Below are 576,716 nucleotides of genomic sequence, written 5' to 3'. Positions count from 1 at the left end.
GTTTTATTCTTGTTCTAGGTAAAGAGAATGTTAAGTGTGCGTAGAGTTGTACCGGTGGTCAACAGAACTTGGAGGGGATATTAATTATACCTTTAGCTCCTCGTCGAGTTCTGCACTCTTACTTATAGAGAAATGCTACAATTGATCCCCTATATGATGAGGACATCCCTACTAATATTGCACCCACATCCCCATGAGTTACACATATTGGACCAGTTACTAGAGCTCATTGAGACGAACTAAATTGTGAGGTACTTTCGCTCTTTGGAAATACTTCTAATGTTCACGAACATATGATGTTGCCTAAATTAGATGCTTTTGTTTTACTTATGAATGAAAGACCTAGCATGGACAAAAAAGATCTCCATTAGAGTGAGATCAAGCATAGAGAAGAAGGTGCACGCGTGGGGAAGAACAATGACGCTTCCAGTAGTTATTTTAGCACTTTCAAGCCACCATAATGACAACACGAAGGATTGGAAGAAATATACAAGATGTCACTTCATAAATTTCGTCCATAGGATACTATAGGTGCTGCATCACCTTATTATTTGTCCAGACCCATGTAATTTCAAAATACCGCATTATAGGTTGTTTTTAGGGTCTGTATGTCTGGCGAAACTGAGTTAAGGTTTATTTCGGACCCCTTCTCTAAGGGGTCACGAAATCCCACTCTATTCCTGCATATATACAAACCTTAGGGTATTGTTTGGACTTGGGTTCTGTTTAGATTAAAAGTTTGCCGTAACTGCAACTTCACGTCCTTCGCTTGTGTTCCACGACTAGACCAAGACGTCAGAGAAGCCCATTTCATCAATAAACATTTCCTCTTATATTCGCAATATCCATATTGCAATTTTAGTTTCTTGCTTGTTTTGCTTGTATGAAATAGACCCTCATGGTCAGGTTGGTCATGCTATGGCATGGTTAATAACCTCTCGGAGTTGGTTTAGTGATTGCTAAGGCGCGACGTCCTCGCACGTTCGTAGTCGGATCGACAAAGTCTACTCCACCAAAAACGATAGCCACCATCTCATCAAAAGATGGGACACCAACGCCTTTATCAAATGGTATCAAATTTCTAAGTTGCTGATACATCTGCAACGTATCTATAATTTTTTATTGTTAGATGCTAATATATTATCATTCTAAGATACTTTTTGGGTCATTATTTACCATATTATAATATTTTCGAGCACTAACATATTGACCCAGTGCCTAGTGTTAGTTGTTGTTTTCTACGTGTTTTTCACTTTACAGGTTCACCATACCAAATGAAATCCAATTGCCATGAAGCTTCAGAAAATGGTCGAGAGCCACACTAGGGCCCCACAAGACAACAGGGCGCGTCCTGGGGCGCCTTGTTCGCTTGCAGCCCGTGGTAGCTGTTGAGGCATAATTTATGCCTAAGTAATTTTGGTGATTGATGACAGTACCATACAGGACTAATCGTGTGTGTCAAGGTTTCAGGCAACATTCGTCAACGGCACAAGACGACACGACTCCTCTCTTCGGGAACGGAAGCACGGCGCTATCCTAGATTCTCTTTATTTGAGTCATAGGAAAGCCGTACTATTAAGAGGGGATCCGTAGTGGAAAGGCTTGGGTGGAATCTATCTTTGCACACGCACACCTCTATTTTCTCCCTTTCCTTTATCCTTGGAGCGGCCCTCGCCTGTTTGTTCTTTGCGTCTCGGCAAAATGGTCCCCAGCGGTAGTACCGCTGGTCCCAGCGGTAGTACCGCTGGACTACCAGCGGTAGTACCGCTGGCTGGCGGTAGTACCGCCCCTGGTCAGCGGTAGTACCGCTCCAGGTGCCCTGTTCCACCTACCTAGCGGTAGTTCGTGGACGGACCCTTTTTGCGAAGACTTTCTCGGCGGTAGTAGTGTTTATACACTACCAAGGGCCAGCGGTAGTACCGCTGGTTCCAGCGGTAGTACCGCTGGAAGTCCCAGCGGTAGTACCGCTGGTTCCAGCGGTAGTACCGCTGCATGCAGCGGTAGTACCGCCTGGCAGCGGTAGTACCGCTCCTTCCCAGCGGTAGTACCGCTGGATCTCGGGCAGAGAGTGGGAAAACGGTCTGAATTTTCCCCCCACTATATAAAGGGTTCTTCTAGCTGAGGAACCTCACCTCTTACCTCTCTAAGCTCCATTGTTGCTCCACAAGCTTAAAAGTGCCCGATCTCTCTCCCTAGCCAATCAAACTTGTTGATTCTTTAGGGATTGGTTGAGAAGGCCTAGATCCACACTTCCACCGAGAGAAAAGTTGATTCCCCCACCTATCCCTTGCGGATCTTGTTACTCTTGGGTGTTTGAGCATCCTAGACGGTTGAGGTCACCTCGAAGCCATATTCCATTGTGGTGAAGCTTCGTGGTCTTGTTGGGAGCCTCCAAGCTTTGTGTGGAGTTGCCCTAACCTTGTTTGTAAAGGTTCGGTCGCCGCCTTCAAGGGCACCTATAGTGGAATCACGGTACCTTGCATCGTGCGAGGGCGTGAGGAGAATACGGTGGCCTTAGTGGCTTTTTGGGGAGCATTGTGCCTCCACACCGCTCCAACGGAGACGTAGTTCCTGTCAAAGGGAAGGAACTTCGGTAACACATCCTCGTCTCCATCGGTTCCACTTGTGGTTATCTCTAACCTTTACTTTGTAGTTGCTTTTCCTTGTTACAATATCTTACTTGTCTTAATAGGTCTTGTTGATAGCTTCTATAGGGGTCACCTCTTTGTCATATTATTTGTGAACCCGTATAATGTTTACCTTAACTTGTTAAGATTAATTAAAAAGTGGTCGTTGTCTATTCACCCCCCCCTCTAGCCAACCATATCGATCCTTTCAATTGGTATCAGAGCCACGTCTCTTTATTAAGGGTTTAACCACCCGAAGAGTATGGAAGGCGAAGAGGAAGTGAACCATGGGCAACCCGAGGGCATGGACTTGACTTCGGTCACAAGGGACGACTTGAATACGGCTATGGCAGCCCTCAAGACGTCCTTGACGAGCGAAGTCAAAACCATGCTTAAGGAATTAATTGATGGTCTTAGAAGTTCACCCGAACCGGCTTTAGTGGTTAAACCCACCATTTCCGATTCGGAGGCCAACTCCTCTAAGGAAGCGGCTAAAGGTATGCAACCTGCTTCACCTCACGAAAAGGATGGGACTGGAAAACATGCCTCTGTTCCACCTCCCATGACTTATGGAGGACCCGTTCTCGCACCTCGTCTTAATCCTGTTGGTCCTCCTCCTAAACTTGTGAAAGGTGACTTTGCTAACTGGGTATTTTCTATTAAGTCTCATTTGAATCACAGCTCAACAAACTTGTGGAGAATTATCGAGCAAGGATATTACCCCCATGACCCAAGCAACCTCACTCCAAGAGAAGATGCAGACAATCAATATAATCACTCTGCGCTGTTTATCTTTCAGTCTGCTGTGCCACCTGAAGATCTTCCCCACTTACGTCCCTTCACATTGGCCAAGGATTGTTGGGAGCATATTATGGTGTTGTATAAGGGAAGCTCAAGTATTCAACGATCCAACTATGAAGTGATACTTGATCAGGCCGATGAGTTTGTGATGAAGGAAGAAGAGGACCCTCGTGATCTCTATCGGAGGGTGACTGCTATTGCCGTGGCACTAAAGGATCATGGAAGTAAGGATGTGGATGACACTTGGGTCAAACGCAAGTTTCTCAAAGCCATCATGCCTTTCAACAAAGCCATGTCATCTGTCATTCGTCAGCGGCCAGACTTTCACTCTTTGTCTTCCAGTGAAGTGTTGGATGAGTTCATTGCAATGTCAATCATGAACGAAACTGCCGACAATGCACTTGCTCGTGTCCGATCAAAAATCACTTCACCCAAACTTGCGTTGAAAGCAAGAGTAATGCTTGAAGAAGAAGAAGAAGATGAGGAAGAGGAGAGCTGCCCGGAAGACACAAAGTATGCCTATCATGAGCACATGGCTCTTGCATCAAGGCAATTCTGGGGAAATAAAAGGAACTCAAGACCAACCTTCAACAAGAATAACTCAAGTGGTTTCAAACCCAAACAACGAGTAAGGACATGCTATAACTGTGGCAACGTGAGTCACTTCGTGGCAGAATGTCCATATGAGAAGAGAGAAGACAATGGAGGCAAGCTCATTCGCAAAGACAAAACCAAATCATTTCCAATCAAGAACAACTTTGTGAAGAAACCTCACCCAAAAGGAATGGTGGCCCTGGAGGAGTATCCTTCTGATGATGATGATGATGATGATACAGTGGCAACGGCAACTGTTGCTATAGCCACTACCCCTTCCCAGAAGGTGTCTCTTTTCAACGCCCCCAACGAGAACCACATCACCAAGTGCCTCATGGCAAAAGGTACCAATCAGGTAACTTCTATCATTAAGACCAACATTACTTCTACTCCTTCATTGTTAAATTGTGTAGAAGATAGTGATGTTGGAGAACTTAATGAACATGATCTTGATAAGTTTCTATGCACTATTAAGGGAGAAACCAAGAAGCATTTTGTTGCTCTCTTGGAACAATTGGGTGAGGCCACTGACCTTATTGAGTCTCATGAGGAGACCATCTCCGAGCTTCATGGACATAGTCGTGACTATGCCGATGAAATTGCCGAATTATCTAGTACTCTTGAAGAAGAGCGCACTCTTCGTCTGGCTCTTGAGGAGTCATATAACGATGACTGCACTAAAATGCAAAAGAAACTGGATCATGATGTTGTTCTTACTCGCATGCTTAAATCTGAAAAGTATGCTCTTGAGGTTGGCCGTGACAGACTCAAAGAAGAGTTTGACATACTTGACAAGGCCCACAAAGCCTTGAAAGGTGTTCATTTCGCTCTGAAAGAGTCTCATGATCAACTCCAAGCAAAGCTTACCAAGGAGATCTCTACTTGTCCTCCCTTTGTGCTAATTGATAATACTTGTGCAACTAACCCTTGTTGTGAGCATGTTCATCTTGTGGAAGAAAATGCCAAGTTAAAGGAGAAACTTGAGAAGGGCCTTGTGTCATGCAGACAAGGTGAGAAGAGTCTGAACGATCTCTTGAGCACTCAAAAGGGTGTCGTAGGAAAGGAAGGAATTGGACTTACCTCCAAGTCAAAAGGTAAAAGGAAGAACAAGAGCAAACGATCTCTCACCCTCATGGACATCTTTGTCAAGGAGGGTGAGGGTACTCAGAAGGTGAACAGGAACAAGGTGGACTATGGGAACCTCAAGAAGGGCAAAGCCGCTCCTACTAACACAGCTGGCAAACTCAATTCCTCTTATGTGTTATGTTGTGCTAGTGATGGGCATGTTTATGCCAGATTTATTGGTTCCTACGATGAAGATATTGAATGGGCTATCTGGGTTCCTAAGACCCTTGTCTCTAACATGAAAGGACCCATTAAAAAATGGGTACCTAAAACCAAGCCTTGATCTATTGCAGGAGTTTGCTTCCGGTGGGGTGTCATGGTTGCTCGATAGTGGAGCAACAAATCATATGACCGGAAGCAAGGACTTAGTGGTGGATGTGCACCCTTCTCCATCTATGCCTACCCATGTCCAATTCGCTGATGCATCCTCGTCAAAGGTATTGGGATTTGGTAAGGTGGTCATCTCTCAAGATTTGTCTATTGAGAAGGTCATGCTTGTTGAGTCTCTTGCCTACAATTTACTTTCCGTTCGTCAACTTGCAATCATGGGTTTTTCCACATTCTTTAATATTGACACTGTGGTCCTCCTAAGGAGCAAGACTCTTAAAGTAGCCTATGTTGGACATGTCGAAAATGGTCTCTATGTGGTAAACTTTTCAAAGCGACCCACTAAGACTGCGACATGTCTAATGGCTAAAGTTGACGTGGGCTGGCTTTGGCATCGCCGTTTAGCTCATGTCAATATGAGGTCTTTGCAAAGTCTTTTGACAGGGGACCATGTTCGTGGACTAACAAATGTGAGCTTTGCTAAAGATCGTGTTTGCAGTGCTTGCATTGAAGGAAAGATTCATGAAACTGCTCATCGTCCATCAACTCTTATCTACACTAAGAGGCCGTTGGAACTTCTTCACATGGATCTGTTTGGTCCTCCAACATTCGATAGTCTTGGAGGCAGAAAGTATTGCTTAGTAATTGTTGACGACTACTCAAGATATACCTGGGTATATTTCTTCAAAAGGAAGAGTGAAACTCAACAAACGGTCATCAACTTTGCCAATGAAGCGCAACGTCAACATGAAGCAAAGATCTTGATGATTAGGAGTGACAACGGCACCGAGTTCAAGAACTATACCCTAGATGAGTTTCTAGGTGATGAGGGAATAAAGCACCAATATTCTGCACCATATACCCCTCAGCAAAACGGCGTGGCAGAAAGGAAGAACCGGACCTTGATAGACGCTGCAAGAACAATGATGGCAGAATTCAAATCTCCATACAACTTCTGGGCAGAGGCCATCAACACAGCATGTCTTGCGTCCAATCGGCTCTACATCCGCAAAGGCTTGAACAAGACTCCGTATGAGATTCTAACTGGAAACAAACCCAATCTCAAGTACTTCCGGGTATTCGGTTGTAAGTGTTTCATTCTTAAAAAGGGAGCTCGGTTAGCTAAATTTGACTCTAGAGCACATGAGGGTATCTTTGTTGGTTATGCTACAAACTCTCATGCTTACCGTGTCCTCAACAAGTCCACCGGACTAATTGAGGAGACGTGTAACGTGGAGTTTGACGAAAATAATGGCTCCCAAGTGGAGCAAAGTGGTCTTTGTGATATAGGTGATGAAATTCCTCCCGAAGCCATAAGAAGAATGGGGATTGGTCAAATACTCCCCATTGAGGAACCCCTTATGGCCGAAGGAGAAGGACAATGCTCTACTCAAGTGGAGCCATCACCCCCACAAGCCCCACACGCTTCCGATGAACGAAGAGAAGACTCTCAACAAGTTGATCAAGCTCTCGGTCAAGATCAATTGCCTAACAATGGTGATATGCCCACTCAAGCACTGCCCCAAGACCTTGAACCAACACGAGATCAAGATCAAGAGCAACCACTAATACAAGATCAAACTAGTGAACCTGCTCAAGTCGAAGGACAAAGTGATCAGGAGACTGTCTCACAATTCCCTTCTGGAGCTCAAACAACCGGCTCAAGACGCAAGGGCAAACAAAAGATACAAGTCGATGCTCCCCTGTTATCTAATGAAGAACTCTTGGAGCGTCGAGCAGCCAAGAATGCGAACAAGCTGAAAGCCAAGTCACATCTTATGAAGAATGTTCTTGGTAGTTTAAAAAGGGGAGTATCTACCCGTCAACAACTTTGGAATTATTGTGAGCATCACGCGTTTGTCTCGTATTGTGAACCTCAACAGGTACAGGAAGCGCTCGATGATGAGGATTGGCTTATGGCCATGCACGAAGAACTTAACAACTTCGAGCGCAACCAAGTATGGGATCTAGTGCCACGACCAACGAAGGAACATAATGTCATCGGGACCAAATGGATATTCAAGAACAAGCAAGATGCAAATGGAATTGTGATTCGAAACAAGGCAAGATTGATGGCTCAAGGCTACTCCCAAGTCGAGGGTATCGACTACGGTGAAACCTTTGCCCCTGTCGCTCGTCTAGAATCTATTCGCATGCTACTTGCTTTTGCCTCTCATCATAACTTCAAATTACAGCAAATGGATGTGAAAAGTGCATTTCTTAATGGTCCTTTAAATGAGTTGGTATATGTCAAACAACCCCCGGGATTCGAACATCCCAAGCTCCCAAATCATGTGTACAAACTCAATAAGGCACTCTATGGTCTTAAACAAGCCCCACGTGCGTGGTATGAGTACCTTACTGAGTTGTTACAAGATCGTGGGTTTGAAATTGGGAAGATTGATCCCACTCTTTTTACTAAGAGGGTTAAAGGGGATTTGTTCATATGCCAACTATATGTTGATGATATTATCTTTGGCTCTCCTAACATTTCATTCAATGAAGAATTTGCCGCGCTAATGACTGAGAAGTTTGAGATGTCCATGATGGGAGAGTTGAAGTTTTTTCTCGGATTCGAGATTAAGAAAGGTCTAGAAGGGACATTCATCAAACAAGCCAAGTACACTCAAGACATGCTCAAACGGTTCGAGCTCGAAGATGTCAAACCGGTCAAGTTTCCCATGCCAACCAGATGCAAGCTTGACAGTGATCCCAATGGTAAAGCAGTGGATCAAAAGGTATACCGCTCCATGATTGGATCCCTCCTTTACCTTTGTGCATCTAGACCGGATATTATGTTGAGTGTAGGGATATGTGCACGGTTTCAATCCGCACCAAAAGAAAGTCATTACATGGATGTCAAACGAATCTTTCGATATTTGGCTCATACCCCAAACTTTGGCCTCTGGTATCCCAAAGGAGCAAACTTCAATCTAGTTGGCTATTCTGACTCAGACTGGTCTGGAGATTGTGTGGAGAGGAAGTCAACATCTGGAGGGTGCCAATTCCTTGGTCGCTCTTTGGTAAGTTGGTCGTCAAAGAAGCAGAACTGTGTCTCCTTATCATCCACCGAAGCTGAGTATGTGGCAGCTGCAAGTTGTTGTGCACAATTGCTATGGATGAGGCAAACTTTAAAGGATTATGGTGTCACTTGTGACAAAGTGCCTCTTCTATGTGACAATCAAAGCGCCATCAAGATCTCCCTCAACCCAGTGCAACATAGCAAAACCAAACATATTGATATTCGTCATCACTTCATCCGTGAACATATCAAGCTAGGTGATATTGAGGTTCACTTCATTCACACTGAAGAGCAACTTGCAGATATTTTCACCAAGCCACTTGATGAAGCAAGGTTCCGGGAGTTAAGGCATGAGCTAAATATCATTGATTCGAGTAATGTGGATTGAAACTAGGCATATTGCACCTCACTTCACATTCCATCTTGGTCTAGATGTAGGCATGGACATAGGGGGAGTGTTGTTCTCTCAATGAACTCTCCCTCCCCCCATTATGCGTAAATCAATCTAGTCTTTCACTTTAGCCATTGTCAAATGGCACTTGTGCCTCAAAGACGAGCATTGGTCATGAACCCAAGGATAATTCTTCGCGGTGTCATACCATTGTCTCAAACATAGGTGGCCTCGGCCACCGCCCCTCCATCCTCTCTTGCGTATAAAGGAGAGGATATACAATGACAAGTCGATACCTTTTCTTAGAAGTCATCCCTTTTTACTCACTTGTCATGTGCCCAAGTTTTTCCCGCTTTCCTTGGCCGTGCTGAAACATGTACAGCGGTACTACCGCCAGGGTAGCGGTACTACCGCCAGGACCCCAGCGGTACTACCGCCAGGGGTAGCGGTACTACCGCCAGGACCCCAGCGGTACTACCGCCAGGGATAGCGGTACTACCGCCAGGACCCCAGCGGTACTACCGCCACGGGGAGCGGTACTACCGCCAGAGTTCAAAATCTAACTCGGCCGACCGGAATATTTCTAGGGTTTCGAGGGGAGTGGTACTACCGCGAGGGGGAGCGGTACTACCGCCAGGACCCCCAGCGGTACTACCGCTGCTCTCCAGCGGTACTACCGCCAGGTCAGCGGTACTACCGCTCTAGTCCAGCGGTACTACCGCCAGGTCAGCGGTACTACCGCTGGACCCAGCGGTACTACCGCTGCCCATACCCCTTGGGCTATATAAAGGGAGGGGGAGCCCGATTTTCAATCTGTTTCTTCTTCCTCGCGGCTCCTCCCTCCCCTACCCCGAAAACCCGCTGTTTGGATCTTTCTTGGAGGAGCTCTCTCTTCCCGTTGGTGTGGAAGGGCTGATTTACTTCTTCTTCCTCCTCCAAAGCCATGAATCCCGGTAACAAAAGCTCCTCCCCTCTTCTATTTGGTTGTTTTTCGTGTTCTAGGGTTAGGAGCATTGGGGATTGCATTCATCTTGTTGATCCAATGGCTTGTTGCTAAGATTGCTGCGTGGTTTAGGTTTCATCGTCTTAGATCGGATATTTGAACCTTTTTGATTAGATCTAAAACGTGCTCTCTCTTGCCTATGCATGTTTGTACCTCGTGTTACTATGTGTTCCGTTTGACAATAAGGCTGATGTATACGTATTAATGATTATATATTCAGTCCATGCCCTAGAATACGAGTTTTATATGTCTAGATCTGACAGTCAAACCCCCAGCGGTACTACCGCTAGGGCTAGCGGTACTACCGCTAGGCCCCAGCGGTACTACCGCCAGGACCCAGCGGTACTACCGCCAGGGGTAGCGGTACTACCGCTATGACCCCAGCGGTACTACCGCCAGGACTCCCAGCGGTACTACCGCCAGATCTGGCGGTACTACCGCCAGGGCTGACGGTACTACCCCCAGGTGTGGCGGTACTACCGCCAGGAGCATTCACGGTGTTTTCTTCTTGGGCTTAGCAATGCATGTTTTCTTTTGTTTCTTTTCTCTGCACATTCAAGATCCATTGCCTTGACTTTTCGTGGTGCCTCTTTTTTCGCTTTGTGGTCTGTGTCACAGGTGGCTCTGCTCGCCGTTCGAACCCCCCACGGGACACGGCATCCAAACAGTTTCGCAACACAGAGGCGCCCGAGGGGTCTGCCACGTCTGGTCTCCCCCCTAAGAAGAAGTCCTTCAAGAAGGTTGCCCACAAGGACAAGAGGGTGAACATCCGAGCAATGTCTCCTAAAGAGTTTCTGCAGTTTCGCACCAAGAACCACTATCTCCAGGAGAGGGAGACGATCGAGGGAGTTGAAAATGTCTGGGTTAAGGACCATTGCAGGATATATCGAGATGTCATTGGAAACTTCAAGAAGAATTACATCTCTGTCCAGTGGATTGATTTGGCACATCTTCAGCGGCATACAGATTACTTTGGTGATGCTCTTGCTTTGATTGACAAGATGGGGCTCAAAAACATCATCACCTTCAAGACAGATTTTGATCCCACGGCAGTTGCTCAGTTCTACGTCACTGTTCATTTCTCCCATGATGAACAGCGCTCCATGATTTGGATGACTGGGTCACAGAAGATGACTGGTTCCTGGTCAGAGTTCATGCAGTTCTTGCACATTGATTTTCAGGGTGCTGACACCCCTCTTGGGCTGCGTCCTCACGCTCCAGTCCCCGCTGATAAGGGCCTTGCAAAGGACAGACTGCAGCCACTATATCTGAGGAAGGGGGTGCTTCCCAAGCACCTGGACATTATGCACCGCATCTTTCGGAACACCCTCTTCCCTCGGAGTGGTAACTTCGATGAGGTCCATGGCGTCTTGGCTGAGATGTTGTTACTATGTGAGGAGGCTATGTCTGTGGAGTCTGCTCAATTGGATATTGCAGATGTGATGTTCACAGAACTATGGAACTGCATTATCAACCGTAAGGTCCCTATCTACGGGCCTTACCTGTTTGCTTACATCTGCCACAAGTGGCAACAGGCGTATCCGGAAGAGGTGCTCTACGCACAGTCTGACTATATTGTGCATGACCCAATCAAGCTGCGCATCAAGGATAAGTGGACCAACCCATCTTCCTCCTCTCAGCAAATGGACACAGATACAGAGACCGCTGCTGGTAGAGGACCTGCCTCTCAGCCCCGCTCGTCTGCCATGCCATCTTGGGCTATCAAGTTGCAGGACAAGATGAAGACTCTCTTCTGTATGCAGGCCAAGGGTCAGTATCAGTCACACGTGGCTGAGAAGCAGAGCCGCCAGAGGCATAAGCGTGTTCTCCGGACCTTGGATGTGGACATCTCCAGTGGCTCAGAGGACGACATCACGCCGGAGGCCACCTGGATGCAGGCTCAGGGGTACCAGTGGTCGGGTGATGAGGCGGAAGATGAGGAGGAGACTGACCAGGAGGGGACCGACGAGTCTGGTGATCCTGAGTTTAGATTTATTTCCATCATATGCTGTGAGTCATATGTCATATATCTCCATCCTTTTTATTCTCATATTATTATCCATGCAAATCCGGTATTGTCATCAATCCACCAAAAAGGGGGAGATTGTTGAGGCATAATTTATTCCTAAGTAATTTTGGTGATTGATGACAGTACCATACAGGACTAATCGTGTGTGTCAAGGTTTCAGGCAACATTCGTCAACGGCACAAGACGACACGACTCCTCTCTTCGGGAACGGAAGCACGGCGCTATCCTAGATTCTCTTTATTTGAGTCATAGGAAAGCCGTACTATTAAGAGGGGATCCGTAGTGGAAAGGCTTGGGTGGAATCTATCTTTGCACACGCACACCTCTATTTTCTCCCTTTCCTTTATCCTTGGAGCGGCCCTCGCCTGTTTGTTCTTTGCGTCTCGGCAAAATGGTCCCCAGCGGTAGTACCGCTGGACTACCAGCGGTAGTACCGCTGTATCCAGCGGTAGTACCGCTGGCTGGCGGTAGTACCGCCCCTGTTCAGCGGTAGTACCGCTGGCCAGCGGTAGTACCGCCCCTGGTCAGCGGTAGTACCGCTCCAGGTGCCCTGTTCCACCTACCTAGCGGTAGTTCGTGGACGGACCCTTTTTGCGAAGACTTTCTCGGCGGTAGTAGTGTTTATACACTACCAAGGGCCAGCGGTAGTACCGCTGGTTCCAGCGGTAGTACCGCTGGAAGTCCCAGCGGTAGTACCGCTGGTTCCAGCGGTAGTACCGCTGCATGCAGCGGTAGTACCGCCTGGCAGCGGTAGTACCGCTCCTTCCCAGCGGTAGTACCGCTGGATCTCGGGCAGAGAGTGGGAAAACGGTCTGAATTTTCCCCCCACTATATAAAGGGTTCTTCTAGCTGAGGAACCTCACCTCTTACCTCTCTAAGCTCCATTGTTGCTCCACAAGCTTAAAAGTGCCCGATCTCTCTCCCTAGCCAATCAAACTTGTTGATTCTTTAGGGATTGGTTGAGAAGGCCTAGATCCACACTTCCACCGAGAGAAAAGTTGATTCCCCCACCTATCCCTTGCGGATCTTGTTACTCTTGGGTGTTTGAGCATCCTAGACGGTTGAGGTCACCTCGAAGCCATATTCCATTGTGGTGAAGCTTCGTGGTCTTGTTGGGAGCCTCCAAGCTTTGTGTGGAGTTGCCCTAACCTTGTTTGTAAAGGTTCGGTCGCCGCCTTCAAGGGCACCTATAGTGGAATCACAGTACCTTGCATCGTGCGAGGGCGTGAGGAGAATACGGTGGCCTTAGTGGCTTTTTGGGGAGCATTGTGCCTCCACACCGCTCCAACGGAGACGTAGTTCCTGTCAAAGGGAAGGAACTTCGGTAACACATCCTCGTCTCCATCGGTTCCACTTGTGGTTATCTCTAACCTTTACTTTGTAGTTGCTTTTCCTTGTTACAATATCTTACTTGTCTTAATAGGTCTTGTTGATAGCTTCTATAGGGGTCACCTCTTTGTCATATTATTTGTGAACCCGTATAATGTTTACCTTAACTTGTTAAGATTAATTAAAAAGTGGTCGTTGTCTATTCACCCCCCCCCCCCTCTAGCCAACCATATCGATCCTTTCAGTAGCTCTCCCGACATTGTTCTGTGGCCTACAAATTATCATTAAACCTAAAAACACTAGAGGAGGTCCCAAAACACCTTTTGCACCGTTGAAAGCCTCTGTTCCGAAGGGGGCCCATCTGGAGCTCCATTCCGGCACCCTGCCTGAGGGGGATCGATCATGGAGGGCCTTTTCATCAACCCTGTTGCCCTCATGATGATGTGTGATTAGTTCGCCACACACCTACGGGTCCGTAGGCAGTACCTAGATGGCAATCTCTCTCTCTTGATCTACAATACAATGTTCATCGCATCTTTGCTTTGATCTATCTGATGTAATTCATTTGTATGGTGTGTTTGTTGGGATTCAATGAGTTGTGGGTTAATGTTCAGATTATTCATGACAAATATTTTAGTCTTCTCTGAATTATATGCATGATCACCATAGCTTCGTAATGCTCTCCGATCTATTGATATAGTTTGGCCAACTAGATGGATATTTGTTCGGTGGGATTGGTGCGTTGTAGTAGGTTCAACCTGATGGATTTCTATATCCCAGTGATAGAAGGGGACAAGATACATCTTTGCGTTTCTTCTACTAAGGATAAAACAATAGGGTTCATTCATATTTTTGAGTTTACTTTGTCTACATCATGTCATCATTCACCAAGCATTACTCTGTTTTACTTAATACTCTAGATGCATGCTGGATAACGGTCGATGGGTGGAGTAATAGTAACTGGTGCAGACAGGAGTCGGCCTATTTTCTTATGGACGTGATGCCTATATACACATGATCATTCCCATGAAAATCTCATAACTATTCGCTTTTCTATCAATTACCCAAGAATAATGTGTGTACCCATCATATGCTATTTCTATGAGAGATGCCACTAGCAAACTATACGGCCCCCGAGTCTATTCATTTATGTCATTACCTCATTGTTATTATTCACCTTTTATTTTATTTTGCAATTTACAATTATCTACAACTATATACACATCTCACTTGCTTGCAAATAACAAGATCAAGGGGATTGGCAACCCTCTAGCCGGCGTTGGGTGCAAGTTGTTTCTTCTTTTGTGTGCAGACACTGAAGATGGTTGCAGATTGGTCTTCTATTGGTTCGACAAACCTTGGTTTCATAACCGAGGAGAATACTTACCCACATTGTGCTACGATAACCCATTTCTCTTCACGGAAAACCCAACGCAGATCACAAGTATCAGTTGCTCAGTGAGAATTTTGAGTTTTTCGTAGTTTAGCTCGCATTTGTTCGTCATACATATAGTCCACGGAAAAGCCACAACTTTTTTAGGGTTAGATCATCATATCAAAGCCAATCTGAGCCAATGCAATTTTTAGTTCGGTGTTTGCTTTGTTGAATTTGCGGTTGCATCGTCTTGTGAAGTTCCTGGTCTTAGCATCTAGTCCTTTAGAGTTTCGAGTTTTGTTCACAAGTTGTCACGCCCCTTCCACACCATATTCATCGCTACCATACAACACCACGAGGTGTACCACATATATCACCCCTACCATATAACACTGATAATACACAAATGCAAGGAATCATTGTAGCACTTTTCAAAGATGGAAGTGGTAAGTATGGAGTGTCGAAACCACAAGGAGCTAAATCTGAGACCGGTACAACTCTACATACACTGAACGTTTGCTTCTATCTAGTAATGAGAAATAAAACCATGTTATGGGTATAAGGAGGATAGCTTCGCGTGATATTGAAGAACTAAAATATGGAAAATATTTGCTCCACTAAATAGAGTTAGAATATATGACAATATATTACAAATACCGAGTGTGGAATAATGATGCTATGGTGTGCGGAACCATCCTAGGCAATTGATAACAAAATTGGTAATCATTCTTACAACTTTATATGAGGGGGAGTGTCGGTGCACTGAAGATTGGGGTCTCCAATACCCCAGACTTGTGCGCGGACACCAGCAGCCCCCACAGCGGCAAGGCGCGATGCCTAGGCTCAGAGGGGAGCGAGCCCAAGATTCACCAAGTGCAAGCCACAAGCCCCTGGCGAGTACCCTCTTGCTGGGAAGGAAACAAGGCCCCCGGCAGGAGTCCCCAGCCGGGGAGGCAAGCGAATCCTTGACAGAGCATCCCTGTTGAGGGAGAATGACGAAACCCCGACAGGACATCCCTGCCGGGAAGGCAGACAAGACCTCGGCAGGGGACCACCCCCGCCGGGAAGAACGACGACAAGGCCCCGACAGGGCAACCATGCCGGGAAGGCAGACGAGGATCGGGGTGGAGCACAGGCCCGACGCGTTCTTACGCCCAGCGAGCGCCTCCATCCACGACAAGCACGCCACCGACGATCGCATGCGTCGCATGTCCCCCACGCGCAAGTGCAACACCCAGGTGTCGCAACACCTGGGTACGTGTCCAACTCCCCCTAACGAGGTCAGGGATGTTTTTCGAAGCATTTAATGCCCTCCCGACAAGGCAGTAACAATGTAGTTGTCGGTCGGCGCTCTTTCACCCATGAACCCACCGTTCACCCACTACTCAGCCACTATTGATGACCCCTTTGCCTATAAAAGGAGGCCCAAGGCTCAGTTTTAGAGGACTTTTGGACAATTTGGAGGGTTGTAAAAGGGATAAGCCTACAATAAACTAAAAACGAATAACAAAAACACATGCAGGAGTAGGGTTTTACGCTCATGCGGCCCTAACCTGGGTAAAAAACGCCTTGCCGGTGCTGATTGTTGGTTCCGCTCTTGCCGTGACCTCTCCCCCCCAAACTAGCAAAGGGGACCTTCGAGGCTCCCATAGGTGTCGTTTTCCGGATAGGGAGGCACGAGCTAACATACTTTCCGTACTTGGATCATACGAACTTATGTTTGGATCTCTAGCAAGGATCCACAAGTACTAGAAATCATTAAGGGAAACCCAACCATAGCATTAAACATCAAGTCCCGTTTACTCCCATACAAAAACAACTCCCTTACTCGGGTGTAACCTTCTATCACTCTAGCCACCCACTATAAGCGAATCATGAACATACTACAAACCCTACAGCGAGAATTCCCTCACATGTGCGCAACTCGAAGGGCACCATAGGACAACACCAAAATAAAACGTACACTCAAATCAATCAACCCAAAAGACAACATAGATCTACTCAAACATCATAGGATGGCAACACATCATTGATTAAAAATATGTGGCATGAGACACCATGTTCAAGTAGAGGATTACATCGGGGTTGTGAGAGAGTGGACTGCTGAAAATAGATGAGGAAGGTGATGAAGACAGTGATGTTGATGACGACGATCACCATGGCGATGTCTCCCCCGACGGCACTCCGGCGCCATCGGGAGAGAGGGGGAGAGAGTCTCCCCCTTAGATTTCCTCCTCAATGTCGTCTCCCCATCTAGTGGGAGGTTCTCCCCTCTGGTCCTTGGCCTCCATGGCGCCCGGAGGGGCAAGAACCCCTCCAAGATTGAATTTCTCTCACCGTTTCTCTCCAATTTTCCGTGATGTTTTCTGGACATCCACTGTTTCTTAAATATCTAGAGATCCGTAAGTCCGATTGGGCTAAAATTTTGAGAGGATTTTTATCAGAAAATTATCTTTCCTGCAACGAAAGAAGGACCACAATTGACTTAATGGGGAGCCACAAGCCCCAAGGGTGCGATCACCCCCTAGGCGTGCCTTGTTGGCTTGTGCCTCCCTCAGGCACCATGTTACGCTGATTCTTCTTCCTAAAATTCACATATATTCCAAAAATAACTCTATAAATTTTTATTGCATGTGGGCTTCGTTTGATATGGAATTTTCGTAAAACAAAAAACACACACAAAACAGGAAATGTTACTCGACAGTAGATAAGTAAGTTAATCCCCAAAATAATATAAAATGTTGCCAAAAGTATATGAAAGCTATAGAATATTGGCATAAATACTTCATAAATTATTGATACATTGGATATGTATCAATATTGCCAAGCATAATTCCTTCTCGTGCTTGAGTAGGTAAATGATAAAAGAAATAATTTATGAAGTGTGAATGCTAGCATCTTATATAAGTTTACCAATGTTAGTTCCAATCACTTTTTCTAGCATCATAAAAGAGAAACTCTTTTCTCATAGAACTTATGATGATCAAGTAACAAGCTATTCACATGTTAAAGTATATACCATAAACTTTCTTGAAAACAAACTATGTTTTCAGTTATCAAACGATTACAGTTCATCTTATTTTTAGGAACGGTCTATGTAAGAGCTTTGATTTAGCAAATTCCACATCCTCAACTATCATTTAGTCTTCCATGATTGCTGCCACTCAAGACAAATTTACAAAACAAGTAGTCTCAATCAAACACATTGGAAGATAGGGGCTTAATGTTTCACCTCCCAACTTATTTATCTCAGGGATAATGTCAACAATAATGAGTCATGATCACCTATATCCTACTGGATAAATGTGCGTGGATCTTTCCCTACCACATGATGCTTGCCAACTAAAGAACTGATATATTGGAATAGGGATGAACATTATTGACTCTTGCAGAAAATGAAAATAGAGAAGTAAAAGATAGGGTCTTTGCAGAAGGAAGCAGAGGTTGTCATGCACTTTTTATTTTTGGAGGTGCAATCTCTTAATGAAAAGGAACATCACTTTATATTGCCCCCTATGAGAGCAAACTTTATTATGCAATGCGTCGCTTTTATTTCTTTGCCATCACAAGATCATATAGAGCTATTTTTCCCATACAACGAAACATCATACATGTTTAGGAGCAATTTTTATTGTTTTGTGCACTAACGACAACTTACTTGAAGGATCTTATTCAATACATAGGTAGGTATGATGGACTCTCATGGCAAGAAACTGAGTTTAAGGGTCATGGATGCACAAGTAGTATGTGTACTTAGTACAAATTTCTGGGCTAGCAAAAGATCCTAAGCAAGCACCACATGTTAGAGGATCCATGACAATATAACTACTATGTGAATATAAGCCAACATAACCATTACGTTGTCTTCCTTGTCCAACATCAACTACTTGATCAAGTTTTAAAATAATTAATGGTGGCTCAAAATCATAGAAGATGTCCAAGATATTATATTTATATGTGAAATCTCTCTTCCTTAAATATTCTTTCATGATTTTTCCAAGTGAACAATGCTATGTTTGCTAACCTGCAATAAGTTTTATTGCTTATACTATTAGTATCTGAAGTCACTACTCCCCATGGGACAAGCATATGAAGCTTATATAATTTCACGTTTTATGATATTCAATTCATTATACATTATCTCTTAGGATATAAGGGAAGCGCACGAGTGATCATCAACTACTCTCAACGATATATAAGTGAAGTTCATAGAGCATTCTTCAAGGAATATAGAGAGACCAATATCCTAGCTTAGAATATATAAGTGAAGCACACGAATCATTCTATAAAGCCATACTCAAAAGATTTAAGTGAAGCACTTAAAGAATTCTATAAATAAACCAAGTAATATCTCATACCAACATGGTGCATAAAATAAAAGGGAATAATAAACAAAAAATATGTTCCAAGAATAGCACATGTGAACGAATGAAAACATAGGATCAACATTAGCTAACCGATAATTGTTGACGAAGAGATGTGGGATGCGTAGCATCCCGAAGCTTAGGTGCTTGATACTTCTTGTAATATTTACTTGGGGAGCCTTGGGAATCCCCATGCTTGATCTTTTATATGCTGTTCAACCCTCTAATATCCCGATTTCACCTAAGTCTAAAAAACTTCATCCACACAAAACCTGAAAATGACTTGTGAGATAGGTTAGTACACATAGGAATAAAGCAACACTTCATGTACCACCAAGACAAGTTGCATAATAATTTTAAAATATTAGGGACTATATACTATCATTTCCACAATTTATATCTACCAATATAAGCCATGAAAACTATAGGATAAGTCGATAACAGAACTATAACAACAATCTGTCCAAACAGAACAATGTGTAGAAATTCATTTAAAAGGTGTACTTATGTAACTCACAAAATTTAAAAAATTGGACATGATAAATAGTGTGTATGAAAACACTATGTAAAAAGTTCCGAATTTTCCACATTCCAGTAAAATATGATAATTCAAACACTAAAACAATAGTTTCTATTTTTACACAACACTCCTCACACATGCAATTGAAGCATTCTAAAGGAAATTCTTGGAAATTTTTATTGAGAAACGTGATTATGAATAACATCTAACACAGAATAACAAAATAAAATGGCGGTCCAAGCAAAACACATATTGTGTCACGAATAAAATTATAGCTCCAAGTAAGATATACCAATAGTGTCGAAGACGAAAGAGGGGATGCCTTCCGAGGCATCCCCAAGCTTAGATGCCTGAATCTTCCTTGGATATTACCTTGGGGGTGCCTTGGGAATCCCCAAACTTAGGTTCTTGATGCTCCTTATTCTCCTCATATCGGCATCTTACTCAAAACTTGAAAACTTCAATCACACAAAACTTAAGAGAAACCTTGTGAGATCCGTTAGTATAATAGGAAAATCATAAACTTTAGGTACTGTTATAAATTTGTTCACATTTTGCTATTGGATAAGGTATTGTATTCTAAATTCTCCATGGCTTATAATCCTCGATATAATCCATGGCATCATCAAAACAAGCAAACTATGCAAGCAAAGACAAAATATGTCTAAATAGAGAACAATTTGTAATGATCAGCACAAACGCCATACTTATATAACTAAAAAATTCTGAAAAATTAGGAAGACCTCGGGAATATGTATATTAATTATGTGTAAAAAATCACATCGAAAAAAAGTCCCATTTAATTCACAGAAATTCTGCACTAGACGTCAAAGTTTTTGTTGTTGCACCGTATCAATTCTACTTATCATCCAAATCATCCCAAAGGCTTTAATCGGCACATTATTGAAATAAGAGACACAAAACATGATTAATACGGCAGCTTAAGCATGTGAACACACAAAAACAGAAAGGATAAGTGTTGGGTTGTCTCCCAACAAGCACTTTTTTGTAAATCCCTTTAGCTAGGCATGATAATTTAAATGATGCCCACATACGAATAGTAGATGAAACATGCAGAAGAGCATCATGAATATTATGAAAAAACAGTATTATTATTTTACAGTGGTATATATAAGGGGATAGTTATTTTTATGAGAAACTTCCTTTAAAATTTCTACATTGTTTCCATGAGCTTGAACACAAGTGTTCAAGTCGACCCTCAGCTCTCCAATGCATAACTTTCCGATGGATTCTCTTATAAAAGGCAAGTAATTTTTTTGTGTTTTCAATTTTTCAATTTTTATGTCAATTTCAACCACAACTAAAGAAAGAAAACAAAAAAAATAAAAAAATCTACTTAGTGATCGAAGCAAACAAGCATACAAGAAAATATTAACCCCATGCTATTGCTCCCCGGCAACGACACCGGAAAAGAGCTTGATAATCCCCAAGTGCAAGGAATCATCATTTCACTTTCCAAAGATGGAAGTGGTAAGTGAGTAGTTTCAAACCCACAAGGAGCTAAAGGTAAGATCAATATTCTCCCAAGTCCTATCTGGCATCGATACGACTCTACATATACTCAACGCTTGCTTCTATCTAGTAACTAGAAATAAAACTACGTTGTGGGTATAAAGAGGATAGCTTTGCATGATATTGAAGAACTAAAATATGAAAAATATTTGCTGCACTAAATAGAGTTTGAATATATAACAATATATTACAAATAGTGAGTGTGGAATAATGATGGTATGGTTTGCGGAATCATCCTACCCAATTGATAACAAGATCGACAATCATTCTTGCAATTTTATATGAGGAAGAGGCATGAGCTAACATACTTTTCGTAATTGGATCGTATGAACTTACGATTGGATCTCTAGCAAGCATATGGAACTACTAGAAATCATAAAGGTAAACCCAACCATAGCATTAAAAATCAAGTCCCCTTTACTCCCATATGCAAAAAACTCCCTTACTCGGGTGTAAGCTTCTGTCACTCTAGCAACCCACTACAACCGAATCATGAACATATTACAAAACCTACATCAATAATTACCTCACATGCGTGTGGAACAAAGGGCACTATAGGACAACACCAAAATAAAACATACAATCAAATCAATCAATATCATCAATCAACCCAAAGGATAACATAGATCTACTCAAACATCATACAATGGAAACACATCATTGATTAATAATATGTGGCATGAAACACAATGTTTAAGTAAAGATTATAGCCGGGTGAGGGAGAGTGGAGAGGAAGGTGATGAAGATGGTGATGTTGAGGAAGACGATCACCACGATGATGGCTCCCGCGACGACACTCCAGCATCACCTGGAGAGAGGGGGAGAGAGAGTATCCCCCTTAGGGTTCCTCCAAGATGGCCTCTACCCATCTAGGGAGAGGTTCTTCCCTCTGGTCCTTTCCCTTCATGGCGCTCGAAGGGGCGAGAGCCCCTTCGAGATTGGACCCGTCTCTGTGTTTCTCTCCTATTTTCATGGCTATTTTTGTCCCTCCACCATTTCTTAAATATCCAGATATTCGTAACTCCGACCGGGCTTAAATTTTGAGGGGATTTTTATCAGAAAATTATCTTTATTGCAGCGAAAGAAGGGCCCCAGCCTACTTAACGGGGAGCCACAAGCCATCAAGGTGCGCTCACCCCCCTAGGTACGCCCTGTTGGCTTGTGCCTCTCTCGGGCACCATGTTGCGTTGATTCTTCTGCCCAAAATTCACATACATTCTAAAAACTCCACAAAGTTTTATTGTGTTTGGACTTTGTTCGATATGGAATTTCCGTGAAACAAAAAACACACAAAAATAGGAACTAGCACTGGGCACTGGATAAGTAACTTAGTCCCAAAAATAATATAAAATGATTCCAAAAGCATATGAAAGTTGTAGAATATTGGCATGAATACTTCATAAATTATCGATACATTAGAGAAGTATTAACCACCACCATTGGATACATCACCGCTACAGTATACCACCACCATAAAAGATACATCACCGTTGCTATATACCACCACCACACGAGATACATCACCGCTCCTATATACCACCACCACACTAGATACATCACCGTTACCGTATACCACCACCGCATATCTGCCACCAATCTGAGTCCATCACATATTTTATTTTTATTTTTTCGAGATCCATTTGTACTCAGATTCATGTTACCTTATCTGAATAGGTTTCAGATTACATCAATTATTATCTGTTCGTAGACGAGGGTGATTTCCAAAAAAATCTAGAAACAACACTCCGTTCAGGCCTAATGTTTTTTGAAAAAGGCACGTGTCAAAAATATTTTAGGCTATCCTATTTTTAGGTATTGTAGAGCATCTTGAGATATTCAATTTTATAGAGAAAAAATTGAGCAGTTTCATATTTTTTCTCTAGGCGTTCTAGTAAAAAAGTCAAGAAAATTTCGTGCCTATCTTATTTTTAGACCTTCAGAATTTTTTTGACGCACTCTCCATTATGGTGATTTTCTAGGAAAAAAGAGTGAACAAAGCGCCACAAAAAAAGAAAAACGAGAGTGTGTTTTTCCCTTGATTCTGTGTCGTGGCATGATTTGGTTGGTGTTCTAGGCTTGCGTCTCTAGTCCTGTCTAGCCAGTCATTGAGTGTTTCTTCAAATTTGCATCTTTGAATTGATTGTTACTGACACTACTAGGAAAAAGCTTATAGGTAGAATATTACCAGTAGTGGTGGAAGTACAACCGGCGCTATAGTTATTAGTAGTGGCATCAGGAAACAACACACGCTACGGGTAAGTTGTAGTAGTAGCGCATTCCCTCTTAACCAATTCTACTAATATGTGAGGCACATCATACACACAGGGGTTAGCCACAGTAGCAACGCTGGCCCGTGATTGACGCTAGTCCTAATCGTATCATCAATAGCGTTGGGCATGGTCTAGCGCTGCTATTGTGGCTAGCCGAGGCCCACCTCTCCCTTGCCCAATGTAGTAGTAGCATGTGTCCCCAACACGTGCTACTTCTAAGTCATACCTTATCCACTTACCTTGTTCTTCCTCGCTGAAAGCACAAATTCTCCAAAGGTGCTTTTGGTAATTATTAAAAACATATATTTCACTAGATTAATAATTCTACCTAGTATATTTCATGAAAAGTTGAATGAATGGATTGGCTAAGGATTGTGAGGAGATCCCCTAGATGCAGGGAGCATCTATTGGCAAAAGCCCCAATACTGTACATTTTACATTTTGTGATAAATCACACTTGGGTCCATAGGAAAGCCAATACTATTAAAAGGGGATGAGGTGTCTATGATGATCCAGTTGCTCAAGTGCTTAGATATTAGCCACCAAAAATAATCATGAAATAGTACCACAAATATTCTGTTCAAACCCTAAAGTACAAATTCGGTGCCACCAACATTTTCCATTCGGACCCATCCAGTTTTACCCTAGATAGATCCAGAGCCAAACCCTAACCATCTCGGTACTACCAAGTCCATTTTTGCTGCAACCAAAAACAATGGCAAACTCATTGATGTCCATTTAAGTAAAACCGGAATTTCTGAGTTCAGCGAATCGGTGCCACCGAGTTTGCTTAACTTCCTAGGTCAGCCAAAATAGGAACGACCGAGATTTATATATCGGTCTCACCAAAACGCCAAAAGTTGACACATTTTTAACTAGTCGGTGCAACCGGGTCTTTGCTTTGGTTACATCGAGTTCGACAATAATGTTGTAATGGTTTTATTTTTGGAGATGCCTATATATACCCCTCCACATGCTTCTCATTCATAGAGGAAGCACACACAACGCGCCAACAATTGCCCCATTCATTTTCTGAGAGAGAACCACTACTCATGTGTTGAGATCAAGATATTCCATTCCTACCATATGAATCTTGATTTCTATCCTCCCCAAGTTTCTTTCCACCCAATCAATCTCTTCTACCAAAGCCAAATATGCGAGAGAGTAATTGAGTGTTGAGATGGCTGTCTTTTGAAGCACAAGATCAAGGAGTTCATCATACTACCACATCTATTACCTTTTGGAGAGTGGTGTATCCTAGATAGGTTAGGTGTTTCTTGGGAGCCTCCGACTTCGTGTGGAGTTGAACCAATAACTTTGTAAGAGCAAGGAGATAGCCTACTTCGCAAAGATCTACCCCGAGTGAGGCTAGTCCTTCATGGACGTAAGACAAGATTGTTTCTTCATGGAACATTTATGGGTGGAGCCCTCCATGGACTCTTATGTCCATTACCATCCATGGGTTGAAGTCTCCATCAACGTGGATGTACGATAGCACCACCTATCAGAACCATGCCAAAAATCTTCGTGTCATTTTTGTGTTTGTTCTTCCTATCCCTATCCTCTACTTTCATGTGCTTGTCTTTAGTTTCCGCTCCTATACTCTTAAACTTGCATGTTTAGGGTGTGTTTGACTTGGTATAATTTCTAAAACTACCAACTATTAAAATTCGAAAAATGCTAAGTTTTTAATTAGTCAAGTAGTCTAATCACCCCCCTTTAGACATACTTTGGATCCTCCAAGTGGTATTAGAGCTTTGGTCTACATTGCATTGGTTTCACAACCTAGGAGAGTATGGCATCTAGTGAGGGAAGTGATCACCGTAGAGTTCCATACTTTGATGGTACAAACTTTGCTAGTTGGAAGCATAAAATGAAAATGCATATTCTTGGTCAGAACCCGGTCATTTGGGCCATTGTTCGTGTTGGATTGCAAGGTGAATTCATTGGAGATGGAATGGAACCAGATTGTGAAGCGACCGCAGAAGAATTGAAGATGTTGCAATACAATGCACAAGCGTGTGACGTTCTATTCAACCGCCTATGTCATGAACACAAGATTAGCCGCCTTGAGAACGCAAAAGAAATTTGGGATACTTTGGTTAATGTGCACGACGGTCCCGAATTCGGCAAACAATGTAAGTTCGATGTGCTACAAAGTCAACTTGACAAGTTCAAGATGAAGGATGGTGAAGGAATCGTGGATGAGATTGTCGGCGTAGGAACTACTCTAGGCTTGCTCTCATCGCAAATGAGATTGTCGACTTAGGAAGTGCAGAGATGACCGACAAACTCATTAGCAAGAAGATCCTTAGATCCTTCGATCGAAACTAGGACACCGTGTTCACATTGATCCAAATGATGTGAAACTACAAAGATATCAAGCCTAGGGAAGTCATTGGAAGGATTGTTGCTCATGAGATATCACTCAAAGACGAAGAAGAGCTTCATAACAAGTCAAGTGGTGCATACAAAGATTCAAGTTACACTCACGCTAACTCAAGCGACAACCTTGTTACCAATGAAGAGCTAATCCTAATGTTCAAGAAATTCAACAAGTTCTACAAGGGTAGAGGCAAAGAGAGAAGTTCCAACTCAAGATATGAAGATATGCGTTCATCTAGTCATGACTGAAATTGTTACAATTGTGGAAGGACCGGACACTACTCAAATTATTGCATGACCGCCCACAAGATAAGAGAAGAGTCACCTAGAAGAAGAAGCTCAAGAGACGAGTCACCTCGTAGAGAGAGAAGGAGTAGAGAAGGTCGCTATGAACGAAGACCCTCTCGGAGAAGCAAGAACTCGGAGAAGGACAAGTACACCAAGATCTATACAAGAAGAAGATATCGAGCTACGTTGGTGAATTAGTTTCCGGCTCGGAACCCAAAAACAAATTTGGGAGACGGTACCACTCAAACTCTAACTATAGTCAAGATGAAGGTGTTGTGAGACTAGCACTCGTATCCTCCAATTTGTATGCCATATTTTATCCACAAGATGAAGGAATTGGAAGTTGCTTCATGGCTGAAGGACCCAAAGTATCACATCCTGAATACTTTGACTTCAGTAGTAATGAGGATACACTTACTTGGAGATGATGACTTTCTCATTGATAAAACTAGTGATGTTAGTCGAAATGAACTTGATAATAATCATGCTAGTCAAGATAAGTCGTGTGATGATGATAAGAAGGATATTGAGCGTCTAACTAAAGAATTAAACACTCTCAAGTTAGCTCATGAATCTACTCTAGAAGATCATAGAGAGCTTGTAAGAAATCATGAGAAGCTACGTTTCGAGAAGCTAAATTTAGAGAAAGAGCATGAGTTTCTTATAGCCATCAGTGACGATCTTTGAAAGAATAGTTATTCTTATCTAGCCAAACAACTACTCTTGTCTACTTTTGTTCCACAAGTTAAACCTAAGCAAATTAGTAACAAGGGCAATAAAGGTACTTCATCTAGTAGCAACAACACTAACGATAAATCCAATGACGTTGTTTCTAGTAGCTCTATTAATTCCAATAATTATTCTCTTACCAAGTTACACTTGAGCAAGAAAACAATTTATTGGAAGGAATTATAGATAAATGTGTCTATAAGAGTCTTGTCGAAAGTAAGCAATTTGAGACGATTGTACGCAAGCAAGGAGGAAATCGGAAAAACCATGGCATTCGCTACTTCAATGCCAATTAAGTTGAATGGGAAGAAGGTCAATACCCCAAGACAAATTTTGTTCGTGTAAAGGAGAAGCATGACCCTATTATCTCAAACCGAACAAATGCTCATTAAGACCTTCCAGCACAAGACCACAAGCTCAAGGGAAAGGACAAGCTTCAAGAAGAGATTGACTCATTTGTAGAAGAATACCAAGCTATGGTCAAGGGGTTCCCAAAGCCACCACTAGATCAACTTCATCAAGTGCTACCTCAACTCCAAGGATCCCAATCAAGTTGATGTGGGTCTCCAAGAAGAAGAACTAGAGAAGTTCTTGAGGGAACACCAACAAAATTTACTCACATTCTTTTTGGTAAGGACTATTTGCAATGAACTCCAACATATTATGCAATAGTTCAAGGAGTCACATATTCCCTCAAAGGTAAGCAAGAGACAAGGTAATTAATGTAGTAATGGACACCATACTACATGTGTATTATTCCATGTTTATTGATATCCTTGTATTTGTTCCTTGTGTGGGACTAACCCATGTAGGTGAGGAGAGTACAAAACAACAAGGATAGCTCCCAACTCAAGATGATCTTCATCAACTATGAGCATCCACTACTACATCACCCTCATGAAGTCTTCTATGTCCAAACCCGAGGTTAGTTTGCCCCTCTTAGGGGAGATGTCACATGAAGGGGGAGATTTACTCTAAGACTTGAGTAAGAGGATCTCTTAAGATGTGAACGCATTGAAAGATTTATGTAAAAGTGGCAACCCCACTTGTGCTTAAACGACGAGTATGACCTATGATCAAGTACTCTTAATTGGCTCCTAAGTCAATGTACTCATATATAGATGACATAGTCATTCCCAAGTGCTTGGTAGATACTAGAGTGGTTGTGCACGTTTGCCATGTTTTATTTGACATCTTATTGTGTGAGCATGTTGGTATGCATATTTTACTCATTCAAGGACATCCAATTTTTGTTATTCGGCTTTCATTTTCTTTGGCCAATTGGATGTACAAGAATGCCTAGGTACCCCCTCCAGCTATCTATGCTTTATCATCCCAAATTCAATTCATGCTTCACCACAAAATTTGAGGAAGCACTTTTCGGACCCTCTGTGTGAGGAGCAATCGGAGTTCCATTTCGACAAGAGATAACTTCCAAAACCTCCATGTGCCGCTCGGTGTAACTAACTTCATAAACTCAGTTTCACTGAAGCACTAGGGTTGATCCTGTTTTTGCACCTCAGTACTACCGGTTTTTAAATCTCGGCCTCACCGAGGTTCTTTGTCCTCTGGCGGTTAAGAAACTCGGTGGCACCGAAATGTTGAAATCGGTGCTACCAATAGGAGAAAGGTATATATACCCGTGAACCCGAAGTTGAAAACTACTTAAATATCTCAGCCTCCCGCAACTCTCTACTGCCGCACTAAAAGTCCACGGACATCTCCCTCACCCCCCATTCGCTCTCGCTATCGGAGTCTGCCGCTGTCAATGGCAATCCCCCCCATCGTCGCCGCCGTAGAGAGTTCCTCACAGAACCAGGGTAAGAATTCGATCCCTTTTGCGCTCCCAACTCTGAATCTTGCACATTAGATCATGTTCATCTTCTTTCCATCGTTTTAAACACATCTATCCATTCCCTTAGAATAGCCGAACGAGACATTTTAGGTTTAGGGTTCCGCAATATGCATCTCAGTGTCATCGAGTGCAAACGAATTAGTACCACCGATTTGGGATTAGGATTTATGAGAAATTTATTGGTGAGACCGAGTTGCCTTTGTCGGTGAAGCCAAAAATGTGACCAAGTTTTCATTAAGGAGAAAGTCAGTCTTGGAGGCTGATACGTCCATTTTGCATCATGCTTTTATGTTGATATTTATCGCTTTATGGGCTGTTATTACACTTCACGGTACAATACTTATGCCTTTTCTCTCTTATCTTGTAAGGTTTACATGAAGAGGGAGAATGCCGGCAGCTGGAATTCTGGTCTGAAAAAGGAGCAAGTTCGAGATACCTATTCTGCGCAACTCCAAAAGCCGCAAAAATCAACGAGAAATTATTTTGGATATTATATAAAATACTGGGCGGAATAAGTACCACAGGGGAGCCACTAGGAGGCCACAAGCCTGCCAGGCGCGGCCCACCCCCTGGCCGTGCCTAGGTGGCTTATGGGCCCCCCGTTGCCCCTCTGGCTCCCATCTTTTGCTATAAGGAGGGTTTCATGCCAGAAAAATTAGGAGGAGGCTTTCGGGAGGAGTCGCCGCCGCCATGAGGCGGAACTTGAGCAGAACCAATCTAGAGCTCCGGCAGGGTCGTCCTGCCGGGGAAACTTCCCTCCCGGAGGGGGAAATCGTTGCCATCGTCATCACCAACACTCCTCTCATCGGAGAGGACTCATCACCATCAACATCTTCCTCAGCACCATCTCATCTCCAAACCCTTGTTCATCTCTTGTATCCAATCTCCGTCTCGCGACTCCGATTGGTACTTGTAAGGTTGCTAGTAGTGTTAATTACTCTTTGTAGTTGATGCTAGTTGGATTACTCGATGGAAGATTATATGTTCAGATCCTCAGTGTTATTCAATACCTCTCTGGTCATGAACATAATTATGCTTTGTGAGTAGTCACTTTTGTTACTGAGGACATGGGATAAGTCTTGCTATAAGTAGTCATGTGAATTCGGTATTCGTTCGATATTTTGATGCATTGTATGTTGTCTCTCCTCTAGTGGTGTTATGTGAACGTCGACTACATAACACTTCACCATTATTTGGGCCTAGAGGAAGGCATTGGGAAGTAATAAGTGGATGATGGGTTGCTAGAGTGACAGAAGCTTAAACCCTAGTTTATGCGTTGCTTTGTAAGGGGCTGATTTGGATCCACTAGTTTAATGCTATGGTTAGACTTAGTCTTAATTCTTCTTTCGTAGTTGCGAATGCTTGCGAGAGGGGTTAATCATATTGATTGAGTTTACTTTGTCTACATCATGTCATTGTTCACCAAGCATTACTCTGTTTTACTTAATACTCTAGATGCATGCTGGATAGCAATTGATGTGTGGAGTAATAGTAATAGGTGCATACATGAGTCTACCTATTTGTTTATGGACGTGATGCCTATATACACATGATCATTGTCGTGAAAATCACCTAACTATCAGCTTTTCTATCAATTGCCCACAGTAATTTGTTTACCCAACATATGCTCATTCTGTGAGAGATGCCACTAGCGAACACTACAACCCCTGGGTCTATTCACTCATCTATTTACAAATGCTATCATTACCTTACTGTTATTACTTACCTTTTTATTTTATTTTGCATTTTACAATTATCTATAATTATCTACACAACTCACTTACTTGCAAATAACGAGATCAAGGGGGTTGACAACCCTCTTGCCTACATTGGATGCAAGTTGTTTGTTCCTTTGTGTGCAGCCACCGAAGACAATTGAGGATTGGTATTCCTATTGGTTTGATAACCTTCATTTTATAACTGAGGTAAATACATACCCACAATCGGCTGTGATAACCCGTTCCTCTTCATGGAAAACCCAACTCAGACCACAAGTATCATTGGTGCAACCAAGTTTTTTTACTTTGGTTCCACAAAGTTGGGCAATAGTGTTGTAATGGTTGTATTTGTGGATATGCCTACATATACCCTCCACCTGCCTCTCATTCACAGAGGAAGCCCTCTGAACGAACCAACATGTAGGATCGAAAGTATGTCTAGAGGGGGGGGGGTCACTAGACTACTTCACAAAATAAAAAATTTGCCTTTTCCCAATTTTAGTTGTGGGCCAGTTTTAGCAAGTATGACTAGTCAAGGTAACCCTACACATGCACATCTAAGAGTATAGAAGCTAAAAGTAAAGACATGCAAATGTAATGTAGAGGGAACGTAAGGAAGATCAAACGCAAATGTTGACATGGTGATTTTTGGTATGGTTCCCATAAGTGGTTCTATCGTACGTCCACGTTAGTGTAGACTTCAACCCACAAAGGGTAACAGTTGTGAGAGTCCACGGAGGGCTCCATACACAAGGGTTCCACGAAGAAGCAACCTTGTCTATTGCACCATGGCTTACATACACATAGGACTAGCCTCACTCATGGTACATCTTCACGAAGTATGCGATCTCCTTGCCCTTACAAACTTCTTGGTTCAACTCAACAATACAAAGTAGGAGCCTCCCAAGTGACACCTAACCAATCTAGGAGGCACCACCCTCGAAAATGTAACAGATGTGGTAGAATGATGAACTCCTTGCTCTTGTGCTTGAAAAGATAGTCTCCTCAACACTCAATCACTCTCTCATAGATTTGGAATGGGTAGGAGAGGTTAATTTTGTGGAAAGAAACTTTGGGAGGTTAGAGATCAAGTTTGAAATGGTTGGATTGGAATCTCTTGAACTCAACACATGAGTAGGTGTCTCTCTCTCAGAAAAATGGATCTGGAAAGTGTAAGTATGTTCTGAGTGTTTCCTCTATGAACTAGAGGAGGTGAGGGGTATATATAGGCATCCTCCAAAGTCCAACCATTACAACATTATTGCCCAACTCGATGACACCGAAATGAATCTCGGTGGTACCGAGTTGCACTAAATGTGGCAACTTTGAATTCTCGATATACCAATATATGAATGTCAATGAGACCGATATATGAATCTCGATGATATCGATACGATTATCTAGAGTAGTTTCCAAATCTCTGTGAGACAGATTCCCATCTCAGAATTTTTGATTCTTGGAATTGAGACACTAGAGAGTTGGTCACTGGTCTCCCTGGAAACAATAGGAAACTTAGTGGTACCAAGAGATTAGGGTTTGTCATAGGATCCGTCACTAGGAAAATCGGTAGGGCCGAGTAGGAAAAGTTGGTGGCACCGACTTTGCTGTTTTGGCTTTGGACAAAGATATTTGTTAGAGAATGAGTGAATATTTTTGGTGGCTATCTCTAAGCACTTGAGCAACCAATTCATCATAATACCTTACCCCCTTTTAATAGTACTGGCTTTCCTATGACCTGAAAAGTGATTTCTCACAAATGTAAAATGTAGAGTCTTCTTGCTTGAAGCTCGAGCGAATCCTATTCCTTTCCTTGCATCTAGGGGTTTCTCCTCATAATTATTTAGCCAATACATATTTGAAATTTTCTGAAATATACTTGGATAAGTTCATTAGTTCGATGATACGTATGTTGTTATTAATTACCAAAACCACCTTAGGGAGCAACTGTGCTTTCAATGTCCCCCTTTTTGGTAATTGATGACAACACATAGATCGAAGCTTCGACAAAAGATATAATCAATGATTAGCATCAACACTTTTAGAAGTATGTGAAAAACAAGATCTCCGCCTATATTTGTGCATTATTTTAAATTTGCGATTGAATGCAAATGCACAATCGATTAGGATCATGGGTCACTCTTCCATGTCACATACATCTTGGTGGTGCGCATAAAAGATATGAATGAATAGTAATGAACATAACACCAGACAAATGAGTGAACGATCATCATGTAGATAGCTTAAAGGTAATAATGTAGCGGCATCAATAATCAAAGCGCATGATCAAACACTTCTCTCCAAAGATACAATCACCCAAAGGACCAAATGTTTTGTAAAACCAAAATGAGAGCAAATAAAAAAGCAAAGCTCTCTCTCTCAGCCCTAATTGATCTATACACTTCTCCCCTTTGGCAACAAGTTACCAAAAAGTTCAAAGGTCTAGAACTAATAGTCCCTCTGGGATCAATCTCCTCTGATAGCAGTCGATGTAGCAGATAAGAGGGCGTCGATGAAGGCTTCTGTAGATGTCCCTCGAGATGGAGATGTTGATATTGGAGGTGCAGAAGCTGGAGCTGGAGCTGAAGATACTGAAGCTTGAGCTGATGAAGTTGGTCTTGATTCCATCATTGGCAGCTGCAGACCTAGGGTTGGTACTGAACTGAGTGGTCGTGGGAGGAGGCGACTCTTCATCATCACTGCTGGAATGAGGAATCTGCAAATAATCAACTTCATGCTGGAGCTGCTCAATAGTTGTAGTCAAGTTTGTTACTTTGACATCCACATCGTGGAATTTTGTTTCCACAATCCTCTCAAGGCTCTTTTGGTTCAGTTGAAGCTCGGTAATATTGTTCTCCATCCTTTGGATGGCGCTGACAAGAAATGACATCTCCTCCTCTCTAGTTCTGAGCTCTAGAGTTGGTGCTGGAGCATTCCTAGCTACCTCTTCCTCTGCTGCCTCTCGCGGAGTAGCTAAGCTGGGATGGCTGGGTACATCACAACTACATTATGTTCAAACTCTGGTCATAGTGGCAGGTGTGGATGATCAAGTTGATATGCATACTTGCCAATCTTGGCATTGATGAACATCTGAATGTATGGTGCATACCCATAATATCTTTTCTGATTAGCAGCAGTCATCTTGACATTCTCTACTATCAAGTACATCACATGGAACCGGGTGTGGGTGTCTAGATAGTCCAGCATGTTAATGGAATGACCTCTGATCATCTTAATAACTCCTAACATGGGCATCATGGTGTATCTCATAACGGTGTTCGTAGTACGTATTCCTACTTGTAGAAAATAGAGAGAGCTAAATTTACATGTCTTCACATACTGATGGGACACTGGATTTTACATGTTTGCCATGGAGTTGTGATTCATCTTGGATTCTGAGTACACATCCAGTTCTCCCCCTTGTGTCTTTGGGGCACCAATGATAGTGGCCCACTCATCTATTGTGGCCTCATACATGTGACCTTCCGTCATCCATACTATCTTTCCATCTAGATAGAAGTGAGCAGTAGAATAGAATTGCATGATCGTCTCATCGTTCCACGCTGTCATCTCTTTGCCAAAAAATCCTCAATATAACTAGTGTGAAATTATCTCTCACATGAGGAAAGTAATCCTCATTGGCCTTGATGTAATCACAATCAACACATCTCATGTCACTGACTGCAGGACTCTTGTCAAGAAACACTGTCTCATAGAAACCTTGTTGCTCCTTTGTGTGGAAACGAGGATCTACAACAGTTCTCCTTCTGGTAGCATCTGGATCAACAGATCTCCACTATCTCATTACTTGATCCCTTCTCTTCTTCATGTCTTCAGCAATAGGATGGGCATCATTGTACAATGGCAAATGAGCTCTCAGCTTCATCAGCACAGGTGCATCTTCCTCCTCTTTTGCACCATATTCTCTGGATGCCGACCCTTTGTTCTTCTCTACTGCAGGAATGTCCTTAGTAGTCCTCTTGGGCACTACTGGCTTCTTAGGCTTAGGTGCTGAAGACTCGGGTGCAGTTTTCTTTGGCATAACATCAGCCATAAGTTTCTTCTTCTTAGCAGGAGGGGCATCACCTAGAATCTCTTCTTCCTCCTTTTCACTCTATTCAGGAGTTCTTACCATGGAAATTGCCTTCGAGTCACATAGACAGTTGTCTTCCTCTCTCTTTTCTTAGCTAGCTTCTTGATAAGCCCGGAAGAGGGTCTCTCAAGGGTGAGTGTCATCCCTTGCTTAGCAGACTCTCGGGCTCTCACATCAGCAAATCTAGCATACTCCTTCCTCACAGTTTTCTTGACTGTGGTCTTCTCTTTCTCCTTCTGGGGAATTAATTTCCTCTGGGATAAAATGAGCATCTTCTTTATCTGAATTTAGCTTCTTCCTAGATCTGGTAGCTGCCTTGGGAAAACCATGAGAACTAGGTGTACCTGGGTCAGAAGCTGCCCTCTATGGACTAGTGCCTCAATCTATGTCAGCACTGGGCTCACTGAAGTTGTTCTGAGTATCCTATGATCCTGACAATCTGACAAGCAGCCAAGCACACAAGCAAACCCTGTGAAGAGATTTAGAAGAGCTAGAATGGATGAGCATCACAAAATTCGTTAGTTTTGCAAAGATTTGAACTCTAAAAATTTAGGTTTAACATTCAGCAAAAAGGGATATCGGTTCCACCGAGTCAAAAATTTCGGACCCACCGCGACTGATGTTCTCTTTAACAGGCACTTGGCAACCCTTTTCGGTTTCACGAAAAAGAGAAACTCGGTTTCACTGAGATCGTTCTCAATAGCCCTAAAACCAAAATCAGTAAGACCGACTTTTCTGACTCAGTGACACCGAGATTTGGTTTTGCGGACGGCTAAACCTAAGTTCTTCTTCGTTCTATAATCTCCAATAATATTCTTCTGGATGGAGTCATTGCAAACATGGACAGAATTCATCAAAGCCTATTTGCACATGAATCGGAGATGGGAGCGCAAAGAGGGGCCGTATCCATACCCTAGCTTGGTGGAGGTTCCACTACGGCGACGACGGTGGTGTTGATTTCCATCGACGACGACGACGGCGGTGGTGATTTCCGTCGACGACAAGGACTCCAATGGCAAGGGCGCACGAGAGAGACAAGGCGATGTCCTGAGGACTAGGGCACGACAACGAGGAGGTGCGGGAGGCAAAGTTTTAAGATGTATTTCAAACGTCGGGTCCGTGGAGTATATATACCCCCTGCCTTTCGGTGACACCGAGATGGAATTTTTGGGGCCCCGAGTTGCTTAACTGTCAACACACAGTTAAACTCAATGAGTCCGAAAGAAAAACTCGATGGTACCGAGATGAGAAAACCTGATCAATCCTAGGCTTTAGTGGGACCAAGTTTTTTTAGGTTGGTCACACTGAGATGCACTTTGGAAAGTTTTGGAAGTCACCCTTGTTGAGACGGTTCTCCGGGTGCTCCTCACACAGAGTGTCCCTAAAGTGCTTGCTAGAATTTTGTGATGTAGCATGAATATAATTTGAGACGAGAAAGCATAGACAACTAGAGAGAGGTACTTAGGCATTCTTGTATATCCAATTGGCCAAATAAAATAGAAATAAAAATAACAACAATTGGATATCCTCGAATGTTACTAGTGTTCAAATAAAATGTCAAATAAAACATGGTGAACATGCACAAACACTCTAGCATCTACCAAACACTTTGGCAATGATGAAGTCATCTATATATGAGTATATTGACATAGGAGCCAGTTAAGAATACTTGATCATAGGTCATACTCACCATTTAAGCAAAGTGGCGTTACCACTTTTACACAAAGCATTCAATGTGTTCACATCTTGAGGAGATGTTACACTCAAGTCTTAGAGTAAAGCTCCCCCTTGATGTGACATCCCCCCTAACAGGGAAAACTAACCTTGGGTTTTGTCGTAGAAGACCTCAAGTAGGTGTAGTGGTGGTGGATGCTCATTGTTGGTGAAGATCATCTTGAGTTGGGAGAAATCCTTGTTGTTTGTTTCTCTTATCACCTGAATGGGTTAGTCCCGAAGCACAAGGAACATATGAAAGAATATCTAAGGACATGGAATGAAATACATGTGAGATAATGTCCAAAGATGCATTAATTACCTTGTACCTTCCTTACTTTTGTGGGAATGTGTGACTCCTTGAACTAATGCACATGGTAGGAGATGATAGCATATAGTTCTTGCCAAAATGAATAACAGTGAATTTCATTGGCAGAATCACCCCTCAAGAACTTGATGGTGATCCTTGGAGTTGTGGTAGCACTAGATGAAGTGGTTCTAGTAATGTCCTTGGGAATCCACGTGACCTTAGCTTGGGTTTCTTCCTCAAATGAGGCAATCTCCTCTTGAAGCTTTCCCTTGCCCTTGTTGTCTTGTGGTAGAAGGTCATCTTGAGAGCTTGTTCCCTTAGGGAGAGTAGGATCATACTTCTCCTTTTGCGGAACAAACTTCAGGATGGGATATTGACTTAATCCCCATTCAAGTCTATTGGCATTGAAGTAGCCAAGGCCTTGCTTCGTCCGATATCCTCCTTGGTTGTGCACAATTTCCTCAAATTGCTTACTTCCGACAAGATTCTTGAAGACACCTCTCTCTATAATTCCTTTCAATAAATTGTTTTCTTGCTCAAGTGTAACTTGGTTAAGAGAATCATTAGTGGAATCAATAGAGCTACTAGCTACAACATCATTTGATTTAACTTTAGCATTGTTGTTACTAGATGAAGAAGCTTCCGTGCCTTTGTTACTAGTGTTCTTAGGTTTAACTTGTGGCACAAAAGTAGTAAAGAGTAATCATTTGTCTAGATAAGAAGAACTCTTCTTTCAAAGATGATCATTGATTGCTTTTAGAAACTCATGCTCTTGCTCTAAATTTAGCTTCTCGGAGCGTAGCTTTTCATGAGTTCTTGCAAGATCTCTATGATATTCTAGAGTAATTTCATGAGCTAACTTGAGAGTGTTTAATTATTTGGTTAGTCATTCAATGGCTTTATTGTCATCATCATTCGACTTCTCTTGACTATCAGGATTATTATCAAGTTTATTTTCAATGTTACCACTAGTATTATCAAAGAGAAAGTCATCCTCTCCTAATTGGTCATCCTCATCATTATCAAAATCAAGATACTAGGGGTGTGATACCTTGGGGACTTTTGCCATGAAACAGTTTCCAATCCCTTCATTTGGTGAATCAAATATATCATAGGAGTTTGAGGAAACGAGTGCAAGATCGACAACACCTTCATCTTGACTATAATCGGAGTTGGAGTGGTAGGTTCTCTCGGATTGGTTGTTAGACTAGGAGCCGGAAACCCATTCACCAACATGAGCTTGATGTCTTCTTCTTGAGCTGCTCTTGGTGTACTTGTCCTTCTTCTCCGATTCCTTGCCTCTCCACGAGTGTATTTGTTCATAACGATCTTCTCTACTCATTCTCTCTCTGCGAGGTGACTCGTCTCTTGAGCTTTGTCTTCTAGGTGACTCTTCTCTTTGTTTGTGGGGAGCCGAGAATTCATTGGAATAGTCCAGGATTTCTACACTTGTAGCAGTTTCGGTCACAACTAGATGAACGCTTCTCTTCATATCTTGAGCTTGAGCTTCTCTCTTTTCCTCTACTCTTGTAGAAATTGTTTAAATTTCTGACCATGAGGCTAATATCTTCGTTGGTAACAAGGTTGTCATTTGAGGTAGCAAGAGTATCACTTGAAGCTTTGTAAGCACCGCTTGAATTGTTGTGCAGCTCATCTTTGTCCTTGAGTGACATTTCCTGAGAAACAATCCTTCCAATGACTTCCATTGGCTTGAAATCCTTGCAGTTTTGCATTATTTGGATTAATGTGCACAAGGTGGCATATCTTCCATCCAAGGCTCTAAGTATGTTCTTGATGATGAATTTGTCGGTCATCTCTTCGCTTCCTAAGCCGTCAATCTCATTTGTGATGAGAGCTAGCCTAGAGTACATCTTAGTGACTCCTTCACCATCCTTCATCTTGAACTTATCAAGCTCACTTTGAAGCACATCAAACTTAGATTCCTTGACAGATTCTATACCTTCGTGCATATCGACCAAAGTATCCCAAATTTCTGTTGCATTCTCAAGGTAGCATATTTTGTTGAATTCTTTGGGGCACATGCAGTTGAACTGGATGTCGCAGGCTTGAGCATTGTATTGCAACATCTTCAATTCGTCCACTGTTGCATTGCGATCTGGTTCTGTTCCTTCCTTGAAGAAGTCACCTTGCACACCCACACCAACAACAGTCCAAACATCAGGGTTATGACCAAGAATATGCAGTTTCATCTTATGGTTCCAACTAGTAAAGTTTATACCATCAAAATATGGATCCTGGTGATAATTTCCCTCACTAGACGCCATACTCTCCTACGTTGTGGAACCAATGCAATGGAGACCAAAGCTCTGATACCACTTGTAGGATCTGAAGTATGTCTAGAGGGGCGGTGATTGCTTGACAACATAAAACTTAGCCTTTTCCCAATTTTAGTGTTGGGTCAGTTTTAGCAATTATGACTAGTCAAGTTTACCATACACGTGCACATCTAAGAGTATAGCTGTGGAAATTAAAGACATGCAAATATAATGTAGATGGAAGGGAAGGAAGATCAAACACAAAGGTTGACATGGCAATTTTTGGCGTGGTTCTGATAGGTGGTGCTATCGTACGTCCATGTTAGTGGATACTTCAACCCATGGAGGGTCACGACTGCGAGAGTCCACGGAGGGCTCCACCTGCAAGGGGTCCACGAAGAAGCGGCCTTGTCTATAAAACCATGGCTTACGTCCACACAGGACTAGCCTCACTCACGGTAGATCTTCACGAAGTAGGCGATTTCCTTGCCCTTACAAACTTCTTGGTTCAACTCCACAACACGAAGTAGGAGGCTCCCAAGCGATACCTAACCAATCTATGATGGACCACCCTCCAAAAGGTAATAGATGTGGTAGAACGATGAACTCCTTGCTCTTGTGCTTCAAAATATAGTCTCCTCAACACTCAATCCTCTCACAGATTTGGCTGGGGTACGAGAGATTGATTTTGTGGAGATCATCTCGGGGAGGCTAGAGATCAAGTTTCAAATGGTTTGATTGGAATCTCTTGATCTCAACACATGAGTAGGTGGCTCTCTCTAAGAAAATGGATCTCGCAAGTGTAAGTATGTTCTGAGTGCTTCCTCTACAAATGAGAGGAGGTGGTGGGATATATATAGGTATCCCCCAAAATCCAAATGTTACAAAATTATTACCTAACTCGGCGACATCGAAATGAATCTTTATGGTATCGAGTTGCACTAAATGTGGTAACTTTTGAATTCTCGGTGAGACTGATATATGAATATCGATGGTACCGATATGATGACCTAGAGGAGTTTCCAAATATCGGTGAGATTGATTCCAATTTTGGAAATTCTGATTCATGGAATTGAGACTCCAAATAGTTGGTCACTGATGTTAGTGGCACCAGTATGAAACTTGGTGGTACCGAGAGATTAGGGTTTGGCATAGGTTCTCTCACTAGTAAAATCGATAAGGCCGAGTAGGAAAAGTTGTGGCGCCGATTTTGCTGTTTTGGCTTTGGACAAATATAAAGAATGAATGAATATTTTTGGTGGCTATCTCTAAGCACTTGAGAAACCAATTAATCATAATTTCTCACCCTCTTTTAGTAGTATTGGCTTTCCTATAGACTCCAAAGTGATGTCTCACAAATGCAAAATGTTGAGTCTTCTTGCTTTAAGCTGGAGCCAATCCTATTCCTTTCCTTGCATCAAAGGGTTTCTCCTCATAATCATTTAGCCAATGCATCTTTGAGATTTTCTGAAATATACTTGGATAAGATCATTAATTTAATGATACGTATGTTGTTATTAATTACCAAAACCACCTTAGGGAGCAATTGTGCTTTCACAACACTTGGCCCATCCATTTTCTTGGACAGAACCACCTTCTCATGTGTTGAGATCAAGATATTTCATTCCTACCATATGAATCTTGATTTCTAGCCTCCCCAAGTTTCTTTCCACCCAGTCAATCTCTTCTACTAAAGTCAAATCTCTGATAGAGTGATTGAGTGTTGAGGAGACTATATTTTGAAGCTCAAGAGCAAGGAGTTCATCATACTACCACATCTATTACCTTTTGGAGAGTGGTGTCTCCTAGATTAGTTAGGTGTCGCTTGGGATCCTCCCACTTCGTGTGGAGTTGAACGAAGAAGTTTGTAAGGGCAAGGAGATCACCTACTTCAAGAAGAACTACGCCAAGTGAGGCTAGTCCTTCGTGGATGTAAGACAGGGTTGCTTTTCCGTGGACTCTTTGTGGGTAGAGCCCTCCATGGACTCTCGTGGCCGTTACCCTCCGTGGGTTGAAGCCTGCATCAATGTATGATAGCACCACCTATCGGAACAACGCCAAACATCTCAGTGTCATCTTTGCGTTTGATCTTCCTATCCCTACCCTCTACTTTCATGTGCATGTCTTTACTTTATGCTACTATACTCTTAGACTTACATGTGTAGGGTGTGCTTGACTTGGTATAATTGCTAAAACTTGACAACTATTAAAATTAGGAAAATGCTAAGTTTTTAATTGGTAAAGTAGTCTAATCACCCCCCTCTAGACATATTTTGGATCCTACACCCGCGCCTCTCTCACTCTCTCCCTCTCCACTCTCTCACACACGCCCTACCCCACACTCGTCAGCCCTCCCCTGCATGCGCGGACTCCCTCCCCCAACCGGCCGCCCTACCCCATTTTGGCCCTCCCCACATGGCGACCTTTCTCCATCTCGGTCGTACACTAGCTCCACAGGTCTCCTCCCATCCTCTACCTCTCCTCTTCTTTGTTTTAGTTGGTAGAACTCGCTTGTAGAATGTAGTATTTTCGTATAGAATAGCCAATTTTAGGTATCAAATTTCGTAGTAATTCACTAAGAAATGTATTGGAATGGTATATGAGTAATATTTAGGTATCAAATTTACTAGGAATACACTAATACAATTTTTTAGTAAAACTATTAGGTCTAGAAATTTTTTAGTAAAAAATTTAGCTCTATTTGGACATGTGTGTATGTTATTGCCGGGAACACCTCCGAGTGGCCTATGTTTTGCCGGAACGTTGATTCATTTCCATTCCGACAAATTTCACGCGCCTGATATGTCCTGTTTTTAGAAAAGATGATGCCGAAGTTTAGGCATGACGTGTGCTAGAAAGAAGGAAATATCGAGTGCGTGTGATTTTGTAGAATAGGAATTAGATGACATCCTGGCTAAACATAGGCCCTTTTATGCCATTAATCCATAAATGGAATGTTAATTGACTTATGCTTATTAGGGTACTTTCTGTCTGTCCGAGCTCCTTGTGTGACTTTCATGTCTATTCTTGATGGAGGAATCCCGACTATTGTCGTGGGGGTTGCTTCCCCTTCCTATTCTCGCAATATATACCTTGGTATAATGCACGAGAGAGGGAAAGTAAGCAACCAACACCAACGGTCGAAATATCAGAGGAACAATCGTGACTATTGTCGTGGGGGTCATTTCCCTCTTCTTCTTCTCATGATATATACCTTGGTATAATGCATGAGAGAAGAAGAGGAAGCGACCAACACCGATGATCAAAATATCAGAGGAAGAATCCCGACTATTATCATGGGGGTCGCTTCCTCCTTCGTTCCCGTGTGCTAGAGATTTTGGTAATGCACACATGAATGAAGGGAGCAGCGACCATCACCGACGGTCGAAATATTAGTGTGAGGGAGTGACCACCAACATACACCACCATATAAGTGTGAGAGAGTGTGAACCATATACACCATGAGATATGAAAGTTTTTCAAGGAAAGCCCCGACAGAACGAAACTCAACCCATGCTGAATAGTTTATGGTATAATTACCGTCCATTTTTAATCTTCGAAACATGAACATAGAATTTTTTGATGATGATAGGATCCCTTAGTGGGATTACTGCATCGAAAATCGGGGAATGTGCGAGAGGCCACATATGCAAAACGGTAGGTTCTTCACCATCAACCTGTACGACACCTTCGATGTTTTTATGGTATGCAACAATGACAAGTATTGTTTTCATAATTAATCATGACTTGTGTTTATTTGCTTCAAAATGTAATTTCTATTTTTTGACAATTTTACTAGTGCATCCCGTGCCATGCAAGATGGTATGTCTTGGAGAAGCTCAGTTTCCAAGATATGGAGATATGGAGACGAAGAGAGCTCACGGACTAACCATGGTTTTATATTTTGGCGTAAACTATAAAATGCAGTTACGTAGTCACATTTTGGTTGCTCAAATTGGAAAGCTCTAAGCAAGGCATATGGATTTAAGTAGGATATGCAAATAACCTTCTATATTTGTCCTGAATATTATGTTGAAGATAATATCGACATTTGGGTGGATGTGGATATGCTTCTTGTTTTACTTCCATGTGAGTTGTCAACCATATTAGTTAAGAAATTTATAATGTTTATTTAAAAATAGTTGGTGTTCATCCCTACTTTACTTGTTTATTTTTTAACTGTTTGCTTATTTCTCTTCTTCAAGAAAAACTCAAAAGAAAGTAGACCGGACCTACTACAGTCATGGCTCCGATCTAACTTGGTAGGAGAAAAATCATGTGATCTCATTTACTGATGATGTTGATAATTTTAAGATAATTTATGAAGATATTGGCGAAATTTATTTTGAATATGTGCCGCTAGTGCACGAGTTGAACCATAGTAATTCCATGTAGGTAAGACTATTTTTTACTACTGTGTCATTAATTAGTCCATCTCTTGCTTACATAAATTTTTCTTAGGCAAAACTAGATGGATAACAATGTTCTTCAGTAGAAATTCTCGTCAAAGGTTGTGCCTGAACTGATGTTCCTCGAAGGTCATTTGAATGTTATCAGCTTATGGCCGCGATTTCCTACATGTTTTGGCAATGCATACTCGGTTTCTAGAAGGCATGACTGCCTAAAACTCAAAGGATTTAGCAAAGTAATGAAGGACCGCAGAAAACCACTTGGCAAAGACGTGGAGATTTGCGCATGCCACATGTCGGAGATAGGTGGATCTCTATTCTTCACAATGGAGTGGGAGGAGCTTACCTATTTTATGCTATTTTACCTAGGAGAGATCAGTAGGTTATAGGATGACGAGTTATGATAATAATGAGTTGTCATATCATTGGGTGTTGAGTTATGATAATAAAAGAGCAGTAGAATGGTGATGAGTTATTTAACTAGTATGTTAACAACTAGATACCGTCGATAACTTGTGATATGCTAGACGATGAATTGTGATAAGCAAGATGATGATTTATGATAATAGGATGATGACTTATGATAATGATGAGTTGTTATATCATTGGTGCAAAAAACATGGATTAGATTATAGTTTATGGATCCAATTAATCAAGTTGAATTAGTAGGCCGATATGATGTTGGGACGTCACACAAGTATGACTATTATTCTGCATTTGTCTGTCATCCCAACATCATATCGTCCTACTAATCCAACTTGGCTAATTGGATCCATCCAATTTAATCTAATCGGTGTTTCATTCACTACCTACTCGTTGCTACCATATAAAAACTTGTATAACAATGTACAAATATACAAGTACATAGTAGTGGTGTTGGATAGAAATACACGCTCCTCCTACTTAGAAGTAGCACATGTTAAACAAGCGCTACTGTTACTAGATTTAGTAGTAGCGCTTTCTAAAAAACACACTACTGCTAAATATTAGTTGTAGCGCCCTACTAGTAGCACTGGTACCTGATACGTCTCCGTCGTATCTATAATTTTTGATTGTTGCATGCCAATATTCTACAACTTTCATATACTTTTGGCAACTTTTTATACTATTTTTGGGACTAACATATTGATCCAGTGCCCAGTGCCAGTTCCTGTTTGTTGCATGTTTTTTTGTTTCGCAGAATATCCATACCAAACGAAGTCCGAACGTAATAAAAACTTACGGGGATTTTTTTGGAATATTTACGATTTTTGGGAAGAAGAATCAACACGAGGCGATGCACGGAGTGCCCACAAGCCCTGTCGCCGCGGCCAGGGGGTGGGCCCGCGGTAGGCAGGATTGTAGCCACTCCTTAAGGAGGTTGGAGCCTTCTTTGGCCCCAACAAAGATAATATCCGGAAGAAAATCGTGTAAAAATGTCAGCCCAAACAGAGTTACGGATCTCCGGGAATTTAAGAAACGGTGAAATGCAGAATTTGGGAGCGCAGAAACAGAAGGACACACAGAGAGAGATCCAATCTCGAAGGGGCTCTCGCCCCTCCGCCGCCATGGAGACCATGGACCAGAGGGGAAACCCTTCTCCCAGCTAGGGAGGAGGTCAAGGAAGAAGAAGAAGGAGGGGGGCTCTCTCCCCCTCTCTCCCGGCTACGCTGGAACACCGCCCGGGACATTATCGTGTGATGGCGATCTACACCAACACCTCCATCATCTTCACCAACATCTCCATCATCTTCCCCCATCTATATTCAGCGGTTCACTCTCCCACAACCCGCTGTACCCTCTACTTGAACATGGTGCTTTATGCTACATATTATTATCCAATGATGTGTTGCTATCCTATGATTTCTGAGTAGATTATCGTTGTCCTATCGGTGATTGATGAATTTCTATGATTGGTTTAATTTGCTTGTGGTTATGTTGCTGTCCTTTGGTGCCCATCATATGATCGCGCGCGTGGATCACACCATATGGTTAGTTGTATGTTGATAGGACTATGTATTGGTAGGCTAGAATGACAGAAGCTCCAAACCTAGCATAGAAATTGATGCATATGGGATTGAAGGGGGACCAATATATCTTATTGCTATGGTTGGGTTTTTCCTTAGTGAACGTTAGTAGTTGCGGACGCTTGCTAATAGTTCAAATCATAAGTGCATAGAATTCCAAGTAAGGGATGACATGCTAGGAGAGGCCTCTCCCACATGATACTTGCTATCGATCTAGTAACATAATCAATTGCTTAGGGACAATTCCGCAACTCCTACCACCACTTTTCCACACTCGTTAGACACTCATAGTTGTTTCTTTGTCTAACCAGCCCCTAGTTTTATTTACGTTTTCTTTACGTTCTTGCAAGCCTATCCTATCACTCCTACAAAGTACTTCTAGTTTCATACTTGTTCTAGGTAAAGCGAACGTAAAGTGTGCGTAGAGTTGTATCGATGGTCGATAGAACTTGAGGGAATATTTGTCCTACCTGTAGCTCCTCGTTGGGTTCGACACTCTTACTTATCGAGAAAGGCTACAATTGATCCCCTATACTTGTGGGTTATCGAGACCTTTTTCTGGCGCCGTTCCCGGGGAGCAATAGCGTGGGGTGAATATCCTCGTGTGTGCTTGTTTGCTTTATCACTAAGTAGATTTATTTGGTGTTCTAAGTTGTTCTCTATCTTTAGTTATGGATATGGAACACGAAATACAAAAAAAATTAGGTGTAATAGCTACTAATGGAGATGCGGAACCTCCTAAAACCCTCGAGGCCCGTTATGTGGAAAATATTATGCACTTCTTTAATAATCCTGAGAAAGCCCCATTCAATTATATAATGGGATACACGTTGGATCAACGTGAATACTTTAGGGATTATTGCTTGACTCAAAAAGGGAAACTTTTATGGGATCAAATCCATTTGTTGAAATGGTATGCTTGGGAACTATGCAAGAGATATGGTGTTACTTGTTGCTCTAGGATGAAGGCTCCACACCTTCCCTTTTCTTGTGAATTTAATGATCATAGAACCTTGGCTTCTTATGCTAATGGTATATATGATTACTATGATGTGGATCAAATAGAAGAGTTTGTTGCTTTTATGGGTGCTTATGAAATCGAGGCTCTGTTTAAAAAGTGTGATGATAATGATGATGCTCCTTACCGATCTGAAAATTTGGCTATGCTTCGTTATTGTTATACTAATTATGAACATAATGCCCATATTGAACGATTTATGGAGAAATCCTATGTTGCCCAAGAAGAGACTATTATTTTGCAGGAAACTATGGAAGAAGAAAATGCTAAAATTGTGAGCTCATTAGATGAAAAAGATGAAGTGGAGAGCGAAGAACAAAAGGAGGAAGAGCGGACTAGCAACGCGTGTCCACCTTCTAATGAGAGTAGCTCTTCTACTCATACATTATTTAATTTCCCTTCGTTCTTACCGAAGGATGAATGCTATGATCCCTTGGATTTATTTGAAATATCCCTTTTTGATGAACTTGATGCATGTTATGCTTGTGGCCATGTTGCCAATATGAATGATGCTTATGAAGATGAGATAGCTATAGTCCCTTATGTTAAACATGATGATTTTTATGAATATAATATGCATGTGCTTGCTGCTCCTACTTGCAGTTATTATGAGAGAGGAACTACATCTCCACCTCTCTATGTTTCCAACACGATAAAATTGCAAGAAACTGCCTATGTTATGTATTGGCCTTTACTTGGTGTGCATGAATTGTTCTTTTATGTCATGCCAATGCATAGGAAGAGAGTTAGACTTCGTCATTGCTTAATATATGTTACCTTGTGCTCACTACTAAATTTCAAATCATTGCTAATTAAAATTGGCTTTGATATACCTTGGGATCCGGGTGGATCCATTACTTGAGCACTTTATGCCTAGCTTAATGGCTTTAAAGAAAGCGCTGCCTGGGAGACAACCCGGAAGTTTTAGAGAGTCATTTATTTCTGTTGAGTGCTTTTATTTAGTTTTAAAACAAAACAAAATATAGATGGGAACTTAAAACTTTTTCAAAAAGAGAAGCGATTGAAAGGTGATGCATTGCGGAAGTGAGGGTCGACCTTGAACACTTGTGTTCATGCTCATGGAAACAATGTAGAATTTTTCTTGGAAGTTTCTCACAAAGATAATTATCCCCTTGTACAATTCCTTTGTGTTTAAAAAAATAATGTGCCAAGTAAAGCCTTTATGATTAGTTTGGTTGATAGTTGTTTGATCACGCTGAGAAAAGACAGAAACTTTCTGCTTACGAAATTAATTTTCATTTTTATTCTGGAAGAGATTTTGAGTTGATTCTTTTTTCTTCCGATTGATATGAAAATTTTCCAGGCGTTCCTAATTTTTCAGATTTTTCGAGATAAAAGAAGTATACGGAATATACAGATTGCTACAGACTGTTCTGTTTTGAAAGATTCTGTTTTCTATGCATTGTTCTCTTATTTTGATGAACTTATGGGTAGTATCGGGGGGTATGAACCATGGTGAAGTTGGATTACAGTAGATATAATGCTAATATGAGTTTAGAATGAGTTCACAACAGTACTTGAAGTGGTGATTTATTTTATTATACTAACGGATCTCACGAAGTTTTGTTGAGTTTTGTGTGATTGAAGTTTTCAAGTTTTGGGTGAGAGCACGATGGATGAAGGAATAAGGAGAGTCAAGAGCCTAAGCTTGGGGATGCCCAAGACACCCCAAGGTAATATTCAAGGAAGACTCAAGCGTCTAAGCTTGGGGATGCCTCGGAAGGCATCCCCTCTTTCGTCTACAATCTATCGGTAATTTTACTCGGAGCTATATTTTAATTCGTCACATGATATGTGCAAATGCTTGGAGCATCTTTTGTGTTTATTTTTCCTTTTTCTTTTATGCACCATGCTGGTATGAGATAGTCCTTGGTTGGCTTTAGAGAATGCTTCTTGTGCTTCACTTATATCTTTTGAAGTTTGGATTGCCTGTTTCCCTACACATAGAAAACCGCCATTTGTAGAATGCTCTTTTGCTTCACTTATATTTGTTAGATCGGGCATATCTTTTGTACAAAGAATTTAACTCTCATGCTTCAATTATACCTATTTACAGAGTTAACAGGAGTTGGACATTCACATTGTTAGTCATAAAATCCTACATAAAACTTGCAGATCACTGAATATGATATGTTTGATTCCTTGCAACAGTTTTGCGTCATGAATATGTGATATTAGAGTCATGCTAGTGAGTAATTTTGTAGTTTTAGAAATACTTGTGTTAAGGTTTGTGATTCCTGTAGCATGCACGTATGGTGAACCGTTATGTGATGAAGTCGGAGCATGATTTATTTATTGATTGTCATCCTTTGTGTGGAGGTCCGGATCGCGTGATGGTTAACTCCTACCAACCTTTCCCCTAGGAGCATGCGTGTAGTACCTTGTTTCGATGACTAATAAACTTTTGCAATAAGTATGTGAGTTCTTTATGACTAATGTTGAGTCCATGGATTATACACACTCTCACCCTTCCACCATTGCTAGCCTCTCTAGTACTGCGCAACTTTGGCCGCTGCATTACACTCACCATATAGCCTCCCTCAAAACAGCCACCATACCTACCTATTATGGCATTTTCATAGCCATTCCGAGATATATTGCCATGCAACTACCACCGTTCCGTCTCATGACATGTGCCACCATTTCCATATTGCCATTGCATGATCGTAAGATAGCTAGCATGATGTTTCCATGGCTTGTCCATTTTTTGATGTCATTGCTATGCCAGATCATTGTCACGGTACACTACCGAAGGCATTTCATATAGATTCATCATTTCTCTAAGTATTGAGTTGTAAGTGTGATGATCATTATTAATAGAGCATTGTCCCATGTGAGGAAATAAAAGAGGCCAGCGAAGCCCATTTACAAAAAAGAGGCCAAAGATGCCCACCAAAAAAATAAAAAAAAGAAGCCAAAGAGCCCACAAAAAAATGAAAGAAAAGAGAGAAGGGACAATTGCTACTATCCTCTTTCCACACTTGTGCTTCAAATAGCACTTTGATCTTCATGACAGAGAGTCTCCTATGTTGTCACTTCCATATACTAATGGGAAATTTTCATTATATAACTTGGCTTGTATATTCCAATGATGGGCTTCCTCAAAATTTCCCTAGGTGTTCGTGAGCAAGCAAGTTGGGTGCACACCCACTAGTTTTTCTTGTGAGCTTTCATACACTTATAAGCTCTAGTGCATCTGTTGCGTGGCAAACCCTACTCACTCACATTGATATCTATTGATGGGCATCTCCATAGCCCGTTGATACGCCTAGTTGATGTGAGACTATCTCCTCCTTTTTTTTTCTTCTCCACGACCACCATATTCTATTCCACCAATAGTGCTATGTCCATGGCTCACACTCATGTATTGCGTGAAAGTTGAAAAGGTTTGAGAACACTAAAGTATGAAACAATTGCTTGGCTAAAACCGGGGTTGTGCATGATTTAAATACGTTGTGTGGGGGAAGATGGAGCATAGTCAGACTATATGATTTTGTAGGGATAACTTTCTTTGGCCATGATATTTTGAGAAGAGATGATTGCTTTGTTAGTATGCTTGAAATATTATTGTATTTATGTCAAATGATAGACTATTTCTTCGAATCGCTCGTGTTTTAGTATTCATGCCATGATTAGATTATATGATCAAGATTATGCTAGGTAGCATTCCACAGCAAAAATTATCTTTTTTATCATTTACCTACTCGAGGACGAGCAGGAATTAAGCTTGGGGATGCTGATACGTCTCTGTCGTATCTATAATTTTTGATTGTTTCATGCCAATATTCTACAAATTTCATATACTTTTGGCAACTTTTTATACTATTTTTGGGACTAACATATTGATCCAGTGCCCAGTGCCAGTTCCTGTTTGTTGCATGTTTTTTTGTTTCGCAGAATATCCATACCAAAAAAAGTCCAAACGTAATAAGAACTTACGGGGATTTTTTTGGAATATTTATGATTATTGGGAAGAAGAATCAACGCGAGGCGATGCACGGAGTGCCCACAAGCCCTGTCGCCGCGGCTAGGGGGTGGGCCCGCGGCAGGCAGGATTGTGGCCACTACTTAAGGCGGTTGGAGCCCTTCTTTAGCTGCAAGAAAGATAATATCGGGGAGAAAATCGTGTTAAAATTTCAGCCCAATCGGAGTTACGGATCTTCGGGAATTTAAGAAACGGTGAAACGCAGAATGTGGGAGCGCAGAAACAGAAGGACACACAGAGAGAGAGATCCAATCTCGAAGGGGCTCTCGCCCCTCCGCCGCCATGGAGACCATGGACCAGAGGGGAAACCCTTCTCCCATATAGGGAGGAGGTCAAGGAAGAAGAAGGAGGGGGGCTCTCTCCCCCTCTCTCCCGGCGGCGCCGGAACGCCGCCCGGGACATCACGTGTGACGGCGATCTAGACCAACACCTCCATCATCTTCACCAACATCTCCATCATATTCCCCCATCTATATTCAGCTGTTCACTCTCCCGCAACCCGCTGTACCCTCTACTTGAACATGGTGCTTTATGCTACATATTAGTATCCAATGATGTGTTGCTATCCTATGATGTCTGAGTAGATTATCGTTGTCCTATCGGTGATTGATGAATTGCTATGATTGGTTTAATTTGCTTGTGGTTATGTGGCTGTCCTTTGGTGCCCATCATATGATCGAACGCGTAGATCACACCATATGGTTAGTTTTATGTTGATAGGACTATGTATTGGCAGGCTAGAGTGACAGAAGCTTCAAACCTAGCATAGAAATTGATGCATATGGGATTGAAGGGGGACCAATATATCTTATTGCTATGGTTGGGTTTTACCTTAATGAACGTTAGTAGTTGCGGACGCTTGCTAGTAGTTCCAATCATAAGTGCATAGAATTCCAAGTAAGAGATGACATGCTAGCAGAGGCCTCTCCCACATGATACTTGCTATCGATCTAGTAACGTAGTCAATTGCTTAGGGACAATTCCGCAACTCCTACCACCACTTTTCCACACTCGTTAGACAGTCGTAGTTGTTTCTTTATCTAACCAGCCCCTAGTTTTATTTACGTGTTCTTTACTTTCTTGCAAGCCTATCCTATCACTCGTACAAAGTACTTCTAGTTTCGTACTTGTTCTAGGTAAAGCAAACGTAAAGTGTGCGTAGAGTTGTATCGGTGGTCGATAGAACTTGAGGGAATATTTGTCCTACCTTTAGCTCCTCGTTGGGTTTGACACTCTTACTTATCGAGAAAGGCTACAATTGATCCCCTATACTTGTGGGTTATCAGTAACCACGCTACTGTTAGGCAAAAATCCAGCAATGCCGGTGAGGTTTTCCCTAGTAGTGTGGCCCTTTTCGCTACCATATTATAAGCGATCCCAACTCCACATACATATATGTCATGTGTTTAACACCACCTGGCGATCACGCTATCTAAGCTTTGAGGGTTTTTTACTACAACGGTTGTCGATCACCGTGTGCTGTTGGGTAAGAGCTGGTAAGAATTTGTGTTTCGCTTCGCGGATTTGTGACTGTACACCACACCACCATCACCACTTCCTAATAGTCTGTAGGTTCGTATTCTTGTGTTTCCCTGTTGTTGCTAAACCGATGAGATTGACTAGGAGGGCATGACCAACAAGGAGCTCCATGCTAATTTTCAGCATATGATGGGTGAACATGTGCACGATGCGATGAATAGAATCAAAGAGGCCACAGAGAAACTAGATACCTTGGAGAAGACGTTCAACACCAAGATGGATGCCAAGTTCTGTGAGGTACTTGCACGTCTACCACCACGAGTTGCACATGTTGTCTCTCTACAACTACAACAACAACATCGCCCAAATTTCGCGGGACGAGCACAATGTGTGCCTATCGAGCAAAACCAAAATTATGGTTTGTTGCTTCTGTGGCTGCTACTACTACTATCGTTGATCAGAACATTGACTATGATGGTGATTGCGATGAGGAAGAAGGAGTTGCTCAAAATCAGAACCAAGGGCAACCACCAGCTCAACCACTAGGTAGTCCACATGACTACAATCGCAATGGTAGCCCTACTCGACCCCCTCAGGTACAGGACCATGAGCATCCCCCTAAACAAAATTGAATATTCCGCCATTTGAGGGTAGATACATTCTTGTTGTATATCTTACTTGGGAGTTAGAAACATAACAATGTTTTACATATTTACAATTTCCCGAGGATAGACACGTTGTTGCTTGTGTTTGTGCATTCGCTAGTTTTGCTTGTGTTTGGTTGTGTGAACATTGTAGAATAGATCTTGACAATATTCCTAGTACTCGGATTGCTTTGAAAACTGATATGCGTAATGGGTTCCACCATATTATCAACGTGAATTACTTCAAAATTTGCAAAGTTTAAGACAAGGGAAAAAATCTATAGGGGAATATTGTGAGGAATTACCAACTGGCATGATTTGATGTGGTATTGTTGAGGAGAATGAAGCTATGCTTGGGTGGTTTATGGGTGGATTAAATAGAGAGATTGAGACTATTTTAGAGTATAAGGAGTTGATATGTCTCCAACGTATCTATAATTTCTGATTGTTGCATGCTGTTATTTTATCATTCTTGGATGTTTTATGATCATTGTATATCAACTTTATATCATTTTTTGGGACTAACCTATTGACATAGTGCCGACTACTAGTTGCTGGTTTTTTGTTGTCTTTTCCTTCATAGAAAATGAATATCAGATGGAGTCCAAATGCCATGAAACTTTACGGAGAACTGTTTTTGACCAAAAGGAACCTTGGGAGCCAAGGAAGTGCACCAGAGGAGGTCGAGGCAGCGCACGAGGCAGCGCACTAGACACCAGGGCGCGTCAGGAGCCCCTGGCGTGGCCTGGTGCCTAGTGGGGGCCTCGGGTACCTCCTCCACCACCTCTAAGCTTTATAAATACAACAATATTCAGAAAACCATAGGGGAATCGACGAAAAATCGTTTAGGCCGCCGCAAGTTCCAGAAACCATGAGATCCAATCTAGAGCTCACTCTAGAGAAGAACACGATCACGGAGGGGTTCATCATCCTCATTGGTGCCCCTCAGATGATGCATGAGTATTTCATACCATACCTACGGGTCCGTAGGTAGTAGCTAGATGGATTTCCCTCTCGTTTTGTTTCTCAATACAATGGTCTCTTAGAGATCCATATGATGTGACTCTTTCTTTTGCGCCGTGCTTGTTGGGATCCGATGAATTGTGAGTTTATGACCATCTCTATGAAATCATATTCATACTTGATTATTATAGCCTCGTATTTTTCTCTGATATTTGGTTTTGGTCTAGCAAACTTGATATTTTTATCGTTCAATGGGAATAGGTGCTTTTTGATGGGTTCGGTCTTGCGGTGCTCAATTTGAGTGACAAAAAGAGACATGACATGCATGTATCGTTGCCATTAAGGATAAAAAGGTGGGGTCTATTCCTACATGAATAGATCTGGTCTACATCATGTCATCATTCTTAAGGCATTATTCCGTTTCTCCATGAACTCAATACAATAGATGCATGCTGGATAGCGGTCGATGTGTGGCGTAATAAAAGTAGATGCACACAGAAGTCGGTCTATTTGTCTTGGACGTGATGCCTATATACCTAATCATTATCTTAAATTTCTTCATAATTATTCACTGTTCTATCAATAGCCAATAATAATTTGTCTACCCACCGTTTGCTATTTTCTCGAGAGAAGCCACTAGTGAAACCTACGACCCCAGTCTATTTCACATCATCTATTTGCAATTTGTACTTCTATTCATGTTTCTATTTTATTTGATCTTTTATTTTCAGATATATATTATCGAAAACCCAAAAAATACCCTGCTGCATTTTATTTGCCATCACTTTATTTGCATCTATCAATATATATTTTACTTTGCCGGCGAGGGATTGACAACCCTTACACGTGTTGGGTTGTGGGAATTTGTTATTTGTGTGCATGTGCTATTTACATAGTCTTGCGGTTCTTCCTACTCGATTGATACCTTGGTTTCATAACTCAGGTAAATACTTGTTGCTACTATGCTACATCACCTTTAAGCTTGGAGGGAAAGCAACACAAATTATCGGGGAGTCAAAATTTTCTGGCACCGTTGCCACGGAAGATCAAGTCAAGATCTATCAAGTTCCTACAAACAACTCTCATATCCTTGGAATTATAATATTTCCATTCGCCTCTCATTTTCCTCTCACCCACTTCACAAAACTTTCCTTTTTATTTGCCTGCTTTCCATTTGTCGTTTTCTTGACGGATATCTTGTTTCCTTATCGCTATGGCAAACTCCTCCCTCCCTATGAGCACTCATGAGATTAAAGTTCTCAATTTTAAGAAAAAAGGAGGAGAAATTTTAAAAGATGCTTGGTATAGGATTTGCAATTCTCAAGATAGATCTATTCACAACAAGTCAACTACCATTTTTCTTCGAAACTTTTATGTGGGAATTACCACTTGGTATAAGTTTGTTCTAATACTATCACGAGGGGAAATTTCTTAAGTTTTCCACCCTCCGATACTCCCAATGCCATGGGAAGTTTATTGGGGTCTCCACCTATCATTGTAAATGATACATCCTTAACCCTCGAGGATGTTATGCAAAGGTTAGATGCTATTGAAAAGAAAATTCTTACAAAATATCATGTTGAAAATTTATATAAAAGAGTGCAAGATCTTGTTAATCACATTTGCTCAAAATTGGGTGAAGCTATTAAAATGCGGAAGGAGAAACAACCCATAACTGATGAAAGGGTTGTGGAGAGTCCAGGTTGTATTGATAAATTATAGGAATTTTTTAGTAATTTGAGCATGGATTTTTTTCCATTTCAACTAGTTAGAAAACTCCTCTTAGCAAGAAAACTACCCAAACTGCCAAGAACAAAGGCGCCTCTTCTAGCAATAGCAATGTAGATCTTAAGATTATTAGGACCCGCTTCAACATGGATGTACATCCTCACATGAATGAATTCTTTAACTTTATTATTAGGAGTATATATTTTATAACATACATGCTAAATATCTAAGTAATTATGGATGTGTGATTGAGGAGTTGGAAACTAAGGATACCATAACTCAATCTATGCTTTATGCCTATCTAGGGGCGTAAAAGGATAACACTTGTTGGGAGGCAACCCAATAAATAATTTTTTTTTCACTTCTGCTTTATGTTCTTGAGTGTTTGCACAATTATGCCTCTAAAATTGTGTTTCATGTTTTATTTAGTGTTTGTTCCAAGTAAAGCCTTTGGGATCATGTGTGGAGTTAGTTGCTTTAATCCTGTTAAAAAATAGAAACTTTTGCATCCACTAGAAGAAATCCTAAAGATCACATAAACATCCAAAGTGTCTAAATTGTTTACACAAGTTTGATATACAAATTCCCTACGTTTTCCTTATTTTTCATAATTTTTGGAGTTACACAAGTATAGGTAAAATACGAGTCTTCAGAGGCTATTCTGTTTTTGACAGATTCTGTTCTCTTTGCATTATGTGCTTGTTTTGATGATTCTATGGTTTGTATCGGGGGGTATAAGCCATGGTAAAGTTAGAATACGGTAGGTATAATGCAAAAACAAAATTGGAAGAGGTTTTCAACGGTACCTAAAGTAAAGTTTGGTTTTCTTGTACTAACGGATCTCACGAAAATTTTGTTGAGCTTTGTGTGATTGAAGTTTTCAAGTTTTGGGTGAGATCACGATGGATGAAGGAATAAGAAGTGATAAAATCTTAAGCTTGGGGATGCCCCGTGGAACCCCAAGGTAATATACAAGGAGTACCAAGCAACTAAGCTTGGGGATGCCTCGGAAGGCATCCCCTCTTTCTTCTAACAACCATCGGTAATTTTACTTGAAGTATATTTTTATTCATCACATATCATGAGTTTTGCTTGGCCTGTCTTGTATCATTGGTGTCTTTGCTTTCTATGCTGGTTAGTTTATCATAATAAACCATCCTGAACACACCCATTTGAGAGAACCAAATTATTCTATGATTTGTTAGAATTGCTCTAGATGCTTCACTTAATTTTTTTGGAGCCATGGAATTGCTCAAGCGCTTCACTTATATCTTTTTGAGCATGGTGGTGCTGTTATTTTGAAGATAATTGCTCTCATGATTCACTTCGATTATTTTGTGAATAGTAGAAATTTTGAATAAATTCTCTCTTTCTTCACTTATATTATTTTGAGATTTGAAAATTTTAAGGATACTTGTGCTCTCATTCTTCACTTATACTTGTTTGAGAGTTTGTTATTTGGAATTTCAATTTTCTTTAAATGAAATGTCCATAAAAGATGTAATAATTTTTTTCATGAAGATCATTGGACATTAAACCTGATTCTTTGCAATAGATTTGCAATATGAAGATAGTGATATGTGAGTTATGTTGATGATTAATTATGCTTTAGTAAGAATATTGGTGTTAAGATTTGTGATTCCCTATGCATGCACATGAAGTCAATAATTATGCTATGAAATTACATCGAACTTGTGTTGCATTATTCAGTGTTAGTCATGTTTAATGTTCCCTTATGATGATTTTCGTTCCTTGGTCGGGTGCTTCTCAATATATTTGCTAGCCTTCACTTGTACTAAGCGGGAATACTGCTTGTGCATCAAAATCCAAAACCCAAAGTTGTGCCAAATGAGTCCACCATACCTACCTATATGCGGTATTTCAACGCTGTTCTAAGTAAATTTGCGAGTGCCAACTCTAATGTTAAAAATAATTTTTTGTTTTCTATGCCCATACCGCTCATGAAGCGGTGAGGGGTGGCCAGTATCTTCCATGTTAAATAGGTTATTCTCAATATGAGTGTTTATTCACTTGTCATTGCATGAGAGTATGTCAGTAATAGGGATGCCTAGTCCCAAAATGCAAAAAAAAAATCTTATGTTGTCAAATACTAAATTCCGTGGAAATTGTCGGTATGGACGACACCCATGGATACGGCTAGCCGTGGAGTGTGAAAGAATGCTGGAAAAAGGAATAAAATTTATTTTCAGTTTGGTAACCGCCTATAATTCGTTTAGAATGGAGGATATTGGAAACTCTTAGTCATTTTCGTTGACAGGAAAAGCATACCACCCAAAATATTTTATTTCTAATTTTTTCACTTTGAGCTATGGCACCTCTACAAATCCCTGGTTCCCTCTGCGAAGGGCCTATCTATTTGCCCTATGCAATTCTTATTTTTAAATTTGAGTCTCCATCTTCTCTTATAAAGCACCAACTAAGGAACACCTTTATCATACTTGAGCATTGGATGTAGCTAACATTTGGGTGCATTGCATGAATGGATCAATGATAGAGCATGATAGGCTAGGGATAGTATTCTTTAGGATTGATATTCGGAAATACTTGGTTGCTTATAGATATGCTTGAGTATTGAAATTTTCATGTCAAACTATAGACTATTGTTTTGAATCATCTACAAGTCCATATGTCCAAGCTAAAAATAAAAAAAGAACGATGAACATGTGAGGCAACATTCCACATCAAATTTTTTGTTTTTATCATTTACCTACTCAAGGATGAGCATGAATTAAGCTTGGGTATGCTGATATGTCTCCAACATATCTATAGTTTTTGATTGTTCCATGTTGTTATATTATCAGTCTTGGATGTTTTATGATCATTTTATATCAACTTTATATCATTTTTTGGGACTAACCTATTGACACAGTGCCCAGTGGTAGTAGATGTTTTTTGCTGTTTTTTACTTTGCAGAAAATCAATATCAGATGAAGTGAAAATGCCACAAAACTTTACAGAGATTGTTTTGGACCAGAATGAAACTTGGGAGCCAAGGAATTGCACCAAAGGAGGCCCAGGCAGCCCACTAGACACGAGGGCACGCTAGGCCACCCCCTGGCACGACCTGGTGCCTAGTGGGGGGCCTCATGCACCACCTCCACCGCCTGTGAGCTCTATAAATACCACAATATTTAGAAAACCCTAGAGGAGTCGATGAAAAATTGTTTCAGACTCCGCAAGTTTCTGAAACCACGAGAACCAATCTAGAACCCATTCCAGAGAAGAACACGATCACAAAGGGGTTCATAACCCACATTGGTGCTCCTCCGATGATGCATGAGTAGTTCATATCACACCTACGGATCCGTAGGTAGTAGCCAGATAGATTTGTCTCTTGTTTTGTTTCTCGATACAATGGCCATATGATGTAACTCTTTATTTTGCGGTGCGTTTGTTGGGATCCGATGAATTGTGATTTTATGATCAGATCTATGAAATCATTTTCATACTTCATTATTATAGCCTCATATTTTTTCTCTGATATTTTGTTTTTGTCTGGCCAACTTGATCTTTTATCTACCATTGGGAAGAGGTGCTTTGTGACGGGTTCGATCTTGCGGTGCTCAATCTCAGTGACAGAAAGAGACATGACACGCATGTATCATTGCCATTAAGGATAAAATGATGGGGTGTGTTCCTACATGAATAGACCTTGTCTACATCATGTCATCATTCTTAAGGCATTAATCCGTTTCTCCATGAACTCAATACACTAGATGCAGGCTGGATAGCGGTCGATGTGTGGAGTAGTAGAATTAGATGCGGGCAGAAGTCGGTTTACTTTTCTTGGACGTGATGCCTATATACATGATCACTGTAATATCCCGAGACCGACGCTCCAGAAGATTCCCCTTTTATTCCGTTGTTGCCGTGTGATTATATTGTTTGTCGCATTCATCATCTCATCATTCGCATCATCCGCATTGCATCGGCGTTTCGCTGCCGTCAGTTTTCAAAACTACACCCGTTGTTAGTTGTCGGTTCTCTCCTTTTTGTCATTGACCGTTTTGAGACCAACCACACACACACACGCCCGATACATCATTAAAATATTTTTTTAAAGGTGTGTATAAAAATTCTCGGATTGGGTTGAAACTTGGAGTGTGGTCTTATTTTAGTATAGGTAGGCCGCCTGACAAATTTCATTGCAATCGGAGTTAGTTTGATACCCGAACCGTTAAACCTATAGCTGCACTATAGCCGGTCCTACGTTCGACATGTTCGTTGTTTTAAAGTCTGTCGCTGGGTTTATCGTATTCCCTCTCTTCTATACATAGCTTCTCCGCATAGTGCAGAGACCCTATGCTCCGCCTACCCCAAACTCCCCCGGGACCCGAACCCGGCGGTCATGACCGTTGGATTCGGATCAACCCCGTAATACCGCAAACCATCTTCGGTTTGTCAATTGGAATCCCTAACCTAGTTATTTTCGATTGTCCGATTCAAACCGGAGGGTCCAAATAACCCCTAACCTAACCTACCTACTATATATATAGACCACCTACTCTAGCCCTAGACCAATCCCTAAAAATTCTCCCCCCCATCCAATCGTCGTCGCCACCCGCACCCAGTCTCCTCCTTCCTCGGGAGGCCCCAGATCCAATCCACAGCCACCCCCGCAAGCCGTCGAGCTAGCCTCCTCCCCTGCCTCCTAGACGCGTCTGGATTCCTGCAACCCCCTTCGTCCGCATGCAGTAGCAGCAGCCAGGAGCCCGAGCTCCTCCTCGGCCTCGAGGAAGCCCAACCGTCGTCCAAGCCATGCCGGTCAGCAACACCAGCAGCACCACAAGGCCATGACCACGCCCCTGTCCCCCCCTTCGTTTCCTCTTATCACGACTCTCCCTCCCTCGTTTTTTCTGTAGACCTCCATGGATGCTCCTTGCTTCGCGCCTAGGACTAAAGCCTCTCGCCGGAGCACTGATGCAGCAAGAGCAACTCCCGCATCTTCAATTGTCGTCGTATCCAAGCAGCAACATCGCCAGGCTTGCCCCTGTCTCGCCCTTCTCATCCTTTGGTTTTCCTTCTCCATCTCTCTCCCGTACTCATTTCTCTTCCCATCTTGTTCTGCAGGCCGATGTGGTATCCCCGAGCCGCACCGCCGCGCTCTGCTCCTAGCATGTGCAGAACCAGCACCTCGACCCCCACTATGGGGTTTCCCCGAGCGAGGCCAACTCGAGCTCACGTGCACCAAAGAGCCCTAGTCGACCCGATCTGGCAAGGTGAGCCCCGCCACCACCGCCATCTCTTCTGTAGCCAAAGTCGTATTGTAGCACATTCTCCCTCTTAGTTCGACTGGCAGCCGAGCGAGTGGCTCATCCTGGCGGTCTGAGTTCAAATCCCAGTCACGTTGTATTTTGTTTTGCCAATTTCGTTAACCTGCATCTCTATACCTGTTTGGTTTGGTTGGATTCTCTAGCATGATTCCTCCATAGCCCAACTGGTTAGCCTATTGGATGCAGTGAAAGGGGTCTCGGTTCAAATCCCACCACACACACGCGCGCCCGAGACATCATTAAAATATTGTTCTTAAAGGTGTGTATAAAAATTCTCGGATTGGGTTGTAACTTGGAGTGCGGTCTTATTTTAGTATAGGTAGGCCGCCTGCCAAATTTCATCGCAATTGGAGTTTGTTTTATACCCGAACCGTTAAACCTATAGATGTACTATAGTCGGTCCAACGTGCGACATTTTCGTTGTTTTAAACTCTGTCGCTAGGTTTATCGTGTTCCCTCTCTTCTATGCATAGCTCCTCTTCATAGTGCACACACCCTATGCGTAGCCTAGCCCGAAACTCCCCCGGGACCCGAACACGACGGTCATGACCGTTGGATCCAGATCAACCCCGTAATACCGCAAACCAGCTTCGGTTTGTCAATTTGACTCCCTAACCTAGTTATTTTCGATCATTCGATTCAAATCGGAGGGTCCAAATAACCCCTAATATAACCTACCTACTATATATATAGACCACCTAATCTAACTCTAGAACAATACCTAAAAATTCTCCGCCCTGTCCAATTGCCGCCGCCACCCGGACCCGGTCTCCTCCTTCCTCGGGATCCCCCAGATCCAATCCACAGCCACCCGCGTGCTACGTCTCCGTCGTATCTAATTTTCCAAACGCTTTTGCCCTTGTTTTGGACTCTAATTTGCATGATTTGAATGGAACTAACCCGGACTAATGCTGTTTTCAGCAGAATTGCCATGGTGTTGTTTTTGCGTAGAAATAAAATTCTCGAAATGACCTGAAAATTTACGGAGAATTTTTCTGGAATTTATGAAAAATACTGACGCAAGAATCAGTGGAGGAAATGGAGCCGTGAGCCCACAAGCCCACTAGGCGCGCCCCCTGGCCGCGCCTGGCAGGCTTGTGGGGCCCGCAAAGCTCCGCCGCCTCCAAATCCAGCTCTATTTAGTCCGTCTTGCCCGGAAAAAAAGCAAGGAGAAGAGTTCATCGCATTTTATGATATGGAGGCGCCGTCACCTCCTATTCTTCATCTCGAGGGCGGATCTGGAGTCCGTTCTGGCCTCCGGAGAAGGGAAATCATCGCCATCATCATCATCAACCTTCCTTCATCACCAATTCCGTGATGCTTTTCACCGTTCGTGAGTATCTCATCGTAGGCTTGCTGGACGGTGATGGGTTGGATGAGATCTATCATATAATCGAGTTAGTTTTGACGGGGATTGATCCCTAGTATCCACTATGTTCTGAGATTGATGTTGCGACTACTTTGCCATGCTTAATGCTTGTCACTAGGGCCCGAGTGCCATGATTTCAGATCTGAACCTATTATGTTGTCGCCAATATATGTGTGTTCTTGATCTTATCTTGCAAGTTGTAGTCACCTACTATGTGTTATGACCCGGCAACCCCGGAGTGACAATAGCCGGAACCACTCCCGGAGATGACCATAGTATGAGGAGTTCATGTATTCACCAAGTGTTAATGCGTTGGTCCAGTTCTTTATTAAAAGGAGAACCTTAATAGGACCCCGATGCTACGGGAGGGATGGACAATAGATGTCATGCAAGTTCTTTTCCCTAAGCATGTATGACTACATACAGAATACATGCCTACATTAGATTGACGAACTGGAGCTAGTTACTTATCTCTCCGTGTTATAACTGTTGCATGATGAATAGCATCCGGCATAATCATCCATCATCGATCCAATGCCTACGAGTCTTTTACTACTGGTCCTTGCTATGTTACTTTGCTGCTACTGCTGTCACTGCTACTACTGTTACTCTGTTGCTACTGTTGTTACATTGCTGCTACTGGTTACTGTTGCTACTGCTGCTATCATACTACCTTGCTACTGATACTTTGCTGCAGATACTAAATCTTTCAGGTGTGGTTGAATTGACAACTCAACTCCTAATACTTGAGAATATTCTTTGGCTGCCCCTTGAGTCAAATCAATAAATTTGGGTTGAATACTCTACCCTCGAAAACTATTGCGATCCCCTATACTTGTGGGTTATCAAGACTATTTTCTGGCGCCGTTGCCGGGGAGGCACGGCTATATTCTCTGAGTCACTTGGGATTTACGTCTGCTGGTCACTATGAAGAATCTGAGAGATCCAAGAACTAAAGTCTTGCCCTCAACTACGAGGACAGGTAAGGAACTGCCATCTAGCTCTCCACTTGATTCACCTTCAGTTATGAGTAAGTTTGCGACACCACCTCCTGCTAGAAATCTTGATATGTCGCCTGTGCTTGATGATTCTACTTCTGCTGCCCATGATGCTTATGATGATGCTATGCTTGATACTGCTTTGCCTGATGATGCTATGCTTGATACTGCTTTGCCACTTGGTGCATTCCTTGATGCACAAATTGCTAGAGTTGCTGCTAGATGTGATGATACTTCTGAAACTGTTGATACTATTGAAGTAGAACCTGCTATTATGCCTGAATTACCTGTTATGCCTAAGCGTTATGCTATGGAGGTAGAGATAGCTGAGGATTTTCTTGCATGTAAGGATAGCTATGATGTTGATAATTTACTGCTCAAGTGGAAAGAAAAATCTCTGAACGCTGGGATGAAATACGACCCGAAGTTTGCTACTTCGTCTATCTTTGTGACCAATAAGGATTATGAATTCTCTGTCGACCCTGAGTTAATCACTCTGGTCGAATCTGATCCTTTTCACGGTTATGAGTCTGAATGGTTGTAGCCCATCTTACCAAACTGCATGATATAGCCACCCTATTCACTAGTGAGGAAAAGAGCCGCCACTACTATATCCACAAGCTGTTTCCTTTATCGCTAAAGGATGATGCTAAGACCTGGTTCACTTCTCTTGCTCCTGGTTGTGTGCGTATCCCCTAGGATATGGTCTACTACTTCTCTGGAAAAAAATTCCCTGCCCATAAGAAGCAAGTTGCCTTGCAGGAAATATACAACTTTGCTCAAGCTGAAGAAGAGAGTCTCCCACAAGCTTGGGGGAGGCTTATCCAGCTGTTGAATGCTTTGCCTGATCACCCTCTTGAGAAGAATGAAATACTTGATATCTTCTATAATGGACTTACCGTTGCTTCTAGAGACCACCTAGATAGTTGTGCTAGTTGTGTTTTTAGGGAACAAACCATAGAACAAGCTGAGATCCTATTGAATAATATCTTGTGCAATAAGAATGCTTGGACTATTCCTGAACCACCTCCTAAGCCAACTCCGAAGAAAATAGGTATTCTATTCCTCAGTCCTGAAGATATGCAAGAAGCTAAGAAATCTATGAAAGAGAAAGGCATTAAATCTGAAGATGTCAAAAATCTACCACCTATCGAAGAGATACATGGTCTTGATAACCCGATACAGGTAGTAGAAGTAAATTCTCTGCGTAGGTTTGATGAGAGTGATATTTCTTTTGATAAACCTGCTAGCTTATGCCTGGATGAATTTGATAACTTTGTTGCCAAACAACAGAGTTTGAATGATTATGTTAGCAGACAATTGGAATAGAATGCTCGTATGCTTAGTCATTTAAGTGCTTGTGTGGAAAAGAAATGTCAATGATCTTAAGCTCTTGAGTAAACATGCCTCTATGGTTACTACTCAACTAGAACAACTACTTAAAGCTCAGAATGACTTGCTCAATGAGTTGAATGACAATTCTGTCAGAGTCGTTACTAGAGGCGGTAGAATGACCCAGGAACCTTTGTATCCTGAGGGTCATCCTAAGAGAATTGAACAAGATTCTCAAGGAGTTAGCACTGATGCCCTAGTCATCCTAGAAAGAAGAAGAGAGATGATAGGAACCTGCACGCTAGTAACCCTGATGCTGTTACACCTAAGAGTCCAAATGATGCCTTTGTCTCTGATGCTGAAACGCAGTCTGGTGATGAACATGAGCCTAATGATAATATCAATAGTGATGTTCACGACGGTGCTCAACCTAGCAATGATAAGGATGTGGAGATTGAACCTATTGATCTTGATAACCCACAGCCTAAGAATAGAAGATACGATAAGAATGACTTCGCTGCTAGGAAGCATGGTAAAGAAAGGGAACCATGGGTTCAGAAACCCATGCCCTTTCCTCCCAAACCATCAAAGAAAAAGGATGATGAGTATTTTGAGCTATTTGTTGAAATGATTAGACCTGTCTTTCTGCAATTGCGTTTGACAGATATGCTCAAAATGTCTCTGTATGCTAAGTACATGAAAGATATTGTGACTAATAAAAGGAGGATACCTAAGGTTGAGATTTCCACCATGCTCCCTAATTATACCTTCAAGGGTGGAACTCCTAAGAAACTAGGTGATCCGGGTGTGCCCACTATACCTTGCTCCATTAAAGGAAACTACGTTAGAACCGCTTTATGCGACCTTGGAACCGGTGTTAGTGTTATGCCTCTCTCTCTTTATCGTAGACTTGAACTGGATAAGTTGACACCCACTAAAATCTCTCTGCAAATGGCCGACAAATAAACTGCTTTCCCTATCGGCATTTGCGAGGATGTGCCTGTTGTGGTTGCTAACGTCACTATCTTAACAGACTTTGTTAATCTGGATATTCCGAAGGACGATGCCATGGCGGTCATCCTCGGAAGACCCTTTTTAAACACTGCAGGGGCTGTTATAGATTGCAACAAAGGCAATGTCACTTTCCATGTCAACGGTAATGAACATATGGTGCACTTTCCAAAGAAACAATATCGAGTACATTGCATCAATGTTATCGAAAAAACTTCATCGATTCTTGTTGGGAGCTTTGAATGTCCTATTCCTCCTGTTAAGATGAAGTATGATTTGCTTGTTGGGGAGATACACATCCCCATTGAGGTGACCTAGTGACTATTCGAAAATTCTCCGTTCTCTTTTGCGATTCGAAAAGGTTTGTCGAGGACACTTGATGAACCTCATTGACGGATTTCTTTCGATGACCATGAAATGGATGAATCGAGGAGTCACAAACCTCTGTTCCAAGCTTTCACCTTCGATTGCTTAGAAGAAAAATGATAGGTTTAGTTTAGTTTTTCCTGTTTTCTGCTTTTAGCGTCCCGTGGAAAAGTACCCCGAAAATAAAAGTTCTCCGAACGTCGTGAAAATCAAGTATGTTTTTTTCTGGAATTTTTGAAAAATACTGAGACGAAGAGCTAGTCTGGGGGCTGCACGAGTGGGCCACAAGCCCTGGAGGCGCGGGCGCCCCCCCTAGCCACACCCACCTGGCTTGTGGGGCCCACGTGCACCCCCTCCACTTATTCTAGCTTCCATCTGCTTCTCCTACCTCTAGAAAAAATTGTTTCGCAGCTCAAACCCGTGTTCTTCCTCTTCTTGCTGGGATTTTTGATCTCCTTGCTCAAAGCACCATTCTCCGAACTATTTTGGGCAAATTACTCCTTGGTAAGTGACTCCTCCATTGGTCCAATTAGTTTTTGCTCTAGTGCCTTATACTTCGCGTATTTTTGCTGCCTTGGTGACCATGTTCTTGAGCTTTGCACGCTAATTTCAGCTGGTCCCAAGTAGTTTTGATGCGTAATATGGCCTCTAGGCACTTGTGGGAGTAGTTGCTATGAGTTTAGTTGAGCCTTGTTCACTTTTCCTTTGGGTCACTGAAAATTTCAGAAAAGGAAGATGTTCAGGAGAAATTATCATGGTGGTTCCTCAAGCAAGAGAGGTCCCTGTCTTGCGATTCGGGACCCCGATCCTTACCAACCGAGGAAAGCACAAGTACAACCATGTGAATGGCCTTCTGATGAATTTACGGTTGAGGCAGGTATCAAAGAGGAGTTTGATACACTTGTTCACAACGTCGGACTCGAAGAATTCATCTCCGATAAATGTGAACAGCAAAACGGAGATATTACATAACCAGAGGAGATGCAAAGGAGTGTGGGAGGGAGGCTAAGGCTGCTCGTCTCCGTGAGGCAGCTATTCAGGCAGTGGCTGCAGTACTCCCGTATAACCCCCATTATGATTTTGGGTATCGCCCGGACCATCCTTGGGAGTAGACCTACTTAGGCCAAAAGCCTAAGCTTGGGGGAGTACGTGTTTCTCACCGACTTTACATTATTGGTTATGCTTTCACTTTGTTCGTCGGTGTTCACACTTTGCCACTGTATCATCCATGCTAGTTTATCTCTTTTTCTCGTTTTCTTTTCGTGTGTCTTTCTAGTTTGAGAAAACCCAAAAGATTTTCTTTTTCTTGTTTTGCTTGTTGGGTGCTTTCCCGTGTAAATACTTTTCTTTGTCTTTGGGTCAAGGTAGAAGATAATGGCTACAATGTTTAGTGGCTCTCGCATGCATACCTATTTAGTTGTCAAAGAGCCATATTACTTTGTCTTCTCCTTTGTGTTTGCCTGTAGATTCCAGCGTAGTCCAATGCACGAGCACGCTTATTATTGTTCACATCGTTCGGTCGTGCAAGTGAAAGGCAATAATGACGATATATGATGAAGTGACTGAGCCTGGAAAAGCTGGTATGAACTCGATCTATTTTGTTTTTGTAAATATGACTAGCTCATCGTTCCTGATTCAGCTTTGTTGTGAGAGAAATATGTTTGCAATGACAACTTAGAGATCATAGTTGTTGATGCCATGCTTAATTAGCTAGGATCTTATAATGGTTTGTCTTGGATGCCAACATGAATGTTGAGATGACTATGATGTAGTATGATAGGATGGTATCCTCCTTTGAATGATTCAAGTGGCTTGACTTGGCGCATGTTCACGCCTGTAGTTGAAACAAAATCAACATAGCCTCTATGATATTCATGTTCATGGTGATTTATGTCCTACTCATGCTTGCACTCAATGATTAGTTAATCTAAATGCATTTTGATGACTGTTGTCGCTCTCTAGTTGGTCGCTTCCCAGTCTTTTGCTAGCTTTCACTTGTACTAAGCAGGAATACTGCTTGTGCATCCACCTCCATAAACCCAAAGTTGTTCCATATGAGTCCACAATACCTACCTATATGCGGTATCTACCTGCCGTTCCAAGTAAATTTGCATGTGCCACTCTCTAAACCTTCAAGAAATAACCTGTTTTGCATGCCTGAACCACTCATGTGGTGACAGGGGGCTATCAGTATCTTCCATGCTAGGCGTGTTATCCTCGATATGTGTTTATTCACTATCATTCACGAGAAAGGGGCCGGTAATTGGAATGCCCAGTTCGATGCTCAAATCGAAAAGATAATTGCAAACAAAACTCCCCCTGGATTGATGTTGGTATGGACGGCACCCGAGGATTCGGCTAGTCGTGGAGTGTGATTGATTGGTGGTGGGGGAGTCAAAACTTTACTTTTCTGTTTGGAAACTGCCTATAGCATGTGTAGCGTGGAAGATGGTGAGAACTCTTAGTCATGGCGTTGACAATGAAAGCATGCCACCCAAAATTATTATCTTTGTTTTCAAAGCTTGAGCTTTGGCACCTCTGCAAATCAATGCTTCCCTCTGCGAAGGGCCTGTCTATTTATGTTCCTCTTGAGTCATCCTCCTCTTATAAAAGCACCAATTAGAGAGCACCTCTGTCATTTTTATGCTTTGCTTTTAACTGTGTTGAGTATGACTGTGACTGGATTTTCCTTGCCATGAATTACAATGTTTAGTCAGCCCTTGGTCTTTGAAGGTGCTCTGCATTTAAGTTTTGCGGTCTCAGAAAGAGCTAGCGAGATACCATCTGTTCGTACTGCTTCATGATTGTTTTGATTGAAGTGTTGACGTTCGAGACTTATTATTATTTGCTCGCTAGTTGATTATGCCATTGATATGAGTTTACCGTGAGACCTAGATGTCATTTGCTTATGTGGTTAGCTTGTGATCTTGCTGAAATTCTGGTTATGAGTTAGACATAGTTGCAACAACAAGATCAAATAGAGTTCGTCAAAGTTTTTATTTTGTCTCTTTCAGTTTGTCAACTGAATTTCTTGAGGACAAGCAAGGCTTTAAGCTTGGGGGAGTTGATACGTCTCCGTCGTATCTACTTTTCTGAACTCTTTTGCCCTTGTTTTGGACTCTAATTTGCATGATTTGAATGGAACTAACCCGGACTAACGCTGTTTTCAGTAGAATTGCCATGGTGTTGTTTTTGCACAGAAATAAAAGTTCTCAGAATGACCTGAAAATTTACGGAGAATTTTTCTGGAATTTATGAAAAATACTGGCGCAGAAATCAGTGGAGGAAGTGGAGCCGTGAGCCCACAAGCCCACCAGGTGCGCCCCCCTGGCCACGCCTGGCAGGCTTGTGGGGCCAACAAAGCTCCACCGTCTCCAAATCCAGCTCTATTTAGTCCGTCTCGCCCGGTAAAAAATCAAGGAGAAGGGTTCATCGCGTTTTACGATACGGAGGCGCCGCCACCTCCTGTTCTTCATCTGGAGGGCAGATCTGGAGTCCGTTCTGGTCTCCGGAGAAGAGAAATCATTGCCATCGTCATCATCAACCTTCCTTCATCGCCAATTCCTTGATGCTCTTCACCGTTCATGCGTAATCTCATCGTAGGCTTGCTGGACGGTGATGGGTTGGATGAGATCTATCATATAATCAAGTTAGTTTTGACGGGGAAATATCCCTAGTATCCACTATGTTCTGAGATTGATGTTGCGACTACTTTGCCATGCTTAATGCTTGTCACTAGGGCCCGAGTGCCATGATTTCAGATCTGAACCTATTATGTTGTCGCCAATATATGTGTGTTCTTGATCTTATCTTGCAAGTTGTAGTCACCTACTATGTGTTATGACCCGGCAACCCCGGAGTGACAATAGCCGGAACCACTCCCGGAGATGACCATAGTATGAGGAGTTCATGTATTCACCAAGTGTTAATGCGTTGGTCCAGTTCTTTATTAAAAGGAGAACTTTAATATCCCGTAGTTTCTATTAGGACCCCGATGCTACGGGAGGGATGGACAATAGATGTCATGCAAGTTCTTTTCCCTAAGCATGTATGACTACATACGGAATACATGCCTACATTAGATTGACGAACTGGAGCTAGTTACTTATCTCTCCGTGTTATATCTATTGCATGATGAATAGCATCCGGCATAATCATTCATCACCGATCCAATGCCTACGAGTATTTTACTACTGGTCCTTTCTACGTTACTTTGCTGCTACTGTTGTCACTACTGCTACTGTTACTCTGTTGCTACTGATGTTACTTTGCTGCTACTGGTTACTGTTGCTACTGCTGCTATCATACTACCTTGCTACTGATACTTTGCTGCAGATATTAAATCTTTCAGGTGTGGTTGAATTGACAACTCAACTGCTAATACTTGACAATATTCTTTGGCTTCCCCTTGAGTCGAATCAAAAAAATTTGGGTTGAATACTCTACCCTCGAAAACTATTGCGATCCCCTATAGTTGTGGGTTATCACCCCGCAAGCCGTCGAGCTAGCCTCATCCCCTGCCTCCTGGACGCAACTGGATTCCTGCAACCCCATTCGTCTGCATGCAGTAGCAGCAGCCAGAAGCCCGAGCTCCTTGCTACTTCTCAAACAACAGCGCCAGAAATTGACAAGTCGACCGAGACTTGCTTGCGTTGGTTTTTCCCATGAAGAGGAATGGGTGATGCAGCACAGGAGCAGTAAGTATTTCGCTCAATTTGAGAACCAAGGTATCACTCAAGTAGGAGAATCTCGTCAAGTCCAGAGTACCTGCGCAAACACAAAAGAGCTTGCACCCAACGCTATAAAGGGGTTGTCAATCCCTTCAAGATTGATTGCAAAGTGAGATCTGAAGGCGGAAAGTGCAATGAAGTGCTACGGCAACAAACAACAGCGCAGGAAATTGGCACGTTGACGGAGACTTGTCTTGCGCTCTTTTTCCCCTTGAAGAGGGAAGAGTGATGCAGCACAGGATCAGTAAGTATTTCCCTCAGTTTGGGAACCAAGGTATCAATCCAGTAGGAGAATCGCGTCAAGTCCAGAGTACCTGCGCAAACACAAAAGAGCTTGCACCCAATGCTATAAAGGGGTTGTCAATCCCTTCAAGATTGATTGCAAAGTGAGATCTGAAGTAGACCCGGGGGCCATAGTGTTCACTAGAGGCTTCTCTCAAAATAGAAAATATTACGGTGGGTGAACAAATTACTGTCGAGCAATTGATAGAACCGCGCAAAGTCATGACGATATCTAAGGCAATGATCATACATATAGGCATCACGTCCGAGACAAGTAGACCGATACTTTTTGCATCTACTACTAGTACTCCACACATCGACCGCTATCCAGCATGCATCTAGTGTATTGAGTTCATGACGAATAGAGTAACGCCTTAAGCAAGATGACATGATGTAGAGGGATAAACTCAAACCAATGATGAAAACCCCATCTTTTTACCCTTGATGGCAACAACATGATGCCTGGCTCGCTACCCCTTCTGTCATTGAGTGAGGTCACCGCACGGTATGAACCCAAAACCAAGCACTTCTCCCATTGCAAGAATCATAGATCAAGCTGTCCAAACAAAACCCACAACTCGAAGAGAATTACAAGGATATGAAATCATGCATAAGAGAGATCAGATGAAACTCAAATAAGATTCATAGATAATCCGATCATAAATCCACAATTCATCGGATCTCGACAAACACACCGCAAAAGAAGATTACATCGGATAGATCTCCATGAAGATCATGGAGAACTTTGTATTGAAGATCCAAGAGAGAGAAGAAGCCATCTAGCTACTCGCTATGGACCCGTAGGTCTATGGTGAACTACTCACCCATCATTGGGGAGGTCATGGTGTTGATGAAGAAGCCCTCCGTATCCGAATCCCCCCTCCGGCAGGGCACCAGAACGTGCCCCAGATGGGATCTTGCGGAGACAGAAGCTTGCGGCGGCGGAAAAGTAATTTCGATGATCTCTTGATTTTCTCTGGGATTTTAGGGAATATATAGGCGAAAGACCTAGGGCAGAGGTGGCCCAGGGAGCCCACAAGCCTGGGAGGCGCGAGCCCCCTGGCCGCGGCCAGGGGGCTTGTGGGGTCCCTGTTGCCCCCGTGCCTTGGTTCTCAAGCTTCCCGATCTTCTTCTGTTTCAGAAAAATATTTTTGGATGTTTCGTTCCGTTTGGACTCCATTTAAAATCAAAAATTATAGATACGTTGGAGACGTATCAAGCATCCCCAAGCTTAACTCCTGCTCGTCCTCGAGTAGGGAAGTGACAAAGACTGAATTTTTGATGTGGAATGCTACCTAGCATAGTTGTCCTTTGCAACTTCTTTCATGTGACATGAATGTTCAGATCCGTAAGATCCAAAACAATAGTTTTCTATTGACATGAAAACAATAATACTTGAAGCAAACTAGCAAGGTAATTATGAACTTTCGAAATAACAAGGCCAAAGAAAGTTATCCCTACAAAATCATATAGTCTGGCTATGCTCCATCATCCCCACACAACTAATTTAAATCATGCACAACCCCGATATTGGCCAAGTAATTGTTTTCGCACTCTTACTTTCTCAAACCTTTTATAATTGTCACGCAATACATGAGCGTGAGCCATGGATATAGCACTATAAGTGGAATAGAGTGTGCAGGTGGTTGTGAGACAAAACGGGAGGAGATGGTCACATTGACTCGACGTATCAAAGGGCTATGGAGATGCCCATTAATAGATATCGATGTGAATGAGTAGGGATTGCCATACAAAGGATGCACTAGAGCTATAAGTATGTGAAAGCTCAAAAGGAGAACTAGTGGGTGTGCATCCAACTTGCTTGCTCACGAAGACCTAGGGCAATTTTGAGGAAGCCCATCATTGGAATATACAAGCCAAGTTATATAATGAAGATTCCCACTAGCATATGGTGGTGAAAGAACGAGAGGCTTTCAATCATGAAGAACATGGTGCTATAATGAAGCACAAGTGTGGAAAAAGATAGTAGCATTGTCCCTTCTCTCTTTTTTTATTTGGGCTCTTGGGCCTCTCTTTTTTCTCTTTTTTTTGATTTGGGCTCTTTGGCCTATTTTTTTGGGCTCTTTGCCCTCTTTTTTATTATTTCCTCACATGGGACAATGCTCTAATAATGATGATCATCACACTTTTATTTACTCACAGCTCAAAGCTCAGAACGATGATGACTCTATAGGAAATGCCTCCGGCAGTGTACCGGGATGTGCAACGATCTAGCTTGGCTTATGACGTGGAACCATCTCGCTAGCTATCTTACGATCATGCAATGGCAATATGAGAGTGACTGCACAAGTCATGAGATGGAACGGTGGGAATTGATTGGCCATATATCTTGGAATGGCTATGAAAATGCCATAGTAGATAGGTATGGTGGCTGTTTTGAGGAAGGCATATGGTGGGTTTGTGCACCGGCGAGAATTGCGCGGCACTAGAGAGGCTAGCAATGGTGGAAGGTGAAAGTGCATATATACCATGGACTCACATTAGTCATGAAGAACTCACATACTTGTTGCGAAAGTTTTTATTAGTAATCGAAACAAAGTGCTAAACGCATATTCCTAGGGGAAGGGTTGGTAGGTGTTAACCATCGCGCGATCCCGACCGCAACACAAAGGATGACAATCAATAGATCAATTATGCTCCGACTTCCTAACATAGCGGTTCACCATACGTGCATGCTATGGGAACCACTAACTTCAACACAAGTATTTGTAGATTCACAACACCCTACTAACATAACTCTTAATATTACCAAATCCACGTCTCAAAACTAATTGAGAGGAATCAAACTTCTCTTTCTACTCAATGCACATGAAGATGGAGGTTTTTGTATCCTCTTTGGGTACCTATCACCTTTGGGACTACTTTCATAGCACAAGCCAACTACCAAGTCACGCACCTCCATGCTCTGAAAGATCTAAGTGAAGCACATAGAGCAAAATTATCTAGCTCAAAAGATATAAGTGAAGCACGATGAGCATTCTAGCAAAATCACGATGAGTGCATGTATCTCTCAAAAGTTGTGTAGAAAGGATGATTGTGACACAACGAAAAGAAAAGACTCGTACGATACAAGACGCTCCAAGCAAAACACATATCATGTGGTGAATAAAAATATAGCTCCAAGTAATGTTACCGATGGATTGAAGACGAAAGAGGGGATGCCTTCCCGGGGCATCCCCAAGCTTAGGCTTTTTGGTGTCCTTGAATTTGTCTTGGGATGCCTTTGGCATCCCCAAGCTTGAGCTCTTTCCACTACTTATCTCTTTGTCCATGAGAACATCACCCAAAACTTGAAAACTGCACAACACAAAACTTAAACAGAAACTCGTGATAACATTAGCACAAGAAGAGAAACTACCACCTCTTTAGGTACTGTAGCAATCTTGATTTATATTTATATTTGTGTTAACTTTCTGTATTCTCACTTTTCCATGGCTAGTACCCCCCGATACTATCCATAGTTTCATCAAAACAAGCAACCAACTCAACAAAAAAACAGAATCTTTCAAAAACAGACCAGTTTGTAGCAATCTCTATACTTCGTATACTTCTGTTACCTGGAAAATTACTTACGACTGCCTGGGAAAAAGGCATATAAACATGAAGAAAAAAGAATCAACTCAAAATCTCTTTCTTAATAAAAATGAAAAATAATCTCGTGAGCGAAAAGTTTCTGTCTTTTTTCAGCAGGATCAAACAACCATCACCAAGACTAGTCATAAAGGTTTTGCTTGTCTCAAACACAAAAAGAAACACAAAAGACACGACCACAACATAATTGTGATGGTGTGTACACAAAAAAACAGAAATAAAAAGATAAATTCATTGGGTTGCCTCCCAACAAGCGCTATTGTTTAACGCCCTTATCTAGGCATAAGGTGATGGAAATCTTATTTTATTTCTAGGAAAGTTCTCCATGTCATTCCTTAAAGGGAATTGAAATCTAATATTCCCTTCCTTCATATCAATGATAGCACCAATAGTCCTTACGAAAGGTCTACCAAGAATAATAGGGCATGTAGGATTGCAATCAATGTCAAGCACAATGGAATCCACGGGTACAAAGTTCCTATTTGCAATAATAACAACATCATTTATCCTTCCCATGGGTTTCTTGACAGTAGAATCCGCAAGATGCAAATTAAGAGAACACTCCCCAATCTCATTAAAACCCAGAACATCACATAAAGACTTTGGAATCGCGGAATCACTAGCACCCAAATCACACAAAGCATTGCATTCATAGTTTTTGATTTTGATTTTGATAGTAGGTTCCCACTCACCATGAAGCTTTCTAGGGATAGAGACTTCCAATTCAAGTTTCTCTTCAAGAGATTTTATCATAGCTTCGACGATATGATCGGTAAAGGCCTTGTTTTGTCTATAAGCATGTGGAGAGTTTAGCATGTATTGCAGCAAGGAAATGCATTCAATCAAGGAGCAACTATCATAATTGAATTCCTTGAAATACAAATTAGTAATTTCATTACTATTCAAAGTTTTAATATCTTCTACTCCACTTTCAATGCTTTTAGAATCAAGATAGATGGACTCCGAATCATTGGGGCGTTTTTCAACCAAGATGGATTCATATCCGGCCCCATCATCATTAGGTTAGACATAAGAAAACAAAGATTCAATGAGAGTCACACCAAGCACTTTAAGATCTTCGTGATTCTTATCACGAGAACACGCCTTTTTATGCCATTCATGTCTAGCACGAATTTGGGCGGTTCTTTCTTTGCTCTCACTCATGGAAACACGCATAGCTTTCAATGTTTCATCCATATTGATCTTGGGAGGAGCACATCTAACTTTCAAAGCATCAATGTCACTAGACATTCTATCAACGCTCCTAGCCAAATCGTCAATTTTGAGTAGTTTTTCCTCTATGGACGCATTGAAAATCTTTTGTGAATTAATAAACTCTTTGATATTACTCTCTAGATCAGAGGGTAATCTATTGTAATTTCCATGAGTATTGTTGTAGGAGTTGCCAAAGTTATTAGAGGAGTTACTAGCAAAAGGCCTAGGAACATGGTTTCCTCTAAAAGCGTTGTTGTTGCCAAAAATATTCCTACCAACAAAATTAACGTCCAAGCTAGCGTTGCTACTCTCAATCAAGGAAGATAAGGGATATCATTAGGATCTAAAGGAGCACTTCTACTAGCAACCAAATTCATTAACTCATCCATCTTAGCACTTAACGAGTTAATTTCTTCTATAGCATGTACCTTCTTACTAGTAGGTGACCTTTCAGTGTGCCACTGAGAGTAGTTCGTCATGATATTATCTAGGATTTTTGTGGCTTCTCCTAACGTGATTTCCACGAACGTTCCACCGAAGGCGGAGTCCAAGATGTTTATAGAAGCGAAATTCAAGCCAGCGTAGAAGATTTGTATAATCATGTAAAGACTCAAGCCATGAGCGAGACAATTTCTAATCATCAATTTCATTCTCTCCCATGACTGTGCAACATGCTCATGATCAAGTTGCTTAAAATTCATGATACCAATACGGAGGGAGATTATCTTAGCCGACGGAAAATACTTGGATATGTAAGCATCTTTGCACTTATTCCAAGAATCAATACTATCTTTTGGCAAAGACGAAAACCAAGTTTTTGCTCGATCTCGCAACGAGAAAGGAAAAAAGCTTCAATTTAATTACATCATTATCCATATCTTTCTTCTTTTGCATATCGCAAAGCTCAATGGAGGTATTAAGATGGGATGCGACATCTTCACTAGGAAGGCCGGAGAATTGCTCTTTCATAACAAGATGCAGCAAAGCGTCATTGATTTCGTATGACTCCGCACTAGTGGCGGGAGCAATCGGAGTACTAATAAAATCATTATTATTAGTATTCGAGAAGTCACAAAGCTTGGTGTTTTCAGTCATGGTGACTTCAGCAAGCAAGCAAGCACACAAGCGAACAAAGAGAAAGCGAGAGAAAAGGGCAAACGAAAAAGGCAAACGAAAAAGGCAAATGAAAAAGGCAAATATTTTTTGTAAATTTTTGTTTTTCAGAAGTGGGGGAGAGGAAAATGAGAGGCAAAAAAGGTAAATGCAAGAGATGAGTTTGCGAAACTTACATGGATGAGCTCTTCAGTTGATCCTCCCCGGCAACGGCGCCAGAAATTCTTCTGCTACGGCAACAGACAACAGCTCCAGAAATTGGCACGTTGACAGAGACTTGTCTTGCGCTGGTTTTTCCCTTGAAGAGGAAAGGGTGATGCAGCACAGGAGCAATAAGTATTTCTCTCAATTTGAGAACCAAGGTATCAATCCAGTAGGAGAATCGCGTCAAGTCCAGAGTACCTGCGCAAACACAAAAGAGCTTGCACCCAATGCTATAAAGGGGTTGTCAATCCCTTCAGGATTGATTGCAAAGTGAGATCTGAAGGCGAAAAGTGCAACTAAGTAAAAGTGTAGGTTTGAAAATAGGATGTGAAGTAGACCCGGGGGCCATAGTGTTCACTAGAAGCTTCTCTCAAAATAGCAAATATTACGGTGGGTGAACAAATTACTCTCGAGCAATTGATAGAACCGCGCAAAGTCATGATGATATCTAAGGCAATGATCATACACATATGCATCACGTCCCAGACAAGTAGACCGATACTTTCTGCATCTACTACTATTACTCCACACATCGACCGCTATCTAGCATGCCTCTAGTGTATTGAGTTCATGACGAACAGAGTAATGCCTTAAGCAAGATGACATGATTTAGAGGGATAAACTCAAACCAATGATGAAAACCCCATCTTTTTACCCTTGATGGCAACAACATGATGCGTGCCTCGCTACCCCTGCTGTCACTCGGTGAGGTCACCGCACGGTATGAACCCAAAACCAAGCACTTCTCCCATTGAAAGAATCATAGATCAAGCTGGCCAAACAAAACCCACAACTCGAAGAGAATTACAAGGATATGAAATCATGCATAAGAGAGATCATAAGAAACTCAAATAAGATTCATAGATAATCTGATCATAAATCCACAATTCATCGGATCTCGAAAAACACACCGCAAAAGAAGATTACATCGGATAGATCTCCATGAAGATCATGGAGAACTTTGTATTGAAGATCGAAGAGAGAGAAGAAGCCATCTAGCTACTAGCTATGGACCCGTAGGTCTATGGTGAACTACTCACGCATCATCGGAGAGGTCATGGTGTTGATGAAGAAGCCCTCCGTATCTGAATCCCCCTCCGGCAGGGCAGCAGAACGTGCCCAGATGGGATCTTGCGCAGATAGAAGCTTGCGGCGGCGGAAAAGTACTTGCGATGATCTCCTAATTTTTTCTAGGATTTTAGGGAATATATAGACGAAAGACCTAGGGCAGAGGTGGCCCAGGGAGCCCACAAACCTGGGAGGCGCGGGCCCCCCTGGCCGCGGCTAGGGGGCTTGTGGGGTCCCTGGTGGCCCCTGCCTTGGTTCTCAAGCTTCCCGATCTTCTTCTGTTTCGGATTTTTTTTTGGAAGCTTCGTTTCGTTTGGACTCCGTTCAAAATCCTCCTCTGAAAGGGTGCAAAAAACACAGAAAAAATAGGAACTGGCACTTGGCACTGAGTTAATAAGTTAGTCCCAAAAAGATATAAAAGGCATACAAAACATCTAAAGTTTGACAGAATAATAGCATGAAACCATCAAAAATTATAGATACGTTGGAGACGTATCACGAAGTAAAAGAGTAAGACTGAAAATATGGTGTGAAGTAGACCGGGGGGGGGCATAGTGTTCACTAGAGGCTTCTCTCAAAATAGCAAATATTACGGGGGTGAGCAAATTACTGTCGAGCAATAGATAGAACCGCGCAAAGTGATGACGATGTCTAAGGCAATGATCATACATATAGGCATCACGTCCGAGGCAAGTACACCGATACTTTCTGCATGTCCTATATTACTCCACACATCGACCGCTATCTAGCATGCATGTAGTGTATTGAGTTCACGACGAACACAATAACGCCTTAAGCAAGATGGCATGATGTAGAGGGATAAAATCAAACCAATGATGAAAACCCCATCTTTTTACCCTTGATGGCAACAACATGATGCGTGCCTCGCTACTTCTTCTGTCACTGGGTGAGGTCACCACACGGTATGAACCCAAAACCAAGCACTTCTCCCATTGCAAGAATCATAGATCAAGTTGGCCAAACAAAACCCACAACTCGAAGAGAATTACAAGGATATGAAATCATGCATATAAGAGATCAGAAGAAACTCAAATAAGATTCATAGATAATCTGATCTAGAATCCACAATTCATCAGATTTCGAAAAACACACCGCAAAGAAGATTACATCCGATAGATCTCCATGAAGATCATGGAGAACTTTGTATTGAAGATCCAAGAGAGAAAAGAAGCCATCTAGCTACTAGCTATGGACCCGAAGGTCTATGGTGAACTACTCACGCATCATGGGAAAGGTCATGGTGTTGATGAAGAAGCCCTCTGTATCCGAATCCCCCCTCCGGCAGGGCACCAGAACGTGCCCCAGATGGGATCTTGCGGAGACAGAAGCTTGCGGAGGCAGAAAAGTATTTTCGATGATCTCCTGATTTTTTTCTGGAATCTTTGGGAATATATAGGCGAAATACCTAGGGCAGTGGAGGCCCAGGTGGCCCACAAGCCTAGGAGGCTCGTCCCCCTGGCTGCGGCTAGGGGGCTTGTGGGGTCCCTGGTGGTCCCCTGCCTTAGTTCTCAAGTTCCCCGATTGTCTTTTGTTTCGGGAAAAAAATTTGGAAGTTTCGTTCCGTTTGGACTCCGTTTAAAATCCTTCTCTAAAAAGGGTAAAAAACACGGAAAAATCAGGAACTGGCACTTGGCACTGAGTTAATAAGTTAGTCCCAAAAAATATATAAAAGGCATACAAAACATCCAAAGTTTGAGAGAATAATAGCATGAAACCATCAAAAATTATAGATACGTTGGAGACGTATCACTCCTCCTCGCCTCGAGGAAGCCCAACCATTGTCCAAGTCATGCCGGTCAGCAACACCAGCAGCACCACAAGGCCATGACCGCGCCCCTATTCCCCCCCTTCGTTTCCTCTTCTCATGCCTCTTCCTCCCTCGTTTTTGCTGCAGACCTCCATGGATGCTCCTTGCTTCGCGCCGAGGACTAGTAGCCTCTCGCCAGAGCACTGATGCAACAGCAGCAGCTCCCGCATCTTCAATCGTCGCCGTATCCAAGCAGCAAAATCGCCATGCTGGCCCCTGTCTCGCCCTTCTCATCCTTTGGTTTTCCTTCTCCATCTCTCTCCCGTACTCATCTCTCTTCCCATCTTGTTCTACAGGCCGCTGTGGTATCCCCGAGCTCCGCCTGCCGCTGGGAATCAGCTCCCTCGGCCATATCCGCATCGAGCCACGCCGCCGCGCTCTGGTCCTGGCATGTGCAGAACCAGCGCATCGACCCCCCACTACGGGTTTTCCCTGAGTGACGCCAGCTTGAGCTCGCGTGCACCAGAGAGCCCCAGCCGGCCCGATCTGGCAAGGTGAGCCCCCGCCACCACCGCCATCTCTTCTCTGGCCAAAGCCGTATTGTAGCACATTCTCCCTCTTAGTTTGACTGGTAGCCGAGCCAGTGGCTCATCCTGGCGGTCTGAGTTCAAATCCGAGTTGCGCCCTATTTTTTTTTGCCAATTTTGTTAACCTGCATCTCTGATACCTGTTTGGTTTGGTCGGATTCTCTAGCATGATTCCTCCGTAGCCCAACTGGTTAGCCTATTGGATGCAAGGAAAGGGGTCTCGGTTTGAATCCCACCACACACACACGCACCCGAGACATCATTAAAATATTGTTTTTAAAGATGTGTATAAAAATTCTCGGATTGGGTTGGGACTTGGAGTGCGGTCTCGTTTTAGTATAGGTAGGCCGCCTGCCAAATTTCATCGCAATCGGAGTTCGTTTGATACCTGAACCGTTAAACCTATAGATGCACTATAGTCGGTCCAACGTCCGACATTTTCGTTGTTTTAAACTCTGTCGCTGGGTTTATCGTGTTCCCTCTCTTCTGTGCATAGCTCCTCTGCACAGTGCACAGACCCTATGAGTAGCCTAGCCTGAAACTCCCCCGGGACCCGAACCCGGCGGTGAAGACCGGTTTGCTTCTTCTCGATAGAGTTCCGCAAGCGTGTTAGAATGTGAGGATTCGTTCGACTATGTTGGTTCGTGTGCTTCACGGATTCATTCTTCTTCCAAGCGGGATCACATGCAAGATGAACATTTCCTTAGATACCATTACTATCAATGGCATGCTAGTTGTCTCATTTCTTTCATTATGTCTCGCTGCCTACCACTTAAATGCCAGCCTCCCAATATTGCCATGAAAAACCTCTAACCTTTCCCCCACCCAGCAAACCCCTATTAGGTTATGTTACCGCTTGATTAACCTTCTTATAGAGTTGATAGTTGCAGGTGCAGTTGCTTCCATGTGAAAACACAGGTTCCTTTTTATATCACCATATTATGCTATTTAACTTAATGCACCTATATACTTGGTAAAAAGTGGGAGGCTTGGCCTTCTAGCCTGGTGTTTTGTTCCACCTTTGTCGCCTTAGTTTCGTCTACCGGTGTTATATTCCATAAATGACTGCTCCTAACATGCTTGGGGTTGTTATGGGGACCCCCTTGACTTTCGTTTTGGGATAAAGCTGGTCTGGCAAGGCCCAACATTGGTACTGATATTAATTTGACGCATAGAGAGTTAGCGCTACCCGAGGAGTAATTCAACATAATACAGGGAGGGCCAGTGCTGATGGTGATGGTCCTAAATAGAGCACTATGCGGGGCCAACCCGGGGCAACTTGGGAGATTTCTATCAGGCCACTATAAGCATAGCTCATCTGTCGTGTCCTGAGAATGAGATACGCGGCTCCTATCGGGATCGTCGACACGTCGGGCGGCCTCACTGGACTTATTGTAACTTTCTTGATTGTCTTGTGCATCGAGATTCCGGTGATGCTTTGGGCTATCTCAGAGTTGAGGTTTTCCACTAAGGAATCCGAGGAGATCGCGAGATTCATGGTCGAGGGTTTTTATGCAACTTGTGGTAGTTTGTGATGGAGTAGTTGGAGCACCCCTGGAGGGTTAAATCTTTCGGAAAGCCATGCCCGTGGTTATGTTGAAAACTTGGAAACTTTGTTTAACATTCGGTTCTAGATAACTTGAAGTAAACTTAATTAAAACTTACCAATTGAGTGGATAACCATGACTATCTCTTTGGTGAGCTCCTTCTCCGACTGAGGACACGGTGGAGTTATGTCTGACGTAAGTAGGTGTTCAGGATGATTCATTAGATCATTATTAGTTCACGTCCAATTATGCGTAGATCATACCCCCTCTTTTATTCTTGTACTCGTAAGTTAGCTACCTCAAATAAATGATTAGTCGCTTGCTGCAGTCTCACCACTTAACCATACCTCACCCATTAAGCTTTGCTAGTCTTAATACCTTTATAAAAGAGATTGTTGAGTCTCTATGGTTCACAGGTTACTACAACAACGGTTGCAGGTACAGGTAAAGCGATATTTTGATGTGAGCGCGATGATTGTTTCATTTGGAGTTTTTTCTTCTCCATCGATCTAGGATGGGTTCAAGGCTGGCAGCCTGGGTTATCAAGGATGGACGTCGTTCTTTTATTGTTTGTTTTCGTCCGTAGTCGGACCCTACTCTTCTTCATGATGATTGCTTATGTTGTTGTATTGATGTGACCTTGATGTAGCCTGTGGCGAGTGTAAGCCGATTCCATATACTCATCCCTTTAATACATGTACTTGTAACAATATCCATTCTTGCAAAACGACGAGATGAGCTTCTATCCATGTCGAGGCCCTCGTGCCAAAAATAAGGATAGGATTGCATCTTGGGCATTGAAATCATTGTCTTGAATATTGTCATAATTATTCTCTGGTCTATCAATTGCCCAACACTAATTTGTCTACCCACCATTTTCTATTTTCTCGAGAGAAGCCACTAGTGAAACCTATGCCTCCGGGTCTATTTCACATCATCCATTTGTAAGCTCTACTTTCCTATTCACGCTTCTGTTTTATTTGCTCTTTTATTTCCAGATCTATATTATCACAAACCCAAAAATACCTTCTTGTGTTTTCTTTGCGATCACTTTATTTGCATCTATCAATCTATCTTTTACTTTCCCACGAGGGATTGATGACCCCTACACGCGTTGGGTTGCGAGCATTTGTTATTTGTGTGCAAGTGGTGCTTACATAGTCTTGTGGATCTTCCTACCGGATTGATACCTTGGTTTCGTAACTGAGGAAAATACTTGCCACTGCTGTACTACATCACCCTTTAAGCTTGGAGGGAAACCAACATAAATCATTGGGGAGTCAGGAGTATAACAGTATCACTCGTTCATTCCATCTTGCTTGCAAAGCTGAATGTGAAGTGCACGATTGACAAGCATTGGTGCGAACTAACTTTTTTGCAGGTTTATCTCCCTCATGGACACCACGTACATCATCTACTTCGACATGTCCTACTACTTCACAACCTACTTTAGCCACCAACTCCAATAGAGATACAAGAAAATAGGTAGCTCCCCTATCAGCCTCCATCAAGGGCACACCTTTTCGGCCCACAGAGAACCCTTCTTCATCCATGGCATCAACAGGGCAAACCCATGAGGTTATTTGTCATTGTTGCAAGGGTGGAGGTTACTATGCGAGAGAATGCCCATCCAATCGTGTGATAATTGTTAGAGAGGATGGTGGATATGAGTCTGCTAGCGATTATGACGAGGATACTTTGGCTCTTATTGCAAGTGAAGAACAGTGTGCCGCGGATACCAAATAAGAGATACAATACATGTCTACTGAATACGCTGACATGTATGAAAGTTAAGTTGCTCAATGTATTTTGAGTGTGCACGTAAGACATGTTGAGCAAAATCAGAGGCAAAACTTGTTCCATGCAAATGGAGTTGTGAAGGAACGTTCTGTCTTTGTTATCATCGATGGAGGGAGTTTCAACAACTTGGCTAGCATGGAGATGGTGGAGAAGTTGCCTCTCACCACCAGACCACATCCTCATCATTATGGTTCAACAACAGTGTCAAGATTAAGGTAAAACTTACTGTTTGTGTGCATTTTAGCACTTCTACATTTTCTGATTATGTCGATTGTGATGTGGTACCCATGCAAGCATCCTCTGTTTAACTTGGTAGACTATGGTATGACAAATCAGTATACTCTTGTTCATAAGGTTAAAAAATATAACTTTGCTTCGTATGTCTTGTAACATATTATGAAAAGATAGCTTTGCTAGAGCTAGTAAAGCAAAGTAGGAGCAAAGTAAGAGTGAAAATCAGATTGTGGCAAAGGAATTTGAGCAACACAATAAGCCTAATAAAGCATTATCTAGTGTTGCATCTGAAATAAAATTGAAGAGTGGATGTTTACTTGCCAATAAATATGATAAGACCTGGAAGTCCAAATGTAACGGATATTTTGATGATTTTTTCTAGACAAAAATAAGACTTGGAAGCTTCGGAGGGAGACAATATGCCACACGGGGTGGTGCCAAGCCAACATGGCGCGCGAGGAGGGTGGATGTGCCCTGATGGCTTGGGAACACCTCCCGCAACCTCCTCACCTAAGTCGGCCTCTATAAATCCTATAATATTGGGAAAATACTAGAGAGGCACCCAAAATACTTTTTCTATCAACGCAAGTCTATGTTCCATCGTGATCCCATCTGGAGCCCTGTTCTTGTGCCCTCCCGGAGTTGGATCAATCACATAGGGCCTCTACATAGACCTTGCTGCTCCCATGGTGATGTGTTAGTAGTCTACCATGGACCTATGGGAACATAGATAGTACCTAGATGGCTATCTCTCTCTATGTTCTTCAATACAAAGTTCACCATGATTCCAGCGGTGATCTATTCGATGTAATCTTCTTTGTTGTGTGTTTGTTGGGACCTGATTGATTGTGGGTTTATGATCAGATTATTTTTGAAAATATATTTAGTCTTCACTGGTATGCTATATGCATGATTATTATAGCTTCGTATTTCTCTCCGATCTATCGGTTTGCTTTGGCCAACTAGATTGATTTATCTTCAGCGGGAGTGGCGCATTGTGATGGGTTCAATCTAGCGGTGCTCAACCCCAGTGACAGAAGGGGACATGACACATATTTGTAATGCTGTCATTAAGGATAAAAAGATGGGTTTATTGATATTAGTTGAGTGTACCTTGTCCACATCATGCAATCCTTCTTCAAGCATTACATTGTTTTTACTTAACACTCTAGAAGCATGCCGGATAGCGGTCGATGGGTGGAGTAGTAGTAGATGAAGAAAGGAGTCGGTCTACTTGCTTATGTACGTGATGCCTATATATATGATCGTTGTCGTGAATAAAATTGCATAACTATGCGCTTTTCTATCAATTGCCCAACAATAATTTATTTACCCACTATATGCTTTCTTCGAGAGAGAAGCCACTAGCAAAAATTATGCCCCCTAGTCTTCACAAACAGTATTACAAAAAATATATTTCTGCCATTTACTTTATGTTATTTATTTATATTTATATTATCTATCTATCTCTACGTAATAATTGCAAGTAACGAGTTCAAGGGGTTTGACAACCCTCTTGCCCGCGTTGGGTGCAAGTGTGAGCTCTTTTGTGTGTAGGTGCTGAAGACAGGAATTTGTGTGGTTCTCCCATTGGTTTGATAACCTTGGTTCTCGCTGAGGGAAGTACTTATCTCTATTGTGCTGCATCTCCTCTCCTCTCCGGGAAGAATTTCTGGCGCCGTTGCCGAGGAGACATCATCAAATTCTTATCAAGTACCTTCACACAAATTATCATTCACTTCTTCCACATTTTACTTGTATTTATATTTGCTTGCCTAAAAATATCAAAACACAAAAATATTTATCTTTGCTAGTTTATTTGCCTTGCTTGTTACAATATCTAGACCACCCGTTAATGTTTCCCCGAATTTTGAAGTACTCTACTTCAAATAAAAAGTGTGAGAATCTTAAAGATACATGGTATTGATACGTATCCAACGAAATTATAATTTTTATTGTTCCATGCTATTATATTATCTTCTAGGATACTTTTTATGCATTTACTCCCTAATTTATATTATTTTTGAGCACTAACCTAATAACCCAGTGCCAAGGGCCGGTTGTTGTTTTCTCCATGTTTTTTGGCTTTTGAGTAATACCGTACCAAACGAAGTCCAAATACCCTAAAACTTTTTGATGATTTTTTTGGACAAAATAGAGACCTAGAAGCTTCGGAGGAAGACCATAGGGCACACAGGGTACCCCAAGCCAACAGGGGGTGCCTAGGGGGCGACAACGCCCTGATGGCTTGGGGCCACCTCCAGCTCTCCAGGCCTCGTTCTCTCTGCTATAAATTCACATATATCCCAAAAACCCTAGAGAGCCTCCCGAAACACTTTTTACGCTAGCGCAAGCTTCTGTTCTGACATGTGCCCATCCAAAGCCATGTTCGAGTGTCCTGTCGGAGGGGGGTCGATCACGGAAGGCCTGTACATGAACCTTGCTGCTCCCATGGTGATGTGTGAGTAGTTCACCATAGACCTACGTTTCCGTAGTTAGTACCTAGATGAATATATCTCGCTCTCTCTATGTTCTTCATTGCCAAGATCACCACGATTCCCATGGTGATCTATCTTATGTAATCACTCTTATGCGGTGCGTTTGTTGGGATCCAATGAATTGTGGGTTTATATTCAGATTATTCATGAGAATATATTGAGTTACTTTTTGGTCTTTCATATATATGCATGATTATGATAGCTTTATAATTCTCTCCGATCTTTCGGTTTGGTTTGGCCAACTAGATTTATTTATCTTTAGTGGGAGAGGTGCTTTGTAGTGGGTTCAATCTTGCGGTGCTCAATCCGAGTGAAAGAAAGGGACATGAAACGTATTGTATTGTTGCCACTAAGGGTAAAACAATGGGGTTCAATCATATGAATTTGATTTACTTTGTCTACATAATGCCATTATTCTCCAAACATTACTCTGTTTTTACTTAATACTCTAGATGCATGTTGGATAGTGGTCGATGGGTGGAGTAATAGTAGTAGATGCAGGCAAGAGCTGGTCTACTTGCTTATAGATGTGATGCCTATATGTGTGATCATTGCATGAACAAATATTGCATAACTATGCGCTTTTATATCAATTGCCCAACAGTAATTTGTTTACCCACTGTATGGTTTCTACGAGAGAGAAGCCTCTAGCAAAAAATATGCCCCCCGGGTTTCTACAAATTAAATTCCAAAAGCTCAAAATACCTTGTTGTTATTATTTTATTTTATATTTAATTCATTAAACTATCTATCTATCACTACTTATTGCTTGTAATTAACGAGTTCAAGGGGATTGACAACCCTCTTGCGTGCGTTGGGTGCAAGTGTGCGCTCTTTTGTCTGCGGGTGCTGAAGAAGAAAAATTGTGTGGTCCTCCTATTGGCTAGATAACCTTGGTTATCAATGAGGGAAATACTTACCTCTACTATGCTGCATCATCCCTTCCTCTTCGGGGAAAATCTAAGCGCAATTTGTAAGTATCAGGACGCTTCAGTCGAGTGAGAACAAGAGCGAGTGCATCATTAATATGGCGGAAAACACAGTTCATGAAACATGCACATCGGAGCATGGATGCGATGCGGAACATGGACCTTGGTAGTAAGGGCATATGTCCATCATTAAACTTCAGCTTCTCAAGTTGATCTAGGCGGGGATAGGAACCACTCGTCAAGCCTGGCTTGGATATTGCCATTGGAACGAAACTTTCAAATTTTAACGCCTTTGATTGGGCCATGGTGCGTGCCGATGATATTGGGCTATATATCAATGCATTTGCGATAGTTATAGATGAGCTTTTATTCGTTGATGAAGTTGAGGGGGAGGTGCACCATATGGGGCACCACTTCCAGGATAGGAGAGTTGTCTGTGCGCCATTTTTCAATGGGAGGAGGGAGGTGATGACAATCAACATATCACCGAGGAGGCTGTTGATCACATCTAGGACCATCGGTGCCTCTTTCGGCTCTTGATTGACCTGCCTTCGCTTTTTGGAAGCCTCATCTCCACCTTTGTGGGTGGCGACAAAGGCAACTCCATAGTATCCTCGACGACGATGCTTTCTTGTAGGAGTGGAGGAGTGGGAGGAAATGGATTATTTACTTAGAACAAGGCATAAGAATAGTGTACTATTAATTAGAAGTTACTTTGTAGGAAGAGATTTAACGGAGTTAGGAAATGAAATCCCAATTGGTTGCTTAAATACTACACAATTACTTTGATGTTGCTACTTAAATCAAGAGGCAGATACACTCAAGAACACTTACTCCGAACAAATATGGACGAATGATGTCGTTGGGGAAGAAAGCATGCATGGTATGCCGAGGCTCCTTTAGGTGTAGTATAATTTCTATGCTTACTTTTAGTACATAACACTTAGAAATGTCTCCCGAAAAGCCCGCGTAAAAATAGGAGTGACCATCTCGTTCACTAACAACGATTGTAAATGCATGGTTAGCGGCCAATATGATATCCCTTGAGTCTTTAGTTATGTGAAGGCCAAGATTTTGTGTTACACATTTTGTTGCAAAGATAGGGACGTATTATAGGAAATTATAAGGTTGTTAAAGAACTGGGTTGCGTGATTTTGTGAGAGTAATTAAAAGAACAACACATCATTTGAAATCAGAACACGAAAACATATAACTAAACAGATAATTTAACCTTGATGTCATGCAAATATGAGAGTAGTCTAAAGAACAATACAACATTAATTTGCCTAATATAAAAGAGGAAAAAATCACCCTTGACGTCGATGTTGCATGTGGCACCTTTTATCCAAGTGTAGCAGTATATAGTTTATGCTCACAATATGAGGCCATGCCAACCGTAGTACGGTGAGTGAAGTCATCTCATATGCTAAGATGGAACTTCTCGACTATTTTGTTTGGGTCACATAGGCCTGATGTGCCCTTGCACTCCGCACTCTATGAATGAAAACCTCAAATCAGCTAGCAGAAAAAATGAATTGATAGCAATTTTCGTGCTGGTGATTAACATTGACAGATGGACTGGGATAAGAGACAAGCAAATATTGCAGTAAATCATTTACCAGGTTCTCCTCGAGACAAATCCCCAATACTCCAGAATCCCCAATCATGTGAAGCTGGGTCGACGACGAGTAGCATTGAGAAAATTTGTGCAACTAGCCGGCGGCAATTGACATTAGCGAAATGTGGTGGAGTTTTGGTGGGAGTTGGCGATGGCGACATGCTTGATCTAACTGGTCACCGCGGCGATAGCCGGTGACATGCAGAGTTAGAGAGGAGTGTGGGTGCGATTTGGGAAGGGGGTTATGGTTTTGTGACATGGATGGTGAGGGTTTTCTGGGCAAGAATAATAATGGTCTTGGGAGGTGACCGTTGAGTAGACACAACTGTGTGTGATAAGTGCCACTCCGGTGTGAGAGCTATAGACTACCGTGATCCACGAACTTTGTAAATCCTATGGTTGCAGACATGCGATCCGTGAGAATGTACTCTAGACAATCGGGACATGCGTATAGCGGCACAATGTTAGTCATAGCACACGGTTTCAATCCGAAAAATAATCAAGTTTGTAAATGGGTTCCAAATTTTTTTTTGTGCCACTCAAAGCACGACTTCTCCCTAGGTGGGTTTGGTAATTAATAACAACATATATCTCATTGAACTAATGTTTCCACTAAGTATATTTCACAAAAAGTTCAATGATGGGATGGGTATACGATTGGCCAAGCTTCAGGCAAGAAGACTATACATTTTACATTATGTGAGAAATCACTTTGAGTCCATAGGAAAGCTAGTCCTATTAAAAGGGGATGAGGTAATGTTGGTGAAAAAATTGCTCAAAATGCTCAAGTGCTAGCCACCAAAAACACCGACCACTTGTCCCACAAGTTTCCTGTCCAAAGCCTATTCTTCAAATTTGGTGCCACCAACAATTCTTTTCGGCCACACAGAGTTTCAAACCCTAGAAAGAACCCTAGCCAAACCCATATCTCGGTACTAACAGTTTCCCCATTTGGTGCCACGAAGATCAGTGACCAACTCTATGGTTTCCTATTTTCAAGAATCGGAATTTCAGAGAATTGAAAATCGGTGCCACCGAGTTGTGTAACTGCCAAGGTACCCATATAGGTACCACCAAGACTTATATACGGTCTTACCGAAAAGCCTAAAGTTGCCATATTTTGCAGTAACCGGTGAAACCAAGTTTTTACTTCGGTTTCACTGAGTTGGGCAATAATGTTGTAACGGTTGATTTTGGAGATGCCTATATGTACCCTCCACCACCACCCACTCGAAAGAGAAGCACTCAGAACAGATCGACGCTTGCCATATCCAATTTTCTGAGAGAGAGCCACCTACTCATGTGTTGAGATCATACCTACCATATGAAACATGATCTCTAGCCTCCCCAAGGTTCTTTACACCCAATCAATCTGTTCTACCCAAGCCAAATCTGTGAGAGAGTGATTGAGTGTTGAGGAGACTATCATTTGAAGCACGAGAGCAAGGAGTTCATCATACTTACCACATCTATTACCTTTTGGAGGATGGTGCCTCCTAGATTGGTTAGGTGTCGCTTGGGATCCTCCTACTTATTGTCGTGGAGTTGAATAAATAAGTTTGTAAGGGCAAGGTGATCGCCTACATCATGGAGATCTACCCAAAGTAAGGCTAGTCCTCCATAGACGTAGGTCGTGATGGAATAGAGAAGGTTGCTTCTCCGTGGACCCTTTATGGATGGAGCCCTCCGTGGAATCCCGCGGTCGTTACCCTCCGTGGGTTGAAAGCTACATCATCGTGGACGTACGGTAGCACAACCTATTAGAACCATGTCAAAATCTCTGTGTCAAGTTTGTGTTTGATCTTTCTATCCCTACCCTCCACTACATGTGCTTGTTTTAGACTTGCATGTGTAGGGTGTGCTTGGCATGATACAATTGCGAAAATCTAATAACAACTATAATTGGGAAACGGTAGATTCTTTTGGTCAAGTAGTTTAATCAGCCCCCTCTAGACATACTTTTGATCCAACAAGTGGTATCACAGCTTTAGTCGCCATTGCATTGGTTTCACAACCTAGGATATTATGGCATATAGTAGGGAAATTATCACCGTGGAGGTCCATATTTTGATGGTACAAACTTTGCTAGTTGGAATCATAAAATGAAAATGCATATTCTTGGTCATTACCACACCGTTTGGGCCATTGTTCGTGTTTTCTTGCAAGGTGAATTATTTGGTGATGGAAAGGAACCGGATCATGAAGCAACCGCGAAAGAATTGAAGATGTTGAAATACAACGCTCAAGCATGTGAAATTCTATTCAATTTCCTATTCCCCGAAGATTCAACAAAATTAGCCGTCTTGATAATGCAAAAGAAATTTGGGATACTTTGGTTGATATCCATGAAGGTACCAGGTCCATCATGGAATCTAAGTTGGATGTGCTACAAAGTCAACTCGACAAGTTCAAGATGAAGGATGGTGAAGGAGTCGCGGAAATGTACTCTAGGCTAGCTCTCATCACCAATGAGATTGACAGCTTAGGAAGCAAAGAGATGACCAACTAATTCATTATCAAGAAGATACTTAGGACCTTCGATGGGAAGTAAGATATTGTGTGCACACTAATCCAAATGATGCCAAACTACAAAGATCTCAAGCCAACAGAATTCATTGGAAGGATTGTTGCTCATGAGATGTCACTGAAGGACAAAGAAGATCTTCATAACAAGTCAAGCTTTGCATACAATGCTTCAAGCAATACTCCCGCAACCTCAAGAGACAACCTTGTTACCAACAAAGAGATAAGACTCATGGTCAAGAAATTCAACAAGTTCTACTAGATTAGAGGCAAAGAGAGAAGCTCCAGTATAAGATATGAAGAGAATCGTTCCTCTAGTGGTGACCGAAACTGCTAAAATTGTGGAAATCCCGGACATTACTCCAATGAGTGCACAACACCCCACAGATGAAGAGAAGAGTCACCTAGAAGACGAAGCTCAAGAGATGAATCGCCTCAAAGAGAAAGAAGGAGTAGAGATGATCGTTATGAACGAAGACCCTCAAGGAAAAGTAGGGACTCGGAGAAGAAGGATAAGTACACCAAGAACTACACAAGAAGAAGACATCAAGCTTATGTTGGTGAATGGGTCTACGAATCCAAATTCGACAACCAATTCGAGAGAAGCTACCACTCCAACTCCGACTATTGTCAAGATGAAGGTGTTGCCAGCCTAGCACTTGTTTCCTCCAACTCCTATGATATTATTGACTCACCAAATGAAGGAAGTGGAAGTTGCTTCATGCCTAAAGGCCCCAAGGTATCACACCCGAAATATCTTGATTTCAATAGTGATGAGGATGATTTTCTTGGAGATGATGACTTGCTCTTTGACCAAACTAGTAATGTTAGTCAAAAGGAACTTGATAGTAATCATTCTAGTCAAGATAAGCCGTGATGATAAGAAGGAGATTGAGCGTCTAATTAAAGAATTAAACAATCTTAAGTTAGCCCATGAATCTACTCTAGAAGATCATAGAGAGCTTTTAAGAATTCATGAGAAGTTGAGCTTTGAGAAGCTAAATTTAGAGCAATAGCACGAGTTTCTCAAAGATATCAATGATGGTCTTCGAAAGAAGAGTGCTTCTTATATAGCACAACGATTACTCTTGTCTACTTTTGTTCCACAAGTTAAATGCAAACTAGTAACAAAGGCAAGAAAGGTTCTTCATCTAGTAGAAACAATAAAAATGTTAAATCTAATGATGCTGCTTCTAGTAGATCTATTGATTCCACTAATGATTATCTTAGCCAAGTTACACTTGAGCAAGAAAACAATTTATTGAAAGGAATTATAGAAAAGGTGTCTGAAAGAGTCTTTCCAGATGTAAGCAATTCGAGGAGATTGTACGCAAGCATGGAGGTGCCGGAAGAACCAAGGCATTGGCTATTTAAACACCAATGGACTTGAATGTGAAAAAGGTCAATACCCCAAGACAAAATTTTTTCACCAAAAGGAAAAGTATCCCAGTCTTCTCAAGGGAAGAAATACTCAAGAGGACTTTCCACCACAAGACCTCAAGGGAAATGACAAGCTTCAATAGGACATTGACTCATTTAAAGAATAATCCCAAGCCATTGTCAAGTGGGTTCCCAAGGCTACTACAAGATCAACTTCTACAAGTGCTACTTCAACTCCAAGGATCCCCATCAACTTGATGTGGGTTACCAAGAAGAAGAACTAGATAAGTTCTTGAGGGGTGACTCCGCCAACAAAATGCACTCACATTCTTTTTGGCAAGGACTATTTTCAATCAACTCCAACTCTATGCAATAGTTCAAGGATTCACATATTCCCTCAAAGGTAAGGTAAGGGACAAGGAAATGAATGAATCAATGGACGTCATCACGTATTCATTGCACTCCATGTCCAAAGACATCCTTGTATATGTTCCTTGTGTGGGACTAACCCAAGTAGGTGAGAAGTGTAAGAAACAACAAGGATTGCTCCCAACGTAAGATGGTCTTCATCACCTACATGAAGTCTTCATCAACAAAACCCAAGGTTAGTTCATCCCTCTTAGGGGGGATGTCACATCAAGGGGGGGCTTTACTCTAATACTTGAGTCAAAGCACATCTTGAGATATGAACATATTAAAAGCTTTATGTAAAAGAGGTAACCCCACTTGTGCTTAAACAATGAGTATGACCTATGGTCAAGTATTCTTAATTGGTTCCTAAGTTTTTATACTCATATATAATGACTACGTCATCGCCAAAGTGCTTGATAGATACTAGAGTGATAGTGCATGTTTGCCATGATTTCATTTGATATTTTATTTTGTGAGAATGTTGGTGTTCATGTCTTTACTCATTCAAGGACATCCAATTGTTGTTATTTGGATTTTATCCTTTTATTTGGTCAATTGGATGTACTAGAATGCCTAGGACCCTCCTCTAGGTATCTATGCTTTCTCGTCTCAAATTCTATTCATGCTTCATCACAAGATTTGAGCAAGCACTTTTCAAACCCTTTGTGTGAGGAGCACTCGGAGTGCCGTTTCGATAAGAGCTGACTTCTAAAATCTCCCAAGTGCAAATTGGTGTAATCAACTTGAAAATCTCGGTTCTAATGAAGCCTGGGGTTGATATGCTTTAAGAATCTTGGTAGCACCGATTCCACAATCTTGGATTCACCGAGTTTACCTGTTATCTAACAGTACGGAAACTTGGTGGCACCAATATTTTAGAACCAGTGTGACCGACAGCTATAGGGTACATATACCCAGTGAAACCGATTTTGAAATCACTTCTTCAAAGTTGTGGTCCCTGCAAAATCATAGTTGCTGCTTGTGTGTATTCAGACTTCTCTATCGCCCCCATGCGTTTGCACCACAGGAGGTCCTCGCCGTCGAAAGCAATGGCACTCGCCATAGCCATCATAGGAGGCCGTCACCAAGTTAGGGTAACACCTCAAAAATATTTGCACTCCCCATCTGATTCTTGTGCAATAGATATCTTTTCCCCATCTTTTTGCTAATTGAACAAGTTCCTTCCTCTAGCAACTCCATTAGATTAGAGTACAAAGGATTTTAGGTTTAACCGTCCGCAAAACGGATCTCGGTGTCGCCGAGTTAGAAAAATTGGTTCTACCAATTTTGGTCTTAGGGCTATAGAAAACAATCTCGGTGAAATCGAGTGGTTCTTTTCGGTGAAACCGAGTGGTTCTTTTTGGTGAAACCGAAGAGGCTGCCAAGTTTCTGTTAAGGAGATTGTATGTCTCGGTGGCTTTGAATTTTTTGAGTCGGTGGAACCGAAATCCTTTTTGCAAAAAATTAAACTTAAGATTATGAGTTCAAATTTGCAGAAACTATCTGAATTCTTGTGATGCTCAACCCTCTGCTCTTCTGTAATCTATTCATAGGGTTAACATGTCAGGATCTAATGACGATGAGAATGATTTTAGAGAGTCAAGTGTTGACTTGGATGCACGCACTAGTCCTGATGCGAGTTCATCTTCTTGAGAGGAACTAGGCACCCCAATCTCTCATGGTTTACCCAAGGCTGCCACCAGATTCAGAAGAAAGCTAAACTCATATGAAGAGGACTCTGATTTTGTGCCTGAGGAGGTTCTTGCCAAGTTGAGAAAGCACGAGATAGAGAAGGCTGCTAAGAAATCTACCACTAAGGCCACTTCAACTAAGAGTCCAGTGAGGAAAGAGCATGCAAGCACTGAGACTGTGAGAGCACCTGAGAATGCTAAGGCAACAATGAATGTTGAGCCCCCAAAGAAGTCTGTGCCCAAGAAGATAGGAGAGAAAACGAGAGCAAGGAAAAGGATAGTCCATGTGGTTCGCAGACCAACTTCCATTTATGAAGATCCAGGTAAGGCTTAGGAAGAGGAAGATGAGATAGAGCCAGTTTCCGAAGTTCCTCCTTCCAAGAAGAAGTTGTTGGTTGATGCTATGACCAAGCGGGCCCCATCGAGAAGCAAGCCAACAACTCCCAAGATGCCAAGTGCTCCCAAGAGAACCACTAGAGGTATCCTAGCTGCACCCAAGAACAAGGGTTCTACATCGAGAGCTACAATTGAGGAGGATGAGATGACAATGCTGAGGAAGCTGAGACCTCACATGCCATAGCACAACGATACTTATCCAGCAGCACATGATATGAAGAAGACAAGAGACCAAGGGCCGAGGAAATGGAAAGTAGATGATCCATATGCTTAGAGGAGAAAGACTGTTGTAGATGCGACATTCTTCACCAAGGAATAACAAGATTTTTATGAGACTGTCCTATTGGACAAGACCCCAACTATCGCTGATATGTGGTATCTTGACTAGGATTACATCAAGAAGAATGAGGATTACTTTCCTCATGTGCAACAGAACTTCAATACCATAGACATTGATGCATTTGTTGGGAGAGAATCCACTGCTTGGAATAGTGAGATAATCATGCAGTTCTACTCCATATATCATTTCTCTGCAGATGGTTGTATCGTATGGATGACTGAGGGAGTTAGATTTGACTCTACAGTGGATCAGTGGGCTACCAACTTAGGAGCCCCAAAGGTGGAAGAAGGTGATCTAGATGTTTACGCTAAGGTCAAGATGAACCAAAACTCAATGGTCAACATGTATAATCCAATCCATGCCGATTATGTGCATTCACATAAGCTTGGTTCAGTCTACTTCTTACAAGTAGGACTTCCTACCACCAACACCATCCTGAGGTACACCTTTATGCCCAATTCAGCAGATGACAAGATGATAAGGGGATACTCCATCAACATGTTCACCACGTTGATAGACACACCAGGATTAGGGTGATGGACCTGATTGAGAGACAATCAAGAGGACTGCTGCTGATCATAAATGATATTTTGGATATGATCCATACATTCAGATGCTCATCAACTCCAAGGTAAAGAAGAATGTATATGCACTTGATCATCCTCACATGCCCTTCAGCCATAGTTTGAAGACAATGTTATGGTGATTGACCCCAGTCATCCCACTTCATCTACGGCACAGGCAGAGGTCGAAGCAGCAAGAGCCACTAGTGCTCAGGGTCCCATGACAAAGAGTGAGAAAATGGTATACCTTGTCAGCACCATACAAGGGATGGAGAAGAAAATCAAAGAGATCTTGCTGAACAAAGAGATTCTTGAGAGGGTAGTGGAAGATAAGTTCACTATATTGAACAACAAAGTGGATGAGCTGAAATGACAGTCACTGAGCTCAAGAAGGAAGTGGGTGCAGTGCCAGCCCTCATTCCACTTATGATGATTATGATAGTCCACACCTCTTAGGACCAGCACTCAGTTCAAAACTCAAGCCAGAACTCCCACAGTGCAAGCTCCAGAGTTGAGGCCTACTTCATCAACACCTACTACAACTCCATCAGCTCCTCCAGCACCTCCAGTGTCTACTCCACCACCTTAGAAGACTTTAGCCAAAGCATTTGCAGATGCTTTTCTCTCGGCTTGTTCGACAGCTACATGAGGTCTTCATCATCTCAAGGAGGAGACCATGCCCAGAGCGACGATTAGCTCTATAGCTTTGAACTTTTTGGTAACCTTTTTTCCAAGGGGGGAGGTTATAGATCATAGGGATTTGAGGGAGAGCGTGTTGCATTTTTGCTCTCAAAAATTTAAAACTTCTGGTTTATTGCTTGTGTTAACTTGTTGGTGGTTGATCATATACTCTGTGTGTGATGCTACTATCTCTCATCCTTGAGATGTGTCAGGAAAACGACACCTATGGGAGCCTCAGAGGTCCCTTTTGCTAGTTTGGCGGGGAGACGGGTCGAGGCAAGAGCAGAAGTAACTACCAGCCCCGGCAAGACGTTTTTACCCAGGTTCGGGACGCCTGAGCATAAAACCATACTCCTGCATGTGTATTAGGTATTCGTTCCTTGTTTACTGTAGGCATGTACCTTTTTAGCCTGTCCTCCCTCAAATGAGCCTTGGTCCTCCTTCTATAGGCAAAAGGGGTCACCAACACTGGATGAATAGTAAGCTCACGAGTGGTACAATGAATAGTGTTCACTGTGTGTCAGGTTACAGTGTTACTGCACCGTCAGGGCGTAGTAAATGCTTTGTCAGACCTCCCTCGCTTCATGAGGAAAGGTTCGACATGTACTAAGGTGTTGCGACACATGGGCGTTGCGCTGGCTCGTGGTGGACACGCTGGCACAGGCAGCTGTCGGTGGCGTGCTTGCCGGGGGAGGCGCCTGCTGGACGAAACGGACGTGCCAGGCTTGCGTCTCGCTCGGGCCTCCTCTGTTGTCCCGGCAAGGAAGGCTTGCCGAGGGGCTTCGCTGTTCTTCCTCACGACAGGGGTGTGCTACAGGGGCCTTGTTCGTCTTCCCGGCATGGATGTCTTGCCCGGGCCTTGGCTTCCTCCCTGGCAAGGAGACGCTTGCCTCAGGCTCGTGGCTTGTGCTCGGTGAGCCTTGGGCTGGTACCTTTCTGAGTTCAGCGCCGTGCCCTGCCATTTTGGGGGCTGCCGGTGTCCGCGCACTATTCTTGGGTACTAGAGACCTCAGTCTTCAGTGCACCGATAGGAGCCCCGGGGCCTGGGCCACACACGCATGCCAGGCGTTGTTGGGCTAGGCCCAAAGCAGTGCATGGTCCCGTTAGCACGAGACTATTCAAGATTAGGCCGTTGCAGATTATCTTCCCCCACGCGGCGCATTGAACGCGTGAAGTGGGGGTGTCCGGCGTGCATGTAGTGGCCTTCTCACCTCCCGAAATGCCTCCGCCATGTGTAAGTCATGCACAGTGGCGGTCAGGCAAGTGGCGACCGTGGCCATAAAAGTCATGAACGTGGCTGGGTCCGCCCTTGCATGCATTGGTGCAACAGGGCGATTCTCTGTCCGCCCATGACCACGGGCGACTGGGCGAGAGGGGCGGCGGTTTCTGGAGCGAGGAGGGCTAGCCCCCGCGCTCTGCCCTATATATTAGGGGGTTTGCACGGACGTTTTTATCATCCATCCCATTCTCGAAACGCACAAGACCTCCAACCTTGTCCTTCAGTGTCTTCATTAGGTTTGGGTGGCGCTCGCCCCTAACCATGGTTAGGGAACGAGGTCGGCCACCATCAGCCGCTAGAGCGGCGAGGGGATCCCATTCGGATCATGCCACAACTTTAGGAGCCGCAGCCAACGAGAGCTCCATCGACCGCGGCGGGAAAGGCTCGAGGAGCCGGGGACGTCGCGGTATCCATGGTTTGGTAAAGAGGGGTGCAGCCTCGACTTCCTACCTCGTGCCGTCTTCCTCGGGGGCCACTCGGAGGTGATGTTGTTCAAGTTCGTCATGGAGCTACGCGGCCCGCCCCGAGGCCACCTACATCTCCCTCACGGCTTCGCCAGGGTGATGGAGGTTGACAAGCCTACTGTGTTTTGGCTGTGGGCGTGCGGGTGCTCCCACGGTGCCATGCAGGTAAACGCAGAGTACCTGAAGCCCCACTACATGCTACTCGGGTGTGATTAGAAGGACATCGCCCGTGCGCATGGTCTCGAGGACGGTTACGTCCTCCGCTTAAAGCTAGCGGATGCCCACTTACTCATCCTCAAGTTCTAGGGGCGCTCAGGTGTGCGTCTTGGCTACTGCAAAGAAAGCTCGAGTGGCTTCAAATCCTCCGCTTCAAGCAACAGTGACGAGGAGGACAACAATGGTGACGGCGCTGGCGCCAGCTCAGTGTCCGGGGAATCAAGTCGGAGGATGATTCCCCTGGCTCGGACTGAGTGCTTCCTACACTGTTGCATCCTGGTCACGCCCCTCCCTCGTCCTGCGGGGGTACCTTGCCGGAACCGCCGATGCTGCCTCATCTTCTAGGAGGAGGCGCGCTCGTGGACTTCGGCTTCTTCATCCCTTCCGGTTGCCATGCCCTCCGTCGATGAGACGGAAAGACTGGGCTGCTCTGGTTGGGATCTATCCCATTTTTTGTCTTCTTGAACTTCACTCCTTTCGTATACATCGTCCCTCGTCAAAGCTAGAATCTTTAAGTTAGAACAAGGTGCTTTTTATGTAACATATTCGAATGTACCTAGACGAATGAATGAACTATTGTATCCTTTATTCGACTCTCTTTTTGTATGATCTATTCTTTGCATGTTCCGGAAGCTTGCCGGCTTGACGTGTCCTGCCGCGAGTCCTTATAGGAGAGGATCCTCAGAAACTCAATAGAGGAGGTCGTTACTGGCAAGACGCCTTGCCGCACTCAGTGCAACCATCTAAATTGTCGAGCGCGGCTCGAGGCAAAATAAGCTACTCCGTAGCCGCCCGAACTGTTGAACGGGTTCGAAACGAAATAAGGACGCTCTGTGGCCTCTCAAATCATTAAACGGGTTCGAAACAGAGTCAGAGTGCACTGATCCTAGAAAGATCCCTCTGTCCGCATATTTCTCATACAAAAATTGGTATTTCAAAAGGATACAATTTATCTACTCAGAGTCTGGTCAAAGTTTTCTTTTGCACTTATCTGTCGCGTCGCGGCATTGCTTGCCGCGGTATCTGAAGGTTTTGCCAGGGGTCTGCGTCCCCGGCGAGCTGGTGTCGCCTCCGTTGTCCTTCTTGCTGGTGAGGTCTTCGCCGGTAGCCCTTGGCCACTCTGCAGGAAAGAGGCTCGCCGGGGCGTAAACCTTTCTTATCTTTTCTTGTAAGGCCTTGTTGGCGGAGCCCCTAAGCACATCTCCGCCGGCGACACAGTACTCCGAGGAGAAATGCATGCTCGAGGGCGCCTGAAGGGGTGATTCGGAGCCTTTGACGCATCCTCGACGACCATGCAGCGCTCCGGAGAGCTGCGTCGGCCCGAGTATGAGTTGGAGGCCTGGCCGAAGCCCCTATCATGCCCTCGACAGCAACGCGCTGTTCCAGGAGGGTGTGTCAGCCAAGTGATGTAGGTCTTGTGGTGTCCTCTCCTTCCACCCGCACTCGCACAAAACCTGCGAAGGTGCCATGAGCTCACGCGCGAGTGGAGCACCCAGTGCTTCCTCCCATTTCGGGACACTGCAGTGGCGTACTAGTATCCAAGGAGCTGACGCGCGGCTCGTCGGATCGATGCGGCGCTGATGATGCCAAGCATCAAGCTTCCACCCCTACCTGGCGCGACAAAGATGTCGGGAAAACGACACCTATGAGAGCCTCGGAGGTTCATTTTGCTGGTTTGGCACGGAGAGGGGTCGCGGCAAGAGCAGAACTAACTACCAGGCCCGAAAGGACATTTTTTACCCAGGTTCGGGCCGCTTGAGCGTTAAACCTTACTCCTGCATGTGTATTAGGTATTCGTTCGTTGTTTACTATAGGCATGTACCTTTTTCAGCCTGTCCTCCCTCAAATGAGCCTTGGGCCTCCTTTTATAGGCAAAAGGGTTCACTAACAATGGCTGGATAGTGAGCTCACGAGTGGTACAGTGAATTGTGTTCACTGTCTGTCAGGTTACAGTGTTACTGCACCGTTAGGGCGCAGTAAATGCCTCATCAGACCTCCCTGGCTTCATCTGGAAAGGTTCGACATGTACCCAGGTATTGTGACACCTGGGCATTGCGCTGGCTCGCGGTGGACACGCGGGCGCATGCAGCTGTCAGTGGCGTGCTTGCCGGGGGAGGCGCTTGCCTGACGAAAGGAACATGCGAGGCTTGCGTCTCGCTCGGGCCTCGTCTGTTGTCGCGACAAGGAAGGCTTGCCGGGGGGCTTCGTTGTTCTTCCTCCCGGCAGGGGTGTCCTGCTGAGGCCTTGTTCGTCTTCCCAACATGGATATCTTGCGAGGGCCTTGGCTTCCTCCCTAGCAAGGAGATGCTTGCCATGGGCTCATGGCTTGTGCTCAGTGAGCCTTGGGCTGGTACCTTTCTGAGTCCAGCGTCGTGTCGTGCCGTTGTGGGGGCTCTCGGTGTCCGCGCACTAGTCTGAGGTACTGGAGACCCGAGTCTTCAGTGCACCGACAGGATGTTATATTTGATGATCATTCACTTATGCTTGATGTGATGTGCTTTGTAATTAGTTTATATTATTCTTGCACACCACCAAGTTATATATGACATGGAAGAGTACCCCATGAAACTAATCGATTGTGCATTTGCATTCAAATGCAAATCTAAAAATAGTGCACACATGGGGAGCTCTTGTTTATCACATACTTCTCCAAGCTATGATTCTATTCATTGATATCATATGTCGAAGATTTTATCTATATGTTGTCATCAATTACCAAAAAGGGGGAGATTGAAAGCACAACTTCTCCCTAGGTGGTTTTGGTAATTAATAACAACATATATCTCATTGAACTAATGTTTCCACTAAGTACATTTCAGGAAAATGTCAATGATGGGATGGCTAAAGTATTGTGAGGAGATCCAAAATGCAAGAAATAAGATTGTCCAAGCTTCAAGCAAGAAGACTCACCGAGAGTTCAAAAGTTACCACATTTAGTGCAACTTGATACCACCGAGTTTCATTTCGCCGTCACCGAGTTGGGCAATAATGTTGTAACAGTTGGATTTTGGAGGATGCGTATATATACCCCTCCACCTCATCTCATTTGTAGAGTAAGCACTTAGAACATACTTACACTCGCGAGATCCATTTTTCTAAGAGAGAGACACCTACTCGCGTATTGAGATCAAGAGATTCCAATCCAACCATTAGAAACTTGATCTCTAGCCTTCCTAAGATGCTTTTGTAACACCCTAGTTTTTGGCCTTCCTGATTAATTAACTTATTTTAAAATTTAGGACCAATTAATTGTTTTTGTGAATGCTTGTGATGATTGGAGTGGCTAATGTTTGTTGTTTGCTTGAATACATGTGATTGCTCCCCATTAATTCTTGCCATCCTCCTAATAACCTTCTCATTCCATGATCTCCTGCCTAATGACCATGCCATGTGTTTAGGATAAATATCTATTTTCACCAAATATTATTTTTTCACCAAAAAGCATTTCCTTGAATTAAAACTTCAAAACCCTGACATGAGGTTTGTACTACAAGTCCTCAAATTGGGGAATTTCTTTTGCACCAATTATTTTATTTAAAACCTATTATCAAAAGGTCTTCCAAAAACCACCATATTATTATTTTAAAAGTTATTTTATTATTTTATTTAAAAGCCTTTCTGTGAGGCCAGAAATGGTCTTTTATGAAGGAAAGTTATTTTTATTGCTTTCAAAATATCTAAGAAAATTTAGGGAAACTCAGTGGATATATTTATTCCATATTTATGAGGTTAAATACATGGTCATGTTCAAAATATTGGGCAAACCCCTCCAAAACCATTCCTGCCTATTCCAAGCTTTTGAAATATTTCTATTGGAAATATTCTCAATAAATTCCAGTAAAATTCTAGCATGTCATCTATGATATTCTTGATGATCTTGCCAAGTTTCATTTCAATCCAAGTTGATTTGGCTCCCCTAATCACTCTAAAACCTTGTGTGTCCAGAATTAAATTTGAGCAACTCTACATTGTGAAGTGTCTCCAATTGTGCTCAAATTTGGTGGACATGTTCTAATACTCCAATACGGCATTCACACCAAGTGGTACACCAAGGAGAATAGAGGAACTTGTCCTAAGACCCTCAAAACCCTCTTTGTTGATTTCTGACTTTGGTAACCTTTACATTATAAAGTTTCTCCAATTATACTCAAACTTTTTGTGCATGCCTCAATGCTCAAATATTGCCCCTACACCAAATATTGGATTTGTGGGAATTTATTTGAATAGGGTTCTAAGCAGAAACCCATTTCTGCCCATTTCTAGGGTTTTTCAAGTCTACATTGGAAAAATTATCCAGCAAATCCCAAATTTGGTGTGCAAGCCTATTTTAATCTATTATTTGACCGTGTTAAATTTCATAGCCACTGGAATTCATCTGGTAGCCCAACCACAGATCAAACACCTTGTGTGCACTCACTAATTCGGCTTCTTTTGCCCCATCCACTTTTACCCTTGAGCTCAACTTTCTACCACAGTCTCACATAGTCATATTTTACCACCAATAACGTCCCCATGGCCACTGGTCAATTATTGGAGAAGGTTCCTTTGTAAGTTTCTCTCATTTTCACCCTTGTAAGCACTATTTTACCGCTCTTCTTATACTTCTGCTTAAGCTATCACTCCCAATTCTTTCCAGAGCATCTCTAGTATGCCAAAGCTTCATTTCAAACCAAGAGATGGCATGCTCATGTGGAGAAAATGAGCAACACCTCTACAAGTTCATTTCTGGCTGAGATATAGCTTTGTACAGCAAGTACAAGCTACCCTTCATTTCTTGACCTCAAACTTGGCAGTGTTGTAGTTCTTGCGTAGGTAACACTGCCACACATAATTTCTCCCCAAGGCTCCCCTCCGCTACAGGCCGCATCCGCCATGGCAGAGGCCGGCCGCGACCAGATCCTCCCTAGGCGCGTGGGGCCTTCCCCCCTAGGCCGCCGCCTCCCCCTCGGGCTCCGAGTGGCCGGGCCTCGCCGGGCGCGGCACTGGGTGCTTGCTCGAGCGGCGCCGGCGCCCGTGCTCGTCTCCTGCCAGAGCTGGCGGGAGGTTGAAGAAGAGGCCAGCGGGCCCACGCGTCAGCCGGGGAAGTAGGCCGCCAGGTGGGCCGCGCCACTTAAGTGGCCGTGCTTTGGTGGAAGGCCGCCTCCTTGCGCAGAAGGCGTATTTCGCACAAGGCACCTCCTGCTTGGCTCGGCTAACCAAGCCAAGCCAGTGGGTCGGCCCGAAGGCCTATCTAGCGCCTAGTGCGCAGGATAGCCAAGTCTGGAGGCCCATTTTCCCTTTTTCATTTATCTGCAAACTTCAAAAATCTCCCATAAATTCATTCTAACTCGAAAAATGTTGATTCAAATTTCTGCAGGTCCTAAAAATCAAGGCCTATCAAGATCTGTGCTTTGCACATTTTTCCAAGGATACTTCCTGTTGTGTTGTTCTTCAAGTTCCAATCTGGTTATTGAAAACTCCATCTTGCAAAAATCCTAGAGGATTCAAATCAACTCCAGTTGGAGTGAGTCAAATTTCCAAAGCCTTCTTATATCATGTCCTAGTTTTAGAGCCTTGGTCAACATTTTTATCAAGATTCATTCTATTCCTTATAATAAATAGCTTCCTATTGCTATTTATTCCACATTAGAAATTCCTAGTAAATTCATACCATCTCCAAATCCAGTGGAACCACTTTCTAAATATTTCTACAATCATTCTCTGTTAAATGGGTGCCTCCACTCATTTTAACAAAACCATTTCTGTTGACTTCTTCAATGGTCACCTATCTCTCCTTTCCTTCCATCTAGACACCCCTGATGATCCAACCCCCTTGGCAAAGCTTCAAGTATTTTTCTTATGACCAGAGAGTTCCAAGAAAAATAAAACTTCTATTTATAGAACACTTTTATTCTGCTTGCTATGTGGCTTACTATGGTTGTTTCCCACGATAGTTAACGGTAGACGAAGTACTCGGAGTTGGAGCGGATGACCTCGAAGACCTCGAGGACTTACGTGAGAAAGGCAAGCAGCCCTTTGACCATGACTTGAGCATATGAATTGATGCATGCTAGAATAGCAAGTACTTTTCCGTTGCATGTGATCATAGTGCCGGTTCATCATTGGTGTGATGGTACCGAAGGCTTCTTCGAAGCACTTGCATGATGGTGATGTTATACATATGGCTCCTCGGAGCACAAGCATGATGAGCTTGATCCTACCATCTAAGAGGATCATGCTACTATCATGTTGACTAGTAGAATTAGAGAGCAATTGCATGAGCATGATGATGAGTTAAATCAAAGGTTTATGAAAACCCCGTCGGGTGCCACTAATGCCCGAGGGTGATGATGAGATGGGTGGCCACTTTTGGTGAAGTGGTGCACCGGTGTTTTGTGTGAGTACGGTTTCGGAAATGGGATTGGATTTATGATGTGTCGACCGTCCCAACCTCACACGTGCGACCACGTTACCCCTCTATGGGATGGGACTTTGTTGATTACTCTGGTCGGTACTAGCAAAGAACCACATTACTAGTGGCGGGAGTGATTGTCGTCACTCTCATGATGGGGTCGTGCGAGGAAGGGGACTATGCCATTTTTATGAGTTCCAGGCACTCCGTTGGTCCCCACATGGTTGATACTGTCCAGAGTCGGTGCTCGTAAGACGTACGACACGTGGGCTGGGTACCAATCGAGTGGACCTCTTTGTCTAGTATCGTCAGGGGAAAGATAATGATCGGGTACTTATCTCGGGTATATGTGATATAGCGCGAGTCGTGGATGACACGGAAGTTTCCTGGTTCTCGTGGGTACAGCGAGCAACCTGTGTAGAGTGTCAAACTATTCGAATAACCGTGTCCATGCTCAAGGACAGTTGGGTATTCCTGCTTAAACTACGTCCTGATATTTCCGCATAAACCAAGTGTGTGTGAGTGAGTGTGTGTGGTGCTGGAATAAGGTGTTGTTGTGAAAGTAATAATATGACCAAGTTCAGAGACTTGGCATAAAGGGTGAACCCAGATGGTTTAGCCCTCAACTGATATATTGAGGATATGACCAAGTTCGGTGACTTGGCATATAGGGTGAACCCGGATGGTTCAGCCCTCAATAGATATAGTGGTATCTGTAACCTGTTCTTCAAGAGTAATTCTTTAACTTGATGCATATTCATGATCATTCCACCCAGATGAGTTACACTAATGATGCATGATATTGTTACCCTTCACTTTCAATGTTCATATCATGGGCTTGCGACTGGTTATTTCATTGACTCATTGGCTTGCGACTGGTTATTTCATTGACCAGGTATGAAAGAACAGGATATGGTGAAGATTAACTCGGTGACGTTTTTGCGAGCTAGGACGCTTCCCAGTCGGAATGCGTGTAGGTTAAGGCTGATGGCATGGGTTCACGCTTTCAACCAATAATTCCGCTATTGGTTCAGTTTCAAGTGTAGGCCTTTAAGGCCCTATATATGTAAGACTCAACCGAAGTGGTCATTTGTTGTATCAAACGGTATGTATGGATGTAAGACACTTTTATTCGGTATCTGTGTTCGGTGAGCGTTGATCCCTGGGATCACTGAGCACGGCGATTCTCGACTAGTAAGTCGGGGTCCCCACAGAGCTGGTATCAGAGCCATCCTGACTGTAGGAAGCCCTTAGTTAGCACGGACGTTAGTTAGGATAAAACTGCTTTCCAGATCCTTCAAAAATGCTTACAAAACCTATATATTTTCTCGACTCTCCTGAAATATTCAAAGAAAAATGAAGGCCATGCTCTAGCCTTCCACTCTTATTTTCCTCACCCTCCTCGTCTACTTTTTCAAAACTTGCAAATGGTCGCTAGTACCTTATGCCTTCTGACAACGGGATAAAGTGAAATCCTCGTGAGCAGCCCGGAATGAAGTTACCTTTCCAGGCAAACACCTGTGCTGAAAGACAGAGAAGACAACTCTGCGACCATACGACACCAACAGAAGTACTTCCATGAGGAACAAGGACATCGAGTCTTAGAAGATGGTGAAACCTGGGCACTGTTCCACAGTGATGCCACTTTCGCCTATGATAATCTGGACATAACATATGCAAATCTTGATCAGCATCACTAATAGAGCGACCCTGTCAGTTATAAGGAATTGTGTCGACCACCACCAGTGGGTGAGAACCTCGCCATTTGGTACGCTCACATTAGTGAGCAGGAAAACGGTTCTCTTCATCCCCCGCTATAGGTGTCGATATCACAATTAGTATGATTGACAGATCGGAGCTCTATCAGGTCATGCAAATATCGGTGCATGAAGGTGTCCATGTGAGACTCTCGAAGCCTCGGAAGATAAGAAGACACTGACAATATCATGAAGACAACAGAAGACCCTGTTAGTGACAGCTATGAAGAACCACCTTCGTCAGCAACTTCCCAGACGAGAAGACAACCAGAGTTCCTTACAACTCAAGCGAATTGCTTCAGCAAGCGACAACAAGAGGCGTGACAACACCCTGAGAAGGTCTAGAAGAATTGGCGGACTCCTCTCCGGAACGCGAAGCAAGCACGACTGTCGAGTCCGTGAACCTAGGATAAGATGAGTCATGAATTCCCTATGCGAAGTCGAGTCCGTGGAATGGTTCAGATGGACCATGTTATGTGATGTTTGTTTTTGTTGTTTGTGCTTGATATAAGTCGCACTTTTGCTTAGGCAACAAGCATGCGGTTATATCACTCGTCTTATTTTTTATGTTCAAAATAATTTTAGCACTTGTCTGAGTTGACTTCTCAACGCTTTTTTGATTGCACTAAGACCTTTAGACACTCCCCTCTATGCTCTCTTTCTCTCTCACCCCTCCCGACAACTGAAGACGGCAAGGCAAGATGCGCCAAGGATCCACTTCGAAGGACGACTGACACTGAAGACACTAACTGCGTTGTGCTTAATCACACGCAACCCGTAGGAGTGTGATTCTCCCTCAAGATTGGAAAACCACACTAGACCAGACTAACTTCCACAGGCCTTCCGGCTCAAAATTTCTGGTCACGTGTCTAGTACACGGACTTGCCAGGACACGTGCAGGTCCCCGATAAACCCCGCTTAGCACCGAGTTCCTTATGGAACGAGTGATCACCTTGAACAAGTATCCTTCAATCTTAAGCTTGCATTGTAACCCTGATGCCATAAGAGGACCGTTCTCTGATATATAAGAGTATAGACTAAAGACTCTCATGGTGATGATGATATGTGTCTTGAGGGTATAGCCAGACTATTTTGGTGGATCGTAGACCCTTATAAAGGTAGGTGGACTTGGTGGAACGAGTTAGTATAGTAGCATAACCTACATAATCTGGAGTAAGATTGGATTTAGTAAGACAATCATAATCGCGATCAACAATATTTTGGTGGTATACACGACTTTAGCAAGTAGTTGGCATGATTTGATGCCTTTACCATAACAACTTGGAGTATCAAGTAGACTTCTTATTGGATCTGAGTCTTGGTTTTAAATAGGTAATCTTAATAGAGTATTGAGGATGACAAGACCACATGGTTCGGAGTAAATTGGATTTATCTCGATAATCTCGATCATGATACAATGTTTCTCGGTGGATATGGAGTGCGTGTACATGGAGTTGCCAAATTGATTTACAACCTATGTGGTTTGGCCTTGGAGATTAGATGTCCATGATTATTGAAGTTGGTGGGTATGCTATGACGTAATCCTTGCAGTAATACGGGGATTATGAGGACTCCAAGAGATCATGTAAAACCCCATCAGTGTTGGATTCGTAGGAGTGGTGAGTCTAGTCATGATTGATCGGATTGATGGATTTCTTGATCGGATTCATAGGAAGGAAACAAGATATTGGATTGGTATACTATGTGATTCCTTAAAATAGTAGTGTAGTACCCTGTCCATTGGATGACTTAGGTGGACAATTGGATTTGTTGTGCCTCAGATTCAATCGTGGTAGCTGTATGTCTCCCCAAGGTTCTTGCATAGGAGTGCGTGTGCATCATAGCTACACCATGCTTGTAGCGATGGGTTTAGTCCCTCAACCCGGAGTTGACTAGCATGAGCGGGGTGGATTTGACCCCGTAGGATGGTATATTTGATGAGATGAGGTGATGTCGTCCCAAGTTAGCGGTCGAACTATTGGCATCTAAGGAATGTGCTTAGAGATAAGATGATAACTGTTCACCCACATCCTAAGTTCCTTAAGACCCTAAAGCTTCGCTGAGCCACGAGATGGACGGACTGGGACCATAGAAGACGACTCTAAGTCGTTAAAATATGGCCACTACCGCCCATAGAAAGTCCCCGTTTTCCACACCTGACTCTCGAGCACTGTGCTTATGTCATGTTTGGGGAAGGTATGTTGTCATCCTCACTGCTGACATACTTATTCACTCCGTAAGAGGAAGAACACACCTTAGTCCTGTTTGGACGAGCCCCAGGAACGCCGATTGTTATGCCTCTCGAGGGTACACTGATATCTCGAGAAGGTGGACTTCTTGAAGCAATCCCAAGACGATGGAAGTCTATCCTACTCAAGTGAAGACGAAGAACCGCCGTGACTAGGAAGCCACGACAACGACGATGAAGCAACAGAAGTCAACCACCGACCGCGCACCGACTACATCAACGACGTCAAGAAGCCTCGACGATTCAAGGTGATGAAGTCTTTGGGCAAGCGAAAGAATCAGACGACCTCTCCTTGGTACAAATCGAGGACGCGAGTACTAGTAAGTCGTGGTGAAGACCTGCCTAAGGTGATCCACCCACTCGCCGAGTCGTAGACCTTGGGAATGGATGCCTGTCTATACTGTGGGGTAGCCAGCTTATCCAGAACCCCTCGCAAACCCCCCAAGATGGCAGGACCATTCTCGACCTGAGCCTCCGAGCTTAGACTCGTAGATGAGACCCAACCCCGACCCTTTCACGAGAAGCCTTCGAAGACCATTTGCGACCATAGCTTGACTACCGAAAGGAAGTCAAGGACTTCCTTGTAAGCAGGAAGCCATGCGACGACCTTGGCAGGGCGTTCTAACACAAGACATCTTGATGTCACTAACCGGCATCCGAAACCCCAGGACCAGATCCCAGACACACCATCTTGCCACGTATTCTAACTTTGGAATACACTTGCAAGCCAGAACCTTGCACAGACTTAGCTCACCAAGCCCTTGACCTTGGTGAGGCATAACTTATTGCCAGACCCACCCATGATCAGGCAAGAATGTGCGAAACATTCGAAGATGTATCATCAAGCACCTCAAGACCACAACAACATGGGGACATGAAGACTACCTCCGACTCAAGATTCTCTATCTCACCAACCCCTAGCCTAGAAATCTCGGGGACGAGATTTTCTTAAGGGGGTAAGGTCTGTAACACCCCATTTTTGGCCTTCCTTATTAATTAACTTATTTCAAAATTTAGGACCAATATTTTTTTGTTGTGAATGCTTGTGATGATTGGAGTGACTAATGTTTGCTGTTTTCTTGAATACATGTGTTTGCTCCCCATTAATTTTTGCCATCCTCCTAATCACCTTCTCATTCCATGATCTCCTGCCTAACGATCATGCCATGTGTTTAGGATAAATATCTATTTTCACCAAATATTATTTTTTCACCAAAAAGCATTTCCTTGAATTAAAACTTCAAAACCCTGAGATGAGGTTTGTACTACAAGTCCTCAAATTGGGGAATTCTTTTGCACCAATTATTTTATTTAAAACCTATTATCAAAAGGTCTTCCAAAAACCACCATATTATTATTTTAAAAGTTATTTTATTATTTTATTTAAAAGCCTTTCTGTGAGGCCAGAAATGGTCTCTTATGAAGGAAAGTTATTTTTATTGCTTTCAAAATATCTAAGAAAATTTAGGGAAACTCAGTGGATATATTTATTCCATATTTATGTGTTTTAACACATGCTCATGTTCAAAATATTGGGCAAACCCCTCCAAAACCATTCCTGCCTATTCCAAGCTTTTGAAATATTTCTATTAGAAATATTCTCAATAAATTTGAGTAAAATTCTAGCATGTCATCTATGATATTCTTGATGATCTTGCCAAGTTTCATTTCAATCCAAGTTAATTTGGCTCCCCTAATCACTCTAAAACCATGTCTATCGAGAATCAAATTTGAGCAACTCTACATTGTGAAGTGTCTCCAATTGTGCTCACATTTGGTGGGCATGTTCTAATACTCAAATAAGGCATCCACACCAAGTGGTACACCAAGGAGAATAGAGGAACTTGTCCTAAGACCCTCAAAACCCTCTCTGTTGATTTCTGACTTTGGTAACCTTTACATTATAAAGTTTCTCCAATTATCCTCGAACTTTTTGTGCATGCCTCAATGCTCAAATAATGCCCCTACACCAAAATTGGATTTGTGGGAATTTATTTGAATAGGGTTCTAAGCAGAAACCCATTTCTGCCCATTTCTAGGATTTTTCAAGTCTACATTGGAAAACTTCTCCAGCAAATCCCAAATTTGGTGTGCAAGCCTATTTTCATCTATTATTTTACCATGTTAAGTTTCATGGCCATTGGAATTCATCTGGTAGCCAACCACAGATCAAACACCTTGTGTGCACTCACTAATTTGGCTTCTTTTGCCCCTTCCACTTTTACCCTTGAGCTCAACTTTCTACCACAGTCTCACACAGTCATATTTTACCTCAAGTAACTTCCCCATGGCCACTGGTCAATTATTGGAGAAGGTTCCTTTGTAAGTTTCTCTCATTTTCACCGTTGTAAGCACTGTTTTACCTTTCTTCTCATACTTCTTCTTAAGCTATCACTCCCAATCCTTTCCAGAGCATCTCTAGTATCCCAAAGCTTAATTTCAAACCAAGAGATGGCATGGTCATGTGGAGAAAATGAGCAACACCTCTACAAGTTCATTTCTAGCTGAGATATAGCTTTGTACAGCAAGTACAAGATACCCTTCATTTCATGACCTCAAACTTGGCAGTGTTGTAGTTCTTGCGTAGGTAACACTGCAGACATAATTTCTCCCCAAGGCTCCCCTCCCAAGACCTATTTTTGTCAGCTCTAAGTTTGCTGTTAGAAACTTGGCAGCACTCAAAACTAGTTCAAACCAACTCCACTAGTCACCAAACTCCATAGTCCCTTTCCAGATAGCATGCCCCACCTCCCAGACAGCTTTGACTGGTCAATTGAGTCCTCTGGGCACAGGTGGCCGTGGTGACCACCACCCTGACCTGTAAACCGGGTGCTCTGCACCTAGTTTCTCTCCTCCCGAGCTTTTCTTGGCGAATCCGGTTGTCCCAGCGTGTCTCAGAGCATCGTGTTGACCATTCCAAGCACTCCCCTTCATTAGCTATCTTCCAAACATCTCCTGGCACGCGTGGCACCCATGCCCACAAGTGCTCCAGGAGCTCCCGAAGCTCTCTTCAACTCTCCCATCGTTTCCTCCTCTCCATATGTCCCCTCCGAGCTCCGTGAGTCTCTTAAGTCCTTCTCCCTCTCTCCCTGAAACCCCCTCGAGCCCCCTCTCCTCTCGGGCTCTCTCCTCTCCCCCATGGCCGCGGGTAGAGCTTCGGCCTCCGCATGGGCTGGCATGCCGAGAGCCTTCCCGACCCCCTTTCTCCTCCTAGAGCCTCGCCAGGGCGCCCTGCCTCCGCCCAAGCTCCTTTCCCGCCGCTCCCCTTCTTCCCTGATGACCACGGCACCGTGCCCCCGTCGCTGCAGGCCGCATCCGCCATGGCAGAGGCCGGCCGCGACCAGATCCTCCCTAGGCGCGTGGGGCCTTCCCCCCTAGGCCGCCGCCTCCCCCTCGGGCTCCTGGTGGCCGGGCCTCGCCGGGCGCGGCACCGGGTGCTTGCTCAACCGGCGCCGGCGCCCCTGCTCGTCTCCTGCCATTAGTGGCGGGACGTTGAAGAAGAGGCCAGCGGGCCCACGCGTCAGCCGGGGAAGGAGGCCGCCAGGTGGGCCGCGCCACTTAAGTGGCCGCGCCTTGGTGGAAGGCCGCCTCCTTGCGCAGAAGGCGTATTTCGCGCAAGGCGCCTCCTGCGTGGCTCGGCTAGCCAAGCCAAGCCAGTGGGCTGGCCCGAAGGCCTATCTAACGGCTAGTGTGCAGGATAGCCAAGTCTGGAGGCCCATTTTCCTTTTTTCATTTATCTTCAAACTTCAAAAATCTCCCATAAATTCATTCTAACTCTAAAAATGTTGATTCAAATTTCTGCAGGTCCCAAAAATCAAGGCCTATCAAGATCTGTGCTTTGCACATTTTTCCAAGGATATTTTCTGTTGTGTTGTTCTTCAAATTCCAATCTGGTTATGGAAAACTCCATCTTGCAAAAATCCTAGAGGATTCAAATCAACTCCAGTTGGAGTGATTCAAATTTCCAAAGCCTTCTTATATCATGTCCTAATTTTAGAGCCTTGGTCAACATTTTTTCAAGCTTCATTCTGTTGCTTATAATAAATAGCTTCCTATTGCTATTTATTCCACATTAGAAATTCCTAGTATATCCATACCATGTCCAAATCCAGTGAAACCACTTTCTAAATATTTCTAAAATTATTCTCTGTTAAATGGGTGCCTCCACTCATTTTTAACAAAATGATTTCTGTTGACTTCTTCAATGGTCACCTATCTCTCCTTTCCTTCCATCTAGACACCCCTGATGATCCAAACCCCTTGGCAAAGCTTCAGGTATTTTTCTTATGACCAGAGAGGTCCAAGAAAAATAAAACATCTATTTATAGAACACTTTTATTCTGCTTGCTATGTGGCTTACTATGGTTGTTTCCGACGATACTTGACTGTAAACGAAGAACTCAGAGTTGGAGCGGAAGGCCTCGAAGACCCCGAGGACTTACGTGAGCAAGGAAAGCAGCCCTTTGACCATGACTTGAGCATATGAATTGATGCATGCTAGAATAGCAAGTACTTTTCCGTTGCATGTGATCATAGTGCCGGTTCATCATTGGTGTGATGGTACCGAAGGCTTCTTCGAAGCACTTACATGATGGTGATGTTACACATATGGCTCCTCGGAGCACAAGCATGATTAGCTTGATCCTACCATCTAAGAGGATCATGCTACTATCATGTTGCCTAGTAGAGTTAGAGAGCTATTGCATGCACATGATGATGAGTTAAATCAAAGGTTTATGAAAACCCCGTCGGGTGCCACTAATGCCCGAGGGTGATGATGAGATGGGTGGCCACTTTTGGTGAAGTGGTGCACCGGTGTTTTGTGTGAGTATGGTTTCAGAAATGGGATTAGATTTATGATGTGTCGACCGTCCCAACCTCACCTGTGCGACCACGTTACCCCTTTATGGGACGGGGTTTTGTTGATTACTCTGGTCGTTACTAGCAAAGAACCACATTACTAGTGGCGGGAGTGATTGTCGTCACTCTCGTGATGGGGTCGTGCCAGGAAGGGCGACTATGCCATTTTTATGAGTTCCAGGCACACCGTTGGTCCCCGCATGGTTGATACTGTCCAGAGTCAGTGCTCGTAAGACGTACAACATGTGGGCTGGGTACCAATCGAGTGAACCTCTTTGTCTAGTATCGTCAGGGGAAAGATGAGTATGACACGGAAGTTTCCCGGTTCTCGGGGGTACAGGGCGCAACCTCTGCAGAGTGTCAAACTATTCGAATAGCCGTGTCCATGGTCAAGGACAGTTGGGTAATCCTGCTTAAACTACGTCCTCATATTTCCGCATAAAGCAAGTGTGTGTGAGTGAGTGTGTGTGGTGTTGGAATAAGGTGTTGTTGTGAAAGTAATAATATGACCAAGTTCGGAGACTTGGCATAAAGGTTGAACCCAGATGGTTTAGCCCTCAACTGATATATTGAGGATATGACCAAGTTGGGTGACTTGGTATATAGGGTGAACCTGGATGGTTCAGCCCTCAACAAATATATTGGTATCTCTAACCTGTTCTTCAAGAGTAATTCTTTAACTTGATGCATATTCATGATCATTCCACCCAGATGAGTTACACTAATGATGCATGATATTGTTACCCTTCACTTTCAATGTTCATATCATGGGCTGTTTGCGAGTACATTCGAAGTACTCATTGGCTTGCCGCTGGTTATTTCATTGACCAGGTATGAAAGAACATGATATGGTGAAGATTAACTCGGTGACGTTTTTGCGAGCTAGGACGCTTCCCAGTCAGAATGCGTTTAGGATAAGTCTGATGGCATGGGTTCACGCTTTCAACCAATAATTCTGCTATTGATTCAGTTTCAAGTGTAGGCCTTTAAGGCCCTATATATGTAAGAATCGACCGAAGTGGTCATTTGTTGTATCAAATGGTATGTATGGATGTAAGACTCTTTTATTCGGTATCGGTGTTCGGTGAGCATTGATCTCTGGGATCACTGAGCACGGCGATTCTCGACTAGTAAGTCGGGGTCCCCACAGCTTCCACAAAATCAATCTCTCCTACCCAAGACAAATATGTAAGAGAGTGACAGAGTGTTGAGGAGACTATCTTTTGAAGCACAAGAGAAAGGAGTTCATCATACTACCGCATCTATAACCTTTTGGATGGTGGTGCCTCCTAGATTGGTTTGGTGTCATTCGGGATCATCCTACTTTGTGTTGTGGAGTTGAACTAAGAAGTTTGTAAGGGCAAGGAGATCGCCTACTTCATGAAGATCTACCCCGAGTAACACTTGTCCTCTGTGGACGTAGGATGTGATGGAATAGACAAGGTTGCTTCTCTGTGGACCCTTTGTTGGTGGAGCCCTCCGTGGACTCTCGCAGTCGTTACCCTCCATGGGTTGAAGTCTCCATCAACGTGGACGTATGATAGCACCACCTATCGGAACCACGCAAAAATCTCCATGTCAACTTTGCGTTTGATCTTTCTATCCCTACCCTCTACTACATGTGCTTGTCTTTACTTTCCGCTGCTATACTCTTAGATGTGCATGTGTAGGGTGTGCTTGGCATGATATAATTGCTAAAATCTGCCAACAACTAAAACTGAGAAAAGGTAGAATTTTTATTTGGCCAAGCAGTCTAATCACCCCCCTCTAGACATACTTTGGATCCTATAGCTGCCTGCATTTTTTTACCGTGTTCAACGAGTTTCAAGTTAGGTCTATCATTTTTTACCATAACATGCATAGTCTAATTTTTTTGGCCAGCACTCACACGTGGTTGTTCGTGTTGTGGGCAAACAGTTGCTAGTAGTATGTTGTGTGGGAAGTCTAAAATAAGCATAAATATTCCATCAACCAAACTAATTACAACTCAAGACTGCAATTACATTGCTCTACATACTAGTTCATAAAACAAAGTCTCACCGACATGTAGATCACCACATAATAAACATACACAAGCATAGATATAAAATGCACAAAGTAGATAGCTAGGGTAGTGATGGGCATATATATATTTATATATATACATATATATATATATATACATATATATACATATATATATATATTTATATATATAACTCAAACCTGATCGTACCCACCAACAACGTAAACTTTCTCGAGGTACTCCGTGTACGTGGCGTGTGCCATGCTGCGAGAATACTTCTGCCTCAAGGAGCCAACACCTTGTCCTTTAGCATGCACCAGAACAATTGCAAACGTGGAGTTAAGTTTTTGGGCGCAGAACGGGCATCCCAGGCCTCCATTCCCGGTCCTGATACCAGGATTATGCTTTCCTACATAGAGCTCCTTGAGCTTTTGTTCCTTGTACCTCCTCTGGTCATATTTATAATTCTCAACATCTATACATATAATAAAAAAAATCATGACATTGATGAATGAAATGCATAAAATGATATCACAAACAACTTAGTGCAATAAAATTATTAACTAATGACTATAAATGCATGAGAAAATTTTTGTCAGACAAACTAGGAACTTTCAAGTAAGTACTACTCCCCACATCACTAAAGTAGTGATCTAAATGTTCTTATACAATATTTATTCACAAAGGCGGTACATGTATAATCATGTTTGTAGGCCATTAAAATCAATTCTAAAATATGGCTAGAAATTATTAGTGCAATCAGTAAGCCTAGTAAGATTATTAGCAAAATGATCATTTGTATAAATCAACCATTAAATCACTATAAGTTAGGATAATTATTAGCGTAATCGTTTGTACATATCTCACTTATCCACGTCACTTCGAATTTACCTAACAAACTATTAGTACTTAAACTACATGAACCGATCGAATCTTACTCTAATTCCATGGATTGGAATAATGTAAACCCCGAACATTCGAGTCCAAAAGGTTAAAATAGAACTAACCAGAGATACCCTATGATACAGTTACCAAAATATGGGTTTTAACCGGTTCTTCATCATCATTGAAGTTGTCACCATCGGAGTAATCAGAGTCGTTGTCATTGGTGTCATCGTTGCTAGAGTTGTCATCACAGAGGTCATGGTAGTCTCTGTGCAGCACTGCCTCCTGGTGGGGAGGCATGTTGGGGATTATGACATCATGGCCTCGCTTTTGTACGCACGAGACCTGATCGGCGGGAAGGGCAAGCTTGTCTCCGAGCATCAATAGAGGCTAAGATGGTTTGTCGGCCTCGGCTTTGAATCCCTTCGATGGTGCGCTTGTTCGCCATCTTATACACTTCCGAGAGCATTTACCACTAGGAATGGGAGCAAGGATGCGCACGGTGTGTGAATAGAGTGGGTAGTGCGGCCGCCTGTTAAACCAGCGACACAAGCGCGATTAATATGGAGTGGTTGGAGGCTAGGCACGAGGCAGTTAAACATCTCGCCTCCCGATGAGCCTGTCACACCCTGTTTTTCACCACAATGTTTTGAGTTGCAAAAATCAGGGCTTGTTAAAACTTTTTCTAATGATGTTGTGAATGCTATGAATGCCTTGTATGAATGTATGCTTGTTTGCTTGTTGAACCAAACCCATGGCAAATCATTTATTTAAAATGAATTTCCAAAACTCTTTTCTTTGACACCAGATCACCTCTACCTTGCTTGGGTTACACTACTAGCTCATGATGCCTCGTAGCACTCCCAACCAAAGTTGGTGATCTGAACTCAAATACTATTATTATTTGCCAAAAACATTATTTAATGATTTAAAACATTATTTCTCTATTTTAAATGCATGTCTCTTACTAAGGCCAGGAATGATATTCCCACAAGGAAAAATGCTTCTCTGCCTTAGAAAATTCTGAGTAAAATCATGGAAACTCAGAAGGACATATATTTTCCATACATAAGATTTTCAACCCTATTTTATATTATAATTAGTTGAGTAAAACCCTGAAACCCATTCCTGTCTGTTTTAACCTTTTGAGATATTTCCAAAGGAAATATTCTCAATAAAATCCCATTAAATTACAGGAGCCTCCCCAAGCCATATTTGGTGCCCACATAAAATCTCACCTTGATCCAAGATGGGGAAGGTCACCAAATAAGCCTAAAACCCTCTCTGTCCATAATAGAGTTGGAACAACTCTACATAGCAAAGTTTGTCCAATAGGGCTGAAACTTTGCAGGGGTGTTAGGCACCTCAAATAAGGACTCCACACCAAAAATGAGATTTGCTAGACTCTGTTTAGTCACACTCCCTTTGGAGAGGACAGATCTGGCCACTTTCATGCATTTTCAAGTTTACAAAGTTAAACTTGTGCAATGGAGCTCAAAATTGGTGAAAACCCCTACTTTAACCCAATGACCAAACCTATTAAGTTACAGTTCCAGTGGTGGAGTGGAAGCACCCCAAACCACTGTCGAACACCTTCTGACAGCAAGGTAAAAACCCACCTAGCCACTGTTTTACCCAATGTCACAGCCTCGAACTTGGTGTCTTAGTGGCTCAGACCAACCTAAACACCCAGTCAACTGGCCCCTCCCCAGTTCAAAGGACAAGTGACAAAAACTCCAATTTGTGCCACAGATCAGGACTGGCAGCACTAGTAAAACATGTCCCCCTTGACCAGGCAGTGCTCACACTAGCACACAACGGCTAGGTACACTCCCAGCAAAACCCAGGACATGAGGGACACGTCTGAAGTGCAACAGAGCGCGCCAGCATGCCGTGGCATGCCAAAACTGCGCTCTGGACGTGCTACAGGGAGCAACCGAGAAGGGGACGACACTCCCGGCCGGTTCCAACCTCCCCCGAAGTGTCCAAGACCTCCCCCGAGAACCCCTCAGTGTAAAGCAGCCGTCAATGACCCTCCTCCCCCGCGCTAGAGCTCGGGCGACGCGTGCCCGCGCGCACCCGACTCAGCCGAGCATGCACGAACGCTGTAGCTCGACCCCACGCCTTCTCCCTCCGCGGCCGAGGCTTTAGAGCGTCCTAAACCACGACCGGAGACCGTGATTTCGCAGCCAGCTCCTCACTGTGCACGCACGTGCGCCGCGGTGAGTCACCGGCGCACCGAGTTCGGCTCACCGCCGCGAGCCTATAAATAGGCCCCCCCGACACCTCAGCGCCCCTCCAACAGCCTCGGCACGACCACTAGCTCCCCCTAGCCACCCAATCGAGCTCGTAGAGCCCCGGTGCTCGAGATCGACCGAAGCCCCTTCGCCTCAGAGCTTCGGTCGATTTCCGGTTACACGCTGGCTCATGCAACACTCGACCCACCAGAGAACTCCCCTCGACACCAGGAAGCTTTCCCCCAACAGCCCCGAGCTTTTCCGTGCCCCTAGCTATCAGTTAAACCACATCCCCAAACTCCTCCACCACGGCCACCTCGTCGCTGGTGACTCCAAGCCTCTCCGGCGCTGTCCCGACCACCTGCAGGTAGGCGGAGGCAAGCTGAACCCATTCCTGCCCTTAGCTAGGCCCATGGACGACGGTAGCCTCGCCGGCTTTTGTCTCCTCCTCCCTGGCTGGAGGTAGGGGAAGAACCCGACAGGTGGGCTCCACCTATCGGCGTCCTGGAGCTGCCCCGTGCGCAGCCACTGTCGCTGACTCGAGGGGCCCGCGCGTCAGGTTCAAACCTGGCGCGCGCACGCCAGGCAGCCTGCTGGCTGGCTAGGCGGCCTGCTTCCCAGCCCAGGCTTTGGCCTTTTCTTTTATTTTTAAACCTGAGACTAAAATGATTTTTGTGAAAATAACTATCCAGTGGAAAAATATGATTCTTCCACTGATATTTTTCTAAAAATGAGTATTATTTGTTCTGCCATTGTTGACATTTTTCAAAAACAGAATCTGTTTTATAATAATAATGGCATTAAAAGCAATAGTTTGCTCCTATTTTGTAATTATTAAAAATGCTTTGCTAGTAAAAACAAAGAGAAGATATTTTTCAAAGTAACAACCTGATTTTTACCAAGTATTGCAACATTTTTAAAACTGGTTTGTGATCTGATTTTGTGTGGGCTATTTCTTATTTATTCTATTCTCGATGATAGAATTACCGAGTGACGAAGGATTCGGAGTGGAACACCTCGAAGACCCAGGATACCTAGCTCACCAAGGCAAGCAGCCATTTGACCATGACTTAAGCATATGAATTGATGCATGCTAGAATAGCAAGTACTTTCCCGTTGCATGTGATTACAGTGTCGGTTCATCATTGGTGTGATGGTACCGAAGGCTTCTTCGAAGCACTTGCATGATGGTGATGTTATACACATGGCTCCTCGGAGCACGGGCATGATGAGATTGCCCTACCATCTATGAAGATCATGCTACTATCATGCTGACTAGTAGAGTTATAGGACCATTTCATTGAGCTTAACCCTATCCCTTGAGGGTCATGTTAATACCATGTTGGCAAGTAAAAGTATATTATCATGAGCATGATGATGAGTTAAAATAAAGGTTTATGAAAACCCCGTCGGGTGCCATTAATGCCCGAGGGTGATGATGAGTTGGTGGTCACTTTTGGTGAAGTGATGCACCCGGTGTTTTGTGTGAGTAAGGTTTCGGAAATGGGATTAGATTTATGAGGTGTCGACCATCCCAACCTTACCAGTACGACCACGATACCCCTTTATGGGACGGGGCTTTGTTGATTACTCTGGTCGGTGCTAGCAAAGAGCCACATTACTAGTGGCGGGAGTGATTGTCTTCACTCTCGTGATGGGGTTGTGCCAGGTAGGACGACTATGCCATTATTATGAGTTCCAGGCACACCGTTGGTCCCCGCATGGTTGATATGGTCAAGAGTCGGTGCTCGTAAGATGTACAACATGTGGGCTGGGTACCAATTGAGTGGACCTCTTTGTCTAGTATCGTCAGGGGAAAGATGATGATCAGGTACTTACCTCGGGTATATGTGATATACCGCGAGTCGTGGATGACACGGAAGTTTCCCGGATCTCGTGGGTCCAGCGTACTACCTCTGCAGAGTTTAAACTCTTCGAATAGCCGTGTCCACGGTCAAGGACAGTTGGGTAATCCTGCTTAAACTACGTCTTGATATTTCCGCATAAACCAAGTGTATGTGAGTGTGTGTGTGTTTGGTGTTAAAAAGGTGTTGTTATGATAATAATAATATGACCAAGTTCGGTGACTTGGCATATAGGGTAAACCCGGATGGTTTAGCCCTCAGCTGATACATTGAGGTTATGACAAGTCCGATGACTTGGCATATAGGGTGAACCCGGATGGTTCAGCCCTTAGCAGATATGTTGATATCTGTAACCTGTTCTTCAAGAGTAATTATTTAACTTGATGCATATTCATGATCATTCCACCCGGATGAGTTATACTAGAAAATGCATGATATTTTCATCCTTCACTTTCATGTAAGACTCTATTATTCAGTATCTGTGTTCAGTGAGCATTGATCCTTGGGAACACTAGGCACGGCGATCTCGACTCACCAGTCGGGGTCCTCACAGAACTGGTATCAGAAGCATCCTGACTATAGGAAGCCTTAGGTAGCATGGACGTTAGCCGAAAGCGATTAGTACACCAGCCTTACACAACTTCGCACCTAAAACCTTCTGATTTTCTCTCTCTCCTATATCTTGTAGATGGCTGCCGTACCTGAGACGCTTCTGGAGACCGGCTTTCCCCTACTTCTGGTGGATAGTCTCGAGAAGTGCCACGTACGCCGCACACCCATCATCCTCTACCACGAGCACTGGGTCAACGCCGACACCAAGGAATATCACGTGGACGTCATAGTGAAGGCTAATGACTCCCCGACTAGTTGGTTCTTTGAAGGACCACAAATGGGAGAACTGATGCTGGCAGTGGAGACAGCCGCACGAGAGGCGCTCGTGCGTCTCCGCGATATCCTCCCTGAGATGGCTGATGAACCCGCTACTCGCCACCTACCTTTTCTTAAGGAAGGAGTGGACGGGAGCTGGATGCTCACCCCATCGTCTGAGGATGAGATGCCATTAAGGTTTCAGACCTACTTCAGTCTCTCATCCGACACCCTGATGCACCTTCTGGTTACAGAATCAACAAAGCTTCGCCAAGAACTACACCAAGTCAAGGGCCTACTTCACACCGAGAAGATGAAGAATCGCAAGATGAAGAAAGAAGGCGCACCTGAAGGAAGGGCCGGTATTGCTACCAGGGGTGGTGTGCTACCAATCCGGGCCGTCCCTCTTCAGAGTCGCCGCCTGACAGCGGAAGAATATACTGAGCTCTTCGCCGCCTCACCTAAGATATGTCGTGATGTGCGGATTCATTCTTCCACTCCATTGAAGGAAGAAGACACCGACGAAGACGAAGATCCTGCCGAACCCACTTTTGAGACCAAGCAGTCCGCCACGTAGGATTTCAGCATAGGCAACTAGGAGTACCCGTGAGCATAGGGTTTCCATGTATCCGATCCTTTAAGTTATGAGTGTGTATGATGTAAGCCGCATTCTGCCTTAGGCAGCCTGTACGCGACTACGTCACTTGTTTTCAATGAATGCAATTCCGTTTTCAAGACTCTAATTTTAAAAACTCGCACTAGCACATTTGGACCCCCCCCTCTTACTAGAGCAAACCCTTGTGGTTTCAAGCAAGGCGGATTTTTGACCTGTCTGTTTCCATGACAGGATGGTGAATGCAACCCGCAACAACACCTTCGTCAACCCCGGCACTGCCTCCTCAGGTCAGCCGCAGGGAACCGAAGGAGAAGCTCACGCTGGAGATCACCATGAGCAGCATGGCAATGTTCCTCCGCCACCACCTCCCGAGAACTTCACTATGGCTCAGTTCCTTCATGCTCTTCGCGAGGAGCGTCAAGCCAACAATGCCGCTATTCAGCAACTGGCTCAAGTCTTAGTGAACAACCTGCCGCAGAACGGGAATGGCAATGGCCGCTCTACTCTCTCATAGTTTATGCGGACTACGCCTCCCATATTCACGGAGACGACTGAACCGTTGGATGCCGATGACTGGATTCGCAGTATTTAAGACCTCCTTGCGCTGCTCAAGTGCACCGATGAACGTGAGAAGGTCCTTTATGCCTCTCACTGTCTCGGAGGCACCGACAGGGCTTGGTGGGATGGTTTCTAGATCATGCGAGATGGGCAAGTCATCACTTGGGCAATGTTCAAGGAAGGATTCCGCACGGCTCATATTCCGCCAGGAATGCTGACCATCAAGAAGCGGGAATTCCGAGCCTTGAGGCAAGGCAGTGGAACTGTTAAGGAGTATCTGCAGAAGTTTAACCACTTGTCGAGGTATGCCCCTGAGGATGTTAACACTGAGGCCGCTTAGGTGGAACGTTTCATCGAAGGATTGCAGCAGTCCCTGCAATATCAGTTGGTAGTTTGTGAGTGCAAGACCTTCAGCGACCTGGTTAACAAGGCACTTATGCTGGAAGAAAAGCTTCGTGCAATGGACGACACCCACAAGCGCAAGATGATAGGCAGTGGAGGACCCACTAATGCAAGACCAAGACCATGGCAGTCAGCACCTGCGAGGCCCAACTATCAGCAGCAGCAGTACAAGACCCCGGTATTCCGTTAGAATTATCAACCTCAAGTCAACACCAAGCCAGTTTCCAACCCGCCGAACAATAGTGGAGTCAAGACCAACCCTCCGGGTCAGGTCACCTGTTTTGGGTGTGGCCAAACCAGGCACAATTCGAGGCAGTGTCCCAACAAAATGCCCGATGCACCGCGTCCCAATGCACCCAACCCAGGTCAAGGAGCACCAGGAAGAAACCAAGTTCCCCGCAATCAGCAGTTCAACAGCAGGGGGCGGATCAATCACATCACCACCGAAGAGGCGCAGGAAGACCCGGACTGCATTCTGGGTACGTTCCTCGTCAACTCCACCCCGGCTACTGTGTTGTTTGATTGTGGTGCTTCGCACTCTTTCGTTACTCAAAATTTTGCGGAGAAGTGTGGTTTAAAACCAACTCTGCTTCGCGGGCAGATGGCAATTCAAACCCTGGGAATAGTGTTGAGGTCCAATCTAGGGTGTAGAAAGGTCGAGATAGTTATCAATGGGACGAGCTTCTTGGCAGACCTCATTGTGCTTAAGTCGCAAGGCTTAGAAGTAATTCTCGGCATGGATTGGCTGGCCAAGCACCAGAGTCTCTTGGACTGTGCCAACAGGGCCATTACCATGACAAGCGACCAAGGGGTCAAAGTCAAGTATGTCTCTGAGCCGGTATCAGCTCAAGTACCTCGAATCAACAGCCTATCTGAGGTAGAGCTCGACCAAGTGCCAGTAGTCTGTGAGTACCCAGACGTCTTTCCTGACGAGCTACCCGAAATGCCTCCTGACCGAGACATTGAGTTCATCATTGAGCTCATGACCGGGTCAAGGCCTATTTATAAGAAGCCTCACAGGATGGGATCCGAGGAGCTAGCAGAGCTAAAGAAGCAGCTGGAGGAGCAACTCAGGAAAGGATTCATCCGTCCGAGTGTGTCACCTTGGGGATCACCTGTTCTGTTTGTATCAAAGAAGGATGGTACCATTCGACTCTGCGTCGATTACCATTCTCTCAACAAAGTCGAAATCAAGAACAAGTACCCGCTCCCCAAGATAGAAGACCTGTTTGACCACTTAAATGGAGCTAATGTATTTTCCAAGATCGATCTTCGATTCGGATATTACCAGTTGAAGATTCGACCCGAGGACATACCCAAGACTGCATTCGTGACCCGATACGGTCTCTAAGAGTGCACTGTCATGCCCTTCGGATTGAGAAATGCCCCAGTTTACTTCATGTACCTCATGAACAAGGTCTTCATGGAGTATTTAGATAAGTTTGTCGTCGTATTCATCGATGACATTCTAATCTTCTCAAAATCCAAAGAAGAACATGAGCAACACTTGAGGATAGTTCTCGGAAAGCTTCGAGAGAACCAACTGTATGCCAAGTTCAGCAAGTGTCAATTCTGGCTGAACGAAGTTGGATTTTTGGGTCATATCATGACGGCAAGCGGATTGGCAGTAGATCCATCCAAGATTACCACAGTGTCCAATTGGGAATCGCCGAGGGACGTGAAGGATGTCAGGAGTTTCCTCGGACTCGCGGGATACTACCGCAAGTTCGTAGAGGGATTCTCCAGCATCGCTCACGTATGACTCAGCTTTTGAAGAAGGGTCAGAAGTTCGAGTGGACACCGGCATGTGAAGCAAGCTTCCAAGAGTTGAAGAAAAGACTGACTACCGCCCCGGTACTAGCTACCCCGGACATCACCAAGGAGTTTCTGATTTACTGTGATGCCTCCGGAACCGGGCTCGGTGGAGTCTTAATGCAAGATGACAGAGTCGTGGCGTACTTGTCAAGACAACTGCGTCCGCATGAGGAAAACTACGCCACCCATGATCTCGAGTTAGCAGTCGTAGTGCATGCCTTGAAGACATGGCAACATTACCTTCTCGGGAAGCAATGTGAAATATACACGGACCACAAGAGTCTGAAATATATCTTCACCCAAAGGGAGATGAAGATGAGGCAACGAAGATAGCTTGAGTTAATCAAGGATTATGACCTCAGCATTCAGTACCACCCTCGTAAGGCAAACGTGGTAGCCGATGCTTTAAGCCGGAAGGCCGGCACCTTGCACGTCATACTCAAGGAACGGTTGCCCGCCTTGTATGAAGAGATGGAAAGCTTCGGACTGGAGTTGGTCGGACCAGGATACCTGGCCAACCTCGAAGTCAAACCAACTCTGGCTGATGATATCAAGGAAGCCCAGAAGGGACACAAGAGTATTGAAGGCCTCAAGAGGAAGATTCGGCAAGGCAAGGCCCCAGGGTTCTCGGTCGATGATCAAGGAGTAGTGTGGTACGGGAAACGCTTATATGTGACCAACAAGGCCGAACTCAAGGACTTGATCTTGCAAGAGTCTCATGACACACCATACTCCATCCATCTAGGTGGTACCAAGATGTATCAAGACCTCCGAGAACGATTTTGGTGGCATGGCATGAGAAGAGAAATAGGCTCCTACGTCGCTAAGTGTGATGTATGCCAGCGGGTCAAGGCTGAGCATCAACGACCTGCTGGGCTGCTACAACCTCTTCAAGTGCCAGAATGGAAAAGGGACAAGGTCGGCATGGACTTCATCACCGGACTACCCCGGTCAAGCAGAGGTCATGACTCCATATGGGTCATCGTCGACCACTTAACTAAGGTGTCTCATTTCACTGCGGTCAACACCACCTATGGGGGCAACAAGTTGGCTAGTCTCTACATTGAGCACATCATTAGCCTTCATGGAGTTCCTCAGGAGACCGTGTCCGATCGCGGCACGCAATTCACCTCAAGATTCTGGAGGAAGTTTCAAGAAGCTCTCGGAACCAAGCTCTCTTTCAGCACAGCTTTCCACCCACAGACGGGCGGACATACCGAGAGGGTGAACCAGATACTCGAGGACATGCTCCGCGCATGTGTCCTGGCCCATGGTGCCAAGTGGGAAGACTGTCTGCCGTTTGCTGAATTCTCATACAACAACAGCTACCAGTCGAGTCTTCAAATGGCTCCATTCGAGGTGCTATATGGGCGGAAGTGTTGCACCCCACTCAATTGGTCCGAAACCGGAGAAGGACTAGTTTTTGGTCCAGAAGCGCTGCAGGAAGCGGAAAGAAAGGTGCAACTCGTCCAAGAAAACCTGAAGGCAGCCAAGTCACGAAAGAAGAGCTATGCGGACTCCCACCGCAAGAATGTGGAGTTCATTCCCGGAGACTAGGTGTACCTGCGCGTTACGCCTCTCAAGGGAACCAAGCGTTTCCACGTCAAGGGGAAGCTAGCCCCACGGTTTATTGGACCCTTCAAGATCACGGCAAGGCGCGGGGAAGTGGCTTATCAGTTACAGCTACCCCCAGAACTTTCGGATGTGCACAACGTGTTCCACGTGTCACAACTCCGGAAGTGCTTACAAGTGCCGAACCGCGATATTGCAAGGACATTGACCACCAAGCTGTTGACCTTCAACCAGACCTTACCTATCGCAAGAAGCCGATTTGCATTCCGGATGAAGCAGAGCGTTGCACCAGAAGCCGAACCATCAAATATTTCAAGGTTCAGTGGAGCAACCATACCGAAGCACAAGCAACATGGGAACATGAAGACTATCTCCGATCAGAATTTCCAGAGCTATTTAACGCCTAGCTTAGGAATCTCGAGGACGAGATTCTTGTAAGAGGGATAGGTCTGTCACACCCTGTTTTTCACCACCAATGTTTTGAGTTGCAAAAATCAGGGCTTGTTAAAACTTTCTCTAATGATGTTGTGAATGCTATGAATGAATTGTATGAATGTATGCCTGTTTGCTTGTTGAACCAAACCCATGGCAAATCATTTATTTAAAATGAATTTCCAAAACTCTTTTCTTTGACATCAGATCACCTCTACCTTGCTTGGGTTACACTACTAGCTCATGATGCCTAGTAGCACTCCCAACCAAAGTTGGTGATCTGAACTCAAATACTATTATTATTTGCAAAAAACATTATTTAATGATTTAAAACATTATTTCTCTATTTTAAATGCATGTCTGTTTCTAAGGCCCGGAATGATATTCCCTGAAGGAAAAATGCTTCTCTGCCTTAGAAAATTCTGAGTAAAATCAGGGGAACTCAGAAGGACATATATTTTCCATACATAAGATTTTCAACCCGATTTTATATTAGAATTATTTGAGTAAAACCCTGAAAACCCTTCCTGTCTGTTTTAAACTTTTGAGATATTTCCAAAGGAAATATTCTCAATAAAATCCCATTAAATTACAGGAGCCTCCCCAAGCCATATTTGGTGCCCACATAAAATATCACCTTGATCCAAGGTGGGGAAGGTCACCAAATAAGCCTAAAACCCTCTCTGTCCAGAATAGAGTTGGAACAACTCTACATAGCAAAGTTTGTCCAATAGGGCTGAAACTTTGCAGGGGTGTTAGGCACCTCAAATAAGGACTCCACACCAAAAAATGAATTTGCTAGACTCTGTTTAGTCACACTCCCTTTGGAGAGGACAAATCTGGCCACTTTCATGCATTTTCAAGTTTACAAAGCTAAACTTGTGCAATGGAGCTCAAAATTGGTGGAAACCCCCTACTTTAACCCCAAGACCAAACCTGTTAACTTACAGTTCCAGTGGTGGAGTGGAAGCACCCCAAACCACTGTCGAACACCTTCTGACAGCAAGGTAAAACCCACCTAGCCACTGTTTTACCAAATGTCAGAGCCTCAAACTTGGTGCATTAGTGCCTTAGACCAACCTAAACACCCAGTCAACTGGCCCCTCCCCAGTTCAAAGCACAGGTCACAAAAAATCCAATTTGTGCCACAGATCAGGACTGGCAGCACTAGTAAAACATGTCCCCCTTGACCAGCCAGTGCTCACACTAGCACACAACGGCTAGTTACACTCCCAGCAACACCCAGGACATGAGGGACACGTCTGAAGTGCAACAGAGCGCGCCAGCATGCCGTGGCATGCCAAAACTGCGCTCTGGACGTGCTACAGGGAGCAACCGAGAAGGGGACGACGCTCCCGGCCGGTTCCAACCTCCCCCGAAGTGTCCAAGACCTCCCCCGACAACCCCTAAGTGTAAAGCAGCCACCAGGGACCCTCCTCCCCCGCGCTAGCGCTCGGGCGACGCGTGCCCGCCCGCACCCAACTCGGTCGAGCAAGCACGGATGCTGCAGCTCGACCCCACGCATCTCCCTCTCTGGCCGATGCTTCAGAGTGTCCTAAACCACGTCCGGAGACCGTGGTTTCGCAGCCAGCTCCTCACTCTGCACGCACGCGCGTCGCGGTGAGTCACCGGCGCACCAAGTTCGGCTCACCGTCGCGAGCCTATAAATAGGCTCCCCGGAACCTGAGCACCCCTCCAACAGCCTCGGCACGACCACTAGCTCCCCCTAGCCAGCCAATCGAGCTCGCAGAGCCCTGGTGCTTGAGATCGACCGAGGCCCCTCCGCCTCGGAGCTTCGGTCGATCTCCGGTTACACGCCGGCTCCTGCGACACTCGACCCACCAGAGCACTCCCCTCGACACCAGGAACCTTTCCCCCAACAGCCCCGAGCTTTTCCGTGCCCCTAGCTATCAGTTCAACTACATCCCGAAACTCCTCCGCCACGGCCACCTCGTCGTCGGTGACTCCAAGCCTCTTCGGCGCTGTCCCGACCACCTGCAGGTAGGCGGAGGCATGCTGAACCCATTCCTGCACTTAGCTAGGCCCATGGACGATGGTAGCCTTGCTGGCGTTCGTCTCCTCCTCCCTGGCTGGAGGTAGGGGGAAAACCCGACAGGTGGGCTCCACCTGTCGGTGTCCTGGAGCTGCCCGGCGGACAGCCACTGCCGCTGACTCCAAGGGCCCGCACGTGAGGTTCAAACCTGGCGCGCGCGCCTGGCAGCCTGTTGGCTGGCTGGGCCGGCCTGCTTCCCAGGCCAGGCTTTGGGCTTTTCTTTTATTTTGAAACCTGAGACTAAAATGATTTTTGTAAAAATAACTATCAAGTGGAAAAATATGATTCTTCCACTGATATTTTTCTAAAAATGAGTATTATTTGTTCTGCCATTGTTGACATTTTTCAAAAATAGAACCTGTTTTATAATAATGTAAAGGCATTAAAAGCAATAGTTTGCTCCTGTTTTGTAATTATTAAAAATGCTTTGCTAGTAAAAACAAAGAGAAGATATTTTTCAAAGTAACAACCTGATTTTTACCAAGTATTGCAACATTTTTAAAAGTGGTTTGTGATCTGATTTTGTGTGGGCTATTTCTTATTTATTCTATTCTCGACGATAGAATTACCGAGTGACGAAGGATTCGGAGCGGAAGACCTCGAAGACCCAGGATACCTAGCTCACCAAGGCAAGCAGCCCTTTGACCATGACTTAAGCATATGAATTGATGCATGCTAGAATAGCAAGTATTTTCCTGTTGCATGTGATCACAGTGTCGGTTCATCATTGGTGTGATGGTACCGAAGGCTTCTTTGAAGCACTTGCATGATGGTGATGTTATACACATGGCTCCTCGGAGCACAAGCATGATGAGCTTGACCCTACCATATATGAGGATCATGCTACTGTCATGCTGACTAGTAGAGTTATAGGACCATTTCATTGAGCTTGACACTACCCCTTGAGGGTTATGTTAATACCATGTTGACAAGTAAAAGTATATTATCATGAGCATGATGATGAGTTAAAATAAAGGTTTATGAAAACCCCGCCAGGTGCCACTAATGCCCGAGGGTGATGATGAGTTGGTGGTCACTTTTGGTGAAGTGATGCACCCGGTGTTTTGTGTGAGTAAGGTTTCGGAAATGGGATTAGATTTATGATGTGTCGACCATCCCGACCTTACCAGTACGACCACGATACCCCTTTATGGGACGGGGCTTTGTTGATTACTCTGGTCGGTGCTAGCAAAGAGCCACATTACTAGTGGCGGGAGTGATTGTCGTCACTCTCGTGATGGGGTCGTGCCAGGTAGGATGACTATGCCATTATTATGAGTTCCAGGCACACCGTTTGTCCCCGCATGGTTGATACTGTCCAGAGTCGGTGCTCGTAAGACGTACAACATGTGGGCTGGGTACCAATCGAGTGACCTCTTTGTCTAGTAGCGTCAGGGGAAAGATGATGATCGGGTACTTACCTCGGGTATATGTGATATACCGCGAGTCGTGGATGACACGGAAGTTTCCGGGATCTTGTGGGTCCAGCGTACTACCTTTGTAGAGTGTAAACTATTCGAATAGTCGTGTCCGCGGTCAAGGACATTTGGGTAATCTTGCTTAAACTACGTCCTGATATTTCCGCATAAACCAACTGTGTGTGAGTGTGTGTGTTTGGTGTTAAAAAGGTGTTGTTATGATAATAATAATATGACCAAGTTCGGTGACTTGGCATATAGGGTAAACTCAGATGGTTTAGCCCTCAGCTGATACATTGAGGTTATGACAAGTCCAATGACTTGGCATATAGGGTGAACCCGGATGGTTCAGCCCTAAGCAGATATGTTGTTATCTGTAACCTGTTCTTCAAGAGTAATTCTTTAACTTGATGCATATTCATGATCATTCAACCCGGATGAGTTATACTAGAAAATGCATGATATTGTCATCCTTCGCTTTCATTGTTCATATCATGGGCTGTTTGCGAGTACATTCAAAGTACTCATTGGCTTGCCACTTGTTATATTATTGACCAGACAAGGAAGGATCGGAATGGCGACGAGTACGTCTTCGGAGACGGACCTGCGATCTAGGACGCTTCCAAGTCAAAATGCCTGTCGGTGTAGGCTTGATGGCATGGGCACCCGCTTAGCCCTTATGAGTTTCTGCTACCCGTTGTACCCGTTTTATTTGGCCTTAGGCCCTGTTTGTGAACCTGAGCCTTCGGTCATTTGATGTAATATTCGGTATTTGGGTGTAAGACTCTATTATTCAGTATCTGTGTTCAGTGAGCATTGATCCTTGGGATCACTGGGCACGGCGATCTCGACTCACCAGTCTGGGTCCCCACAGAGCCTGCACAATGGTCTTCTTGCATGCCTCGTGTTATTTTAGACCCCTTCTCGCACATCTCCAGGTGAGCCTGAAGAGAGGACTGATCGCACCCGTCCTTTCTATTCAGACACCTGCTCGCACGTCTCTCGGTGAGCCAGCATAGTGGCTTGCTGATACTTGTCATGTGCGTTGGGTTTTTCGTGAAGAGTAACATGTAATTACATCGAAATAGGGGTAAGTATTTCCCTGAGTTATGAAACCAAGGTTTAATGAACGAATAGGAATATCAATCCACAACCGTGTTCAGCGGTTGCACACAAAAGAGCAAACAACTTGCACCCAACACAGGCAAGAGGGTTGTCAACCCCCTTGATCTTGTTATTTCCAAGCAGGTGAAGTGTGTAGATAATAGTAAAATAATTATAAATTGCAAAATAAAACATATGGTGGGTAAACAAATTACTATTGGGCAATTGATTGAAAAGCGCATAGTTATGTTGTATTCACGAGAATGATCGTGTGTATATAATCATCACGTCCAACACGAATTGATCGACTCCTGCCTACACCTATTACTATTACTCCACTTCAAGAGCGCTGCTATGCTTGCCTCTCTATGTATTAAGTTCATGAAAAATAGAGTAATGCAGGGAGAAAGATGACATGATGTAGACAAAGTAAGCTCAATCAATATGAATAAACCCCATAGTTTTATCCTTAGTGGCAACAACACAAAGACGTATCTTGTCCCCTTCTGGTACTAGGATATAGAAACCCGTTAGGTTGAATCCACTACAACGCATCCCTCTCACCAAAGAAAGATCAACATACTTGGCCAAAGAAAATCGATAGATTGGAGAGAATTATGAAGCTATAACGACCATGCAAATAAGAATCATAATAATTTCACAAGAGACTCAAATACTTTTCATGAATAATCTCAGCATAAACCCACAATTCATCGGATCCCGAAAATGCACCGCACAAATGAATTACATCAGATAGATCAAAGAAAAGATGCGATGATCATTATATGAAAGATCAAAAGAGAGAGATATAGATAGCCATATAGTTACTAACTACGGACCTGTAGGTCTATGGTGAACTACTCACACATCATCATGAGGACAACAAGGTTGATGAAGAGGCCCTCCATGATCAACCCCCCACTGACAGGGTGCCGGAATGGAGCTCCAAATGAGATCTCAGCGAAATAGAGACTTGCGGTGGCGCAAAAAGTGTTTCGGGATGATCTGTAGGGTTTTTGGAATATATGTGAATTTATAGGCCAGAGAACAGGGTTAGGAAGACCACCAGGGAGGGACAAGCCATCAAGGCGAGCCGACTCCCATGGCTGCGACCTATTGGCCTGTGCCTCCCTCGTGCGGCATCCGATCTTCTCCCGAACCTTCCAGGTCTTCTTTTGGTCCAGAAAATATCATAAAAAAGTTTCGGGGCAATTGGACTTCGTTTGGTACTCTAAACCCGAAAAGTTAAGAACACGCAGAAAACAGGAACTGACACTCGACACTGGTTCATTAGCTTAATGCTAAAAAATAATATAATTTGGTAAATTATTACTCCAAAAGTATCTTAGAATGATAATATAATAGCATGGAACAATAAAAAATTATAGATACATTGGAGACTTATCACCTGCTCGCACGCGTCCCATCAATTTACACACGTGCTCGCCCCTCCTATTCAGCCTGAGCACAAGACTGCTCGCATGCATCCCATCTACTCACGTCACTTAGCATGGCATGCGGGGCTCGTGGTGGTATGTAATATATTGTTTGGTTACTGGACATAGTTTGAATAATCTAATTGGTTGTGATGATAACATGAAAATTATGTGTACCAACCTTTAATAAGCTCTCAAGTTTGCCAAACAATATCACATCATATTGGTGTCATATATATATATATATATATATATATATATATTCTTTGTTTGAGGTAATCTTACAATTTTTTCATAAATAAATTTTGTTTTGCATACAAATAGTTACATGCATATTGATTGAGTATATAAAATTTGGCATAAGAAAACAAAAATATAGGTCATAACACGAGAAAAATTACATTTTATGTATATTTTACACTATGTTTTTACGTTTGTAACTTTATGTGGCATAAAATATTTTTTACTACGATTTAATATTTACATATGCTCCTTTTTTAGGTATGAAATAAGAAAAAAATGACGAACCATAATAATACGCTGCATCGATGGGAAAAAGAGGGGGGGTGAAAAATAACTATTCCTCACCGAGGGTGATGAATAGAACGACCCTATATATATTGCAAGATGATGAATAATCAGATAGTCATAGATTCATAGTAGTCATAAATAGTTTAACACTGGACTCTCTCAACACTTAAGTTAGACATTAGCGTAAAATAGATTGAAGTACAACAAGATCATTAAATAGACCAACATACAATCTAGCGTTTAAGAGTCTCAAATACATACGACTCAAACAGATCCATGGCAAGATCACTAAGGAAACATGGGCCCATTTCCCTTATTGTAACGTGCCATATCCTTCTCGTAAGCTTTGTGAGCCCTTGAAAGCTTTCTTGCCCTTTCTTCATCATGAGCCCCTTCTCTTTGTGCGCCCTCTCTGCCTCGCCATTCTTTCTCTCCTTCTTCTCCTTCTCACGATGATCCTCGTACTCACCACATTGCAAAGATTCTTCAAATAGATGCTGCCTCTAAAGTCAATCTTCATATTGGTCCTTTTGAACATATTTTGGCACTTCAGGATGCATCCATGTGAAATACGTACAAGGAGGAGGGGGTGAGTGTGTACAAAGCATTCTTCCTCATTAGTAAAGCAAAGAAAAGTTGATGATAAAAATTAACGCATTTAACATACCCCCCCCCCGGGGGGGGGGGGAGGTCGTAGGCGTTAGACGGAAATCTATGATCGTGTGAGCAATTCGGACACACAAAATATCTCCTTCCTTCTGTCCATGACTTCTTTTGGTCAGTTGACACCTTGACCTTGCAAACATCTCCACACCAACATGGTGGAGTTTTAAAAAATTTGTCCTTCATCTTCTCCAAAGTCGCCCCTTCCACTTGGTGGGCATGTCCCCTCGGTTAGTGCATGGCAGCCTCGGTATGGCACTGGATGAATCCATGCCTACAAACACTACAAGTTGTTAGTGACATATATCAAAACATTATGATGTAACAACAATTGATATAACAACGAATGCAAGTTTTCAGAAAATAAAGCATGCAACTTAATGTTCATATTGTGTCAACCATGTGGGTTGAGCGAAACGTCAATAGGTCGTCCTCTGTTAATCCTTCGTCTCTTACTACCACCAGAACCAAGACCACCACCGCCGGCAACTGTAACACTCGGTGGATCTCCGCGACCACCCCTAGCGTCTCCTCTTGCACTTCCACTAACACTAGTACGTCCTGCACATACACTAATCCTACCTCCAAGCTGACCGCCAGAACCGCATCTAGAGCCACCTGACTAACTACTGCTAGTGTCGCCATCATTCGTTCTTGTCCTGGTATTGCATGTCCTATTATTGTGTTCTGGGATGTCACATTGAGCACAATTGTTGATGTCAGGAGGCTCCATCAAATTACTGCTCCCAAATTGTTTCATTCGGGTATATCCAGCTAGATCATCCATCTCACCCCTAAACCTCTTCTTTCTTCTTCTTCCCTTTGTAGGTACCATGATTTGAGGATCTCGCATGATATGTGGGCCATCTGAGGGATCAATAGAAGATGTGTCTAGAGGGGGGGTGAATAGACTAATTGTCAAGATAAAATTTCTAGCCTAACCCAATTTCCAGAAGGGTAGAAATTCAGAGGTTCTAACAAGTCTAGTACATACTACACATGCAGTTCTAAGAGTACAGTAGCAGAAAGTAAAACATGCAAGTGTAATGTAGAGGAGTAAGGTAGGGAGATCAAAGACGGAAGGTTGACACGGTAATTTTTGGCATGGTTCCGATAGGTGATGCTATCGTACGTCTATGTTAGTGGAGACTTCAACCCACAGAGGGTAACGACTGCTAGAGTCCACGGAGGGCTCCACCCACAAGGGTCCACAAAGAAGCAACCTTGTCTATTCCACCACAGCTTCCGTCCACGGAGGACTAGCCTTACTCACGGTAGATCTTCACGAAGTAGGCGATCTCCTTGCCCTTACAAACATCTTGGTTCAACTCCACAACACGAATTAGGAGGTTCCCAAGCGACACCTAACCAATTAAGGAGGCACCACTCTCCAAAAGGTAATAGATGTGGTAGATCAATGAACTCCTTGTTCTTGTGCTTCTAAAGATAGTCTCCTCAACACTAAATTACTCTCTCATAGAATATGCATGGGTAGGAGAGCTTGTTCGGGTGGAAAGCAGTATGGGGAGGCTAGAGATGAAGTTTCAAATGATTGGATTGGAATATCTTGGTCTCAACACATGAGTAGGTGCTTCTCTCTCACAAAATGGATCTGGCAATGTGTTGTGGGTGTTTCTCCCACGAATGAGATCTGGGTGAAGGGGTATATGTAGGCATCTGCTACTTCTTGAGCTTGCGTTGGTTTTCCCTTGAAGGGGAAAGGGTGATGCAGAAAAGTAGATAAGTATTCCCCCCAGTTTGTTGAGAAAAAGGTATCAATCTAGTAGGAGGAATAAGTAAGGCCCCCATCTTAGCACCTACACAAATAATCAAACACTTGCACCCAACGCAACAAAGGGGTTGTCACTCCCTTCACGGTTATTTGCAAGGATGAGATCCCATAGAGATAGAGATAAAAGATTGAAAGAACTAAAAGTAAATAAAAGCAAATAATTGCAGCAAAATATTTTTGGTTTTTTTTGTTCATAGATCTGAAAAAATGTCGGGACCCAGATCCTAAGCCATAGGAATCCAGCCTGTAACACATCGCATCCCTTTGTGGTCTCACGCACGGTTAACTCCACGGCTGCAGCCTTACCTTAGCCGGGACCGTTTGCGTCTTTTGACTCACGTATGCGATAGTGTCGCTAGCAATCCAATGTCAAAGAACCCGGATCGACATGTCTAGTCATAAACCAAAGTGGCAGTACCGCACAAGGACAGGCATACATGACCCAACAAAGCAGGTGTCGGTCATCAGCGAACGTAGATGAGTCGTAGCAAGCTACAAGGGCTCCATTATGTCGCGTGACATTTCCCCAAAGGGGACAGACACAGCAGCTAAGAAGGACACATGCCGGTCAACCAATGTGTCTGGAGCAGTAGCGAACTACCAAGGCTCGTTGGATCACAAAGGGGCATTTCCTTGTAAGGAGTGCTACTAAAGTTCACGACTAGGTATTCGAACCCCATACATATTAAGTAAGACACACGTACGCATGGCATACCGATATGTATAGATACATCGATGGCATCACAACATAACCATAAACATACAAGCTTTATTTAAGAGGCTCGGAAGAGCCACACACATAATATTACACATTAAGGGTCTCACGACCCATAATAGCAGTCATACAATTACAAGCCAGCGGAAGAGTTATAAACTGTCTGGGTACAGACAGGGCAACTAGAAGGCACATGGCCTGACTATACTACAGAGCCGACGTAGGGCCAGATCGTAGCTGGGACACCAGCTACTCGTCGTCGTCGATGTCTACGAAGAACCCTCCATTAGGGTCATTAGCAACCTCTGCAACATTTATTAAGCAAACATGAGTACGAAGGTACTCAGCAAGACTTTAGGAGAACTAACTACTCATGCAAGGTATCAAAAGGTATTGTGGGGTTTCATGCGGGAAGCCAGCATATGACTCGTGGCTAGGCAACTTGCATTTTTAAATAATTTTGACAACTTGATTTCTCGCACACGAGTCCACTAACACCACAACAATACACTATCGTGGAATCATTCCGTATCCGTACGGAAATGCCGTCCACGACACTCACGCTTATCTTGGCAATTTTATGAGTAGCCATTGAAGTTATCTATGAACAACATATGTCTCCAAGTAGTCCATATACGCGGACGGGGTTATTCGAATAGATCATAACCCTGCAGGGGTGTACTTCGTCACACACGCTCTCGCCACTTATCGCCATGTGCACGTCATGCACCTCGGCAACCTTCAAGCGGAAGCCCAGCGAGGGAGTCGGCCACGACCGTTAACCACACTAGTACCTAGTCCAGGTTTATCGCCTATCTGAGAGTAACCCGTACGGATGTCCGGCCGAGGTTTCCGCCACGGCCTCAAACGATGTGCGCAGGGTTCCCAAGCCCACCATCCGGGTGCCACTTGGTACACCGTGCCACTACCTACCGCATCACGGTCCACCTCTCAGGTCAGCACCATGCACGGCTTCCAGCATTACTATAAACACCAGAAACTACTTGCAACTCCTGGACCGAGTACTACGCGATTAATAGGCCGAGCGGGGTCATATTTCAGGGCCCAGCATGTGGTATTAACTAGTCTTGTAATACATACACAGAACTCAGTTCCTAAGGACGGTTCCAATGAAACAACCCACCATGTACTCCTACACAGCCTTTCACTGGTACCTTTACCAAATCAAGTTCAACACACAACCTTTGTTCACCAAACACATTCCACAATTCTGTTCATCTCCCAGATGACAGACCATACACAACTCTAAGCATAGCATGCATAGTAGGATAAGGCACATCATAGATCAAGCAACTACCAGGTATGCTAGGTTGCAAGGTTCGGCTATTTACTGTGACAAGGTTAGGTCATGCAAAGGAAGTGGGTTCAACTATCGTGGCAAAAGCAGTTGAAGCATCTGATCCTAATGCAATAAATAAGTGCAGGAGCAAGAGCATGGGAATTATCGGGATGATCAAAAGGGTTGCTTGCCTTGTTGCTCAGAGGAGGAACGATATCCGTCAGAGGGATATTCGGTGGAATCCGGGGGTGCGGAGCCTACCGAATGAATGGCAACATTCAATAACAATCATATGCACTCAAAATGATGCATGAGCATGGCATGAGAATGCAAGGTGATAAGTTATTATTTTCAACATGTATTAGGTTAGAGTTGATTAGAATCACATTCGAATAGAAATTCAAACGGGTATTCTCGGATACGAGTTTAATTGATTCGACCTGATGCTCAGATCAACCTGATGTTAACATGCATAAAATGTCATGTTATGGTACTGATTTGTATCTAGGACAGTGTGTCATCATTGCATTCATAATGAAATTTGAATATTTTTCCAAATTCCATTTTAAAAAGTAATTATAAGAATTGCATTATTCCTTATTCCACAATTTAGGGTTCTGTAACTTTTTCAAACATAGTTGAAAATAGCATATTCAGGATCCTTGAATTTTTCTGATACTTTTTCATATATAAATTATTTTCATTGGAGTTACAGATTAATTTCTATGATTTTTACAAGTTTTAGCAATTTCCTGAATTAGTTTTATACTGGAAATACTTTTATTGCATCAGCATGACATCAGCAGGTCCATCTGGCCGTTGAAAGTCAAACCTGACCAGTGGGACCCACTCGTCAGTCTCTCTGGTCAATTTTTTTGATTAAGATTAACTTAATTAACTGATTAACCTTGCTGGACCCACATGTCAGTGACTGATTAACTTATTTGATTTATTTTTGTTAGTTTTAAACTTGCGAGAGGCTGGCCCCACCAGTCAGTGGCTCAGGCCAGCCGAGATCCACCGGCGGCGAGGTCGTCCTCACCGGCGGGGAGCCTCCGGCGACCACCAGTACGGCGGAGGGGCTCGGAAACGGCGCACACGGGGCCAAATGCTGCGCGGAGAGCACCAGAGGAATGGCACATCTCCCGCAGCTTCATTTCTGCACTTAGCCGGGGCTGATCTGGCCGGAGATGACGCCGGCGACGAGCTTGGCGGCGGCCAAGGCTCGGGCGTCATCGGGGTCCTTGATTCAGAGGAAACTACGCTCAGTTCTTAGCTGCTACAGCATCTACGCGTCGACCTGAAGCTGCTGGTGCCCTCGGAAGGATGAGCTGATCATCGGAGGGCTACCGGCGACGAGCGGCAGCGGCGGTCCTCGTCGGGCTCCGGTGAAACTAGAGCTAGAGGAGGGGATCGACGGGAAAAACTTAGGGGAAACGACCGCATGCTCACGGGGAGTGCAGAGCAGGGCTTAGACGGCTCGGGGAAGGCCTGGGGGCGACGAATCGACGGGAGAGGTCCGGCGGCCGGAGGTGGAAGACGATGGCGTCGCGGGCGTTGCAGGGCTCAGGGTGGCTTCGGCTTCTGCAGGGATGACCAGGGCGACGAGGCGGAGCTAACAGCATGCTCTGGGAGGGGATCCTGTGGCTAGGGGCACGGGCAGCTGGAGCTTTGCTCGGCTCCAATGGCGGCAGCAAGGAGGAGGAAGAGATCCGGGAATAGGGAGAGAGCCGATGCGGGGAATGGATAGGGGAGGCCTCGGGGAGCTTATCCCCGGCCTTGCCAGCACGAGGTGGCGGCCAGGCAAGCGCACAGGTGCGTGGCCCCGCCGGAGGAGGCGGCGGCCACCTCCTGCTCCTACTGGCGTGAGGGAGGGGACGAGCAAGGGATGGGCCGGGCCAGGCTTAGGAGACAGGTAAGGGTTTCCATTTTTTTTTCTGTTTTTGTTTTTCTGTTTTGCTAACTATTGTTTTGCTATTTATTTCAGCTCCAAAACAAAAAGTAAAAATTATTTTAGACCTCCTGAAATATTGTTATAGCATTCCCAACCATTTCCAAAGTTTCCAACATTTTTGGAAATTTATAGATTCTGATTTCAAATTTAAAGTTTGAAACCAGTGGCTTTTGTATTAATTTAAAAATGCTTACGGTGTCAAGAAAATAGTTTTCTCCAATGCTCATTTACTTTCATGATTTATCAGAAAGTTTGAACATTTCTTGAGGCTATTTTGGGTTCATTGATTTGAACTAGTTTGAGATTTCCTTTAATTGAGATAGTGGCTAGGGTTTTGGGTTTTTCCTTTGCCACTTTGTTATTTTTGCTGAAACTTCTTAGATGCAAATGCAAAGAAGACATGAGCACAAGACTAACTTTCTTAAGGGTTAGGGATGTGACAACTCACCCCCACTCAAAAGAATCTCGTCCCGAGATTTAGAAGTCGTCGGGAATAACGCAGGGTATTCAAGTCGGAGACGATCCTCTCTTTCCCAAGTTGCCTCCTTTTCGGAACGATTTGACCATTGAACTTTAAGAAACTTGAGGTTTCGACGTCGAGTGGTACGCTCAGCTTGATCAAGAATACGCACGGGGTATTCTCGGTATGAAAGGTTATCTTGGAGATCAAGCGTTTCGTGGTCCACTTCACAGATAGGATACGAAAAGCAACGCCTGAGTTGCGAGATGTGGAAAACATCATGAACCTTGGAAAGACGCGGAGGAAGTTCCAACTGGTAGGCAACTTCTCCTTGTTTGGCAAGAATGCGAAAAGGACCAATGTAACGAGGAGCCAATTTGCCCTTGATACCGAATCGATGGGTACCCTTCAAAGGTGTAACCCGAAGGTAAGCCTTCTCGTCAACTTCAAAGGTCACAACCTTATGATGACGATCATATTGGCTCTTTTGACGAGACTGGGCTGTTTTCAACTTTTCACGAATAATGCGAACCTGCTCTTCTGCATCCTGGATCATATCCGGGCCAAAGAGTTGCCTCTCTCCGGTTTCTGACCAATTAAGAGGTGTTCGACATCTTCGTCCATAGAGAACTTCAAAAGGGGCTTTGCCCAAGCTTGATTGGTAGCTATTGTTATAAGCGAATTCGGCGAATGGAAGACACTTCTCCAAATTCATACCGAATGATATAACACAAGCTCGGAGCATATCTTCTAGAATTTGATTCACTCTTTCTACTTGACCACTTGATTGGGGATGGAAAGCAGTGCTAAAAGATAAGTGAGTCCCCATGGCATTCTGAAAACTTTCCCAGACGCGAGAAGTAAAGATACTTCCACGGTCCGAGTTAATTTTCAGGGGAACACCATGAAGAGACACTATTCGAGAGAGATATAACTCTGCTAGCTGGCTAGCTGTTATACTCTCACGAACGGGAAGAAAATGAGCCACTTTGGAAAGACGGTCAATGACCACAAAGATAGCATTATTTCCTTTCTTGGTCTTGGGAAATCCGGTAATGAAATCCATGCTAACTTTATCCCATTTCCATTCACGAATAGCTAGAGGTTGAACGGTGCCAGCAGGCCTTTGATGTTCTGCCTTAACTCGACGACAAACGTCGCAGTTAGCAACGAACTCAGCAATTTCTCTCTTCATCCTAGTCCACCAGAACCTCTGGCGTAGGTCCTGATACATCTTAGTACTACCGGGATGAATGGTGAGAGGAGAATCATGAGCCTCCTTAAGTATTAACTGCCTTAGATGTGGGTTCTTAGGAACCACTAAACGATTCTGGAAGAACACAACACCTTGATCATTCATGGAAAATTCTTTAGCGTTTCCGCTAAAAATATTCTCCTTGATCCGTGATATACCCTTGTCACGCTTTTGGCCAGCTATAATTTGATCCTTAAGAGTAGGCTTCGCCACCAGGGTAGAAAGGAATCCTTGAGGAACAATATGAAGATTCAACTTCCGAAAGTCCTCATGGAGATGTGGTTGACCTTGTTGTAGCATCAAATTGTTACAATAAGATTTACGACTTAGCGCATCGGCCATAACATTGGCCTTCCCCGAGGTGTAAGTTATCCCTAAGTCGTAATCCGAGATCAACTCAACCCACCGTCTTTGCCTGAGATTCAAATCCGGCTGGGTGAAGATATATTTCAGACTTTGGTGATCAGTGAATATTTCGCAACGATTACCCAGAAGGTAATGTCGCCAGGTTTTTAGTGCATGGACCACAGCTGCAAGCTCAAGGTCATGTGTGGGATAATTATCCTCATGTGGACGCAACTGTCGAGATGCGTATGCGATCACATGACGATCTTGCATGAGAATGCAACCTAATCCTTGTCGCGAGGCGTCGCAATAGATAACAAAGTCCTTAGAAAAATGTGGTGGTAGCAACACAGGTGCGGAAGTCAGGCGTCTTTTCAGTTCCTGAAAACTATGCTCGCACTGTGGTGTCCACTCGACCTTTTTTATCTTTCTTGAGGAGTTCAGTTAGAGGCTTTGCAACCTTGGAGAAATTCTCGACGAAGCGGCGACAATAGCTCCCTAAACCAAGAAAACTCCTAACTTGCTTAACCGATTCAGGTTGAGTCCAATCAAGGACAGCTTGAACTCTCTCGGGATTGACAGCAATACCCTTACCAGAGATTACGTGGCCTAGATAGGTCACTTCTGGTAACCAGAATTCACATTTTGAAAATTTGGCATAAAGGCGATGCTCTCGAAGTTTCATCAATACGAGCCTTAGATGCTCGGCATGTTCTTGTTCATTCTCCAAGTAGATGAGAATATATTCTAGGTATACCACGACGAATTTATCCAAATACTCCATGAAGATTAAGTTCATCAGCCGAGAGAAAGTGGCTGGGGCATTGGTTAAACCGAAGGACATAATGGTGTACTCATATTGGCCATAACGAGTAACAAAAGCCGTTTTTGGAATGTCCCCGTTCTTAATCTTGATTTGATGGTATCCCAACCTCAAATCCATTTTGGAGAAGACTGAGGATCCAGTGAGCTGATCGTACAGGTCGTTGATCCTGGGAAGCGGATACTTGTTCTTTATGGTGACCAGATTAACTGGTCGGTAATCTACAACCATCCGATTCGTTCCGTCTTTCTTCTTAACAAAGAGGACGGGACAAGCCCAAGGAGAATAGCTAGGACGAATGAAACCCTTGTTCAAGGCCTCATCTAATTGCTTCTTAAGTTCGGCTAGCTCCAGGGGTGCCATCTTATATGGTCTTCTGGCTATTGGGACAGTTCCCGGAACAAGATCTATTACAAACTCTACATCTCTGTCAGGTGGAATTCCTGGCAGTTCCTCTGGAAAAACATCCGGGAAGTCACGGACTACCAGAATGTCTTCAAGTTCCGGAAGAGGGTTGGCATTTAGGGAATAGAGTTGGCATTTGGCAACTTGAGTAGAGACATTTACTATCTCACCCGAGGGATGGGTAAGCTGGACATTTCTAGAATGAGTATCAATCTTGGCATAGTGAGCTGACATCCAGTCCATGCCCAAGATGATATTAATATCCGAAGATTTCAATGCTATCAATGAGGCTAGAAAAACTAGCATGTCTACTAGAATTTCATTGTCATAGGTTATCCTAGAGGTTTGCCATTTACTACCAGGGGTTTGGACAACCAATGGGATGGGCATATCACAAAATGACATGTTATGCAACTGTGCATAACTTTCTAAAATGAAGGAATGAGAAGACCGAGTGTCAAAGAGAATGGACGCTGGGTGATGATTAACAAGAAGCGTACCCAGCATGACGTCGGGATCCTCTGCAGCTTCTTCTGCTGACACATAGTTCACACGGCCACGTGCAGGAGTTGGCTTCACATAGTAAGCTTTGCCCGACTTGGCCTGCCCGACGGACTTTCCGGGTTGCTTGGCACCCACATTCTGAGGACACTCACGGGAATAGTGCCCTGGTTCTCCACACTTGTAGCATATCACCTGGTTGGCACGTGGTGCAGCATTGCTAGCTGGACCACCATAAGCTTTTGCTGGAGGGTTGGCCTGATTCGTCTGAGGCGCCACGTAGGATGGCCTCGGAGTGTATCTTGGTGGCAGAGAACTGTTTGGAACCCACAGCCTGCATTTTGGGAACGCGGAACTAGAAGATAAGCCAAAGTCACGGGAGTGCTTCCTTGTGCCTTTGAAGTCAGTATGACCAGTCTCCGCACTGATCGCCTTGTTGACCAGGGCTTGAAAACTTGCACACTCATGGAGGCGCAGATCACGACGGAGCTCACGGCTCAGACCCTTACGGAATCTTGCTTGCTTCTTGGCGTCAGTAGACACCTCCTCTGTTGCATAGCGGGCGAGGTTACCGAACTCGCGGCTATAGGCATCCACAGACAACTTGCCCTGAGTGAAGGCACAGAACTCCTCTCTCTTTTTGTCCATCAGGCCCTCTGGAATATGGTGCAGACGAAAAGCTGCACTGAAGTCTGCCCATGTGGCCACTGGTTCAGCGGGATGCATAGCTTCAAAATTCTCCCACCACAGATTGGCGGGTCCCTCCAGGAAATACGCCGCGAAGGTCACCTTGTCGGCCTCAGACACATTCGCAGAGCGAATCTTGCGTGAGATGCTACACAGCCAGTCATCAGCGTTGAGGGGATCGACGGAATGATGAAACTTTGGAGGATTCAGCTTCACAAAGTCATTGAGGGACACTGCAGCATTCCTAGGCTGTCGAGCCGTATTCTTCTCAATACGCTCTAGCAGTCGGTTGGTCTCCCTTTTTTTTCTTTCTGCCTCAAGCATCACTTCTACCAGAGAAGGTGGGTGAGGCAGGTCTTCCTGCGACGCTTGACTACCCTCACATTGCTCATGAGCAGGAGCACGGTTCAACCTGGTGAACACCATCCTGACAAACAAACTCATAGCTTAGACCAATATCATATCAATACTAACTATGGATTAAGAATGTACTGAACACACGGAATGCGGAAATGAATATCCAAATAGCATGGTAACAAGCAACTGCTATATAGACACCATGGTTCATACACACCCTTACATAGTTCAGTACACCCTTAACCGAAGAGCAAACTACTGAAATTGTGAAACTACTCATCAGAGGCTTACAAGCTGCCTATACATTATTTATCTAGGCCTCCGGAATTCATTCCACATTACAACCACACTTCACAAGTCACGCAGGACTGTGAACGTACGGCTACTACCATACTATCCTTCCGCTCACAGCTCAGGCATCCGCATAGAACATCTCGTAGAGATTACCTCCATGACCTGGAAGCTCAACCTGCGGATCAGGAAACACTCTAGCCTGAGATCCCTGGGATCCATAAGGACACGGATGTGGCCTTAGTCCCCTGACTGGTGGTAAGAGGGGTCCCCGAAGAGGTGTGACTCCTCCTATAGCTGGCCAGTCAACGTGGGCCGGAAGATGGTTCCTAACAGGGTTCAGCATCTCCATCTCTCCATACCCTGTCTGGACTACCGGTGCCAGCTGCGTCAAAGCTGTCCATAGACGGGCACGGGTAGCATAAAGCTCCATGCGGAGAGCACGAGCATCCCTGTCTCTGTTCTCTAGCATCTCAACAGTGGACTGCAGTAGTGGATCCTCCATAGAAGAATCGAAATAGACTCCACTGAGGTATCCCTCTTCACCAGGCTGAGAGGCCGGAACATAGCAGAACTCTGAATTATGCAGCAGTGCATGTCTCGCTCTCATAATGGTCAGCATTGAGTAGGCAGCATCCTGTACTGCCATGTCAATAGTGACCCCCAACCCATAGGACCAATGGATTGGCTTCTCCGCTCCAGGGTAGTCTGGGAATACCTTAACAGTGCAGATGTACTAGCTCTGGTTGAAGTCGCGGTACTGTTCCTCCACTGTGTACTCGGGGTACTAGCGGTAACCGCACACCGACATCACCCTGACCAGCATGGCCGTATGACCCGGTACATCAATGCACCTGGTCAGACGTACCACCTGACGAGAAGGACGGCCAGGCATTTGTAATAGAGAGTAATGCAAAAGCATTAGAGCTCTGAATGCAAAATTAGGCAGCATAACGGCTGTAAATGCTCAAAAACAAATTTTGAGACAACCCAAAAATGGAATAGCGTAACCACTCAACTATCAAGTTCAACTCTCTGATCATCAAACTTACTTCCTGCTTCCTAGGAATAAAAGAAACCCAATATCTCTCGACCCGTAGTCCTATAATCTACCGATCAGAAACATGAGCCTAGGAGAAGATGAGTAACCTAGTTCTTAATTCCCGTAGAAAAGACGAGGATGTCCAGAATAGAATAACTTGAGAAGAGAACAAGAGTCTTACGTTCCCTTTCACAAACAATTCCCTTATATATAACTAAAGCAATTCTAGACTCAACTTCGACCAGTTCGGCTTAGTAATCCTACAGTCAGTCAGGCTCTGATACCAACGCTGTCGGGACCCCGATCCTAAGCCATAGGAATCCAGCCTGTAACACATTGCATCCCTTTGTGGTCTCATGCACGGTTAACTCCACGGCTGCAGCCTTACCTTAGCCGGGACCGTTTGCGTCTTTTGACTGACGTATGCGATAGTGTCGCTAGCAATCCAATATCAAAGAACCCGGATCGACATGTCTAGTCATAAACCAAAGTGGCAGTACCGCACAAGGACAGGCATACTTGACCCAACAAAGCAGGTGTCGGTCATCAGCGAACGTAGACGAGTCGTAGCAAGCTACAAGGGCTCCATTACGTCGCGTGACATTTCCCCAAAGGGGACAGACACAGTAGCTAAGAAGGACACATGCCGGTCAACCAATGTGTCCGGAGAAGTAGCGAACTACCAAGGCTCGTTGGATCACAAAGGGGCATTTCCTTGTAAGGAGTGCTACTAAAGTTCACGACTAGGTATTCGAACCCCATACATATCAAGTAAGACACACGTACGCATGGCATACCGATATGTGTAGATACATCGATGGCATCACAACATAACCATAAACATACAAGCTTTATTTAAGAGGCTCGGAAGAGCCACACACATAATATTACACATTAAGGGTCTCACGACCCATAATAGCAGTCATACAATTACAAGCCAGCGGAAGAGTTATAAACTGTTTGGGTACAGACAGGGCAACTAGAAGGCACATGGCCTGACTATACTACAGAGCCGACGTAGGGCTAGATCGTAGCTGGGACACCAGCTACTCGTCGTCGTCGATGTCTACGAAGAACCCTCCATTAGGGTCATTAGCAACCTCTGCAACATTTATTAAGCAAACATGAGTACGAAGGTACTCAACAAGACTTTAGGAGAACTAACTACTCATGCAAGGTATCAAAAGGTATTGTGGGGTTTCATGCGGGAAGCCAGCATATGACTCGTGGCTAGGCAACTTGCATTTTTAAATAATTTTGACAACTTGATTTCTCGCACACGAGTCCACTAACACCACAACAATACACTATCGTGGAATCATTCCGTATCCGTACGAAAATGCCGTCCACGACACTCACGCTTATCTTGGCAATTTTATGAGTAGCCATTGAAGTTATCTATGAACAACATATGTCTCCAAGTAGTCCATATCCGCGGACGCGGCTATTCGAATAGATCATAACCCTGCAGGGGTGTACTTCGTCACACATGCTCTCGCCACTTATCGCCATGTGCACGTCATGCACCTCGGCAACCTTCAAGCAGAAGCCCAGCGAGGGAGTCGGCCACGACCGTTAACCACACTAGTACCTAGTCCAGGTTTATCGCCTATCTGAGAGTAACCCGTACGGAAGTCCGGCCGAGGTTTCCGCCACGGCCTCAAACGATGTGCGCAGGGTTCCCAAGCCCACCATCCGGGTGCCACTTGGTACACCGTGCCACTACCTACTGCATCACGGTCCACCTCTTAGGTCAGCACCATGCACGGCCTCCAGCATTACTATAAACACCAGAAACTACTTGCAACTCCTGGACCGAGTACTACGCGATTAATAGGCCGAGCGGGGTCATATTGCAGGGCCCAGCATGTGGTAGTAACTAGTCTTGGAATACATACACAGAACTCAGTTCCTAAGGACGGTTCCAATGAAACAACCCGCCATGTACTCCTACACAGCCTTTCACCGGTACCTTTACCAAATTAAGTTCAACACACAACCTTTGCTCACCAAACACATTCCACAATTCTGTTCATCTCCCAGATGACACACCATACACAACTCTAAGCATAGCATGCATAGCAGGATAAGGCACATCATAGCTCATGCAACTACCAGGTATGCTAGGTTGCAAGGTTCGGCTATTTACTGTGACAAGGTTAGGTCATGCAAAGGAAATGGGTTCAACTATCGTGGCAAAAGCAGTTGAAGCATTTGATCCTAATTCAATAAATAAGTGCAGGAGCAGGAGCATGGGAATTATCGGGATGATCAAAAGGGTTGCTTGCCTTGTTTCTCAGAGGAGGAACGATATCCGTCAGAGGGATATTCGGTGGAATCCGGGGGTGCGGAGCCTACCGAATGAATGGCAACATTCAATAACAATCATATGCACTCAAAATGATGCATGAGCATGGCATGAGAATGCAAGGTGATAAGTTATTATTTTCAACATGTATTAGGTTAGAGTTGATTAGAATCACATTCGAATAGCAATTCAAACGGGTATTCTCGGATACCGGTTTAATTGATTCGACCTGATGCTCAGATCAACCTGATGTTAACATGCATGAAATGTCATGTTATGGTACTGATTTGTATCTAGGACAGTGTGTGATCGTTGCATGCATAATGAAATTTGAATATTTTTCCAAATTCCATTTTAAAAAGTAATTATAAGAATTGCATTATTCCTTATTCCACAATTTAGGGTTCTGTAACTTTTTCAAACGTAGTTGAAAATAGCATATTTAGAATCCTTGAATTTTTCTCATACTTTTTCATATATAAATTATTTTCATTGGAGTTACAGATTAATTTCTATGATTTTTACAAGTTTTAGCAATTTCCTGAATTAGTTTTATACTGGAAATACTTTTATTGCATCAGCATGACATCAGCAGGTCCATCTGGCCGTTGAAAGTCAAACCTGACCAGTGGGACCCACTGGTCAGTCTCTCTGGTCAATTTTTTTATTAAGATTAACTTAATTAACTGATTAACCTTGCTGGACCCACATTTCAGTGACTGATTAACTTATTTGATTTATTTTTATTAGTTTTAAACTTGCCAGAGGCTGGCCCCACCAGTCAGTGTCTCAGGCCAGCCGAGATCCACCGGCGGCGAGGTCGTCCTCGCCGGCGGGGAGCCTCCGGCGACCACTAGCACGGCGGAGGGGCTCGGAAACGGCGCACAGGGGGCCAATTGCTGCGCGGAGAGCACCAGAGGAACGGCACATCTCCCGCGGCTTCATTTCTGCACTTAGCCGGGGCTGATCTGGCCGGAGATGACGCCGGCGACGAGCTTGGTGGCGGCCAAGGCTCGGGCGTCATCGGGGTCCTTGATTCAGAGGAAACTACGCTCGGTTCTTAGCTGCTGCACCATCTACGCGTCGACCTGAAGCTGCTGGTGCCCTCGGAAGGACGAGCTGATCATCGGAGGGCTACCGGCGACGAGCGGCAGCGGCGGTCCTCGTCGGGCTCCGGTGAAACTAGAGCTAGAGGAGGGGATCGACGGGAAAAACTTAGGGGAAACGACCGCATGCTCACGGGGAGTGCAGAGCAGGGCTTAGACGGCTCGGGGAAGGCCTGGGGGCGACGAATCGACGGGGGAGGCCTAGCGGCCGGAGGTGGAAGACGATGGCGTCGCGGGCGTTGCAGGGCTCGGGGTGGCTTCGGCTTCTGCAGGGATGACCAGGGCGACGAGGCGGAGCTAACAGCGTGCTCTGGGAGGGGATCCTATGGCTAGGGGCACGGGCAGCTCGAGCTTTGCTCGGCTCCAATGGCGGCAGCAAGGAGGAGGAAGAGATCCGGGAGGAGGGAGACAGCCGATGCGGGAATGGATAGGGGAGGCCTCGGGGAGCTTATCCCCGGCCTTGCCAGCACGAGGCGGCGGCCAGGCAGGCGCACAGGTGCGTGGCCGCGCCGGAGGAGGTGGCGGCCACCTCCTGCTGCTACTGGCGCGAGGGAGGGGACGAGCCAGGGATGGGCCGGGCCAGGCTTAGGCGACAGGTAAGGGTTTCCCATTTTTTTTCTGTTTTTGTTTTTCTGTTTTGCTAACTATTGTTTTGCTATTTATTTCAGCTCCAAAACAAAAAGTAAAAACTATTTTAGACCTCTTGAAATATTGTTATAGCATTCCCAACCATTTCCAAAGTTTCCAACATTTTTGGAAATTTATAGATTCTGATTTCAAATTTAAAGTTTGAAACCACTGGCTTTTGTATTAATTTAAAAATGCTTAAGGTGTCAAGAAAATAGTTTTCTCCAATGCTCATTTACTTTCATGACTTATGAGAAAGTTTGAACATTTCTTGAGGCCATTTTGGGTTCATTGATTTGAACTAGTTTGAGATTTCCTTTAATTGAAATAGTGGCTAGGGTTTTGGGTTTTTCCTTTGCCACTTTGTTATTTTTGTTGAAACTTCTTAGATGCAAATGCAAAGAAGACATGAGCACAATACTAACTTCCTTAAGGGTTAGGGATGTGACAAAAAATAATATGGAAAATAGACCGGGGGGCCATAATTTTCACTAGAGGCTTCTCTTATGAAAGAAAATAATACAGTGGGTGAACAAATTACTGTCCAACAATTGATAGAAAATCGAATAATTATGAAGATATCTAAGGCAATGATTATGCATATAGGCATCACGTCCGTGTCAAGTAGACCCGGACCATTCTGCATCTACTATTATTACTCCACACAGCGACCGACTCCTACGTGCATCTACAGTATTAAGTTCATGAAGAACAAAGTAACGCATTAAGTAAGCTCACATGATGTAGAGGGATAAACTCAAGCAATATGATGAAAACCTCATATTTTAATCCTTGATGGCAATAATGCAATACGTGCCTCTCTAACCCTATTTTTCACTGGGTGAGGACACCGCAGGATTTAACCCAAAACTAAGGACTTCTCCCATTGCAAGAAGTACCAATCTAGTTGGCCAAACCAAACCAATAACTCGAAGAGACTTGCAAAGATATGAAACCATGCATATAAGAATTCATAGAAGATTCAAATAATATTCATAGATAATCTGAACATAAACTCACAATTCATCAGATCCCGGCAAACACACCGCAAAAGAGTATTACATCGGATACATCTTCATGAAGTTCATGAAGAACATGGTATTTAAGAACAAAGAGAGATAAGAAGCCATCTAGCTACTAGCTATAGACCCGTAGGTATGTGGTAAACTACTCATGCATCATTAGAGAGGCAATGGAGTTGATGTATATGCCCTCCGTGATTGAATCCCCTCCGGCAGATTACCAGAAAAGGCTCCAAGATTGGATCTCATGGAAACAGAGGCTTCGGGTGGCGGAAAAGTATTTTTTGGTGTCCGTCTGGTATTGGGGGAATATCGGAGAATTTATAGGACGAAGATTAGGGTTAGGAGGCTTGCAGGGGACCCACAAGCTAGGGGCGCGCCCGCCAGGTTGCGCCCTACAAACTTGTGGCCTCCCGGCAGGTGTCCTGCCCTCTTCTCCAAGTATGGCAGGTTTCTTCTGGTCCAGAAAAAATCATTCTGGAGATTTTATTCCTTTTGGATTCGTTTAATATTCCTTATCTGCAATACCTAAAAACAAGGAAAAAAATAGAAACTGGCACTAAGCTCCAGATTAATAGGTTACTCCCACAAATAATATAAAATAGCATATTAATGCACATAAAACATCCAAAACAGATAATATAATAGCATGGAACAATCAAAAATTATAGATACGTTGGAGACGTATCAAGCATCCCCAAGCTTAATTCCTGCTCGTCCTCTTGTAGGTAAATGATAAAATAGAATTTTTGATGTGGAATGCTACTTTACATATTTATCCATGTAATATTCTTTATTGTGGCATGAATATTCAGATCGATAAGATTCAAAACAAAAGACTAATATTGACATAAAATTGATAATGCTTCAAGAATACTAACAATGCAATTGTGTCCTTTCAAAATAACATGGCCTTAGAAAGTTATCCCTCAAAATCATATAGTCTGGTTATGCTCCATCTTCACCACACAAAGTATTTATATCATGCACAACCCCGATGAAACTCAAGCAATTGTTTCACACATTTTATGTTCTCAAAACTTTTCAACTCTCATGCAATACATGAGCATGAGCCATGGATATAACATTATAGGTGGAACAAAATACGGGGGAGGTTGCAAAGGAAAAAGAGGAGAAGATAGTCTCACATCAACTAGGCATATCAATAGGCTATGGAGATGCCCATCAATAGATATCAATGTGAGTGAGTAGGGATTTCCATGCAACGGATGAAGTAGAGCTATAAGTGTATGAAATCTCAAAAAGAAACTAAGTGGGTGTGCATCCAACTCGCTTGCTCTTGAAGACCTAGGGCAACTTGAGGAAGCCCATCAATGGAATATACAAGCGAAGTTCTATAATGAAAAACAAATTCCCACTAGTATATGAAAGTGAAAAAAATAGGGGACTCTCTATTATGAAGATTATGGTGCTACTTTGAAGCTCAAGTATGGAAACAGATAGTAGCATTGTCCCTTCTCTCTTTTCTCTTATGTTTTTGGTAGGCATCTTTGGCCTCATTTATTTTTATGGGCTTCACTGGCCTGTTGTTTTTTGTAAAGCCCGGACACTCATCCCAACTTGTGAGGGAATCATATCTTTCCATCATCCTTTTCTCTCACATGGGACAATGCTCTAGTACTGCAAATCATCACACTTTTATTTACTTACAACTCAATTCCTAGAACAAAATATGACTCTATATGCATGCCTCCGGTGGTGTACCGGGATGCGCAATGATCTAGCATAGTTAGGACATAAGCATCATGCTAGCTACCTTACGATCATGCAAGGCAATATGACAATGATAGTGTGTGTCATAAAAAACACAACGGTGGAAGTTGCATGGCAAGATATCTCGGAATGGCTATGGAAATGCCATAATAGGTAGGTATGGTGGTTGTTTTGAGGAAAATATATGGTGGCTGTTTTGAGGAAAGTGGATTTAATGCACCGGCGGAAGTTGTGTGGTACTAGAGAGACTACCAATGGTGGAAGGGTGAGAGTGTGTATAATCCATGGACTCAACATTAGTCATAAAGAACTCACATACTTATTACAAAAGTCTATTAGTTATCGAAGAAAATTATTAGACGCATGCTCCTAGGGGAAGGGTTGGTAGGAGTAAACCATCGCGCGATCCTGACTCTCACACAAAGGTTGACAATCACTACACAAATCATGCTCCAACTTCATCACATAACGGTTCACCATACGTGCATGCTACGGGAATGAAAAACTTTAATACAAGTATTTCTTCCAATTCACAATTACTTACTAGCACGTCTCTCATATTACCATCTTCATATCTCAAAACTATATGCAAGGAATCAAACTTCTCATCATATTTAATGAACTTAACATGAAAGTTTTTATTATATCCCTCTTGGATGCCCATATATTAGGACTAAATTCATAAGCTAAACAATTATCATGCTGTTTAAAGACTCTCAACATAATATAAGTGAGTATTCTAACAAATTCATGATTCAGCGTGTCTCTCTCATAGATGTGTGCATAAAGGGTGACTACAGAAAACTAAAAATTAAAGACTCATATCATACAATATGCTACAAGCAAAACACATATCATGTGGTGAATAAAAATATAGCCTCAAGTAAATTTACCGATGGATTGAAGATGAAATTGGGGATGCCTTCCGGGGCATCCTCAAGCATAGGCTCTTTGGTTTCCTTGAATATGAATTGGGGTGCCTTGGGCATCCCCAAGATTAGGATCTTGCCACTCCTTATTCCATAGACCATCAAATCTTTATCTAAAATTTGAAAACTTCACAACACAAAACTCATGAGATCTGTTAGTATAAGAAAAATAAATCACCACTTTAGGTACTGTTGTGAACTCATTACTTATTCATATTGGTGTAATATTTATTGTATTTCAACTTCTCCATGGTTGATACCCCCCGATACAACCCACAGATACATCAAAATAACGAAGCAACACAAAGAAGAACAGAATATGTCAAAAACAGAAGAGTTTGTAGCAATCTGTATACTTCGAATAGTTTTGTAACACCCAAAATTATGAAAAATTAGAAAGATCTGGGAAATTTGTATATCAATCTTGTGTAAAAAATTCATATCAAAATCACGTTCAAGTGAATTTGAAAAATTCATGAACTAAGGGTGAAAGTTTGTGTTTTTTCAGCAAAATCAATTTGCAAACACCGTAGACCATCCCAAAGGTCTTACTTGGCTAAAACACTAATTAAAACAAGAAAACACCATTATTGTAGAGGTAATAATGTGTGCAACACTCTGAAATAGAAGAACAACAAAAACATAAAAATTAAATTGGGTTGCCTTCCAGCAACCGCTATTGTTTAACGCCCCTAGCAAACCATAATGCAATAGATCTAGGTATTTTCATCTTTGGTATGCAATACATAAGTGGGTCCCATAATAGATTCATAAGGAAATTTTATTTTCTTTCTAGGAAAGTGATCCATGCCTTTCCTTAAAGGAATTTGGAATCTAATATTTCCTTCCTTCATATCAACAATTGCACCAACGGTTCTAACGAAAGGTATACCAAGAATAATAGGACATGTAGGATTGCAATCTATATCAAGAACAATGAAATCTATGGTCACATAATTCCTATTTTTAACAATAACCCCATCATTAATCCTTCCCGTGGGTTTCTTAATTGTGGAATCCGCTGGATGCAAATTCAAAGAGCAATCATCAAATTCACGGAAACCTAGAACATCACATAAAGTTTTTGGAATCGTGGAAACGCTAGCACCCAAATCACACAAAGCATGGCACTAATAATCTTTAATTTTAATATTAATAGTAGGTTTCCACTCATCATAAAGCTTTCTAGGTATAGAAACTTGGAACTCATGTTTTTCTTTAAAAGATTTCATCATAGCATCCACAATATGTTTAGTAAAAGCTTTATTTTGACTATAAGCATGTGGAGAACTCAACATGGATTGCAACAAGGAATCACAATCAATCAAAGAACAACTATAATAATTAAAATCCTTGAAATCCAGAAGATTGGGTTCATTGCTACTTAAAGTTTTTACATTTTCAATCCCACTTTTATCAATCTTGGCATTAAGATCTATAAACTCCGAATCATTAGGACCCCTTTTAACTAATGTTGACTCATCTCGAGTCCCATATTTTTCAAGATTTGTATTACAAAACAAAGATTCAATAGGAGTCGCATCAACCACTTTAATATCTTCATCACTATTTAAAGATTATGGCTTCGTGGCCATTTTATTAACTAAGGTGGCTTGTTTATTAGAAATTTGGCCTACTAAATTTGCAAGGTGAGCAAAATGAAATTTCAATCCACAAAATTCCTTAGTCATATCATCAAGTTCTTTATTCATCTATTCCAACATAAACCTTTGTTATTTAAGCTCGTTCCTAAAGAAACTATTATGGGCAAACTGGAGCGACATGAATCCCTTAACATTATTCTCAATATCTTTGAACTTCCTATGTTACGGATATAAACTTTTGGGTTGAGCCATGGAAGCGAACAGAAGAAAAAGACGAGCGGAACAAGGATGAATAAAAAGGCAAATCTTTTTGGTATTTTTTGAAAATCATTTTAGAAGTGGGGGAGAGGAAAACGAGAGGCAAATGGCAAACAAAGTAAATGCAAGAGATCAGTTTGCGGTGGGTACTTGGTAAGATTGATCTTGCTATGTATCCTCCCCTGCAACGGCGCCAGAAATCCTTCTTGCTACTTCTTTAGCTTGCATTTGTTTTCCCTTGAATAGGAAAGGGTGATGCAGCAAAGTAGATAAGTATTTCCCTTAGTTTGTTGAGAACCAAGGTATCAATCTAGTAGGAGGAACAAGCAAGGCTCCAATCTTAGCACCTACACAAATAATCAAACACTTGCACCCAACGCAACAAAGGGGTTGTTAATCCCTTCATGGTTATTCGCAAGGATGAGATCTCATAGAGATAGATATAAAAGATTGAAAGAACCAAAAGTAAATAAATAAGTGCAGCAATATATATTTGGAATTTTTGGTTTATAGATCTGATAATATAATATTTCAAATAGACCAGGGGGCCATAGTTTTCACTAGAGGCTTCTCTCATGAAGGAAAGTAATGCGATGGGTGAACAAATTACTGTCCAGCAAGTGATAGAAAAATGAATAATTATGAAGATATCTAAGGCAATGATTATGCATATAGGCATCATGTCCATGCAAGTAGACCAAAATGATTCTACATCTACTACTATTACTCCACATATCGACCAACTCTTGCTCTTGTCTGCATCTAGAGTATGAAGATCATGAAGAACAGAGTAACACATTAAGTAAGATGACATGATGTAAAGGGATAAACTCAAGCAATATGATGAAAACCCCATCTTTTTATGCTCGATGGCAACAATGCAGTATGTGCCTCGCTACCCATACTTTGTAACTGGGTGAGGACACCACAATATTGAACCCAAAACTAAGCACTTCTCCCATTGCAAGAATTACCAATCTAGTTGGCCAAACCAAACCAATAACTCTTCGAGAAGATTCAAATAATATTCAAAGATAATCCGAACATAAACCATCAATTAATCGGATCTCGACAAACACACCGAAAAAGAGTCTTACATCAGATAGATCTTCATGAAGATCATGAAGAACATGGTATTGAAGAACAAAGAGAGAGAAGAAGCCATCTATCTACTAGCTATGGACGCGTAGGTGTGTGGTAAACTACTCATGCATCATCGTAGAGGCAATGTAGTTGATGTAGATGCCCTCCGTGATTGAATCCCCCTTTAGCAGATTACAGGAAAAGGCTCCAAGATTGGATCTTACAAAAACAGAGGCTTCCGCTGGTAAAAAAGTATTTTTTGGTGTCCGTCTGGTATTGGGGGAATATTTGGAAATTTATAGGATGAAGATTAGGGTTAGTAGGCTTTGAAGGGACCCACAAGCCAGGGGCTCTCCCCCCAGGTTGCGCCCTGCACGCTTATGGCCTCCCGGCAGGTGTGCTGTGTTGGGGAACGTTGCATGGGAAACAAAAACTTTCCTACGCACACGAAGACCTATCATGGTGATGTTCTTCTACAAGAGGGAGATCGGATCCACATACCCTTGTAGATAGCTAAGCGGGAAGCATTAAGAAACGTGGTTGATGTAGTGGAACAGCTTCGTGATTCAAATCACTGTCGTCCCACGATCCGTCCCGATCTAGCACCGAACGGACGGCACCTCCACATTCAACACACGTACAACTCGATGACTATCTCTCCCTTCTTGATCCAGCAGGAGAGACAGGGAAGTAGATGAGTTCTCTGGCAGCGTGGCGACGTGATAGCATGCCGGTGATGGTGATGATCTATTCCTGCAGGGCTCCGCCCGAGCTCCGCAGAAAACCGATCTAGAGGAAGAACTACGAAGTAGAGGTTTAGGGTTGCACGTGGAAAAGTTGTGTCTCAAAAACCCTAAAACCTCTAGTATATATAGGAGGAGGGGAGGGGATAGCCTTGGGGCTCAAGGGATCCCCTAGGGCGCCAGCCGAAGTGGGAGAGGAGGGACTCCAACTCCAATACGGTTTGGGAAAGGAGGAGTCCCTTCCTTCATTCCCACCTCCCTCTTTTTTGTCTCCTTGATTTTTTCCTTTAGCCGAAATAGTCCACTTGGGCTGGCCTCACCAGCCCACCAAGGGCTGGTGCGCCACCCATGGGCTATTATGTTCACTCCCGGGTGGGTGGGCCCCTCCCGGTAAAAGCCCGGAACCCATTTGTCACTACCGGTACACTGCCGGTAATGCCCGAAATCTTTCCAGAGGCCAAATGAAACAATCCTATATATCAATCTTCATTTCCAGACCATTTCGCAAACCCTCGTGATGTCCGTTATCTCATCCGGGACTCCGAAGAAACCTTCGTACACCAACACCTATAACTCAACTATACCGAAACATCACCGAACCTTAAGTGTGCAGACCCTGCGGGTTCAAGAACTATGCAGACATGACCTGAGACACTCCCCGGTCAATATCCAACACCGGGACCTGGATGTCCATATTGGATCCTACATATTCTACGAACATCTTATCGGTTGAACTCTATGCCAAGGATTCATATAATCCCGTATACCATTCCCTTTGTCCTTCGGTATGTTACTTGCCCGAGATTTGATTGTCGGTATCCCTATACCTATTTCAATCTCGTTGCTGGCAAGTCTCTTTACTCGTTCCATAATAGAAGATCTCGTGACTAACACATTAGCCATGGTGCTTGCAAGGCTTATATGTGATGTTGTATTATCGAGTGGGCCCCGAGATACCTCTCCGTCACACGGAGTGAAAAATCCCAGCCTTGATCCATGCTAACTGAACGGACACCTTCGAAGATACCTGTAGAGAACCTTTATAGTCACCTAGTAACGTTGTGACGTTTGATACACACAAGGCATTCCTCTGTCGTTAGTGAGTTACATCAACACTTGCGTATGGTCAAAAAACCTTAACCATCCTTGATCAACTGGCTAGTCAACTAGAGGCTTACTAGGGACATTTTTTGTCTATATATCCACACATGCATTTATGTTTTCATTCAACACAATTATAGCATGGATAATAAAAGATTATCTTGAAACAGGAAAAATAATAATAACTATTTTATCATTGCCTCTAGGGCATATTTCCAACAGTCTCCCACTTGCACTAGAGTCATTAATCTAGTCTCACATCGCTATGTGTTTTACATTCAAATGAATTTAACACCCATACAGTTCTGGTGTTGATCATGCTTCGGTCGTGGAAGAGGTTTAGTCAGCGGTCCTTGTGCACTTTGCAAATATTTACGTCCTCTCCTTCGACATAATCGCGGATGAGGTTGAAGCGTCGTTTGATGTGTCTGGTCTTCTTGTGAAACCTTGGTTCCTTTGCTAGAACAATGGCACCAGTGTTGTCACAGAACAGAGTTATTGGATTCAGTGTGCTGCGCACAACTCCAAGATCCGTCATGAACTGCTTCATCCAGACACCCTCCTTAGCCGCCTTCGAGGCAGCCATGTACTCCGCTTCACATGTAGAATCTGCCACGATGCTTTGCTTGGAACTGCACCAGCTTACCGCACCCCCGTTGAGAATAAATATGTATCTGATTTGAGACTTAGAGTCATCTGGATCAGTGTTAAAGCTTGCATCGATGTAACCCTTTACGACGAGCTCTTCGTCACCTCCATAAACGAGAAACATTTCCTTAGTCCTTTTCAGGTACTTCAGAATATTCTTGACCGCCGCCCAGTATTCCACTCCTGGATCACTTTGAAACCTGCCTGCCATACTTATGGCCAGGCTGACGTCCGGTCTTGTGCACATCATTGCATACATGATAGACACTATGGCTGAAGCATAGGGGACGGTACTCATCTTTTCTCTATCTTCTGCAGTCACTGGACACTGAGTCTTACTCCACTTTATACCTTGTAATACTGGCAAGAACCCCTTCTTGGATTGCTCCATTTTGAACTTCTTCAAAACTTTATCAAGGTATGTGCTTTGTGAAAGTCCTATTAGGCGCCTCGATCTATCTTTATAGATCTTAATATCTAATATGTAAGCAACTTCTCCTAGGTCTTTCATTAAAAACATTTGTTCAAGTAATCCTTTACGCTCTCTAAAAACTCCACATTGTTTCCAATCAGCAAGATGTCATCCACATATAATATTAGAAACGCTATAGAGCTCCCACTCACTTTCTTGTATATACAAGATTCTCCAACAACTTGTATAAACCCAAACGCCTTGATCACCTCATCAAAGCTCTTATTCCAACTCCGTGATGCTTGCACTAGCCCATAAATGGATCGCTGGAGCTTGCATACTTTGTTAGCATTCTTTGAATCGAAAAAACCTTTGGGCTTCATCATATACAACTCTTCCTTAAGAAAACCATTAAGGAACGCCGTTTTGACATCCATCTGCCAGATTTCATAATCGAAAAATGCAGCTATTGCTAACATGATTCGGACGGATTTAAGCATCGATACTGGTGAGAATGTCTCATCGTAGTCAACTCCTTGAACTTGTGAAAAACCCTTTGCCACAACTCAAGCTTTATAAATGGTCACATTACCCTCCGCATCCGTCTTCTTCTTAAAGATCCATTTGTTCTGAACAGCCTTACGACCTTCAGGTAATACTTCCAAGGTCCACACTTTGTTTTCATACATAGATACTATCTCGGACTTCATGGCCTCTAACCATTTGTTGGAATCCGGGCCCACCATTGCTTCTTGATAATTCGTAGACTCATTGTTGTCTAACAACATTATAGATAAGACAGGATTCACATACCACTCAGGAGCAGTACGTGATCTTGTCGACCTGCGAGGTCCGATAGTAACTTGATCCGAAGCCTCATGATCATCATCATTAGATTCCTCCTCAACTGGTGTTGCCTCGAGAGAGATTTCCTTCTGCCCCGCGCCACCATCTATAGGGAGCACAGATTCCACAACCTCATCAAGTTCTATCTTCCTCCCACTCAGTTCTTTCGAGAGAAACTCCTTCTCAAGAAAAGCTTCGTTCTTAGCAACAAACACTTTGCCCTCGGATCTGATATAGAAGGTGTACCCAACTGTCTCTTTTGGGTAACCTATGTAGACACACTTTTCTGCTTTGGGTTCCAGCTTTTCAGGCTGAAGCTTTTTGACGTAAGCATCACATCCCCAAACTTTAAGAAATGACAACTTTGGCTTCTTGCCATACCACATCTCATATGGTGTCGTCTCAACGGATTTTGATGGTGCCCTATTTAAAGTGAATGCAATTGTCTCTAATGCATAACCCCAAAACGACAATGGCAAATCGGTAAGAGACATCATAGATCGCACCATATCTAACAAAGTACGATTATGACGTTCGGACACACCATTATGCTATGGTGTTCCAGGCGGTGTCAACTGTGAAAGGATTCAACGTTGTCTTAAGTGAGCACAAACTCAAAACTCAGATATTCGCCCCTCGATCAGATCATAGGACCTTGATCTTCTTGTTATGATGATTTTCAACTTCACTCTGAAATTTCTTGAACTTTTCAAACGTTTCAGACTTGTGCTTCATCAAGTAGATACATGCATACCTACTCAAATCATAAGTGAAGGTGAGAAAATAATGATATCCGCCATGCGCCTCCACACTCATTGGACCGCACACATCAATATGTAAGATCTCCAACAAGTCACTTGCACGCTACATTGTTCGAGAGAACGGAGTCTTGGTCATCTTGCCCATGAGGCATGGTTCGCACGTGTCAAGTGATTCGAACTCAAGTGACTCCAAAAGTCCATTAGCATGGAGTTTCTTCTTGCGCTTTACACCAATATGACCTAAGCGGCAGTGCCACAAAAAGGAGGTGCTATCATTGTCTACTCTACATCTTTTGGTCTCAGTGTTATGGATATGTGTGTCATCACAATCAAGATTCAATATGAACAAACCCGTCACATTGGGTGCATGACCATAAAAGATATTACTCATAAAAATAGAACAACCATTATTCTCTGACTTAAATGAGTAACCGTCTCGCAGTAAAAAAGATCCAAATATAATGTTCATGCTTAACGCAGGCACTAAATAGCAATTATTTAAGTTCATAACTAATCCTGATGGTAACTGAAGTGAGACCGTGCCAACGGCGATTGCATCAACCTTGGAATCATTTCCCATGCGGATCGTCGCTTCATCCTTCGCCAGCCTTCGTTTATTCCGCAGTTCCTGCTTCAAGTTGCAAATATGAGCAACAGAACTGGTATCAAATACCTAGGCACTACCACGAGTGTTGGTTAGGTACACATCAATAACATGTATATCACATATACCTGGTTTGGCGTTGGCCGCCTTCTTATCAGCAAAATACTTGGGGCAGTTGCGCTTCCAGTGACCCATCCCTTTGCAATATTAGCACTCTGTTTCCGGCTTAGGTCCAACCTTGGGTTTCTTCGTCGGAGTGGCAATAGTTTTGCCGCTCTTCTTGGAGTTACCCTTCTTGCCTTTGTTGTTTCTCTTGAAACTAGTGGTCTTATTGACCATCAACACTTGATGTTCTTTCTAGAGTACTGACTCTGCGACTTTCAGCATCACGAATAACTCGCCGGGTGACTTGTTCATCCCTTGCATGTTATAGTTCAACACAAAGCCCTTGTAGCTAGGTGGCAGTGATTGAAGAATTCTGTCAGTGATAGCCTCTTGCGGGAGTTCAACTCCCAGCTCAGCTAGACGGTTTGAGTACCCAGACATTTTGAGCACAAGTTCACTGACAAACGAATTCTCCTCCATTTTGCAAGCATAGAATTTATTGGAGGTCACATACCTCTCGATCCGGGCATTCTTCTGAAAGATAAACTTCAACTCCTAGAACATCTCATATGCTCCATGACGTTCAAAGCGTCGTTGATGTCCCGGTTCTAAAGCCATACAAGACTGCACATTGAACTACTGAGTAGTCCTCTTTACATGCTTGCCAAGCGTTCAAAACATCTTGATCAGACGTAGCGCGTGGTTCATCTCCTAGCGCTGCATCAAGGACATAATTCTTTTTCCCAACTTGTAGGATGAGCCTCAAATGACGAGCCCAGTCTACAAAGTTGCTACCATCATCTTTCAGCTTAGCTTTCTCTAGGAACGTATTGAAATTCCGGGTTCCTTACTGCATGAGCCATTGATCTACAACATAAAATATTGCAAAGTGAACTTAGACTATGTTCAAGACAATTAGAGTCCGGCTAATCATATTACTAATAAACTACCACTCAAATAGACATCTCTCTAGTCATTTGAGTGTGGCGTGATCCAAATTCACTAACTCAAGTCCGATCATCACGTGAGCTGAGTGTAGTTTCAGTGGTAAACATCTCTATGTTAATCATATCAACTATACGATTCATGCTCGACCTTTCGGTCTCTTTTGTTCGAACCCATGTCCGTACATGCTAGAGTCGTCAAGTTTAACCCGAGTGTTCCGCGTGTGCAACTGTTTTGCACCCGTTGTATGTGAATGTTGAGTCTATCACACCCGATCATCACATGGTGTCTTGAAACGATGAACTATCGCAACGGTGCACAGTCGGGGAGAACACAATTTTATCTCTAAATTTAGTGATGGACCACCTTACAATGTTGCCGTCGTTCTAAGCAAGATATGGTGCATAAAAAGATTAACATCACAAGCAATTCATAAGTGACATGATACGGACATGATCTTGTGCTTCCTGATCTCCATCACCAAAGCATCGGCATGATCTTCATCGTCACCGGTGCCACACCATGATCTCCATCATCGTGCCGCCATCGAGGTTGTCGTTCTATCTACGCTATTACTACTAAAGCTACAACCTAGCAATATAGTAAACACATCTGCAAACACAAACGTTAGTTTAAAGACAACCCTATGGATTCTGCTGGTTGCCGTAGCATTGACGTGCAAGTCGATAATTAACTATTACAACATGAGCATCTCATACATCCAATATATCATATCATGTCTTTGGCCATATCACATCACATGCATACCCTGCAAAAACAAGTTAGACGCCCTCTAATTTTTTGTTGCATGTTTTACATGGCTGCTATGGGTATCTAGTATGATGGCATCTTACTTACGCAAAACCACAACTGAGATGTACAAATTGCTATTTAACCTCTCTCCAAGGACCGCCTCGGTCAAATCCAATTCAACTTAGGTTGAAGAAACTGACACCCGCCAGTCATTTTTATGCAATGAGTTGCATGTTAGTCAATGAAACCGGTCTCTCGTAAGCGTACGAGTAAGGCTGGTCCGAGCTGCTTCAATCCAACAATACTGCCGAATCGAGAAAAGACTAAGGAGGTAAGCAAATCAAACAGCAACGCCGACAAAAACTTTTGTATTCTACTCGAGATTACATCTACGCATGAACCTAGCTCATGATGCCACTGTTGGGGAACGTTGCATGGGAAACAAAAATTTCCTACGCACACGAAGACCTGTCATGGTGATGTTCATCTACAAGAGGGAGATCGGATCCACATACCCTTGTAGATCGCTAAGCGGGTAGCGTTAAGAAACGCGGTTGATGTAGTGGAACAGCTTCGTGATTCGAATCACCGTCGTCCCATGATCCGTCCCAATCTAGCACCAAACGGACGACATCTCCGCGTTCAGGGCTCCCCCTGAGCTCCGTAGAAAACCAATCTAGAGGAAGAACTACGAAGTAGAGGTTTAGGGTTGCATGTGGCAAAGTTGTGTCTCAAAAACCCTAAAACCTCTAGTATATATAGGAGGAGGGGAGGGGCTAGCCTTGGGTCTCAAGGGATCCCCTAGGGCGCCGGCCGAAGTGGGAGAGGAGGGACTCCAACTACAATTCGGTTTGGGGAAGGAGGAGTCCCTTCCTTCCTTCCCACCTCCCTCTTTTTTTTCTCCTTGATTTTTTCCCTTAGCCGAAATAGTCCACTTGGGCTGGCCTGACCAGACCACCAAGGGCTGGTGCGCCACCAATGGGATATTAGGTTCACTCCCGAGTGGGTGGGCCCCTCCCGGTAGAAAACACGAAACCCATTCGTCAATCCCGGTACACTGCTGGAAATGCCCGAAATCTTTCCGGAGGCCAAATGAAACAATCCTATATATCAATCTTCGTTTCCAGACCATTCCGGAAACCCTCGTGACGTCCATGATCTCATCCAGGACTTGATACGTCTCCAACGTATCTACAATTTTTGATGGTTCCATGCTATTATCTTGTCAACTTTGAACGTTTTGTATGCATGAATATGCTATTTTGTATATTTTTAGGGACTAACCTATTAACTCAGTGCCACGTGCCATTTTCTGTTTTTTCCGTGTTTTTGACCTTTTTCAGAGAAGAATATTAAACAGCGTCCAAACGGAATAAAACCTGCGGAATGATTTTTTCCATAACACAAGATACGCGGGGGAGTTGAGAACCAAGGCAAAGGACATCGGGGGAGGTCACAAGCCCCCTAGCCACGGTCCGGGGGCGCCTAGCAGGCTTGTGGGACCCCCGTGGCTCCTTTTCCCTGCTTCTTCCGCCTATAAATTCTCTAAAAATCCAAAACTGCAAGAGAGAGACACGAAAATACTTTTTCGCCGCCGCAAGCTTCTGTCTCCGCAAGATCCCATCTGGGGACCGTTCTGGTGCCCTGACGGAGGGGGGATTCGGTCACGGAGGGCTTCTTCATCAACACCATTGCCTCTCCGATGATGCGTGAGTAGTTCACCACAGACCTTCGGGTCCATAGCTAGTAGCTAGATGACTTCTTCTCTCTCTTGGATCTTCAATACAAAGTTCTCCATGATCTTCATGGAGATTGATACATCTCCAATGTATCTATAATTTTTGATGGTTACATGCTATTATCTTGTCAACTTTGGATGTTTTGTATGTATTTTATATCTTATTTGGGACTAACCTATTAACTCAGTGCCGAGTGCCAGTTCCTGTTTTTTTCGTGTTTTTTGACCCTTTTCAGAGAAGAATATTAAACGGAGTCCAAACGGAATAAAATCTTCGGAATGACTTTTTCTGTAACATAAGATACGTAGCGAACTTGAGAACCAAGGCAAAGGATCCCGGGGGAGGCCACAAGCCCCCTAGCCGCGGCCTAGGGGCCGCGCCTACCAGGCTTGTGGGCCCCCCGTGGCTCCTTTGCCCTACTTCTTCCACCAATGAATTCCCTAAAAATCTGAAACCACGGGAGAGAGCCACGAAAATACTTTTCCGTCGCCACAAGCTTCTGTCTCCGCAAGATCCCATTTGGGGCACATTCTAGTGCCTTGCCGAAGGGGGATTCGGACACAGAGGGCTTCTTGATCAGCAACATTGCCTCTCCGATGATGCGTGAGTAGTTCACCACAGACCTTCGGGTCCATAGCTAGTAGCTAGATGGCTTCTTCTCTCTCTTGGATCTTCAATAGAAAGTTCTCCATGATCTTCAATCAATAGAAAGTTCTCCATGATCTTCAATAGAAAGTTCTCCATTCCCATTGATCTATAACTCTTGCAATGGGAGAAGTGCTTGGTTTTGGGTTAATACCGTGCGGTGTCCTCACCCAGTGACAGAAGGGGTAGCGAGGCCGCATCGTGTTGTTGCCATCAAGGGTAAAAAGATGGGGTTTATATCTATTGCTTGAATTTATCCCTCTACATCATGTCATCTTGCTTAAGGCGTTACTCTGTTTGTTATGAACTCAATACACTAGATGCATGCTGGATAGCGGTCGATATGTGGAGTAATAGTAGTAGATGCAGACAGTATCGGTCTACTTGTTTCAGACGTGATGCCTATATGTATGATCATTGCCTTAGATATCATCATGACTTTGCGCGATTCTATCAATTGCTTGATAGTAATTCGTTCACCCACCGTAATACTTGCTATCATGAGAGAAGCCTCTATTGAACACTACGGCCCCCGGGTCTAATTCACATCATATTTTCAGCTCTACACTTTTACTTTGTTGCAATTTCCACCTTCAGATCTCACCTTGCAAATAATCGTGAAGGGGTTGACAACCCCTTTATAGCGTTGGGTGCAAAATTGTTCGTTTTTGCGCAGGTACATTGGTGCCTCATCTCGATACTCCTACTGGATTGATACCTTGGTTCTCAAACTGACGGAAATACTTACTGCTACTGTGCAGCATCACCCTTTCCTCTTCAAGGGAAAAACCAACGCAAGCTCAAGAGGTAGCAGGACTCCGAACAAACCTTCGGTCACCAACACCTATAACTCAACTATACGGAAACATCACCGAACCTTAAGTGTGAAGACCCTGCGGGTTCGAGAACTATGCAGACATGACATGAGACACTCCCCGGTCAATATCCAACAACGGGACCTGGATGTCTGATACGTCCATTTTGCATCATGCTTTCATGTTGATATTTATCACTTTTTGGGTTGTTCATTCACTTCATGGTACAATACTTATGCCTTTTCTCTCTTATTTTGCAAGGTTTACTTGAAGAGGGAGAATGCTGGCATGTGGAATTCTGTCCTAAAAAAGGAGCAAAGTTGAGATACCTATTCTGCGCAACTCCAAACGCCATAACAATCAACGAGGATTTTTTTCTGGATTTATAAAATATACTAGGCCGAAGAAGTGCCAGAGGGGCGCCAGCAGGTGGCCACAAGCCTGCTAGCGCGGCCACCCCCTGGCCGCGCCTAGGGGGCTTCTGGGCACCCAGCTCGCCCTCTGGCCCCCCTCTTCTGCTATATGAAGGGTTTCGTCCGGAAAAAAATCAGGAGGAGGCTTTTTCGTGGATTCGCCGCCGCCACGAGGCGGAACTTGAGCAGAACCAATCTAGAGCTCCGGCAGGACGATCCTGCCGGGGAAACTTCCCTCCCGGAGGGGGAAATCATCGCCATCGTCATCACCAACACTCCTCTCATCGGAGGGGACTCTTCACCATCAACATCTTCATCAGCACCATCTCATCTCCAAACCCTATTTCACCTCTTGTAACCAATCTCCGTCTCATGACTCCGATTGGTACTTGTAAGGTTGCTAGTAGTGTTAATTACTCCTTGTAGTTGATGCTAGTTGGATTACTTGGTGGAAGAGTTTATGTTCAGATCCTTGATGCTACTCATTACTTCTCTAGTCATGAATATTATTATGCTTTATGAGTAGTTACTTTTGTTCCTGAGGACATGGGATAATTCATGGTAATAGTAGTCATGTGAATTTGGTATTCGTTCGATATTTTGATGTGTTGTATGTTGTTTTTCCTCTAGTGGTGTTATGTGAATGTCGACTACATAACACTGCACCATTATTTGGGCCTAGAGGAAGGCATTGGGAAATAGTAAGTAGATGATGGGTTGCTAGAGTGACAGAAGCTCAAACCCTAGTTTATGCGATGCTTCGTAAGGGGCTGATTTGAATCCACTAGTTTAATGCTATGGTTAGATTTTGTGTTAATTCTTCTTTCATAGTTGCGGATGCTTGCGAGAGGGGTTAATCATAAGTGGGATGCTTGTCCAAGTAAGGCAGTACCCAAGCGCCGGTCCACCCATATATAAAACTATCAAAGTAATGAATGTGAATCATATGAACATGATGAAAACTAGCATGACCGAAATTCCCGTGTGTCCTCGGGAGCGTTTTTCCTCCTATAAGACATTGTCCAGGCTTGTACCTTGCTACAAAAGGGATTGGGCCACTTTTCTGCACCGTTTCTACTTTTGTTACTTGTTGCTTGCTACGAATCATCTCCCCACACAATCACTTGTTACCGATAATTTCAGTGCTTGCAGATATTTCCTTGCTGAAAACCTCTTGTAAGATCCTTCTGCTCATCGTTGGGTTTGACGCTCTTACTTATAGAAAGGACTATGATAGATCCCCTATACTTGTGGGTCATCAAGACTCTTTTCTGGCGCCATTGCCGGGGAGTGAAGCGCCTTTGGTAAGTGGAACTTGGTAAGGAAACGTTCATATAGTGTGCTGAAATTTATTGTCACTTGTCACTATGGATACCAATCCTTTGAGGGGATTGTTTTGGGTATCTTCACCTCGAACGGAAGCACAAAGAGTTGATCCTCAACCTGCTGCACGTACTGAAAATATTTTCTTTGAATTTCCTTCGGGTATGCTTGAGAAACTGCTGGCTAATCCTTTTACACGAGATGGAACATCACATCCAGACTTGCATCTAATCTATGTAGATGAAGTTTGTGGTTTATTTAAGCTTGCAGGTTTGCCCCAGGATGAGTTCAAGAAGAAGGTATTTCCTTTATCTTTGAAGTATAAGGCATTGACATGGTATAGGCTATGTGATGATACTGGATCATGGGACTACAATCGATTGAAATTGGAATTTCATCAAAAGTTTTATCCTATGCATTTAGTACATCGTGATCGGAATTATATTTATAATTTTAGGCCTTGTCACAAAGAAAGCATGGCTCAACGTTGGGGGAGTCTTAAATCAATGTTGTATTCATGCCCCAATCATGAGCTCTCGAGAGAAATTATCATTCAGAACTTCTATGCTCGGCTTTCTTATGATGACCGCACCATGCTTGACATTTCTTGTACCGGTTCTTTTATGAAGAGAAATATTGACTTCAGACTGACTTTATTGGAGAGAATTAAATGCAACTCTGAAGATTGGGAGCTTGAAGAAGGTAAGGAGTCAGGTATGAATTTCACGTTTGATTGTGTTAAATCCTTTGTTGAAACAAATACTTTTTGTGACTTTAGCGCTAAGTATGGACTTGACTCTGAGATAGTAGCTTCACTGTGTGAATCATTTGCTGCTCATATCTATCTCCCCAAAGAGAAGTGGTTTAAATATCATCCTCCCTTAGAAGTCAATGTAGTTAAACCCAATCCAGTTGAAGAGAAAGTCATTGCCTATAATGATCCTGTTGTTCCCAGTGCTTACATTGAGAAACCACCTTTCCCTGTTAGGATAAAGGATAATTCTTAAGCTTCAACTGTGATACGTAGAGGCTACATTAGAACACCTACACCCCCTGAGAAAATTAGAGTTGAACCTAGCATTGCTATTATCAAAGATCTTCTGTCTGACGATGTTGAGGGACATAATATTCACTTCTGTGAAGATGCTGCTAGAATTGCTAAACCTCACGCTAGGGACAAACATAGGCCTATTATTGGCACGCCTATGGTTTCTGTTAAGATAGGAGATCATTGTTATCATGGTTTATGTGATGTGGGTGCTAGTGTTAGTGCAATACCTCAATCCTTATACGATGAAATCAAAGACGAGATTGCACTTGTTGAGATATAACCCATTGATGTCACTATTCAGCTTGCCAATAGAGATACTATCTGTCGTGTGGGAATTGTTAGGGATGTTGAAGTCTTGTGTGGTAAAACGAAGTATCCTGCTGATTTATTCGTTATTGCTACCGCACAAGATAGCTTTTGTCCCATCATATTTTGCAGACCTTTTCTCAATACCGTCAATGCTCATATTGACTGTGAGAAGCAAACTGTCACTGTTGGCTTTGAAGGTGTGTCACACGAGTTCAATTTCTCCAAGTTTGGTAGACAACCTCATGAAAAAGAGTTGCCTAGTAGGGATGAAACTATTGCCTTAGCTTCTGTTGTCGTGCCACCTACTGATCCCTTAGAGCAATACTTGCTTGAGCATGAAAATGATATGCATATGGATGAAAGGGATGACATAGATAGAGTTGTCTTAGAACAATAACCTATCCTTAAGAATAACTTGCCTGTTGAACTGCTTGGGGATACACCCCCACCAAAAGGTGATCCTGTGTTCGAGCTTAAATAGTTGCCTGATACTCTTAAGAATGCTTATCTTGATGAAAAAGAGATATATCCTGTCATAATTAGTGCTAGCCTCTCAGAGCATGAAGAAAAGAAGTTATTAAAAACTCTGAGGAAGCATCGTGCTGCTATTGGATATACTCTTGATGATCTTAAGGGCATTAGTCCCACTCTATGCCAGCACAAGGTTAAGACTGATCATGATTCCAAACCAGTTGCTGATCATCAACGGAGATTAAATCCTAAGATGAAACAGGTAGTAAGAAAAGAAATACTAAAGCTCCTGGAAGCGGGTATTATCTATGATGTTGCTCATAGCGATTGAGTGAGTCTGATGCATTGCGTCCCTAAGAAGGGAGGCATTACCATTGTCCCTAATGATAAGGATGAATTGATTCCAGAGAGGATTATTACTGGCTATAGGATGATGATCGATTTTAGGAAATTGAATAAAGCCACTAGGAAAGATCATTACCCTTTGCCTTTTATCGACCAAATGCTTGAAAGACTGTCTAAACACACACACTTCTGCTTTCTAGACGGTTATTCTGGTTTCTCCCAAATACCAGTTGCACAATATGATCAGGAGAAAACCACTTTCACCTGCCCTTTCGGTACCTTTGCTTATAGACGTATTCCTTTTGGCTTATGTAATGCACCTGCCACCTTTGAAAGATGTATGATGGCTATATTCTCTAACTTTTGTGAAAAGATTGTCGAGGTTTTCATGGATGACTTCTCCGTTTACGGGTCTTCCTTTGATGATTGCCTCAGCAACCTTGATCGACTCTTACAGAGATGTAAAGACACCAATCTTGTCTTGAATTGGGAGAAGTGCCACTTTATGGTTAATGAAGGCATCGTCTTAGGACATAAAATTTCTGAAAGAGGTAGTGAAGTCGATAAGGCCAAGGTTGATGCAATCGAGAAAATGCCATACCCCACAGATATCAAAGGTATAAGAAGTTTCCTTGGTCATGCTGGTTTCTATACATGGTTCATTAAAGACTTCTCTAAGATTTTTAGGCCTATTACCAATATCTTGCAAAAAGATATTCCTTTTGTTTTTGACGATGATTGTGAGGAAGCCTTCGAAATACTTAAGAGGGCTTTGATAACTGCACCTATTGTTCAACCACCTGATTGGAACCTACCTTTTGAAAGCATGTGTGATGCTAGCGATTATGCTATTGGTGCTGTCCTAGGACAAAGAGCTGACAAGAAGTTGAATGTTATTCACTATGCTAGTAAAACCCTAGACAGTGCCCAAATAAACTATGCTACTACGTAAAAGGAATTTTTAGCAGTCGTGTTTGCATGTGAAAAGTTCATGTCTTACATAGTTGACTCCAAAGTCACTATCCACACTGATCATGTTGCTATTAAGTACCTCATGGAGAAGAAGGACGCTAAACCTAGACTTATCAGATGGGTTCTCTTGCTACAAGAGTTTGATTTGCACGTTGTCGATAGAAAGGGTGCTGATAACCCCGTAGCAGATAACTTGTCTAGGTTGGAGAATGTTCTTGATGACCCACAACCTATTGATGATAGCTTTCCCGATGAGAAATTGAATGTCATCAATACTTCACTAGTGCACCATGGTATGCTGATTATGCAAACTATATCATTGCCAAATATATACCACCTAGTTTCACATACCAGCAAAAGAAGAAATTGTTCTTTGACTTGAGACATTACTTTTGGGTTGATCCTCACCTTTATAAGGAAGGAGTAGATGGTGTTATTAGACGTTGTGTACTCGAACATGAACAGGGACAGATCCTACAGAAGTGTCACTCCGAGGCCTACGGAGGACACCATGCGGGAGATAGAACTGCACACAAGGTATTGCAATCAGGTTTCTATTGGCCCACTCTCTTCAAGGATGCTCGTAAGTTTGTCTTGTCTTGTGACAAATGTCAAAGAGTAGGTAATGTCGGTAAACATCAGGAAATGCCTATGAACTATTCATTTGTCATTGAACCATTTGATGTATGGGGATTTGATTATATGGGACCTTTTCCAAAATCCAACGGGTATACTCATATGCTAGTTGTTGTTGATTACGTCACTAAGTGGGTAGAAGCTATCCCCACTAGTAGTGCTGATCACAACACCTCTATCAGGATGCTTAAAGAAGTTATTTTCCCTAGATTTGGAGTCCCTAGATATCTAATGACCGATGGTGATTCACATTTCATTCATGGTGTTTTCCGTAAAACGCTTGCTAAGTACGATGTCAACCATAGAATTGCGTCTCCCTATCACCCTCAGTCCAGTGGTCAAGTAGAGCTAAGCAATAGAGAGATTAAACTAATTATGCAAAAGACTGTCAACAGGTGTAGAAAAAAATGGTCTAAGAAGCTCGATGATGCACTTTGGGCTTATAGAACTGCCTATAAGAATCCCATGGGCATGTCTCCATACAAAATGGTGTACGGTAAAGCATGTCATTTACCTCTTGAGCTAGAGCATAAAGCTTATTGGGCAATCAAAGAGCTCAACTTTGATTTCGAACTTGCTGGTGAGAAGAGGTTATTTGACATTAGCTTGCTTGATGAATGGAGAACTCAGGCATATGAGAATGCCAAATTGTTCAAAGAAAAGGTTAAGAGGTGCCATGATAAGAGGATACAAAAGCGTGAGTTCAATGTAGGTGATTATGTCTTGCTATATAATTCTCGTTTAAGATTTTTTGCAGGCAAGCTTCTCTCTAAATGGGAAGGTCCCTATATTGTTGAGGAAGTATATCATTCCGGTGCTATCAAGATCAACGACACGGAAGGTAATTGTCCGAGAGTTGTAAATGGGCAGAGAATCAAGCATTATATCTCAGGTACTCCCATAAATGTTGAAAGAAATATTATCAGTACCATAACTCCGGAAGAATACATAAGGGATGTTTATCAGCCTGTTTTAGACTCCGAAAACGAAGAGGTATGTGATTCGGTAAGAAAACAAACTCCAAAACTTTTCCAGTAGGATTTTTTCTCCGTTTTGGAATATTTGAAAAAATAAAAAATTGGAAGTAGTCCGGAAAGCGCGCGAGGAGGCGACAAGCCTGCCAGGCGCGGGCCCACCCCCTAGCCGCGCCTAGGGGCTTGTGACCATCTCGTGCGCCTCCCGGACTCCGTTTTCTTGCGGAATACTCCTTCTGGTCTGGAAAAAATCATTATATATTCTTCCATGAGGTCTGACCCCTGTATCACGCAGATTTCATCTGTTTTTCGTTTCGAGCCTGATTTCTGCCGCAGATCCAGAGCAAGATGTCGTCCCAGGAATCTGTGGGGGAGAACAATCTCCCTCAAGCCTATGGAGAAGTAAATGCTGATCTGAAAAGAATGATGGCCAAGGAGAGGCTACCTAAAGAAACCGAGGGCAAAACTAAGGAGAGGAATCAGGCGTGGGATGAAGCACAATCTGCATTCAATAAGGAAGAAGTTGGAGAAGTGGATTTCCCTCAACCCTACCTCCACCTATTGTCTCCATCCTTGATTGAACTCTTGAGGTTTTGTGAAACAACTCGTGCTCGCAATACGTATCTCACTCATGAAGTTGTTTTGCTGGAGAAACATATCACATATCTCCAAGTTATAAATCAAAGATTAATGGCCCTCTTGGAATCAAAGATTGCAACAACTCCACCACCATCACCTCCAAAGGAAGACAACTGAACATGGGTATGGGCAATCCCCTTGGCTTTTGCCAAGCTTGGGGGAGTTGCCCTGGTATCGTATCACCATCACATCTTTTGCCTTTACCTTTGCTTTAGTTTTCCTTTTCAGTTTTCTTTTTCTCTAGTAGATTAAAAGTCTTAGTGTTTTAGTCTTGAGTTTTGCTTTGTGTCACCCCCAATGTATTCGAGCTCGTGAGCCATATAATAAAGAGTGTCTTAGTTGAGGGCTTTGCCTCTTGCCATGATCAAAAGAGTGAGAAAAGAACAAAAGCATGAAAGATCATGTAATGATCTTATGGGAAGTGATGGCTTCACATATAAAAAGAATGTTGATTGAAACTTGTTGAGGGTAGAGAAATGTAGACCTTAGTCATTGTCGCAATTAATAGGAAGTGATAAAGAAGGAGAGGTTCACATATAAATATATCATCTTTGACACCATCTATGATTGTGAACACTCACTAAACTATTACATGCCTAGGAGTAGATGTTGGACAAGGAAGACAACATAATGAATAGTGTTTGCTTGGTTCCGAACAATGTTATATGATTAGAGATCCCTTAGAATGTGACGATTGCTTCCACCTCATATTAGCCAAAACTCCCGCCCCAAGTAGAGATACTACTTGTGCATCCATAAGCCTTCAACCCAGTTTTGCCATGAGAGTCCACCATACCTACCTACGGATTGAATAAGATCCCTCAAGTAAGTTGTCATCGGTGCAAGCAATAAAAATTGCTCCCTAATATGTATGATCTATTAGTGTGTGGAAAATAAGCTTTGTACAAACCTGTGATGAGGAAGACATAAAAGTGACAGACTGCATAATAAAGTTCTTTATCACAGGAGGCAATATAAAGTGATGTTCCTCCGCACTAAGAGGGCACGCATCCAAACCTCAAAAGCGCATGACAACCTCTGCTTCCCTCTGCGAAGGTCCTATCTTGTACCTTTACTTTTTGCCCTTGAAAGAGTCATGGTGATCTTCACCAATTCCTTGTTTCGCCTTTATCTTGGCTAACGTCATATGATAGGGAAAGATCTATATTCATATGTCAACTTGGAAGTAAGCATTCATGAATCATTATTGTTGACATTACCCTTGAGGTAAGCAGTTGGGAGGCAAAACTATAAACCCCTATCTTTCTCTGTGTCCAGCTGAAACTTTGATCTCATGAATACCACGTGAGTTGTAGCAATTGTAGAGAACGAAAGGATGATTGAATATGTGGATTTGCTTTAGAAGCTCTTATTTGACTCTTTCTCATGTTGTGATAATTTGCAATTGCTTCAATGACTACAGGCTATCGGTTGTTACTTCTCGGTAAGGTTCTTGATCCATGCCTTAATTTGTGAAGGAATTGTCACTTTAACATGAGAGATTATATGTTGGTATTGCTGTTCTGATCATGATCATGATGCATGCATGTTCGTATCTTGTTTTGTCGGCACCTCTCTCCCTAAACATGTGGACATATTTATTGAGCTAGGCTTTCGCTTGAGGACAAGCGAAGTCTAAGCTTGGGGGAGTTGATACGTCCATTTTGCATCATGCTTTCATGTTGATATTTATCGCTTTTTGGGCTGTTATTTCACTTCACGGTACAATACTTATGCCTTTTCTCTCTTATTTTGCAAGGTTTACTTGAAGAGGGAGAATGCCGGCAGGTGGAATTCTGGCGTGAAAAAGGAGCAAAGTTGAGATACCTATTCTGCGCAACTCCAAACGCCGTAAAAATCAACGAGGATTTTTTTTCCGGATTTATACGAAATATTGGGCCACAGAAGTGCCAGAGGGGCGCTAGCAGGTGCCCACAAGCCTGCTAGGCGCGGCCACCCCCCTGGCTGCGCCTAGGGGGCTTCTGGGTACCCATCTGGCCCTCTGGCCCCCCTCTTCTGCTATATGAAGGGTTTCGTCCGGGAAAAAAGTAGGAGGAGGCTTTTTCGTGTATTCGCCGCCGCCACGAGGCGGAACTTGAGCAGAACCAATCTAGAGCTCCGGCAGGATGATCCTGTCAGGGAAACTTCCCTCCCGAAGGGAGAAATCGTCGCCATCGTCATCACCAACACTCCTCTCATCGGAGGGGACTCATCACCGTCAACATCTTCATCAGCACCATCTCATCTCCAAACCCTAGTTCATTGGGTTGCCTCCCAACAAGTGCTATTGTTTAACGCCCTTAGCTAGGCATAAGGCGATAGAATCATGTATCGTCGTCTTTGGTGCTGAAACAATAAGTGGCCCTCATCATGGATTCATAAGGCAATCTTATTTTCTTTCTAGGAAAGTGCTCCATGCCCTTCCTTAAAGGAAATTGAAATCTAATATTCCCTTCCTTCATATCGATGATAGCACCGATAGTCCTTAGGAAAGGACTACCAAGAATAATAGGGCATGTAGGATCTCATTAAAACCCAGAACATCACATAAAGAGTTTGGAATCGCGGAAACACTAGCACCCAAATCACATAAAGCATTGCATTCATAGTTTTTGATTTTGATTCTGATAGTAGGCCCCCACTCATCATGAAGCTTTCTAGGGATAGAGACTTCCAATTCAAGCTTCTCTTCAAGAAATTTTATCATAGCTTAGATGATATGATCGGTAAAGGACTTGTTTTGGCTATAATCGTGTGGAGAGTTTAGCATGGATTAAATCAAGGAAATGCATTCAATCAAGGAGCAACTATCATAATTGAATTCCTTGAAATCCAAAGTAGTAATTTCATTGCTACTCAAGGTTTTAATATCTTCTACTCCACTTTCAACGCCTTTAGCATCAAGATAGATGGACTCCGAATCATTAGGGTGTTTTTCAACCAAAGTGGATTCATATCCAGCCCCATCATCATTAGGTTTGACACAAGAAAACAAATATTCAATGGGAGTCACACCAAGCACTTTAAGATCTTCGTGATTCTCATCACGAGTTTCAGGTTTGGCAGCCATTTTATTGACTAAGGTAGCCTGCTTGTCAGAAATCTGGCCTACCAACTTTTCAAGACGAGCAAACTGAGAATTTAGTGCAAGGAATTCTTTGGCCATATCATCAACTTCTCTACTCGTAAAAGCCAGAAAAGAGTTTTTCTCCTTCAGTTCTCTAGGAAAGTAACTGTTATATTCAAACTGTGTAGTCATGAAGCCTCTAACACTAGTTTCAATCTCTTCCAGCCTTGCATAGTGAGCAACAAAATCCCTTGGTTGGGCCATGCGGGTTTTAACAAGCAGTCAAGCGGGCAAAGAGCAAGCGAGAGAAAGGGCGAACGAAAAGGCGAACGAAAAAGGTAAATTGGTGAAGTGGGGGAGAGGAAAACGAGAGGCAACTAGCAAACAAAGTAAATGCAAGAGATGAGTTTGCGACACTTACTTGGATGAGTTCTTGACTTGATCCTCCCCGGCAACGGCGCCAGAAATCCTTGTACTACTTCTCGAACAATAGCGCCAGAAATTGACACGTTGACGGAGACTTGCTTGCGTTGGTTTTTCCCTTGAAGAGGAAAGGGTGATGCAGCAGAGGAGCAGTAAGTATTTCCCTCAGTTTGAGAACCAAGGTATCAATCCAGTAGGAGAATCTCGTCAAGTCCAGAGTACCTGCGCAAACACAAAAGAGCTTGCACCCAACGCTATAAAGGGGTTGTCAATCCCTTCAAGATTGATTGCAAAGTGATATCTGAAGGCGGAAAGTGCAACGAAGTAAAAGTGTAAGGCTGAAAATATGGTGTGGAGTAGACCCGGGGGCCATAGTGTTCACTAGAGGCTTCTCTCAAAATAGCAAATATTACGGTGGGTGAAAAAATTACTGTCGAGCAATTGATAGAACCGCGCAAAGTCATGACGATATCTAAGGCAATGATCATACATATAGGCATCACGTCCGAGGCAACTAGACTGATACTTTCTGCATCTACTACTATTACTCCACACATCAACCGCTGTCCAGCATGCATCTAGTATATTGAGTTCATGAGGAACAGAGTAACGCCTTAAGCAAGATGACATGATGTAGAGGGATGATCTCAAACCAATGATGAAAACCCCATCTTTTTACCCTTGATGGCAACAACACGATGCGTCCCTCGCTACCCCTTCTGTCACTCGGTGAGGTCACCGCACGGTATGAACCCAAAACCAAGCACTTCTCCCATTGCAAGAATCATAGATCTAGTTGGCCAAACAAAACCCACAATTCGAAGAGAATTACAAGGATATGAAATCATGCATAAGAGAGATCAGAAGAAACACAAATAAGATTCATAGATAATCTGATCATAAATCCACAATACATCGGATCTCGACAAACACACCGCAAAAGAAGATTACATCGGATAGATCTCCATGAAGATCATGGAGAACTTTGTATTGAAGATCCAAGAGAGAGAAGTAGCCATCTAGCTACTAGCTATGGACCCGTAGGTCAATGGTGAACTACTCACGCATCATCGGAGAGGTCAAGGTGTTGATGAAGAAGCCCTCCGTATTCGAATCCCCCTCCGGCAGGGCACCAGAACGTGCCCCAGATGGGATCTTGCGGAGACAGAAGCTTCCGGCGGCGGAAAAGTACTTTCGATGATCTCCTGATTTTTTCTGGGATTATAGGGAATTTATAGGCGAAAGACCTAGGGCAGAGGTGGACCAGGGAGCCCACAATCCTGGGAGGCTCGGGCCCCCCCTGTCCGCCGCTAGGGGGCTTGTGGGATCCCTTCAGGCCCCCTGCCCTGATTCTCAGATTCCCGATCTTTTTCTGTTTCGGAAAAAATCTTTTTGGCAGTTTCGTTCCGTTTGGACTCCGTTTAAAATCCTCCTATGAAAGGGGTCAAAAACATGGGGAAAACAAGAACTGGCACTTGGCACTGACTTAATAAGTTAGTCCCAAAAAATATATAAAAGGCATACAAAACATCCAAAGTTTGACAAGATAATAGCATGGAAGCATCAAAAATTATAGATACGTTGGACACGTATCAATGTCCATATTGGATCCTACATATTCTACAAATATCTTATCGGTTGAACCTCTGTGCCAAGGTTTCATATAATCCTGTATACCATTCCCTTTGTCCTTCGGTATGTTACTTTCCCGAGATTTGATCGTCGGTATCCCTTTACCTATTTCAATCTCGTTACCGGCAAGTCTCTTTACTCGTTCCGTAATACAAGATCCCATGACTAACACATTAACCACATTCCTTGCAAGGCTTATATGTGATGTTGTATTACCGAGTGGGCCCCGAGATACCTCTCCGTCACACGGAGTGATAAATCCCAGTCTTGATCCATGCTAACTCAACGGACACCTTCAGAGATACCTGTATAGCACCTTTATAGTCACCCAGGACCATTGTGACATTTGATACACACAAGGTATTCCTCTGGTGTCAGTGAGTTACATGATCTCATGGTCATAGGAATGAATACTTGACACGCAGAAAAAAATAGCAACCACGATCACATGCTACATTTATAGTTTGGGTCTTGTCCATCACATCATTCTCCCAATGATATGATCCAGTCATCAAGTGACAACACTTGCATATGGTCAGAAAACCTTAACCATCCTTGATCAACTGGCTAGTCAACTAGAGGCTTACTAGGGACCTTGTTTTGTCTATATATTCACACATGCATTTATGTTTTCATTCAATACAATTATAGCATGGATAATAAACGATTATCTTGAAAGAGGAAATATAATAATAACTATTTTATCATTACCTCTAGGGCATATTTCCAACATCCTCCTCCCTTCTCCAAGTATGGCAGGTTTCTTCCGGTCCAGGAAAAATCATTCCGGAGACTTTATTCCATTTGGACTCCGTTTAATATTCCTTATCCGCAATACCCAAAAACAAGGAAAAAACAGAAACTAGCACTACGCTCTAGATAAATAGGTTAGTCCCAAAAAACAATATAAATAGCATATTAATGCATATAAAACATCCAAAACTGATAATATAATTGCATGGAACAATCAAAAAATTTAGATACGTTGGAGACGTATCAGCATCACACAAAATCCAATCGTTACACACAAAGTGACAAACTCGGTGACACCAAAGTGAAAAATCGATGGTACCGATTAGCACAAAGGTAGCAACTTTTGAATCTCGGTGAAACCAATGTATGAAACTCGGTGGCACCGAAAAAGTGACTAACGGTCAAATGGCCAAACTCGGTGGCACCGATACTCAAACTCTAAAATTCCGATTTGTGTATCGAGGCAACCGAAAGTAGGTCACCCAAACTTGATAGCATCGACTTGGTTTTGGTTGCACCAATTTGGTGTGTATGGCTAGGATTGCTGTCTCAGGTCAAACACAGTGGGTCCCATATGGAAATTTTGGTGACACCAAATTTGTGTATGTGGAAATTCACAGAGTGGATAAGTGGGAAAATGATTGAGTATTTTGGTGGCTAACTTTGAGCATTTTGAGCAATCAGTTCATTTTACTACCTCACCCCCTTTTAGTAGTATTGGCTTTCCTATGGACTCAAAAGTGATTTCTAACAAATATAAAATGAAGAGTCTTCTAGCTTGAGGCTCGAGCCAATATTATTCCTTTCTTGCGTCAAGGGGAATTTCCACATAAACCTTAACCATAGCTCTCCGTGGACTAAGCCTGAAATATCTAGGTAAAAGTGTTAGTCCAAGAGACAATGTATGTTGTCATGAATTATCAAAATCACCAAGGGGGCATATGTGCTTTCAATCTCCCCCTTTTTGGTAATTGATGACAACATATAATCAAAGCTTCAAATAAAGATCCACATAAACCTTAACCATAGCTCTCTAAGGACTAAACCTGAAATATCTAGGTAAAAGTGTTAGTTCAAGAGACAATGTATGTTGTCATGAATTATAAAAATCACCAAGGGAGCATATGTTCTTTCAATCTCTCCCTTTTTAGTAATTGATGAGAACATACAATCAAAGCTTCAAATAAAGATAAGCATTAGAATATGACAGGTTTGAAAGAAATATGACTAGTACAAGATCCCCCTAAATGTGTGCAATTGTTTTTAAAGGATAGTTTCTTTGGACTGCATGGGCACACACAAGGTAGAAGGACAAGACAAGTCATAAACATCCTGGCTATATGCATCAAACATATGTGAATGAAGAATTTCCATGTTCAAGACTCCCTCTTGCAAATAATATGTGCATGAAACAAGAGCTCGTCATGAACAAGGATATGATGCATATACTTACCTTGAGGATCTTGAGCGTCTTGACATAGGAGTACACTTGGGAAAACAAATGTGAGATAACACAAGAGTACCCTGTTGTAAAGATGCAAAGAACTTCAAAAGTACGAGGAAATTGAAGACATATTGAAGATAAGATTTGATAAAAGGATATGTCTCCAAGAGAACAAGATTTTTTCTCCCCTAAGGATGAATATGTAAGGTTTCCTCTCCCCCTGAATCATAGCATTGGATATTTGGAGTAGGTAGGGAAAATAAGTCCAAACCAATAAAACCATACCATATTTATCTCTTTCCCTCTTAATGTCTAAGGTTTGATACGTCTCCCCTTGGGAACAAATATGTCCCCTAGTGTTGTTTCTCCCTCTTTTGTATAGGCTCCCCTATAAATAGATTCATTGAATGGAAGCTTTGATAATATTCCCCCCCTTTGGAATAAATTACCAAAAATAAGAGGCTACAGGATAAGGGCTCATTGACAGAAAGGGATCCTTGATACTTCGCTCCATGATAAGGGCTCCTTGAATTAGGCTTTTCTCCCCCTTATATAGTCTGTAGGGTTCATCGAATGTTCTCCCCCTTTGTTATGGATAAGGGTTCCTTGAACTATCTCCCCCTATGATAGGGATCCTAGATCATAATCCATTTTATATTGAATGGGATCAGTGAGATTTTTCTCCCCCAAAAGAAATTTTCTCCCCCTTTGAAAAATCAAGCTGGAAATGGATTTTGTCTTAGAAATTTTTCAATTGAATGTTAGGAGGCAGTGAAATATGGGATCATTGATATTGTTTCTCCCCCTAAGATGATAGTCCAGCATAGAATACAAGAGCAACTAATGTTGTTATAATATCGGAGTCACCAAGGCAAAGTGGTTCGGTAGAACTGAGAATGAGATTCATGCCCGTGGGAGAAATAGGTTGGACCGAGTTTCCTATATCGGTGAAACCGAGTTGCACTGAAATTTAACTCCTTAACAAAAAGTAGGCTGATTGAAAGAATGTTTCAAGATTCCAATTAAAAAATACCAATAGAGAAAGTCAAACAAAAGTAAGACAAAAACAAAAGGTAGCAACATTTTTTTTTAAAATTTGAGATATATACATACATGTAGATGAGAGTTGAATGGTTCTAAGAATGTGAAAGGTCAAATGTGAACCATACAATGATCTCCTTCTAGATGTGGGGAGGTGACTATGTCAGCTATATTAGAGTATTTGACTTGAGGAGTCAATCAAGTATGCTTGATCACAAGTCATACTCATCGTTAAGCTCTAAATGGGTTTACCATTTTTCGATTAAGCATTTCAATGTATTCATGTCACTTGAGTTGCTTTACTCCATGAATTGGTGTAGAGCCATATCAAAGACATGAGTACATACCTTCGAATGATGGTGATGACATAGCTTGTAGGTGAACTTGTTGTGGATGCTCAATGTTGATGAAGTTCATCTTGAGTTGGGAGCAATCCATGTCATTTTGGTTCACTTTTCACCTACAATGGTTAGTCATGCAAGGAAGAACATAATATATCCAAATTACATGAGTGAAATTTTATATCATAGAATTGTCTAGGATAGGATTTCGTTGTCTTCTTCCTCCATCTCAGAAGAAAAGGTTGTTGATACTTGGTCATGTCAAGATGGTGAGTTTTATTTCTTGGATGTCCAAGAGACAAGATATCTCCCAAGAAATTGACATGTACCCTAGGTGGAGCCATAGTCCGAGTTGGAATACCCAACAAGATGAAAATAAGATCTCTTGGGATACCATATGCCAAAGTTGGGTGTATGTATTAGGTATCTCAGTATAACTTTCACATCCAATAGATGACACTCATTAGGTATTTCTTGATAAGGGGAAACACATGCAAGCACTCAACATAATATTAGGACGGGAGGTACATAAATACAACAATGAAGCAATCATTGATCGATAAACCTTTTGATAAACTGGTTTGTCCTCCTTAGTGAGGTCAAGATGTCCAATAGTAGGCATGAGGGTTCTCATACCTTTGAATTCTTGCATATCGAGCTTGTTGATTAAGTCCTTGGTGTACTTGGTTTGAGAGATAAATGTACCTACTCTCAATTGTTTGATTTGCAATCCAAGGAAGAACTTCAGTTCACTCATCATGGACATCTCATACTTTTCTGACATCAAGTTTCCAAACTTTTCACTTAAATGTGGATTAGTAGAACCAAAGATAATATCATCCACATATATTTGGCAAACAAATAGTTCTCCATTAACTCTTTTAGTGAATAAGGTTACATCAATTTTACCAATCTCAAAACCCTTTTCCATGAGAAACTTCGTTAGGCATACGTACCATGCTCTAGGGGCTTGTTTAAGACCATATAAAGCTTTACAAACTTTGTAAACATGATAAGGTTTCTTAGGTTTCACAAAACTAGGAGGTTGTTTAACATAAACTTCCTCCTCAATTTCTCCATTGAGAACGGCACTATTGATATCCATTTGGTAAAGAGTTATATCATGGTGATTGGCATAAGCTAGGAGAATATGAATGGCTTCAAGTCTAGCAACAGGAGCATAAGTCTCACCATAGTCCATACCTTTGAATTGTGTGTATCCTTCGGCTACGAGACGTGCCTTGTTGTGTACTACTTGTCCATCTTCATCTTGCTTGTTCCAAAACACCCATCTTGTACCGATGATATTCTGCTCGCCTTCAGGTTTTTCAACAAGTGTCCATACTTGGTTCGTCTCGAAGTTGTGTAGCTCTTCATGCATGGCATTCACCCAATCCGGATCTTGAAGAGCTTCTTATACATTCAACGCTTCAATACTAGAGATCAAAGAATAATGCTCACATCAGTTAGCTAAACGAGATTTAGAGCGAGTGATTCTACCGGTTTTTATGTTGTCGTAGATTTTATTCAACGGATGATCTGTGTCCACTCTTGCTATAACTCTTGACACCTTCTTCTTGTTGGATGGAGGAGCTTCTTCTTCATCATCATCATCATCTTGAGCGTTGTTGTTTCCATCATCGTATCCTTGAGGTGGTGGTGAGGAAGGTTGAGGTGAATCATCATGATGTTTTTCTTCCTATTGTTCATCATGTCGTGTACCGCTTGTGGATGCTTCCATGTCGTTCCGCGGTTCACCTTGATGCGAAGTGGGAGCTTCCACTTGAGTTGATGAAGTTCTTTCCTTCACCTCCATGGGACGAATCTTGCCAATGGACAAGTCTTTGACAGCTTCCGAAGGTTCCTTATTGCCTACATCATTTGGCAATTGTACCCAACTAGGGGTTTGTTACTGATGAGTAGCTCGTATGTCGTCTTACTGAGAAGCTTGTGTAGGTAGAGTCCGTTTATGGAATGGCAAGATGTTTCCACGGCTTCTGCCCAAAAGTGTCTTGGACTCTCGTATTCATCGAGCATCGTTCTCGCCATCTATATGAGAGTCCAATTTTTCCTCTCAACAACTCCATTTTGTTGAGGTGTGTACGTCGCCAAGAACTCATGTGAGATACCTTCTTCGTCAACAAAAGTATCCACATTACTGTTCTTCAACTCCGTTCCGTTGTTTCTCCGAACCTTCTTTATCTTCACTTCAAACTGATTTTGAGCTTTCCGAGTAAAATTCTTGAAGATCATTTTTACCCGCGACTTATCATTAAGAACGAACACCAGCGTAAATCTGGAAAAATCATCAACAATTACTAAACCATAAGAATTTCCACTCAGACTCTTGTAAGCATTGGGACCAAAGAGATCCATGTGAAGAAAATCGATGGGTCTTCTGGTAGTCATAATGTTCTTCACGGGATGACTTCGACCAATTGGCTTTCGTGCTTGACAAGCACTACAAAGTCTATCTTTGTCAAAGATAACATCTTGACAACCAAGAATATGATCACCTTTGATAAATTTGTCAAGATTACGCATGCCAACATGTCCTAGCCTTCTATGACATAACCAACCTTTAGAAGATTTTGCAATAAGACATGTACGTGGTTTGGATATCTTAGAGAAATGAAGAATGTATAGACCATCTCTATGGAAACCAATAAAGACGATTTTATGATTGTCGCTACGAAACACACGACATTCAGCTTTCGTAAATAGCACATCGAAACCAAAGTCTGCTAGTGTAGATACGGAAAGAAGATTGTAGCCAAGGGATTCAACAAGCATGACATTTTGAATAGAACTTTCACAACATACGACCACCTTACCATGACCAAGTAGCTTACCCATGGAGTTATCTCCAAAAGTCACATACCTTCGAGGTCCACGGTTTGGTGTCAACTCATGGAACATGTCTTTATCTCCGGTCATGTGATCAGTGCATCCACTGTCGGGAACCCACTCCTTACCACCGACCATGTAGTCTCTAAGGTTCGCCATAATACTAAGGTTCCTCATGGTCTTCTCATACTCGATGTCAAAGTCATCATCTTCATCATAGTAGCCATGCTCCACATTGTCATCATCGGATGAAGCTCCCTCATAATAAACAAGAATTCCATCAGAAATTTGACTATGACAATGTTCATGTTTATGCACTCAAATGGCTTCAACAATGATATTGTTAATAGTAATGACATGTCCTTTGGCACACATGAGGTCACAAAGCTCAAATAGGCATTTGTCAAAATTAGGATCGGTTGATTTCATTTTGTGAAAAGCAATGTATTTGTGGACAATGATATCAATATTTTTCAAGGAATAATCTGGATATGTTTTCTTTAGGTTGTTCCATGAGGTAGGAGCACACTCAAAGTTTTGCAACTGATTAAGCATATTTCTTGGTAATCCTTTAATGATTAGGTTGTTCCATGAGGTTACCAAGCATATCAACTTCATCATCATGAGAAGGATGTATGGGATCAATGGGAGGTGCATAGGGATACTCAACATATTTGTGCAAATGGAACTCATCAGATATATCAAGAATTTCAATTTTTTCCATTGTCTAAAGTACTCCCCATCAAGAATAGACACTTTACAACTAAAAATCCCGGAACTAGTCACACTCATCTTCCTCCAACGGTGATTAAACCAAGGTTTTGGAGACCTTGCTCTAATACCAATCGAGGGATGAATAGAAGATGTGTCTAGAGGGAGGGGTGAATAGACTACTTGTCAAGATAAAAATTCTAGCCTAACCCAATTTCTAGGAGGGCAGAAATTCAGCGGTTCTAACAAGTCTAGTACACCCTACACTTGAAGTTCTAAGAGTATAGCAGCGTGAAAGGACGTGGATGTTGCCTAGAGGGGGGTGAATAGGCGCTTTAAAATAATTACGCTTTAGGCTTGAACAAATGCAGAATAAAACTAACATTTAATGTGTCAAATCTGAAACAACTAGGCTCACCTATGTGCACCAATAACTTATGCTAAGCAAGATAAACAACTAAGTGATAGCAAGATATAAGACAAGAAACAATAAGGCTATCACAATGTAAAGTGCATAACCAAATGGTCCGAGTAAGAGATAACCGAGGCACGCGGAGACGAGATGTATCCCGAAGTTCACACCCTTGCGGATGCTAATCTCTGTTTGGCGGTGTGGAGGCATAGTGCTCCCCAAGATGCAACCAAGGCCACCGTAATCTCCTCAGGCCCTTGCACAATGCAAGATGATGTGATTCCACTAAGGGACCCTTGAAGGCAGTCACCGAACCCGTATAAATAAGGTTGGGGAAATCTTCACAACTTAATTGGAGGCTCCCAACAACACCACGAAGCTTAACCACAATGTAATATGGCTTCGAGGTGACCACAAATGCTCGGGGTAATCTCCACAACTTAATTGGAGACCCCGAACCTTGCCCGGAGCTTTACACCACAATGATTGAGTTCCGAGGCACCACCAAGCTTCGAGGATGCCAAAGTATCCACGAAGAACAATCTATAGGGGTACCAAGTACCCAAGGGTAATAAGCTTCTGAACTTCTCACTTCCACATATCACCGTGGAGAACTCAAACCGATGCAACTAATGCAATGTCAAGAACACACGAAGTGGTCAAAAGTCCCTCACACTGAAATCCCTCCACAACGACAAAAGCTAGGGAGAAATATGAGAGAAAGAACATAGAGCTCACAAAGAACTCCAAGATCAAGATCCAAGTGGTTCCCCTCACATAGAGGAGCAAGTGATTGGTGGAGATATGGATCTAGATCTCCTCTCTCTTTTCCCTCAAGAACTAGCAAGAATCATTTGAGGGATTGAGAATTAGCAAGCTCTAAGAAGGTCAACAATGGGGGAAGAACACGAGCTCAATAGATGGATAAGGTCCAAAGGGGAAGAAGACCCCCCCCCCTTATATAGTGAGGGGAAAGAATATGACTGTTAGCCCCGCTCTCAGACTGAGCACAACGGTACTACCGCTGCTAGGAGCGGTACTACCACTGCTAGGAGCGATACTACGCTGCTAGGGGCAGTACTACCGCACGATAGATCCACCAACCACGGAAGTAAAGTATTACTTCTATGCCTACCACCGTTGAGGCTGTGGATGCGCAAAAGTACGACCGCACGGTAGTACTGCCACAGAGCGGTAGTAAAGGACTACTACCGCTACAGATGGCACCTGCGGTACTACGGCTGGCCACTAAAACTTCCATAACTTTCGCATACGAGGTTAGAATCGAGCAAACTCAAGCTTGTTGGATTGAGGATGACAATAGGATGTGATATAGAGATGTGAGACCTCTAGGAATGAAGAACCGACAAAAACTCCCAACACCGAAACCATCATAGAAGATGCATCTGGACTCCGTTTTCGATGAAGTCGAGCTTGTCACGAAGATGACCAAAAGGTCTAAAACTCAAAAAGAGAAACACCAAACAAGAACCAAGAAATACGATGCAAGGATGCAAATGGTTTGAGATCTCAACGAAGGATACGATCAAGGAACTCACTTGAGAGCCCCCCTTGACAGTATGACAACCTATCCTAAAATAGAAAACCCTACCAAGAGCAAACCTATACCTTGCACGTAGTCCTCTTGAGCTAGATGACGATGATCTTGGCTTCCTCGAGATGAACAACCTTTCCTTATTGCGTTGGTTTCATGAAGAGTAGTTGATTGCTCCCCTATACTCATTATGGGTGAGCCACTCTTCAGCACATTTTCACAAGTACATTGCCACCACAATGGACGGCAAGCTTCAAGCATGATATCTTCGTGATGCTCCACTTGAAGTTGCACACCGCAATCTTGATGACGATCACCACTTGATGTCATCCTTCATAGGTTGAATGAGATCTTCCTCTTGACACAAACCCATGGAGACACACCTAACCCCACACAAAACTGTCACGAAGACCATGGATTAGTACACAAAAGCGTTATGAACAATGCTTTCCATACCAGGGGATCACTTGGTCCCTCTCGGTACATCTTGTACACTTTGTGTGTTGATCATCTTGATTTACTTTTTGCTTAGTCTTGACCAACCTTGTGTCTTTATGACCAATCTTTGGATAATACTTTGAATATCACCTTGGTCATCATATAAACTCCTTGAAACCAACAGATGGACTTCAAGAAGTGCCTATGGACAAATCCTTCGAATATAACTTAAGGCAACCATTAGTCCATAGCGATTGCCATAAATTACCAAACCCACATATGGAGAAATATGCTCTAACACAGCGAAAAGTAATACATGCAAGTGTAATGTAGAGGAGTAAGGTAGGGAGATCAAACGCATGAGGTTGACACGGTAATTTTTGGCATGGTTTCGATAGGTGGTGCTATCATACGTCCATGTTAGTGGAGACTTCAATCCACGGAGGGTAACGACTGCGAGAGTCCACAGAGGTCTCCACCCATGGAGGGTCCATAAAGAAGCAGCCTTGTCTATTCCACAACGTCTTCCGTCCACGGAGGACTAGACTTACTCACGGTAGATCTTCACGAAGTAGGCGATCTCCTTGCCCTGACAAACATCTTGGTTCAACTCCACAACATGAAATAGGAGGCTCCCAAGTGACACCTAACCAATTTAGGAGGCACCACCCTCCAAAAGGTAATAGATGTGGTAGATCAATGAAATCCTTGCTCTTGTGCTTCTATGGATAGTCTCCTCAACACTAAATCACTCTCTCACAAAATATGCATGGGTAGGAGAGGTTCATTTGGTGGAAAGCAGTTTGGGGAGGCTAGAGATCAAGTTTCAAATGATTGGATTGGCATATCTTGGTCTCAACACATGGTTAGGTGGTTTTCCCTCAGAAAATGGATCTGGCAATGAAGTGTGTATTCTGAGTGCTTCTCCAATGAATGAGACGTGGGTGAAGGGGTATATATAGGCAGCACATACAATCCAACAGTTACACACAGAGTGACAAACTCGGTGACACCAATGTGAAAAAGTTGGTTGTATCGATCAGCACAAAGGTAGGAACTTTTGAATCTCGGTGAGACCGATATACGAAACTTGATGGCAACGAAAAAGTGACTAATGATCAGATGTCCAAACTCGGTGGCATCGATACTCAAACTCGGAAATTACAATTTTGTGTATTGAGGCACCCGACAGTTGGTCACCAAACTCGGTAGCACCGACTTGGTTTCGGTTGCACCGATTTCGTGGGAATGGCCAGGGTTTCTGTCTGAGGTCAAACTCAGTGGGTCCGATATGGAAATGTTGGTGACACCGAATTTGTGTATGTGGAAGTTGACAGAGTGGATATGCGGGAAAATGAGTGGGTATTTTGGTGGCTAACTTTGAGCATTTTGAGCAATCAGTTCATTTTACTACCTCGCCCCCTTTTAATAGTATTGGCTTTCCTATGGACTCAAAAGTGATTTCTCACAAATATAAAATGAATAGTCTTCTAGCTTGAAGATTGAGACAATATTATTCCTTTCTTGCGTCAAGGGGCATCTGCACATAAACCTTTAGCCATAGCTCTCCATGGACTAAACCTGAAATATCTAGGTAAAAGTGTTAGTCCAAGAGACAATGTATGTTGTCATGGGTTATCAAAATCACCAAGGGATCATATGTGCTTTCACCATCGTACTCAGGCCATTGTGACTGGTCAGGCAAACGATGGAATCAAGGTACCCAAGTCAAACTCGTGGCTTCCAACATGAACTCATGCAACTGTACTATCCTTCCATCTGAAATGGGTAAGTTCCTTGCCTTCGCAGCCGTCATCACATGCAAGCACGACCTATGATACTTATGAGGCCACTCACATTGACACCACTACTTATTCAGGTGCACCTCATAAGCAACACCACCGTAGGTAATAGTGTCTCATGTAGCTCATCATCTTGGTAGATCATTTCTTTCTCGTTGAATCTGACTATTTGTTGATGCGAAGACTTGCCTACTTGAAATTTCAGCCAATCATGAACCTTCTTTGGGTAATCCATTTTCCCCTATTCAGTTGGCTCTTGATATAGAATGCCTAAGGAAATACGCATCCAACTTCAAGAAGGGATAATTCAATATTGCAGTCACCGGCAAAGAACGAACACCCTTAAGCACATTGTTGAAGCATTCAACCAGGTTGCTAGTCATGTCGCTGTATGTCCAACCTCCTTCATCGAAGTGAGTGACCACTTGTGTTTTTCCTCATAATTCATGTTCAAGAATGCTCTTCCCCCCTTGTTCTTTACCTATGCCTTGAAGAGATTATCATATTGGTTTTCAATGAATCCAAGGTGAGTGTCGTGCACACATGGGCCATGTATTTGTAAAACTCTTTGCTCTTCCATGCCCGGTAATAGATTACTACAAAGTGCCTCATGCACCATCGATGGTGAAGCTTTGGGAGGCTGGGAATAAACACGGCTACCACCTTAAAAATGTTGTGGTGCGGGTTCTATATGATGCATACTCCCAATTCCCAATCACCTTGGTTCTCACATGTCCCATGAACCACTCCCAGTTGTCGCCATGCTCGGAAGGAACTTAAGCAAATGCAACCGACAACACATTATTATTGGATGAGTGAGTCATTGCCACTATTAGAGTGCCCTTGTATTTGCGAGTCAAGAATGTGCCATTTATAGACAACCGGACGACAATGCTCGAATGCCTTGATGCATTGACCAAAACTCCAGAAGGCACGGTGATACACTCTGTCAATTTCCTCCACCGCATGACACATGCCAGGGTTCCTATGTGCGATGGCTCCCAACATCCTATGTAGAATATTGTATGCAGCCTCATAATCACGTTGCAACATCCTGATAGCATTTGCCTTGGCCTTCCATGCGTTACACTAGTTGCACTAGTATTTGAATCGTTCTTCAATAAAACTCATGAGGAACTTCACCTTCACAATTGGATCGTGGGTTATCTTATTCAACAATTTGTAACCTAAAAACTCATATATGAGTTGACGGTGTCCATTGTTGTGGTCGGCTTTCTCCGGCGGTATGCATAAGTGAGTGGCTACACAACTCTTCAACACCCATTGCCTATTGAGTCAACCATAACTTGAACTCTTCCAAGAAACCAAACTTGGTGTCTTTCTTCAAATGAGCATTCTCGTCCTCATCATGGGTTTAGGGTCACCGACCTTCGGGCACGGTGTTGGTTCAAACAACCCCAATATCATGCCACCATCAACAACGACCTGGTTGGCAAGACTAAGATGAAAAACAATGGGGCACCTCTTTCCTTTCTGTCACCTTCTTGAATATTTCATTTTCTTGTGTAGTGAATCCATCTTCGTCCAATTCCTCCGCCGAACCCTCATCATCTGAGTCATCCCCATACATACGACTATAAGGGAGGCTATGATCCATTTCTTGCTGGTATAGAATGAAATCCAAGTTTCCAATGGGATTATAATAAATCTCTTCAACTTCTGCATAAGCATCAACATAGGCAATGTCATCATCGTAAACATAAGCATCATCATCATGAACATGAGCTGCATTAGCATCAACATTATCCTCTTCCTCTTGAACTAGCATGGCTCTATCATTCATCTCTGCTTCATTTGGTGGTTGACTAGAAGAATTGGGGACATACACCTCCACCCTTCTATCATGTATTGGGGAGGTGGCATGTAGGTTCAAGTCAATATGTAGCATGGGAACCTCAATTTTGGTGGCAAATAATTCAAGTGATTTGTCTTGTGATTCAACTACTTTATCCTTGTACACCTTCCAATGAAGACTTCACCCCCACTCCAACATCATACCTTCAAGTAAGCATAACTTTATCATTTGTGTGAATCCAATTTAACACACTTCTAAGTTTTATAACCACCTCCTCATAAGTTTGGTTTGAGTCAAAAACCATCGACTCTTTCCCTTCATTGGTATTGCATTTTATAAATGTCTTCTTATCCAAATAATGTACATTAATGAGTCTATCCATCTAAGTACATTGTAAAAAAGGTCAATGATAGGCTGGCAACATAATATGGATCAAGAAAGATCTATGCACTAAATGCAAACAATAACAGAAATAACAAAATACTATTGCTTACTAATAACATTAACCCTCACTACTTATTAATCACATTGCCTAAGTACTTACTAATCACATAAACCCTAACCCTAACCCTACAAACATGTCTTACAACAATTATAGATCGGTGATACAAACATGATGATTAGGCATACTACACATATTCAAGCATAGAAACAACCCTATCATCCCTCAAATCCATTGATTTCACACCAGAATGACCTAAACTAGGGTTTGCATACTAATAACCCACAAGTGTAGGGGCTCATTTGTAGCCTTTTCCGATAAGTAAGAGTGTCGAACCTAGAAAGGTGCTAAAGGTAGAATTAATATTCCCTCAAGTTGTATCGACCACCAATACAACTGTACACACACTAACCCTTACTTCACCTAGAACAAGTATGAAACTACTTTGCGGGAATAAAACTAGAACTACTTACTCGATGTAATAGGTAGTTCTACAAGGTAATAAAGAGCACGAAAATAGAAGTTAGGTACTGTTTTAGATAAATATTAGTTAAGTTAGTTGTTTAGTACAAAGTTTTTCGCACAACGAAAGAGAAAGATTGTCCATGGGCAATTGAATATAACATGATAGGTATTGATCATATGCAATGAGGGAGAGGCATACGCTAACACACTTTCTGTACATGGATCATATGAACTTATCGTTGGACCTCTAGCAAGCATCCACAACTACTAGAAATAATTAAGGTAAAGCCAACCATAGCATTAAACATCAAGTCCTATTTACTCCCATACGCAAACAACTCCCTTACTCGGGTGTAAGCTTCTCTCACTCTATACACCAACTATAAGCGAATCATGAACGTATTGCAAACCCTCCAGTGTGAATCCTTCACGTGTGGGCCTCAAGGAAGGCATCTTAGGACATCACCATATCAATATACAACTCATATCAACAACATCGTACCACAATTAACCCATAGAACAAAATACGATAGCCACATGTCATTGGATAATAATATATAGCATGAAGCACCATGTTTAAGTAGAGATTACACAGGGGAAGAGACATTTTACACCGCTGCATAGAGGTAGAGAGAGTTGGTGGTGACGATAGTGAAGTTGTAGGTGTAGATCGTCGTCACGATGGTTGCTTCGGTGATGTTCCAGCACTAGTAAGAGAGAGGGGTAGAGAGGACCCATCCTTCTTTTTCTTGCTTGGTCCCCCCTAGGTGGGAGGAGAGTTTCCTCTCTGGTCCATGGTTGCAGTGCCACCCGGAGGGCTGAAGCCCCTTCACCATATCTTAAATATCTGGAGATCCGTAACTCCGATCGGGCTAAAATCTTGAGGGCATTTTTATATGAAAATTATCTTTGTTGCAACGGAAGTAGGGACCCAACCGAGTTAAGGGGAGCCACAAGCTCTCAAGGAAATGCCAACCCCCATGATCGTGCCCTATTTGCTTGTGCCTCCCTCAGGCACCGTCTTGCATTGATTATTCTTCCCAAAATTCACACATATTCCAAAAAAAATTCCATCAATTTTTATCGCGTTTGGACGCCATTTGATATGGAATTTCTGCAAAACAAAAACACACAAAAAAGGAAGTGACACTAGGCACTTGATAAGTAAGTTAGTCACCAAATAAATATAAAATGTTGCCAAACGTATATGAAAGTTGTAGAATATTGACATGAAACAAATAAAAATTATAGATACGATGGAGACGTATCAACATCCCCAAGCTTAATTCCCGCTCATCCTCGAGTAGGTAAATGATAAAAAGATAATTTTTCATGTGGAATGCTACCTAACATAATCTTGAACAAATATATAGTCAAGGAATGAATATTAAGGTACAAGTGATTCATGTCCTTTCAAAATAATAATGCTAAAAATGCTATCCCTACAAAGCAAAATAGCCTGTTAGCTTGGTCTTCCTAGCGTAAAGTATAAATCATGAGCATCCGAGTGTCAAACCAAGCAATTGGATCATACTTTTTCACGCATTTCAACTTTCTATTACACAGGCAATACATGAGCGTCAACCATGGATATGGCATATGGGTGGAATAGAATATGGTGGTAGGTATATAATGGGTAAAAAGTGGAGAAGAAAGTCTCACATCAACTCAGCGTATCAACGAGCTATGGAGATGCCCATCAATAGATATCAATGCGAGGAGTAGGGGTTACCATGAACAGATGTACTAGAGCAATAAGTGTATGAAACCTCAACTAAAGCTACATCAGTGTGAAACTAACTTGCTTGCTCATCAAGACCTCGGGCATTTGAGGAAGCTCGTCAACGTAATATACAAGCCATGGTCTATAATGAGAAATTTCCACTAGCATATGGAAGTGACAAAACAAGAGACTCTCTATATGAACAACATGGTGCTCCTTTAAGGAACAAGTGTGGAATAAGAGATAGTAGCATCGTCCCTTCTCTCTTTTCTATCATTTTGATATTTCTTTGAATCTCTCTTTTTTGATCTCTGTCTCTCTCTCTTTTGGATCTCTCTTGTTTTTCATCCAGAGTCTCTTCCTCACTTGTGGGGGAATCATTCACTCCATCATCCTTTCCTCACTGAGACACTGCCCTAAATAATGATGATCATCACACTTTTATTTACTTACAAATCAATATGAAAACCTATGAAACCATATGACTCACTATGAATGCCTCTCGCGGTGTACCAGGATGTGCAATGATCTAGCGTAGCAAAATATATCAAAAATTGACAAGCCATGGAAATATTATGCTAGCTATGTTACTATTATGCAAAGCAATAGCACAATGAAGGCTCAAGTCATGTATATGATGATGATGGAAGTGCCATGGCAATATATCTCAGAATGGCTATGAAAATGACATGATAGGTAGGTATGGTGGCTCTTTGAGGAAGATATAAGGGGGCTTGTGTGTGATAGAGCATATCATATCATGTGATTTGGATGCACCGGCGAAGGTTGCCCGATCCTCGAGTTGAGAATGGGCAATGCGTGGTACAAAGAGGCTGCCAAATATGTGCAGGTGAGAGTGCGTATATCCATGGATTCACATTAGTCATAAAGAATTCGCATACTTATTGCAAGATTTTATTAGCTCCCTCAAAGAAAAGCACTACTTGCATGCCCCTAGGGAGGAGGTTGGTAAGAGTTAACCACCCCCCCCCCCCCCGATTATAACAACACAAATGATTTCAATTAAGGATAAATTATGCTCCAATCTTCATCGCATAACTAGAGACTATACATGCATGCTTCGGGAATCACAAACCTGAACATCAATATTCTTACTAATACACAATCATTCACTAGTGCACCTACATATTACTATATTAATGTCGGAAAACTATTGTAGGGAATCAAACATATCAAATTCAGTGATCTAAAAGTCTTTTGTAGGACTTTATGGCTAACCATGTAAATGACCAATTGCTGTTGACTCTCTAAATAGGTATAAGTGAAGCATGCGAGTTTAATTCTTTCTACAAAAGACCACACTCTAATAAATATAAGTGAAGAAAAAGAGCATTATACAAATAATTGTTTTCTATATGTAGAGAAATAGGCATCCTACTTCAAATGATATAAGAAGCACATGAAGCACTCTATAAATCCATACTCAAAAGATACACGTGAAGTGCAAAGAGAATTATATAAATCAACCATGGACTTTCCTATACCAGCATGGTGCATCGCTTAAGAGAAAATAAAAGGCACATGACACTCCAAGAATTTACGCATATCATGTGAACAAAACAAAAACCGAGACATACCGATGATTGTTGAAGAAGAAAGATGCGATGCCTTTTGGATCATCCCAAGCTTAGACGCATAATATCCTTGAATATTTACTTGGGGTACCTTGGGCACCCCCAAGCTTGAACTCTTGTCTCTCCTTATTATTCTCATATCGATACCTCCTCGATCGTCGAGCACTTAATCCACACAAAACTTGACAGAACTTTTATTAGAAAGGTTAGTACATAATCATCAAATCACATCATGTCCTGCCACAACATTATTGTATAATTATAATATATCATTACCTACTGTATGCTATAACAATTCTATGGCTTCCAAGTCAATATGGCTCAACAAGAATTCCAAACATAAGCAGACAAAGAAACTATAATAGTAATATGTGAAAAATAGGACAATCTATAAAGATAAAAATGAATCATATGCTTCTGTGACTTATTTTTTTGAAAAAATAGGATGTGGTAAACAATTCATATAAGAGTACCGTGTAAAAATTTCAGAATAAAACTAGAAATATTTAGTAGGTGTAATAGATAGTTCGACATGGTAAAAGAGAACACAAAAGTAAAAGTTATGTACTATTTAAGATAAATATTAGTTTAGTTAGTTGTTTAGTACAAAGGTTTTTGTGTAATGCAAGAGAAAGATTGTTCATAGGCAATTGAATATAACATGATAGATACTTATGATATGCAATGAGGGAGAGGCATATGCTAACACACTTTCCGTACTTGGATCATATGAACTTATGATTGGACCTCTGGAAAGCATCCACAACTACTAGAAATTATTAAGGTAAACCCAACCATAGCATTAAACATCAAGTCATCTTTACTCCCATACACAAACAACTCCCTTACTCGGGTGTAAGCTTATGTCACTGTAGAAACCCACTATGATCGAATCATGAACACATTGCAAACCCTCCAACGTGAATCCTTCATGTGTGCGCCTCATGGAATGCACCTTAGGAGAGCACCATATTAACATACAAGCACATATCAATAACATCATACCACAATTAACCCATAGGACAAAAGATATCTACTCAAACATCATAGGATAATAATATATAGCATTAAGCACCATATTTAAGTAGAGATTACAGCAGGGAAGAGGGGTTTTACACCTCCGCATAGTGGTGGAGAGAGTTCTGGTGACGGTGGCGAAGTTGTTGGTGTATTTTGTCGTCATGATGTTTGCCCCGGCGGTGCTACAACGCCATCAGGAGAGAGGGGGAGAGAGGCCCCCTCATTCTTCTTATTCCTTGGTCTCCTCCCTAGGTGGGAAGAGAGTTTCCCCTCTGGTCCATGGCCGCCATGGTACCCGGTGGGCAGCAGCACCTCCGAGATTGGATATCTCTCCATGTTTCTCTCCTGTTTTCGCGACTACTTTCTGGCCCTGCACTGTTTCTTAAATATACAGAGATCCGTAACTCCGACCGGGATGAAACCTTGAGCGGATTTTTATCAGAAAATTATCCTTTTTCGGAAAAAGTAGGGGCCATAATGTCTTAAGGGGGAGCCACAAGCCATCAGGGCTCGACCAAGCCCCCTGGTCATGCCCTGTTGACTTGTGCCTCCCTCGGGCATCGTGTTGCATCGATTCTATTTCTCAAAATTCACATATATTCCACAAAAGTCTCCTTTAATTTTTATCGTGTTTGGATGTCGTTTGATATGGAATTTATGTGAAACAAAAAACACACAAAAACAGGAACTGGCACTAGGCACTTGATAAGTAAGTTTTTCCCGAAAATAATATAAAATGTTGCCAAAACGACGGAGATGTATCACATAAAAGTATGGAATGCCACCAAATTAGATGAATCCAACCAACCAAAAATAAGAGAGTGAGCGTGGTACCTTGAGTGATTAAATTGGGCTCAATTCACCAGAGAAAACTCAAGCAATGAAGATGAATTTGGTGGAGGCAAGCATGGGAGAAAGAGAGGGGAGAGGAGCTCAGCTCGGAGAAGAGGGGCATTTGAGGATGAATGGGTGGATGGTGGGACCAACCAACCGACTAGCAACTCACTTATCCACACTGAGTACCCTACCACCACCTGGTGTGACAACAGGCTATGACACCCTACCGCCACTACCTATGGCGGTAGGGTAGTATCCACATCATTGGGGCAAATGTCGCCGTATGCGTTGGTCAGCTCCCTACCGTCAGAGGTACACTACAAGGAATATGCTAATACACGACGCTATTTTTTCGTAGCTACATCGTCACGGTTTTTTATTTACGACGATCTCACGACGAAAATCCAAGCGTCGAAAACGGAGCATCACAAATGAACAGCAGCGACGTTTTGATCGAAATCGTCGTAACTTTTACGATGATTCCTGGATCATCGTAACCTTTACGACGATCCTAAATCGTCGTTGGCAATCTAACCCAGACCTACGTGGCAGTCCTACGTGGCAAAATTATGACGAAATCAAAACGTCATGGTTGAAATAAGCCCAACCCATTTCAAATGATCACATGGGCTGGTTTATTTTTAGGGGGCTTTTTCTTATTGGGCCTTAGCCTATTTACAACCACTTCTAGTAATTGTTTTCGAATTTTTTTTATCATTACAATTTTTCCCTGGCCTTTTAGTGCCCAAATACATTTGGTCCAGTTTCAGTTTTGTTTTTTTTTCATTTTTGAATTCAGCAACATTTTGTTCCAGAACTTGGTTTCATTTTCAATTTGTTGGGCCTTTTCAACCCAATTATTTGTCCAATATTAAATCCAACACTATTTCGTATTCAAATCAAGAAAACTCCAAGTCGAATTAAAATCATCCATCATATAACATCACATAATACATCTCTCAGGTTTACATAACACAATAACTCATCTCATGAATATGTTTCCTTATACAGGAATATACCAAGAACGGACAGAATTGCACAATAGAACAATGGCACATCTGCTACTATGCCAACAGTACAATGGACTTCATTCCACTCTCCCGTGATACATGCTCGAGATGCGACAACCTTATACTGCACATGAATCAATCAAAAGGAAATAAATATAAAAAATATTAGAAATAAAAAAATTTGTGTTCATTGTGAATATGATGTTAAAAGAAATGCGAACAAAAGTGAGAGAGACATGTACTTGTTTTTTTTGTAAGAGAAAGTTGTGCGCGCATAGACACGGTACCACACTATTCAAGATAACTAACAGAAACTGGGCATAAACATAGGCCAAGTTCAAATCAAAATATGTACTAGTGAAGCCAAATCAAACAAACGAATATGTTTAGCCAACCAAGCAGGAGAGCACTAACCAAACAATGCTTACTAGCTAGCTAGTACACTAGAACGTGACCATCCAACATGCATACACGCATCATGCAGGAAGATATATGAATATTTTTCTTTAAGGGGGACATCAAGACATTGTTTTGGAAGGACTAAAGAGCTCTTGAACGAGTTCTAGTCATCAAGTGTAAAAATCAAGCAATGATCCACTTCTAATGTATTCCAGTATTTTTACTTCTAATTTATTCCAGTATTCTGTTCTAGTATTTCTCACTGGCATTTTAATCTTACACTCTATGAAATGACATCTTGGTACTGTTGCGAACCTTAGATAAAGAAACTATGGATGTACACTTTTGTTTTGCACTTCCCTATGTCTCGACATCAACTATGTTATACACAATCACATACTCCCTCCGTAAAAAAAATATAAGAGCGTTTAGATCACTAAAGTGGTGATCGAAACACTCTTATATTTCTTTACAGAGTACATTCTAACACGGAATGTGTTGGTATGAATATTAAATAGTAATATCTTATTTGCATATTTTTGATTTTGCGGGGAACTAATACAATTGTGGTGTATGTGCTGCCTTGTAAACACGAGTGCTAACTTATTATGATTCACCAAAGCTTGTTTGCACAAGGAATGGCTTTAGTTACTTTCAAAAAAGAAGGGATGGGTTTAGTTAGATTTTCCTACTCAGCCAAAGGGCTTGGTCCAAATCACTGCAGCATAATCTACTGCTGATTTTACAGTAATTGTTTGTCAGCAGTTTTAGTTGAATAGTTTACTCTTGTTCCAATGCGCTCAAGAGATGGTTGCTCAACACAACAAATTGTCCCCGCCATTTGCCCGGGATTCCGTATCTACTACTAAATCATCCCCAAGCACCCCAAGATTTTAACAGTTTAAAACTTTAAAACATCTTTTATACTGACAACTATGGGACTCGAACTAGTACAATGGTTCATGAGTGTTTTACTCGAGTAATACTAGTCTTTGATGAAACAAAGTTGGAACCTACAATTTTTTTACTTGCAGCAAAAGTGCAAAATATGCCATCGCATACCAAATAGAGTAGTACAGTACAAGACTCAATTAGCACAAGCCTGGACACCTAAATCTTGAACAATATCAAATAATCACAACAAGATCCTTGTCTGGCTCTAAATCAGATAACGCACCACAAGAAGAACTCGAGTAATTATCAGAAAGTTCCTAATCATCAAACCGTCCCCAACATTTGCCCGAGATTCCATTTCTACTACTAAATCATCCCCAACCCCAAGATTTTAACAGACTTGGAGACAACACTTCCACATTCCGAGCAAGCAAGAAGACCAGATTCATGCCGTAGGTGCTCCTCCCTACACTACACACACATCGCCTCTTCCGTGCACAACGACTTAGATCTGCTCAAGAGGAAATCAAGAAATGCTCAAGAATGCACTCGAGAGACTCCAAGAACTAGAATAATGAACAATAGCAAGTCGCAGAGGCCATCACCTGTTGTTCCCACCGGCTCTTCTCCTTGTCGATGGCTGCCTGCTCTTTCACAAGCCGCTGCGTGGACACCAGCTTGCGGTCGAACGGATGCGCTGCCGCGTCGGGCACCTCCCTCGTCTCCGCCGCCACGGGGTCGCTCCACGTCACCCGCGCGTTGCTGCCACACACCTAAAAGATTGAAATTGACCGAAATATAATTACATCAAAACTAACCCATATTCATATGTGCCAGGATACATTAAATACACAAGAGTCATAAGTGACTCATTACCTTCAATGTAAGCAGAAACATATATAATGGAACTGGGATGGGAATACCAACCTTGTAGAACAGATCCTCCACCTCCCACTCCCTGATATCCCCTGGGAGGTTCCCAACGTAAATGGTCCTGCTCCAGCGCCTACTCATCCTTCCTTGCTTACAGCAACCTAATCGCCCAGAATAGCACAGTTATTAGTTATTATGCTCACTATAAAAAAGACTGACAGGATTATCTGAATTCGGATACAGCAAACACAACCACGAACAAATTTACTTTTACAAGATGAACAAACACGCCGAGAAATTAATTGAGAATGCATCCATGCTTACATTAATTAAACAGATCTCAAAAGTTAAAGCATGTGCATTACTACCAACTTGACAACAGGAACCAAAAATCCAACAACATAACTATGTGAGATGCAAAAATAGGATATGTTCATGATGTACTACACATGTGCACACATCCCAAAGCAAGTCCTGAAATAAAGAGCATGCCACTGAACTGAACTAGTGCATCCTGCACACATACACCTACGGTCCAACCATTTCACCTGAATTCTAAATTGGGAACTAGTTAACATATTAATCATGTAGGTCAATCATAACAAGCAAGGAGGTGGACATATTAGAAACATGGTCGTCACTCAGAGCACCATAAAACCGAGGTAGACTGACATAATCTCACTACCAATACTAAGAATAGCCCAATCAAACTGCAAGAAATAATTGAATGAGACATCAAGGCCTCATCCAACCAAACACTACTAACAAACAACATGGATGATAACATAAGACGTAGATAATCTTGGAACCGTGCAGTGAATTTTCACGGGAGTAGGTACAACAACACTGTGGCAACCTGAAGAAACATGATGGGGAACGCAACTAGGAATGTTTGGTGGGTGGAGGATGGGTCAGGTGCCCCTGATCAGGACCACAGGGCGGCCGACGCTGTTGATGTAGTAGTTGCTCACGCTACCCAAGAACATCCTGTGTTCAATCAAAGGAATCGGATTAGCTGCTGTCTTTCATACACAAAAGGTAATTATCCTAGAAACTTCATCATCTAATCGCATCAACACTGGATTACTAGATGGACTGACCTAGAAGGCTGCTAGATTACTACTATACATGACTGCACTAAAGAATGTCAGTATGTGGTTTTTTCTGTTAGACTCATTATCAGTTTTGGCTGTAGAAATAGAGTTCTTCACTGCGAGAGAAGCAATGCTAGGTGTTTGCATCAACTAGTAAGACTGGACGTGGATACATAGACTTCATAATGATGATACATAGACTTCACGAATTGTCTAGTTTGCATATGGCACTGCCCAGTTAATTTCCTTGATATGGAATAATTTCCCACAATTATAACAGGAAGCATTGAAGAGAACATGACAAATGTGTTAGGCCCTACACATTCTTCAACCACAATTACCATCTTAATCGATTATATTTTAACTCTACAACTACCCATCCACAGTACCCATCCGTTCTATTTAACTCTACAACTACCTCTGGGATAATGCGTGGATCTGATTTTTGAGAGATGTCAACCTGAACTTCCAATTTTTACAACCATAAAAAATAAGAAATTGATAAACCTGATGGTGCCCAAGTCCAATTTCTGGACCAACTACGTACCAGAACATCCCCATAGTTAGGGGACAAAACTAATCTAGGCACCACACGAATTGGAAGTAGTGTTAAAAAGATGCGGATTTCGCAGTACTTCGATGCATCTATATCGATTCATGGGCACTGGGCTCATTCGAAGTAGTATGTTTTAGGCGCAAGATGCATTGGAAGGCACTGGAGATGAGTGGATCCATGAGGGGCTCGTAGGCTTTGAGACAGTAGTAGTATATCAGTACGGATCGACACGGGTGGAGAGCAGGGGTGGCACCTGGAAGATGGGAGGGCGCAGGGGTTGGAATCAGATGGGGCAGTCGAGGATCTCGAGGTCCATGGTGACGTCGGCCGCGACCTTCCTCCTCTTGCCGCTGCCGCACTCCTTCGCCGCCCCCTTCTCCTGCTGCTGCGCTCCTGTCCCTTCCTTGTTTCCTCCCTGCGGGCGGAACCACGGCGGGAGGTTGAAGACGGGATACACCGGCGCGGCCATCCGCACTGCCGCGGGGGCTTCTCGCTCACTGGAAGCAAACAGGGCAGTCGAGGTTGGCGGTGGCCATGGCTGGCCCTGCCCCTTCGCTCGGCCGGGGAGGCTCCATGGGGAGATGGGGAACGAGGTGGTGGGGAGATGAGGAGTGAGGTGGCGGCGGCGAGGAGATGGGGAGGAGGGAGGGGTCTGAGCTAGGGTTTGGGCTGCGGGTGGGGTTATCTTTTTTTTCTATAGATACATGGATGGATGGATGTGAGATGGTCACATAGATGGATGGATGGATGGGCGCCATGTCATCGATCTGTGGGAAGAGTTCTGATTTGCTCGACAAATCAGTGATTTAAAAATACTTTTCAAGTACCAAAAATAGAGAAATTTTGTGAAGCATCTATCGAAAATATTTTGCAAAAGGGCATCACACAAATTTTTCCTAGAGTTAGACCACATTTTATGGATGAGGACTAATTTATATGCATTTTTCATCTTTCTAGCTATTTTTAATCATTTTCCGAGTGGCAAAAATGGTTTTTTTTAAGAACCTACCAAATATTTGTTGCAAAATCGCACTCCTAATATTTTTTAAAATACCAGTACATATTTAATATACAATTGACCAAATAGTTGGGTGTCAAAAGCTTTTATCCACCTCTCATGAAAAAGACAAATTTATGTCGATTCAGTTGGAAGCGGGTTAACTTTGAACTGCAACTGCATTATAGTTTGCTCTTTATTTTTCCCAAAAATCATTTATAGGTACATAAGTATCTATTTAATCACAAATACATGGTGTGGTGTTTGACATCGAGGTTTGGATGGTGGTCGAGGGTCCCAACTCCAGAGCGCGTGAACTTGCATGCCGGCCACATGATCACCGCCTGACCGTTGCGTTGCCACGCGTTCTGAATGGAATAGGCATGTCTGGTGGGTTGGACAATCCCTCGGTAGGTGCTAGGAACAAGAATACAATAGAAGAATCTCACGAGGAGACTGAACTAAGATCAAACATGAATTAGGAACCAAGTGTTCTATTAGCGGTGCGGGTAATGCACATAAACAATGGGCCAAAATTTTGGCTGAGGATGATCATATACTAAGGAGACTCTATTGGCAAATTTTTAGATCAAATGGATGAATGTAGGTGACACTTGCTTTGCAAAGTAACACACTGTGTAGAAATATGGATGTTAAAGCTGGGATCAAATGAATGAATGAGTTGAGCTGAAATTTGGTGTATGATGTTAATTTGGGCATATGAAGGCTCTGTAAAAAGAATATACCATTTGGACATGCCAGAGTGACACTTACTTCACAATGTGCCAATCTAGACATAAAATTGTAATTGAAATTGGGCTCACATAGATGATTGGATTGAGCTAAAATTTGGAGGAGGATGATAATTTGGACACATTAAGACACTGTAAAAATTTCATAAAATTTGGATAAACAAAAAATTGTACTTCCGTCACAATGCTCTCTACTCAATAGAATATTGGAAAAAAATATTGAGCGAAACTGGCTGAATTAAATGAGCTAAAATTTGGTGGAGTGAGGTTATATGGTCAGTTTCATCCCATGGTAAATTTTCATCAACTATAAAGCAATATAAAATGTAGTTGCTTCACAAAATGAAAATATTTCCAGAAACAAAGATCGGATGATGAGCTCACATGGATTGTTAGATGGGACTAAAATTTTGTGGCGGGCTATGTTTTGGGCACATAGAAGATGTGGAAAAGATCAAATCATCAGGATATTCCTATCTAGTACTTCCTTCACAAAGCTGTTAGCTGAACACAAACTTTGGAAATTTGCTGAGAAATATTTACTAGGAAAATCGTTACGAAAGTTTTTATGAGGCAATGATTTGGATAGGAAAGAGTGCCCAAAAAATATGAGGGTAATCAAAGAAATAGAAATAACACTTCCTTCACAAAGTGCCATTCTGAACAAAATAGGAAAATGAATATTGATGAATTATTTTTGAACTATGGAAGGAAGGGTTTTCATATATTTGAGGAATATATGATCCAAAGTATTTATGAGAATTTTTCGAGAATTTTTGGAATGATAGAATAGTAGGTTGCTTCACAAACTAGGATGAGGTGGGATAGAGTGGACCCACGAATGAGATGTCAACATAGTTAGAACATGTTGCAACATTTTTATAATCGTCGTAAAAGTTATGACGATCTGATCTTATGCGGTTACGACGTTTTTGACTCACATCGTCGTAATTTAAATGTAGATTTGATCCCCTCAAAGGGCTTACGACAATCTCGGAGGAAATCGTCATAGATTTATGACGAATTCATCAACGACATCTTAAAGAACGTCATGTATGAGCATATTTCTTGTAGTGGTAGTGGCGGTAGCCTATGTTAGCCTACCACCACGGAGGGTGGCGGTAGGAAAGGATCAAATCTTAAAAAAATTATGTTAGGATCAGATTCAGCTTAACTTTAAAAAAGGACAAAATAGTGAATTTGTCCCAGCGATCCATGCAGGTTTACAATGTGTTCATTCATAGTAGGGATTCTTGATCACCTACTGTACTATTACTCACATTGAGTGTTGCTCCTTTGAATTTACGCACTGTTTTTCTTTAGTTTAGTGGCAGTTAGGGCATGTGTAGCCGACCCCAAAAAACTATAGATGAGTAATTTTCTGATTTTACTCCTCTAACCAGCACCTAGTCAATCTTGTAAACCGGGTTATTACTCCTCAACCCCAACGAAGGTGTAACAATACTTGTTTTAGAGGCGACCAAGTAAAAACCCCTAGCTCCCCTCCGACCTGAATCCACTGCCGCTAACGCTTCCTCCCTCTAGCTTTGGCTGGGGCTGCCGCCACTTCCGCATCCCACTTTGGGTCTCGCCAACGGTGACCTTAGAGGTGGCGTATGTGGGGGTTGGTCCTGCTGCGGATGTTGTCGAGGCACCACGACACAATAACACGCTCGTCCTACTTGATGTATGTGACCAGCATCATGCGGTTGAACTCCATAAGGTCCAGGGTGCCTATAGAGTAGACCATCGGCTATTGCGGTCCCTGGGCAACATCACACCACCCAGCTCCTATGACTCTGCTTTCACGGCAATAAACGGGACGCCCGAGAAGCCCAGCGCCTGCATCATAGCGTAGATGCCATCAACTCTAGTGGCGCCGGTGGCATCCTTGGACACACGAGCATTAAGTAAGAAGGGTAAGCAAGTTACCCCCAGGAACCGCAGGATGCACACCGTGATGCCGGTGGACCATAGTGGGGCGAGCGGGACAACAAAAACTGTGATGGACACCCTAATGTCATGTCGAGGCAGGCGGTGACGAGGGCGGCATGGATGTTAAGCATGGAGGGGACCAACTCGTAGGGGGCGTCCCTGGGGAGATTGACGACCGGAACTTTACCCCAAGAGGAACGGTGCCATGATTGCGATGATCTAGAGATACGCCTCCTCTTGGAACTCGGTGATGTGCTGCATATATGAGTTGTCGAGGATGCCATGACTTGTGCCTCGATGTCGGGCAGGCACCGCAATAGCCAGTGGTCAGCTCCGTTGCACACCGTGGCTCGCCCGGTGAAGCCATTGGTTAAACATAGCATGATGAAACTATGGACTTTGTTCGTCTCCGTGAGAAGAAGTTTTGCGTATCTGTCTGGTCACAACCAGAGTGCACGTATCAAGTGTTCTACGAAATGCATAATACAACTGTAATTTTTAACTTCGCTAAATTCAGGAGATCAGGAAGAAACGAGCAAAACTTAGTGAAGTAAACTTACTCCATCAAGATTTAAACAACCTTTTACTTATTTATTTTTGAAGATCAGTTAGAGATGATATTAGGCTGCTAGTAGCACATTAAGTGCAATGTAGCCATACTTTGATGGGTTAAACCAATCATCATTGGACTATCTACTGTCATATTTTGTAAATCCGGACCCTCAAATGCACGCGAACATGTCTGAACGCATCTGTGGGCACTGATCATGCACGCCTCATATTTTTTACTCTGCATCCGCGTATCTCACTTCGGACATCCTATATCCATGCTAAACATGCAACATTGAGCTACTCTGCATGACTAACACGAGACCATAAAATCGGATCCAAACAATAGACAAGATTGGCTGCAAACGAACATGAATTATCACCCAAAAGATCATCAAGTCATTGGACATAGTTCTTAAATTTCTACAACTAACGATATAAACACTGTGGAGGGGTGTAAGATCACCACTTCCTCATCGGGCCTTTTCCCTTTCGATCGTCGGCATAATTGTAGCCATCCAATGCTCGGGGAGAGTCTTGTTCATCGTCGTAGGAGGTGCAACCGCTGCCGCCCTCGTCATCATCAGTGCAGCCGCTGCCGCCCTTCATCCAACAAACCGCCATGTCCTTCTCCCACTTAAGCTTGGCATCTTGAGCTGCCTTCATCGCTGGCTCCTTCGCATGTCGCTCCGACTGCTCAGTGTCAAGCCAGAGCATCATGGTGTTCTTCCATCAGAGGCAGCAAGCGTCCATCTCCACCGTTGCAAGGGACCGACCGTACACCCATGCGAGAAGGCGTTCATCCTCGACAGGCTCTGCCCGCATCCCACGGCGACGACGCGCGCACTACTCTACCGCGTCCCTCTCCCTTTCCTAGCGCCTCTCGCGGCGGGCGACGCATGCCTCTGACTCCGGAGTGCACGTGCGGGCCGGCGGTGCCAAAACTAGTACCCTCTCCTTCTCGTATGGAGTAGCGGCCAACACGGGAAGGAGACGGCACAGGTCAAGTGTGTATTGCACTGTCTTGCTGGAGCTGCATGCTGGCCGGAGGTGTCCAGCTCTAGCATCCGCACTATCCGAAGTGTGAGCTCGTGCGACGCTCGAGATCCGGAGCTACCGCCGGTGTCCACCTTGGACCACTCCAAGGCAATGGGCAGGATGATCTCCTTGTTGTAGTTGATGTCGGTCTCGAAGCGGCTGCCGGAGCTCGACATTGAAGTGGATGGGATCAGAATAGAGGAGGGGGGGATAGGACGGAATGAGAGAGAGTGAGGTCGGGTTGAGATTGAGGCATCGAGAGTGGGGGTTTCATGGGGGAGTGATGGGGCAGTGGTGGGCCGACCCTGTCAACTAGGACATGGTGGACACACCCTGGAGTGACCGGGCCACCCGATATCCGCCCTAGATTTTGGATGGATATGAGGTGTGTCGGTTAGCTCGGATGTTTGAGGCAGGTTTAAGAGAACAGGCTGGATCGCGTTTTTATGACCGATCACTGACCGGTCGACATGCCCGAACATTTGAGATGGATATGAGGTCTCCGTCTATAGATGTTGTTAGTATTTTTTAGCCTTAGTTTTTGTTATGGAGCCCTGCACAAGTGCTCAACACTTTTAGTGTACTGAGCAGCAGCGGCACCTAGACCATAGAGCATCTACATCCAGACTTGGCAAATCTGTTGGATCACTAAAAGGGTCGTCAAGAGCGGGGGTGAATGGACTACTTGGCAAAATAAAAACATAACATTTTCCCAGTTTTATTGGTTGGCAAATTTTAACATTTCTAGCAAGTGTAGCACACCCTACACATCCAAGTCATCAAGTATGGCAACAGAAAGTAATGCATGCACATGAAACTAAGAACTAGAGATAGGAAGATCGAACGCAAGATGACACGAAGATTTTTGGCGTGGTTCTGATAGGTGGTGCTATCTTACATCCACGTTGATGGAGATTTCAACACATCGAGGGTAATGGTCGTGAGAGTCCACGAAGGGCTCCTCCCATGATGGGTCCATGGATAAGAACCCTCGTCTATTCCATCATGGCTTATATCCATGAAGGAGTAGCCTCACTCGGGGTAGATCTTCACGAAGTTGGTGATCTCCTTGACCTTACCGACTTCTTGGTTCAACACCACACAAAGCCGGAGGCTCCCAAGTGACACCTAACCAATCTAGGAGTCACCACTCTCTAGAAGGTAATAGATGTGGTAAGTATGATGAACTCCTTGCTCTTGTGCTTCAAAAGATAGTCTCCTCAACACTCAATCACTCTCTCACATATTTGGCTTGGTAGAAGAGGTTGATTGGGTGGAAACCAACTTGGGAAGCTAGAAATCACGATTCATATGGTAGGAATGGAATATCTTCATCTCAACACATGAGTAGGTGGTTCTCTCTCGAAAATGGATGGGGCAAGTGTTGGTTCATTCTGAGTTCTTCGTCTATGAATGAGAGGCTGGTGGAGGGGTATATATAGGCATCTCCAAAAATTCAACCGCTACAACATTATTACCCAACTCGATGGAACCAAAGCAAAAAACTCGATTGCATGGACTAGTGCAAAATGTTAATTTTTTGGCATTTGAGTGAGACTGACATATAAATCTCGGCTGGTCCAATTTTGGCTGACCTAGGTAGTTGAGCAAACTCGATGGCACCTATTTGCTAAAATCAGAAATTTGAATTTGAATCAAATCGACATCACTAAGCTAGCCCTTGTTTACGGTTGCACCAAAAATGGACTTGGTAGCATTGAGATGTTAGGGTTTGCCTTTGGATTTGTCTAGGGTCAAACTTGGTAGGGCTGAATGCATAAGGTTGGTGGAAGAAAATTTGGACTTTAGGGTTTTCATAGAATATTTGTGGGAGAATTTCGTTAGTATTTTTTCTGGCTAATCTCTAAGAACTTGAGCAACCTGATCATCATATATAGAGACCTCATCCCCTTTTAATAGTATTGGCTTTCCTATGGACTCAAGTGTGATTTCTCACAAAATGCAAAATGTAGAGTCCTGAAGCTTGAAGCTTGGCCAATCCTATTACTTTCCTTCTTATTTTCTTGGGGATTCTCCTCACAATCCTTAGCCAATCCTCCATGTGGACTTCATCCGAAATAAACTAGGTAAAACTATTAGTCCAAGAGACAATGTATGTTGCCATGAATTATCAAAACCACCAAAGGAGCATATTGTGCTTTCAATCTCCCCGTTTCTGGGTAGTTGATGACAACATACAATCAAAGCTCCAAATTAATATATGCAAAGATATATGGAGGCTTTGAGAGACACATGACTAAGACATGTTCCCCCTAAATCTGTATAGTCCTTTTTATGGATAGTTGCTTTGGAATGCATGGACACACACATAGTAGAGAGGACATGATGAGTCATGTGTACTTTGGATATATGCATCAAACATATGCGAAATGGGGTGACTCCATGTTCAAAATTTCACTCTTGCAAACAGTTTGTGCAAGAAGCAAGAGATCATCATGACCAAGGATATGCCAAATATACTTACCTTGAAGTTATTGAGAATGTTAACAGTGGAAATACACTTGAGAAAACCAGGTTAGCAGGTTAGATAACACAAGAATATGTCTACCATAAAGATGCAAAGAGCTTCAATATTGCCAAGACATGGAAGAGATATTAAGAATATCGTTTGATGGTTGATATTTCTCCCACTATTTGTTAGGATAGATATGTCTCCAAGAACATCTAGAACTTTCTCCCCTAAGTATGGATTTGTAGTTCTTAGCATGTAGATATTGGGAGTAGGTAGGGTGAGACAAGTCTAACATAAATAGACAATCAAATGTAAATCACATTTTCTCGCTCCTTTAATGGTAGAATGAATTTTGTCTACTCTCTCCCCTTAACGTAATGTTATTCTCCCTTTGGGTGAGCTTGATGATGCTTCTCCCGCTTCAATATTTCTCCCCCTTAGGATAAGCATAAGCTTTGATATTTCTCCTCCTTTGGCATTAATTTGCAAAAAGTATCAGTGGGTAAGGTATCCTAGGGAGTGAGTATCACTGAGAACAGTTAATGTGACATGTCAAGAAGATGGCAAAGAACACAAGTAATGGCAAATGTCGGTAGCTTCGAGGAAAAGTAAATCGGTAGAACCGAAAATGACCTTTGGGGCTTGGGAGAAATCGGTACAACTGAATAGGTTCATATTGGTGGTATCAAAGAAGCTCATAGCAGTATATCTCTTGTATCAGTGGAACCGAATTTTCCAGTTAGGAGGGACCGAGATGCAAACATAAACTTGGCATTCTTGGCCATATTGACAATGAAAACTTTCAAAAAGATTTGACCAAAGTTCTCACAAGATTTTCATCACATTTGCAAGGAATTTTCAAAAATATTTGCAAGGAATTTTCAACTAGATGAAGATGGAATGATTCCAAGAAAGCACGCAACTAAAAGTTGAATCATACACGAAACTTCGTCTAGGTGATGGTCGGCGACTAGGTCACCTATATTAGAGTATATTGACTTAGGAACCAAGTAAGAATACTTGATCATAGGTCATACTCATTGCTAAGCTCAAAATAAGGTTGCCATTTTTCGTTTAAGCATTTTGATGTGTTCATATCAGTTAGAATTGCTTTAACTCATGTCTTGGATTAAAGCTTTTCAAGGATATGATTACATACCTTTGAATGATGTAGATGACGTAGCATTTTGGTGAACTTGTTGTGGATTCTCAAAGTTGATGAAGGTCATCATGAGTTGGGAGCAATCCTTGATTGTTTTTGTTCACTTCAGACCTACATGGGTTAGTCATGCAAGGAAGAACAAGATATATCCAAATGAAAATCATGAAATTTGTTTAACAAATAGTTTTCAAGGATATGGTTCGTGTTGTCTTCTTCCTCCATCACAAAGAGAGGTTGCCGATACTTGGTCATGACAAGATTGCTTTTGATGTGAGTTGATGGCAATCTTGTGAAGTGTAGTTCATTTAAGTACCTACAAAACATTAGATGCAATGCAAGGGAGCATATATTTCCAAGATATGAAGAATCATCATGTCAATGTTATCATGGAATAGTTAAGTAAGCTCATTCCCTTGCATGCACCCGAGTGAGTCTAGCTCGAGTTTTAAGCATCAATGATGTCCAACTCAAAGTGGCAAAACACTTTCTCATCATGTGGATTTGTAAAGATATTAGCCAATTATTTATTAGTACGAACATGCTTGATATTAATATCTCCTTTGGTAACATGATCACAAATAAAATGATGACAAACCAGATTATGTTTAGTTCGAGAGTGTTGCAGACGATTCTGAGTTATCTAAATTGCACTCTTGATGACCCACAAGTATATAGGATCTATCATAGTCCTTTGAATAAGTAAGAGTGTTGAACCCAACCAGGAGCAGAAGGAAATACCAATCAATTTTCAGCAACATATTCTGTGCAATTGTTGTGAGTAACAATAGTAGATAGTTTTGTAAGAAGATAATTCGTAACAAGTAACAAGTGACATTAGTAAAAAATGTGCAGCAAGATATCCCAATCCTTTTTAGAGCAAACGACATGCCTCAGAGAACACTTAAATTAAGCAAGAGCTCGTGAGGACACATGGGAATTTCTGTCTAGTCATGTTCATCATGTTGAGTCGATCCGCACTCGCTACTTTGATAATTTGGGGTGGACATGAGCTAAGGTGGTGTTCTTACTTGAACTAACAACCTACTTATGATTAGCCCCTCTCGCAATCATACGAAACTATGAAAGAAGAATTATGATAAATCTAACCATAGCATGAAACGTATGGATCGAAATCATCCCCTTATGAAGCAACACATAAACTGGGGTTTAAGCTTATGTCACTCTAGCGACCCATCATCTACTTGTTACTCCACAATGACTTCCCATAGTCCCATAATATGGTGAAGTGTCATGTAGTCGATGTTCACATGACACCACCAAGAGAAGTAACAACATACATATCATCAAAATATCGAACGAATACCAACTTCACAAGATTACTTATAACAAGACTTCTCCCATGTCCTCAGAACAATAGTAACTACTTACACCTCATCAACATGATCAAGATCAGAGTTATAATAATGATGATCAAGGATCTGAACATAATGTCTTCCACCAAGTAATCCAACAATCATCAACTACAAGATGTAATTAACACAACTAGTAACCCACACATACCAATCTCAGGGTTTTAAGACAAAAATTGAATACAAGAGATGAACTAGGGTTGGAGATAAGATGGTGCTGGTGAAGATAACGATGGATATTCGCCCTCCCACGAAGGTGGAAAGGTTGGCAATGATGATGGCTTTGATCTCCCCCTCCCGAAGAGGAATTTCCCAGGCAAGATCTGACTATCGGAGTGCAAAAGGGCCACTGCCCAGGTTTTTGTCTCGAGACGGTGGTGCTTCATCCCGAGAGATTTCTTATAATTTTTCTAGGGTAAAACACACCATATAGGAGAAGGGGGGATCGGGAGACCCAGGGGGTGGGCGCGCCCTGTTCTCTTGTGGCCAGCACATGGCCCCCCTCTGGTATATTTTTGGCCCAATAATTCATAAATATTCCATAAAAATTATATGTGAGGTTTCAAGTCATTTGGAGTCTGGTGATTTTTCTACCTTTTTCTTGGTTCCCTAGTCCAGAATTCCAGTTTCTAGATGTTTCCCTCTTTGTGATGTACCTTGCATATTCAGAGAGAAAGGGCATAAGAATTGTATGATAATAGGGAATAATGGACAAGAATAATACAAATATTATTAAGAAATAATGATGCAAAATGGACGTATCAACTCCCCCAAACTTAGACCTCGCTTGTCCTCAAGAGAAATCCATGCTCGACAATAATGGCCACATGATTCGAGTGAGGGTAGTCGATAAAAACAAAATACGGACATGGGAGCATCATGAATATTAACATATCATCAAGTTTTCCAGCATATAGATCTCATAAACAAGTAACAATCTATTCGCAAATGAGGTAGTATGAGCCATAAACTTTGTTAGAAACCGACAAACTGTGCCATTAGTCATTGCGATAATCATAATCCATCATATTCAAGAGAAGAGTCTATGTAAGAGATTTTATTTCTAGAAAGTTCATATACTAAACTATCATGTAGCCTTCAATGATTGTTGAAACACATTGCATATTTTTTGAGCTAAATGTTTCCGCTAGACACATAGGAAGATGGGGGATTTATTATCTTTTCCACCCAACTTACTTACCCCAAGGATAATGACAACATCAATGGATCATGATTGCCCACATTCAACTGGATATATTTGTGTGAATCTTTCCTCAACACATAATGCTTGCCAACTAAAGATTTAATAGGTAGGAAAAAGGATAAATATTATTCACTCTTGCATGAAAATAAGTTCTTATAAGAAGATAAAAGATAGGCCCTTCACACAGGGAAGTGGAGGTTGTCATGCGCTTTCATTTGTTTTGAATGTGCAAACTCTTAATGCAACGGAACATCACTTTGTATTGCCCCTTATGATAGTGAACTTTATTATGCACTATGTAGATTTTCTTTCTTCACTATCACAAGATTGTACAAAGCTAATTTTTGCTTACAACAAAAGATCATGCATATTTAGAGGCAATTTTTATTGCTTTGTGCACTGATGACAACTTACTTGAAGGATCTTACTCAATCCATAGGTAGGTATGGTGGACTCTCAGGGAAAGAAACTAGGTTTAAAGGGTTATGGATGCACAAGTAGTATCTCTACTTGGTGCCGAATATTTTTGCTATCAAGAGATCTAAAGCAAGCATCACATGTTAAGGGATCCATGGCAATATAACTTCTATGCAAATGTAAACAATCATGATCATTATGTTGTCTTCCATGTCCAACATCAACATTTGATCATTATATAGTATTTGATGGGGGCTCACAATCATAAAAGGTGTCCAAGATAGTGTATTTATATATAAATCTCCTCTTCTCTATCGTAATCTTGCATAGATTATATAAATTACTAATGATATGTGTGTTAGTTCTCAATATCTTTTATCAAAGATACCTTCTTCTATGTGAAGTCGTTACTTCCCATGAGATAAGCATATGGTCTTTTATATTTCTTTTATTGCCATACTATGATGATGGGTGCATGAAAGTATAGCACACAAACTCAACTATTCTTTATGATATAACTCTCACACTCAATTACAAGGATATATATATCTCAAAGAAAAAATTCTAAGCAAAGAAAATCGGAAATTATATTTCTGTAAATAACGAAAAACTAAAGATCGAACTAAGATATGTGGTAATGATAAAAGTGACGGTGATACAATACCGGGGCACCTCCCCCAAGCTTGGAACAAGAAAAGGGTGGTGCCCATACCCATGTATTCAAGTGTCCTTCTTGGGTGATGGTGGTGATGATGTGATGGGCTTGTCCTTCGTCTTCTATGGCATAGGTTCCCCGTTGAAGATGGAAGAGCTTGTCTTTGGAAAATTGAAATCTGCAGCTATACTCGTCCTCCTGAAATGTGATTCATACTCACAGTTTTGTTTTTTCAAATCAAACTTTTTAGCTTGAAGGTCTCGGAGCCTGTCTTGGACCTTGAACATCGTATCAACAATTTCATTGTTGTCCTTCTTGATCTTACAGATATAATCTGTAATCATGGAGTTATTGGCGTTGAGTCGACACTCCACCATCCCTTGACACTTGAGGATCTCTTGCTCCACCGCGGCAAGCCTAGCCTTCCCACTTGCCTCCTTATTTGGTCCTTGCCATGGACGTGCAGCGCCCCTCATGCGTCTCAATGGTCCGAGGATGTTTCATCACCTCCGGGAGGTAAGGGTTGATAACCTTCTCTAAGAACTTATCCTTGGAGGAGCTTCATGTTGTCATGGCGATCTATATATATTAGAAAAACAACTCAAAACAAGAACACATGATAAACTCGCGATGCGTTGGTCACAACATACGGGAGTATATATAATGAATTTTTTAGATCATAATACATGCTCGGGAAGAAAAAGGAGTCCGAGAGGCACACAAGGGCCCCACAAGACATCAGGGCGAGCCCAAGGGGTGGGTGTGCCCTGTTGGCTTGTGCCTCCCTCGTGGGTCCCCCTGACTCCTTTTTATTTTTGGAATTTTTTTTGAAATACCAAAACCAATAAAACATATGTTTTTGGAATTTTGGAGTCCGTTTACTTACCATATCCCGTACCTACTCCTTTTTCAGGTTTCTAAAGAGTTCGAGAAGGTCTCTCTTATGTGCTCTTCTAGTGTTATTAGGTGAATAATATTGGTTTCAACATTAATGGGCATACCTAAAATGTAGTGCTTAATTATTTGCCTATTTACCACTCTCGTATTTTTGCCTTCAAAGTTATTGATCTTTATAGCACCGGAGAGATAGACCTCCTCAACAACATATGGGATTTCCCATTTGGAGAGGAGTTTACCTGCAAAAATCTAAAACAGGAATTTTACAAAAACACTAGGTCTCCTACATTGGATTCTCATTTTTGGATCCTCTTGTCATGCCATTTTTCAACCTTTTCTTTAAATAACTTGGCATTTTCATAAGCTTGTGTCCTCCATTCATCTAATGGTCAAATATCAAATAACCTCTTTTCACTGGCAAGTTTAAAGTCGTAATTAAGTTCTTTAATTGCCCGATGAGCTTTATGTTCTAACTCAAGAGGTAAATGACATGGTTTTCCATAGGCCATTTTATTTGGGGACATCCCCGTGGGATTTTTATAAGTAGTTACATAAGCCCATAAAGCGTCATCTAGTTTCTTAGAACAATTCTTTCTATATCTATTTACAGTCTTCTGCAAAATTAATTTTATTTCTCGGTTGCTCAATTCAACTTGGCCACTAGACTGAGGATGATAAGGTGATGCAATTCTATGGATAACATCATATTTAGCTATAAGTTTGCGGAAATCACCATGAAGAAAATGTGAACCATCATCAGTCAATAACTATCCACGGACTCCAAACCTAGAGAAAATGATGTCTCTAAGTATTTTAATAGAGGTGTTATGATCATCACTACTAGTTGGAATAGATTCTAGCCACTTAGTAACATAATCAACAACAAGTAAAATATGAGTATACCCAGTAGAGGAAGGAAAAGGTCCCATAAAATCAAAGCTCCAAACATCAAATGGTTCAATAGCGAGTGAATAATTCATGGGATTTTTACAACGTCTACCAATGTTACTAACTATTTGACATTCATTACATGAAAGGACATACTTACGAGCATCTTTAAAAATAGCAGGCTAATAGAAACTAGAATGTAATACCTTGTGTGCAGTTCTATCACCAGCATGGTGGCCTCCGTTGGCCTCGGAGTGTGATGACGAGTTGACATATATACTTCTTGCCCCTCCTTGGATCCCAAGTGGAAGGTGGAGATGTAGTCAGCAGCAAATTTCCCTCACATAGAGACTGTAAGGTTTATCGAACCAGGAGGATTCCTAGGCTCAACAAGTAGGTGTCTTCCACCCTGGCGCTAGCAGAAGACGTGGACCTGCACACACAACAAATAACTTTGCTCCCAACAAGTACAAAGAGGTTGTCAATCTCTCCGGCCTTATAGTTTGCAAAGGATCAAGACACAAGCGGGAAGGTAATAGTGATTGCAACGGAAAAGTAAAGAAAGCGGTAAATGATGGAGGTGTAAGCAATGATGGTGATATGGACCGGAGTCACATGATGTTCACTAGTGATATCTCTCTCCCAAAATACGATAAACAACTACGCTAGGGTAAACAAATCATAGTTGGGCAATTGAGAGAATTATGATTGCACCGCGATGCTAATTATGCTCCTTGATAGTTAGAGGTTCAATAGTAATGGGAAGTACGCCAAGACAAGTAGAACGTTTATTCATCATCATCTACTTACTAATCATCCACCTTGAGATATCTATCCAGAACATCTCTCCAGTATTAAGTTGTGAGTCCCACCCAAAGTGTAAACTCAAAGCAACGGACAACTGCATTAACGAACTATGTGTAAGGTAAACAATCCTTGCAACCGTGGTCACAAGCACCGTTGTTTTCTCCTGGTGGCAACAAGCACATCCCCTAGTCTCATGTTTTTGTCACTCAAGCTAGACATTGAGGAGCCCGAACCCACAATCATGCATAAGGCTCCCTCTTGGAGTTATGATCTACTACGTGGCCAAAGCAATATAAAGCAAAGGAGAACATGCATGAATCACTAGGGAACATAATATAAAAGGACAATCAAATATATAACTCATAACAATCTGAACATAATCTCATAATCCATCGGATCCCAACAAACCGAGCATAGCAATAGCAAGAGAATTACATAGATGCCTTGATCATGTAGGGTAACTCACAAAGGACTAACCATTGAAGCACAAGATTGGAGAGAAGACATCACATAGCTACTGGTCATGGACTCATGGTCCAAGGGAAACTACTCACGACACATCCAGGAGGTGTCCATTGAGGCGGAGAAGCTCCCAGAGATCAATCCTCCCTCCGGCAGGGTGCCGGGAAGATGTCTCCTGACGCTCCTGATCTCGGAAGCGCTCCGGCGGCGAAACGATGGAGAAATTCGCAATTCTAGAAATACTGCGACGGTTTCCTCACGTATCTCTAAATATAGGTCAAAGGAGGGCACCGGTGGAGGTGGGACCCACCCAGGCGACCTCCTAGCACGGCCTATGGCCTAGCCGCGCCAGCAGGCCGCCTGGGAGGCCCCTGGCCCCCCTTCGGTGATCCCCAGGCTTCTGTTTCGCTGATTTATATATATTTTTCTCTGGATTTTTTCGGGCTTTGGAAAATTGGGTAAAAGCCCCTGCAAAAAAGACATCAGCAGACAGAAACTGGCACTGGGTGCACTGATTTAGTAGGTTAGTCCAAATATTTGTAAAATGATATGAAAGTGTAGCAAAACATATAACAATGCCACCCAAAATATCATGGAACAAGCAGAAATTATAGATACGTTTGGGACGTATCGGAATGACACTTCCTTAGAATCTAACCCTACTCATGCTCAGGTACACAACATAAAATAATGCCATATACTCCTTCTTTATAAATATGTGGGTCATCCCAAAAGTAATGTTGTAAGTCGTATAAGTTTTTTTTTCTTTTGTTGATAGGTGAAGCTACGTGGAATATGTTAGGCAACAATGTAATTAGCATAATCGACATACCAAGGAGTGCTACGTGAAGTATTTATAACAGTAATTTGCTCATGAGGAAATTATCATCCATATACAGTGGGTCATCAAGAATATTTTTCATCCTAGACAAGTTATGTGATACAGGGTTTTCAGCTCCCTTCCTATCAACAATATGCAAATCAAATTCTTGAAGTTGAAGCACCCACCTAATAAGTCTTGGTTTAGCATCTTTATTTTCCGTAAGGTATTTAATAGCAGCATGATCAGTGTGAATAGTTACTTTGGAATCAACGATGTAAGGTATAAACTTATCACATGCAACCACAATTGCTAAAAATTCATTCTCAGTAGTAGCATAATTTCTTTGAGCAATGTCTAGGATCTTACTAGCATAATGAATAAGATTGAATTTCTTGTGTACTCCTTTCCCTAGAACAAGACCAATAGCATAATAACTAGCATCACACATAATTTCAAATGGTAGGTTCCAATCAGGTGGTTGGACAATAGGTGCAGAAATCAAGTCTTTTTTAAGTCTTTCAAAGGGAATATCTTTTTGAAGAAGATTAGTTAATATCCTAGAAATCTTTGAGAAATCTTTAATGAAACTCCTATGGAAGATAACATGACCAAGGAAACTTCATATACCTTTAATATATTTTGGCATTGCATTTTCTCTATTGCATCAACTTTGGCCCTATCCACCTCAATGCCTTATTCTCAAATTTTATGCCCAAGTACTATACCTTCATTCACCATAAAGTGGCACTTCTCCAAATTCAAGACAAGATTAGTTTCTTCACATCTCTGCAAAACTAGATCAAGGTTTCTCAAGCAATCATCAAAACAAGTCTCCTAAACGAAATATCATCCATGAAAACATCAACAATCTTTTCGCAAAAGTCAGAGATAATAGCAGTCATACATCTTTGAAAGGTAGAAGGTGCATTGCATAAACCAAAAGGCATATGCCTATAAGCATAAGTTCCAAAAGGGCAAGTAAAGGTAGTTTTTCCTTGTTCCTCTTTTGACACAAGTATTTAAGAAAAACAGAGTATCCATCATGAAAACAAAAGTGTGTGTGCTTAGACAAAATCTCTAACATTTAATAAGTAAAAGGCAATGGATAACGAGCTTTCCTATCAGATTTATTTGATTTCCTGAAATCAGTCGCCATCCTATGATAAGTTACAATTGTTTATGGAATAAGCTCATTTCTATCATTCGGAACATCAATTATATCTCGATTCTTAGGAACACAATGAACATGACTTACCCATCTACTATCACCGATAGGATAAATTATACCTTCCTCGAGAATTTTTAATATCTCAGTTCTTACCACCTCCTTCATCTTATGATTGAGATGACATTGATGAACAATAGGTTTTGCATCCGGTTCCATATTAATATTGTGCTGACCTATAATGGGGCTTATGCCCTTAAGATCATCAAGAGTATATCCAATAGCAGCCCTGTGCTTCTTTAGAGTTTTAAGTAATCCTTTTCTTCATGTTCTGAAAATTTAGCACTAATAATAACAAGACATATCTTATGTTCATCAAGAAAAGAATATTTCAAAACCTGAAATAATGTCTTTAGCTCAAACACGGGATCTCCCTTGGGTGGAGGAGGATCCCCCAAAATATCAAATGGTAAGTTGTGTTTAAGAATACGTGTTCGTCTAAGAAATATTTCATTTATTTCATTTCTTTCATTCATATGCATATCATTTTCATGGTCTAGCAAATATTCTTCCAGCGGATCAGTAGGAGGTACGACAATAGAAGCAAGACCAATTATTTCATCCTTATTAGGCAATTCTTTTTCATGTGGTTGTATATTAAACTTAGAGAAATAGTATTCAAGAAAGGTCTACCAAATATAATGGGACAAAGGTTATGTTGTTCCGAACTAAGTATTAGGAAATCAGTGGGGTACTTCACTTTTCCACACAAGACTTTAACATCTCTAACAATCCCGAGCGGTGAAATAGTATCACGATTTGCAAGTTTAATAGTGACATCAATATCTTCAATCTCAAAGGGTGCTATGTCATGCATAATTTCTTGGTATAATATAAAAGGTATGGTACTAATATTAGTACCAATATCACATAAGCCATGGTAATAATGATCTCCAATTTTAACTCAGACAACAGGCATGCCTACAACTGGTTTCTTTTTATCGTGCTCACCCCGCTTGTTTCTAACAGTTTTGCAATTCTATTAGCTTCATCACAGAAGTAAATAACCTAACCATCAATATTATCAACCAGGAGATCTTTAACCATAGCAACTTTAGGCTCAATATTTATTTGTTTAGAAGGTTTAGGTGCCCTTACATGACTTAATTAACCACAATTGTAGCCTTAGCATGTTCCCAATTTCTAATAGGAAAAGGAGGTTTCTCAATGTAAGCAGTAGGAACAATTGGGTCAACATGTCTAACAATTACTTCTTCTTCTTCATTTTAACAGGATCCTCGAATGAATTTTCAATGGGAGAATGATATTAAAACCACTTCTCTTTGGGAAGATCAACATAAGTAGAAAATGATTCACAAAAAGTAGATACTATCTCAGAGTCAAGACCATATTTATGGCTAAACTCATGGAAAACATTAGTTTCCATAAAAGATTTAACACAATCAAAATTGAGCGTAATACCAGACGCTTTACCTTTGTCGAGTTCCCAATATTCAGAGTTGTGTTTAATTATTTCCAGAAGATCCAATTTGAATTTAATAATCCTCTTCATATAGGAAGTGGTAGCACAAGAATCTAGTAATACTTGATCATCATGAGAATGTCGAGCATAAAATTTTTGTATAATCATTTCTCTCGAGAGCTCATGGTAGGGGAAATTTTGCATCATATATATAAGCCTCACCAAAGCTTGAGTGATACTTTATCATTCATGAGGCTAGGAATAATAAATAAAGTTCTGATCACGATGGACTAAATGCATAGGATAAAACTTCCGATGAAATTCTAGCTTCAAGCGATTCCAGACCCATGATCCTATATCATCCGATAGCATGTACCACATTAATGCATGTCCCTCCAAAGATAAAGGGAAAACTTTCTTTTTAACTTTGTTTCCACGTATATCATCCGATAGCCTGTATCACAATAAATGTTTTCGGTAGGTTCAGTAGGTTGAGGAACAACTTATGCAACTTCCGTTCGAGGAGAAGATGCCTCGAACAAGTCACTCAAAGGGTGACATTCATAGTGACAAGCAACAGTAAATTCTAGCATGTATAGAAAATGTTTGCTTACCAATTTGCACTTACCAAAGGCTCTTCTAGCATGGCAAAGTAGTAGCAACATCAATCTCAGAACATAGTGGATACTAGGGATCAATCCCCATCAAAACTAACTCGATTACATGATAGATCTCATCCAACCCATCACCATCTAGCAAGCCTACGATGAGGTTACTCACCAACGGTGAAGAGCATCATGGAATTGGCGATGAAGGAAGGTTGGTGATGACGATGGTGACGATCTCCCCTCTCCGGAGCCCAGAACAGACTCCACATCTGCCCTCCAGAGGAAGAACAGGAGGTGGCGGTGCCTCCATATCGTAAAACGCGATGAACTCTTCTCCTTGATTTTTTTCCGGACGAAAGGGACTAAATAGAGCCGAGATTGGAGGCGGTGGAGCTTCGTGGGCCCCACAAGCCTGCCAGGCGCGGCCAGGGGGGCGCGCCTGGTGGGCTAGTGGGCTCTCAGCTCCACCCCTCCGGTTGATTCTTGTGCCAGTATTTTTTATATATTCCACAAAAAATCCCCATAAATTTCCAGGTCATTCCGAGAACTTCTATTTGTGCGCAAATACAACACCATGGCAATTCTGCTGAAAACAGCGTTAGTCCGGGTTAGTTCCATTCAAATCATGCAAATTAGAGTCCAAAACAAGGGCAAAAGAGTTTGGAAAAGTAGATACGACGGAGACGTATCAGATACCTGTAGTGACATTGGGGTATTCAAGTGATTCACTTGATATATGTTATGGCATCAACTTCCGGATTCTGGTGACCTTGGGGATCTATGCATAGGGGTTGATTCTATGTTTTGATACCACGTTCTCCGATAGAAATCTTGGGGTTCTTCATGAAGTTCTTTGTGTTGGATTGAATATGATAGATCTGAAGTTATTTGATGCATGTGCATAATTTACCCACAGATAATTGAGGTGGCATTGGAGTATCTAGGTGACATTAGGGTTGATTGGTATGTATCATGGGAGTTATTCTAGTATGAACTCCAGGGATCTTTATGACACTTATAGAAATAGCTCAAAAGATTGATCAGAAAGAATAACTTTGAGGTAGTTCTACTACCTACACCAATTTCATCTTATTGTTCTCTGCTAGACAGGAACTTTGTAGTGATTCTTTGTTGCACGCTCAGGGATGATCATATGATTCTACTATGTTAGCATTGTTGAGAGATTGCACTAGTGAAAGTATGAACACTAGGCCATATTACCAAGCAATTATACAATGTTTTGCTCGATGTTTTACACTTTTTACCCTTTTGTTTTTATATTTTCATATTACAAATACCTTTATCTACTATACATACTACACTTGTATCAGCATCTCTTCACTGAACTAGTGCACCTATACAATTTGCCATTGTATTGGGTGTATTGGGGACACAAGAGATTTCTTGTATTTGATTGCAGGGTTGTTTGAGAGTGTGATACCCTGGCTTATTAGGGATGATAGACTACTCATATCAATAAGGAATTCCTTCTTTTCCGGGAGCCCATTCAAACAGAACTCCCAGGTTAAGCGTGCTCAGCTTGGAGTAGTTCTAAGATGGGTGACCGACCAGGAACTTGGTCCCGGGTGCGCATGAGTGAGGACAAAGTGCGCAGAAAAGACTAGTATTGATATGTGGGGCCAGTCTAGATCCCGCCAGGAGTAACGACCGTCGGCGGGTGTGTCCGGGGCGTTACAAGTTTGGTATCAGAGCCGACCCTTGCGGTTACACGGATGTTTGCGGACAGGTGTGCGGTCATGTTGTTCATGACGTTTGTGACCCGTCATGGCACACGACATGGTACATGTACTGGACTGGATGCACAGACGTTTGTACCAAGAGGGAACGTTCCTGTGGCCTGACGAGGACGTCGGTTCCTCTGAGAGGTGGTGTATGTGATACCCTGGCTTATTAGGGATGATAGACTACTCATATCAATAAGGAATTCCTTCTTTTCCGGGAGCCCATTAAAACAGAACTCCCAGGTTAAGCGTGCTCAGCTTGGAGTAGTTCTAAGATGGGTGACCGACCGGGAACTTGGTCCCGGGTGCGCATGAGTGAGGACAAAGTGCGCAGAAAAGACTAGTATTGATATGTGGGGCCAGTCTAGATCCCGCCAGGAGTAACGACCGTCGGCGGGTGTGTCCGGGGCGTTACAGAGAGAGACCATCTTCATCCTACACCTTCCAAGAATTGATAAACCTTAGGTCATCCACTTGAGGGAAATTTGCTACTGTCATACAAAACTGTGCACTTGGAGGCCCAACAACGTCTACAAGAATAAAGTTGTGTAGTAGAAATCAGTTGCTCAAATGGAATTCATCAAATAAATCAAGCATTTTGTATTTCCATTGAATATAATATTATTGAGTAAATCGTTAACTAGTAGTTGATCGGTTGGCTGGCGAGTAGGGGATTAATAGGCTAATCGACAAGTTAATCATCCATTTAATCTGTTAATCGGGCAATTTATGAGTTAATTGGCTACTCGGTAACCCAACGAGTAGGGATTAATTAGCGCATTAACTAGTTAATTGGATGAATTCTTGAACAAGGGACTATAGTACTCCACATTGAAAATTGGCACTCTACAACTAAGACCACCCAAACTAGACACATCCATGTTCCTCAAGTAGTGATTAAACCAAATCTTTGGAGACCAAAGCTCTCATAGCAATTGTGGGATCACTAAAAGGGACGTCTAAAGGGTGGGGTGAATAAACTACTTGGAAAAATAAAAACCAAACCTTTTACCAATTTTATTGGTTGGCAAGTTTTACATTCTAGCAAGTCTATCATACCGTACACATGCAAGTCATCAATTATGGCAGCGGAAAGTAAGATATACACATGAAAGTAAGGAGTAGAGATAGGAATATCAAATGAAAAGATGGCATGGAGATTTTGGAAAGGTTTCGATAGGTGGTTCTATCATACGTCCATGTTGATGGAGACTACAACCCACAGAGGGTTACAGAAGCGAGTGTCCATGAAGGGCTCCACCCACTAATGGTCCATGGAGAAGCAACCTCGTCCATTCCATCATGGATTATGTACATGAAGGACTAGCCTCACTCGGGGTATATCTTTAAGAAGTAGGCGATCTCCTTGCCCTTACAAACTTCTTGGTTCAACTCCACACAAAGTCAGAGGCTCCTAAGTGACACCTAACCAATCTAGGAGATACCACTCTCCAAAAGGTAATAGATGTGGTAAGTATGATGAACTCCTTACTCTTGTGCTTCAAAAGATAGTCTACTCTGCACTCAATCACTCTCTCATAGATTTGTCTTGGTATAAGAGGTTGATAGTGTGGAAAGCAATTTGGGGAGGCTACAAATCAAGATTCATATGGTAGGAATGGAATATCTTGATCTCAAAACATGAGTAGGTGCTTCTCTCTCGGAAAATGGATGGGGCAATTGTTCGTTCATTGTAGGTGCTTCCTCTATGAATGAGAGGCTGGTGGAGGGGTATATATAGGCATCTCCAAAAATCCAAGAATTACAACATTATTGCCCAACTTGGTGGAACTGAAGCAAAAACTCGATTGCACCGACTAGTGCAAAATGGGATAACTTTTGGCGTTTCGGTGAGACAGATATATAAATCTCGGTCGATCCTATTTTGGCTAACCTAGGTGGTTAAGCAAACTTGGTGGCACCGATTTGCTAAAATTGGCAATTCCGATTTTAATCAAATCGACATCAAGTTTGCCATAGTTTCTAGTTGCACCGAAAATGGTCTTAGTAGCACCGAGAAGCCATGATTTAACTTTGGATATGTCTACGGTAAAACTCGGTAGGGCCGAATGGATAACATTGGTGGCACCAAATTTGTACTTTAGGGTTTGTACAATATATTTGTGGGAGAACTTCATGAGTATTTTTGGTGGCTAATCTCTAAGCACTTGAGCTACCAGATGATCATAGACACCTTGTCCCCTTTTAATAGTATTGGTTTTCCTATGGACTCAAGTGTGTTTTCTCACAAAATGTAAAATTTAGAGTTTTGAAACTTGGAGCTTGGTCAATCCTATTCCTTTCCTTCTTCTTATTTTCTTGGGAATTCTCCTCACAATCATTAGCCAATCCTCTCTATAGACTTTGTCTGAAATAAACTAGGTAAAACTATTAGTCCAAGAGACAATGTATGTTTGTATGAACTAACAAAACCACCAAGGGAGCATATTAGGCCTTCAAAATACGACCCCCTATATGCCTGATGGCACGTCCCGGCATGCCTGTGGACAACGCCACCGGCTCCTCATATGTTGCACCGCACATCCACATACCTAAAATGAAACCCTCAAATCCATCCAATCCATGCACGTGGATCATCCGATACAAATTGTTTGAATTCAACAGTTCGAAACATTGCAAAAGAAATCATAGTTCAACAAACCGGACATGCCAAAATGAAATAAGTGTGTGAGAGAGAAGGGATGCTTGTGGTATCATTGTCCAGATGCGCCCATCCATGCATGGTGCGCGTCCAGCTTGTCCTGCTCTGCCTGGGCAGCCAGTTGTGCCTGCATCGGTGTTGCATGCTGTGCGTGCATCCGGGCCGCGTGTTCTCCCTACATGTGGGTCGCATGCTCCGCTACCTTAACCGCTATTGCCGCCTCCTGTGCCCTATCGTCGTTGATCTCCTTGTTCTCCGCAAGCCATTTCTTTGCACGCATATACAAGTGTGTTTAGTCCGCCAACATGATATTCACATCTTTCGTGTCCCATGCCAGTTGCAACCTCTCCTTCTCGAGCTTGATCTCTCCAAATGTCTTGGCCTTCTCGAGTTCCCATTTGATTGCCGCCTCTCGCTTCTCCAACTCGATCTTCTCCCTCTTAATTTCATGCTTCCTCTCTGCCCTCATCCGATCCAATTCCTTCCTCTTCTTTTGCGCATCCAACATGAGCTTGTACCTCTCCTATTTCTCGTTCTCCCTTGTCAAAAAAATGGCCATCCATGTGGAGGACATTTTTGAAGGCGAGGTGTCACGGCAAATCCTTGCCTTATCCCACTTGTTCCCCATGACTTGTTGGTTATCCTTTCACACGGTAGATCTTCCATTTGTGACAAGAACCTCGTCTTTCTCATCATCCAACCAAATGGATTGGTGGGATCTTGAGCCATCATTCCTCTTCTTGTCGGCCTTGAGATCGGCCAAAACTTGTGTCCACTTTGGCTTGCCATTCAATAAGAGCCAATAATGGCTAAAAGCAAATGGCTTCTTCTGGACCTTGTGATACAAAGTGGCTGCCACCTCCGTCAAGAGTACACCATACGGATGAGCAAAAGAATGAAAAGACATGAAGCATATGGAAATGACAATAAGATGAGGCAATTTAGCTTGCATGAGTAGCTACACCCATCCCAATTTGAGGATGTTTGGTCATTTGTGGGTAGTACCCGACATGCTTGTTCACTTCTCCTTGACTGATCCCTATTTGATGTTGCAGATATGCCACATTATGGGTGAGCACGATAGGATGTGGCTCCACATACTCCTTGCATTCATGATCGTCCTTCCAAATCTTCTCCCAATACGTTGTTACATTTTGCTCGATGCCTCTTAATGTATCCAACATTGTATCCAACCAAGATTTGACTCACAAGATGTCCACAAATCTTGTGAAAGCCAGATCTCTTGCCTTTGTGGTCTTGCCCTTCTTCTTCTTCTTGCTCAGATTCGGGTCAGATGTTGACCCAAGTACAAATGCGGTGGTTTCCGCCAATTCATAATCCATTTCAGTTGAATCTTCATTGTCACAAGTTATCCTTGCCAAGTATGCCTCCTACATGATCATGGATTATGTCGGCGTTCTGGGAACCAGGGTACCCAGACCTGCCAGCCTAGGGCCCAGGGCTGGCCCACTTCACAACTAGGCACGGCGCCATTCATGACAAGGCCCTCACGAGGGCCCGAGCCTCGCGAGAATGGGCATCACCAAGACCAACAGGGGGGCCTCCTCAGGACCCCTCGGGAGCGGTAGAGACTCCAATACAGGGCCCGGCCTCAGGAGTCAAGGACGATGATGGGGATGTGCTACGGCGAAAGAAATCTTCTGTCGTCTCTTGAGCTTGCGTTGGTTTTTCCCTTGAAGAGGAAAGTGCGATGCAGCACAGGAGCAGTAAGTATTTCCCTCAGTTTGAGAACCAAGGTATCAATCCAATAGGAGAATCTTGTCAAGTCCAGAGTACCTGCACAAACAAAAAAGAGCTTGCACCCAACGCTATAAAGGGGTTGTCAATCCCTTCAAGATTGATTGCAAAGTGAGATCTGAAGGCGGAAAGTGCAACGAAGAAAAAGTGTAAGGCTGAAAATATGGTGTGAAGTAGACCCGGGGGCCATAGTGTTCACTGGAGGCTTCTCTGAAAATAGCAAATATTACGGTAGGTGAACAGATTACTGTCGAGCAATTGATAGAACCGCGCAAAGTCATGACGATATCTAAGGCAATGATCATACATATAGGCATCACGTCCGAGACAAGTAGACCGATACTTTCTCCATCTACAACTATTACTCCACACATCGACCGCTATCCAGCATGCAGCTAGTGTATTGAGTTCATGACGAACAGAGTAATGCCTGAAGCAAGATGACATGATGTAGAGGGATAAACTCAAACCAATGATGAAAACCCCATCTTTTTACCCTTGATGGAAACAACATGATGCGTGCCACGCTACACCTTCTTTCACGGGGTGAGGTCACTGCACGGTATGAACCCAAAACCAAGAACTTCTCCCATTGCAAGAATCATAGATCAATCTGGCCAAACAAAACCCACAACTCGTAGAGAATTACAAGGATATGAAATCATGCACAAGAGAGATCAGAAGAAACTCAAATAAGATTCATAGATAATCTCATCATAAATCCACAATTCATCGGATCTCGACAAACACACCGCAAAAGAAGATTACATCGGATAGATATCCATGAAGATCATGGAGAACTTTGTATTGAAGATTCTAGAGAGAGAAGAAGCCATCTAGATACTAGCTATGGACCCGTAGGTCTATGGTGAACTACTCACGCATCATCGGAGAGGTCATGGTGTTGATGAAGAAGCCCTCCGTATCCAAATCCCCCCTCCGGAAGGGCACCAAACGTGCCCCGGATGGGATCTTGCGGAGACAGAAGCTTGCGGTGGCGGAAAAGAACTTTTGATGATCTCCTCATTTTTTCTGGAATTATTGGGAATATATAGGCGAAAGACCTAGGGGAGAGGTGGCCCACGGAACCCACAAGCCTGGGAGGCGCGGGCCCCTGGCCGCGGCTAGGGGGCTTGTGGGGTCCCTCGTGGCCCCCTGCCTTGGTTCTCAAGCTTCCCGATCTTCTTCTGTTTCGGAAAAAATCTTTTTGGAAGTTTCATTCCGTTTGGACTCCGTTTAAAATCCTCCTCTGAAAGGGGTCAAAAACACACACAAAAACAGGAACTGGCACTTGGCACTGAGTTAATAAGTTAGTCCCAAAAAGATATAAAAGTCATACAAAACATCCAAAATTTGACAGGATAATAGCATGAAACCATCAAAAAATATAGATACGTTGGAGACGTATCAAGCATCCCCAAGCTTAACTCCTGCTCGTCCTCGAGTAGGGAAGTGATAAAGACTGAATTTTTGATGTGGAATGCTACCTAGCATAGTTGTCCTTTGTAACTTCTTTCGCTTGACATGAATGTTCAGATCCGTAAGATTCAAAACTATAGTTTTCTATTGACATGAAAACAATAATACTTCAAGCAAACTTGCAAGGTAATCATGAACTTTCGTAATAACAAGGCCAAAGAAAGTTATCCCTACAAAATCATATAGTCTGGCTATGCTCCATCATCCCCACACAACTAATTTAAATCATGCACAACCCCGGTATTGGCCAAGTAATTGTTTTCGCACTCTTACTTTCTCAAACCTTTTACAACTATCACGCAATACATGAGCGTGGGCCATGGATATAGCACTATAGGTGGAATAGAGTGTGGTGGTTGTTGTGAGACAAAAAGGAGGAGATGGTCACATTGACTCGGCGTATAAAAGGGCTATGGAGATGCCCATTAATAGATATCAATGTGAATGAGTAGGGATTGCCATACAAAGGATGCACTAGAGCTATAAGTATGTGAAAGCTCAAAAGGAGAACTAGTGGGTGTGCATCCAACTTGCTTGCTCACGAAGACCTAGGGCAATTTTGAGGAAGCCCATCATTGGAATATACAAGCCAAGTTATATAATGAAGATTCCCACTATCATATGGTGGTGACGAAACGAGAGGCCGTCAATCATGAAGAACATGGTGCTATTATGAAGCAGAAGTGTGGTAAAAGATAGTAGCATTGTCCCTTCTCTTTTTTCTCTCTCTTTTTTTGGGCTCTTGGGCCTCTTTTTTTATTTGGGCTCTTTGGCCTCTCTTTTTTTTCCTCACATGGGACAGTGCTCTAATAATGATGATCATCATACTTTTATTTACTCACAGCTCAAAGCTCAGAACGATGATGACTCTATAGGGAATGCCTCCGACAGTGTACCGGGATGTGCAATGATCTAGCTTGGCGTATGACATTGAAACATCTCGCTAACTATCTTACAATCATGCAATGGCAATATGAGAGTGACGGCACAAGTCATGAGACGGAACGGTGGGAGTTGCATGGCAATGTATCTCGGAATGGCTATGAACATGCCATAGTAGGTATGTATGGTGGTTGTTTTGAGGGAGGCACATGGTGGGTTTGTGCACCGGCGAGAATTGCGCGGCACTAGAGAGGCTAGCAATGGTGGAAGGTGAAAGTGCATCTATACCATGGACTCACATTAGTCATGAAGAACTCACATACTTGTTGCGGAAGTTTTTATTAGTAATCGAAACAAAGTGCTAAACGCATACTCCTAGGGGAAGGGTTGGTAGGTGTTAACCATCGCGCGATCCCGACCACAACACAAAGAATGACAATCAATAGATAAATTATGCTCCGACTTCCTAACATAGCGGTTCACCATACGTGCATGCTCTGGGAATCACTAACTTCAACACAAGTATTTCTAGCTTCACAACACCCTACTAACATAACTCTTAATATTACCAAATCCACTTCTCAAAACTAATTGAGAGGAATCAAACTTCTCTTTCTACTCAATGCACATGAAGATGGAGGTTTTTGTATCCTCTTTGGGTACCTAACACCTTTGGGGACTACTTTCATAGCACAAGCCAACTACCAAGTCACGCACCGCCGTGCTCTAAAAGATCTAATTGAAGCACAAAGAGCAAAATTGTCTAGCTCAAAAGATATAAGTGAAGCACTATGAGCATTCTAGCAAAATCACGATGAGTGCATGTCTCTCTCAAAAGGTGTGCAGCAAGGATGATTGTGACACAAAAAAAAGAAAATACTCCTATGATACAAGAAGCTCCAAGCAAAACACATATCATGTGGTGAATAAAAATATAGCTCCAAGTAATGTTACCGATGGATTGAAGACGAAAGAGGGGATGCCTTCCCGGGGCATACCCAAGCTTAGGCTTTTTGGTGTCCTTGAATTTGGCTTAGGATGCCTTGGGCATCCCCAAGCTTGAGCTCTTTCCACTCCTTATCTCTTTGTCCATGAGAACATCACCCAAAACTTGAAAACTTCACATCACAAAACTTAAACATAAACTCGTGATAACATTAGCACAAGAAAACAAACTACCACCTCTTTAGGTACTGTGGAAATATTGATTTCTATTTATATTGGTGTTAGATTAATGTATTCTCACTTTTTCATGGCTAGTACCCCCCGATATTATCCATAAATTAATCAAAACAAGCAACCAACTCAACAAAAACAGAATCTGTCAAAAACAGACCAGTCTGTAGCAATCTGTATACTTCGTATACTTGTGGTCCCTCACAAATTCTGAACAATTACGACTGCCTGGGCACAAGGAATATCAACCAGCAGCAAAAAGAATCAACTCAAAAGCTCTTTCTGAATAAAAATTAAAAATAATCCCGTGAGCGAAAAGTTTCTGTCTTTTTCCAGCAGGATCAAACAACCATCACCAAGTCTAGTCATAAAGGTTTTGCTTGGCTCAAAAACAAAAACAAACACAAAAGACACAATCATAACAGAATTATGATAGTGTGTACGCAACAAAACAGAAAGAAAAAGATAAATTCGTTGGGTTGCCTCCCAACAAGCGCTATTGTTTAACGCCCTTAGCTAGGCATAAGGTGATGGAATCACGTATCGTCGTCTTTGCTGCTCAAACCATAAGTAGCGTGATCACTTATCATCTTAAGGTCTTCATCTTTCTTACTAGATGATTTACCACAATGTTTAGGAACAAAAACAGACTTGGTGACCTTATTGTGGGCAAAGTTTGGAGTATTCTACACAGCGGCAAAAGCGGAACCCAAGTTGGTTATAACGTCCTCTAGTTTGCCAATCCTAGTGGAATCATGACCTAGTTTTTCGTTAACTGTGGGTTCCTTCTCCTTTAAATTTTTTCAAAACCATTCCCACCTTGGATCCGTACTGAGTGATTTGATTGTGGATCTTTTTATCCAAATTGCCAATAAGTTCGATCGTAGCAACTTTATTTTCAATGACGTCCAGCCTACGCATCACATGTTCCAGAGTTAAGGTAGTTCCATTAACCATGAGTGGGGGTGAGCCTACCAAATTTATTACAGCTCCGTAAGAATCAACGATATGGCTACCCAAGAAATTTCCGCCTACGATGGTGTCAAGAATATACCTATTCCAAGGAGAAGTACCCACATAAAAACTACAAAGCAGGACGGTAGTGGATTGCTTATGAGTAGATCTACTCTGAGCATTGCAAATCCTATACCAAGCGTCCTTTAAGTTTTATACCTCAATTTGTTTGAAATTGAGAACTTCGTTCTCGGGAGTATCGTTCGAAGTGGTGGATCTAGCCATGAGGAAAAGTAGACTATCCCACACAAACGAACAGAAAACAAGCGAGAGAAAAGGGCAAACGAAAAAGGCAAATATTTTTTTGTAAATTTTTGTTTTTCAGAAGTGGGGGAGAGGAAAACAAGAGGCAAAAAAGGTAAATGCAAGAGATGAGTTTGCGACACTTACTTTGATGAGTTCTTAACTTGATCCTCCCCGGCAATGGCGCCAGAAATTGGCAAGTTGACGGGAGACTATTCTTGACTTGATCCACCCCGGAAACGGCGCCAGAAATCCTTCTGCTACTGCGACAGATATCTTCTGTCGTCTCTTGAGCTTGCGTTGGTTTTTCCCTTGAAGAGGAAAGGGCGATGCAGCACATGAGCAGTAAGTATTTCCCTGAGTTTGAGAACCAAGGTATCAATCAAGTAGGAGAATCTTGTCAAGTCTAGAGTACGTGCACAAACACAAAAGAGCTTGCACCCAACGCTATAAAGGGGTTGTCAATCCCTTCAAGATTGATTGCAAAGTGAGATCTGAAGGCGGAAAGTGCAACGAAAGAAAAAGTGTAAGACTGAAAATATGGTGTGAAGTAGACCCGGGGGCCATAGTGTTCATTAGAGGCTTCTCTCAAAATAGCAAATATTATGGTGGGTGAACAAATTACTGTCGAGCAATTGATAGAACCGCGCAAAGTCATGACGATATCTAAGGCAATGATCATACATATAGGCATCACGTCCGAGACAAGTAGACCGATAATTTCTGCATCTACTACTATTACTCCACACATCGCCCGATATCCAGCATGCATCTAGTGTATTGAGTTCATGACGAACAGAGTAACGCCTTAAGCAAGATGACATGATGTAGAGGGATAAACTCAAACCAATGATGAAAACCCCATCTTTTTACCCTTGATGGCAACAACATGATGCGTGCCTCGCTACCCCTTCTGTCACTGGCTGAGGTCACCGCACGGTATGAACCCAAAACCAAGCACTTCTCCCATTGCAAGAATCATAGATCAAGCTGACCAAACAAAACCTACAACTCGAAGAGAATTACAAGGATATGAAATCATGCATAAGAGAGATCAGAAGAAACTCAAATAAGATTCATAGATAATCTGATCATAAATCCACAATTCATCGGATCTCGACAAACACACCGCAAAAGAAGATTACATTGGATAGATCTCCATGAAGATCATGGAGAACTTTGTATTGAAGATCCAAGAGAGAGAAGAAGCCATCTAGCTACTAGCTATGGACCCGTAGGTCTATGGTGAACTACTCACGCATCATCGGAGAGGTCATGGTGTTGATGAAGAAGCCCTCCGTATCCGAATCACCCCTCCGGCAGGGTACCAGAATGTGTCCCAGATGGAATGTTGTGGACACAGAAGCTTGCGGCGGCGGAAAAGTACTTTCGATGATCTCCTGATTTTTTCTGTTATTTTAGGGAATATATAGGCGAAAGACCTAGGGCAGAGGTGGCCCAGGGAGCCCACAAGCCTAGCAGGTGTGGGGCCCCCTGGCCGCGGCTAGGGGGCTTTTGCGGTCCCTGGTGGCCCCCTGCCTTGGTTCTCAAGCTTCCCGATCTTCTTCTGTTTTGGAAAAAATCTCTTTGGAAGTTTCCTTCCGTTTGGACTCCGTTTAAAATCCTCCTCTGAAAGGGGTCAAAAACACAGAAAAAACAGGAACTGGCACTTGGCACTGAGTTAATAAGTTAGTCCCAAAAAGATATAAAAGGCATACAAAACATCCAAAGTTTGACAGGATAATAACATGAAACCATCAAAAATTATAGATACGTTGGAGACGTATCAGGATGGCAGTCGCGCAGCGGACAGCAGGGTGGTGTGATTTCCCCTTTTGTGCAAAGGGGGCAAGGATGTACGCGTTTAGCAAGGCATCTTCCAAAAGTTTATGTTCTAGTGCAACAATACCACAACGCTCGCCAGCTGGACGGACGTCATCGCTAAGCCCGTCCCTGTGGCGCCGACAGTTACTTTGCAGACGAAGACCACCTTTGGGCAGGGGGGGCATGTTCCCCTGCCCCCCTTCAAAATTGGCCGTTGTGGGATCCCTTCCCGCCAAGATGATAAGGGATGAGGACCCAGGGCCACCACTATATATAGAGGATAGGCCGCTTCGTCGAAGGGGACTTCGATCCTCTCATTTTAGCTCAATCCCACCTTCGATAAACCACCAAGACACGGGGAGCCCGAGGCACATCTCAAGGCCTCCGGTGGCTCCCGAAACATTGTACAAGTTCAATTACCTACCTCCACAACAGGCAATCCACCAAAGCAGGAGTAGTGTTTTATTCTTCGCAGTGGCCTGAACCTGGATAAACTCTTGTGTCCGCTGTGTTCCTCACCATCGTGTGAGTTCTTTGATGTATCCGTCGAGTAGCGAGCTAGGGAAGGCGAGGCCACGAGAGACCTTCGTACACGCCCATGTGTTCGAACTTGAGGGTTTTGTGGAGCTCGAAATCCGACATCTGGCGCAACAGGTAGGGGGTGTGACGAGGTCTCCTCCAAGCCTCATCCTCCCAGAGCTTCGCTGATCCGATGACCGACGTCCAGTGAGCTTCTTCAAACCACGGCGGGCCGGCCCTCGGCAATCACGCCATGATGGTCGGTGGCACTCGCCCCGGTGCCGTGGTAACGGGCGACCAGTACCAGACCACTAACATCATCTCCGCCAACACTGCCCCCCGTGTTACCCCGGCACACGGCGGGTGGGCGGCACCCCCGGCGTCCACGACCACCTGCATCAACTTGGGAGACCTCAACGCACGCCACACGGTACTAATGGCGAGTGAGATGATTCTCCATCGACCGCCGCACGGGGGCTTAGATGCTTGGGCGGACAACACACAGAGTAGATCGCCATCGCCTAGGGAGCCATCCAGCCCTTCCCCAAGACTACACGCACCAGGCGCCGTCGGCTCGCATGCAGAGCCAGCCCCGGGCTTGCGGACGGAGGGGGTCCTCTTCTTCCGTCAGGCGAAGCTGAGAGAAATGTTCCGCAGGCTGTGCTCCTTGTCCTCCAAGTTCCAGTGACCGGCCTCGAAGCGCAGCCTGTCGAGAACTTCCAAGAGCACAGAGAGGACGGCAGGGCCTCCAATGCGCACGTCAACCTACACCACCACGATCCGGTCGACCCCCGTCCGCCTGACACGGCCAGGGAAGAGCGCTCCCTCATGCGTATCATGTGGGCCGCGCAGGTAGCGGGACAAGCAAGCCGCGGTGACGGAGGCGTACCAGGGAACTAAAGGGAAAGTCCGCTCCAGCTGATGCGGAGCTCGCCCAACGGCGATGGCGGAGGCAAGAGACGCCGTGCGGAGGCCCAACACAAGAGGTTCACTGAGAAACACGCACGGGGCGACCCTCCGCCGCCACCGAGAGGGACCGCAACTATCGCGTTGATGAACAACATGGGAGGGCGATCGAGCATCTATGCAGAGCCTCATGTACCATGCTATGTATTAATGCCCGGATCGCCTTGAGAGGGAGAGCTTCAAGCACTCACCGCAGGCCCCAGTACCCCTCAGGAGTAGGGGGATCGGAGCGCCCCTCCCTTCAAGCCGGGCCCGGGGGCTCCCATAGATGGAGCAATGGGTCCGTGAGGCACGGGCAAAGAAGGGGGAGCGACGCCCCCAAGCCGCGGGGCACACCGCCAGCCACCGCACCCGCAGGGACCAGCGGAGGACCAAGGCCACCGGCCTCATGAGAGACAAGCCAGGGGAGCAGAAAGGCACGAGTGGCGCGGGCCACCCGCGGCTACCACGACACTGGTGTGGCCAGAGGAGGCCGGGCCTCGCGAAGCAGTCTTCAGACGCTCGGAAACCATGCCAGGTAATTTTTTAGGCTTATCGTACACGAGGGCGCCCGCCGGGTCGCTCGACCCTCCAGTACTCGGGGCGCGCCCCCGTCAATTATTTCACTTACGCATGCTTCAATCTCAGCTACACCTCTTTCATGATCTGACATCCTGCCTTTACTTGCATCTTCGAGCAGTCGATGCCCCCGTTCGGGGGCTTCAGCCGTTGTGCGTCACTTCGTCACGGAATCTGGGGAGGCCCCACGTCTTCCCTTGACAACATCCAACCTTATAGAACAGGGGCCGCTTGAGCGTCAAAGGGGGCTCCTGAGCAGCGCGCCTCAGGAGCCTTACCGATCTTAAAGCCACCTGCCCCCTCGATGTCATCCCTGATCTGGGTGGTATGGGTGGCAGGGCCTGACCCCGTGGTTGCATCTGTTCATGCAGCGAGGGCAACAATGGTCGAGAAATGTGTGGGACCGGGTCCTAGCAATGAGGAGCAACTTGAACGTCAAAGGGGGGCTCCTGGGCATCGTGCCTCAGGAGTCTTACCGGTCATAAGGCCACCTGCCCCCTTGATGTCGTCCTTGATCCGGTTGGTATCGGGGGTGGTAGGAACTGAATCCATAGCTACGACCATTCGTTCGGTCGTAAGCGATGGCAGTCGGGAAATGTGCAGGACCGGGTCCTCGTGATGTAGAGCCACTTGAGCGTCAAAGGGGTCTCGTGAGCATCGCGCCTCAGGAGCCTTACTGGTCAAATTGCTACTTGCGCCCCTGATGTCGCCGATGATCAGGCATGCATCAGGGGCGACGGGTGATGACTCACAAGTGTAGGGGATCTATCGTAGTCCTTTCGATAAGTAAGAGTGTCGAACCCAACGAGGAGCAGAAGGAAACGACAAGTGGTTTTCAGCAAGGTATTCTCTGCAGGCACTGAAATTATCGGTAACAGAAAGTTGTGTGATAAGATAATTCGTAACGGGTAACAAGTAACAATAGTAAAAAATGTGCAGCAAGATGGCCCAATCCCTTTTGTAGTAAGGGACAAGCCTGGACGAACTCTTATATAAGGTAAAACGCTCCCGAGGACACATGGGAATTTCTGTCAAGCTAGTTTTCATCATGTTCATATGATTCACGTTCGCTACTTTGATAGTTTGATATGTGGGTGGACCGGTGCTTGGGTGCTGTCCTTACTTGGACAAACATCCCACTTATGATTAACCCCTCTCGCAAGCATCCACAACTACGAAAGAATAATTAAGACAAAGTCTAACCATAGCATTAAACTAGTGGATCCAAATCAGCCCCTTACGAAGCAACGCATAAACTAGGGTTTAAGATTCTCTCACTCTAGCAACCCATCATCTACTTATTACTTCCCAATGCCTTCCTCTAGGACCAAATAATGGTGAAGTGTTATGTAGTCGACATTCACATAACACCACTAGAGGAAAGATAACATACAACGCATCAAAATATCGAACGAATACCAAATTCACATGACTACTTATAGCAAGACTTATCCTATGTCCTCAGGAACAAAAGTGACTACTCTCAAAGCATAATTATGTTCATGATCATAGAGGTATTGAATAGCATTAAGGATCTGAACATATGATCTTCCACCGAGTAATCCAACTAGCATCAACTACAAAGAGTAATTAACACTACTAGCAACCTTACAAGTACCAATCGGAGTCGCAAGACGGAGATTGGGTACAAGAGATGAACTATGGTTTGGAGATGAGATGGTCTAATGAATATGTTGATGGAGATGAGTACCCTCCGATGAGGGGAGTGTTGGTCCTGACGATGGAGACAATTTCCCCCTCTGGGAGGTAAGTTTCCCCGGCAGGACGGCCCTGCCGGAGCTCTAGATTGGTTCTGCTCAAGTTCCGCCTAGTGGCGGTGGCGTCTCTTCCCTAAAGCCTTCTCCGGATTTTTTCTGGGACGAAACCCTTCTTATAGAAGAAGATGGGAGCCGGAGGGGTAACAGGGGGCCCACAAGCCACCCAGGCGCGGCCAAGGGGGTAGGGCGCGCCTGGCAGGCTTGTGGCCTCCTGGTGGCTCCCCTCTAGTGTTTCTTCCACCTAGTATTTTTTTATATAATCCAAAATAATTCCTCATTGATTTTCACGGCTTTTGGAGTTGTGTAGAATAGGTATCTCGAACTTGCTCCTTTTTCAGCCCAGAATTTCAGCTGCCGGCATTCTCCCTCTTCATGTAAACCTTATAAAATAAGAGAGAAAAGGCATAAGTATTGTACCGTAATGTGTAATAACAGCCCATAATGTGATAAATATCAACATAAAAGCATGATGCAAAATGGACGTATCAACTCCCCCAAGATTAGACCTCGCTTGTCCTCAAGCGGAAGCCGAGATCAATAAATATGCCCACATGTTTAGAGATAGAGGCGTCGATAAAACAAAATACGGACATGCAGGCATCATGATCATATTTAGAACAACAATAGCGTCATAAAATCTATTACGCTAAAGTGACAATTCCTTCACAATGTAAAGTATGGATCAAGAACCTTATTGAGAATTAACAACCAATGGTCTTTAGTCATTGAAGCAATTGCAATTTATCATAACATCGGAAAGAGTCAAATAAGAGCTTGTAAAGCAAATCCACATACTCAATCATCTTTTAATCTTCTACACTTGCTAAAACTCACGTGGTACACATGAGAACAAAGTTTCAGTTGGACACAGAGAAAGATAGGGGCTTATAGTTTCGCCTCCCAACTATTTACCTCAAGGGTACTGTCAACAATAATAATTCATGATTACTTACTTCCAAGTTGAAATATGAATATAGATCTTTCCCTAGCACATGACGTTAGCCAAGATAATGGCGAAATAAGGAATTGGTGTCGATCACCATGACTCTTTTAAAGATAAAAAGTAAAGGTACAAGATAGGCCCTTCGTAGAGGGAAGCACAGGTTGTCAAGCGCTTTTGAGGATTGGATGTGTGACCTCTTAGTGTGAAGGAACGTGACTTTATATTGCCTCCTGTGATAAAGAAATGTATTATGCAGTCTGTCGCTTTTATGTCTTCCTCATTACAGGTTCGTACAAAGCTTATCTTCCACACACTAATAGATCATACATATTTAGGGAGCATTTTTTATTGCTTACACCGATGACAACTTACTTGAGGGATCTTATTCAATCCATAGGTAGGTATGGTGGACTCTCATGACAAAACTGGGTTGAGGGTTTATGGATGCACTAGTAGTATCTCTACTTAGTGCGGAAGTTTTGGTTGATATGAGGTGGAAGCAAACGTCACATGCTAAGGGATCTCTGGTCATATAACATTGTTCGAAACCAAGAAAACATAATTCATTATGTTGTCTTCCTTGTCCAACATCTACTTCTAAGCATTAATAGTTTAATGAGTGTTCACAATCATAGACGGTGCCAAAGATGTTATATTTATATGTGAACCTCTCTTTCTTTATTACTTACTATTAATTGCAACAATGACCAAGGTCTACGTTTGACCACCCACAACAAGTTTCAATCAACATTCTTTTTATATGTGAAGCCATCACTTCCCATAACATCATTACATGATCTTTCATGCTTTTGTTCTTTTATTATTCTTTTCTTTAGATCATGGCATGAAGCAAGGCCCTTAACTAAAAAACTCCTTATTATAACTCATGAACTCGATTATATTGGGGGTAACAGAAAGCAAAACTCAAGCCTAGATCATACTAAGAACTTTATTCTACTCGAGAAAGATAAAACCAAAAAGGATCGAACTAAGAAAAAGGTAAAGGCAAAAGATGTGATGGTGATACGATATCGGGGCAACTCCCCCAAGCTTGGCACAAGCCAAGGGGATTGCCCATATCCGTGTTTAATTGCCTTCCTTCTAGGGTGATGGTGTTGGAGTTGTTGCAGTCTGGGGTTGATTCTCTGTCTTCCAAGGCATAGGTACTCCATCATGGATAGATGATCGAGTCTCCGGAATCCTCAAATCTGTAGCCAATCGTATTGATTTAAATCTATACTCATACTCACAGTTTTGGTTCTGCAGGTCGTAGATCTGGGCTTGGAGGTGATCAATTCTGTCATAGAGCCTGGAGAGGTGCTTCCCGATGTCATTGGCATCGATCTTGTGCTTGTTGGTGAACTCCGTGATCATCATGTGGTTGGCGCTGAGTCCGCGTTCCACTATCCCTTGGCACTTGAAGACTTGCTGCTCCATTGCTTTGAGCCTCGCCTCTTCGCTTTCGGTCTTCTTGGGCCCCTCAACATCACGGATGTGCAGCACCCCCTCATGCATCTCGATAGATTGAGGGTGTTGCAGCACTCCCGCGAGGTGGGGATTGATGACCTTCTCGAAGAACTTGTCCTTCGGAACTATTGGGGATGCCATAGCGATCTAGATCTGTCTGCGCAGCAGCTCGAAACGAAAACAGAGGAAATTTGCATGATACGAGGGTCAGACCTTTCGGGAGATTACATGTGACCCCTACCTATATTAACTTATTATGCAAGGCCCTTCTGAGTATCTTCAGGCTTTATTGTACCTATGCATATTGAGTATGTTATGCGTACGTGTGATGTGCTGCGATATGTATGGGGTTCCACACCTAGTCGTGTGCCATTAGTAGTATTCTTTACACAGAAATGTGCCTTTGTGATTCCACTGGGCCTTGGTAGCTTGCTACTGCTCCGGACACATTGGTTGACCGACATGTATCCTTCTTTGTTGTTGTGTCTCTCCCTGTGGGGAAATGTCTCGCAGTGTAATGGAGTCCGCGTAGCCTGTTACGACTCGTCTACATGAAGTATAGACTTTAATGTCACACGGAGTAATGGAGTTCTTATAGCTTGTTATGACTCGTCTACACACGCTGATGACCGACACTTGCTTTGCTGGGTTATGTATGTGTGTCTCTGTACGGATGTGCGACTTGGGTTTATGACTAGTTATGTCGACCCGGGTTCTTTGTCATTGGAATGCTAGCGACACACTTGCATACATGAGTCAAAAGACGCAATCGGTCCTGGCTATGGTAAGGTGGTAGCCGTGGGGTTAACCATGCATGAGAACGCAAAGAGATGTGATGTGTTACAGACTGGATTCCTATGGCTTAGGATCGGGGTCTCGACATGCAAGTTCACAGTCACTAGAATCAGAAGAGGTTGTGTGGCTTGGTACCTTTGAACCTTTTTCCATGAAGCAATAGGTGGAAGCGAAGTCATCATCACAGTGATCAGCGTTGTTGATGTTGTCATTTTCTTCAAGTTTGAATATGGACTGGCTGACGAATGTAGTAGCCAGTGCAAGACTTCCACACCAGACTCTGACTCCACTCCTGAACCTTCCTGTTCCTCACATTCCTCAGATTCTTTTTCAGAATCCATTTCCTTGCCAAATAGTGCTCGAGCCTTTCCGAAACTGGTCTTCTTGTGCGATGAGTACTTTGAAGATGAAGACTTTGAGGATTTCTTCTTTTTGTTTGAGTCGTCAGAACTTTCATCCTTGTACTTCTTCTTGCTTGATTCCTTCACCCAGTGAGGACAATCAACATGTAGTGACTAGATTTCTTGCATTTATGGCAGGTTCTTTTCATGTAGTCCTCAGGTGATGATTCAGATTTCTTCATATCTCTTCTTGAAGACTTTCCAAACTGGCCACGCTTTGTGAACTTCTGGAATTTCCTCATGAGCATAGCAAGTTCCTGACCAAGTTCTTTAGGATCACCAAGACTGTAGCCAGATTCTTCTTCATATGAGGAAACAGCCTTTGCCTTCAGCGCACGAGGCCTTGAGTAGCTTGGTCCATAGAGGTCTCACTTTTCTTCTTATTGGAATTCATGAGTATTGAGTCTCTCAAGTATATCAACAGGGTCAAACATCTTGTAGTCTCTTCTTTCTTGAGTCAGCAGAACCAGTATGTCAAATGATGGGTCAAGAAATCGTAGCAGTTTCTTCACAACTTCATGGTCAGTGATGTCTCTAGATCCAAGAGCTTGCAGTTCATTTGAGAGGTCAGTGAGACGATCAAAGGTATCTTGGCATCTTTCATTATCAAGCCTCTTGAAGCGGTTGAAGATATTGTGAAGAACATCAACTCGAGAGTTACGCTGTGTCGAGACTCCCTCATTAACTTTGGACAGCCTATTCCAGATAAGCTGAACAGAGCCCAAAGTACTCACTCTGCCATACTAACCTTTGCTCAGATGACCACAAATGATATTCTTTGCTTGTGAGTCGAGTTTCTTGAATTTCCTCACATCAATGGCAGTGATAGATGCGTTAATAGAGGGAACACCATTTTCCACAATGTACGAGAGATCCTTGTCAATTTCTTGAAGATGCATTTGCATCTTGGTCTTCTAGTAGGGGGAGTCCTATCCTTCGAAGGTAGGACAACCTGTAGTAACCTTGATCATACATGCGGTCGACATAACTAAAACTCCAGGCGGTTAAACCAAAATCACACAGAATAAGGGAGTACCTTGCTCTGATACCAATTGAAAGTGTGTTATATCGACTAGAAGGGGGGTGAATAGGCTATTTTTACAAATTCATCACTGAGGAAATTCCTAGTGAGGAAAGTCCTCAGTCCTGAACCAAGTGCATCGAAAATAGTACCAAGATGAAAGTGTAAAAGTGGCTACATCAAAGTACTCATCATGAATAGATAGATTCGGTTTGCACAGGTCACGTATACAGGATAAGCAGGTGATGAATAACTCAGGTGAAAATTTTGAGGTGAGGAAATTGGAGAAAGTCTTCAGTCAAATTCTTCAAATAGCACACATGAAAAGTCTTCAACATGCAATTGATGAAATGACCAGAGCTGAAGGAATAGAACCAGTAGCTCGACGAACACAATGGTTGATGACCCAGTTCCAACTGATGTGACAGTTGTACGTCTGGTTTGGAGTGGCTAGGTATTGAAACCTAAGGACACACAGTCCCTACCGTATTCTCCTTGAGAAAAGGACACATAGTCCTCGCCCAACACTCGCGGTAAGTCTTCAGGGCAGACTTCCAAACCCTCACAAACTCAGTCACCCGGCGATCCACAGTTGACTGTTGGATGCTCTAGACCATGACGCTTAACCGTCTACAGGATGCACAGTCCTCAAAGCTAACAGAACTTGGTTCCACACATGAACAATCTCTTGAGTGATGTTCAATCACTTGAGTTTTGGGTTTGGTTTGGTTGTTTGGGTTTTTTCCTTGCTTGATGATTTTCTCTCAAAGTCCTCGAGGAATTGGGTTGCTTTAAATGACAAGTGCCAGTTTCTCTCAGAGTAGCCAACCCACTAGTGGTTCTAGGGGGTGGCTATTTATAGCCTGGGAGCATCCCTACGTGATATGACATTAATGCCTAATGATATGACCGTTGGGTGAATAAGATTGGGGACAAGTGGCGCGCAACATGGCAACGGTCGGAACTTTCAACAGTGAAAGTCCTCGTGTCTCTCATATTCCTCACGTGAAGGATATGGTAGGTGTAGGTTTGAGATGAGCATCATGAGGAAATTATTTCCTTAGTTTTACCTCGACCCCCTTTAAAAGTACGGTGTTCTTATGACTCAAGAATGAATAAAATGAAACAGAAAGAGTAAATCTTCAAGCTTCAAAGTCTTCAAAGCATTTTCTTTGGGACACACCGAATTCCTCATCTTCCATGACTTCATGAGGAATATCAATTTCTTTGCAATTCCTTCGCGATCAAAGTCTTCAAGGAATGACAAAATTCTCGCCCGAAGACATTCATTTCTAGGGGTCGATATTCATCAAATAACTCAAACTGCTCAGCGACTTATAGAGCCTTTGTACACTCAGAAACATATCAGTTTCTTAACCTATAAGTCTTCAATCCACCAAAATCACTAAGAGGCACTTGATGCACTTACAAATATTCAGTTTAACTTTAGGCAGATGGTCATGATCCCGTACCTGAGGGAGTGGTGCAGCCCTACCGTTGCTATTATACCCACGTGGACGACCCGGTGCTTGTGGTGGTGGTTGCCCCTGGTGCCGATTTGGAGCAACCTCTCCCTCATCATTGTAATGACCATCATCATCCTCATGCTACTCAATGATAGTAGCAGCAGGAGCCACAGAAGCCGTAGTAGTAGCAACAACACCAGAATTCTAGCCTTGGTCAATAGGCACACGTCGTGCTCATCCCACAAAATTCTGGCCTTTTTGGTGGTGGTGTTGTTGTTGTTGTTGGAGAGGGACGGTAGCTACAACTAGTGGTGGTATACAGGCAAACACCTCATTGAACTTGGCATCCATTTCGGTATCTAATGTCTTCTCCAAACAGTCTAGCTTCTCCATGGCCTCTCCAAGGCTTGTCACGAAGTCTTGTACCTGGTCAGCCATCATTTACTGAAATTTATCATGAAGCTCCTTGTTGGTCATGCCCTCCCAGTCAATCTCATCAGCTTGTGATCCTTGCATGGTTAGCAGCAATAGGAACGCACAAGAATATGAACGTAAAAACTACTAGGAAGTAGTGGTGGTGGTGGTGGTGTGTAACAAATCTATCAAGCAAATCTCAAATTCTTACTAGTTCTTACCTAGCAGCAGGTGGTGATCGGCAATTGTTGTAGTCAAAACACTCAAAGCTTGGATAGAGTGATTGCCAGGTGGTGTCCAAAACACGACGTAGATGTATGTCGAGCTGAGAAGGCTTAAAATATGGTAGCAAAAATGGTCAAAACTAATTAGTTCACAGATGCAAAGTTGAAAAGACGCTCAACGATAGTACAATGATGGTCGTAGGCAAAACCATACAAAAGACGTGATCCTAGAACACCAACAAAATCACGACGCTACAGTAATCATGGGAAGAACACACTGAAATTTTTTACCTCTCTTTTTTTGGCGGTTATTTGTGCTTCTTATTTCATAAAATCACTATAATGGCGAGTGTCTCAAAACTCTTCTCAAGGCGTATAAACAGGATATGCACAAAAAATTGACTATTTCTTCCTCAAACGATTCGGGGCTGCAACGACCAAATGTGTGACAAAAATTCACTATGGTGGCGAGTGTGTGAAAACGCTCTGCAAAGCCTAAACACAGGATAGGGGAAAATTATTTTTACCCATAGAAATTTTGGCCTAAAAACTGTTTGGGGGTCTCCACGCTTTTTTTTTGAATCCTACTTAGGAAAGGAAAACAAATCTAGAAACCGAAGGAACTCAAAAACAAACTGAATAACTGAAGAATTTGGATTAGAGGCGGATATTATGTGGTGATATTTGGTAGTGGAGATGTTGATGGTGGGTGCTGATATATGGTTTCGGTGACGATCATGGTAGGTGGTGATATATAGCAGCGGTGACGATGATGGTGGGTGATGTTGTATTACAGCAGTGATGATGGTGGTGGGTGATGGTATATGGTAGCGGTGATGATGGTGGTATACGGCAGCGATGAAGATGGTGCGGTGGTGGCGTGACAACTTGTGAGTAGAATTTGAAACTCTAAAAGACTAGACGCTAAGACCAGCAACTTGACACAATGATGCAACCGCAAATTCAACAAAGCAAAACACCGAACATAAAATTGCAAAAGGCTTGGATTGGCTCGAATAGGATGAACTAACCCTAAAAAAATTGTGTGACTTTTTCGTGGACTATAGGTATAAAGAATATATGTGATTTAAACTATGAAAAATTGGAAAAATCTCACCGATCATCCAGGAAATCTGATACCACTTGATAGAGGCAAATTTGTCCCTGTCTTTAGATGAGATGGTGGCCATCATTTTTGGTTGAGTAGACTTTGACGATCCGACTATGAACATGTGAGGATATCGCACCGTAGAAATCACTAAAGCAATTCTGAGAAGTTATTGAACACGCCGGAGCATGATCAACCTGACCATGAAGGTCTATTCCTTGGACACAAACGAAGAACGAACAAGAAACTGAAATTGCAATTTGGATATGGCAAATATAAGAGGAAAGCTTTATTGATGAAGTGGGGTTCTCTGATGTCTTGGTCTGGTCGTAGAACACAAATGTCGGTGCACTGAAGACTCGGGTCTCCAGTACCCCAGACTCGTGAGCGGACACCGGCAGCCCCCACAAACGGCAAGGCACGACGTAGGACTCGGAAGGAAACAAGCCCAAGACTCGCCATGAACATGCCACGAGGCCCCAGCAAGTATCTCCTCCTTGAGAAGGAAGCCAAGGCCCCGGCAAGGCTTCCCTGCCAGGAGGATAAACAAAGGCCCTAGCAGGACACCCCCGCCGTGAGGAAGAATAGCAAGGCCCCGGCAAGCATCCCTTGCGAGTATGACAAACGAGGCCCGAGCGAGACGCGACCCCGACATGCCCCCTTCACCCGGCAAGCGCCTCCCCCGACAAGTACGCCACTGACGGCTGCATGCTCTTGCGCATCCACCACGCGGCAGCACAACACCCAGGTGTCGCAACACTTGGGTACGTGTCAACCCTTTCCTGATGAAGTCCAGGAGGGCCTGACGAAGCATTTACTGCGCCCTGACGGTGTAGTAACACCGTAATCTGACAGTGAACACTATTCACTATATCACTCATGAACCAACTATTTAGCCACTGTTGGTGACCCCTTTTACCTATAAAAGGAGGATCAAGGCTCATTTGAAGGCGAAGAGACAAGCTGGGAATAACATGCCTATAGTAAACAATCAACATACCTCTAATATACATGCAGGAGTAGGGTTTTACGCTCAAGTGGCCCGAACCTGGGTAAAAACGTCTTCCGGTACTGGTAGCTAGCTCTGCTCTTGCCGCGGTTCCCTGCCAAACCAACAAAGGGACCTTCGAGTCTCCCATAGGTATCGTTTCCCTGACATCTTTGGCGTGCTAGGTAGGGGGAGTCGGTGCTTGACAGCATCGGTGTCGCATTCATCCAATGAGCCATGTGTCGGCTCCTTGGGTACTAGTACGCCGCTGCAGCTCTTCAAACTGGGACAAGGCAGTGGCTGCTCCACTCGAGCATGAAATTCTAGCGCCCGCGCAAGCGCTGGGCGAGCGCGGGTGGAAGGAGCGAAGACCCCAAGACCGGCGTTACTCGGCTGACACGCCTCCCCGGAATGGCGCATTGCTGATGAGGACGTAGCAGGGGGCTTCGGCCAGGCCTCAAGTGCATACTCCAGCCGACGCATGTCACATCCCTGACCCCTTAAGCAAGTTAGCTTTGTGCTCGTGTTTTCTTTGCATTGCATCTAGGAAATTCTCAACAAGAACAAAGTAAGTGGTGAAGGAAAATTCAACAAACCCTAGCCACTTCTCAAATTAAAGGAAATTCAAACTAGTTAAAATCAATGAACCCAAAATGGCCTCGAGAAAAGTAATATCTTTCTGATAAATCATGAAAGTAAATAAGCAATGAAGAAAACCTTTTTCTTGAGACTTTAAGCATTTTAAATAAATGCAAAAAGCTACTGGTTTCTAGTTTTAAATTTGAAATCAGAAACTTTAAACTTTCAAAAATGTTGAAAACTTTGGGAATGGTTGGAAATATTCCAACAAATATTCTGGTGTGTTTTAAATAGTTTTTACAAACTATTTGGGAGCTGAAATAAATAGCAGGTAAATGAAATAGCAAAAGAGAAACAAATCAGAAAGAAAATGAGAAAAACATTACCTGACGCTCACCTGGCCCGGCCCATCTGCTCCTGTCGTCTTCCTCCTCGCCAGTAGGAGCAGGAGGTGGCCGCCGCGTCGCCGCGCGCCTCCACGCAGCTCCCTGGCTGCCTGGCCGCCGCTTCGCGCTGGCAAGCACGGGGATAACCTCCCCGTGCTCGTAGCTATCCGTTCCCTAGCTCATTCTCCCCCTCTGCCTCGTTTCTTTCTGCCGCCATTGGAGCCCGAGCAGAGCTCGAGCTCGCCGTCATTCTAGCCTACCCTTCTCCCTCCTGAGCCGCGCAATAGGTCCGCCGCAACTCCCTGGAGCTTTCTAGCCACGAGCCCGACGCCGAGACGCAGTGAAACGACGAGACGTAGTTGTCTTCTTCCTCGGGTCACCGAAGCTCGTCGCCGACATTCTTCCTCTCCAGGCCATCCCCGAGCAAGCTAGCGCCACCACTGCATTCCTCGTGAGCTTGCGCATCTTTCCCCTAAGATCTCCCCGTCGATCCCCTCCTCTAGGCCTAGTTCCATCGGAGCCCGACGAGATCTGCCGCGGGAGCTCGTCGCCGGTAGCCCTCCGGTGATCAGCTCGTCCTTCTAAGGCCACCAGCAGCTTCAGGCCGTCGCGTAGATGCCGTAGGAGCTAAGTCCCGTGCGTAACTCCCTCTGTATTGAAGATCCCGATGACGCCCGAACCTTGGCCGCCGCCAAGCTCGTCGCCGGCGTCATCTCCGGCCAGATCAGCCCCAGCCAAGTGCAAAAATGAACCCGCGGGAGATGTTCCGTTCCTCTGGTGCTCTCCGCGCCGAGTTTGGCCCCCTTTGCGCCGCTTCCGAGCCCCTCCGACGTACTGGTGCTCGCCGGAAGCTCCCCGCCGGCAAGGACGACCTCGCCGCCGGTGGATCTCAGCTGGCCTGAGCCACTGACGTGTGGGGCCAGCCTCTGGGAGTTTAGAAATAATAAAAATAAAATCAAATAATTTGTTAAGTCACTGACATGTGGGTCCAGTGAGATTAATTAGCTAATTAAGTTTAATTTTAATCTAAAACTGACCAGAGACACTGACCAGTGGGTCCCACTGGTCAGGTTTGACTTTCAACGGCCAGTTGGACCTGCTGATGTCATGCTGATGCAGTAAAAGGGTTTTCCAGTATAAAAATAATTCCAGAAATGTTTAAAACTTCAAAAATTCATAGAAACTAATTTGTAACTCCAATGAAAATAATTTATATATGAAGAAGTATCAGAAAAATTCAAGGAATCTGAATATGCCATTTTCAAACATGTTTGAAAATGTTACAGAACCCAAACATGTAGATTATTGAATAAGTCAATTCTTATAAATACTTTATACATGGAATATGGAAAATATTTGAAATTCACTATGATTGACATGATCAAATACTGTCCTAATTACAAACCAGCAACCTAACATGTCATCCCATGCATGTTAACATCAAGTTGATCTGAGCATCAGGTCGAATCAATTAAAATGGTATCCGAGAATACCTCGTTTGAAGTGATATTTGAATTTGATTGTAGCGACCCGACTCATAATGAGTCAAGCCTCTGTGTATCTGTGCCATCCCTGGATCAGTATGCTGGCACACACAATACATGAATGTATATATCAAAGTGCAATCACATGGAAATAGCAGAAAACTGATATATACCTTAAATATCTCAGCGGAAGCAGTCAAGGGAGTGGAGTCCCAATAAACGCCAACGGCAAGTTGAGTGTAGACCGTAACCCTGAATCGTACTCTTACTCGTCGCAGAAAAATATCTGCAACATAAGATGTTGCAGCCGTGTAGGTCAGCATATTGAATATGCCGGCAAGTCACATAAGAGAGGGGTGAAAAGTAATCATCTATACTATATGCATATATGGCAGGTGGGGCTATAAGTTTTTAACAAAAAGCAAGTTTCTCCTACATCAAGAGAGGGCTAAAAGCAAAATGTTACTACATTGTTGGTTGTTAATGAGATGATTCCACCAACCATTTCTCGTACCCATGTTGTCAATAATACCCACATCAATATTATTATTTGTGTTGAGAATTTCAGATAACTTCAGTTCCTTTGGCTCAAGTTGTCCATGACCGTGGACACGGCTAATCGATTAGGTTTGAGTACTCTGTAGAGTTTTGCACACGTTCCCCACAAGATTTGATCGCCTCCGTGTATGTCCTCGCACTTCAGGGTGTTTGAAGACCGGATGATCAAAACATGATCTTTCAACGGGTCCCTCCGAATCCCTGTCGGTGCCCATCCATTCCTACCGTTCTTCTACATCTGCTAGCACCGCCTGTCCAGAGTCGCCGCGTTGTCCAACCAAGCCAGAGCCCATAATGACTTGTGGCTGTGCAGGTAAGCCTTGGGTCTTGAAAATATCCGTCCGTCTCTTTGAGCCTGGGTGAAGCTTTCCGCAAGATGTCATGGCCGTCTCCAGCATCCCGGGTCATCCACTGGTTTCTCCAGGGAGTCGATCAACCGTCCTTCACCCAGACTTGCATTGCATTACGAGGTCTTGAAAAGTCTTGACTTAACCGGTCTTGGTTATTAAATTATTCTCGCATCACTCGTGATAAACTCTCAACCAGAATCCCGTCTACTCAAGCATAGCAATATGAAATTTGTCGTCCCGGGCCAAGTAACGGGGTTGTTGGGTGCCTACCACATGATACTACAATATGTAACCATAATTTCCAAGTACCTACTCAGCATGCTATTGGGCATAGGATGGTAGAACTACGATGCATAAAACATAGGTGATACATGATCAAATGACTTGCCTGGTATTACTTGATGAAGATAGTCGCTCTCAAAATCCTGATAATTCTACTCGCCACATTCCGAGCAATCTATCGTAAATGAATAGCATTCAATAAACATTCATGCCAAAGAGGAAGAACCAAGAGAATATAAAAACAAAGCATTTCTTGGTGCAAAATAACAACGTACTAAGGTTTAATAAAAAAATATAGGGCCTTATGGTGTTGTAAAAGAAACGGTGAAAGGGGTCAACTCAAAAGAGTCAAAGGATGATCAACCATCGCTATATAAGCTCGACTTGCATACACTATGGGAGATGATCAAAAATATTGGGAGAACAACATGAATGTTGTTTGACAAATAGTATAAGACATAAGAATTTATTTGTAAAAACAATTTCTTGAAATGGAGCACTACAACGCAAGTTATAGCGAATTGAAGTATGAATTGAATTTGCATTAAAAAGGTCAAGAGAAGTTGAACTGAAGTACGATGGTTACGTACAAAAATATATGACATGAGTGTTTAGGGGTAAAAGGAATCAATTGAAAAGGTGGTACGATTTGCAAGATAAGATCAAATGAATGTTCGAATACAAATTTGAATCGCTCAAATTTGTAAGGTTCAAAGGTCGAAACTAATGATGCTACTGGATATAGGAGATCAATATGAGCGTGTAGAAAAAAGAATTACTAGATTTGAAATAGCGGATCAAAAGATACAAATATTTGAATATAACATTGAATCGGCTTAGAACGATGTGAACACTTTTGGGCACTAATAGATAAATCTGATTTGATCAAAATTATAAGTTGAAAAGTTAAAACTAATGATACAAACGGAAAGATTACTTTGATACGAATCCGACGCAATTGAATTCATCTAAAACGGAGCTACGGATAAAAAGATATGATCAAAAGAAGTTTGAATATGAATATGAACAAATTTCGAAATTTGAAAATTTCAGAAAGTTGATATGATAGGTTCACAGGATAGGTGGGATCAAGACAAAACTCTAGGCGTTGGTTTCATCTAATTCGGATAAACGAGTAAAAAGTTATGGCTATTTGAAAAATCAGGGCCAAGCTGTTTTATGAAATAAAAGTGCTACGTCTAAAAGAATTCTAGTACTAATGTGGAAATACGAAGACTAATTAATATATCTAATTACTCTACCGTATACTAATGTAGGAATACTAGTCTAGAAATAATAGACTACGGGAGTATAAAAAAATACGAAGAAAAATACCTTTAGAATGCAGAGTAAGAATTAATTCCAATGAGGAGACGACTTCCAGAAATCCCGTCGAAGGGAAGCAAAAATATTTTTATTTAATAAATCTAGTTAAACCAAAAGATTGATTTAACCCGAAATAGATGATTTTTGGATGCTCCTATGGATCTATATTTATAGGTGGAAGGGAGGTCTAATGGTCCATAGATAGGCAATGTGGGACTAAACATATACGTAAAGAGGAGAAAATAGAAAAAAGAGAGAAGAAGTGCCGCATGGGCTGAAAGACTTTGGCCAGCCGCATGAGCCGTTCCGGCCAGCCGTGGCCTTTTTTTTCGAACGAACAATTTTTTTAAAACAAAGAAGAAAAACGTATAAATGAAAAAGAGAGAACATTTTATATAGACATATTATATATCAAAATTTTCAGAATAAAATGTCCTATAGCATGAACGTATTTTCAAGACCAAATAAAATACTTTATAAAAAAAATATTTTTCTACAATAAATTTAAAATGAAAGGAATTTGAATTTCAAATAAATTGCAAATACTTAATATTTGAATCGAGGCATTGTCTCTGAATTTTGAGTGTCATTTTCCTCCTCTCATTTGATTTTTTTTCAGAGGGTTTTGAAAATATTCAAAGTCAAAATTGAAAAGGGATTTAAAATAGAAAATTTTGGGAAAGTCATTTTATTCCCTCTCATTAAGTTTTTTAAGAACTTTCAAATTCCACTCAACTTTCAATCACTCAAACAATCAAATAATCAATCTAATAATTATATTAACATTCCAAAATTTATAATTTTGGTATGGTACATTGATTCAAATCAACTTCAAACCTAATACATGCTAGCTACATTAGTTTATCACCTTGCATCCTCATGCCATGCTCATGCATCATCTTGATTGCATATGTTTGTTATTGATTGTTGTCATTCCTATCGGTAGGCTCCGCTCCCCCGGATTCCACCGAATATCTGTCTGACGGCTATTGTCACTCCTCTGAGCAACAAGGCAAGCAACCATTTTGATCATTCCGATAAATCCCATGTTCTTGCTCCTGCACTTACTTATTGCATTAGGATCAAATGCTTCAAATGCTTTTGCCACATTAGTTGAACCCACTTCCTTTGCATGACCTATCCTTGTCACAGTAAATAGCTGAACCTTGCAACCTAGCATACCTGGTAGTTTCTTGAGCCGTGATGTGCCTTATCCTGCTATGCATGCTATGCTTAGAGTTGTGTATGGTCTGTCATCTGGGAGATGAGCAGAATTGTGAGAATGTGTTCGGTAAGCAAAGGTTGTGTGTTGAACCTGATTTGGTAAAGGTACCGGTGAAAGGCTGTGTAGGAGTACATGGCGGGTTGTTTCATTGGAACCGTCCTTAGGAACTGAGTTCCGTGTATGTAATCCAAGACTAGATACTACCACACGTTGGGATACTTAATTGACGCTCTCGACTTATTAATCGCTTAGTGCTCGGTCCAGGAGTTGCAAGTAGTTTCTGGTGTTTATAGTCATGCTGGGGGCCGTGCATAGCGCTGACCTGAGAGGTGGGCTGTGATGCGGTAGGCAGTGGCACGGTGTACCAAGTGGCACCCGGATGGTGGGCTTGGGAACCCTCCGCACATCGTTTGGGGCTGTGGCGGAAACCTCGGCCGGACTTCCGTACGGGTTACTCTCAGATAGGCGATAAACCTGGACTAGGTACTAGTGTGGTTAACGGTCGTGGCCGACTCCCTCGCTAGGCTTCCGCTTGAAGGTTGTCGAGGTGCATGACATGCACGTGGCGATAAGTGGCGAGAGCGTGTGTGATGAAGTACACCCCTGCAGGGTTATGATCTATTCGAATAGCCGCGTCCGCGGATATGGACTACTTGGAAACATATGTTGTTCATAGATAACTTCAATGGCTACTCATAAAATTGTCAAGATAAGCGTGAGTGTCGTGGACGGCATTTCCGTATGGAGACGGAATGATTCCACGATGGTGTATTGTTGTGGTGTTAGTGGACTCGTGTGCGAGAAATCAAGTTGTCAAAATTATTTAAAAATGCAAGTTGTCTAGCCACGAGTCAAATGCTGGCTTCCCGCATGAAACCCCACCATACCTTGTTGATACATTGCATGAGTAGTTAGTTATCCTAAAGTCTTGCTGAGTCCTTCCGTACTCATGTTTGCTTAATAAATGTTGCAGAGGTTGCTAATGACCCTAACGAAGGGTTCTTCATAGACATCGACGACGACGAGTAGCTGGTGTCCCAGCTACGATCTGGCCCTAGGTTGGGTCTGTAATATAGTCAGGCCATGTGCCTTCTAGTTGCACCTGTCTATACTCACACAGTTTTAGACACTTCCGCTGGCTTGTAACTGAATGACTGCTATTATGGGTCGTGAGACCCTCACTGTGTAATATTATATGTGTGGCTCTTCTGAGCCTCTTAAATAAAGATTGTATGTTATGGTTATGTTGTGATGCCATCGATGTATCTATACATATCGGTATGCCATGCGTACGTGTGTCGTACTTGACATGTATGGGGTTCGATTACCTAGTCGTGAATTTTAGTAGCACTCCTTACAGGGAAATGCCCCTTTGTGATCCAACGAGCCATGGTAGCTCGCTACTGCTCCGGACACATTGGTTGACCGGCATGTGTCCTTCTTAGCTGCTGTGTCTGTCCCCTTTGGGGAAATGTCACGCGATGTAATGGAGTCCTAGTAGCTTGCTACGACTAGTCTACACTCGCTGGTGACTGACACCTGCTTTGTTGGGTCATGTATGCATGTCCTTGTGCGGTGGTGCCACTTTGGTTTATGACTAGACTTGTCGATTCGGGTTCTTTGACATTGGAATGCTAGCGACACTATTGCATACGTGAGTCAAAAGACGCAAACGGTCCCGGCTAAGGTAAGGCTGCAGCCGTGGAGTTAACCGTGCGTGAGACCGCAATGGGATGCGATGTGTTACAGGCTGGATCCCTATGGCTTAGGATCAGGGTCCCGACAACGCACCTCTCCGGAGTGCTGCATGATCATCGAGGATGCATCGAAAGGCCCCAAACCCCCCTTCACACGCCCTCCGGCATGCATTTCTCCTTGGAGCGTCGTGTCGTCAGAAAAGATGCGCTTGGGGGCTCCACGAGCAAAGCCTGACAAGAAAAGATGAAAAAGCGATGAGCCCCGGCAAGCCTCTTTCCTGCAGGGTAGCGAAGGGCTACCGGTGAAGACCTTGCCGGCAAGGATGCTGCCGGAGGCGACACCAGCTTGCCAGGGACATAGACCCCCGGCAAGGCCTTCGGATCCGCAACAAGGAATGCCGCTGCGCGACGGATAAGTACAACAACAAGCTCTGAGCAAACTTAGTAGATAGATTGTATCCCTTTGAGATACCGATTTTTGTATGAGAAATCTGCGCACAGAGGGACCTTGCTAGGATCAATGCCCCCCAACTCTCTTTTGAACCTGCTCAACGATTTGAGCGACCATAGAGTGCCCTTATTTCGTTTCAAACCCGTTCAACAGTTCGGGTGGCTACGCAACACCTTATTTCGTTTTGAGCCATGCTCGATGATTTAGATGGTTGCACTGAGTGCGGCAAGGCGTCTTGCCAGTAAGGACTTCCTCTATTGAGTTTCTAAGGATCCGCTCCTCTAAGTGCTCGTAGTAGGACATGTCAAGCCGGCAAGCTTCCGGAAAATGCAGAAGACAGATCATACAACAAAAGAATCGGATAAGGCATACAATAGTTCATTCATTCGTCTCGGATACATTCGAATATGTTACATAAAAAAGCATCGTTGTTCTGACTTAAAGATTCTATGTTTGGCGAGGGACGACATATGTGAAAGGACTGAAGTTCCAGAAGACAAAAAAACGGGATAGATCCCAACCGGAGCAGCCCAGTCTTTCTATGTTATCGACGGAGGACATGGCAACCGGAAGGGATGAAGAAGCCGAAGCCCACTAGCGCGCCTCCTCCTGGAAGATGAGGCAGCATCGGCGACTCCGGCAAGGTAACCCCAAAAGGGCGGGGGAGGAGCCTGACCAGGCTACGATGGTGTGGGTAGCGCTCAGTCCGAGCCCAGGGAATCGTCCTCTGACTTGATTCCCCGGGAACCTGAGCTGGCGCCAGCATCGTCACCACAGCTGTCCTCCTAGTCACTGTCGCTCGAAGCAGAGCATTTGATGTGGCTCGAGCTTTCTTCGCAGCAGCCAAGACGCACACCAGAGCGCCGATAGAACTTGACACATGTACGTTGGCCTCCGCTAGCTTGAAGCGGACGACGTACCCGTCCTCTAGACCATGCGCAAGAGCGAAGGCCTTCCAGCCACGCCCGAGCAACATGGAGTGGGGCTTCAGGTACTCCGCGTTTGCCTGCATGGCACCGTGGGAGCACCCGTACACCCGCAGCCAAAACACGGGAGGCTTGTCAACCTCCATCACCCTGGCGAAACCGTGAGGGAGGTGCATGTGGCGTCGGGGAGAGCCGCGCAGCTCTACGACAAACTCGAATGGCGTCGCCTCCGAGTGGCCCCCCGAGGAAGATGGAACCAGGAAAGAAACTGAGGTTGCGCCTCTCCTTCCCCGGCCACGACCACCGTGACATCCTCGGCTCCTCGAGCCTCTCCCGCCATGGTTGACAGAGCTACCGCTGGCTATGGCTCCTGAAGCTGTGGCATGATCCGAACGGGATCCTCTTGCCACTCGGGCGGCGGACGGTGACCGTCTAGGAGCAGGCGCCACTTGAAGCTGGAGAAGATACAGAAGAACAAGCAGAAGGATTTGTGCGCTTCAGGAGCGAGATGGATGTACAATGCCCCTCGTGAACCTCTGGATTTATAGGGCAAAGTGCGAGGGCTAGCCCTCCTTCACTTCAAAGGTCGTTGCCCCTCATAGCCAATCACCCACGATCATAGGTGAACAGCAACCGCCCTATTGCACCAATGCATGTAAAGGCGAACCCGGCCACGTTCGCGACTTTTAAGGACACGATCACCACTTGCCCGCCCGCCCCTCTGCATGCCCTACGCATCGCGGGCGCGTTTCGGGAGGTGAGAGGGCCACTACGCGCACGTTGCACGCCCCCCACTTCGCGCGTTCAATGCGCGACATGGGGAAAGACAATCTGCAGTGGCTTGATCCAGAAGAGTCTCGCTCTAACGGGCCCACGCACCGCTTTTGGCCTGGCCCAACAGCGCCTCGCATGCGTGTGTGGCCCATGCCCGGGGGCTCCTATCAGTGCACTGAAGACTGGGGTCTCTAGTACCCCAGACTCGTGCGCGGACAGCGGCAGCCCCCACAAACGTCAAGGCACGACACAGGACTCAAAAGGAAGCAAGCAAAAGACTCACCATGAACAAGCCACGAGGCCCTGGCAAGTATGTCCTCACCGGGAAGGAAGCCAAGGCCCCGGCACGGCTTCCCTGCCGGGAGGATAAACAAAGGCCCCGATAGGACACCCCCGCCGGGAGGAAGAATAGCACGGCTCCGGCAAGCATCCCTTGCCGGGATGAAAACAAGGCCCGGGCGAGATGCGAGTCTGGCACACCCCCTTCGCTCGGCAAGCGCCTCCCCCGGCAAGTACGCCACCGACGGCTGCACGCGCCTGCATGTCCACCACGCGCCAGCACAATGCCCAGGTGTCGCAACACCTGGGTACGTGTCAACCCTTTCCCGATGAAGTCCAAGAGGGCATAACGAAGCATTTACTGCACCCTAACGGTGCAGTAACACTATAACCTGATAGTGAACACTATTCACTGTGCCACTCGTGAACCCACTATTTAGCCACTGTTGGTGACCCCTTTTACCTATAAAGGAGGCCCAAGGCTCATTTGAAGGCGAAGAGACAAGCTGGGTCAAGAACAGGCCTACAGTAAACAACCAACGTACCTCTAATATACATGCAGGAGTAGAGTTTTACGCTCAGGCGGCCCAAACTTGGGTAAAAATGTCTTGCCGGTGCTGGTAGCTAGTTTTGCTCTTGCCGCGGTCCCTCTCTCCACCAAACCAAGAAAGGGACCTTCGAGGCTCCCATAGGTGTCGGCTCCCCGACAAGAAATGACGAATGTGAAAATGCAGCTATGGAGAACTTGTAATCTAAACAAAACCCAAGTATAAATGGCACCCTAAGGGTTGTATATATGGGGGAATAAAGTGGGATTTTCGTGACCCCATGGAGGAGGGGTTCAAAAACAATCCAAACTCGATTTCCCCGCACATACGGACTCTAAAAACAGCATGTAATGTATTATTGCAAAATTAAATGGGTGTGGCCCAAAAATAATTTGACGCAGCACCTACAATATCCTATGGGCGATATTTATGAAGTGGCATCTTGTATATTACATCCAAGCTTTCATGATCTCCTTATGGTGGCTTCAAAGTGCAAAAATCACCACTAAAAACTCCATTGTTCTTTCCCGAGTGCGCACCTTCTCCTCCATGCTTGATCCCACTCCAATGGACATTCTTATTGTCCATGCTAGGTCCTTCATTTATAAGTAAAACAAAATTATCTAATTTAGGCAACATCATATGTTAATGTACATTAGAAGTATTTCCAAGAAACGAAAGTACCTGGTAATTCAATTGGCGCGCACGAGCTCTAGTAATTGGTCCAGTATGTATAGCAGCAGGGGTTGTGGGTGTAACAATGGTATTGATGTCCTCATCAGCATCATCCCCTCCTCTTCGGGTAAAAACCCAATGCAGATCACGGGTATCACGAAGGATTTATGGTGCCTTTGTCGGGGAGTATCATCAATTTCCTATCAAGTATCTTCTCACAAATTATCATTCACTTCTTATACTTTCTATTTTCTATTATATTTTTCTTGCTATAAAAATAAGAACTACAAAAATATTTACTCTTGCTAGTTTACTTGTTTTCTTGCTATACTTGCTAGTTTACTTGGTCTGCATTTTTACTTTGCTAGTTTCGTCACCATGTCTCAAGATAATACCAAGGTGTGTGACTTCTCAAATACTAATAATAATTATTTTATTATTAATCCTATAGCACCCATCACTAGTGTGGAATTTTATGCTCTTAGTGTTGCATTGCTAAATCTTGTGATGAAAGAACAATTTTTGGGAAGTCCTAATGACGATCTCGCTTGTCATCTCAACACCTTTCTTGAATCATGTGATATGAAAAATAAAAACGATATGGATAATGATGTCGTAAAATTAAATTATTTCCATTTTCACTAAGAGACAAAGCTAAAGTATTTGCCTCCCTCTAAGATTATTTCTCTTCATAATTAAGTTATGATTTTTGAACAACATGAACAAGAAAATGTTGCACAAGCATGTGACTGAGTAAAATTGATGATTAGAAATTTACCCACGCATGATTTAAGTTTATGTATGATTATACAAAATTTCTATGCAGGACTAAACTTTGTGTCTAGAAATCTTCTAGATTCTGTAGCATGTGGTACCTTCATGGAGGTGACATTTGGAGAGGCCACCAAACTTGTGGATAATGTCATGAAAAACTATTCTCAATGGCATATGAAAAGAGATCCAACTGGTAAGACGGTAAATTATGTTGATGAAATTGCTACTTTGAGTGATAAAGTGGATGCTCTTATGAATATGGTTGCTCATAAACATGCTCAAGTTGATACCAATGATATGCATTCATCTACTTTTATTAAGTGAAGTAATGATGCTACTAATGCGAATTTTGTATCTCAAAATAATTTCAGCAATAATGCTTATAAAGGTAATTTCAATACTAGGCCGTATCTGGGTAATTCCTCTAATAACTATGCAAAATCTTATGGTAATTCCTATGGAAATTCGTCTAATAATAATAAAAGTATACCTAGTGATATTGAGAACACCATTAAACAATTTACTGGTTCTCAAAATATTTTCAATACTATAGTAGAAGAAAAGTTGTATAAAGTTGATGATATGGCTAGGAACATGGATAGAATTTCTCTTGATGTGGAATCTCTTAAAAATAAAAACTTTCCACCAAAGCATGATATCAATAACTCCATTAAATATATCCAAATATCTATTAATGAGAGTAAGGATATGACCGCTAGGTTGAGAGCTAAATGATAATTCTTAGAAAAAGCTCTTCCACCCAGTTTTTACCGTAATCATGATGAAGATCTTAAAATGATTTGTAATTATCCTATTGAATCTTCATTTATTAATCTGAAAATAGATGATAAGGGACTGGAGATGAATTAGCAAGAAGGCGTCCCGTATATTTGGAGGGTGATGCTCTTAATGAAAAAATGAAAAAAGTGGGTTTGGAGGGGTCAAAACTTCAATTAGTGATATGCCCACTATCCTCGATTACAAGGACTTCAGTTACAAGATTTGTTCTTTAGTAGAATGTACTTCCTTGTTGCAATCCATTATTATCTCAACTCGATGCCTATGGACAAAATAAAGCTTTTACTAAACATATTGTAGAAGCAATGATAACGGCTTATCACGAGAAACTTGAGGTAGAAGTTTCTATACCTAGAAAGTTACATGATAAATGTGAACCTACTATTAAAATTAAGCTTAACCAATATGAATGCAATGCCTTGTGTGACCTTGGTGCTAGTGTTTCAACTATACCTAAATCCCTTTGTGATTTTCTTTGTCTCATAGATATACAAGATTGTTCCCTTAACTTGCATCTTGTGAATTCTACCATAAGAAACCTTTGGGTATATAAATGATGCACTTATTCTTGCTAATATAAATTATGTGCATGTAGATTTGATTCTGCTTGATATTGAATGCAATCCATCTTGTTTAATTATACGTGGAAGACCTTTCTTACAAACTATAGGTGATATTATTGATATGAAACAGGGAAACATAAGATTCAGATTCCCACTACAAAATGGGATGGAACACTTCCCTAGGAAGAGAATTAACCACCTTATGAATCTATCATGACGGCTACTTATTGATTGAGTGCTAAAGATGACAACACTTGAAACTATGCATTATGCCTACTTAGGGGCGTAAGACAATAACACTTGTTTGGAGGTGATACATCCATTTTGCATCATGATTTTCTATCATTATTTATGTTATTCTTGGTCATCATTCCACTTAATGATACAATTCTTATGCCTTTTCTCTATGAATTTATAATCATAAAGAGGGAAATTATCGAAAACTGGTATTCTGGACGTGAAAACCAAAAAAAGGTTGAAAATTCACTGGAATCCAAATGACCTGAAACTTCACGAGGATATTTTGTGGAATATATAAGAATTTATGTAAAAAAAATATACCAAAGGGGGCACCTATTGGTGCCAAGCCAACAGGTCGCACCCACCCCCTAGGCACGCCCTGATGGCTTGGGAGCACCTCCTAGGTGCCCTCGGCTTCCTCTTTCGCTATAAGATAGACTTTTACCTAGAAATAATAATAAGATACTTTCGGGATGAATGTCACGCCCAAGATGCGACCCTATCCTCAATTTGGCACGAGGGCCTCGTCAGGGATAGAAGCGCATCTCGTCGTGTCGCAAGAATGGATATCGTTACAAGTACATGTACTGAAAAGAAGAGATATATAAAGAGTTGGCTTACACTCGCCACAAGCTACATCAGAGTCACATTAGTACATTGCATATTCATCAAGAGTAAGAGCAGGGTCCGACTACGGACGAAAACAAACGAGAAAAGAAGAACAACGTCCATCCTTGCTATCCCAGGCTGCCGGCCTGGAACCCATCCTAGATCGATGAAGAAGAAGAAGAAGAAGCAACTCCAAATGAACAATCAACGCGCTCGCGTCAAGTAACCTTTACCTGTACCTGCAACTGGTGTTGTAGTAATCTGTGAGCCACAGGGGACTCAGCAATCACATTTCCAAAGGTATCAAGACTAGCAAAGCTTAATGGGTAAGGTATGGTTAAGTGATGAGGCTGCAGCAGCGACTAGGCATTTATTTGGTGGCTAAACTTACGAGTACAAGAATAAGAGGGGGAAGATCTACGCATAACGGACGTGAACTTCTGATGATCAAATGAATGATCCTGAACACCTACCTACGTCAGACATAACCCCACCGTGTCCTCGATCGGAGAAGGAACTCACGAAGGAGACAGTCACTGTTACGCACACAGTTGGCAAGTTTTAATTAAGTTAACTTCAAGTTATCTAGAACCAATGCTAAACAAAGTTTCCACGTTGCCACATAACCGCGGGCACGGCTTTCCGAAAGATTTAACCCTGCAGGGGTGCTCCAACTAATTCATCACAAATTACCACAAGCCGCATAGAAATCCTCAATCACGAAGCTCGCGATCTCGTCGGATTCCCTAGTGGAAAACCTCAACTCTGAGATTACCCAAAGCATCACCGGAATCCCGATGCACAAGATATTCCGTCAAAGGTAAAACTAATCCAGCAAGGCCGCCCGACGTGTCGACGATCCCGATAGGAGTCGCGTACCTCTTTCTCAGGACACGACGGATGAGCTAGACGTCGTTATCGCTAAACCTCCGGATGACCAGAGGGGCGCCGGACATCGCTCAGGTGGGGCCAACACTCATGAGGAGCACTGGCCCGGGGGTTGATTAAATTTCCTCGGGTTAATTACTCCCTATGTAGTTCATTAGTTATTAGGCAAATGTAGTACCAAAGTTGGGCCCTGCCAGATCAGCTTTAATCTAAAACGAATTATCAAGGGGGTCCCCATAACAACCCCGATCGTGTTAGGAGCACTCGTTTATGGAACATAACACCGGTAGCCGAAACTAAGGGGGCAAAGGTGGAACAAAACACAAGGCTAGAAAAGGCCGAGCCTTCCACCTTTTGCCAAGTATATAGGTGCATTAAAATAAATAGCATTTAAATATGGTGATATAATAAGGAACCCATGTTATCACATGGAAGCATCTGCACCTACAACTAGCAACGCTAACAACATGGTTAAGCACGCAGTAACATAGCCAATCAGTGGTTTGCTAGGTCGAACAGGTTGAAGGTAATCATGGCATTGTTGAGAGGCTGATATTTAACAAGTGGTAGGAAACGAGACATAATCGATAACATCGAAATAACTAGCATGGCAATGATAGTAATGGTATCTGGGGAAATGATCATCTTGCCTGAGATCCCGCGTGGAAGAAGAACAACTCGGTGGAGTCGGCAAACCAACGTAGTCGAACGGGTCCTCACATTTCGACACGCTTGCGGAACTCTATCGAGACGGAGCAAACCGGAAACAACATCAACACAAATATTCACCACACGATGCACAACATGATGCATAACCTACTATGATGCATGATCAGTTCAAAGATGCAAGGGATGGCATGGCAATTCACCTCATGCAAACACTACACATTAAGTGAAGCTCGATATGCAACGGGTTGCATATCGACGAAACTCCACGATTAATTATTTAATTCACTCCCGATTATTTACACGGCAATATTAAATTGTAGTTATCATGGCAAGGGGTGAAGCGATGATCCTACATGGCATCCTAGTCGGTATAACTCGCGGAACATAGAATGGAGCTACGGCACGAGAGGCATGCAACACAAGAATATATATGCCATGAATGCGTCATGCATGCAAGACATCACACCACGGCAAGAAGGGAAAGAAGCAAGGTGTCGCCACGGCGAGCGAAAGGGAAACTATGTCGGCAACATTCCTATCCCGATACTCGTCGAGATATCGTGCCAACGTATAGGAAGCGAGTGCGGGAACGTTAATTAAAGAATGGGGTGATCCCGTATATCGGGTTCCCATGTGTCGGGGCACAACAAAAGTGATACAACGTGCTACAGCTACATCCGACGCAAAACATACGGTGCATACACACGATACAACTCATACATCACATGCATACGGTTCTCGACCACGTCTCATCGGTATACCTTCGATCGGTGAAGGGGTACAAGATTGTCGTGGTCGTCGTGGAAGTAGTCGTACACGCACCGGTGGTTGAAGTAGTGGTACACGGTCTCGTAGACGGTAGTCGTTCGCTCGGCGTCGTGGTTCTCAGGTCTTCGGCGTCGGTAGTCGATCACGGGTCTTCGGCGACGTCGAGGAAGTCGAACTCGTTTCCGGGGGTCGTCGAGGACGACGTGGTGCTCGACGAACTCGTCGTCGACCCACGGCAGGTGAGGATGGTGCACGCGGTGACGTTACACGACACATCAGCATCTACAACTATCAAAGCGTCCACTTGCACTGGCAACAAGCTACAACAACACGAAGCTATAGCACACAACTGCACCTACATCCGGCAATAGCAAAAGCCAGCAGCAATAGCAACAGCATGCACAACAAGCTATCAAAGCAAGCTAGCAAGGCGGCATGCATTAGCAGCAGCTACACGCACAGCAACAGCTAGCAGGGCAGCACATCTACAACCGGCAGCAGGCAAGCAAGACAGCTTGCATAGCAGCAAAACGCAATGCGGCAACAGGCAACAGCTAACTCGACAGCAGGCAACAACATACAACGGCAAGCACTACCTCGGCAGCAGGAGGAGGCCGGGGCCCTGGAGGTCTTGGCGGACTTCGGCGGACGGAGCAGGCGGGCGCGCACCGGCGAGGAGAGGGAGGCCGCGACACGGCGGCACGGCGAGGAACGGCGGCGTAGGCAAGCTGCGAGGCGGCCGGTTCAGCAGGGAGGCGAGGCGGCGCGCGGGGCACGTGGGGAGGTGGTCTGCTGCAGGGGTAAACCGGCGGCGGGTCGAGCACCGGCGAGGGACGCAGGGGACCTACCAACGGAGGGCCGACGAGGACGACACGGAGCAGCGCGGGGAACGAAGGAGAACGGTCGGCGAGCGGCGAACACGGGACGAGGACGGAGGAGGGCCATGGCGGGCGGCTGCGCGGTCGGGCCCTGGAGGCGAGCGGCGGCACCTCGGGCAGGGACTCGCGAGCTCGAGGCCAGCCGAGGCGAGAGGAGGCGAGGCCGAGGGGGCGCGGCGCGGCGGTGGAGAGCGCAGGCGGCGGGTCCTGTCGAGCACGGCGGCCTAGGGCGAGCGAGCCGGAGCCCTGGAGGGGATCAAGGAGGGAGAAGATCGAGGCGAGGCCTCTTGGCGCTGGGAGAGCGAGGCAGGGAACGAGACGAGAGACCTCGTTCTCTCGTCAGGTGGCGGCGCTAGGTCAGGGGAGGAGCCGGCTGGGCCTGGGCCGGCTCGGCAGGCTTGCTCCCCCTATAGTTGTTTTTTTTCTTTTAAAACTTTTAAAACAGAAAGTTTTAACTAAAAAAAGGCTTTTATCAAAGAAAAGGAAAAAATGAATAATAATATAAATAAAATGCCTTTGCTCCTTTAAAAAAACAACCCAACTCTAAAAATAGATTGGGCTTTTTTTTAAAACAAATAAAAATGAAACCTTTTTAAGAATTAAAATAAAACCCTTTTTAAAAGAATTAAAAATCAAAGCCCTTTTGAAGAATTAAAAAAAACTCTTTTAACAAGAAAATAAAAATAACCCCTTTTCTAGCAAAAGAATAAAACCAAACCCCTTAAATAAAATGGGTCTCTTGTTTTAAAAAAATAAATAAACAAAAGGTAAAATAACGAAACCCAGAGGGATTGCCCCCTCATTTAATAAAATGATTTTTGATGAAAAGAAGAAGATGAACCCTTGACGGGGTTAAAACTGATCTTTAGCAAAACCCACAAAAACGAAATAAGAGGGGGAGAAGGTTTACGTCCTCGGTGCAACAGGGTTTGAAGCGGCTCTGTTGCACCCACTCTCGTCACGCCAATGAACAACGCCACACTCACAAAGCACTCACAAGCAACACCGACAAATAACACAGCTGACATGATGCCATGCATAATGCGATGATGCAAACCACATGACGATGCAATGAATAAAAATACTCACACGACGGAAACGGAAAGGAAAGGGGAATCTTTTGGACTGTCGGCATCGGGTTGTTACAATGAAGCACCATTTTCTCGAGGCGGAAACCTAGGTGAAGGACCTTTTGATCTCCGGAAGAAGGATTTTGCCGGGGAAACTTCCCTCCGGGAGGGGGAAATCAAAGCCATTGTCATCACCAACGCTTCCTCCTTCATGCGAGGACCAATCTTTATCAACATATTCACCAACACCATCTCATATCAAACCCTAGTACATCTCTTGTATTTAATCTTTGTCTCAAAACTTCAGATTGGTACCTATGGGTTCCTAGTAGTGTTAATTGCATCTGGTACTTGATGCTAGTTGGCTTACTTGGTGGAAGATAATATGTTCAGATCCTTATTCATAATTACTATACCTCTGATCCTGAACATGGTGATAATTTGTGAGTAGTTACTTTTGTTCCCGAGTACATGGGAGAAGTCTTGTTATAAGTAATCATGTGAAGTTGGTATTTGTTTGATATTTCGATGATATGTATGTTGTTTCTTCTCCAAGTGGTGTGTGTGAATGTTGACTACATGACACTACACCATGTTATGGTCCTAATGGAAGGCATTGTGGAGTAATAAGGAGATGATTGGTTGCTAGAGTGATAGAAGCTTAAACCCTAGTTTATTCGTTATTTCATAAGGGGCCGACTTGGATCCACATGTTTCATTATATGGTAGGTTTATATTTATTCTTCTTTCGTGGTTGCGGATGCTTGCCAAAGGGGGTAATCATAAATGGATTGCGTATTCAAATAATAATAGAACCTTAGCACTGGTGCACCCACATATCTAGTTATCAAAGTAACGGGCGTGAATCAACTCAACATGATGAAAATGACTAGATGGAAATTCTCATGTGTCCTCAGGAGCACTTAACCTCGTATAAGAGTAATTACAGGCATGTCCTTTGCTACAAAAAGGATTGGGATATGTTGTTGCACACTTGCTACTATTTTTACTTGTGGCTTGTTATGAATTATCTTTCTACATGACTATCTATCATTGTTACTCACATCACTTGCACGTAATACCTTGCTGAAAACTATGTATCATTTCCTTATGCTCCTCGTTGGGTTCGATACTCTTACTTATCGAAAGTATTATGATTGATCCCTGCTACGGCAACAAAATACCTTCCCTGGCAACGGCGCCAGGAATCCTTCTCCTACGGGCTACGCCTATAGGGACTTCCTTGGCAAATATGCAAACGATTCCCCCGTGGCCTTGGAGCCTTGCGTTGGTGTTCCCTTGAAGAGGAAAGGGTGATGTAGCACAGCGGCGGTAAGTATTTCCCTTAGTTTGAGAACCAAGGTATCAATCCAGTAGGAGGATCGCGTCAAGTCACAAGTACCTGCACAAACACAAAGAGCTTGCACCCAACGCTATGAAGGGGTTGTCAATCCCTTATAGATTGTTTGCAAAGTGAGAATTGAAAGCAAAAAAGTAAACAAAGCAAAGTAAAAGTGAAAGTGGAGACGATAGTTATGAATAGACCTGCGGGCCGTAGAGTTCACTAGTGGCTTCTCTCATGAAAGCAAGTAGACGGTGGGTGAACGAATTACTGTCGAGCAATTGATAGAACCGCGCAAAGTCATGAAGTTATCTATGGCAATGATCATATCTATAGGCATCACGTCCAAAACAAGTAGACCGATACTTTCTGCATCTACTACTATTACTCCACACGTCGACCACTGTCCAGCATGCATCTAGTGTATTGAGTTCATAAGAACGGAGTAACGCCTTAAGCAAGATGACCTGATGTAGATGGACAACCTCAAATCTATGATGAAAGCCCATCTTGTTACCCTTGATGGCAACAACATGATGCGTGCCTCGCTGCCCCTTCTGTCACTGGGAAAGGTCACCACAGGGTATGAACCCAAAACCAAGCACTTATCCCATTGCAAGAATCATAGATCTAGTTGGCCAAACAAAACCCAAGACTCGGAGAGACTTACAAGGATATCAAATCATGCATGTAAGAAATCAGCAAAGACTCAAATATTATTCATAGATAATCTGATCACAAATCCACAATTCATCGGATCTCGAGAAACACACCGCCAAAGAGGATTACATCGGATAGATCTCCATGAATATCATGGAGAACTTTGTATTGAAGATCCAAGAGAGAGAAGAAGCCATCTAGCTACTAACTACGGACCCGTAGGTCTGAAGTAGACTACTCACGAGTCATTGGACAGGCGATGATGTTGATGTAGAAGCCCTCCAGCTCCAAAGTCCCCTCCGGCAGGGCACCGGGAAGGGTCTCCAGATGAAATCTTGCGGAAACGGAAGCTTGCGGCGGCGGAAAAGTGGTTTCATGGACGCCCTGATTTTTTCTGGGATTTTAGGGAATATATTGGCCAAAGAGCTAGGGCAGGGGAGCACCAGGGAGGCCACAAGCCTGGTCGTCACGGTCCCCCCCTTTGGCTGCGGCGTCAGGGCTTGTGGGCTCCCTGTGGGCCTCCTGCTTTGGCCCTCAAGTCCCCCGATCTTCTTCTATTCTGGAAAAATTTATTTTGGGGATTTTATTCCGTTTGGACTCCGTTCCAAAATCAGATCTGAAAAGAGTCAAAAACACAGAAAAAACAGGAACTGGCACTTAGCACTGAATTAATAAGTTAGTCCCAAAAAGATATAAAAGGTATATAAAACATCCAAAGTTGACAAGATAACAGCATGAAACCATAAAAAATTATAGATACGTTTGAGACGTATCAATCCCCTATACTTGTGGGTCATCAATAATCTTTTCTGATGCCATTGACGGGTAGTGAAGTCCCTTTCGTAAGGAAACATTTTTAGTACGTGCTGAAATTGATTATTGCATGTTCCTATGGATATTAATCCTTTGAAGGGCCTGTTTGGGGTATCTTCACCCCAACGGGAAGTGGAAAAAGTTTCCCCTCAACCTACTGAACTTTTTTAAAATATTTATTATGATATTCCTTTGGGTATGTTACAAAACACACTAGCTAATTCTTATGCAGTAGATGATACAACTCATCATGATTACCACTTGCTATATGTAGATGAGATTTGTGGATTACTTAAGCTTCCAGGTTTATCCGAGGACAATATAAATAAGAAGGTTTTACCTTTATCTTTGGATGGAAAATCATTTATTTGGTACATGCTATTGCATGACATTGGATCATCGGATTGTAATCGTGGGAAGCTGGAATTTCATCATAAGTTTTATCCTATGCATCTAGTTCATCATGATCGAAACTATATATATAATTTTTGGCCTCATGAAGGAAAAAAGAATCGCTCAAGCTTTGGGGAGTCTTAAATCTTATATGCACACTTCCCCAACCATGAGCTCTCAAGAGAAATTCATATACAAAACTTATATTCCCGACTTTCTCATGATGATCAATTAATACTCGATTCTTCTTCTCAATTAATATCTGGCCAAACGGGTCCTGCTTCCTGGGCTGGCCCAGAAGCACGACGGCCCGGCACTCCATGGGCCACGCACGACACGGGCTAATCGGGACCGTGCCACGCACGCAGCCCGCCTCGGGACGTGCCTGGGCCTGAAGGCTGGGCACGCAGGCCAGCACGGCACGGCCCATTTACCGTTTTTATTATATATATATATATATATATATATATATATATAAGATAAAAAATAGCCCAATAGGCAAAACTCGGCCCAAACAACTTCCCGGTATGTCAAAATTGACCCAAATAATAACCGAATAGGCCAAAATCGGCCCCAAAATGGCATAAAATGCTAAAAGCCTAGCAGGCAAGCAGGCCTGGCGTGCCAACAGGCTGGCCCGTATAGCCCCCCTGCTGTGCCTGGGCCGAGAGGCTGCACATGTGGGCCGGCACGGCATGGCCCGGCTAATAGACGTGCCTGGGCGGGCCGTGTCGTGCTAGGCCTGATTACAACGGGCCGTGTCGGGCCGTGCCATGCCGGTCCTTTTAGCTAGGTATGGTTCCTACATGAAGACAACTATTGAATTCAAATGGAATCTTCTGGAAAGAATGAAACGCAACTCTGAAGATTGGGAGATTGATGAAAGTAAAGATCCAGCTATAAAGCTTGAGTTTTATTGTGTAAAATCTTTATGGAAACTCATACTTTTCATAGGTTTAGTAGTAAATATGGACTTGACTCTGAGATAGTAGCTTCTTTTTGTGGATCATTTGCTACTCATGTTGATCTCCCTGAGGAGAAGTGGTTTAAATTTCATCTGTCCATGAAAATTTATTAGAGGGACCCATTACAGTTAAAGAAGAAACAATTGTTTACCATGTTGATCCAGTTGTTCCTACTACCTACATTAAGAAACACCTTTTCCTCCTAAAGCTTCAATTGTGTTTAATAAAAGTTATATTAGGACAGCTAGAACTTCTCAGCAAATAAAAGTAGAACCTAATTTTTCTATGGTTAAAGTTCTCCTAGTTGATAATATTGATGCTCAGGTTATTTACTTCTATGATAAAGCTGCTAGAACTGCAAAACCTGTTAGAAACAAACAATATGAGTTCGATAAAAATAAACGAGTTGTTGGCACGACTATTGTTTCTGTTAAGATTGGAGATCATTGTTATCATGGCTTATGTGATATGGGTGCTAGTGTTAGTTCTATACCCTTTACCCTATATCATGAAATTATGAATGACATAGCACCCTCTGAGATTCAAGATATTGATGTCATTATTAAACTTGCAAATAGAGACACCATTTCACCACTTGGGTTTGTTACAGATATTGAAGTCTTGTGTGGAAAAATTAGGTACCCTGCTGATTCCTTGGTACATGGTTCACAAAAATATAGTTTTTGTCCTATTATATTTGGTAGGCCTTTCTTGAATACCATCAATGCTGAAATTAATTGTGTTATCAAGAAGGTTAAAGTAAGCTTTGGAGATGTGCCTCATGAATTTAATTACTCCAAGTTTGGTAGACAGCCACATGGCAAATAATTATCTAGTAAGGATGATATAATTAGTCTTTCTTCTATTGTTGTGACTCCTACTGATCCATTAGAACAATATTTTCTAGACCATGAGAATGATATGCATATCAATGAGAGAAATGAAATAGATGAAATATTCTTTCACAAACACCTATTCTTAAACACAACTTGCATGCTAATATTGTAGAGGATCCTCGTCCACCTAAGGTAGATCCCATATTTGAGCTAAAGAAATTACCAGATGCTTTGAAATATTCTTATCTTGATGAAAAGAATATATATCCTATTATTATTAGTGCTAACCTTTCAGAGCATGAAGAAAATATGTTACTTAAAACTCTGAAAAGGCACAAAGATTCTATTGGATATACTCTTGATGATCTTAAGGGCATTAGTGCCACTCTATGTCAACAGAAGATTAATATGGAACCAGATGCTAAACGTGTCATTGATCATCAACGCCTCTTAAATCCTAAGATGAAGGAAGTTGTAAGAACTGGAATACTAAAGCTTTTGGAGGTACGTATAATTTATCCTATTGGTGATAGTAGATTGGTAAGTCTTATTCATTGTTTTCCTAAGAAAGGAGGAATAACGATTGTTCCTAATTATAAAAATGAACTTATTCCTCAAATAATTATAACTGGTTATAGGATGGTAATTGATTTCAAGAAATTAAACAAACCACTAGAAAAGATCATTACACCTTCCCATTTATTGATCAAATGTTAGAAAGATTATCTAAGCACACACACTTTTGCTTTGTTGATGGATATTCCACTTTTTCCCAAATACATGTATCGAAGGAGGACCAACATAAAACTACTTTCACGTGGCCTTTTTGAACTTATGCTTATAGACGTATGCCTTTTGGTTTATGCAATGCACCTACTACCTTTCAAAGATGTATGACTGCTATATTCTCTGACTTTTGTGAAAATATTTTTGAGGTATTCATGGATGATTTTTTCATCTATGGGACTTCTTTTGATGATTTCTTAAAAAAACTTGATCGAGTTTTACAAAGATGTGAAGAAACTTATCTTGTCTTGAACTGATTGAAGTGTCACTTTATGGTGAATGAAGGTATCATACTTGGCCATAAGATTTCCGAACGAGGTATTGAGGCAGACAAAGCTAAAGTTGATGCTATAGAGAAAATGTCAGGTCCTAAAGATTTTAAAGCTATAAGAAGTTTCCTTAGTCATGCTGGTTTTTATAGGCGTTTCATTAAAGATTTACCAAAGATTTCTAGGCCATTAATTAACCTTCTTCCAAAAGATATTCCATTTGTTTTTATGATGATTGTGTAGAAGACTTTGAAATACTTAAGAAAGCCATAATTTCTGCACCTATCGTTCCACCACCTGAATGGAATTTACCATTTGAAATTACGTTTGATGCTAGTGACTATGTTGTTGCTGTAGTTCTAGGGAAAAGAGTACACAAAAAAATGAATGTTATCCATTATGCTAGTAAAACACTAAACAGTGCCCAAAGAAATTATGCTACTGCTAAAAAGGAACTTTTAGCAGTTCTGTTTGCATGTGATATGTTTAGACCTTATATTGTGGATTCCAAAGTTACTATTCACACTGATCATGCTGCTATTAAATATCTCATGGAAAATAAAGATGTTAAGCCTAGATTGATTAGGTGGGTACTTTTACTTCAAGAGTTTGATGTGCATATTGTTTATAGAAAGGGAGATGAAAAGTGAGTAGCAGATAATTTTTTTAGAATGGAAAATATTTTAGATGACCCACTGCCTATTGATGATAATTTTCCTGATGAGAAATTAGCTATTATAAGTGCTTCCCGTAGTAGTCCTTGGTATGAAGATTATAATAGTTACATTGTTGCTAAATATATACCACCTAGTTTCACCTACGAACAAAAGAAAAAGTTTTTTATGATTTCAGACATTACTTTTGGGATGAACCACATATTTATAAAGAAGGAGTAGATGGTGTTGTTGGATATCGTGTGCATGAGCATGAACAAGAAGAGATCTTTCATACGTGTCATTCCGAAGCCTACGAAGGGCACCACGCTAGTGACAGAACTGCACACAAGGTATTATAGTCTGGTTTTTATTGGCTTAGTCTCTTCAAAGATGCTCATAAGTATGCACTCTCTTGTTATCAATGTCAAAGAACTGGTAATATTGGTAGACGTTAGGAAATGCATTTTAATTATTCACTTGCCATTGAACCATGTGATGTTTGGGGTTTTGATTATATGGGACCTTTTCCTTCCTCTAATGGGTATACTCATATTTTAGTTTATGTTGATTACGTTACTAAGTGGGTAGAAACTATTCCAACTAGTAGTGTGGATCACCACACTTCTATTAAAATGCTTAAGGATGTTATTTTCACGAGGTTTGGAGTCCCTAGATATTTAATGACTAATGGCGATTCACATTTTATTCACGGTGTTTTTCGTAAACTTCGATCTAAATATGATGTTAGTCATAGAATTGCATCGCCTTATCACCCTTAGTCTAGCGTTCAAGTTGAGTTTAGTAACCAAGAAAAAAATTTGATCTTGCAAAAGAGTGTTAATAGATCTACAAACAACTAGTCTAAGAAACTTCATGATACTTTATGGGCTTATAGAACCACTTACAAAAATCATATGGTAATGTCCCCATATAAAATGGTCTATGGAAAAGCATGCCATTTACCTCTTGAGTTAGAACATAAAGCTTATTGGGTAATCAAAGAACTTAATTATGATTTCAGACTAGTCGGTGAAAAGAGGTTATTTGATGTTAGCTCCTTAGATGAATGGAGGACACGAGCTTTTGAAAATGACAAGTTGTTTAAACAAAAAGTTAAAAGATGTCATGATAAGAGAATCAAAAAATGAGAATTCAATGTAGGATACCTTGTTATTTTGTACAATTCTTGTTTCATATTTTTTGTAGGTAAGCTTCTCTCCAAATGGGAAGGACCTTATATCATCGAAGAAGTTTATCGCTCTGGTGCTATCAAGATTAACAACTCCGAGGGTATTATCTAAGAGTGGTAAATGGTCAAAGAATTAAACATTACATCTGAGGTACGCCAATTAATGTTGAAACTAATATTATTCAAATGATGACATCGGGAGGACACATAAGAGAGACCTTCATGAACACTCCAGAATCCTAAAAAAAGGGGTAGGTATGTGATACGGTAAGTAAACCGACTCCAAAAATTCCATACAAATAATTTTCGTTGGTTTTGGTATTTTAGAAAAATTACAAAATAATAACTATCTAGGGGAACCCATGAGGGACTCTCAAGCCAACAAGGCATGGCCACCCCCGGTGGGCGTGCCCTCATAGCTTAGGAGCACCTCATGTGCCTCACTGACTCTGTTTTCTTCCTCGACATGTATTCTCACCTAGAAAAAATCATTATATGTACTCTCGTATGTTCTGACTACCGCATCACGAGGTTTTCCTATGTTATTGTTTTGGGTTGTTTTATTACCAGGGCTTGCATCTCTCGGTGAGGAATCCATGGCTCCCCTGATCCTCCACTAGATACATCGTGTAGTCTGGCCTTCACCGGGCACGAACCCCTACAGCGAGACCTACTACGAGTTGTCTTATTTGGAGGAGGATACTCCAGAGGTCCTCAGAGATGCCGTGAAAAAGGACAAGGAGGAAGCTAAAGAATCTAAAGGAGACTATGTCAATCATCTCTCTAGGGCCTCTAACAAGGGAGAATCGCTATTACCAATTCGTGATTATATTTCTTTACCTGAAATTGATGCATTGAATGCCACGTAATCTATCTATGCTCAAAATACAACACTCGCCAATAAAGTTATTTTGCTAGAAGGGAAGAATCATGCCCTTTGAAGGATAATCAATAATCTGGAATACCTCTTGAAGAATAAGCCTACTACACCATCACCACAATCACCCAAGGAGGACACTTGAGTACATGGGTATGGGCACCACCCTTAGCTTGTTCCAATCTTGGGAGAGGTGCCCCAGTATCGTATCATGATGACCCACAAGTGTAGGGGATTTATCGTAGTCCTTTTGATAAGTAAGAGTGTCGAACCCAACGAGGAGCAGAAGGAACTCACAAGTGGTTTTGAGCAAGGTATTCTGTGCAAGCACTGAAATTATCGGTAACAGATAGTTGTGTGATAAGATGATTCGTAGCAAGTAGCAAGTAACAGTAGTAACAAAGGTGCAGAAAGGTGTCCCAATCCCTTTTGTAGCAAGGGACAAGCCTGGACAAACTCTTATATGAGGTAAAGCCCTCCCGAGGACACATAGGAATTTCTGTCAGGCTAGTTTTCATCATGTTCATATGATTCGCGTTCGCTACTTTGATAGTTTGATATGTGGGTGGACCGGTGCTTGGGTGCTACCCTTACTTGGACAAACATCCCACCTATGATTAACCCCTCTCACAAGCATCCGCAACTACGAAAGAAGAATTAAGACAAAGTCTAACCATAGCATTAAACTAGTGGATCCAAATCAGCCCCTTACGAAGCAACGCATAAACTAGGGTTTAAGCTTCTGTCACTCTAGCAACCCATCATCTACTTATTACTTCCCAATGCCTTCCTCTAGGCCCAAATAATGGTGAAGTGTTATGTAGTCGACGTTCAAATAACACCACTAGAGGAAAGACAACATACAACACATCAAAATATCAAACGAATACCAAATTCACATGACTACTTATAGCAAGACTTATCCCATGTCCTCACGAACAAAAGTGACTACTCACAAAGCATAATTATGTTCATGACCAGAGAGGTATTGAATAGCATTAGAGATCTGAACATATGATCCTCCACCGAGTAATCCAACTAGCATCAACTACAAAAAGTAATTAACACTACTAGCAACCTTACAAGTACCAATCGGAGTCGCGAGACGGAGATTGGTTACAAGAGATGAACTAGGGTTTGGAGATGAGATGGTGCTGATGAAGATGTTTATGGTGATGAGTCCCCTCCGATGAGAGGAGTTTTGGTGATGACGATGGCGACGATTTCCCCCTCCGGGAGGGAAGTTTCCCCGGCAGGACGGCCCTGCCGGAGCTCTAGATTGGTTCCGCTCAAGTTCCGCCTCGTGGCGGCGGCGTATCCTCCCGAAAGCCTCCTCTTGATTTTTTTCTGGAACGAAACCCTCCTTATAGCAAAAGATGGGAGCCAGAGTGGCAACAGGGGGCCCACAAGCCACCTAGGCGCGGCCAGGGAGGTAGGTCGTGCCTCGCAGGCTTGTGGCCTCCTGGTGACTCCCCTCTGGTACTTCTTCCGCCGAGTATTTTTTATAAAATCCAAAATAATTCCTCGTTGGTTTTCACGGCTTTTGGAGTTGCGCAGAATAGGTATCTCAAACTTGCTCCTTTTTCAGACCAGAATTCCAACTGCCGGCATTCTCCCTCTTCATGTAAACCTTATAAAATAAGAGAGAAAAGGCATAAGTATTGTACCGTGAAGTGTAATAACAGCCCATAAAGCGATAAATATCAACATGAAAAAATGATGCAAAATGGACGTATCAACTCCCCCAAGCTTAGACCTCGCTTGTCCTCAAGCGGAAGCCGAGATTAATAAATATGCCCACATGTTTAGAGATAGAGGTGTCGATAAAACAAAATACGGACATGCAGGCATCATGATCATAATTAGAATGTCACATCCCTGGAACCCTAGTCAAGTATAGCATTGTGATCATATCTTCTTTGCATTGCATCTAAGAAAATTGCAACAATATCAAAGCAAGTGGTGAAGCAAAATTTAACAACCCTAGCCACTTCTCAAATTCAAAGAAATTCTAAACTTGTTCAAATCAATGAACCCAAAATGGCCCCAAGAAAATTTCAACTTTTCTGATAATTCATGAAAGCAAATAAGCAGTGAAGAAAACTATTTTCATAACACATTTGGCATTTTAAATAAATGCAAAAGGCTACTGGTTTCAAGTTTAAAATTTGAATTCAAAAACTTTCAGTTTTCAAAAATGTTGAAAACTTCAGGAATGGTTGGATATATTCCAACAAATATTCTGGTGTGCTCAAAATATTTTTGGTAAACTATTTTGGAGCTGAAATAAATAGCAAACCAAAACTATTAGGAAAACAAAAAACAAAAGAAGAAAGAAAGGAAGAAACACTTACCTGACGCTCACCTGGACCAGGCCCAGTCCCTGTGTCGTCTTCCTCCTCGCCAGTAGGAGCAGGAGGTGGCCGCCGCGACGCCGCGCGCCTCCATGCAGCTCCCTGCCTGCCTGGCCGCCGCTTCGCGCTGGCGCGCGCGGGGATAACCTCCCCGAGCTCTGGCCTATCCATTCCCGTGCACCATTCCCCCTCTCCTCTCGGTTCTTTCCTTCCCCCTTCTGCCGACATTGCCAGGAGCTCGAGCTCGAGTTGCCCGTGCCTCTGGCCACTAGTTCTCTCCCCCGAGTGCCCCATTCGCTCCACCTTGACGAGCTAGTCCTCCCTGCAGTAGTCGAAGGTCCCCCGAGCCCTGCAACGCCCACGGCACCGTCGTCTTCAAGCTTCGGCCGCCGGCGAGCTCCGATCGATTCGACGCCTACAGCGTCTCCCCGAGAAAGCTAGCGCCACCACTGCACTCCCCGTAAGCTTGCGCAGCTTTCCCCCAAGTTTTCCCCGTCGATCTCTTCCTCTAGGCCTAGTTCCACCGGAGCCCGACGAGGACCACCACTGCAGCTCGTCGCCGGTAGCCCTCCGGTGAACGGTTGGTCCATCTGAGGCCACCAGCAGCTTCAGGCCGTCGTGTAGATGCTTTAGGAGCCCAGCCCCGCGCGTTTTGACCCTGTTTCCGATGACCTCGACGATGGCCGAACTTGGTCGCCGCTGCAGCTCGTCGCCGGCGTCGATTCCGGCCACCCCAGCCCGTGGGGTTTGCCCCATCGTGCGCGCCGTCGAGTGGCCGATCTCCCTGTGGTTTCTACCGTGCGTTTGGTCGTCGAAGACGAGTTTCCGATGCCCTCCGCCGTTCTGGTGGTCGCCGGAGGCTCCCCGCCGGCGAGGACGACCTCGTCGCCGGTGGATCTCTGCTGGCCTGAGCCACTAACGCGTGGGGCCAGCCTCTGCATAATTTGGATTAATAAAAATAAAGTTAATTAATCTAATAAGTCAGTGACATTTGGGTCCAGTACTAATAATTAGCTAATTAAGTTTAAAACTAATCTAAAACTGACCAGAGTCACTGACCAGTGGGTCCCACTGGTCAGGTTTGACTTTCAACGGCCAGTTGGACCTGCTGATGTCATGCTGATGCAGTAAAGATTTTCTGATTTAAAAGAATTCCAGAAAAATGCCAAAACTTCTAAAAATCATAGAAATTAATCTGTAACTCCAATGAAAATAATTTATATATGAAAGAGTATCAGAAAAATCCAAGAAATCTGAATATGTCATTTTCAAACATGTTTGAAAAGGTTACTGGACCAACCATATAGAATAATGAATAAGTTAAATTTTATAAATGCTTTGGAGATGGAATTTGAAAATCATTTGAATTCCACTTCAAATGCTATGATCAAACATTGTTCAATCACAACCAGCAACTTAACATATCATTTCCATGCATGTTAAAAACAAGTTGATCTGAGCATCAGGTCGAATCAATTAAAATGGTATTCGAGAATACCTCGTTTGAAATGATATTTGTATCTGATTCAAATCAACTTCAAACCTAATAAATGTTAGCTATATTAGCATACCACCTTGCATCCTCATGCCATGCTCATGCATCATCTTGTTGCATATGATTGTTATTGATTGTTCTCATTTCTTGCGGTAGGCTCCGCTCCTCCGGATTCCACCGAATGTCCGACTGATGGATATTGTCCCTCCTCTGAGCAACAAGGCAAGAAACCATTTTGATCATCCCGATAAATCCCATGTTCTCGCTCCTACGCTTACTTATTGCATTAGGATCAAATGCTTCAAATGCTTTTTCCACGTTAGTTGAACCCACTTCCTTTGCATGACTTGTCTTTGTCATAGTAAATAGCTGAACCTTGCAACCTAGCATACCTGGTAGATGCTTGAGCCATGAAGTGCCTTATCCTGCTATGCTTAGAGTTGTGTATGGTCTGTCATCTGGGAGATGAACATAATTGTGAGAATGTGTTCAGTAAGTAAAGGTGGTGTGTTGAACCTGATTTGGTAAAGGTACCGGTGAAAGGCTATGTAGGAGTACATGGCGGGTTGTTTCATTGGAACCGTCCTTAGGAACTGAGTTCCGTGTATGTAATCCAAGACTAGATACTACCACACGTTGGGATACTTAATTGACCCTCTCGACTTATTAATCGCTTAGTACTCGGTCCAGGAGTTGCAAGTAGTTTCTGGTGTTTATAGTCATGCTGGAGGCCGTGCATAGCGCTGACCTGAGAGGTGGGCTGTGATGCGGTAGGCAGTGGCACGGTGTACCAAGTGGCACCCGGATGGTGGGCTTGGGAACCCTGCGCACATCGTTTGGGGCCGTGGCGGAAACCTCGGCCGGACTTCCGTGCGGGTTACCCTCAGATAGGCGATAGACCTGGACCAAGTATTAGCGTGGTTAACAGTCGTGGCCGGCTCGCTCGCTGGGCTTCCGCTTGAAGGTTGTCGAGGTGCATCACGTGCACATGGCGATAAGTGGTGAGAGCGTGTGTGACGAAGTACACCCCTGCAGGGTTATGATCTATTCGAATAGCCGCGTCCGCGGATATGGACTACTTGGAGACATATGTTGTTCATAGATAACTTCAATGGCTACTCATAAAATTGTCAAGTTAAGCGTGAGTGTCGTGGACGACATTTCCGCATGGAGACGGAATGATTCCACGATAGAGTATTGTTGTGGTGTTAGTGGACTCGTGTGCGAGAAATCAAGTTGTCAAAAATTATTTAAAAATGCAAGTTGTCTAGCCACGAGTCAAATGTTGGCTTTTTGCATGAAACCCCACAATTCCTTATTGATACATTGCATGAGTAGATAGTTATCCTAAAGTCTTGCTGAGTACCTCCGTACTCATGTTTGCTTAATATTTGTTCCAGAGGTTGTTAATGACCCAAATGGAGGGTTCTTCCTAGACATCGACGACGACGAGTAGCTGGTATCCCAGCTATGATCTGGCCCTAGGGTGGGTCTGTAGTATAGTCAGGCCATGTGCCTTCTAGTTTCATCTGTTTGTACTCAGAAAGCTTATCTACTTCCGCTGGCTTGTAACTTCAATGAATGTTATGATGGGTCATGAGACCCCTACTATGTAATATTATGTGTGTGGCTCTTCCGAGCCTTTTAAATAAAGCTTGTATGTTTATGGTTATGTTGTGATGCCATCGATGTATCTATACATATCGATATGCCATGCGTACGTGTGTCGTACTTGATATGTATGGGGTTCGATTACCTAGACGTAGACTTTAGTAGCATTCTTTACAGGGAAATGCCCCTTTGTGATCCAACGAGCCATGGTAGCTCGCTACTGCTCCGGACACATTGGTTGACTGGCATGTGTCCTTCTTAGCTGTTGTGTTTGTCCCCTTTGGGGAAATGTCACGCGATGTAATGGAGTCCTTGTAGCTTGCTACGACTCGTCTACATTCGCTGGTGACCGACACCTGCTTTGCTGGGTCATGTATGTCTGTCCCTGTGCGGAACTGCCACTTTGGTTTATGACTAGACATGTCGATCGGGGTTCTTTGTCATTGGATTGCTAGCGACACAATTGCATACGCGAGTCAAAAGGCGCAAACGGTCCCGGCTAAGGTAAGGCTGCAGCCGTGGGGTTAACCGTGCGTGAGACCGCAAAGAGATGCGATGTGTTACAGGCTGGATTCCTATAACTTAGGATCGGGGTTCCGACATAGAACAACAATAACGTCATATAATCTCTTATGCTAAAGTGACAATTCCTTCACAAAGTAAAGTATGGATCAAGAACCTTATTGAGAATTAACAACCAATATCCTTTAATCATTGAAGCAATTGCAATTTATCATAATGTCGGAAAGAGTCAAATAAGAGCTTGTAAAGCAAATCCATATACTCAATCATCCTTTCATCTTCTACAATTGCTAAAACTCATGTGGTGCTCATGACATCAAAGTTTCAGTTGGACACAGAGAAAGATAGGGGCTTATAGTTTTGCCTCCCAACTACTTACCTCAAGGGTAATGTCAACAATAATAATCCATGGATACTTACTTCCAAGTTGACATATGAATATAGATCTTTCCCTAGCACATGACGTTAGCCAAGATAAAGGCGAAATAAGGAATTGGTGTCGATCACCATAACTCTTTTAAGGATAAAAAGTAAAGGTACAAGATAGGCCCTTCGCAGAGGGAAGTAGAGGTTGTCATGCGCTTTTGAGGTTTGGATGTGTGACCTCTTAGTGTGAAGGAACGTCACTTTATATTTCCTCCTATGATAAAGAACTTTATTATGCAGTTTGTCGCTTTTATGTCTTCCTCATCACAGGTTCGTACAAAGCTTATTTTCCACACACTAATAGATCATACATATTTAGGGAGCAATTTTATTGCTTGCACCGATGACAACTTACTTGAGAGATCTTATTCAATCCATAGGTAGGTATGGTGGACTCTCAGGGCAAAACTGGGTTGAAGGTTTATGGATGCACAAGTAGTATCTCTACTTAGTGCGGAAGTTTACACTAATATGAGGTGGAAGCAATCGTCATATGCTAAGGGATCTCTAGTCATAAAACATTGTTCGGAACCAAGCAAACATAATTCATTATGTTGTCTTCCTTGTCCAACATCTACTTCTAAGCATGTAATAGTTTAATGAGTGTTCACAATCATAGATGGTGTCAAAGATGATATATTTATATGTGAACCTCTCCTTGTTTATTACTTCCTATTAATTGCAACAATGACCAAGGTCTACGTTTGTCCACCCATAACAAGTTTCAATCAACATTCTTTTTATATGTGAAGCCATCACTTCCCATAAGATCATCACATGATCTTTCATGCTTTTGTTCTCTTATTATTCTTTTCTTTAGATCATGGAATGAGGCAAGTCCCTTAACTAAAACACTCTACCACAAGGAATCGAACTAAGAAAAAGGTAAAGGCAAAAGATGTGATGGTGATACAATACCGGGGCAACTCCCCCAAGCATGGCGCAAGCCAAGGGGAGTGCCCATACCCGTGCTTAGTTTTCTTCCTTCGAAGGTCATGGTGGTGGAGTTGTTGCAGAGTTCTTGAGATTGTTTAATTTCCTCTTGCGCACAAAATTCTGCTCCTTCAGATCGTTAATTTCCTCTTCAAGCCTCAACACCCTTTGGCATAATTCTTGCTTACTCTCCTGCAAAAGACGAGAAGAGGTAAAGAAAATCTTAGGCCTCTTCCTTGAGTCAGGGAGGCTCGACTTCTTGAACTCCACATGTGTGTTTCCAGATTGGGGTAGAGGAGCCTCCTCTTCATCGGAACTTGTTCCTTCCTTCCCCTTGGGATCATAATCTTCTTCCTCATCAGTGGTCCAACCATAATGATCCAAGTCCCCATAGACCTTGGGGTTAGCAAGTTAATCGGCCACATAGCGCTCCCCCTCTGAATCTTGAGAAGACATCTTGCCCTGAATATGCGGCAGAAACAGGCTCGAAACGAAAACAAAGGATATTTGCGTGATACGAGGGTCACACCTTTCGGGAGAATATATATAATGAATTTTTCCCGACCAAAAGGAGTACTCAGCAGAAAAACGGAGTCCGGAGGCACACGAGGTGCCCACAAGCCACCCAGGTGCGGCCAGGGGGGTAGGCCGTGCCTGGCAGGCTTGTCGCCTCCCCGTGCGCTTTCCGGACTACTTTAAATTTTTCTAATTTTCGAAAAAATCAAAAACAAAGAAAATTGCTACTGGAAAAGTTTTGGAGTCGGTTTAATTACCGAATCACATACCTCTTTGTTTTTGGAGTCTGAAACAGGCTGATAAATATCCCTTATGTACTCCCCCGGAGTTATGGTATTAATAATATTGCTTTCAACATTTATGGGAGTACCTGAGATATAATGCTTGATTCTTTGCCCATTTACCACTCTCGGAAAATTACCTTCCGTGTTGTTGATCTTGATGGCACCGAAACGATATACTTCCTCAACAATGTAAGGACCTTCCCATTTAGAGAGAAGCTTGCCTTTAATGTCTGTAGGGCATGGCATTTTCTCGATCGCATCAACCTTAGCCTTATCGACTTCAATACCTCTTTCAGAAATTTGATGTCCTAAGACGATGCCTTCATTAACCATAAATTGGCACTTCTCCCAATTCAAGACAAGGTTGGTATCTTTACATCTCTGCAAAACTCGATCAAGGTTGTTGAGGGAATCATCAAAAAAAGACCCGTAAACGGAGAAGTCATCCATGAAAACCTGAACAATATTTTCACAAAAGTCAGAGAATATAGCCATCATACATATTTGAAAGGTAGCAGGTGCATTACATAAGCCAAAAGGCATACGTCTGTAAGCAAATGTACCGAAAGGGCAGGTAGAAGTGGTTTTCTCCTGATCAGATTGTGCAACAGGTATTTGGGAGAAACCAGAATAACCATCTAGAAAGCAGAAGTGTGTGTGTTTAGACAATCTTTCTAGCATTTGGTCAATAAAAGGCAAGGGGTAATGATCTTTCCTGGTGGCATTATTCAATTTCCTAAAACCAATCACCATCCTATAGCCAGTAATAATCCTCTGTGGGATCAATTCATCTTTATCATTAGGGACAACGGTAATACCTCCCTTCTTAGGGACGCAATGCACTAGACTTACCCAATCACTATGAGCAACATGATAGATAATACCTGCTTCTAGGAGCTTTAGTATTTCTTTTCTTACTACCTCTTTCATCTTAGGATTTAATCTTCGTTGATGATAGGCAACTGGTTTGGAATCAAGATCGGTTTTAATTTTGTGCTCGCATAGAGTGGGACTAATGCCCTTAAGATCATCAAGAGTATATCCAATAGCATCACAGTGCTTCCTCAGAGTTTTCAATAATTTCTTTTCTTCATGCTCTGAAAGGCTAGCACTAATAATAACAGGATATATCTCTTTTTCATCAAGATAAGCATACTTAAGAGTATCAAGTAACTGTTTAAGCTCGAACACAGGATCACCCTTTGGTGGGGGTGGATCTCCAAGCAGTTCAACAGGCAAATTATTCTTAAGGATAGGATGTTGTTCAAAGATAACTCTATCTATCTCATTCCTTTCATCCATATGCATATCATTTTCATGCTCAAGCAAGTATTGCTCTAAAGGATTAGTAGGAGGCACAGCAATAGAAGCTAGGGCAATAATTTCATCCTTACTAGACACTTCTTTTTCATGAGGTTGTCTACCAAACTTGGAGAAATTGAACTCATGTGACACACCTTCAAAGCCAACATTGACAGTTTGCTTCTCACAATCAATATGAGCATTGACCGTATTGAGGAAAGGTCTGCCAAATATGATGGGACAAAAGCTATCTTGTGTGGTAGCAAGAATGAGAAAATCAGCAGGATACTTAGTTTTACCACACAAGACTTCAACATCTCTAACAATTCCCAAAGGGCAGATAGTATCTCTATTGGCAAGTTGAATAGTGACATCAATAGGTTCCATCTCGACAGGTGCAATCTCGTATTTAATTTCATCATATAAAGATTGAGGTATTGTACTAACACTAGCACCAACGTCAAATAAACCATGATAACAATGATCTCCTACTTTAACAGAAACAACAGGCGTGCCAACAACAGGCCTATGTTTGTCTCTAGCATGAGGTTCAGCAATTCTAGCAGCATCTTCACAGAAGTGAATATCATGGCCATCAACATTGTTGGACAGGAGATCTTTGATAATAGCAATGCTAGGTTCAACTCTAATTTTCTCAGGGGGTGTAGGTGTTCTAATGTAGCCCCTACGTATCACAGTTGAAACTTTAGAATGATCCTTTATTCTAACAGGGAAAGGTAGTTTCTCAATGTAAGCACTAGGAACAATAGGATCATTATAAGCAAGGACTTTCTCTTCAACTGGATTGGGTTTAACCACATTGACTTCTAAGGGAGGATGATACTTGAACCACTTCTCTTTAGGGAGATTAATATGAGCAGCAAATGATTCACATAATGAATCTACTATCTCAGAGTCAAGTCCATGTTTAGCGCTAAAATCACAAAAAGTATTTGTTTCAACGAAGGATTTAACGCAATCGAACTTAAGATTCATACATGACTCCTTACCTTCATCAAACTCCCAATATTCAGAGTTGCATTTAATTCATTCCAATAAATTCCATTTGAAGTCAATATCTCTCTTCATAAAAGAACCGATACAAGAAGTGTCAAGCATGGTGCGATTATCATGAGAAAGCCGAGCATAGAAGTTCTGAATAATAATGTCTCTCGAGAGCTCATGGTTGGGGCCTGAATATAACATTGATTTAAGCCTACCCCAAGCTTGAGAGATACTTTCTCTATCAAGAGGCCAAAAATTATAGATATAATTCCGATCACGATGTACCAAATGCATAGGATAAAACTTTTGATGAAATTCCAATTTCAATCGGTTGTAGTTCCATGATCCAGTATCATCACATAGCCTATACCATGTCAAAGCTTTATCCCTCAAAGATAAGGGAAAGACCTTCTTCTTGACCTCATCCTCGGGCAAACCTGCAAGCTTAAATAAACCACAAACTTCATCTACATAGATTAGATGCAAGTCGGGATGTGATATTCCATCTCCTGTAAAAGGATTAGCTGACAGTTTCTCTAGCATACCCGAAGGAATTTCATAACAAATATTTTCAGTAGGTGCAGCAGGTTGAGGAGGAACTCCTTGTGCTTCCATTCAAGATGAAGATACCCCGAACAAGCTCCTAAAAGGATTAGTTTCCATAGTGACAAGTGACAATAAATTTCAGCACACTATATAAATGTTTCCTTACCAAATTCCACTTACCAAAGGCGCTTCACTCCCCGGCAATGGCGCCAGAAAAGATACTTGATGACCCACAAGTGTAAGGGATCTATCTTAGTCCTTTCGATAAGTAAGAGTGTTGAACCCAACGAGGAGCAGAAGGAACTGACAAGTGGTTTTCAGCAAGGTATTCTGTGCAAGCACTTAAATTATCGGTAACAGATAGTTGTGTGATAAGATGATTCGTAGCAAGTAGCAAGTAACAGTAGTAACAAAGGTGCATAAAAGTGGCCCAATCCCTTTTATAGCAAGGGACAAGCCTGGACAAACTCTTATATGAGGTAAAGCGCTCCCGAGGACACATAGGAATTTCTGTCAAGCTAGTTTTCATCATGTTCATATGATTCGCGTTCGCTACTTTGATAGTTTGATATGTGGGTGGACCAGTGCTTGGGTGCTGCCCTTACTTGGAAAAACATCCCACTTATGGTTATCCCCTCTCACAAGCATCCGCAACTACGAAATAAGAATTAAGACAAAGTCTAACCATAGCATTAAACTAGTGGATCCAAATCAGCCCCTTACGAAGCAACGCATAAACTAGGGTTTAAGCTTCTGTCACTCTAGAATCCCATCATATACTTATTACTTACCAATGCCTTCCTCTAGGCCCAAATAATGGTGAAGTGTTATGTAGTGGACGTTCACATAACACCACTAGAGGAAAGACAACATACAATGCATCAAAATATCGAACGAATACCAAATTCACATGACTACTTATAGCAAGACTTATCCCATGTCCTCAGGAACAAAAGTGCTACTCACAAAGCATAATTATGTTCATGACTAGAGAGGTATTGAATAGCATTAGATATCTGAACATATGATCTTCCACCGAGTAATCCAACTAGCATCAACTACAAAGAGTAATTAACACTACTAGCAACCTTACAAGTATCGATCGGAGTCGCGAGACAGAGATTGGTTACAAGAGATGAACTAGGGTTTGGAGATGAGATGTTGATGGTGATGAGTCCCCTCCGATGAGAGGAGTGTTGGTGATGACAATGGCGACGATTTCCCCCTCCGGGAGGGAAGTTTCCCCGGCAGGACGGCCCTGCCGGAGCTCTAGATTGGTTCTGCTCAAGTTCCACCTCGTCGCGGCAGCGTGTCCTCCCGAAAGCCTCCTCTTGATTTTTTCTGGAACGAAACCCTCCTAATAGCAAAATATGGGAGCCAGAGGGGCAACAGGGGGCCCACAAGCCACCTAGGCGCGGCCAGGGGGTAGGCCGCGCCTGGCAGGCTTGTGGCCTCCTGGTGGCTCCCCTCTGGTACTTCTTCCGCCCAGTATTTTTTATAAAATCCAAAATAGTTCCTCCTTGATTTTCACAGCTTTTAGAGTTGCGCAGAATAGGTATCTCAAACTTGCTCCTTTTTCAGACCAGAATTCCAGCTACCGACATCCTCCCTCTTCATGTAAACCTTATAAAATAAGAGAGAAAAGGCATAAGTATTGTACCGTGAAGTGTAATAACAGCCCATAAAGCGATAAATATCAACATAAAAGCATGATGCAAAATGGACGTATCATATCACGACCACTTTTATGATTACATATATCTTAGTTCGATACATAGTTATTTCATGATTTACAGAAATAAAATTTCAGTATTGCTTTGCTTAGATGCTTTGTGATCTATCTGTCCTTGCAATTGAGTGTGAGATTTATATAATAAAGATTTGTTGAGTTTTATTGTTTTACTCTCATGCATTAATCATAGAAATAGAATAAAAGAAATATTAAAAAATCATATGCTAACCCCATGGGGAGTAATGACTTCACATAGAAAAAGTATGATTGATAGAAGTTGTTGGGAGTAAACAAACATAGCATTAGTCATTGATACAATCCATACAAAATTATGATAGAGCATAGGAGATTCACATACAAATACACTAACTTGGAGATCTGTTATCATTGTGATCCCCACCAAATACTATATAATGATCGAAGTGTTGATGTTGGCCAAGGAAGACAGAGTAATGAGTTATGTTTGTTTACATTCACATAGAAGTTATACTTTCATGGATACTATAACGTGTGTTGTTGTCTTAGGATCCTTTGCTAGACAAAAAATTTGCACTAAGTAGAGATGCTGCTTGTGCATCCATAACCCTTAAACCAAGTTTCTTGCCATGAGAGTCCACCATACCTTCCTATGTATTTAATAAGATCCTTCAAGTAAGTTGTCATCGGTGCACAAAGCAATAAAAATTTCTCCTAAATATGTATGATCTCTTATTGTAAGGGAAAATAAGCTTTGTATGATCTTGTGATGGCAAATAAATAAAAGCGACAATCTGCATAATAATGTTTGCTATCATAAGGGGAAATATAAAGTGACATTCCTTTATACTAAGAGCTTGCACATCCTAAATTAAAAAGTGTGTGACAACCTATGATTCCCTCTATGAAGGGCCTAACTTTTACTTTCATGTATTTAATTTTATGCAGCAGTCAATAATGTTTATCCCTATTCATACCAATTAATTCTCTAGTTGGCAAGCATCATGTATTGGGGAAATATCGACATATATATATTTCGTTGGATGTAGGTGATCACGAGACATTATTGTTAACATTATGCTTGAGGTAAATAATTTGGAGTGGACAAAACATTAAAGCCCTTATCTTCTTATGTGTCCGATGGAAATATTAGCTCCAAGAATATGCAATGAGTGTCAGCAATCATAGTTCTTTCCCGCATGCGCACCTTATCCTCCATGCTTGATCCCGCTCCAATGGCCATCCTTTTTCTCCATGCTAGGTCCTTCATTCATAAGTAAAACAAAAGTATCTAATTTAGGAAGCACCATATGTTCATGAACATTAGAAGGATTTCCAAGAAACAAAAGTTCCTTGTAATTCAATTGGCGTGCGCAAGCTCTAGTAATTGGCCCAGTATGTATAGCAGCAAGGGTTGTGGGTGTAACAATGGTATTGATGTCCTCATTATGTCGCCTGGTCGTCGTCCTCCCTGGTCAGCGATACAGACACCTCCATTGTAGCCACGCGTTCCCTAGTACAATTGTTGCCCCGCCTCCCCGTTGTGGTTAGGTCTTGCCGCCAGCTACCCGGCGGCTACCGCCTAGCGCCCAGCCGTCCCACGGGGTAACTCTAGTTTGAGTCGGACTGCACCATGGGAGTCGGCTGGGGCGAACCGGACTGGGGGCACAGGCGGCACCGATATTTTAAAAAAGGGGCAAAGGTCCTTAGGCCTATGTGGGGGGCATCGTCCCAACACTAGGCTCGTCAAGTTTAACCCAAGTATTCTATATGTGTAAAAGTGACTTACACTCGTTGTATGTGAATGAAGAGTCTATCACACGCGATCATCACGGGATGCTTTGAAATGATGAACTTTTGCAACGGTGCATACTTAGGGGGGACACCTTTTATCTTGAAATTAAGTGAAGGGGTCATTTCATAATGCTACCGTTGCCCTGAGCAAAATAAGATGCATAAAAAATAAACATCACATGCAATCAATATGTGACATGATATGGAGATTATGATATTGTGCTTTTGATCTCTATCTCCAAAGCACCGACACAATATTCATCATCACCGACATGATACCAAGATCTCCATCATCGTGGCTTCATGTGGTTGTCTCCGCCAATTGTTCATTCTACAACTATTGCTAATTCATAGCAATAAAGTAAAGTAATTACTTGGCGTTTAAAGATTGACACGTAGGTCATACAATAAATTAAAGACAACCGTGTGGCTCTTGTCGGTTGTAGTACTCATCGACATGAAAGTCATGAAAGTTATTAGAAAACATGATCATCTCATACATCCACATATAGCAAATTACGTCCTCACCATATCACATCACAACATGCCCTGCATAAACAAGTTAGACATCCTCTACTTTGTTGTTGCAAATTTTATGTGGTTGTTATGGGAAAAATGCAAGAACCATTCCTACCTACGCAAAGCCACAATGGTGATAATCAAGTTTCCTTCTAAACTTCTACAAGGAACGCTGTTGTCAAATCGAATTCAACTAAAGCAGGAGAGACTGACACTCGCGAGCCACTTTTGTGCAATACAAGTTACATGTCTGTCAGTGGAACTAGTCTCTTGTATGAGGACAAGTAAAGTTGGTGTGGGCCATTTCACCCCACAATACCGCCGAATCCAAAATAACAATTAGAGGTAAGCAATATGAACATCAACGCTCACAACTAATTTGTGTTCTACTCGTGCATATCATCTACGCATAGACCTAGCTCATGATGCCACTGTTTGGGACAAAGCATGGAAAACAAACAAAAAATTATACAAGCACCCAAGATATATCTATGGAGATGTATAGCAAAAAGAAGGGGGAGTGTGTCTAGATACTGTGTAGACCGAAATCACAAGCGTATATAATGCGATTGTTGTAGTCGTACTCTTCGCGATCCAATCACGATCCAATCCGATCTAGCGTCGAATGGCCGGCACCTCCGATCTCAGCACACGTGCGGATTGGTGATGTCTCCTCCTCCTTGATCCAGCCAGAGAAGCGGCATAATTATATGGTATCACAACTAGCACGATGGTGTGATGGTGATGGTGGTGGTGCAACATCATCAGCGCTTCGCCAAGCGGTGTCGGGACAAGGAACGGGAGAGACAGTAGGGGTTGCCGTCTCGGCAAAGGGGTGAGCCCTCCCCTTGCGCCTCCACCCTTTATATTGGGGGAGGGGCAATTTCTGTTGACCCTCCTCCAAGGAAGGGGTCGGCGACCAAGGGGGGATCTTGTCTACCAAGGCAAGTGGAGGCACCCCACCTCCTAGGGTTGCCCCCCTAGGCGCATGAGCCATGTAGGAGCTGGTGCGCTTGGACCAATAAGGCTAGCCCCCCTCCCCTACAGCCCATGATGGCCTAGGGTCGTGGTCGAACCATTCCTTGGACTTTCGGACCCCTCCAGAATCGTCCAAAACCTTCTGGAAGCTTCCCGGTACAATACCGATGCCCGAACTTTGTCGGTAGCCAAAATAGGACTTCCCATGTATAAATATTTACCTGTGGACCATTCTGGAACTCCTCATGAAGTCCGTGATCTCGTATGGGACTCTAAACAATATTCGGTCACCAATGCAAATATCCCAATACTACTCTAGCGTCATCGAACATTAAGCGTGCGACCCTACGGGTTCGAGAATTATGTAGACATGGTTGGACTTCTCTCCGGTCAATAACTAATAGCGGAACCTGAATGCCCATATAGGTTCCTACATATTCCACGAAGATCTTTATCCGTTGAACCACGATGTAAAGGATTTAGCTAATCTCGTATGCAATTCCCTTTGTCCGGCGATATGTTACTTGCCCGAGATTCGGTCCTTTCTATCTCCATACCTAGTTCAATCTCGTTACCGACAAGTCTCTTTACTCGTTCTGTCATACAATATCTGCGTGACTGAACTCATTATTCACAGCTTGCAAGCTACTTTGGATATTGTGTTACCTAGAGGGCCCAGAGATATCTCCTTGCCACACGGAGTGGAAAATCCCAGTCTCGATCCATGCAACCCAACAAACACCTTCAGAGATACATGTAGAGCGCCTTTATGATCACCCAGTTATGAGGTGACGTTTGAATACACACAAAGTAATATTTCGATGTCAGGGAGTTGCACGATCTAATGCTCTAAGAAACAGATATTTGACATGAAGAAAAATGTAGAAATTAAATTTTAGTGACACGATCATGTGCTAAGCTTACGGTTGGGTCTTGTCCATCGCATCATTCTCCTAATGATGTGATCCCGTTATCAAAAGACAACTCATGTCTATGGTTAGGAAACCTTAACCACCTTTGATCAACGAGCTAGTCTAGTAGGGACTCACTAGGGACACGGTGTTGTTTATGTATCCACACATGTATTTAAGTTTTTGGTCAATACAATTCTAGCATGAATAATAAACACTTATCATCAATAAGGAAATATGATAATAACCAATCTATTATTGCCTCTAGGGCATATTTCCAACAGGTACGTGTGTTATTGCCTAGCCATAAAATATGAGGAGTTTCCACTGGTTTAGGAGATCATCAAAACATGATGATGTCCTAAAACTATTCCATGCTTTATGATTAAAAAGAGGGCAAAGTATAAGAAAATATCATGTTGCAGTCATGGAAGAGTCTCGAGCGACCATAGTAGGTCATTTGCAAGATTTAGTGAGAAATGAGTTTTGGACTCCGAAACATAGTGTCGTGGTTTTATCACGGCAGATGTCCTCGTGAAAGGACTTAGTGAAGGAGCCATCGCACCTTGGTGGCAACTCAAAGGGGGTGAGCGAAAGCGAGACTCAGATTTCCCAGGTTCGGCCCCTCGTGTGGAGGTAAAAGCCTACGCCTTGCTTTGTGTGGATTGATGATGGTTTCGATTACAAGGAGGGCATAACTCGCCTGACCTAGCTCTCGATGATTTATAACCTGCCCTATCTTCCCCAGGGACTCGCCTTTATATACAGGTCGAGGCCCTAGGGTTTACAAGAGTCCTAGCCACGCTACAGATCGTGGTTTTCCATATCTCTAAGTCGATGTGCTTTCCAAGACTGGAAACCTCCTTGGCGGCCTATCCTCTGCATCGCTCCTGAACCGCCATCCGGCTCCTGGGCCCCTAGGCCAAGGCTTGCATTACCAAAGGATAAGTCGCCCCTTTAGTGACCCGGCCCAGTTAAGGCGGGTTACACCGCAAGTAATATCCCCAACCTTAGGCCCCAGATTGACTTGAACTTATTCATGCCAATGAACTTCTACTCATTTTGGGGCGACTTGTATCACTCCCATCTTTTGACGAACGACAAGCCGCCATCCATCATGAATTGTTTGAGCCGCCAAGTAGTTTTTGATGACATCACCTTTTCCCTCCAATTTCGGGACTTAATGATGCAACCACCCAACGGATCTTTCTCACCGCCATTTAGTTATCCCAAAAATCCAGGCGCCATCATTGCAAATCTTCAATTTGTTGCCTGTATTCCCGCGCCTGCCACATCGTTTCCAGCGCCCGGCCTTTAAATAACCGCAGGGGGGAGTGGGGGTACCTTCACCTACCCCTACTTCATATTCCTCGCCAGCTTCGCGCGCCTCTGTTTCTTCGCGTTCCCGAAGCTCCGTCGCCAGCCATCATGGTCCGGACGCCTCCGGGCCAACCGAAGGAGCAGCATCCGCCACGGATCTTCCGCATCCTCCTCCCGGAATCATCCTTCTCTCTCAGGTGAGAACATCCCCTTCATTAGGGTTAGACCTCGCCACCATGTTCTTCTAGGTCACCTTTAGCAATGCGATGAACATTTCTCCTCTTTTTAGATCCATAAACTTCTTTATGGTAGATCCTTTGTGACGGTAGGTCATGGTAGTTTCACCGCATCTCCCGGCCATTTTGATGCTTTTACTTCATAGATTCATACGGCATCCCTTTCGCATTCTCGCGTTCGTAGTCTTCGTAGTTTCATCAAGCATTATCTCTTTAATTTGATCCACCCGTAGATCCGTACTGTATTTCTTGCTTTTAGAAACTTGTTTATCCTACTTACGTGAATATCCCTTAAGGCAAAAATCCTTTCTGAGTCGCCACTCATCTTCTTCCACCACGGCGAGTTAGAACATTACCATAGCTACGCCTTTGATTGCCGAATGGCGAGTCATAACGCCTTTGTAGACATACCGTAAATCGCTCAACTGGCGAGTTAGAATATCCTCATATCCAGACCTTGGGTCACCCTACGACGAGTCATAATGTCCCTACAGACATATTGTAGATCTCCAACTGGCGAGTTACCACGTTTTATGGTCCTCAATGAGCCGCCTTGTTCCTTCTTTTTTGTAGTCATGGTCAGCATCTCAAAATGCAACTGGCTACCAACCAAGATTACTGACGCCTTTGTCGAGAAATATGTTAAGGCGGGTTATATTGATCGTAAGGAAGTTGTTGGTTGGCGGACCGCCCTAGGCGAGGTGACTCCTAATCCTGCCGAGGGGGGAAGTGGTTGTTTTTATTGATCATCTTGAATGAGGCTTCAAACCTCCCGGGTCAAAGTTTTTTAGAGACGCTCTGCACTTCCTCAATGTTCACCCTCAGGATCTGGGGCCCAACTCTATCAGTAACCTGTGTCAGTTCCAAGTATTTTGTGAGGCCTATCTGCAGACAGAGCCCATAGTTCCATTATTTTGGAACTTCTTCCATCTGAACCGCCAGACCGAATTTACCAACGGGCCCAACTTGGAACTCGGGGTGGTCAACATCCAGCAGCGCCGCGAACGTGGGTTTCCGTTTGTCCTCCTGCCCAGCCATCCCAAAGGCTGGGCCGAGTCTTGGTTTTATTGTCGTGACACTTCTCCTCCCGGTGAGAACCCACTTCCGGGTTATAGAGAAGATCACTTACCCATGGACTTCAAGCTGCCAGAGAAACTTACCGAAGAAGAAGAATCGGAATTCATCCTCATCTTCTCCGAGCTGCGGTCCTTGACCAATAATGGGCTCACCGGGGTTGACCTATTTTGTTGTTGGGTGGAGTGGAATATTCTTCCTCTAAGTCCTCGGGATGGTCTCATGTGCGAGTACGATGGCAGTGTAAACCATCCCCAATGCTTTTTTCACAGAAGACTCGCCGAGCAAGACATTGTCGACATAATCAAGAAGTTAACCGGTGAGTCCTTGGAAAACTGTGCCAAGGTCGGGCTCAAGCCTTTCTGCCTCTCCAACCCGGCTCCACCGGTAACAATCTAAGTCGCCCACTTTTACCTTTTTCAACATATGTGTCAATGTTTCAGGTTTGAAATTTGATTCTATCCACCAGAAAGGCGATGCATTTTGGTCTCGAAGGCCAAAGGTGACTGCCCAGAAAACAACTAAGCCGCCACCGAAGAAGAAGAAGAAGAGCAAGGGCAAAGCCGCCGTCAAGGAGTCATCTGTCGTCGGCGAGTCCCAAGGTCGGGCTCAAGCCTTTCTGCCTCTCCAACCCTTTTGTTTGTCATCATTATGTTCCGACTTATGCTTATGTCCGGTTACCTTTGTGCGTAGGATGATGGCTATGAAAGCCAAGATGACGTGGTCGAGGTAATTTCTATTTCTTCTGACTCAACTTCCTCTTCACCTAGGCCGACCATGCGGATTTGTGGAAAAGTTCCCATGTCTCACCCAAATTCTTGTCTGGACCCTGATTTCCTTTTGAAGAAGGCGAAGTATGCTCCCAAACATAAAACCCGAAGCCGTTCTGGCGACTTAGTTTCCGGGTTACCTGAAAAGACAACCGGTCAGAAGCGCACAAGTGAGGTATACTCCTGTTGAACACACTCTCCTCCTTGTAGAAAATGTGATTCACAACTCGTTCACTCCTTGAACTTTTATTCTTTCATCTGGCGACTCAGTGATGTCAGCTCTTCCGCCAATGATTCGTGTACAGGGGTAAGTTCTTTTATTAACCTTTTTCCTTCCCAATAATGATATTTTCTCTAACTTTGATGTCTTCATCTCAGAGCACAAGCAAAGAAGAGAAAAACTAGCGACTTGTCTTCTGCTCCTAAGACGACTAAGGTGTTAGGCATGAGCACCTCTGCCCCATAGTTCGATGAAGACCAAGTAGCGGCTCATGATGATCCTGTGGATGACATTCCTGACGTCCGGATTGACTCTCCAGGCCCTCTAAAGGAAACCATTGAAAATGTTAACCCGTCGAGATCTTCCAAGGCGACTGAAGATCCAGATACCGTAATTATTACTGGTACTCGCTACTCCAAACCTGCAACAGCGATGTTATCCAAACATGCATCAGAAGAGTCCCATCCTTCTGCAGAACAAGATATCACTAAGCTGAAGCTTCCCCATTCTGAGAAGCTCGAATTTGAGCAACTCTGCTCTGGCTTCGTAAGTCGCCTGGAGACGAGTTATGAAATGGAGAAGAGCTTGATCAACATGATAAGGGTCAAACATGAGGTACTGATACGTCCATTTTTCATCATGCTTTCATGTTGATATTTATCGCTTTATGGACTGTTATTATACTTTGTGGTACCATACTTATGCCTTTTCTCTCTTAATTTGCAAGGTTTATTTGAAGAGGGAGAATACCGGCAGCTGGAATTCTGGACTAGAAAAGGAGCAAGTATGAGTCCTCTATTCTGCGCAACTCCAAATGCCCTTAAAATCAACGTGGAGTTTTTTGGGAATATATAAAAAATACTGGGTGAAAGAAGTGCCAGAGGGGAGCTGCCAGGGGCCACAAACCTGGTGGCCGCGGCCTGCCCCCCTAGTCGCGACAACAGGGCTTGTGGGCACCCTAGTGGCCCACTAGCCTCCCTCTTCTGCTATATGAAGGGTTTCGTCCGGAAAAAAATCAGGGCGGAGCTTTTTCGTGGATTCTCTGCCACCACGAGGCAGAACTTGAGCAGAACCAATCTAGAGCTCCGGCAGGACGATCCTGCCGGGAAAACTTCCCTCCCGGAGCGGGAAATCGTCGCCATCGTCATCACCAACACCCCTCTCATCGGAAGGGACTCGTCTCCATCAACATCTTCATCAGCACCGTCTCATCTCCAAACCCTAGTTCATCACTTGTAACCAATCTCCGTCTCGCGACTCCGATTGGTACTTGTAAGGTTGATAGTAGTGTTGATTACTCTTTGTAGTTGATGCTAGTTGGATTACTTGGTGGAAGAGTTTATGTTCAGATCCTTGATGCTACTCATTACACCTCTGATCATGATTATGACTATTCTTTGTGAGTAGTTACTTTTGTTCCTGAGGACATGGGATAAGTCATGCTAATAATAGTCATGTGAATTTGGTATTCGTTCGGTATTTTGATATGTTGTATGTTGTTTTTCCCCTAGTGGTGTTATGTGAACGTCGACTACATAACACTTCACCATTATTTGGGCCTAGAGGAAGGCATTGGGGAGTAGTAAGTAGATGATAGGTTGCTAGAGTGACAGAAGCTTAAACCCCAGTCTATGCATTGCTTCATAAGGGGCTGATTTGGATCCACTAGTTTAATGCTATGGTTACATGTTGTATTAATTCTTATTTCGTAGTTGCGGATGCTTGCGAGAGGGGTTAATCATAAGTGGGATGCTTGTTCAAGTAAGGGCAGTACCCAAGCGCCGGTCCACCCACATGTCAAACTATCAAAGTAACGAACGTGAATCATATGAACATGATGAAACTAGCATGACAGAAATTCCCGTGTGTCCTCGGGAGCGTTTTTCCTCTTATAAGACTTTGTTCAGGCTTGTCCCTTGCTACAAAAGGGATTGGTCCACTTTGCTACACCTTTGCTACTACTTGTTACTTTTCAGTTTTCACCTGCTATGTTTCACCTCACTACACCATCACTTGTTACCGCTACTTTCAGTGCTTGCAGTTATTACCTTGCTGAAAACCGTTTCTCAGAGCCTTCTGCTCCTCGTTGGGTTCGACACTCTTACTTATCGAAAGGACTACAATTGATCCCCTATACTTGTGGGTCATCAAGACTCTTTTCTGGCACCGTTGCCGGGGAGTGTAGCGCCTTTGGTAAGTGGAATTTGGTAAGGAAACATTTATATACTGTGCTGAAATTTATTATCACTTGTCACTATGGAAATTGTTCCTTTGAGGAATTTGTTCGGGGTATCATCACCACGAACGGAAGCACGAGGAGTTTCTCCTCAACCTAAGGTACCTACTGAAAATATCTTTTATGAAATTCCTTCGGGTATGCTTGAGAAACTAAAGGCTAATCCTTTTACAGGAGATGGATCATCACATCCAGACTTGCATCTAATCTATGTAGATGAAGTTTGTGGTTTATTTAAGCTTGCAGGTTTGCCCGAGGATGAAGTAAAGAAGAAAGTCTTTCCTTTATATTTCAAGGATAATGCGTTGACATGGTATAGGCTATGTGATGATACTGGATCATGGGACTACAATCGGTTGAAATTAGAATTTCATCAAAAGTTTTATCCTATGCATTTAGTACATCGTGATCGGAATTATATTTATAACTTTTGGCCTCGTGACAGGGAAAGCATAGCTCAAGCTTCGGGGAGGCTTAAATCAATGCTATATTCATGCCCCAATCATGAGCTCTCGAGAGAAATTATCACTCAGAACTTTTATGCTCGGCTTTCTCATGAAGATCGTACCATGCTTGAAACTTCTTGTACCGGTTCTTTTATGAAGAAGGATATTGACCACAAGTGGAATTTATTGGAAAGAATCAAACGTAACTCTAAAGATTGGGAGCTTGAAGAAGGTAAGGAGTCAGGTATGAAATTCCAGTTTGATTGCGTTAAATCTTTTGTTGAAACAAACACTTCTAGAGATTTTAGCGCTAAGTATGGACAGGACTCTGAGATAGTAGCTTCTCTATGTGAATCTTTTTCTGCTCATGTTGATCTTCCCAAAGAGAAGTGGTTTAAGTATCATCCTCCTATAGAAGTCAACATAGTTAAACCCAATCTAGTTGAAGAGAAAGTCATTGCCTATAATGATCCTATTGTTCCTTGTGCCTACACTGAGAAACCACCTTACCCTGCTAGGAAAAAGGATTATTCTAAAGCTCCAACTGTGATACGTAGGGGTTACATTAGACCACTTGCACCCCCTGAGGAAATTAGAGTTGAACCTAGTGTTTCTATTATCAAAGATCTCTTAGCCGAACACATAGACGGGCATGTTATCAAATTCTATGAGGACTCCGCTAGAATTGCTAAACCTCACGCGAAAGACAAATACGGACCTATAGTTGGCATGCCGTTGTTTCTATCAAGATAGGAGATCACTATTATCATGGTTTATGTGATATGGGTGCTAGTGTTAGTGCAATAACCCGGTCCCTTTATGATGAAATCAAAGATGAGATTGCACCTGCTGAGTTAGAACCCATTGATGTCACTATTACGCTAGCTAATAGAGAAACTATCTGCCCTGTGGGAATTGTGAGAGACGTAGAAGTCCTGTGTGGTAAGACGAAGTATCCTACTGATTTCCTCGTCCTTGCTACTGCACAAGATAGCTTTTGTCCCATCATATTTGGTAGACCCTTTCTCAACACTGTCAATGCTCATATTGATTGCGTTAAACAGGCTGGCACTGCTAGTTTCGAGGGGGTGTCTCATGAATTTAACTTCTCCAAGTTTGGAAGACAACCCCATGAAAAAGAGTCGTCTGGTAGGGATGAAATCATTGCTCTTGCCTCTATTGACGTGCCTCCTACGGATCCTTTAGAGCAATATCTACTTGAGCATGAAAATGATATGCAGATGGATGAAAGAGATGAGATAGATAAAAAAAATTTAGAAAAATATCCTATTCTTAAGAATAATCTGCCTGTTGAACTGCTTGGGGATCCTCCCCCACCAAAGGGTGATCCTGTTTTTGAGCTAAAACAGTTACCAGATACACTTAAGTATACCTATCTTCATGAGAAGGAGATATATCATGTTATTATTAGTGCTCAACTCTCGAATCACGAAGAGAAGAAGTTATTAAAAACTTTGAGGAAGCACTGTGCTGCTATTGGATATACTCTTGATGATCTTAAGGGTATTAGTCCCACTCTATGTCAGCACAAGATTAAAACCGATCCTGATTCTAAGCCAGTTGTTGATCATCAACGGAGATTAAATCCTAGGATGAAAGAGGTCGTGAGAAAAGAAATATTAAAGCTTCTAGAAGCAGGAATCATTTATCATGTTGCTCATAGTGATTGGGTAACTCCAGTACATTGCATACCTAAGAAGGGAGGTATCACCATCGTTCCTAATGATAAGAATGAACTAATCCCACAGAGGATTATTACTGGCTATAGGATGGTGATAGACTTCCGGAAACTGAACAAGGCAACCAGGAAAGACCCTTATCCTTTGTTGTTTATCGACCAAATGCTAGAAAGGCTATCTAAACACATACACTTCTGCTTTCTAGAAGGTTATTCAGGTTTCTCGCAAATACCTGTTGCACAATCTGATCAGGAGAAAACCACTTTCACCTGCCCCTTCGGTACCTTTGCTTATAGACGTATGTCTTTTGGCTTATGCAATGCACCTGCCACCTTTCAAAGATGTATGATGGCTATATTCTCTGACTTTTGTGAAAAGATTGTTGAGGTTTTCATGGATGATTCCTCCATTTACGGTTCTTCCTTTGACAATTGCCTCGGCAACCTTGATCGATTCTTACAGAGATGCAAAGATACCAACCTCGTCCTGAACTGGGAGAAGTGCCACTTCATGGTTAATGAAGGCATCGTCTTAGGACACAAAATCTCTGAGAAAGGCATTGAAGTTGATAATGCTAAGGTTGATGCAATTGAGAAAATGCCTTGCCCCACAGATATCAGAGGTATAGAAGTTTCCTAGGTCATGATGGTTTCTATAGAAGGTTCATTAAAGACTTCTCTAAGATTTCTAGGCCTCTTACCAACCTCTTAGAGAAGGATGTTCCTTTTGTTTTTGATGAGGATTGTGAGGAAGCTTTCAAAATACTTAAGAAGGCCTTGATAATCGCACCTATTGTTCAACCACCTGATTGGAACTTGCCCTTTGAAATCATGTGCGATGCTAGTGATTACGTTGTTGGTGTTGTTCTAGGACAAAGAGTTGACAAGAAGTTGAATGTTATTCACTACGCTAGTAAAACTCTAGACAGTGCCCAAAGAAACTATGCTACTACGGAGAAGGATTTTTTAGCAGTCGTGTTTGCATGTGAAAAGTTCAGATCTTATATAGTTGACTCCAAAGTCATTATTCACTCTAATCATGCTGCTATTAAGTACCTTATGGAGAAGAAGGATGCTAAACCTAGGCTAATAAGATGGGTTCTCCTGCTACAGGAATTTGATTTGCACGTTGTTGACCGAAAGGGTGCTGATAACCCTATAGCAGATAACTTGTCCAGGCTAGAGAATGTCCTTGATGACCCACGACCTATTGATGACAGCTTTCTTGATGAGCAATTGAATGTCATCCGTACTTCACATAGTGCACCATGGTATGCTGATTACGCAAACTATATCGTAGCCAAATACATACCACCCAGTATCACCTACCAACAAAATAAGAAAGTCTTCTTTGATTTGAGACACTACTTTTGGGATGATCCTCACCTTTATAAGGAAGGAGTAGATGGTTTTATTAGACGTTGTGTGCCTAAACATGAACAGGGACAGATCCTGCAGAAGTGTCATTCCGAAGCCTACGGAGGACACCATGCTGGAGATAGAACTGCTCATAAGGTATTGCAATCAGGTTTCTATTGGCCCACTCTCTTCAAGGATGCCCGTAAGTTTGTCTTGTCTTGTGACGAATGCCAAAGAATAGGGAACATCAGTAAACGTCAGGAAATGCCTATGAACTATTCGCTTGTCATTGAACCATTTGATGTCTGGGGCTTTGATTATATGGGACCCTTCCCGAGTTCCAATGGGTATACTCACATCTTAGTTGCTGTTGATCACGTCACTAAGTGGGTAGAAGCTATCCCCACTAGAAATGTTGATCACCACACCTCTATTAAGATGCTTAAAGAAGTCATTTTCCCAAGATTTGGAGTCCCTAGATATCTGATGACTGATGGCGGTTCACACTTCATTCATGGTGTTTTCCGCAAGATGCTCGCTAAGTATGATGTCAACAATAGAGTTGCATCTCCTTATCATCCTCAGTCTAGTGGTCAAGTGGAGTTGAGTAATAGGGAGATCAGAATGATCTTACAAAAGACTGATAATAGATCTCGAAAGAATTGGTCTAGCAAACTTGACGATGCACTATGGGCTTATAGGACTGCTTATAAGAATCCCATGGGCATGTCGCCGTATAAAATGGTTTACGGTAAGGCCTGTCATTTACCTCTTGAGCTAGAACACAAAGCTTATTGGGCAATCAAAGAGCTCAACTTCGATTTCAAACTTGCCGGTGAGAAGCGGTTGTTTGATATCAGCTCATTAGATGAATGGACGGCCCAGGCATATGAGAATGCCAAGTTGTTCAAGGAAAAGGTTAAGAATTGGCACGATAAAAGAATACAAAAACGTGAGTTCAATGTAGGTGATTATGTCCTGCTATACAATTCTCGCTTAAGATTCTTTGGAGGCAAACTTCTCTCTAAATGGGAAGGTCCCTATGTTGTCGAGGAAGTATATCATTCCGGTGCCATCAAAATCAATAACACGAAAGGTAATTTTCCGAGAGTGGTAAATGGGCAAAGAATCAAGCATTATACCTGTGGTACTCCCATAAATGTTGAGACCAATATCATCAACATCATAACTCTAGAGCAGTACATAAGGGATGTTTATCAGCCTGTTTCACACTCAGAAAACGAAGAGGTATGTGTTTCGGTAAGTATTTGGACTCCAAAACTTTTCCAGTAGGAAATTTTCTCCGTTTTGGAATTTATGGAAAAATAGAAAAATCAAAAAAGCAGTCCGGAGAGCGCACGAGGCGGCCACAAGCTTAGTCGTCGCGGCCTACCCCCCTGGCCACGGCGACAGTGCTTGTGGGCACCTCGTGTGCCTCCCAGACTCCGTTTTCTTGCGGAGCACTCCTTCTGGTCCAGAAAAAATCATTATATATACGCCTGAGGGTTTTGATCTTCGTATCGCGCAGTTTTCCTCTGTTTTCGTTTCGAGCCTGTTTTGTGCCGCAGATCTAGGTCAAGATGTCTTCTCAGGATTCACAGGGGGGAGCTATGTGGTTGACTACCTTGCTAACCCCAAGGTCTATGGGGACTTGGAACCATATGGCTGGACCACTGACGAGGAAGAGGACTATGATCCCAAGGGGAAGGAACAAACGAGTTCCGATGAAGAGGAGGCTCCTCTACCTCAACCTGGACGCACTCATGTGGAGTTCAAGAAGTCAAGCCTCCCTGACTCAAGGAAGAAGCTTAAGAACTTGTTTATCCCTTCTCGTTTCTTGTAGGAGAGTAAGCAGGAACTTTGTCAAAGGGTGTTGAAGCTTGAAGAGGAAAATGATGATCTGAGAGAGCAGAATTTTATGCTCAAGTGGAAATTAGACAAGCTCAAGACCTCTGCAACAACTCCTCCACCACCAGCAAAGGAAGACAACTGAGCATTGGTATGGGCAATCCCCTTGGTTTGTTCCAAGCTTGGGGGAGTTGCCCTGGTATCGTATCACTTTTATATCTTTTGCTTTTACCTTTGTTTTAGTTCTTTCTTTTTCAGTTTTTACTTTCTTCTCTTAGTGGGATAAGTCTTTAGTGTTTAGTTTCAGCCTTTTGCTTTGTGTCTCCCTCGATGTATTCGAGCTTGCGAGCTATATAATAAAGAGTATCTTAGTCAAGGGCTTTGTTTTGTGCCGTGATCAAAAGTATGAAAAAGAACGATAGCATGAAAGATCGTGAGATGATCTTATGGAAAGTGATAGCTTCACATATAACAAGTGTGATGATTGAAACTTGTTGAGAATAGACCAACATAGACCCCAGTCATTGTTGTAATTAATAAGAAGTAATAAGGAAAGAGAGCTTCACATATAAATATATCATCTTAGACACTTTTTACAATTGTGAGCACTCACCAAACTATTACATCCTTAGAAGTAGATGTTGGACAAGGAAGACAACATAATGAATTGTGTTTGCTTGATTCCAAACAATGCTATATGATTAGAGATCCCTTAGCATGTGATGATTGCTTCCACCTCATATTAGCCAAAACTCCCGCACCAAGTAGAGATACTACTTGTGCATCCATAAACCTTCAACCCAGTTTTGCCATGAGTGTCCACCATACCTACCTATGGATTGAATAAGATCCCTCAAGTAAGTTGTCATCAGTGCAAGCAATAAAAATGGCTCTCTAATATGTATGATCTATTAGTGTGTGGAAAATAAGCTTTATACGAACCTGTGATGAGGAAGACATAAAAGCGATAGACTGCATAATAAAGTTCTTTATCAGAGGAGGCAATATAAAGTGACGTTCCTCCGCACTAAGAGGAGACGCATCCAAACTTCAAAAGCGCATGACAACCTCTGCTTCCCTCTGCGAAGGGCCTATCTTGTACCTTTACTTTTGTCCCTGTGAAAGTCTTGGTGATCAACACCAATTCCCTATTCCGTCTTCATCTTGGTGAACGTCATATGCTAGGGAAAGATCTATATTCATATATCAACTTGGAGATGAGTACTTATGCTTTATTATTGTTGAGTTTACCCTTGAGGTAAATGGTTGGGAGGCAAAATTATAAGCCCCTATCTTTCTCTGTGTCCAATTGAAACTTTGATACCATGAGTACCACGTGAGTTGTAACAATTGCAGAAAACGAAAGAGATGATTGAGTATGTGGATTTACTTTACAAGCTCTTACTTGGCTCTTTCTAATGTTATGATAAATTGCAATTGCTTCAATGACTATGGACTGTTGTTGGCTACTTCTCGGTAAGGTTTTTGTTACATACTTTGCTTTGTGAAGGAATTGTTACCTTCCCATAAGAATCTTTATGATATATTGTTGTTCTATGTGTGATCATGATGCCCTCATGTCTGTATTATGTTTTATCGACACCTTCATCCCTAAACTTGTGGACATGTTTTTGGATCTTGGTTTTCGCTTGAGGACAAGCGAGGTCTAAGCTTGGGGGAGTTGATACGTCCATTTTGCATCATGATTTCATGTTGATATTTATCGCTTTATGGATTGTTATTATACTTTCTGGTACCATACTTATGCCTTTTCTCTCTTATTTTGCAAGGTTTATTTGAAGAGGGAGAATACCAGCAGTTGGAATTCTGGATTGGAAAAGGAGCAAGTCTGAGTCCTCTATTCTGCGCAACTCCAAATGCCCTGAAAATCAACATGGAATTTGTTGGGAGTATATAAAAAATACTGGGCAAAAGAAGTGCCAGAGGGGAGCTGCCAGGGGTCCACAAGCCTGGTGGCCGCGGCCTGCCCCCCTGGTCGCGGCAACAGGGCTTGTGGGCACCCTGGTGGCCCACTACCCCCCCCCCCTCTTCTGCTATATGAAGGGTTTCGTCTGGAAAAAAATCAGGGCGGAGCTTTTTCGTGGATTCTTCGCCGACACGAGGCGGAACTTGAGCAGAACCAATCTAGAGCTCCGGCAGGACGATCCTGTCGGGGAACTTCCCTCCCGGAGGGGGAATCGTCGCCATCGTCATCACCAACACTCCTCTCATCGGAGGGGACTCGTCTCCATCAACATCTTCATCAGCACCATCTCATCTCCAAACCCTAGTTCATCACTTGTAACCAATCTCCGTCTCGCGACTCTGATTGGTACTTGTAATGTTGCTAGTAGTGTTGATTACTCTTTGTAGTTGATTCTAGTTGGATTACTTGGTGGAAGAGTTTATGTTCAGATCCTTGATGCTACTAATTACACCTCTGATCATGATTATGATTATGCTTCGTGAGTAGTTACTTTTGTTCCTGAGGACATGGGATAAGTCATGCTAATAATAGTCATGTGAATTTGGTATTCGTTCGGTATTTTGATATGTTGTATGTTGTTTTTCCTCTAGTGGTGTTATGTGAACGTCGACTACATAACACTTCACCATTATTTGGGCCTAGAGTAAGGCATTGGGGAGTAGTAAGTAGATGATGGGTTGCTAGAGTGACAGAAGCTTAAACCCCAGTCTATGCGTTGCTTCGTAACGGGCTGATTTGGATCCACTAGTTTAATGCTATGGTTAGACATTGTCTTAATTCTTCTTTCATATTAGTGGATTCTTGCGAGAGGGGTTAATCATAAGTGGGATGCTTGTCCAAGTAAGGGCAGTACCCAAGCGTCGGTCCACCCACATGTCAAACTATCAAAGTAACGAACGCGAATTATATGAACATGATGAAACTAGCATGACAGAAATTCCCGTGTGTCCTCGGGAGCGTTTTTCCTCTTATAATACTTTGTTCAGGCTTGTACCTTGCTACAAAAGGGATTGGGCCACTTTGCTGCACCGTTGCTACTACTTGTTACTTTTCAGCTGCTACGTTTCACCTCACTACACCATCACTTGTTACCGCTAGTTTCAGTGCTTGCAGTTATTACCTTGCTAAAAACTGTTTATCAGAGCCTTCTGCTCCTTGTTGGGTTCGACACTCTTACTTATCAAAAGGACTACGATTGATCCCCTATACTTGTGGGTCATCAGGTACGTCCTTTATTATGTGTTCTTCCACCCATTAGCCTTCGAGGAGACTAGTCTTGCTTGATGAAATTATGTTTGTTGCAATATCTGGTAGTCCCATATCTGTCCATAGCCCCCAAGGGTCGGGTCATCTTTTGAAAGATGAGCCGGGTCTTGAATTTATAGAAAAACTTGAACCTATAGCCCCCAAGGGTCGGGTCATCTTTTGAAAGATGAGCCGGGTCTTGTATTAAATGGAAACTTCAACCTGTAGCCCCCAAGGGCTGGGTCATCTTTTGGAAGATGAGTCGGGTCTTGTATTAAATGAAAACTTCAACCTGTAGCCCCCAAGGGCCGGGTCATCTTTTGAAAGATGAGCCGGGTCTTGAATTAGATAAAAACTTCAACATGTAGCCCCCAAGGGCCGGGTCATATTTTGTAAGATGAGTCGGGTCTTGTATTAAATAAAAACTTCAACCTGTAGCCCCCAAGGGTCGGGTCATCTTTTGAAAGATGAGTCGGGTCTTGAATTATATAAAAACTTCAACCTGTAGCCCCCAAGGGCCGGGTCATCTTTTGGAAGATGAGTCGGGTCTTGTATTAAATGAAAACTTCAACTTGTAGCCCCCAAGGGCCGGGTCATCTTTTGAAAGATGAGTCGGGTCTTGAATTAGATAAAAACTTCAACCCATAGCCCCCAAGGGCAAGGTTATATTTTGAAAGATGAGTCGGGTCTTGAATTTTGTATGACCTCGAAAAGAATCATACATTAGCCCCCAAGTGTCCGGGATGTTGCTTGCAACAGTTCTGAAACTTGTCTCCCCAAAATTTGTTTGCAGGAATCTGTGACCCGGGCCGAGTCATCCCTTGTTGACTTCAAGAAAAACTTAACCGAACAGCAGAATCCTTGGACTGCAACTGAAGAAAAATATCGGTTGGCCCTGGCTGATATAGAGAAAATGAAAGCCGAACACCAAAAATTTGAGAAGAAAGCCAATGTTGATCGAGCCGCCATCCTGAAGCGGGCGGAACAAGCCGAGGCAAAGCTAGAAGCCGCCCTACACGAGCTCTCCGGGCTAAAAAAGAATGTCTCCAACATGACCCAAGCCATCTTTGGTAAGGAGCAATTCCCTCGTTCGGAAAGAGAAGTCATAATTTAGTTTGCAAATACTGATTGTCATTGTTTATCCTTTGTAGGTCCGCGAGCCGCCAATCTCCAAAACGACTGCATCCTGAAGCTGAAGGCGATTTACACCTTTATGGAGCAGCTGTATACAGGGAGCATGATGACGATGAAGGCGGTGATGGGCAACAAGGATCCAATTAAATCCATCAAAAATATGTTGGGTTGCATGTCAACATTGCTACCGCAAATAGATGAACTCAAGAGGTCAGCCGCCCGCAAAGGAGCTCTCACCACCTTAAGTCGGTGCCTGGCCTATGCCCCTGAACTCAAGCCAGAGGAGGTAGCAGCTTGCTACCCTGAGTTGAAGGACGATGAGTCGGAGTTCACCGAAGACGATTACCATCGAGTTGTGAAGGAGTCCCGTGCCGCGGCGACTCAGTTGGCGGCCAGTTTGGACTTGAACAAATACCAGGCTGCGTATGATGACAACAATAAAAAGGTGACTCCTCCTTTGTTCGAAATTACCATCCTTCTCACCGGCGCAAGAATCCCTTCGACTTTGAAGCAGACCTATCTGTCTTTCTGAATGACGAAGATGAATTTGTCGCCTTGTCCAAGTGTAACTGGAAACTGGGTGACTTACAAATTGAAGATGGAGAGAGCTCAAGGCAAGGCGACCCGGAGGCGGTTTAAGTCTACCCAGCTTGTAATCATTTCTTCAAAAACAATTTGATCTCTTCTTGACCGGGAGATGACGCCAGGTAAGACCGAGTGAGCCATGTAATAGTTGTTAGGTTTCAGGGAAACAATCTTCTATCCATGCCTTTTGCTTGACATTTCTGAACTGTTATCCTTTTTTGCGAATCATGAGTCGCCTTTACCAATACTGATGCTTGATAATTTAGGAAGTGTCATATTTTGACAAGAAAAGCTTCTTCAAACTGTTTGTCAGGGAAAAACACCATAGGCCGACTCAATGAGTTGTGGCAAGAAATAAACCAGCCCAGCGAGTAATGGCGAGTTATAAGGAAGGAGCCGGCTCAGTGAGTCGTGGTGAGTCATAAAAAGGTTTACGAAACCTTGCGGCAGTTTCACGAAGGTAGTTGTAAAAATTTGTCGGCTCGATGAGCTACGATAGGATAGGACGAGTTTGCAAAACTCTAGTGCTACCCTCAGAAGCCTTTTGCAACAGCCCAAGGTTTTTAGACCGTCTGATCAGGCGCGAGTCAATCTTAAGTGAAGCAGGTTCAGTGAACCAATGGTTTCTCTATTTTCCATGTGTGTCTCTGGCCGGTACCTTTCATGTTTTAACCAAGGCAAGTTCAGGGTCCAAAAAGTGGATTGAGTCGCCAAGAGTACATGGGTCCATAGGGCGACTCATCCAACACATAGTCCAGTATAACCATTTGTAATGCGGTAATTTTTCGCTAGCCAAGAGGGTATTCAGGCTGAACTCAGTGAGTGGAAGCCCCCAAGTGACCTATGATTAGGGAAAAGTCGGACATAGGATTGCAGAATCGTTTTACGCTCCTACTGCAAAACGACTTGGGAACTAGTAGCCCCCAAGTAAGTCGGCTTAATTCTCAGAACCATATAAGGCGCCCATGTTTGAACCGTGCAGCGTGGCAACTTTGGTCCTCTTTGGCTTATCAGTACCGAGTTTTGAAACAAGTGCAGCCTGGCGACTTATGCTCTTTGGTACTGATAGCGTCCATGCTTGGACGACTCATAGAACAATAAAGACTCATGCTTTCCAGAAGCTGAAACGGCAAAGGACCCCGAAGTTCATGGGTGCGGCTTTATTGTTTTATAAATAAAAGATTACAAGTTCTCAGATTTGCAGAAAAGAAAGGAGCCCATGGATCTAGGTGTAGTAAGGCCGCAAGTGGGCAATATTCCAGGAGAGGGTTGTCTCAACCTCTGTGGTTAGCCGATCAGGGCGAAGATCCACCAAGTAGTATGAACCGTTTCGAAGATTCTTGCTGATGACAAACGGTCCTTCCCATGGAGGTGATAACTTATGCATACCAGTATGGTCTTGAATCAACCGGAGCACTAAGTCGCCCTCTTGAAAAGTCTGGCTCTTGACGCGGCGGCTGTGATAGCGTCACAAGTCCTGTTGATAGATCGCCAATCGTGATGCATCCAAGTCTCGCTCTTCCTCCAAAGCATCCAACGGATCTTGTCGTGCCAACTCGTTGTCCTTTTCCACATCGGCGGCGACTAGCGGTGAATCGTGTCTGATGTCACTTGGCAAAACTACCTCTGCCCCATAGACCAGAAAGAAGGGGTAAAACCCATGGAGCGATTTGGGGTGGTTCTCATACTCCATAACACTGAGGGCAACTCTTCAACCCAACATCCTGGAGTACGCTTGCTACCTCTTGAGCTTGCGTTGGTTTTTCCCTTGAAGAGGAAAGGGTGATGCAGCACAGTAGCAGTAAGTATTTCCCTCAGTTTGAGAACCAAGCTATCAATCCAGTAGGAGTATCAAGGCAAGTCTCCAAAGTACCTGCGCAAAAACAAACAAACTTGCACCCAACGCTATAAAGGGGTTTTCAATCCCTTTATGATTGATTGCAAGGTGAGATATGAAGGCGGAAAGTGCAACAAAGTGAAAGTGTAGAGCTGAAAATATGAAGTGAAGTAGACCCGGGGGCCATAGTGTTCACTAGAGGCTTCTCTCATGATAGCAAGTATTACGGTGGGTGAACGAATTACTGTCGAGCAATTGATAGAACCGCGATAGGTCATGATGATATCTAAGGCAATGATCATACATATAGGCATCATGTCCGAGAAAAGTAGACCGATATTGTCTGCATCTACTACTATTACTCCACACATCGACCGCTATCTAGCATGCATCTAGTGTATGGAGTTCATAACAAACAGAGTAACGCCTTAAGCAAGATGACATAATGTAGAGGGATAAATTCATGCAATAGATATAAACCCCATCTTTTTACCCTTGATGGCAACAGCACGATGCGTGCCTCGCTACCCCTTCTGTCACTAGGTGAGGACACCACACGGTATGAACCCAAAACCAAGAACTTCTCCCATTGCAAGAATTGTAGATCAAGTTGGCCAAACGAAACCCACAACTCGAAGAGAATAACAAGGATACGAAATCATGCATATAAGAGATCAGAGGAAACTCAAATAACATTCATAGATAAACAGATCATAAATCCACAATTCATCGGATCTCGACAAACACACGCAAAAGAAGATTACATCGGATAGATCTCCATGAAGATCATGGAGAACTTTGTATTTAAGATCCAAGAGAGAGAAGAAGCCATCTAGCTGCTAGCTATGGACCCGAAGGTCTGTGGTGAACTACTCACGCATCATCGGAGAGGCAATGGTGTTGATGGAGAAGCCCTCCGTGTCCAAATCCCCCCTCCGGTGGGGCACCAGAACATGCCCCAGATGGGATATTGCGGAGGCAGAATCTTGCGGCGGCGGAAAAGTATTTTCGTGGCTCTCTCTCGTGGTTTTAGATTTTTAGGGAATTTATAGGCGGAAGAAATAGGGCAAAGGAGCCTCGGAGGGCCCACAAGCCTGCTAGGCGCCCCCCCAGGCCGCCCCTAGGGGGCTTGTGGCCTCCCACGGGACCCTTTGCCTTGGTTCTCAAGTTCCCTGCGTATCTTCTGTTACGGAAAAAATCATTCCGAAGATTTTATTCCGTTTGGACTCCGTTTAATATTCTCCTCTGAAAAAGGTCAAAAACACGGAAAAAACAGGAACTGGTACTTGGCACTGAGTTAATAGGTTAGTCCCAAAAAAGATGTAAAATGCATACGAAACATCCAAAGTTGACAAGATAATAGCATGGAACCATCAAAAATTATAGATACGTTGGAGACGTATCAAGCATCCCCAAGCTTAACTCCTGCTCGTCCTCGAGTAGGGAAGTGATAAAGACTGAATTTTTGATGTGGAATGCTACCTAACATATTTGTCCTTTGTAACTTCTTTCATGTGACATGAATGTTCAGATCCATAAGATTCAAATTAATAGCTTGCTATTGACATGAAAACAATAATACTTCAAGCAAACTAGCAAGGTAATCATGAACTTTCGAAATAACAAGGCCAAAGAAGTTATCCCTACAAAATCATATAGTCTCGCTATGCTCCATCATCCCCACACAATGAATTTAAATCATGCACAACCCCGGTATTGGCCAAGTAATTGTTTTCGTACTCTTACTTTCTCAAACGTTTTTCAACTCTCATGCAATGCATGAGCGTGAGCCATGGATATAGCACTATAGGTGGAACAGAGTGTGGTGGAGGTTGTGAGGCAAAAAGGAGGAGACGGTCACATCGAGTCGGCGTATCAAAGGGCTATGGAGATACCCATCAATAGATATCAATGTGAATGAGTAGGGATTACCATGCAACGGATGCACTTAGAGCTATAAGTGTGTGAAAGCTCAAAAGGAGAACTAGTGGGTGTGCACCCAACTTGCTTTCTCACGAAGACCTAGGGCAATTTTGAGGAATCCCATCATTGGAATATACAAGCCAAGTTATATAATGAAGATTCCCACTAGCATATGGAAGTGTCAAAACGAGAGACTCTCTATCATGAGGAACATGGTGCTATTATGAAGCACAAGTGTGGAAAAAGATAGTAGCATTGTCCCTTCTCTCTTTTTCTCTCTTTTTTTCTTTTTTTTTGTTTACGCTCTTTGGCCTCTTTTCATTTTTTTAATTTTTTTTTGTGGGCAACTTTGGCCTCTTTTCATTTTTCCTCACATGGGACAATGCTCTAATAATGATGATCATCACACTTTTATTTACTCACAACCCAACACTTAGAGCAATGATGACTCTATAGGAAATGCCTCCGGTAGTGTACCAGAATGTGCAACGATCTAGCTTGGCGTATGACATTGAAACATCTCGCTAGTTATCTTACGATCATGCAGTGCTAATATGAAAGTGATGGCACAAGTCATGAGATGGAACGGTGGGAGTTGCATGGCAATATATCTCGGAATGGCTATGAAAATGCCATAGTAGGTAGGTATGGTGGCTGTTTTGAGGAAGGTATATGGTGGGTTTGTGCAACGACGAAAGTTGCCCGGCACTAGAAAGGCTAGCAATGGTGGAAGGTGAAAGTGCATCTATACCATGGACTCACATTAGTCATGAAGAACTCATATACTTACTGCAAAAGTTTTATTAGTAATTGAAACAAAGTGCTAAAGCATACTCCTAGGGGAAGGGTTGGTAGGTGTTAACCATCGCGCGATCCCGACCTCCACACAAAGGATGACAATCAATAAATCAATTATGCTCCGACTTCCTAACATAGCGGTTCACCATACGTGTATGCTACGGGAATCACTAACTTCAACGCAAGTATTTCTAGATTCACGACACCCTACTAACATAACTCTAATATTACCAGATCCATTTCTCAAAACTAAATTGTGAGGAATCAAACTTCTCTTTACTAATAAATGCACATGAATATGGAAGTTTTTATCGTATCCTCTTTTGATGCATATCATCTTTAGGACTACTTTCATAGCACAAGCCAACTACCAAGTTACTCAGAGAGAGCACTCTCAAAAAGATATAAGTGAAGATCGAGAGTTCTTATTTCTCCAAAATATGACACCGCCGTGCTCTAAAAAGATCTAAGTGAAGCACTAGAGAAAAGTTATCTAGCTCAAAAGATATAAGTACACATGCGAGCTAAATTGCCTAACTCAAAAGTATAAGCGAAGCTCAAAGAGTATTCTAGCAAAATCACGATGAGTGCATGTCTCTCTCAAAAAGGTGTGCAGCAAGGATGATTGTGACACAACAAAAAGAAAAGACTCCTATAATACACGACGCTCCAAGCAAAACACATATCATGTGGTGAATAAAAATATAGCTCCAAGTAACGTTACCGATGGATTGAAGACGAAAGAGGGGATGCCTTCCCGGGGCATCCCCAAGCTTAGGCTTTTTGGTGTCCTTGAATTTGGCTTGGGATGCCTTGGGCATCCCCAAGCTTGAGCTCTTTCCACTCTTTATCCCATTCTCCATGAGAACATCACCGAAAACTTGAAAACTTCACAACACAAAACTTAAACAGAAACTCGTGATATCATTAGCATAAGAGAACAAACCACCACCTCTTTAGGTACTGTACCAAACTTGATTTATATTTATATTGATGTTAGATTACTTCAATCTCACTTTTCCATGGCTAGTACCCTGATGACCCACAAGTATAGGGGATCAATCGTAGTCCTTTCGATAAGTAAGAGTGTCAAACCCAACTAGGAGCAAAAGGCTCTGATAAGCGGATTTCAGCAAGGTAATAACTGCAAGCACTGAAAGTAGCGGTAACAAGTGATGGTGTAGTGAGGTGAAATGTAGCGAGCAAAAAGTAACAAGTAACAAGTAGTAGCAACGGTGCAGCAAGTGGCCCAATCCCTTTTGTAGCAAGGGACAAGCCTGAACAAAGTCTTATAGGAGGAAAAACGCTCCTCAGGACACCCGGGAATTTCTGTCATGCTAGTTTCATCATGTTCATATGATTCGCGTTCGTTACTTTGATAGTTTGATATTTGGGTGGACCGACGCTTGGGTACTGCCCTTACTTGGACAAGCATCCCACTTATGATTAACCTCTCTCGCAAGCATCCTCAACTACAAAATAAGAATTAAGACAAAGTCTAACCATAGCATTAAACTAGTGGATCCAAATCAGCCCCTCACGAAGCAACGCATAGACTGAGGTTTAAGCTTCTGTCACTCTAGCAACCCATCATCTACTTACTACTTCCCAATGCCTTCCTCTAGGCCCAAATATGGTGAAGTGTTATGTAGTCGACGTTCACATAACACCACTAGAGGAAAAGACAACATACAGGATATCAAAATACCGAACGAATATCAAATTCACATGACTATTATTAACATGACTTATCCCATGTCCTCAGGAACAAAAGTAACTACTCACAAAACATAATCATAATCATGATCAGAGGTGTAATGAATAGCATCCAGGATCTGAACATAAACTCTTCCACCAAGTAATCCAACTAGCATCAACTACAAAGAGTAGTCAACACTACTAGCAACCTTACAAGTACCAATCGGAGTCGCGAGACGAAGATTGGTTACAAGAGATGAACTAGGGATTGGAGAGGAGATGGTGCTGATGAAGATGTTGATGAATATGCCTCCCTTCCAACGAGAGGAGTGTTGGTGACGAAGATGGCGATGATTTCCCCCTCCGGGAGGGAAGTTTCCCCGGCAGGATCGTCCTGCCGGAGCTATAGATTGGATCTGCTCAAGTTCCGCCTCGTGGCGGCGGCGAAACCACGAAAAAGCTCCCCCTTGATTTTTTTTCTGGACCAGGACGCTTCATATAGAAAAAGAGGGGGGCTAGTGGGCCGTCAGGGAGCCCACAAGCCCCCACTCCGTCACCAGGGGGTGGCGGTGTCACGGCTTGTGGCGCCCTGGCAGCCCCCCTCCGGTAGTTCTTTCGCCCAGTATTTTTTATATAATCCAGAAAAAATCCACGTAACTTTTCAGGGCATTTGGAGATGTGCAGAATAGTGGACTAGGATTTGCTCCTTTTCCAGTCCAGAATTCCAGCTGCCTGAATTCTCCCTCTTCAAATAAACCTTGCAAAATAAGAGAGAAAAGGCATAAATATGGTACCACAAGTAATATAACAGCCCAAAAAGCAATAAATATCAACATGAAAGCATGATGCAAAATGGACGTATCAACTCCCCCAAGCTTAGACCTCGCTTGTCCTCAAGCGAAAACCAAGTTCCATAAACATGTCCACATGTTGAGGGACGAAGGTGTCGATAAAACATAATACGGACATGAGGGCATCATGATCACACATAGAACAGCAATACATCATAAAGATTCTTATGGGAAAGTAACAATTCCTTCACAAAGCAAAGCTTGAAGTAAAAACCTTACCGAGAAGTAACCAACAATAGTCCATAGTCATTGAAGCAATTGCAATTTATCACAACATCAGAAAGAGTCAAATAAGAGCTTGTAAGGCAAACCCACATACTCCATCATCTCTTTTGTTTTCCACAATTGTTACAACTCACGTGGTACTCATGGTGTCAAAGTTTCAGCTGGACACATAGGAAGATAGGGGCTTATAGTTTTGCCTCCCAACCATTTACCTCAAAGGTAAAGTCAAAAACAATAAAGCATAAGTACTCAACTCCAAGTTGATATATGAATATAGATATTTCCCAAGCATGTGACGGTATCCAAAACAAAGGCAAAAAAGGAATTGGTGAAGATCACCATGACTCTTACAAGGGCAAAAAGTAAAGGTACAAGATAGTCCCTTCGCAGAGGGAAGCAGAGGTTGTCATGCGCTTTTGAGGTTTGAATGTGTGTCCTCTTAGTGCGGAGGAACGTCACTTTATATTGCCTCCTGTGATAAAGAACTTTATTATGCAGTGTGTCGCTTTTATGTCTTCCTCATCACAAGTTCGTACAAATCTTATTTTCCACACAGTAATAGATCATACATATTAGAGAGCAATTTTTATTGCTTGCACCGGTGACAACTTACTTGAAGGATCTTATTCAATCCATAGGTAGGTATGGTGGACTCTCATGGCAAAACTGGGTTGGAGGTTTATGGATGCACAAGTAGTATCTCTACTTGGTGCGGGAGTTTTGGCTAATATGAGGTGGAAGCAATCGTCACGTGCTAAGGGATCTCTTATCATATAACATTGTTTGGAACCAAGCAAACACAATTCATTATGTTGTCTTCCTTGTCCAACATCTACTCCTAAGCATGTAATAGTTTGGTGAGTGCTCACAATTGTAAAAAGTGTCTAAGATGATATATTTATATGTGAACCTCTCTTTCCTTATTACTTCTTATTAATTGCAAGAATGACTAATGTCTATGTTGATTTATTCTCAACAAGTTTCAATCATCATACGTGTCATAAGTGAAGTTATCACTTTCCATAAGATCGTCTCTTGATCTTTCATGCTATCATTCTTTTCATACTTTTGATCATGGCACAAAGCAAAGCCCTTGACTAAGAAACTCTTTATTATATAGCTCGTAAGCTCGAATACATCGGGGGAGAGACAAAAGCAAAAGACTCAAACTAAAAACTAAAGACTTATTCCTCTAAAAGAAGAAATAAAAACTGAAAAGGAAAGAACTAAAATAAAGGTGAAAGCAAAAGATATAAAGGTGATACGATACCAGGGCAACTCCCCCAAGCTTGGCAGAAGACAAGGGGATTGCCCATACCAATGCTTAGTTGTCTTCCTTTGGTGGTGATGGTGGTGTTGTTGTCGCCTTTGATTCCAAGAGAGCTATCAATCTTTGATTTAACCTTTGAGATCTGCGACGTGGTTTTCCAGCAAAACAACTTCATGAGAAAGAGAAATATTGTGAGCACGAGTTGTTTCGCAAAACCTCAAGAGTTCAATCAAGGATGGAGACAACACGCGGAGGAAGGGTTGGAGAAAATCTACTCCTTCAACGTCTTCAATGTTGAACATAGGTTGAACTTCCTCCCTAGCTTGGGTTTTCTCCTTAGCTTGGTCCCTGGCTTCCGTGACTTCTACTCTTTTCAGATCAGCATCTACTTCCTCATGAACTTGGTGAAGATCATTCTCCCCAACAGATTCCTGAGACATATTTGCTCTAAATCTGCGGTAGACAACAAGCTCGAAACGAAAACAGAGGAAAACTACGCGATACGGAGATCAAAACCTTCAGGCGACTATATATTGAGTTTTTCTGGGCCAGAAGGAGTCCACCACAAGAAAACAGAGTCCGGGACGCACACAAGGTGCCCACAAGCTTGCCCTCCGCCACCAGGGGGTAGGGGCGGTAGCGGGGCTTGTGGCTGCCTCGTTCGCTCTCCGGACTGCTTTTTATTTTTCTAATTTTCCAAAAATTCCAAAACGGAAGAAATTTCCTATTGGAAAAGTATCGGAGTCCAATTTCTTACCGAAACAGATACATCTTCGTTTTGAAGGTCTAAAACAGGCTGATAAACATCCCTTATGTACTCCTCTCGAGTTATGACATTGATGATATTGGTCTCAACATTTATGGGAGTACCAGAGATGTAATGCTTGATTCTTTGCCCATTTACCACTCTAGGAAAATTTCCTTCCGTGCTATTGATTTTGATGGCAACGGAACGATATACTTCCTTGATAGCATAGGGACCTTCCCATTTAGAGAGAAGCTTGCCTGCAAAGAATCTCAAACGAGAATTGTATAGCAAGACATAATCACCTACATTAAACTCTCGTTTCTGTATTCGTTTGTCGTGCCATCTCTTAACCTTTTCCTTGAACAACCTGGCATTCTCGTATGTCTGGGCTCTCCATTCATCTAATGAGCTGATATCAAACAACCGTTTCTCACCGGCAAGTTTGAAATCAAAGTTGAGCTCTTTGATTGCCCAATAAGCTTTGTGTTCCAGCTCAAGAGGTAAATGACAGGCCTTACCGTAAACCATTTTATACGGTAACATGCCCATGGGATTCTTATAAGCAGTCCTATAAGCCCATAGTGCATCGTCAAGTTTGCTAGACCAGTTCTTTTGAGATCTATTGACGGTCTTTTGTAGGATCAACTTGATCTCCCTATTACTCAACTCCACTTGACCACTAGATTGAGGATGATAAGGAGATGCAACTCTATGGTTGACATCATACCTAGCTAGCATCTTGCGGAAAACACCATAAATGAATTGTGAACCGCCATCAGTCATCAAGTATCTAGGGACTCCAAATCTTGGGAATATGACTTCTTTAAGCATCTTAATAGAGGTGTGGTGATCAGCATTTTTAGTGGGGATAGCTTCTACCCACTTAGTAACATAATCCACAGCAACTAAGATGTGAGTGTACCCATTGGAACTCGGGAAGGGTCCCATATAATCAAAGCCCCATACATCAAATGGTTCAATGACAAGTGAATAGTTCATAGGCATTTCCTGACGCTTACTGATGTTCCCTATTCTTTGGCATTCGTCACAAGACAAGACAAACTTACGGGCATCCTTGAAGAGAGTGGGCCAATAGAAACCTGATTGCAATACCTTATGGGCAGTTCTATCTCCAGCATGGTGTCCTCCGTAGGCTTCAGAATGACACTTCTCCAGGATCTGTCCCTGTTCATGTTCAGGCACACAACGTCTAATAACACCATCTACTCCTTCCTTATAAAGGTGAGGATCATCCCAAAAGTAGTGTCTCAAATCAAAGAAGAATTTCTTCTTTTGTTGATAGGTGAAACTGGGTGGTATGTATTTGGCTACGATATAGTTTGTATAATCGGCATACCACGGTGCACTATGTGAAGTGCGGATGACATTTAATTGCTCATCAGGAAAGCTATCATCAATAGGTAGTGGGTCATCAAGGACATTCTCTAGCCTAGAAAAGTTATCTGCTACAGGGTTATCAGCACCCTTTCGGTCAACGACGTGCAAATCAAATTCCTATAGCAGGAGAACCCATCTGATCAGCCTAGGCTTAGCGTCCTTCTTCTCCATGAGGTACTTAATAGAAGCATGATCACAGTGAATAGTGACTTTGGAGTCAACTATGTAAGATCTGAACTTTTCACATGCAAACACGACTGCTAAAAATCCCTTCTCCGTAGTGGCATAGTTTCTTTGGGCACTGTCTAGAATTTTACTAGCGTTGTGAATGACATTCAACTTCTTGTCAACTCTTTGTCCTAGAACAGCACCAACAGCATAATCACTAGCATCACATATGATTTCAAAGGGCAAGTTCCAGTCAGGTGGTTGAATAATAGGTGCGGTTATCAAAGCCTTCTTAAGTATTTCGAAAGCTTCCTCACAATCCTCATCAAAAACAAAAGGAACATCCTTCTGCAAGAGGTTGGTAAGAGGCCTAGAAATCTTACAGAAGTCTTTAATGAACCTTCTATAGAAACCAGCATGACCTAGGAAACTTCGTATACCTCTGATATCTGTGGGGCAAGGCATTTTCTCAATTGCATCAACCTTAGCCTTATCAACTTCAATGCCTCTCTCAGAAATTTTGTGTCCTAAGACGATACCTTCATTAACCATAAAGTGGCACTTCTCCCAATTCAAGACGAGGTTGGTTTCTTTGCATCTCTGTAAGACTCGATCAAGGTTGCTGAGGAAATCATCAAAGGAAGACCCGTAAACGGAGAAGTCATCCATGAAAACCTCGACGATCTTTTCACAAAAGTCAGAGAATATAACCATCATACATCTTTGGAAGGTGGCAGGTGCATTACATAAGCCAAAAGGCATACGTATATAGGCAAAGGTACCGAAAGGGCAGGTGAAAGTGGTTTTCTCTTGATCAGATTGTGCAACACGTATTTGCGAGAAACCTGAATAACCGTCTAGAAAGCAGAAGTGTGTGTGTTTTGATAACCTTTCTAGCATTTGGTCGATGAACGGCAAAGGATAATGATCTTTCCTAGTTGCCTTGTTCAGTTTCCGGAAGTCTATCACCATTCTATAGCCGGTAATAATCCTTTGTGGAATTAGTTCATCCTTATCATTAGGAACGACGGTGATACCTCCCTTCTTGGGTACGCAATGTACTCGACTTACCCAATCACTATGAGCAACAGGATAAATGATTCCTGCTTCCATAAGCTTTAATATTTCTTTTCTAATGACCTCTTTCATCTTAGGATTTAATCTCCTTTGATGATCAGCAACTGGTTTAAAGTCAGGATCGGTTTTAATCTTGTGCTGACATAGAGTAGGACTTATACCCTTAAGATCATCAAGAGTATATCCAATAGCAGCGTGGTGCTTCCTCAGAGTATTTAGTAACTTCTTCTCTTCGTGCTCTGAGAGGAGAGCACTAATAATGACAGGATATATCTCCTTCTCATCAAGATAGGCATACTTAAGAGTATCAGGCAACTGTTTAAGCTCGAACACAGGATCACCCTTTGGTGGGGGAGGATCCCCAAGCAGTTCAACAGGCAGATTATTCTTGAGAATAGGGTATTGTTCTAAGACAATTTTATCTATCTCATCTCTCTCCTCCATATGCATATCATTTTCATGCTCAAGCAGATATTGCTCTAAAGGATTCGTAGGAGGTACGGCAATAGAGGCAAGAGCAATGATTTCATCCCTACTAGACGACTCTCTTTCATGGGATTGTCTTCCAAACTTGGAGAAGTTAAATTCATGAGACACACCCTCGAAACTAACTGTGACAGTCTGCTTAATGCAATCAATGTGAGCATTGACAGTGTTGAGAAAGGGTCTACCAAATATGATGGGACAAAAGCTATCTTGTGAGTACCAAGGACGAGGAAATCAGTAGGATACTTGGTCTTACCAGACAGGACTTCTACGTCTCTCACAATTCCGAGAGGGCAGATAGTGTCCCTATTAGCTAGCGTAATAGTGACATCAATGGGTTCTAACTCAGCAGGTACAATCTCATCTTTGATTTCATCATATAGAGAACGGGGTATTGCACTAACACTAGCTCCCATATCACATAAACCATGGTAACAGTGATCTCCTATCTTAACAGAAACAACGGGCAGGCCAACTACAGGTCTGTGTTTGTCTTTCGCGTGAGGTTTAGCAATTCTAGCAGAGTCCTCACAGAATTTGATAACATGCCCATCTATGTCTTCGGCTAAGAGATCTTTGATAATAGCAACACTATGTTCAACTCTAATTTCCTCAGGGGGTGCAAGTGGTCTAATGTAACCCCTACGTATCACAGTTGGAGCTTTAGAATAATCCTTTATCCTAGCAAGGTATAGTGGTTTCTCAGTGTAAGCACAAGGAACAACGGGATCACTAAAAGCAATGAATTTCTCCTCAACCAGATTGGTTTTGGCTATGTTGCTTTCTACAGGAGGATGATATTTAAACCACTTCTCTTTGGGAAGATTAACATGAGAAGCAAAACATTCACATAGAGAAGCTACTATCTCAGAGTCAAGTCCATACTTAGCGCTAAAATCTCTAGAAGTGTTTGTCTCAACAAAATATTTAACGCAATCAAACTGGAAATTCATACCTGACTCCTTACCTTCCTCCAGCTCCCAATCTTCAGAGTTGCATTTGATTATCTCCAATAAATTCCACTTGTGATCAATATCCTTCTTCATAAAAGAAACGGCACAAGAACTGTCAAGCATGGTACGATCTTCAAGAGAAAGCCGAGCATAAAAGTTTTGAGTGATGATTTCTCTCGAGAGTTCATGATTGGGGCATGAATATAGCATTGATTTAAGCCTCCCCAACTTTAGCTATGCTTTCACTGTCACGAGGCCAAAAGTTATAAATAAAGTTCCAATCACGATGTACTAAATGCATAGGACAGAACTTTTGATGAAATTCCAATTTCAACCGATTGTAGCCCCATGATCCAGTATCATTAGATAGCCTATACCATGTCAACGCCTTATCCTTCAAAGATAAAGGAAATACTTTCTTCTTTACTTCATCCTCGGGCAAACCTGCAAGCTTAAATAAACCACAAACTTCATCTACAAAGATCAGATGCAAGTCTCGATGTGAAGATCCATGTCCTGTGAAAGGATTAGCCAGCAGTTTCTCAAGCAATACCCGAAGGAATTTCATAAAAGATATTTTCAGTAGGTACCTCAGGTTGCGAAGCAACTCCTCGTGCTTCTGTTTGTGGTGAAGATACCCCGAACAAACTCCTCAAAGGAACAGTTTCCATAGTGACAAGTGACAATAAATTTCAGCACAGTATATAAATGTTTCCTTGCCAATTTCCACTTACCAAAGGCGCTTCACTCCCCGGCAACGGCCCAGAAAAGAGTCTTGATGACCCACAAGTATAGGGGATCAATCGTAGTCCTTTTGATAAGTAAGATTTTCGAACCCAACGAGGAGCAGAAGGCTCTGATAAGCGGATTTCAGCAAGGTAATAACTGCAAGCACTGAAAGTAGCGGTAAGAAGTGATGGTGTAGTGAGGTGAAACGTAGCGAGCAAAAAGTAACAAGTAACAAGTAGTAGCAACGATGCAGAAAGTGGCCCAATCCATTTTGTAGCAAGGCACAAGCCTGAACAAAGTCTTATAGGAGGAAAAACGCTCCTGAGGACACCCGGGAATTTCTATCATGCTAGTTTCATCATGTTCATATGATTCGCGTTCGTTACTTTGATAGTTTGATATGTGGGTGGACCGACGCTTGGGTACTGCCCTTACTTGGACAAGCATCCCACTTATGATTAACCTCTCTCGCAAGCATCCGCAACTACAAAATAAGAATTAAGACAAAGTCTAACCATAGCATTAAACTAGTGGATCCAAATCAGCCCCTCACGAAGCAACGCATAGACTGGGGTTTAAGCTTCTGTCACTCCAGCAACTCATCATCTACTTACTACTTCCCAATGCCTTCCTCTAGGCCCAAATATGGTGAAGTGTTATGTAGTAGACGTTCACATAACACCACTAGAGGAAAAGACAACATACAGGATATCAAAATACCGAACGAATATCAAATTCACATGACTATTATTAACATGACTTATCCCATGTCCTCGGGAACAAAAGTAACTACTCACAAAACATAATCATACTCATGATCAGAGGTGTAATGAATAGCATCAAGGATCTGAACATAAACTCTTCCACCAAGTAATCCAACTAGCATCAACTACAAAGAGTAATCAACACTACTAGCAACCTTACAAGTACTAATTGGAGTCGCAAGACGAAGATTGGTTACAAGAGATGAACTAGGGATTGGAGAGGAGATGGTGCTGATGAAGATGTTGATGAAGATGCCTCCCCTCCGACGAGAGGAGTGTTGGTGATGACAATGGCGACGATTTCCCCCTCCGGGAGGGAAGTTTCCCCGGCAGGATCGTCGAGCGGGAGCTCTAGATTGGATATGCTCAAGTTCCGCCTCGTGTCGGCGGTGAAACCACGAAAAAGCTCCCTCTTGATTTTTTTTCTGGACCAGTACGCTTCATATAGCAAAAGAGGGGGGCTAGTGGGCCGTCAGGGAGCCCACAAGCCCCCACTCCGCCACCAGGGGGTGGCGGTGTCAGGGATTGTGGCGCCCTGGCAGCCCACTAGCCCCCCTCTTTTCGCCCAGTAATTTTTATATAATCCAGAAAATATCAACGTAACTTTTCAGAGCATTTGGAGATGTGCAGAATAGTGGACTAGGATTTGCTCCTTTTCCAGTCCAGAATTCCAGCTGCCTGAATTCTCCCTCTTCAGATAAACCTTGCAAAATAAGAGAGAAAAGGCATAAATATTGTACCACAAGTAATATAACAACCCAAAAAGCAATAAATATCAACATGAAAGCATGATGCAAAATGGACGTATCATACCCCCCGATACTATCCATAGTTTAATCAAAATAAGCAATCAACACAACAAAAACAGAATCTGTCAAAAATAGACCAGTCTATAGCAATCTGTATACTTCGTATACTTCTGGTAACTCAAAAATTATGAAAAATTATGAAAATTAGGGAAATTTGAATATCAACCATCAGAATAAAAAATCAACTCAAAAGCTCTTTCTGGATAGGAACTAAAAATAATTTTGTGAGCGCAAAGTTTTTGTCTTTTTCAGCAAGATCAAACAACCATCACCAAAACTAGTCATAAAGGTTTTACTTGGCTCAAACACAAAAAACACAATCATAACAGAATTATGATGGTGTGGACACAACAAAACATAAATCAAAAAGCAAAGATAAATTCATTGGGTTGCCTCCCAACAAGCGCTATTGTTTAACGCCCTTAGCTAGGCATAAGGCGATAAAATCAAGTATCGTCGTCTTTGGTGCTCAAACCATAAGTAGCCCTCATCATAGATTCATAAGGCAATATTATTTTCTTTCTAGGAAAATGTTACATGCCCTTCTTTAATGGAAATTTAAATCTAATATTCCCTTCCTTCATATCGATGATAGCACCAATAGTCCTAAGGAAAGGTCTACCAAGAATGATGGGACATGTCGGATTGCAATCAATGTCAAGCACAATGAAATCTACGGGTACATAGTTCCTATTTGCAATAATAAGAACATCATTGATCCTTCCCATAGGTTTCTTAACAGTAGAATACGCAAGATGCAAATTAAGAGAGCACTCATCAATCTCATTGAAGCCTAGAACATCACATAAAGACTTTGGAATAGCGGAAACACTAGCACCCAAATCACACAAAGCATTGCATTCATAGTTTTTAATCTTGATTTTGATAGTAGGTTCCCACTCATCATGAAGTTTTCTAGGAATAGAAACTTCCAACTCATGTTTCTCTTCAAGTGATTTCATCATAGCATCGACGATATGATCGATAAAGGCCTTGTTTTGGCTATAAGCGTGTGGACAGTTTAGCATGGATTGCTTCAAGGAAATACATTCAATCAAAGAGAAACTATCATAATTGAATTCCTTGGAATCCAAAGTAGTAATTTCATTACTACTCAAAGTTTTGATATCCTCTACTCAATTTCAATGCTTTTAGCATCAAGATAGATAGATTCCGAATCATTGGGGCGTTTCTCAACCAAAGTAGATTCATATCCTGCCCCATCATCATTAGGTTTGACATTAGAAAACAAGGATTCAATGGGAGTCACACCAAGCACTTTAAGATCTTCGTGATGCTCATCACATATTTCAGGTTTAGCAGCCATTTTATTGACTAAGGTAGCATGTTTATCGGAAATCTGGCCTACCAATTTTTCAAGACGAGCAAACTGAGAATTTAGCGCAAGGAATTATTTGGCCATATCATCAACTTCTTTATTCATAAAGGCCATAAAAGAATTTTGCTCCCTTAGTTTTCTACAAAAGTAAATATTATAATCAAACTGTGTAGACATGAAGCCTTTAACACTAGTTTCAATCTCTTCCAACCTTTTATAGTAAGCATCATAATCCTTTGGTTGGGCCATATAGGTCTTAGTAGGCAAACAAACGCACAAGCGAACAGAAAGCAAGCAAAAGAAAAGGGCGAACAAAAAGGCAAATATTTTTGTAATTTTTGTTTTCCAGAAGTGGGGGAGAGGAAAACGAGAGGCCAAAAAGTAAATGAAAGAGATGAGTTTGCGACAGTTACTTGGATAAGCTTCACTTAGAATAGTCCCACGTGCCAGAAATTGACACGTTGAAGGAAGACTATTCTTGACTTGATACTCCCCGGCAACGGCGCCAGAAATCCTTCTTGCTACCTCTTGAGCTTGCGTTGGTTTTTTCCTTGAAGAGGAAAGGGTGATGCAGCACAGTAGCAGTAAGTATTTCCCTCAGTTTGAGAACCAAGGTATCAATCCAGTAGGAGTATCAAGGCAAGTCTCCAAAGTACCTGCGCAAAAACAAACAAACTTGCACCCAACGCTACAAAGGGGTTGTCAATCCCTTCACGAATGATTGCAGGGTGAGATCTGAAGGCGGAAAGTGCAACAAAGTGAAAGTGTAGAGCTGAAAATATGAAGTGAAGTAGACCCGGCGGCCAGAGTGTTCACTAGAGGCTTCTCTCAAGTTGGCCAAACGAAACCCACAACTCGAAGAGAATTACAAGGATACGAAATCATGCATATAAGAGATCACAGGAAACTCAAATAACATTCATAGATAATTTGATCATAAATCCACAATTCATCGGATCTCGACAAACACACCGCAAAAGAAGATTACTGTAGCGACCCGACTCAAAACGAGTCAAGCCTCTGTGCATCTGTGCCATCCCTGGATCAGTATGCTAGCACACACAGTACATCAATGTATATATCAAAGTTCAATCACATGTAAATAACGCAAAACTGATATATATACCTCAGAATCTCAGTGGAAACTGTCAAGGGAGTGGAGTCCCAATAAACACCAACGGCAAGTTGAGTGCAGACCGTAACCCTGAATCGTACTCTTACTCGTCGAAGAAAGTATCTGCAGGATAAGACGTTGCAACCGTGTAGGTCAGCATATGAATATGCCAGCAAGTCATCAAAGAGAGGGGTGAAATAATAATCATCTATTCTACATGCATATATGGCAGGTGGGGCTATAAGTTTTTAGCGAAAAGCAAGTTTTCTCCTACATCAAGAGAGGGTTAAATGCAAAAATGTTACTACATTGTTGGTTGTTAACGAGATCGTTCCGCCAACCAATTCTCGTACCCGAGTTGTCAATAATTCCCACATCATTATTAAATTGTGTTGAGAGTTCAGGAAAATTTCAATGCCTTCGGCTCAAGTTGTCCATGACCGAGGACATGGCTAATCGATTAGGTTTGGGTACTCTGTAGAGTTTTGCACACGTTCCCCACAAGATTTGATCGCCTCCGGGTATGTCCTCGCACTTCAGGGTGTTTGAAGACCGGATGATCAAAACATGGTCTTTCAACGGGTCCCTCTGATCCCCTGTCGGTGCCCATCCAATCCTACCGTTCTTCTACATCTGCTAGCACCGCCTGTCTAGAGTCACCGTGTTGTCCAACCAAGCCAGAGCCCATAATGACTTGTGTCTGTGCAGGTAAGCCTTGGGTCTTGAAGCCTCCATCCACCTCTTCGAGCCTGGGTGAAGCTTTCCGCAAGATGTCATGGCACTTCCCCATGCATCCCGGGTCGTCCATTGGTTTCTCTAGGGAGCCCATCTAAATCGTCCTTCACCCAGAGTTGCATTGCATCATGAGGTCTTGAAAAGTCTTGTCTTAACCGGTCTTGGTTATTAAATTATTCCTGCATCACTCGTGATAACCTCTCAACCAGAACCCCGTCTACTCAAGCATAGCAAAATAGAATTTGTCGTCCCGGGCCAAGTAACGGGGTTGTTGGGTGCCTACCACATGATACTACAACAAGTAACCAAATTTCCAAGTACCTACTCAGCATGCAATTGGGTGTAGAAGAGTATAACTACAATGCATAAAACATAGGTAATACATGATCAAATGACTTGCCTTGCTGATAGTTGTCGTGATCAAGTGCTTCTAAGTAGCACGCTTCGCACTCCGGGTGATCTATCGATACAAATAAAATACACGCAATAAGCACTACAATCACTAACAAACAAAATAATATCTTTAACACCTAAACACTATAGCACAAAGTGAAGAAATTCACTTAACATAACCAAAACAGAATTTGTTTTTGATAAAACCCCAAGTAAAAATATTTAAAAAAAATTGAAACTTAAACTACTGAAGGATATGATCACTAGGAAACATTAGCAAAAATAATTAAATTAAAAGCTATTTTTAAACTCCCATAATAAGCAAAACAAGATTTAAATCAAATCTGATCTAATGCAAATTTTATAAATCCAAACATAGACAAATTATATATTTTCGGAAACTACAAGAAACTTGTGATCTAACGCCAAAGGAATCAACTTCATTGGATCCCTAGATCAAAAGTTATAAAAGAAACAAAACTGAAACTCACTCTGTTTTTGAAACTATAACAGAAAAAGAAAAAATCTACTAGTGAACAGGGGGGGGTATGTGGCAGCTCCTGATTGGTTGGGAGGGTGTGCGCTGCGGTGCTAAACAGCGGACGGCCGCAAAATAAACAAAACCGTTCGGCTAACTTACTAAATAAATAAAAATCGCCGGCTCTTTTAAAAGAACCGAATGGGTACCTACGATCTAATCCGGGGCGTCGGTTTGTGATCAAACGGTGGAGGGGAGGGAGGGTGCTCACCACGGTTGCAGGGAGGAGCACCGGCGAGCCTGTGCTCCGGCCGAAGGTGGGGGTGGCCGGGGAAGGGGCTCCGGCGGCCGGCCGAGGTAGGGAAGAGGTCCGGGCGGCGGAGGCGGATCTCCGGCGTCCTATGGTGGCGTCGGGGAGGTGTGGGGGGCGACGGGAGGAGGAGCAGGGGGCGCGGGAGGTGATGTTGGAGCTCGGCTCCAACAAGGTGGATGCAGGGGGCATGAGGCGAGGAGAGGTCGGGGTGGTGGGCAAAACGAAGTGCGGAGGGGGCGGCGATTTATATAAGGGGAGCGGCGAGCGAGGGGAGGGAAGGAGCGCGCGAATCCAGAAGGAGAGGATTTTTGGCTCCGTGCCATGGAAGGCAACCGTGCCTGAGATTGAAGGAGAGGGAGGTTAGGGATGACAGGGACCGGGCCAGATTCCTTTAAATGACGCCCTCGGCGTTTCCTAAAAAAAGATTTTTCCTATTTTTCAAAGAAAGGAAACTAAATCAAATAAATAGGCAAGTAAATAAAATCCAAAAATAGTGATGTTATATATCAAAAAATTTAGAAAAAAGATCTCTACACGTTTAACATTTTTCCAAGGCCAAAATAAAAACTTTAAAAAAAATGTTTTTTCACAAAACCCTAAAAGCTTTATTTTCTTTTGCAATTATTTTCTCAATAAAACTTTGGTTTTCTTGGATAAAAATATTTCAAAGAATGCCCCTGGTTTCGGAGGGTCATGTTCCTCCTATCTTTCTTGCTTGCAAGAATTTATTTCCCGGCATTTCTTTCGTGGAGAAAAATAGAATTGCAAAACAAAAATCGAAAGAAATTCAAACGCCCCCTTCATTCAAATTCTTTATAGTTGAATAAGTCATGTCATCTTCTCTCATTGATTTTAAAAAGATGAATTTGAATTTGCAGGAAACGGGGAAAGTCATTTTATTCCCTCTCATTCAAAAGTTTTTTAAAAGTTTCAAACTTCACTCAAGTTTCAATCACTCAAACAAACAAACAATCAATCTAATAATTATATTAACATTCCAAAATTTGGGATGTTACAATTACATCGGATAGATCTCCATGAAGATCATGGAGAACTTTGTATTGAAGATCCAAGAGAGAGAAAAAGCCATCTAGCTACTAGCTATGGACCCGAAGGTCTGTGGTGAACTACTCACACATCATCGGACAGGCAATGGTGTTGATGGAGAAGCCCTCCGTGTCCGAATCCCCCCTCCAACAAGGCACCAGAACGTGCCCCAGATGGGATCTTGCGGAGTCTGAAGCTTGCGGCGGCGGAAAAGTATTTTCGTGGCTCTCTCCCGTGGTTTTAGTTTTTTAGGGAATTTATAGGCGGAAGAAATAGGCCAAAGGAGCCTCGGAGGGCACAAGCCTGCTAGCCCCCCCCCCCCCGAGGCCGCGCCTAGGGGCTTGTGGCCTCCCCCAGGACCCTTTGCCTTGGTTCTCAAGTTCCCTGCGTATCTTCTGTTATGGAAAAAATCATTCCAAAGATTTTATTCCGTTTGGACTCCGTTTAATATTCTCCTCTGAAAAAGGTCAAAAACACGGAAAAACAGGAACTGGCACTTGACACTGAGTTAATAGGTTAGTCCCAGAAAAGATATAAAATGCATACAAAACATCCAAAGTTAACAAGATAATAGCATGGAACCATCAAAAATTATAGATACGTTGGAGACGTATCAACGCTCCAGAGGCACCATAAGTCGGGACTTGATTCCTCGCAATATTTCTTGATTCGCCCTTTCTGCCTGTCCATTAGACTGGGGGTGTGCGACCGTAGAAACGTCAAGCCGGATATGCTCTCGTCCACAAAACTCTTGCATTGCGCCCTTTGATAAATTAGTACCATTGTCAGTAATGATACTATGAGGGTATCCGAACCGGAAGATCAACTTTTTCAAAAATTTGACAGTCGTGTCTGCATCACAACTACTAACGGGTTCCGCTTCAACCCACTTAGTGAACTTGTCAACCGCCACCAATAGGTGAGTCTTTGTATTGGACGACATCTTGAAAGGACCAACCATGTCCATCCCCAGACCGCAAACGGCCAAGTAATTGGAATCATCCGTAATTCCTAAGCCGGCACGTGCATCTGGGGTCCAAATTTCTGGCAACCATCACAGCGGCGAACTATATCTTGAGCATCTGCATGAGCCGTCAACCAATAAAACCCATGCCTAAAGGCTTTGGAAACCAGGGAGCTTGACCAAGCATGATGACCACAGTCGTCGGCATGAATTTCATTGAGAATCATACATCCTTCCTCGGAAGAGACACACCTTTGAAATACCCCTCAAGTGCTTCGCTTATGCAAATCGTTGTTATGTATGACCATAGATTTGCATCGGCGGACGATTTGGCGAGCCAATAACTCATCCGTGGGTAACTCGCCTCGCGTGAGATATGCCATGTAGGGAATCGCCCAATCCGGGGTAGCACGAAGAGCCGCCACAAGTTGAGACTCAGGGTCCGGCACCGCCAAATCTTCCTCTGAAGGTAGCCTTACCGAGGGGTTATGTAACACATCCAAAAAGACATTGGGGGGAACCGGCTTACGCTGTGAACCGAGGCATGAAAGAGCATATGCTTCTTCATTGAGTCGCCGATCGATGTGATCCACTTGATAACCATGAAAATGACCCGCCACGTCCGACACAGCTCGCCTCTAAGCCGCCATCAAGGGATCTCTGGAATCCCACGTGACGGAAACCTGTTGTGCCACTAGATCTGAGTGGCCCAAACATCTGACTCGGGTGAGGTTCATCTCTTTGGGGTGTCGCAGCCCATGGAGCAGAGCTTCATGCTCTACTGCATTGTTGGTACATGGAAACATGAGTCGGAGGACATAGCAGAATTTGTCACCCTGAGGCGAAGTTAACACCACACCAGCCCCCGATCCTTCCAACTATCTAGATCCATCGAAATGGATGGTCCAGTATGTGTGATCGGGCCTATCTTCTAGAATCTGCAACTCGGTCCAGTCGTTGATGAAATCCACCAGTGCTTGAGACTTAATGGCCGTACGGGGAGTATATCGTACGTGATGAGGTCCTAACTCGATGGCCCATTTATCAATTCGTCCAGTCGCTTCTCGATTTTGTATAATGTCACCAAGGGGGGCAGAACTGACCACCGTGATGGGATGCTCTTGGAAGTAGTGCTTCGGCTTCCGACTCGCCATAAACACCCCAAAGACTAGCTTCTGCCAATGCGGGTAGCGTTGTTTGGAGAGGGTCAGGACTTCGCTGATAAAATATACTGGTCGCTGAACCGGATATTCCTTCCCTTCTTCCTTCCGCTCAACGACCACTGCCACGCTCACTGCCTTAGAATTAGCCGCAACGTACAAGAGCATAGGCTCCTTGTCCGTTGGAGCAGCCAATACTGGCGGCCTAGCCATTTGTTGCTTCAGGGCTTCAAAGGCTTCGTTGGCTTCATCCGTCCACACAAAACGATCAGTTTTCTTGAGTAACTGATAAAGAGGGGTGGCTTTCTCCCCAAGGCGACTTATAAAGCGACTTAGAGCCGCGATACGACCCGCCATGCGTTGAACTTGATTGATATTGGCCGGCTTGCCTAACGAAGTGATTGCTTCAATTTTATCTGGGTTAGCTTCAATGCCGCGCTCTGACGCCAAAAACCCCGGCAACTTTCCTGCGGGAACACCAAACACACACTTTGTAGGGTTAAGCCTCATCTAATATACGCGCAAGTTGTCAAAGGTCTCCTTGAGATCCTCCAAGAGCGATTCTTTCTTCTAAGACCTGACCACGATGTCGTCAACATAGGTGTGGACATTACATCCGATCTGGTTATGCAAGCAATTCTGGATGCAACGTTCATAAGTCGCCCCCGCACTCTTGAGCCCGAACGGCATACAAACGTAACAAAAGGCTCCAAAGGGGGTTATGAAGGACGTTTCCTCCTGGTCCGCCACGGCCATCTTGATCTGGTTGTATCCTGAGTAAGCATCCAAAAAACACAAACGCTCGCAACCCGCCGTCGAGTCAATGATTTGATCAATGTGTGGAAGGGCGAAAGGATCCTTTGGACACGCTCTGTTGAGGTCGGTGTAGTCGATGCACAAGCGGAAAGTGCCATTCTTTTTTAGCACCAGGACCGGGTTAGCCAACCATTCAGGATGAAAAACCTCGATGATGAATTCGGCGGCCAAAAGCCGGGCGACTTCCTCTCCAATCGCCTTACGTCGTTTTTCGTTAAACCTGCGAAGATATTGCCGAACCGGTTTTACCTTGGGGTCAGTATTAAGGTGGTGCTCAGCGAATTCCCTCGGGACACCCGGCATGTCTGAAGGTTTCCATGCGAAGATGTCCCAATTCTCACGGATGAATTCGATGAGCGCGCTTTCCTATTTGGGATCCAGGCCCGTCCCAATGGTGAACTGCTTGGTTGAGTCGCCAGGCGTGAAGTCTATCACCTTCGTGTCGTCTGTTGGTTTGAATTTGAGGAGCGGCTCTGAGTCAATTGTTGGTCTCTTGAGCGGTGTCATATCCGCCGGATCAACATTGGCTTGGTGAAACTTGAGCTCCTCGGACGCGCACGCCGTCTCGGCATAAGCTGCGTCTCCTTCTTCGCACTCTTGGGTTATCTTCCTGTCTCCGTTGATCGTAATAGGTCCCTTAGGACCAGGCATCTTGAGCTTGAGATAAACGTAACAAGGGCGAGCCATGAATCGAGCGTAAGCCGACCTTCCAAACAACGTGTGGTAAGGGCTCTTGATTTTGACCACCTCGAACATGAGTGACTCGCTCCTGTAATTAGACTCTATGCCAAAAGCCACGTTGAGATTGATTCGCCCAATTGGGTAGGCCGACTTACCCGGAACAATGTCGTGGAAAACCGTGGACAACGGCATCAAGTCTTTCTCTGAGAAGTTCATCCTTCGAAAGGTATCGAAGTATAGGATGTTTATGCTGCTACCACCATCCATAAGGACTTTGGAAAGGGTGTATCCTCCGACTTGGGGAGCCACAACCAAAGCCAAGTCGCTAGGGTTATCAACTCGGGGCGGGTGATCCTTCCTACTCCAGGTTATGGGTTGTTCAGACCAATGGAGGTACCTAGGGAGCGCCGGCTCAGCCACGCTGAAAGTTCTATGTTTCACCTTCTGGTCCCGTTTGCAGGTGCTGGTGGTGAACACGTGATATTGCCCACTGCTCAGCTGCTTAGGGTTACTTTGAAAACCGCTATTATCACCCTGTTGCTGGGGATCTCCTTGCAGGGGTGGTTGCTGAAACACTCCCTGCGGGTTATACCGTTGTTGGTTGTGAACTTGGTATTGTCCGCTATTAGGCTGTGACCCGCTCTGCGGACCTGGGTTAGGAAACCCGCCGAACGGGCTTTGGCGTGACCCGGGCGCGTCGAACTGCTCCTGTCGCTGGCCTTGATCGCCTCCTTGGCCTTTCTTGAGCGCCTCAGCTCGGAACTCCTGCATCACATAACAATCCTCCCAGGAGTGGGTAGCCGGTCCCTCAGCTGTAGCGTGCTGTGGGCAGGGGCCTTTCAGCATCTCATGATAGTTGCGTGGCTTCTTCCCACTGAAACCCCGCTTCTTCTGGCATTGGCTCCCGCGTTGCCGGCATTTGTATTGGCGACGAAGTCTGTGGGACCTTCCTGTTGTCTCCTCTTACCTTGCCCGTCGTGGTTGTGGTTACCCCGCCCTTGAAACTGGGAGTGGCCTTTTGACGACTCGCCCCTCCTGGCGGTGCTAACCTTGTCATCGTCCTCCCCAGGATCCTTGGTGTCATCTGACTCGGCATATCTGGTGAGGGTCCATCAACTCACCCATGTCCTGCACCTTACGCTTAAGTCGCCCAAGCTTCGGTACCAAAGGCTCGTAATGGCAATTTTTCTCCAGAATCAGCACTGCCTGAGCTGCCGAGATGTTGTCCGACGAATGAATGACCTTTGCAACTCGTCGTGTCCAATGATGGGCCGACTCATCCGGTCGCTGAACGCAGTGTTGTAAGTCGACGATGGTCATCGGGCGTTTGCAAGTGCCTCGGAAATTTTTGATGAAGCGCCCCTTTAACTCTGCCCAAGTGTTGATGGAGTTAGGTGGCAGGCTTTTCAACCACGTACGCGACATTCCTTCAAGCATCATAGCGAAATACTTGGCACAAACCGCCTCGTTCACGTCGAGCATGTCCATCGCAAGTTCGTAACTCTTGATCCATGACCGTGGCTCAAGATCTGGTGTGTAATTGGGTACCTTCCTCGGTCCTTTGAAATCCTTCGGCATTCGCTCATTGCGCACAGCGGGCATGAGACAGGGCACCCCAACGTGCCTGCCGTCGGTATCGAGCGGTGCGGGAGGTGTCTGGGTATAAGCTGGATAGCCCTGACCCGCCGCGGCCGCCGTCTCTATCAGGCGCGCGGCGCGCGCTGCATCCACAATGTCTTGGGCTCGGGTATCATGCACCCCGGGTGGGTTGGTCTGAGGCAAACGTCGTTGCCCACTGGTCACCGCGGGTTGGTCCTCATGGCGACTCCTGGTGTGACTCGCCTGGGGTGTGGAGTGTAACCGGTCAAGGCTGTGCGAGTATTGCGCGTGTTGGACCACCGCTGTCTTCAGCATCTCGATGGCGTTTCTCGCCTCCACCTAGGCCGGGGAGTTTCCATAGATCGATAGGGACTCCAAGTGGCGGGTTGCCGCCAGCACGTTATCCACGGGATTTGAGAAGTGGCCTCGTGGTGTTTGGAAGCGAGGTGTGTGGGCATCCATTGGTTGAGGTGGTGGCGGGTTAGGCGGTTGAACCGGACCTTCCCCTGGAGCGGCCTGCAAAGGCCGATCGGGTCCCATCCCAGGAGTGCGTGGGGTGTCAAAGAGGCGAGTTGGATGTAGATCGGTCGGGAGGCGCCCGTGATGCCTTCTCTGATGAATAGCATCGGACGCGCGCTGTTGTCCCTCGAGCCGCCAGCCTTCGGTGTTCAGCCGTTCCGTCTCCGCGGTGATCCGGGCCTACTGTGCCACCATCCTGGCGGCTTCCGCTTCCACGTCCCGCTGGGTTTTGGCCATCTCCTCCCGCAGCTTCGCCCGTTCGGCGTTAACTGCTTCCTGATTCTCTGCCGTCACAACGGTTGTCATGAGTCTGGTGATCTCCGCTGTCAAGTCCGCCATGGCTTGAGCCGGAGTTTTCGACGACTCGCCAGTCTCGTTGTTGCCGGCCGGGTTTGGCTGAGGTTATGTCGCCCCCACCATGTAGATGGCGATTTGACGATGGGATCTTTCAAAGACCTCGGGGTCCATCTGTAACACCCCGGACACACCCGCCGGCGGTCGTTACTCCTGGCGGGATCTAGACTAGCCCCACATATCAATACTAGTCTTTTCTGCACACTTTGTCCTCACTCATGCGCACCCGGGACCAACTTCCCGGTCGATCACCCATCTTAGAACTACTCTAAGCTGAGCACGCTTAACCTGAGAGTTCTGTTCGAATGGGCTCCCGGAAAAGAAGGAATTCCTTATTGATATGAGTAGTCTATCATCCCTAATAAGCCAGGCTATCACATACACCACCACTCAGAGGAACCGACGTCCTCTTCGGGCCACAGGAGCGTTCCCTCTTGGTACAAACGTCTGTGCATCCAGTCCAGTACATGTACCATGTCGTGTGCCACGACGGGTCACAAACGTCATGAACAACATGACCGCACACCTGTCCGCAAACATCCGTGTAACCGCGAGGGTCGGCTCTGATACCAAACTTGTAACGCCCCGGACACAGCCGCCGACGGTCGTTACTCCTAGCGAATTGAATATGTGTCGCCCATGGATGATTCGTCATCAGAGTTGACGGGGGTGATCTCCTGGACTGCCGGTTCGTCCTGTACGCTGGCTCCCTGCGTAAAACCGACGAAAACAAGGCGTCTCCTGTCCTGACGTGTGACGGGGAGGGCATACCTGACCAGCTCGACGATGTCGGTGAAGGTGTCCGGCTCAGGCACAGGTGTTCCAATCATGCCGATGAAGATGTTGACCTTGCCGAAGGGGATCCTGTAACCAGATTCGATTGAATCGGCTTCAGGCCCCCACAACGAGTTATCGATGTAGTACCTTCCGCGGCGGCTCTTCGTCATGATGCCGACCACATAGCTTTCTGACCCTGGCAGGGCTCCCTTTGAGAACTCAACTCCACCGTGCGCTAGGCCCACGGTGGGCGCCAACTGTCGTGGTTTTGTCACGGCAGATGTCCTCGTGAAAGGACTTAGTGAAGGAGCCATCGCACCTTGGTGGTGACTCAAAGGGGGTGAGCGAAAGCGAGACTCAGATTTACCCAGGTTCGGCCCCTCGTGTGGAGGTAAAAGCCTACGTCCTGCTTCGTGTGGATTGATGATGGTTTCGATTACAAGGAGGGCGTAACTCACCTGACCTAGCTCTCGATGATTTCTAACTTGCCCTATCTTCCCCAGGGACTCGCCTTTATATACAGGTCGAGGCCCTAGGGTTTACAAGAGTCCTAGCCACGTTACAGATAGTAGTTTTCCATATCTCTAAGTCGTCGTGCTTTCAAGACTAGAAACCTCCTTGGCGGCCTATCCTCTGCATCGCTCCTGAACCGTCATCCGGCTCCTGGGCCCCTGGGCCAAGGCTTGCATTACCAAAGGATGAGTCGCCCCTTTAGTGACCCGGCCCAGTTAGGGCGGGTTACAACGCAGGTAATATCCCCAACACATAGGAAAATGGGCATGACTAAGTTGAATGCACAAAATCGTAGATTAGGTAAGAGGACAACATCTATTGTTGTGTTGAAATTGCAATTTGTTTGCCCTCTTTTGCTATGGCATTGAACTAAAGAAGTTTGTTTGACCGATAAACTAATATCAAGACCATGACTTTGAGCTAGAGTTGCATAGTTGCATTAACAATTCAGGTTTTTACAACTCCCATTAGGATAGCGGTGTTTTTGTTTATTTGGGATAAGTCACATTTGTAAAAGTAATAATTGTTTATATATTTCTCTAAGGTTGCTAGTCCCACACGTGTGTAGAAAACTAGAAATGCATTTGTTTACTTGTCACTAACTCCAATCTTTATAAGTAGATAGAAAAGATTGCAGCTCTAGATGATGATAACAGCTATCTTTCGATGAGAGATTACCATTGCAATCAAAATACGGTGTGATTATGATAGAAACATTGTAGGAAGTGTACAACTACGCTACATCAAACACAAAATTGGTTCTAATCGCGCAAGACAGGACACGCTCCAAAATTCCAGGACTCCCTCGATGATTCAATCTATCCCAACATCAAAATATATCAAATATAGTATGTGCCGACATAAGAGCACTGTCCTATGTCATCTCAGGGTATCAGTCAGAGTAAGAGAACCATCAGGCGTACAACTGAGCCAGATCATCTTCATACGTCTTCCTGATCACCTCCCTCTTGAGTTTGAGCGCAGCTGTGACGAGGCCCGACTCGGGGGTCCATGGATCTGGCATCAGCTTGACTTTAGCTGGTGTCTCGAACTTCTCCAGTCGTGCTTGCTTTGCAGCCTGGAGTACAGAAAATGGATGTCAGTACTGGAAACTGTTGTCCCCGCAGGATGCAGGATTTGCCTGACTGCAACTCTCAACTTGCTCTTGGACTAGAGGATGCGATTATCTTTGGAAGGGCGTGTGCATGTATGATCAATGTTTAATAGGGAAGTTGCAACGACAAATGCCTTCACTACTCTTTACAATAGTAAAGATCTAAGTGCTTCTGAAAGACATGCTCGATGATGTATGACTTTACTGGGAAACTGTAACAAAGCAAACTGCACATCAAGTCTTGTACTAGATGCTCAAAATATATACTCTTGTTTCTCTTCTTTTCTTTCAAAGACTAATAAGATGAAGTTAGAAACAATGCAAGATATGTCATGGATGGTAAATATGTATGATTGCTAGTTTACATTTAAATACACTTGGAGAAGTACCGAGTCAAGTATGATCTATGTGTAACGGAAACCAGAAAGTTGACTGAAGTCAACACAGAAACAAACCTTTGTTAAAGATCCAAGCACTTCTACAACAGCCTCTTGCTTCTGGCACAAATCAGCGAAATCGGTGTATGCAAGTCCTTGCTGCAATGCCCACTTTTCCAGCTCGTTCTGTGCTGCTACCACAAGTGCAACACAGTAACTGTGAAAAGGATCGGCATGGATCATGATGTTCTCAACATATGGGTTCATGGCCAATGCAGCTTCCACCTGTGTCATCCAATCAGTTAATATAAGTGCTACCAGAAACTTATCTCACCAGAACAAGAAAATTTCTTACCTTCCCGAGAGATACGTATTCACCATGTTGAAGCTTCACGATATCTTTCTTGCGGTCAATGATTTCAAGGCAACCATCTGGATGGAAACGCCCTATGTCACCAGAATAGAACCATCGTAGACCTTTTTCATCATCCTACACAAGATATATGAGGCGTGTGTTAGATCAATTATTATTGTGAAAGAGAAGTCATTACTTATTAGTAATGATGCATGATTTGGTTTGTGAACAGATCAGTAACAAGTTGACAACATACCTTATAGACTTCATTTGTTTTAGCTTCATTCTTAAAATAGCCTTTAGTTACATTGGGACCTCCGATGACTATCTCCCCCCGAGGCATCGGTGAATCCGTTGTTAAGTATCCCCCTTCAGCCCAGTCAATCAACTGAAAGGTGCAGTTGACATTGTGTTAAGAATTGTGAGGTAATAGGTCAGATGTCCCATTAAGTAACAGGTCAAGGAAGAAACGCCCGAAGCATAATCTATGGAATCACAAAGAAGAAAGTTAACAACTTAATTCCTCTCGTGAAAAATATCTTCAATACATTGGACTTGTTGTATCAAAATTTGGATACATTGCCTTGTCAGATATCAAAAATTGGATACATTGGCCTTGCCGGATATCAAAAATTGGATACATTGGCCTTGTCAGGTATCAAAAATTGGATACATTGGCCTTGCCAGATATCAAAATGGGCAGTGCTCTGCGCTGGCCGCCCGATCCGCCGGATTGGATCTGGTTTGACCGTCAGATCTGTCCATGCAGCAAAAATCCTCGATGCAGCAAATTTCGGCCACGGATGCAGCAAAAATATGGTTGTATCAAAAAAAATATCAACGTGGTCGTAGCAAAAAAACGACGCTGATGATACGTGGTAGCAAAATAAAATGTGGGTTGTAGCAAAACAATCCGGTGAACTCGGGTTGCAACTCTGACAAACGTGTAAGCAACTTTTTAGTGAATGGTTATAGCAAAAAATGATACCGGTTGTAGCAAAAATTAACACCGGTTGTAGCAAAAAAATCCGACGAACTCGGGTTGCAACTAAACGTGGATGCAGTTTTTTTAGTGGACAAAATGTAGCAAAAATCACCAACGGTTGCAGCAAAAATCCTGTTGGTAGTAGCAAAAAAAGATAACAACAGCAAAAATGACGCCTAGCAGCAAAAAAGGAAGGGGGGTCCCACGCGCGGGATCGCACGACGCGCGCAGGACCGGCCGAAGCGTTTGGCCGGCGCGCCGTCGGGAAACGTCTCCCTATCAAAAATTGGATACATTGGCCTTGCCAGATATCAAAAATTGGATACATTGGCCTTGTTAGATATCAAAATTTGCATACACTGGCCTTGTCAGATGTCGAAATTTGGAAATAGCAATCATAAAAGTTGTAGGAGTGGGAAGAACAGCTTTGATGTTAAAAATGGGTCCAACTCACATGCTGAAAAAATGAGGCAACATTGTTATCTAACCTTGATATATGAACAAGGTAGTGGAGCACCAACACGGCCAACAGATGTATCATCGTACTCAGAAAACGTTCCTCCAGCACAAGTTTCAGTCAGACCATACCCTTGGCCTATTGGAGCCCTGAAATTGCATAAGCCTATCAAAATACGGGACTATAAACATGGTGAAACAAACATACAGTATTGCCACACTAATTAGGGTAGTTGGAAAGTTGCCGGTGACAGCATGAATGATGGTTACATAATCTTACCCAAGGCATATATTGATAAATCTCTGAGTATCTCCAGACAGAGGTGCTCCGCCTGAGAGTACAAAGCGAATGTTTCCTCCCAGTATTGCACGCACCTTCATGAAGACAAGCCTGTCCCACAACAGTTTCTCTACTCCCCATGCACCAAGCCAACTTCCACTGATAGCAGCAAGTCGGCGGCTATATCCAATGTCAAATAATTTCTTCGCAACACCACCCTTTGCATCCACCTAAAACCATCTCGATGTGAAAGCTAGCAGTCAGTAAACAAATGAGAGCACAAGACCCAAATAGCGTAGTGGGAAGTACCTTTTTTCTCACACCATCACGGACACGATCAAGTATAGCAGGTACAGCAGTCATCAGTGTCGGCCTCAGTGCAGAAGCATCGCCTAGGGTCCCCTTCTTTATTTTGCTTGATGTATCAGTCAGGGTTAAAGCTGATCCATATCCAATGGAGGCCCCAACAGCAGCCATAAGTGTCTATAAATCATAATATTTGCAGACAGAGAATTAAATTACTGAACATAAATATTAATATACTGAAATGATATCCAACAGTTACCTCAGCTGCTAACTCAAGAATGTGGGCCAGTGGGAGGTAGGCCATGTATATATCCTTTCTGCCAAGTTCAGGCACAATGGTCATAACTGCTGAAAGTGTAGCCAGGACATTGCGGTGGGTCATCATAACTCCCTACAACACCATATGATGTATATATTACTCCCTCCATTCACAAATATAAGATGTTTTAGATATTTCAATATGGACTACATACGAACTGAAATGACTGAACAAACACACTAAAATGTGTCTATATACATCCGAATCAGAAAAAAAAATAGAACATCTTATATTTGTGAGCGGAGGAAGTAGTTCATAGCTGAACATGAATAGAAAGGGCCTTCTGAGTCATGCAAAAAAAATGCAGCATAATGAACAATCAAAGTCGAACCTTGGGCAATCCAGTGCTACCACTTGTGTACATTATCACTGCAACATCAGATGGGAGAGGCATGTTTGCATCAACAGGCGCTTCAGCTCCCAATTTACCTACTTCCTCAAATGACTTAACTGACCAGCTAGTGCTGTTTTGAGCTATAGAAACTTCAGCCGAGATGCCGTCCTCATTGATGTAGATCACACGCTTGACAGTGTCAAGTTGCCAACCTATATCAATCAACTTCTTGAATTCCTTCCGACCACATACTACAGTAGTGACCTCGGTCTGTAGAGCAAAAGAGGGAAATAAATAAATGTAAATCAAACAAAGCGTTAACTACATGCAACAATAATCTTGGGAGTGTGCTAGCAATTGCTGAAAAGTATTTGTTGCTTGTCCACAGCGAAAATGCTGCAAGAGGTCTATACTCTATAATTGATGTCTATATAAGCAGACAACATGAAGGAAGAAAAACTTAACTAGGAGTAATTGTACAACATATTGGACACAAAGTGACGGTACTAACCTCATTTAGTGAGTGGCATAGTGCTTCCTCCCCCAACGAGGCATAGATGGTGACAACTGTTATGTTTTGTCTGAAGCATGCCTTGCAAATACAAAAATAGTAACTTTGAAATTGAGTACAATGACCAGAGTTCAACGTACAATGAATAGCTACCAGAATGAATGTTTGTGCAGAGGAACCAACTATGAATTGGTGGCATAGAAGTTAAGTAACACGATCCAACCAATAACTTAAAAGTACATATAAAAAAACCTCTCTATACCTACTTGTATTACTGGAGAGATTGAAGTGTCCTAGAATGTAATTTAAAAGGGTTGAGCATGGACAATTTTCATTATTATTTTCTCAAAATTAAAATTTATTTGGTCTGCACACATGCTGGATTGGGAACAGTTATAGTGAAACAGAAATTGTACTATGAATATATTTATGCATCATTTGGTGTATATAATCCCTCTTTTAAATAAAATTGGTGTATGACCTGTATCCCAAGTCTCCATGCATCACAGAAATCTGCCACCACAACGACTATTTCATCCAGTCATGCATCATAATAGTGAAACATTGGGCTAGCCATTGATACATATGGAATTTCTATCCATGCATAATAATAATGAAACATTGGGCTAGCCATTGATATTTGTGAAATTTCTATCGTCGCTTTACATGAGAATGCAAAAGCATAGAACATATGGTGACAGGATATCCTTTTAGTGGTTGATACTGCTTGTATAGAAATTTTGGGAGTGAGCAGCACTTGGACTCGCTGTGTAGCTAGAAAGGGAAAAAATGCCTCGAGAATTCATTTTGAATTCACAGTCCGTGTATAATTCACTCTGCTATGCAGGAACCCTGACTAATTTATGATTTTTATGCGCACAGATGTGTTCAAGATATAAAGTGGACCAGTGACCACAATTTACGTAACGAAAAGTAAGAACCTCATGTAGTACCACGTGAAGACACCAAAATGCATGGATTGATCTATCTATTGATTGCAGGAAAAAAGGTATTACCTGCAGTGCAATCTGCCACTCGGCCTGTGTCTCGGCAAAAATAGCAACACGCTCATTGTTCTGGCGACCTAAATTGACCAATCCTGAAGAGAAGTTGCAAACACTCTTGAAGGCCTCGGCGTAACATTTCCACTCGTAGTCCCCCAGATGAAGCTTCTCAAAGGACCTCCCATCAGGTGATGATTCTATTTCCCTTGAAATGAGCTTCCTTGTGCCAAGGAGGGGCATGTAGACGTACTCTTTGCAAGCATGCTCAAACAGCTCAGCAAGTGTGTTGACCCCTTCCCAGTGTGTTTCAACAGGGCGTTCAAATCGATGGTTGCGGATCGCATAGCCAGGCTCTCCACCAACATCAACTGGCACACCCCTCTTCTTTTCAACCTTTCTCTTTTTCTGGAGCAGAAGAGAGACCGCGATGGGCACAAGAAGGCCAACAAAATAAGGATTCATACTTGTTCAAGGGCGATTTGACAGCTATATACTAGCTTATGGGAGGAAGGCTACAGATTAAAGATGCCTTGAAGAGAGAACCCTGAAAAATACAATTTCATGCTGTAAACAAAAACTGAAAATACAATACGGTATGTATGTAATGCAGATTCTTTACATACAAGGAACTAATTGCATGTTAGATTGTTAGTCTTTCAATCTGTTCAGGTCCATTGTACAACCAATGGAATATCAACTGGCAAAGTATGAAGCATTTAAGCAATCTGGTAAAGTCAGATCATCCATAAAGATGCACCTGAATTGCAAAGCTTTTGCATGTTCTCTAAAAGCGCTGACAAAGTAAGATCACTCATAAAGATGATCACCTGAAATGCAAAGCTTTTGCATGTTCTCTAAAAGCGCTGGTATGGGCACTTGCATAGTGGCATACAAAGCATGCATCAGAATTAGGTGCAAAAAATTGTGTATGCTCCTTTTTCCTTCTGCTAATCAGTAAGCAATCAATTCTCATGTTTGGTTTCCAAACAACGTATATACGAAAACTGTGACATACTTTGCAGTTTAGCAAGAAATGCAAGTAATTCTGCATTCATCAAAAGTACCATCTGAAATTAAAACCTAGTATTAGAATCTAGCCGCGCGACCGCACGGGTGTACTCCCCTAGTTGGGGACATAACTGAAAAGGTATACACTAGTATTTGTAGTATTATGCGTCTTCACGGCGAGGTGATAATAATGCCGTATACAGCGTAACAATGCGATGCGACGCGATGCGATGCACAAGGAACCCATTCCCACGAGGCACTGAAACCTACGAAATCTAACAAAAGTTTGCTCGGATTCTCTAGATTCCACGACCACGACCGCTCGTTGCGAGGTGCGGACCGGAGGGTGCGGGTGCGTACCTTCTGGAGGGGTGGGGGGGGGGCGCAATGGCGTGTGGAAGCTTCTGGAAGGGGAGAGGCGAGGGCGTGACGTCAGGCGGAGGAGGATCGATCGGCGCGGCGGGGAGAGGAGGGAGGGGGTGGAGCTGCTCTGCCTCTTCTCCAAGTCTTCAGCCGCTAAATTCGCTTGAGGCCGGTGTGTGCTCTGGCCCCACCAATCTCCTCATTTCTCCGCTGTCCAACGAGGCCCGAGGCCCAAGGCCCAATCGGTATATCGGGCTGCTGGAATGGCCCAACATGGACCTTGCCGTCTACTCCCTCCCTTTTCAAAATATGAGAGTAGTAATTTATCGAGGATGACTCCTAAAACAAAAAGTAATCTATCGAGCATTGTACTACCCTCTCGTTAGGGTTTCTTCTCCCTTCGAAGGCGATCTGATCGCCATCGTAGGGTTTGATTACCCTCTCTCCAATCGAGGACCCCAAACACCTTTGGATCGTTCTTCCGACGATCTTCGATCGCTGCCCGATCTGAGCGCTGGCTTGGATTGTTCTCTAGAGAACGCTAGGGTTTTGCAGCAGCACTCGGTTGAATCTTTCTCGGGTCAGAGAATCAACATGGTGACAGGAGCTTCGAGTTCTAAGGGTACTTCGGATCTAGAAGCCTTGATGAGCGATTTAGGCTTCTAGGAGGGGGATTTGGATGATGTGGTAGTGGAACAGGAAGAACCGTTGTCGCCAAAGGCGACGAGATGGATGGCTATTGCGAGTGTTCACACGGAAAAGAAGTATAGTCAGTATGGCTTCTTCAAAACCATGCGGGCAACGTGGGTTCTGGCTCAACAGGTGCAAATACGACCCCTTGCAGACAACATGTACACTTTGAAGTTTGGGTGTCTTGGGGATTGGGAACGTGTTATGGAGGAGAGTCCCTGGTCGTTCAAGGGCAATGTTGTGATGCTGGCAGAGTACGACGGCTTCACGAAACCCTCACTGATCAAACTCGACACTCTGGAACTTTGGATGCAAGTCCATGATCTCCGAGATGGCTTTTATCCCCTACTCAAAGCCTTAGCTAGCAGAGTTGGTGAGTTTGTTTACGCTGAACACAAATTGCAAGATTTTGATTATAATTTCTTTAGAGTAAGAATTCACATCAATGTTTTCAAACCTCTCAAGAATGCGGTGAGCCTGATACATGGAGGGGTGCGCTAGATTTTAAAGATCAAATTCGAGCGACTACCAGACTCGTGTGCAGTTTGTGGCCACATGGGTCATCAGTACAAGGAACATGGTGATGGAATCCATGCAAAGTCTGCACTCATTTTCAAGGAACTGCGGGCTGAGTGGTTCCGAGGGGAAGGTCCAGGACCTGGTGAGAACCGCTCGGGCGAATGAGGGAATTGAGGAGGACGCGATGGAGGAGCAGCAGGAAACTCACACCCGGGAAGAGGAGCGGGGCAGGGAGCTATGGTGGATCACGAAGACGTGGACAGTGCCAAGATTGATGCTGAGGGAGATCGGAAGCAATCCCGGAAGGCCGATGAGGTGACTCCACTAGCTGAAAACCCTCAGGCGTAAGTTGTGCGTGCCGAAACTATTGCCGGGAAGAACCGGCTATTACTTACAGCACCCAACCAGCCTTTGAGCCCCAGTTCCAAGCAAGAGATAAAACGCCCAAGAACTATAGCAATCGGGGACAAGTTGCCAATGATTATTGTTGGAAATATGCCCTAGAGGCAATGATAAATAGTTATTGTTATATTTCCTGTTTCAAGATAATCGTTTATTGTCCATGCTATAATTGTATTGATTTGAAACACTGATACATGTGTGGATCTATAGACAAAACAATGTCCCTAGTAAGCCTCTAGTTGACTAGCTCGTTGATCAAGGATGGTTAAGGTTTCCTGACCATAGACAAGGTGTTGTCACTTGATAACGGGATCACATCATTAGGGGAATGATGTAATGGACAAGACCAAACTATGAACGTAGCATATGATCGTGTAAGTTTACTGCTACAGTTTTATGCATGTCAATGTATCTGTTCCTATGACCATGAGATCATGCAACTCCCGGACATCGGAGGAATACTTTGTGTGTATCAAACGTCACAACGTTACTGTGTGACTATAAAGGTGCACTACAGGTATCTCCGAAGATGTCTGTTGTGTTGGCATGGATCAAGACTGGGATTTGTCACTCCGTGTGACGGAGAGGTACTCGGGTCCCACTCGGTAATACAACATCACAAACAAGCCTTGCAAGCAATGTGACTAAGGAGTTAGACACGGGATCTTGTATTACAGAACGAGTAAAGAGACTTGCCGGTAACGAGATTGAAATAAGGTATTGGATACCGACGATCGAATCTTGGGCAAGTAACATACTGAAGGACGAAGGGAATGGTATACCGGATTATATGAATCCTTGGCATAAAGGTTCAACCGATAAGATTATCATAGAATATGTAGGATCCAATATGGACATCCAGGTCCCGCTATTGGATATTGACCGAGAGGTGTCTCGGGTCATGTCTGCATAGTTCTCGAACCCGCAAGGTCTGCACACTTAAGGTTCGGTGACGTTTCGGTATAGTTGAGTTATAGGTGCTGGTGAACGAAGTTTTGTTCGGAGTCCCGGATGGGATCCAGGATGTCACGAGGAGTTCCGGAATGGTCCGGAAACGAAGATTGATATATAGGATGACTTCATTTGGTTACCGGAAGGTTTTCAGGCACTACCGATAATGTACCGGGAGTGACGAATGGGTTCCGGAGATTCACCGGGAGGGGGACCACCCACCCGGGGATGCCCAATGGCCTTAGGGGTGGCGCACCAAGCTGGTGGGACAGCCCAAAGAGGCCTTGGTGCAAGGAGAAGAAAAACCAAAGGAAAAAGAAAAAAAAAGGAAAGGTGGGAAGGAAGAGAAGGACTCCTCCTTCCAAACCTAGTTGGACTAGGATTGGAGGAGGACTCCACCTCCTCCTTGGCCGGCGCACCCTTGAGGAATTGGTCCTCAAGGAAAGCCTCCTCCCTCTTCCTCCTATATATAGTGGGTTTTAGGGCTGATTTGAGACAACTTTTGCCACGTGCAACTCAGATCTAGACACCTCTACTTCTCTGTTTCTCGTCTAGATTGCGTTTCTCCGGAGCTTAGGCGAAGCCCTGCAGGAATAGCAACACCACCACCACCGGAGCGCTGTTAGGCTGCCGGTAAACTCATCTACCTCCCCGCCCCTCTTGCTGGATCAAGAAGGCAGAGATCGTCATCGAGCTGTACGTGTGCTGAACGCGGAGGTGCCATCCGTTCGCGCTTGATCGGGACGGATCGCAAGGCGGTTCGTGGGACGGATCGCGGGGCTGTTTGTGGGACGGATATTTGGATCTCACGAGCGTACCACTACATCATCCGCGTTTATTAACGCTTCCCGCTTAGCAATCTACAAGGGTATGTAGATCTAATCTCCCTCTCGTAGACGATCATCACCATGATAGGTCTTCGTGTGCGTAGGAATTTTTTTTGTTTCCCATGCAACGTTCCCCAACAATTATGAATTCAAATAAGATCACAGATGCAAAATCGACGTCCTCTGGACATGAGGTCGTCGGTCGCAATGAATACCATCAAACTTGGACCGTGTTGAAAAATATAAGTAGTTTAAGTGCTCTGCCTTGGCTCTCCATCGGGACTTTGATGAAGCATTACGTCCAGATGAACATATGGGAGTTGGCCAACGCAGTAATGCCCAAATCCGGGGCTTCAGAGAGGCACCGGATGTCTACATGCTCATGGACTTAGGCTATAAGGGATGTTTTTGCACTTTCGAGAAGAAAGTGGTAGGTGGAGCGTTCACTCATGTTAGGTTGGATATGGCATTGGGTTCTGTCGAGTGGTGTTATCAATACCCTCTGGGCAACCTCTCTCATGTCACAGTAGCCACATCTGACCATTGTCCAATCTTTGTGGAGATAAACGAATAGCAAGGAACCACAAGAAAGAAGTCCTTTCGATGCGAGACCATGTGGGAAATGCATGAAAACTGGCAAGATACGATCCTAGCAAGGTGGAGTGCTCACCATGTGGAACACACTTGTAACGACCAAGATGCGGTCCTTTCCGATCTGGGGGTCGAGGCCCCGAATAGGAAAGAAGCGCATCTAAGTGTTTCGCAAGCAAGCAACATAGCACAAATATTAATAAAAATAGACAATTCGGGATTCAACTGTCTTCTCATTAATAACTCAGAGTACATCACAGATACAATCAAGGTAGTTCCGCTACGGACTACAAAATATGAAAATGCTATGCTACCCTGCCTGAGGCCCACGATCACGACCACGCCTCAGTCCTCTGGATAGTTCACGTAGATGCGGTCTGTCTCCTCGTCGTACTGCCACGCCAGCTGGGTGCAGTCGGGATCATCTGTCTCTGGGGTACTTGTACATGTTGGGAGTTTCGGAGGAATCCGTGAGCCACGGGGACTCAACAATCTAAGACCTTGGTGCCAGAACTAGTCATGTTATTAGGTAGGGTAAGGGAGAAGTGTATAAGGCTGCAACATCCTAAGCTTGATTTAGTGGCTAACTTACGTAAAGCAAATATGAAGGTGGTCTACACTAGCGGTCGTGATTACTTGATCACTAAGTGATCCTGAACACCTACCTACGTCATTCATAACCCCACTGTGTTCCCGAACGAAGAGAGATCTTCGAGGGGGACAGTCACGGTTACGCACACGGTTGACAATTTTATTAGCTTATGTTTAAGTTCTCTAATACCGGATGTTAACAAAATTATTCCAAGTTGCCACATAACCGCGGGCACGGCTTTCCGAAAGATTAAACCCTGTAGGGGTGCTCCAACTAGTCCATCACAAACGTACACAGGCCGCAAAGGCATCCTCTATCACGAATCTCGTGATCTCGTCGGATTCCTTAGAGGAAAACCTCAACTCTGGGGGAAACCTAAGCTTCACTGGGATTCCTATACGCAAGATGTACCGCTAAGGTAAGGCAAGGCTAGCAGGACCTCCCGACGTGTCGACGACCCTGATAAGAGCCGCGTATCTCAGTCTCAGGACACGCCGGATGAGTCACACTACAGGTATACCAAACCTCAGGTTGCCCTGTGGTGGCTCAATAGTCTGCCTAGTTTGGACCAACACTCATGAGGAGCACTGACCCGGGTTGTTGATTAAAATCCTCGGGGTAGCTATTCACTATGCAGTTTATTATTAAGTGATTAGCAAATTAACACCAATGTTGGGTCCTGCTGGACAAGCCTTAGCACTACGCGATTTATCAAGGGGGTCCCCATAACAACCCCGAACGTGTTAGGAGCGATCCATAATGAATCAAACACCGGTAACCGGTAACTAAGGCGGCAATAACGGAACAAAGCACCCGGCAAAAGGCTAGGCCTCCCGTCATTTACCAAGTATATATGTGCATTAATTAAATAACAGAATTTAAAATAATGATATCAAGCTCATGTTATCACATGAGTCAAAGCACCTGCATCTAGCAACGCTAACATTAGTAGCTGAGCAAAGCCTACTTAGCCATACAAGTTTTGCTAGGAAGGGATCAGTGTATGGGTTCATGGCATATCAAGAGGAAATTTAATTCAGTGGTAGGCAGCGAGCATTATGACATGGAAACGAAACTAGCATAACAAGTCTAGAGATGGAATCAAGGTCATATCATCTTGCCTGTGATATCCTCAGCTTGGAATGGTTTTGGTTCGTCCTGCACGTACTCTCCTGACTCCACGTATTCGTTCTCCAATCCCGGTACTACCCAACATAAGAATAACAACCAATGAACATCAGCACCACAAGATGCAACAAGCACATGATGCATGAGATGAAAAATGAGCATGCATCACTATTTCTATCACTAGCACAAGCAAAGAAACTACTACAAGTTTCTGGAAAGAACTGTACACTAAGCTATTTTTACATGCATGAGAATGGCATGAACAGATGGGTCTCGTGAAAACGATGCAAAACCATATGAAGAACATTACAAACGGAGCTACGGATCAACGGGAATCAACGAAACAAGATATGAAGCCCTACCTGTAAGAATCAACACCACACACACAATTGGCACAAATATGGTATTCCCAGGTTGCCAAGACATATAACAACCCAACATGAATGGATTGGAGCAAGGAAGAACACCACAACATCAACTAATCACCCACAATCATCAAAATGACTATACTACACAATATGCCATAATCTGCATCTTAGCTCTTTGTGAGCTACATGCAACATAGCTACAGCCCTCCAAATATGACAAATAATATATGTGGATGTAGCCAACCAAGAACACTACAAGCACCAGCAAGAATCACAACAAAAGGAATTAAACTCTAGAAGATACAAGGCCACAAACTTTCACAAAACCATCAGATCTCAGGGACTTGGTGAAAATTCCTGCACCTGACTTTCTGTCTTAGTTCTGAAGTTTTTGACAGCAAGCAAAACATAACCTACTGGACTCCAAATGAGATGAAATTTGACAGGCATCTTCACAAACATATCAGGTCCAAAATCCTAGCACTGAACTAAGGCTAGTTCACAACACAATGACAAGCACAACCTGATCTATAGGAGAAGAAAATGTTTCCAAATTCTCAGACTTTGTGAAATTCCAGATTTCACTAAGCTGGACTTTTTCAGCCACATGCCCACTTTGTCTAGGCATAGTTTGCACACAAGTAACACCAAGTGATCAAAGACACCACTATGGTGTAGAGCAAAACCCCTACTACTATCACACAAGAGCTCATGCCCTTGGGCTCCACCTATTCCATGGAAACCAAGATCAAACTTGCAACAAATCTGAATATGTCAACTCCATAAAGTATCCTAATGGCAAAACTAACTTCACCACTGGATTCCTTGGGAGATTCTACCCCAAAATCATATATAATATGTGGGCACTTACTTGGAACAAGTGACCACAAATTAAGGGAGAGGAAACTACTCCAAATCATGCCTAGTGAATAGGGCATCATTTCATGTAGTCCCTACTAAAACAACAACTACAAAGGTTGAGCTCAGGTGCACAATGACAAAGTGACATGGGGGTTTGAACCCCATGTTTGTGCCATGCACATCAACTTCACAACTACTTCTCTCTAAGTCACCCACACACTCACACATCATGCCCTCTCTCATATGAACATGAGGAGGTGCACAAGTGTTGCCAATGGGGCTCTTTCACCACACACACATATCATCACCACAACCTCATCTAGGTGCACATGAGGGCTACCCTCTTGCACAAATGAACGTGCCAACACATGCACACACCAAGTGCACATGCACCACAACATCACTCACCTGTGCATGCATATGCACTAGCACACACACACACACACAAGAACTCTAGAGCACACACACTCACAAAGAATATGCAGGAGGATATTACATAGAGCACAAAATAAATATGCTAAGTTCCTGCCAAGACAAGAGCACATGAATTAGACAAGGAAATACATAGCAAAATACAGGGAACAGAAAATAAAAATAAAAGGGGCAGGGTCTGGGATCGAATCCAAGACCTGCAGGTATAACCTACTGAACCTGCACCACTGCACTATGGCTCGAACACTTGACAGTATAGAGGAGTCTGCAAGGTATAGCCATACCTATGCGCTACTGAGCCCAAAACGAATTAAAACACAAAAAAGGGGGTTGGCGCCTACGGGACTCGAACCCTGCACCTCAGGTAAACACACACAGACACAAACCACTGCACTAGTGCATCGACGACTCACAGAGAAAGGAACTGAATCAGGAAAACCCGTGCCTACAGTCTTCTCTGCACACGCACGCACGCCGGCGACAGGGAGGCCGCCGGGCACGCCTGCTGTTGCTGCTGTGTCACGACAGGAGAACTACCAGCACAAACAGGAGCTGTGCCTGCTATGCACCACATCTACTGCTACTACCACACACACTACTGCTACTGCACCGCGATTGCACACCGCAACACCACTGTAATCTCTGCATCTACTAAACTGACAGAGAAGGTACGCGAGCAACTCGCCGGATCCAGGCCGATCTAGGGGATAGAAGAGAGGGGAGGTGCAACCTCACCTTGGGGAGGAAGTAGGGAGGCCGATCTGAAGGAGGAGGTCGGCCGGAGAGGAAGAAGAAGCCGGCGATGAAGATCTCCTGGAAGCAGAACCGAACACGTTGAAGGGGCTTCGGGTCCGCGGCGTAGACGAGCTCGTGCTCGTCGGTGAGGGCGCTCTCCGGTGCTCCTAACGCCGGGAATGGGTGGCGGGAAAAGAGAGGTGGCGACGGCAGGAGAGGGAGAGAGGGAACCCTGGCGAGAGGAGGGGGCACGCATGCCAAAGTTATAGGGGGGGACCTCGACGTGCGCGCTCACGGCATCGGGCGTGCTCTCTCTCTGGAGCCTGACGGAAAGGAGGCGTTGGGAGGGAACGGCGTGAGGGAAAGGAGAAGGCACGCGACCCTTGCGCACGTAGAGAGGGAGATGGGCCGGCCTAGGTGGGAGGAGCCCACTGGCGCCACTTAGGAGGAAAAGAATTCCCGAGCTTTTCTTTTTAAAGAAAAATCCAGGAGGAAAAGAAATAAACAAAGCAAACAAGTGGGGATAAAATCAAAAGAAAATACCCCCTGGTCATAGAAAAATATGACCTATTTAAATAAAACAAGAACACGATTTTTAGGAGCAAGCAATATTTCACAAAACAGAATTAATACCTCTGTTTTGTATTTATTGCACCTGTTTACAACACTTTTAAAAATCACCAAACTTGCACAACTTAACACCCACAATATCCCCTAAACATTGGACATTTTAAAATCAGGGAAGGAATAGTTGGAGTAAGGAGCTAGGGATAAATTGAGAGAAAGGTCTTCTTTTGAAAACTAGTGCCACCACAATACTATTACTACTAGCCACATGAAATCACAAGGTAACCACACCACATGAGAACACAATGCATACTCAATACAAGGCATGGCATGAAATGATATGTTATGCATGCATGCAAGGGAAGGAAACAAAAAGGAACAACACATGAAGTCATGGCACAAATGATATCATCATATCCCTGACAAGGTGGACCCACTTGCAATAGGTTCCAAATAAGGCAATGTTACATCTGGGGCACTACAAACTCTCCCACACTACAAAGAAGATCTCGCCCTCGAGATCTAAGACTGAAAGAAATCAAGAAATTCGGAACGGAGGTGATCCTCGCGTTCCCACGTAGCCTCTTTATCGGAATGGTGAGACCACTGCACTTTGAGAAACTTGACAGTCTTGTTACGGGTCTTGTGCTCAGTCGCTTCGAGAACCGCAACTGGATGCTCACGATAAGAAAGGTCAGGCTGAAGGTCGATATCTTGAAGATGCACAGTGCGCTCGTGGGTCTTGAAACACCTCCGAAGCTGAGAAACATGGAACACATCATGGACATTTGCAAAGGTTGACGGAAGCTCGAGCTGGTACGCAAGGTCGCCGCTCTTGCCAACCACTCTGAACGGACCAACGAAACGAGGCGTAAGCTTGCCTTTGATGCCAAAGCGCTGCATACCCTTCATAGGCGACACCTTGAGATAGACAAAGTCATCAAGCTCATAAGACATGTCACGGTGCTTGCTATCGTAATAGCTCTTCTGACGGGACTGAGCTGCTTTGAGGTTGTCGCGAATGATCCGACACATCTCCTCATCTTCTTCTGTCATATCATCCCAAGGATCTGACGCTCGCCAGTCTCGGACCAATTGAGCGGAGTACGACACTTCCTGCCATAGAGAATTTCAAACGGAGCCTTGCCAGAACTAGCTTGATAACTGTTGTTATACGAGAAATCCGCGAAAGGCAGACAATCTTCCCACTTCATGCCAGAAGAGATAACACAGGCTCTCAGCATATCCTCAAGAACTTGATTCACTCTTTCTACTTGACCACTGGTCTGAGGGTGGAACGTTGTGTTGAAGCGGATCTTCGTGCCCATAGCATACTGAAAGGAGTCCCAGAACTTAGAAGTGAAGATACTTCCGCGATCTGAGGAAATCATCATAGGTACGCCGTGCAAAGAGACAATCCTGGAGGTGTACAACTCTGACAACTGAGCTGCTGAAATGGACTCCTTGACTGGAAGGAAATGAGCCACTTTACTCAATTTGTCGATGACGACGAAGATAGCATCATTGCCCTTCTTGGACTTCGGAAACCCGGTGACGAAATCCATCTCAATGTGATCAAACTTCCACTCGGGAATCGGCAAAGGCTTCAAGAGGCCTGCTGGGCGTTGATGTTCTGCTTTCACTCTTCGGCATACATCACACTCGTTTACGAACTGAGCAATTTCACGTTTCATATGAGTCCACCAGAACGTCTCATTCAAGTCATGGTACATTTTGGAGCTTCTAGGATGAATAGAGAGCAGAGAGTTATGATCTTCTTCCATGATCACCTTCCTGAGATCACCTTTCGGGACGACAAGGCGATCCTCGAAAAACAACGTGTCCCTGGCATCAACACCGAAACAATTATACTTAGGGAGACTCTTTCCCACGCAAATCTTGATCTTCTTCACCATAGCGTCAAGAAGCTGAGCTGCTCTGACCTGATCTTCCAAGGTAGGTGAGATATGAAGGTTCGCAAGAAAACCCTGAGGTACTAGCTGAAGATTAAGCTTCCTGAAAGACTCAGAAAGACCCGACCTGAGAGGTTGCAGAATCAGACTGTTGCAATATGCTTTCCTGCTCAATGCATCTGCCACAACATTTGTCTTGCCTGGCGTATACTCAACACTCGGATTAAAATCCTCGAGCATTTCCACCCAACGTGTTTGCCAAAGATTCAAGTTAGGCTGAGTGAAGATATACTTGAGACTCTTGTGATCGGTGAAAACTTCAACCTTACGTTCCAACAAGAGATGTCTCCAAGTCATCAAGGCATGCACAACAGCTGCTAGCTCGAGATCGTGCACATGATAGTTCTTCTCCGAAGGTTTCAACTGCCTGGAGGTATAAGCAACCACCTTCTTTTCTTGCATCAAGACTGCACCAAGACCCTGGAGAGAAGCGTCGCAAAAGATCTGGTACAGCTTGGAATCATCCGGAGGGGCCAATACTGGAGTGGAGATAAGCTTCTCTTTGAGTGTATCGAAAGCCAGTTGACACTCTGGAGACCAAACATACTTAACACCCTTCTGAAGAAGACTAGAGAGCGGCTTGGCGATTTTGGAGAAGTTCTCAACAAACCTTCTACAATATCCAGCAAGCCCGAGAAAGCTTCGAAGCTGCTTCACATTCTGCGGAGGCTCCCATTCAACAATGGCTTGAACCTCGGACGAGTCAACCTTAATGCCCTCGGCAGAGATAATATGCCCAAGATAAACCACTTCTTTCAGCCAGAACTCGCGCTTGGAAAACTTAGCATACAACTTGTACTCTCTCAGTTATCAAGCACCAATCTGAGATGTCTTTCATGTTCTTCCTCATTCTCAGAAAAGACCAGAATGTCGTCGAGATAGAGCAAGACAAATTCATTCTTGTATGGGGAGAAAATATAGTTCATCAATCGACAAAATGTCGAAGGAGCATTAGCCAGACCAAAAGACATGACCGTATACTCATACGATCCAAAACTAGTCCTGAATGTCGTCTTCGGAATGTCTTCCTCGCGAATGTGAATCTGATGATAGCCCATTCTGAGATCAAGCTTGGAGAATACTTTAGCACCTTTCAACTGTTCGAACAACTCAGTTATGTTCAGAAGTGGATATTTGTTCTTGATTGTCTTCTTGTTCAATGGGCGGTAATCGACACACAGCCGGTCCGAACCATCCTTCTTCTTGACAAATAGAACACCACATCCCCACGGAGACGAGCTTGGTCTGATCAAACCCAAACGCTCCTGCTCATCTAGTTGCCTCTTGAGCTCCTTCAATTCTTCTGGACCCAGCTTGTACGGTCGTTTGCACACTGGCTCTGTGCCTGGCTCAAGCTCAATGACAAACTCAACTTCACGGTGCGGAGGCATGCCTGGCAGCTCTTCAGGAAACACATCTTGATATTCGCAGACTACTGGAACTTGCTCAATAGGATTGATCTCACCCTTTTCATTCAAGGAGAACAGAGAGATTGTATCATCGCGCGCCGCGAATATAATCACATCCTCCGAAGAGTGGGTAAGCTTGACTTCTTTGGCTTCACAATCAATTGACGCCTTGTTCATGGCCAACCAGTCCATACCAAGAATCAAGTCGGTGTCGGAATTGCCCAAGACATACGGAGAGGCCAGAAAAGAATAACTTCCTATCTTGACAGAAGCATCCGGAACAACCCAACGAGAACTCATAAGAATACCCGGAGAAACAATGTCCAAAGACCTAGCCAACTCTTGAAGGTGGAAATCATGCTTTGCTGCAAAAGGATATGACAAGAAAGAATGTGATGCACCAGAATCGAATAGCACTTTAGCAGGAATATCATTGACGAGGAGGTTACCAATGATCACATCAGAGGAGTTGTCTGCTTCAGCTGCATTCACCATGTTGACTCGAGCTGATCTGGGGTTGAATTTGACAAGAGCGTTGCTTGGAGGTTTGCCTGGAGGAGGAGGCGGCAGACGGAGCTGAGAAGTACATTTGTTGGCATAGTGACCCTTCTGCCCACATTTGTAACAAGTGACATCTGCTGGCTGCCGGAACTGAGTCTGAGGAGGCCCTTGCTTCTGATGCTGGTATCTCTGCTGGAAGCCAGGGTTGGGTGGGTGGGAAGAACCACGTTGTGACAGCCCGATGCCGACGTTCCAGAAGATTCCCCTTTTCCTTTCCGTTTCCGTCGTGTGGCTATTTTTAATTTGTTTGTTGCATCGTCATGTAGTTGCATCATCGCATCATGCATGGCATCTTGCATCGTCTGTCGCGTGTGGTGTTTTGGGTGTTGTGCTTCGAGTGCTCTCGATGTCTTTGCGTGTAATAGGAACTCCCCCTCTCTCCTCTTTTTTTTGTGGTTTGCTAAAGTTTCCGTTTAATCCCCCTTTTAAAAGTTCGTATTCTTATAAAATTCTTTGTTAAATGTGGGGGCAACCCCTTGGGTTTTTGTTATTTCTTCCTTTTGTTTATTTTAAAACAAGAGACCCATTTTATTTATTAAAAAAGGGGTTTTATTTTAATTCTTAAAAAGGTTTCATTTTATTTGTTTTAAAATGCCCAAGCTATTTTATAGTTGGGATATTTTTTTTAAAAAGGGAGCCAAAAGCATTATTCTATTTTGTTAAAAAAAACCTTTTTCTTTTGCGGTGTTTCTGTGTTTTAAAAAAAAGAGAAAAAAACAAAATAGGAAAGAGGGAGCCTGCCCAGGCCAGCCGGCCCAGGCCCAGCAGCTCCCGCTGCCCTAGCGACGCTCCCCGAGCGTCTTCTCCCCTCGTCCTCCCTCGTCCTCCCATGCGCCTCCCTGTGCCCGATTCCCCTCTCCCCCGATTCCCTCGCCTCTGTCCCCTAGTTCGCCCCGCCATGGCCTACCCTGCGACCGCGCTGCTGGCCTCGCCCGATCCCCTTCTCCTCCCAGCGCCGCTGCGCTCCCTCTCCCGAGCCGCCGCAGCAGCTTCTCGGAGCCGCCGCCGCCGTTCCCCACGCGCCTCCGCCTCCCCGCGTGCTCTGCGCGCCGCTGCTGGCCTCCCTTCGCCAGTCCCGAGCCGCAGTAGCGCCCCCGCGCACCAAGCTCTGCCTCGCTGGCCTCCCGGTCGCCGCCTAGACCGCCTCCCCGCACCCCGAGGTCCCCGCCGACGCCGCCATGCCATGGACCGCCTGCGCCGAGTCCCTGCGCCCCCCGCCGGTCTCTCCGGCCGCGTGCGCCGTTCCCCGCGCTGGCCGCCCGTTCCCCTTGCCGAGCCGCCTGCTCTAGGACCCTGGCCTCCTCCTGCGAGCTAGCTGCTGGCCGTTGCCTGCTTGCGCCGCTGTCGATGTTGCTGTTGCTGTGCCGTTGCTGCTGCCTTGCTGTGCCGTAGCTGCTTGTTGTGCCTGCCGCTGTAGGCTGCTGTTGTTTGCGCGTTGCGTGCCTAGCCGGTTGCTAGCTTGCTGCTGCTAGGTTAGTTGCTTGTGATGTTGTTGATTGCCTGTAGCTGCTGCTAGCTGAGCCGCTTGCTATTGCTGGAGTTAGTTGTTGTGCTAGCTGTTGTTAGCTGCTGCTTGCTGAGGTTGCTGCTAGACTAGTTGTTGCTCCGCTTGTCGTCTCTGCATGCGCCATCCCCTCCTTGGAATCGACAGGTTCGACGCGAGTACCACGTCGTCCTCGACGACCCCGGAACGTGATGGACTACCGATGTGAAGACCGTGTACCACGACGCCGAGTGAACGACTACCGTCGACAAGACCCGAGTACCTCGACAACCACGACTTCCACGACGTCCGCTACGACCCGATCCCCTCCGATTCGCACGCGTCGAAGGTATAACGATGAGACGTGACCGAGAATCGTATGAATGTGTTGTATGAGTTGAATGTATGTTTGCGCCGTATATTAGCCCGTTGCACGTTGTCTTCTTTCCGTCGCGCCTCGACACATGGGAACCCGGTAACCGGGATCACCCCATCTTTATTTAACGTTCCCACACACGCTCCCTATACGTTGGCACGATATCTCGACGAGTTATCGGGATAGGAACGTTGCCGTGGCATCGTTTCCGTCTTGCCTCCTTGGTTCCCTCTCGCTCGCCGTGGCGACACCTGTTTCTTTCCCTTCTTGCCCGTGTTGAAACTCGCATGCATGACGCATTCATGGCATATATTCTGTGTTGTATGTTCTTGTGTCGTAGCTCCGTTCTATGTTCCGCGTGTTAACCGTCTAGGATGCGATGTAGGACCATCGCTTCACCCTTGCCATGTTAACAACAATTTAACATTGCGTGTTAAATAATCGGGAGTGAATTAAATATTAATCATGGAGTTTCGTCGATATGCATCCCCTTGCATATCGAGCTTCATTTAATGTGTAGTGTTTGCGTGAGGTGAATTGCCATGCCATCCCTTGCATTTTGATCTGATCATGCATCATGGTAGGTTTTGCATCATGTTGTGCATCGTGTGGTGAATATCTGTGTTGATGTTTGTTTCCGGTTTGCTCCGTCTCGATAGAGTTCTGCAAGCGTGTCGGAATGTGAGGACCCGTTCGACTACATTGGTTCGTCTGCTTCACCGAGTTGTTCTTCTTCCAAGCGGGATCTCAGGCAAGATGACCATTTCCCCAGATACCATTACTATCATTGCCATGCTAGTTTTACCGTTGCTATCGATTATGTCTCGTTGCCTACCACATGTTAAATATCAGCCTCTCAACCATGCCATGAAAACCTTCAACCTGTTCGACCTAGCAAACCACTGATTGGCTATGTTACTGCTTGCTTAACCCTGTTGTTAGCATTGATAGTTGCAGGTGCATTGCTTCCATGTGAAAGCATGGGTTCCTTGTTATATGACCATATTAGATGCTATTTAATTTAATGCACCTATATACTTGGTAAAAGGTGGAAGGCTTGGCCTTTCTAGCCTAGTGCTTTGTTCCACCTTTGCCCCCTTAGTTTCCGGCTACCGGTGTTATGTTCCATAAATGAGCGCTCCTAACACGATCGGGGTTGTTATGGGGACCCCCTTGATAATTCGTTTTAGATTAAAGCTGGTCTGGCAAGGCCCAACTTTGGTACTACATTTGCCTAAACACCTAATAAAATTGCATAGGGACTAACCGGACCCCGAGGATTATTTAATCAACCCCCGGGCCAGTGCTACTCATGAGTGTTGGTCCCACCTGAGCGATGTCCGGCGCCCCTCTGGTCACCCGGAGGTTTAGCGATCCCGATGTCTAGCTCATCCGCCGTGTCCTGAGAACGAGGTACGCGACTCCTATCGGGATCGTCGACACGTCGGGCGGCCTTGCTGGATTAGTTTTACCTTTGACGAGATATCTTGTGCATCGGGATTCCGGTGATGCTTTGGGTAATCTCAGAGTTGAGGTTTTCCACTAGGGAATCCGACGAGATCGCGAGCTTTGTGATTGAGGATTTCTATGCGGCTTGTGGTAATTTGTGATGGACTAGTTGGAGCACCCCTGCAGGGTTAAATCTTTTCGGAAAGCCGTGCCCGCGGTTATGTGGCGACGTGGAAACTTTGTTTAACACTGGTTATAGATAACTTGAAGTTAACTTAATTAAAACATGCCAACTGTGTGCGTAACCGTGACTGTCTCTTTCGTGAGTTCCTTCTCCGATCGAGGACACGGTGGGGTAATGTCTGACGTAGGTAGGTGTTCAGGATCATTCATTTGATCATGATTAGTACACGTCCGTTATGCGTAGATCTTCCCTCTCTTATTTCTTGTACTCGTAAGTTTAGCCACCAAATATATGCTTAGCCGCTGCTGCAAGCTCACCACTTAACCATACCTCACCCATTAAGCTTTGCTAGTCTTGATACCTTTGGAAATGAGATTGCTGAGTCCCCTGTGGCTCACAGATTACTACAACACGAGTTGCATGTACATGTAAAGGTTACTTGACGCGAGCGCGTTGTTTTTTCATTTGGAGTTGCTTCTCCTTCTTCTTCTTCATCGATCTAGGATGGGTTCCAGGCCGGCAGCCTCGGATAGCAAGGATGGACGGAATTCTTATTTTCTCGTTTGTTTTCGTACGTAGTCGGACCCTGCTCTTACTCTTGATGATTATGTAATGTACTGATGTGACTCTGATGTAGCATGTGGCGAGTGTAAGCCAATTCTTTATATATATCTCTTCTTTTTAGTACATGTACTTGTAACGATTTCCATTCTTGCGACACGACGAGATGCGCTTCTATCCCTGACGAGGCCCTCGTGCCAAATTGAGGATAGGGTCGCAGCTTGGGCGTGACAAGTTGGTATCAGAGCAGTACCGACCTAGGAGCCCCCTTGATTGATCGAACTTGGCCGAGTCGAGTCTAGTGAAAAACTGTTTTGAGTCTAGTTATATATCGGAGAGTAGGATTCTTTTTTCTCCTGTTCTATGCTCTGGTGAGGAATCTTGACGTAATAATTTAATTCTACTCCTCTTCTCACTCAATTTTTTTTAGGATCACGCGGATATTTTTGAGATCTATATGATGCCGATGTGATGGTGTTCTGTCTTGGTGCCTCCTATCTGCTTTGAGTTTCAGGGGAGTTGAGCTCCACGGGATTCTTGAGCACATCGTTATCATTCAGATTTCTTAGTATCTCAGAACGAAGGATGTTCGTAATTGCTTCAATACTAGTAGTGGCGAGATAACCCCGATGTCCCCAGTACTGGTGCAGATTGTTCGGGAGTACTGCCATACTTTGTATCGTTGTGATCACGAGGGTCTGTTGTAGATGAAGGTCTGAGATTCTGGCCGTGTGTTGACGGATGTGATACAGGTGACGGGTTAGTATAGGAGTTGTGTGTTATTACTCCTTGTATCCGTGTACCAGATTGCATGACCAGATATTCGGGAATTCATAGGTGGGAATTCTAGTAGTTGCTTATAGGACAATCTTCCAACAAATACATGATGTTAGGTTGGGGTTCGACATCTAGTGGATTCGTTTGTTCACGGTCGACTTACAGCGGTACACGTTATGTCTTAAAGAGTCCTTGTAGCTTGCTACGACTCGGGGACGCTTCGTATGTCGGGATGCACTGCCTTGCACTTGATGGCTACTGTAAGGTTCGAGCCCGTGCGATCCTGTCCACGAAAATATCGGACGTAATCTTTCTCATGAGTTTGTTCTGGCTTGTTTCATAAGCCTCACCCTTTGTTTTGTTGATTATGGTAATTTAAGTTGCTTCGATGTCAAGTGGTGATTTCAGATCTTTCCTAAGAGGTGTTCTCATATTTTTATGTGAGAATGCAAATTCTTTTGTTCGTTCAATTGTCATGTCAATTCTTGTCAACCGGAGTCGTCATGTTAATTCTTTTCAACCGGTGTGCTCCTCTTCAGTAATTCCATCCTCTCCATTTTTTTTGCAAGATCATTCTCTCATTTTATTCCACAGTTCATCTCATCTGTCCCAAGTTGTCTTTGTTTTTTCCCCACCCTCCCGCCCTTGTTCTCAGTGTTTCAATTTTCATCCAAGAGTTTTATTTTCATTGTGCTTCCGCTATCTCGTCTTCCTTTCGTAGCTGGTGATTCATTGTGAAGATTCTCAGGAGCTTCGTGTTCATCCTTATTTAGTCTTGTTATCTTTTCCGGTGAATTCAATGCAATTGTCCGTGTACATCATATCCTTTTCGTCCTTGTAATTCTTTCCCATGTTGGAAATTCTTATCAGTGTTCTTGTTATTCATTCCTCTCTTTTCTTTCCGGAGTGTTAAAGATATTTCAGTAGTTTCTCGTTTTCAATTCTTTTAATTATTTCGAGGTGCTACCTCATCTAGTTCTCTTCATACCGGTACAATATCAATCTTTCTAGCAATCTTTTCTAACGGTGGTTTCTTTGAGTGGCCCCATAACCCACAGGTTCTTCCCAGGATCTTACCTGGCTCTTTAATCTTTTCCTGGAGTTCTCTATTTATTTCAACTATGACGTAAGTATGAATTTCATCAGTCATATCCCTTCTCCAAGGCCTATTCGAATTAATTCTCATATTTGGCTCAACCTTGCATCCTTCTTTATTCCGGAGTGTCTCATTTTGTGGTGTTCTCCTCCTCATTCTCAGCTTGCTATTCGAAGGAGTGTTTCTCTCAATCTTGGTTCATTCTCTTGGAAATTCATCATTTCAGCTTGGTGTCGTCATCTTATTTGCTCCAATCATGAGTGATCCCTTCTTGCTATCCGGTGCTTCTATGAGTTGTTTTATTTCTCGATCCTCCGAAGGCCATCATTTCAGAAGGTTCTTCGTTCTCAGCTTTCAGCTTTCATCCTCAATTCTTCTCAATTGTTGTCCCTTCGTTCGTCTCTCGATTATCCGGTGCCTTGTTCAAGTTTTCTCTCAGGTGGCTTATGATCTCTTCATTCTCTTGTATCTCCATTAATTCTTGGTTTTCCCATTCAGTTGTGAATTCTTACCGGTGCTGCCTTCAATTTTGTTTCATGTGGTGCATATCTATCTCTCTCTTCAAGTTTCTTTCAAGAAGAATAAGTGATATGCTAAATCCGTTGCTTGTCATCAATTTAACTTGATGAAGGATGAGCATAACATAATTCTTATTCTTATTCATAGTAATCTGAATTCTTCTTTCGGAGTGGCTCATGGTTTCGATTCTTTTCTCATGTGCTTATCTTTCTTTTCCGGAGTTCCAAGTCCTATTAAGTATCTCTTTGTGAGGCTACATCTAAATCTTGGCAGGTCATAATCATATTCTTTTCTACCTTCTTATTGAATTTTTTGTCCCATTTTCCTACCGAAGTGCTGCCGAAATTTTTCGTGAATTCTTGCTTCTTTCTCATATCATTCCTCATCTCTTTGCAACTTTCAAGGATCGTTGGTTTCACTCGTTTGTCAAAGAAGCGACTAAGTTTTACCTCTTGTTCTTTCTCATCCTCTTCCCCTTTCATTCTTGGATCTCGGGGCGAGATCCTCTTGTAGTGTAGGAGAGTTGTGACAGCCCGATGCCGACGTTCCAGAAGATTCCTCTTTTCCTTTCCGTTTCCGTCGTGTGGCTATTTTTATTTTGTTTGTTGCATCGTCATGTAGTTGCATCATCGCATCATGCATGGCATCTTGCATCATCTGTCGCGTGTGGTGTTTTGGGTGTTGTGCTTCGAGTGCTCTCGATGTCTTTGCATGCAATAGGAACTCCCCCTCTCTTCTCTTTTTTTTTGTGGTTTGCTAAAGTTTCCGTTTAATCCCCCTTTTAAAAGTTCGTATTCTTATAAAATCCTTTGTTAAATGTGGGGGCAACCCCTTGGGTTTTTGTTATTTCTTCCTTTTGTTTATTTTAAAACAAGAGACCCATTTTATTTATTAAAAAAAGCGGTTTTATTTTAATTCTTAAAAAGGTTTCATTTTATTTGTTGTAAAATGCCCAAGCTATTTTATAGTTGGGATATATTTTTTTAAAAAGGGAGCCAAAAGCATTTTTCTATTTTGTTAAAAAAAACCTTTTTCTTTTGCGGTGTTTCTGTGTTTTTAAAAAGAGAGAAAAAAACCAAATAGGAAAGAGGGAGCCTGCCCAGGCCCAGCAGCTCCCCCTGCCCTAGTGACGCTCCCCGAGCGTCTTCTCCCCTCGTCCTCCCTCGTCCTCCCGTGCGCCTCCCTCTACCCAGATTCCCCTCTCCCCCGATTCCCTCGCCTCCGTCCCCTAGTTCGCCCCGCCATGGCCTGCCCTGCGACCACGCTGCTGGCCTCGCCCGATCCCCTTCTCCTCCCAGCGCCGCTGGACTCCCTCTCCCGAGCCGCCGCAGCAGCTTCCCGGAGTCGCTGCCGCTGTTCCCCGCGCGCCTCCGCCTCCCGCGTGCTCTGCGTGCCGCCGCTGGCCCCCCTTCGCCAGTGCCGAGCCGCAGTAGCGCCCCCGCGCACCAAGTTCTGCCTCGCTGGCTTCCCGGTCGCCGCCTAGACCGCCTCCCCGCGCCCCGCTCCCCAAGGTCCCCGCCGGCGCCGCCATGCCATGGACCGCCTGCGCCGAGTCCCTGCGCCGCCCGCCGGTATCTGCAGCGGCCTGCGCCGTTCCCCGTGCTGGCCGCCTGTTCCCCTTGCCGAGCCGCCTGCTCCAGGACCCTGGCCTCCTCATGCGAGCTAGCTGCTGGCCGTTGCCTGCTTGCGCCGCTGTCGATGCTCTGTTGCTGCGCCGTTGCTGCTGCCTTGCTGTGCCTTAGCTGCTTGTTGTGCCTGACGCTGTAGGCTGCTGTTGTTTGCGCGTTGCGTGCCTAGCCGGTTGCTAGCTTGCTGCTGCTAGGTTAGGTTCTTGTGATGTTGTTGATTGCATGTAGCTGCTGCTAGCTGAGCCGCTTGATGTTGCTGCAGTTAGTTGTTGTGCTAGCTGTTGTTAGCTGCTGCTTGCCGAGGTTGCTGCTAGACTAATTGTTGCTTCGCTTGTCGTCGCCGCATGCGCCATCCCCTCCTTGGAATCGACAAGTTCAACGCGAGTACCACGTCATCCTCGACGACCCCGGAACGTGATCGACTACCGTTGTGAAGAGCGTGTACCACGACGCCGAGCGAACGACTACCGTCGACAAGACCCGAGTACCTCGACAACCACGACTTCCACGACGTCCGCTACGACCCGATCCCCTCCGATTCGCACGCGTCGAAGGTATAACGATGAGACGTCGTTGAGAACCGTATGCACGTGTTGTGTGAGTTGAATGTATTTTTGCGCTGTATATTAGCCCGTTGCACGTTGTCTTCTTTCCGTCGCGCCTCAACACATGGGAACCCGGTAACCTGGATCACCCCATCTTTATTTAACGTTCCCACACACGCTCCCTATACGTTGGCACGATATCTCGACGATTTATCGGGATAGGAACGTTGCCGTGGCATCGTTTCCGTCTTGCCGCCTTGGTTCCCTCTCGCTCGCCGTGGCGACACCTGTTTCTTTCTGTTCTTGCCCGTGTTGAAACTCGCATGCATGACACATTCATGGTATATATTCTGTGTTGCATGTTCTTGTGTCGTAGCTCCGTTCTATGTTCCGCGTGTTAACCGTCTAGGATGCCATGTAGGACCGTCGCTTCACCCTAGCCATGTTAACAACAATTTAATATTGCGTGTTAAATAATCAGGAGTGAATTAAATAATTAATATTGCGTGTTGCATATCGAGCTTCATTTAATGTGTAGTGTTTGCGTGAGGTGAATTGCCATGCCATCCCTTGCATTTTGATCTGATCATGCATCATGGTAGGTTTCATCATGTTGTGCATCGTGTGGTGAATATCTGTGTTGATGTTTGTTTCCGGTTTGCTCCGTCTCGATAGAGTTCTGCAAGCGTGTCGGAATGTGACGACCCGTTCGACTACATTGGTTCGTCTGCTTCACCGAGTTGTTCTTCTTCCAACCGGGATCTCAGGCAAGATGACCATTTCCCCAGATACCATTACTATCATTGCCATGCTAGTTTTACCGTTGCTATCGATTATGTCTCGTTGCCTACCACATGTTAAATATCAGCCCCTCAACCATGCCATGAAAACCTTCAACCTGTTCGACCTAGCAAACCACTGATTGGCTATGTTACTGCTTGCTTAACCCTGTTGTTAGCGTTGATAGTTGCAGGTGCATTGCTTCCATGTGAAAGCATGGGTTCCTTGTTATATGACCATATTAGATGCTATTTAATTTAATGCACCTATATACTTGGTAAAAGGTGGAAGGCTCGGCCTTTCTAGCCTGGTGTTTTGTTCCACCTTTGCCCCCTTAGTTTCCGGCTACCGGTGTTATGTTCCATAAATGAGCGCTCCTAACACGATCGGGGTTGTTATGGGGACCCCCTTGATAATTCGTTTTAGATTAAAGCTGGTCTGGCAAGGCCCAACTTTGGTACTACATTTGCCTAAACACCTAATAAAATTGCATAGGGACTTTCCGGACCCCGAGGATAATTTAATCAACCCCGGGCCAGTGCTCCTCATGAGTGTTGGTCCCACCTGAGCGATGTCCGGCGCCCCTCTGGTCAACCGGACGTTTAGCAATCCCGACATCTAGCTCATCCGCCGTGTCCTGAGAACGAGGTAGGCGACTCTTATCGGGATCGTCGACACATCGGGCGGCCTTGCTGGATTAGTTTTACCTTTGACGAGATATCTTGTGCATCGGGATTCCGGTGATGCTTTGGGTAATCTCAGAGTTGAGGTTTTCCACTAGGGAATCCGACGAGATCACGAGCTTCATGATTGAGGATTTCTATGCGGCTTGTGTTAATTTGTGATGGACTAGTTGGAGCACCCCTGCAGGGTTAAATCTTTCCGGAAAGCCGTGCCCGCGGTTATGTGGCGACGTGGAAACTTTGTTTAACACTGGTTCTAGATAACTTGAAGTTAACTTAATTAAAACATGCCAACTGTGTGCGTAACCGTGACTGTCTCTTTCGTGAGTTCCTTCTCCGATCGAGGACACGATGGGGTAATGTCTGACGTAGGTAGGTGTTCAGGATCATTCATTTGATCATGATTAGTACATGTCCGTTATGCGTAGATCTTCCCTCTCTTATTTCTTGTACTCGGAAGTTTAGCCACCAAATATATGCTTAGCCGCTGCTGCAACCTCACCACTTAACCATTCCTCACCCATTAAGCTTTGCTAGTCTTGATACCTTTGGAAATGAGATTGCTGAGTCCCCTGTGGCTCACAGATTACTACAACACCAGTTGCAGGTACAGGTAAAGGTTACTCGATGCGAGCGCGTTGTTTGTTCATTTGGAGTTGCTTCTCCTTCTTCATCTTCATCGATCTAGGATGGGTTCCAGGCCGGCAGCCTCGGATAGCAAGGATGGACGGAGTTCTTATTTTCTCGTTTGTTTTCGTCCGTAGTCGGACCCTGCTCTTACTCTTGATGATTATGTAATGTACTGATGTGACTCTGATGTAGCATGTGGCGAGTGTAAGCCAATTCTTTATATATATATCTTCTTTTCAGTACATGTACTTGTAACGATTTCCATTCTTGCGACACGACGAGATGCGCTTCTATCCCTGACGAGGCCCTCGTGCCAAATTGAGGATAGGGTCGCAGCTTGGGCGTGACACACGTCCACCTGAGTGCTTCAGCTGCTGTGAGTGCCGAGGAGGTGGAGGAGAAACCCAAAACCTCTGTTGCTTCTGAACCACCCGAGTGGAGGAAGAGCTAGAATCTCTGAAGCGCTTCTTGGAGTTTTCCACCCTGAGCAAGGCTGCCTCTGCTCTGAGACCTAGGTTGTAGAACTTGTCAAACTCCTCAGGATCGTGCAATGCAAGAGCCAACTGCATGTCTTCTTTCAAGCCACCCCTGAACTAGTAGATCTTGCTCTTTTGATGTGAGAGATCCTGCAGCGCGTAACGGGCCAGCTCGTGGAACCTGACATTGTACTTGTACACAGAATTTCTGCCCTGCTTCAAACGCCTGAACTTCTCACACATCTCCTCAACAAAACTGGAAGGGATGTAGTGGGACCTGAACTCGCGACAAAACTCGTCCCAAGACATCACCCTGTCGCCTCTGGAGTCCTTGAGCTGCTGCCACCATATAGAAGCCTGTCCCTTCAACTGAAACGTTGCAAACTTGACATAGTCCTCCGGACGCACATTGGTACACTCGAAATGCTTGTTCATATCACGGATCCAATCTTCTGCATCAAAAGGCTGGTCGCAAAAAGTGAACGTCTTAGGCTGGTTTGACAGGAACTGACTCAGATTGGCGAAGTGATTGCCACCCTGCTGGAAATTGCCCTGCTGATGATTGGCTCTCTCTTGGATCAACTGCAACAGCATCTGAGTGTTTGCATTAGTAGCTGCCATCATCGCCTGCCAGGCCTCTACAGGAGGAGGCGGCGGCGGTGGTGGAGGAGGAGGTGGTGGAGGCGGCATATCCTCACGCGCTGGGGTCTGTCGAGTCGGTGGAGCCATCCTGAAGACGGACATCATATTAGTCCACAGAAGAATTGAAGATATTGCTGAATCAAAAGACAGAATATCTGAACAAAATTTAGCATTGCACTCGAACAACATAGCAAGAGTGCATCCTCAAAGTAACAGATGACAAAATTCCGATAAGGACCACTGCAAACAAGTGTGAGCTAGAACTGCTCAGAACAAACATATGACCGAGATTTCCCAAACCTCAATCAAGCGTCTATAGGAAGATAGTCCTATAAGATACTACTAGATATCCCACCTATGAATTCCCGAAATAAGTGGTCATGCAATCAGGTACACGGATACAAGGAGTATTTCACACAACTCCTAAACTAACCCGTCACCTGTATCACATCCTTCAACACACAACCAGCATCTCGGACCTTCATCTACAACAGATCCTCGTGATCACAACGATACCAATTGTGGTAGTACCCCCGAACAATTTACACCAGTACTGGGGACATCGGGGTTATCTCACCACTACCAGTATTGAAGCAATAACGAACACCCTCCATTCTTAGATACTCAGAAATCTGAATGATGGCGATGTGCGCGATAATCCCTGGAGCTCAACTCCCCTGATACTTAGAGCAGATAGGAGGCACCAGGACAGGATTCCGTCACATCAAAATCATATAGATTTCACAAATACCCGCGTGATCCTAAAAATTTTTTGAGCGAGAAAAGGAGTAGAGTTAAAGATTTCCTAAGACGGAACCTCACCAGAGCATAGAAGAGGAGAAAAAAGAATCCTACTCTCCGATATAACTAAGACTCAAAACATTTTCTAGACTCGGCTCGGCCAAGTACGATCACACAAAGGCTCCTATGGTCGTAAAGCTCTGATTACCAACTTGTAACGACCAAGATGCGGTCCTTTCCAATCTGGGGGTCGAGGCCCCGAATAGGAAAGAAGCGCATCTAAGCGTTTCGCAAGCAAGCAACATAGCACAAATATTAATAAAAATAGACAATTCGGGATTCAACTGTCTTCTCATTAATAACTCAGAGTACATCACAGATACAATCAAGGTAGTTCCGCTACGGACTACAAAACATGAAAATGCTATGCTACCCTGCCTGCAGGCCCACGATCACGACCACGCCTCAGTCCTCTGGATAGTTCACGTAGAGGCGGTCTGTCTCCTCGTCGTACTGCCACGCCAGCTGGGTGCAGTCGGGATCACCTGTCTCTGGGGTACCTGTACCTGTTGGGAGGTTCGGAGGAATCCGTGAGCCACGGGGACTCAACAATCTAAGACCTTGGTGCCAGAACTAGTCATGTTATTAGGTAGGGTAAGGGAGAAGTGTATAAGGCTGCAGCATCCTAAGCTTGATTTAGTGGCTAACTTACGTAAAGAAAATATGAAGGTGGTCTACACTAGCGGTCGTGATTACTTGATCACTAAGTGATCCTGAAGACCTACCTATGGCATTCATAACCCCACCATGTTCCCGAACGAAGAGAGATCTTTGAGGGGGACAGTCACGGTTACGCACACGGTTGGCAATTTTATTAGCTTATGTTTAAGTTCTCTAATACCGGATGTTAACAAAATTATTGCAAGTTGCCACATAACCGCGGGCACGGTTTTCTGAAAGATAAAACCCTACAGGGGTGCTCCAACTAGTCCATCACAAACGTACACAGGCCGCAAAGGTATCCTCTATCACGAATCTCGTGATCTCGTCGGATTCCTTAGAGGAAAACCTCAACTCTGGGGGAAACCAAAGCTTCACTTGGATTCCTATACGCAAGATGTACCGCTAAGGTAAGGCAAGGCTAGGAGGACCTCCCGACGTGTCGACGACCCTGATAAGAGCCGCGTATCTCAGTCTCACGACACGCCGGATGAGTCACACTACAAGTATACCAAACCTCAGGTTGCCCTGTGGTGGCCCCATAGTCCGCCCAGTTTGGACCAACAGTCATGAGGAGCACTGGCCCGGGTTGTTGATTAAAATCCTCGGGGTAGATATTCCCTATGCAGTTTATTATTAAGTGATTAGCAAATTAACACCAATGTTGGGTCCTGCCGGACAAGCCTTAGCACTACGCGATTTATCAAGGGGGTCCCCATAACAACCCCGAACGTGTTAGTAGCGATCAATATGGAATCAAACACCGGTAACCGGTAACTAAGGCGGCAATAACGGAACAAAGCACCCGGCAAAAGGCTAGGCCTCCCGTCATTTACCAAGTATATAGGTGCATTAATTAAATAATATAATTTAAAATAATGATATCAAGATCATGTTATCACATGAGTCAAAGCACCTGCATCTAGCAACGCTAACATTAGTAGCTGAGCAAAGCCTACTTAGCCATACAAGTTTTGCTAGGAAGGGATCAGTGTATGGGTTCATGGCATATCAAGAGGCAATTTAATTCAGTGGTAGGCAGCGAGCATTATGACATGGAAATGAAACTATCATAACAAGTCTAGAGATGGAATCAAGGTCATATCATCTTGCCTGTGATATCCTCAGCTTGGAATGGTTTTGGTTCGTCCTGCACGTACTCTCCTGACTCCACGTATCCGTTCTTCGATCCTGGTGCTACCCAACATAAGAATAACAACCAATGAAAGATGCAACAAGCACATGATGCATGAGATGAAAAATGAGCATGCATCACTATTTCTATCACTAGCACAAGCAAAGAAACTACTACAAGTTTCTGGACAGAACTGTACACTAAGCTATTTTGACATGCATGAGAATGGCATGAACAGATGCGTCTTGTGAAAACGATGCAAAACCATATGAAGAACATTACAAACGGAGCTACGGATTAACAGGAATCAACGAAACAAGATATGAAGCCCTACGTGTAAGAATCAACACCACACCCACAATTGGCACAAATCTGGTATTCCCAGGTTGCCAAGACATATAACAACCCAACATGAATGGATTGGAGCAAGGAAGAACACCACAACATCAAATAATCACCCACAATCATCAAAATGACTATACTACACAATCTGCCATAATCTGCATCTTAGCTCTTTGTGAGCTACATGCAACATAGCTACAGCCCTCCAAATATGAAAAATAATATATGTGGCTGTAGACAACCAAGAACACTACAAGCACCAGCAAGAATCACAGCAAAAGGAATTAAACTCTAGAAGATACAAGGCCACAAACTTTCACAAAACCATTAGATCTCAGGGACTTAGTGAAAATTCCTGCACCTGACTTTCTGTCTTAGTTCTGAAGTTTTTTGACAGCAAGCAAAACATAACCTACTGGACTCCAAATGATATGAAATTTTAAAGGGAGCTTCACAAACATATCAGGTCCAAAATCCTAGCACTGAACTAAGGCTAGTTCACAACACAATGACCAACACAACCTCATCTATAGGAGAAGAAAATGTTTCCAAATTCTCAGACTGAAATTCCAGATTTCACTAAGCTGGACTTTTTCAGCCACATGCCCACTTTGTCTAGGCATAGTTTGCACACAAGTAACACCAAGTGATCAAAGACACCACTATGGTGTAGAGCAAAACCCCTACTACTATCACTCAAAAGCTCATGCCCTTGGGCTCCACCTATTCCATGGAAACCAAGATCAAACTTGCAACAAATCTGAATATGTCAACTCCATAAAGTATCCTAATGGCAAAACTAACTTCATCACTGGATTCCTTGGGAGATCCTACCCCAAAATCATATATAATATGTGGGCACTTACTTGGAACAAGTGACAACAAATTAAGGGAGAGGAAACTACTCCAAATCATGCCTAGTGAATAGGGCATCATTTCATGTAGTCCCTACTAAAACAACAACTACAAAGGTTGAGCTCATGTGCACAATGACAAAGTGACATGGGGGTTTGAACCCCGTGTTTGTGTCATGCACATCAACTTCACAACTACTTCTCTCTAAGTCACCCACACACTCACACATCATGCCCTCTCTCATATGAACATGAGGAGGTGCACAAGTGTTGCCAATCGGGCTATTTCACCACACACACATATCATCACCACAACCTCATCTAGGTGCACATGAGGGCTACCCTCTTGCACAAATGAACGTGCAACACATGCACACACCAAGTGCACATGCACCACAACATCACTCACTTGTGCATGCATATGCACTAGCACACACACACACAAGCACTCTAGAGCACACACACTCACAAAGAATATGCAGGAGGATATTACATAGAGCACAAAAGAAATATGCTAAGTTGCTGCCAAGACAAGAGCACAGGAATTAGACAAGGAAATACATAGCAAAATACAGGGAACAGAAAAAAAATAGAAGGGGCAGGGTGTGGGATCGAACCCAAGACCTGCAGGTATAACCTAGTGAACCTGCACCACTGCACTATGGCTCGAACACTTGACAGTATAGAGGAGTCTGCAAGGTAAAGCCATACCTATGCGCTACTGAGCCCAAAACAGAATTAAAACCCAAAAAAAGGGGGTTGGCGCTTGCGGGACTCGAACCCTGCACCTCAGGTAAACACACACAGACACAAACCACTGCGCTAGTGCATCGACGACTGACAGAGAAGGGAACTGAATCAGGAAAACCCGTGCCTACAGTCTTCTCTACACACGCACGCACGCCGGCGACAGGGAGGCCGCCGGGCACGCCTGCTGCTGCTGCTGCGTCATGGCAGGAGAACTACCAGCACAAACAGGAGCTGCGCCTGCTATGCACCACATCTACTTCTACTACCACACACACTACTGCTACTGCACCACGATTGCACACCGCAACACCACTGTAATTTCTGCATCTACTAAACTGATAGAGAAGGTACGCGAGCAACTCGCCGGATCCAGGCCGATCTAGGGGATAGAAGAGAGGGCAGGTGCAACCTCACCTTGGGGAGGAAGTAGGGAGGCCGATTTGAAGGAGGAGGCCGGCCGGAGAGGAAGAAGAAGCCGGCGATGAAGATCTCCTGGAAGCAGAACCGAACAGGTTGAAGGGGCTTCGGGTCCGCGGCGTAGACGAGCTCGTGCTCGTCGGTGAGGGCGCCCCCCGGTGCTCCTAACGCCGGGAATGGGTCGCGGGATGCACCACCGATCTCCTAGACATGGCGGCCTCGCCGGACGGCGACGAAGGCGGCGTAGACGGCGACAAACCTTCCCTTCTCTCTCTGCCTACAGACTACAGAGAACTCACTAGGGGAGGAAGGGAGAGATGGAGGGGGAAAAGAGAGGTGGCGACGGCAGGAGAGGGAGAGAGGGAACCCTAGCGAGAGGAGGAGGCATAGACGCCAAAGTATAGGGGGGACCTCGACGTGCGCGCTCACGGCGTCGGGCGTGCTCTCTCTCTGGAGCCTGACGGAAAGGAGGCTCTGGGAGGGAACGGCGTTAGGGAAAGGAGAAGGCACGTGGCCCTTGCGCACGTAGAGAGGGAGATGGGCCGGCCTAGGTGGGAGGACCCCACTGGCGCCACTTAGGAGGAAAAGAATTCCCGAGCTTTTCTTTTTAAAGAAAAAGCCAGGAGGAAAAGAAATAAACAAAGCAAACAAATGGGGATAAAATCAAAAGAAAATACCCCCTGGTCATAGAAAAATATGACCTATTTAAATAAAACAAGAACAAGATTTTTTGGAGCAAGCAATATTTCACAAAACAGAATTAATACCTCTGTTTTGTATTTATTGCACCTATTTACAACACTTTTAAAAATCACCAAACTTGCACAACTTAACACCCACAATATCCCCTAAACATTGGACATTTTAAAATCAGGGAAGGAATAGTTGGAGTAAGGAGCTAGGGATAAATTGAGAGAAAGGTCTTCTTTTGAAAACTAGTGCCACCACAATACTATTACTACTAGCCACATGAAATCACAAGGTAACCACACCACATGAGAACACAATGCATACTCAAGACAAGACATGGCATGAAATGATATGTTATGCATGCATGCAAGGGAAGGAAACAAAAAGGAACAACACATGAAGTCATGGCACAAATGATATCATCATATCCCTGACAAGGTGGACCCACTTGCAATAGGTTCCAAATAAGGCAAGGTTCCAAATAAGTTAGGAGGATGAAGGACCACGTCTGGAAAGGCTCTTGACCACTTCTCCCTGATAAAGTAGAATGGGTAAGGCCCATAGATGGGGACCTTACGATGAAATACCGCCTACTGAAGTTCGCTCCACATGACATGGGACACATCAAGTGGTCCAGATGCACGAGTCTGACCTTTCTCACACATGAGAAGCATGTCCACAAGATAAGAATGCACCTGGTCCTTGTTGCCAACACGATGAAAGAGCGTGTTGCGAAAAGTCCTATGCATGACATCCAGAAAATTATTCATCACATAAGTAGGCTTGATGACCCACAATTATAGGGGATCAATCGTAGTCCTTTCGATAAGTAAGAGTGTCGAACCCAACGAGGAGCAGAAGGCTCTGATAAATGGTTTTCAGCAAGGTAATAACTGCAAGCACTGAAAGTAGCGGTAACAAGTGATGGTGTAGTGAGGTGAAACGTAGCACGTGAAAAGTAACAAGTAACAAGTAGTAGCAACGGTGCAGCAAAGTGGCCCAATCCCTTTTGTAGCAAGGGACAAGCCTGAACAAAGTCTTATAGGAGGAAAAACTCTCCCGAGGACACACGGGAATTTCTGTCATGCTAGTTTCATCATGTTCGTATGATTCGCGTTCGTTACTTTGATAGTTTGACATGTGGGTGGACCAGCGCTTGGGTACTGCCCTTACTTGGACAAGCATCCCACTTATGATTAACCCCTATCGCAAGCATCCGCAACTACGAAAGAAGAATTAAGACAACGTCTAACCATAGCATTAAACTAGTCGATCCAAATCAGCCCCTTACGAAGCAACACATAGATTGGGGTTTAAGCTTTTGTCACTCTAGCAACCCATCATCTACTTACTACTCCCCAATGTCTTCCTATAGGCCCAAATAATGGTGAAGTGTTATGTAGTCGATGTTCACATAACACCACTAGAGGAAAAACAACACACAACACATCAAAATACCGAACGAATACCAAATTCACATGACTATTTTTAGCATGACTTATCCCATGTCCTCAGGAACAAAAGTAACTACTCACAAAGCATAATCATAATCATGATCAGAGAGGTAATGAGTAGCATCAAGGATCTGAACATAAACTCTTCCACCAAGTAATCCAACTAGCATCAACTACAAAGAGTAATCAACACAACTAGCAACCTTACAAGTACCAATCGGAGTCGCGAGACGGAGATTGGTTACAAGTGATGAACTAGGGTTTGGAGATGAGATGGTGGTGATGAAGATGTTGATGGTGACGAGTCCCCTCCGATGAGAGGAGTGTTGGTGATGACGATGGCCACGATTTCCCCCTCTGGGAGGGAAGTTTCCCCGGTAGGATCGTCCTGCCGGAGCTCTAGATTGGTTCTGCTCAAGTTCCGCCTCGTGGCGGCGGAGAATCCACGAAAAAGCTCCGCCCTGATTTTTTTCCGGACGAAACCCTTCATATAGAAGAAGAGGGGGTGGGGGGCAGTGGGCCACCAGGGTGCCCACAAGCCCTGTAGCCGCGGCCAGGGGGGTAGGCCGCGACTACCAGGCTTGTGGGCCCCTGGCAGCTCCCCTGTGGCACTTCTTTCGCCCAGTATTTTTTATATATTCCCAAAAAATTCCGCGTTGATTTTTAGGGCATTTGGAGTTGCGCAGACTAGAGGACTCAGACTTGCTCCTTTTCCAGTCCAGTATTCCAGCTGCCGGTATTCTCCCTCTTCAAATAAACCTTGCAAAATAAGGGAGAAAAGGCATAAGTATGGTACCACAAGGTATAATAACAGTCCATAAAGCGATAAATATCAACATGAAAGCATGATGCAAAATGGACGTATCAACTCCCCCAAGCTTAGACCTCGCTTGTCCTCAAGCGAAAACCAAGACCCATAAATATGTCCTCATGTTTAGGGATGAAGGTGCCGATAAAACATAATACGGACATGAGGGCATCATGATCACACATAGAACAGCAATACATCATAAAGATTCTTATGGGAAAGTAACAATTCCTTCACAAAGCAAAGTATGAATCAGAAACCTTACCGAGAAGTAGCCAACAATAGTCCATAGTCATTGCAGCAATTGCAATTTATCATAACATCAGAAAGAGTCAAATAAGAGCTTGTAAAGCAAATCCACATACTCAATCATCTCTTTTGTTTTCCACAATTGTTACAACTCACGTGGTACTCATGGCATCAAAGTTTCAGTTGGACACAAAGAAAGATAGGGGCTTATAATTTTGCCTCCCAACCATTTACCTCAAGGGTAAAGTCAACAATAATAAAGCATAAGTACTCTTCTCCAAGTTGATATATGAATATAGATCTTTCCCTAGCATATGACGTTCACCAAGATGAAGACGGAATAGGGAATTGCTGTTAATCACCATGACTTTCACAAGGACAAAAGTAAAGGTACAAGATAAGCCCTTCGCAGAGGGAAGCAGAGGTTATCATGCGCTTTTGAGGTTTGGATGTGTGTCCTCTTAGTGCGGAGGAACGTCACTTTTATATTGCCTCCTGTGATAAAGAACTTTATTATGCAGTCTGTCGCTTTTATGTCTTCCTCATCACAGGTTCGTATAAAGCTTATTTTCCACACACTAATAGATCATACATATTAGAGAGCAAGTTTTATTGCTTGCACCGATGACAACTTACTTGAGGGATCTTATTCAATCCATAGGTAGGTATGGTGGACACTCATGGCAATACTGGTTTGAAGGTTTATGGATGCACAAGTAGTATCTCTACTTGGTGCGGGAGTTTTGGCTAATATGAGGTGGAAGCAATCGTCACATGCTAAGGGATCCCTAAACATATAACATTGTTTGGAATCAAGCAAACACAATTCATTATGTTGTCTTCCTTGTCCAACATCTACTTCTAAGCATGTAATAGTTTGGTGAGTGCTCACAATTGTAAAAGGTGTCTAAGATGATATATTTATATGTGAACCTCTCTTTCCTTATTACTTCTTATTAATTGCAACAATGACTGGGGTCTATGTTGGTCTATTCTCAACAAGTTTCAATCATCATACTTGTTATATGTGAAGCTATCACTTTCCATAAGATCATCTCATGATCTTTCATGCTATGGTTCTTTTCATACTTTTGATCATGGCACAAAACAAAGCCCTTGACTAAGATACTCTTTATTATATAGCTCGCAACCTCGAATACATCGGGGGAGACACAAGGCAAAAGACTCAAACTAAACACTAAAGACTTATTCCACTAAGAGAAGAAATAAAAACTGAAAAGGAAAGAACTAAAACAAAGGTAAAAGCAAAAGATATAAAGGTGATACGATACCAGGGCAACTCCCCCAAGCTTGGCAAAAGCCAAGGGAGTTGCCCATACCAATGCTTAGTTGTCTTCCTTTGGTGGTGATGGAGGTGCAGTTGCAACATGAGTCCGATCCTCCGTCTTCCAAGGCATAGGTGCTCCATCATGGCAGGATGAACGAGTCGCCGGAATCCTCAAATCTGCAGCCAACCGTATTGATTTAAATCTATACTCATACTCACAGTTTTGGTTCTGCAGGTCATAGATCTGGCCCTGGAGTTGATCAACCCTGTCATAGAGCCTGGAGAGGTGCTTCCCAATGTCATTGGCATCCATCTTGTGCTTGTTGGTGAACTCCGTGATCATCATGTGGTTGGCGTTGAGTCGACGCTCCACCATCCGTTGGCACTTGAAGACTTGTTGCTCCATTGCTTCGAGCCTCGTCTCCACGCTTCCGGTCTTCTTAGGCCCCTCAACATCACGGATGTGCAACATCCCCTCACTCATCTTGATAGATTGAGGGTGCTGCAACACTTCCGCAAGGTAAGGATTGATAACTTTCTCAAAGACCTTGTCCTTCGGAGCTTTTGGGGAAGCCATAGCAGTCTAGATCTGCAGCAGAAACATGCTCAAAACGAAAACACAGGAAAATTGCGTGATACGGAGATCAAAACCCTCGGGCGTATATATAATGATTTTTTCTGGACCAGAAGGAGTGCTCCGCAAGAAAACGGAGTCCGGGAGGCACACGAGGTGCCCAAAAGCCCTGTAGGCACGACCAAGGGGGTAGGCCGCGGCTACCAAGCTTGTGGCTGCCTCGTGCGCTCTCCGGACTGCTTTTTATTTTTCTATTTTTCCATAAATTCCAAAACGGAGAAAATTTCCTACTGGAAAAGTTTTGGAGTCTGTTTACTTACCGAAACACATACCTCTTCGTTTTCAGAGTCTGAAACAGGCTGATAAACATCCCTTATGTACTCCTCTGGAGTTATGATATTGATGATATTGGTCTCAACATTTACGGGAGTACCAGAGATATAATGCTTGATTCTGTGCCCATTTACCACTCTCGGAAAATTACCTTCTGTGTTGTTGATTTTGATGGCACCGGAACGATATACTTCCTCGACAATGTAGGGACCTTTCCATTTAGAGAGAAGCTTGCCTGCGAAGAATCTTAAGCAAGAATTGTATAGCAGGACATAATCACCTACATTGAACTCACGTTTTTGTATTCTTTTATCGTGCCATCTCTTAACCTTTTCCTTGAATAACTTGGCATTCTCATATGTCTGGGCTCTCCATTCATCTAATGAGCTGATATCAAACAACTGCTTCTCACCAGCAAGTTTGAAATCGAAGTTGAGCTCTTTGATTGCCCAATAAGCTTAGTGTTCTAGCTCAAGAGGTAAATGACAGGCCTTACCGTAAACCATTTTATACGGCGACATGCCCATGGGATTCTTATAAGTAGTCCTATAAGCCCATAGTGCATCGTCAAGTTTGCTAGACCAATTCTTTCGAGATCTATTGACAGTCTTTTGTAAGATCAATTTGATCTCCCTATTACTCAACTCCACTTGACCACTAGACTGAGGATGATAAGGAGATGCAACTCTATGGTTGACATCATACTTAGCGAGCATTTGAGGAAAACACCATGAATCAAGTGTGAACCGCCATCAGTCATCAGATATCTAGGGACTCCAAATCTTGCGAAAATGACTTCTTTAAGCATCTTAATAGAGGTGTGGTGATCAACATTTCTAGTGGGGATAGTGTAATGCCCCAAGTGTAAACCTTCCCTATTTGGAACCTATTGCAAGTGGGTCCACCTTGTCATGGTTATGATGATGTCATTTTGAGCCATGATTTCATGTGTTGTCACCTTATTAATGTCTCTCCCTCGCATGCATGCATACCATGTTGTTTCATGCCATGTGTTCTTGTTGTTGCATTGTGCTCTTATGATTCCATGTGTTGCCTTGTGTTGTGTGCATGTGATATATAGCTTGTGTGAGGTGATGCATGTGATAGTATATGCTTAGGTTTCAAAAATCATCGTCACCCCTCTCTCTATTTCCCCTATGTCAAGATTCTCTTCTTCCTTTCCTCTTTTGAAAATGCTCATGTGTTAGCTTAGAATTATGGTGGATGAGATGTGTGATTTGGTGATTTTGATCAGGGGTTTAAAAGGGGTAAGAAACTACAAACAGCCCCTACCATGGGTGTTTTGTTAAATAAATGCTTGCTCCTAAATTCTTGTTCTCATTTTTATTACATAAGTCTTGTTTTTACATGTCGAGAACAAGTGCTATTTTATTTTTTAGCACTTGTATTTCTTTCCTTGTGCTTTTGTTTTCTCCCTGTCATTTATTTGTTTCCTGTAAATGGAAAGAGCTAGGGGAGTTCCTCTCCCCTATCTGGTGCCACCCTGTGGGCTTCTAACCACAGGCCGGCCCACTTCTCTCTTTCCCTCGCGCGCTAGGCCCGTGGCTTTTTCTCTTCTACTTCCTAACATCGTCGCGTCCAGCTCGCCTTTCCGTCAGGATCATAGAGAACTCGGCCGACGCCGTGAGCAGCAGCAACGTCGAGGCCCCCCCTTAAATTGCGTTGGCGTCCGTGCCTCCCCTCTCCTAGGGTTCCTCTTCCCCTCAGCCGCCGCCGCCACCTCTCCCCATCCCCATCTCCATCTCTTCTTCTTCTTCCCTGGTAAGTTTGTAGGTTAGAAGCAGAGAGAGAGAGAGGAAGAAGCTCGCCGCGTCTACCCTCTCTTCGTCACCGTCCGGCGAGTCCGCCATGTCCAGGGGCTCGGGGGTGCACCCCGCGCTCCATTCCCGCCGTCGCTGAGGACGAGGAGCGTCCTCAGCGATGAGCTCGACCTTGTTAATGGCTCGGCCCCGGTGGTCTCTCCGTCCTGCTTCGGTTCGACAGGGCAGGGACTTCTCCGAGCATCTTCTTCCTCTCCGACCGGCCTCCTCCTCCGATCGGTTCCTCCTTCCTTCCCCCAAGGTGAGAAGATCACCTCCCCTTCCTTCTTCCTCCTCGGTTCCATCTTAGATCCGCCGTGGTGGTGCGCCGTGCTTCTCTGTCACGTAGCCGGTAGCAGGTGCAGGTGGTGGTCGTGTCGGGGCGTCTAGGTAGAGCTAGGTGCAGTAGAAGCGGATCTCTAGGGGACCCCTTCTCCTCGTTTTGCTCCGGCCTCTGGGAGCAGCAGCAGCACGATGAGGCAGCCGGCGATCTCTCCGTCGCGTGCTTCTCTGTCAGTAGATCGGCAGCAGGGTGGTGTGTGTGGTGTAGTAGATGGGTGATGTCGTGTTGTGTGTGTTCGTAGCAGGGATCTTCTCAGCATAGCAGTAGATCAGCAGCAGTAGCGCTCCCTCCTCGCAGCGCAGCAGCTACAGCAGGTCGTGCCAGCAGAGTCCCTGTCGCCGGTGACTCTGCGTGTGGAGAGAGCAGGCAGTAGCGGTAGCATACCTTGCTCATCGCCTCTGTTCCGTCAGTCGTCGTAGCATAGCGCAGTGGTGTTGTCTCTGTTTGTTTGCCGGCAGGTGCAGGGTTCGAGCCCCATTCGGTGCACCACCCCTTTTGCAGTGTATTCCATTGATTTGATAGTAGTGGCTCCAGCAGGTAGCCTTAACTCGCCTGTTTCCCTCTGTTTTGTCGACTATATGGCAGTAGCAGAGTGGTAAGGGTAGGTTGTTGCACCAGAGGGTGCTGGGTTTGATTCCCACCAACACCCTGATGCATATTTCTTTCCTTTTTCTATCCTTTTATTTTTGTTCTTCCTCTTTCTTATGCATAGACAGCAAGGTGTCCTATGTATTTTTTTCCCTACTAGTGTAGGTGGGTGCAGAGGGTATTGTGTGTGTGTTTGCACACACTAGTATAGTGATAGTTGGTACTGGTGGCTTAAGTGATATATGTGTGCATGTGGTCTTGTTAGTTATGTTGATGGTGTGATTGCAAATAGGCATGGGTGCATAGGGGTTGTAAGTGAAGTTGATAGTGTAGGCATGGAGATGTGTTTGTTGTGAGTGCACACCACTTGTGGTTCCTACTAAAGATGCTTGAGAGGTGATGCTTCCAAGTTACTTGCTTAGTACTTATCCCCCTCATGTTGCTCTTGGTTTTAGGAGTTGATTTTGTGGTGAATGATGTGGAGTATGTGTGTGTGTGGAACTTCCCGACCTTTGCAAAATTATGCACCTTCACATGTCTATATGTGAGAGGGCATGGTGTTTGTGTGTGGGGATAGTTTGGTAGATGTGTTGGTGTTGTTGTTGTGCATGACACAAACATGGGGTTCAAACCCCCATGTCACTTTGTCATTGTGCACATGAACTCAACCTTTGTAGTTGTTATCTTAGAAGGGTACTTTAAGGAGTGCATATTCAGATTTGTAGCAAGTTTGATCTTTGATTCCATGGAATAGGTGGAACCCAAGGGCATGAGTTTTTGTGTGATAGTAGTAGGGGTTTTGCTCTACACTATAGTGGTGTCCATTATCACTTGGTGTAATGTGTGTGCAAACTATGCCTAGACAAAGTGGGCATGTGGCTGAAAAATTCCAGTTTACTGAAATCTGAAATTTCACTAAGTCTGGGATTCTGGAAACATTTTCTTCCCCTGTAGATGAGGATGTGCTGGCCATTCTGTTGAGAACTAGCCTTAGTTCAGTGCTAGGAATTTGAACCTGGTATGGTTGTGTAGCACCCTGTCAAATTTCAAATAATTTGGAGTCCAGTAGGTTGTGTTTTGGTTGCTGTCAAAAAGCTTCAGAACAGTGACAGAGACTCAGGTGCAGGAATTTTCACTAAGTCCCTGAGATCTGATGGTTTTGGGAAAGTTTGGGGCCTTGTATCTTCTAGAGATTAATTCCTTTTGCTGTGATTCTTGCTGGTGCTTGTAGTGTTCTTGGTTGGATACAGCCACATATATTATTTGTCATGTTTGGAGACCTGTAGCTATGTTGCATGCAGCTCCCAAATAGCTAAGATGCATATTATGGCAGATTATGTAGTTTTGTCATTTTGGTCAATGTGTGTGCTTAGTTGATGTTGTGGTGTTGTTCCTTGCTCCAATCCATTCATGTTGGGTTGTTATAGGTCTTGGCAACCTGGGAATACCAGATTTGTGCCAATTGTGAGTGTGGTGTTGAATCTTCCACGTAGAGCTTCATATCTTGGTTCGTTGATTCCCGTTGATCCGTAGCTCCGTTTGCAATGTTCTTTATATGGTTTTGCACCATTTTCACGAGCCGCATCTGTTCATGTCATTCGCATGCATGTCAAAATAGCTTAGTGTACAGTTCTGTCCAGAAACTTGCAGTAGTTTATTTTGCTTGTGCTAGTGATAGAAATAGTGGTGCATGCTCAAATTTCATCTCATGCATCATGTGTTTGTTGCATCTTGTGGTGCTGCTGTTCATTGTCTGTTATTCTTATGTTGGGTAGCACCGGGATCGGAGAACGAATACGTGGAGTCAGGAGAGTACGTGCAGGACGATCCAGAACCATTCCAAGCTGAGGATATCACAGTCAAGATGATATGACCTTGATTCCATCTCTAGACTGTTATGTTAGTTTCGATTCCATGTCATATTGCTCGCTGCCTACCACTGAAATTAAATTGCCTCTTGATATGCCATGAGCCCAAACACCGTACTCCTTCCTAGCAAACTTGTATGGCTAAGTAGTCTTGCTCAGCTACTAATGTTAGCGTTGTTAGTTGCAGGTGTTTTGACTCATGTGATAACATGAGCTGGATATCATTATATTAAATTCTGCTATTTATTTAATGCACCTATATACTTGGTGAATGACGGGAGGCCTAGCCTTTTGCCGGGTGCTTTGTTCCGTTATTGCCGCCTTAGTTACCGGTTACCGGTGTTTGATTCCATAATGATCGCTCCTAACACGTTCGGGGTTGTTATGGGGACCCCCTCGATAAATCCTGTAGTGCTAAGGCTTGTCCGGCAGGACCCAACATTGGTATTATTTGCTAATCACCTAATAATCTACATAGGGAATAGCTACCCCGAGGAATTTAATCAACAACTCGGGCCTGTGCTCCTCATGAGTGTTGGTCCAACCACCTAGCAGTCGGCAAGACCAACCCGAGGAAACTTGAGGTTTGGTCCTTGTCCACTTTGCATAGACAGTGTTGTCCTGAGACTGAGATACGTGGCTCTTATCGGGTCGTCGACACACCGGGAGGTCCTGCTAGCCTTGCCTTACCTTAGCGGTATATCTTGCATATAGGAATCCCAGTGAAGCTTTGGTTCCCCCAGAGTTGAGGTTTTCCTCTAAGGAATCCGACGAGATCACGAGATTCGTGATAGAGGATGCCTTTGCGGCCCGTGTTCGTTTGTGATGGACTAGTTGGAGCACCCCTACAGGGTTTAATCTTTCGGAAAGCCGTGCCCGCGGTTATGTGGCAACTTGGAATATTTTGGCAACATCCGTATTAGAAAACTTAGACATAAGCTAATAAAATTGCAACTGTGTGCGTAACCGTGACTGTCCCTGCGAAGATCTCTCTTCGATCGGGAACACGGTGAGGTTATGAATGCCGTAGGTAGGTGTTCGGATCACTTAGTGATCAAGTAATCCCGACCGTTAGGATAGACCACCTTTACTTCTACTTTGCGTAAGTTAGCCACTTAATCAAGCATAGGTCCTGCAGCCTGATACACCTCATCCTTACCCTACCTAATAACATGACTAGTTCTGGCACCAAGGTCTTAGATTCCTGAGTCCCCGTGGCTCACGGATTCCTCCGAAACTCCCCGCAGGTACAGGTATCCCAGAGACAGATGATCCCGACGTCACCCAGCTGGCGTGGCAGTACGACAAGGAGACAGACCGCCTCTACGTGAACTATCCAGAGGACCGAGGCGTGGTCGTGATCGTGGGCATGCAGCAGGGTAGTATAGCATTTTCCATGTTCTGTAGTCCGTAGCGGAACTACCTTGATTGTATATGTGTTGTACTCTGAGTTTAATGAGAAGACAGTTGAATCCCGAATTGTCTACTTTTATTATTATTTGTGCTATGCTACTTGCTTGCGAAACGCTTAGATGCGCTTCTTTCCTATTCGAGGGCCTCGACCCCCAGATCGGAAAGTACCGCATCTTGGTCGTTACAAGTTGGTAATCAGATCCTTACGACCATAGGAGCCTTTGTGTGATCGTATCTTGCCGAGTCGAGTCTAGAAAATGTTTTGAGTCTTAGTTATATCGGAGAGTAGGTTTCTTTTTTCTCCTCTTCTATGCTTTGGTGAGGTTCCCGTCTTAGGATATCTTTAACTCTACTCCTTTTCTCGCTCAAATTTTTTTTAGGTTCACGCGGGTATTTGTGAAATCTATATGATTTCGATGTGACGGAATCCTGTCCTGGTGCCTCCTATCTCCTCTAAGTATCAGGGGAGTTGAGCTCCAGGGATTATCGCGCACATCGCCATCATTCAGATTTCTGAGTATCTTAGAACGGAGGGTGTTCGTTATTGCTTCAATACGGTTAGTGGTGAGATAACCCCGATGTCCCCAGTACTGGTGTAGATTGTTCGGGGGTATTACCACACTTTGTATCATTGTGATCACGAGGATCTGTTGTAGATGAAGGTCCGAGATGCTGGTCGTGTGTTGAAGGATGTGATACAGGTGACGGGTTAGTTTAGGAGTTGTGTGAAATACTCCTTGTATCCATGTGCCTGATTGCATGACCAGTTATTTCAGGAATTCATAGGTGGGATATCTAGTAGTATCTTATAGGACTATCTTCCTACAGACGCTTGATTGAGGTTTGGGAAATCTCGGTCTTATGTTTGTTCCGAGCAGTTCTAGCTCACACTTGTTTGCAGTGGCCCTTATCGGAATTTTGTCGTCTGTTACTTTGAGGATGCACTCTTGCTATGTTGTTCGTGTGCAATGCTAAATTCTATTCAGATATTCTGTCTTTTGATTCAGCAATATCTTCAATTATTCTGTGGACTAGTATGCTGTCCGTGTTCAGGATGGCTCCACCAACTCGTCAGACCCCAGCGCGTGAGGATATGCCGCCTCCACCTCCTCCTCCGCCGCCGCCACCGCCTCCTCCTGCAGAGGCCTGGCAGGCGATGATGGCAGCTACTAACTCGAACACTCAGATGCTGTTGCAGTTGATCCAGGAGAGAGCCAATCATCAGCAGGGCAATTTCTAGCAGGGTGGCAATCACTTCGCCAATCTGAGTCAGTTCCTGTCAAACCAGCCTAAGACGTTCACTTCTTGCGACCAGCCGTTTGATGCGGAAGATTGGATCTGTGATATGAACAAGCATTTCGAGTGTAGCAATGTGCGTCCGGAGGACTATGTCAAGTTTGCAACGTTTCAGTTGAAGGGGCAGGCTTCTATTTTGGTGGCAGCAGCTTAAGGACTCCAGAGGTGGCAGGGTGATGACTTGGGACGAGTTTTGTCGTGACTTCAGGTCCCACTACATCCCTTCCAGCTTTGTTGAGGAGATGCGTGAGAAGTTCAGGCGTTTGAAGCATGGCAGCAATTCTGTGTACAAGTACAATGTCGAGTTCCACGAGCTGGCCCGTTACGCGCTGCAGGATGTTCCGGATCAGAAGAGCAAGATCTATCAGTTCAGGGGTGTCTTAAAGGAGGATTTGCAGTTAGCGCTTGCTTTGCACGATCCTGAGGAGTTTGACAAGTTCTACAACCTAGCTCTCAGAGCAGAGGCAGCCTTTCTCAGGGTGGAGAACCCCAAGAAGCGCTTCAGAGATTCCAGCTCTTCCTCGACTCAGGTGGTTCAGAAGCAAGAGAGGTTTTGGGTTTCTCCTCCTCCTCCTCGGCACTCGCAGCAGCTGAAGCACTCAAGTGGACGTGGTTCTTCCCACCCACCCAACCCTGCCTTTCAGCAGAGATACTAGCATCAGAAGCAAGGGCCTCCTCAGATTCAGTTCCGACAGCCAGCAGATGTCACTTGTCACAAATGTGGGTAGAAGGGTCACTATGCCAACAAATGCACTTCTCAACTCCGTCTGCCGCCTCCTCCTCCAGGCAAACCTCCAAGCAACGCTCTTGTGAAGTTCAACCCCAGATCAGCTCGAGTCAACATGGTGAATGCAGCTGAGGCAGAAAATTCATCGGATGTGATCATGGGTAATCTCCTAGTCAATCATTTTCTTGCTAAAGTCTTGTTTGATACTGGTGCATCGCATTCGTTTGTCTGAAGGCCATTCTCATTTAAGCATGGGTTCCCTACTCGTGATTTGCTTAAGCCTCTTTCAATTGTGTCTCCGGGTAAGATCATGAATTGTCACATGATGGTTCCGGACGTTTCTGTCAAGATGGGCAGTTATTCTTTTCTAGCGTCGCCTATTGTCTTGGGCAAGTCCGACATTGATTTGATCTTTGGTATGGACTGGTTGGCCATGAACAAGGCGTCGATTGATTGTGAAGCTAAAGAGGTGAAACTTACCCACTCTTCGGAGGATGTGATTATATTCGCGGCGCGCGATGACACAATCCGCTTGTTCTCCTTGAATGAAAAGTGTGAGATCAATCCCATTGAGCAAGTTCCAGTAGTCTGCGAATATCAAGACGTGTTTCCTGAAGAGCTGCCAGGCATGCCTCCGCACCGTGAAGTGGAGTTCGTCATTGAGCTTGAGCTAGGCACAGAGCCAGTGTGCAAACGGCTGAAAGGACGTGGATGTCGCCTAGAGGGGGGGGGTGAATAGGCGCTTTAAAATAATTAAGGTTTAGGCTTGAACAAATGCGGAATGAAACTAACGTTTAATATGTCAAGCACAAAACCTAGAAACAACTAGGATCACCTATGTGCACCAACAACTTATGCTAAGCAAGATAAACAACTAAGTGATAGCAAGATATATTACAATAAACAATATGTCTATCACAAAGTAAAGTGCATAAGTAAAGGGTTCGGGTAAGAGATAACCGAGGCACGGGGAGACGATGATGTATCCCGAAGTTCACACCCTTGCGGATGCTAATCTCCGTTAGAGCGGTGTGGAGGCACAATGCTCCCAAGATGCCACTAAGGCCACCGTAATCTCCTCACGCCCTCGCACAATGCAAGATGCCGTGATTCCACTAAGGGACCCTTGAGGGCGGTCACCGAACCCGTACAAATGGCAAACCTTGGGGGCCGTCACCGAACCCGTACACGTGGCAACCCTTGGGGGCGGTTACCGGTACCCGTACAAATTGCTCGGGGCAATCTCCACAACCTAATTGGAGACCCCGACGCTTGCCCGGAGCTTCACACCACAATGATTGAGCTCCGAGACACCACCAAGCTTCTAGGACGCCAAAGCATCCACGAAGAACAATATCTAGGGTACTAAGTACCAAAGGTAATAAGGTTCTCAAACTTCACTTCCACGTATCACCGTGGAGAACTCAAACCGATGCAACTAATGCAATGGCAAGAACACACGAAGTGGTCAAGTCCCTCACACTCAAATCCCTCGACAACAACGAAAGATATGGAGAAATATGAGAGGAAGAACAAGGAGCTCACAAAGAACTCCAAGATCAAGATCCAAGGGGTTCCCCTCACATAGAGGAGAAAGTGATTGGTGGAGATGTGGATCTAGATCTCCTCTCTCTTTTCCCTCAAGAACAAGCAAGAATCATTGGAGGGATTGAGAGTAAGCAAGCTCTATGAATGTCAACAATGGAGGTAGAACAAGAGCTCAACAAATGGATAAGGCCAAGGGGGAAGAAGACCCCCTTTATATAGTGGGGGAAGGAATCAGACCGTTACCCCCACTCTCTGCCCGAGCTCCAGCGGTACTACCGCTGGTTGCAGCGGTACTACCGCTCACACTCCAGCGGTACTACCGCTGACTGCAGCGGTACTACCGCCAGCTAGCGGTACTACCGCTGGCACTCGAGCGGTACTACCGCTGGCCCCAGCGGTACTACCGCTGGGCCCCTGGTAGTGCAAAGGCACTACCACTGCCAAGAAAGTCTTCGCAAAAAGGTCCGTCCACGAACAACCGCTAGGCAGGCGGTACTAAGCTCCTGGAGCGGTACTACCGCTGACCAGGGGCGGTACTACCGCCAGCCAGCGGTACTACCGCCAACTCTAGTGGTACTACCGCTAGGTCCAGCGGTACTACTGCTCGCCACTGAAACAGCCATAACTTTCGCATACGAGCTCCGAATCGAGCAAACCCAAGCTTGTTGGAAATCTTAAGACCATGCAGATATGAAAATGCCAATGATATAGAGATGTGAGATCTCTATGAATGAAGAACCGGCAAAAACTCCAACATCGAAAACATCATAGTAGATGCATATGGACTCCGTTTTCGATGAACTCGAGCTTGTCACGAAGATGACCATAAGCACTAAAACTCACAAAGAGAAACACCAAACAAGAACCAAGAAGTATGATGCAAGGATGCAAATGGTTTGAGCTCTCAACTAACGATACGATCAAGCTACTCACTTGAGAGCCCCCCTTGATAGTACAACAATCTATCCTAAACAGAAAACCTATCAAGGGCAAACCTATACCTTGCACCTCATCCTCTTGAGCTAGATGATGATGATCTTGGCTTCCCCAAGATGGACCACCTTTCTTGATTGCATTGGCTTGATGAAGACTAGTTGATTGCTCCCCCATACTCACTATGGGTGAGCCACTCTTCAGCATATCTTCACAAGTCCATTGCCACCACAATGGACAGCAAGCTTCAAGTATGATATCTTCGTGGTGATCCACTTGAACTTCCACATCACAATCTTGATGACGATCACAACTTGACGTCATACTTCATGGGTTGTATGAGATCTTCTCTTTGACGCAAGCCCATGGAAACACACCTAACCCCCACATAGAACTCTCACGAAGACCATGGGTTAGTACACAAACACGTAATGGACAATGCTTACCATACCATGGGATCACTTGATCCCTCTCGGTACATCTTGTACGCTTTGTGTGTCGATCATCTTGATTTACTCTTTGTCAATGGACAGCAAGCTTCAAGCATGATATCTTTGTGCTGATCCACTTGAACTTGCACATCGCAATCTTGATGTCGATCACAACTTGACGTCGTACTTCATGGGTTGTATGAGATCTTCTCTTTGACGCAAGCCCATGGAAACACACCTAACCCCCATATAGAACTCTCACGAAGACCATGGGTTAGTACACAAACACGTAATGGACAATGCTTACCATACCATGGGATCACTTGATCCCTCTCGGTACATCTTGTACGCTTTGTGTGTCGATCATCTTGATTTACTCTTTGTCTGAGATCTTGATCAACCTTGTGTCTCTATGACCATTCTTTGGATAATACCATGGGATCACTTGATCCCTCTCGGTACATCTTGTACGCTTTGTGTGTTGATCATCTTGATTTACTCTTTGTCTGAGATCTTGATCAACCTTGTGTCTCTATGACCATTCTTTGGATAATACCTTGAATACCACCTTGGTCATCATATAAACTCCTTGAACCCAACAGATGGACTTCAAGAAGTGCCTATGGACAAATCCTATAAATATAACTTAAGGCAACCATTAGTCCATAGGAATTGTCATCAATTACCAAAACCACATATGGAGATATATGCTCTAACAACGGCCGTACAAGCTGGGTCCAGAAGAGTTGAAGGAACTCAAGAGGCAACTCAATGAGCAGGAGCGTTTGGGTTTGATCAAACCAAGCTCGTCTCCATGGGGATGTGGTGTTCTGTTTGTTAAGAAGAAGGATGGTTCAGACCGGCTGTGTGCCGATTACCGTCCATTGAACAAGAAGACAATCAAGAACAAATATCCACTTCCGAACATAAATGAGTTGTTTGAACAGCTGAAAGGTGCTAAAGTATTCTCCAAGCTTGCTCTCAGAATGGACTATCATCAGATTCGCATTCGCGAGGAAGACATTCCGAAGACGGCATTCAGGACTAGTTTTGGCTTGTATGAGTATACGGTCATGTCTTTTGGTCTGGCTAATGCTCCTCCGACTTTTTGCCGATTGATGAACTATATTTTCTCACCATTTAAGAATGAATTTGTCTTGCTCTATCTCGACGACATTCTGGTCTTTTCTGAGGATGAGGAAGAACATGAGAAACATCTCAGGTTGGTGCTTGATAAACTGAGAGAATACAAGTTGTATGCCAAGTTTTCCAAGTGCGAGTTCTAGCTGAAAGAAGAGGTTTATCTTGGGCATATTATCTCTGCTGAGGGCATTAAGGTTGACCCGTCCAAGGTACAAGCCGTTGTTGAATGGGAACCTCCGCAGAATGTGAAGCAGCTTCGGAGCTTTCTCGGTCTTTCCGGATATTGCAAAAGATTCGTTGAGAACTTCTCCAAAATCGCCAAGCCGCTCTCTAGTCTTCTTCAGAAGGGTGTCAAGTATGTTTGGTCTCCAGAGTGTCAACTGGCTTTCGATACACTCAAAGAGAAGCTTATCTCCACTCCGGTATTGGCTCCTCCGGATGATTCCAAGCCGTACTAGGTCTTTTGCGATGCTTCTCTCCAGGGCTTCGGTGCAGTCTTGATGCAAGATAGGAAGGTGGTTGCTTATACCTCCAGGCAGCTGAAGCCTGCGGAGAAGAACTACCCTGTGCACGATCTCGAGCTAGCAGCTGTTGTGCACGCCTTGATGACTTGGAGACATCTCTTGTTGGAACGTAAGGTTGAAGTTTTCACCGATCACAAGAGCCTCAAGTATATCTTCACTCAGCCTAACTTGAATCTTCGGCAAACACGTTGGGTGGAAATGCTCCAGGATTTTAATCCGAGTGTTGAGTACACGCCAGGCAAGGAAAATGTTGTGGCAGATGCATTGAGCAGGAAGGCATATTGCAACAGTCTGATTCTGCAACCTCTCCAGTCGGGTCTTTCTGAGTCTTTCAGGAAGCTCAATCTTCAGCTGGTTCCTCAGGGTTTTCTTGCGAACCTTCAGAGCTCTCCTACCTTTGAAGATCAGGTCAGAGCAGCTCAGCTACTTGACACTATGGTGAAGAAGGTCAAGATTGTGTGGGAAAGAGTCTTCCCAAGTATAAGTGTTTCACTGTTGATGCCAGGGACACTTTGTTTTTCGAGGACCGCCTTGTCGCCCCGAAAGGTGATCTCAGGAAGGTGATCATGGAAGAAGCTCATAACTCTCTGCTCTCTATTCATCCTGGAAGTTCCAAAATGTACCATGACTTGAAGCAGACTTTCTGGTGGACCCGTATGAAACGTGAAATTGCACAATTCGTAAACGAGTGTGATGTATGTCGAAGGGTGAAAGCAGAACATCAAAGACCAGCGGGCCTCTTGCAGCCTTTGCCGATTCCCGAGTGGAAGTTCGATCACATTGAGATGGACTTCGTTACCGGGTTTCCGAAGTCCAAGAAGGGCAATGATTCTATCTTCGTCGTCATCGACAAATGAGTAAAGTGGCGCATTTCCTTCCAGTCGAGGAGTCCATTTCAGCAGCTCAGCTGGCAGAGTTGTACACCTCCAGGATTGTCTCTTTGCACGGCGTACCTATGATGATCTCGTCAGATTGCGGAAGTATCTTCACTTCCAAGTTCTGGGACTCCTTTCAGTCTGCTATGGGCACGAAGATCCGCTTCAGCACAGCGTTCCATCCTCAGTCTAGTGGTCAAGTGGAGAGAGTGAATCAAGTTCTTGAGGATATGCTGAGAGCCTGTGTTATCTCTTTTGGCATGAAGTGGGAGGATTGTCTTCCTTTCGCAGAGTTCTCGTATAACAACAGTTATCAAGCTAGTTCTGGCAAGGCTCCGTTTGAAATTCTCTATGGCAGGAAGTGCCGTACTCCGCTCAACTGGTCCCAGACAGGCGAGCGTCAGATCCTTGGCAATGATATGATAGAAGAAGCTGAGGAGATGTGTCAGATCATTCGCGACAACCTCAGAGCAGCTCAGTCCCGTCAGAAGAGCTATTACGATAGCAAGCACCGTGACATGTCGTATGAGCTTGATGATTTTGTCTATCTCAAGGTGTCGCCTATGAAGGGTATGTAGCGTTTTGGCATCAAAGGCAAGCTTGCGCCTCGTTTCGTTGGTCCGTTCAGAGTGGTTGGCAAGAGGGGCGACCTCGCGTATCAGCTCGAGCTTCCGTCAACCTTTGCAAATGTCCATGATGTGTTCCATGTTTCTCAGCTTCGGAGGTGTTTCAAGAACCCCGAGCGCACTGTGCACCTTCAAGATATCGATCTTCAGCCTGACCTTTCTTATCGTGAGCATCCAGTTGCGGTTCTCGAGGCGACTGAGCGCAAGACCCGTAACAAGACTATCAAGTTTCTCAAAGTGCAGTGGTCACACCATTTCGGTAAAGAGGCTACGTGGGAACGCGAGGATCACCTCCATTCTGAATTTCCTGATTTCTTTCAGTCTAAGATCTCGAGGGCGAGATCTTCTTTGTAGTGTGGGAGAGTTTGTAATGCCCCAAGTGTAAACCTTCCCTATTTGGAACCTATTGCAAGTGGGTCCACCTTGTCATGGTTATGATGACGTCATTTTGAGCCATGATTTCATGTGTTGTCACCTTATTAATGTCTCTCCCTGGCATGCATGCATACCATGTTGTTTCATGCCATGTGTTCTTGTTGTTGCAATGTGCTCTTATGATTCCATGTGTTGCCTTGTGTCGTGTGCATGCGATATATAGCTTGTGTGAGGGGATGCATGTGATAGTATATGCTTAGGTTTCAAAAATCATCGTCACCCCTCTCTCTATTTCCCCTATGTCAAGATTCTCTTCTTCCTTTCCTCTTTTGAAAATGCTCATGTGTTAGCTTAGAGTTATGGTGGATGAGATGTGTGATTTGCTGATTTTGATCAGGGGTTTAAAAGGGGTAAGCAACTACAAATAGCCCCTACCATGGGTGTTTTGTTAAATAAATGCTTGCTCCTAAATTCTTGTTCTCATTTTTATTACATAAGTCTTGTTTTTACATGTCAAGAACAAGTGCTATTTTATTTTTTAGCACTTGTATTTTTTTCCTTGTGCTTTTGTTTTCTCCGTGTCATTTATTTGTTTCCTGTAAATGGAAAGAGCTAGGGGAGTTCCTCTCCCCTATTTGGCGCCACCCTGTGGGATTCTAACCACAGGCCGGCCCACTTCTCTCTTTCCCTCGCGCGCTAGGCCCGTGGCTTTTTCTCTTCTACTTCCTAACGTCGTCGCGTCCAGCTCGCCTTTCCGTCAGGATCACAGAGAACTCGGCCGACGCCGTGAGCAGCAGCAACGTTGATGCCCCCCCTTAAATTGCGTTGGCGTCCGTGCCTCCCCTGTCCTAGGGTTCCTCTTCCCCTCAGCCGCCGCCGCCACCTCTCCTCATCCCCATCCCCATCTCTTCTTCTTCTTCCGTGGTAAGTTTGTAGGTTAGAAGCAGAGAGAGAGAGGAAGAAGCTCGTCGCGTCTACCCTGTCTCCCTCGTCGTCCGGCGAGTCCGCCATGTCCAGGGGCTCGGGGGTGCACCCCGCGCTCCATTCCCGCCGTCGCTGAGGACGAGGAGCATCCTCACCGACGAGCTCGACCTCGTCAACGGCTCGGCCCCGGTGGTCTCTCCGTCCTGCTTCGGTTCGACAGGGCCGGGACTTCTCCGAGCATCTTCTTCCTCTCCGACCGGCCTCCTCCTCCGATCGGTTCCTCCTTCCTTCCCCCAAGGTGAGCAGATCACCTCCCCTTCCTTCTTCCTCCCCGGTTCCGTCTTAGATCCGCCGTGGTGGTGCGCCGTGCTTCTCTGTCAGGTAGCCGGTAGCAGGTGCAGGTGGTGGTCGTGTCGGGGCGTCTAGGTAGAGCTAGGTGCAGTAGCAGTGGATCTCTAGGGGCCCCCTTCTCCTCGTTTTGCTCCGGCCTTCGGGAGCAGCAGCAGCACGACGAGGCAGCCGGCGATCTCTCCGTCGCGTGCTTCTCTATCAGTAGATCGGCAACACGGTGGTGTGTGTGGTGCAGTAGATGGGCGATGTCATGTTGTGTGTGTTCGTAGCAGGGATATTCCCAGCGTAGCAGTAGATCAGCAGTAGTAGCGCTCCCCTCCTCGCAGCACAGCAGCTACAGTAGGTCGTGCCAGCAGAGTCCCTGTCGCCGGCGACTCTGCATGTGGAGAGAGCAGGCTGTAGCGGTAGCATACTTTGCTCATCGCCTCTATTTCGTCAGTCGTCGTAGCATAGCGCAGTGGTGTTGTCTCTGCTTGTTTGCCGGCAGGTGCAGGGTTCGAGCCCCATTCGGTGCACCACCCCTTTTGAAGTGTTTTCCATCGATTTGATAGTAGTGGCTCCAGCAGGTAGCCTTAACACGCCTGTTTCCCTCTGTTCCGTTGACTATATGGCAGTAGCAGAGTGGTAAGGGTAGGTTGTTGCACCAGAGGGTGCTGGGTTCGATTCCCACCAACACCCTGATGCATATTTCTTTCTTTTTGCTGTCCTTTTATTTTTGTTCTTCCTCTTTCTTATGCATAGACAGCAAGGTGTCCTATGTATTTTTTTCCCTACTAGTGTAGGTGGGTGCAGAGGGTATTGTGTGTGTGTGTTTGCACACACTAGTATAGTGATAGTTGGTATTGATGGCTTAAGGGATATATGTGTGCATGTGGTCTTGTTAGTTATGTTGATGGTGTGATTGCAAATAGGAATGGGTGCATAGGGATTGTAAGTGAAGTTGATAGTGTAGGCATGGAGATGTGTTTGTTGTGAGTGCACACCACTTGTGGTTCCTAGTAAAGATGCTTGAGAGGTGATGCTTCCAAGTTACTTGCTTAGTAGTTATCCCCCTCATGTTGCTCTTGGTTTTAGGAGTTGATGTTGTGGTGAATGATGTGGAGTATGTCTGTGTGTGTGGAACTTCCCCACCTATGCAAAATTATGCACCTTCACATGTCTATATGTGAGAGGGCATGGTGTTTGTGTGTGGGGATAGTTTGGTAGATGTGTTGGTGTTGTTGATGTGCATGACACAAACATGGGGTTAAAACCCCCATGTCACTTTGTCATTGTGCACATGAACTCAACCTTTGTAGTTGTTATCTTAGAAGGGTACTTTAAGGAGTGCATATTCAGATTTGTAGCAAGTTTGATCTTTGATTCCATGGAATAGGTGGAGCCCAAGGGCATGAGTTTTTGTGTGATAGTAGTAGGGGTTTTTCTCTACACTATAGTGGTGTCCATTATCACTTGGTGTAATGTGTGTGCAAACTATGCCTAGACAAAGTGGGCATGTGGCTGAAAAATTCCAGTTTACTGAAATCTGAAATTTCACTAAGTCTGGGATTCTGGAAACATTTTCTTCCCCTGTAGATGAGGATGTGCTGGTCATTCTGTTGAGAACTAGCCTTAGTTCAGTGCTAGGATTTTGAACCTGGTTTGTTGGTGAAGCTCCCTGTCAAATTTCAAATAATTTGGAGTCCAGTAGGTTGTGTTTTGGTTGCTGTCAAAAAGCTTCAGAACAGTGACAGAGACTCAGGTGCAGGAATTTTCACTAAGTCCCTGAGATCTGATGGTTTTGGGAAAGTTTGGGGCCGTGTATCTTCTAGAGATTAATTCCTTTGGATGTGATTCTTGCTGGTTCTTGTAGTGTTCTTGGTTGGCTACAGCCACATATATTATTTGTCATGTTTGGAGACCTGTAGCTATGTTGCATGCAGCTCCCAAATAGCTAAGATGCAGATTATGGCAGATTATGTAGTTTTGTCATTTTGGTCAATGTGTGTGCTTAGTTGATGTTGTGGTGTTCTTCCTTGCTCCAATCCATTCATGTTGGGTTGTTATAGGTCTTGGAAACCTAGGAATACCAGATTTGTGCCAATTGTGAGTGTGGTGTTGAATCTTCCACGTAGAGCTTCATATCTTGGTTCGTTGATTCCCGTTGATCCGTAGCTCCGTTTGCAATGTTCTTTATATGGTTTTGCACCGTTTTCACAAGCCGCATCTGTTCATGTCATTCTCATGCATGTCAAAATACCTTAGTGTACAGTTCTGTCCAGAAACTTGCAGTAGTTTATTTTGCTTGTGCTAGTGATAGAAATAGTGGTGCATGCTCAAATTTCATCTCATGCATCATGTGTTTGTTGCATCTTGTGGTGCTTCTGTTCACTGGCTGTTATTCTTATGTTGGGTAGCACCGGGATCGGAGAACGAATACATGGAATCAGGAGAGTATGTGCAGGACGATCCAGAACCATTCCAAGCTGAGGATATCACAGTCAAGATGATATGACCTTGATTCCATCTCTAGACTGTTATGTTAGTTTCGATTCCATGTCATATTGCTCGCTGCCTACCACTGAAATTAAATTGCCTCTTGATATGCCATGAGCCCAAACACCGTACTCCTTCCTAGCAAACTTGTATGGCTAAGTAGTCTTGCTCAGCTACTAATGTTAGCGTTGTTAGTTGCAGGTGTTTTGACTCATGTGATAACATGAGCTGGATATCATTATATTAAATTCTGCTATTTATTTAATGCACCTATATACTTGGTGAATGACGGGAGGCCTAGCCTTTTGCCGGGTGCTTTGTTCCGTTATTGCCGCCTTAGTTACCGGTTACCGGTGTTTGATTCCATAATGATCGCTCCTAACACGTTCGGGGTTGTTATGGGGACCCCCTCGATAAATCGCGTAGTGCTAAGGCTTGTCCGGCAGGACCCAACATTGGTATTATTTGCTAATCACCTAATAATCTGCATAGGGAATAGCTACCCTGAGGAATTTAATCAACAACTCGGGCCAGTGCTCCTCATGAGTGTTGGTCCAACCACCTAGCAGTCGGCAAGACCACCCCGGGGAAACTTGAGGTTTGGTCCTTGTCCACTTTGCATAGACGGTGTTGTCCTGAGACTAAGATACGCGGCTCTTATCGGGTCGTCGACACACCGGGAGGTCCTGCTAGCCTTGCCTTACCTTAGCGGTATATCTTGCGTATAGGAATCCCAGTGAAGCTTTGGTTCCCCCAGAGTTGAGGTTTTCCTCTAAGGAATCCGACGAGATTACGAGATTCGTGATAGAGGATGCCTTTGCGGCCTGTGTTCGTTTGTGATGGACTAGTTGGAGCACCCCTGCAGGGTTTAATCTTTCGGAAAGCCGTGCCCGCGGTTATGTGGCAACTTGGAATATTTTGGAAACATCCGGTATTAGAAAACTTAAACATAAGCTAATAAAATTGCAACTGTGTGCGTAACCGTGACTGTCCCTGCGAAGATCTCTCTTCGATCGGGAACACGGTGGGGTTATGAATGCCGTAGGTAGGTGTTCAGGATCACTTAGTGATCAAGTAATCCCGACCGTTAGGATAGACCACCTTTACTTCTACTTTGCGTAGGTTAGCCACTTAATCAAGCATAGGTGCTGCAGCCTGATACACCTCATCCTTACCCTACCTAATAACATGACTAGTTCTGGCACCAAGGTCTTAGATTGCTGAGTCCCCGTGGCTCACGGATTTCTCCAAAACTCCCCGCAGGTACAGGTATCCCAGAGACAGATGATCCCGACGTCACCCAGCTGGCGTGGCAGTACGACGAGGAGACATACCGCCTCTACGTGAACTATCCAGAGGACTGAGGCGTGGTCGTGATCGTGGGCCTGCAGCAGGGTAGCATAGCATTTTCCATGTTCTGTAGTCCGTAGCGGAACTACCTTGATTGTATCTGTGTTGTACTCTGAGTTTAATGAGAAGACAGTTGAATCCGGAACTGTCTACTTTTACTATTATTTGTGCTATGCTACTTGCTTGCGAAACGCTTAGATGCGCTTCTTTCCTATTCGAGGGCCTCGACCCCCAGGTCGGAAAGGACCGCATCTTGGTCGTTACAGATAGCTTCTACCCACTTAGTGACGTAATCAATAGTAACTAAGATGTGAGTATACCCATTGGAACTCGGGAAGGGTCCCATATAATCAAAGCCCCAGACATCAAATGGTTCAATGACAAGTGAATAGTTCATAGGCATTTCCTGACGTTTACTGATGTTCCCTATTCTTTGGCATTCGTCACAAGACAAGACAAACTTACGGGCATCCTTGAAGAGAGTGGGCCAATAGAAACCTGATTGCAATACCTTATGAGCAGTTCTATCTCCAGCATGGTGTCCTCCGTAGGCTTCAGAATGACACTTCTGCAGGATCTGTCCCTGTTCATGTTTAGGCACACAACGTCTAATAACACCATCTACTCCTTCCTTATAAAGGTGAGGATCATCCCAAAAGTAGTGTCTCAAATCAAAGAAGAATTTCTTCTTTTGCTGGTAGGTGAAACTGGGTGGTATGTATTTGGCTATGACATAGTTTGCGTAATCAGCATACGACGGTGCACTATGTGAAGTGCGGATGACAATCAGTTGCTCACCGGGAAAGCTGTCATCAATAGGTCGTGGGTCATCAAGGACATTCTCTAGCCTGGACAAGTTATGTGCTACAGGGTTATCAGCACCCTTTCGGTCAACAACGTGCAAATCAAATTGTTGTAGCAGGAGAACCCATCTGATTAGCCTAGGCTTAGCGTCCTTCTTCTCCATAAGGTACTTAATAACAACATGATTAGAGTGAATAATGACTTTGGAGTCAACTATATAAGATCTGAACTTTTCACATGCAAACACGTCTGCTAAAAATTCCTTCTCCGTAGTGGCATAGTTTCTTTGGGCACTGTCTAGAGTTTTACTAGCGTAGTGAATGACATTCAACTTCTTATCAACTCTTTGTCCTAGAACAACACCAATAGCATAATCACTAGCATCGCACATGATTTCAAAGGGCAAGTTCCAATCAGGTGGTTGAACAATAGGTGCGGTTATCAAGGCCTTCTTAAGTATTTAAAAAGCTTCCTCACAATCCTCATCAAAAACAAAAGGAACATCCTTCTGCAAGAGGTTGGTAAGAGGCCTAGAAATCTTAGAGAAGTCTTTAATGAAACTTCTATAGAAACCAGCATGACCTAGGAAACTTCATATACCTCTAATATCTATGGGGCAAGGCATTTTCTCAATTGCATCAACCTTAGCCTTATCAACTTCAATGCCTTTCTCAGAGATTTTGTGTCCTAAGACGATGCCTTCATTAACCATGAAGTGGCACTTCTCCCAGTTCAAGACGAGGTTGGTATCTTTGCATCTCTGTAAGACTCGATCAAGGTTGCTGAGGCAATCGTCAAAGGAAGAACCGTAAACGGAGAAATCATCCATGAAAACCTCAACAATCTTTTCACAAAAGTCAGAGAATATTGCCATCGTACACCTTTGAAAGGTGACAGGTGCATTGCATAAGCCAAAAGGCATACATCTATAAGCAAAGGTACCGAAGGGGCAGGTGAAAGTGGTTTTCTCCTGATCAGATTGTGCAACAGGTATTTGTGAGAAACCTGAATAACCGTCTAGAAAGAAGAAGTGTGTGTGTTGATACGTCCATTTTGCATCATGCTTTTATGTTGATTTTTATTGCTTCTTGGGCTGTTATATTACTTGTGGTACCATATTTATGCCTTTTCTCTCTTATTTTGCAAGGATTATTTGAAGAGGGAGAATTCAGGCAGCTGGAATTCTGGACTAGAAAAGGAGCAAATCCTAGTCCACTATTTTGCACATCTCCAAATGCCCTGAAAATTTACGTGGATTTTTTCTGGAATATATTAAAAATACTAGGCGAAAGAACTACCGGAGGGGGGCCACCAGGCCCCCGCAAGCTTGCCCACCGCCACCACCCCCCTGGTGGCGCAGGGCAGGCTTGTGGGCCGCCTGAAGGCCCATTAGCCCCCCTCTTTTTCTATATGAAGCGTCTTGGTCTGGAAAAAAATCAGTAGGGAGTTTTTTCGTGGTTTCGCCGCCGCCACGAGGCGGAACTTGAGCAGATCCAATCTAGAGCTCCGGCAGGACGATCCTACCGGGGGAATTTCCCTCCCGGAGGGGGAAATCGTCGCCATCGTCATCACCAACACTCCTCTCGTCGGAGGGGAGGCATCTTCATCAACATCTTCATCAGCACCATTTCCTCTCCAATCCCTAGTTCATCTCTTGTAACCAATCTTCGTCTCGCAACTCAGATTGGTACTTGTAAGGTTGCTAGTAGTCTTGATTACTCTTTGTAGTTGATGCTGGTTGGATTATTTGGTGGAAGAGTTTATGTTCAGATCCTTGATGCTATTCATTACACCTCTGGTCATGATTATAATTATGTGTTACGAGTAGTTAATTTTGTTCCTGAGGACATGGGATAAGTCATGTTAATAATAGTCATGTGAATTTGATATTCGTTCGGTATTTTGATATGATGTATGTTGTTTTTCCTCTAGTGGTGTTATGTGAACGTCGACTACATAACACTTCACCATATTTGGGCCTAGAGGAAGGCATTGGGAAGTAGTATGTAGATGATGGGTTGCTGGAGTGACAGAAGCTTAAACCCCAGTCTATGCGTTGCTTCGTGAGGGGCTGATTTGGATCCACTAGTTTAATGCTATGGTTAGACTTTGTCTTAATTCTTCTTTTGTAGTTGCAGATGCTTGCGAGAGAGTTTAATCATAAGTGGGATGCTTGTCCAAGTAAGGGCAATACCCAAGCGCCGGTTCACCCACATATCAAACTATCAAAGTAACAAACGCGAATCATATGAACATGATGAAACTAGCATGACAGAAATTCCCGTGTGTCCTCGGGAGCGTTTTTACTCCTATAAGACTTTGTTCAGGCTTGTCCCTTGCTGCAAAAGGGATTTGGCCACTTGCTGCACTGTTTCTACTACTTGTTACTTGTTACTCTTTGCTTGCTACGTTTCATCTCTCCTCCTCGTTGTTACCACGACTTTCAGTGCTTGCAGTTATTACCTTGCTGAAATCCATCTATCAGAGCCTTCTCCTCCTCGTTGGGTTCGACACTCTTACTTATCGAAAGGACTACGATTGATCCCCTATACTTGTGGGTCATCAAGATTCTTTTCTGGCGCCGTTGCCGGGGAGTGAAGCGCCTTTGGTAAGTGGAAATTGGTAACGAAACATTTTTTTACTATGCTGAAATTTATTGTCACTTGTCACTATGGAAAGTCTCCCTTCGAGGAGTTTGTTCGGGGTATCTTCACCATGAACGGAAGCACGATGAGTTTCTCCTCAACCTGAGGTACCTACTGAAAATGTCTTTTATGAAATTCCTTGGGGTACGCTTGAGAAACTGCTGGCTAATCCTTTTACAGGAGATGGATCTTCACATCCAGACTTTCATCTAATCTATGTAGATGAAGTTTGTGGTTTATTTAAGCTTGTAGGTTTGCCCGAGGATGAGGTAAAGAAGAAAGTCTTTCCTTTATCTTTGAAGGATAAGGCGTTGACATGGTATAGGCTATGTGATGATGCTGGATCATGGGGCTACAATCGGTTGAAATTGGAATTTCATCAAAAGTTCTATCCTATGCATTTAGTACATCGTGATCGGAACTTTATTTATAACTTTTGGCCTCGTGATAGGGAAAGCATAGCTCAAGCTTGGGGGAGTCTTAAATCAATGCTATATTCATGCCCCAATCATGAGCTCTCGAGAGAAATCATCACTCAGAACTTTTATGCTCGGCTTTCTCATGAAGATCGTACCATGCTTGACACTTCTTGTGCCGGTTCTTTTATAAAGAAGGATATTGATCACAAGTGGAATTTATTGGAGAGAATCAAACGCAACTCTGAAGATTGGGAGCTGGAGGAAGGTAAGGAGTCAGGTATGAATTTCCAGTTTGATTGCGTTAAATCTTTTGTTGAGACAAACACTTCTAGAGATTTTAGCGCTAAGTATGGACTTGACTCTGAGATAGTAGCTTCTCTATGTGAATCTTTTGCTGCTCATGTTGATCTTCCCAAAGAGAAGTGGTTTAAATATCATCCTCCTGTAGAAAGCAACATAGCCAAAACCAATCTAGTTGAGGAGAAAATTATAGCTTTTAGTGATCCTGTTGTTCCTTGTGCTTACACTGAGAAACCACCATACCCTGCTAGGATGAAGGATTATTCTGAAGCTCCAACTGTGATACGTAGGGGTTACACTAGACCACTTGCACCCCCTGAGGAGATTAGAGTTGAACCTAGTGTTGCTATTATCAAATATCTCTTAGCCGAAGACATAGATGGGCATGTTATTAAATTCTGTGAGGACTTCGCTAGAATTGCTAAACCTCACGTGAAAGACAAGCACGGACCTGTAGTTGGCCTGCCCGTTGTTTTTGTTAAGATAGGAGATCACTGTTACCATGGTTTATGTGATATGGGAGCTAGTTTTAGTGCAATACCCCGTTCTCTCTATGATGAAATCAAAGATGAGATTGCACTTGCTGAGTTAGAACCCATTGATGTCACTATTACGTTAGCTAATAGAGACACTATCTGCTCTCTGGGAATTGTGAGAGACGTAGAAGTCCTGTGTGGTAAGACGAAGTATCCTACTGATTTCCTCGTCCTTGGTACTGCACAAGTTAACTTTTGTCCCATCATATTTGGTAGACCCTTTCTCAACACTGTCAATGCTCACATTGATTGCATTAAGCAGATTGTCACAGTAAGTTTCGAGGGTGTGTATCTTGAATTTAACTTCTCCAAGTTTGGAAGACAAACCCATGAAAGAGAGTCGTCTGGTAGAGAAGAAATCATTGCTCTTGCCTCTATTGCCGTACCTCCTACAGATCCTTTAGAGCAATATCTGCTTGAGCATGAAAATGATATGCATATGGAGGAGAGAGATGAGATAGATAGAATTGTCTTAGAACAACATCCTATTCTCAAGAATAATCTGCCTGTTGAACTGCTTGGGGATCCTCCCCCACCAAAGGGTGATCCTGTGTTCGAGCTTACACAGTTGCCTGATACTCTTAAGTATGCCTATCTTGATGAGAAGGAGATATATCCTGTCATTATTAGTGCTCTTCTCTTAGAGCGCGAAGAGAAGAAGTTACTAAAAACTCTGAGGAAGCACCTCGCTGCTATTGGATATACTCTTGATGATCTTAACGGTATTAGTCCTACTCTATGTCAACACAAGATTAAAACCGATCCTGACTTTAAACTAGTTGCTCATCATCAAAGGAGATTAAATCCTAAGATGAAAGAGGTCGTTAGAAAAGAAATATTAAAGCTTCTGGAAGCATGAATCATTTATCCTGTTGCTCATAGTGACTGGGTAAGTCCAGTACATTGCGTACCCAAGAAGGGAGGTATCACCGTCGTTCCTAATGATAAGGATGAACTAATCCCGAAAGGATTATTCCCGGCTATAGAATGGTGATAGACTTCCGGAAACTGAACAAGGCAACCAGGAAAGATCATTATCCTTTGCCGTTCATCGACCAAATGCTAGAAAGGCTATCAATGCACACACACTTCTGGTTTCTAGACGGTTATTCAGGTTTCTCGCAGATACCTGTTGCACAATCTGATCAAGAGAAAACCACTTTCACGTGCCCTTTCGGTACCTTTGCCTATAGACGTATGCCTTTTGGCTTATGTAATGCACCTCCAACCTTCCAAAGATGTATGATGGCTATATTCTCTGACTTTTGTGAAAAGATTGTCGAGGTTTTCATGGATGACTTCTCTGTTTACGGGTCTTCCTTTGATGATTGCCTCAGCAACCTTGATCGAGTCTTACAGAGATGCGAAGAACCCAACCTCGTCTTGAATTGGGAGAAGTGCCACTTTATGGTTAATGAAGGTATCGTCTTAGGACACAAAATCTCTGAAAGAGGCATTGAAGTTGATAAGGCTAAGGTTGATGCAATTGAGAAAATGCCTTGCCCCACAGATATCAGAGGTATACGAAGTTTCCTAGGTCATGCTGGTTTCTATAGAAGGTTCATTAAAGACTTCTCTAAGATTTATAGGCCTCTTACCAACCTCTTGTAGAAGGATGTTCCTTTTGTTTTTGATGAGGATTGTGAGGAAGCCTTTGAAATACTTAAGAAGGCTTTGATAACCGTGCCTATCGTCCAACCACCTGACTGGAACTTGCCCTTTGAAATCATGTGTGACGCTAGTGATTATGCGGTTGGTGCTGTTCTAGGACAAAGAGTTGACAAGAAGTTGAATGTCATTCACTACGCTAGTAAAACTCTAGACAGTGCCCAAAGAAACTATGCCACTACGGAGAAGGAATTTTTAGCAGTCGTGTTTGCATGTGAAAAGTTCAGATCTTACATAGTTGACTCCAAAGTCACTATTCACTCTGATCATGCTGCTATTAAGTACCTTATGCAGAAGAAGGACGCTAAGCCTAGGCTGATCAGATGGGTTCTCCTACTACAGGAATTTCATTTGCACGTCGTTGACCGAAAGGGTGCTGATAACCCTGTAGCAGATAACTTGTGTAGGCCAAAGAATATACTTGATGACCAACTACCTATTGATGACAGCTTTCCTGATGAGCAATTAAATGTCATCCGCACTTCACTTAGTGCACCGTGGTATGCCGATTATGCAAACTATATCGTAGCCAAATACATACCACCCAGTTTCACATATCAACAAAAGAAGAAATTCTTGTTTGATTTGAGACACTACTTTTGGGATGATCCTCACCTTTATAAGGAAGGAGTAGATGGTGTTATTAGACGTTGTGTGCCTGAACATGAATAGGGACAGATCCTGCAGAAGTGTCATTCTGAAGCCTACGGAGGACATCATGCTCGAGATAGAACTGCCCATAAGGTATTGCAATCAGGTTTCTATTGGCCCACTCTCTTCAAGGATGCCCGTAAGTTTGTCTTGTCTTGCGACGAATGCCAAACGATAGGGAATATCAGCAAGCGTCAAGAGATGCCTATGAACTATTCACTTGTCATTGAACCATTTGATGTTTGGGGCTTTGATTATATGGGACCCTTCCCGAGTTCCAATGGGTACACTCACATCTTAGTCGTTGTGGATTATGTTACTAAGTGGGTAGAAGCTATCCCCACTAAAAATGCTGATCACCACACCTCTATTAAGATGCTTAAAGAAGTCATATTCCCCAGATTTGGAGTCCCTAGATACTTTATGACTGATGGCGGTTCACACTTCATTCATGGTGTTTTCCGCAAGATGCTAGCTAAGTATGATGTCAACCATAGAGTTGCATCTCCTTATCATCCTCAGTCTAGTGGTCAAGTTGAGTTGAGTAATAGGGAGATCAAGTTGATCCTACAAAAGACCGTCAATAGATCTCGAAAGAACTGGTCTAGCAAACTTGACGATGCACTATGGGCTTATAGGACTGCTTATAAGAATCCCATGGGCATGTCACCGTATAAAATTGTTTACGGTAAGGCCTGTCATCTACCTCTTGAGCTGGAACACAAAGCTTATTGGGCAATCAAAGAGCTCAACGTTGATTTCAAACTTGCGGATGAGAAGCGGTTGTTTGATATCAGCTCATTAGATGAATGGAGAGCCCAGGCATATGAGAATGCCAGGTTGTTCAAGGAAAAGGTTAAGAGATGGCACGACAAACGAATACAGAAACGAGAGTTCAATGTAGGTGATTATGTCTTGCTATAGAATTCTTGTTTGAGATTCTTTGCAGGCAAGCTTCTCTCTAAATGGGAAGGTCCCTATGTTGTCGAGGAAGTATATCGTTCCGGTGTCATCAAAATCAATAACACGGAAGGAAATTTTCCTAGAGTGGTAAATGGGCAAAGAATCAAGCATTACATCTCTGGTACTCCCATAAGTGTTGAGACCAATATCATCAATGTTATAACTCCAGAGGAGTACATAAGGGATGTTTATCAGCCTGTTTCAGACCCTAAAAATGAAGATGTATCTGTTTCGGCAAGAAATTGGACTCCGATACTTTTCCAATAGGAAATTTCCTCAGTTTTGGAATTTTTGGACAATTAGAAAAATAAAAATCAGTCCGTAGAGCGAACGAGGCGGCCACAAGCCCTACCACCGCCCTACCCCCTGGTGGCGGAGGGCAAGCTTGTGGGCACCTCTTGTGCCTCCCGAACTCCGTTTTATGGCGGAGGACTCCTTTTGTCACAAAAAAAATCAATATATAGTCGCCCGAAGGTTTTGATCTCCGAATTGCCTAGTTTCCCTCTGTTTTTGTTTCGAGCCTGTTTCTGTCACAGATCTCAAAGCTATAAATCAAAGATTGATAGCTCTCTTGGAATCAAAGGCGACAACAACACCACCATCACCACCAAAGGAAGACAACTAAGCATTGGTATGGGCAATCCCCTTGGCTTCTGCCAAGCTTGGGGGAGTTGCCCTGGTATCGTATCACCTTTATATCTTTTGCTTTTACCTTTGTTTTAGTTCTCTCCTTTTCAGTTTTTATTTCTTCTTTTAGAGGATTAAGTCTTTAGTTTTTAGTTTGAGTCTTTTGCTTTTGTCTCTCCCCCGATGTATTCGAGCTTACGAGCTATATAATAAAGAGTGTCTTAGTCAAGGGCTTTGCTTTGTGCCATGATCAAAAGTTTGAAAAGAACGATAGCATGAAAGATCATGAGACGATCTTGTGGAAAGTGATAACTTCACTTATGACACGTATGATGATTGAAACTTGTTGAGAATAAATCTACATAGACCTCAGTCATTGTTGCAATTAATAAGAAGTAATAAGGAAAGAGAGGTTCACATATAAATATATCATCTTAGACACTTTTTACAATTGTGAGCACTCTCCAAACTATTACATGCCTAGGAGTAGATGTTGGACAAGGAAGACAACATAATGAATTGTGTTTGCTTGGTTCCAAACAATGTTATATGATTAGAGATCCCTTAGCATGTGACGATTTCTTCTAGCTCATATTAGCCAAAACTCCCGCACCAAGTAGAGATACTACTTGTGCATCCATAAACCTCCAACCCAGTTTTGCCATGAGAGTCCACCATATCTACCTATGGATTGAATAAGATCCTTCAAGTAAGTTCTCATCGGTGCAAGCAATAAAAATTTCTCTCTAATATGTATGATCTATTAGTGTGTGGAAAATAAGCTTTGTACGAACCTGTGATGAGGAAGACATAAAAGCGACAGACTGCATAATAAAGTTCTTTGTCATAGGAGGCAATATAAAGTGACGTTCCTCCGCACTAAGAAGACACACATTCAAACCTCAAAAGCGCATGACAACCTCTGCTTCCCTCTGCAAAGGGCCTACCTTGTACCTTTACTTTTTACCCTTGTAAGAGTCATGGTGATCATCACCAATTCCCTTTTTGCCTTTGTCTTGGCTACCGTCACATGCTTGGGAAAGATCTATATTCATATATCAACTTGGAGTTGAGTACTCATGCTTTATTATTGTTGACTTTACCCTTGAGGTAAACTGTTGGGAGGCAAAACTATAAGCCCCTATCTTCCTCTATGTCCAGCTGAAACTTTGACAGCATGAGTACCACATGAGTTGTAACAATTGTGGAAAACAAAAGAGATGATTGAGTATGTGGGTTTGCCTTACAAGCTCTTATTTGACTCTTTCTGATGTTGTGATAAATTGCAATTGCTTCAATGACTATGGACTATTGTTGGTTACTTCTCGGTAAGGTTTTTGCTTCATGCTTTGCTTTGTGAAGGAATTGTTACTTCCCATAAGAATCTTTATGATGTATTGCTTTTCTATGTGTGATCATGATGCCCTCATGTCCGTATTATGTTTTATCGACACCTTCGTCCCCAAACATGTGGACATGTTTATGGAACTTGGTTTTCGCTTGAGGACAAGCGAGGTCTAAGCTTGGGGGAGTTGATACGTCCATTTTGCATCATGCTTTCATGTTGATTTTTATTGCTTCTTAGGCTGTTATATTACTTGTGGTACCATATTTATGCCTTTTCTCACTTATTTTGCAAGGATTATTTGAAGAGGGAGAATTCAGGCAGCTGGAATTCTAGACTTGAAAAGGAGCAAATCCTAGTCCACTATTCTGCACATCTCCAAATACCCTGAAAATTTACGTGGATTTTTTCTGGAATATATTAAAAATACTGGGCGAAAGAACTACCGGAGGGGGGCCACTAGGGCCCCACAAGCTTGCCCACCGCCACCACCCCCTGGTGGCGCAGGGCAGGCTTGTGGGCTGCCTGAAGGCCCACTAGCCCCCCTCTTTTGCTATATGAAGCGTCCTAGTCTGAAAAAAAATCAATAGGGAGATTTTTCGTGGTTTTGCCGCCGCCACGAGGCAGAACTTGAGCAGATCCAATCTAGAGCTCCGGCAGGACGATCGTGCCGGGGGAATTTCCCTTCCGGAGGGAGAAATCGTTGCCATCGTCATCACCAACACTCCTCTCGTCGGAGGGGAGGCATCTTCATCAACATCTTCATCAGCACCATCTCCTCTACAATCCCTAGTTCATCTCTTGTAACCAATCTTCGTCTCGGAACTCAGATTGGTACTTGTAAGGTTGCTAGTAGTGTTGATTACTCTTTGTAGTTGATGCTAGTTGGATTATTTGGTGGAAGAGTTTATGTTCAGATCCTTGATGTTATTCATTACACCTCTGGTCATGATTATGATTATGTCTTGTGAGTAGTTACTTTTGTTCCTGAGGACATGGGATAAGTCATGTTAATAATAGTCATGTGAATTTGATATTCGTTTGGTATTTTGATATGATGTATGTTGTTTTTCCTCTAGTGGTGTTATGTGAACGTTGACTACATAACACTTCACCATATTTGGTCCTAGACGAAGGCATTGGGAAGTAGTAAGTAGATGATGGGTTGCTGGAGTGACAGAAGCTTAAACCCCAGTCTATGCGTTGCTTCGTGAGGGGCTGATTTGGATCCACTAGTTTAATGCTATGGTTAGACTTTGTCTTAATTCTTCTTTTGTAGTTGCGGATGCTTGCGAGAGAGGTTAATCATAAGTGGGATGCTTGTCCAAGTAAGGGCAGTACCCAAGCGCCGGTTCACCCACATATCAAACTATCAAAGTAACGAACGCGAATCATATGAACATGATGAAACTAGCATGACAGAAATTCCCGTGTGTCCTCGGGAGCGTTTTTCCTCCTATAAGACTTTGTTCAGTCTTGTCCCTTGCTGCAAAAGGGATTGGTCCACTTGCTGCACCGTTGCTACTACTTGTTACTTGTTACTCTTTGCTTGCTACATTTCACCTCGCTACACAATCAGTTGTTACCGCGACTTTCAGTGCTTGCAGTTATTACCTTGCTGAAATCCATCTATCAGAGCCTTCTGCTCCTCGTTGGGTTCGACACTCTTACTTATCGAAAGGACTACGATTGATCCCCTATACTTGTGGGTCATCATGTGTTTATATAGCTTTTCTAGCATTTGGGCGATAAACGGCAAAGGATAATGGTATTTCCTGGTTGCCTTGTTTAGTTTCCCCAAGTCTATCACCATCCTATAGCGAGTAATAATCCTCTATGGGGTTAGTTCATTCTTATCATTAGGAACGACGGTGATACCTCCCTTCTTAGGTACGCAATGTACTGGACTTACCCAATCACTATGAGCAACAAGATAAATGATTCCTGCTTCCAGAAGCTTTAATATTTCTTTTCTCACAACCTCTTCCATCCTCGGATTTAATCTCCGTTGATGATCAGCAACTGGCTTAGAATCAGGATCGGTTTTAATCTTGTGCTGACATAGAGTGGGACTAATACCCTTAAGATCATCAAGAGTATATCCAATAGCAGCACGGTTCTTCCTCAAAGTTTTTAGTAACTTCTTCTCTTCGTGATTCGAGAGGTGAGCACTAATTATAACAGGGTATATCTCCTTCTCATCAAGATAGGCATACTTAAGTGTATCTGGTAACTATTTTAGCTCGAACACAGGATCGCCCTTCGGTGGGGGAGGATCCCCAAGCAGCTCAACAGGCAGATTATTCTTAAGAATAGGATATTGTTCTAAAACAATTTTATCTATCTCATCTCTTTCATCCATATGCATATCATTTTCATGCTCAAGCAGATATTGCTCTAAAGGATCCATAGGAGGCATGGCAATAGAGGGAAGAGCAATGATTTCATCCCTACCAGACGACTCTTTTTCATGGGGTTGTCTTCCAAACTTGGAGAAGTTAAATTCATGGGACACACCCTCGAAACTAATAGTGACAGTCTGTTTTATGCAATCAATATGAGCATTGACAGTGTTGAGAAAGGGTCTACCAAATATGATGGGAGAAAAGCTATCTTGTGCAGTAGCAAGGATGTGGAAATCAGTAGGATACTTCGTCTTACCAAACAAGACTTCTACGTCTCTCACAATTCCCATAGGGCAGATAGTGTCTCTATTAGCTAGCGTAATAGTGACATCAATGGGTTCTAACTCAGCAGGTGCAATCTCATCTTTGATTTCATCATATAGGGACCGGGGTATTGCACTAACACTAGCACCCATATCACATGAACATTGATAACAGTGATCTCCTATCTTGACAGAAACAACGGGCAGGCCAACTACAGGTCCGTATTTGTCTTTCGCGTGAGGTTTAGCAATTCTAGCAGAGTCCTCACAGAATTTGATAACATGCCCGTCTATGTCTTCGGCTAAGAGATCTTTGATAATAGCAACACTAGGTTCAATTCTAATTTCCTCAGGGGGTGCAAGTGGTCTAATGTAACCCCCACGTATCACAGTTGGAGCTTTAGAATAATCCTTTTTCCTAGCAGGGTAAGGTGGTTTCTCAGTGTAGGCACAAGGAACAATAGGATCATTATAGGCAATGACTTTCTCTTCAACTAGATTGGGTTTAACTATGTTGACTTCTACAGGAGGATGATACATAAACCATTTCTCTTTGGGAAGATCAATATGAGCAGCAAAAGATTCACATAGAGAGGCTACTATCTCAGATTCAAGTCCATACTTAGCGCTAAAATCTCTAGAAGTGTTTGTTTCAACAAAAGATTTAACGCAATCAAACTAGAAATTCATACCTGACTCCTTACCTTCTTCAAGCTCCCAATCTTTAGAGTTACGTTTGATTCTTTCCAATAAATTCCACTTGTGGTCAATATCCTTCTTCATAAAAGAACAAATACAAGAAGTGTCAAGCATGGTACGATCTTCATGAGAAAGCCGAGCATAAAAGTTTTGAGTGATAATTTCTCTCGAGAGCTCATGATTGGGGCATGAATATAGCTCTGATTTAAGCCTCCCCCAAGCTTGAGCTATGCTTTCCCTATCACTAGGCCAAAAGTTATAAATATAATTCCGATCACGATGTACTAAATGCATAGGATAAAACTTTTGATGAAATTCCAATTTCAATCGATTGTAGTCCCATGATCCAGTATCATCACATAGCCTATACCATGTCAACGCTTTATCCTTCAAAGATAAAGGAAAGACTTTCTTCTTTACCTCATCCTCGGGCAAACCTGCAAGCTTAAATAAACCACAAACTTCATCTACATAGATCAGATGCAAGTCTGGATGTGATGATCCATCTCCTGTAAAAGGATTAGCCAGCAGTTTCTCAAGCATACCCGAAGGAATTTCATAAAATATATTTTCAGTAGGTACCTTAGGTTGAGGAGAAACTCCTCGTGCTTCCGTTCGTGGTGAAGATACCCCGAACAAATTCCTCAAAGGAACAGCTTCCATAGTGACAAGTGACAATAAATTTCAGCATAGTATATAAATGTTTCCTTACCAAAGGCGCTTCACTCCCCGTCAACTGCACCAGAAAAGAGTCTTGATGGCCCACAAGTATAGGGGATCAATCATAGTCCTTTCGATAAGTAAGAGTGTCGAACCCAACGAGGAGCAGAAGGCTCTGATAAACGGTTTTTAGCAAGGTAATAACTGCAAGCACTGAAAGTAGCGGTAACAAGTGATGGTGTAGTGAGGTGAAACATAGCAGGTGAAAAGTAACAAGTAACAAGTAGTAGCAACGGTGCAGCAAAGTGGCCCAATCCCTTTTGTATCAAGGGACAAGCCTGAACAAAGTCTTATAGGAGGAAAAACGCTCCCGAGGACACACGGGAATTTGAGTCATGCTAGTTTCATCATGTTCATATGATTCGCGTTCGTTACTTTGATAGTTTGACATGTGGGTGGACCGGCGCTTGGGTACTGTCCTTACTTGGACAAGCATCCCACTTATGATTAACCCCTCTCACAAGCATCCGCAACTATGAAAGAAGAATTAAGACAATGTCTAACCATATCATTAAACTAGTGGATCCAAATCAGCCCCTTACGAAGCAACACATAGGCTGGGGTTTAAGCTTCTGTCACTCGAGCAACCCATCATCTACTTACTACTCCCCAATGCCTTCCTCTAGGCCCAAATAATGGTGAAGTGTTATGTAGTCGACGTTCACATAACACCACTAGAGGAAAAACAACATACAACACATCAAAATACCGAATGAATACCAAATTCACATGACTATTATTAGCATGACTTATCCCATGTCCCCAGGAACAAAAGTAACTACTCACAAAACATAATCATAATCATGATCAGAGAGGTAATGATAAGCATCAAGGATCTGAACATAAACTCTTCCACCAAGTAATCCGACTAGCATCAACTACAAAGAGTAATCAACACTACTAGCAACCTTACAAGTACCAATCGGAATCGCGAGACGGAGATTGGTTACAAGTGATGAACTAGGGTTTGGAGATGAGATGGTGCTGATGAAGATGTTGAAGGTGACGAGTCCCCTCCGATGAGAGGAGTGTTGGTGATGACGATGGCGATGATTTCCCCCTCCGGGAGGGATGTTTCCCCGACAGGATCGTCCTGCCGGAGCTCTAGACACTACTGAAATTCCGAAATTTGCCGTCTGCCATGGCAAACGGCAAAGGGGGGAACCACTGACGGCAAAGGCTTTGCCGTCGGTCAGCAGACGACAAAGTAGACGGCAAAGAAAATCCGATGAGAGGTTCTTTGCCATCTGCTTTCTTAAAGCGGACGGCAAAGAATCTTTGCCATGAGGGGGCATACGGCAAATTAAATGGGACGACACATACAACAACGGCCCCGTTAAGTGTTAACGGCAGGCCTCCTCTCTTTGCCGTCTGCCATCCCCCTTTGCCATGTGGGGGCAGACGGCAAAGGGGGGAACCAACCCCCTCTCTCTCCCCTCTTTGCCATCTGCCATCCCCCCTTTGCCATGCGGGGGCAGACGGCAAAGAGGGGAGAGAGAGGGGGCTGGTCCCCCCCTTTGCCATGTGGGGGCAGACGGCAAAGGGGGGAAACAGCCCCCTCTCTCTCCCCTCTTTGCCGTCTGCCATCCCCCCTTTGCCATGTGGGGGCAAACGGCAAAGGGGGGAACCAGCCCCTTTTTATTTTATTTCTTATTATATCCAGCATTTTTCACAATAATCAGGATATATATATATATGTATATATATATTTGACATAAATAAATTTCTTTCCGTACTCATAACCATATAAAGATAACTTTCATCCATAATACATACATATTATGCAAGTTCCATCCGTACCAAACCATATATTACACCAGTTTAATCCACATGCATACAAAAGTTTCGTATATATCCATATACTACAATAGTTTCAATACAAGCTTCCGTGAAGCCATGGTACAAGAAATCATGTTCAAGCATTCCATCAATATAATCCAAGCTTCCCGTGAAGTGAATGTAATCTGCAAAATGACAAATAAGAAAGTTAGAAGAATAATACTAGATGAAGAAGTATATAGGTTATTTCGGAGAGAAATTAGCGAAGTATAGGTCATTTAATAACTAAGTTAGGTGGAATAGGTCATCTTGGAGCTACATAGCCTTATTATGTCATTTAGGAGAGAACTTAGCTAAGTATAGGTCATTCTAGAGCTAACTTGGATAAAATATTTCATTTTGTAGCCAACATGATTATTAATCCATTTTGACCTTATTATGTCATTTTGGAGCTAAATTAGTCATTTTAATGAGCTAACCAAGGTTCTTATGATGTTTTTACCTAACTATGCTAATTATGTCATTTTGGAGGATAATTAGCTAAGTATGTCTTTGTTGGGGAAAATAACCTACGTAGAAGAAGAAAGAGAAGAAGCAAAAAGAGAAGAAGCAAGAAGATAAGAAGAAGGAGAAGACAAAGAAGAAGCAGACGGAGGAGGAGGAGAAGGAGGAGGAGAAGGAGAAGAAGAAGAAAAGAAGAAGGACAAGAAGAAGGAGAAGAAGGAGCAGAAGGAGCTTCTCTCCTCCTTCTCCTTCTCCTTCTTCTTCCTCCTTCTCCTTCTCCTTCTCTTCTTCTTCTTCTTCCTTCCTTTCATTTTTCCTCTTTTTTCTCCTCTTGTCCCCTTCTTCGGGCTAAATTAGCTAAGAATGCCTTTTTGGAGCTAATTATGTCATTTCGAGGATAATTAGCTAAGTATAGGTCATGTTTATTTAAATAGTCCATTTTGGAGCTAACCAAGCTAATTATGTCATTTAGGTGGAAGCCTAACTAACTATAGGTCGTTTCGGAGCTAACTTGGGTAAAATAGGTCATTCTGGAGCAAACTATCCTTATTAAGCCATTTTGGATCAAGCTAGGCTAATTATAGGCCATTTAATACCTAAGTTAGGGGGAATAGGTCATGTTGCAGCTACGTAAGCCTTACTATGTCATTTAGGAGAGAACTTAGCTAAATATAGGTCATTTTTTATTAAATAGGTCATTTAGGAGCTAACTAAGCTAATTATGTCATTTTGTAGGATAATTAGCCAATTTAGTCTTTCTTGGATGAGTCTAAGCTACGTAGAAGAAGAGAAAGAGAAGAAGCAAGAAGAGAAGAAGAAGTAAAAGAAGAAGGAGGAGGAGGAGGAGGAGGAGAAGGAGAAGGAAGAGGAGAAGAAGAAGAAAAGAAGAAGGAGAAGGAGAAGGAGGAAGAAGGAGGAAGAAGAAGGAGAAGGAGGAGCATCATCAAAGTCTTGCATCATGTCTTCAATCCCGGTACCATGCTCGTTGGTGCGACGACGAATCACCTCAGCTCTGGCACGTTGGTCAGACTCACCATGAAAAGTCCACACCGTATAATTAGGCGTAAAACCCCACTTCTGCAGGTGTTTACACATTTCAAACTCTGTCTGCTTTTTCCAGTTGTCGCAGTTGGGACAGGGGCACCTTATTTTTTGCTGGCCATTTGCAAATGCGGATCTCACAAACCCCCTGGTTTTTGTTAACCATTCATGGGTGACCAGTGTACATCCAAGCACGATCACTCATGTTGCCTAGCTACCTATGGGGGCACAATAAATAAATATATAATTCATCACCTATATTCATACACTAATCAAGTTTGTCAGTTTTATTACGTCCATGCAACCTACACGCTAATAGGTAAAGATAGGTCCTAGTCCCACCCGAGTATGTGTAGATTGGGTTCGTTTTCCCATGCTGTGCTCCAAATGAGACGCATAATTTCGGCAGCACCTCCCCGCTGTTCTCCTGATGCACGTCTCGGCAATAAGAAGAGAGGATGTGTACCCGGAGAAGAACAGGGAGGCACTGACGAAATTCTACATCGGATCCAGAGCACAACATACGAGAAAACAAACCCAATCTACACATACTCGGGCTGTCCATGGATAATGTTGGACAATTCGAAAGGATGACGGTTATAAATATGCAAAGAAATGCATATTTAATGTCGCCCTTTCGAACGGGAGACGCATACTGGTCACGCATACTCATGATTGAAGAAACCTATAGCTAGCAAGTTTCATCGACACGAAGACCGGGATAGAGCAAATTAAGGGGGTAGGAGGAGAAGTCATTTGTGCTCACCAACAAACGCAAGGGCGGAGCTCGTCCAACGCACGTGGAGGTCGTCGAACAACCGCACATTGAAATTCACACGATCAACACAAATATGATGTTTTTATAATTAACATAATCAGAAAATATGTGGCCTAACTCATAATTTACAAAACTATGACCCCCGTCAGCCTCTAGAAGGCCGAAAAGCACCTTCTCAATCAGCAGTAGGCAGAAGAGGTGTCGTGGGTCGGGGCTTAGTGGCATCGAGGGTCGATGGTGTCGGGTGTCGGTGGCGTCGGGGGTCGGGGGTTAGTTGCGCTGGTGGTCGGGGGTCAGTGTCATTAGGGGTCGAGGGTCACTGGCGTCGGGGATTGGGGTCTTTTCGGTCAACAAGAGGCCGAACAGGTGTTGGGGGTCGGGGTCGAGGGTCAGTGACGTCGGGCGTCGGGGATCGAGGTTCGGGGGTCGATGGTCAGTGGTGTCGGGGGTCGAGGGTCGAGGGTAAGTGGCGTCGGGCATCAGGGGTCGAGGGTCAGTGCCGGGGTGTCGGGGTTCTTTTTTCCTCTTCTTTCTTCTTTTCCTCTCTCTTCTTTTTCTTCTTCTTCTTCTTGATCATCTTCTTCTTATTCTTCTTCTTCTTTTTTCTCCTCCTCCTCCTCTTCTTCTTTTTCTTCTTTCTTTTCTCTTTCTCCTCCTCTCCTCGTTCTTCTTCTTCTTCTTCTTTTTTCTTCTAGTTTTTTTCTTCTATTATTATCTTCTAAGTTTTTTCTTTTCTATCTACTTTATTCTACCTAATAAACTAACCTAACTAACCTAATTAACAGTAGGTAATTAACAACTAACCTAACTAAGCTAATTAACAAATTATACGAAAAAGGAAAAAAAATAGGGACTCACGGGAGGGGGCCGACCGGGCGATGAGGATGGCGCAGGGAGGACAACCGTAGAGGAGGAGGCGGCCTGGGGAGGAGGCGGTGCGGGGCAGTGGCATGGGGCAGGCGGCGCGGGCAGGAGGCGGCGCGGGTCAGGCGGCGCGGGGCAGGTGGCACGGGGAAGACGTGGTGCGGGGTAGCAGCGTGGGGCAGGCGGCGCGGGGAGGAGGCGGTGCAGGGCAGGCGGCGCGGGGCAGCGGTGCGGGGCAGGCAACGCGGGATGTTGGCAGGCGACGGCGCGCGCGGTGGGCGATTCAGAATTTTGGGGTGGGCTATGTGGGAAGCAGTGTGTTTGGTGGGCTGCCACGCCTTTGCCGTCCGCCGCGATCCCAGGCAAACGACAAAGGCCCCCCAGGCAGACGGCAAAGGTCCCGGGGGGGAGGCATCGGGTGGGGGTTGTGTTGGTAGGCCGCCGTCCCCTTTGCCGTCCGCCGCGCTCCCAGGCGGACGACAAAGGCCCCCAGGCAGACGACAAAGGGGAGGGGTGGGTGGGGTGGGGTTTCGGCCGTTTGGGGGGGGGGGGCCTTTGCCGTCTTCCCTCCCTTTGCCGTTCGCACAGGGCTTCTTTGCCGTCCGCCAGCGGACGGCAAAGAGGTGGCCGACGGCAAAATAAACTTTTGCCATCAGCCACCTCTTTGCCGTCAGCACTGTGACAGCTGACGGCAAAGAGTAACTTTGCCATGTGTCAGCAGACGGCAAAGGCCAAGCAGACGGCAAAATTCTGAATTCCAGTAGTGAGATTGGTTCTGCTCAAGTTCCGCCTCGTGGCGGCGAAGAATCCACGAAAAAGCTCCGCCCTGATTTTTTTCCGGACGAAACCCTTCATATAGCACAAGAGGGGGGGCAGTGGGCCACCAGGGTGCCCACAAGCCGTGTAGCCGCGGCCAGGGGGTAGGCCGCGGCTACCAGGCTTGTGGGCCCCTGGCAGCTCCCCTCTAGCACTTCTTTCGCCCAGTTATTTTTATATATTCCCAAAAAATTCCACGTTGATTTTCAGGGCATTTGGAGTTGCGCAGAATAAAGGACTCAGACTTGCTCCTTTTCAAGTCCAGAATTCCAGCTGCCGGTATTCTCCCTCTTCAAATAAACCTTGCAAAATAAGAGAGAAAAGACATAAGTATGGTACCACAAGGTATAATAACAGTCCATAAAGCGATAAATATCAACATGAAAGCATGATGCAAAATGGACGTATCAAGGCTCACCAGTGGAGGACACCTTCTTGATATGGTATGGCAATAGCTTTTCCTTTTGAGTAGCAGTGGGGTTCGTGTGTGGGCACAAACCAACTATCATATCAAGCCCCTCATCACGAACATGTAGAAGATCCATGAACCCTTGCCAGGTACCAAACAACTTCTCTCCATAGTCATCTAGGTCATAGGGCACTCCGGATCAGAGTGGAAGTGAACTATAACAAAGAACCGAGCCACAATCTCCGGATCAAAGTCAAGCTGAAATGTGACGAGCTCCTCGATCCCAAGCTGCCCCACCATGTCCACAGCCTCACCAAAGTATGCGAGTGTCACAACCCTAGATTTAGACTTGTTTGTCATTGCATTTCATGCATGCATTTTTTTAGTTTTTCCTTTGAATTTGAATTGAGGAGTGATCAAGCCTCACAAATAATTTTATCAAATAAGCCAAATAAAAATTGCTTCAAAGAAGTCCAAGAAAATGTCCCTGGTATTCTAAGGAAATATTGGCATGAGGTAAAATTCAAATCAATATTTTTGGAATCACAGAAGCATTTATTTTGGAGCTTTGATTTAAAACAATAACATATTTGAATTGGATTTATTTCTGTTATATAAGAAATAAAGTTCAAATATTTATGTAAGTTTGCATGTGACCTTGTGCTAGTTCCCTGAGCTCACTTAAAAATTTATAGAAACTTTATAAATGTTTTGATGCCTCAAATCAAATCAAACAAATTAAATAAATTGCAAAACAGAAATAAAAGAAAGAACCTTACTTTACTTACCTGGCGCTCATCGGCCCAGCCACCATCAACCTCCCCTGGTCGTCGTCTTCCCTGAGCAGTTGCGTGGCAACAGCACAGCACCATGAGCTCCACCTCCTCCTGCCTCCCCGACCTCATCCTCCTTGCTAGGAGACGCGCAAGACCCCCTAGTCCATTCCCCTCTCCCTCTGGTTCCTCTCCTTCCCTTTGCTCTCTTTCCCCTCGCAATGGCCGAGCCCTGCTCGAGCATGCCGCCGTCGTCCGCGTAGCCCCGACCTCCGCCTCGTCGCCCTGATCCACCTCGCCATCGGAATCGAGCCCGGAAGCCTCAGAGCGCCACCATAGTTGCCGTTTCCACCGTTGACAACCAAGGGCCACCGTCGTCGATCCGCCAGCACCAGTGCGTCCCCAAGCCCAACTTTCACTCCTTCTGACTCGCGGTGAGCTGCTGCACCGTTTCCCCCTCTCCCCATGGTTCCCCGTGCCCCTAGCTAGAAAAGCCGCCGAAGTTGAGAGCTCCTCGACGCCGGCCATGTCGCTATCGTTGTTGTGGTCTTCCACCCACGTGCCTGAGCTTGGGAATGAGCTCCTGGAGCTCTATAGAGTACGTAGGGCCCTCGAACCAGTCCGCTAGTGCCCCGCGGCCCTGCATCCTCATGCGGCCAAACGCTGGTCGCCGCCAAGCTCGTCGTGGCCGTCGTCTTCAGCGACCCCAAGCCCTCCTGACCCCTTTGGTCGATGCGGTCGAGCATGGGCTTATTTTGAGTGCCCTCATTGCGTTAATCCGAGGCCTGTAGCGCCAGTTTGAGCAACTCCAGCGAGCCCCGCCGCAGTTTTGGTCGCCGCGGGCGAAGCTCCAGCGACGTCCGATGTGGCGAGTCATTAGAAGCCTAATCCACTAGTTAGTGTAGCTAACAGATGCTGATAATGGGCCCGACGCTGGGTCAAAGCCCCAGTCAACCCGGGATTAAGCCTAAGTCAATGTGAGGCGGGCCCTACCTGTCAGGTTTGACCCGACACGGCTAGTTGACCTGCTGAGGTCATGCTGACGTAGTGCTCATGCAATAAACCCTTTTCTCGACTAAATCTAATTCAGGAAATTCCAGAAAATACTTCAAACTTCTAAAAATCATAGAAAAATAAACTATAGCTTGGATGAAAATAACTTATATATGACAGATTATAAGAAAAATCCAAAGAATTTGTTTATGGCATCTTCATGCATATTAGAACGATTTTTGTCCTATGTTTTGGACAAATCAAATAAATGCCATTTAAATAATCACATATGAAGTTTGAATTTGAACCTTGGTTCAAACCAACTTCATTTAATGTTGTTGCTAGATGCATTAGATCAATAAATAGCATATTGCCATGTCATGATAATTCATCATAGTGTTGCATTTCCATGAAGTAAATCTTATTCTTTCTCTGTTTGCCGGTGTTGTTCACTCTCGGTAGACGATGGTTCCGATGATGTGACTGTTGACACTAATGAAGAGAAGTACTATCTTCAGAACTATTAGGCAAGCAAAACCCCTTGAGCATATTGATATAAATCCACTCTTTCGCTACTCCTGTCTTTTACTGCATTAGGACAACAACAATTCAACTGTTATTTGTTCTCGGTAGTTGAACCCATTCCTTTGCATGACCTGTCTTTGTCACAGTAAATAGTTGAAACCACTTAGCATGAGTAGCAAATGCTTGAGTCATAGAGTTATGTTGTGATGCCATGTTGTAACTACACATATCGTGCATATTGTGTGTATGTTTTCAAATGCATTGTATGTGTGGGACTCGACACCTAGTTGTGTGCCTTAAGTAGTACTCTTTACGGGGAAATGCTTCTTTGTGCTTCCACAGAGCCTTGGTAGCTTGCTACTGCTCCGGACACATTGATTGACCGACATGTATCTTTCTTGGTTGTTGTGTCTGTCCCCTCGGGGAAATGTCTTGTAGTGTAATGGAGTCCATGTAATTTGCTACGACTCGTCTACACACGCTGTTGACGGACACCTGCATTGTTGGGTTATGTATGGATATCCCTGTACGGATGTGCCACTTGGGTTTATAACTAGTCATGTCGGCCCGGGTTCTCTGTCGTTCGAATGCTGGCGACATATACACATACATGAGCCAAAAGACGCAAATGGTCCCGGCCCAAGTAAGGTGACAACCGTGGAGTTAACCGTGCGTGATGCCGCAAAGTAATGTGTTGTGTTACAGGCTGGGTTCTTATGACTTAGTATCGGGTTCCCGACAACGTTGGTATCAGAGCTGGACGACCTATAGGATAATCAAGCCAAACAGGTCGATGTTGATTCTAGCAACTCTTTAGTTATATAAGGGAATTGCTTGTGGAAGGGAATGGAAGGCTCTTTTCACTCCTTTCCTTGTGTCATTCTTATTCTGAGTCACCCTCTTCTTTATTCTACAGGGTTTAAGAATTTGGCTTTCTCATCTATCTATCAGGATGAAAAGTTACTATGCTCGAGACTTATAGGAAAGTTGTGGTATTCCCGGATCGATATCTTCATAGGAATTCATTGTTATGTTGTCAGTTTTCATGCAGATTGCCTCATATTTCATGCCCGTGCAGCCGTTATGCTGTCTGAGTTATCCAAGGGTTTCAAAATTTGATGTAATTGTAAACTCTCTCCTCCTGTTTGCAATGTCTTTTTGGCCAGACAAAGCACACCCATTATTGTGTTGAGGTACTATATTACCTCGATGTATTTGTTGGATTGTTTAGGAAACCATGTTATCCTAGTGAACCACCCAATAGTCTAGTTGTGTTTTGGTTTCCAGTGTGATAATTCTGGCCATCATTTTTTAAAACATCCCATGATGTTATTTAGTTAGCACGTATTATATTCTGGGTTTTTGCACCCAAGGATATTCTGCTCACTCCTGTTGATAGTAATTGCTCGTTCCTTTAGGATGATTAGTAACCTGGTTCTAGTTTTCCACGTTTGTGGTATATCATTCTTCCACTACCATGGACTATCTCCGACAGAAGTTTTTAGCAAACTAAATGATCATAACAAGAGTGCTCTTGATGAGTTCTCTACTCCATATTATGACTCTCCCAATTCCGCTTATCTGCATGGGTTATCCGGAAGAATTATGTTGAACTCGTTCAACATGCTAACCTATGCATCTTCAACTTAGTAAATAATGTGCTCTTGAGTTGCCCCTCTTCAATTGTATCCTAACCTTCATCTATCAATGGATAGTCAAGAGTAGTTGTGCATTCGTGTCATCAATGCCTAATATTCTTGTGGTCTGTCGAGCCATTCTAATTCAGAATGACTGGGAGAAGCAAACTCTAGCACCTCATACATTTCTTGGATTAGGTTAAAGAAGTTGTATTCCGCAGATCAAATGTCAATGCATCTTTTGTTTTGTTCTATCTTGGAGTATTACCCTCTTTTGTCAAGAATGTCGTGAGAATTGCACCATCTCTTACGAGCTCTTGATATAGTGAAACTTCTCGCTATCATTGTTCATCCCTCGGTTTTTGGGTTGGTTGTAATCGGAATATGGACAAGTTAACCATGATGTGTGAAATCAATACTTCTAGCAATCCTATTGATTGGAAGTTAATGTACAATAACTTCATTCTTAGCATGTTGATTGTTGAATCACCATCCGAATTTTGATTGTGCTACCTAGTCCATCTTTCCTGGTGCACTTTTCGGTCAACGAGTTAGGATTGTGTCAATCCCTCTCTCTATTGATCATATCATCTGGGCCTGAAAAGCGAGATTGTTCTCGAGCTCAATAACATGTCGGTGGGTCGTGATTTTCCGAATATATTCTAGGAAGTATTACCAGGTTGTTCTTTGACCGTTATGGTGAGCTCGTGCTCAAGTTGGTTCCTATAAACTACCCCTTCTCCAAGAATCCGTGTTGGATACTGTTGGGGATATTGCCTGTTAAAGTGACCCGCCGAATATGGGCCGGGTTACTGTTAAGGCGATTCATCCTCTAAGGCTAGTTGGGCCTCAGCCAGGGCGGTTCGAAGTCGCAGGATGGTTATGATTTATGGAAGGACTCTGGGTTTTGCAAGACGGCGACTTAGAGACCGTGGTGGTCATGATTTGTAAAAAGGAAGGGACTCTTGTAAACCCTAAGGCTTCGACCTATATATAAAGGCGAGTCTGGAGGGGGAGAGGTAGGTTAGAAATCATCGAAAGCTAGGTTTAGGCGAGTTACGCCTTCCTTGTAATCGAATCCACATCAATACACACAAAGCAGGACGTAGGCTATTACCTCTTCTCGAGGGGCCGAACCTGGGTAAATCGCCGTGTCTCTCCCGCTTAACCCCTTTGAGTCGCCACCAAGGTGCGATGGCTCCAGTACTAAGTCCTTTCACGAGGACATCTGCCGTGACAAAACCACGACAGTTGGCGCCCACCGTGGGGCCTGCGCACGGTGGAGTTGAGTTCTCAAAGGGAGCCCTACCAGGGTCTTGGAGTTATGCGGCGGTGCTCATGACTTGGAGCCGATGCGACATAGCCTACATCGACAACCGGCGACGGGGACCTGAAGCAAATTCCCTCGAATCAGGCTACAGGGTCCCCTTCGGCAAGATCAACGTCTTCATCGGCATGATCGGGTCACCCGCTCCTGAGCCGGACATCTCCTCCGACATCGTCGAGCCGGCCAGGTACGTTCATCCAGTCATAACCCGGAATCTGACCCGCCCGGTCTTTGTGGGTTTCACACAAGGGTCGGAGGAACCAGAACACGCGGCGGCTCAGGAGGTTACCCCCATCAACTCTGACGACGAGTCATCCATGGGCGATTCCGATTCCATCCAGTCCCTCCATGGAGACGGTCTTGGGGGCTTGTCATTGGCCATGGATCCGGAAATCCTCGATCGAACCCGCCGCTAGATCGCCATCTACATGGCTGGGGCGACTCAACCCGCACAGAACCCCGCCGGGGGCGATGGAACCGGCGGGACGTCCAGAAGTGCGTCAGCAGTCCAGGTGGATTTAGCGGCGGAAATCACAAGACTAATGTCAACCCCCCTCACGCCAGAGAACCAAGAAGAGATAAATGCGGAGTTAGCAAAACTGAGGGAGGCGGTGGCGAAGGCCCATCAGGATGCTGAGACGGAGTCCGCCAGGATGGAAACTCGACAGGCCCAGATCACGGCCGAAAGGATGCGGTTGAACACCGACAATTGGCGGCTTGAAGGACAGCAGCGCGCATCCGACGCCATTCATCAGCGGAGGCACCAGGGACGCCTGCCCCATGATCTCAATCCGACTCGCCTGTTCGACACTCCCCAAACACCCGGGATGGGAGCCGCTCCAGCAGGAGGGATGGGCCGCCCTCCTAACCCGCCGATTCAGCCGACTGAGGGTCAAATTCCTCGTTTCCGTACCCCCCGAGGCCACTTCTCTAACCCGGTGGATAACATGCTTGCCGCAACTCACCATCTGGAGTCTCTCCCGATCCACGGCAACACCCCAGCTGAGATCGAAGCAAGGAACGCCATCGAGATGTTGAAAACGGCGGTGGTCCAAAACGCGCAGTTCTCGCACAGCCCCGAGCGATTACACTCCACCCCCCAGGCGAGCTATACCAGGGGTTGGCCGGAGGATCAGCCAGCCGTAAACAGCGCCCCGCGACACCTCCCGCAGGACAACCCGCCCGAGCGGGACCCGCCGGGCAGAGGTCCACCCAACACTCAAGAAGCTCAGACCCCTCCCGCGGGGACCGGAGGGCGAGTTGGGGTGCCCTGCTTGTCCCTGGCCCTTCGAAACGAAAGAATGCCCAAGGATTTCAAAGGACCAAGAAAGGTGCCTAATTACACACCAGATCTCGAACCAACATCTTGGATCGAGGGCTATGAGATCGCCATGGACATGCTCGACGTAAACGAGGCGGTTTGCGCCAGATATTTCACCATGATGCTCGAGGGATCGGCACACACTTGGTTGAAAAATTTACCCCCCAATTCTATCCAGTCCTGGGCCGAGTTAAAGGAGCATTTCATCAAAAAATTCCGGGGAACCTGTAAACGACCGATGACAATCGTCGACTTGCAACACTGCGTGCAACGCCCGGATGAGTCGGCGCATCATTGGTCGCGGCGAGTCGCGGAAATTATCCATTCATCGGATGGCATCACGGCAGCGCAAGCTGTGCTTATCCTCGAGCACAACTGCCACTACGAACCGCTAGTCTAGAAACTGGGGCGACTCAAACGGAAAGTTCAGGATAATGGCGAGCTGATGGATACCCTCACTAGGTACGCCGAAGCCGATGATACCAAGGATCCCGGCGAGGATGGTAAGGGTAACTCGCCCAAGAAGGGCGATTCAACGAATAAGCATACCTGCCTCCAAGGCCGCAACCGTCATAACCAGGGGACCAACGGCAAGCGTAGGCCGCATGAGGAGCCCTCGGATCTGGTCGCCAACACCAACGCCAATGACGGCAAAAAGAAGAATCAAGGCTTCAGTGGGAAAAGACCGCGTAACTACGAAGAGCTGCTCAAAGGCCCTTGCCCGCACCACGCCACGGCCGACGGCCCGGCGGGCCACTCCTGGGAGAATTGCTTCGTGATGCGGGAATTTCGGGCCGAGGCAATCAAGAAGAGCCAGAGCGAAGACCCGAACCGTCGCCAAGACCAACTCGCCGCGCCCAACCAAAGGCACAACCCCTTCGGCGGTTTTCCCGAACAAGAGGCTCAGGGGGGGCCGCAGCCAGGCGGCGGCCAGTACCCGGTGCACCACCACCGGCGGTACAACCCGCCGGGAGTCTTCCAGCAGCCGCCCCCACAGGGGGCTCCGCAGGACCAGGATGACCATGGGGGCTTCCGCAACAATCCTAAACAGCTAAGTAATGGGCAATATCATGTTTTCACCACTAATGCTTGCAGACGTGATAAAAAGGTAAATCACCGGGCGTACAACGTAATTGAGCCGGCAGTTCCCAGATATCTCCACTGGTCCGAACAGACCATAACGTGGAGCAGAGAGGATCACCCGCCGAGAATAGATAACCTGGGCGACCTGGCCTTGGTCGTGGCTCCCCAAGTGGCGGGTTACACTCTATCGAAAGTACTAATGGATGGCGGCAGCAGCATTAATATCCTATACTTCGACACCTTCCGGAGGATGAATCTATTAGAGAAAGACTTGATGCCGTCAACCACGGTTTTCCACGGCATCGTCCCGGGCAAATCCGCTTATCCGATTGGCTGGGTCAGGCTCTCAGTAGCGTTTGGAACTGCACAGAACTACAGGTCGGAGTCTCTGGTCTTCGAGGTGGTCAAATTAAAAAGCCCGTATCATGCGCTGTTCGGGCGACCGGCTTACACTCGCTTCATGGCCTGCCCGTGCTACGTCTACCTCAAGCTCAAAATGCCTGGTCCTAAAGGGCCCATCACGGTCGACGGAGATAGAAGAATTGCAAAGGAGTGTGAGGAAGGAGACGCGGCCTACGCGGAAGTCGCCTGCGCGGCGGAAGAGCTCAAAAACCACCGGGCCAATGTTGACCCGGCAGACATGTCACCACTCAAGAAACCAACTACAGATTCCGAGTCGCCCCTCAAGTTCAAACCAACGGATGACACGAAGACAGTCGACTTCGTCCCTGGCGACTCATCCAAGCAGTTTACCATTGGAACGGGTCTGGACCCCAAATAGGAAAGCGCGCTCATCGAATTCATCCGTGAGAATCGGGACATCTTCGCATGGAAACCCTCTGACATGCCGGGTGTACCGAGAGAATTCGCTGAGCACCATCTTAATATTGACCCAAAATGCAAACCTGTCCAACAATACCTCCGCAGGTTTAACGAGGAGCGACGGAAGGCGATTGGAGAGGAAGTCGCCCGTCTTTTAGCCGCCGGGTTCATCGTGGAAGTCTTTCACCCCAAATGGCTAGCTAACCCGGTGTTAGTACTCAAGAAGAATGGCACGTTCCGTATGTGTATTGACTATACGGACCTCAACAGAGCTTGCCCCAAGGATCCTTTCGCTCTTCCCCGCATCGACCAAATCATTGACTCGGTGGCGGGATGCGAACGATTGTGCTTTTTGGACGCCTATTCAGGTTATCATCAGATCAAAATGGCTGTGGAAGATCAAGAAAAGACTGCTTTCATAACCCCCTTCGGGGCCTTTTGCTATGTGTCCATGCCGTTCGGGCTCAAGAGCGCAGGAGCGACTTACCAACGCTGCATCCAGAATTGTCTTCATAGCCAAATTGGCCGCAACGTCCATGCTTATGTTGACGACATTGTGATCAAGACCCGTCGGGAGGAGACACTTCTGGAAGACCTTAAGGAAACCTTTGATAATTTACGGGTATATCAGATGAAGCTAAATCCTACCAAGTGCGTTTTCGGCGTACCTGCGGGAAAACTACTGGGTTTCTTGGTATCTGAGCGCGGCATCGAGGCTAACCCGGACAAAATTGAAGCAGTTACCTCCCTCGGCAAGCCGACGAATGTTAACCAAGTTCAGCGATTGGCGGGTCGCATTGCGGCTCTCAGTCGTTTTGTAAGCAGCCTCGAAGAAAAGGCGATTCCGCTCTATCAATTGTTGAGGAAGTCTGACCGATTCGTGTGGACAGAGGAGGCTGACGAGGCACTTCAGGCCCTGAAACATGAATTGGTTAACCCGCCGGTCCTGGCGGCCCCGACTGAAAAGGAGCCTATGCTCCTGTATATCGCCGCGAATTCCAAAGCGGTCAGCATGGCTGTGGTCGTCGAAAGAAAGGAGGAAGGAAAGGAATACCCGGTACAACGCCCGGTGTACTTTATCAGTGAGGTGTTAACTCTTTCCAAACAGCGATACCCACATTGGCAGAAACTGGTCTATGGGGTGTTCATGGCGAGTCGAAAGCTTAAACATTATTTCCAAGAACACCCAATCACCGTGGTCAGCTCCGCGCCCCTCGGCGACGTCATCCAAAACCGTGAGGCAACAGGGCGAATCGCCAAATGGGCAATAGAACTTGGGTCACATCACATTCAGTATACCCCCCACACGGCCGTCAAGTCCCAAGCACTAGTTGATTTCGTCAATGATTGGACGGAGCTTCAGGCTCCGGAAGATCGGCCTGACCTTACCTATTGGACTATTTATTTTGATGGATCCAGGCAGTTGGAGGGCTCGGGGGCTGGTGTGGTGTTGATATCCCCTCAAGGAGATAAGTTCTGCTACGTCCTCCGGCTCATGTTCCCTTGTACAAATAATGCAGCAGAGTATGAAGCTCTGCTTTACGGTTTGCGACTAGCAAAAGAGATGAACCTAACCCGAGTCAGATGTTTTGGGGACTCAGATCTGGTGGCGCAACAGGTTTCGGGCACCTGGGACTCTCGAGATCCTATGATGGCGACTTACAGGCGAGCCGTATCTGACGTGGCGGGCTATTTTCATGGGTACCAGGTTGATCATGTTGATCGGCGACTCAACGAAGCAGCTGATGCCCTCTCGCGACTCGGCTCACAGAGAAAACCGGTCCCCCCTAATGTCTTCTTGGATGTCCTGCATAAACCGTCCGTAACTGTACCCACGGAGGAGGAATTGGCGATACCAGATCCCGAGTCTCAGCTTGTGGCGGCTCTCCATATCGCTCCGGATTGGGCTCTTCCTTATCTAGCTTATCTTGCTCGTGGCGAGTTACCCACTGACGAAGTTTTGGCTCGCCAGATTGTTCGACGTAGCAAGTCCATGGTCATCATTAATGGAGAGCTATATAAACGAAGTGCTTCAAGGGTCTTTCAGCGGTGCGTCTCCTCCGAGGAAGGATGCACAATCCTTAATGACATCCATTCTGGAGACTGCGGACATCACGCCGGGTCACGTTCTTTGGTATCAAAAGCCTTTCGACACGGTTTCTTCTGGTTGACAGCTCACGCAGATGCATAAGATATAGTACGGCGGTGTGAGGGGTGCCAACGATACGGGAGACAGGCTCATGTGCCGGCTCAAGAATTGAGGATGATCCCCATTACTTGGCCTTTCGCGGTCTGGGGGCTGGACATGGTCGGTCCCTTTAAGATGTCCGCCAACAAGAAAGCTCACTTATTGGTGGCGGTTGATAAATTCACTAAATGGGTTGAGGCGGAGCCTGTTGGGACTTGCGATGCAGAGACTGCGGTAAAATTTCTGAAGAAGCTGATTTTCCGTTTTGGGTATCCGCACAGTATCATCACGGACAATGGTACTAACTTGTCCCAAGGAGCGATGCTGGATTTCTGTCGCCGTGAACATATCCGGCTTGATATCTCTGCAGTTGCTCACCCGCAGTCAAACGGACAGGCCGAGCGGGCGAATCAGGAAGTTTTGCGAGGGATCAAACCTCGGCTCATAATCCCCCTGGAAAGAACTCCAGGATGTTGGGTGGAGGAGTTACCTTCGGTATTATGGAGCATCCGGACAACCCCGAATCGGTCGACGGGGTTCACCCCTTTCTTCTTGGTCTATGGTGCAGAGGCCGTCCTCCCTACTGACATAAGGCATGATTCTCTTAGAGTCGCCGCATATGTGGAGCAAGACAACGAGCTGGCGTGTCAGGACTCTTTGGATGCCTTGGAAGAGGCACGTGACTTAGCAGCGGCTCGTTCGGCGATCTATCAGCAAGATCTGTGGCGTTATCATAGTCGCCGGGTGAAGAGTCGGACCTTCCAGGAAGGCGATTTGGTGCTTCGACTAATACAAGATCGGGCAGGCATGCACAAGCTTTCGCCCCCTTGGGAGGGACCTTTCGTTGTCAGCAAGAACCTCCGCAATGGTTCTTACTACTTGATGGATCTTCGGCCTGATCGACCGACTACGGGGGCTGAGTCAACTCGCCCTTGGAATATTGCCCATTTGCGGCCTTATTACACTTGAGTTCTTAAAACTCCATGCTTTGTAAGTTTTTCAGTTTTCGTTATGGAATAATATAATGTTTCCCTGACTCGGGGGCTTCTTCTTTAAGAAAAAGAGAGCAATTTCATGACATCCTGTTGCGACCTTATGTGCCGACAGAACATGCATTAAGGGTGGGTGCACGAGCTTTCTGACTCGCCTCCTCCTGTCGCGACAGTATGAGCCGACGAAACCTGCATTAAGGGTGGGTGCACGAGCTTTCTGACTCGCCTCCTCCTGTCGCGACCGTATGAGCCGACGAAACCTGCATTAAGGGTGGGTGCACGAGCTTTCTGACTCGCCTCCTCCTGTCGCGACAGTATGAGCCGACGAAACCTGCATTAAGGGTGGGTGCACGAGCTTTCTGACTCGCCTCCTCCTGTCGCGACCGTATGAGCCGACGAAACCTGCATTAAGGGTGGGTGCACGAGCTTTCTGACTCGCCTCCTCCTGTCGCGATCGTATGAGCCGACGAAACCTGCATTAAGGGTGGGTGCACGAGCTTTCTGACTCGCCTCCTCCTGTCGCGACCGTATGAGCCGACAAAATTACTCGTGTTATGATTTGACCTTGGAGATTTTTATCCTCATTGCTTATTCATTGAAACTGTTTGTAGTTCTTTTATTTTCACACGTAATGTGCTCAAGGTTTTCGTCCTTGGCGGATTGAGCATTTCAGGCGATTCTGATAAGGGTTAACAAAATATTTTAAACCGCCTCAAAAGCGGTATAAGGGTTTTTTGGCAGAAGATGTCATCAAAAGATAGTACTGACTATTACATGGCTCTTGGGCCAAATTCAAGGAAAATCTATTCCGCTAAGTCTTGGCGTGAGCTCTGACCAGCTTCGATTTGTAAGTCGCCCAAGACCCAATTGCATCTGGACAAAGAGGCAAAATTGTCTTCATCGGTCAAGATTGATGCCAGGTCTGTTTCCCAGTCGAAGGGATTCTTGGGTCGCCGAGGGATAAGGTTGGTCACCACGAAGGTTGGCGGGCTGATTTTCTTATTCTTGTCATCATAAGCCGCCTGATACTTTGTCAAGTCAAGGCTGGCGGCGAGTCGAGTCGCGGCCAGTCGAGAATCCTTGACAACCTTCTGGTAGTCTTCTTCCACGAACTCCGAGCCGTCATCTTTAAGCTGAGGGAAGCCGGCAGCTACTTCTTCCAAATTAATTTCTGGAGCATACGCCAGGCAGCGACACAGAGCCGTCAGGACACCCTTCCGGGCGGTTAATCGGGTTAACTCGCCGATCTGGGGAGGCAGTGTGGATAGATATCCAAGCACCTTCTTGATGGAAGTTATGGGCTCCTTTGCACCTATCACAGCTTTGACGGTCAGCACACTGCCTGTGTATAGTTGTTCCGTCAGTGTATAGATCGCCTTCAGCATCAACACGCTGTCGTCTTGCAAATTGGCGACTCTCGAGCCTGTGATTAAATAACTGGTAAGTTAAACATTAAGGAATTTGCCCAAGGAAGAGGATAAGATTGGAGAGTTAGGTAAAGCTTACCAAAGATGGCTTGTGTCATGTTGGAAATATGGCGCTTTAAGCCGGATAGCTCCTGCTGCACAGTTGCCAGCTTTGCTTCTGCTTTTTCGGCTCTCGTCAAAACCGCGCTGTGGTCAGCCTGAGTTCTTTCTAACTCGGCTTTGAGCTTTTCCAATTCAACCAGAGCCAACTTATATTTGTCTTCCGACTGAGTTCGGGCATCTTGTTGGTCAGCCAAGTTTTTTCTTAAGTCGCCCAGGGCCAGTTCGGTCTGGGCAAGGCTTTCCTGTTCAAAATTTAAAACAAAGACAAGTCTCAGAATTATTGCAAGGCAATACCCCTGACACTTGGGGGATAATGTATAATTTCTCAAGAGAAATTATACAGAAATCAAGACCCGGCTCATCATTTTACTGATGACCCGGCCCTTGGGGGTTACTGGTCGCGAAGCTTTTAAAAGACCCGGCTCATCATTTTACTGATGACCCGGCCCTTGGGGGTTACTGGGAATAATATAGAGTATAAATTTTACCTCATGCTTGTTATTTAACATCTTCAGCAGATTTTTTTCCATCTCGTAACTCGCTTCCAGGCGACTTGCGAAGCCAGAACAGAGTTCTTTAAACTCCAGACCTGCATAGTCAGAAAGTTTCGCCTTGGAAGGCCCAGACTCGGGAATTGATGGAGAAGGGGATGCTATATGTTTGGAGAGGATTGTTGCTGCCGGCTTGGAGAAACTAAAACCAGTAATGACCACAGCATCTGGGTCATCAGCTCTCGCCATTACGACCGGTGATCTAGGGACATCCGTTGATCCTTTGGGCGACTCAGGAGGATTTGCTTGAATTGTCGGCTCGTTTTGACTCGGATCTTCTTGAGTCGGAGTTGCTTTCCTTGGAGGTTCAGAAGTGGCATCAGGGATTGATCCACTGGTTTTCCTCTTTTTGGCTTGCGCCCTAATAAATGAGATAGGCGTGTTAGAAAATTAAAAAGAGTACTATTCTCAAGGATCAGGACAAGAAACTTACCCCGGGACTCGGATCATTGGTGGAAGGGTCGACATCACTGAGTCGCCAGAAGTGGGGGGAGAATCCTGTAGAATTTGTACATCGATAATAACAGGCGGGTTATGACTGTGATCCAAAGCAACACGAACAGTGGTTGCTCAAATAAAAAAAGGGAGGTACCTCGCTTGGTTTTCTTTTGTTCGTTGTTGGCAAGCCAGGTGTTAGGTCGCCAGAATGACTTCGCGTTTTCCGTTTCGAGGCGTGCTGCGTTTTCTTCAGTAAGAAATTTGGGCCCAAATGGGCATTTGGATGTGAGAGAGGTACTTTTCCACATATTCGCCGGGCCGGCTTAGGTGGAGAAGGAGATGAATCGGAGGAGACGGAAATTACCTCGACAGAATCTTCCTGACTTTCGTTATCTTCGTTCTATTATAAGAGGAGTGAGAGATAAATAGAAGTTAAAAGGTAATAGGTGGCGAGTGAAAAAGAGGACGGATTGGTACCTCGGAGAGTGCGTCGCCAGCTTGAGATTCGTCGACTTCGGATGGCTCGGCCGCAGCCGATTTACCTTTGCCTTTGTTTTTCTTGGAAGACGGCTTAGCACTCTTCATGGCTTGTTTCTTAGGTCTCCGAGACCAGAACTTGTCGCCTTTCTGGAAAGGGATGTGGCATGAAGTCACGATGACAGTAAAAACAGATGGAATAAAAATTGACGGCGAGTTAATCTTGGTTACCTTGGGCGCCGGGTTAATCTTGCAGAAGGGCTTAAGGCCGATTTGGCCGCACTTTGCTGTAGGCTCGCCGGTCAGCTTCTTGATGATGGCGACGATGTCTTTTTCCGTTAATGCTGTGTGAAAGTAGCATTGGGGATGATCCAGAGTACCGTCAAAATCGCACATCAAGCCTTCTCGGCGGCTCAGAGGAAGGATCCGCCATTCGACCCAGCAGCGGATCAGGTCAACCCCGGTGAGACCGTTGTTAGTCAAGGATCTCAGTTCGGACAGAATTGGGACGAATTCCGACTCTTCTTCCTCGGTTAGCTTGTCGGGGAGCTTGAAGTTGACCGGGAGGCGGCTTGGCCAGTAGCCCTGAAGTTTGTTCTCGCCGGCAGGGGATGTTTCTTTGCAGTAAAACCAAGATTCACCCCAGCCTTTGGGATGGCTGGGCATAGTGAGTGCAGGAAACGGACTGTCCCTGCGACGCTGGACGTTGACCCCGCCAAGTTCCAAACTGGGGCCATTGTGGAATTCTGTCTGGCGATTCAAGTGGAAAAAGTACCAAAACAGGGGGACGGAAGGCTCGATCCACAAATAAGCTTCGCAAAGGACTTGGAATTGACTCAGGTTGCTTATGGAATTGGGTCCCAAATCCTGGAGTCGGACGTTCATAAAATTCAGGGCGTCTCTAAGGAATTTAGATCCGGGCGGCTTAAAACCCCGTTCTAAGTGTTCCACAAAAACTACAATCTCCCCTTCCTTGGGGTTGGGTAGGTCTTCTCCTAACCCGGTGCGCCATCCAATGACGTCTTGAGGATCCAAGCAGCCCGCTTTCACGTAATTCGCCAAAACAGCATCATCGACTTTGGTGGGAAGCCAATCGCTCTTGAAAACGGCACCCATGCTACAAATAGGCAAGAAAATGGTATTACATGTCTCGAACATTTACTATGTGATTCGGGACTAGCTTCTGCTTAACCCGCCGGATTGGGAGGCCGGGTTGGGCTGATGTGGCGACCTATCGGAGCAAGGCTATTTTCAGAGGCGACGCTATTGTGGGTGCTAAAATTTATTCTCTCCAAAACACTAAGGGAAGGACAAGGTTTCCAAACAGCTTTTTGCAAACAGTGAAAGAGGAATGGATCTATTCAACAGATATAAAAGCTTATGGACATGGCTAAAACATGAACGATGTGCGATCAGGATGGTGCCTCGTGTTTGAAAAGACTAGTCTATTTAGAAAATTCGCAAGGGCACAGATGGATAGGATTGTTCGAAGCACTAGGTGCCCTAATGGCGCTCGGACTAATCAGTTCGACAGTTAAGATGGTGACGAGCATAGAGCTTCGGAGCTATGGCAGTGGCGGCGGCAAGAACAAGAACTAAATCTACCCTTAAAGAAGGGGAAACAGTGGCCTAACCTGAAGATCTTGGTCGAAGAAGATCGGTGATGATGGAGGCTGTTGGAGAATGAGGGGACCCTCGGCGGCGGTGGAGCCTGGCGATGGCGACGACGTGCGGGCGGCGCTGGAGCTCCTCGAACGGCGCCGGAGCTCTTCGAACGGCAGCGGCTTGCGGGCGGCGCCGGAGCTCCTCGAACGGCGACGGCTTGCGGGCGGCGCCGGAGCTCCTCGAACGGCAACGGCCTGCGGGCAGCACTGGAGTACTTCGGACGGGGGTGAAGTTTGCGGCCGGTGGCGAAGCCTTCGGGATGCGGAGCGTTTCTTCTCGCTGAGATGATGGTGGAGGTATTGACGGGACTGGTAGGTGGCCGGTGTCAGCCCTGTCCCTTCCACCTATTTATCAGGACGGGCGCGGGGATCGAGGCGCCGTGAGCGGGAACTGTTGAGGAAGGAAAGATTCGCCATGATGGCGCCCGAAAATTTTGGGATAATGACGCACTAAAAGATCCGTTGGGATTGTGTTGGAGTTCCCGGAAATCAAGGGCTAAGGAAAGTACTGATGGGAAATGCGTTGGCGGCTCAGAGACTTTTGCCGGTACGAGTTGGCGAGTTAAGATTTCTGGTGTACGGAGGAACACAGAGGAGTGAATCGCCTTCGAATAAAATGGAAGCATTGGCGTGAAGATTCAAGTCAATTTGGGGCCTAATGTTGGGGATATTGCCTGTTAAAGTGACCCGCCAAATATGGGCCGGGTTACTGTTAAGGCAATTCATCCTCTAAGGCTAGTTGGGCCTCAGCCAGGGCGGTTCGAAGTCGCAGGATGGTTATGATTTATGGAAGGACTCTGGGTTTTGCAAGACGGCGACTTAGAGATCGTGGTGGTCACGATTTGTAAAAAGGAAGGGACTCTTGTAAACCCTAAGGCTTCGACCTATATATAAAGGCGAGTCTGGAGGGGGAGAGGTAGGTTAGAAATCATCGAAAGCTAGGTTTAGGCGAGTTACGCCTTCCTTGTAATCGAATCCACATCAATACACACAAAGCAGGACGTAGGCTATTACCTCTTCTCGAGGGGCCGAACCTGGGTAAATCGCCGTGTCTCTCCCGCTTAACCCCTTTGAGTCGCCACCAAGGTGCGATGGCTCCAGTACTAAGTCCTTTCACGAGGACATCTGCCATGACAAAACCACGACAGATACCCCTGAGCTAGTTGGTTAAGAGAAACAACAACTTGGAGAGTTGGAAGATTAAAGCTTTGCCTAACTTAGTTCATTTCAAAGGGATATCTTGTGTGTGAGTGTGTGTGAGTGTTGAAGAAAGATGATATTCTCATCGGTTGATTCGTATGATCAATTGTTGCACCTATCGTATTGTCCAATGTTTGATTTGAGTGTGGGCTATCGCCAAATCAAAATCAGAACCAAAGATCTTCATAATGGTGTCTTACTCATGTAATTCCTTGAGCATACATAATTATATTCTTTGATCTGACCGATGATATCATCTTGCTCACCTGAGATGTGGAATTCCATCTATATGGATATTTTGATAAACTGTTGTTGAGCCCATTAACAACACCTTTGTCTTCTCCATAACTTATGTTGGACATTAAGCTAGTGTTGGAAACTTTGAAGACATTGTCTTCGTGTCTGTTGATGAAGTATATGTTAGGTGTAAGAAGTGAATTCCTCTCCATTCACGTGTAATTGATGCAAGTTGCCACCATGGATTTGAGAAAAATTATTTTGTTTTCTCTAGAATCATCCCAAGTCAATCATGCGTGCGCGAATGTATGGTATGGTCTGGTAGATTAATTACCTCCATACCATATTTGTTACCTAGCACCCGAGCCACTGATTGATTTGTTCAAGGAAAAGAAGTTAAGTGTTATTCCTCAAGGGACCAGATGGACTTGCACGTGGCTTCATTATCCACAATGATGGTTCCCACCTAGAACTCGGTAGTGTTTTGTTGTAAGATTTTTATGTTTTCACATTTGTCTTGGACACTGTGTTCACATGTGTCTTGCAATCCAGCTCATGTTTTGGAGTTGGCTTTCGCAGTTCATCTCCTGATAATCTCGCAGCGTTATCTCATCGATTTGTGTTGCAAACTTTCTTTTCAGACATGCTGAGTCTAAGGCATCTTGTCTCCAATCAAATCTGAATCTCAGGCAGTTATAATGGTCGGAACATTTCCCAAGAATTATAATATTGGTCTCTCTGTAACCCGGTAAAGTGATGTCGTGGATAACACACCTAGCCAGAATACTTATTATTATAATATCTTTTAGCAGCAATCTTAGCCATTTCTGTATGAGGACTTCGTATAAGTTGTTGTGGAAGTTGTCCTCATGGACCCTTGGAGCACCCTGAAAGGGATCAAGATGGACCTAGAGGGGGGGGGGTGAATAGGTACAATTACAAATTTTAACGGTTACTTAGCAATTTTAGGCAATAATGCGGAATATGAAAATGGGCCTAACAATTGCTAGGGTGAAGGTTAGGCTTTATGTACCAAGCACAACAACAAGTAGAATATGATAAAGCAATAGTAAGTAAACAACGACAAGTAACAAGTAGGAAGTTAGGGTTAGGGATAACCGCAACTCCGAGAGACAAGGATGTATGCCGATGTTCACTTCCTTGGAGGGAAGCTACATCACTGTTTATAGAGGTGGGTGTTACCACTAAGGCACACCGACGCCATGAAGGCTCACCTTATTCTCTCCTTGAGACAACACCACGAAGGCGTTTCTCAACCACTAGTGGTAAGCCTTTGAGGTGGCCTCCAAACCCTCACAAACTTTTCGAGGGAAATCACAATGGTTTGATTCCTCTTCGAAGAACTCCTACTGTCTATGAGTCTCCAATCTCCAAGAGTAAAAAAGATCACGGGGACTGCTCAAAACTTGCTCAAATCACAAATAGCTTGGGTTGAGAGGAGGAGAGGAAGACGATCTATCTTTTGATTGGAACAACACTCAAGGAAGCTCACAGATGCTCTTGGGATCTAAGATTTTGTGTAAGCAAATGGGAGAGAGTGAGAGAGATGTTCTTGGAGTATTTCAGCTATGTTGGACTGATCCCACTTGAGGTGGGAGAAGACTATATATAGTGGTGGTAGAAAAGTGGACATTGGAGCCACTTATGTTGTGGACTTGCCGAACCTCCGGCAGTGCACGGTCATCTAGACAATCACGAGAGGTCGGACGTCCAACATTGGTTAGTCGTCTGAAGATGCAGAAGTTATTAGGTTACCAAAGTATTCGCAGGTGAGGTGATTAGCACACGGTCGTCCGAAGGACGTCGGTCGTGTGGAAACATAGAAGGTGTTAGCACAACCTCAAGTGAAAATTAAACAGTGTACGGACGTTCGAAAAGGGGATCGACTGTCCAGGGCACGGTCGTCCGAAAATGGTCGGAAGTCTGACATTTCTAATCTGTTGGATGACAACGGATTTCCTACCGTACCCGGACGTTCGGTCCCCGGACGATCAGAGGGGCGGGAAGACGAGGGATTGATTCTGTTGGCTGGCTCCGGATTTCCGTATGTCATCGGGCATCAGGCGTCCAAACGTCCGAGAAACACCGGACGACCGAGCAGGAACAAACCAACAACAAGAAGATATATAGAGAGAGGAATTTCTAATAGTTTTGAGCAAGTTTCTTGCAAGACCTAGTGATCCCCTCTTGATAGTGTGGGGTCCCTATACTCAAGAAGGATAAATAAAATGATATAGCACTTCGTATTGTTTCTTCGTTCTTGAGCATCCTAGACAAATTAGTCATGATCCATACAAAAACTCATATGGGATCAAAACCTGAAATACACTTGATTAAGATGATTAGTTTCATATATGTGTGTTGTCAACAACATCAAAATCTGATTAAGGGCATGATTTCACTTTCAATCTCCCCCTTTTTGGTAGTTGATGACAAAATACATATAGCTCTCAAAAAGTAAAGTGGTTATGTAGCTTAGGAGAGTTTTGTTATGGAGCTCCCCCTGATTATATGCATAGTGAAGTAATTTTGGTCGGGAAATCCCCCTTACTTGACAATGAGTGCATCGAAGATATCATATAGATCAATAAAATAACATGATAACACATCATAACACATCATAATAGTTCAGCAACTTCATATCACATCATAATAGTTCAGCATAATCATGACAAATAGTTCAGCATAATCATGATAACACATCATCCATAAGTAGCATTACATGATCGCACATAATCCATACATTAAGGGTAACAAGTTGTAGCACGTCGAATACTAGATAATGCCCCCCCCTTTGGCATCAAGTACCAAAAAAGGGAAGGACCAAGACATGCCACCACGCACTTAGAGACCACTGCCATCATCATCATCACCATGGGTGCCACTGCCACCTGCCTCGTTAAGAAAATCAGCCCACTCAGGTCCAGAGGAAAAACCGAAGTCGGAAGGAGGAGCAGGGGGAAGATCCTCATCGTCACTCACATCAGTTGCTCTCGAGTCTCTGAGACGAGCCTTGAGAGCATTCTTAGAGGAGATCATGCAAGTGACCACTCCATGATTTTGAGAGCACTGAAAGGTGGAAGCCTTCATTATAGCAGAGTGTGTTTTCCCAATAAAACTAGGAAAGCGACTGAAAGAGGCAAAACTAGAGAAGATAGACCTAGACCTAGCAGCAACCCGTCGTGTAGGAGCAGATGAGGATTTCTTGGGAGCCCAATCATCCTCCATGTGAGGGGAATGACCCATTTTTGATGCACATGAGTGCAAACAATAGAAAAGGGGCCACATGTTCAATAAGTGCATGAATAAAAGGAGCATGAGGAAAGGCTCGCTTGTATTGCAAACTAGTGAGGTGAATCTCATTCCATAAAAAGTGAGGAACATTAATATTTCTTTTAGGATGTTCATTTAGGTGAGTCATGAGATCAATGCAATATCCTCTGCAGGTTTCCCTGTCACCCATCTTGGGATAGATGGTGTGGATGACACACTGAAAAATAATGAAGAAGGGAGATCTCCAAATAGGTACTTGATTGAGATCTTTCCTCTTTTCCTCTTCATCAAGCTCATCATGGCTTTTTAAAAGATACACACATGCTTCAATGGCCCTAGATGCATGATTTGGGTCACTCTTATGGATCTTAAAGCCGGTGTCAGGAAAACCAAGAGCAGCGACAAACTGAGCATAAGAGGTTGAGAGCTCGGTGTCCGACATCATCCAAGTGACGATGTTATCCGAACCAAAGAAGCAAGTTGCGTAAAACTGATGAATGGCAGCATGATTGAAGTCATGCTCGGAAGCAAAGGGTGCATCAAGACCAGATGACTCGATGAGATTAATGGGACCCGAATATTTCATCGGGTGAGTGCGAATATGCTCTAAGTCAACATAGTGATGAACAAACAGACCTTTTGGAACAATGACATTGGAGAAAATGTTTGCCTGAGCATTTGTGCAAAAACGGGAGTCCATAGAGTTATGCACAACAGAGAATTGACCAGTGTCACGACAAAACTTAAGATAGGCAGATTTAGGAATTTTTGTGAAATCTTTAATTTCATGACCCAGAGAAGGAGGGGGTTGAAGAGAGATGCGGCGAGCATCACCTTGAGGCTGATTCGGAGGCGGAGGAGGCATATATGACGGTCTCCGAGTGTCGGGCTTCGGAAGATTCCTGCGGATCCCAACAAATTCAACCCGCTCTTCATACTCCATCTCTTCTTTGTAGTCGGAACCCTCCGAGGATGAGACGGTTCCATGGACCGGACGCTTGGTGATGCGCTTGGAGGGGCGAGCTTGTTCGTAGGAGTCGTCGAACCCCGTACCATGAGTGGCACGAGAGGAGGAACCGACGGGGATCTTGCGCCCGGAGTGCTTGATCCTTGGCATGACAAAAACTCCTACAACCAAAGCCCTAAGTCCGAGATCGGATGCAATTTGAGCACCGAGGACAGGACGACAGGGAAAGAAACGGTTGAAGGAGAGACAAAAGAAGGAGGTTACCTTGAGGCTCCGGAGGAGAAGGGCTACGACCAAAGAACCAGCTGAAGGGAGGGTGGCGGCGACCTGGCGGCGCCTAGGCGAAGAAAGGGAGAAGAATACGAGGGGAGGCGGCGCGGGGGAGTTGGGGAAAATGCCCAGACCCGTTGGCTCCAGACTCTTATATGGGGGCTGAATCATCGGACGACCGACACACGCCGGACGTCTGGAGGCTAATAAGACCTGGGAGGACCGACACGAGTCAGATGTCCGAGAGGGACAAACAGGAAGGCTGAGGCAAACAGGAGAGTTTTTCGTTTTCTGTGTCACCCATGATAGCGAGATGATGGATAATATCTCAACACATGTAACACTCAGGATTGTTTCAAATAGCGACCATTCTGGCTAAACATCTCTAAGAATGTTCATTATAAGGGTGTGTGTGGTGGTTTAACCCACCATGTGTTGAGTATATGTGGGATGGCACTGCGAAGATAACTTAAACCTATCACCACAACTCCATCATTTAAAGCACCAGGTCACCAAGGTGAGAAAATTAACTTTGAGAGTGTTGAGTTGATTTATGCATCATATAGGGTGAGAGAACTCATGAATTGAATGTCTCCCCCTAAATGCATGCCTACACCTAGACAAAACATAACGTAAGTGTATGTAGATGTACAAGATTTCACATAATGTTGTCAAGCTCCAAGATACCAAGTTCACGCCTAAGTTGATGAAACCTTGCTTCATCCAATGGCTTGGTGAAGATGTCTTCAAGTTTCATATCTGTACCCACGTGAGCAATATCAATGTCACCCTTTTGCACATGATCTCTCAAGAAGTGATACCTAATATCAATGTGTTTTGTGTGGGGGTCATCAATGGGGTTCTCAGCAATCTTGATGGCACTTCCATTATCACATAAAAGAGGCACATGTCTACAGGTGATACCATAATCCTTTAAAGCTTGCCTCATCCATAGCAACTGAGCTGCACAGCTTGTCGTTGCAATGTATTCAACTTCGGCAGTGCAGAGGGAAACACAATTTTGCTCTTCGAGGACCAACTTACTAAGGAGCGTCCAAGAAACTAACATGCACTGGAAGTGGATTTCCTTCCCACTTCGTCACTAGCCCAATCAACATGTGTGTACCCAATGAGGTCAAACTTTGCATCCTTGGGGTACCATAAACCCAACTTTGCGGTGTGAACAAGGTATCTAAGGATATGCTTAACCGCCGTATGATGGCTTTCCCTAGGGGAAGCTTGAAATCGTGCACATATGCCTACACTTAACATGATGTCTGGTCTAGATGCACAAAGATAAAGCAATGAACCAATCATAGAGCGGTAAATAGATGGGTCAAAAGGAATACCGTTGGTGTCTTTAGTGATAACAACTTTTGTGGACATGTGTGTCTCACATGGTTTAGCATTTTTCATGTCAAATTTCTCTAGAATATCCTTGAGGTATTTTTGTTTGAGACAGGAAGATTCCTTCTTGAAATTGTTGTATCTCAAATCCGAGAAAGAACTTCAAGTCCGTGTTAAGTGACATTTCAAAGGTCTTGGTCATGGAAGCCGCAAACTTTTTGCACAGATGAATGTTAGGAGAACCAAAAATGATGTCGTCCACATAGATTTGGCATAAGATCAAATCATCATTATCCGTCTTAGTAAAAAGAGTAGGGTCGATCAACCCTCTCACAAAGCCATCATTGAGTAGAAACTTCTTAAGGCGATCATACCAAGTACGCGGTGCTTGTTTGAGGCCATACAAAGCCTTGTGAAGTTTATACACATAGTCTTTGTGATCGGGGTCAACAAACCCAGGTGATTGTGATACATATACTTCTTATTGTAGAGGACCGTTAAGAAAAGCACTCTTCACATCCATTTGATGCAATGTAAAACCATTGAAAGCAGCATAAGCTAGTAAAATGTGAATAGACTCAAGACGGGCAACGGGAGCAAAGGTCTCACCAAAGTCCAAACCTTCAACTTGGTAGTACCCTTGTGCTACTAACCTTGCCTTGTTGTAGATGACTATGCTATTATCATCTTGCTTGTTCTTAAAATCCCATTTTGTTCCAATGACATTCTGTTCCTCCGTTGGTCTTTCAACTAATGACCATACTTTGTTGCGTTGAAAACTGTTCAACTCTTCTTGCATAGAAACGAGCCAATCATTGTCCCACAATGCATCTTGTACCTTGAGTGGCACACCACTAGAGACAAACGAAAAGTGAGCACAAAAGTTGTTAATTGTTTACGAGTGACTCTACCTTCCGATATGCCAGTAAGAATTTTATCAACATCGACATGACCGAACACACGTAGCATGATGGAGGTCAGAGTCTCACGAGGTTCAACTTCATTTCCATCATCTACATCCTCAACATATGGACCATTAATGTGTGGAGGAAGATATTCTTCTTCACTTTGCATTTGTTGAGGTGCATCATCAATGATAGCATTTGTTTGGTCTAGCTCTTGATGATGATCTTGTTCTTGAATGTGACCATGGTGAGGGACGTGTTCTCCTTGTTGATCCTGAACCACTGGCATGGTTTGAGCACCACAATTTGTGGAGGTATGGGTGTTGAGTCGACTTGAGGGTGAGGGAAACTTCCATCTTCTTCATCATCATCATGAGGTTCTTGTTCCATAGGAAGAAGGGCACCAACACCCATGGTCAAAATATCTTGGGAGGGATCTTCTTCACCTACATCACTTAGATCAACTTCCCCCCCATGGGAGCTGTTAAATTCATCAAACATCACGTCACAAGTTTCTAGAACACATCCATTGGATTTGTTGTAGACTCTATAGGCGTGAGAGTTTGATCCATAACCAACAAATATCCCCTCAATAGTTTTGGATTAAAACTTTCCTAACTGTTCCCTTTTGTTGAGGATGAACAACTTGCACCCAAATACTCGGAAGTACTTGACATTTGGCTTGTTCCCAGTTAGGAGCTCATATGGAGTCTTCTCCAATATCTTGCAGAGGAAGAGTTGGTTTGATGCATGGCATGCTCTGTTGACAGCCTCAGCCCAAAAACTATGTGGTCACTTGTATTCATCCAACATGGACCTTGCCATTTCCACAAGTGTACGGTTCCTCCTCTCGGCTACACCATTTTGTTGAGGGGTGTAGGGTGCAGGATATTGATGTTCAATCCCCTCATCACTAAGGAATTCTTCCAAGGTGTAGTTCTTGAACTCAGAGCCATTATCACTTCTTAATGCCAAGATTTATTTGTCAAACTTGCATTGGGCTTGCTTGGCAAAATCAATGAAAGCGATCTTTGTCTCGTCCTACGACTTGAGGAAAAACACCCATGTATATCTTGAGTAATCATCAATGATGACAAGTCCATACTTATTTCCACCAAGGCTGTCCCAGGACAGAGGCCCAAAGAGATCCACATGGAGGAGCTCCAAAGGCCTTGAAGTAGATACGATATTCTTGGGTGGGTGCTTTGATTGATGTTGCTTCCCGGCTATGCATGCACTACACACACGATCTTTCTCAAAAGAGACATTGGTTAGTCCAAGGATGTGACTCCCTTTTAAGAGATCTTGAAGATTTCTCATGCGGACATGGGCTAGCCGGCGATGCCATAGCCACCCCTTGTCGACCTTGGCCATTAGACAAGTTGCATGGAAAGTGCTCTCTTTGAGAAATAAACCGTGTAAAGGTTGCCATACAACTCTCCAACAAAAGCCACTTCATGAGTGTCTCTCTTAAAGACTTTCGCATCCCTTAGTCCAAATAGTGTATCATATCCTACGGAAGCCAATTGGCGAACAAAAAGCAAATGATATTTAAGGGATTCGACAAGCATGAAATTTTCAAGAGACATGTCATTTGTGATAGCCACCTTGCCCAACCCGAGTACCTGTCCTTTTGATCCTCTACCGAAAACAATGCTCATAAATGGTTGGATATCGTCCATGAAATCAAAAAGCAATTTGCCATCTACGATCATATGGTTGGTGCATCCACTAGGATCACCCATTTGACTCCACCAGAGAAGGCAACCTGCACACAATTTATGACTTGGCTAGAGGCACTCATTTTACAATGGGACCTCTCAAGTTAGTCACAAGGGCCTTAGGGACCCAAAGAGCATAGAATCGAAATGCATTACGAGGACCAACAAATTTAGCATAAACCTCTCCATCCTTTGTTTTGCGAAGTACATAGGATGGAGGCATGAACTCTTTTGGCTTGTTGAGAGTGGCTACACCCCTAGTGGTCTTCCCACTCTCCACCTTACCTTTTTCCTTGTGTCCTTCTCGTACAAATGTTTCTTTGAGAGGGGTGGTGCACTTTAGAGGAGACATATTTTTATTGCTTGTGTTTGGGTCAAACCTGAGCCCTTATTTGGCAAACACCTCATTGTGTTGGCTCAGAATATCATTAAGATTCTTTTGTCCTTGTGCACATGTCATGAGTCCTCTCTCTAGTTGTGCTTTTAGAAAAAGATTTTCCTCAAGAATAGATGCTAGGTCACCACTAGAGTTAGTAGTACAAGTATCAATATTGATAATAGGTGAGGAGTAAACCCTGACTAGAGTTTCAAGATAAGTAAGTTTGAGCGTCTCAAAACTCTTTGTAAGAAGAGTGAGCTACTCTTCCTTAGCCTTGAGGGACACGGATAAGAGCTCACAATCCTTAGAGCGAGAAGCATGAGATTTCATAATCTTACTTTTATCATTCATCAACTCCTTGCACGAGTCTTTAGCCTTTTCCAAAGAGACAAGATTGTTGGCATGATTATCAAGGTTTGCACCAATTTTTAAGCATAGTTCATCATTTTGTGCTTCTTCATATTGGACTTTCCGTTCAAGGATTTTTTTCTTTTCCTTCTCCTCGGTGAAGAGGGTTTCGAGTTCCTTAATGGTATTGGTGTGTTTACTTACCATCTCCATAAACATACGAAAGATTGTGAGCTTCATTCCTTTAAGGGAGCACATCAACTTATAGTTGGAAATATGCCCTAGAGGCAATAATAAAGTGGTTATTATTATATTTCCTTGTTCATGATAATTGTCTATTATTCATGCTATAATTGTATTAATCGGAAACAGTAATACATGTGTGAATATATAGATCACAATGTGTCCCTAGTGAGCCTCTTGTTGGCTAGCTCGTTGATCAATGGATGATCATGGTTTCCTGATCATGGACATTGGATGCCATTGCTAACGGGATCACATCATTAGAAGAATGATGTGATGGACATGACCCAATCCTAAGCATAGCACAAGATCATGTAGTTCGTGTGCTAAAGATTTTCTAATGTCAAGTATCATTTCCTTAGACCATGAGATTGTGCAACTCCCGGATACCGTAGGAATGCTTTGGGTGCATCAAACGTCATAATGTAACCGGGTGGCTGTAAAGGTGTGCTACGGGTATCTCCGAAAGTGTTTGTTGGGTTGGCACGAATCGAGACTGGGATTTGTCACTTCGTATGACGGAGAGCTATCTCTGGGCCCATTCGGCAATACATCATCCAACTGAGCTCAATGTGACTAAGGAGTTAGTCATAGGATCATGTGTTACAGAACGAGTAAAGAGACTTGCCGGTAACGATATTGAACAAGGTATGGGGATACCGACAACCGAATCTCGGGCAAGTTATATACCGGTAGACAAAGGGAATTGTATACGGGATTGAGTGAATCCTTGACATCGTGGTTCATTCAATGAGATCATCGTGGAACATGTGGGAGCCAACATGGATATCCAGATCCCGTTGTTGGTTATTGAGCGGAGAGGTGTCTCGGTCATGTCTGCATGATTCCCGAACCCGTAGAGTCTACACACTTAAGGTTCGATGACGCTATGGTTGTTATGGGAATGGTATACGTGGTTACCGAAGATTGTTCGGAGTCCCGGGTGATATCATGGACGCCACGAGGAGTTCTGTAATGGTCCAGAGGTAAAGATTCATATATAGGAGGTGGAGTTTTGATCGCCGGAAGCGTTTCGGAGTTCGCCGGTAATGTACCGGGACCACCGGAAGGGTTCCGGGGGTCCACCAGGAAGGGCTACCAGCCCCGAACGGCTACATGGGCCGAAAGTGGATGGGAACCAGCCCCTAGGTGGGCTAGTGCGCCACCCACCTAAGGCCCAAGGTGCAAGAGGGAAGAGAGAGGCCAACCCTAGGCGTGGGGGCTTGCCTTAGGTGGCAAGACACCCTAGGGCGAAGCCCTCTCCACCCTGGCCGCCGCGCCTCTCTCCCATCTAAGGGGCTGCCGCACCACCTAGGGAAACCCTAGGGGTGGCGCACCCTCCTCCTCATCCCCCTATATATATGTGAGGTTTTGGGGCTGCTAGACACACAAGTTTCATCCTCTCTCGGCGCAGCCCTACCTCTCCTCCTCCGTAGTGCTTAGCGAAGCCCTGCCGGAGTACCACGCAGCTCCACCGTCACCACTTTGTTGTGCTGCCGGAGCTCTCCATCAACCTCTCCTCCCTCCTTGCTGGATCAAGGCGTTGGAGACGTCACCGGGTTGCACGTGTGTTGAACGCAGAGGCGCCGCTGTTCGGCGCTTAGATCGGAATCCACCGCGATCTGAATCGCTGCGAGTACGACTCCATCAACCGCATTCTAGCAACGCTTCCTCTTAGCGTTCTTCAAAGGTACAAAGATGCTCTACACCATTACTTGTTGCTGGTTTCTCCTAGATAGATCCTTGTGTGACGTTGGAACTTTTTTGAAATTACTACGTTCCCCAACAGTGGTATCAGAGCCAGGTTCTATGCGTAGATTCTATGCACGAGTAGAACACAGAAGTTGTGGGCGATGATTCTGTTAATTGCTTGCCGTTACTAGTCTTATCTTTTCCGACAATATTGTGCGATGAAGCGGCCCGGACCGACTTTACACGTACGCTTACGTGAGACTGGTTCCACCGCCTGACATGCACTTGGTGCATAAGGTGGCTAGCGGGTGTCTGTCTCTCCCACTTTATGAAAAGGGTCCTTATGAAGGGTAAATAGCGTTAGCATATCAATGTTGTGGCTGTCACGTAGGTAAGAAGCATTCTTGCTAGAAACCCAGATCAGCCACGTAAAACTTGCAACAACAGTTAGAGGACCTCTAACTTGTTTTTGCAGGGTATGCTATGTGATGTGATATGGCAAAAAGGATGTGATGTTACATATGTGATGTATGAGATTGATCATGTTCTTGTAATAGGATTCACGACTTGCATGTCGATGAGTATGACAACCGGCAGGAGCCATATGAGTTGTCTTAATTTATTGTATGAGATGCAAACGCCATGTGGTTATTACTTTACTTTATCGCTAAACGGTTAGCTATAGTCGTAGAAGTAATAGTTGGTGAGGCGAATTCACGGAGACACAATGATGGAGATCATGGTGTCATGCCAGTGACAATGATGATCATGCGATGCCCCGAAGATCAAAGGAGCAAAGATGATAATGGCCATATCATGTCACTATATGTTTGCATGTGATGTTTATCATGTTTTTCATCTTATTGCTTAGAACGACAGTAGCAAAGATAAGATGGTCCCTCATATAATTTCGAGATAAGTATTCCCCTAAGTGTGCACCATTGCGAAGGATCGTTGTCTCGACGCACCACGTGATGATCGGGTGCGATAGATTCTAACATTCGCATACAACGGGTGTAAGCCAGATTTACACATGCAAAACACTTAGGTTGACTCGACGAGCCTAGCATGTACAGACATGGCCTCGGAATACGGGAGACCGAAAGGTCGAACATGAGTCGTATGGATGATACGATCAGCATGGAGATGCTGACCATCGATGACTAGTCCGTATGACGTGATGATCGGACGCGGGCTAGTCGACGTGGATCATGTCACACTCGGATGACTGGTGGGATGTTGATCTAAGTGGGAGTTAATTATATAATTTGATTAGATGAACTCAGTTATCATGAACTTAGTCTAAAAATATCTTTACAAATATTGGAGATCCAATGGCCAACGTGAGTGTCAACCTCAATTTCAACGCGTTCCTAGAGAAAACAAGGATGAAAGATGATGGCAGCAACTATGCGGACTGGGTCCATAACTTAATGCTCATCCTCATTGCATCCAAGAAGGCATATGTCCTTGATGCGCTGCTAGGCGACCCTGTTGGGGAATGTTGCATGGGAAACAAAAAATTTCCTACGCACACGAAGACATATCATGGTGATGATCATCTACGAGAGGGAGATCGGATCCACATACCCTTGTAGATCGCTAAGCGAGAAGCATTAATAAACGTGGTTGATGTAGTTGTACGTCTTTGTGATTCAAATTGCCGTCCCAGGATCCGTCCCGATCAAGTACCGAACGGACGACACCTCCGCGTTCAGCACACGTACAGCTCGATGACGATCTCCGCCTTCTTGATCTAGCAAGAGAGACGGGGAAGTGGATGAGTTCCCCGGCAGCGTGACGGCGTGCCAGTGATAGTGGTGAATCTATTCCTGCAGGGCTTTGCCTAAGCACCGCAGAAAACTGATCTAGAGGAGGAACTACGATCTAGAGTAAAGGGTAGCACGTGGATGAATATTGTGTCTCAAAAACCCTCAAACCTCTAGTATATATAGGTGGACGGAGGGAGGAGGCGTTGCCCTCAAGGGGCCACCCTTTTGGTTCGGTCGATGGGAGAGAGGAGGAGTCCTCCTCCAATCCTAGTAGGATTAGGACCCCTTCCTTCTCACAATTGGAAACCCTTCCCCCTTTTGGACTTTCCACCTTTCGGCCTCATGGGCCCATTGGGTTGGCCGCCCAGCCAACCAGGGGCTGGTGCGCCACTCTACAACCCACGTGGTCCCCTTGGGGGGGGGGGGGGGCGGAACCCATTCGCCACTCCCAATACACTGCCGATAATGCCCAAAATCTTTCCGGAACCCAAACACCAACTTCCTATATATAAATCTTCATCTCTAGACCATTACGGAACTCCTCGTGACATCTGAGATCTCATCCGGGACTTCGAACAAAACTTCGGTCACCAACACCTATAACTCAACTATACCAAAACGTCACCAAACCTTAAGTGTGCACACAATGTGGGTTCGAGAACTATGTAGACATGACATGAGACACTCTCCGGTCTGTATCCAATAGCGGAAACTGGATGCCCATATTAGATCCTACATATTCCATGATAATCTTTATTGGTTGAACCTCTATGCCAAAGATTCATATAATCCCGTATACCATTCCCTTTGTCCTTCGGTATGTTACTTGCCCGAGATTCGATCATCGGTATCCAATACCTATTTCAATCTCGTTACCAGCAAGTCTATTTACTCGTTTCGTAATACAAGATCCCGTGGCTAACTCTTTAGTCACATTGCTTCCAAGGCTTGTTTGTGATGGTGTATTACCGAGTGGGCCCCGAGACACGTCTCCGTCACACGGAGTGACAAATCCCAGTCTTGCTCCAGGCTAACTCAACGGACACCTTAAGAGATACCTGTAGAGCACCTTTATAGTCGCCCAGTAACGTTGCGACGTTTGATACACACAAGGCATTCCTCCGGTCTCTGTGAGTTACATGATCTCATGGTCATAGGAATATACACTTGACATGCAGAAAACGATAGCAACAAAATGACACGATCACATGCTACGTTTATAGTTTGGGCCTTGTTCGTCACATAATTCTCCTAATGATGTGATCCTGTTATCAAGTGACAACACATGCCCATGTCTAGGAAACCTTAACCATCCTTATCAACAAGCTAGTCAACTAGAGGCTCACTAGGGACATTGTTTTGTCTATACATTCACACATGCATTTATGTTTCCATTCGATACAACTATAGCATGGATAATAAACGATTATCTTGTAATAGGAAATATAATAATGACTATTTTATTATTGCCTCGAGGGCATATTTCCAATAGTTTCCCACTTGCACTAGAGTCAATAATCTAGCATCACATCTCTATGTGATTTTACAATGTAAAAAATTTAACACCCATACAGTTCTGGTGTCGGTCATGTTTAGCTCGTGGTAGAGGTTTAGTTAGCGGATCTGCAATATTCAGATCCGTGTGCACTTTGCAAATATTTATGTCCTCCTCCTTGACGTAGTCAGAGATGACGTTGAAGCGTTGTTTAATGTGCGTGGTCCTCTTGTGAAACCTTGGTTCCTCGGCTAGAGCAATGGCACGAGTGTTGTCACAGAACAGAGTTATTGGATCCAGTGCGCTCGGCACAACTCCAGGATCTGTCATGAACTACTTCATCCAGACACCCTCCTTAGTCGCCTCCGAGGCTGCTATGTAGTCCGCTTCGCATGTAGAATCAGCTATGATGATTTGCTTGGAACTGCACCAGCTTACTGCACCACCATTAAGAATATATACGTATCCATTTTGTGACATAGAGTCATCCGGATCAGTGTCGAAGCTTGCATTGACGTAACCCTTTACGACGAGCTCTTCGTCACATCCATAAACGAGAAACATTTCTTTAGTCCTTTTCAGGTACTTTAGAATATTCTTGGCCGCTGTCTGGTGCTCCATTCCTGGATTACTTTGAAACCTTCCTGCCATACTTATGCAAGGCTGACATCCGGTCGTGTGCACAACATTGCATACATGATAGACCCTATGGCTGAAGCATAGGGGACGACACTCATCGTTTCTCTATCTTCTGCAGTTACTGGGCATTGAGTCTTACTCAACTTTATACCTTGTAACACAGACAAGAACCCCTTCTTGGATTGTTCCATGCTGAACTTCTTCAAAACTTTATCAAGGTATGTGCTTTGTAAAAGTCTTATCAGGAGCCTCGATCTATCTCTATAGATATTAATGCCCAATATGTAAGTAGCTTCTCCCAGGTCCTTCATCGAAAAACTTTTGTTCAAGTAATCCTTTATGCTCTCCAAAAACTCCACATTGTTTCCAGTCAGCAATATGTCATCCACATATAATATTAGAAATGCTACAAAGGTCCCACTCACTTTCTTGTAAATACAAGCTTCTCCTACAACTTGTATAAACCCAAACGCCTTGATCACCTCATCAAAGCGCTTATTCCTACTCCGAGATGCTTGCACCAGTCCATAAATGGATTGCTGGAGCTTGCACACTTTGTCAGCAATCTCTGGATCGACAAAACCTTCGGGTTGCATCATATACAACTCTTCCTTAAGAAACCCGTTAAGGAACGCCGTTTTGACATCCATCTCCCAGATTTCACAATAAAAAATGCAGCTATTGCTAACATGATTCGGACGGACTTAAGCATCACAACGGGTGAGAAATTCTCATCGTAGTCAACTCCTTGAACTTGTGAAAACCCCTTTGCCACAAGTCGAGCTTTATAAACTGTCACATTACCGTCTGCGTCCGTCTTCTTCTTAAAGATCCATTTGTTCTGAATAGCCTTTCGGCCTTCAGGTAATACTTCCAAAGTCCATACTTTGTTTCCATACATAGATTCTATCTCTGATTTCATGGCCTCTAACCATTTTTTTGGAATCCGGGCCCACCATTGCTTCTCCATAGTTTGCAGGCTCATTGTTGTCCAACAACATGATTGACAAGACAGGATTCCCGTACCACTCAGGAGCAGTACGTGCTCTTGTCGACCTACGAGGTCCGACAACAACTTGATGTGAAGTTTGATGATCCCCATCATTAGCTTCCTCTTCAACTGGTGTCGCCTCGACAGAAATTTATTTCTGTCGTGCGCCACCATCTTGTTGAAGTAGAGGTTCCACAACCTCATCAAGTTCTATCTTCCTCCCACTCAATTCTTTTGCGAGAAACTCTTTCTCTAGAAAAGCTTCGTTTTTAGTGACAAACACTTTGCCCTCGGACTTGAGATAGAAGGTATACCCAACTGTCTATTTTGGGTAACCTATGAAGACGTACTTTTCCGCTTTGGGTTTCAACTTTTCAGGCTGAACCTTTTTGACATAAGCATCACATCCCCAAACTCTAAGAAACGACAACTTTAGCTTTTTGCCACATCACAGTTCATATGGCGTCATCTCAACGGATTTTGATGGTGCCCTATTTAAAGTGAATGCAGCTGTCTCCAATGCATAGCCCCAAAACTATAACGACAAATTGGTAAGAGACATCATAGAACACACCATATCTAATAAAGTACAATTACGATGTTCGGACACACCATTTCGTTGTGGTGTACCAGACAGTGTAAACTATGAAACAATTCCACATTGTCTTAAGTGATTACCAAACTCGTAACTCAAATACTCGCCTCCTTGATCAGATCGTAGAAACTTGATCTTCTTGCTACGATGATTTTCGACTTCACCCTGATATTGTTAAACTTTTCAAACGTTTCAGACTTGTGCTTCCTCAAGTATATATACAGATATCTACTCAAATCGTTAGTGAAGGTGAGAAAATAACGATATCCACCGCGCCCTCTATGTTCGTCGGTCCGCACACGTCAGTATGTATGATCTCCAACAAATCACTTGCACTCCCCATTGTTCCAGAGAACGGAGTCTTAGTCATGTTGCCCATGAGGCATGGTTCGCATGTGTCAAGTGATTCGAAATCAAGTGACTCCAAAAGTCCATCAGTATGGAGTTTCTTCATGTGCTTTACACCAATATGACCTAAGCGGCAGTGCCACAAGAAAGTGGCACTATCATTATTAACCCTACATCTTTTGGTCTGAATGTTATGGACATGAGTGTCATCACAATCGAGATTCAATATGAACAAACCCCTCACATTGGTTGCATGACCATACAAGATATTACTCATATAAATAGAACAACCATCATTCTCTGTCTTAAATGAGTAACTGTCTCATAATAAACAAGATCCAGATATAATGTTCATGCTTAATGTAGGCACTAACTAACAATTATTTAAGTTCATCACTAATCCTAATGGTAACTGAAGTGAGATCGTGCCGACGGCGATCGCATCAACCTTGGAACCATTTCCCACGCGCATCGTCACTTCATCCTTCGCGAGTCTTCTTTTATTCCGTAGTTCCTGTTTCAAGTTGCAAATGTGAGCAACAGAACCGGTATCAAATACCGAGGCACTACTACGAGAACCAGTAAGGTACACATCAATATACCTTGTTTGGCATTGGCCGCCTTCTTATCGGCCATATACTTGGGGCAATTGCGCTTCCAGTGACTCGTCCCCTTGCAATAATAGGACTTAGTTTTTGGCTTAGATCCGGCCTTGGGTTTCTTCGTCGGAGGGGCAACAGCCTTGCCGCTCTTCTTGGCGTTACCCTTCTTGCCTTTGCCATTTTTCTTGAAACTAGTGGTTTTCTTGACCATCAACACTTGATGCTCTTTCTGGATTTCTCTCTCTGCGACTTTCAACATCGCAAACAGCTCACAGGGTGACTTATTTATCCCTTGCATGTTATAGTTCAACACGAAGCCTTTATAGCTAGGCGGCAGTGTTGAAGAATTCTGTCAGTGATAGCTTCTTAAGGGAGTTCAATCCCCAGCTCAGCTAGACGGTTTGAGTGCCCACTGTTGGAATTATGCCCTAGAGGCAATAATAAATATAGTTATTATTATAATTCCTGTATCAAGAGAATCCTTTATTATCCATGCTATAATTGTATTGAATGAAGACTCATTTACATGTGTGGATACATAGACAAAACACAGTCCATAGCAAGCCTCTAGTTGGCTAGCCAGTTGATCAAAGATAGTCAGTGTCTTCTGATTATGAACAAGGTGTTGTTGCTTGATAAGTGGATCACGTCATTAGGAGAATCACGTGATGGACTAGACCCAAACTAATAGACGTAGCATGTTGATCGTGTCATTTTGTTGCTACTGTTTTTCTGCGTGTCAAGTATTTGTTCCTATGACCATGAGATCATATAACTCACTAACACCGGAGGAATACTTTGTGTGTATCAAACGTCGCAACGTAACTGGGTGACTATAAAGATGCTCTACATATATCTCCGAAGGTGTTCGTTGAGTTAGTATGGATCAAGACTGGGATTTGTCACTCCGTGTGACGGAGAGGTATCTCGGGGCCCACTCGGTAATACAACATCACACACAAGCCTTGCAAGCAATGTGACTTAGTGTAAGTTGCGGGATCTTGTATTATGGAACGAGTAAAGAGACTTGCCGGTAAACGAGATTGAAATAGGTATGCGGATACTGACGATCGAATCTCGGGCAAGTAACATACCGAAGGACAAAGGGAATGACATACGGGATTATATGAATCCTTGGCACTGAGGTTCAAAAGATAAGATCTTCGTAGAATATGTAGGATCCAATATGGGCATCCAGGTCCCGCTATTGGATATTGACCGAGGAGTCTCTCGGGTCATGTCTACATAGTTCTCAAACCCGCAGGGTCTGCACACTTAAGGTTCGACGTAGTTTTATGCGTATTTCAGTTATATGGTTGGTTACTGAATGTTGTTCGGAGTCCCGGATGAGATCACGGACGTCACGAGGGTTTCCGGAATGGTCCGGAAATGAAGATTGATATATAGGATGACCTCATTTGATTACCGGAAGGTTTTCGGAGTTACCGGGAATGTACCGGGAATGACGAATGGGTTCCGGGAGTTCACCGGGGGGGGGGGGGCAACCCACCCCGGGGAAGCCCATAGGCCTTGGGGGTGGCACACCAGCCCTTAGTGGGCTGGTGGGACAGCCCAAAAGAGCCCTATGCGCCATAGGAAGAAAAATCAAAGAAGAAAAAGAGGAGGTGGGAAAAGGGAGAAGGACTCCACCTTCCAAACCAAGTTGGACTCGGTTTGGGGGGGGGGGGAGACCTCCCCCCCTTGGCTCGGCCGAAACCCTTAGGGGTCCTTGGACCCCAAGGCAAGGCTCCCCCTCTTCCCCCTATATATCCGGAGGTTTTAGGGCTGATTTGATACTAATTTTCCACGGCAGCCCGACCACATACCTCCACGGTTTTTCCTCTAGATCGCGTTTCTGCGGAGCTCGGGCGGAGCCCTGCCGAGACAAGATCATCACCAACCTCCGGAGCGCCGTCATGCTGCCGGAGAACTCTTCTACCTCTCTATCTCTCTTGCTGGATCAAGAAGGCCGAGATCATCGTCGAGCTGTACGTGTGCTGAACGCGGAGGTGCCGTCCGTTCGGCACTAGATCGTGGGACTGATCGCGGGACGGTTCGCGGGGCGGATCGAGGGACGTGAGGATGTTCCACTACATCAACCACGTTCACTAACGCTTCTGCTGTACGGTCTACAAGGGTACGTAGATCACACATCCCCTCTCGTAGATGGACATCACCATGATAGGTCTTCGTGCGCGTAGGAAATTTTTTGTTTCCCATGCGACGTTCCCCAACAGTGGCATCATGAGCTAGGTTCATGCGTAGATGTATTCTCGAGTAGAACACAAAAGTTTTTGTGGGCGGTGATGTGCGTTTTGCTGCCCTCCTTAGTCTTTTCTTGATTCCGCGGTATTGTTGGATTGAAGCGGCTTGGACCGACATTACTCGTACGCTTACGAGAGACTGATTTCATTGCTACGAGTAACCCCGTTGCTCAAAGATGACTGGCAAGTGTCAGTTTCTCCAACTTTAGTTGAATCGGATTTGACCGAGGAGGTCCTTGGATGAGGTTAAATAGCAACTCATATATCTCCGTTGTGGTGTTTGCGTAAGTAAGATGCGATCCTACTAGATACCCATGGTCACCACGTAAAACATGCAACAACAAAATTAGAGGACGTCTAAATTGTTTTTGCAGGGTATGCTTGTGATGTGATATGGCCAACGATGTGATGTGATATATTGGATGTATGAGATGATCATGTTGTAATAGATAATATAGACTTGCACGTCGATGGTACGGCAACCGGCAGGAGCCATAGGGTTGTCTTTATACTAATGTTTGTGCTTGCAGATGCGTTTACTATTTTGCTAGGATGTAGCTTTAGTACTAATAGCATGAGTAGCACGACAGCCCCGATGGCGACACGTTGATGGAGATCATGGTGTGGCGCCGGTGACAAGAAGATCGTGCCGGTGCTTTGGTGATGGAGATCAAGGAGCACGTGATGATGGCCATATCATGTCACTTATGAATTGCATGTGATGTTAATCCTTTTATGCACCTTATTTTGCTTAGAACGACGGTAGCATTATGAGGTGATCTCTCACTAAAATTTCAAGACGAAATTGTGTTCTCCCCGACTGTGCACCGATGCTACAGTTCGTCGTTTCGAGACACCACGTGATGATCGGGTGTGATAGACTCAACGTTCACATACAACGGGTGCAAAACAGTTGCGCATGCGGAACACTCGGGTTAAGCTGGCCTAGCATGTGCAGACATGGCCTCGGAACACATGAGACCGAAAGGTCGATCATGAATCATATAGATGATATGATTAGCATAGGGATGCTTACCACTGAAACTATACTCAACTCACGTGATGATCGGACTTGAGCTAGTGTAAGTGGATCATGAACCACTCAAATGACTAGAGAGATGTACGTTTTGAGTGGGAGTTCAGCGAATAATTTGATTAAGTTAAACTCTAATTATCTTGAATACATTTGTGTTGTAGATCATGGCTCACGCGACAGTCACCCTGAATTTTAATACGTTCCTAGAGAAAGCTAAGTTGAAAGATGATGGAAGCAACTTTGTAGACTGGGCTCGTAATCTTAAGCTAATCTTACAAGCTGGGAAGAAGGATTATGTCCTTAATGCTGCGCTAGGAGATGAACCACCCGCTACGGCTGATCAGGATGTTAAGAACGCTTGGTTAGCACGTAAGGAGGACTACTCAGTAGTTCAATGTGCAGTCTTGTATGGCTTAGAACCGGGACTTCAACGTCGCTTTGAGCGTCATGGAGCATTTGTGATGTTCCAGGAGTTGAAGTTTATCTTTTAGAAGAACGCCCGGATCGAGAGGTATGAGACCTCCGATAAATTCTATGCTTGCAAGATGGAGGAGAACTCGTCTGTCAGTGAACATGTGCTCAAAATGTCTGGGTACTCAAACCTTCTAGCTGAGCTGGGGATTGAACTCCCGCAAGAGGCTACCACTGATAGAATCCTTCAATCACTGCCGCCAAGCTATAAAGGCTTTGTGTTGAACTACAACATGCAAGGGATGAACAAGTCACCCGGCGAGTTGTTTGCGATGCTGAAAGTCACAGAGTCTGAACTCCGTAAAGAGCATCAAGTGTTGATGGTGAATAAGACCACTAGTTTCAAGAGAAACGACAAAGGCAAGAAGGGTAATTCAAAGAAGAGCGGCAAGCCTGTTGCCAATCCAACGAAGAAACCCAAAGCTGGACCTAAGCCTGAAACAGAGTGTTACTATTGCAAGGGTATGGGTCACTGGAAGCGCAATTGCCCCAAGTATCTGGCAGATAAGAAGGCGGCCAAAGAAAAATCAGGTATATTTGATATACATGTTATTGATGTGTACTTAACCGGCTCTCGTAGTAGTGCCTGGGTATTCGATACCGGTTCTGTTGCTCATATTTGCAACTCGAAACAGGAACTGCGGAATAGACGAAGGCTGGCGAAAGATGAAGTGACGAGGCGCGTAGGAAATGGTTCCAAGGTTGATGCAATCGCCGTCGGCACAATTTCACTTCAGTTACCATCAGGATTAGTTATGAACTTGAATCATTGTTATTTAGTGCCTGCGTTGAGCATGAACATTATATCTGGATCTTGTTTATTGCGAGACGGTTACTCTTTTAAGTCAGAGAATAATGGTTGTTCTATTTCTATGAGTAACATCTTTTATGGTCATGCACCCAATGTGAGAGGATTGTTCATATTGAATCTTGATAGCGATACACACATACATAACATTGAGACAAAAAGAGTTAGAGTTAACAATGATAGCGCCATATTTTTGTGGCACTGCCGCTTAGGTCATATTGGTGTAAAGCGCATGAAGAAACTCCATGCCGATGGACTTTTGGAGTCACTTGACTTTGATTCACTTGACATGTGCGAACCATTCCTCATGGGCAAGATGACTAAAACTCCGTTCTCCGGAACAATGGAGCGTGCAAGTGACTTGTTGGAAATCATACATACCGATGTGTGTGGTCCGATGAGCGTAGAGGCACGCGGCGGATATCGTTATTTTCTCACCTTCACTGACGATTTGAGTAGATATGGTTATGTCTACTTAATGAAGCACAAGTCTGAAACATTTGAAAAGTTCAAGCAATTTCAGAGTGAAGTTGAAAATCATCGTAACAAGAAGATCAAGTTCCTACGGTCTGATCGTGGGGGTGAATATCTGAGTTTCGAGTTTGGTGCTCACTTAAGACAATGTGGAATTGTTTCACAGTTGACACCGCCTGGAACACCACAGCATAATGGTGTGTCCGAACATCGTAATCGTACTTTATTAGAGATGGTGCGATATATGATGTCTCTTAATGATTTGTCATTATCGTTTTGGGGTTATGCATTAGAAACAACTGCATTCACTTTAAATAGGGCACCATCAAAAACCGTTGAGACGACACCATACGAACTGTGGTATGGCAAAAGGCCAAAATTGTCGTTTCTTAAAGTTTGGGGATGTGATGCTTATGTCAAAAAGCTTCAGCCTGAAAAGCTGGAACCCAAAGAGGAAAAGTGCATCTTCATAGGTTACCCAAAAGAGACACTTGGGTACACCTTCTATCTCAAATCCGAGGGCAAAGTGTTTGTTGCTAAAAACGGAGCTTTTCTCAAGAAGGAGTTTCTCTCGAGAGAATTGAGTGGGAGGAAGATAGAACTTGACGAGGTTGTCGAACCTTTCATCCCTCTGGATGGTGGCATAGGGCAAGGGGAAACCTCTGTCGTTGCGACGCCGGTTGAGGAGGAAGTTAATGATGATGATCATGAAACTCCGGTTCAAGTTTCTGTCGAACCACGCAGGTCGACGAGACCACGTGCTGCTCCAGAGTGGTACGATAATCCCATCTTATCAATCATGTTGTTGGACAACAATGAACCTGCAAATTATGAAGAAGCAATGGTGGGCCCAGATTCCAACAAATGGCTAGAAGCCATGATGTCCGAGATAGGATCCATGTATGAGAACAAAGTGTGGACTTTGGAGGTACTGCCTGAGGGCCGCAAGGCTATTCAGAACAAATGGATCTTTAAGAGGAAGACGGACGCTGACGGCAATGTGACCGTTTATAAAGCTCGACTTGTGGCAAAGGGTTTTTCACAAGTTCAAGGAGTTGACTACGATGAGACATTCTCACCCGTAGCGATGCTTAAGTCCGTCAGTATCATGTTAGCAATAGCTGCATTTTTCGATTATGAAATCTGGCAGATGGATGTCAAAACGGCGTTCCTTAACGGTTTCCTTAAGGAAGAATTGTATATGATGCAAGTCGAAGGTTTTGTCAATCCTAAGAATGCTAACAAGGTGTGCAAGCTCCAGCGATCCATTTATGGACTGGTGCAAGCATCTCGGAGTTGGAACAAACGCTTTGATGAGGTGATCAAAGCATTTGGGTTTATACAAGTGGTTGGAGAATCTTGTATTTACAAGAAAGTGAGTGGGAGCTCTGTGGCGTTTCTAATATTATATGTGGATGACATATTACTGATTGGAAACAACGTAGAGTTTTTGGAGAGCATAAAGGATTACTTGAATAAAAGTTTCTCTATGAAGGACCTAGGAGAAGCTGCTTACATTCTAGGCATTAAGATCTATAGGGATAGATCAAAACGCCTGATAGGACTTTCACAAAGCACATACCTTGATAAAGTTTTGAAGAGGTTCAAAATGGAACAGTCCAAGAAAGGGTTCTTGCCAGTTTTACAAGGTACGGGATTGAGTAAGACTCAGTGCCCAGCAACTGATGAGGATAGAGAGCATATGCGCTCCGTCCCCTATGCTTCAGCCATAGGTTCTATCATGTATGCAATGCTGTGCACTAGACCGGACGTTAGCCTGGCCATAAGTATGGCAGGTAGGTTCCAGAGTAATCCAGGAGTGTATCACTGGACACCGGTCAAGAATATCCTGAAGTACCTGAAAAGGACTAAGGAGATGTTTCTCGTGTATGGAGGTGACGAAGAGCTTGCCGTAAAAGGTTACGTCGATGCAAGCTTTGACACAGATCCGGACGACTCTAAGTCGCAAACCGGATACGTATTTATTCTTAAAGGGGGTGCGGTACGCTGGTGCAGTTCCAAGCAAAGCGTCGTAGCCGATTCTACATGTGAAGCGGTGTACATGGCTGCCTCGGAGGCGGCTAAGGAGGGTGTCTGGATGAAGCAATTCATGACGGATCTTGGAGTGGTGCCAAGCGCACTGGATCCAATAACCTTGTTCTGTGACAACACGGGTGCCATTGCCTTAGCAAAGGAACCACGGTTTCACAAGAATTCCAGACACATCAAACGACGCTTCAACCTCATCCGCGACTACGTCGAAGGGGAGGACGTAAATATATGCAAAGTGTACACGGGTCTGAATGTAGCAGACCCGCTGACTAAACCTCTTCCACGGGCAAAGCATGATCAACACCAGAACTGTATGGATGTTAGATTTATTACAATGTAATTCACATAATGATGTGAGGGCTAGATTATTGACTCTAGTTCAAGTGGGAGACTGTTGGAATTATGCCCTAGAGGCAATAATAAATATAGTTATTATTATAATTCATGTATCAAGATAATCGTTTATTATCCATGCTATAATTGTATTGAATGAAGACTCATTTACATGTGTGGATACATAGACAAAACACAGTCCATAGCAAGCCTCTAGTTGGCTAGCCAGTTGATCAAAGATAGTCAGTGTCTTATGATTATGAACAAGGTGTTGTTGCTTGATAACTCGATCACGTCATTAGGAGAATCACGTGATGGACTAGACCCAAACTAATAGACGTAGCATGTTGATCGTGTCATTTTGTTGCTACTGTTTTTCTGCGTGTCAAGTATTTGTTCCTATGACCATGAGATCATATAACTCACTAACACCGGAGGAATACTTTGTGTGTATGAAACGTCGCAACGTAACTGGGTGACTATAAAGATGCTCTACAGGTATCTCCGAAGGTGTTCGTTGAGTTAGTATGGATCAAGACTGGGATTTGTCACTCCGTGTGACGGAGAGGTATCTCGGGGCCCACTCGGTAATACAACATCACACACAAGCCTTGCAAGCAATGTGACTTAGTGTAAGTTGCGGGATCTTGTATTACGGAGTGAGTAAAGAGACTTGCCGGTAAACGAGATTGAAATAGGTATGCGGATACTGACGATCGAATCTCGGGCAAGTAACATACCGAAGGACAAAGGGAATGACATACGGGATTATATGAATACTTGGCACTGAGGTTCAAAAGATAAGATCTTCGTAGAATATGTAGGATCCAATATGGGCATCCAGGTCCCGCTATTGGATATTGACCGAGGAGTCTCTCGGGTCATGTCTACATAGTTCTCAAACCCGCAGGGTCTGCACACTTAAGGTTCGACGTTGTTTTATGCGTATTTCAGTTATATGGTTGGTTACCGAATGTTGTTCGGAGTCCCGGATGAGATCATGGACGTCACGAGGGTTTTCGGAATGGTCCGGAAACGAAGATTGATATATAGGATGACCTCATTTGATTACCGGAAGGTTTTCGGAGTTACCGGGAATGTACCGGGAATGACGAATGGGTTCCGGGAGTTCATCGGGGGGGGGGGGGCATCCCACCCCGGGGAAGCCCATAGGCCTTGGGGGTGGCACACCAGCCCTTAGTGGGCTGGTGGGACATCCGAAAAGAGCCCTATGCGCCATAGGAAGAAAAATCAAAGAAAAAAAAAGAGGAGGTGGGAAAAGGGAGAAGGACTCCACCTTCCAAACCAACTTGGACTCGGTTTGGGGGGGGGGGGGGAGACCTTCCCCCCTTGGCTCGGCCGAAACCCTTAGGGGTCCTTGGACCCCAAGGCAAGGCTCCCCCTCTTCCCCCTATATATACGGAGGTTTTAGGGCTGATTTGATACGACTTTTCCACGACAGCCCGACCACATACCTCCACGGTTTTTCCTCTAGATCGCGTTTCTGCGGAGCTCGGGCGGAGCCCTGCTGAGACAAGATCATCACCAACCTCCGGAGCACCGTCACGCTACCGGAGAACTCTTCTACCTCTCCGTCTCTCTTGCTGGATCAAGAAGGCCGAGATCATCGCTGAGCTGTACGTGTGCTGAACGCGGAGGTGCCGTCCGTTCGGCACTAGATCGTGGGACTGATCGCGGGACGGTTCGCGGGGCGGATCGAGGGACGTGAGGACGTTCCACTACATCAACCGCGTTCACTAACGCTTCTGCTGTACGGTCTACAAGGGTACGTAGATCACACATCCCCTCTCGTAGATGGACATCACCATGATAGGTCTTTGTGCGCGTAGGAAATTTTTTGTTTCCCATGCGATGTTCCCCAACACCCACACATTCTGAGCACATGTTCACTGACACACGAATTCTCCTCCATTTTGCAAGAATAGAACTTATCAGAGGTCTTATACCTCTCGATCCGGGCATTCTTCTCAAAGATAAACTTCAACTCCTGGAACATCTCATATGCTCCATGATGTTCAAAACGTCTTTGAAGTCCCGGTTCTAAGCCATACAAAACTACACACTGAACTACTGAGTAGTCATCCTTACGTGCTTGCCAAGCGTTCAAAACGTATTAGACAACCGTAGCGGGTGTTTCATGTCCTAGCGCAGCATCAAGGACATAATTCTTTGGGCCAATTGTGAGGATAAGCCTCAGATTACGAGCCCAGTCAACAAAGTTGCTTCCATCATCTTTCAACTTAGCTTTCTCTAGGAACGCACTAAAATTCAGGGTTGCTATTGCGCGAGCTATTGATCTACAACATAAAATTTTGCAAAGATTACTTAGACTATGTTCAAGATAATAGAGTCTAGTTAATCATAGTACTAATATCCCACTCAAATAGACATCCCTCTAGTCATTCGAGTGTCTCATGATCCAAATTCACTAACTCAAGTCCGATCATCACATGAGTTGAGTTTAGTTTCAACGGTGAACATCTCCATGTTTATCATATCAACTGTATGATTCATGCTCTGTAACATCCCAAATTTTGGAATGTTAATAAAATTATTAGATTGATTGTTTGTTTGTTTGAGTGATTGAAAGCTTGAGTGAAATTTGAAAACTTTTCAAAACTTTTGAATGAGAGGGAATAAAATGACTTTCCCCTTTTTCCCGTGAATTCAAATTCATGTTTTTCAAAAAATCAGCGAGAGGAGATAGCATGACTTATTCAACTATAAAGAATTTGAATCAAGGTGGCATTGGAATTCCTTTCGATTTTGCTTTGCATTTTGTTTCTTCCACACTCACGGAATGCCGGAACCATATCTTGTCAAGCAAGAAAAAGAGAGGAGAAACATGACCCTCCAAAACCCGGGGATATTCTTTGAAATATTTGAGCTATGAAACCCAAGATTTATTTGAGAAAATATTTGCAAAAAGAAATAAAGCATTTAGGGATTTTCTAAAAAACATTTTTTTGAAGTATTTATTTTGGTAGTGGAAAAATGCCCATCTTTTTGGATTTATTTTTCTGAATTTTTTTAAATATATTATACCCCTATATTCCGAGGAATATTCCATTTCCTTTTAATCGTTTTAATTCCCGTTTTAATAAAAATTGGAAAGTGGTCTCTTATTAGGAAGGTACCTGGGCTACTTTAGGAAACAAATCAGGCCCATTACTACTCCTTCTCCTACCTCACGTTCATTCCTTCTGTAGCCATGGCACAAACCTCCAGGAAGCTTCCCCTCCGGGATTCGCGAGCTTCTTTCCCTCCCGACACCTCCCACCACCCCTATAAGAACCCCCTCGGCCTCCTCTTTCCATTCCCCTAAAAAAATCTCTGTTTCCCTGCCCGTAGCCTCGGCGCCACCATCGCCATCTTCTTTGTCAACCGGAGCTCGGCACGAGCTGAACCACCTCGCCCCCCTCCAGGAGCTCCCTGCCTCGCCCCAGTGCCTTCCCCTACCCCCGCCGGTGACCTCCCCACCTCGCTGGAGTAGCTACCTCGCCGGAGTTCTTCCTCTGTGTCACCCATGGTGAGATTCATGAAATCCCGTATTGCAGTTTTTTCAGAAAATTGCAATCTTAGAAAATTCATATCTATTAGTCTATAACTCCGAATTAGGTGATTCTTTTTGAGTTGGATCACAAAGTTTATGTAGTTTCTGTAGATATACAATTTGTCTATGCTTGGATTTATAAAATTTGAATTAGATCAGATTTGATTTAAAGCTTGTTTTGCTTATACCGGGAGTTTAAAAATAGCTTTTAAATTAATTCTTTTTGCTACTGTTTCCTATTGATCATATCTTTCAGTAGTTTAAGTTCAATTTTTTTGAAATATTTTTACTTAGGGTTTTAAGCAAAACAGATTATGTTTAAGCCTTTTTTGTTTTCTTGCTATTTCTTTTGTATTAATTGTTCTTAATTTGTTTTTTTTGTAGTTGTGACAAGTTATATTTTGTTTTCTGATATTTACCAGTAACTTTTCAACAACAACAAAATTTTATTTTATTTATTCTTATTTGTTTGCATGGAATCAATTCTAGTTCTATACTAACTTGCAAATTGATTGCATTGCTAGTTTGATTTCCTATTTTGAAAATACTTATAAAATAATATTATTTTGTAAATTTTACTTCTGTTATCTTAGTTATTTTATATTTGTTTTTTCTGTTATTTTTTCTATTTTAGTGTTTTATTTTCAGTTAGAACAAAAACTATATAGTGTTTGATGTAGTAGAAGGCTTCCTAGCTTCTTTGAAGTTTCCTTTGGATTTTTATCCGCTCTCTCTTATTGATTTTTGATTGCATCAACTTTGATTGCTGTTTGTTAATTGATTGCTAGAATGATTGCTAGTGTGAGTGCTTATGTGAATACTATGTTTGATTATATAGATTTCATCGGAGAGTGACGAATAGTTCTATCACGTATTTCCCGAGAATGAAAATTCTTCTTCGTCAACATCACCAGGCAAGTCATTTGATCATGTACCACCTATGTTTTATGCATCATAGTTCTACCATCCTATGCCCAATTGCATGCTGAGTAGGTACTTGGAAATTATGGTTACATATTGTAGTATCATGTGGTAGGCACCCAACAACCCCGTTACTTGGCCCGGGACGACAAATTTCATATTGCTATGCTTGAGTAGACGGGATTCTGGTTGAAAGTTTACCACGAGTGATGCGAGAATAATTTCATAACCAAGAACGATTAAGTCAAGACTTTTCAAGACCTCGTGATGCAATGCAACTCTAGGGTGAAGGACGGTTGATCGGCTCCCTGGAGAAACCAGTGGATGACCCGGGATGCTGGAGACGGCCATGACATCTTGCGGAAAGCTTCACCCAGGCTCAAAGAGACGGACGGATATTTTCAAGACCCAAGGCTTACCTGCACAGCCACAAGTCATTATGGGCTCTGGCTTGGTTGGACAACGCGGTGACTCTGGACACGCGGTGCTAGCAGATGTAGAAAAACGGTAGGATTGGATGGGCACCGACAGGGATTCAGAGGGACCCGTTGAAAGACCATGTTTTGATCATCCGGTCTTCAAACACCCTGAAGTGCGAGGACATACACGGAGGTGATCAAATCTTGTGGGGAACGTGTGCAAAACTCTACAGAGTACTCAAACCTAATTGATTAGCCGTGTCCACAGTCATGGACAACTTGAGCCAAAGGAACTGAAGTTATCTGAAATCCTCAACTCAAATAGTAATATTGATGTGGGTATTATTGACAACATGGGTACGAGAATTGGTTGGTGGAACCATCTCGTTAACAACCAACAATGTAGTAACATTTTTCTTTTAGCCCTCTCTTGATGTAGGAGAAAACTTGCTTTTCGCTAAAAACTTATAGCCCCACCTGCCATATATGCATATAGTATAGATGATTACTTTTCACCCCTCTCTTATGTGACTTGCCGGCATATTCAATATTCTCACCTACAGGGCAGCAACGTCTTATGTTGCAGATATTTTTCTTCGACGAGTAAGAGTACGATTCAGGGTTACGGTCTACACTCAACTTGTCGTTGGTGTTTATTGGGACTCCACTCCCTTGATTGCTTCCGCTGAGATATTTAAGGTATATATCAGTTTTACGCTATTTCCATGTGATTGCACTTTGATATATACATGGTTGTACTGTGTGTGCCAGCATACGGATCGAGGGATGGCATAGATACATAGAGGCTTGACTCGTCTTGAGTCGGGTCGCTACATGCTCGAGCTTTCGGTCTCTTGTATTCCAAGGCCATGTCTATACATGCTAGGCTCGTCAAGTTTAACCCAAGTGTTCCGTGTGTGCAACTGTTTTGCACCCGTTGTATGTGAACGTTGAGTCTATCACACCCGATCGTCACGTGGTATCTCGAAACGACGAACTGTCGCAATGGTGCATAGTCGGGGAGAACACAATGTTATCTTGAAATTTTAGTGAGATATCACCTTATAATTCTACCGTCGTTCTAAGAAAAATAAGGTGCATAAAAGGATTAACATCACATGCAAATCATAAGTGACATGATATGGCCATGAACTTGTGCTTCTTGATCTCCATCACCAAAGCACCGGCATGATCTCCATCGTCAGCGGCGCCGCACCATGATCTCCATCATCGTGCCGCCATCGTGGTTGTCGTGCTATCTATGCTATCACTACTAAAGCTACAACCTAGCGATATAGTAAAAGCATCTGCAAGCAGAAACGTTAGTTTAAAGACAACCCTATGGCTCCTATTGGTTGCCGTAGCATCGACGTGCAAGTCAATATTAACTATTACAACATGGTCATCTCATACATCCAATATATCATATCATGTCTTTGGCCATATCACATCACATGCATACCCTGCAAAAACAAGTTAGGTATCCTCTAATTTGTTGTTGCAAATTTTACGTGGCTGCTATGGGTATCTAGTATGATCGCATCTTACTTACGAGAAAACCACAACGACAAGGACTGCCTCGGTCGAATCCGATTCAACTAAAGTTGAAGAAACAGACAGCCGCCAGTCATCTTTATGCAACAAGTTGCATATTAGTCGATGAAACCGGTCTCTCATAAGCGTACTAGTAATGTTGGTCCTGGTTGCTTCGATTCAACAATAAATCAAGAAATGATTAAGGAGGGCAGCAAATTAAACATCTACACCCACAAACTCCTTTGTGTTCTACTCGAGATATCATCTACGCATGAACCTAGCTCTCATAGCACTGTTTTGGAACGTTGCATGGGAAACAAAAAATTTCCTACGCACACGAAAACCTATCATGGTGATGATCATCTACGAGAGGGAGATCAGATCCATATACCCTTATAGATCGCTAAGCGGGAAGCGTTAATAAACGCGGTTGATGTAGTGGTATGTCTTAGCGATTCAAATCGCCATCCCACGATCTGTCCCGGTCAAGTACCGAACGGACGACACCTCCACGTTCAGCACACGTACAACTCGATGATGATCCCCGCCTTCTTGATCCAACAAGAGAGACGCAGAAGTAGATGAGTTCCCCGACAGCGTGACGGCGTGCCGGTGATGGTGGTGAATCTATTCCTATAGGGCTTCGCCTAAGCACCACAGAAAACTGATCTAGAGGAGGAACTACCGTCTAGAGTAGAGGGTAGCACGTGGCTGAATATTGTGTCTCAAAAACCCTCGAACCTCTAGTATATATAGGCGGAGGGAGGGAGGAGGCGTGGCCCTCAAGGGGCCACCTTTTTGGTTCGGCCGATGGGAGAGAGGAGGAGTCCGCCTCCAATCCTAGTAGGATTAGACTCCTTCCTTCTCACAACTGGAAACCCTTCCCCCTTTTGGACTTTCCACCTTTCGGCCTCATGGCCCCTTTGGGTTGGCCGCCCAGCTCACCAGGGGCTGGTGCGCCACCCTACAACCCACGTGAAACAAGGGGCGCTTCCGGTCCTGTGCATGCTGCAAACAATTTTGTCTTCTACATATTACCATATCTCTAGAGTCAATAATTTTCTATGAGGAACTACTGAACTCAACCACTTGTTGTCATTACTCAACAGTTCTCTGTTGAGGTCTATCCCATAGAGGTAGTCAAATTGGACCAGTGATTGATTTCTAGGTTTCGTCGTAAACCTAGTTGGTTACTTCCAATTAAGTGGACCCCCGGAACCCATTCATCACTCCCGGTACGCTGCCGGTAATGCTAGAAATCTTTCCAAAATCGAAACACCAACTTCCTATATATCAATCTTTGTCTCCGGACCATTCCAGAACTCCTCGTGATGTCCGGATCTCATCTCTGGACCATTCCCTTTGTCCTTCGGTATGTTACTTGCCCGAGATTCGATCATCGGTATCCAATACCTATTTTATTCTCGTTACCGGCAAGTCTCTTTACTCGTTCCGTAATACAGGATCCCGTGGCTAACTCTTTGGTCACATTGCTTGCAAGGCTTGTTTGTGATGTTGTATTACCGAGTGGGCCTCGAGATACCTCTCCGTCACACGGAGTGACAAATCCCAGTCTTGATCCATGCTAACTCAATGGACACCTTCGGAGATACCTGTAGAGCACCTTTATAGTCGCCCAGTAACGTTGCGACGTTTGATACACACAAGGCCTTCCTCCGGTGTTAGTGAGTTACATGATCTCATGGTCATAGGAATATACACTTGACATGTAGAAAACAATAACAACAAAATGACACGATCACATGCTACGTTTATAGTTTGGGTCTTGTCTGTGACATCATTCTCCTAATGATGTGATCCCGTTATCAAGTGACAAGACTTGCCCATGGCTAGGAAACCTTAACCATCCTTGATCAACGAGCTAGTCAACTAGAGGCTCACTAGGGACATTGTTTTGTCTATACATCCATACATGCATTTATGTTTCCATTCAATACAATTATAGCATGGATAATAAATGATTATCTTGTAGCAGGAAATATAATAATAACTATTTTACTGTTGCCTCTAGGTATATTTCTAACAGACCCTCCCATTCCTGCGGCAGCCTAGGATGTTCAGAACGCCTAGCAGTCACGGAGTGATGACTACTCTCTGGTTCAGTGCGGCATGTTATACAGTTTAGAATCAGGGCTCCAAAGGCGTTTTGAGCAACACAGAGCATATGAGATATTCCAAGAGCTGAAACTAGTTTTTCAACCTCATGCCCGGGTCGAGAGATATGAGGTCTCCGGTAAGTTCTTTAGGTGTAAAATGGAGGAGAATAGTTCTGCCAGTGAGCATATACTCAGAATGTCTGGGTTGCACGGCCGTCTGACTCAGCTGGGAGTTGAACTTCCGGATGATGCAGTCATTGATAGAATCCTCGAGTCGCTTCTACCTAGCTACAAGAGCTTTGTGATGAACTACAACATGCATGGGATAGAGAAGACCATTCCCGGGTTGTACTCGATGTTGAAATGAGCGGAGTTAGAAACCAAGAAAGAGCATCAAGTGTTGATGGTCAATAAGACCACTAGTTTCAAGAAAGGCTAGGGAAAAAATAACTTCAAGAAATACGGCAAAGCACTTGCCACGCCTGGTAAACCAATTGTCGAGAAGAAGATAAAGAATGGACCCAAGCTTGAGACTGAGTGCTATTATTGCAAGGGAACCGGTCACTGGAAGCGGAATTGCCCCAAGTACTTAGCGGATAAAAAGGCCGGAAACATCAAAGGTATATATGATATACATGTTATTGATGTGTACCTTACCAATGCTGGTAGTAGCTCCTAGCTATTTGATACCGGTGTTGTTGCTCACATTTGCAACTCAAAGCAGGAACCGCGGAATAAGCGGAGGCTGGCTAAGGACGAGGCGACGATGCGTGTCGAGAATGGTTCCAAGGTCGATGTGATCGCCGTCGGCATGCTACCTCTACATCTACCTTCAAGATTAGTTTTAAACCTTAATAATTATTATTTAGTACTAGCTTTAAGCATGAACACTCTATCGGGATCTTCCTTGATGCGAGATGGCTACTCATTTAAATCTGAGAATAATGGTTGTTCCATTTATATGAGTGATGTGTTTTATGGTCAAGCCCCGCTGGTCAATGGTTTATTCGTGATGAATCTCGATCGTGATGTTACACATATTCATAGTGTGAGTACCAAAAGATGTAAAGTTGATAATGATAGTCCCACATACTTGTGGCACTGCCGCCTTGGTCATATTGGTGTCAAGCGCATGAAGAAACTCCATACTGATAGACTTTTGGAGTCTCTTGATTTTGAATCATTTGACACATGCGTCACCGTGCCTCATGGGCAAGATGACCAAGACTCCGTTCTCCGGAATAATGGAGCGAGCAACCAACTTATTGGAAATAATACATACCGATGTATGCGGTCCAATCAACGTTGAGGCTCGCGGTGGCTATCATTATGTTCTCACCCTCACCGATGACTAAAGCAGATATGGGTATGTCCACTTAATGACACACAAGTCTGAAATATTTGAAAGGTTCAAAGAATTTCAGAGTGAGGTTGAAAATCAATGTGACAAGATAATAAAGTGTCTACGATCTGATCGTGGAGGAGAATATTTGAGTCACGAGTTTGGCACACACCTAAGGAAATGTGGAATTGTTTCACAACTCATGCCGCTTGGCACACCACGGTGTAACGGTGTGTCTGAACATCGTAATCGCACTTTATTGGATATGGTGCGATCTATGATGTCTCTTACAGATTTACCGCTATCGCTTTGGGGATATGCATTGGAAACTACAACATTCACGTTAAATAGGGCACCGTCTAAATCCATTGGGACGACACCGTATGAATTATGGTTTGGGAAGAAATCTAAGCTGTCATTTCTGAAAGTTTGGGGCTGCGATGCTTATGTTAAGAAACTTCAACCAGAGAAGCTCGAACCCAAAGCGGAGAAATGCATCTTCATAGGATACCCTAAGGAAACTATTGGGTATACCTTCTATCTTAGATCCGAAGGCAAAGTCTTTGTTGCCAAGAACGGATCCTTTCTAGAGAAAGAGTTTCTCTCGAAAGAAATAAGTGAGAGGAAAGTAGAACTTGATGAGGTAATTGTACCTCCTCTCAAACCAGAAAGTAGCACAGCGCGGGAAAATGTACCCCTGGCGCCTATACCAACAAGAGAGGAAGTTAATGATGATGATCATGAAACTTCAGATCAAGTTGCTATTGAACCTCGAAGGTCCACAAGGACATGTTCCGCACCAGAGTGGTACGGCAACCTAGTCCTGGAAATCATGTTGTTAGACAATGGTGAACCTTCGAACTATGAAGAAGCGATGGCGATCCCGGATTCCAACAAATGGCTTGAAGCCATGAAATCCGAGATAGGATCCGTGTATGAGAACTTTGGTGGACTTGCCCGATGATCAGCAAGCGATAAAAAATAAATAGATATTTAAGAAGAAGACTGACGCTGACGGTAATTTGACCGTCTATAAGGCTCGACTTGTTGCTAAGGGTTTTTGACAAGTTTAAGGAGTTCACTACGATGAGAATTTCTCACCTGTAGCGATGCTGAAGTCCGTCCGAATCATGTTACCAATTGCGGCATTTTATGATTATGAAATTTGGCAAATGGACGTCAAGATGGTATTCCTTAATGGTTTCCTTACGGAGGAGTTGTATATGATGCAGCCGGAAGGTCTTGTCGATCCTAAAAGTGCTGACAAGGTATGAAAGCTCCAACGCTCCATCTATGGGCTGGTGCAAGCATCTCGGAGTTGGAACATTCACTTTAATGAGGTGATTAAAGCGTTTGGGCTTATACAGACTTATGGAGAAGCCTGTATTTACAAGAAAGTGAGTGGGAGCACTATATCATTTCTCATATTATATGTGGATGGCATATTGTTGATGGGAAATGATTTAGAATTATTGGAGAGAGTGAAGGCGTACTTGAACAAGTGTTTTTGAATGAAGGACCTTGGATAAGCTGCTTACATATTAGGCATCAAGATCTATAGTGATAGATCGAGATGCCTCATAGGTCTTTCACAAAGCAGATACCTTGACAAGATATTGAAGAAGTTCAATCTGGATAAGTCAAAGAAGGGGTTCTTGCCTGTGTTGCAAGGTATGAGATTGAGTAAGACTCAATGCCCGACCATGACAAAAGATAGAGAGAAGATGAGTACCATCCCGTACGCTTCAGTCGTTGGCTCTATTATGTATGCCATGCTGTGTACCAAACCTGATGTGAACCTTGCCATAAGTTTGGTAGGGAGGTACCAAAGTGATCCCGGTATGGAACACTGGACAACGGTCAAGAATATCCTTAAGTACCTGAAAAGGACTAAAGATATGTTTCTCGTTTATGGAGGTGTGAAAGAGCTCATCGTAAGGGGTTACGCCGATGCTATCTTCGACACAAATCCGGATGACTCCAAGTTACAAACCAGATACGTGTATATTTTGAATGGTGCGGCAGTCAGCTGGTGCAGTTCTAAGCAAGGTGTCGTGGCGGCATCTACATGTGAAGCATAGTATATAGCTACTTCAGAAGCAGCGCAGGAAGGGATCTGGATGAAGGAGTTCATCACGTACCTAGGAGTGATTCCCAATGCGTCGGGCCCGATGACACTCTTCTGTGACAACACTGGAGCTATTGTCATAGCCAAGGAGCCCAGGTTTCACAGGAAGACCAAGCACATCAAGAGCCACTTCAACTCTATACATGATTACATTCAGGAAGGAGATATAGATATTTGTAAAGTACATACAGATCTGAATGTCGCACATCCTTTGAGTAAACCACTTCCACGAGCGAAACATGATCAACACCAGAATGCTATGGGTGTTCGTTTCATCACAATGTAACTATATTATTGACTCTAGTGCCAGTGGGAGACTGTTGGAAATATTCCCTAGAGGCAATAATAAAGTGGTTATTATTATATTTACTTGTTCATGACAATTGTCTATTATTCATGCTATGATTGTATTAACTGGAAACAGTTATACATGTGTGAATATATAGATCACAATGTGTCCCTAGTGAGCCTCTAGTTGGCTAGCTCGTTGATCAATGGATGATCATGGTTTCCTGATCATGGACATTGGATGTCATTGATAATGTGATCACATCATTAGGAGAATGATGTGATGGACAAGACCCAATCCTAAGCATAGCAAAAGATCGTGTAGTTCGTGTGCTAAAGCTTTTCTAATGTCAAGTATCATTTCCTTAGACCATGAGATTGTGCAAATCCCGGATACTGTAGGAATGATTTGGGTGCATCAAAGGTCACAACGTAACTGGGTGGCTATAAAGGTGTGCTACGGGTGTCTCCGAAAGTGTCTCTTGGGTTGGCACGAATCGAGACTAGGATTTGTCACTCCATATGATGGAGAGGTATCTCTGGGCCCACTCGGTAATACATCACCCAACTGAGCTCAATGTGACTAAGGAGTTAGTCACATTATCTTGTGTTACAGAACGAGTAAAGAGATTTGCCGGTAACGATATTGAACAAGGTATGGGGATACCGACGATCGAATCTCGGGCAAGTTATATACCGGTAGACAAAGAGAATTGTATACGGGATTGAGTGAACCCTTGACATTGTGTTTCATCCGATGAGATCATCCTGGAACATGTGGGAGCTAACATGGATATCCAGACTCCTCTGTTGGTTATTGACCGGAGTGGTGTCTCGGTCATGTGTGCATGATTCCTGAACCCATATGGTCTACACACTTAAGGTTCGATGACGCTAGGGTTGTTATGGGAATGGTATAGGTGGTTACCGAAGGTTGTTCTGAGTCCCGAATGATATCCCAGACGTCACAAGGAGTTACAGAATGGTCCGGAGGTAAAGTTTCATATATAGAAAGTGGAGTTTTGATCGTCGGAAGAGTTTCGGAGTTCGTCGGTAATGTACCGGGACCACCGGAAGGGTTCCACGGGTCCACCGGGAAGGGCCACCAGCCTCGAAGGGCTACATGGGCCGAAAGTGGATGGGAACCAGCCCCTAGGTGGGATGGTGTGCCACCCACCTAAGGCCCAAGGCGTAAGAGGGAAGAGAGGGGCCAACCCTAGACGTGGGGGCTTGCCTTGGGTGGCAAGCCACCCTAGGGCGAAGCCCTCTCCACCCTCGCCGCCACGCCTCTCACCCATCTAAGGGGCTACCGCACCACCTAGGGAAACCCTAGGGGTGGCGCACCCTCCTCCTCCTCCCCCTATATATATGTGAGGTTTTGGGGTTGCTAGACACACAAGTTTCATCCTTCCTCGACGCAGCCCTACCTCTCCTCTTCCTCGTCCTCCGTAGTGCTTAGCGAAGCCCTGCCGGAGTACCACACAGCTCCATCATCACCACTTTGTCATGCTGCCGAAGCTCTCCCTCGACCTCTCCTCCCTCCTTGGTGGATCAAGGCATTGGAGATGTCACCGGGCTGCACGTGTGTTGAATGCGGAGGCGTCATTGTTCGGCGCTTAGATTAGAGTCCACCGTGATCTGAATCGCTGCGAGTACGACTCCGTCAACCGCGTTCTAGCAATGGTTCCGCTTAGAGATCTTCAAAGGTATGAAGATGCTCTACCCCATTACTTATTTCTGGTTTCTCCTAGATAGATCCTTGTGTGACGTAGGAAATTTTCGTACGTTCCCCAACACTTATTTATTTCAGCAAGCATATGATCATCTATATCGTCATCATCAACATAGTCAATGAAAGGGGGGAATTTTAGCTTGGAGTTACCTTAACCTTGTCAGGGGAGTTTTGGTCCTCTCCATTTTCTATGACGGCCTTTGCCATTAAGCACTTGTGAGCGTTGCCCTTGTAGTCTTTCATATAGTTGTAGGTGACAACATCACCACTCTTGTTGACTATCCTCACGACATTTTGTGAATCTTGAGCTACTCTGGCAATCCCACCAACATCTTCTGGATCGGGTTCTTCATGAGAAACCATTGCTTTGCCATCTCTTCTCTTGAGCTTGGAGCTCATAGGGTTTGGTAACTTCTTCTTTGCGTAGGTCTTGGGAAACCTTGGTTTATCTTCTCTCTTTTCATAAGGGCAGTTGTTGGAGAAGTGGTTCGTTTCCTCACAGTTGTAGAATTTTCTCAACTTGAGGTCTAGCATAAAGCCATGGAACACTCGTTTGGTCATTGGTAGGAGGTTGTTGGCCAGGTGAAGAAATAGGCACATTTGGCCTCGAGGCCCACCACTTGGAGGTGATGCCATCATCGTGGATAATGTGGCCAATCTCATTTGGAACAAGGCCTCAAGAGAAGCATCATGCTCCTCCTTTTGCTTACCAAGGGCCCGTTCCAGATCCTCGAAAGTGAAAGACTTGACTTACGTGGAAGTCGTGCCCTTATCCTTTGGATCTGCAACAAGGGGGTCCTCTTGGGGTTCATCTCTCTCTAGGGCGATTAAGCCACAAGAATAGGGCACGAGGCTCGGATACCAATTGAAAAGGATCGAGATGGACCTAGATGGGGGGGGGGGTGAATAGGTACAGTTAGAAATTTTAATAGTTACTTAGCAATTTTAGGCAATAATGTAGAATATGAAAATGGGCCTAACAATTGCTAGGGTGAAGGTAAGGCTTTGTGTACCAATCACGACAACAAGTAGAATATGATAAAGCAAGGTTGAGAGGAGGAGAGGAAGACGATCTATCTTTTGATTGGAACAACACTCAAGGAAGCTCACAGATGCTCTTGGGATCTAAGATTTGGTGTAAGCAAATGGGAGAGAGAGAGATGTTCTTGGAGTATTTCAGCTGGGTTGGACAGCTGCCACTTGAGGTGGGAGAAGACTATATATAGTGGTGGTAGAAAAGTGACCGCTGGAGCCACTTATGTTGTGCAGTTGCCAAACGTCCGACAGTGCATGATCGTCCAGATAACCACGAGAGGTCGGACGTCCGACAGTGGTTAGTTGTCCAAAGATGCAGAAGTTATCAGGTTACCACAATATTCGGAGGTGAGGTGATCAGCACACGGTCGTCTAGAGACACAGAAGGTGTTAGCAAAGCCTCAACTGAAAATTAAGACACGCACGGACGACCGAAAAGGGGATCGGCCATCTGGGGCACGGTCTCCGAAAATGGTCGGAAGTTCGACATTTCTAATCTGTTGGATGACAACGGATTTCCTACCGTACCCAGATGTTCTGTCCTTGGACGATTGGAGGGACCAGAAGACCGAGGGATCGATTCTGTTGGCTGGCTCCGGATTTCTGGATGTTGTCGGGCATCCGGCATCCGGATGTCCGAGAAACACCGAACGACCGAGAAATAACAAACCAACAACAAGAAGATATATATAGAGAGGAATTTATAATAGTATTGAGCATGTTTCTTGCGGGACCTAGTGATCCCATCTTAATAGTGCGGGGTCCATATACTCAAGAAGGATAAATAAAATGATATACCACTTCATCTTGTTTCTTTGTTCTTGAGCATCCTGGAAAAATTAGCCATGATGCATAAAAACTCATATGGGAGCAAAACTTGAAATACACCTGATTAAGATGATTAGTTTCCTATATGTCTGTTGTCAACAAAATCAAAATCTGATTAAGGGCAGGATTGCACTTTCACTTAAGAATTCTGATTTAACTTGACGTCCTAGATACCAAGTATTACCTATAATTGGGTTACACTAGTACATCAAGGAGAACATTAGAAGCGGAGGGCTAAATGTCTCTCGGTCGGTCATCCAGATTTTGAATCCTTGGCATAGCTAAGGTGAAATCTGAGAAAGTGTTGTCTTCCTTTGCATCTGCATCCTCCATCGTTATTCATCATGGTAATATGATGAGTCACTGGGATTCTTGGCATGGATGTTGGTAAAACCTTGATGAATATGGAATTTCTCAAGGTCTTGAGAACATGCTCGGACACTAGGTTATATCCTCGGTAACAATTGGAATGTGCCTTCCGTTTGCCGAGTTTCCCTATAACTCTAGCTTTCTTTTCCAAAGTGAGTATGCCATTCTTCCGAATTCCTTCAAATGATCATTTGTGAATTTCCTTAACCTGGTATGAAGATTTTCAATGATCTCTAGATCAAAATTAATTCTTTTTTCCACTTAAGGGAATAACTCTATGAGTCACCTTTCTAAGGTGCCCCGTTATGGTATCAAGGGCAACTTCACTCCTCGTTACTTTGAAACCTCGCCACCATCTATTTTTAGCGTGGAATTGTTGCCTACCATTTGAACCTTCGTCATATGCCTCATTTCCTCATCCCTGTTATGTGTTTTGTGTCTCAACTCAAGGGACGTTCTGACGTCTCATATTTTGAGTTGATCATGAGTTGTTCGATCTTCATGAAGATCGAATTCCGTAGTGATTTCTGTTTCCTTTTGTTGTGGTGCTTAGATGAAGACATCAAAGACAAAGATGTCAAGATCAACATGATGCAATGAATCAACATCTTCGAGGAGGGCAAATGGATCGTGAAGATTGTGATAGATAGTGCCCTCTTCCTTTTACCCTATGCGTGAATCTCGAGATGATACTCTTGTTTAGTGGGGGTGAGTTGTCACAACCCTAGACTTAGACTTGTTTGTCATTGCATTTCATGCATGCATTTTTTTAGTTTTTCTTTGAATTCAAATTGAGGAGTGATCAAACCTCACAATTAATTTTATCAAATAAGCCAGATAAAAATTGCTTCAAAGAAGTCCAAGAAAATGTCCCTGGTATTCTACAGAAATATTGGCATGAGGTAAAATTCAAATCAATATTTTTGGAATCACAGAAGCATTTATTTTGGAGCTTTGATTTAAAACAATAACATATTTGAGTTGGATTTATTTCTGTTATATAAGAAATAAAGTTCAAATATTTATGTAAGTTTGCATGTGACCTTGTGTTAGTTCCGTGAGCTCACATAAAAATTTACAGAAACTTTATAAATGTTTTGTTGCATCAAATCAAATCAAACAAATTAAACAAATTGCAAAACATAAATAAAAGAAAGAACCTTACTTCACTTACCTGGCGCTCACCGGCCCGGCCCACCATCAACCTCCCCTGGTCGTCATCTTCCCGCGAGCTCCAGCTCCTGCTTCCACCTCGTGCTGCCTCCCCGACCTCATCCTCCTCGCTAGGAGACACGTAGAACCCCCTAGTCCATTCCCCTCTCCCTCTGGTTCCTCTCCTTCCCTCTGCTCTCTTTCCCCTCGACATGGTCGAGCCCTGCTCGAGCAAGCCGCTCTCGTTCGCGTAGCCTCGGCCTCCCTTCGCCTCCCCGAGAAGCCCACAGGAACCGCCTAGGCACCCTGATCCACCTCACCATCGGAATGGAGCCCGGAAGCCTTGGAGCACCGCCATCGTTGTCGTTTCTACCGTCGACAACCGAGGGCCACCATCGTTGATCCGCCAGCACCAGCGCGTCCCCGAGCCCAATTTTCACTCCTTCCGACTCGCGATGAGCTGCTGCACCGTTCCCCCTGTGGTTCCCCGTGCCCCTAGCTAGCAAAGCCGCCGGAGCTGAGAGCTCCTCGACACCGGCCATGTCACTGCCATCGCTGTGGTCTTCCACCCATGTGCCCCAGCTCGGGAATGAGCTCCTGGAGCTCTGTAGAGTCCATAGGGCCCTCGAACAAGTCTGCTAGTGCGTGCTATGTCAACAAAAGTCGTTCCCCGGCAGTGGTGCCAGAGATCCTTCTGACGTCTCTTGAGCTTGCGTTGGTTTTTCCCTTGAAGAGGAAAGGGTGATGCAGCACAGGAGCAGTAAGTGTTTCCTTCAGTTTGAGAACCAAGGTATCGATCCAGTAGGAGGGTCTCGTCAAGTCCAGAGTACCTGCGCAAACACAAACGAGCTTGCACCCAATGCTTCAAAGGGGTTGTCAATCCCTTCAAGATTGTCTGCAAAGTGAGATCTCAAGGCGGAAAGTGCAACGAAGTAAAAAGTGTAAGGCTGAAAATATGGTGTGGAGTAGACCCCGGGGCCATAGTGTTCACTAGAGGCTTCTCTCAAAATAGCAAATATCACGGTGGGTGAACAAATTACTGTCGAGCAATTGATAGAACCGCGCAAAGTCATGACGATATCTAAGGCAATGATCATACATATAGGCATCACGTCCGAGATAAGTAGACCGATACTTTCTGCATCCACTACTATTACTCCACACATCGACCGCTATCCAGCATGCATCTAGTGTATTGAGTTCATGACGAACAGAGTAACGCCTTAAGCAAGATGACATGATGTAGAGGGATAATCTCAAACCAATGATGAAGACCCCATCTTTTTACCCTTGATGGCAACAACATGATGCGTGCCTCGCTACCCCTTCTGTCACTGGTTGAGGTCACCGCACGGTATGAACCCAAAACCAAGCACTTCTCCCATTGCAAGAATCATAGATCTAGTTGGCCAAACAAAACCCACAACTCGAAAAGAATTACAAGGATATGAAATCATGCATAAGAGAGATCAGAAGAAACTCAAATAAGATTCATAGATAATCTGATCATAAATCCATAATTCATCGGATCTCGAAAAACACACCGCAAAAGAAGATTACATCGGATAGATCTCGACGAAGATCATGGAGAACTTTGTATTGAAGATCCAAGAGAGAGAAGAAGCCATATAGTTACTATCTATGGACCCATAGGTCTATGGTGAACTACTCACGCATCATCGGAGAGGTCATGGTATTGATGAAGAAGCCCTCCGTATCCCAATCCCCCCTCCGGCAGGGCACCAGAACGTGGCCTAGATTGGATCTTGCGGAGACAGAAGCTTGCGGCGGCGGAAAAGTACTTTTGATGATCTCCTGATTTTTTGGGGGAATTTTTGGGGATATATAGGCGCAAAACCTAGGGAAAAGGGTTTCCAGGGGGCCCACAAGCCTGAGGGTCGCGGCCTCCCCCTGGCCGCGGGGTGGGGGTTTGTGGGGCCTGTGGGCCCCCCTGCCTTGGCTCTCAAGTCTCCTGATCTTCTTCCATTATGGAAAAAATCTTTTCGGGGATTTTCTTCTGTTTGGACTCCGTTTCAAAATCTCCTCTGAAAGGGGTCAAAAACATAGAAAAAAACATGAACTGGCACTTGGCACTGAGTTAATAAGTTAGTCCCAAAAAATATATAAAAGGCATGCAAAACATCCAAAGTTTGACAAGATAATAGCATGAAACCATCAAAAATTATAGATACATTGGAGGCGTATCAAGCATCCCCAAGCTTAACTCCTGCTCGTCCTCGTATCAAAAATTATAGAGTAGGGAAGTGATAAAGAATGAATTTTTGATGTGGAATGCTACCTAGCATAGTTGTCCTTTGCAACTTCTTTCACGTGACATGAATGTTCAGATCCATAAGATTCGAAACAATAGTTTGCTATTGACATGAAAACAATAATACTTCAAGCAAACTAGCAAGGTAATCATGAACTTTCAAAATAACAAGGCCTATGAAAGTTATCCCTACAAAATCATATAGTCTGGCTATGCTCCATCATCCTCACACAACTAATGTAAATCATGCACAACCCCGGTATTAGCCAAGTAATTGTTTTCGCACTCTTACTTTCTCAAACTTTTTATAACTATCACGCAATACATGAGCATGAGCCATGGATATAGCACTATAAGTGGAATAGAGTGTGGTGGTGGTTGTGAGACAAAAAGGAGGAGATGGTCACATTGACTCGGCGTATCAAAAGGCTATGGAGATGCCCATTAATAGATATCAATGTGAATGAGTAGGGATTGCCATACAAGAGATGCACTAGAGCTATAAGTATGTGAAAGCTCAAAAGGAGAACTAGTGGGTGTGCATCCAACTTGCTTGCTCACGAAGACCTAGGGAAATTTTGAGGAAGCCCATCATTGGAATATACAAGCCAAGTTATATAATGAAGATTCCCACTAGCATATGGTAGTGACAAAGCAAGAAGCTCTCAATCATGAAGAACATGGTTCTATTATGAAGCACAAGTGTGGAAAAGGATAGTAGCATTGTCCCTTCTCTCTTTTTCTCTCTTTTTTTTCTTTTTCATTTGGGCTCTTAGGCCTCTTTTTCTTTTTCTTTTCTTTTCTCTTTTTTTGTTTTTGGGCTCTTTGGCCTTTTTTTATTTCCTCACATGGGACAATGCTCTAATAATGATGATCATCACAATTTTATTTACTCATAGCTCAAAGCTCACAATGATGATGACTCTATAGGAAATGCCTCCAGAAGTGTACCGGGATGTGCAACGATCTAGCATGGCGTATGACGTTGGAAACATCTCGCTAGATATCTTATGATCATGCAATGGAAATATGAGAGTGACAACACAAGTCATGAGACGGAACGGTGGGAGTTGCATGGCAATATATCTCGGAATGGCTATGAAAATGCCATAGTAGGTAGGTATGGTGGCTGTTTTGAGGAAGACATATGGCGGGTTTGTGTACCGGCGAGAATTGCACGACACTAGAGAGGCTAGCAATGGTGGAAGGTGAAAGTGCATCTATACCATGGACTCACATTAGTCATGAAGAACTCACATACTTGTTGCGAAAGTTTTTATTAGTAATCAAAACAAAGTGCCAAACGCATAATACTAGGGGAAGGGTTGGTAGGTGTTAACCATCGCGCGATCTCGACCTCAACACAAAGGATGGCAATCAATAGATCAATTATGCTCCGACTTCCTAACATAGCAGTTCACCATCCGTGCATGCTACGGGAATCACTAACTTCAACACAAGTATTTCTAGATTCACAACACCCTACAAACATAGCTCTTAATATTACCGAATCCACGTCTCAAAACTAATTGAGAGGAATCAAGACTTCTCTTTCTACTCAATGCACATGAAGTTGGAGGTTTTTGCATCCTATTTTGGTACCTATCACATTTGGGACTATTTTCATAGCATAAGCCAACTACCAAGTCACACACCGCCGTGCTCTAAAATATATAAGTGAAGCACATAGAGCAAAACTATCTAGCTCAAAAGATATAAGTGAAGCACTATGAGCATTCTAGAAAAATCACGATGAGTGCATGTCTCTCTCTCTCAAAAAGGTGTGCAATAAGGATGATTGTGACACAACAAAAAGAAAAGACTCCTAAGATACAAGACGCTCCAAGCAAAACACATATCATGTGGTGAATAAAAATATAGCTCCAAGTAATGTTACCGATGGATTGAAGACGAAAGAGGGGATGCCTTCCCGGGGCATCCCCAAGCTTAGGCTTTTGGTGTCCTTGAATTTGGCTTGGGATGCCTTGGGAATCCCCAAGCTTGAGCTCTTTCCACTCCTTATCTCATCATTCATGAGAACATGACCCAAAACTTGAAAACTTCACAACACAAAACTTAAACAGAAACTCGTGATAACATTAGCACAAGAAAACAAACTACCACTTCTTTTGGCAATGTAGAAAACTTGAATTCCATCTATATTGGTGTTGGGCTACTGAATTCTCACTTTTCCATGGCTAGTACCCCCGATACTAACCATAGTTTCATCAAAACAAGCAACCAACTCAACAAAAACAGAATCTGTCAAAAACAGACCAGTCTGTAGCAATCTATATACTTCGTATACTTCTGGTACCTCAAAAAATCTGAAACATTATGACTGCCTGGGAAAAATGCATATCAACCAGCAGAAAAAAGAATCAACTCAAAATATCTTACTGAATAACAATGAAAAATCATCTCGTGAGCGAAAAGTTTCTGTCTTTTTCCAGCAGGATCAAACAACCATTACCAAGACTAGTCATAAAGGTTTTGCTTGGCTCAAACACAAAAAGAAACACAAAAAACACAATCACAACAGAATTGTGATGGTGTGGACGCAACAAAACAGAAAGAAAAAGATAAATTCATTGGGTTGCCTCCCAACAAGCACTATTGTTTAACGCCCTGAGCTAGGCATAAAAGCGATAGAATCACGTATCGTCGTCTTTGGTGCTCAAACCATAAGTGGCCCTCATCATGCATTTATAAGGAAATCTTATTTTCTTTCTAGGAAAGTGTTCCATGCCCTTCCTTAAAGGAAATTGAAATCTAATATTCCCTTCCTTCATACCGATGATAGCACCGATAGTCCTTAGGAAAGGTCTGCCAAGAATAACAGGGCATGTAGGATTGCAATCAATGTCAAGCACAATGAAATCCGCGGGTACATAGTTCCTATTTGCAATAATAAGAACATCATTGATCCTTCCCATGGGTTTCTTGACAGTAGAATCAGCAAGATGCAAATTAAGAGAACACTCTTCAATCTCATTAAAACCCAGAACATCACATAAAGGCTTTGGAATCATAGAAACATTAGCACCCAAATCACACAAATCATTCCATTCATAGTTTTTTATTTTGATTTTGATGGTAGGTTCCCACTCATCATGAAGCTTTCTAGGGATAGAGACTTCCAATTCAAGTTTCTCTTCAAGAGATTTTTATCATAGCTTCGACGATATGATCGGTAAAGGCCTTGTTTTGGCTATAAGCGTGTGGAGAGTTTAACATGGATTGCATCACAGAAATGAATTCAATCAAGGAGCAACTATCATAGCTGAATTCCTTGAAATCCACGGTAGTAATTTTATTACTACTCAAAGTTTTAACATCTTCTACTCCACTTTCAATGCTTTTAGCATCAAGATAGATGGACTCCGAATCATTGGGGCACTTTTCAACCAAAGTGGATTCATATCCAGCCCCATAATCATTAGGTTTGACACAAGAAAACAAAGATTCAATGGGAGTCACACCAAGCACTTTATGATCTTCATGATTCTCATCACGAGAACACGCCATTTTAAGCCATTCATGTCTAGCACGAATTTGGGCAGTTCTTTCTTGGCTCTCAATCATGGAAACACACATAGCTTTCAAAGTTTCATCCATGTTGATTTTGGGAGGAGCACATCTAACTTTCAAAGCATCAACATCACTAGACATTCTATCAACGCTCTTAGCCAAATCGTCAATTTTGAGTAGCTTTTCCTCTATGGACGCATTGAAAATCTTTTGAGAGTTGATGAACTTTTTGATATTACTCTCTAGATTAGAGGGTAATCTATTGTAATTTCCATGAGTATTGTTGTAGGAGTTGCCAAAATTATTAGAGGAGTTACTAGGAAAAGGCCTAGGAACATAGTTTCCTCTAAAAGCATTGTTGTTGCCAAAGTTATTCCTACCAACAAAATTAACGTCCGAGCTAGCGTTGCTACTCTCAATCAAAGAAGACAAGGGCATATCATTAGGATCCAAAGGAGCACTTCTACTAGCAACCAAATTCATTAACTCGTCCATCTTAGCACTCAACGAGTTAATTTCTTCTATAGCATGTACCTTCTTACTAGTAGGTGACCTTTCAGTGTGCCACTGAGAGTAGTTCGTCATGATGTTGTCTAGGAGATTTGTGGCTTCCCCTAACGTGATTTACATGAACGTTCCACCTGAGGTGGAGTCCAAGATATTTCTAGAAGCGAAATTCAAGCCAGCGTAAAAGATTTGAATAATCATCCAAAGACTCAAGCCATGAGTGGGACAATTTCTAATCATTAATTTCATTCTCTCCCAAGATTGTGCAACATGTTCATGATCAATTTGCTTGAAATTCATGATATCATTACGGAGAGAGATGATCTTAGCCGGCGGAAAATACTTGGATATATAAGCATCTTTGCACTTATCCCAAGAATCGATACTATTTTTGGGCAAAGAAGAAAACCAAGTTTTTGCGCGATCTTGCAACGAGAAAGGACAAAAGCTTCAATTTAATCACGTCATTATCCACATCTTTCTTCTTTTGCATATCGCAAAGCTCAATGAAGGTATTGAGATGGGATGCGACATCTTCACTAGGAAGGCCGAAGAATTGCTCTTTCATAACAAGATTCAGCAAAGCGGCATTGATTTCGTATGACTCCGCACTAGTGGCGGGAGCAATCGGACTACTAATAAAATCATTATTATTAGTATTCGAGAAGTCACAAAGTTTCGTGTTTTCATTCATGGTGACTTCAGCAATCAAGCAAGCACACAAGCGAACAAAGAGCAAGCGAGAAAAAGGGCGAACGAAAAAGGCAAATGAAAAAGGAAAATTGGTGAAGTGGGGGAGAGGAAAACGAGAGGCAACTGGCAAACAAAGTAAATGCAAGAGATGAGTTTGCAACACCTACTTGGATGAGTTCTTGACTTGATCTTCCTCCTCGGCAACGGTGCCAGAAATTCTTCTGCCACGTCAACAAAAGTCGTTCCCTGACAGTGGTGCCAGAGATCCTTCTGTCGTCTCTTGAGCTTGCGTTGGTTTTTCCCTTGAAGAGGAAAGGGTGATGCAGCACAGGAGCAATAAGTATTTCCCTTAGTTTGAGAACCAAGGTATCGATCCAGTAGGAGGGTCTCGTCAAGTCCAGAGTACCTGCGCAAACACAAACGAGCTTGCACCCAACGCTTCAAAGGGGTTGTCAATCCCTTCAAGATTGTTTGCAAAGTGAGATATGAAGGTGGAAAGTGCAATGAAGTAAAAAGTGTAAGGCTGAAAATATGGTGTGGAGTAGACCCCGGGGCCATAGTGTTCACTAGAGGCTTCTCTCAAAATAGCAAATATCAGGTGGGTGAACAAATTACTGTCGAGCAATTGATAGAACCGCGCAAAGTCACGGCGATATCTAAGGCAATGATCATACATATAGGCATCACGTCCGAGACAAGTAGAACGATACTTTCTGCATCTACTACTATTACTCCACACATCGACCGCTATCCAGCATGCATATAGTGTATTGAGTTCATGACGAACAGAGTAACGCCTTAAGCAAGATGACATGATGTAGAGGGATATTCTCAAACCAATGATGAAAACCCCATCTTTTTACCCTTGGTGGCAACAACACGATGCGTGCCTCGCTACCCCTTCTTTCACTGGGTGAGGTCACCGCACGGTATGAACCCAAAACCAAGCACTTCTCCCAGTGCAAGCATCCTAGATCTAGTTGGCCAAACAAAACCCACAACTTGAAGAGAATTACAAGGATATGAAATCATGCATAAGAGAGATCAGAAGAAACTCAAATAAGATTCATAGATAATCTGATCATAAATCCACAATTCGTCGGATCTTGACAAACACACCACTATTATGGACCCATAGAAAAAGCCATCTAGTTACTAGCTATGGACCCGTAGGTCTATGGTGAACTACTCACGCATCATCGGAGAGGTCATGGTGTTGATGAAGAAGCCCTCCATATCCGAATCCCCCCTCCGGCAGGGTACGAGAACGTGCCCCGGATGGTATCTTGCGGAGACAGAAGCTTGCAGCGGCGGAAAAGTACTTTCGATGATCTCCTGATTTTTTGTGGAATTTTTGGGGATATATAGGCGCAAAACCTAGGGCAAAGGGTGTCCAGGGGGCCCACAAGCCTCAGGGCCGCGGCCTCCCCCCTGGCCGCGGGGTGGGGGCTTGTGGGGCCCCTGGGGGCCCCTTCCTTGGCTCTCAAGTCTCCTGATCTTCTTCCGTTACGGAAAAAATCTTTTCGGGGATTTTCTTCCGTTTGGACTCTGTTTCAAAATCTCCACTGAAAGGGGTCAAAAACATGGAAAAAAACAGGAATTGACACTTGGCACTGAGTTAATAAGTTAGTCCCAAAAAATATATAAAAGGTATGCAAAAGATCCAAAGTTTGACAAGATAATAGCATGAAACCATCAAAAAATATAGATACGTTGGAGACGTATCAGTGCCCCGCACCCCTGCATCCACACGCGGCCAAACGTTGGTCGCCGCCAAGCTCGTCGTGGACATCGTCTCCGACGACCCCGAGCCCTTCTGAGCCCTCTAGTCGATGCCGTCGAGCACGGGCTTCTTCCTAGAGCCCTCACCATGTTAATCCGACGCCTGTAGCGCTAGTTTGAGCAACTCCGGCAAACTCCACCGCTATTTTGGTCGCCGCCGTCGAAGCTCCGGTGATGTCCCACGTGGTGAGTCATTAGAAGCCTAATCCAATAGTTAGTTTAGCTAACAGATGCTGACACTGGGCCCGATGCTGGGTCAAAGCCCTAGTCAACTCGAGATTAAGCCTAAGTCCATGACAGACGGGCCCTACCTGTCACATTTGACCTGTCATGGTCAGTTGACCTCATAGGTCATGCTGATGTAGTGGTGATGCAATAAACCCTTTTCTCGATTAATTTAATTCAGCAAATTCTAGAAAATACTTAAAACTTCTAAAAATCATAGAAAATAAACTATAGCTCGGATGAAAACAATTTATATATGAAAATTATAAGAAAAATCCAAAGAATCTGTTTATAGCATTTTCATGCATATTAGAACAATGTTTTGTCCTTTGTTTTGGAAAAATCATATAAATGCCATTTAAATAATCACATAGGTTCAAACCAACTTCATTTAATGTTGTTGTTAGATGCATTAGATCAATAAATAGCATATTGCCATGTCATGATAATTCATCATATTGTTGCATTTCCATGAAGTAAATCTTATCCTTTCTCTATTTGCCGGTGCCGTTCCCTCTCGGTAGACGATGGTTCCGATGATGTGACTATTGACAGTAATGAAGAGAAGTACTATCTTCAGAATTGTCAGGCAAGCAAACCCCCTTGAGCATATTGATATAAATCCACTCTCTCGCTCCTGCTCTCTTTTACTGCATTAGGACAACAATGATTCAACTGTTATTTGTTCTCTGTAGTTGAACCCATTCCTTTGCATGACCTGCCTTTGTCACAGTAAATAGTTGAAACCACTTAGCATGAGTAGCAAATGCTTGAGTCATAGAGTTATGTTGTGATGCCATGTTGTAACTACACATATCGTGCATATTGTGTGTATGTTTTGAAATGCATTGTAGGTGTGGGACTCGACTGTGTGGGACTCGACACCTAGTTGTGTGCCTTTAGTAGTACTCTTTACGGGGAAATGCCTCATTGTGATTCCACCGAGTCTTGGTAGCTTTCTACTGCTCCGAACACATTGATTAACCGACATGTATCCTTCTTTACTGCTGTGTCTGTCCCCTCGGGGAAATGTCATGCGGTGTAATGGAGTCCCTGTAGCTTGCTACGACTCGTCTACACACGTTGTTGACCGACACCTAGTTTGTCAGGTTATGTATGCCTGTCCCTGTACGGATGTGCCACTTGAGTTTATAACTGGTCATGTCGGCCCGGGTTGTGTGTCGTTCAAATGCTGGCGGCATATACACATACGTCAGCTAAAAGACTCAAACGGTCCCGGCCCAGGTAAGGTGGCAGCCGTGGAGTTAACCGTGCGTGAGGCCGCAAAGTGATGTGTTGTGTTACATGCTGGGTTCTTATGACTTAGGATCGGGGTCCCGATAGCCAGGTCCTTCTTGAGATGATCCAAGTCAATCCATTGAACTGGGACATAGTTGTTCCTCTTGGTTTTGATGACATCTAGGTAGATAAGGGCTTACTACTTGGACCAGAAAAGTTCGCAACCCTTGAGATGAGTCCTTTCGGTGACATAGGGGTCGCGCTTCCGTGAGTGAGAAACTTAGCTTGCAGCATACTCTCAAAGCAGACAGTGGACTCCATGTTTTTGTTGGCTGGCCTCTTGAAATTGCGCTTCGGGGGATTGGACCCTTCAGGTGCATCTACATTGCGATAATGATTGGACTGGGTATCTCAAGACGGGTTCGAGCGCCGGGGGTCACCACCTATGACACGCAACGCAAACACAAGAAAACGAAAAAAGAAGTCAAGGCTAGGATGAAAATAGACGAGAAACCCCAGAGAAATGAGAACAAAGCATGTATGTACAGGGCACAGAGGTAGTACCGCAATTCAAGCGGTAGTACAAAATTACTACCGCCCTAATAGCGGTAGAACCGCTCCTGGGAGCGGTAGTATCGTAGTTCACGCGGTAGTAAAATTTTACTACCGCACCCACCGCACGGGTGAAAAACTGTCAGACCTGACACAGAAACCTTCAGATCTGGTACTACCGGACACCCAAACTCACATGATGTATCCTACTAAGTAAAATTTATACCACACAAGCACTCTCCACCCATCCATGCATGAAAAGATTGTGCCATGAAACGATGAACTAACTCATATGCCCCCAACCCTAGATTCAATAAGAACAAAGCAAAGAGAAGGGAACTAGGGCCCATACCTGTTGGAAATATGCCCTAGAGGCAATAATAAAATGGTTATTATTATATTTCCTTGTTCATGATAATTGTCTATTATTCATGCTATAATTGTATTAACCGGAAACCGTAATACATGTGTGAATACATAGACCACACCATGTCCCTAGTGAGCCTCTAATTGACTAGCTTATTGATCAATAGATGGTCACGGTTTCCTGATCATGGACATTGGATGTCATTGATAACGGGATCAGATCATTAGGAGAATGATGTGATGGACAAGACCCAAACCTAAGCATAGGACAAGATCGTGTAGTTCATATGCTAGAGCTTGTCTAATGTCAAGTATCATTTCCTTAGACCATGAGTTTGTGCAAATCCCGGATACCGTAGGAATGCTTTGGGTGCATCAAACGTCACAATGTAACTGGGTGACTATAAAGGTGCATTACAGATATCTCTGAAAGTGTTTGTTGGGTTAGCACAAATCGAGACTGGGATTTGTCACTCCGTGTGACGGAGAGGTGTCTCTGGGTCCACTCGGTAATACATCATCATAATGAGCTCAATGTGACTAAGGGGTTAGTCATTGGATCATGTGTTACAGAACGGGTCAAGAGACTTGCCGGTAACGAGATTGAACAAGGTATAGGGATACCGACGATCGAATCTCGGGCAAGTAACATACTAATAGACAAAGGGAATTGTATACGAGATTGATTGACTCCTCGACATCGTGGTTCATTCGATGAGATCATCATGGAACATGTGGGATCGAACATGGGTATCCAAATCTCGCTGTTGGTTATTGACCGAAGAGGTGTCTCGGTCATGTCTGCATGGTTCCCGAACCCGTAGGGTATACACACTTAAGGTTCGATGATGCTAGAGTTGTAATGGGAATTGTATGTGTGGTTATCTAAGGTTGTTCGGAGTCCCGGATGAGATGCTGGATGTCACGAGGTGTTCCGACATAGTACGGAGGTGAAGATTTATATATGGAAAGTCCAGTTTCGATCACCGGAAAGGTTTCGGGGTTTATCGGTATTGTACCGGGACCACCGAAAGGTTACCGGGGGTCCACCGGAGGGGCCACCTGTCCTGGAGGGCTACATGGGCCAAAATTCGGAAGGAACCAGTTTCATGGTGGGCTGGTGCGAGCCACCAAAGGGGACCAAGGTGCCTAGGGCTGAAAACCCTAGGGCGTGGGGCTGCCTCCCTCCAACTCGGGAGGCAAGCCACCCCTAGGGTTGCCGCCGCCCCCATCTAGTGTTCCCTAGGGTGGATGGACCCCTCTACCCTTCCTCCTATAAATAGAGGAGGGGTGGGAGGGATGCGCACACACCTAAACCCTCTCCCCTTGGCGCAGCCCTACTCCTCCACTTCTCCTCCTCCGCGGCGCTTGGTGAAGCCATGCCGGAGAACCAGAAGCTCCACCGCCACCACGCCGTCGTGCTGCCGGAGCTCTCCCTCAATTTCTCCTTTCCCCTTGCTGGATCAAGAAGGAGGAGACGTCCCCTAGGTGCACGTGTGTTGAACATGGAGGCACCGTTCTTTTCGTGCTTAGATCGGATCTTCTCCGATTTCGATCGCCACGAGTACGACTCCATCAACCGCGTTCTTGGTAACGCTTCCGCTTAGCGACCTTCAACGGTATGAAGATGCTCTCCCTCTTACTCGTTGCTAGAATCTCCTAGATTGATCTTGGTGACACATAGGAATTGTTTTTTGAATTATTACTGTGTTCCCCAACAGTGGCATCATGAGCTAGGTCTATGCGTACATTCTATGCACGAGTAGAACACAAGTAGTTGTGGGCGGTGATTTGATCAATTTCCTTACCGTTACTAGTCTTATCTTGATTCAGCGGCATTGTAGGATGAAGCGGCCCGGACCGACTTTACACATACACTTACGTGAGACTGGTTCCACCGCCTGACATGCACTCTTTGCATAAGGTGTCTAGCGGGTGTCTGTCTCTCCCACTTTAGTCGGACCAGATTTGATGAAGAGGGTCCTTATGAAGGGTAAATAGCAATTGGCATATCACCGTTGTGGATGTTGCGTAGGTAAGAAACGTTCTTGCAAGAAACCCATGGCAGCCACGTAAAATTTGCAACAACAATTGGAAGATGTCTAACTTGTTTTTGCAGGGTATGTTATGTGATGTGATATGGCCAAAAGGATGTGATGAAATATATGTGATGTATGAAATTGATCATGTTCTTGTAATGGAATCACGACAACCGGCAGGAGCCATAGGAGTTGTCTTAAATTTATTGTACAACCCGCGTGTCAATCTAAATAACGCCATATGATTACTTTACTTTATTGCTAACCGTTAGCCATAGTAGTAGAAGTAATAGTTGGCGAGAAAACTTCATGAAGACATGATGATGGAGATCATGGTGTCATGTCGGTGACGATGGTGATCATGCCGCACCCCGAAGACGGAGATCAAGGGTGCAAGATAATATTGGCCATATCATGTCACTTTATGATCTGCATGTGATGTTTATCATGTTTTTACATCTTATTTGCTTGGAACGACAGTAGAAAAAAATAAGATGATCCCTCACTTACATATCAAGAAATGCATTCCCCCTAAGTGTGCAATGTTGTGAAGGACCGTTGTTTTGAAGCGCCACGTGATGATCGGGTGTGATAGATTCTAACGTTCACATACAATGGGTGTAAGGCATATTTTCACACGCAAAACACTTAGGTTGACTTGACGAGCCTAGCATGTACAGACATGGCCTCAGAATACACGAGACCTAAAGGTCAAGCATGAGTTGTATAGTAGATACGGTCAACATGGAGATGTTCACCATTGATAATTAGTCCGTCTCACGTGATGATCAGACACGGGTTAATCGATATGGATCATGTATCACTTGGATGACTAGAGGGATGTTTATCTGAGTGGGAGTTCATTAAATAATTTGATTAGATGAACTTGATTATCATGAAATTTGTCTAAAATTGTCTTTACAATCTATATTGTAGATACAATGGCCCACGCTAATGTTCCCCTAAAGTTCAACGCGTTCCTAGAGAAAACCAAGCTGAAAGACGATGGAAGCAACTATACGGACTGGGTCTGTAACTTGAGGCTCATCCTTATAGCTTCCAAGAAAATATATGTACTTGATGCACCGCTAGGTGACGCACCTGAATTTCCAGCGGCTCAAGACGTTATTAACGCCTGGTAGTCGCGTTGTGATGATTACTCCCTGGTTTAGTGCGGCATGCTTTACAATTTAGAACCGGGGCTCCAAAAGCGTGAGCAACATGGAGAATATGAGATGTTCCAAGAGCTGAAACTAGTTTTCCAAGCTCATGCCCGGGTCGAGAGATATGAAGTCTTCGACAAGTTCTTTAGTTGTAAGATGGAGGAAAATGGTTCTGTCAGCGAGCACATACTCAAATGTCTGGGTTGCACAACTGGTTGTCTCAACTGTGAATTAATATTCCGGATGACTCGGTTATTGACAAGATCCTCCAGTCGCTTCCACCTAGCTACAAGAGCTTTGTGATGAACTACAATAAGCAAGGGATGGATAAGTCCATTCCTGAGTTGTATTCAATGCTGAAATTAGCGGAGGTGGAAATCAAAAAGGAACATCAAGTGTTGATGGTGAATAAGACCACCAGTTTCAAGAAAGGCAAGGGTAAGAGGAAGGACGGCAAAGCAGTTGCCGCGCCTGGTAAATCTGCTGCCGGGAAGAAGGCAAAGAATGGACCCAAGCCCGAGACTGAGTGCTATTATTGCAAGGGAACCGGTCACTCGAAGCAGAACTACCCCAAGTACTTAGTGGATAAGAAGGCCGGCAATGTCAATGGTATATGATATACATGATATTGATGTATATCTTACTAGCGCACGTAGTAGCTCCTGGGTATTTGATACCGGTGCAGTTGCTCACATTTGTAACTCAAAACAACAGTTGTGGAATAAGCGGAGACTGGCAATGACGAGGTGATGATGCGCGTCGGGAATGGTTCCAAGGTCAATGTGATCGCCGTCGACACACTACCTCTACATCTACCTTCGGGATTAGTTTTAAACCTCAATAATTCTTATTTAGTACCAACTTTGAGAATGAACATTGTATCTGGATCTCGTTTGATGCGAGATAGCTACTCATTTAAATTTGAGAATAATGGTTGTTCTATTTATATGAGAGATATGTTTTATGGTCATGCCCCGATGGTCAATGGTTTATTCTTAATGAATCTCGAATGTGATGTTACACATATTCATGGTCTGAGTACCAAAAGATTTAAGGTTGATAATGATAGTCCCACATACTTGTGGCACTGCCGCCTTGGTCATATCAGTGTCAAACGCATGAAGAAACTACATATAGATAGACTTTTGGAGTCTCTTGATTTTGAATCGTTTGACACGTGCGAACCGTGCCTCATGGTCAAGATGACTAAGACTCTGTTCTCGGGAACAATGGAGTGATACATTCCTAACTTATCTATAATTTCTGCTTGTTCCATGATATTTTGGGTGACATTATTATATGTTTTGCAACACTTTTATATCATTTTACACATATTTGGACTAACCTACTAACTCAGTGCACCGAGTGCCAGTTTCTGTCTACTGATGTCTTTTTTGGAGGGACTTTTACCCAATTTTCCAGAGTCCCAAAAATCCGAAGAAAAATATATAAAAATCAGCATAATGGGAACTCCATGATCACCAAAGATGGGCTAGAGGGGGGGAGGGGGGCAGGGCCTGCCCACGCGGCCTCCCTGCACGGCCTACCCCCTGGCCACGCCACCAAGTCGCCTGGGTGGGGGCCGCCTCCTCTGACGCCCTCCTTTGGCCTATATTTACCCTTCCGATGGAAAACCCTTGGACCGTATCCATAATCGTGAATTCCTCCACCGTTACTCCGCCGCAGCGCTTTCAAGATCGGGAGCGTCAGGAGACCTCTTCCCGGCACCGTGCCAGAGGGAGGATTGATCTCCGAGAGCTTCTCCACTACCATGGATGCTTCCTGGACATGCCGTGAGTAGTCCTCGTTGGACCATGCGTCCATGACCAGTAGCTATGTGATTTCTTCTCTCCAATCTTGTGCTTTAATGGTTAGTCCTTGTGAGCTTCCCTACATGATCAAGGTATATACGTAATCATCTTGCTATTGCTATGTTGAGTTTGATGGGATCCGATGGATTATGAGATTATGTTTAGATTGTTACGAGTTATATATTTGGTTCTCCTTTTATATTATGTTCTTAGTGATTCATGCATGTTCTCCATTACCTTTTATTGCTTTGACCGATTAGTAGATTGTAACTCCAAGAGGGAGCGTTATGCATGATTGTGGGTTCATGCCCCTCGATGTCTAGCTTGAGTGACAGAAACATGAGACTATGGGATGTGCTGTTGCCACCACGGAGAAAACAACGGTGCTTGTGACCACGGTTGCAAGTATTGTTTACCTTACACATAGTTCGTTAATGCAGTTGTCCGTTGCTTTGAGTTTACACTTTGGGTGGGACTCGCAACTTAATACCAGCGAGATGTTCTAGATAGATATCTCAAGGTGGATGATTAGTAAGTAGATGCTGATGAATAAACGGTCTACTTGTCTTGGCGTAATGCCCATTACTTTTGAGCCTAAAAAAATCAAGGAGCATGATTAGCATTGCGGCGCGTTTATAATTCTATGAATTGCCTATCTATAATTTGTTTACCTCACATAGCTATTTATCGTCTTTTGGGAGAGAGACATCACTAGTGAACATCATCAGACTTTGGTCCATATTTCCACCACTGTTTACACCTACACTATTTACTGCTTATTTACTTTCCCGTTGCAATCACCATTACTATTCCCGCTTGTGTTTTGATCCTTTGCAAACTACAAGGCCGGAGAGATTGACAACCTCTCTGTACTCGTTGGGAGCAAAGTTAATTGTTGTGTGTGCAGGTCCACGTCCTCTGTAAGCGCCAGAGCAGCAGACATCTACTTGTTTAACATCGGAGTCCTCCTGGTTCAATAAACCTTACAGTCTCCGTGTAAGGGAAACTTTCTACTCACTACATCTCAACCTTGCACTTTGGGTAACCAACGAGGGGGCGAGAAGTATATACGTTCTCTCATCATCATGGAGCGAGCAACCAACTTGTTGGAAATAATACATACCGATGTATGCAGTCCAATGAGCGTTGAGGCTCGAGGAGGCTATCGTTATGTTCTCACCCTCACTGATGACTTAAGCAGATATGGGTATGTCTACTTAATGAAACACAAGTCTGAGACCTTCGAAAGGTTCAAAGAATTTCAGAGTGAGGTAGAGAATCAATGTGACAAGAAAATAAAGTTCCTACAATCTGATCATGGAGGAGAATATTGGATCATGAGTTTGGCACACACCTAAGGAAATGTGGAATTGTTTCACAAATCACGCCGCCCGGCACACCTCAGCATAACGATGTGTCTGAATGTCGTAATCGCACTCTATTGGATATGGTGCGACCTATAATGTCTCTTACTGATTTACCGCTATCATTTTGGGGATATGAATTGGAGACTGCTGCACTCAGTTTAAATAGGCCACCGTCTAAGTTCGTTGAGACAACACCGTATGAATTATGGTTTGGTAAGAAACCTAAGATGTCGTTTCTGAAAGTTTAGGGATGCGATGCTTATGTCTTGAAACTTCAACCTGAAAAGCTCAAACCCAAAGCGGAGACGTGCGTCTTCATAGGATACCCTAAGGAAACTATTGGGTATACCTTCTATCTTAGATCCGAAGTCAAAATCTTTCTTGCTAAGAATGGATCCTTTCTAGAGAAAGAGTTTCTCTCGAAAGAAGTAAGTGGGAGGAAAGTAGAACTTGGTGAGGTACTTGTACCCCTTGTCGAACCGGAGAGTAGCGCAGCGCAGGAAAATGTTTTTGTGGTGCCTGCATCGACTAGAGAGGAAGTTAATGATGATGATCATGAAACTTCAGATCAAGTAACTATTGAACTTCATAGGTCCATGAGGACACGTTCCCCACCAGAGTGGTACGACAATCCTGTCCTGGAAATCATGTTGTTAGACAACGGTGAACCTTAAAACTATGAAGAAGCCATGGCGGGCCCGGATTCCAACAAATGGCGTGAAGCCTTGAAATCCGAGATAGGATCCATGTATGAGAACAAAGTATGGACTTTGGTGGACTTGCCCGATGATCGTCAAACCATAGAAAATAAATGGATCTTTAAGAAGAAGAGTGACGCAGATGGTAATGTGACCGTCTATAAGGCTCGGCTTATCGCTAAAGGTTATCGACAAGTTCAAGGAGTTGACTACGATGAGACTTTCTCACCCATAGCGATACTGAAGTCCGTCCAAATCATGTTAGCTATTGCCGTATTTTATGATTAGGAGATCTAGCAAATGGATGTCAAAATGACATTCCTTAACGATTTCCTTAAGCAAGAATTGTATATGATGCAGCCAGAAGGTTTTGTCGATCCTGAGAATAATGACAAGGTATGCAAGCTCCAGCACTCCATCTATGGGCCGGTGCAAGCATCTCGGAGTTGGAACATTCGCTTTAATGAGGTAATTAAAGCGTCTGGGTTTGTACAAACTTATGGAGAAGCCTGCATTTACAAGAAAGTGAGTGGGAGCTCTATAACATTTCTCATTTTATATGTGGACGACATATTGTTGATGGGAAATGATACAGAACTTTTGGAAAGCATAAAGGCCTACTTGAATAAGTGTTTTCAATGAAGGATCTTGGAGAAGCTGCTTACATATTAGGTATCAAGATCTATAGAGATAGATCGAGACGCCTCATTGGTCTTTCACAAAGCACATACCTTGACAAGATATTGAAGATGTTCAATATGGATCAGTCCAACATGGGGTTTTTGCGTGTATTGCAAGTTGTGTGATTGAGCAGAGCTCAATGCCCGACCACGACAGAAGATAGAGAAAAGAGGAGTGGCGTCCCCTATGCTTCAACCATAGGCTCTATTATGTATGACATGCTGTGTACCAGACCTGATGTGAACCTTGCTATAAATTTGGTAGGGAGGTACCGAAGTGATCCCAGTATGGAACACTGGACAGCGGTCAATAATATCCTTAAGTACCTGAAAAGGACTAAAGATATGTTTCTCGTTTATGGATGGGCCGAAGAGCTTGTCGTAAAGGTTTACGCCAATGCTAGCTTCAACACAGATCTGAATGACTCCAAGTCATAGAATGGATACATGTATATTTTGAATGGTGGGGCAATCAGCTAGTGCAGTTGCAAGCAAAACGTCGTGGCGGCATCTACATGTGAAGCGGAGTACATAGCTTCTTCGGAAGCATCACATGAAGGGATCTGGATGAAGGAGTTCATCACCGACCTAGGAGTGATTCCCAATGCGTCGGGCCCGATGACTCTCTTTTGTGACAATATTGGAGCTATTGCCATTGCCAAGGAGCCCAGGTTTCACAGGAAGACCAAGCACATCAAGCGCCGCTTCAACTCCATTCATGATTACATTTAGGAAGGAGATATAGATATTTGTAAAGTACATACATATTTGAATGTCACAGATCCGTTGACTAAACCTCTTCCACGAGCAAAATTGGATCAACACCAGAACTCTATGGGTGTTCGATTCATCACAATGTAACTTTATTACTGCGTCTAGTGCAAGTGGGAGGCTGTTAGAAATATGCCCTAGAGGCAATAATAAAATGGTTATTATTATATTTCCTTGTTCGTGATAATTGTCTATTGTTCATGCTATAATTGTATTAACCGGAAACCGTAATACATGTGTGAATACATAGACCACACCATGTCCCTAGTGAGCCTCTAATTGACTAGCTCATTGATGAATATATGGTCATGGTTCCCTGATCATGGACACTGGATGTCGTTGATAACAGGATCACATCATTAGGAGAATGATGTGATGGACAAGACTCAAACCTAAGCATAGCACAAGATCGTGTAGTTCGTATGCTAGAGCTTTTCTAATGTCAAGTATCATTTCCTTAGACCCTGAGATTGTGCAACTCCCGGATACCGTAGGAATGCTTTGGGTGCATCAAATGTCACAACGTAACTGGGTGACTATAAAGGTGCATTACAGGTATCTCTGAAAGTGTTTTTTGGGTTGGCATGAATCGAGACTGGGATTTGTCACTCCGTGTGACGGAGAGGTATATCTGGGCCCACTCGGGTATACATCATCATAATGGGCTCAATGTGACTAAGGGGTTAGTAATGGGATCATGTGTTACGGAACGAGTAAAGAGATTTAACAAGGCCTAGGGATACCGAGGATCGAATCTCGGGCAAGTAACACACACTCCCCACAGGGACGACGGTATGAAGATGCTCTCCCTCTTACTCGTTGCTAGCATCTCCTAGATTGATCTTCTTGACATGTAGGATTTTGTTTTTGAATTATTACAACTTTCCCCAACAATACCGAGGTCCATGGCGCGAGGGAGAGGAGGGAGACGATCCCACCCAACGGAGTGGCAGGAGAGTGGCAGGAGAAGGAGATCCGATGAGTCCCTATGGCTCCGTTCTGGAGTAGAGAGAGAGAAAGAGAGATAGTGTGACAACCTGAGACCGACGTTCCAGAAGATTCCCCTTCTATTCCGTTTTCGTCGTGTGTTTATTTTATTTGTCGGATCATCATCGCATCATGCCCATCATCCGCATTGCATCGGCACTCCGTGCCGCCAGTTTTCAAACTTGCATCCGTTAGTAGTTGTCGGTTCTCTCCGTTCTTGTCATTGCCCGTGTTTAGCCCGACCACACACGCACGCGCCCGCGGCATCGTTTAAATCCTGTTTTAAAAAGTGTGTGTGAAACTTTCTCTGATGGGGTTGAAACTTAACGTGCGGTCGTATTTAGTTATAGGTAGGCCGCCTGTCAAATTTCGTCGCAATCGGAGTCCGTCTAATACCCGAACGGTCGACCGTAGCGGCACCGTCTCCGGTCTATCGTCGGACGTTTTTCGGTGTTTTAAAATTACGTTGTCGGGTGCCGTTTCCCTCTCTTGCCCGACTAGCCTATTCTACACGGCCACTTAACCGTCCCCATATGCGAAACTGTTCGATTTCGATCACGCGGTTGAAACCGGGGCGAAAAACTGCTAAACCTAGCCCCCCTTCCCTATTTAAACAGCTCCCCCTTCCTAATCTGTACCCTAACCCTCTCTCTCCCCCGATTTCCACGCCCTTCTAACCCTAGCCGCCACTTGGTCGCCTCTCTCCTCTCACTAGCCGCCGTCGGCCCGCCAGGCCCACGGCTGACCCGCCCGGGACCGAAGCCGCGCCGTCGCTCGCCCGAGGCAGCCAACACATGAGCAGCTTCCTCCGATGCCAGCCCCTCCTCGTGCTACTGTTGCCCCGCAGCACTGGTTGCCTCGAGGCATGCCGCACCGCCGCCGTCGCGAGTCGCCAGCTCCGGCCGGCCTCCGCTGCCTCGAAGAATCTCCGGCTCGCCTCCGCCCGATCTGGCCGGAGACCGGACTTCCTTGCGTTCTCCCGTGGATGGATCTAGCCGCAGCAGCCCCGCCTCTCTCCGTGTCGTCCTCTGCCCGATAGTCGCCGCCGTCGCCGGGAATGGGGCTCCCGTGCCCGGATTCGTCCAGATCCGGCCATCCCCGCCGCCGCAAGGACCTCGCTGGCCCTGCCCTGCCGGATCGCACCGCCGTGGCCTGACCTACAGCAGACGTCCGCGAGCGCCCCGATCTGGTCGAGCAGACGAGCGCCTGGGACGGCTCCCGCAGCGCCTAGGCCGAGCTGGCCGCCTCGTCCCGCGTGGCCAAGCCGACCCAGTCCAGCCGCCCCCGAAGCCGGCCCAGCACTAGGCCGCCCCGGCCGGCCTCCTCCTCTTCCCCGTGGGCCGCCTCCTCTCCAGATTTGCTGGCCCAGTGCCACTTGGGTGAGCCCACTACTAGTTCCCCTTATGCCCCTATGTTGCACTGTGGGCGCAACATAGATGTCCAACGCCCACTATGAGTTGGTTGGGCGTGATGCAGACTCGACCCATTAGCATTTTTTTAGGTTTTCGATTTTATTATTTCAGTTAATTTTAGATTTTTCAAATGCCCATAGTTTCTTAACCGAGCGTCAGATCGAGATGATCTATATGTGAAATTTGTGTCGTTTTCCGCGTAGATTCATATTTTTCAACTTGCATGCATGTTTGAATTAGTTTGACCTGTCGAATGCCTAGAAACGCGTGTTGTCTTATTATGTTTTTATTCCGTAGTTATTTTTTCGTGCGTGTCCGGATTGCTCAAACCCCATATATAAAATGCTCATGCTTTTAGGGACCCTTTGCCATGTATTTTAGAGTGGTTGTTGGTATTTTTGCATGTAGGATTCCGATGCTAGTTTGTTATACCGCGTTTAGGACATAATCCCGCATATCCGTGTGGCGATATTTTTGTGTTGCAACCCCTCATGTTATATATGTTTTCGGGGCAGAAAAATTCATACAATTTAACTGTGCATTAATTTTTAGCTTTTGGGCAAGTTAGTGCACGTGATATTTTGCCATGATGCCCTTCTGTTTATTTTGTGGGATTTAATCCGTGCATGATATGATTGAGTTGTCAACTAGAGATATGCCCTTGGATGTGTAGGCTAGCCTCTGGTAATTTGGTTGCAATAGAAATCCATGTTTAGGTGTGGTTTGCTTGCTCTCAACTTGCTAGAAAATACTGCTGATTTGGAGATGTTGAAATATTTCTATGTCTGAAATCTGTTATATTTTGTTGGTGTCGTGTCATGAGTTTATCTGGTGATCTGTAGCTCTTTTGAGGTTGGTGCAATGGAGTTAGTTGTAGAATTTAAGATTTGCTAGCATGCTGTCAACTTTCATGTAATTTGGAGTCCTGTATCTTATGGTTTTGCTGCTGTCGATATGCCTTCAGATAAAAAACTGCACTTTCGTAAACTGTGTTTTTCTCTAAGTCTATAACTGTGTGCGAGATGCTATTTTGTGAGCTCTTTTCCTAGTGATCCATGCTTCCATGTTAGATGTCTTTAGTAGCATGTTGTAGTGCATCTTGCCCTCTACCGCCTCATGCCTTGGTTGAGCATATTGGATTTTTGTAGCTCGTAGTTGTGGGGTGTAGAAAATGCTATGTGGCTGATTTTGGCAGATTGTAGTGATTTCTTGTTTAGCTCGTAGTTGTTGAACCGTTGCTCCGTTTTGATCGTGTCCTACGTGAAACTTGCTTAGAATCTCGTGTAGTTTCGTATTATCTTGCTGGTTGTGTGTTTTGAAATGTTGTGGATGCCATCTGCACACATATTGCATTCATGCCATCATATCTTGCGGTGTTCGTATCTTTTGATACGTAGCTCCGTTGGAGATGTTCTCTATGTGTGAATTGCTTGTAACGAAGCGTAGAATCACGTGAACCTATTTATTTTGCTGTTTAACAAACATTTAAAACTGTTAGTTCAGATCTAGACAGAATTATAAATTAACATGTGAGGTCGTTTCAGAGATACTATATGTGATTTGCGACCTCATTTAAAATACCTAGATAGGTAGCTTAATTACGCTTCACCTCTTGCCATGTTTAACCACATTTAATACTGCCGTGTACCTAATCGGGATAGAACTAAATAATTCGGATGTGGAGCTTCGTCAATATGCAACTCGTTGCATATTGAACTTCACTTAATGTGTAGTGTTTGATTGTCGTGAATTGACATGCCATGTCTTGCATATATTCAGCTGATCATGCATCATATGTGGATTACATCTTGTCGTGCATATGCCGTGGTGAATATCGTGTGCTGATTCTTGTTTCCGGTTTCCTTTGTCTCGATAGAGTTCCGCAAGTGTGTCGGAAAGTGAGGACCCGTTCGACTACATAGGTTCGTCTCCTTTGCGGAGTCATTATTCTTCCAAGCGGGATCCCAGGAAAGATGACCATTTCCCCAGATACCATTACTATCATTGCCATGCTAGTATTATTATTTCTGTCGCTATGTCTCGTTGCCTACCACCTGTTAAATATCAGCCTCTCAACATTGCCATGAAAACCTTCAACCTGTTCACAACCTAGCAAACCACTGATTGGCTATGTTACCAATTGCTTAACCATGTGTTAGCGTTGCTAGTTTTAGGTGCAGATGTTTCCATGTGACAACATGGGTTCCTTGATCATCATATTAATGCTATTTAATTTAATGCACCTATATACTTAGTAAAAGGTGGAAGGCTCGGCCTTTCTAGCCTGGTGTTTTGTTCCACCTTTGCCCCCTTAGTTTCGGCTACTGGTGTTATGTTCCATATTTGAGCGCTCCTAATACGATCGGGGTTGTTATGGGGACCCCCTTGATAATTCGTTTTAGATTAAAGCTGGTCTGGCAAGGCCCAACTTTGGTACTACATTTGCCTAATAACCTAATAATATTGCATAGGGACTTTCCGGACCCCGAGGATAATTAATCAACCGCCGGGCCAGTGCTCCGCATGAGTGTTGGTCCCACCTGAGCGATGTCCGGCGCCCCCTGGTCACCCAGGGTTTAGCGATCCCAACGTCTAGCTCATCCGTCGTGTCCTAAGAATGAGATACGCGGCTCCTATCGGGATCATCGACATGTCGGGCGGCCTTGCTGGATTAGTTTTACCTTTTATGAGATATCTTGTGCATCGGGATTCCGGTGATGCTTTGGGTAATCTCAGAGTTGAGGTTTTCCACTAAGGAATCCAATGAGATCGCGAGTGTCGTGATCGAGGATTTCTATGCGGCTTGTGGTAATTTGTGATGGACTAGTTGGAGCACCCCTGCAGGGTTAAATCTTTCGGAAAGCCGTGCCCGCGGTTATGTGGCAACGTGGAAACTTTGTTTAACACTGGTTCTAGACAACTTGAAGTTAACTTAATTAAAATATGCCAACTGAGTGCGTAACTGTGACTGTCTCTTTTGTGAGTTCCTTCTCCGATCGAGGTCACGGTGGGGTTATGTTTGACGTAAGTAGGTGTTCATGATCATTCACTTGATCATCAGTAGATCACGTCCGATATGCGTAGATCATCCCCCTCTTTATTCTCGTACTCATAAGTTAGTCACCAAATAATTGTTTAGCCGGTTGCTGCAACCTCACCACTTAACCATACCTCACCCATTAAGCTTTGCTAGTCTTGATACCTTTGGAAATGAGATTGCCGAGTCCCCTATGGCTCACAGATTACTACAACACCAGTTGCAGGTACATGTAAAGGTTACTTGACGCGAGCGCATTGATTGTTCATTTGGAGTTTCTTCATCTTCTTCTTCTTCGATCTAGGATGGGTTCTAGGCCGGCAGCCTGGGATTGCAAGGATGGACGTCGTTTTTCTTTTCTCGTTTGTTTTCGTCCGTAGCCGGACCCTGCTCTTATTGCCGATGTTTATGTATTGTACTGATGTGACTCTGATGTAGCTTGTGGTGAGTGTAAGCCAATTCCATATACTCTTCTCTTCAGTACATGTACTTGTAACGATATCCATTCTTGCGAAACGACGAGATGCGCTTCTATCCCTGACGAGGCCCTCGTGCCAAATTAAGGATAGGGTCGCATCTTGGGCGTTACAAGTTGGTATCAGAGCAGTACCGACGTAGGAGCCCCCTTGATTGATCGAACTTGGCCGAGTCGAGTCTAGTGAAAAATTCTTTGAAACTAGTTATATATCGGAGAGTAGGATTCTTTTTTCTCCTTTTCTATGCTCTGGTGAGGAATCTTGACGTAATAATTTTAATTCTACCCCTCTTCTCACTCAAATTTTTTTAGGATCACGCGCATATTTTTGGAATCTATATGATGTTGATGTGACGGAGTTCTGTCTTGGTGCCTCCTGTCCGACTTGATTTCTTTCGGGGAGCTGAGCTCCAGGGGATTCTTGAGCACATCGCTATCATTCAGATATCTTAGTATCTCAGAACGAAGGATGTTCGAAATTTCTTCAATACTAGTAGTGGCGAGAGAAGTCCGGCTTCCCTAGTACTGGTGCAGAGAGTTCCAGATGTATCGCCATACTTTGTATCATTGTGATTACAAGTGTCTGAAATAGATGAAGTTCCGAGAGCCTGGTTATGTGTTGACGGATGTGATACAATGGACGGGTTAGTATAGGAGTTGAGTGATATATTACTCCTTGTATCCGTGGACCAGATTGCATGACCAGAAATTTCGGGAGTTCTTAGGAGGGAATTCAAGTAGTTACTTATAGGACAATCTTCCAACCAATGCATGATGTTAGGTTGGGGTTTGACATCTAGTGGATTCGTTTGTTCACGATCAACTTACAGTGGTTCTCATTGTGTCCTAAAGAGTCCTTCTAGCTTGCTACAACTCGGGAATGCTTCGTATGTCGTGTGCACTGCCTTGCACAGGATGGCTACTGTAAGGATCGAGCCCGTGCGATCTTGTCCACGAAAATATCAGACGAAATCTCTCTCATGAATTTGTTCTCGCTTGTTTCATAAGCCTCACCCCTTTGTTTGTTGGAATATGGTAATTCAAGTTACTTCGATGTCAAGTGGTGAATTCGTATCCTTCCAAGAGGTGTTCTCGTGTTTTATGGGGATGCTGAATTTTTTGCTCAATCAGATTGTCTTATCAATTCTTGTCAACCGGAGTTGTCGTATCAATTCTTTTCCAACCGATCTGCTTCTCTTAAAGTTATTATATCCTCTCCAATTTTGTAAGATCATTCTCTCTTTTCTTCCGGAGTTCATCTCATCTGTCCCAAGTTGTCTTTGTTTTTCCGGCCCTCCCGCCCTTTTTCTTCAATGATTCATTTTTATCCAAGTGCCTTTCTTTTCATCAATGCTTCTGTTATCTTTTTTTTCTCATGTCGGGTGATTCTTTGTGAAGATTCTCAGGAGCTTTGTGTTCATCTTTATTCAGTATTGTTATATTCTCCGATGAATTCAATTCAGTCATCCGTGTCATCATATCCTTTTCATCCTTTAAATTCTTTCCCATGTTGGAAATTCTTATCAGCCTATCTTGGTTATTTATTCATCTCTTTTCCATCCGGAGCATTGAAGCTATCTTAGAAGTTTCTTGTTTTCAATTATGTTAATTATTTCGAGGTGCTCACCTCATCTAATTTCTTTATACTGGTGCAATCTCTCTTTCTAATTAGTTTTCAACGGTGGTTTCTCTTGAGTGGGCCCATAACCCACATGTTCTTTCCCAGGATTTTATCTGGCTCTTGTAATCTTCCGGAGTTCTCTTATTCTTTTCAAATATGACATAAGAATGAATTTCATCAGTCATATTCCTTCTTCAAGATCAATTTGAATTAATTCTCTTATTTGGCTCAACCTTGCATTTTTCTTTATTCTGGAGTGTCTCAGTATTCTTGGTGTTGTTTATCCTCATCATTTTTCATCTTGGAAGACCGAAGGAGTGTTTCTCTCAAATCTTGGTCCATTCTCTTGAAGAGTCATCATTTCAGCTTTTCGGCATCATCTTGAATTGTTCCCAATCACGAGTAATCCCTTTCTTGCTATCCGGTGCATTTCTGAGTTGTTTTCATTCTCGATCCTTCGAAGGCCATCATTTCAGAAGAATTCTTTGTTCTCAGCTTTCAGCTTTCATCCTCAATTCTTCTCAATTGTTGTCCCTTCGTTCGTCTCTCAATTATTCTGGTGCCTTGTTCAAGTTTTCTCTCAGGTGGCTTATGATCTATTCATTCTCATGTATCTCCATTCATTATTGTTTTATCCCCATTCAATCCAATTCTTACCGGTGTCTCCGTCAAGACTTCTTCAAGTTTGTGCTCATGTCTCTCCTCAATCATTTCTAGAAGAATAAGTTGTACGCTAAGTCCATTGCTTGTCATCAATTAAACTTGGTGAAGGGGAAGCTTAACATAATTCTTATTCTTGTTCATAGTGATTGTATTCTTCTTCCAGAGTGGCTCATGATATCAATTCTTCTCTCAAGGTGTTCTTCAAGATTTTTGTGGTAGTAGTCCTCAATTTCTTCTTTGTTCGTTTCTTCCAAAATCTAGTTTATATTCTCTTGTTCCAGAGTTGTGGTGATGTTGCTCATTTGGGTCAATCATGTTGTTCTATCAAGATCATGGTGTTCCCTTGTTCTATTTAGTTGTTTGTTATGAATCTTGTCTAATTCTCCCATCTTATCGAATTTTTTGTCCCCTTTTATTACCGAAGTGCTGCCAAAATTTTCTGTGAATTCTTACGAGTTCCTCACGTCATTCTTCATCTCTTTGCAACCTTCAAGGATTGTTGGTCTCACTCGTTTGTCAAAGAAGTGACTAAGTTTTTACCTCATGCTTTCTCTTCCTCTTCCATTTTCATTCTTGGATCTCAGGTCGAGATCCTCTTGTAGTGTAGGAGAGTTGTGACAACCCGAGACCGACGTTCCAAAAGATTCCCCTTCTATTCCGTTTTCGTCGTGTGTTTATTTTATTTGCCGCATCATCATCGCATCATGCGCATCATACACATTGCATCGGCACTCCGTTGCCGCCAGTTTTCAAACTTGCATCCGTTAGTAGTTCCCGGTTCTCTTCGTTCTCCTCGTTGCCCATGTTTAGCCCGACCACACACACACGCGCCCGCGGCATCGTTTAAATCCTGTTTTTAAAAGTGTGTGTGAAACTTTCTCTGATTGGGTTGAAACTTGATGTGCAGTCGTATTTACTTATAGGTAGGCCGCCTGTCAAATTTCGTCACAATCGGAGTCCGTCTGGTACCCGAACGGTCGACCATAGTGGCACCGTCTCTAGTGTATCGTCGAACGTTTTTCGGTGTTTCAAAATTACGTTGCCGAGTGCCGTTTCCCTCTCTTCCCCGGCTATCCTATTCTACACGGCCACTTAACCGTCCCCGCGTGCGAAACCGTTCGATTCCGATCGCGCAGTTGAAACCAGGGCGAAAAACTACTAAACCTAGCCCCCTTCCCTATTTAAACAACTCCCCCTTCCTAATCTGGACCCTAACCCTCTCTCTCCCTTGATTTCCGTGGCCTCCTAACCCTAGCCGCCACCTGGTCACCTCTCTCCTCCCACCAGCCGCCGCCGGCGCGCCAGGCCCACGACTGACCCGCCCGGGCCCAAAGCCGCGCCGCCGCTCGCCCGAGGCAGCCAGCACCCGAGCAACTTCCTTCGATGCCAGCCCCTCCTGGTGCTGGTGTTGCCCCGCAGCACCGGCTGCGTGGAGGCATGCCACGCCTCCGCCATCGCGAGTAGCCAGCTCCGGCCGGCCTTCGCCGCCTCGAAGACACAGGCTCGCCTCCGCCACGATCTGGCCGGAGACCGGACTTGCCCGCGTTCTCCCGTGGATGGATCTAACCGCCGCAGCCCCGCCTCTCTCTATGTCGTCCTCCGTGCGATACTCGCCGCCGCTGCTGGGAATGGGGCTCCCGTGCCCGGATCCGTCCAGATCTGGCCATCCCCGCCGCCGCAAGGACCTCGCCGGCCCTGCCCTGCCAGATCACGCCGCCATGGCCTGACCTCCAGCAGACGACCGCCAGCGCCCCGATCTGGTCGAGCAGACGACTGCCTGGGCCGACTCCCGCAGCGCCTGGGCCCAGCTGGCCACCTCGTCCGGCCTGGCCAAGCCGGCCCAGTCAAGCCGCCCCCGCAGTCGGCCCAGCACGAGGCCACCCCAACGAGCCTCCTCCTCTTCCCCGTGGGCCGCCTCCTCTCCAGATCTGCTAGCCCAGTGCCACTTGGGTAAGCCCACTAATAGTTCCCTTATGCCCCTATATTGCATTGTGGGCGCAACATAGATGTCCAACACCCACTATGAGTTGGTTGGGCCTCATGCAGATTCGACCCGTTAGCATTTTTTTAGGTTTTCGATTTTATTATTTGAGTTAATGTTAGATTTTTCAAATGCCCGTAGTTTCTTAACCGAGCGTCGGACCGAGATGATCTATATATGAAACTTGTGTAGTTTTCCACATAGATTCATATTTTTCAACTTGCATGCATGTTTGAAGTAGTTTGACCTGTTGAATGCCTAGAAACTCGTGCTGTCCTATTTTGTTTTTATTCCGTAGTTATTTTTTCGTGCGTGTCCGGATTGCTCAAACCCCGTAGATAAAATTCTCATTCTTTTAGGGACCCTTTGCCATGTATTTTAGAGTGGTTGTTGGTATTTTTGCATGTAGGATTTCGATGCTAGTTTGTTATACCGCGTTTAGGACATAATCCCGCATATCCGTGTGGCGATATTTTTGTGTTGCAACCCCTCATGTTATATATGTTTTCGGGGTAGAAAAATCCATAGAATTTAGCTGTGCATTTAGTTTTAACTTTTGAGCAAGTTAGTGCGCGTGATATTTTGCTATGATGCCCTTTTGTTTATTTTGTGGGATTTAATCCGTGCATGATATGATTGAGTTGTCAACTAGAGATATGCCCTTGGATGTGTAGGCTAGCCTATGGTAATTTTGGTTGCCATAGAAATCCATGTTATGTGTGGTTTGCTTGCTCTCAACTTACTAGAAAATACTGCTGATTTGGAGATGCTGAAATATTTCTAAGTCTGAAATCTGTTATATTTTGTTGCTGTCTTGTCATGAGTTTATCTGGTGATCTGTAGTTCTTTTGAGGTTTGTGCAATGGAGTTACTTGTAGACTTTAAGATTCTCTAGCATGCTGTTAATTTGCATGCCATTTGGATTCTTGTAGCTTATGGTTTTGCTGCTGTCAATATGCCTTCAGATCGAAAACTGCACTTTCATAAACTGTGTTTTTCTCTAAGTCCGAAATTGTGTGTGAGATGCTATTTTGTGAGCTCTTTTCCTAGTGATCCATGCTTCCATGTTAGATATCTTTGGTAGCATGTTGTAGTGCATCTTGCCCTCCACCGCCTCATGCCTTGGTTGAGCATATTGTATTTGTGTAGTTCGTAGTTGTGGGGTGTAGAAAATGCTATGTGGCTGATTTTGGCAGATTTTAGTGATTTCTTGTTTAGCTCGTAGTTGTTGAATCGTTGCTCCGTTTTGGTCGTGTCCTACGTGAAACTTTCTTAGAATCTCTTGTAGTTTCATATTATCTTGCTGGTTGTATGCTTTGAAATGTTGTGGATGCCATTTGCACACATATTGCATTCATGCCATCATATCTTGCGGTGTTCGTATCTTTTGATCCGTAGCTCCGTTGGAGATGTTCTCTATGTGTAAATTGCTTTTAACGAAGCGTAGAATCACGTGAACCTATTTATTTTGCTGTTTAACAAACATTTAAAAGTGTTAGTTAAGATCTGGACAGAATTATAAATTAACATGTGAGGTCGTTTCGGAGATGCTATATGTCATTTGCGCCTCATTTAAAATGCCTAGATAGGTAGCTTAATTACGCTTCACCTCTTGCCATGTTTAACCACATTTAATACTGCCGTGTACCTAATCGGGATAGAACTAAATAATTCGAATGTGGAGCTTCGTCAATATGCAACTCGTTGCATATTGAACTTCACTTAATGTGTAGTGTTTGATTGTCGTGAATTGACATGCCATGTCTTGCATATATTCAGCTGATCATGCATCATATGTGGATTACATCTTGTCGTGCATATGCCGTGGTGAATATCGTGTGTGGATTCTTGTTTTCGGTTTCCTTCGTCTCGATAGAGTTCCGCAAGCGTGTCGGAAATTGAGGTCCCGTTCGACTACATCGATTCGTCTGCTTCGCGGAGTCATTATTCTTCCAAGTGGGATCCCACACAAGATGACCATTTCCCCAGATACCATTACTATCATTACCATGCTAGTTTTATCGTTTCTGTCGCTATGTCTCGTTGCCTACCAGCTGTTAAATATCAGCCTCTCAACATTGCCATGAAAACCTTCAACCTGTTCACGACCTAGCAAACCAGTGATTGGCTATGTTACCGCTTGCTTAACCATGTGTTAGCGTTGCTAGTTGCAGGTGCAGATCATTCCATGTGACAACATGGGTTCCTGGTTATATCATCTTATTAATGCTATTTAATTTAATGCACCTATATGCTAGGTAAAAGGTGGAAGGCTCGACCTTTCTAGCCTGGTGTTTTGTTCCATCTTTGGCCCCTTTGTTTCGGCTACCGGTGTTATGTTCCATATTTGAGCGCTCCTAACACGATCGGGGTTGTTATGGGGACCCCCTTGATAATTCGTTTTAGATTAAAGCTGGTCTCGCAAGGCCCAACTTTGGTACTACATTTGCCTAATAACCTAATAAAATTGCATAGGGACTTTCCGGACCCCGAGGATAATTAATCAACCCCCGGGCCAGTGCTCCGCATGAGTGTTGGTCCCACCTGAGCGATGTCCGGCGGCCCCTGGTCACTCAGGGATTAGCGATCCCGACGTCTAGCTCATCCGTCGTGTCGTGAGAATGAGATACACGGCTCCTATCAGGATCGTCGACACGTCGGGCGACCTCGCTGGATTAGTTTTACCTTTTACGAGATATCTTGTGCATTGGGATTCCGGTGATGCTTTGGGTAATCTCAGAGTTGAGGTTTTCCACTAAGGAATCCGATGAGATCGCGAGTTTCGTGATCGAGGATGTCTATGCGGCTTGTGGTAATTTGTGATGGACTAGTTGGAGCACCCCTGCAGGGTTAAATCTTTCGGAAAGCCGTGCCCGCGGTTATGTGGCAACGTGGAAACTTTGTTTAACACTGGTTCTAGACAACTTGAAGTTAACTTAACTAAAATATGCCAACTGAGTGCGTAACCGTGACTGTCTCTTTCGCGAGTTCCTTATCCAGTCAAGGACACGGTGGGGTTATGTTTGACGTAAGTAGGTGTTCAGGATCATTCACTTGATCATGAGTAGATCACGTCCGATATGCGTAGATCACCCCCCCTCTTTATTCTTGTACTCGTAAGTTAGCCACCAAATAATTGCTTAGCCGCTTGCTGCAACCACACCACTTAACCATACCTCATGCATTAAGCTTTGCTAGTCTTGATACCTTCGGAAATGAGATTGCTGAGTCCCGTGTGGCTCACAGATTACTACAACAACAGTTGCAGGTACAGGTAAAGGTTACTTGATGCGAGCGCGTTGATTGTTCATTTGGAGTTGCTTCTTCTTCTTCTTCATCGATCTAGGATAGGTTCGAGGCCGGCAGCCTGGGATAGCAAGGATGGACGTCGTTTTCTTTTCTCGTTTGTTTTCATCCGTAGTCGGACCCTGCTCTTATTCCTGATGTTTATGTATTGTAGTGATGTGACTCTCATGTAGCTTGTGGTGAGTGTAAGCCAATTCCATATACTCTTCTCTTCAGTACATGTACTTGTAACGATATCCATTCTTGCGAAACGACAAGATGCGCTTCTATCCCTGATGAGGCCCTCGTGCCAAATTAAGGATAGGGTCGCATCTTGGGCGTTACAGATAGCCACGAGATGAATTGTTATGGGGGGAGAAGGAACTGCCCCTGCCCTTATATAACCCCCTGTGGCCCTGGCGGCTCGGTAGTACCGCTTGGCAAGCGGTAGTAATTTTTTTACTACCGCTTGCTAAACGGTAGTACCGCTCATCGAGCAGCAGTAACATTTTACTACCGTGCCTAGAGTGGTAGTACCATGCCCTCTTCAAAAAATGCAGTTTTGAACTTTGCCAGAACCAGAAAAAGAATGCAGGAAAAACCCAGGTGAAGAAAAGAAAAGTGAAACACGCACGAAACATGAACACGGAACCGAATCTTCTGACGAAGAGAGGGCGATAGCCAGAGCCACCAATGTTTGAGACAAATGGTACGACACCGCGAAGAATTATCCTTGGGTTCATGACCAAAGCTCGTCTTTGAACACAAGTGCCATCAATAATGGATAATATGAAAGACTTGATAAATTTATGCATAATGAGGAGAGGGAATGTTCATTGAGAGAACAACACTCCTCCTATGTCCATGCCTACACCTTGAGCAAAATATAATGATGAGTGAGGTGTGGTGTGCCTAGTTTCAATCCACATTGCTTGAATCAATGATATTTAGCTCATGCCTTAACTCACGAAACCTTGCTTCATCTAGAGGCTTCGTGAAAATATCCGCAAGTTGCTCTTGAGTGTTGATGAAGAGGACCTCAATATCGCCATTCTTGATATGCTCATGAATGTAGTGATGTCGAATATCAATATGGTTGGTCTTGCTATGTTGCACCGGATTGAGAGAAATCTTGATAGCACTTTGATTGTCACATAGAAGATGCACTTTGTCACAAGTGACACCATAATCCTTTAAAGTTTGCCTAGCAATTGAGCACACCAACTTCCGGCAGCAACATACTCAGCGTTGGTGGAAGATAGTGAGTCACAATTTTTCTTCTTTGAAGACCAACTTACCAAAGAACGACCAAGGAATTAACATCCTCCAAAAGTTGACTTTCTGCCCACACAGTCTCCCGCCCAATCTGAGTCAGAGCAGCCCACTAGATTAAAGCTTTCTCCTTTGGGGTACCCTAAGCCAACGTGTGGGGTATGAGCCAAATATCGAAAGATTCATTTGACTGCCGCATAGTGGCTTTCCTTTGGGGCGGATTGAAACCATGCACAAATTCCTACACACAACATGATATCCGGTCTAGATGCACAAAGGTAAAGTAAGAATCCAATCATGGAGCGATATACCTTTTGATCCACTCCTTTACCATCGGGATCGTTTTCAAGTTTGCCATTGATTGGCATGGGAAACTTGACCAGCTTGACGTCCTCTAGCTCAAACCTCTTGAGCATGTCTTGAGTGTACTTGGCTTGATTGATGAATGTTCATTCTATATCTTGTTTGATTTCGAACCCGCGGAAGAACTTCAACTCACCCATCATAGACATCTCAAACTTCTTGGTAATTACTGCAGCATACTCTTCATTGAAAGATTCGTTAGGAGAACCAAAAATAATATCATCAACATATAGTTGGCATATGAACAAATCCCCTTTGACCCTTTTAGTAAAAAGGGTGGGATCAATTTTCTCTATTTCAAACCCACGACCTTGCAATAACTCGGTAAGATACTCATACCACGCACGTGGGGCTTGTTTTAGGCCATAGAGCGCCTTATTGAGTTTGTATACATGATTTGGGAGCTTGGGATGCTCGAATACCGGGGGTTGTTTGACATATACCAACTCATTCAATGGACCATTAATAAATGCACTCTTCACATCCATTTGTTGCAACTTGAAATTATGATGAGATGCAAATGCAAGAAGCATGTGAATAGATTTAAGACGAGCAGCAGGGGCAAAGGTTTCACCGTAGTCGATACCCTCGACTTGGGAGTAGCTTTGAGCCACCAGTATTGCCTTGTTTCGAACCACAATGACATTCACATCTTGCTTGTTTTTGAAGATCCATTTGGTTCCAATGAATTATGTTCCTCCGTTGGCCTTGGCACTAATTCCCAAACTTTATTGCGCTTGAAGTTGTTAAGTTCTTCATGCATGGTCATAAGCCAATCGTCATCATCGAGAGCTTCATGTACCTGTTGGGCTTTAAAATATGAAACAAACGTGTGATGCTCATAATAGATTAATATTTGTTGATGAGTGGATACCCCCTTTGTAAGCTTCCAAGCACATTTTTCATCAGATGTTGTTTGACCCTGAGTTTGGATGCTATCTTGGTAGCGCGACGCTCCAAGAGTGCCACGCTAGGTAATTGAGGAGTAACAACTTGATCATGTTGTTTGGCCTTGAGTTTTGAGGCTGTCTTGGCAGCGCGATGCTTCAAGGGTGCTGTGCTAGGCAGCTGAGGAGCAACAACATGATCATCTTGAGTTTCCTCTAGAACTTTCTCACATGTTTGTCCTTGATCTTGTGGCTACACTTGATCTTGAGCAGGCTCGGAATCTTGAGCATGATCTTGGACATCATTTGGTGCATCACCATCTTCATGTGGTTGATCTTGTCCATGATCATATTCAGTGGGTTGAGGGCCTTCACTTTGTTCTTCGGAAGCGTGTGGGTCTGGCGAGGGTGATGGCTCCACTTGAGTAGAGAATTGTCCTTCTCCTTCATCCACAAGGGGTTCCTCAATGGAGAATATTTGACCAATCCCCATTCTTCTTATGGCTTGAGGAGGAATTAAACACCCACATCGCAAAGACTACTTTGCTCCACCTGGGAGCTATTATTTTCATCAAACTCTATGTTACAGGTCTCTTCAATGAGTCCGATGGACTTGTTCAGGACATGGTAAGCATGAGAGTTTGTAGCATAACCAACAAATATGCCTCTTGAGATCTAGAATCTAATTTACACAAATGAGCACCTTTGTTGAGAATTAAACACTTACAACCGAACAACCTGAAGTACTTGAGGTTGGGCTTGTTTCTGGTAAGAATATCATATAGTGTCTTATTCAAGCCTTTCCGGAGGTAGAGTCGATTGGATGCATGACATGCTGTGCTGATGGCTTCGGCCCAAAAGTTGTACGGAGATTTGAACTCCGCCATCATTGTTCTTGCCGCGTCCATCAATGTCTGGTTCTTCCTTTCCGCCACACCATTCTGTTGAGTGGTATAGGATGCTGAACATTGGTGCTTGATCCCGTCGTCACTAAGGAACTCATCCAAGGTGTAGTTCTTGAACTCGGTGCCGTTGTCAATTCTAATCATCAAAATCTTTGCTTCATGTTGATGTTGAGCTTCATTAGCAAAGTTGATGATGGTTTTTTGAGTCTCACTCTTCCTCTTGAAGAAATATACCCAAGTGTATCTTGAGTAATCATCCACAATCACCAAGCAGTACCTTCTACCCCAAAGAATATCAAAGGATGGAGGACAAAAGAGATCCATGTGGAGGAGCTCCAAGGGCCTATTAGAGTAGATGATTGTTGTGGGACGGTGAGCCATTTCATGTAGCTTTCCTTCAATACAAGCACTGCAATCATGGTCTCTGGCAAAACTCACATTTGTTAGTCCACAAACATGATCCCCTTTGAGGAGACTTTGCAAAGATCTCATATTGACATGAGCTAGCCGGCGATGCCAAAGCCAACCCGCATCAACTTTAGCCATTAGACAAGTCGCGGTCTTAGTGGGTCGCTGTTAAAAGTTCACCACATAGAGACCATTTTCGACATATCCAACATAGGCTACTTTAAGAGTCTTGCTCCACAAAAGGGCCACGGTATGAAGATTAAAGAATGCGGCAAAGCCCATGATTGCGAGTTGACGAATAGAAAGCAAATTGTATGCAAGGGACTCAACAAGCATGACCTTCTCTATAGATAAATCTTGAGGGATGACCACCTTACCAAATCCCAATACCTTAGATGTTGAGGCATGAGCAAAATGGACATGGGTGGGCATAGATGGAGTAGGATGCACATCCACCACCAAGTCCTTGCTCCCAGTCATATGATTTGTGGTTCCACTTTCGAGCAACCATGACACCCCACCGGAAGCAAACTCCTACAATAGATCATTGCCTGGATTTTGGTAACCATTCTTGAATGGGTCCTTTGATGTTAGAAACAAGGGTATTAGGAACCCAAATAGCCTATTCAATGTACTCATAATAAGAACCAACAAATTTAGCATAAACATGCCCATCACTAGCACCACATAAAACATAGGAAGGATTAAAGTCGTCGGCTGTGTTGGTAGGGATGGTTTTGCTCTTCTTGGCATTACCACCGCCTTCCTTGTTATTTTTCTCCTTATGAGTACTCTCACACTCTTTGACAAAAATGTCCTTAAGAGTAAGAGATCGCTTCTACCTCTTGAGCTTGCGTTGGTTTTTTCCCTTGAAGAGGAAAGGGTGATGCAGCACGGTAGCAATAATTATTTCCCTCAGTTTGAGAACCAAGGTATCAATCCAGTAGGAGTATCAAGGCAAGTCTCCAAAGTACCTGCGCAAAAACAGCAAACTTGCACCCAACGCTACAAAGGGGTTGTCAATCCCTTCACGATTGATTGCAAGGTGAGATCTGAGGGAGGAAAGTGCAATAAAGTAAAAGTGTAAGGCTGAAAATATGATGTGAAGTAGACCCGGGGGCCATAGTGTTCACTAGAGGCTTCTCTCATGATAGCAAATATTACAGTGGGTGAACGAATTACTGTCGAGCAATTGATAGAACCGCACAAAGTCATGACGATATCTAAGGCAATGATCATACATATAGGCATCACGTCCGAGACAAGTAGACCGATACTTTCCGCATCTACTACTATTACTCCACACATCGACCGCTATCCAGCATGCATCTAGTGTATTAAGTTCATGACAAACGGAGTAACGCCTTAAGCAAGATGACATGATGTAGAGGGATAAATTGATGCAATAGATATAAACCCCATCTTTTTACCCTTGATGGCAACAACATAATACGTCCCTCGCTACCCCTTCTGTCACTGGGTGAGGTCACCGCACGGTATGAACCCAAAACCAAGCACTTCTCCCTTTGCAAGAATTATAGATCAAGTTGGCCAAACGAAACCCACAACTCGAAGAGAATTACAAGGATATGAAATCATGCATATAAGAGATCAGAAGAAACTCAAATGAGATTCGTAGATAATCTGATAATAAATCCACAATTCATCGGATCTCGCCAAACACACCGGAAAAGAAGATTACATCGGATAGATCTCCATGAAGATTATGGAGAACTTTGCATTGAAGATCCAAGAGAGAGAAGAAGCCATCTAGCTACTAGCTATGGACCCGTAGGTCTATGGTGAACTACTCATACATCATCGGAGAGGCAATGGTGTTGATGAAGAAGCCCTCCATGTCCGAATCCCCCCTCCGGCAGGGCACCAGAACGTGCCCCAGATGGGATCTTGCGGAGACACATGTCACGAGACGGAACGGTGGGAGTTGCATGGCAATATATCACGGAATGGCTATGAAAATGCCATAATAGGTAGGTATGGTGGTTGTTTTGAGGAAGGTACATGGTGGTTTTGTGCACGGCGAAAATTGCACGGCACTAGAGAGGCTAGCAATGGTGGAAGGTGAAAGTGCATCTATACCATGGACTCACATTAGTCATGTAGAACTCATATACTTATTGCGAAAGTTTTTATTAGTAATCGAAACAAAGTGCTAAACGCATACTCCTAGGGGAAGGGTAGGTAGGTGTTAAACATCGTGCGATCCCGACCGCCACACAAAGGATGACAATCAGTAAATCAATCATGCTCCGACTTCCTTACATAGCGGTTCACCATACCTGCATGCTACGGGAATCACTAACTTCAACACAAGTATTTCTAGATTCACGACACCCTACTAACATAACTCTAATATTACCAAATCCATGTCTCAAAACTAATTGAGAGGAATCAAACTTCTCTTTATAATCAATGCACAAGAATATGGAAGTTTTTAGTATATCCTCTTTGGATGCCTATCATCTTTTGGACTACTTTCATAGCACAAGCCAACTACCAAGTTACTCAGAGAGAGCACTCTCAAAAAGATATAAGTGAAGATCGAGAGTTCTTATTTCTCCAAAATATGACACTGATGTGCTCTAAAAATATGTAAGTGAAGCACTAGAGCAAAGTTATCTAGCTCAAAAGATATAAGTGAAGCACATGCGAGCTAAATTGCCTAACTCAAAAGATATAAGCGAAGATCAATGAGTATTCTAGGAAAATCACGATGAGTGCATGTCTCTCTCAAAAAGGTGTGCAGCAAGGATTATTGTGACACAACAAAAAGAAAAGACTCCTATAATACACGACGCTCCAAAAAACACATATCATGTGGTGAATAAAAATATAGCTCCAAGTAACGTTACCGATGGATTGAAGACGAAAGAGGGGATGCCTTCCCGGGGCATCCCCAAGCTTAGGCTTTTTGGTGTCCTTGAATTTGGCTTGGCATGACTTGGGCATCCCCAAGATTGAGCTCTTTCCACTCTTTATCCCATTGTCCATGAGAACATCACCCAAAAGTTGAAAACTTCACAACACAAAACTTAAACAGAAACTCGTGATATCATTAGCAAAGGAAAACAAACTACCACCTCTTTAGGTACTGTAGAAAACTTGATTTCTATTTATATTGGTGTTAGATTACTGTATTCTCACTTTTCCATGGCTAGTACCCCCCAATACTATCCATAGTTTCATCAAAATAAGCAATCAACACAATAAAAACAGAATCTGTCAAAAACATACCAGTCTGTAGCAATCTCTATCCTTCGTATACTTATGGTATCTCAAAAATTCTGAAAAATTACGACAATTTGGGCAATTGGAATATCAACCAGAAGCAAAAAAAATCAACTCAAAATCTCTTTATGGATAAAAACTAAAAATAATTTCGTGAGCGACAAGTTTCTTTTTTTTCCAGCATGATCAAACAACAATCACCAAAACTAGTCATAAAAGTTTTACTTGGCACAAACACAAAAGAAACACAAAAAACACAATCATAACCGAATTATGATGGTGTGGACACAACAAAACAGAAAGCAAAAAAGCAAAGATAAGTTCATTGGGTTGCCTCCCAACAAGCGGTATTGTTTAATGCCCTTAGCTAGGCATAAGGCAATAGAATCACGTATCGTCGTCTTTGGTTCTCAAACCATAAGTAGGGTGAACACTCATCATCTTAAGACCTTCATCTCTCTTACTAGATGATTCACCACTATTTTTAGGAACAAAAATAGACTTGGTGGCCTTATTGTAGGCAAAATTTGGAGTATTCTGCACAGCGGCAAAAGCGGAATCCAATTTGGTTATAGCATCCTCTAATTTGCCAACCCTAGCGGAATCATGACCTAGTTTTTCATTAACGGTGGGTTCCCTATCCTTTAAATTTTGTAAAGTCATTCCCACCTTGGATCCGTACTTAGTGATTTGATTGTGGATCTTTTTATCCAAATTCTCAATGAGTTCAATCGTAGCAACTTTATTTTCAATGATATCCAGTCTACGCATCACATGTTCGAGAGTTAAGGTAGTTCCATTAACCATGAGTGGGGGTGAGCCTACCAAATTTATTAAAGCACCGTAAGAATCAACGGTATGGCTACCCAAGAAATTTCTGCCTACGATGGTGTCAAGAACATACCTATTCCAAGGGGAAATACCCACATAAAAGCTGCGAAGTAGGATGGTAGTAGATTGCTTACGAGTAGATCTATTCTGAGCATTGAAAATCCTATACCAAGCATCTTTTAAGTTTTCTCCCTCATTTTGTTTGAAATTGAGAACTTCGCTCTCGGGAGTATCGTTCGAAGCGGTAGGTCGAGCCATGAGGACAGGTAGACTATCCCACACAAGCAAGCAGAAAGCAAGCGAAAGAATTGGGCGAACGAAAAAGGCAAATATATTTGTAATTTTTGTTTTTCAGAAGTGGGGGAGAGGAAAACGAGAGGCAAAAAAAGGTAAATGCAAGAAATGAGTTTGTGAAAGTTACTTGGATAAGCTTCACTTAGAATAGTCCCCGGTGCCAGAAATTGACATGTTGGAGGAAGACTATTCTTGACTTGATACTCCCCGACAACGGCGCGAGAAATTGGCACGTTGACGGGAGACTATTCTTGACTTGATCCTCCTCCCCGGAAACGGCGACATAAATTCTTTTTGCTACCTCTTGAGCTTGTGTTGGTTCTTCCCTTGAAGTGGAAAGGGTGATGCAGCACAGTAGCAGTAAGTATTTCCTCAGTTTGAGAACCAATGTATCAATCCAGTAGGAGTATCAAGGCAAGTCTCCAAAGTACCTACGCAAAAACAGAAAACTTGCACCCAATGCTACAAAGGGGTTGTCAATCCCTTCACGATTGATTGCCAGGTGAGATATGAAGGCGGAAAGTGCAACAAAGTAAAAGTGTAAGGTTGAAAATATGATGTGAAGTAGACCCGGGGGCTATAGTGTTCACTAGAGGCTTCTCTCATGATAGTAAATATTATGGTGGGTGAACGAATTACTTTCGAGCAATTGATAGAACCATGCAAAGTCATGACGATATCTAAGGCAATGATCATACATATAGGCATCACGTCCGAGACAAGTAGACCGATACTTTCTGCATCTACTACTATTACTACACACATCGACCACTACCCAGCATGCATCTAGTGTATTAAGTTCTTGACAAACGGAGTAACACCTTAATGGCAACAACACGATACGTGCCTCGCTACCCCTTCTGTCACTAGGTGAGGTCACCGCACGGTATTAACCTAAAACCAAGCACTTCTCCCATTGCAAGAATTATAGCATATTCCGTTTGGACTCCGTTCAATATTCTCCTCTGAAAAAGGTCAAAAACACGGAAAAAACAGGAACTGGCACTTGGCACTGAGTTAATAGGTTAGTTCCCAAAAAGATATAAAATAGCATATTCATGCATACAAAACATCCAAAGATGACAAGATATTAGCATGGAACCAACAAAAATTATAGATACGTTGGAGACGTATCAATCGCTTGTTCCCACTCTTCCTTTTCTTCTTAGACCTGGGTGCAAGTCCAAGTCCCTCATTTCCTACAACTTCCTTTTGATTACTCAAAAGGTCATTTAGGTTCTTCTCGCCTTGGATTCATGACACAAGGCCCTTCTCTAGTTGTTATTTCAACTTGGCATTTTCCTCCACAATATGCACATGCTCACAACAAGGGTTAGTAGCACAAGCAATATCAATTAGAACGAAGGGAGGACAAGTAGAGATCTTCTTGTTTAGTATTACTTGGAGTTGATCATGAGACTCCTTAAGAGAGGAATGAACACCTTTCAAGACCTTGTGAGCCTTGTCTAGTGTGTCAAACTCTTCCTTGAGTCTATCATGGCTAACCCCAAGTGCAACCTTCTCGGACTTAAGCACACGGATTAGAACAATAGCATGATCAAGCTCTTTTTGTAATTTAGCACAATCAACATAGTGTGACTTCTCAAGAGCCAAACGAAGACTACGCTCTTCCTCTAGAGCAATGGATAGTTCCGCAATCTCATCGGCATATTCACGACTATGTCCCTGCATCTTGGAGATAGTATCCTCATGAGACTTAATGAGACCATTGGCCTCTGATAACCCACAAGTGTAGGGGATCGCAACAATTTTCGAGGGTAGAGTATTCATCCCAAATTTATTGATTCGACTCAAGGGGAAGCGAAAGAATATTCTCAAGTAATAGCAGCTCAGTTGTCAATTCAACCACACCTGAAAGATTAGTGTCTGCAAGCAAAGTATCAGTAGCAAAGTGGTATGATAGCAACGGTGCCAGAAAAAGGTCTGTTGATGGCAGACTATTCCTGACTTGTTGTATCAATGGAGCCAGAAAAGTCTTGCAGCAGGTAACAGCAAAGTAACAAGTAACAACAGTAGTGACAACAAAGTAGCAAGTAACAGTAGTAGTGACAGCAAAGTAGCATGTAACAACAGTAGTGACAGCAACAACAAGTAACAGCAGTAGTGACAGCAGTAGGGCAAAGTAACATAGCAAGAACCAGTAGTAAAAGACTCGTAGGGAGTGGATTGGTGATGGATGATTATGCCGGATGTGATTCATCATGTAACAGCTATAACACGGACAGATAAGTAACCAGCTCCCGTTCGTCAATCTAATGTAGGCATGTATTCCATATGTAGTCATACATGCTTAGGGAACAGAACTTGCATGACATCTATTGTCCATCCCTCCTGTGGCAGCGGGGTCCTAATGGAAACTACAGGATATTAAGGTTCTCCTTTTAATAAAGAACCGGACCAACACATTAACACTTGATGAATATATGAACTCCTCATGCTATAGTCATCTCCGGGAGTGGTTCCGGCTATTGTCACTCCGGGGTTGCCGGGTCACAACACATAGTAGGTGACTATAACTTGCAAGATAGGATCTAAAACACACATATATTGGCGACAACATAATAGGTTCAAATCTAAAATCATGGCACTCGGGCCCTAGTGACAAGCATTAAGCATGGCAAAGTAGTAGCAACATCAATCTCAGAACATAGTGGATACTAGCGATCAATCCCCGTCAAAACTAACTCGATTACATGACAGATCTCATCCAACTCATCACCGTCCAGCAAGCCTACGATGAGATTACTCATGAACAGTGAAGAGCATCATGGATTTGGCGATGGAGGAAGGTTGATGATGACGATGGCGATGATTTCCCCTCTCCGGAGCCCAAAACGGACTCCAGATCTGCCCTCCAGATGAAGAATAGGAGGTGGCGGCGCCTCCGTATTGTAAAACACGATGAATCCTTCTCTCTGATTTTTTCTGGGCGAAACGGAATATATAGAGCTGAGTTTGGAGGTAGTGGAGCCTCGTGGGCCCCACAAGCCTGGTTGGCGCGGCCTGGGGGGTGGCCGCGCCTCCCGGGCTTGTGGCCCACTGTCTCACCCCCTCCGGTGGATCTTTGCGCAGGTATTTTTCATTAACTCCAGAAAAATTCTCCGTAAATTTTCAGGTCATTCCGAGAACTTTTATTTCTGCACAAAAACAACGTTAGTCCGGGTTAGTTCGAGTCAAATCATGCAAATTAGAGTCCAAAACGAGGGCAAAAGAGTTCGAAAAAGTAGATACGACGGAGACGTATCAACGCCCCCAAGCTTAAAGCCTTGCTTGTCCTCAAGAAATTCAGTTGACAAACTGAAAGAGACAAAAGAAAAACTTTGACGTACTCAGTTTGATCTTGTTGTTGCAACTATGTCTAACTCATAACCAGTATTTCAGCAAGATCACAAGCAAACCACGTAAGCAAATGACATCTAGGTCTCACGGTAAACTCATATCAATGGCATAATCAACTAGAGAACAAATAATAATAAGCCTCAAATGTCAACAGTTCAATCCAAAACAACATGAAGCAGTGCGAACAGATGGTATCTCGCTAGCTCTTTCTGAGACCGCAAAACATAAATGCAGAACACCTTTGAAGACCAAGGGCTGACTAAACATTGCAATTCATGGCAAAGAAGATCCAGTCACAATCATACTCAACACAGTTAAAAGCAAAGCATAAAAACGACAGAGGTGCTCTCTAATTGGTGCTTTTATAAGAGGAGGATGAGTCAACAAAAATATAAATAGACAGGCCCTTCGCAGAGGGAAGCATTGATTTGCAGAGGTGCGAGAGCTCAAGCTTTGAAAACAGAGATAATAATTTTGGGTGGCATGCTTTCATTGTCAATGCAATGACTATGAGTTCTCAACATCTTCCACGCTACACATGCTATAGGCGGTTCCCAAACAGAAAAGTAAAGTTTTGACTCCCCCACCACCAATCAGTCACACTCCACGGCTAGCCGAATCCTCGGGTACCGTCCATACCAACATCAATCCTGGGGGAGTTTTGTTTGCAGTTATCTTTTCGATTTGAGCATGGAACTGGGAATTCCAATCGTGAATGATAGTGAATAAACACATACCGAGGATAACACGCCTAGCATGGAAGATACCAATAGCCCCCTGTCACCACATGAGTGGTTCGGGCATGCAAAACAGATAATTCTTGAAGATTTAGAGAGTGGCACATGCAAATTTACTTGGGACGGCAGGTAGATACCGCACGTAGGTAGGTATGGTGGACTCATATGGAACAACTTTGGGTTTATGGGAGTGGATGCACAAGCAGTATTCCCGCTTAGTACAAGTGAAGGCTAGCAAAAGACTGGGAAGCGACCAAATAGAGAGCGACAACAGTCATCAAAATGCATTGAGATTAACTAACATTGAGTGCAAGCATGAGTAGGACATAAATCACCAAGAACATGAATATCATAGAGGCTATGTTGATTTGTTTCAACTACATGCATGAACATGCGCCAAGTCAAGCCACATGAATCATTCAAAGGAGGATACCATCCTATCATAGTACAACACAGTCATCTCAACATTCATGTGGGCATCCAAGACAAACCATTATAAGCTCCTAGCTAAGTAAGCATGGCATAAGCAACTATGATCTGTAAGTTGTCATTGCAAACATGTTTCTCTCACAACAAAGCTGAATCCGGCATGATGAGCTAGTCATATTTACAAAAACAAAATAGATCGAGTTCATACCAGCTTTTCCAGGCTCAGTCGCTTCATCATATATCGTCATTATTGCCTTTTACTTGCATGACCGAACGATGTGAACAATAATAAGCATGCTCGTGCATTGGACTAAAGCTGGAATCTGCAAGCAAACACAAAGGAGAAGACAAAGTAATATGGCTCTTTGAAAGCTAAACAAGTATGCATGCAAGAGCCACTAAACATTGTAACCAATATCTTCTACCTTGACCCAAAGAAAAAGAAAACTATTTACACGGGAAAGCTCCCAACAAGCAAAAGAAGAAAAGGAAAATCTTTTTGGGTTTTCTCAAACTAGACAGACACACGAAAAGAAAACGAGAAAAAGAAATAAACTAGCATGGATGATACAGTATCAAAGTGTAAACACCGGCTAACAAAGTGAAGCATAAGCAACAATGTAAAGTCGGTGAGAACATGTACTCCCCCAAGTTTAGGCTTTTGGCCTAAGTTGGTCTACTCCCAAGGATGGTCCTGGCGAAACCCAAAATCATAATGGGGGTTATATGGGAGCGCTGCAGCCACGGCCTGAATAGCTGCCTCACGGAGATGAGCAGCCTTTGCCTCCCTCTCATACTCCTCTACCTCTCCTCTGGTTATGTAATATCTCCGTTTTACCTAAAAGTCAAAGAAGGCACGAGCAGGAAGGGTAATATAGAAAACACGCTGCCGGTTAAATATCAAACGGTATAGGAGGGATTCGTCATCCCTCTCAAGGAACTGGTAGCATGTCAAAGCGACGCGGTCAAGAAAAGCTGTATGGAGTGGGGGATCTCCTTCGCGGATGGGTACTCCAAGAAAATTTTCTATGCGAGTGGCATAGATCCCACCAAAGAAATCCCCTTCATTTGCATTCTTATTCAGCCTCCTTGCTATAATATCTCCCATGTTGAAACTTTTATCACCCATTACTGCGCTCTTAAGGATACTAAGGTCGGATGCGCAGAGGTGACAATGCTCAATCTTGCCATTAATGCGTCTGCCTATGAAGAGGGCAAAGTAATGCAAGGCAGGAAAATGAATACTCCCCATTGTAGCTTGCGTAATGTCTCTAGTTTCTCCAATAGTAATACCAGAGCAAAAATCTCTAACCGAAGATTTAGGAGGATCATTGAGGCTACCCCAAATAGGTATTTTGCAAATTCTGTTAAAATCCTCTAAATCCATGGTATACGATTTGTCACAAAGATCAAACAGTACCGACGTGTCATGGTCAACTCAAAATTCGAATCTACGAACAAAAGAGGCAGTGAGAGCAACATACTGTTCACATTTATCGGAGATGAATTCTTCGAGTCCGATGTTGCGAACAAGTGCATCAAACTCATATTTGAAACCTGCCTCAATCATAAATTCATTAGAAGGCTATTCACATGGTTGTACCTGCGCGTCCCTTGGTTGGTAAGGATCAGGCTCTCGAATCGCAAGATGGGGACCTCTCTTGCTTGAGGAACCACCATGAAAGTTTCTCCTGAACATCTTCCTTTTCTGAAATTTTCAGCGACCCAAAGGAAAAGTGAACAAGGCTCAACTAAACTAGTAGCAACTACCCCCACAAGTGCCTAGAGGCCACATCACGTATCAAAACTACCTGGGACCATCTAAAATCAACATGCAAAGCTAAAAAACATGGTCACCATGGCAGCAAAAATACGCGGAGTATAAGGCACTAGAGCAAAAACTAATTGGACCAATGGAGGAGTCACTTACCAAGGAGTAATTTCCCCAAAACAGTTCGGAGAATGGTGATTTGAGCAAAGAGATCGAAAATCCCAGCAAGAGGAGCAAGAACACGGGTTCGAGCTGCAAAACGATTTTTTCTGGAGGTAGGAGAACCAGATGAGAGCAAGAATGAGTGGACGGGGTGCCTATGGGCCCCACAAGCCTGGGTGGCGTGACCAGGGGGTGCCCGCGCCATCAGGGCTTGTGGCCCACTGGTGCAGCCCCCAGACAAGCTCTTTGTCTCAGAATTTTTCAAAAATCCAGAAAAAATCATACTTGATTTTCAGGACGTTCGGAGAACTTTTATTTTCGGGGTACTTTTCTAGCGGACGCTAAAACAGAAACCAGGGAAAACTAAACTAAATCTATCATTTTTCTTCTACGCAACCTAAAGTAAAAGCTTGGAACACAGGTTTGTGACTCCTCGATTCATCCATCTTATGGTCATCGAAAGAAAATCCGCCAATGAGGTTGATCAAGTCTCCTCGACAAACCTTTTCGAATCGCAAAAGAGAATGGAAAATTTTCGAATAGTAACTAGGTCACCTCAATGGGGATGTGAATCTCCCCAACAAGCAAATCATACTTCATCTTGACACGAGGAATAGGGCATTCAAAGCTCCCAATAAGAATCGATGAAGTTTTTTCGATATCATTGATGCAATGTACTCGATATTGTTTCTTCGAAAAGTGCACCGTATGCTCATTACCGTTGTCATGGAAAGTGACATTGCCTTTGTTGCAATCTATAACAGCCCCTGCAGTGTTTAAAAAGGGTCTTCCGAGGATGACCGCCATGGCATCGTCCTCAGGAATATCCAAGATAACAAAGTCTGTTAAGATGGTGAGGTTAGCAACCACAACAGGCACATCCTCTCAAATGCCGATAGGGAAAGCAATTGATTTGTCGGCCATTTGCAGAGAGAATTCAGTGGGTGTCAACTTATCCAGTTCAAGTCTACGATAAAAGGAGAGAGGCATAACACTAACACGGGCTCCAAGGTCGCATAAAGCAGTTCTAACGTAGTTGCCTTTAATGGAGCAAGGTATAGTGGGCACACCGGGATCACCTAGTTTCTTAGGAGTTCCACCCTTGAAGGTATAGTTAGCAAGCATGGTGGAAATGTCAACCTCAGGTATCCTCCTCTTATTAGTCACAATATCTTTCATGTACTTAGCATACGGAGACATTTTTAGCATATCTGTCAAACGCATTTGCAGAAAGACAGGTCTGATCATTTCAACGAATCTCTCAAAATCCTCATCATCCTTTTTCTTGGATGGTTTGGGAGGAAAGGGCATGGGTTTTTGAACCCATGGTTCCCTTTCTTTACCATGCTTCCTAGCAGCAAAGTAATTCTTATCATATCTTCTATTCTTAGGCTGTGGGTTATCAAGATCAACAGGTTCAATCTCCACATCCTTATCATTGCTAGGTTGAGCATCTTCATGAACATCACTATTGATATTATCATTAGGCTCATGTTCATCACCAGATTGTGTTTCAGCATCAGAGACAGAGACATCGTTTGGACTCTCAGGTGTAGCAGCAACAAGGTTTCTAGCGTCCACATCCCTATCATCTTTCTTCTTGTTTCTAGGATGACTAGGTGCATCAGTGCAAACTCCTTGAGAATCTTGTTCAATTCTCTTCGGATGACCCTCAGGATACAAAGGTTCCTGGGTCATTCTACCGCCTCTAGTGACGACTCTGACAGAATTGTCATTCAACTCATTGAGCAAGTCATTTTGAGATTTATGTACTTGTTCTACTTTAGTAGTAACCACAGAGGCATGTTTACTCAAAAGCTTATGATTGTTGACATTTCTGTCCACACAACCACTTAAATGACTAAGCATACAATCATTATGTTCCAATTGTCTGCTAACATAATCATTGAAACTTTGTTGTTTAGCAACGAAGTTATCAAATTCATCCATGCATAAGCTAGCAGGTTTATCAAAAGGAATATCACTCACATCAAACCTACGCAGAGAATTTACTTCTACTACCTGTATCGGGTTATCGAGATTATGAATATCTTCGATAGGTGGTAGATTTTTGACATCTTCATATTTAATGCCTTTCTCTCGCATAGATTTCTTGGCTTCTTGCATATCTTCAGGACTGAGGAATAGAATACCTCTTTTCTTCGGAGTTGGCTTAGGAAGTGGTTCAGGAATAGTCCAAGCATTCTCATTGCACAAGATGTTATTCAGTAGAATCTTAGCTTGTTCTACAGTGTGTTCCCTAAAAACACAACCGACACAACTATCTAGGTGGTCTTTGGAAGCATCGGTAAGTCCATTATAGAAGATATCAAGTATTTCATTCTTCTCAAGAGGGTGATCAGGCAAAGCATTCAGTAGCTGGATGAGCCTCCCCCAAGCTTGTGGGAGACTCTCTTCCTCAGCTTGAGCAAAGTTGTATATTTCCTGCAAGGCAGCTTGCTTCTTATGGGTAGGGAAATATTTTTTAGAGAAGTAGTAGACCATATCCTGGGGTCTACGCACACAACCAGGAGCAAGAGAAGTGAACCAGGTCTTAGCATCATCCTTTAGCGAGAAAGGAAACAACTTAAGGATATAGTAGTGGGGAATCTTTTCCTCACTCGTGAATAGGGTGGCTATATCGTGCAGTTTGGTAAGATGAGCTACAACCGTTTCAGACTCATAACCATGAAAAGGATCAGATTCGACCAGAGTGATTAACTCAGGGTCGACAGAGAATTCATAATCCTTATCGGTCACAAAGATAGGCGAAGTAGCAAACATCGGGTCGTATTTCATCCTAGCGTTCAGAGATTTTTCTTTCCACTTGAGCAGTAGTTTCTCAACATCATATCTATCCTTACACGCAAAAAAATCCTCAGCTATCTCTCCCTCCATAACATAACGTTCAGGCATAACAGGCAATTCAGGCATAATAGCAGGTTCTACTTCAATAGCATCAGCAGTTTCAGAAGTATCATCACATCTAGCAGCAACTCTAGTAATTTGTGCATCAAGGAATGCACCTAGTGGCAAAGCAGTATCAGGCATAGCATCATTAGGCAAAGCAGTATCAATCATAACATCATCAGGCATACTATCAACCATAGCATCATCAGGCATAGTATCAAGCATAGCATCATCATAAGCATCATGGGCAGCAGAAGTAGCATCATCAAGAACAAGCAACATATCAAGATTTCCATCATGAGGCGATGTCGCAAACTTACTCATAGCTGAAGGTGAATCAAGTGCAGAGCTAGATGGCAGTTCCTTGCCTATCCTCATAGTGAAAGGCAAGATTTCAGTTCTTGGATCTTTCGGATTCCTCATAGCGACCAGCAGACGAAATCCCAAGTGACTCAGAGAATATAGCTGTGCTTCCCCGGCAACGGCGCGAGAAAATAGTCTTGATAACCCACAAGTGTAGGGGATCGCAACAGTTTTCGAGGGTAGAGTATTCAACCCAAATTTATTGATTCGACTCAAGGGGAAGCGAAAGAATATTCTCAAGTATTAGCAGCTGAGTTGTCAATTGAACCACACCTGAAAGATTAGTGTCTGCAAGCGAAGTATCAGTAGCAAAGTGGTATGATAGCAACGGTGCCAGAAAAAGGTCTGTTAACGACAGACTATTCCTGACTTGTTGTATCAATGGTGCCAGAAAAGTCTTGCAGCAGGTAACAGCAAAGTAACAAGTAACAGCAGTAGTGACAACAAAGTAGCAAGTAACATCAGTAGTGATAGCAAAGTAGCAAGTAACAACAGTAGTGACAGCAGCAACAAGTAACCGCAGTAGTGACAGCAGTAGCGGCAAAGTAACGTAGCAAGGACCAGTAGTAAAAGACTCGTAGGTAGTGGATCGGTGATGGATGATTATGCAGGATGTGATTCATCATGTAACAGCTATAGCATGGAGAGATAAGTAACTAGCTCCCGTTCGTCAATCTAATGTAGGCATGTATTCCTTATGTATTCATATGTGCTTAGGGAAAAGAACTTGCATGACATCTATTGTCCATCCCTCCCGTGGCAGCGGGGTCCTAATGGAAACTACGGGATATTAAGGTTCTCCTTTTAATAAAGAACTGGACCAACGCATTAACACTTGGTGAATACATGAACTCCTCATACAATGGTCATCTCCGGGAGTGGTTCCGGCTATTGTCACTCCGGGGTTGCCGGGTCATAACACATAGTAGGTGACTACAACTTGCAAGATAGGATCTAAAACACACATATATTGGCGACAACATAATAGGTTCAGATCTGAAATCATGGCACTCGGGCCCTAGTGACAAGCATTAAGCATGGCAAAGTAGTAGCAACATCAATCTCAGAACATAGTGGATACTAGGGATCAATCCCCGTCAAAAATAACTCGATTACATGATATATCTCATCCAACTGATCACCGTCCAGCAAGCCTACGGTGATATTACTCACGAACGGTGAAGAGCATCATGGAATTGGCGATGGAGGAAGGTTTATGATGACGATGGCGATGATTTCCCTTCTCCGGAGCCCAAAACGGACTCCAGATCTGCCCTCCAGATGAAGAACAGGAGGTGGCGGCGCCTCCATATCGTAAAACGCGATGAATCCTTCTCTCTGATTTTTTCCTGGGCGAAACGGAATATATAGGGCTGAATTTGGAGGCGGTGGAGCCTCGTGGGCCCCACAAGCCTGGTTGGTGCGACCTGGGGGGGTGGCCGCGCCACCTAGGCTTGTGGCCCACTGGCTCACCCCCCTCCGGTGGATCTTTGTGCAAGTATTTTTCATTAATTGCAGAAAAATTCTCCGTAAATTTTCAGCTCATTCCGAGAACTTTTATTTCTGCACAAAAACAACACCATGCCAATTCTGCTGAAAACAGCGTTAGTCCGGGTTAGTTCCATTCAAATCATGCAAATTAGAGTCCGAAATAAGGGCAAAAGAGTTCGGAAAAGTATATACGACGGAGACGTGTCAGCCTCACCAAGTTGTTCCAAAAGAAGAAAAAACTGCTTCTTGAATTCACCTTTGATCTTACACAGGAATTTTTCAAATTCATGCTCATCAAGCTCCACTACTTCACTATCATCAACACAATTTAATAATGAAGGAGTTGTAGTGATAGTGGTCTTGATGTTGGGGGTTACCTGATTGATACGTTGGCCATAAGGCACTTGGCAATGTGATTCTTGTTGGAGTCGCCGAAGAGAGACACCTTGGGGGAGGAGGTGGCAATGGCCACGGTAGCCATTTCCATCCCCTCATGGCTTGTATCATCCTCGTCATCATCAAAGGTGTATTATCCAAATGCTACCAAACCCTTTGGATGAGTCTTCTTGGTGAAGTTGTTCATATTTGGGAAAGATTTGGTTTGTCTTTGCGAATGAGCTTGCCTCTGTTGTCTTCCCTCTTATCATATGGACAATCCGCCACGAAGTGACTCACATTGCCGCAATTGAAGCATGTCCTCACTCGTTGCTTGTTTGCTTGTTCTAGGACCCACTAGAGTTGTTCTTGGAGAAGTTGGGCCTTGAGTTTCTCTTGTTGGCCCAAAATTTCTTTGATGCAAGAGCCATGTGCTCGTGATAAGCATTCTTTGTATCTTCGGGGCAGCCATTCTCTTCTTCTTCCTCTTATTCATCTGAAACAGCCTTGTCTCTCAAGGCAATGTTGGGTGAAGCTTTATTTGACCGGACACAAGCAAGAGCATTGTCGGCGGTCTTTTTCATAATATTCATGGAAACGAACTCATCCAACAGTTTGCCTGAGGTCAAGGTGTGGAACTCTGGCCTTTGACGAATGATGGAGGACATGGCTTTATTGAATGGCATGATGGCCTTGAGAAACTTGCGGTTGATCCAAGTGTCATCCGTATCCTTGCTCCCATGGTCTTGGAGAGCAACGGCAAGAGCAGTCACCCTTCGATAAAGATCATGGGGGTACTCATCTTCTAGCATCACAAACTCATCGGCCTCATCAAGAACCACTTCAAAGTTGGATCGTTGAATGCTTGAGCTCCCCTTGAAAAACACCATGATGTGCTACCAACAATCCTTTGCACGGGTGAAGGGGCGCAAGTGAGGTAGATCTTCGGGAGGAACCGCGAATTGAAGGATGAACAACGTGGAATGATTGTATTGATTGTCCGCCTCTTCTCTTGGAGTGAGGTTGTTTGGATCATGTGGGTAAAAGCCTTGTTCGATGATACTCCAAAGATATGTTGAGTTGTGATTGAAATGAGACTTGATGCAAAAGACCCGATTAGCGAAATCACCTTTAACAAGTTTAGGAGGAGGACCAAGGTTATTAATATGTGGTGTAGGGATTGGTCCCCCATAGACCGGGGGAGGGGGAACCGAGGAAAAGTGTCATGTCCCATTCTTGTTAAGAGGATAAGAAGTTTGAGTACCTTTAGCCGCTTCCTTGTTGCAATTGGCCTCCAACTACGATGTGGTAGGTTTAACCAGCAACACCGGTTCGGGTGAATTCTTCAACTCCTTAAACAACTCTTTAAGCATGGACTTGACTTCGATCGTCATGGATGTCCTGGCTGAGGCCATAGCCTCATTCAAGTCGTGACGTGTGACCGAACTCATCTCCATGGCTTCGGGTTCTTCACTCGCACCACCTCCGTCGTCAACCATACTATTTGGGTGGTGAAACCCGTAATAAAGAAACCTGGCTCTGATACCAATGGAAAGGGTCGATATGGTTGACTAGAGGGGGGTGAATAGGCAACTACCAATTTTTAGCTCTTCTTAACAAATTAGGGTTAGCAACAAAAGGTTCTCTAGATGAACAACTAGGTGAGCAACCTATATGATGCTGACAACCAGGACAACAAGTGCAAGCAAGGAATACACCACAACAAATATAAATACACAGTAAAGGTAAGAGATAACCGCAAGTGGAACCGGTGGAGACGAGGATGTGTTACTGAAGTTCCTTCCCTTTGACAGGAAGTACGTCTCCGTTGGAGCTGTGTGGAGGCACAATGCTCCCTAAGAAGCCACTAGGGCCACCGTATTATCCTCACGTCCTCACACAGCGCGAGATGTCGTGATTCCACTATTGGTGCCCTTGAAGGCGGTGATCGGACCTTTACAAACAAGGTTGGGGCAATCTCCACACAAAGCTTGGAGGCTCCCAACAAGACCAGGAAGCTTCACCACACTCGAATGTGGTTTCGAGGCGACCTCAACCGTCTAGGGTGCTCAAACACCCAAGAGTAACAAGATCCGCAAGGGATTAGTGGGTGTTAACAAATTCTCTTGGTGGAAGTGTAGATTAGGGCCTTCTAAACCAATCCCTAGGAAATCAATAAGTTTGATTGGCTAAGGGGAGAGATCGGGCATAAATGAGATTTGGAGCAACAATGGAGCTTGGGGAGGTAAGAGGTGAGATTCCAGAGGAAGAAGACCCCTTTATATAGTGGGGGGGGAATCCAACTGTTACCCCCCATTCACAGCACGAGCCTAGCGGTACTACCGCTGCTAGGAGCGGTACTACCGATACTAGGAGCGGTACTACCACAATAGTAAAAAGCTACTATTGTGCCTACTAGTGCTGAGGCAAAAGGATGCGCAAAAAGCCCAACGGAGTGGTAGTAAGAAACTACTTATGCCCAAAGAGCGGTACTACCGCCCAGAGAGCGGTAGTAAAAAACTACTACCGCCCATAGAGCGGTACTACCGCTGTGCCTGCGGTACTACCGCTCTCCCTTTTGCACAGATAGGGAAGAAGAAGTTGGAGCTCCATTGAAGCAATAGAAATGTATATGTGTTTATTCCACCTATACCTTTCCGACGTGGACCCCCTATTAATAGTACGACTTTCCTATGACTCAAATCCACCAAAGAGGAACGTAGAAAACCACCGTCTTTGAAAGACATAGAGGGGCACCGAATTGTCTTTTGCTTAGTCATGATTTATCTGAAATGCTCAATGCACACGATTAGTCCATAGGGGTACTATCATCAATCACCAAAACCACTTAAGGAGAAATATGCCCTAACAGATGGTATGAATGATATCCTATGTGCACCATACTCCAGTGAAGTGTGAAGGCTGCGCTTATCCAGATGTTCCCAACAAAGTCCCCTGGTCCAGATGGATTCCCGGTTCACTTCTATCAAAGGCATTGGTCCATATGTGGCGAGGAGACCGCTAAGGCTATACTCGGAATTTTTCGAGGAGAAGAGAGTGCATAGAGCATAAATGATACTATTCCGGTGCTAATACCAATGGTAATGAACCCAACTCTATTGTCTTTGTTCAGACCGATGAGCCTATGCAATGTTCTTTACAAGATAACATCAAAATTTGTTGCAAATAGGCTCAAACAGATTTTACAAGACATCATCTCAGATGAGCATTTAGCCTTTGTACCGGGGAGGCTCATAACTGATAGCATTATTGTGCTTATGAGTGTTTGCACTTTATGAAATAGTCCAAGGCAAAATCTAGCAAGTCTTGTGAACTAAAGTTAGACATGATTAAGGCTTATGATTGATTGGAGTGGTTGTATCCCAGGTCCATGATGACAAAACTGGGGTGAAAGCACAATTTCTCCCTAGGGTGGTTTTGACAATTGATCACAACATATGCATCATTGGACTAATATGTTTTCCAAGTATATTTCAGAAAAAGTTCAAAAGATGCTATGGCTTAAGGTTTATGTGGAGATGCCCCTGGATGCAAGAAAGGAACAATGTTGGCTCAAGCTTCAAGCTAGAAGACTCTTCATTTTATATTTGTGAGAAATCAGTTTTTAGTCCGTAGAAAATCCAGTACTATTAAAAGGGGGTGAGGTAGTAAAATGAACTGATTCCTCAAATGCTCAAAGTTAGCCACCCAAACACTCGCTCATTTTCCCACATATCCACTGTGTCAAGATTCACATACACAAATTCAGTGTCACCAACATATCCATACCGAACACACCCAGTTTGACTTCAGACAAAAACCCTAGCCATTCCCACCAAATCGATGCAGCCGAAACCAAGTCGGTGCTACCGAGTTCAGTGTGACCAACATTCTGTGGCAAATATACAGAAAATCAGAATTTTTGAGTTTGAGTATTGGTGCCACCGAGTTTCGCCATCTGATAATTAGTCACCTTTTTGGTGCCGCCGAGTTCTATATATCGGTCTCACCGAGATTCCAAAGTTCATGCCTTTAGTGCTAATCGGTACCATTGAGTTTCCAACTTCGGTGTCACCAAGTTTGCCCTTTTGTGTGTAACGATTGACTTTTGGCTGCTGACTGTATATACCACTTCACCCACCTCTCATTCGTGGGAGAAGCACTCAGAACACACACTTCATTGCGAGATCCATTTTCTAAGAGAGAACCACCTACTCATGTGTTGAGACCAAGATATTCCAATCCAATCATTTGAAACTTTATCTCTAGCCTCCCCAAATGACTTTCCACCAAATCAACCTCTCCTACACATGCATATTCTGTGTTAGAGTGATTTGTGTTGAGGAGACTATCTTTGGAAGCACAAGAGCAAGGAGTTCATTGATCTACCACATCTATTACCTTTTGGAGGGTGGTGCCTCCTAGATTGGTTAGGCGTCGCTTGGGAGCCTCCTACTTCGTGTTGTGGAGTTGAACCAAGATGTTTGTAAGGGCAAGGAGATCTCCTACTTCGTGAAGATCTAATGTCAGTAAGGCTAGTCCTCCGTGGACGAAAGCTGTGGTGGAATAGACAAGGTCGCTTCTTTGTGGACCCTTCGTGGGTGGAGCCCTCTGTGGACTCTCGCAGCCGTTACCCTCTGTGGGTTGAAGTCTCCACTAACATGGGCGTACGATAGTGCCACCTATCAGAACCATGCCAGAAATCGCCGTGTCAACCTCATGTGTTTAATATCCCTACCTTACTCCTCTACTTTACACTTGCATGTTTTACTTTCCGCTGTTATACTATTAGAATTACATGTGTAGGGTGTACTTGACTTGTTATAACTGTCATAGCTACCTCTTGAGTAAAATTGCAAGAAGGCAAAAAAATATCTTGTCAAGTAGTCTAATCACCCCCCTCTAGACATACTTTCGATCCTACAAGTGGTATCAGAGCTTTAATCTCCATTTCATTGGTTTAACAACCTAGGAGAGTATGGCATCTAGTGAGGGAAATTATCATCGTACAGGTCCACATTTTGATGGCACTAATTTTGCTAGTTGGAAGCATAAAATGAAAATGCATATTCTTGGCTTTAATTCTCATGTTTGGGCTATTATTCGTCTCGGTGTGCAAGGTAACTTCTTTGGAGAAGGACATGAACCAGATCGTGTTGTAGCAACTGATGAACTGAAGATGTTGCAACTTAATGCTCAAGGCTGCGACATCATCTTCAACTGCCTATGCCCCGAAGAATTCAACAAAATCAGTCGTCTTGAGAATGCAAAAGAAATTTGGGATACTTTAGTTGATATGCACGAAGGTTCTGATTCTGTCAGAGAATCTAAGTTGGATCTGCTTCAAAATTAGCTTGACAAGTTCAAGATGAAGGATGGTGAAGGTGTCGCTGAAATGTACTCTAGGCTAGCTCTCATCACCAATGAGATTGCCAACTTAGGAAGCGAAGAGATGACCGACAAATTCATCATCAAGAAGATACTTAGAGCTCTCGATGGCAAGTATGACACAGTGTGCACATTGATCCAAATGATGCCAAATTACAAAGATCTCAAGCCAACTGAAGTCATTGGTATGATTGTTGCTCATGAGATGTCACTCAAGGACAAAGATGAGCTGCACAATAAGTCAAGCGGTGCTTATAAAGCTTCATGTGATGCTCCCGCTACTTCAAAGGATAATCTTGTCACTGATTCAGAGATAAGCCTCATGGTTAGAAAAATCAACAAGTTCTATAAGAGTAGAGGCAAAGAAAGAAGCTCAAGCTCGAGACATGATGAGAAGCGTTCATTCAGTCGTGACCAAAACTGCTACAATTGTGGGAATCCCGAACACTACTCAAATGAGTGCTCGGCTCCCTACAAAATAAGGGAAGAGTCACCTCGAAGAGGAAGCTCAAGAGATGAGTCACCTCACACAGAGAGAAGGAGTAGAGAAGATCACTATAAATGAAGACACTCATGGAGAGGCAAGGAATGAGAGAAGAAGGACAAATACACCAAGAGTAGTTCAAGAAGAAGACATCATCAAGATCATGTTGGTGAATGGATTTCTGGCTCCGAGCCTGATCACCACTCCGTGAAAAGCTATCACTCCAACTGCAACTATAGTCAAGATGAAGGTGTTGCCGGGATTTCACTTGTTTCCACCAACTCCTATGACTTATTTGATTCACCAAATGAGGGAGTCGGAAACTGCTTCATGGCTAAAGGCCCCAAGGTATAACTAGTGATTGCACTGAAAATGAAATTGCTAATTATCATGCTAGTCAAGAGAAATCGAATGATGATGATAAGAAAGAAATTGAATGACTAACTCAAGAATTAAAAACTCTTAAGTTAGATCATGAGACTACTCTAGAAGATCATAGATATCTTGCAAGAACCCATGATAAGCTATGCTTCAAGAAGCTCAAATTGGAGTAAGAGCATGAGTTCTTAAAAGTAATCAATGATGATCTTTGAAAGAAGAGTTTTTCTTATCTAGAAAAATGATTACTCTTTTCCAACTTTGTTCCACAAGTTAAACCTAGGAACACTAGTAACAAAGGCAAGAAGGTTTATTCATCTAGTAACAACTATGCTAAAGCTAAATCCAATAATGTTGTTGCTAGTAGCTCTATTGATTCCACTAACAATTCTCTTAGCCAACACTTGAGCAAGAAAATGATCTATTCAAAGGGATTATAGAGAGAGGTATCTTCAAGAGCCTTGCTGGAAGTAAAGAATTCGTCGAAATTGTGCGCAAGCAAGGAGGACATCGGAAGAAACAACGTGTTAGCTACTTCAATGTCAACGGAGATGATTGGGAAGAAGATCTGTGTCCCACTCCTAAGTTTGTTCCCCAAGAGGAGAAGTGTGATCCCACTCCTCACAAAGGAACAAGCTCACAAGATGGCCTTTGATACGTCTCCAACGTATCTATAATTTTTTATGGTTCCATGCTATTATCTTGTCAACTTTGGATGTTTTGAATGCATTTTATATCTTTCTTGGGACTAACCTATTAACTCAGTGCCAAGTGCCAGTTCCTGTTTTTTCCGTGTTTTTGACCTTTTTCATACGAGAATATTAAACGGAGTCCAAACAGAATAAAATCTTCGGAATGATTTTTTCCGCAACAGAAGATACGTAGGGAACTTGAGAACCAATCCAAAGGGTCCCGAGGGAGGCCACAAGCCTCCTAGGCGCGGCCTAGGGGGCGCCTCCCAGGCTTGGGGCCCCTCGAGGCTCCTTTGCCCTATTTCTTCTGCCTATAAATTCCCTAAAAATCTGATACCACGGGAGAGAGACACGAAAATACTTTTCCGTCACCACAAGCTTCTGTCTCTGCAAGATCCCATCTGGGCACGTTCTGGTGCCCTGCCGGAGGGGGATTCGTACACGGAGGGCTTCTCCATCAACACCATTGCCTCTCCGATGATGCGTGAGTAGTTCACTACAGACCTTCAGGTCCATAGCTAGTAGCTAGATGGCTTCTTCTCTCTCTTGGATCTTCAATACAAAGTTCTCCATGATCTTCATGGAGATCTATCCGACGTAATCTTATTTTGCGGTGTGTTTGTCGAGATCCGATGAATTGTGGATTTATGATCAGATTATCTATGAATATTATTTGAGTTTCCTCTGATCTCTTATATGCATGATTTCGTATCCTTGTAATTCTCTTCGAGTTGCGGGTTTCGTTTGGCCAACTTGATCTACAATTCTTGCAATGGGAGAAGTGCTTGGTTTTGGGTTCATACCGTGCGGTGTCCTCACCCAGTGACAGAAGGGGTAGCGAGGCACGCATCATGTTGTTTCCATCAAGGGTAAAAAGATGGGGTTTATATCTATTTCATGAATTTATCCCTCTACATCATGTCATCTTGCTTAAGGCGTTACTCTGTTTGTTATGAACTCAATACACTAGATGCATGCTTGATAGCGGTCGATGTGTGGAGTAATAGTAGTAGATGGAGACAGTATCGGTCTACTTGTCTCGGACGTGATGCCTATATGTATGATCATTGCCTTAGATATCATCATGACTTTGCGCGGTTCTATCAATTGCTCGACAGTAATTCGTTCACCCACCGTAATACTTGCTATCATGAGAGAAGCCTCTAGTGAACACTATGGCCCCCAGGTCTACTTCACTTCATATTTTCAGCTCTACACTTTTACTTTGTTGCACTTTCCGCCTTCAGATCTCACCTTGCAATCAATCGTGAAGGGATTGACAACCCCTTTATAGCGTTGGGTGCAAGTTTGCTTGTTTTTGCGCAGGTACTTTGGAGACTTGCCTTGATACTCCTACTGGATTGATATCTTGGTTCTAAAACTGAGGGAAATACTTACTGCTACTGAGTTGCATCACCCTTTCCTCTTCAAGGGAAAAAGCAACGCAAGCTCAAGAGGTAGCAAGAAGGATTTCTGGCGCCGTTGTCGGGGAGTATCAAGTCAAGAATAGTCTCCGTTCAACGTGTGAATTTCTGGCACCGGGGACTATTCTAAGTGAAGCTTATCCAAGTAACTGTCGCAAACTCATTTCTTGCATTTACTTTTTTTGCCTCTCATTTTCCTCTCCCCCACTTCTGAAAAAAAACTTACAAAAATATTTGCCTTTTTCGTTCGCCCTTTTCTTTCGCTTGCTTTCTATTTGCTTGTGTGAGATAGTCTACCTATCCTTATGGCTAGTCCTATCGCTTTGAACGATACTCCTGAGAGCGAAGTTCTTAATTTCAAACAGAGCAAGGGAGAAAATTTAAAGGATGCTTGGTATAGGATTTGCAATGCTCAGAGTAGATCTACTCGTAAGCAATCTACTACCATTCTGCTTCGCAACTTTTATGTGGGAATTTCTCCTTGGAATAGGTATGTTCTTGACACAATCGTAGGTGTAAATTTCTTCGGTAGCCATACCGTTGATTCTTACGGTGCTTTAATATATTTTGTAGGCTCGCCCCCACTCATGGTTAATGGAACTACCTTAACCTTGGAACATGTGATGCGTAGGCTGGATATCGTTGAAAATAAAGTGGCTACGAGTGAACTCATTGAAAATTTGGATAAAAAGATCCACATTTCAAATCACTCAGTATGGATCCAATGTGGGAATGACTTTGAAAAATTTAAAGGAGAGGGAACCCACAGTTAACGAAAAACCAGGTCATGATTCCGCTAGAATTGGCAAACTAGAGGATGTTATGACCAACTTGGGTTCCGCTTTTGCCGCTGTTCAGAACACTCCAAATTTTGCCCACAATAAGGCCACCAAGTTTGTTTTTGTTCCTAAAGGCAGTGGTGAACCATCTAGTAAGAGAGATGGAGATCTTAAAATGATGAATGTTCACCCTACTTATGGGTTGAGCACCAAAGACGACGATACTTGATTCTATCGCCTTATGCCTAGCTAAGGGTGTTAAACAATAGCGCTTGTTGGGAGGCAACCCAATGAATTTATCTTTGCTTTTTGCTTTCTGTTTTGTTGTGTCCACACCATCATAATTCTGTTATGATTGTGTTTTTTGTGTTTCTTTTTGTGTTTGAGCCAAGTAAAACCTTTATGACTAGTTTTGGTGATGGTTGTTTGATCTTGCTGAAAAAGATAGAAACTTTGTGCTCACAAAATTATTTCTAATTCCTATCCAGAAAGAGATTTTGAGTTGATTTTATTTTCTGCTGGTTGATATGATAATTTCCCTAATTGTCATAATTTTTCAGAATTTTTGCGATAGCAGAAGTATACGAAGTATACAAATTGCTACAGGTTGGTCTGTTTTTGACAGATTCTGTTTTTGTTGTGTTGATTGCTTATTTTGATGAAACTATGGATAGTATCGGGGGTACTAGGCATGGAAAAGTGATAATACAGTAATCTAACATCAATATAAATAGAAATCAAGTTTGCTACAGTACCTAAAGGGGTGGTGGTTTGTTTTCTTATGCTAATGATATCACGAGTTTCTGTTTAAGTTTGTGTTGTGAAGTTTTCAAGTTTTGGGTGATGTTGTCATGGACAATGGGATAAAGAGTGGAAAGAGCTCAATCTTGGGGATGCCCAAGTCATCCCAAGCCAAATTCAAGGACACCAAAAATCCTAAGCTTGGGTATGCCCCGGGAAGGCATCCCCTCTTCCGTCTTCAATCCATCGGTAACGTTACTTGGAGCTATATTTTTATTCACCACATGATATGTGTTTTGCTTGGAGCGTCGTGTATTATAGGAGTCTTTTCTTTTTGTTGTGTCAATAATAATCCTTGCTGGACACCTTTTTGAGAGAGACATGCACTCATCGTGATTTTGCTAGAATACTCATTGAGCTTCGCTTATATCTTTTGAGTTAGGCAATTTAGCTCGCATGTGCTTCACTTATATCTTTTGAGCTAGATAACTTTTCTCTAGTGCTTCACTTAGATCTTTTTAGGGCACAACAATGTCATATTTTGGAGAAATAAGAACTCTCGATCTTCACTTATATCATTTTAAGAGTGCTCTCTCTGAGTAACTTGGTACATGGCTTGTGCTATGAAAGTAGTCCTAAAGATGATAGGCATCCAAAGAGGATACAATAAAAACTTCCATATTCGTGTGCATTTATTAGTAAAGAGAAGTTTTATTCCTCACAATTTAGTTTTGAGATATGGATCTGGTAATATTAGAGTTATGTTAGTAGAGTATCGTGAATCTAGAAATACTTGCGTTGAAGTTAGTGATTCCCGTAGCATGCACGTATGGTGAACCGCTATGTTAGGAAGTCGGAGCATAATTGATTTATTGATTATCATCCTTTGTGTGGCGGTCGGTATCACGCGATGGTTAACACCTACCAACCCTTCCCCTTGGAGTATGTGACACGACTAAGATGCAGTCCTTTCCGATTTAGGGAACGAGGCCCAAAATGGAAAGACGCGCATCTAAGCATTTCGCAAGCACGATAACATAGCACATACATAATAGAAGAATGACAAATAGGGAATCGTTTGCCATCTCATAGATAATATCAGAGTTTACATCACACATTTATTCAGACAAGGTAGTTCCGCTACGGACTACATAACATGTGAAAAGGCTATGCTACCCTGCATGCTTGCCCACGATCACGACCATGCCTCAGTCTTCTGGATAGTTCACATACAGGAGGTCGTTCTCCTCATGGTACTGCCATGCTAGCTGCGTGCCATCGAGATCACCTGTGTCGGGCGTGCCTGTACCTGTTGGGGTGTTGAAGTAATCTGTGAGCCACAGGGATTCAGCAATCTATGACCTCGGTACCGAAACTCGTCAAGTCATTAGGTGAGGAAGGTTCAGTGTTTAGGCTGCAGCATTCTAAGCATTTATGGTGGCTAATTTACGTAGAACAAGTTATTCATGGTGGTCTATGCTAGCGGGCGAGGACTAGCTGATCAATAAGTGATCCTGAACACCTACTTACGTCAAACATAACCCCGCCGTGTTCCCGATAGAGGAGCGGTCTTCGAAGGGGGCAATCACGGTTACGCACACGGTTGGCAATTTTATTAGAATTAGTTCAAGTTATCTAGAACCGGATGTTAACAAATATTCCAAGTTTCCACATAACCGCGGGCATGGCTTTCCGAAAGATTAAACCCTGCAGGGGTGCTCCAACTAGTCCATCACAAATGGTCACGGGCCGCAAAGTAATCCTCTATCACGAATCTCGTGATCTCGTCGGATTCCTTAGAGGAAAACCTCAACTCTGGGGAGAACCAAAGCTTCACCGGGGTTCCTATACGCAAGATATATCACTAAGGTAAGACAAGACTAGCAGGACCTCCCGTCGTGTCGACGACCCTGATAAGAGTCGCGTATCTCAGTCTGAGGACACGACGGATGAGCGATGGTTACCACGCCAAAACACCGAGTTGCCCCAATGAGCGTAATAAGCTGCTCTGGGTTGGACCAACACTCATGAGGAGCGCTGGCCCGGGTTGTTGATTAATTCCTCGGGGTAGCTATTCCCTATGCAGATTATTATTAAGTGATTAGCAGATTAAAACCAATGTTGGGTCCTGTCGGACAAGTCTTAACACTACACGATTTATCAAGGGGGTCCCCATAACAACCCCGAACGTGTTAGGAGCGATCAGTTATGGAATCAAACACCGGTAGCCGGAAACTATGGCGGCAAAAACAGAACAAAACACCTGGCAAAAGGCTAGACCTCCCGTCATGTACCATGTATATAGGTGCATTAATTAAATAACAGATTTAACATAATGATATCAAACTCATGTTATCACATGAGACAATTGCACCTGCAACTAGCAACACTAACATTAGAATCTGAGCAAGCCTACTTAGCCATTCAATATTTGCTAGGAGGGGAAAGTGTTTGGGTTTCATGGCAATATCAGGAGGCAATTATTTTAGTGGTAGGCAGCGAGCATATGACGAAGGAAATGTGAATCTAGGCACAACAAGACTAGAGATGGTATCAAGGTCACGTCATCTTGCCTGTGATGTCTTCAGCTTGGAACTGCTCTTGTTCGTCCAGCACGTACTCTCCCGGATCCACATACTCACTCTCCGATCCTTGTGCTACCAAACATTAAATAGCATCCAATTAACAACAACACAACATGATGCAACAAGCACATGATGCATGAGATGAGAATGTAGCATGCATCTCTATTCTAATCACTTGCATATACATGAGAAGAAACTACAAACTTCTAGGAAGAACTTCCCCTAAGCTATCTTGACATGCATGAATATGACATGAACAGATGCATCATGCGAAAACGATGCAAAAACATATAAAGAACATTACGAACGGAGCTACGGATCAACCGGAAACAACGAAACAAGAAATGGAGTCCTACGGATCAAAACTACCACAAGCACTCTCCAATGGCATACTTTTGGTATTCCCGGGTTTCCAAATGATCAAACAACCAAACATAGATGGGGTGGTGTAACGAAACTCGCCTCACCATCAACTATGCACTCACAAGCATCAAAACAACAAAACTATACATTCTGTCCTAAACAGCAACATAGCAGTTTGATAGCTACATGCAAAGCACCTACAACCACCGAAATGTGCCAAATAAGATATGTGGCAAGAGATATTCAAAATCTCTACAAGCATGAGAAAAAATATAATACAAAGGTGTTACACACAGAAAGATCTACAACTGCTAACTTGGACAAAAATATCAGTTTTCAGGGACTTAGTGAAATTCTCAGATTCTCACTAGCTGTTTATGCTTTGAAGCATTTTGATAGCACCCAAAACAATATCTACTGGAAGTCAAATGGAATGAAAATTTACAGAGAGCTAAACAAACACAAAATCTCCAACTTTCCAGTTGATTGCAGGGGCTGAATCCCAGCACATGAACTTTTGCAAGCACAACTACAAGGGAAGAAAATAACAACAATTTCTCAGACTTAGTGAAAATCACAGATTTTCACTAAGCTGATATTTTCAGCCACATGCCTACTTTGACGAGGCACAACTTTCACATGTAAACTCTTAAGCATGAAACAACAACACCATGATGTAGAGGGGTTCACCCTCTACTACCACAACAAGGAATCATCCTCTTGGGCTCATCACATCACATGGAACCAAGCTCTAAACTTAGAACAAAACAGAAAAATGACATTCCCAGGAAGTGTTCCAAAGGGAAATCTGATTCGACCATTGGATTCCTGGGATGATTCTACCCCAAAAATATATATAATAACTAGGTACTTGCATAGAACAAATGGACACAAAGCTAAGAAGAAATTCTACATGGAATCACATGATGCAAATAGTGCTATAACACATGTGTTGCACACTAGTCATCACCTACACATACACTTGCACACTCTCACAACTTCAATGGTGACATGAGGGTTTAGACCTCATGTATCTGTGCCATAGCACATCACCATACACACTCACATCCTTCAAGCATACACACACTTCACATACGTACACTCCAACAACTACGACTATCTCCTACTCACATATGCTTGCACTCAAGTGCTCATCAAGGAAACCCATGCCTTGGGCATGTGGGTGTCACACACACATGCACACACACCACAATGTCATACATGCTTACATCTACATCAACACAAGGACGTCTCCTACACCTACACTAGTGCATAACACCACAAGCTCACAACACACATACCTGTGTGAGTCCATGGTATAGATGCACTTTCACCCTCCACCATTGCTAGCCTCTCCAGTGCCGCGCAACTTTCGCCGGTGCACAAACCCACCATATACCTTCCTCAAAACAGCCACCATACCTACCTACTATGGCATTTTCATAGCTATTCCGAGATATATTGCCATGCAACTCCCACCGTTCCGTCTCATGACTTGTGCTATCACTTTCATATTGCCATTGCATGATTGTAAGATAGCTAGTGATATGTTTCAACGTCATACACCAAGCTAGATCGTTGCACATCCCGGTACACTGCCGGAGGCATTTCCTATAGAGTCATCATAGCTCTAAGTGTTGAGTTGAGAGTAAATAAAAATGTGATGATCATCATTATTAGAGCATTGTCCGATGTGAGGAAAAATGAAAAGAGACCAAAGTTGCTCACACAAAAAAAATAAAAACAATGAAAAGAGGCCAAAGAGCCCAAACAAAAAAAAAGAGAAAAAGAGAGAAGGGACAATGCTACTATCTTTTTCCACACTTGTGCTTCATAATAGCACCATGTTCCTTATGATAGAGAGTCTCTCGTTTTGACACTTCCATATACTAGTGGGAATTTTGATTATATAACTTGGCTTGTATATTCCAATGATGGGCTTCCTCAAAATTGCCCTAGGTCTTCGTAAGCAAGCAAGTTGGATGCACACCCACTAGTTCTCCTTTTAATCTTTCACACACTTATAGCTCTAAGTGCATCTGTTGCATGGTAATCCCTACTCATTCACATTGATATCTATTGACGGACATCTCCATAGCCCGTTGATACGCCGAGTCGATGTGACCATCTCCTCCTTTTTGCCTCACAACCTCCACCACACTCTATTTCACCTATAGTGCTATATCCATGGCTCACGCTCATGTATTGCGTGAGAGTTGAAAAGGTTTGAGAAAGTAAGAGTGCGAAAACAATTACTTGGCCAATACCGGGGTTGTGCATGATTTAAATTCGTTGTGTGGGGATGATGGAGCATAGCCACACTATATGATTTTGTAGGGATAACTTTCTTTGGCCTTGTTATTTCAAAGGTTCATGATTACCTTGCTAGTTTGCTTGAAGTATTATTGTTTTCATGTCAATTGCAAACTATTGTTTTGAATCTTACGGATCTGAACATTCATGTCACATGAAAGAAGTTGCAAAGGACAAATATGTTAGGTAGCATTCCACATCAAAACTTCAGTCTTTATCACTTCCCTACTCGAGGACGAGCATGAGTTAAGCTTGGGGATGCTTGATACGTCTCCAACGTATCTATAATTTTTGATGGTTCTATGCTATTATCTTGTCAACTTTGGATGTTTTGAATGCATTTTATATATATTTTTGGGACTAACCTATTAACTCAGTGCCAAGTGCCAGTTCCTGTTTTTTTCTTGTTTTTGACCTTTTTCAGAGGAGAATATTAAACGGAGTCCAAACGGAATAAAATCTTCGGAATGATTTTTTCCGCAACAGAAGATACACAGGGAACTTGAGAACCAAGGAAAAGGGTCCGAGGAGAGACCACAAGCCCCCTAGGCGCGACCTGGGGGCGCATAACAGTCTTATGGGCCCCCCGAGGCTCCTTTGCCCTATTTCTTCCACCTATAAATCCCCTAAAAATTTGAAACCACGGGGGAGAGCCACGAAAATATTTTTCAGCCGCCGCAAGCTTCTGTCTCCGCAAGATCCCATCCGGGGCACGTTCTAGTGCCCTGTCGTAGGGGGGATTCGGACACAGAGGACTTCTCCATCAACACCATTGCCTCTCTAATGATGCGTGAGTAGTTCACCACAGACCTTCGGGTCCATAGCTAGTATCTAGATGGCTTCTTCTCTCTCTTGGATCTTCAATACAAAGTTCTCCATGATCTTCATGGAGATCTATCCGATATAATCTTCTTTTGCGGTGTGTTTGTCGAGATCAGATGAATTGTGGATTTGTGATCAGATTATCTATGAATATTATTTGAGTCTCCTCTGATCTCTTATATGCATGATTTCGTATCCTTGTAATTCTCTGTGAGTTGTGGGTTTCGTTTGGACAACTTGATCTACAATTCTTGCAATGGGAGAAGTGCTTGGTTTTGTGTTCATACCGTGCGGTGTCCTCACCCGGTGACAGAAGGGGTAGCGAGGCACGCATCATGTTGTTGCCATCAAGGGTAAAAATATGGGGTTTATATCTATTGCATGAATTTATCCCTCTACATCTTGTCATCTTGCTTAAGGCGTTACTCTATTTGTTATGAACTCAATACACTAGATGCATGCTGGATAGCGGTCGATGTGTGGAGTAATAGTAGTAGATGCAGACAATATCGGTCTACTTGTCTCGGACGTGATGCATATATGTATGATCATTGCCTTAGATATGATCATGACTTTGCGCGGTTCTATCAATTGCTCGACAGTAATTCGTTCACCCACCGTAATACTTGCTATCATGAGAGAAGCCTCTAGTGAACACTATGGCCCTTGGGTCCACTTCACTTGATATTTTCAGCTCTACACTTTCACTTCGTTGCACTTTCCGCCTTTAGATCTCACCCTGCAATCAATCATGAAGGGATTGACGACCCCTTTATAGCGTTGGGTGCAAGTTTGCTTGTTTTTGCGCAAGTACTTTGGAGACATGCCTTGATACTGCTACTGGATTGATACCTTGGTTCTCAAACTGAGGGAAATACTTACTGCTACTGTGTTGCATCACCCTCTCCTCTTCAAGGGAAAAACTAACGCAAGCTCAAGAGGTAGCAGCCTTCTACCACAAGACCTCAAAGGCAAGGGAAAGCTTCAAGATGACATTGACCTATTTGTAGAAGAGCCCCAAACCAAGGTCAAGTGGGTTCCCAAGGATACTACTAGCTCTACCTCAACAAGTGCTACCACAACTCCAAGGATTCCCATCAATTTGATGTGGATCCCCAAGAGGAAGAACTAGGGAAGTTCTTAAGGCGATGACTCCGCCAATGAAATTCAGTCTTATTCATTTTGGCAAGAACTATTTGCAATCAACCTCAACCATATGCATTAGTTCAAGGAGTCACACATTCCCTCAAAGGTAAGCAAGGAACAAGGTAATTAATGCATCTTTGGACATCATCCCATTTGTGTTTCACTCCATGTCCATAGAGATTCTTGCATATGTTCCTCGTGCTTTGGGACTAACCCAGGTAGGTGAGAAGCGTATGAAAACAACAAGGATTGCTCCCAACTCAAGATGATCTTCATCAACATTGAGCATCCACTACTACTTCACCTACTTGAAGTCTTCTATAATAAAACCCAAGGTTGGTTGATACCTCTTAAGGGGGATGTCATATCAAGGGGGAGCTTTACTCTAAGAATTGATTATAAGCATCTCCTAAGGATATGAACACATTAATTCTTACGTAAAAGAGGTAACCCCACTTGTGCTTAACGACGAGTATGACCTGTGATCGAGTATTCTTACTTTTCTCCTATGTCAATATACTCATATATAGATGACTTTGTCGTCGCCCAAGTGCTTGATAATTGCTAGGATGTGTGTGTATGTTCACCATATTTTATCTATCATTCTTATTGTGTGAGCATGTTGGTCTGCATGTGTTTGATCATTCGAGGACATCCAATTGTTGTTATTTGTCTCTTGATTTATCTTTTGCCAATTGGAAGGAGAAGAATTCCTAGGACCCTTCTCTAGCTATCTATGCTATCTCATCTAAAGTTCTATTCATGCTTCATCACAAAACTTGAACAAACACTTGACGATCCCTGTGTGTGAAGGTGCACTCGGAGTTCCGTATCGTCAATGGTTGACCTCCAAAACCTCGCTGTGAATAAACTCGGTGAAACCAACTTCACAAACTCGGTTCCACCGAATTCCAAAGTTGATCTAGGTTTTCCATCTTGGTACCACCGGACTCAAAAACTCAGTTCCATTGTGTTTCCCTGTCAACTCATAGTAGAGGAACTCGGTGATACCGATTTCGTAATCTCAGTGACACCGACAGCGAACGGGTATATGTTCCAGCGGACTGAACCTTTGATTTCAATCTTCAAAGACATTCTATCCCAAACCCTACACTACCCATCAAACCCCTGGTCGTTTCCTTGACTTGCTGTGCGTCTCCACCGCTGACAGATTCTTCACCGTCGTCGTCGTCATAGCCGGACCGTCACCAAGTTAGGGTACAGATCTGCCCCTATCTTTGCGCCTCCCCTAATCTAACTCTTGCGCAATAGATACTTTTTTTCTAGCCATTGTGTGCAACCTCTCCCATCTCCAGATGAATCTTGTAGATTAGAGAACTAGGATGTTTTTAGGGTTAACCGTACGCAGACCCCATCTCGTTGACTCTGAGTTGCAAAACTCGGTGCTACCGATTTTGGACCTAGGGCTACTGAGAATGAACTCGGTGAGACCGAGTTGTCATTTTCGGGTCCACCGAAATGATGACCAAGTTTCTGCTAAGGAATTCATGTGTCTCAATGATTCCGAAAGTTCAAACTCTGTTCCACCAATATGTGTTCTGCAGAAAGTTAAAACTAAGAATTTCTCTGTTCATTTTTTCAAAATCATCTGAATTTTGTGATGCTCATCCTTTCTATCTTTCCTATATCAACTTCATAGGTTTTGCTGTTTGCTGCTGAGTTTCTGCTTGTCTGTCACATATGTCTAGTTCAGAAGATAGTCAAAATAACTTTAGAGAGCAGAGTGTTGAGATGGACTCAGGCACTAGTCCATAGAAGTTTGGCACTGACCCTAGATCGTACAGCTCCCATGGTTTGCCCAAGGCAGCCACCAGGCAAAGGAACAAACAGAGTTCTGATGAAGAGGACTCAGACTTTGTGCCAAAGGAAACTTCAGTTCCTCCAAGGAAGGCTGTCAGAAGGTAACTGCTACCCTTGCTGATCTGAGAGCACCTGACTAGGACAGCAAGAGCACAACATAGACCAGTGACGTACCTACCAAGAAGGCTGGTGTGAAGAGGCCCAGGAAGAGAACTGTTCAATTGTTGGAAGAAGGACTTCCATGTATGAAGACCCATAAGCTGCTGAGGAAGAAGCTCCTGAGGAGATCCCAGTTCCTCCCAAGAAGAAGAAGCTTATGGTTGATGCAATGAAATATGCTCCTAAGCCTCCTGCCAAAGCAAAGAAGGCTTTATCTCCCAACAGGACTACAAAGGACATACCTGCAGCTGCCAAGAACAAAGGCCCTGCATCCAGTGCCCATGTCGCAGAGGAGGTAGAAGATGAGAATGCGACAATTCTCAGGAAGCTCAGACCAACCCTGCCTATTCACAATGCTGCTCATCAAATGGCAGAAGATATGAAGAAGAGGAAGGATGTCGGACTAAGAAAGTGGAGAGCTAATGATCCATATGCGGAAGAACTGTTGTTGATCCAAGGTTTCACACCAAGGAACAACAAGACTTTTACGAGACAGTCTTGTTAGACAAGAGTCCTCCTGTTAGTGATATGAGGTATGTCGGCTGGGCATATATCAAGGAAAATGAGAATTTCTTTCCCCATGTCCAAGAAAACTTCAAGCTAGTGGACATTGAGAAGTTTGTTGGCAAATAGATGACCCCATGGAATGACGAAGTGATCATGCAATTCTATGCAACTATTCATTTCTATGGAGATGGTTCTTTAGTCTGGATGACATATGGTCACAAGTATGAAGCCACAATTGATGAATGGGCTACTATCATCGGTGCCACCAAGCAGGAAGATCCAGATGTAGATGTGTACTCAGAAGCGAAGCAGAGTCACAACTCAATGGCCAATATGTACAAGACAATTCCACACAAGTACTTGGTTAGTCACAAGATGGGTTCTGTGTACTTTCTGCAAGCAGGCATTCCTACTACAAACACTATTCTGAGACACACCCTGATGCCTAAATTAGGAGATGAAAAGATGATCAGAGGACATTCCTTCAACCTGCTGCACCTGATAGACACCCATACCAAATTCAAGAGTGATGGGTTTGATAGTAGAGACTATCCGGAGGACTGCTGCAGATCAAAAGAGATCATGTGGATATGCTCCTTACATTCAAATTCTTATCAATGCCAAGCTAGGCAAGCATGCATATATACTTGATCGTCCCCATCTACCTCTTCAACCAAAGTTTGAAGACAATGAAGTGGTAATGGACAACAATGATCCCAACTCAGCTACAACAAGAATGGCAGAAGAGCCAAAAGAAGCTGAGGTTGCTAGAAATAGACCACCACCAGTTCCACAGCTCAGAACTCAAGCTGAGCAAATGGCATTTCTAGTTAGGTCTCTCCAAGGCATGGAGAAGAACATCCATGAGATACTGCAAAGTCAGAAAAGCCTTGGGAGAGTCATGGAAACTAAGTTTCATGACATGGGTGTGAAGGTTTCTGAGTTGACCACAATAGTCTAACAACTTCAACATGAAGTTGACTCAGTGGAGATCCCGCGCTCAGATGAGGAAGATGATGATGATGATGATGATGAGGAAGAGTCTTCTCCTCCCACTACTACTCAGTTCAACACCAAGCCTAGGTCGGCTACTCTACCTTCCCAGGAAACAAGACAACCATCTTCAGCACAAGCTTCAGCACCTTTAGCACCAGCTCCAACTCAAGCACCTCTAGTATCAACTCCTCCAGCTCCAGGACAATTAGCATAAGCCTTCGTGGACGCTCTTCTGTCGACTCCATCATCAGCCGCCCAGACAGATGAGTAGTTCTATACTTTTGACCTTTTTGGTAACTTGTTTCCAAAGGTGGGAGAAATGTATAGATCATAGACTTTGAGAGAGAGAGACAGAGAGCTTTTGACTTTATTTTCTCTCATTTGGTTACAAAAACTTTGGTCTTTTGGAATACTTTATCCCATTGTCTGTGTGTTTGATCATACGCTTTACCTTGTTGATGCTACATTATTAGCTTTTAGCTATGTATGTGATGATCATTCGCTTATCTTATTGGTGTCATGTGCATTGCTATTCATTCTTGTCTTGTATACGCACCACCAAGATGTATGTGACATGGAAGAGTGACCCATGATCCTAATTGATTGTGCATTTGCATTCAAACGCAAATTTTAGATAATGCACAAATTTAGGGGGAGCTCTTGCTTTTTACATACTTCTCAAAGCGTCGATGCTAATCATTGGTTATATCTGTTATTGAAGCTTTGATCTATATGTTGTCATCAATTACCAAAAAGGGGGAGACTGAAAGTGCAATTGCTCCCTAGGGTGGTTTTGATAATTGATCACAACATATGCATCATTGGACTAATATGTTTTCCAAGTATATTTCGGAAAAAGTTCAAAAGTTCAAGAAAGGAACAATATTGGCTCAAGATTCAAGCTAGAAGACTCTTCATTTTATATGTGTGAGAAATCACTTCTGAGTCCATAGGAAAGTCAGTACTATTAATAGGGGGTGAGGTAGTAAAATGAACTGATTGCTCAAATGCTCAAAGTTAGCCACCAAAACACTCAATCATTTTTCCCACATATCCACTTTGTCAAGATCCACTATAACAGCCCCAATGCATTTCCTTTCCCCTTTGTAAGCCTTTCCTTGTATGGCAACCATGTGAATGGATGTGTGACTTGTTGGTGTCATCATTTCATGTGCATCATGCATAATGCATAGCATCATATGTTGGGGAACGTCGCATGGGAAACAAAAATTTTCCTACGCGCACGAAGACCTATCATGGTGATGTTCATCTACGAGAGGGGATGAGCGATCTACGTACCCTTGTAGATCGTACAGCAGAAGCGATTCTTGCCTTTTTTGTTTTGATACTTGTGTTGTTGTGTCACCTTGGTATGGTGTGAGTGCATGTGTGAATGTGTTGATCTTGGCATGAGGGTGGGTGCAAGAAGAGCCACTTCAAATTCCCTTGTGGCACCATGACCATAAAGCCCTCCTCTCTTCCAATTTTTTTTGGTTGTTTTAAAGTTTCTGTTTTCCCCAATCAAAATGTTCATCTTTTCCTAAAAATCTTCTTATTAATGGTGGAGGCAGCCCCTCTGGTTTTCTTATTTTCTCTTTTTATTTTATTCAAAACACAGCCTCACTTTAAAATAAAAGGTATTTCATTTTATTCTTCAAACATGCCCAATTTATTTTTATAAATTGGAGCATGAGTTTACAGGCCCAAATATATTTTTTACTTTTTTTTCTCCTTTTTCTTTAGCCTCAGTCTTTTATTCAAAAGCTGTTTTAATTTTTTAATTGCAAAAGAGGTTCGAGACCGAGAGAGAAAGAGAGAGAGAGTGCAGCTCAGGTGTGTTGGTCTTGGCCCAGAGCCCACCAGCACGATTGTCTCCCACCTCGCACGCGTCACCTTCATACGACTCCATAGCCACCACCAGATCGACCTCCTCCTCCATTAGACAGCCTTGGCTGGCGTTCTGAGGGTTATTAGAGACCCATGTGCCTCCCCTAACCCTAGCCATGCATCCCATCCCTCCCCTCCTATCCCCTCCTAGCGCCGTCGGGGCGAGGCCCTAGAGCTACACCACGCCATGGCTGACTCTGGCAAGCGATCGAGGCTGTGGTGATCCGACGTTCTCGACCCTCCCCTGCAGCACCAGGAGCCGTCGGACGAACGTGGGGTTCCATTTTCGTGGAGAAGTGCCGCCAAGGTCATCTACTTCGACATCCACGACGACCCGCTCTTCTTCCACCTTCGGCAGCTTCTTCTGCAGCAGGTCGACGTAGACGCGCCATCCTCCCCACTCCTTCATCGGAGACCCTCTTCTCCGGCCATGGATGAGCGCCTCCTCCGCTTCCCCTTGCCCTCTATCCCTGTAACCTTGTCGTCCCGCGTAGCATGCTCGCCGTGGCACAGTTCTGAAGTCTGTAGTCATGACGCACTAGTAGAAAACGGGCCTTTGGCCTAGACCATTTAGTCCCGGCCTGCCTCTGGGCCGGGACTAAAGGCCCGGCCATGTCGCCCCAATTCTCAATGCCTCCCTCGAGGCTTTAGTCCCGGTTCGTGTCCCAAGCCGGGAATAAAGGGCTACGCGGCGGGCAGTGGTGGTGGCAACCGTTCGTATCCCCCTTTAGTCCCGGTTGGTGGCTCAACCGAGGACTAAAGGACTAACACGTGGCCTGCCGTAGTGGGGCGACCGTTGGCATACCTCCTTAGTCCCGGTTGGTGGTTGAACCCGGGACTAAAAGACTAACACGTGGCCTGCCGTAGTTGTGGCAACCGTTTGGTATATCTCTTTATTCCCGGTTGGTGGCTCAAACCGGGATTAAAGGCCCAAACGGTTTGCATCCCGCGTCGTTTCGGGCGATGAAAAGCACGAACCGAAGCGTACAGTCGCCATTTCTCTGTTCTTCTTCTCTCTCGCGTCGCCCTCTCTTTTCTTCTTCTCTCTCGCGTCGCCCTCTCTGTTCTTCTCCTCTCTTCTTCCCTTCTCTTCTTCCACCATGCCAACTACCTTTCATGAGGTGGTCACGCATGGCACGACGAAGCTCCGTGTCGTGTACACGAACCTGAGCACGGAGGTGCCGTTTTTCCTTCAACAGTTGAAGGAACGATGGTTTAACCACGCATCGGTTCATGAGAAGTTCTTCGGGCTGGATCTGGAGTACACGGCCGATCAACACGGTGTTGCCGTCATCTAAATATGTTTCGCAAGCCATGTCTTGATCTTCCCATGGGCGAAGTAAGTTTTGAGGCTTTCTTTGATCCAATATAATGACATTGTATAAGTTTATTTGTTTCTATCATTGTTGGTTCCCTTCAAACAGTTGTAGTGAAACAATTTTGATTAGTTGAAGGGGAGCACAATCTAATTAGAATAGTGTTCCATAATCTGAAAAATCGTATTAGAATCAACTAGTGTTTAATATGTTCCATTGGAATCATAGTTGGTTCCCATCAAATAGTTGTAGTGAAACAATTTTGATTAGTTGAAGGGGAGCACAATCTAATTGGAATAGTGTTCCATAATCTGAAAAATCGTATTAGAATCAACTAGTGTTTAATATGTTCCATTGGAATCATAGTTGGTTCGCTTCAAACAGTTGTAGTGAAACAATTTTGATTAGTTGAAGGAAACACAATCTGATTGGAATAGTGTTCCATAATCTGAAAAATCTGATTGGTTCAATATGTCCCATTGAAATCATAGTTGTAGTGATACAATTTTATGCGGTGTTCTTTGATCCAAGGTTATGAAAATTGAATATAGCTAGTGATCTCTCTAGGTTCCATTGGATAGCAATATGATATGCCATAGTCATGAAAATTGCATATAGCTAGTGATCTCTCTAGGTTCCATTGGATAGCAATATGATATGTCATAGTCATGAAAATTGCATATAGCTAGTGATCTCTCTTGGTTCCATTGGATAGCTATAGTGATCTCTCTAGGTTCCATTGCATATGTTCTATTTGAATCCTAAAGATAAGTTTCTCTTTAGTTGTAGTGAAACATGTTTCCTTATTGCAGCAGTATGTAACATTTGTTCCATTCTAATTTGTTTCTGTTGCAGGAGTGACAAGCATTGTCCTGGACTCATGGAGTTCCTTCGCAGCGGCGTCACTTTTGCTTCTGTTGACATAAGGAACGACAGGCTGAAGATGAGGCACAGCTTCGGTATTGAGATACCAGCTAGTTGCCTCATTGATCTCCAAACTATATTCAGGCTTCGACATGACAGGACTTCGATGGCTCATATGGCAGTTGCCTTGATCGACGAGTCATATGGTGATATGAAGACCAGTTTCCCAAAGTATCAGCACAGACTTTGGGAGAAGGGCCCACTTGATGATATCAACATTCAGTATGCAGCAAAAGATGAATACGTTTCATACGAGTTGTACCGCATGATTCGAGTCGTCAACTATGGCCAGCGTCACCTCGAGGAACTTGGACATTCTGATTTAGATGATTCAAACGAGTAGTGTTCTGAACGTCTAACACTTGTATATATATCTATGGTAGCTATTATTATGTACTGTTTGGGCTAGTATCATGTACTTCTTGGACCAATTTATATATGTCTAGTTTCTGTTTGTGCCATTATAGTTTCCAAATTTGAATGGTTTAGCCCTTTCTAACTTCATTTGCTACTTTTGAATGGTTTAGCCCTTTCTAACTTCATGGTATCATGCATTTCGACCACATATATATACAAAAAGTCTTCAGTTCAAATAAGTTCAAATAAGTTCAGTGCTTTTCAATTTCAGGGTCAACTAGCTCAAAAAAAAATAAGTAAATGCACGAAATATACCAAATGAAGTCAGAAATTGTTGAAATTTTCTGATGTGCCTTTGAATGGTGCATTTTGAACACGCAAAAAGTATGGAGTTCAAATAAGTTTAAAAAAAATGAAATCCCTTTGTAAGAGATGAGTTCTCGTTCGAAACCCTGCTACTTCGAGAGAGATTGTCAGTTTTGTACACGAAGTGCATCCAGTTTTTGTCGTAGCCCTCTCAACTTTTTAACACATGCTATGTGGGTGAAATGATGATAGCATGCCAACTTTCAACATTTTCAGAGTTCATTTGTAGTGCTTTTCAATTTCAGGGTCAACTAGCGCAAAAAAAATAAGTAAATGCACGAAATATACCAAATGAAGTCAAAATAACAAAATAGATAATAGTTTGGATAGTCAAAATTATTAATTATGAAAATAAAAAATAGTTTTGCATTATTTATTCAATTTGAAACACTTTTCATTATCATAGTTTTGTCAAATTGTCAAATATGCAAAAAAGAATTTTTAATAAACATAGTTTTTAATTGAAAATAACAAAATAGATAATAGTTTGGATAGTCAAAATTATTAATTATGAAAATAAAAATCGTTTTGCATTATTTATTCAATTTGAAACACTTTTCATTATCATAGTTTTGTCAAATTCTCAAATATGCAAAAAGAATTTTTAATAAATATAGTTTTTAATTGAAAATAACAAAATAGATAATAGTTTGGATAGTCAAAATTATTAATTATGAAAATAAAAAATTGTTTTGCATTATTTATTCAATTTGAAACACTTTTCATTATCATAGTTTTGTCAAATTCTCAAATATGCAAAAACAATTTTTAGTAAACATAGTTTTTAATTGAAAATAACAAAATAGATAATAGTTTGGATAGTCAAAATTATTAATTATGAAAATAAAAAAATTGAAACTATATTATTTTTCCCTATAATTTCTAATATAGTTACAATTTTCAGTGAGTTTAGGCCCGTAAGCCTGCTTTAGAGAGGAGCTCGATGGAGAAGCTGCGACGGGGCTTATAAACAAGTGTTAGTCCCCCTCGCTGGGCGAGGTGGGACTAAACTTATTGTACAGCCGAGGAGGGGCTTTAGTCCCGGTTGGAGCCACGCCCCGGGACTAAAGGGTGTCTTTAGTCCCGGTTGGAGCCACGCCCCGGGACTAAAGACCCCCTGCTTCCCGCCTCTTGGTCTGCCCGAAAAAGGGCCTTTAGTCCCGGGTCGTGGCTCCACCCGGGAATAAAGGGGGTCTTTAGTCCCGGCCCGAGCTACGCACCGGGACTATAGATCCACTTATATAAGCAGGACTTCAAAAATTTCCAACCCAATTCGTCCATTTCTCTTCTTCTTCCTCTCGTTCTCCTGCCCGGCGCGGCACAACGACGTACGTAACCGACGCCGTTAGGCTGCCCGCCGTCCTGCTCGCCGTTGGCCGTCCTGCTCGCCGCCGCGCCGTCCTCCTCGCCGCCGCGCCGTCCTCCTCGCCGTCGCGCCGTCCTCCTCGCCGCCGCGCCGTCCTCCTCGCCGCCGCGCCGTCGTCCGCGCCGTCCTCCTCGCCAACACTCCGGCCAGTAAGACCCCCGCCCCCTCCTCCCCAACACTCCGGCCAGTATAGAAGAAAAGAAGAAAAAGGAGAAGAGAAGAATAAAAAGGAGAAGAAAGGAAGAAAAAGGAGAAGAAAAGAAGAAAAGAAGAAAAAGAAAAGATTTTTTTGTCATTTAATTCCTATTGTTATTAGGTTTGTGCTAGATTATTAGGGTTAGTAATATTTAGAATTAGGTTAGGGTTACAAGAAGAAGAAATATGAACAAAAATAAGAAAATAAGATTAGGAAAAATGAAAATAACAAGAGGAGGAGAAGAAAAGAAGAAAAAATGTATATTGTATAGTGTATATGCTTAAGTGTATAGTGTATATAGTGTATAGTGTATAAGGAGAGGAGGAATTTTGCTATAGTGTATATAGTGTATAGTGTATAAGAAAATAAGAAAAGAAGAGGAGGAGAAGAGAAGAAAAGAAGAGGAGGAGAAGAGAAGAAAGAAGAGGAGGAGAAGAAAAATGAAAATAAGTGTTAATAGTTTAATTTTGCTATTGTATATGCTTAAGTGTTAAAAGTTTATTTTTAGCAAGAAAATTAATAGAACTACTTTATTTTTTTAGTTCATTCTACGATGCCTATCCCGCATCCTCGTCTTCGACTCGACGGAGGACACCTTCTTGATCAGAGGGGCCTTGTCCGGGACTGGGCTCCGCCCGGCTGGTATTGGGAGGTGCTACCTTCCGGGGGGCATAGGTTGGTGAGGAGCCAGCCCGTCGTTGACCCGATCCTTGTTTGGTGGCGGTCGCGTGGGCCAGTAAAGGTGCCGAGGCTTCCGGACACCGCAGAGGTGGTACGTCACCGTGTCAGCGAGGAGAATGAGCACGTCCATCGCTACATGGTTGCGTTGGAGGGCAGGTTCGAGCATACCTGGCAGGTTCTTCGGGGATCTCACTGGAGCTATGATCCTGTGATGGTTCCTTCTCTTTGGGTGTCCACCGCCGCGCCGATACCCGTCAGGCGCTACGGTTCTAGATGTATTAGTGATGCTATATGTATGATAGTATTCGAGGAGTATTAATGATAATATTCGACGATGTACGGACAAAAGTGATGATGTATTAGCTTATAATTGAATGCATGCTAATTTGAATACTACTTTATTTTACGATTTGGTTTTGCTTATTGAATGCTCAAATTGGAAAATCACTCCTACTTTGAATACTATGCAGAAATCTAGGAGTCTCAAACTGGAAAAGTACTCCTACTTTGGTTTTTGGTACAAAGGTTAAGAGAATCCGTTTTTTGCAGAACTATGGATCCACTTATCAGGAACCTCGAAGAGGAAGAACTTCTGGAAGATATAATCAAAGACGGCCCCGACGTTGAACCAGCTGAATCTCCGTCGTTATATCTAAACCAGGATGTTGGAATGGAGGTCGAGCGACACGAAGATGAAGCCGATGGGGCAGGAGATAGGTCCAATGACGGAGAAGGTGATAGCTCCACTGATGGAGAAGCCGGTGAAGAGGAGAAGTCCGGCGAGGTATACATATGAAGTTCGACAATCACTTGTAATATGTGAAAAATATTGGAGATAGCTCTATATTGTATACATATACATTCATTTGACGAATGTTTCTCCCTCTTAGGCCTCCACATCGAGCAAAACTACGAAACGAGGCCCGACTAGAAAGTTGGATGCACGGACGCATTACACATTTGAGGTGATATTTCCTACGGGCGAACCCAAGCTTCCTAAGAATGCTGCTGACACATTCAAGAAGCAATGCGGAGTTCTCGTTAGGGATCAGTCCCGATCAGCGTTCGGGAGTGGAACAAGCGCAAAGGGGCAGCCGATAGTGACTATGTCGCCGAAAGGTACAAAGATAATCTTTGGAATGATCTCATGTCACATTTCAACCTGCCAGAATGTGAGAATGAAGACGCCGCAGACAAACTGAGGGCCAGAGTCAAGCAGTGGACTCTGAAGAAGATGGCCGAACTGTTCCGTAGCTGGAAGAAGAAGCTATGGAAAAACTATCTGAAGACACAGAAAGTGCCAGTATTCGAGGGGTATCTAGCCAAGCAGGCGAATCACTGGAAGGCATTTCAAGAGTACAAGGAGTCAGAAGATGCCCAGGCATTATCAGAAAAGAACAAGATAAATGCCGACAAGAAGATATATCACCACAAGCTGGGGTCAGGGGGCTATGAGACTGCCATCCCAAAGTGGGATAAGAAAGAGCAAGATCTGATAGATAAAGGCGTCGTACCTGAACCACTCCGTGATGAGTGGGAATTGAGAGCAAGAAATTGGTTCCTTGCGCATGATGGGTCGTGCGACGAAACAACAGGGGACCTCATCTGCAATGACAATCTTAGGATACCCAGGGAGAATTGGAAAAGGATAGTGAAAGAAATTAAGGAGGGAAGAAGAAAGTTCACTGCAGATAGAGAGAAAGATTTGCTCACACTGGTCCTCGGCAATGACGAACATGGAGGACGAACGCAAGGCTTCGATCCTTCTTACCCGTGGTGGCTTGGTTTTGCCAGAGACCAAGACACTTACAGAAGCCGAGAGAGAGCAAAGAAGCGGCAGCAGGATGAGGAGAATGACAAGTTCAACCAGTTGCTTGCCAGGATTAACGAGCAACAGAAGCAGATTGATGAGCTTAGAGGAGTACCACGCCAGGAAGATCCTGCAGTTGATATTACCGGCGCCCCATCTAAGAGGAAAAGCAGCGTGGCTGAATCTGAGGCCCCGCGCGACGGTGAACGAAGAATGATAGAGGGCGGTCCCGGCTACCCCATGGATGGAATCAAGGAGTCAACATCATGTGAACTCCATCAGAAATTCAAGAACATATCCATGAAGGTGGCCGTCGGACAAGCTTTACCTTCTGGCCCTGATGCACGCTGGCATGGCCGTGAGATTCCAGCTGGCTTTGCTAAAGTTGGGGTGGATGAAATCATGACGGGGTTTAATGATATGGAGCTCGACATAGGTGGACCCGAAGATGAGAGGACACTCGGAGAAGTACTGGGTGGAGTCATCCTATGGGACAAGAACTACATCAAGCTTCCAGGCTCGGCCCCAAGGACAACACCGCCTCGGAGTCGTCGCAGGTCACCTACACCTCCATTACCTCCAAGCCCTCCACATGACGTCGGCCAGCACAACACGAGTCCATCTCGATCACCGCCGCCGGATTTGGGTCATCCGTCTCCGCCGCCGCCCGCACATGATACTAAGCGGAAGCGTGCCAGCAAGAACGCTTCGTCGATGATTTCTAAGGGACGGAGCTCCCCAAAGCGCAAACTGTCGCCCCTCCCAAAGGTACCTCATGCTAATCTTCCTATCATACCTTATGATCGTACCCCCGAGGAAAACGCCAGGATAGCAAAGGAACAACATGAGGCGCAGATGAAAAGGAAGGAACCCGAGCCCCGCCCGAAATACACTGAGAAGAACATAGCATGGGCAAAAGACTTCATAACCACTCCATCACAGTATGACTTACACTATAAGCCTGATGACTATACAAGCACATTGCAGAAGGAAGTGAAAAAGATCAGGTCACATGCAAGTGCAAGTGGGAGAAAATCAAGTTCAACTACAAGCAAGAAAAAATCAGACGTTCCTCAGCTTGGACAACGGGCCAAACAGTCGATCCCACCCCTCAAGGTGTTAACCGAGAATGTTCCCCCTCCGGTGCAGGGGCAAGCTTTTGAAAAATCAAAGGAGTTGGCGGATGAATGTGGTATCTTGGTTGAAAATTTGCTGGCTTCCCAAGATGACAGGATACCCAAGGCTGTGGTATCCCCTAAGCCACAGTTTGTCATGGGAGAGCCTTTGGTCACCAAAGATGATCTCCCAACAAATATGCGTTACTTGCAAAGATGGTACTTAAGTGAATCAAAGAATGGGAGAACGATGATCGTGCTGAGTGTCCCACAGGAGTACTACGGCCGCTCCGAAGAAACCCATATCGACTTTGATGAACTCTTCCAGATGTACAATGGGGACGCCCTCGACAAATCGCTTATGAGTTGCTATTGTCTGTAAGTTTTTCAACTCGTTGTCTACATAAAACTTGTTTAGTTATTTCAATTCATTGTCTATATATAACTTGTACTCTATTATGCAGAATGAAGATTCTGGAGTATAAAACTAAGAGCATCATAAATATTCGGTTTATTGATCCAGATAAAATACATATAGCGACGCTAACTAATTATCCCAAGGAGACGGAGGAAAACCTTCTAAGGTTTCTAAGAGATCAAAATTTCTGTGACCACATACTGTTTCCATACAACTTCAGGTGAGGGTCTTTACCCTGTTGTGTCCATTCACTTATAAGTGTAATTGATAAGTTACTCACACACACATATATATAAATACATGTGCAGCTTCCATTGGATTCTGTTGGACATTCAAATTGATAAGGGAAGAGTTGATGCCTTCGACCCATTATCGAGACCCTTGGAACAGTTCCAAAGCCTACAGGACATGCTCCAAAGGTAATTTCAATCATTCTTGCGCTCTATCGGTCTCTTTCGATGATTTTCTGATATATCAATTAATGAAAAACTTAGCAAATCATTATCCTTGTCGGGCAGGGTTTGGAATCAGTTCAAGTGCGTGACTCCCGGTAACTTTCCTGAGAAGCTGACCTTTAGAGCGGCTTAGGTAAGTAGTAGTATGATATACTTCTATTAATTTTCAATACATTTATGATGCTAGATTATTATTTTTATTATATATATATTCCATTCTCGTAAAGTGCGACGAGCAGCCACGGGGAACGCATCTATGCGGATACTATGTTTGCGAGACCATTCGCACGTTTATCTCTGAGTTCAAGGAGCACAGATTCGACGTAAGCAATGAACATTCACACCTCTATTTTTACCCGTCATTCTTTGTTATCATGATTTATATTCATATTCATCTCCTCTTCTTATATAGCACACGGCCATGAGGACGAAGATCCTACCAGAGCAACGCGTGATTGCTGTTGCAGAGGAGCTTGCGGGATTTCTGAGGACGGAAGCTATAGAAGACAAAGGACGATTTAGTGCAGCTAAGGTTCATTACTGATGTTCGTCCGTGTAATCGAATAGACGGGCTCTAGTCCCGATAATTCAGATCTCCATATAATTGTATATATATGATCGCTTGTAAGATAAGTTAATCTTATATATATATGCATAATTATTTCTATTTTAAATTATATGAAAACTAATTCCCGAACACAAAACGAGGCATCACGTTAATCTCCTGAACACCTAAACCCTAAAACCCTAAAACCCAAAAATAATTTCATTCAAAAAAAAACCCAAAAGCCAGCAAAATCTGAAAATCTTTAGTCCCGGACCGTGTAACGAACCGGGACTAAAGGGCCTGCCCCTGGGGCGCTACGAGGCGCCCACGTGGAGCACCTTTAGTCCCGGCGTGTAAGATGGCCGGGACGAAAAGGTTAGGCCTTTAGTCCCACCCCTTTAGTCCCGGTTGGCGAACCGGGACTAAAGCCCCTTACGGACCGGGGCTATAGGCCCTGTCCCCACTAGTGACGTAGAGTAGTAGCAGCAGTAGCTTCGGTTAGTAGCAGCAACATTGCATCGGTTCGCAGAAGCAGCTTGGCCGTAGTAGCAGTGTAGCTACAGCGCCACACCCCCGCTAGCAGTTTCCCCGTGTAGTGCCCGTGAGTGTGCATGCCAGTGTTTGCACGAGCAAGCTGCCGTTGGCGTCCTTCTGCTCCAGCAGTGAGGATGCCCTGTTTCGGTATCATCTGGGGTGAAACCCATGTCGAGCAAATCCTCCCACTTAGCCCGACTCGTTCGAGCGCAGCGCAATCAGGTCTTGGGTTCGAAACCCAGCGCCCCTTTTTAATCTCGGGTTTTTCGTTGCTGTAGATTGTTACCGGTGATCTACATATCGACTTCTGAATCAGTTCTAGCAGTAGTCGCGCGTAGCGTGGTGGCAACAGAGCTAGCGTGGGCGCAGTGTATCGTTGGATCGAGCCCCGGCTCTCCCCTCCTTTTGTTTTGTTTTTTCCCTGTTGAATCACATGTGCAGTTAGTATAGCTATGTTAGTTCCCCACTCTGAATAGTTGCAGTGCAGCTGCCGAGTGGTAGTGCGTATTGTGTGTATCGGCAGAGGTGCTGGTTCAGACCCCACAATGCCCCTTTGAAATTTTTCTGTGTGTGTTGTGCTGTGTGTGGGCCCACATGTCATGCACTGGGAACCTGGTATCTATGTAAATTTTTCTGTGTGTGGGCCCACATGTCATGCACTGGGAACCTGGTATCTATGTAAATTTTTCTGTGTGTGTTGTGCTGTGTGTGGGCCCACATGTCATGCACTAGGAACCTGGTATCTATGTAAATTTTTCTGTGTGTGTGTTGTGATACGTGTGGGCCCACATGTCATGCACTGGGAACCTGGTATCTATGTAAATTTTTCTGTGTGTGTGTTGTGTTGTGCGTGGGCCCATATGTCATGCACTGGGAACCTGGTATCTATGTAAATTTTTCTGTGTGTGTTGTGCTGTGTGTGGGCCCACATGTCATGCACTAGGAACCTGGTATCTATGTAAATTTTTCTATGTGTGTGTTGTGATGTGCGTGGGCCCATATGTCATGCACTGGGAACCTGGTATCTATGTAAATTTTTCTGTGTGTGTTGTGTTGTGTGTGGGCCCACATGCCATGCACTAGGAACCTGGTATCTATGTAAATTTTTCTATGTGTGTGTTGTGATGTGTGTGGGCCCACATGTCATGCAGTGGGAACCTGGTATCTATGTAAATTTTTCTGTGTGTGTGTTGTGCTGTGCGTGGGCCACATGTCATGCACTGGGAACCTGGTATCTATGTAAATTTTTCTGTGTGTGTGTTGTGCTGTGTGTGGGCCCACATGTCATGCACTCGGAACCTGGTATCTATGTAAATTTTTCTGTGTGTGTGTTGTGATGTGTGTGCGCCCACATGTCATGCACTTGGAACCTGGTATCTATGTAAATTTTTCTGTGTGTGTATTGTGCTGTGTGTGGGCCCACATGTGATGCACTGGGAACCTGGTATCTATGACCAGTGGGCCCCTGGCTATTTATGTTTAATGTTATTTTGTTTCCTTCATTTATTTTCTGTTGAGGTGATAAATTCCATCTTTGGAATAAGTCCATAAACGGAATTTGCCTATTCCGGCATATGCCAAATTGGGGAGGCTTAAGAACACCTCCTGTTCTTGACTATAGTGTAGTTTTATTATGTGCAATATTTCTTTTGATGTTTGTGGTGTTTTTATGCTTGCTAAAATGGCAGTATAATATATGGTTTTGGGGAAGAAAAAGTCATGGAATCCAATGGTGGCATTGGATTCCAGATTTGAGCAACTGTGCAGAAGTATAACTTTGTGGTGAGGTGTCACTTTGTAGTATGAGTAGGGTTGTTTTCTGTGCTTGTTTGGAGCTGTGCATACATGTATCATATTGTCCATTGCATCATCTGTTGCTGGTGTTTATTAGATGTTTGTTTCTTTTGGTAGTTACTAGGGCCGGAAACGAGTTTGAGGAGTCCGGTGAGTTCGTGTAGGAAGAACAAGAGCAGTTCTAGTTTGAAGATATCACAGGCAAGATGATCGTGACCTTGACACCATCTCTATCTTTGTTATGCTTAGTGATTCATTTCTATCGTTACATCTCCGCTGCCTACCATATGATATATAGGCCATCAAACATTGCCATGAAACCCCAAACACCTCCCCTCCTAGCAAATATTGTATGTCTAGGTTAGGCTTGCTGAACCGTACTATTAGCGTTGCTAGTTGCAGGTGCAAGCTGGTCCATGTGAACATGGGAAATTTGTTATCATCTTACTTTATGCTATTTTATCAATGCACATATATACCTGGTAAGAGGCGGAAGGCCTGGCCTTTTGCCGGGTGTTTTGTTCCGCTTCTGCCGCCTTAGTTTCAGCTACCGGTGTTTATTCCATAAATGAGAGCTCCTAACACGTTCGGGGTTGTTATGGGGACCCCCTTGATAAATCGTTTAGTGTTAAGGCTTGTCTAGCAAGACCCAACTTTGGTGTTAATTTGATAATAACTTAATAATAAAAAACATAGGGAATAGCTACCCCGAGGAAGTTAATCAACAACCCGGGAGGTCTCGCTGAACATGTTCTTACCCTAACGATATATCTTCTGCATCGGGACTCCGGTGAGACTTTGGGATTTTTTAGAGTTGAGGTTTTCCACTAAGGAATCCGATGAGATCGCGAGCTTCGTGATAGAGGATTTCTATGCGCCCCGTGGTAGATTGTGATGGATTAGTTGGAGCACCCCTGCAGGGTTAAATCTTTCGGAAAGCCGTGCCTGCGGTTATGTGGCAATCATGGAAAGTAGCCTATCCTCTATATATAGTGGTGGCCCTGGGTCCTCAGCCCTTATCGTCTTGGCGGGAAGGGATCTCACAACGACCAATTTTGAAGGGGGATAGGGGAACATGCTCCACATGCCAAAAGGTGGTCTTCATCTGCATAGTAACCGTCGGCGCCACACGGACGGACTCAACGATGACGTCCCTCCTGCTAGCGGGTGGTTGTGGTCTTGTTGCACAAGAATGGAAACCTTTGGAAGATGCCTTGGGAACCTGCGTACGTCCTTGCCCCCTTTGCACAAAAGGGGAAATCACACCGCCCTGCTGTCCGCTGTGCGCCTGCCATCCCCATCGTCGTCCTTGACTCCTGAGGCCAGGTCCTGTATTGGAGCCTCCGCCGCTCACGGGGGGTCCTGAGGAGGCCTCCTGCTGGTCTCGGTGCTTCCCATCCTCGTGAGGCTTGGGCCCTTGCGAGGGCCTTGTCATGAATGGCGTCGTGCCTGGTTGTGAAGTGGGCCATCCCTGGGCCACAAGCTGGCAGGTCTGGGTACCTTGGTTCCCAGAACAATGATAGTAGCCCCCAGGCTCGGAGCGTGCTCGGGTTGGCTTCTGGGCGAAGCCTTGGGGGTGTCCCGGAGTGCTACGGGACCAAAGCTCATGCGGGCCAGGCTGCACACGTGCCGAACAGGCAGGCGACGATGCCCCTGTTCCTCGGGACGCCCGGAACGCTTCGACTCGCGGCGGCACGATGCCCGATTGCGGTGCCTATCATCATTACCCTACATTGAATGGCGCCGATGTCCCCGGCTCACGTGTGACGGCTTCATGGATGTGACCCTTTGGTTGACAGGCGAGGCGTCGTGGGCGGTAGCGCGCTGACCGAACCACCTCGCATGCTCCCCACGATGCTTGATGGCCGCGAGCTACCTACATATCCGCCCTACCATCGACCAGGGGTGGTACTGCAATCTTGACCCTTCTCCCCGCCTCCTTTCCCTCGCCGAGAAAAAAACCCTCATTCCTCCTCATCTTCTATTTTGTCCCCGAGGGGTGATGCCGGCACGGGGAAGCGAGCGGTCCCGCCAGCATCTCCGTCCGCCCCTGGGGGCAGCGCCGGGGGATCCTCGGAGTCGCATCGGGATCGCCATCGTTGGGTCCTCACCAGCGAGTAAGTCCCATGCCGCCTCCCTTTCTTTATTTGACTTGTCTACCGCCTCGTGCGTGATCCCTCCTGCTTCTTCAAAGCGCTCACGGCAATGAAGCTTCGGCTCGGCGAGCTCCAAGAGGAGGCGGAGGGGCTGCGAGCCCAGCTAGCGAGCGCCGAGGCCGCCCTCCGAGGTGAAGCGTAGCTGGATTCTTTGTAGACCCTAGTACAGGAGGCGGCCGAGGTCGTTCAAGCCGCCCGTGACGAGGCGTCGTATGCCAAGATGATGGAGTCCCAGCGCGCCAAGATGTACCAAGGTACCGCTCGCCGGGCGGCCGACAGGACGAGCCGGTTCGTGGGTGACGCCCCCGCACCGACGGGGTCAGGCAGCGACGGGAGCTACCTCGACTACTTCCGGAAGGTGGTGGAGGTGCTGGAGACTGGAGTCTCCCGTGTTGAGGAAGACAACGCGTCCAACGCGCGCGAGCTCCTGGAGCTTGCCCCAACGCTCGTCTTCACCAACGTGCGCCACCTCGTCCTGCAGCTCGACCTCTAGCGTGTCAGCGAGCGGGCGCCTGTCGAGCTCCGACGCTCCTTTCGGGACAAGGTGCGCCCGCAAGTGGCGGCCTTGGTGGAGCGGTTCATCCAGGTGGCCGTCTCCAGAAGGAGGAGGATTCCGACACCGAGCCAGTCAATGCTAAGGGTGGTGTCGGCGGTTCCTCCCCCTAGTTCTCTTCTAGCTCCGTATTCCCCGTGCCTGTAATATTTCGACAAGAACCTTGCCCTATGAGGCGTTAGCTTTTGCGCATTACCTGCTTCCTCTGTTTCGTCCTTGGGTCGCTAGCTGTTTATGTGGTCGTTGTCGTGGCACCGTTTCCTCGCGTAGGCTTCGGAGATGGCCCCTCAAGGGCCAGGTTGTCGTGGCAGTCCGGGCCCTCAGGAGGCCCTTTCCTTGTAAGGGCCCGGTCGCGTCGCTGTGTGCCTGATTGGTGGACTAGCTGCTGCCCGCGGCTCAACCCTTAGGTCCTGCATTGCTTTGGTTAGTGCGCATTTTCCTTAAATCACCTCCGATTCGTCATGAGGCCGAGTGTACTTCATCCGGGTCGGCGATGTACTTGGCTCGTGGGGTAGCAACGACCCCTCCCGTAGTCGTTCCTCGGATGTTTACTTGGTCATCTCCCCGGGAGTCTATGTGGCCTCCCGGGACTCTTTGTGGTGATTCTGCGCAGCGAACGGAGCCCCCAAGTTGGGGCTGACCGCTAGGAATGTTTGCCCCTGAGGTGGCAAGTCTGCTCCTTGGCGTCCAGGGGCGATGTAGAGCGTTAAACTCCTTAGGAAACACCAACCAGAAAAGAAAACGCTTAAATCGATGAGGCGAGAGAACGAAATGAGAAGTTCCCATCCCTTTCAATTCTTAAATAGCAGCTTCGAAATTGTTAAATCTTGGTTTAACAAAAGGCAACTTGAACACCAGGAAGAAGCAAGTAAGCGTCGCGTCCGACACCTTGGTTGGTCTCCGCTTTCCCCTGTGCGGAGCACAGGGTATCCACTAGGCGTGGAAGGGACCCATCTGCATCCTCGGGGGGGGGGGGCATGTTGGAAATATGCCCTAGAGGCAATAATAAAATAGTTATTATTATATTTCCTGTTACAAGATAATCGTTTATTATCCATGCTATAATTGTATCGATTGGAAACATAAATGCATGTGTGGATGTATAGACAAAACAATATCCCTAGTGAGCCTCTAGTTGACTAGCTCGTTGATCAAAGATGGCTAAGGTTTCCTAGCCATGGACAAGTGTTGTCACTTGATAACAGGATCACATCATTAGGAGAACGATGTGATGGACAAGACCTAAACTATGAACATAGCATGTGATCGTGTCATTTTGTTGCTATTGTTTTCTGCATGTCAAGTATATATATTCCTATGACCATGAGATCATGTAACTCAACGACACCGGAGGAATGCTTTGTGTGTATCAAATGTTGCAACGTTACTCGGTGACTATAAAGGTGCACTACAGGTATCTCCGAAGGTGTCTGTTGAGTTAGCATGGATCAAGACTGGGATTTTTCACTCCATGTGACGTAGATGTATCTCGGGACCCACTCGGTAATACGACATCACAAACAAGCCTTGCAAGCAATGTGACTAAAGAGTTAGCCATGGGATCTTGTATTACGGAACAAGTAAAGAGACTTGCCGGTAACGAGATTGAAATAGGTATTGGATACCGACGATCGAATCTTGGGCAAGTAACATACCGAAGGACAAAGGGAATGGTATACGTGATTATATGAATCCTTGACATAGAGGTTCAAACGATAAGATTATTGTAGAATATGTAGGATCCAATATGGGCATCTAGGTCCCGCTATTGGATATTGACCGAGAGGTGTCTCGGGTCATGTCTACATAGTTCTCGAACCCGCAAGGTCTGCACACTTAAGTTTCGGTATAGTTGAGTTATAGGTGCTGGTGACCAAAGTTTTGTTCAAAGTCCCGGATGAGATCCTGTATGTCATAGGAATTCCGGAATGGTCCGGAGACGAAGATTGATATATAGGATTTTTTGTATTTGGCTTCCGGAAAATTTTGGGCATTACCGATAATGTACCGGGAGTGACGAATGGGTTCTGGGGTTTTACCGGGAGGGGCCACCCACCCGGGACAGAACCTAATAGGCCCATGGGTGGCGCACTAGACCTTAGTGTGCCGGGAAGGCCAACCCAATAGGGCTATTTCGGACAAGGAGAAAAACAAAAGAAGAAAGAAAAAAGAGAGGAGGTGGGAAGGAAGGAAGGGACTCCTTCTTCCAAACCGAATTGGAGGAGGATTCCTTCCCCCTAGCTCGGCCGACCCCTCGTACTTGGAGTAGGAGGCAAGGCTCCACCCCTTGTTTCCTCCTATATATACTAGAGGTTCTAGGGTTTTTGAGACACAACTTTGCCACGTGCAACCCTAAACCTCTACTTCGTAGTTCTTCCTCTAGATTGGATTTCTGCGGTGCTTAGGCGAAGCCTTGCAGGAATAAGATCACCACCACCACTGGCGCGTCGTCACGCTGCCGGAGAACTCATCTACTTCCCTGTTTCTCTTGCTGGATCAAGAAGGTGGAGATCGTCATCGAGTTGTACGTGTGCTGAACGCGGAGGTGTCGTCCGTTCGGTACTTGATCTGGGTTGTTCGTTGGACGGCGATTTGAATCGCGAAGATGTACGCTTCCCGCTTAGCGATCTAGAAGGGTATTTGGATCCGATCTTTCTCTCGTAGATGATCATAACCATCATAGGTCTTCGTGTGTGTAGGATTTTTTTTGTTTCCCATGCAACGTTCCCCAACACCCCAGGTGTGTGCAACCTTGGTTTGTGATTCCGTGAGGGTGTCACGGTCCTCCCCCAGCGCTGAGCATAGGGCTTCCACTAGGCATGGGATGGACCCCTTCCACGTCCTCGGGGGGGGGGGGGGGCTAGGTGTATACAACCTCGGCTCGTTACTATGTGAGAGTGTCATGGTCTTCCCCCAGCACTGAGCATAGGGCTTTCTGTAGACGTGGGGTGGACCCCTTCTGCATCCTCGGGGGGCCCCTGGGCATATATAGCCTTGACTCGTTATTACGTGAGAGTGTCATGGGTTGATGTTGGTTCCGGAAGGATTGGAGGGCGACTACGAGGGCGCTCCGGCCTCGCGATGTTTCTTCCTCACGGGCGGTTTGTTCCTTTCTCCAGAGGCTGGTTGGGGGCTTCCTATCACTCCACGTCTACAGGTCCCGATGCCGCGCATTTCCCAACTACCGTTGCCCTCGCCGCATGAACAGACGTGACCACGGGTCTAGGCCCCGCCACCTGTGATGCAGGCCTGATCACTGGCGACATCTGGGCGGCAAGTGGCATTGTGACCAGTAAGGCTCGTGAGACGCGATGCTCAGGAGCCCCCTTTGACGCTCAAGTGGCTCTACATCGCCAGGACCCGGTCCCGCACATTTCCCGACCGCCATCGCGTATGACCGAAAGAACGGTCGTAGCTATGGGGTCAGGCCCTGCCTCCCCCGATACCAGTCGGATCAAGGACGACATCGAGGGGAGCACATGGCCTTATGACCAGTAAGACTCCTGAGGCGCGATGCCCAGGTGCCCCCCTTTGACGTTCAAGTTCTTCCTCGTCGCTAGGACTCGGTCCTGCACATTTCCCGATCATCGTTGCCCTCGCCGCATGAACAAACGCTACCATGGGGTCAGGCCTTGCCACCCTCGATACCACCCGGATCAGGGATGGCATCTAGGGGGGCAGGTGGCTTTATGACCGGTAAGGCTCCTGAGGCGCGATGCTCAGGATCCCCCTTTGATGCTCAAGAGGCCCCCGTTCTATAAGGTTGGTTGTTGTCATGGGAAGCCGTGGGGCCTCCACAGATTCCGTGACGAAGTGGCGCACAACGGCCGGAGCCCCCGAACGGGGGCGTCGATCGCTCAGAGATGCAAGTAAAGGCAGGATGTGAGATCACGAAAGAGGTGTAGCTGAGATTGAAGCATGCGTAAGCGAAATAATTGACGGGGGCGCGCCCCGAGTACTGGAGGGTCGAGCAACCCGGCGGGCGCCCTCGCATACGATAATCCTAAAAAATTACCTGGCATGGTTTCCAAGCGTCTGAAGACTGCCTCACGAGGCCCGGCCTCCTCAGGCCATGCCAGTGTCGTGGTAGCCGCGGGAGGCCCGCGCCACTCGTGCCTTGCTGCTCCCCCGGTTTGTCTCTCCTGAGGCAGGTGGGCTTGGTCCTCCACTGGTCCCCGCGGACGTGGAGGCTAGCGCCGTGCCCCACTACTTGGCGGTGTCCCTCCCCCTTGTTTGCCCGCGCCTCATGGACCCATCGTTTAGTCCGCGGGAGCCCCCGGGTCAGGCTTGAAGGGAGGGGCGCTCCGACCCCTTACTCTTGAGGGGTACTTGGGCCTACGGTGGGTGCTTGAAGCTCGCCCTCTCCAAGCGATCCGGGCATTGTTACGTAGCATTGTACATAAGGCTCCGCTTAGATGCTTGATACATCTCCAAGGTATCTATAATTTTCGATGGTTCCATGCTATTATCTTGTCAACTTTGGATGTTTTGAATGCATTTTATATCTTTTTTGGGACTAACCTATTAACTCAGTGCCAAGTGCCAGTTCCAATTTTTTCCGTGTTTTTGACCTTTTTCAGAGGAGAATATTAAACGGAGTCCAAACGGAATTAAATCTTCAGAATGATTTTTCCGCAACAGAAGATACGCAGGGAACTTGAGAACCAAGGAAAAGGGTCCCAGGGGAGGCCACAAGCCCCCTAGGCGCGACCTGGGGGACGCCTAGCACGCTTGTGGGCTCCCCGAGGCTCCATTGCCCTATTTCTTCCGCCTATAAATTCCCTAAAAATCTGATATCACGGGAGAGAGCCACGAAAATAATTTTCTGCCGCCGCAAGCTTCTGTCTCCACAAGATCCCATCCGGGGCACGTTCTGGTGCCCTTCCGGAGGGGGATTCTGACACAGAGGGCTTCTCCATCAACACCATTGCCTCTCCGATGATGCGTGAGTAGTTCACCACAGACCTTTGGGTCCATAGCTAGTAGCTAGATGGCTTCTTCTCTCTCTTGGATCTTCAATACAGAGTTCTCCATGATCTTCATGGAGATCTAACTGATGTAATCTTCTTTTGCGGTGTGTTTGTCGAGATCCGATGAACTGTGGATTTATGATCAGATTATCTATGAATATTATTTGAGTTTCCTCTGATCCCTTATATGTATGATTTCGTATCCTTGTAATTCTCTTCGAGTTGTGGATTTTGTTTGGCCAACTTGATCTATAATTCTTGCAATGGGAGAACTGCTTGGTTTTGGGTTCATACCGTGCGGTGTCCTCACCTAGTGACAGAAGGGGTAGCGAGGCACACATCATGTTGTTGCCATCAAGGGTAAAAAGTTGGGGGTTATATCTATTGCATGAATTTATCCCTCTACATCATGTCATCTTGCTTAAGGCGTTACTCTGTTTGTTATGAACTCAATACACTAGATGCATGTTGGATAGCGGTCGATGTGTGGAGTAATAGTAGTAAATGCTGACAGTATCGGTCTACTTGTCTCGGACATGATGCCTATATGTATGATTATTGCCTTAGATATCATCATGACTTTGCGCGGTTCTATCAATTGCTCGACAGTAGTTCGTTCACCCACCGTAATACTTGTATCATGAGAGAAGCCTCTAGTGAACACTATGGCCCCCGGGTCCACTTCACTTCATATTTTTCAGCTCTACACTTTCACTTCGTTGCACTTTCCGCCTTCAGATCTCACCCTGCAATCAATCGTGAAGGGATTGACAACCCCTTTATAGCTATGGGTGCAAGTTTGTTTGTTTTTGTACAGGTACTTTGGAGACTTGCCTTGATACTCCTACTGGATTGATACCTTGGTTCTCAAACTGAGGGAAATGCTTACTGCTACTGTGCTGCATCACCCTTTCCTCTTCAAGGGAAAAACTAACGCAAGCTCAAGAGGTAGCAAGAAGGATGTCTGGCGCCGTTGTCGGGGAGGATCAAGTCAAGAATAGTCTCGCGTCAACGTGCCAATTTCTGGCGCCGTTGCCGGGGAGTATCATGTCAAGAATAGTCTTCCTTCAACGTGTCAATTTCTGGCACCGGGGACTATTCTAAGTGAAGCTTATCCAAGTAACTGTCGCAAACTCATCTCTTGCATTTACTTTTTTTCCTCTCGTTTTCCTCTCCCCCACTTCTGAAAAACAAAAATTTACAATTTTCTTTGCCTTTTTCGTTCGCCCTTTCCTTTGCTTGCTTTCTGTTCGCTTGTGTTGCCATGTGCCTTCAATATGCTTGCATCTTCGCCTGCTGAAAATCTATTGATATGGATCCTCATCCACTTGCTAATCTCTTTAAGAGATCCAATTATGTTGATCCAATTGCTAGTGAGTTGAGTGCACTTGACTATCTTTATGTAGTTTTGCTTGAGATGCGTGAATCTGAAAATCGTGATGAACAAATTTATGAAGTGATTCACGAGAGCTCCTTGAATGAAAAGCATGATTGCAATGGTTTCACTATAAATTATATTAGTGACAATCATGCTAAAAATATGCAAAACCCTAAGCTTGGGGATGCTAGTTTTGCTATGTCCACTACTTGTTGCAATGATCATGATTGGGGTAATGATTTTTCTTATGATCTTGAAAATATGTTTAAGCCTCATGATGAATATGATATTTTCAATAATATTGAAAGTGGGTTTGGAGAAGTCATGACTTTAGTTGATGATAATCCCACTATTTTTGAAGAGCGTCAACTTTGCATGCATGTGGATCATGAAAAGAATATCCTATGTGATAGCTATATTGCCGAATTTGATTATGATCCCACATGTAATTGTTATGAGAGAGGAAAATATTTTGGTAGAAACTTTCATGTTACTAAATTACCTCTCGTTTTGTTGAGATTGATATTGTCTCTTTCTTCTTCCTT

The 576,716-nt window shown here is 44.0% G+C and overlaps 1 protein-coding gene across 1 annotated transcript; it reads right to left on the bottom strand.

Annotated features, from left to right (window-relative positions):
* Positions 1-338,174: 338,174 nt before the first annotated feature.
* LOC123395029 (long chain acyl-CoA synthetase 9, chloroplastic-like) lies at positions 338,175-345,074 on the bottom strand. Its single transcript, XM_045089944.1, has 12 exons — positions 344,904-345,074; positions 343,548-344,079; positions 342,532-342,612; positions 342,018-342,290; positions 341,627-341,758; positions 341,371-341,544; positions 341,062-341,291; positions 340,814-340,931; positions 339,597-339,728; positions 339,341-339,475; positions 339,064-339,270; positions 338,175-338,572 (listed from the first exon to the last, which is right to left on the bottom strand). The coding sequence occupies exons 2-12, from the start codon at positions 343,995-343,997 to the stop codon at positions 338,408-338,410; spliced, it is 2,097 nt and encodes a 698-aa protein (XP_044945879.1). The 5' UTR covers positions 343,998-344,079; positions 344,904-345,074; the 3' UTR covers positions 338,175-338,407.
* Positions 345,075-576,716: the final 231,642 nt, after the last annotated feature.

Source organism: Hordeum vulgare, chromosome 5H, assembly GCF_904849725.1.
Source record: "Hordeum vulgare subsp. vulgare chromosome 5H, MorexV3_pseudomolecules_assembly, whole genome shotgun sequence".
Classification (NCBI taxonomy): domain Eukaryota; kingdom Viridiplantae; phylum Streptophyta; class Magnoliopsida; order Poales; family Poaceae; genus Hordeum; species Hordeum vulgare.
The sequence above is the reverse complement of the archived record's forward strand: the minus strand, read 5'-3'. Positions and strand labels throughout refer to the sequence as shown.

Bases quoted from the DNA above. Each gene is read 5' to 3' on its own strand.
- LOC123395029 (XM_045089944.1), bottom strand. From the start codon at position 343,997: ATGAATCCTTATTTTGTTGGCCTTCTTGTGCCCATCGCGGTCTCTCTT. The intron at 342,613-343,547 runs GTAATACCTTTT...TGTATTTGCAAG, and splicing joins AGTGGCAGATTGCACTGCAG to GCATGCTTCAGACAAAACAT. The intron at 341,759-342,017 runs GTTCGACTTTGA...ATGGTGTTGTAG, and splicing joins GTAGCACTGGATTGCCCAAG to GGAGTTATGATGACCCACCG.